Source organism: Natator depressus, chromosome 2 (assembly GCF_965152275.1).
Source record: "Natator depressus isolate rNatDep1 chromosome 2, rNatDep2.hap1, whole genome shotgun sequence".
Lineage (NCBI taxonomy): Eukaryota > Metazoa > Chordata > Testudines > Cheloniidae > Natator > Natator depressus.
Window position 1 is genome coordinate 162,140,498 of NC_134235.1, and position 576,716 is coordinate 162,717,213.

A 576,716-nucleotide genomic window follows, 5' to 3' on the forward strand; every position below is an offset into this window, starting at 1 on the left:
CAATCAGAGGGCTGTTAGATAGAATGCCTCAGATCAACTGTCCCAGTATTACAGCTAGTTACTCAAGGAAGAGGGCCTGAAACACTTATAGGAAAAAACCAGCACCATTAAAAAGCCTTTTGTAATCAGATGTGATTAGACTGCCACTCAAAAACCTCTTCGATTTGGAGTTGTGTGGGTCTGATCCTGCAAAAAGCAGCCAGAGCATATTGGTGAATCCGGCCCATTTTTTCTTCATGACAGGATAGCTTGTTGTCAAGTGTCATGCTTCAAAAGACATCTACGTTCTCAGAGGAAAAAACGGCATAGGGTAGATTTCTTGGTGAATATTTGCGTCGATTTATCTAGATCTCCTTTTGCTCTTCTTGTCGATGATAGGATGAGATGGCTGGGAGCTAAATTGGCACCCGGGGGAATTATTAGAATCTGAATGTTTGAGATATGGACTTAAACCATGATGAAGCAAGGAGTTTTATGGTGTATTGACCTGACTAATATGTACGTATTCCATTATTCTTTAGCGGATGGAATCAGAAGTACTCAGTATGTCCTGATCCCTGTACTACTCACAGCTAATGGAGAGTATCAAAAGAAGGTGTCTTTTAAAGTTTTGGAGAAAAAGAATCTTGCCGTTGCTGTGGCCATAATGTGTAGTATAATATTAACCATAAAGTTCCCAAAATGGGTGTCCACAGGTTTTTTACAAAATGCAAGGAGGAGATGGAACCGCATTCATAAAAAGTAGATATTCAGTGCCATGTTTTTCTTGAGCTATTTTCTTGATAGGACACAGATGATTTTTAATTATTCAAATATTTAAATGATCTACATCACTGAGGCTCTTTCTATAAAAAGCAGATCCTGTGTTACAGGCTTTTGCTTTGGATGTGATGAGGACTATTTCAGACTAGCAAAGCTCCTGTCAACTGATCCAGTACAAATCCTGTTCTCAAGGAAAATATTTATGTCAACACAAGGTTAAAAACTATTTTAAAAAAAAATTCAGAGTGGAGAGACTGGATTTTAATCCTGATTCTATAACAAGTGAAAACCTGGTGAGCACACAGCAAATGCAAAAGCTCTGAAAGGGTTTGGGGACAGCCTGTTCTTTCTTTCTTTTCTTTCTTTTTTTTTCTTTTTCTTTTCTGCATTGAATCAGAACCATTCTTAGGTTTGTGTGGTCTCCAGCAAGATGCAGGACCTCACTCTGTGTAGTTAGCAGATTTGTGCTGGCTCTAAATACATTTCACAAACTCCAACCCAAGATAGCAACGTGCTGGATGTTACCAAATTGGGAACAAAGGGTGAGGATTTCTTGTTTTTCCTCAGGAGGCTGATCTCATGTTTCATTACTCAGGGCCCACTTTCAATAGGGCTTGCAAAGTAATTTAAACCAGATCCTGTGCTGTATGTTTTCCCGGAGGGAACTCGTTTTTCTTTAACCAAAGGGAAGCCTGGAACAAGCATCTCAAGGGAGAAAACTACATAAAATAATTTCTGCACATACATTGTATGGAAGGAAACAAATTCTTTATAATCGAAGGTAAGGCGAAGAAAACCCAGTTCCTAGAAGGGCAAGATAACTTTTCAGCTGAGAGTCTCCCAGTGCTGTCTCACATTCTTTTCCACAGCTGCAATCCAGCTGAAACTCCAACAACAGAACCTGCCAGCAAGACAACTAAAGAAATCAGTAAACCTGGATTTAATATATATATGTATAAGGTGTATTGAAATGATCCAATTGTATAATACAGTTTATTTGCCTCATCTATTTCGTTAAAAAATCTGTTCTTTGACCCAAACAGGTCCAGATGCCAAGTTTTTATATATATATAAATCCTCCCAAACAGATATTATGTATATAAAAACTTGGCATCTGGACCTGTTTGGGTCGAAGAACAGATTTTTTAACGAAACAGATGAGGCAAATAAACTGTATTATACAATTGGATCATTTCAATACACCTTATTGCAATGGGATATTTCCTGTCTCAAACTGTTGCAAAGGGGTATTGTTCACACTTAGGGCTTGACCCAATGCCCGTGTGGAGCAGCTGTTCTGTAAAGATATTGGGTACAGCTGTGGAGATCAAAGGGGAGGGTGCCCTCCATTTTGGAAAGCAGGGCCCTAGACTGCAAGGACAGACAGTGAGTTGCGGGCTTCAGAGAGTAGCAGACTGGTTTCTATTGTGTTAGAGTTATGTAACTGTACAGTTGTTACCTACATGCTCTCATTGCTTTAATGAGACGGGGGGGAAATGTCCATTGCAGCCAATGGGAGCTCTCTAAAGACTTTAAATATCTGCTGTGTTCTACAATGCTGGTGGCTGTGCTTTAGTGGTGAAGGAAGACTTGCTCTATATGTGACTCTACTTGTTCTTGTATGGGCTGGGGGATCTGTAGAAGGGGCAAAGTAAGCAGGAAATTTCATGAGAATCACCTCACTGTGACTTCTTGGCTTCCTCCCTTCAAAGGGCTTGGAGATTCTTTGGGTGGGTGTGGCACCAGAGTACACAGACCAATGCTTGGAAATCCTAAGAAGCTGTAACCTTCATGGAGAAATTATGCTCCATCCCAGCTGACACTGAGCCGGGCTTCAGATAAAGGTTATTGTTGTTTCTGTTTTTAAATACTTGAATGGCATTCAGCTACCAGAGGGAGGGGGTCATGTAAGAACCAAGGGAGAGATTAGATTAGCGGGTCAGCCCCTCCACACAAAGCTTCCTGGCCTCCTCCTGGCACTGTGGCTCCCTCGCTAGCCCCTTGTGTGTCTACACTTTGTTCCTCAAAAGCCATGGAGAGGAATTAATGCTGGTTTAACCAGAGTTTACTACCACATGCATTCGCCCTGGGATTTATTCTGATGGCTGAAGGAGACATAGTTGTGCAGAACAAACGCTCTGGCCCTTCCCAGCCCCATGGAGTCCCAACTCTGCAGAATGGAGGTTTCGGGGCCCTGGGGAGGGATAGGGTATTCCCATAGAACTCCTCTATGAGTTCTGAGGCCTTCTTATTCTTTCTTGAATCCCCTCTCCCCACCCCACCCCTGTTCCCCTTTGTGGTGCAGAATGGAGGGAAGCATGGGGCCCCAAAATTGCACAACACATTGGAATCTTTTAGGATGAAGGTCACAAATGCATTAGTGTTATGGTTAATGCAGCTGGCTAACAGAAGAAGCAGTGTGTGCAGTATAGGAAATGGGGGAAAACATGGTGCTCCAGCTTCTGGCATTTGTTCTGTTGTTTAGACAAGGCTGCATCTGGAAAAGGACAATCTGCCAGCAGTTATATTAAAGAGTTTTTTTTTTCCCAGCTTGGGAAAATGAAAAGGTTGATACCATCAGGTTACTGCATCTGAGCACATGTGAACTCCAAAATTGCTTTCTAATCTTTGCGTGTTTCACTATCAGCATGTTTCACTGTTCTTTAACCATTTTAATCATTTCAACAGGGAAGAAAACGAAAAAAAAAAAAAGAGTACCAGCACGAAGACCCAAGTTGTGTGTAGCTAAGTAACTGTAATGATTTTGTTTTCTGCATTCTGCGCTTCTAAACTTTTTTGAGATTTTGCTGCCTCCAAAGGCCGCTGCCATTTTCTGAGACAGTTGAAGAAGTATGTGTTACAAAGGAGGCACCCAAACTGTGCACTATCATGGAGACTTGACATTTGTTCTTTTTTTGTTTAATTTCTTTCTCTCACTCATTCATTCAGACTGAAGGGATCTGATCACTCTTTATGTGTAGGAAAACATAACAAGCCCCACTAAAGTAGGTGGAAACGACATTAGCTGTTTTTTTTCCTTCAGAAAAATTTTCTTATGTAAAATGGAGCCTCTGCCAGCCGATTAGATTACTGGATGTTTGACCCTTATTTACTGATTCATGTTGAAAATAATTCCAGCCAGTCAGAAATCAGCTTTCTCATTAAAATACTGTAAAGCAGTATTTAGGAAAAATGGGCCTGAATTTGCAACCCATACTCAAGCCTTCTCTACACATGGGTTTCATACCAGTATACCTACTTCAGTGAAGGGTGTGACTTTTAACCAAAATAGTTATACCTGTACATCCCCAAGTGGGAACACAGTTATGCTGGTATAAAGGTGCCTGGTACTCAAATAGCTTATTTCATTTCTTGGGTAGGAATAGCTATACCACTATAAATAAGCATCAGTATAACTACTATGAGGCTTCCTGGGAGTACCCTGGATTCTGACACATCTCACTATCACCTGCCCTTACCTGGAGGAAGCCTTGTCTGTGTCTGCCGGGGACCAGCTCCCGAACTCCACCAGCCACAAACAACACAAGCACTTCCTTCTAAGCTTATGCAGGCCCTGCTTTCTCTCTGCAGGTTAGCAATAGACATGCTCCAACCCCCAAGTGCTCCAAGTCACCCTGGAGTTCTGAGCCCCTGGTCCACTGGTCTCTTGCAGTATTCACAGATTAGCTGCGCCCAAAGTTTACCAGTTACACCTCAGATCACTGCTGCACTTAACACACAGCACTTAGATAGGTTGATAGTTTAAATAAGTAAAAGTCTATTTAACAAAATATAGAGACTTGACTGATAGCCCATAAAAGTACTGGAAACAAATGGTTACATATAAAATAAAATCATAACACACACTCTAGAGCCTGGACTTAATTAACAAGATACTCTCACGTCTAAAGTATTGCTCATCAGCACTTTCCAGACATGTTCCTTTTTCATGAGACAAGCATGCTGTCAGCTTGTTTCCTAGGTGAAGGATAAAATCTTGTCCCCACTCCTCTTTTTTTTTTTTATGCAGTTACGGACTATTGTCAGTTCCTCAGAAGGTCCCTTCTTCAGAGACTTATCTTAGGGTTCCTTTGTCTTTATAATCCAACACCAGCCAAAGCTGATCACTTAGAGCTACACAACTCCTGTCTGCGAGACCCTACACAGAGTAGGTGTGTTCATGTAAATACATTTTGCTCCTGAAGTCTCTCCCTGTCCTGAACTAGCTCTCAGGGCTAGTTCATTCAGACCCTACTTACACACACACACACACACACACACACACACACACACACACACATAAACCAAACCAATCAACCAGTGCTTTTCATTTTGAGCCAGAATCTGCCAGTCTAAATCACGTTGAATAGTATTTTACTGCTCAAATAGTCCCACATAGGCTTCTCAGCCTATGTGGCTAAGATCAAGTTTAGTCTCTGTTCTTCTCAGTTTAATCTTATCTGTTCTGAGGCAGAAACTACACCTTCTAGAACACTCGTCTTGCTTTCCTGAAGAAGACTACTGCTTTGAAGATGGATTCTACTGCTACTGCTTCAAAAGAAAATCTTTGTGTTGCTTCAGAGACTCCAGGACAGACCGAGGAGACGATCGCACCCTTGCCGATTCCACAGAAACCTTCAACTTCTGCTCAGACCGCTGCTGCTCCATGGAACGCCCATGGGACAACTGCCTCTTAGAAGACCCTCTAGTATCCAGATGTACAGACATTCTTTTCTCAACTTATGTATGATATAATTTTTTTAATATTAGCTTTAATAAAAGTTTTAAATCTGTTCTTATCAGTTTAATTACTGAGGAAGAAACTACACCTTCTAGGAGATTTGACTTGCTATCCTGCATGCTGCTTCGGAGGCACCAGGACAGACCAAGAAGATGATCGCTCCCTCGCAGATTCCACAGAAATCTTCAACTGCTGCTAGGACCACTGCTGCTTCATGGAACGCCCATCGGTAAGCAGCCTCTAAGAAGACCCTCAGGGGTTCCAGGCCATTGCAGATGAGCAGCATCAATGGGACAAGCAGCGCTTCCTTGAAGAAAACCCATGGAGATGTTGCTGCAAGAGATCTTGCACCTCAAGGACGACCTTCCAGGACATCAGAGCAAGGACAAACATCAGCTCGCCCTCTCTTCAGGAGAAGGATGCTACAAGGAGAATTTCTTCCACCTTCCAACTGTCCAGGATCCTGATTCTGGTGTTTGTCCTGCTGTACAAGAAGGTACCTCAGCTGGCAGGACCAGCCTCTCCTCAGAGACCAGCCACTCCTCAGAAACCACCCAGCAGGACCTCAACACCTCACTAGATGCCTGCCTAGCCAAACCTCTTCAAACTACTTTCTCCCGGATCAAGAAGAACCATCTGTTGAGTCCACTGATACAACTGAAGCCCATCCAATGGAGGGAGAAGAAAAGGAGAACAATTGTATCTACCTCCGGTATTCCCTTGCTATGGACATCCTCCTCTGCCCCTTCTGCTATCTGGTCCGAGGATTCCAGTATCTTGGTGGTCTCAGCAGACACCTCAAGAAAATCCATAGCAAGTGGACCACTTTCCGGTGTGCCCTCTGCGACCTGCCTTTGAGACGCAGAAGAAATGTAAGTTGCATCAAGTCCCCTGCAAAGGACATCTCACACTGGAAGAGTCGAACTCTGCCAGTCTATGTTGCCGACACCCCATCTCTGCTCCGAATACAGAAACATCACATGCTCAAGCTCTGGCTTCTAACTGACCGAATACTCCGGCTACGAAATAGATGAGGCAAATAAACTGTATTATACAACTGGATCATTGGATCAACACAGCCCCAGGAAAAGATGGCATTCACTATAACATCCTGAAAAAATAAGACCTGGCTGCCTGGTATTAATTGCACTTTTCAACAAATGCAAACAATTCTGCCATGCCCCCAGCTCCTGGAAGAAGTCTAAGATGTCACGGGAATCAGGACAAGCAATGTAGGAAGTGCGGCTATGCCAATGAGACACTACCCCACGTCCCATGTAGCTGCAAACCCCATTCCAGAGCCTGGCAGCTGCGACACAACGCCACCCAAGTTTGCCTGGTCAGAGCCATCCCGCCACCTGTAGGGAAGTTTGCCCTGAACTCCACTATCCCAGGAACTGACATCCAACTGCGACCGGACATCATCATCACCAACGAGGACCGGAAGAAGATGATGATGGTGGACGTCACAGTGCCCTTCAAGAACAAAACCCCAGCCTTCCATGATGCCCAAGCTTGAAAGGTGCAGAAATATTCCCCTCTGGCTGACACCTTGAGAGCTGGGGGTTACCAGGTTCAGACACACAGGCTGATTGTTGGAGCCTTGGGCGCATGGGACCCCATTACAAGCGAGCATTGAGAGAATGTGGAATCAATCAATGCTACAGTCGGCTGATGCAGCAACCCATGGTGTCAGACCCCATCAGGTGGTTGAGGGACATCTACATAGAGCACATCACCAGACTTTGGCAATACCAGGAGGGATGAGCTGGAATGCTGATGAGTAGCGCAGTAAGGAAAGTAACTGAAATATTTCCCTGATAGATTGTATTTTCTAAATGGACAACCTACCTAATTCTCAATTACTGAGGGACAATCTCCACTCATTTATATATTTTGCTTTCCACAACCAACTCTCTGTACAACTCTTCATGAGTGATATACCCAAGTATTTGGATTCTGATATCTAAACTGTATTGTTAAATTTATTCACCTAAATTTGGGTTTTTGCTGATTATGTAATATATGTATCATATGACTTTTAAAAACAAACTCTGTATTTGTGGATAATCTAAGCACCATGGCCAGATCTACAGACACTCTTTTATCAACCTGTGTATTATATAATTTTAACATTAGCTTTAATAAAAATTTTAACTCTGTTCTTATCAGTTTAATTACTGAGGCAGAAACTGCACCTCCTAGAAGACTCAACCTGCTATCCTGAAGAAGACTTTGAAGATGGATTCTACTGCTGCTCCTTCAAAACAAGATCTTCGTCCTGCTTCGGAGACTCTAGGACAGACCGAGAAGATGATTGCTCCCTTGCTGATTCCACAGAAATCTTCATCTGCCGCTGGGATCACTGATGTCTCCACAAAATGCTCATTGGGAAACAGCCTCTAAGAAGACCTTTAGCGCTTCCAGGACTTCACAGATGAACAGCCTCAATGAGAAAACCAGCGATTCCTTGAAGAAAACCCATGGAGATGCTGCTGCAGGAGACCTTGCATCTCAAGGACAGCCTTCTGGGACATCACAGCCAGGACAAACATCATCTCCCCAGCTCTTCAGGTGAAGGATACTACAAGGAAAACTACTTCCACCTCCTCTTCTGCCCAGGATCTTGATGCTGGTGGTTGTCCTGCTGTACAAGAAGGTACCTCAGCCAGTGTGACCAGCCTCTCCTCTGAAACCGCCCAGTGGGACCTCAACATCTCACAAGATGCCTGTATAGCCAAACCTCTCTATATTACTCTCCCAGAGCAATGATAACCATCTAGCGAGTCCACTGATACGACTGAAGCCCATCCAATGGAGGGAGAACGAAGGGAGAATGATTGCATCTACCTCCAGTATCCCCTCCCTACGGACATACTCCTCTTCCCCTTCTGCTATCCAGTCTGAGGATTCCAGTACCTTGGCCGTCTCAGCAGACACCTCAAGAAAATCCATAGCAAATGGATCGCCTTCTAGTGTGCCCTCTGTGACCTGCCTTTTGAGACACAGAAGAAATGTAAGTCACATCATGTCTCCTGCAAGGGACATCTCCCACCGGAGGAATCCAACCTTACCAGACTATGTTGCCACCATCCCATCTCTGCTCCAAATGCAGAAACACCACATCCTCCAACTCCAGCTTTTGACTCCCCAAATACTCCAGCTACTGCATCCCAGCCAATTTCCCCAGAGCCACAGGACGAAAAGGTGGTCCAACAATCTAGTGAGGGAAGGACTACCCCTGCCCCTGGGACCACCCAAAAGGATACTACCATTGAAAGAGTAAGTGCTGCCTCAAAAATTCCTAAACTAGACCCTGCCAAGGGGAGGATCAGCACTCCCTTGCAGCTTACCCAAGGCAGCTGCGGCTCCAGACAGCTTAATGCTTCCTCACAGAATGTCCAGCATGACGCTGTCGTCAGAAGGGTCAGCGCCCCTGCCCCTCCCCCCGCAGGTAACTTCATGGGACCCTGTCATCGGAAGAGCTACCACTACCTCACAGGCAACCCAGCAAGACCCAGCCAGCGGAGGAGCTATCTCCGCTGCTAGGACCACGCAATGGGACCTTGCCCCTACGTGGACCAGCACGGCCTCCAAGACCACCCAATGGGAAATTGCCTCCAGAAGGTCTCACACTGCATCAAAGACCCCCCAGACAGAATTCATCCACAGAAGGAGCAGTGTTGCTCTGGAAACTCCCAAGCAAGACTGCATCCCTAAAAGAGCCAGTACCACTGCCTCCAAAACTGTCCTTCCTAAAAGGAGAAGTGCTGCCCTAAAATCTGGAAGGGAAGATATTGCCCTCGTTCTGGAGATCATGCCTCAAGATCCAGCCGAACAAAATACTCAATACAGGGAAGAGAATCGGCAACAGGCTAATCGCACAGCAAATTTCCAGCCTGAGCCTGCTGAGATTGACCACCCAGAAGAGCAGCAGCCTTCAGTGAGGGCCACCACACCATGGCAAGCTGCTTGGATAGAGGAGTTGGCACCGACAGCCTCCTTCGATGACTTTGACCTCCTTGTAGATAGACTCACTAAAGACCCAGCTGCAGAAATCATATCTGGGAGGAAGGGAACTCAGGAGAACACACCAACTGCTCACAGAACTCCTGCATAGAGACATAACAAGAACAACATGAGGGAAGCCAGGAGAAGGAACGTCAGTCGTCGCTATGACCCAGCAGCAACATCCAGGATCCAGAAGCTCTATTGGTCAAACCGCCCTAAGGCTATGAGAGAGATTCTTGATGGGCCCTCATCTTACTGCGCAGTCCCTTCCAAGAGACTGTTCTCGTACTTCAAGGATGCATTCGACCGCTTAGCACAGAACGACATGCAGCGTCCAGGGTGCCTTCATCCTCTACCCCACATTGAGTGTGCAGGAGACCTGGAATAAAACTTTACATCATGGGAAGTAATGACCAGATTTACAAAACACAGCCCCGGGGAAAGATGGCATTCGCTACAACATCCTGAAAAAATGAGATCATGGCTACCTGATATTAACTGCCATTTTCAACAAATGCAAACAATTCTGCCGTACTCCCAGCTCCTGGAAGAAATTTCTGATGGTCCTCGCCTACAAGAAAGGCGCGCGAGACGACCCCAGTAACTGGAGACCCATCTCTCTCTACTCCACCATGTACAAACTGTATGCCAGCTGCCTCGTGGTTAGGATAACAGACTGGCCTGTGAACAGAGGAGCCATCAGCTCAATCCAGAAAGGCTTCATGTCATGTGAAGGCTGTTATGAACACAACTTTTTCCTTCAGACTGCCAGCCACGTGGCCAGGAGGACACGGAGGCAATGTGTCCTAGCGTGGCTCAACCTGGCTAATGCTTTTGGAGCGATGCCCCACCAGCACATTTTTGACATGCTGTGAGAGTTCAAGATGCCTGAAAACTTTCTCCAGCTGATCCTTGAACTGTATGAAGGCTGCACCACCACCATCTACTACACAGATGCCAGTAGAGTAGAGATGCCAGAAATTCCTATCCATAGCAGCATAAAGCAAGGATGTCCCCTCAGCCACCATCATGTACAATTTAGCCATGGAGTCACTCATTCGAGCCATCTCCAGCGGGCTAAGCAGTTTTGACCTGTATGGCAACAGCGTGCATATCCTGGCCTACGCAGACGATCTGGTCCTGATCGCAGACAACCCCGAGTGTCTCCAACAAATACTTGACATCATCAGCCAGGCTGCCAACTGGATGAGACTCTGCTTCAATGCCAGGAAGTGTGCGTCCCTGGATATTGATGGCAGTAGAAGGGATTCGGTCCAAGTGACACCTTTTCAGATCCAAGGTGAACCTATTATCTTCCTTGAGGATGGGCAAGCATACCAGCATCTCGACAAGCTCAAGGGTTTCCATGTCCAGCAGACATCTGAGGATCGATCGCGGAGATCCTACAAGATGTGGCCAGGATCGACTCCTCCCTACTGGCACTGTAGCAGAAGATCAATGCCTTGAACACCTTCCTAATCACCTATATGTCATTCATCCTGAGGGGATCTGCCGTGGCAAAGGTACCTCTGAACAAGGCAGAGAACACCATCAGGAAGCTAATGAAGAAGTGGATGTTTCTTCCCCAGAGGGCCAGCAATGAACCAGGGTACATTTCGTACAGGCAGGGCAGCACCAACGTCCTTTGTATGGATGATCTGTGCAATGTTGCAGTGATCACTCACACCTTATGCTTTCTGACGTGCCTGGACACCTTACTGAGGAATATCGCAGAAAGTGCTATGTGGGATTTCATCAAGAAGCGAATCACCAGGACCCCCTCCAGCCAAGATGTCATCACCTACCTGAACAGCTCAGTGGAAGGCAAATTTGGAAGAAAGTGGAGAGACTTTGCTTTGCTCTGAACTCATGCCCGCAATGCTACGCCATGACTGGAGAAGTGCATTGACTGTCACTGGATGTGGTGCGAGGAAAGCCAGGAGCTGGGAGTCCTGGTGCGGCACACAGACCACACAATCCTCACTCCAAAAGCTACAACCGCACTGGAGAGGACCCTGAAGGATGCCATCCACTGCCAATAAATGGAAAACCTGAAGCAGAAGCTGGACCAGGGCAAGGCATTCGAGTGACATGCAAGTGGGATGCCAGCAATCACTTCCTCCACAGGGGCACCTTTACCCGATTTGCCAACTGGAGGTTCATCCAGAGGGCCCGAATCAACTGCGTGCCGCTGAACGGAGCCGTCCTCCACAGGAATCGGAACAAGTGATGTAGGAAGTGCGGCTATTCCAACGAGACACTACCCCATGTCCTGTGTAGCTGCAAACCCCATTCCAGAGCCTGGCAGCTGTGACACGACACCATCCAAGATTACCTAGTCAGAGCCATCCCGCCACCTGTAACGAAGGTGGCCATGAACTCTGCCATGACCAGACATTGCCATCACCAACAAAGACCAGAAGAAGTTCTTGATGATGGATGTTACAGTGCCGTTCAAGAACAGGACCTCGGCCTTCCGCGACACCCGAGCTTGAAATGTGGAGAAATATGCCCCTCTGGCTGACACCTTGAGAGATAGAGGTTACCAGGTTCACACACCTATGCTGATTGTCAGAGCCCTGGACGCAGGGGACCCCAGTAACGAGCGAGCATTGAGAGAATGTGGAATCCGTCAGTCCTACACTCGGCTGATGCAGCAACTCATGGTGTCAAACACCATCACGTGGTTGAGGGACATCTATCTAGAATGCATCACCGGACATCAGCAATACCAGGAGGAATGAGCTGGAGTTCTGATGAGAAGCACAGTAAGGAAAGTACTTCCCTGATGGACTGTATTTTCTAAATGGACAACCTACCCTAAATTCTCCGTTAATGAGGGACAATCTTCACTCATTGATATATTTTGGTTTCCACAACCAAATCTCTTTATACCTTTTTATGAGTGATGTACCCGAATTCTTGAATGCTAATATCTAAACTGTATTGTTAAATTTATTCACCTAAATTTGGGTTATTGCTGATTATGTGCCATATGTATCATATGACTTTTAAAATCAAACTTTGTTATTTGTGGATAATCTAAGCACTCTACCCAGATGCACAGACACTCTTTTCTCAACCTGTGTATTATATAATTTTAACATTAGCTTTAATGAAATTTTTAAATATTGAATGCAGGGGTTGTGTAATGTTGTTATCTTCATTGTATGACTAAAGGGGAGCAAAACTGTGCTGAGCTTGTCCTGATTAAGGGGTCACCCTCAGCTGAAAGGACCTCACAAAGCCAGGGGCTCAAATGCAAGAGCCCTGTGAAAGTAAGAGGGTGGGTACAGGTGTTCTAGCCAGATGTGGACTCTCCCCAAGAGTCCCGGGTCTGGCTTAACCTGTTCCTCCCCATTGTTCAAAGATAGAGCTAAATAGGCTTCATTAGAAGATTTTTGTTAAACTTCTCAAATGAGAGCTGGAATCACTTGTGGTGGGGCAGTGTTTCTGCCCAGCCCGCAAAGAGCTGAAAATTACTAAGAGACAGATGTACAGAGGTCACAGCAGAGAGGCAGGTGGCAGCAGAAGGTGACTGACAGTGAACCGGTAAACGAGCAGCTGGTGAGGTGGCGAGCAGAGAGGAACTGTGGCTGGCTGGGTGGCCAGCAAAGAGGAACCGTGGCTGGTGGGGCGGCCAGCCAGAGCAAGTGCGCAGATGGTGGAGCAAGCAAGGTGCCTTTTTCCCTGGGTGGGAGGTGAACTCAAATAGATGCACCTCTGAATTCTGGGTCCCCACTGACCAAGGACAACCACTGTGAGTGGGGTCTGGTGAGGGAGCAGAGTGCGGGGGTGGGGGGAGGGCCATAGAAAAGGAACTGTTGGTTGTAGAACTCAAGAACATGAGGCAGAAGGCACTGCCCCATGCACTCTGTGGTGGGTATCCTGCTGATAGTTTTATGATTATGAATCCTGCTTGTGACATTTTCCCTAATTGTCGGGTGACTTCCCTCCTTTCATTAAAAGACTCTGTGCTTGCAAGTGGGGAAGTATTGCCTCTCAGAGGCACGCAGAAGTGGTGTGTAATTTTCCCAGGTCACTGGGTGGGGGCTCGAGCCGCTTCTGTGTTGTACTGTTGAAAAGGAACCCCTAGATACTGAACCTGGCCCTGGTTGCTGCCGGCTTCACCTGGCAGAAGGGTTACGTATAAACTGATCTCTGATCACAGGTTTTATGGGTACCTAGATACAATAGAGAAACTAAGTAGATTGGAATAGATTTTCTAATATATTATAATGAGCAAGTGCCACCCTTCATATATCTACAGCTATGAGATATAAAATGACTAAATCTACATCCGTTTATTTTTTACAATAAGAATAAAGCTGCTGTGATGGAACATTGTCACTGAATCAATGTCTTCTGCTTTGAAAATGAGCATCTTTCCTTTGCCTCAACAGTGATTTTCCATAAATGCCTCCAGTTTGCCTTAGCACTTCTGTAGCAGCAGGGAACCATTACCTTGTGAGAACATTCTGGTCTGTTGACATTGTCTCTTACATTTATGATAGGATAAGGAAAAATAGAATTTTAATAATCATGATATTCCGTATGTATACAAAGCCTTTCATCTTAAAATGCTTTCCAAACATAAATTAGATTTAAATTGATGCCACTATAGAAAGGATGTGTGTGAGAGAGTATCTTTATGGGTGTTCTGTCTCTTTTTATATGTACTGTATATTAAGTTAATGAGGAGAGTAGACAGAATTCACTAAATGGATAGATGCAGCAGGAAAATGGGAGTTTTGTGCATAGCAGTGGTTGGAAAATAGTCGCACAACTCATATGTGGTAAGAAAAGGAAGGATATTGTCTGGTGACCTTTAGTTACACTGAAAATGGAATCAGGATCTTGGTTTTTGAGTTAAAAGGGGTAACAATCTTTGAAAATAGGGTCCAAATGCCTTTTAAACACATGCCCCTGACACGACCATCTTTTGCTATTCTTTGATAATGAACCATCTCCTGAAGAATATAGTGTTATTGATAACAGCATCCAGATTCCTGACCCCATCTCTTCCAGTTGTATAAGAACATCTAGCTTTTGTCTCTTTAACTTTAATAATTCAAAGGTCATTTTGGCACTCAGAAGAGGGATTAATTCATCTCCTCTCCTGATGGCTATTGTGGGGAAATCACAATGTTAGAACAGAAGCCTGCTTTTTATGGCTCAAGTCTTCCGCAGACATGAGTCTATTATTCAGCCGCAAAGCTCTGTGGCCCTTGAAGCTGAGTTACTGGGGTGAAGGTCACCACTCTGCCAAGAACCAGGTTGCCATTATATTCAGTTTTAATTGACAACTACAGGGCAGATTCATCCCTGGTGTAACCTACTAAATGTAATGGAGTTTACACACAGGTGGATATAGCTCAGTGTTGCTAAATCAGCTCTACATATTCAGTTATAATTTGTACATGTGAAATGTGCCATAATCCTGCTCTTCTCAGATCAGAGGCTTAAAGGAACCTTTTTTCCTGTAGCAGTTCATTAAAAGTACTAATAACATTTCATTTCTCTCACATATCAAAATTCAAGGCAATCATTCACTCATTCCACATCATAAATAATGCATGCACCCAACCAAACACAAAAGGCTGTACTTCTGTCTGCTTTGCCTCCATCTTTCATTTCAAGATAAAAAGTGCAGTCTCATATTTTAATCATTATGTTCCAGCATGGTATTTCATCTCATTTTTATAAGGTAATGGGTGGGCAATGTGGCAAGGGAAAAAAGCATTTAAGAGGTTCATACCAGCTGAACAAGTTCAACTGATTCATGTCAAAAGGGAGACAAGTCAGTCACAGGGACTAAAGAATTTCCCAAGGGTTTTCATGGATCTGCTACAGCAGTAGTTCTAAACCACAGGGATGTGTATCTGTGCTGGTACTTCCCTGTATGTGACTGGCACTCCAGGCCCACCTTTCTGTGTTAAATTTGGCAATGGTTAGGCTGCTAGTATGCAGAGAGTACTGCCTGTCATGCTGTGTGATGGAGTGTCCACCTCAGACAAGCCCTGGAAGGGTTAAGGTGGCTAACTGGGCCAATTAACTCCCCAGGCTGCACCTCGAGGAGGAACCAAGGAGCAGGGACTGATTAAATGAGACTCTGTTGAACAGAATACAAGGGGCCTGTTTAAAGCCCAGTAACTGAGCACAGCTGTGTGCTGCAGAGGTAGTCCGTAGTTACTCCCTGGGAGAAGGGAGGTATGTTTGAGGCTACAGAGGCAAGTAGCTTATAGTTACTCCTTGGAAGGAGGGTGTTGTGCAGCTAGCAAACCGAGGGAGGTGGGGAGAGCCAGATGGTAAGGAAAGGGCTCAGGGAAAGACTGTAAGGTCCAGGAGGGAACAGACTTTGCCTGCTGACTAGAGGGTCCTTGACCTGGAACCTGGAGTCCTGGCTTTCCATGACAACTACTGAGGGAGTGGCACTATGGGGCAGTGAATGGGAAGACTGCTTGAGACATAGAGAGGAAAGACTTTGATACCCCCAAAGGGTATTAAACTCATGCAGTGGCCTCGCCGCAGGGCTAAGTCACAAAGATGGAGTCGCAGAGAGAGAATGGCAATGGCACCTCCAGTGAGAAGCAGAAGGAGGCCTTTTACCTGGTGAAAACTGATTCCCCAAACTGACCAGAAGGAGGCTCCACTGTCATACTGACCAATATTATCCCATTGTTTCCTTGTACTCCCCTGTCAGTCTGTATGTAGGTGTTGTCTCTTATCTTATACTTATATTGTAAGGTCTTTGGGCCAGGTATTGTCTTTTGTTCTGTGTTTGTACAGTGCCTAGCAGAATGAGGTCCTGGTGCATAACTGGCCTCCTAGGGGGCTACAGTAAGACTAATAATAGATGCACTGGTGTGCTGAGCCCCAGTGTACAGTTATATCTGCTGTTTGTTCAATTTTTATGTATTGCAATCCACAATGGAGTTTCTCCCTTCAATCAAGAGGAGCACCCCAGGTTCTAACATGGGTTAGGGTAATGGCCGGTAAACAGGAATGGTTTCCCAAGGGAAGCAAATTCTTGTGATCTGAACATGGGATTGGGACCTAAAAAGTCCCAAAGCAATTCCTGACATGGATTCCCTCTGATCTTGTGGTTAAGAAGTTGTCCTGGGATTCGGGAGTTCTGGGTTAAATTCTTGGCACTGCCACAGACTTAATGTGTGGTGTGGGGCAAGTTATTTAATTTCTATGTGCCTCAGTTCCCAATCTTCTGCTTATACATTGTACCCCTTTCTCTTACCCTTCACCTTCCATATATTTGGACTGTAAATTGTTTGAGGCAGAGACTGTGTCTATACTGCTGAATTTTGGACAGTACTTAGCACAATGATGCCCTAATGCTGCTTCAGGCTTTTAGATGCTACGGTAATACACATAAATAACATTTGGGCAACTCACTGAACCTCACTGCCTTAGATTTCCTAGCTGTAAAATTGGAGATAATAGTACTTACTTAATCATCAAGAGGTTGTGAGGATTAATTAGTAATGTTTGAAAAGTGCCGAAGTATTATTGCATGAACATCTTGGAAACCATTACCTTAGGTATACATGTTTGGATCTATGCTGCCCTTGTCTAGTTCAATGGTAGACTCTGACTTTAGCTGGAGCAGGATGAGGTCCTTAATCAGGGAGTGGTTTCTGAAAGAGATGTTCACAAATTTGGCAGGCAAAATTCAATACACACTAGTGTCATCTTGGTATTTTCATTCTGGCCAAAAGTCAAGTTCGCCTATAAATCCACAAATAAGCCTATATGATTCAGGCATACGGCTGTGCTAGAAAAACATGTTCCAGCACACCAGGCCAAATCCTGTATCTCTCTTAAATAGGATTAATGGGTGTATTTCTGGCTTATTCCATAGTGCTACTGCAATGGCCTCACCAGTTCTGAGGATGGTCAGTCTGCTGCCAACGTGGGCCCAGAGTATGCAGAGCTGCATGGTGAGAACCTGCAAAATTGCTGAAGTTAGCAGAGGGCTCATAGAAATTAACCAACTGGCTCCTTATCTCCCAGATTTGCCCACATGAGATTCTGTCCAGCTTCTCTGTGGAGATAAGGGCTACAGACAGCCACACAGAGCTTCTATGAGACTAAGAGGAGACTGGAGATGAGGTGAGGGGCCAAAAGCATCCTCGGTGAGTGCAGAGGAGCTCTGGGAGAAGCTCTGTAGGCTGTGCCTCTCCTCCCTGCCCTTTGCTTGCCAATTGCCCTGGGAAGATGTCTCGAACTCCAATAGGCTCATTGTCCCTCAATAACAGCTTAGTTTGCAACTGTCCTCTGGCTCCAGTGTCTCTGCAGGTCACTCTGCCCCTTCACCATCTCCCCTCCTGTCATTCAACTGAAGGGCCCCCTCCTCACAATGCAGGGACCTTGGAGGATGGGCCTCATCCCCAGCATCACTCTCTATCAGCCCCAATACCACATGTGGGGGCAAGATGAAGAGTGAGGCCTGGTGACTGTGAAGCAGCCATGGAGCCACTGCTTGGAGGTGAGCTGGGGGCCTTTCAGATTTTGATTTCTCATCTAAGACCACAAGCAGTAGGCAGACCACAGCAGTCCTCGGGGCCACATGCCACAGAGACTCTAGAAGATTATTCATGATGGAAACAGGGTTTGCCTTCCTCCCACTCACCTCCGATATATTGTTACTGCTGCAAGTAACAAAGAAACAATGCAACCTTTAATAACAAGAGTTTGGAGTCCATGGGCTTGAATAAAGTTAGCACACAGGCTAACAAAAATGATTTCCATAGAGGGAGAAGTTAAGCACAGAGTTCTGTTGCGATTCAAGATATTGCATTCTCTCTTCGTGTTCCCATTGTTTTTCTCTATTTATGGCAGGTGTTTGTTTATGTGGTGATTAATTTATGGAATAGACACACACAGTTTTATTCTAGAAACTTAAATAAACTCTGGTGTGTCTGGTATCTAAATTAACCACAGTGAAGAGACCATGAAACTTCTCTCTCACACACGCATCCCTCCCATGGATGAGAGGAAGCAAGGGTTATGCCCCCTGAAGAGGTCAAAAGGGAGAAGAGACCTGTCATGCCACCCATGGGGGTGGGGCAGACTTGTTATCCTGCCCTGAACATGCTGGATGAGAGGGACATGCCTTATGGCCTGTTCTGAAGATGTGTTGAGCTGCAGCCCACCGGGCCTCCTCTCAGACAAATACAGCTGCGGGTAATGGGAGTCAGTTGAGGAAGGAGGGGTTGTTTAGGGGCTGAAGAATAAGAGACCTCCACAGGTTCACCTAAGGGCTCTATAGGCTCAAACTTTGGGATGCTTACCTGAACCCCCAGCCTTTAGAGGCCTGCATAATTAAGAGTCATAAGCCAAAGATAATCTGTCATTCTCCAGAACGCAGATGTAGCCCCTCGTCGGTTGAGAGCCTGCTGTCCCCAGTACCAAGGCTAATGGAGAGCTGTCTTTAGAAACATTTAAAAAATGCTGGCAACTGCATCCACTCTCACATGCTGCCCTTCCCAGCATATAACATTCCACAGCTCCCCCTCTCGCCTGCAAATGTCACTCAAGCATCGGTAAATATCTCCCTGTCAGCTAGACCTTGAATCTCAATTACCCTCCCAGCCCAACCTCATCACTGCTTTCCAGCACTGTTGCTTCGCCCCACCCTTCTTGAGCCAACAATCTGCTAAGAAGCTAGGTTTTCCTTGGGAGCTTCCTTCCCACTTTCCCCCGCTGTTCTTGGCAATCAATCAGGTCAGCTGCCAGGGGAGCACTGGCTCCGCAGCCCCTTCTGCAAAATGACTGGTCTTGGCCTTCTTCCTCCTAAGGGTGCCCGGGTTTGCCAGCTGCGTGTGTGGCCCAGGCTTTCTGGAGATGTTTCCTGATGCTTGAGTGAATCCTGGAGTGGGGAGCCAACAGAATATTTTATACTGGGAGGATAGGGTTGGCTTGGTTGGGGTATGGGCAGGATATGAGACACTCAGGTTTGGTTTGGTTTGGTTTTTTCCCGTCACAGCTAATGGCAGCCTCTCCAAGCAACAACCAAGTTTTACCTTTCTGGAAAAATGCCCCCATCATTGGTTTTGATATAAGCCAAGATGACTCTCAAATTAAAACCACCCAAGAGGGGTTTCCCTTTCAGAGAAATCAGATCCATGTAGTATATTCCTTAGTGCATATGTCTGGGGCCTCTTTCGTAACTCAGGCTCCAATCTTGGGCTTCAAGTGAGCTGCTTTTGGCATAGCTCAGAAAGAAGGTTGATCAGAGATGGTTCTAAGCCACATTTACACTCACAATCCTGGGGCCTGGGCTAGTCTTTGGAGTAATTACTCCCTACTGTGTGTGGCCATATGAGGAAATTTTAGCATCTGACAACCAATGGGGAATAGCGATGTCCAGGTCACATGTCCTTTCATCTGGACACAGCCCCAGGGTTAACGTGGGAGCACTAATCAACCCAGCGATTCCCCCTGCACTGAATAGATCCTCCCTGCTTTCTCCTGGCTGACTAAACACCCAGTATAGTTGCTTTGCACTGCAGAGCAGGTATAGTGGGATTCACAATTTGTCTTGCTGATCTTAGAAGAAGGCTTGTCAAAAAAGAACTTTGCATCATGCTTTATCTGTAAATAAACTGTACATAAATTGCTATTGTGAGTTTCCTGTCCCCTGATCATGGTCTACCTGTTTGCACTAGACCAGTACCAGGTTTACAATGACGCCATGGCACCAGGCCTATCCTCAGTCCCCAGACTGTGGCCCCACTCTGCCTCCATTCCGCCCCTAGGCCCTGCCCCTGTTCAGCCTCTTCCCCACTGGGGTCTCACCCCGCCACTGCCTCCCTCCCCTCTGTTTGCTCCTCTCCGCACCCTCTTCTCTCCTGGGGCAAGCTGTGGGCAGAGCCTCAGCGTGGGGGCAGAGCCTCAGCGTGGGGGCAGAGCCACAGTCCAGGTACCAGGGCCCACAAAAGATTAATCCAGCCCTGCATCAGACTCTGAGCTCCTCAGAGCAGAGACTGCCCTATTTCAGTGTTTGGGAAGAGCCTCACCTATAGTGAGTGCTACTGAAAATAAATAATAAGGCTGTAGAGGTGGCAAGACTCTGGTTCATCTTTCTCCTCAGCTGCCATGAATTTCACAGCCGAAGACCTGCCACTAAGATAAGTCTGCCCCCATAAAGTTTGAAGCATTAGCCTCAATGTCCCCATCCGAACCAACTGATGGATTGGGGATGTCGAACAAGAGGTGGCCTCACTGACCCCTGTGCCTTAGCCCAGACTGAGGCTCACAAGCCACAAACGGCTCTTTAATGTGTCTCCTGCGGCTCTTTACAGCACATGATATTAAAACACTGGTTTAATTATTAACCAATTTAAGTTATTAGCAAATCAGGATGCTTTTATTAACCAATTGTAGTTGGTCAAATACTTGGTCAGTCATTGTGTTGTGTGTGTGTGTGTGTGTAATTAGTAAAAGAAACAATGAAGCCTGACGACTGTGGCTCTTGTGTAACATTGATCGCTAATTTGGCTCCTGGACCACTAAGGTCTGAGTAGCACTGCCTTAGCCCCTTTTCAGCAATGAAGCCAAGTGCCTGAAATGGGCCTGAAACTGGCTAGGAAGCGACTGCAGAGTGTGGAGCGTGGGTGTGAAATGCACTTGTTGATTTGCCCAATCTTGCCGGTGAGCAGCTCCATGCTGAACAAGCAGTGGGTTCTAGGTAGACTTCTGGATCTGATCAAAAAATTGTATTACATTTAGTCCAGTCTCAGAGCTGTGATGTCTGCAGTAAAGAGTTGAAGCTGAAATTTTTTTTAGAAAGTTAGCTTTGTGCCCTTTTTGATTTTTTTTTAAATGTTTGAAAAAGGCTTGAGCAATTTAGTTTTATTCTTTTTTCAAAAAAAAATGTGTGGTGGGGAGGAGTTGCTGTCTACTGTTTTTTTGTTTAGGAAAATTGGGAATGTTTTCTTATCCCTCCTTTTAGTTGAGGATTTAGTTGAGGGATAATTCAGAGATGTGGATTGGGAGTTTTCTCAATCCTTTATCAAAGGAGCAGGGTGATGACTTAAGAAGCTATTTTCCCAACTGTTTGAGTCAAATAGGTATAAACAAAACAAGTCTGAATAAGAAACTGTTCCTCTCCCTGTTTAATCAGGTTTCACTTGCCTGATGGTTTCTGTGATGATATTAAGTGTCCCAGTTCCCCAGTACAGTGTGAGATTTTTTCAAAAGTGCTCGTGCTGACATTGATTTCAGTGGAAGCAGAGTTAGGCCAGCACTGAGCACTCTTGAAAATCCAAGTCAGAGTCATTCAACTAAAAACAAAATAGAGAAGACCTGAATTTCTAAGGTAAAACAAGTACAAAAAACTTTTTTTAAGGGGGTAGAGTGCAGGGAGAGGTAGTGACTCTCTTTCACACTTTATTTATAGACCTTAAAGAAGCAAAACTGGGCACTAATCTATTTTTTCCTTTGTAGGTCACCTTAAAATATACTGATTTAGATAGCATTCTTATCTGATTAGGCAGAAGCAAAGTCCTGAGAGAAGGAGAAAGGATACATCATTTTCTAAAACAGTCCCTGCTGTTTTCTGTAGAATTAGTACCAGGCTGTAAGCCTTCGGCCATGATAAACTCTGTGACCTCCTCAGGGGAATTAAATAAGTTTTTTGTTTCCCCCTCTTTCCGCACCCATAGTTCCAAGTGATATGAAGGTTGGCTGGGGATATTAAGATATTGAATGCCTTAGTTTTTGAGGGACTTCTTTGCTTCACAGGCGTGGTGCCTTTCCTTTTCTTGCTGTTGTTAACTTGTTGCTACTACCTAGGAAAAGATTGATCTTACACTCATTATAGAACATCTCTTTTGGCTGTCTGGATAGTCTCTGAACTAGAGATGGGCCTCTAGTAACCCTTCTAGTACCTAATATTGATTCTTATACCATGCTCATCATGGTATTATCTGAACTCCTTCCTGTAGTGCACTAATCATCATGACTAACATCTGTCATGTGTTTCTAGAGACTTCAGCTGAGACAGACCCTGTAGTTATTCCTCTCTAGCTTCCAGAATAAACATGGCCTCTGTCACCACACAGAGCCTCCCTGAGCCTGGCCTGACCACACTACAGGCCTGAAACCCTTCCTGTACTACATGTCATGATGTGTTTGACATTGCCCATAAAGACTTAATTTACCCAGAGAGACTCATGTGACGATCACAAAGAGAGCCACTATCTTCTAACACTGAACAAGAAACTTTATAAGACTAAGGCATACAGTATTATGGCCAAAGCTGTTCCATCTTTCTTCTTTACTTTAAAGCTTCTGCCTAGAACTTTCCCAAGTCCCCTCCTCCCTGGTTTCCTGCTATTCTTTTTTAAAAGAAAAAGATAAGTACCCATTACCACAAAGTCCTCTCCAAAACAGGTCTCAAGTATTCATTCAAGTTTGCTGGTAGACATCTAGCTAGCGTGGGTGAAAATAGCAATGCAGAGGTGGTGGCTCAGGCTTCTGCGTGAGCTAGCTCCCCAGTTCAAGCGTGCCAGGGACCGTGGGTATGTACACAAGTGGCTAGCCTGCACAAAGGCCTATGCCATCATGTCCTCACTGCTATTGTTACCTGTGCTAGCTAGAATCAAGCTAGAGCTGGTATGCCAACCCACACTACAATCACACTGTAATTTACAGTGTACGTGTACCCACAGGCTATGTTTACACTGCAATGAAACACCTGTGGCTGGCCCATGTCAGCTGACTTGGGCCTAGGTTGCAGGATTATAAAATTGCAGGGTAGATGTTCAGGCTCCGGCTGGATTCTGGGACCCTCCCCCTTTGTAGTGTCTCAAAGCCCAGTCTTCAGCCTGGGCCTAAATGTCTACACTGCAATTCTATAGCCCTGCAACCCAAGCCCCACGAGCTAGAGCCAGCTGACATAGGCCAGCCATGGCTGTTTTAATCCAATGTAGACATACCCTAAGTGAGAGGTCAAGGTATACCCAACATTGCCAGACCATGGCATTTAAAAATGGAGTTTGGCTTAAAAACCATGACAGTTTTTAAAAAATACTTTTTGTTGTTTTTTGCCTTCTAGCTTAAGTCTTTAAGGTGCACACAGTTCACATTTTCAGATTTTTCTCCATCGCCATGAGGGATAGAACTTTACTTTTCCTGAAATGAAAACTAAGATTCAAACATCATCACTTGACTCCAGGAACTGGGGCTTTGAGAGCCACCAAATACTGAGACTCACAATAGCATCATGGGACTTGGCAACAAATACCTCAGACTACTTAGTATCCCAGACACATCTCTAAGCCAGTATCCCTGGATGTTTTCTGTTTACCAAGGGAGTATAGTGTTTTATGTTCAAGTGGCTGCATACCCACAAAACAAATACAGATTTTTAAAAATCATTTGGTGAACCGTAGTGCTCCTGAAAGTACAAATCTAATCATACTCAAAAGCAGTCAGGAATCATGAAGGATGGGGATGCTTCCACCCACTCCACCCTGTCTGTAATACCAATCATTTCCAACAAAGAGGTGGTGTGATCACAGAACTGGGAGCCAGGAACTCCTGCTCCATTGACATACTTTGACTTTGGGCAAGTCACATTAGGCCAAGCTTTTTCAAACCTGAGTGTCAAAGGTGAGGCCCCTAAAGCCACACCTATCTAAAAGTGGTGTGATCTTTTAATTTTATTTTTTTCAACGTTGCTGACTATCAACCTGCCAACACTGACTCCCCTTGACCTCAATGGCACTGCACAGGTTGTAAATCAGGACAAAATTTGACCCATTTAGTAGCAAGCGCCTAAACTGGTGCAGCTTTACAGTGCTAAACAATGTTTGCTGTACCGTAATATTAAGCATAGCTGATATATTGTAGAGGACTGTTTGGTTGGACTGGAATTGCTCAATTCAGAGAGGCAGCAGTACACTTAGTTACCACTAGGGTACTCCTGGTGGACTGGAACTGATGCATATAGACTGCAAGCAGCAGAGGGAAGAGACACCCAGCAGGGAGTATAGGCTTCTGTGGCATAATTCACAGAACAGCACTCTCTGTAACCATAGTCCTTCCCGGCTCTTACTTCTTCAGGCACAGCAACAGGAAGGATAATGTTGTGAGATGGGTGGGGCAGCTGCTTAGGTTGGTGATGGCGAACGTTAACCCGGAAAGGGAAGAGTACTGAGGCTGAGGGTGGGTTTTCTGATGCTGGAGGGGTGTGTGTATAGAGGCGTGTGTGGCGGGGGTTTCTGTGCACACAGGTGTTGGTCTGGGAAGAGCTGAGGAGGCTTGGTGAAGCTCTGAAATTGGAGAGGATGGTTTGGATTGGCAGCGTTCAGGGCCAGGGGGAATGGAGTCAGTTGGGCTTGAGGATGGAATAGAGTGGGCGAAGAGTCACTAGAGGACTCTGGTAGGATAAGAAGAGTTAGACTGGATGGGGAGAGCTTGGGCCTAGCAGAGGACAGTGAAGGGGTCACTGGGATAAATACCCTTTTCTTCCCCCTGCCCTTTACTGTAAAGTGTCCCCATATTTCCTTCTGAAAGGGGAAGAGGATGCTGCTTTCTTCTTCTGACCCCACAAGTCTCCCATCTATCTCCCACCCAAATAATTCCCCATCAGTGATACCCTGAGAGTGTTCTCATTTTTCCAATTTGAAAATCTGATCAACCTGAAGAGGCGGGTAGGAGAGTGGGGTGGAAGGAGATAGCTTATGTCCAGTCATTTTGGGCAGCAGCCATCACAGCAGTCAGGTCTTGAGGGCAGGGAGGAGGCGTTCTGTGGCTGAGTGGGGCTGGGAGAAGTAGAAAAGGAGGGAGCAGCAGCTGGGATGGAAACTGAGCTCCTGCTACAGCATGTGGGAAGGAGAGGAATCTGAAGACAAATACTATTTTTGTTAAGTACGGTCAGGGATAATCCACGGTGGAACAATATATTTTCCCATCATGACAGCTCTGGTAGACAGTGCTGGAGAAGAGAGCCATGAGCTGGCTGTATATATATTCTCTTCCTAACTAGGGTCCGTAACTTTTATTGTTGTTTATCAAAACCTTGCATTCACCCTAATGATCTTCCTTGCTTGGATGAGGCATTTTTGTAACATAGATGTCATCACTAACAAATGACAGACAAAGGCTAGTGAATAAAGTACCTCTGGTACTAATGTTCAGATTAGAACACATGTACATATAGGGAGAGAAGAAAACAAATATAAGGCCATTCTTCAGAGAGGAGAAAAATAAGTGGTGACATGACAGAAAGAGATAAACAATGAAGAGTTTAGAAAAGGTAGATTGGGAGTGCCTGTTTGTTCTTTTTCATAATATAAGAACAAGGAGACACGCAATTAAATTAAAAGACAAAATACATAAAACTGATCAAAGGAAATACTTTACAAATAACTGTAATGGGGTATACTGGCTCTTTAAGACGAAAATGGGACAGAAGACCCTGTTCCAGGGAAGCTGAAATAAAGAGAGGCTACAGAAATGGCCTTGGAGGAAGAGAGAAAGCAGTCTGGGGGAATTAGTAGTTGGCTGTGACAACCAGGAGTGAGCTGTAGCTCACGAAAGCTTATGCTCTAATAAATGTGTTAGTATCTAAGGTGCCACAAGTCCTTCTTTTCTTTTTACAGATACAGACTAACATGGCTGCTACTCTGAAACCAGGATAGTGTCTCTTTGAAGGCCTGGGACCAGGAGCCCTGTAGGGTAGAATGGGGCAGGGATTGGGGGAAACCAACCGGGGGGAAAGCTCTCCCCAAGGAGGGCAGTATAGATGCTGCCTTCACCCTCAGAACAGGGAGCTGGATGACAGGGAGAAGGAAGACAGAGTGCTGAGCTTCTGCTGGGAAAGACAGAATTGGTGGCTTTGTGAAGCAGAGTCTGGGGCAGAATGAGAGCTCTGTGTGTGGCAGAAGAGCCGCAGATGAGTATAAACGATTGTGTAGCTATGATGGGTTTTTATGTTTGTGACATTGAGGACTATTCTGCACTGCTTTCAACTGCTAACCCAGCCCCAGGCAATGATGGTGGTGATCCTGAGAAACACTATGCGGAGTTCCTAAGGGGCCCGGAAGAGGGGGAGCAAAGGGAGGGTTCTGCAGAAGTATCTCTACCCATGAGCTCAGTAAATGACAACCCCATAACAATAACCTATATCTAAGCTGTGGAATTCACTGCCCCAATATATTATTGAGGCCAAGCATTTAGCAGGATTCCAAAAAGCAGTAACACATGAATAATAAGAACATCCCTAGTTACAGTGGATGGGATAACAAACTTATGAGGGATATAAACCTTCATGCTTTGGGTCATAACTAACAACTAATGGTCCAGGGGCACAGAAGCAACTTTCTCTATAGGCAGATAATTCCAAATTGTCCTCTCTAGGATTTCTTGCACCTTGCTCTGAAGCATCTGGTATTGGTCACTGTTGGAGCCAGGACACTGGATTTCAATGGACCTTTGGTTTGATACAGTATGGCATTTCTTATGTACGGTATATAATCTTCAGTCATTCAAAAGTGTTTCGTGATAGTCATCCAAGGGGCGTCTCTCTTAAAAACACTACAACAGTGGCTGAAAACCCTGCTGTAATGCTAGTGTTTAGGATCGTTATTTTAGTATTTATACAATGGTTAAATTGCCAGCTGGATGTGGGATTTTTTTATTTTTTTATTTTTATTTTTGAATATCAGGCTGATATTCTCAAGACAAACTCCGTGCTAAGATTATTGTATTTGTGTTGTTCCTATTTTGTTCACTCCATCTGACCAATTGATGTATAGCTTGGATAAATATATGTTGCTTTATTGGACACATGAGAACGTTTAAGTTCAAGCTGGCTAGACCCTGTGATAAATGAAAGCTCCCTTTTATGAACACCCAGCGAGCCAACCAGTTAGCTACAAAATCCCTTTTAGTAGCTGTTCTCTACTTACTTTGTGGACTCCTCTGTGCTAACCCCAGCTGCTTTTGTTTTGTTTGTAACCTTTAAGCTGGACCTCAAGAAAGTAATTTTGATGTTTAATCCTTATAAGTGGTTAGCTACAAAATCCCTTTTAGTAGCTGTTCTCTACTTATAGATTAATAGATACTAAGATCAGAAGGGACCATTATGATCATCTAGTCTGACCTCCTGCACAACGCAGGCCACAGAATCTCACCCACCCACTCCTGCAAAAAACCTCTCACCTATGTCTGAGCTATTGAAGTCCTCAAATCGTGGTTTAAAGACTTCACGGAGCAGAGAATCCTCCCCCAAGTGACCCGTGCCCCATGCTATAGAGGAAGGCGAAAAACCTCCAGGGCCTCTTCCAATCTGCCCTGGAGGAAAATTCCTTCCCGACCCCAAATATGGTGATCAGCTAAACCCTGAGCATATGGGCAAGATTCACCGGGCAAGATTCACCAGCCAGACACCCAGGAAAGAATTTTCTGTAGTAACTCAAATCCCACCCCATCTAACATCTTACTTTACAAAGGGTTAAAAAGTCCATAGGTAAAAGGAAGGGAGTGGACACCTGACCAAAAGAGCCACTGGAAGGGCTAGAACTTTTTAAAATGGGGAAAAAACTTCCCCTTTGTCGGTCTGTGTTGTTCTCCTGGAGAGGAGAGACGGGGCTGGAACTATGCTGTAAAAAGTTTTGAGCCAGGTATGAAAAATCACCAGATCATACCTAGAATCTACTCATTTGAAACCTCAGATATGTGAGTAGATCAGGAAATGTCTAGGAAGACGTGATTAGGTTTATCTCTTTTATTTCTTTATGGCTTGTGGACTCTTCTGTGCTAACCCCAGGTGCTTTTGTTTTGTTTGTAACCTTTAAGCTGGAACTCAAGAAAGTAATTTTGATGTTTAATCCTTATAAGTGGGTCTTTTTAAAATCTAGCAATAGTCTGAGTTTTTAGATGTATTTTCTTTTTGTTTTTAATAAAATTTACCTTTTTTTAAGAACAGGATTAGATTGTTGTGTCCTAAGAGGTTTGTGCATATGTTGTTTAATTAGCTGGTGGCAACAGCTGATTTCCTTTCTTTTCTTTCTCAGCTCTTCCCCCAGGGGAAGGAGAGGTGAAAGGGCTTGAGGGTACCCGACGGAAGGAATTCCAAAGTGCGCCTTCCTGGGTTCTCAAAGGGGGTTTTATTTGCACTTGGGTGGTGGCAGCATCTACCCATCCAAGGTCAGAGAAAAGCTGTAACCCTGGGAGTTTAATACAAGCCTGGAGTGGCCAGTATTAATTGTTAGAATCCTTGCAGGCCCCCACCTTCTGCGCTCGAAGTGCCAGAGCGACCTTGACAGACCTTTGCTCACAGTTCACTGGGTTAACATTTAATTTCTGGCCTGCCAAGAGGGAATAATTTGAACCAGCTAAGGGTATATCTGCATTGCAATATAAGCCCATCATTAGTGGGACTCGAGTCAGCTGATCCTGGGTTAGAGAATCCAGGGCTTGAGCCTGTATACTGATAAACCCTACATTAAGAATTTTCTAACCCCAGGCTTGAGCCTCGGGCTTTGTCATCCACACTCCAATACATAGTTCCAAGTCAAACCAGCCATATCCCAGACTCTCTGGTGTCCTCCCAAAATGTGGCAGCTCTAGCCTTTTACTGTGGTGCACTGTGGGAAAACTTGACTGTCCACCTTGCATGTTTCAGGAAGTTTTAACAGCTCACCAACACAACCTGCTGAGCAATCATTTTGTTCTGTGTGCTCTCGCTACCAGAGCCAACAACATGCAGGAGGCACCTTATGAAAAATTTCTCTTGCTTGCACTTTCACTCCTGTGTCAGGAAACGGGCAGAGCTTCTGAGAGACGCTGGTGGACGTTTTGGGATTGGCAGCATTTTCTGACCTCCAAAAGTACAGATTTCATGATGGAGGAGGAGGACACAGGCGTGGCAGGCTCAAACTGGCTGATAGTGCTCATGACACTCAGTACAGTCACTGATGCCCCCTACATAGACTGGTGCTTCTGGAGCAGGGCCACAAGCCAGATATCATCATGAAGACTTGGGATGACCAGCAGTGGGTCCATACCTTAGCATGAAGAAAGCTACATTTCAGGAGCTCTGTGAGCATCTTGCTCCAACCCTCCACATAAAGACACATGCAGGAAGGCAGCCATCCCAGTCCGGAAGCAGGTTATTATAACCAACTGGAAGCTGGCTATCCCAGACTACTACAGGTCCTTTGGGGTTGGGAAGTTGACTGTGGGTAAAGTGGCGGTGGCAGTTTCTGAGGCAATCAGACAGGCATAAAAGATATTCCTGAAGTAATTGCTGGCTTTGAGAGAATGGGGGTTTCTAAACTGCACCGGGGCCATTGATGAGACTAGTGTGTGTGCCCATAGTTTGCCCTCCTCAAGGAGCACAAGAGCACATAAACCTCAAAGGGCACTACTCCATTGTTATGCAGGCCCTCATGGACCACAGAGTTGATCTGTGAATGTCAACATGGGCTGCACTGGGAAAGTTCATGATGCCAGGGTTTTTCACCGATCAGGCATCTGTATTCATAGACAGGCTGGGACACTGTTCCCAACAAATGACATTAACATAAATGGAATTACTGTCCCCACCATTATTCTGGAAGACCTCACATACCCCATTTTGCCTTGGCTTATGAAACTGTACCCTGATTTAAGAGGCCCTGGCAAAAGATGGCTTGATTTCACTGTCAGCAGGTGTAAAACGGCTGTTGGATTTGCATTTGGCAGATTGAAATTTTGTTGGAGATGTCTACAGACCCATATGGATGTCAGTGTCATCTGTGCTGTCTGCGTCACTGTGGCTTGCTGTGCTCTTCACAGTGTTTGTGAAGCCAGAGTTGAGCCCTTCTGCCCCCGCCCACCCCCCCGAATAGTCCTATGACAGAGAGGGGCCACTGAAGTGCACCTACCACAGCTGGTGTTGGATGCACCTGGGCAACAGGAGTCAGGGATGCTTTGAGCTCCCACATTATGGACTTGCATGACCCAATGGAAGAAGGTGAATAGTACCTCTATGAATGTGCTTGTGAGGAGTGGGGATAGGGCTGATTACGTGGGGGGGAAAACAGGGGTTCAGTGCTTGGGGATGGGTATGAAAAGGGGTGGGGGTTCACAGTATGGATTGATGTAGATAACTATATTGAGGAAGAGTGTTTGCTTACTAATTCATAATTGTCCCTGATCATGTGTTTACCTTTTTTATTTTAAATACACATTGTATGATGTGATGTAGTGATAGCAGTAAACTTACTTGATGAAATAAAAAGCTTTATTTATAAACATGTCTTAGAAAAGTTTCACCCATTGCCAGGCAGGCTAGCTGTTACTACCACACCAGGAACAGAACCTGAAACTAAAAACAAACACAAAACCTAAAGTGCAAACAGTGAAACCATGTACAAGACAGAAACTCCCTACCATTGCAGATCTCTGGCCCCTCATTCTTCTCTCCCCATTTGCTATGTACTTGGTACAGAGGCATCCACAATGGGAGAGGGTCAATATGGAGGACTGCATGGATCTAAGTTGCCCTGCTCAGCCGCTCATGGGGCCTGATTGCATGGGCACCCAACCATGGAGTATTCCAAACTGTTTCTGGACTGCATGATTGGGTACCATATAGGGGACTCATGTCATGGGGTGAGTGATTCAGCAGAAACTGGTACTTTTGTGGCCTTTAGTGATGTCAGCTGCTCAAACAAATCTGTCCTCCTCCCTCAGCTGCTGTTCCTGTGCCAGTAACTGCAAAGCAGGTGCCTGCTCCTGTGCTGAAAACCTCTCCTCACACTGTACAGCCCACCTCGGCCTTTCCTCTAGCTGTAACATAGGCACCGACCCTGTGGGTGCTGCGGGGCTGGAGCACCTACGGGGAAGAATTAGCAAGTGCTCCACACCCACCAACAGCCAAGCTCCCTCCACCGCCTCATTCTCCCCCGAGGGCAGGGTTCCCACTCCCCCCTCCGCCTAACAGCTATTTGGCAGGGCTTAGGACTTTCCGGGAGGGAGAGGGCGGAATGGGGACATGGTTCACTCAGGGGAGGAGGCAGTAAAGAGGCGGGGCGGGGGTGGGGACTTGGGGGAAAGGAGTGGAATTGGGGTGGGGTGAGGGTGGTGCAGGGGCGGGGCGGGGGTCGAGCACCCACAGGGCAGAGGGGAAGTCAGTGCCGGTGAGCTGTAAATCCATCTGTTTTGGTGACTGGACCTGCTTGTTGGCCCTGTCCAGAACCTCAACCATAAGTTCACCAACAAAACATTCCTCTTGGGACGGTCCAAGAAGGTATGCTGGCCCAGGCTTCTGCTGCAGTGTGCGCGAGCTGTGGAGGTTCTGCAGCCAGTAAGGGTTGAGGAGCCTGGAATAGGACAAGACACAGAGGGTTATTGTCTCAAGTAGCTCAGTTCAAGAGCGTAGACAAAATCCTTGTCCTTGAAATTCCACATAAAATGTTTCTTTTCCAAACTGAACTTCAGTACATTGTGAGAGGGATGCTTCAGACCACAGAAGCTCCCTGGACACAGCCTGGTTAATCCCAGTGAAAGAGTGTAGACACAACAGTAAGTTAAAATTCAAAGTTGTGGGATTTTTGTTTTCTAAAATTTGCAGAACTACCTGGTTTGGCAGGTGGGTGGGGAGAGGCATCAGTAGCTGTGCTACAAAAGCTTTTTCTATCGCGTCAGGCCTTCCACATTTTGGGGGACATGAGAGTTCTTGTGGTGCCTGATTGCCAAAGGGGGATGTCATTCTAAGTTGCGAGTGGGAAACATGCAGCGTATGCAACAGAAGCATCCAAACGTATAGCGACTGAACATCGCATCCATGAGTGGAGTGGGTTGGTCAGCTATCCAGGTGGCCCTGAAAAATACACCCTTCCCTGAAATGTGACTACCTGCCTGGAGTTCCTGCTTCAGGAAAAGGTTGCAGCTCTCAGCATCCAGAATTGAGTCAGAATTCATGAGGAAATCGACAGGATGAGGCGTTCGCTTCCACATGGCTTAGCTTATCATGGCTGCATAAAAACACACAGAATTCCACAGCCATCTTCCTTACCCCTTCTCCCTACTGCCACATTGCTGGACAAAATGTCAAACCCCAGCCAAATTTGGCACAAATGATTTTGTCACCTCTGGACTGCTTGGATCTTTAACTGAAATTAATTAATCTGTAAATGGAAAACTTTTCCACCCCACGCCCCAAGTTCACTGTTTCTAGGCAGTTTGTTACACTGTTGGGTAGTTACAGAGCAGCGTACTTACAGGCATGGCAATGTAGAGTTGTTATTTTCAAGAAACAGGAATGGCCCTAACAAAAATTGTCACCGTCTCAAATAAAAATACACTGTCAAGGTGTTTTTACTGTTTGCATTTCCTGGTTGCCAGTCTGAATGCCATGCAGTGGGAAGAAGGGGGGTAGGGGAGACACCCAGAGGCTAGCATACAATCTGCCATTAGTGGATACACACTACTAGCCATGGCTGCTAATAACTTTTGCATTGGTTCATAGAACAGAAATTCTTCCCATTCTTATATTAATAAACATTAAAATGGATCCAGAAACTTATCAGGCTTGCAGAGGCTTCTGTCCCTTTTTGTGTCTGCTTCAGGCTCTGCAGCAGACTGCTCCTCAGGAGGGCATCCTGCAAGTTGTGAGCCCAGGTTGGGGGGCTGCTGCTGCTCCTGCAGCAAAGCCTCCTCTGGGGTCAGTTGCAGCAACAGTCACTTCGCCGTCCTTGCTCGACACCTGCTGCTGGCTGCCATCACTCCCCAGGCTGGGTTTTGGGGCCAGCATGGTCATCATGCACCACAGTTGGCTCCATATGCAGCACCCGGTCAAAATGCTCATAAAACAGGCATGATGTTTGCGAGTTGCCTGAGATGTGGATCTGGTCCCTGCTTTTCCTGTTCACACTCTTGAGCCACTTAATCCACTCCCTGCACTGTTCACCAGCCGGGTAAATTTGCAGTGCTGCCAACTTCATCACTATTTGCAGCTGTGTGATCATTCCTGGTACTTTTTACTGAAGTCCACTGTTTTGCTGGCCTCACCCTAGTGAGTCACCAAATTCGAGCTGTGCTCGCGTGACCATAAAGCGGCGTGCTTTGCAAAAGGCTTGCTCTGGTCAGTCTCCATTGCAAACACAGAAAGCTCTCTGATGGGATGCTTGCAGCTTGGTGTTCAGAAGACAATAGAAGGGTTAATGCGGACACACAGCTGACCACCAAGCTGCTGCTGTATGCCAAGCAGGATTGGAGTTGATTGGAGTCGACTGGAGATTCTTGGGATAGAGAGGACAAGGAAGATGGCTCATGCAATTGTGGGAATGGGATTGCGGGATACTTTTGGCAGACTCTCGGGATCCAAGTCAGGGGGCTCTGTATCTGCACGGCAAAGCAATAGGGCTCGAACCGTGGGTCTTGGCTTCACTTTGGCTTGAACCCTCCAGAACCCTCCATCCTAGGACTGTGTCCAAGTCTGAGAAATTTGTGAGTAGACAGAAGTGGGGTTTGGGCTCAAGCTTGAGTCTGAGCCCAGACTTTCATGGCAGTGTAGACATACCCTTAGAGACAGGGTTAGAGTTGAAATGGATATAAATTGAATCAAGGCTTTCAGATTTACTCTCTCTAAAGAATTTTCTTCTCTGCCTCTCTGGCAGGCTTCCTAGTAGAGCACAAGCTAACCTTATGGCACAGAGGGAGCTCTACAAGGACATTTTGTTTTTTCTAATGCTAAGGCTTAACCTTATCCATACTCAGTAATGGAGAGAAGCCTAGACTGCAACTTTGTGTCCAACTAATCTTTCCCTTTGGGAATATGCAAATTGAAATCCAGATCTGAAACTTTGTATCCATATAATGGGCTGCACCAAAACATTTAATCTAAGCACCTTTCTCCGGAGAGTCAAATCTGAAACTCCATGGCTTGGGCCCATTGCTACTCATTAGTATTTATCTGACTTCCCGCCCCCCCACCCCACTTTGCCACTAGAGAGACATAGGGTGCAAAAAGCCATACACCAGTGTTAGAAGGGCTCTCTCTAAGCGTTCGTTATTGGCTTCATGTTGTTTTTCTTCTAAAAGATTCTACCTGAGCAACAATTATGTCTCCTCTCACCCTCCCCACCCCACCCCATCCCCCACAACCCTCCACTTCCTCACTAATGTTCATTCTTTCCTCAAGTTCCCCTTTCCACCAGGCCCTGTGTTGCAGCAAGCAGTTTCCAGCCCAGGAAGAGTGAAGCCAGCTTATCAATGCACTTGAAACTGGCTTCCAAGTTAAGACAAATACATGTTTCTTCATGGGCCCCTCCTTATACTTCCAGCCCTGTTAGTCCCATCATGAAAGCCCAGTGCCAGGCACTGAAGCAAAGTCTTTCCCCCTGCAGTGCGGCTGCTCTACCACCCAGCTCCTGAGCATGCCTCTTGAAATCACATTTGATTCACATGGTTCAGGGGAGGTTCATTTTACTTTCTTTGGACTCAGTCCTGACTTGCCCCTGGGATACCATCTGGGTAAGGATGGAGGGTGTGCTACTGGATTTGGCCCTAGAATTTGAATGCTTTTCAGGCCACAGGATCAATATTTGTGTTACAGCACGAGGGAGTGGATGCTGTGGACAAAGGAGGCTAGAAACAACATGCCAGGCAGTACTGCTCCCTTCTTACTAGTTTTAACATGGTCACCTCTCTGTGTATAGACCATTATCTTTCCCTTGCAGAACAACCAAATTATTGAATATCTAAAGATGTTCTTACTTCCATTTAAGGCTGCATCTGACAGGTCCTGGACAGGTTGAGCAGCCCTACCCCAGAGAGAGATTGAATTCAGTCTTAATGCGTCTTTTAAAGAACATAAGACCACTAATACTGTCTACACTGGCTTGGCCCAGCTGCTTCCCGAGAAATAAATGCATTAGAATGCTGAGTGTGTCATCTTCGGAAATGTTTATTAATCTGTTATGTAAGGGTTATGCCTCATCAGTTAGCATTCGGCAGGATTTGTTAATAAGGGAATGTTCTGTTGCACAGTTTGTTCATAATGTGAAGAAACCCTGTTCTCCATAAAGAAAAATAAGGTGTAGACTTCTTTTGTTTTCTTCATACGTTTAAGCAAAGGGACTGCAAAGGTCACTGATACACCTGTCTAAATTACTTGCCTCATAATTTTGCCCTGATGCAATGCAGCAGTTGTTCTCAGCCATTTCCATACCATGACCCTGTTTTCCATACCAGCACCCTGATCACGTTGAGACCCACCCCACACACTCCTATTTAGCAGTATGGGAAGGACAGGGTGGTCATCGATTCATTCTGAGAACTGTTGCAATACAGTGCGTTCCTAGTACAGTAGAACCTCAGAGTTACGAACTGACCGGTCAACCACACACCTCATTTGGAACTGGAAGTATGCAATCAGGCAGCAGCAGAGATCCGGTCCCACCCCTCCCGGCCCCCCAAAAAGGAATTACGGTATAGTACTGTGTTAAACTTAAATTACGGGGGGGGGAGGAGAGAAAGTTTAAAAAAAAATTGACAAGGTAAGGAAAGTGTCCCTGCTTGTTTCATTTAAATTAAGATGGTTAAAAGCAGCATTTTTCTTCTGCATAGCAAAGTTTCAAAGCTATATTAAGTCAATGTTCAGTTGCAAACTTTTGAAAGAACAACCCTATCATTCTGTTCAGAGTTACAAACAACCGCCACTGTAGTATAATGGTTCAAGGTTTCAGCAGCAGGCACCTACGTTCTCTATGGGAAATATGCAGGCACAAACATTTTCTTTTGTGTATGCAACACCCTATCAGCTGTTAGCTCATGCACAGATGTAATTTGTATGCATAAGGCAGAAGTCTATTTTTAAACATTTGGCCAGGTACATATCTGAGTACAAACTTGATTTAAATGACTAGAATGTTTAGAAAGGGATTTTTGTTTTGTTTTTTTTTAAATAACATTTCTGTGTCCCCGCATGCATCTTTATCAGCTTTTCTTGATTATTGTAACGCAAATGATGCCAAAGAGTTCTGATGACTTTATTCAGCTGGATTCTTCTCAGGATGTGATGGCTGCTCACATCTATTTAGTCCTTGACAGGATAGTTAGGTCAGCATGATCCAACCTTCATTTGGTGACTCAAGATATCAAGAAAGCGGAAGAAAAATAGATCCTTGAGACCAAAGGTACAATGTGATTGTGGTGGTAAATGATGTAATGGATCAAATCTACACAACTTCAGAGGATCACAGATAGAATTTATGGTACTTGACAATAAGACTCTGCTCTCACACAGACAACTGGGCATCCATCCCAAGACTGTTTAATTTGGCCTGCTAAATAAAGTCCATAAATCTACTGCTATTTTTCTGTGGAAGGAATTCCAGAAATTCATTCAAGATGAGAATAAAAGCTAGGGGCTGTGGTTTTACTGGCTGTTTCCTTTATAGAGGTTCCCAACTCCCTCCCTCTTTAGCAGATTTTGGGTAACCAAAGCAGAGCCTGGTGTGTGCCCTGCGGGGGAAGGAGTACAGAAAGCTCTCCTCTCCAACAACAGAGCTGAATTTTGTAGGTTTCTCTGGATCAGTTCCTTTCTATCCATTGCCCTTTTTTAATTGTTGATGCATAGTAATTATGTATTACTTTAGCACTGATGACAACCTGAACTCTGCGAAGAAGAAGTCCTTGTCAAATAGAACATACAATCTAACATAGGAAGACAAGTCACATAATACCACACATCATCCAGAGACCATTCAGGCTCAAAATAGGCACAATTTAAACAAAACATTCTGTTGCTTGTTGAATTATTAATTGCAAATCAATTATCCAAAATGTATCCCTAGCTTGTCTGGAAACTGATCCTGATTTCATCCTCTAGCTTGTTAGCAAGCTTTTCACTTTGACAATTTGCTAGTCTTCATTTGTGGCATGTGATTTGCTCAGTCAAATGACATGGAACTTGTTTCTGTTCCCTTGTTGCAGAGACTGGATGGCTGAAACTTTTAAAAGAGAAGAATAACGAATAGCAGCTCATAAAAAGTGAATAACAAATTCTCGTTTGCACATTAATGCCTGGTTGAATGTCCTGTCTGGTATGAAGTGCAGACATTTGTGTGAACAAAAAGCCTGTCCTGAACTGAAATGGTTGTTTGCAAACACTGTTATTTTGTCATATCCAGTCATCTATAGCTGGAGGCTTCACAGAAATGTGTTTCAAGAAGCAATTTAAATGGAACTGGGGGGGGCTGTTTGGATCATAAAGAAGGGAGGCTGTTCCAAGAATGAGAGGCAGTATGGAAAATGGGCTAAATACACCATAACATAAATTCACAGTTTCAGGAATTGCTCCATTACTTCTCTGACAATAAAGATTGTACATCGTTTGCCCATTGGGAAATTTCACTCTCAAATTCCGGGGTGGGGCTGAGGTTTTGCAAGTTATACAGGAGGATGATAGATATTGTAATGAACAGGAAGTGTGTATGTGCACCACTTCCCCACTACTTGTGGGGAATCAAATTGCTCATCTCTGTGTCATAGACCCTATGTTGCTAATAGTTAAAGGAGATCTTTAGGTCCTCACTGTCACCTTGAGTGGCCATGCTGGTTCGCTGAATGATAACTATGAAGTTCCTAGACGGTCACAGATTTGTTACAGTTTGTACACACACACAAACACACATCTCTCTCAGATAGATAGATAGATGGCCCACTAACAATAGTAACTCTGGAAAAAAACAGAGGAACAGGTCCATAAAGTTTGGTTTTTTTAACCCCAAAATTCCTGTTGCCCTATCATAGCAAAAGGCCTGCGTGTTTGGGAGTGATTTAAATTATTTCAAGTTCTGCAAAGGACATGATGTCACTGTACATTTAATATTTTAGAATAGTTTTAAATCTCTGCAGGCCTGTACTTTATGCCTACCCTATATACACGATACTGGAAGGCTGCGTTTTCTCCTAATTCAGTGACACAGGCAGGTTGCTATGGTCACTCTGGGGTCAGTTCTTATTCTGGAAAGGAACAGTGCAAAGCTAGAGAATAGTAGATTTACTCCCTAAAGCCCCGATAATGACATTTATTGCATGTGGACACATCCTACACTGAAGTAGACCAGGCTTCAGGGATCTGTCTGAATGCATCCATTTGCAGGATCTAGGCCTAAATGCCTCCTGAGAGGAGCTGAGGACGCTCTATTCCCACTGACTTCATTGATATTCCCTACAGGATCAGTACCTTGCAGGAGATGCTCAGTGTCTTGCAACATTGGACCCTTAATGTGTCATGTGTATGCTGTTCTCTCTGGACCCAGTGGTGGTCAGTATGTCCCATTAGTTAACCAGATAGATATTACATTAGCAAAGCCCCAAAATGTACCTCTATATAGACGGAGTTTGAGGCCTCCTAACTCTTATAGTCTCAAAGATTTTTTAAGTGTAATTGTACTTTTTTTTTTTTTTGACTGGGCCAATAGGGGGACATTCTCTGTACGTGGTTAGAAAGTTTAGTTTGTGTGAATACACTTGAGGTAGGCACAATAAACAGGGAAGAATAGTTAGCTTTTCTGAGGGTTACCCTTACCCCCCCCCCCATGCTGGTTTATCCACATATCTAAATCAACCCTAATTGTCTGGACTTGAGGACTGATATTTTATATTGGGATTTGGTTCCAGTTTTAGGGAACTTTAATTCCAAAGGATTTAAATTCTTTAAGAGTTAATCCAAGTGGGTATTGTATGGCTTTCCTACAAAGTAAAACCTCAAGTGTGATGAGTATCAGTTTGTGTCCTAATCATGTATTAAATTATTCTGTGATTTTAATGGTGGTATAGTGGTAAAAAAGAAAAGTAGGTAAACTAACCTAACCTAAACTCCATATTCTTCAGATGAGAAGTGGGCAAACTCAGTTTACCTGCCTTTACCTATGATTACACCACTGATTTCTAATAGTGTAGGAATAGACTGTTTAGGCTGTGTAGTACAATCTAGTCATTCATCAGCACTTACAGTAAATGTGACCTTTTGTTCTTTATTACTTATCTGTGCACATTTTGATGATATCTTGTGCTGAGTTGATTATCAATTCATATATCATCAGGAAGAGGCGACATCCTTGCCTGGTACTTCCCCAGATACCATTCATTTACCAAGACTGAATCTTAAGGGACTGAATAGTATGTCAGTGTAACAGGGTGCTGGCCAGGAAGTTCTGAGCCAGGCCCCTATTAGCCCAGCCCCAATTAATGGGTATTAATTGGTGCTGGCTCGTTATGGCTCACCTAAGGGCTTCAGCAGAAACATCTGCTGGCCTTAGCAGAAAGGGGGCTATATAAAGCGGGCAGAAAGGAAGCTAAGGGGGGAAATGGAAAGGGAGGAGCCTGTGGCTGTAGTTCCCTGATGGCTGAAGAAGCTAGCTGTCCCACACTGAATAAAAGGGCAGTGGTGCTATGCGGTCTCCGACTGATTTGTGGCACGAGCAGTGAAGGGCTCCCTTCTAGTCAGTCTTTGCAATAACTTTAAATGTGCATGTAACACCGACAGACCCTGGTCATCGGTGGGCAGGATTGAACCTGGGGCCTCTGGAGCTTAGTGCATGAGCCTCTACCTCATGAGCTAAGAGCTATATGGCTGTTAGCTAAGGTTGTAGAGCAGACTCATTAACTCTCTAAGTGGTCTTGTGGTCTAAGTGGCCATTAGATGGGACAGAACACCACACCCAGGAGGAGTGTGGGTTACATGTGCACTATCCAATAATCAAAACTTTCCCGTGGCCAAATTTAGCTATCCTTTGACTCTGAAATTGCTACTCTATTTGGTCAAACGCCTTTGATATATAAACATGGGTACCTAAAATATGCATGAACTATGCCAAAATAGGTATTGTGATAGGGTACATGAGCCCAGCTGGGGAAGGAGCTAAGTGGTGACTATAAAGAAAAGTCTGGAGCAAAAAGGGGCTGCAGGGAGAAATGCTGCAATCACTCTCTGGAACTAGAGAGTAGAGAGACCAGGCAGATCAAGAAGGAGGCCCAGGGGAATAGTTGGTCTGGAGATCCTCTACTCAGTAGAGAAGTCTGGCAGGAGCCCAGGAAAGACATGGAGCAGCTACCACTGGTCAGCCCTGATAATAAGGTGCGAACTGGACTTCTAAGGAGAGAACCGTGGGAGGTCTTCAGATGAGGAAACTTAACAGAGATGAAAGGTCATCTGCAAAGAGGCAGAAGTAGGGTTAAATTATGCTTTTGGTTTGAGATTTATTGGGGCATTCCAGAGGACAGCTTTGCAAGTCCTGGCCTTGAAAGAAGGGTGAACTTAGGCTGTGGGAGAGCCCAAATGATAGGCCACGGTAGGAAGAAGTCTAGGGAGTCAGCAGCAAGGCATCTGATGGAGTAGATCTTGGCTGCTGATTATAGGATCCCTGGACTGGAACCCAGTGTATTGTGAGGGCCTTGGTTCCCCTACTAGCCCCTGCGAAGGGGACAAAGATGACTCAGATCCCTGGGAAAAAAAAAAAAAAAAAAGGTGTCAGGACCACAGAGACCAGAGTCAAGGCCGAAGACCTTTTGTAGGGGCACTGGACTGTTATTTATTGGACTTTGTTACTCCAGGAGGGGTGGAACTAAAGTACGATATGGCCCGCCAGCCAGGTCACAAGAAAAGGCAGACCACTACAGGATTGGAGCAACCGTTGGGAGGCGGCACTAGAAGACGAAAGCCTGCTATGCCATAGCCAATCACAAACGGTGGTGAGTATTCTTCCACAGTATCCAGCCACATTTTGGCAAATATGCTGATGTTTGGCTTTGTTCACCTAGTTTTTTATATGTCTCTTTGAAGATAAATAGCTAAAAGGAGGTATTCTCTTTCCATACTTCTTCCAGTATCAGAAATCCCCCACCCATGCTTCTGCTCAGGAGAGCATTCAGGCAGGATGAACAGAACATGATTAAGGGGCTTGATCCTCAGTTTGTGTAAATCCAGTGTAGCTCCATTGATTTACACTGATTTACACTTGCTGAGGATCTGGCCCAAGGTGTCTATCAACTGTCAGGAAACTGTTTGACTCCTTGTTCGTTGTTGTAATCTGTATTTTAAAAATTAACATTTTGTCAGTATCAGCAAACTTGGCTTAAAAAGAGAGTGATATGATCATAATGCAAGCTTATTTACCTTAATCCTCAACAGTATGGAGGCAAAGAAAGTGTTCAGATTTTTAACCTTTCCCGTGTATATTAGTTCACTTTAATTTTTAGAAACAAACACAGTCATTTTATATATTTTAAAGTAGTTCTCTGTGGAATTCATTTAACTGCCCAAATATATTTATAGAATATGGGAATGATAACATTTAATTATGAATAAAGGTATATGCAACTCCTGCCGCACTTGTACCATTTATTTTTGATAAAACATCTACAGTCCTTTTTTAAACAATGTGTTATGACTATAGCAAGTTATTAACCAAATTATAATAGGAAAAGTAATATAATTTATGTTCTGAGGGGTAACAAAGATGAATGTAAGTATTTTATACTACTAGCATAAAATCATAAGCTACAATTAATGTGGCTGAATTATGTAGTATTTTATCCATTACTTATCTTCTAGCTTGGATTTTGGCATCATCCCATTTCAAGTTATTCAATGTTCCATGCAGTACTAGTATTAGACATTTGTACACCCGTAAGTATAAACAGAGACATAATTTATTTACATGCTTACTTCTGACAATGTGCCGAGTGCTGCCCAAGACACAAAGATAAAGACAGCTCTTCCTCAAAGAGTTTACAATCTAGATAGATGTGATATAATACATCACACACAAACCCACACTGTATGAGTTATGCCTTTGTGTCTTGAATAGGACAAGCTACAAAAAGCCTTTAAACATGCTATGGTCTAGTCTGTGCTCAAAAAACAAAAAACAAAAAACACCCATTCAACATCAGTGATCTCACCCATGAAATTCTTTTCTCAAAGGTCTCTTCCATGTGGAAAGTTACTGGAATCTCCTACAGCATCTGACTTCTTCCTGAATCCCTTCCAGCCAGGGTCCAGACCAGGCACAGAGAATGTTCTGGTTGCACTGAAGGACAATCTTCTGGCTCTGACAAAGATGAAATGCCCATACAAATACTGTTAGACTATTGGCACTGTGAATCAAGGGACCTGATTTACCCACATGGTGAGGGTAGATGGAGTTCTGTTAAACTGGATACAGTCTTTCCAAAGGATGCTCTTCATCCTCTTTGAAGGCCCTCTCTGGTAGAGTCTGACCCTTTCTTTTCAAATCTATATGACAGGGGTGGCCAAACTTACTGACCCTCCGAGCTGCAAACGACAATCTTCAGAAGTTTGAGACCCGGGGCACACCTGCCGGGGCTCAGGACTTCAGCCCCGCAGGAAGTACCTATCAGAGCTCAGGGCTGCAGGAACACCCCACAGGACTGAAGCCTCAAGACGCCCTTCCCCGCTGGGCAGAAGCCTCTACCCCACCACCCTGCTGCAAGGCAAAGGTCCCAGGGACATAGCTCTTTAAAACAACTGGCTTTGGCTCAATCTGAGCAAAATAGTGGTAATTCTGATGAGCAGAGAAAAGTGCACCAAAAACGTAGCATGACCTATAAATGCATTGTCAAATGAAGGTAGCTGTCACCCAACTGTCAAGCATTGCTGCTCCTAGACTCCACTAGAATGGAAGTGACTCAGAAAGCCTTCTTCCATCTATAGGTAACAGGAGACCGTCCCACTGTCATCACTTCCAAGCTTGACTATTATCATGCAACATATCTGGGGCTGACCAGAAAATCTCATGATGTATCACTGCAGCTGATACAGCATGCAGTAGCCCACTTGAAAAGCAGGGCAGGCTAACGAGGCCCCATTAGTTATTTATCTAGTTACGGGTCCATTTTCAAATCCCCAAATATGCTATTCTCTGGCTGTCTCAGAGACCTCCTCCGTGGGTCCCAGAGTGGCAGACACAATGAACAAGAAGGCTTCAACTGATGGAGCTCAGGGCATACTTCACAGGGACTGGGGGTGAAGGTGGCTTCATTCAGAGATCCGGTTGAGCACAAGTGGCAACCTTCATGAGACAAAGCATGATTAATCTCTTCAGGCAAGCACCTTCATAACAGTGAGGCAGGATAACTGGATTATCCTGGAGTCTGACCCTTTGAGTTGCATTTCTGTAGCAGGCTGAAATGGCTGGCGAGCACTACACCATTCCTTGTAGCCAGTAGTATACATAAAGAAGGCTCAGATACTACTACTACATTATGGCCCCATTTCCCTGTTCCTTCACTGCTGTGCTCATCAAGGGAACTGTGCGGGTGCAGAGACGAAAGTGGCATTATGCTACCTTTACTCATCTCAAATTTTTGGCTGTGCTGGGGCCTTCAGCATAAGTTAGGGGAGAGTTGAGGCTACTCTAATTTGCACTCTGGCTATACTGACCCTCAAAAAGCCATTTGCCAACTGAGAAGAGCTGGATTGCAGGAGCTCTCTGACAATGACCCACACCACTCCTGACATGCCTCTCTATATCAGGGGCCAGGTGGGGACATCATGGAGCTGTTCCATTAGCTTTACCCTAGCCAGGGAACCCACTGATCACAGATGTATGCCCTGGGGGCCAGTTCTGGCCCGTTTACACCACTGGAATAAAGGGACCATGGTGGAAGAGAGGATCAGGATCTGTATTAGAAAAAACAATGGTGAATTGTAGATTCCTTTTTTATGTCTCAGAAGAGGAATTCTCTGGTGTGCAGAATGAGTCACATGCAGCCCACAGTAATGCCGCCAGCTATCGGTTACATCAGTGCCCTACGAAAAGGGTGTTGCAGCAATTGACTTGCATACTTGGAGACGCACTGTCCCACCTTGATTTGTCGTGGGCTATGATTTCAGGACATGAATCTATTGCCAATTGTGCAATGGAGAGAGCATGAATAACGAGGAGAATCCAAAGCACGTGGGCCTGACATGATGCTTTGCAGGTCAGATTAGGACAGGATATTAGGAGGTGTTACAATAACTCTCACACAGCACTACAGCCAAGAGTAATCAAAAGCAGAGCTTTACATATAACCTTAGGCTTTCCAACTGCTGAGTGTCCCTCCACGCTTGCAGCATGTCACTCTGAACAATGTTTAATTTACTAAATTGTGTTTAGTGTATTACAAATGCAGGGTTCCTTTAAAGCATGAGATGCATTACATCATTAAGAAACTAATGCCTGCAAAGGGTGAGCTCTTTTGCTGTTGCTGTCATGACTGTAGTCATTAAATAAGATGATCAGGGTTTTGATTACTAATTTGATTACTAATTAGTGCATCATATCTCTGGTTGGGTCACTGACTTTGGCAAAATGTTTTACAGGCCAAGTGACATTCCAAAAAGTGACAGAAATGAATCATCCATTGTCTAGCAGTGAACTAGGGACATTGATCTTAATGAAAACAAACTGTAAATCATCTCTCCATCAGCACCCTACGCTGCTACACTGTACCTCTCTGATTATCCAAGCTCTTGAATTAACAGTGGGCTTGACAGCACTATCAGCACTGCAGAAGTTCTCAATTTTTTAGTAAAAAGCTGCTATAACCCTGCCAAAAATAAGAATGCATCTCTAAAATGTGGCATTCCCCTTTGCCTGGGAGCATGACAGAGAAGAAGCAGGAGAAGAAGAGTTTGAGGATGTTAAGAATCAGTTTTCCTAAAGCTAAAACAGAAGATTTGACAATCGTCTTCAAACAGCACCCTTCATCAGGGATCAGTCATGGCGGTTTATCAGCCCAACTGCTTCAAAATCAGTTGTTCTAAGGCAGTCTATTGGAATCTATAGAATGTAAACCTTTTCTTCCCCAGCATATGCCAGCATTCACAGCTGCTAAAATGTGGGCATAGTCCTGCCTCCAAAAATAAAACACAGCCATAGCCTGTATACCCTGCACTACACCCTTGGCTGCAACTGTCTTAAAGGCCATCTGTGGAGAATTCAAAGCACTTGGAGTATTAAGAAATGCTGTAGAAGGGAAAAACATGCCATGAATTTTTAATAACTTGTGAGTTGTTGTGACATTGATGAGACAATAGAACTGAGTTAGACTTGAAAAAAAAACACTGAGTCACCGCCAAAACACGTGGAGCCAGATCCTCAGCTAAAGGCTTCAATGGATGCAACATGTATCCCCAACCAGGCTGCCAAATACAATTGCTGCTGCCACCAGTGAGAAAACACGAGGACTACGACTGTCTGGCCTCAGGGTGAGGGAAGGCTCCTTTCACATGCCCCCTGTGTAGCTACAGTGGGCTTGACCAAATCAATCCCAAATAAACACACCTATATAATATATATATATATATATATATACACACACACACACACACACACACACGTACGTGTATGTACCTCTACAACACAACCACTGCATGATGGGTCTCCTTTCCACCCACCTCCTCTGGGTTCCTGTATTGTTTCCTTGCTACACCCCTCCCCTTTTCTCATGCTGGCAGCAGCAGCGTGAAAAGCCTTTAGCATCCTGATCTCTGAAGCACCAGCTCCAGATGCTTCAGAGAATGAACCATGCTAGACCAGAGCTAAGGCGAGCAGCACAGAAAAGGAGCAAAACAGGAACTGGGGCAAGTAGGATGGGTGATGGCTTTGAACCTTCTTCAGCTGAATGAGGGCACATCAGGAGGTTCATTACTTCCCCATCCAATACTCCATGTCATTGTGACCTTCTCTCCAAAAGTGGACAGCTAGATGTGACATCCTCTGGAACCTACTAATGTTGCTCTTTATGTCAGCCCCGGGGAGTCCTTAAAGATCAACATGAGCAGCTTCCATGTCTGCTTGTTGGCTTAGAAACCAAGCTCAGGACCTGAACTCAGATTCTGCATTTGACTGAGCATTGAGTTCCCACAGAACCATGGTGCTTATGCTCCTTATGCCATACCCCAATACCATTCTAAAAGTCCTGTTGTACCTGGGCAGAGTCAGACAATATGGAATGCTTATTTGGGTTTCTATGGCAGCTGAAGAGAAGGATGCAGAGCTGAGAATTGCCACTAGCCTTTGTGGCTATGGAAAATCAGAGGCCTGTGGAGACTGATTTCAGTGGGACAAGGGGAAAACTTTGCATGTGGTAAGAACTGATACCTATCTTAAAGGTCACTTGAATTCCAGGTTAAAGAGTTACTGCTGTTCATAGTTAAATATTCAACCTATCTATGGGCCTGATCCTGAAAGGTGCTGAGTGTAATCCACCCCCATGGGATTCTGTTGGGGATTGAGGGCACTCCGCACTTTGTGGAGTCAGGTCCTTTAGTTATATATTATAAGCATTTGACTACACTGCTGGTACTAACGAATAGTGTCAAGAAGTGCAGTCTGCCATGGTCTGAAAGGCTTTCAGATGCACCTAATAAAAGGTGAATGTCCACTAACAGTTGCTGCATTTAAATACTCTTTCCTCAATTCTGCAACATAAAGAAAATCTGCACAAACATCTCCATAATCCAGCATATAAAACTAATGTATCCTGCAAGAACAGCTCAGACACCTTTTATCAAAGAGAAACAATTTAATTACAAACTGATTTTGCACTGCTGTGGGTACCTGCATGGCCCCACAGTCTGCAAACATTTTTATGGCTGACTTAGAACAATGCTTCCTCAGCTCTCGTCCCCTAACACCCCTACTCTACTTGCGCTACATTGATGGCATCTTCATCATCTGGACCCATGGAAAAGCCGCCCTTGAGGAATTCCACCATGATTTCAACAATTTCCATCCCACCATCAACCTCAGCCTGGACCAGTCCACACAAGAGATCCACTTCCTGGACATTACAATGCTAATAAGCGATGGCCACATAAACACCACCTTATACCGGAAACCTACTGACTGCTATACTTACCTACATGCCTCCAGCTTTCATCCAGACCACATGATCCATTGTCTACAGCCAAGCTCTAAGATGCAACCGCATTTGCTCCAATCGCTCAGACAGAGACAAACATCTACAAGATCTCTATCAAGCATTCTTACAACTATAATAACCATCTGCTGAAGTGAAGAAACAGATTGACAGATCCAGAAGAGTACCCAGAAGTCACCTACTCCAGGACTGGCCCAACAAAGAAAGTAACAGAACGCCACTAGCCATCACCTACAGCCCCCAACTAAAACCTCTCCAGCACATCAAGGATCTACAATCTATCCTGAAGGACGACCCATCACTCTCCCAGATCTTGGGAGACAGGCCAGTCCTCGCTTACAGACAGCTCCCCAACCTGAAGCGAATACTCACCACCAACCACACAACAAAAACACTAACCCAGGAACCTATCCTTGCAACAAAGCCTGTTGCCAACTCTGTCCACATATCTGTCCTACCATCATAGGACCTAATCACATCAGCCACACCATAAGAGGCTCATTCCCCTGCACATCTACCAATGTGATATATGCCATCATGTGCCAGCAATGCCCCTCTGCCATGTACATTGGCCAAACCGGACAATCTCTATGCAAAAGAATAAATGGATACGAGTCAGACATCAAAAATTATAACATTAAAAACCCAGTCGGAGAACGCTTCAGTCTCTCTGGTCACTCGATTACAGAACTAAAAGTCACAAATTGTCCAACAAAAAAACTTCAAAAACAGACTCCAACGAGAAACTGCAGAATTGGAATTAATTTGCATACTGGACACCATTAAATCAGCCTTGAATAAAGACTGGGAGTGGATAGGTCATTACACAAAGTAAAAACGATGCTAATTTTTCCCCTACTGTTACTCACACCTTTTTGTCAACTATTTGAAATGGGCCATCCTTAATATCACTACAAAAGTTTTTTTTTCCTCCTGCTGATAATAGCCCACCTTAATTAATTGGTCTCGTTACAGTTGGTACGGCACCACTTATTTTTTCATGTTTTCTGTGTGTGTGTATATCTTCCTGCTGTATTTTCCACTGCATGCATGCGATGAAGTGGATTTTAGCCCACGAAAGCTTATGCCCAAATAAATTTGTTAGTCTCTAAGATGCCACAAGTCCTCCTCGTTGATTTTGCACTGAGAGCATTCTCCTTTCTTTAGTACTGTGAACTGGGGATTTTCTTTTTCTTTTTTTTCCAATCTGCACTTGGGTGGAAAATAGCACTCTTCAAAAGTGAGACAGAACTGGAAACGAAATGAAGACATGGAATTTAAGAGAAGCTTTTGTACAGCAGCCCAAAAGTCAGTGAGTAAATAAGGCGGTAGCCCATTTAAACTTAATGGACTGGAACCAAACCTCACCTTTTAGAGCTTCACTGTTGGATGAGAATTAAATTACCCAGGCTACCACAAGTAACACCTCAATATAAAGCAAAGAGAGAGAAAGATGTTGGGTTATAAATTGCTGACATATTCTGTGACCAGCTGCTCACAAAAAAGACATGTTTGAAATGTGGTGATAAAGATTTAAATTAAAAGAATGACTAGACAGTTTGTAAACTGTCTGAAATCTAAAAATTCTGATCTAGACCAGGAGTTCAACCTTTTTCTTTCTGAGGGCCTCCCCACCCCCACAACATAATATCAAAACTCCATAGGCCATATGGGCACAACAACTGGGTTTCTGCATATAAAAGCCAGGATCAGCATTAGAGGGCAGCAAGCAGGGCAACTGCCTGGGGCCACAGGAGCCCCCTGCGAAGCTAAGTTGCTCAGGCTTCAGCTTCAACTCCAGGTGGCAGGGCTCAGGGCCCCAAGCTTCAGCCCCATATGGTGGGGCTTTGGCTTTCTCCCCTGGGCCCAAGTGAGTCTAATGCTGGCCCGGCTTGGCGGCCCCCCTGAAACCTGCTTGTGGCCCCCCAGGGGGCCCCAGACCCCTCCTTGAGAACCACAGATCTAGGGCACGCCTATCTTCAGCATGACATAACTGTGTTCTGAGGCCTGACATCCCATAGTTACTATTCATCATCTCACCACATAAAATGCAGTATAACTGGAGCCAGTAAAAGCTTCCCTAGAAACTAAAATCCATTTTCCATTTCAAAGTGGCATAAAATACCATTACATAGAAGTGATGCTCATGAGGGACACACTTAAATTCATTGCCAATTTACAAACAGGAATTTTAAGTAACTTGAGAATACATACCCAACTTTTTTTATGCATGCAGAGGCTGTGGCATTGATTCTCCATTGCCCTGTACTTTATATAGTCATTTACCTCAGTCTTTTCTTTACTCATGTTGAGGCCATACTTTCGTTAATTCTCTGTTCCAGGCATTGATTGCCTAGACCAAATCTGCCTTGCTATTAGCAATTAGTGTAATGTTATCTGCATAGTTCAACTTTGTGCCACCTTCCATTTGTATTTGCTTATTTATGAAGTCCATCACAATAATAAACAGTAACATGCCCTGGTAGAGCCTAACCTTCAACTCAAAACCCTCCATTACACTGACAGCCACCCAAACTTTTGTCATAGAGCTGTTCATACAAGACCATCACCATCTGGACAAGGTTCTCTAGTACCCCACAGAATCGAAGCAGAGACACCAGCACTTGCCTAGGCACTCTGTTGAATGTTTTTCCAATTCAATAAAAGCCCAAACATGCTCAACATTCCCCTCCCACATTTTTTCCCCACCATCTAGTGATGAACATACCATCTGGTGTCCCTTCTCCTTTTCTAAACCAAACTGCTCTTTTTCTAAAATGGGTTCCACTATTCAACAAGTGCAACTATCTATGAGTCTCTCTAACAGTTTCATGCAGTGAGACAGCAGCTTAATTCCTCAGTACTTTGAACGGTTGTTTATGTCACCTTTTTGTTTTGTGTATCAGTACCAGTATAGACTCTCTCTTTCCAACCTGCATGAATGAACCGATGTATACTGGCCTCTCTCAAAACTTTGATCCTTTCTTTCATGACTTTGTCTGAACCTATTGCTTTTCCAAGTGCCTTTTTTAGCAGTGCAGCTTTGACATCTGCCTCTGACAGGTCAGCAACATCCGTAATTATTGGTTCTCATGATAGTAGCATAAAGAACATATAAAGGGTTCTCCTCATTAAGCAGCCTCTCATAGTATTCTTGCCATCAGTTGTACACTGTGTCTCCTTTCACAAACACTCTGCCTCCTGCATCCTTTATGAATGGTGTGGTCACTGTATCTTCCTTTTTGATTCTTCTCTATGCAATCAGATATATTTTCTTTCTGCTAAGGTGAGGGCAGTTGTTCAACTCTTTTACACAGCTTGTCTGAAGCTAGGTTCCTTGCTTTTCAGACTGCTTGCTTTGCTGCTCGCTTGGGAGCTCTACAGGCAACAACTGCTTCTTCTGAAGGGTTATTTTCCATCACCCTTCAGTTTTCTCTCATTGCTTTCCGCACCGCTGTGTTACAATACCATTCTACCCGGCTTGGCATGTCCACATAGCATCTCAGCTTCTTGGGTCAATACATTTTTGAAGAAACACCACTCCTTTTCTGCTGTTACAATTTATGTATCTCCTGGCTCAATCTTGCCACCAGCTCCTTAAACTTGTTTGTAATTGTGCTGCACAGTCTCCCCATTTTGATGCATGTCTTGTTGGAGCAAATTTCATGCTGGGTCCATTTGCTAGTCACAACCAGGGTTTGTGTTGGGGTGTGGCTATTTTGCTTGGGATAACCTTGTAATACTTAACGATTCCCTCTGGTTCACTGGCATTAGCAAGAAATCTATTTGTATACTTGCTTTGGTATATATAAAGATGACTCTCTCTTTTCTTAAACCAAGTGTTTGCAATCATCCACTATTTGCTTAAATACATGTCAAGTAGTGCAGCACCCTCTAAGTTCTGAGATCCCATTAGATACCATCCCAGTAAGTTAAAGAAGTATGGGCTGGATAAATGGACTAAGGCGGATAGAAAACTGTCTAGATTGCCGGGCTCAGTGGGTAGTGATCAATGGCTCCATGTCTAGTTGGCAGCTGGTATCAAGCGGAGTGCTCGAAGGGTCGGTCCTGGGGCCAGTTTTGTTCAATATCTTCATTAATGATCTGGAGGATGGCATGGATTGCACCCTCAGCAAGTTTGCAGATGACACTAAACTGGGAGGAGAGGTAGATATACTGGAGGGTAGGGATGGGATACAGAGGGACCTAGACAAATTAGAGGATTGGGCCAAAAGAAATCTGATGAGGTTCAACAAGGACAAGTGCAGAGTCCTGCACTTAGGATGGAAGAATCCCATGCACCGCTACAGACTAAGGACTGAGCGGCTAGGCAGCAGTTCTGCAGAAAAGGACCTAGGAGTTACATTGGATGAGAAGCTGGATATGAGTCAGTGTGCCGTTGTTGACAAGAAGGCTAACAGCATTTTGGGCTGTATAAGTAGGAGCATTGCCAGCAGATCGAGGGACGTGATCATTCCCCTCTATTCGACATTGGTGAGGCTTCATCTGGAGTACTGTATCCAGTTTTGGGCCCTACACTACAAGAAAGATGTGGAAAAACTGGAAAGAGTCCAGTGGAGGGCAACAAAAATTATTAGGGAGCTGGAGCACATGATTTATGAGGAGAGGCTGAGGGAACTGGGATTATTTAGTCTGCAGAAGAGAAGAATGAGGGGGATTTGATAGCTGCTTTCAACTACCTGAAAGGGGATTCCAAAGAGGATGGATCTAGACTGTTCTCAGTGGTAGCAGATGACAGAACAAGGAGCAATGGTCTCAATTTGCAGTGGGGGAGGTTTAGGTTGGATATTAGGAAATACTGTTTCACTAGGAGGGTGGTGAAGCACTGGAATGTGTTACCTAGGGAGGTGGTGAAATCTCCTTCCTTAGAGGTTTAAGGTCAGGCTTGACAAAGCCCTGGCTGGGATGATTTACTTGGGGATTGGTCCTGCTTTGAGCGGGGGTTGGATTGGATGACCTTCTGAGGTCCCTTCCAACCCTGATGTTCTATGATTCTATCTGCTTGATGCCTGATCCGCTTGAGCCTCTATGAGCACCGAAATCTCCTTGAATGAGCAGTAATTCCTCAAGTCCAGCCATATCCACTAGGTTCTACAGGCTCTGCCTAATCTCTTCCTTGGGGCAGCCTTGTTGTGGGGCATATACCAATACCACAAATAACTCACATGCTTTCACTTGCAAATGGACAGCTATTAAACTGTCATTCACCCTGATGATTTCCCAAACAGTTTTACAAAGTTTTCGCAAGCCACCACTCCTACACCATTTCTCCTTCCACTACAACATATGTAGTGCCGCTTACAGCCCACACCCAGTTCTTGGGTTACAGTTCCTGAATATCTGGTCTCTTGCATGCACAGTATACTGGTGTTTCCTTGGACCATCATCTTGGCCAATTCTATGCCTTTACCTGTTTAAAGATGACACATCGAGAGTAGCAACTTGCAATGTTTTGTTTCACAAATCTGAATTTTCAGCTAGAGATTCACCTTTTGGGTTATTCTCCATGACTCTGAGGAGACAACCAGACACTGGCTACTGGGAATCCTACTGTTCAAGGCTTGAGGCAGGTGAACTCCTGCTCTAGGGTTAAACAGCCCTCCTACCATTTGCAAGAGTCCCTGGCAGGACAATATGTAGGCTGCACTGGCCACTCCTTAAAACTGATAACTACTCCCACCCCTTACGTGCAAGCTGGAAAAAAAGCAAAGGTCCAGCATGTCACCTTACACCATGATCTAGGTCCCCAGTTGCCAAGGCCTGATAAGTCTGTGGGCTGGCAGCCATTTTCCCCCTTCATGGGATACTGTGACAGGTGTCGGTCCTCTGAGCCCCTAGGAGCGATGGAGAGCAGTGGTCTCTGTAGCAGGCCTCGGCCCCACCTCCCGGACGTTGGGGAATTAGCGGGGAGGTGGGCCGGCCGGAGTCGGTAGCGCGCCCCTCAGGCAGGGGAGCGCCGGCCAGAGTCGGTAGCGCGCCCCTCAGGCAGGGGAGCGCCGGCCAGAGTCGGTAGCGCGCCCCTCAGGCAGGGGAGCGCCGGCCAGAGTCGGTAGCGCGCCCCTCAGGCAGGGGAGCGCCGGCCAGAGTCGGTAGCGCGCCCCTCAGGCAGGGGAGCGCCGGCCAGAGTCGGTAGCGCGCCCCTCAGGCAGGGGAGCGCCGGCCAGAGTCGGTAGCGCGCCCCTCAGGCAGGGGAGCGCCGGCCAGAGTCGGTAGCGCGCCCCTCAGGCAGGGGAGCGCCGGCCAGAGTCGGTAGCGCGCCCCTCAGGCAGGGGAGCGCCGGCCAGAGTCGGTAGCGCGCCCCTCAGGCAGGGGAGCGCCGGCCAGAGTCGGTAGCGCGCCCCTCAGGCAGGGGAGCGCCGGCCAGAGTCGGTAGCGCGCCCCTCAGGCAGGGGAGCGCCGGCCAGAGTCGGTAGCGCGCCCCTCAGGCAGGGGAGCGCCGGCCAGAGTCGGTAGCGCGCCCCTCAGGCAGGGGAGCGCCGGCCAGAGTCGGTAGCGCGCCCCTCAGGCAGGGGAGCGCCGGCCAGAGTCGGTAGCGCGCCCCTCAGGCAGGGGAGCGCCGGCCAGAGTCGGTAGCGCGCCCCTCAGGCAGGGGAGCGCCGGCCAGAGTCGGTAGTGCGCCCACCTCCACTGCGTTCCAGCCCAGGGCCCTGACAGTGGTGGGAGGCGAAGGTCCCGCCGCTGGGTCAGCGGGCAATCCGCACCCGCTGACAAAACACACCCACCCCACGGTGTAGTTGGGCCCCTGGGCTACTTCCTACCCGGTCTCTCTCAGGCGGGTCGCTCCGGTCCCTCCATCTCCTCCGGGTATTCCGCAGCGGGCAGCTCTTGAATCTCCATCTCCTCTGGGTAATCCACCGCGGGCAGCCCCAGTTCCTCCGGATAACCCGCTGCGGGCAGCCCCGGTTCCTCCGGATAACCCGCTGTGGGCAGCCCCGGTTCCTCCGGATATTCAGCGGCCGGCAGCCCTGGTTGCCACAGGCCTTCCCCCTGGTAAGGCCTCTCCTTGCCCAGGGGTTCGCCTGGGTCAGCAGCAGGCTTGCGAGGGGGCAGCCGGCAGCCTGTGTCTGTCTCCCTCCCTAGTGCTCTCCTCACTGGGCAGAAGGCCCCGCCCTTTGTACTTCCTGTCCCACCCTTCCCCTTCCGGGGATTGGCGGAAGCTCGGCCTGGCCCCGCCCACTCAGACCCAGAGGGTGGCTCCTTACCCTCTGGTTCGGAGGGGAGCCACACTGGCTCCCTACAGATACCATGCCATCCAGTTGGTTCTCAGGAGTATATATGCAGTTTCCACTTGTCTCTCCAGAGCTCTATAAGTTTACTGCCACTGCTCAGTACTCTAAAACATTTTTTCCCATCTTGAGAGGGTTTAATTTGGAGTTTTTCTTCTCCCAGGTAAGTTGCCTCCCATGGCTAAAGGACCCCCCCTAGCAGCCTGGTTTTAAGCTATCAGACATTTGCCTTTCATATACCAACTTTTTTGTCTGGACCACCTGTGCCACAAGAATGCAAGTGGTATGAATTTGGTTGTTCGAGGCTATATGTCACACTGGCCATATGGAATATTTTATAGAGCCTGGGAGCTCACCTTCAGATCCACCCCAGGTCATGGTAACCCTTTAGAAGACCAGAGCACCTTTTGTTTTATTTCTGGTGCTGCCAGTGACTTGTTGTGCAACCTTTCTGTGCCTCAGTTTACTCATTAATAAATGGTATAATTGTACCTGGCTACTGCAAGTCAGGGGATTGCGATGCTTCTAGATTCAGAAATTATAAAGTCAATAAGAACCATTTTGATCATCTAGTCTGACCTCCTGTATAACACAGGCCGTGGACTTCCCTGAATTTGATTCCTGTTTGAACTAGAGCACATCTTTTGGAAACAACCTTGATTTTAAAAAATGCCAGTGATGGAGAATCCACCACAGCCCTTGTTAAGTTGCTCCAAAATATAATTACCCTCACTGTTAAAAAGTTGTGCTTTATTTCAGTTGTGCGTAACTCATTACTGTTTGGATGAAAGGCATAATGTAGAAATCCTGGATCTGACCACTCCTGAACTTTGGGAAGGATCTACAGTTATGACTTCATCTTTATTTTCATTTTCTCAATCTACTTTCTATTTGTCTTGCCTCTCCCACACGTCTCGTTTCCCCACCATTCAGCAATGTTTCTCTCTACTTCTTCACCCACAAAACCTTCTCCCCCTGGAGATGGAAGCTTGAATCTGAAGACCTGTCTATCCTTCCTCCTGTTTGGGCCACCCACAGAGGCACTTAGACCCGGTTGCCTTGTTTCCTGCTGGGACCACCCAAAGAGGTCCCTTTAAATAATAAGGTAATTGTACTGTGAATGAAAATTCCAGCAGAGCTGCTGTGGTATTATTATTCCTCAATAAAAGGCCCCATCTGTGCTGAACCACAGCACCCCCCAGTAATGAGACTCGCTCAGCCACAGTTGCCTAACTAGTCCCTTTCTTTCCATAATCTCCATTTTAAGTAGGGCCAAGTAAACCTGCTGGGGTCTGGCTACTGCTCTGGGTTCTCACTGAAAAGGATGGAGAACCTGAACTCAACCTGCTTACATTGGTGCATTGATAAATATGTCCTCACAGCCTGGCAGTAATTCTATGGAGCCCAGGCTCCAGTGTCACGATGTAATGGGCAAGAGAGGGCCTGGCCACAGGATGGAGTAGTTGCCCTTCTCCTTTCACTTACTGGTGTGTTCCTAGAATATAGGGCACTTCTTGGCTGCTACCTACATCATGGAGAAGGCCCTGTGTATCCCATGGCAAAATTGGAACAAATTCCCTGGCAACAATCTCTAAACTCTGTCGGGAGCATCTAAATTCTGTGGTGACATTAGTATATTGTTTTCCCATTAAATATTATTTTCTTATTTATATTGCAGTAACTTCTAGGAATACCACTGTGCTAGGTACTGTACAAACAGAGAACAAAAAGACAGCCCTTTGCCTCAGAGAACTCGAAATCTAAGTAAATAGCCTTCATTCCCATCCACTCCATCATAGTTACCTAGCTTAGACTTCACCTTTCTCCCTGCTCCAAGCAGGACTCCAGCTCTGGCTTCCCTAAGCCCCTACTTTTGCCTGGCTTCCTGGAACAGCGCAGGAAGCATGCACTGTACTCTAATTAGCTCCCCCTTGTTGGGAAAGCTGGAGAGCAAGTGACAGCCCAAGAACTAAATTTTAAGCACCTGGCTGCATCAAAATGTTGAATTTTTGTAGCATGTTGTAAAAATGTCAGGTTCCACTCTGCAGAATCATTGGGTGCATGGGTCCTTGACTGAGATACTTGGAGCAGGAATTCACAGCGGCTAAAGCTATTGTGTCAGTCTCTCTGCAGACTCATGCCCACAACTCTGCAGAGATAACCTCAAAAAAGTGACCAGAGTGTATTCTCTGCAACCGTAGGGGCTCTCCTGGTTTTGGGGTCTTTTTAGTTTTTTTTAATGGATGCTGAGATTCTGAAGGATAATTCCTCTGCAAGGTGTAAATTCCATGGCTAGAGGATAAAAGGGACCCTGCTAATGGAGGTCAGGTTTTACATCACAGGATCATCTTGGTGTTTTTGCAGTTTCCTGCTGTGGCAGCCTTTGAGTCTCCTTCATGTGGTCAGGCTGTCCTCTGCGAGTCACATCCCAGCACTGGAGTATGGGCTCTATTGACTGAGGCTATGTCTACACTGGTAACTGAATGACAAAACCTTTGTCTTTCAGAGGCATTAAAAAAACACACACAGACCCCGAAAGACAAAAGTTTTGCTGATGACAAGCGCCGGTATGAACAACTCTTTGTTGGCAGGAGCGTTCTCCTGCTGACAATGGTAACACCGCTCATTGGGGGTGGAAGTTTTTTGTCAGCAGGAGAGCCAACAAACAACAGCAACACTGCTCACCTTTTAGAGACACGGCTGTAGCAACACAGCCATGTCGCTAAAAGCTGTGTAGTGTAGACATAGCCTTATTGTCAGGCCATGGCGACCAGCTGAGAATCTGCCCTTTAGAGTCCAACTATCTCTTTTTAATTAACAATATAAACCATCTCCACTCTATCATCCCTCCCCCAGTCTGTGGTTTAAGTCTGATTTTAAGAAATGTGAACTACAATAAAAAACTTTTCCCTTTCTCCGCCAGTTCTGTGCTCCACTGTTAAGGAACTGAAATCTCCCTGGTTGGCTTCTGAGCCAACACAGCACAGAACCTAACAGCTAAACACAGCAATAAACACTGGCAGGCAGCCTGGGAGAAATAAAAGAAGTTTTGCCTTTTTCTAAATCAGGACAACATCGGACATTACAATAGATGTCCCATTTCCCTCAGCAATAATTTGGTTCCCTTCTAGGGACAAACTGTTCAGCCCTTCAGCATTCATAGCTTATCCAGTCAGGAAACATATTATTGCCTCATAAAATGGGGCACCTGTCTCACTGTCCATTAAATATTAACATCAGTGACATAGAAATGAGCTGTAATCATTTTATTACACTAATGTTCTGGTATATCTTATTACAGTTCAGCTTGGATGTCAATAGAGTGATTGAGCATATACAAAATTGAACATTATTAGAAAATCACATGGCAATTTGATTTTGTCAGTACAGTCCTTTCTTCTGGCATAGCTGAAATACAACATGTTACTATGTTCTTCAGTGAGAGAATATTATAATAATACTCATCACCTTTATGGTGCTTTATATCAGATGATCTCAAGGCACTTGCCAACAATCGAGTATATCCCGGTAAAGTAGTAAAGGGTTATTATTCCATTTTAAGAGGTGAAAAAATTGAGGCATAAAGAGTTTAAGCAACTTGCTTCAGTCTGCAGGAGAAATGGAAATGGACTTGAGGCCTCTTGTCTCTAATACTGTGATTTAGACATTAGAGGAACAATGGGTCAAATTCCATCACTAACTTACATCCCACACAATCCCATTAACTTTGCTGCCTGGATCTTGACCTTTAGACTCAAAGCAGACAAAGCCAGAACCTCTATGTGGTTGAGAAAACGTTGTTTAAAGAAACACATTCTATATACTTCCTGATTTCAGTCAGGACAGGAAGCAGTAGAAATACCATGATAAAGGCTGTTCTTGTAGATTTCCCAGCCTGGCTCTGAATTTGGCCCTTAGTGTTTTTGTTCATTGTGGATAAGTCTCCAGAAGTCTCAGAATAAGACTGGAAGTCTCAAGAGTCCAGGCTTTCTTGTGAGGTTTTGAGTCCTTCCCAGTTTCAGACAAGGTAGGAAATTTACAAGAATAGCCTTTGCCCAGGGTGTTTCAGTACTTCTGCTTCCTGCCCTTGCTGAACTGAAGAACTGCAGAGAATATGTGTTTATCTTTAAAGAAATGAGTGAATGCTTTTTTTCCCTTTGAGTTTTGGGCTAAGATTCAGGCCGATCCTTATTTTATTCAAGCCTGTCTGCCTTTATACAGAATTTTATGTATAAAAACCCTGTATATACTTAGGACCATATTTGTGTAAGTGGGCGGGCCCCGAACCAAAACTTATCTGGTCTCGGCTTGAAACCCCAGAAGCCACCGAAAAACAATTTGCAGGGTTCCCAATACTTTCTAGTAGCTGTTGGGCATAGGGACAAAGGGACATATCCTCGTCCCCTTCAACTCATTAGATAAAATTTGATTCTTTGCAGTGGGATGAGGATTTGGCCCATAGATGACACAAGCTGTTGTGGTGTAAAAGTTTTACTAGCATGTCTTTGAGATGGCCACATTATCATCATTAGCAAAACCATGAGTGAGTTACGCAAGTTATCTCAAGCAAATGTCAATAAAACCTGTCTATCTTTCCACATCATCATGTATTCTCTACAAAGCAAATATTTCACTGAAGAAAAATACCAGTATTAGTTATGTTTCAGGGCTTTTTATTAATATTAGTATTATTTTTCAGTTCCCTCTACATGTAATAAAGTTAGGCGGCTTTAGTGCCATGAATCCAACTGTACAGACTTTGGAGGAAGAGAGAAATTATATGCAATAAATTTTAAAAACTTCCAGAAGTAGCTTTTCCGTACATAGTCTGCTATCTCTGATTTACCAGGATTAGAAACAAAGTCCCTAAGCTGTTAGGAGAGGGATTCCTGGCTTTCTGAAGGTATATAGTTCTCATTTATGGCCCTGGTGGATCATGTTATATTGGAGCTCATAGTTGTCTCTGGTCCATGACTGAATGTTGCTTGTCCTGGGACTCAGACAAGTATGACTGGTTGGAAATGGGGAATTCCACAATTCAGGGGTAAGAAGGAAATATTTTCTGGGCAGCATTTGTGTTTCTGTTTTGTTTTATTTTTAAACTATGGCAGCTGTTCAAAGCTGATCAGAGGTTTGAGATGTTATAAGAAGTTGCATCAGTGGGCAGAATGGAGGAGAGGTGATTAAAGGCAATTGATGGCTATAACAAGAGTTGGCTGAATAATGAAGACTTGATTTGCAAATATATTTGTGAATTAGTGACTTGACTTTAATTCACTGTTATTTCTAGGGTCAGTGTTTTTCATTTCAGTGTATTCAGATGACTGTTGGGTATTTACAGAAATCCTTGTGGAAATCCAAAATTTCACTTTTTTTAATAAACATACTATTTGCTGTTGTTCTCATGTTGCACTATTTCAATCATCTCATCAGGGATCAGAAATAATATCATATGAGCTATCACTCCAAAAATAGTGAATAATCACAGTAACAATTTGCAAGTTCACACAGGCAGAAAAATATTTACCCATGCTATTTAGCAAATTCTTCTGAATAATGAATGGATTTGCAGAAATCATGAAAGGGTCCATGAATGAGTCACAAACCAAAGAAGGGCAGAACTTCATCTAATTTTTGGTACAAAAATATTATTTTACAACACATTTTGAGGACAGCTAAGATGGTAAAATTATATAGACCCTGTTTGTGAGTGTATGTATTGCTGAACTTAACCTTAAAAGAGAGTGGGAGGCTATGAAGTGTCTATCAGTCAGAGCATACCAGCCTCTCTATAAAAGGACTTCATTTTTTTCCATAAACAAAGTTATATTAATAAAATGAACCACTGTCTCACTTTACCAAAGTCATTTGGGAAATTAATAAAGACCACATACCAGTGTTGTATTATACTGCAGTGGGGAATGAAAGGAAGGAATAGTTTTTTTCCACATGCTCAGTATCACATTTACTGCCCAAATTCTTGAATAAACATATCAAAATAAACTTATTTAATCTTTGACCCAGTGGGGGTTTGTATGGTTTGGAAGGAAGAAGGAAGTATATGGAGTTGAGTTTTAAGCAACTGCTCTGTGGCTTCCTTGCTGAAAAATGTAAACAAATAAAACATAGCAGCAATAATCTAGTTCAGTTGTGTCTAACTTCAGGTAATGGATGATAAGAAAGCAGACAATATTACAATACTTATCTGGAAAGACCACAAATGGTGACTAAGTACTGATACAGCAAACAATTCCTTTAGCATTTTTTTCCAATACATGTGGAACCGATAAATAAGAAACTTGTGATTATGACGATTTCTGAGTAAGTCATGTGATGTCTAGGAATAAACCTTTAATTTATGACTTTGCTGATTAACTTGGCTGAAGGGCAAAGAAAAGCTTGAAATAAAAGTGCTGGTCCCCAGCCTCCTCTACACTTTCATCCTCCTCCATTTTCCCAGTGATCCAGCTGTATTCATGGTACATTGTATTTGTCTTCAAGATTATCCTTAACAATGTGAAATATAAACACTGCTCACTGAGACATTGCTAACAGAATGGCAGAAGGCCAAAATGGAAAACTGTCCTCTTAATCATACAGACATTTAAAAGACCGGTCCAGAAATGTTCTTCTTTCACTTAGAGAACTCTAGTATCATTTATATTCCCATGTTCTATTCTGATGTATGGTTTTCTTCATGTGGATGTTCTAAATAGCAGGATATTGCTGTGTTTTAGAATTCTTTAAAAGATCATTAATAATATGTAAGAGCCCAATTGTGCTATCTTTACTTTGTTTGAGTAGTACCTTGCTCTGGGAGTAATCTCATGGAAGGCTGTACTAGCTGCATAAGTGAGGCTGACAAAAATCAAGCCCTAAAATATCAAATGATTTGTCTCTGAGAGATGGGATACTTCTATGCAAAAGTGAGGGAAACCAGGGTCTCTTCTTTCATTGGTGTTTAAAAAGAGATGAAAAACTCATTCCTACTTTTCACAGGAGGTTAAAACTCTTTGAAGAATAGTTCTACAGAGGTAGGGTGTTCAGTAATTAGGGCAAGAGATTGAAAGGCAGAACTCCTGAGTTCTATTTCTATTTGCCATGAATTTAGGTAACTCATAAGGCCTCTGAGCTGCAGTTTCCTCATCTGTAAAATGTGGATAATAATGACCTCCCTCCCATGGGGTTGTAATGTATAACTAATTATAGTCCTTACTAATGTGGAGAAGTATCTTACACTATGAGAAGGCCCACTGAAATTAAAGGGACTACTTGAGGAGTAAGGTACTACTGAAAGTAAGTGGGAGTGGCAGAATCTATCCCTAATTTTAAAAAAGTTGTAACATTATTGAGTGTCCCCAGATGGTGCCATTGTAGATGTCCTTTTTTGTTTTGTTTGAATGCATAGCAGTTAGTTATTGAAGAAATACTTATTGTCAGCTGTGGTGAAGTTCTTTTTAAAGGCTGAGCATATCACAGTTAAAAGTAGGTTCTCTGCCTGAATGCCATGAATAACAGAAAAGAAACGTTTTGAAAGGACCTTAGCAACCTTAACTAAAGTTGTCACTAATGCTCAAGCTATAATTTTTGCCTCATGGTATCATATACTAACGTTGTAGTTTTGCAAGGGAAAACTCTCCTGATTCAATGTCAGCAGTGTGTGTGTGTGTGTGTTCAGCAGTTTCCGATATACAGTAACTCCTCACTTAACGTTATAGTTATGTTCCTGAAAAATGCTACTTTAAACCAAACGATGTTAAGCAAATCCAATTTCCCCATAAGAATTAATGTAAATGCCGGGGGAGGGGAGGGTTAGGTTCCAGGGAAATTTTTTTCGCCAAACAAAAGATACTATATACATATACAGTATAAGTTTTAAATAATTTAAAAAAAACTATTTAATTCTGTACTCACCAATGATGATTGTGAAGCTTGGTTGAGGCGGGGCATAGTGGGGTTAGGGTGCTGGGGCTTGCCCCACTCCGTCCATCCGGTGCTCCTGCTGGGGAGCGGGGTCAGGGGCTTGCTGGGCAGGCGGAGTGGGATAAGCCCCCATGCCCCGACCTTGCTCCCCAGCTGGAATGCGAGGTGGGTGGAACGGGGCAAGCTCCCACTGCCCAACCCCGTGCCCCAGCTGGAACGCCAGGCGGGCGGGGGGAGCACGGGGAGCCAAGCAACCTTATAATGGAACGTTGTGCAACTTTAAACAAGTATATTCTCTAATAGATCAGCAACCTAATAATGAAACAGTGTTAACCGGGATGACTTTAAGTGAGGAGTTACTGTGTGTATATATATATATATATATATAGGTTTCAGAGTAACAGCCGTGTTAGTCTGTATTCGCAAAAAGAAAAGGAGTACTTGTGGCACCTTAGAGACTAACCAATTTATTTGAGCATGAGCTTTCGTGAGCTACAGCTGTAGCTCACGAAAGCTCATGCTCAAATAAATTGGTTAGTCTCTAAGGTGCCACAAGTACTCCTTTTCTTTTTATATATATATAGTTTTTTATATATATACATACACACACATATATATAATGTGTACGTATGTATGTATATAAAAAACTTTGAACTAGAGTAGAGGTCAAACTTTTTTTCTCTCTTTCTTTGGCTCTGGCAGGCAGAGTCATAGGCTAGTATGCTATTGTGCTTTATTTCATCAGTTAGTGGAAACCAGCTGTGTTTTTTAGCATAATTAATGAGGAGGTCAGTTTGTAATGCTTAATATGCAATTCTGTTACACAGGAAGCTAATACAAAAAATTGCCTATCAAAAGTCTTTAAAAAAAGGAGAGGGGGAAGGTGAAAGAGAGACAGATTTAGGAGCATGGCAATTCCTTCTATTAATCTCGTAAAATATTCCACTTTAAAGGACACCCAGAAAGTCATTCAGCAAAATCAATGGAGAAATAAGGATTTCAGCAATATTTCTTAACTGCTTTTTATGTTCTTTTAGCAAAAAAATACCTTGTAAAGGTGGACTAGTCCAAACATACATAAAAAATCCACTTGGAAACACATAATGCTCTTATGGAGTGCTAATCTGTGTACAACATTAACTTAAAAGCTTATTACAATTTGTGAGCCCAATATCTGCCTATATTTTCTGTTATGGAAGATTTTTATGTTGGCACTTCTTTTAATGGATAAATGTCATCTTTCTATGGGTGGATGGGAGAATGCCCACGTATTTGTGTATGTATAAACAAGATAAAATGGCTACTTCACTCCTACTGAAACCAAACCAAAAGAGCAGTTAATCTTTCAAAAATAATTATCATATGGAAACCAAAGTTGTCTTAAACTGTCACTCAGTATGAAAACTGAGAGTGCTGCGGAAGTGAAGTAAACAATGACTTCCCTTTCAAACTAAGTTTCCCCATTTAATTTTTCTTGGTCTGCATTAGCAGAAATATTACATTGTCTCTGATGTAAAAGAGGGAGTGATATGAAGTAGTCAATCGCACACACTGCTGACAATTATCTGCTTCAGGCTCTCGAAGGGGCGATATTGTAGTTCAGACAAAGGACTCTGCCTTGCCTCCTTGATAGTCCTCTCCCCTTCCAATATGACCATTAGTGCTGGCCCTTAACCCAAACTTTGGATCTGAACACCCTTGTACTTTTCCCACATGAAACATAAATGTATGGCCCAGATTTGCCAACCTTACATTGAGTAGTACCTCACTCATGCAAGAAGGGTGATAGACATGGGCCCCATAGTTTTATATAAGTTAGATTGTGTGTTTAGGCCCAGCCCTGAGGAGTGAAGCTAACATAACTTGCATTACTGTAGGAGCAACCAAAGAATGGCTGAATCCCAGTTCCCCACCTGCTACTGTCTTGTCCTGGGTAGGAAGTAATTTACTGTTGGCCTAGGCCAGCAGGAAATTATGCCTGTCCTGTCTGGGTTTAGCTGCACCAGCTGGCATGTAGAAGGGTGGAGCTAAGACTCTACCTATTCCACGCTCACCTGCTCCAGGATGAACTACTCCTGCATTCCCAGACCCTAGGTCCAGATAGCCCTCAGATGGGGTTTGGGTGATTTCTACTCCCCTTTAGGGGACTGTAGTCTAAATCACAAGTTAGCCCTTATGTGAATGCAATGAGCCAATTTTTGCCACCTTTATTTATGTGATATAATACTTATTTTGTGTGTAGCCTGCTGATTTCAGTGGTGAATTCTGAGTATGATCCTACTCAGCATGAGCAAAAGAAGCAAAGTCTTGACCCTACATAAGAATCACATGTGGTATATGTTGGACTTGGGTAGGATATGTTAACTTTTATATGAACTAATATGAAATGGCTGATTTTATATATTATAACTTCTACGCATACTCACACACGTACATATTTAACATATACAAAGCATACTCCATCCTGTCTATGTTTTTGAAACACATACATCCTTACCATATGAATGGATCGGCACTTTGTGGCTCAGGTTCATCTGAATAGTCCCTAGCCCTGCTTTTGGTTCTGGCACACCAACAAACCATCACAAACATAAGTGTACATGGAGAAACTCATCACTTGCCTACAGGTTTACAGTGAGGTTGAACCATTTTTCCCTACTTGGTTTGTTTTGTTTGTTTGTTTAGTTTTTTGACCTGGAAACCAAGATGAACTGGTTCTGATAGAAAAAACATTGATTTTTTTTCCCAAGAGGGTTTGGAAGAAGTTGCAAAGTTATAAATCTCACAATCTATAGGGAAAATTACTATCTACGCTCTCTCACTCACTGGGCATGTATGCATGTAAAGCACTCTTCTTGTTCATGCTTTTTGCTTTCATTTTCACATGTGTATTAGAGAATTTTGTTTGCCACACTTCCGATACCAGTGTGCATGGATGGCATTCATCCTGACATACCAAACGAATGGTACACTGGACACACATTTTTCTCTTGCAACTGTTTTGGCATGTCACTGCTTGTCACGTGCACTGGAGTTTCTTTTACTGGAGCCTGGAATATCATTTGAAAGGTTATGGATTACGGTATTTTAAAATGCATTTAAATAATGTTAACATTTTAACATAAGACTTAACTCTAATAAAATTTTCACTCAGAGCTGCTACTTACCTCCCCAACTCCCTCTTTACTCAGACAAAATCACACATACTTTCTTCTGTCTGATCTGCAGACACTCAGTTCTCTCAGATATTTAGATACTCAACATATTGCAGAATATATAGACATTTGTAAATTTGGTTCAAGAGGGGCACAAAATACAGGTAAACATATTATGGAATGCTGTTGATGGACAACTCTCTGTTAAAGGCAACAGAAAGAGCTACAGATTATGGTACGTAAAAGTGTAAGTACACAGAAAAACTGAAAAGGAGTTTTGAAGACTAAATAGCCAAAGATATAAAAACAAATAATAAGAAATTCTCAGCCCAATTCTGCCATCTCTGAGGCATGACTTAATGAAGATGGAGTGATTTTGTGTAAGGGGGTGGGAGAGAGAGAGAGACAGAGAGAGATGGTGGAAGGAGTAGTGCAGTTAAACCCATTTGTAAATGAAAAGGTAGCAAAATCTGTCTTATAATTTTGAAAAAAAGTACATCATGAACAGTTTAGAAACTGAGACAGGCCTTGAAAACAGGGCCATTTCTGGTTTTCATGATCTCTAGCCAAACAGCTGTCACAGGCTGAGTTACAGCAAGGTAGCCCATGAATGACTGTCTCCGGAACAAGACTGTGGATTCCATCCAGAAAAATAACAAACAAATGGAAGGATGGTGCATGATGAGAGGAATGGCCAACCTTTTCTTTATATTTCGTTAGCTTGGCTCTAGTAGAAGCACTGGCCATGACAGAAGCGTAGCCTGCAGAACTGCTAAATCTAGAAGAGGATCAAACAAAGCTGTATTTTGGCCTGTCTGGAGGTGAAGGTACTGGACACATACTTAAGTGGCCCAAAGCCCTCACACAGGTTGAAGAGACGTATAGAGATGCATTGCAGTCCTGCGGCCTCTCTATACATCGAAGGACAAATTCAAATGTGGAACGCAAACCTATTAAAAAAAAGACTAGAAAAAGCTGAGTTTATATAAAGGTACTATTTTTTGTGCTACGTCCCTTGTGCAAAGTGTAGTGCAGCGCAGCATCTGGTGGATGCCTCCCACCAGTGGATGCCCTCTGCCCTGATACTTTAGAGTAGGGCTGGGTTAATAAACAGCCGTTTAGCTAACCCTGCTGGGTTTCCCTTCCAATATATTTGATGTATACACATAGCACCAACCCACAACTGAGATTAGTTCAGCAAGCAGGAGGATTGAATTTATACAGTATGCTGAAAGAAATACTGTAATACAGTGTCCTGTACCTATTTAGTGAATCTGTCATACAGATTCGTCATTGCTGAAATGTAGTATATCTAGACATGTTTATAATGTAAATTCTTCATTATTGGTGCAATGGGGCCAGAGTGGGTACTGTGAGAGGCCAGTTACCCTCTTCTGTGTGTCCAGGAAAGCAGATGAAGGCCAGAAAATAATTGAAGCACTCAATGGGAGAGAGGAATAGGGTCTGGGGGAGCAGTCAGTGTCTGGGAGAGGGAAGGTGTGGGGCCATCCCAGACTGCTGTTCCTTTAAGGGCCTGGGACCAGGAGCCTTGTAGAGTACACAGGGCAATGCACTCGCTCTCTCTCTCTCTCTCTCTCTCTCTCCCCCAGCCAGCACAGACCATTGTTTGGCGTTATTAGCCCCACCTGGAGAAGATGAACAGATGGAATAGGTGACTGGGCAGGGGAATCAAAAAAAAAAAATAAAAAAGCCTCCAAGCCCAGTCAGGGGAAGTGCTTAGAAGGAGAGATCGGCTGGAAACACAGGCCCAAGAAAGAGGACTGTGGGAGCTTAAATTTGAGAAGTGAGCTATGGGCTGGGGAGGCCAGAACTTAGAACCTAAACCTGAGGGGTGAGTTGAAAGGGGTATTCTGGGGAGCTGAGTGATATATAACAAAACTAGTCCCTTAGAGAGGGGGAATATTGTTTTAAAGACAGTAGGTCCATGTGAATTATTTTTAGGACTTAAAGGAAAACTGAGGCAGGGTGCCTGCAGTGCCTCCCAGGTCACCACGGGGTTCCCTGCAATGGCACCTGTCTACAGGTTGACAATGGATGTTTTGGTACTTTAATTGTCAGAACTGAACTCCCTCTATCTTTGTGATTTTGTACTTCCCCTCTCTTTTTTGCTTTCAGCCTTCCCCTTAATTTTGAAATAAATACATAAAATATAATGTAACCCTTCTGCCCATCAGAGTTGGCGGCAGCAACAAGGGCTGGGTTCAGTATCTAGGGGTTCCATTCCAATAACACAATGCAAAACCAGCTCGAGCCCCCACCCAGTGACCTGGGACAAATATATACCACCCCCGCTGGGCACCTCTAAGAGGCAATACTTCCCCTCTCACAAGCACAGAGTCTGAGTGTAGAAAAAGCCTTTTAATAACAGAGAGAAACAATGTAGCCTTATGTTAGGGAAACAGCACCAACAGGATTCATAACACAACCCATGAGCAAAAAAACCCACCCCAAGCAAATTGGGGCATGTCCTTTCCCTTTGGTTCTTGAGTCCAGCAACCCAAAGTCCCAAAAGTCCAACAACCCAAAAGTCTCTGTCCCTGGTCAGTGCAGCACCAGAGTTCAAAAGTTTATCTGCAGAGTTTTACTTCCCAACCTGGGTGGAGATTGGGGGGGGGGAGGAGGGGCATTAAGGGGCACCTTATGGGGTCCAAAGCCGATTGCCCCACCTCGCCATAGGGCTCCACTCCGCTCTACCAGCTGTCCAATGAATTGCTCTGCTCTTCCAGCCTTCCCTATGAGCTGCTCCAGCCACCCCTGCAAACTGCTCTGCTCCAAGAGCCACTCTGTTCTGCTCGCCATCCCATGAGCCACTCCAGCTGTCCCACAAACTACTCCACAATATATCTTCAGGCTCCCCTACTACTTAACACAGCACTCAGTGATTTCAACTCTTAGTAAGTTTAGCTCTTTTGTGATTTCAGGTTGTGGTAGGGGAGCCTCAGTGCTGGTGCACCATTGGCCCAAAGTGAATTCAGCTCAGCAGCCTATAACTAGACTGCTAATGGAATCAAAATTAGGTCTGATATTCCACCGGGGGGAATGCAATTAGCATGTAAGCCCCTCACCAAGGGGCCCATACCACCAGATATTAATCCCTTTCCCCAACCTCTCTCTATTCACTGAGTTTTGGAACCCATGTCCCTTACCTAGCGAGTGCTACTTAGTTGATGGCGAGTCCCTCCCTCATAACAAAAGGCCAAGTACAGTTCCACTGTCCTTGATTCACATAATCAGGATAATAACAATTTATTCTTCCTGCCCCAATAACAGAGAAACTGGGGATCCCACAGCAGCCAAAGTGACCATTTGGGCAGCTATGGGCTCATGCTAGGTGGGGTGGGTGTGCCTATGCAAATGAGATCAGCCCCTGAAGTTTTTTTCCACAACTTGCCACAACTCACCACCAGATGTCAGGGTGGAGCTCATCCTGACTCTGCTTACATAAGTAAACAAAAATAACCCTACTGGGTTTCCTGTAGACAAAGGGATTTCAGACCTTCCTGCAGGTTTTGTGGGGAAACCACCTAGTCTGTGGGGAAATCCGCAGCTAATTGACTGCCTTTTCCCCAGTCTCCCTCTCTCCTGGGGAACAGCAGCCAACCAGAGGTGCTGTGTGTTCCAAGTGACAACCTGGTCCCTCAACCCACGTGGCAGGAACAACCCTCTTCTCTTCCTCCCATCCTCACTCCTGTGAGCACAGAGCTGGTGTGGGCCTGCAGCATTCAGCCTCTGTCCTCAGAGCCTGTTGGGGAGCTGCTGTTCTCTGCTGGCTCTGCAATAACTCCCTACTCTTCTTGCTCCCCCGTCAGAGGTGTGTGTGTGTGGTGGTGGGGTGATAGTGGTTAAAAAAATCTCTGTTGACCATGATTTAGTAGAGGGGTCATTGGAAGGGTTATGGGATAAGAGAACGGAGCTGGGCCTGAGAGGTTAGCAGGATGGCCTGCCAGGCAAATCACCTAAAAGCTGTTGGGCCCTGCAATCAATTGGAGGCTTGGGTGGGAGAAGCATCAGAATTAGTTGGGGGGGAGGGATATAAGGTGATAGGCTTTTTGTTTTGTTTTATTGCTTATGTTTTTGTTGAAAATTATAAAAATCTGAATTATAATAATTTTAGTTTAGAATAATAGAAATAACTAGGACGAATGGAACTAGACTAGTGCAGTAGCCCTGGACAGTCCTCTAAATCAAATATGAAAACTTATGAGCTATAGACTTAGCCCTACAGTCTGGGTTTGTGTCCATTTGGTGTTCTTATTTTGTAGGTATAGTGCCACTCTTGCTTAGATATGTTACTGCGGCAAAGGAGGGAAAGGAAATATGTATCTACTTATCCTTGTAATCCTACCTTGGATTTCAGTGGATGAGTTCAGGTACTTGAACAAGTACATAGAGAACTTGTAGTCAGCACAAAGGTGTAAAAGTAAATAATTCAAAGGGTAAAAGGCATTTTTTTATCTAAAAGATATTCATGTTCATACTTGTCTTCCTTTTTAAATTATGAACATCTATAAGGCATGCAAAACTGTAATATTTTGTTCATTTTAAAAAGGGTCATATTTATATTAAGGGTGCATTTATAGTTTCTGAATGGTTAATATATGATATGTACGTGTTTTTAATTAAAGTTTAATCAATTGTTAGAGTCCAAGTCAATATCTTGCTTACATCCATGGTTTATATTCTATTGAAGTGCTTATAACCACCTGTAACACACATTACTCATGTCTGTAACTTGCTTTTAACATCCATTAACCGTATATAAACTCTTTATAAACATATCCTCAATATAAAGTGTGACTTTAATAGGTATTTATTTTAAAATATTTTTTCATGTTAGCTTTGAAGTTTTATTTCTTAAAAATGAATTTCAAAATCTGTAATTAAAAAAGATTTTAATTCATGGCATAGAGTGATTTCCCTAAATACATTCTAATTTTGTCTTAGATAACTAGATAATGTCACCTTAGTATTTGTAATACTCCCTGTCTTCCCTATACTTAATATAGGGAATTTCTAGCCAGTAACGCAAATATTGAAGTAATGCTGAAACCACTGGCTATTGTGCTAACCAGTAGTGTCTCTCTGTAGTCCTCCATCAGTCTGTGTGTATCCATCTGTTGTGTATTGTCTTAAGCGCTTTGGGGAAGATATTGGTTTTTTGTTGTGTTTGTACAGCGCCTAGCACAATGGAGTCCTGGATTGTGACTAGGGCTTGAAGGCGCTATAATAATAATAATTAATAATTAAGCAAATGAAAAGCTTGTAAAGATGGCCATTGTGTACTGAAAACATAACTTGGTTGCCCTGGGAGTCTCCAATATTTGTGACTGATCAGCATAGTGTGTGCTGAGGCAAATAGTAATGCTAATGCCAACATGAATGCTCTGAATGTACTGTTCTTGATTTTCAGGTCATGCTACCAAATGGATGGATGTTTAAGATATCATGGTAGAGATTTCCAGTACGAGAATTCCAGGTCCATTTCAATAGATGATCTCCGGTCAGTCAGGGATTTTCACTCTCTTCTGGTAGAAGAAATGGCTGGGAATGAGATGAGAGGAGAGGCTACCTATATGAAGAGCATGTGTATTCCATGTTGTACAGTACTTGTTACGTGTGTCCTGTACATCTCAGTGTAGCCATTCAGGCCCACATTCTGTTGTTTTCTTACTCCCTGTAATCAGAAAGGTGAATACATTCATTACAAGTTCACTGCGGAAGAGTTCACAGAACATGTTGCCTTTGCATCTAAAAATCTATGGGTATTTTGGAAATTCAGGTGGGCAATAAGTGGCAATTTACTTGCCCAGCGAATGTTATGTTCTGACTCCAGCACTGTATGGCCTGCTAGCTTCAGGCAGATTCTCAAGTGTGCCGAATGTGTTGTATTCACTCCTTTCTGTATTAGTGCTATCCAGAAGTCAGCAGGTCCTTTATGATGTGTGAAAGAAACAAAATCAGAAATTGTTAGCAAAGAGTCTACAAACTGAGCTGTGCAGCTGATGGTAATTTGTCAGCTAGGTCATCCGGCACAAAGCCTGGCTGTGCTGAGTGATGGCAGCATCTTCGCTTCTGTGAGCGTCTAGACTGCACACGGAAATGAAGGCTCCATAAAGTCCAGACCTGCCACCATGGCTTTTGGCCCTGACAAAGTTTAGCTGTGCTGGCTCACCTCAGTATGTTGCTGCCCTGCCTCTGCCTTGCTTTTCTTCCACAATTCACCTGCCTCTATTACTGTCCCAGAAGTGTGCCATGAATGCTGCAAACAGATTGCATATAGTGTCTATCATTCCTGGAGTGCCTTATTACCCATGCTTCAGATATGCAGTGTAAAGATTCAGGACTATCTCTGCTTCTGCCACTGGCTGCTCTATCAGCCTCCTCATTTGGTAAGGTGGGCTCATTTGAGTAGCATGCATTTTAACACAGGCAAATGCAGTCATACATCTAGGAACAAAGAATGTAGATCATACTTACAAGATGGGAGTATCTTGGAATGCAGTGACACTGAGAAGGACTACGGGATAATAGTACAGTAGATAAACCTTTAATGTGAATTACAGCATTGCACTAGGCACTAAGAGAGCAAAAGCAACCGTTGGATGCATAAGCAGGGGAATACCAAGTAAGCGTGGGAAGGTGGCATTACCTCTGTAAAATGTATTAGTGAGACCATTACTAGAATACTGTATCCAATTCTGGTGTCCACATTTCAAAAATGACATTGGAAATGGTTCCGAAAAGAGCAACAAGAATGATTCAGAGTTTGGAAAACGTCTTCTAGTGAAAGAATGAAGGAATTCAATCTATTTAATCTATTTAGTTTATCCAAGAGAAGATTAAGAGGTGATTTGATCATGGCCTATACCTGGGGAAGACATTTCTGACTGTAGACATCTCTTTAACCTAGTAGTAAAAAAAAAAGGTATAACATGATCCTTGGCGGGAAGTTGAAGCTGGGCACAGTCAGACTAGAAATAAGGCACAAATTAGTAACAGTGTGGATAACTAACCACTGGAACAATTTACCGAGGGAAGTGGTGGATTCTGTATCACTTGAAGTCTTTACATTGTGACTAGACATCTTTCCAAAAGATATGCTATTGCTCAAAAAGAAGTTTTGAGTTTGATGCAAAAATGACGGGGTGGCATTGCATGGATTGTGTTTCATTTACAGATTCTAAGGCCAGAAGGGACCATTGTGATCAGCTCATCTGACCTGTTTAGCACTGGCCATAAAATGTCCTCAAAACAATTCCTAGAGCAGATCTTTCAGAAAAATACCCAGTCTTGATTTTAAAATTGTCAGTGATGGAGAATCTACCGTGACCCTTGGTAAATTGTTCGAATGGTAAATTATTCTCACTGTTAAAAATGTATGCCTTATTTCCAGTCTGAATTTCTCATTTAGAGTACAGCAATGCAGAAGTAAAATATTGTGGGTTTGATTTTCCACTCAGATAACATGGTTTTTACACCAGCACATGGTAATTCACTTCAGTGGAATTACTCCTGACTTAGCCTGGTGTGTGTGAGTGAAGAACTAGACTCAGCATACTGAATACTCTCATTCAGTATTAACAACTGGGAATGCATTTAGAGATCAATAACTTTGCAAGTCATTTTTGTTAGCATTTGATTAGGATCAGAATATCTACAGCATGTATAAATGCTGCAGCCCTAATTGTAGACCTGCTTTTGCTCCCATGGAAGTCAATAGTAAAATCCCTTTTCTTAATAAGGAGCAGTATTAGGCCATGCATACTCATTACATTAATCTCTGTGTTTTCCTAATCTATTTCTCTAAAGATACCTAGTGCAACAGACCGTTATTTTGTGGCTATAGTGCATCTGGTTAATGGCAGGTTGGGTTAGATTAACTAAAAGTTCTGACCATTGCTTGGGAAGTCATTCCCCAAAACTCCCTTGACATGGATCTCCTGTACCCGTGTAACGGCTCCCCAAGAGGCAAGGCAGTGAAGTATTTTATTCTCCTTTTGAATGGACTTGGAAGCGCCTCACAACTGCGACTGCAACTAATTCATCTTCTTCAGTGGCTGTTTTGACCTTTTTAAAGTAGCTCATTTCCTTTCTTTATTTTTATTGTGAATATTCTTTAATACATTAGTCCTGCCAATAATACTTAGTCCTACCATGAGTGCAGGGGACTGGACTAGATGACCTCTCGAGGTCCCTTCCAGTCCTATGATTCTATGATTCTTTACTGCTGTTAGTGCATGTAACAGTAGTTTGTTTCTATATTGGGCATATGAATTGCAGGGAAGAGGAGGAGGAACATATCCTTTAACGGCAAGGAAAACTGGTTTTGTCTTTTCAGTGCACACTTAACTTTTCTATCTACCAGTGGCCCTTTCAATAAAGATGCTGAGCAGCTATCTTTGGATACCTTGGAGAAAATGGTATCCGCAGAGATGTTAGGCAATGATGATCATCACTTTTCACAATAATCCCTTTCTTGCAGTGCCTAAGAAAGAGAAAACAAAGAGATTCCAGAAGGTCAATACACCAGGACCAAATCCTGTGCCAAGCTTGAGAAAATGTTATTTGTATTGGGGTACTCCTTCCAAGCTGCAGAGCCACAACAGAGCTACCTGATGGCCTTTGCATTTGATGTATTCTTTTGTGTGGAGGAGTCTGGTCACTAGCTCTGCATCCTCTCCAAAATTTTGTTTCATGCCATGGTTTTTCTCCTTTTTGGACTAAGTTATCTCCTCCTCTTCAGCTCCATGGTTCTCACCTCTTTTTGGTCTATTCAGTATGTTCTAATTAAAATGTCACTGCTCCACCCTTGACTCTTTCCACTGGCTCCCACTCCATGTAGGTCAAATTCCTTGTCTTTACTTTGAGGTTCTGCACAACTCTGTCACTACTCATATCTCTGCCTTTGTTTCTCCCTGCTTCCCATTTTGTGCCATATTGTCTACCCTTGCCTTTCTCTTCTTGTTGCTCCCACTCTCCAACTCATGCATTTCTGCCTTTTTTTAATGCTGCCTGGAATGCCTTTCCTCTTCCTGTGCATCAAGAATTCTCACACCTCTCCTTCAGAACCTTCCAGGACTGATTTCAAGAAAGGGTTTGTGATATCAGACTTAAGATCATCTGATTCTCATTGGTGTGTTTTATGTGGTTTCCTTTTTAACTTCAAAATATCCATTCCCAATTACCCAGGCAATGGTGAGACCCAGATTTATTCCAAATTTGCTATCAGAACACTAAATGTGATTTTTGTCCTGGTCTACACTCACCAGCCAAACATGGTCAGCATCAGCTAACTGGACTTTTCATCGTTCTGTTCAAACTCAACACAATCTTCCAGTGAATGCAAGCCCCATGGCTATGATACTGATCCTTCAAAGCATTTAAGCGTGTGAACACAAGAACAGTCCATGACTAACCCTATTGAATACAATTAAAGTACTCTGGTGCATTTAGTTTCATAAGGGCTTCCAGGATTAGGTTGTATACCTGTTTGTTGTATGCAACATCTTCAAAGAGAAGAAATTACTGGAAATTCATAATTTGAAGTGAGTTATTTCAGGCAGCATCTTTTTATATTTTCATCTCTCAAAATCAAACAAAAAGATGAAGAAATGACACTGGAAAGACTATTTTTCTTCTTTTAATTTTCTAATTAGTGGTGTAAGTCATCAAAAGAATTTACTCGCCACCTTTCTTTAACTGCTAACATGAAAATGAATTACTCCCAATTTTCCATGGTGTATAAGGGCACGCCTCTCCCTTTGAAGTCAATGGGCCTGCTTGTCCACTGCCATCCTCCTTGTGTAGTCATTTAGACATGTGGAAAGTGGGGGTAAAATGCTATCACCCGTGGAAAATGAGTGGACAGTTCTGAGTTGGTAGCACTTTATTCCCACTTTGCATTCCCACTTTGCACAGCTGGGAATGACTGTGCAGGTTCCAAAGCAGTGGAGAATTAGGCCTCATGGGACTTAAGAAGGTCCAGATTCAGCTATATGGGCCAAATACTCCACTGAAGTCAATGGAGTTACAGCAGGGATGAACTGGCTTCTATATATACACCATATAATGCAGGAAGAATGGCCATACTGGGTCAGACCAAAGGTCTATCTAGCCCAGTATTCTATCTTTCAACAGTGGTCAATGCCACGTGCTTAGAGAGAATGAACAGATAGGTAATCATCAAGTGATCCATCCCCTGTTGCCCATTCCCAGCTTCTGGCAAACAGAGGCTAGGGACACCATCCCTGCCTATCCCGCCTAATAGCCATTGATGGACCTATCCTCCATGAACTTATCTAGTTCTTTTTTTAACCCTGTTATAGTCTTGGCCTTCACAACATCCTCTGGCAAAGAGTTCCACAGGGTGATTGTGCGTTGTGTGAAGAAATACTTCCTTTTGTTTGTTTTAAACCTGCTGCCTGTTAATTTAATTTGGTGACCCCTAGTTCTTGTGTTATTAGAAGGAGTAAATAGAACTTCCTTATTTAGTATTTACATGAGTAGGGTGTCCCTGTGCCTTGGCAATTCCTGCAAGGCAATCCCTATATGGCTGGGGATAGCCAGCACAGTTTAAAGTAGCTTTGTAGCAATGGACTGGACTAGTGTAGGAAGGAGGATGGGCTTTAAAGCCACCTCTGCATCACATGCTCATCAGCCTGCTGCAGCCCAGGATCTGGTCAGTAATGTTTTGATAGCTTTGCAAAGCTAATAAAAAGGATAATCAATTTTTACTTCTCCTAATTGACAATGCAGAATACACATGCAGACTTGCAAATTGGAGGCTTTGAAATAAATTGGACAGTAGGAGGGTTCCACTTGGTTATAAATGTGATTCAATTTTTTCTGTTGTTCATCATAATCTTGCTTATGTGATAAGACAGAGTTCACCAACAAGACGACTACATTTTCACTTTCCATGAGCTCTCTGCACCGTATCATTTTAAGCTGCTCAAACCAATTAATGAAGAGAATCTCTCGTGTTGCTCTCTATCCATCAGAAGACCGTCTAGATGAAATGAAGTCGCAATTGGCTCAGACCATACTGCTTGGACATAAGGGAGCCTTTAGGTTTGTTTATGTAAACTACCTAAGGGCCAAGCTGCCATACGCTGTATCATGCATTTTAATGAGAGCAGGTTTGTGTCCATAATGCACAAAGACACAATGAAGCAATACATTTTAAAATAAAACAAAGGGTTCTTTTGACAACCCATTTGTGTAACATCATGTGACTGGGGTGGGGAAAGGGCACCAGCACCTGCTTCCCAGTGAATAATGGGTTAACCTCCCCTCTTCCCCAGGTGCTCCAAAGAGCTATACGTTGGCTGTTTGCAGGAGAGAATGCTTACAGGATTCTGGGCTTCTAGACCTGTGGTCACAGGGCTGTGTTAAACCTCCCATACAGGGAGTTTTTGTTTCCTTTTCTTCTTATGTTCGCTTAATTTGCTTTCTTGTTATACATGTTATCCCTGAAAGAAAAGACTGCTTCTCTGTGGCTGTTTTTCTTTTCTGCTGAGTCATTCTGTCAGCACATAAATTCCTGCTGGATAGGAATCAAGTCAAGGATAAAAATAAAGAAGTAAGTAGAACTCTGTTGAAGGAAACAATCTGTGGCTATCTCTTCTTGGAACTAGAGGGTCTTGGAGGCATTTTTCTCCTGCTGCACAGTCCAAAAGGCCCGTGATTTGCACTCTTTTCTAGCTAGAGGAAGGGTGAGGAGAAAATGATTTTTATTGAACACCGAAAGAACATGCTTGTGAATGATGCTTGAAAACAAAGGTCAGTCAGCTTAAGACAGGGTTAAGATTGCAGAGAAAGGATGGGGAAGGCTTTCCTGGTGGGTACAAATGAAATAGGCCCCTGAAGAAAGGGTCTTCCCACACCATATAGGAGGGGGAAACTCTGGGAAGAAGCATCTAAAAGCCAACACACTAGCCTCTTCCTGATGGAATTTGAGGACCAAACTGGACAGTAAACAACAGATAAGACTAAAATGTCAAGTGTAAGGTCCAACAGCTGTTCCCCATGCCAAGGGGAGTATCACTTCTATGTTGTGCTACATAGTTTCTTCACAGAAAGCTTATAATAAACTATAAATAGGCCTGGGAAAGTTGGAACTCTTAGCTCTCCAGTTGTTTCGGAGCTAAGCTGTCAAGTTGAGGGTTGGGGTAGGGGGAGAATGAGACCCTTTGATTCTGAGGTGAGTTTGCTGAGGGCTGGAAACATTAAAGCTGTTTGAGTTAGAAGATCTAAGAAGTTATCATGTGAGGATTCAGAATAAAAAAAGATGAGGACCACATCATACCAGATATTTATGACCCCCCCCCCCAGGAGATGAATAACTGAGATGGTACATGAAAGAGCTACTGGACAGTTTTTTCTAGGAGATATCAAATGCATTCCCTGGACATCTGCCCTGAAGCAGAACTGGTAAACTTGTACGGTGTTTAGGGCAGAACTTCCTTTAAGGGATGTGTCTGATGCACAATCATGCTTTTGCTGAGCTGGGCCCTAGAACTAGCTGCCCTTGATGCGCATGTCATTCCATCTCTCCTGACTTATTTTCAGTATTAACAGAGTTAGACCCACATTTATTACCTTCTCCCTCTGTCTTAATTTTTGTTTGTTTATTTCAGAGAGTTGTTTTTTATTGTATTATATGTGAAACTCTCAAATGAGGTCACTGTAGATACAGATCCACCTCCACCATTGATCCCCAGAGATCTAGGATCAGATACTTAGCTGGTGGATAGGAGCTATATCAACAAAGGAGCTATCTGTTGAGGATCTCTCCTTCCTAATGATCGGATGGCATCAGAGACCACCTGCAATATGCTCTTGATTTTGTTTTTCCTTCTCAGGCATTTCATTACGCATACATACACAGAGCTACCACCTTCCACACTTTTTCTCTTTCTCTCCTTTCCTTTCTCACATATAAACATTAGGCCTGATTGTCACTTTTACCTCACACAGTCATTTGCACTGGTGCAAATTGGGGGTAGAATCCTACTGAATCAGAATAGCCGCTCTCTGTGCCTGCCTCCTTAACTCTCAGTTTGCACTGGTATAAGTGATTACTCAAGGTGCAGAGCAGTGGAGAATCAGGCTGACTGTAAATATTGGTTCTCACGTTGCAGAAGTGTTAATTACATCACCATCTTTTGATTATCCAGCAAATCATTGTCCTGCTGGCTTACTACAGTATTAATTCGCTTTGTTCTTGTTTCTTCCCCATGCCTCTTGCTTTTGTGTAAAGACACTTGAATATTTTACCTCTCTCTAGCTATATATATATAAAGTGTGTGTGTGTATACATATATGTGTGTATAGAGAGAGAGAGAGAGAGAGAGCTATTCAAAGGACACCATGTTGAAATATAATCATTTTTTTTAAAAATGAATGTAAAGTGGTTTTAGCTACCACCCAGCCCCTGAGTCTCCTTGATATTTTTGTGGCCTTACAATCATATTTTCTTATCTTTCAAAATACTTTTCTCTTACAAGTTGCAAGACACAAAAGAGCTGTCAAATGCACACAGTCAACTGGAAAAAGTAGAGATTTTTCCCCTGAACTTTTTCAATCACAGTAAATGCAGATGTTTGTGACAATATATTTTGCCAACAGAAATCTATATTTTTAATTTGGTGCTGTCCCTTTAACATTCATTTCGATATGTTCCTGCTACAGAGGCACAATTACTGAGGGAACATAGCCCTGAACTGACTTTTTACTGTTCTGTTGATGTTCTCCCTCAAACTGGTTGCAGGACTCGCATTTTCACCCCTACTTCACAGCTCTGTTTATGTGATTGCACCTCTGTCTTACTGTGTGTGTATTAGGTTTGTGTTATGTTCCATTTACTCTTCTTGTTTAAATCCCTCTACATCACTGATGACTCGTGGTCCCAGTCCTGAAGTCAAAGGCAAAGCTCAGTGGCACAGGATCAAGCCCCATCTAACTCAAGAATAGACTATCTAATTCCAACAGCTTTCTCCATATAATGAAGAATCAAAACCTTTCTTCCATCCACCTATTCATGTCCATCATGCTGCCTCTTCCCCCTCCCCTCCCTCCTCTTGAGACTGGCAGAATCTCAGAGGAAATAAGTAAAGCTTTCCTAATATAGAAGCTCATCTTCTGTGAAACCACTTTCTCATTCTGTTAATGGAGTTCTGGAAGTGTTTCAATTCTTTTCCTGCACTAATACCTTGATTCCTTTCCTCTGATGGCTGTCCAAGCACCAGGATCATCAGTTTTCTTAGGATAATTAGCTCATTTTGAAAAGAAATGCACATACACTCTAACCAAAAAAAAAAAAGGGGGAGAGAGAGAGGTAAAAGTGGTTGGAGAATTTTCAAGCTATGCACCCTGTTTTGTTTGAAAAAAAAAATCTAAGGCAATCTTTCCAAAGCTGTTTCTTTCGTGAGAGTTTCTGTTTCACAAAAGCATTTGGTGTAAGTATATGCACTGTATAAAATAAAAGATAAGTGAGGAGGGGCTTTTTTGGTTTTTATTTACACCCTTTTTTCCCCTTTATATCTGGTACAAACTGGTACACTGGGTGAATAGTACTCTTTCCAAAAGCCATCCAAAACATAAGGGCCCACCCACTGGTATAGCTCCAGTAAAGTCAACAGAGCTGTGCTGATTTCCAGTAGCTGAAGATCTGGTTTGAATGGCTGTCTAGCTATCTGAATGTGGATTTCACGTATGGATCCACTTTTAAATCCACAGAACAAAGGTTCAAACCTCCTGCACTTCCCCATTGTGCAGGGAAGCATGCCTTCTGTACCTTCCCTGAAGAAGGTGCAATGTGCAAACCCATATCCACAGCCAGATGGGTTGCAGGCCCCTGTGGAGAGGTAGAGGAGGGATAGGGCTGCAGAAGCAGGGAAGCACTTAGGTGCAGCTTTGCACTGGGGATACTATCGTGAGATAAGCTAGTGTTTCTTCTACGGAACAATGTGCCAGGGACTGCCTTCATGTAGCAACCAGGTGCAGTAGAAGCTGGTAGTTGGTCAGGATGATTTCTTTCCCCTCAGAACTCTTGTGGGACTTTGAAATGGAAGAGACGTAAGTAGAGAATGAAGGAAGCAAATACCCAGTGAAACTGAAGGAGTGGCAGAGCAGGAAAGAGTCCGGCCAATAGACCCCCAAAAGACAACTAAGAGATGGTTTGAGGGATCCTAGGGCCAGTGGAAGGGATTAAGTGGGGATATTTCTATAGAATCCCTAACTCTTCGGATTTGGTATGTTGACAAAGCCTTTAACAGCCTATTTGTGTAATTGAGGGTTCGTTCACTTCTAGCTACCCTCACTATTATTATTAAGCAGGGCTTAATTTGTGCCAGGGCTGAGACTCAGCACCTCTAGGCTTGGCAGTTCATAGCCCTGGCACCTGTAGGCTTGCAATATCCATTATGAAAGTAAAAAAAAAATTCTATTTTTTACTCTGAAATGTGTTTTTCTTAAAATTCTCAACATGGTTGTCTCCATGAGGGCCATAACGAGGGTGGGGCAAGCAGGGCAGCCACCCACCATGCAAAACTGGGTGGGGGAGGATATGGAAAAATGGGGTAAATGGGGGGGGGTGTAGGGGTAGTAGAGCCCTGCAGCAGGACTGGGATCCCATGGGTCTTGTTACCATACCATGCCACCCTTACTTCTATGCTGTTGGCGGCGGTGCTGCCTTTAGAGCTGGGCACCCAGCCAGCAGTCACCGCTCTCCAGCTGCCCAGGTCTGAAGGCAGTGCCACCGTCAGCAGCAGCATAGAAGGAAGGGTGGCAATGCACCATACAATGCCATCCTTAGTTCTGTGCTGCCTTCAGAGCTGGGCGCCCAGATGATGCAGAGGATGCAAAGGAGCCAATAACACAAGAAGCAAGGAGAGAAAACAGGAGGATAGCCAGGAAAATATGGCTATTTTATGGACTTTTCTGGAGAAGTAAAGCACAAGGTTATATCTGGTACCACCTCTCCCAAGCACTGCAGGATTAGGGTAAGGAAAAATCTTATATCTTTTTATTTAAGTTTGGTTACATTTGTTCCGTTCATACCAAAAATACAATTTGTTTATTTCTATTAACAATGTTCCTTAATAATATAACACATTGGTAATGACAATAATACTGCCACACATTCAAAGTCATAACAAGTTTAAAATTAATCATTGCTTGAGCCCCGGCACCTCTTTCATTACAGATTAAGCACTGCCTCCATGTGCATTGTCCCAGCTACCCAGGGCAAGCCTTCTAGCTTTTTCTTTACCAGACACAACATGTACAAGAATAGTAACTGACTGAGATAAGCATTGTATGAGAAATAAACAATCTTGGCTGAAAGTGCACTGTCCAAATAGCTCCTCCACATGTGTATGAGCAGGAAACACAATAAGAGGTACATAGTATCTGCTTCCATTTCACTGAGTCTGTTTAGTAGGGTTGCAATCAAGAATGGCATACAGTCTGTCAATATTGTCTACTAGACCAGTAGGTGCTGCAGCAGTTTGCAGTGGGGTTTGCAGCATTCTGTTTACTTGTGGCATGCCTCTGAGTAAAATACGAGTCTGTCAACAAGATAGTTATTCAGCTGTGACATAGAACAGCCAAAACCAAAAGGCTTGCACTTCACTCAGAGGGAAACCACATGTTGCAAAGTGCTGCAGTCTATTCTCTGGTTTGTATTTAGCACCCCCATCCATCAGAGCACTAAAGCATCTGCTTAACATTAAGCATGTGAGTAGAATGATCAACTTCAATAGAAGTCTGGTTTGGTATAAGAAGGATAATGTAATAGACAGGGCACTGGAACTCAAGAAGCATGAGTTCAATTTATTGGTCAGCTATGGTCAACTCGTGAGACCTTTTACAAGTCACTTTAATCTACCCTGGCCTCAGCTCCCCATCTGTAAAATGGGGATAATAGCATTTCCCTACTTCAGAGGAGTGTTTCAGGGACAAAATCTGTAGATGATTGCGAAGTGCTTGGATACTAGGGGAGTGCTTGTTGTGGCTTTACGGCATACAACATTTCATAGCTTCAAAATGCTTTACCAATGTTAACTATGTTAATGCTGACATAAAAATGTGCATTGCCCCTGTGGTCTAGGTAAATATTAATATCCCCATTTTACAGCTGGAGAAGTGGCGGCGCAGACACTGAAGCCATTTTTTTTTTCAGTTAAGAGCTAGATTCACAAAGAAATTGAGGCATGGTGATGCTGAGCGTCACCACAACTAACTTTCAAGGGCCTGATGTGGTAGGCGAGCTCTGAGCACGCTTACTGGACTGGGCCCCACAGGTTAGGCAGGCAGAGGAATGCCTGTCTTCCCCTAGTTCGTGAGTTGTTGTGGGGCTCAGGCATCCAGCAGCCTGGTGCAGAGCTGCAGTACGCATGCACAGAAGCAGAAACTTAGATGCCTATGGAACTTTTACTGTGCCTACAGGATCTGGGGGCAGCTGATTGTTGGCTTTGTGAATCTCAGAGGGGCCTGATTCTGGGATTTAGGCACCTAAGTACTTTTATGAATCTAGCCCTTAGTGCCCACATTTAGACACCAAATTCACATTTAGACCCCTAAATAAATTACCCGCTTTATGGAGACAATGAACACCTGAATCATTCACTGAAATAAATGAGACGCGCAGATGCTCATCCCTTCTAAAATTCAGGATACTTATGTAATGTAGATTCTTAAATGTGGATTTAGTTGCTTTCCTTTTGGCACCCAATTGAAAAAAAATCCTTTAAGTGATTTGTCAAAGGTCACAGACGGAGGCGGAGTTGGAGTTGGAGCTGGGCTGAGTTTGGCTTTCAGTCTTATCTTCAGACCATACCCCCATATAACAGTAGAGCCATTCAATCCCTGGGTGAGCTTTTGGAGGACAGATTGGTGTCTAAAATGTGCTCAATAGAAATAGAATTATCAAGGAAGCGAGGAGGTAATCACTAAACACTTGAGTCTAGAAAAGAGGTGGTTCTCCAATATTAGCCTCAGGAATTCAGAAGGAGCACAGAACTATTTGATGGGTCTTTCTGATGTCACCATTTTTCTATATCGGGATCTGCAAAACATTTTTGCAGAGCTCCATTTAGCCTAATCTTGTAGAATTTTGTCAGCTTCTTTTCACTTTACACAGGACACAGATGTAAAGAGGTGAAAATTACCCCAATGCAAAGCCCTTCACACCACATAAGTAATGCCCTGTTGAACTTTGTGTTGACCATGATATTGCTAACTCAAAAGCTGGAAGTGGAAGACACAAAGTAGAGTATATCAGACTAAAAGAAAGTAAGTTTGCGTCAATAGCTATTCAAGAGAAGAGTTTATCCTATGGGCTAGATCAGTGGTTTTCAACCTGTGGTCCACAGACCCCTGCGGGCCTGCAGACTATGTCTAAGATTTCCAAAGGGGTCCGCACCTCCATTTGAAATTTTGTAGGGGTCCACAAATGAAAAAAGGTGGAAGACCATGGGCTAGATTGTAACCTTTCAATCCACTATATGTAAGGGGCAGCACACCCCAATCCGCATTGTAACTTGCAGAGTCACAATTCAGTCTCTTCTCCCACCTTGCTCCATGGAAGAAGAAAGCTGCACCAGCCCTTTACCTTGCACCACTTCTTTTCCAACCTGTGCTGGCTCAGCTACACTGGTAGATGGAGTCAGGGGTCTACTCATTTCCATTCCCTGCCAACATGTGTATGAGAGAGAGAACAGCCATCACTGGGTACTAGTATCTCCCCAACCTGTGCTGCTACTTGTGTGTAAGTGGCTTACACAAGGGAATAAGTAAGCTCCTTTTGTTCCTCTCTTCAGGAGCATAACCAGATCTGTTCCTTAGAAAATATTATTATTATCATGCTGATGTTCCATACATTTTAAAAGTGCCTAAGGTCACCTCTGACTTACACGTGCAATTTTTTCAAAATTAAAAAATAATTGGAGAACAAAATCTATGTAGCTGGTTCTGCTGGAGCATTTGCTCTGCTTTACATTTTCTATGCCCCTTTGGATTTATGCAACATAGTCATGCAGCTGTCAGGTTTCCACTGAGATGAGAAACAAATTCTATGCAATCAAATATCAGCTCTACATAATTTAACCCTGTGACAGTTTTATGTTCAAATTATATGAAAATCCAAGATATTGGACACAGGCGTAATTTAGGATAGAGAATCATAAGTATTCATATGGCCTGGAATGCAGTTAAAATGCATCATTGTGCATGTTGCGTTGCAGTACTGAAGAATTGCGTGCCTCATGCTGCCCCAGGGTAAGAGTTTTATTTTCCCAAACCATAATTTAATGGTTTCCTCTCTCTTGCAAATTGTAACTAACAATGCCCTCTGTGTGATCTGTGATGGCTAGTAAAAGAGAACTGAATAAAAGACCTACACAATAGACAAACACAACCATGATTTGTTTTATTGAAAGACAGGTTGTTTAAAAATATAATAAAATACAGGGCCAGATCCTCACCTGTTGTAAATTGGTGTAGCTCCACTGAAGTCAATGGAGCTATGTCAGGTTATACCAGCTGAGGATTGGGCCCACTATTTTCTGCATTTAGTGTCTGGTGTAACTCCCCCTTAAGTCAAAGATAATTCTCCTTTTGAATCTAATGGGAGAAAGATTGGACCCATACTCTTTATATGTCACTGGAGGATTTGAGGGGAGTAATTTCACATTGGCAAGGAGATGAATTAGATTAAATCTAATCCAATTAAAGGCCCTGTTAATTCATATAGTAGGAAGCAAATTCATGGAGTTCCCTACACATTCTTCTGTCAGGGAACATGTTTTAACTCACACATGGAGAACCTGGGGAAATATCCAGATGGGTACTCCTTGCCTCTGCTCTGCTGTCCCACCCCACCATCTCCCACCAGTCCCTGAATAGCATGGGTCCTGCAGGAGACATGCTTCACAATGCTCCTCCTATGCTAGCTACCCTGTAACTCCCTTACTATGCATTCAACAACATGGAGGGGTAATATCACAAGTTAACACACCTTTATTAAGTAACACGGTGTCCCGGGTTCTGACTCCAAGCCAAACCTATGGGAAGAGCCCAGATGCCTCCTCACCCCCTCACATCACAATGCTGGGAACCAACAGTAGGGTTTCCTCAGAAGGAAGGAGGAGCAAAAATGATCTCCTTGTGTAGGTGCAGGCTCTCCTCCTCTCACAGAAAGGGAAACATGGAGCTCCAAGCCTTTCCCATCTCCAGTGTATATGATATTATGACTTCCAAGAACTGGTATTCTTATTCTCTTCATCCCCTATCTTCCCTCCCCTTATCCGCTTTCTCGCTGAGGTTGCCTGGAAAGGTCTGTCTTCTCGCAGCATCTGAAATTAAGAGCTAGATGCTGAGAACAAGGAGAACTCATCCATGCACTAAATTAGTTCTGGGCAGTGTAAAGTAGACCCCCCCTCAGTTATTCAGATAAACAAAAACAAAAACCCTATTGGGGGTGTCTCCGAATGACACAGATATCTCAAAAACGATTTTATAGAACCCATAATTTATTAAAATGCCTAATCATCATGCCACATACAATAGTACATCAAGATGTCTTTAGGATGTCCCTTTGCAACCCTACTCTGTTCAAGGACACTGAAAATAGATAACTAGAACAAGTCAAGTGGCAAACACGATCACATACTACAATAATAAACAGAAGATTAGTTTGCTAAAGTCTATCGTACTGTATCTCACAGCTCTGCACCCTGGCAATATTTTCCTTCCATGCAGAGGAAAACAAATAATAAAAGTGAATTCTGACTGGAAACCTTTAAGGAAACTGGTTATGTTGATGCTTAAAATGTTACAGAGTCTTTTAATATATTCCGCTGAGTGATAAGCCCCAGATGATGTCAGTCAGGACTATAGAAATATGTCTTGTGACTCTTCTCTAAAACACATCAGCCCAGATCTACAAAGGGATTTAGGTGCCTAAATCCCAGATTATGTGCTACTGAGATCCACAAAACCTGCTCAGCTGCCACCTAACCAGTTAAGTATCAGAGCGGTAACCGTGTTAGTCTGGATCTGTAAAAGTGGCAAAGAGTCCTGTGGCACCTTATAGACTAACAGACGTATTGGAGCATGAGCTTTCGTGGGTGAATACCCACTTCGTCGGATGCATGTCATGCATGCATTCACCCACAAAGGTTGTGCTCTAATACGTCTGTTAGTCTATAAAGTGCCACAGGACTCTTTGCCGCTAACCAGTTAGGCACCTAAACTCACTCAGCAAGCTACTTTTGTTGCTGTAAAAGTACCCCAGGCACCTAAATGTATGCCTTTGAGCATGTGCACTGCTGTCTCAGACAGGTGCCCACTCACCTAGCGCCTACCTATGCCCAAATGTGATCCACAACCCAGGTGGAGATGGGTGTTCTTGTATGTCACTGATGAGCGGACCGATGTACAGATAAACACTTTATTATGAACAGAATTACGTACAGAAATGAGGTACCAAAACGTCCTACTACTCTGTGTATCTGCAGCCTGAGACTGCCCTGTCCTAGGCCTCTTTATTTCTGCCCACAGCAGGACATGTATCCTAGAAAACCAAAGCCTGCATGAAGAAGTGCACTTCCACACCCGCTCACCATTTCTTTAATGTCACTGTTCGTCTGTGGCAAACACAACTTCTCTCACTCTCCTTTTTGATTTGGTCATTCCCAGGTGTCCTGAGTATATTTGTTCCAATATTTTCTTTGTAAATTATTGTGGGAACCTCAATCTACATTTGAGAGCATTGCTGAGATCACTGAAAGCTCATTTTTATAGTGGAAATAGGCAGGTGGAAGGGTTGATTTTTTACTTATAGTTCGTATCACTGCTTGCAACACTTCATATTTAGCTGTTTCTGTCTCCAGTTCATCTCCTATGCCTGGAGACACAGCAAATGATGCTTTTATCATGTTTGTTTACTGCTTGTTCCAGATCATCAGGCCGTGTACTGTCAGAAAGAGCACATGCTCTTGAAAGTCTGTCTGCCATTACTAAGTGATGTCCAGATTGGAACGCCAGGGTCACCTCATTTTTTATTTTTTTATTTCTTTTATTTTTTGTATTTTGAAAAGTAGTTGCTGTATCTTTGGTGGTACTTCCCTAAGTCCTTTTTCTGTGTATTGCAATCCGAGGTTTGGGATCAGTTTCTGCTTTGAAGCTACAACCCTAGAGAAAGTCTCGAATCTCATATGCCAAACCTCGTGTCTCTTTTTCAATTTGTGCGTACATCTGCTCTACATGTAGACGCATTTAAGAATGGCAACCCCTCAGTTCCCTGACACTGTGATAGTACTGCTCCCAGCCTTCTTTTCAAGGCGTTTGTGGAGAGTATTATCTCTTTCAATGGGTCAAAAAATTGCAGCACCAGAGCTGATGTCAGAATGTGCTTTGAATCATTGAACTTTCTTCATGTTCTGGCATTAATACCCATTCTGTGACCTTGTGGAGAAGATGTCTTAGGTGAGTTGTGCGAGATGATCAGCATGCCTAGCAGCATTTGACTTCCCTTTTTATCTTCAGGCCTCAGCATGTTCAGTATTGCCTGAATCTTTGATTCATCAGGCAAGATTCCCTCTGCAGTCTGTCTCTCTCCCATGTATGTTATTTCTGTTTGAAATTGACATTTGGCCTTCTTATGTACACTCTCACACCTGCTAGACCCTCTAGCATTTGGCTCATTGTACAGTGACATAATTCTGGAGCCAAATGTATTCTGAAAAGAGTCTGAAGAAGCAGTAGTAGCTGCCAAATGCTGTGTTGAAAGTACAGATCGTGGAGCTCTCAGTGTCCAAGGGGATCTGCCAAAATCCTGCCAGTGCATCAAATTTGCTGAATAATTTGGCTTCTGCCATCTCAGATAATAATTTACTTCTTGTTGGCAAGTGGAAGTGTTCTCTTTTTATGTTTTTGTTCAGCTCCTTAGGGACCATACACAGCCATACTCCACCTCTTTTCCTCTCTACAATTACTAAGGCGTGAACCCAGTCTGTTGGTTCTTCTACTCTCCAGATGATACCATTTGCTGTCATGTGTTGCAGGTCATTTTCTACCCCCTAAGACTAGTGGAACTTTTTATGTAGCATATAGCACAGCTTCTGCATCTTCTCTTAACTGTATCATATATGTTACTAAGAGGCCCCCATTTCCTGTGACTACACCTTGAAATGATGCTATTATACTTTCATATCTGGTTCTATGTTGTCTTTCTGTTTCTCTATGTCAGACATCCTCTTAATGAGACCACACACCTCATATGTGTGTAGACCCAAGACTGGTTGCTTGCCTCTGTGTACCACCACAAACTCTTGTTTTATTGTTTTCCCTTTGTATTTAAGTATCAGTGAGCACTCTCCCAACACTGGAATTGTTCCTCCACTATAGTCTTTCACAGATTCTTTTTGACTCTCCTTACATCTCTCTATTTCAGTTTCTGTCATCACTTTTACCTGTGCCCCAGTGTCTATCTTATATGTCACGTATGTGCCATTTGTGCACATTTTAATTAGCCAATCTGAGTTTTCAGCCTTCAGCATTATTCTATTTAAGATTAGTTCTCTCTTAATTTAAGGAATTACTATCTGCACTTAATAATGCACTTTCCTGATTTCTCTTCACATTTTAGCATAATAATGGGGTGTATTATAGATTCTACATACTTGCCAGAATGCTGAGCATTTCCTATATTTATGCTGGTTGCCACATCACCGGCATTATTCCTGCTTTCCATTTTTCTGTAGTTGGCCAATTTAGTTTCTGTGAATTTTTCCCTTGTTGATTTAGCTATGGTACTCTCAGTCATATACTAGAGCCTTTCCCTAGGCTTTTTATTTGTGTTTCTCTTGGTCTTACCATGAGGCAAACTGAGGCATCTGCCTCAGGTGCCAGACTGTGTGTGTGGGGCGGGTGGGGGCTCCACTAGGACCCAGAGTGTAGAAAATTGTGTCTGCTTCTGGTGCATATGTATTCTCTCGGCTCTAGATGCACAGAGATGGTGGAGTGCTGTGCTGGAGGAAGGAGGGCACAAGAGACATAACAGGCAGGCAGGAGAAAAGGTGAGAGGGAATAAAAGAAAGCAGCAGGAGCTGCAGGAAGAGAGAGGAGGAGGAGCCTCTTATGTACCTTTCTAGCACCCCCAAGAGCCTGGACTGATTAACACCAGCTTCTCAGGGAGCTTCCTGTTTCCTGGTGCTTCCCTGACCCACTTGAGGAGAACAGATAGTCAACTGAAGTAGTAGGAGCCAGTTAGGCCCTTAAGACGCTGATATCTTCCCTCACTCAGGCCCTGCTACCAGCCTGCTTATTTGTTCCTTTCAATTGAGTGCTGAGATCCACTATAGCTGGCACAGAACAGCAGTCATGAGTGAAAGATGAAAACACCCCTCTGGGGCAGCATTTAGAAAAAGAAAGAAAGCAAAGGAAGCTTTTTTATCTAAACAGGAAGGAGCTCTCCTGAGATACATAGACACAAATGTTCACGGTGAGCCTTCTGGCCCCAGTGAGGATGTGAGTGGTGGGGAGATGCCTGATCTTCCAGTTTGTCAGAGTGCAGGTGACCTGGCAGCTACTGTAGCATCCATATCTCCATCTCAAATGGATTAACCATGCACATTCTCTGACCTACACTTTCCTTCAGGAAGAGTGTGGTGGAGGCACAAGAAACAGCTGCTGCTGAGTTTAGTTCCTTAAGTCTAGATGATCCAGGACTGTGGACCCACTTAAGCAGTAGCCTGAGGGACTTCCTTGTACTGAATGGGCCACAGCAAGAGAAAAACGTCATGTTCCCCAAAGACAATGAAAATAGCAGTTTCCATCCAACACATTACTGGCGTGAAATCACCAATGGTGACAAAGTGGAGAGGCCATGGCTTATGTACTCAAAAACCCAGAATGCTGCATACTGTTTTTGTTGCAAACTCTTTCAGTCTAATGTTCCAGCCTCATTGGGTTCTACAGGAACAAAGGACTGGAAAAATCTGGCATACCATGAGAAGGCAGCAAATCACAAGAGAGCATTCCATATGTGGAAAGAGCTTGAGATGAGACTAAGGTTAAAGGCCACCATAGATGATCAGCATCAAGAGAAGATTGCATCAGAGTCTATTTACTGGCAAAATGTTCTGAAAAGGCTCATTGCCATTGTAAGAATGCTTGCTACCCAAAACCTAGCACTGCATGGCACTTCAGATCAGCTGTATGTGCCAAACAATGGAAACTTCCTTAAAATTCTGGAGCTGATGGCTGAGTTTGATGCTGTACTCCAGGAGCATCTAAGAAGAGTCACCACCCAAGAAATGTACCCACACCACTACCTTGGAAAAACAATTCAAAATGAGATCATACAGTTACAGGCAACAAAAGTCAAACAGAAGATAGTGGCAGATCTGAAGTCAGCAAGATATTACTCTGTTATTCTGGACTGCACACCTGACATCAGCCATACAGAACAAATAACATTAATGGTGCGTTTTGTAACAACAGCAGAACCTAGTGAAAATGCCCCTGCAATGGTGACTGTCAGAGAACATTTTCTAGAATTTCTTGACATTGATGATACTACAGGCACTGGCATGACAAATGTGCTTCTTAAAAAGCTGGAAGATACGGGAACTGCGATAGCTGACATGAGAGGTCAGGGCTACGATAATGGTGCCAACGTGAGAGGAAAGAACAGAGGAGTGCAGACACGGATCCGAGAGTTAAACCCTTGAGCTTTTTTTGTCCCATGCAGTTCTCATTCATTGAACTTGGTGGTCAGTGATGCAGCATCAGCTTTTAGTGAGGCTGCTGAATTTTTTAATGTAATTCAAAGCATCTAAGTATTTTTCTCTGCATTAACTCATCGATGGCAAATTTTGAAGCAACATCTGGGAACATCCTCTCTGACACTGAAACCACTGAGTACCACACGATGGGAAAGTCGAGTGGAGGTGATAAAGCCTATCAAACACCAAATTGGGAAGATAGATGATGCATAGTTGCCATTATGGAGGATAATGCTATGACAGGAACTGTTCATGGGAAAACAGTGGCAGAGGGAAATGGAATCACCAGAAACATACAGAACTTCACATTTCTGTGTGGCTTAGTGTTGTGGCATGACATACTGTTTGAAATAAATGTCGTAAGCAAGAGACTCCAAGGTGTTGACCTTGGTATATCTGGAGCAATGGAACAACTGGACAAAGCAAAGTCATACCTACAGTCTTACCGGTCAAATGAGGGATTTCAAAATGTTCTGAAGAGTGCACAAAAGTTGGCAGAGGAACTTCACACTGAAGCTATTTTCCCACCCATTCAAGACAAGAGTCACCGAAGAAGAAGACATTTTGATTACGAGGCATGGGATAATCCCTACAGTCAGTCGAAGAATGTTTCATGCAGCTCAAGGAACACAGCAGTATATTTGGGATGTTGTATGTTATTCCAAAACTCTTCACTATACCTGAGGAAGACCTACACCAGCAATGCAGGGCACTAGAGACAGTGCATGACACATGATGACATGCGCGATATTGACGCGAGTGATTTAAGTGATGAACTGAAAACCCTTTCAAGATACATTTCAGCAGGATCAACTCCAAAGGCTGTTCTGGAATGTATGTGCACAAATAAGATGACCACCCTCTTTCCAAATACTCTTGTTGCTCTGCACATACTTCTAACACTTCCTGTAACAGTTGCCAGTGGAGAATGCAGCTCTCCAAGCTGCAGTTAATAAAAACACATCTACACTCCACAATGACACAGGAGAGGCTGGTCGGCCTTGCAACCATCTCAATAGAGCAAGAGCTGGCCCAGACTGTGGACCTTCAGCAGGAAGCAGTTCAAACCTTTGCAACCAAGAAGGCACGGAAAGCATCACTTTGATTATTCAAACAGATAAAAATGCCAGTGTTTACTATGCAGATAAGAAAAGTTAAATTTGCTGTTCAGGTGTTTGAAAGTTAAGTGTTACTTAAAATTTTTGAACAAGGCATTTTAAGTTGTTAGTTCTCCTTTACTGGGGTAGGTAGCAGAGCAGTACCATGAGAGGAGTAGAACAGGAAGAAGGCAGAATTGAGACCTTTCAAAGTTTGGCCTAAGCGAGGAGGCATGGGGGCGTCATTTGAGCTCCCTGCCTCAGGTGCCAAAATGTTGTGGGCCGGCCCTGGCTTAGCATATACATATTGCCCTTTCTAGTGTCAGATCCATCTCCCTTAGTTACTGTTCACAGACTTTTTCTTTATTGTTACATCCCAGGACAATGTGGTTTTAATGAGAGAGTCTTTAATACTCCATATTCACAGGATTGACCTTTTAGTTTAAAGTGTGTGAAAACTCCTCTTTTGTTTCCCTTTAATTCTGTCTTCTCATCCTGAACACACATCTTTCATAAGTAACTTTTTTTCTAGAGACACAATGATCATCAAACATTTTCATTATTTCTGCAATGCTTTCTTCTTTTTTCCCCATCTTTATAGACTGCATTGTACACATGTGTCTGCTAGTATTAAGTGCAAAAAAAAAATTTTGCTCAGCCCAAGTGGCTTTTGCTCAGCCCAAGCGCCTTTTGCTCAGCCCAATCTTTTGTTTGCCCAAGTGGCTTTCATATATAGCTCAAATTGCTGTTTGGACTGTTTCCAGGCACATTCAGCACTTCCCCTGGTTGATGGGGGAGTTACAATGAGGTGCGCAAGCTCTGTATCAGCCATTTCATTGTGATCGCTAACAGGGTCTGCCTTCCACTCCTGGTACCACGCAGTATCTCACTGATGAGATCTCGCAATGTCCTGGTAAACCCTTTATTCTGAACAGGGACTATGTATAGCAATGAGGTAACAAAATGTCCTGCTGCTCTGTGTTGCCCTGGCCTGGCCTGCTTTATTTCTGCTCCCAAGCAGGAATTGTGTCATTGGGGAACCAAAGTTTTCATGAGGTGTGTACCTGGAAGTGTAGCATCTCCACACTGCCTGGAGGACTTACTCTATAACAAAAGTGTTTCCCCTATGTGGGGCCTAATCTCTTTAAGGATCCAGGCTCCCTAGAATAGTTATTGGAATACATGTCACCTACCTTTACTCATGGCCAAGTTGTAGAAGTGTAAAAGAGAGGCAGTTTGAAAACCAGTGCTAAATAGGCTTCTGAGTAACAGTACTACCCACATGACCTCTTCCTGCTAGTATTTCAGAAGGGCTGTACTGACAAAGTATTATAGTAGCACCTAGAGGGGGAACATAGGCACACACAGAGGCGAAGGCCCCAATCCTCACCGGTATTGAAAACAATGGAAGTTAGGAGCCTAAATACCTTTGAGGATCTAGGCCAAAGTGACTTGCCCGAAGTCACCTAGCAGATAGAGCCAGGACTAAAACCAGGCCCTTAAACACACAGCTAAGTGCTTTATCCATTGGACCACACTATATAATAATGTTAAAATGCAATTAATGCTGGTGTAGATTGCTTTCTTACAGTGCAAAGTCCCTGCATGAGTTGATGAAGTTTCTCTCTGCTGTGACCTGGGAGGCACTGAGGCTGATTTAGCTTATTGAGTTTGGCTTCCACATAGGTGATAAGACTTTTGGATTGGCTCAAGACTTCATGGTCACCCCATGGGGTTATCTCAGGTGTCTGAAGGCTCAATCCATACCCTGGATTTGGTGTTTGGGTTAGGATGAGAGATTGGAGTGTTAGATATTATTTCCATGTCATGAACTGATCATTGCCTCCTGTGGCCTGAGGTGAGGACCAGTCTCTTCTGTACGGACATGAGACCTGTTCTGAGGGCCCTCCCTGAGACGCTCGTGGAACTGGAGGGCTTTGAGAGGGCTCTGCGAGAGAATATTTTTTAGCCACTCTATACTGGTTCAGTAGGAGTGTATAAATATTTTTTGTCCTTGACTACTAATAGTACACGATGTTTCACAGAGCTTCCTTAGCAGCTGACTGGGCATATCCACTGATGCAGAGTTGAGGAGGTGGGTCCATGGCCCTGCCTCCTTCTCACACATTTTGGGGTGCCATTTAGAAGAGCACAGCACTGGCAAAGTGTCCTCCAGAGGTTTCTTGCACTCTCCTCATCCATGTGCACATCCACAAAGGGGCCAGCCAAAAACTGGCTCTGTTTATTTTATAGCTCCCCCTGTTGTCTCTCTCCACTCTCTCCCCTCATCTCAAAAAACAGTATGTTTGACATCCAAAACAGTTTGAAATCTGAACGAGCAGGAGGTGAGGTTGGCCTTTTCTCAAACACCACTATTACTGATGCTCAGACACAGGCAGGAATGGGAGCATAAAATAAGTTGGAAGAAATGGCTCATTGTGTGTCTCAGATTCCTCAGGATCAGTAGGGGAGTGGGAGTAGGGAGTAGGCTGAAAGGACCAGTGGCCATCTGTGATAACAGGGTGAGACATTAAGGTGGCCAGGTATTTAGGCTCCTAACTTCCATCGATTTCAATATCTGTGAGGATCGGCGCCATCACCTCTCTGTGCCAATGTTCCCCCGCCCACCCTTTCAGTTCAGGGACTGCCTCTCACTATGTGTTTGTACACCGAGAACACCAGAGCTCTGTTCTTAGCTGGAGTCTCCAGGTGCTACTATAATGCTATAGCAGCACAGCCCTTGTGAAACACTAGCATGCGCCAGGCAGAGTGCTGGGATTGGAATGCTGTACAGCTATTGAAGAAACCACAGTTCAGTCATTATCTAAACAGTCCTCAGCATGCTTCATCCACACCTGGCCACCTCAGCTTCTCGCTCTCCTCCCACCTTATCACCCCACAGAAATTTTTATGTTCCCTCAGCTCTTCCTTACTCCACCCCAATGAGTTATTCATATCTTTATTATATTGTAATTATTGGGGTGTTTGTAAAGCTTTCACTCAGACCCTTGGGCCCTTTCCCCTACTAGCAAATTTGTGCAGGGAAGAGGTGGGTTAGGAATACAGTGGCTTTGCTCTGGAGTTTTTATCCCTAGGCCTGTCTGCTGGCCTTGTTCTATCGAAGAGCACTGGCAGTCCTATAAGGATGACATTGATTTTGATTTTTGTATTAAATATTGTTAATTTATGTGAAGCACCTAGCATGTTACACAGGCTCTGTTATAATAATAATTAGTATCGTTGCATACAGGGCTTGCATACAAATAGCGATACTATCAGATCTAATTTTGTAAACATCTAGTCTTTATTTTGGATGTAAACACAGCTACACCCGTTCCTTGACAATTCCCACTTGTCTTCTGCTGCATCAAATATCTGCCTGGAAACAGATGCATAAAACTCAGTCCTGCAGTATCCTTTAGCCAGGTCAAGGCCATACAAAGTCCAGGGCCTTATACTGCATCAAATGGTGGCTGGCTGATGGGATTAGAATGGAGTTGCTCTTTCCATCCTCTGTTTATGGAAGTCATGATGTCACATACCCTATCAGGGACAACAGGAAGTCTACAGCTCTGATTTCTCAAGATCTTAGAGAGGTGATTAATGCTACACATTTGTTAAAATTCAGTGCTAACTGTATTTTTAAAATAGCTTTCCTCTTTAAGAATCTTACAAACCAGTTGGTAACAGCAAAACCTTTGCAGTTCTTTTAAAATATCTAGGATTTTTAACAAATGCAAAGCAGATGCAGCATCTTGTTATTCACAGCTTCTTCTAAATTATAAAATATATATAATAAATAATTGGAAATATCTCATTATTATCTGTCTTGAGTAAATATCTTATGCACTGAGTAGTCTGGTGTTAGCAAAAGAATATATTAATATTGAACATGTGGACTTACAATTCTTCACTTCAAATAGGATTTATGGCCTGAGAGTATCTATAAGTGGAATAGACCTTTATAATAATAAGCTGGTTATGGACATTTGCAGGAAAAAGGACAGTGTTTGCAAACTTTCAGGCAGCTAGATTCTGCCATCTTCCCTCATGCTGAATAGCCCCCTACCCTTTAAGTAGTCCTAATGGGGTGGCCATCAAATCTGGAGCCCCTGGGGGCTATTTGAGGAGCAAGACATTACTCAATGAAGCAGCAGTGGCATAAAGTAAATTCTTTACAAATATAGAACCCAACCCTGCATTTCTTGCACACCCAGAGCTCTCAATAACTTCAGTAGGAGTTTTAGGTGCAAAGGAATGCACAACTGAGCCCATACTAATCTCCAAAATAGCTCTGAATTAGCACAATACTTGCTTTTATATCATAAAGACTTGTACATGCTCCAATTTTCGTGGGACCTGATCCAAAACTCCTAAAGTTAATGGAAAAACTCCTATTAAGTTCAATGTGGCCTATTGATTTTTATTATGTTTTTAAAAGTACAACAAAATTTGCATCTTTCTGGTTTTCAGTATTGTGTAAGGAAATGCTTCCTTGTCATATTCATAAATGTATGACTGCAATATTGTTTGGTTTAGTATGTCAGGTATCAAAACAGTTTGTTAAATTTATTACTAGATTGTTTTTTTATTTCTTTCCCAGCACTTCTTCACTTCTGCAACTACCTCCTTTCCTATTTCCCCCTTTGGTAAGATGACTGGACAAGATGACAGGTTCTGGGACCTTGCACAGATCAATATGCAGAGCTATACAGCTGACTCACCTTGGTATCCTGACCACTCGTCCATCAACTCTGGTATTCTACCTATACCACCGGCTATTATAGCCAGACCAGCTCCATCTATCTAAGGTATTCTTATAAGAACCAAGTATTTTTATTATTTATTATTATGTTTTATTTTACTGATTAATATTTGGCCCCCATTTATGTAGCGTCTGAGTGCCTCACAATCTTTGTTGGTTTAATCTACTTCTATACTGTGGGCTGGGGGTGTAATTCCCCACTCATGTACACATACTTGGGCTAGCTCTCAACGAGATAGCATGGATATAAAAGTAGTGTAGACACGATAATGCAGGCAGAGGCAGTAGAAGCTTGGCTTAGTCATACTGAGTACAAATCCACTTGAAACAGGTGGACACGGGGCATAAATACGTTTGAGCCTCTCTCTGAAAAAGAAGAAAATCGGGCCAGGGATAAAAAGGTCTTGTAGAGAGCAAGATCAGGAAGAAATTCTGACATGTACCTCTTTGAGTAAATGCCAATCTTTTTTCCACTCATCACATCATTACCTGATCCTGTTTCCACTGAAATCTTTGAGACTTTTATCACCAGGATCAATGGGTATATAGGTTCAAGCCCTTTAGTGTCATGAAGCACTATTAGTACCATGGTTAGGATTGCCCCAGGGTTTTCATTTCATTTGGGCTCTTAAATCTTTCCTTTTTATGTATCACTACAAGGTCATAACAAGCTGAACCCAGGAACTGGTATTTTTAATTGAATATTAACAGCTTAAAAATCTACTTTTTTTGAACTTTTACATGAAATGTCACTCTTTTATCAGAACCCTTTTTAAAAAAGAAAATAAATAAAAATTAGTTGTTCTCTGAGTAGCAACTGTACCATATATGGAAATGAAATAAATTGATTTAACCAGGAACAAGAAGCATTTTAGTCTGGATTTAAGTCCAAATGTCAGTTAAACATTAAATACAGAGCTGCTGCCTGTGTGTCTGTAATCTTGACTTGGGGAAGGGCTTGGATTTGGTCAGGTTGGAATGAGATCCTGAAGCAAAACACCATATTTGGCTTTCTCTCTAGTTACTTTTTTAATTTCACTGCTGGTGAGCAATGCAGCCATCTCAAACTCATGTCTCTTGAAAATTTGGAACACAAATAAGTAACATTCACTAACTGGTGTCTTTTCTTTCTGCTTTTTCTTTCCATTTCCATTTTATTCCCCTCTCTTTTCTTTTTGTGTGAAATTATACTCTTCTTCTTTTTTCCTAAACTGGAGCCCTTTTTCCTTTCCCGTTGTTCTCTCTTTGATGTATTCTTCCCCACATTTTCCACCATCCATTCTCTTTTCTCTGTCCTTGTTCACCCATTACTACCACTGCTCAACCATTTTGCTATTTCTTCTTGTCCAACCCTGCCCATATCCCATTTCCTCCCCAATGGCCTTTCTCTTTCCCTCCCCAAACTTCTGCACTCTAGCTCATCTGTTCCTCCATCTTTGTCTATGTTGGCTTTCTCCCATTCTTTCCTCCCCTATCCTGGTCATCTCCCCTTCTTTTCTCCATGCCTTTATCTTGCCAAGATCTGCAGTGCAGTTGTTATTTCCACTAAAAACATAGATTCACTGGGTTTGATCCATTGGTCATTGAAGCCAATAGGAGTCTTTCCATTGACTTCAGTGACCTTTGGATCAGGCCTATACAATATAAAATATAGAGGGCAGGGGAGTATTAGATCATCTTGGCCAGCTCTCTGCCAATATAGGAACTTACCCTGCAATATTGTAATCAGGGCTTTCCTTGCACACAGTATCCATAAAATTTGCTGAATGTTGATTGTGTGCTGTACATTTATTGACTGAAACACTTGAGTTGTTGGTTTTCATATTGGTAATTTTAGAGCACAGATGCCTAGCATATTTATTCACATACCAGAGCTCACATTTAATGAGCAAAATGTCAAGTAGATTGTTATCCACCATGAAAACTGTGAAAAATATCCTTGCCATCTGCACTGTGCCTTCTGCTTCAGCCTAAAAGAATTTTACAAGCAACTACATGAAATAAACAGTCAAGTCAATATTTATAAATGACAACCACCTCGTACAGGCCCAATCCTGCTATACTTCCACACCTCAGACTCCTACTGGCATTCATGGAAAGTTTTAGCGGGCGTAAGGGAGACAGAAGTCTGCCAATAGTTGCTCTTTGCTGTATTTGGCCGTAACATTCTCATAATAGTAAGTGAGATAGTTGGAAACAGAGGGAAATGGAAACAGAGAGAAATGGAACTAAAAGTTATTGACATAGTTGAAGGGCCAGATCCTGAACCATTGCCGATCAGCATAATGCCATTGACTTTAGTAGATCTCCAAGGACTCCAAGGATCTAGCCCTAAGTAACCATCACAAAACTCACTGGTGAATGGGGAATTTGACAGAGGGATTTGACATACTGGCATGATACAACATTGCAGTTACACAATACTTGAACTACTTAGATTGTACGCTGTGTGGGCAGGAACCATCTTTTTTATTCCATCTTTCTCCTAGGCACTACCACAGTACAAATCATACAGAATAATATGGGCTGTGTCTGTATCCAGATGGAAAGATTGTGATCTCCTAGATCTGGGCCTGCTCTTGAAAACCTTCAATCCTGTTTCTTCAGTGGAAGTTAAGGGAGCTTCGTTTGCCACATGATCATGCCCCAAGAAAGGATGAGAAAAAAGGCTCTAGCCCACTGCACTTATCTGAACATCCAGAAGTACTGAAAGTCCAGTGGGAACCCTAAGTAGCAAAATTGACTGGGGGCTTGTCTACACTTAAAACACTACGGCAGCACAGCTGCGCCATTGTAGTGCTTCTGTGTAGACACTACCTACGCCAATGGGAGGGACTCTCCCATCGGCACAGGTAATCTACCTCCCCAAGAGGCTGTACCTAGGTTGATGGAAGAACTCTTGTGTTGACCTAGCACTCACTACACAGGGACTTAGGTCAGCTTAATTACGCCGCTTTGGGGTGTGGATTTTTCCCACCCTTGAGCGACATAGTTTTGTTCACCTAATTTTCTAGTGTAGACCAGGCCTAAGAAAAGGCAGACATACTCCCTGACTCAAGAGAGTGAATGAAACCTCTGCCATTTGTACCATTTGTTTTCCCCAAGCCACCAGCAATACCTCAGTCTTCCCTGAGTTTAGCCTCAGTCAGATCATTCTCATTCCAGCCACAGTCCAGGACTGATACTAGGAAAGCTCCAACCCATGTAGTCAGAGGCTGATGAAATAGAGACATGGAGCTAGATCTCATCTGCATATTTATGGCACTCCCACTGATCCTGCCTCTCTGTGTTCCCTAACGGCCCCATATACAAGGTTGACAGGAGGATCAAAGATGAAGAAAAGATAGATTGGAGTGGGGAAAGTACTTGTTTGAATTAAAATATTTTCAATAATTAGCAAATGTTGCAGAAATACTTTTGAAAAAACAAATTCTGGTCATATGGATTTATGTCTTAAGTTGATCAGATATGCCAGTCTTTCACAAGTGTTCTTCTTGAAGTGCTGGGTTTCCTTTGATCATTTCCAATAGGAACATCTCCTGGGCAGCCAGGCCAGTCTCTAAGGCCTGGTCTACACTGGTGGGGCAGGAGGGCGGGTATCAATCTAAGTTACACAACTTCAGCTACTTGAATAATGTAGCTGAAGTCGATGTAGTTAGACCTACTTACCGCGGTGTCTTCACTGCAGTAGGTCAACTGAGGACACTCCCCCGTCGACTCCACTTGCGCTCCTCGTTCTGGTGGAGTACCAGAGTCAACGGGAGTGCGCTCGGCGGTTGATTTATCGTGTCTTCACTAGATGCGATAAATCAACCCCCGCTGGATCGATCGCTCCAGAGATAAGTGTAGACATGCTCTAAAACACAGATCTTACCTTTCAGCTGGGTGAGTTTCAATTTGAAGCCTTTGCATTTCTCACCCAGCATGGGGCATTACTATTCCCTACCGCCACTCATCTTCACTGTATCGCCTCATTCCTTCTGTAAGTCAAATTTTCTGTACAGTGTAACCCTCAAGGGATCACAAATAAGTGCAGATTTTAAAAATGGCTCCAGCGTAACCAACTGGACAGTGTATGTTAAATGTCCCCTAATATGATCAGTCCAACTTGGTTTGCCAACTACAGACTTCTGCCAGCAGAGCTATGTCAGTCAGGGGTGCGAAGAAGTGTAATCCCTGACCGACATATCTTTGATGGCAAAAGCTCAAGTGTAGACACAGTTATACTGGCAATTTTGCCAGTATGGCTTGTTTCTCTTGGGATCATGGTGGTATGAGGTGTGGTATAAGATACACCAGTAAAGTGCACTTTTGCCATTATAGTTCACTGATATACTTACACCGACAAAGCACTCCTAGTGTAGACCTATTCTAGCTCAAGTTTTAGAGGCTTGTGTGTTGAGCTCTCTGGTTCAGTCCCTGTGCGATGAGGTATACAAACACGCAACAGCATGGAAGGGGTTGAGGAGCTGCTATGGGCTTGAGTAGCCTTGCCCCTGTGCCCCCGCAAATCGTGCCAGAACTGGAGGAGCAGGAGTTAAAAGAAGGGAACTCCACTCAGAAAGGTGCAAAATGTGCAAAACAGTTTTAAGAAGGGGAGAGGCACATTTGATCATATTGTAAGACTAGAAACAAATACAAGATAGTATGAGAAATGAAGAGTATATGATAACTGTTTTTTTGGACATTGAAAAAGCATATGATACCCTATGGGGAGGGATGGTTTGTTATATAAATAGACAATGACAGGATTGAAAGGACAAATGTTCTGATAGATAAGTGATTTTTTGAGTAAAAGGACCATACAAGTTACAGTAGGGAAATTCTTATGAGGTATCTATAGTATTGCCAGTGGCACTCCTCAGGGGTGTGTTGTCAGCCCTACCTTATTTAACGTTATGATAAATGATCTCCCAAAAAGTCTGAGGGCAGGAATAGTTATTACACTATTTGTGGATGATTGTGTTCTATGGGTTAAAGGCTGGAGAATTAGACTGGCTGGACAGAGAGAATCAATGAAACACTCAGGGAGGTCTTAGACTTGCTTGAGTATTTAAATTTTCAATTGCTAAAACAAAGGAAATGATCTTTGGGAGGAAAATTAAAGATATGGGCAATTTATATCTAAATCTAAATGCATGTAGTTAAGTGTTAAATCTGGATGTACTGATTGATAATTAACTTACTTGGAAGGGCCATACTGGAAGTATTACAAATAAATGTTAAGGCAGAATTCATCTATTTAAAAGTATTGCGGGGATTAATTGGGGAGCAGATAAGAAAGTGCTGATGGTACTAGATAGAGAGTTAATAAAATCAGTCATGGAGTGTGCGTGTCAAGCCTGTACTTTTGCATCTGGATCAGAGCTTAAAAAGTTAACATCAATTCAAGCTCAAGGGCTATGAACTGCATGTGTTACATTTCTTGCAATGCCACTGTGTATAATGCAGGTAGCTACAGGTGAAATGCCTATCTGTTTAGGAAAGAAAATGTTAGAGCTGACATTTTGGGCTAAAGTCAAGGGAAATAGTGCAGATCAGAATACTGGAAAAATGTATGAGGAATGTTGGGAATTAAGTGGATGAATTGTAGCCCGACACAATAAACTCCCTTATGGTTTTAGGGTTAAAATGTGGGGGAAGGAGTTAAGTGAAAAGGAAGGACTAGAAGAGATTTAAATCTATAGTTATGGGGCAGTCAATTACACCTGAAAAAATGTCTCTCTGGATGCGGATTTAGAATTATATTATAAAATAAAGGGAAAGAGTTGTCCTATATGACAGATAAAGTTTATGAGTTTATATACGGTAAATGGAGTCACCATTCTCAAATATAAACTGATGGATCTAAATGAAAAAAACCACATAACAACCTTTTGCATCCCTGAGATTGGAGTTAATAAATCTAAAAGAATACCTAATTTTATAGCCATTATGACAGCTGAATTGGTGGTAATAACGTTACCATTATGAATAAGAGACATACAGCTTACCATAGCTGTTATCTTTTCAGATTCATGATCAGGTGATGCTGGCACTTAAAGGGGGTATCTGAGAAAGCAGAGGTGATCTATTGAAATGAAATATTGTTTTTGACAACAGGGTTAGTATGCTCCAGCATAACTATAGGACTAGTATGGATTCCAGCACGTGCTGGGATATCTGGCAATGAAGTGGCAGATAAGGCAGCAAAAAATGCTTTAAAAATGGAGGAATTGATCTAAAGACTCCTTTGAGTAAACAGGAATGTAAACGTTTAGTTAAAAAAAGGATTAAAAAAGGAATAGCAAGAATTATGAACCAAGGAGAAAAGAGGAAGAAGATTCTATGAAGTATGCCCCAAAATAGAGGATAACCTGCTACTTCAATGTCATGAAAGGATCAATGAAGTACTCATATTTAGACTGTTAACTGCTCCCTGTGGTCTGAATAACCATATATATTTTGTCAGTAAACACAAAGCTGCGTTATGTAACACATGTAAGGTTAAAGAACAAGTTGATCACCTGATATGGGAATGTAGGGAGCGTTCCGAGGAAAGATAGGTTCATTATGAAGAATTTAGATGATTTAAGGAGATGGAATATAGTAGGAGGGGTTAGTGAAATTTATACTCCTGTAACTACATGAATAGAGTCCAGCAGTTCTCAAACTTTGCGTCGGGACCCCAGAGTGGGTCGCAACCTCATTTTAATGGGGTACCAGGGCTGGTGTTAGACTTGGTGGGGCTCGGGACTGAAGCCAAAGTCTGAGCCCCACAACCCCTGGCTGAAGCCCTCAAGCTTCAGCACCCCCGAGGATGGCCGGCTGTGAGCTTTGGCTTTGGCCCCCTAGCCTGGGGTGGTGAGGCTCAGGCTTCAGTCCCCCTTCCTAGGGTCGGGTCGTAATTTTTGTTGTCAGAAGAGGGTCATGGTCAGGGCCGGCTCCAGGCACCAGCAAAGGAAGCAGGTGCCTGGGGCGGCCAATAGAAAGGGGCGGCACTCCGTCCATCATCGGGGCAGCATGTCCGGGTCTTCGGCGGCAATTCGGTGGTGGGCCATACAGTGCCTCTCTTCCTCTTCGGCGGCACTTCGGCGGCAGCTCAACCAGGCTTGGTTTGTTTGTTTTTTTCCTTCGCCGCTTGGGGCGGCAAAAAAGCTGGAGCCAGCCCTGGTCACGGTGCAGTGAAGTTTGAGAAACACTGAATTGTAGTCACATTGGTTCAAGCCCTTCGGGTTTGTAGCTACACTGGCATAGTTACACCAGTGCAAAACCCCTCAGCATAGACACCATCTTAGAATGAGAGAGCAAACTAGCCCAGTACTTCATTAGGGTTATATTCCAAGTCAGGTGCATTTGATTATGGTGTGCACACATGGCTATCATTCTTCATCTGCTAATGAAATGCTTCCTTTGTTTGTACAGGGTCTAGCATAATGGGGTTCTGGTCCATGACTGGGGCTCCCTGGCTCTATGGTGATACATTCTCAGCCATCCTTTGTTACCTTCTAACTTTTGAATTTTGACACAAATAACAGTTAGGATTTAGCACTCCAGTTTATGAAAGATAAATATGTGATTTGCTTCCATTCATCAATATGTTGATGTAGTACAGCGCTTGAAGAAACTTTTTATTCAGCAATACAGTAGTTAGTAAATATGTAGTACATGTTAACTGAACCAAGTTGCATGTCTAAATAGGCATGTCTTTAAATTAAATTAGCTCTGTCTTTAAATTCTTCATCAGCTTTAAGTTCCACATCAGCTTTACGGTCCTCATTAACTTAAAGTTCCACACCAATAGCCCATATTAGACCTTTACATTTTTTTACTCCCTTTATCAAAATGTAGCCTATGCCTTGAGTTTTCAGTGGCCTGACAGCAAAAGTCTGCATTTTGACTCCACTCTGGAGTAAGTCAGAATTTGTTTTCTGCAGATGTAGCGTTAGATGGTTAAATCGAAGTGTAAGAGGAAGCATCATTTGCAGCCCCAAGGGTAAGATTTGTTTTCCTCTCTATTCCTTTAAGATTGTCCATCTGGCCAGTTTATGAGCGGTGGTGGTGGGACTCCAGTTGGTGGTGGTTGCCCAGTAAGAGATGATTTCATGAAAAGAATTGAAAAAGAGAGAAAAATGCAGAGGCTTCAGAGTATCTCCCATAACTCCCCCCCCCCCCAAAAAAAAAGATTAAATAAAACTTCTTAGGTATAGGAGCTGTAGTTAAAATAAAAGGTGAATTTTGAGAATCATATAACAGAAGTTAGAGATTCTGCCTCCATTGAAGTCAATGTGAATATTCCCTTTGATTTTAAAGGGGCTGGGATTTTACCCCAGTACATAATACCATCCACATCTCCTTGCCAAAGAAGGAAAACAAGCAAAATGTAGGATCAGTTTGTCCATTGAAAGTACATACAGGTAAACGCCAAATGTATATATTTAAAAAAAATTTCAATACTGCCTTTGCGTCCTTCAGCTTAGTATTTTCCTCTGATTTTATTAAATCCAAATTTCTTGTATGCTCAAAGACTTTTGTTAAAATCAAGAGTTACTTGTATTTTTAAGGCCCATTAAAATTTACCTCACAGAACTCCAGGCAATTGCAGAGACTTTTACCAAGCTCTTCTCTCAAGTTGGCCCCTGATAATGGCTGAAAAAGAAGGGGAAGGGCAGGTTCTGTACCCTGTGCTCTGCTCCCTTGGATAAGTTTATCAAAGGGGAAAAGTGTTCCTTTCGTTCCTCCAACCTTGGTGCCACCAGCTAGAAAGCAGGCCACTGGCCCACTGCAACAGAGCAGGTGGTGGCTGCAGACAAACGAGACACAGAAAAACAAGGTACTGAAAAAAAAGCACCCAGGACACCACACGTTCAATCTATAGCCAGTGACATAGACTGGGACTCCTCAGTAGGTGTCCCACCCCAGGAAGTGGATCACAGGGGACCCAGGAGCTCTAGTAAGCAGAATAAAAGCAGGGTAAAACCCCAGGACCCCAGTCACCTCCCTCCTTCCTTTCAGCAGTGAAGGCACTGTGACGAGGGAGGCGGCTGCACATTTTGCCAAGTCCCCCCCTTCCTACTGGTGGGCATGCTGCAATCAGGACACTCCTTTGTTCCTCAGGGTTCCAGAGAACTGGCGGCAGTCCAGAGAAATCAGTTTTCTCCTCTTTCTTTCACAGCAGAGTCACAGTGGCCACTTTGGAGCCAAGAGCTCGTATTCCATAGGCAGCCTTTTACAGCAGGCTCCTGGCACTGCCTCCTTCGTTGCCATCTTAAAGTGGCATCGAATGAAAAAAACCAAGGCACAGGACAAAACGTAGACATAGAGGCCATTCCTCATCCACTTCCTCCTTCCTGGAGCCCAGACAAGGGGGAAAAAGGGGACCAAAAAGCACCGGGACAGATTCCTAAGGGGTCACAGAAAAGACAACTCATCTGAGGAGTTATCCCGCACTTTCTCCTCCTCCCTCCATGAGGTGATCACACTCAGCAGACCGAATAAGGGTAGAAAGCACAGACATTCCTCACTGGATTTTTATGACTCTGAATCCTCAGTAGCAGTTTAGACTAGCCAGCTTCCACAGTGCAATCGCCGAGCGTGTCTCCAGCAACAGGGCAGCTCTCATTCTCGTGTCCTTGCGCCCTAGGGCTGGGACGAGCTCATCACACAGTCCCATGAATGTGGCTTTCCTCATGCAAAAGTTCTGGAGCCACTGCTTGTCATCCCAGACATGCATCACGATGTGATCCCACCACTCAGTGCTTGTTTCCCGAGCCCAAAAGTGGCATTCCACTATGGTCAGCACCTCCGTGAAGGCCACAAGCATTCTCATGTCGTAGCTAGTACGCATGACAAGATCAATGTCACACTCCTCTTGCCTTTGTAGTTTAAGGAATAACTCCACTGCCACTCGTGACACGTTGGTCAGTGCGAGCAGCATTCTGGTCAACAACTCGGGATCCATTCCTGCAGCCAGAAAGAGGCAGGGCAGGGCGCGCGTACACAAACCGTTGAAAGATGGCGCCAAATGTGGACAGAAGCACAGGGATTGCTGGGATGCAAAGCAATGAATCATGGGGCGTTGGGACAGGACCCAGGATGCCCCGCGACCCCTTCTGCCTTCCCACAAGTTTTAGCGGCAAAAGAGAAAGAGGTGCTCTAAGGATAGCTGCCCAGAGTGCACTGCTCCAAATAGCACCACAAGTGCCGCAAGTGTGAACACACTATTGCACAGGCAGCTGTCAGTGTGAACACACAACAGCGGTTTTCCTTCGGCGCTCTCTGAGCGGCACTGTAACTGCCGGCGCTGTAACTTTGCAGGTGTAGATGCGCCCTAAGTCTCCCTGTTGTGGAGGCAGAGGCCAAACAAGAGGACTCACAGTCCTGGGTATCCTGAGAACTGTCACACCTTCTGTTACCTCTCCACTACACTCTGGGTGTAATTTTTCAGGGCCATATGTTCCATCACAACCTGGTATCTCTGAACCTGATTGCCTGGCTATTGAGAAGTCACATTAAAATAAACTAGGATACTCCAAGAAGGGGATCTCAACATTACTGAAGTCCAGAAAGTTTACCACTAACTCTTAGGAAACATGAATATGGAGAATATTTTATTCCTGGTGCACACCAAAGGATGCATGGCAGGATCAGCTTTGGTCAAATTGCTCCTAGAATTCTTACAGGCAGGTCTGTCTATGAGGCTACAGTACAACACACTTAGAACTCAAGCATGTGTTATAGCCTCTATTCTGGCAGCCAGGGGGTGATCTTCCTTATCCCCATGTCAAAAAATTCCCCAAAGCTAGTTCCCTAATCAGACCTCCTCCTGGTCACAGAGTAGCCCCGTGGGATCTTTCCCTAGTACTGAATGCACTCTTGGATCTACCTTTCAAACCCATGTCCAAAGTGTCTCCATATTTCCTGACAACTAAAGTCACTTTTCTAGTGGCAATAACATCTGTCCGAAGGGTGTCTGAGTTGGGAGTCTTCTACGTCACTCCCTCAAAATTGTGTTTTCCGTAATGACAGGGCAGAACTCCTTTCTTCCTTTCACCAGTCCCAGGAGATTTTTGCCCATCTGCTTTTGGATTTAGGAACCCAGCCCATTCAAAAGAACGAGTATGGCACACTTCAGTTGTCTGGAGGGCAATTAAGATCTTTATTAAGACAGCTAATGCACCACAGGGTTAGGGGACAGAGGGCCTCCATGGCAAGATATACTAGGTGGGGCACTTCTGAGACATATAAAGCCAAAGAGAAAACTCTCCCATTCAAGACTAAAGCCAATTCCACGAGGGCAATGGCAGCTTCATGGGGCGACAGATCCAGTGCACCATGTGAACAAATTTTCAGGGTAGCAACTTGGGCATCCCTGCATATGTTCACAAAATTCTATAAAACCGATAGACTTCCATTGGGTGAAGCAGCCTTCAGGAGGAGGGTTCTGCAAGCTGTAGCTCTCTCTTAGCCTAGCCAACAATCGATAGTGATGGATGCAAGGGAGAGTACTGCTACAAAAATTCAATCACTGCTGAATTTATGGACCCATCCCCCTCAGTGAGAATGAGAAAATTTGTCTCTCATAAAAAAATGTCATTCTGATAGCAGGAGTGGGTGGGTGGGTAGGTACTGTACTTTTCATCTCCCGCTTCTGGGAGGTTAATTTTAAATAGCGTTGAATTGTTTTTTCCTTTTTTAGGGAGAGCTGGTGGAAAACTGTTTTTACATTTAATCTATAGCTCTTGTTTGTTTTCCACAGGTTGGACAGTTACTATTTCTTAGTGTTGGGCAGTATTACCTGTTGTTGTTAACACATTTTGAAAGTGTTTTATTCAGATATGATAGCTATTACCTTTGGAAGTGACACTCTAGAGGGGCTCATTAGTGGGGACTGCCTACTACAGTGTGGGGACTGAAGAACCCTTCGCTACTAAGTTTATGGACCCCATCCTGCTACCAGAATGAAAAATGTTCAGATGAGAGAGAGAGAGAGATTTTCTCATTAACATGTATATGCCTCAGTCTACCCTTGTATAAACAGGAGATAATTATACTCACCTAACTACAAGAGTGGTGTGAGGCTAAGTTCATTAATGTTTGTAAAACATATTGAAATCCTTAGATGGGTACCACTACAGAAGTGCAAAGTATTAACATTACTTCTACAGAAGAAAGAGGATTGCTTTTTGAGTTACCATCTGCTTTTGGCTTGATTCCAATTGCTTTGTGGTGCCTAATGTGATGAATTTTGTCTCGCGTTTTCACTATATGACAAATCCACCAATTAGTTTCAAGTACGGTAGCTCTCAGGGAGGAACAAACTACCAGTAGTATTCCTTCTATGGTAAAAATAAATCCTGTAAATTTGGAAGACAGCAATTAGATGGATACATTGATTTGCCATAAATATCCTTGCTGTATCTTCACTCCATTCCGGTTCACAGACTTAAGTGCTTTTTTAAAATATATATGATACTTTCTAAATGATCTCATCACAGAAGCATAGGTGAAACAAAGGTCAATTCAAATGCTTCACAGACAAGAACTAGAGGACAAGAACAAGGGAATCTAAAAATCCTCAAAACCACTCAGGGTAAGACCAGAACGAACATGTCACTTGTTGCCTTAGAACATAAATTCTTTGGTTGCAGAAGCCAGGCCTTTGTGGTAGGGCAGTTGTTCAACTAGAACCCAAGCCTGTGTTTAAAAAGTACCTAGCACAACAAGGCCCTGGTCCTGTTGGATCCCTTTAGCCACTACCGTAATATAAAATAACTTGCCACTATAATATTTTGAGAGAAGAATGGATGAGAAAAGAGTTGACCTGGCCTAGAATGTTAGAGGTTCTAGCGAATCCTACTGAGTAGATAAAATAGGTGGCTTTCCAAGTCACACACGGCCACATAAGCTGGTTCTACACAAGGCTGACCTATTCAGCTTGGCCAAGTGCATGAAGGCACATTTTTAAAAATGCACCTGCTCAACACCAAGTAGTTATGAAGCTTTTCAAAGGTGGGGACCTTGAGCTCCCTCAGCCCATTAAGTAGTACTACTAATTTCTGTTCCCTTTCCCTGTGTCCCACAGTGTGGCTGAGTGAGGTACTGAAATTATTAGGCCCACTGGACTGTAATATTCTCTTGGGCTGCACTGCTATGGGTAACAGATAAGGCTGGATTAAGACTTGGGGTATATCTGAACAACTGACCTACCCCCAACCTGCAGTTGGAGAGGACTGGGTCTCTTCAACACCTGATAGGTGCTGAGGAGCAGCTGGGGCCAAACTGTGCTATCGTGCTAGCAAGGCCACAAATATCCATTTACACCTCTGCATTGGCAACGTGCATCAAGGGCAGTAGTGTGGGAGGAGAAACAAGCTGTACTGCAACCAGGAATGCAATTCGCAGCTCGTGTAGATGTAGCCACACTAGCATTAATTGAGTTAGCTCACTAAAAATATCAGTGAGCACATTGCAGTGCAGACTCTACAAGCCTGCCTTACCCCTCTAGGTATGTACTGGCTCGTGCAGCCCGGGCTGAAGCATGTGGCACCACATCCTCACTGATATTTTTAGCAAGCCAGCTAGATGAAAGCAAGTGTAGATACATTCAGCATCATCATAGCAAATCCCAAAGGGATGTGGCATGCTTGCAAGTCAAGTGCCACCCAAATAGACCTCTGAGTAGGTCCTTAAGGTGCTTTGGTTGTACATTCAGCTTATGTCCATCACTGACAAGCTTATTGCACCATTGAAGTTTTTGGCACACAAGTGATTGCCAGCTGTGTAGCAGTGTTCCTGCAAATCACACCCCTGACTGCCGTGTAAACGTACCTCCTGTCACCCCTTGTGCACATGGGTGGGAGGAGGGGATGGAAGAAGGTGGAGATCAGATGTAGCCTTGGTTCTCCTTTCACATCATGCAGACCGACATAGAAATTTACTCTGCACTGGGTACAGCATTGTTTGTTCCCTTCCTGGAGAAGCAGGAGAACTGGGAGAGAGACTCAGGGTGAAATCCTGGCCATACTGAAGTCAATGGGAGTTTTGCCATTGACTTTAATTCTGCCAGGATTTCACTCTGAGAGTCACAGTCTCCCCCCTGGGCTGCATCTGGACATTACATTGTGCTGCCCCTTATTCTGGGCGTGTGGCCATGAATGAGGCTTATATGTTTACGGATAAATCCCAGTTTCTATTGATGCATGTGAGAAATAGTGTATAACTTGAGCTGACTCTAATCTTATGGCAGATGGAGGGAGGGATGTCCTTTTTTTTTACTGCCTTCTTACATCTCGCATTATCTGGCACCTTGCTCCAGCTTTTGTGCTTCCGGAAATCCTTTTTGTGGATCAAGTAATAGACACAGCCTTTGGAAATAGTGCAAACCTTATATTTTATGTCAATATACATTAAATAACCTTGGAACCTCAAAAATATGTCATTTTCTCCTTTATCAGTTTCTGGATGATGATGATAATGATATGATAGGATGTCCTAATTAACACTGAATTCATTGACATGTTAATCGTAAGGATAAAACTTGGACTAGATGTTGCACTCTCATGCAGCGGTGGGCCAAATGGATTCAAAAGGTTTTTCTCATGTGCTTTCCTTTTGTACAGTCTGCTTCCCCCTTGTAGAATGCCATTCGCCTTTTTACAAACTTGTATAACTGTTCTACCGCAGACCAACAAGAAGGAACAAATATCTTCTGCTAGGGTTTATAAGGCTATCTCTGGTTACAGAGTGTCCCCAGCTACTATAATCTGTGCAGCCTTTTAAGGAAATGTAAAAAGAGAGTTGCAAATTAACTAGCCACAGAAAGTAAATCTTTATAGTCTACAGTGAAACATCTATGATATAACCTCAGCAGTGAATATATTCTATTTTAAATATATTTGTTATGTGACAGTAAGTAACAAATACCTACTTTTAAAAAATCCTTTCACATACTCATCTGATCTTAAAAAAAGTAACCCATTGGTGCAACTTGGCAGAAGCTGAAATATCTAAACTTTACTATTTAATGTAGTTGATAAAATATTCTGCAGGATATGGTAAAATGTATAGAGCTAGTTGAATGATGAAAAAGAATTAGTGAAAAGTTTTGGAAACAGTCACTTTTGTTATGTGACTTTTAAAATGGAAGCAGAATTTATCTGTTCAAAAATGTGAAATTTTAAAATATTTTCACAATTAACCAGTTTTTCCTTTTCCTCTTACCCCACCTCATTTCACCCCTAAATGGATAGAATAAATTGTTATTTTTTCTTCATCTTTTTCATTTTTGCTTTTGCTCACTTGAGTTTACAGTAAAGTGGAGAAAGTTTCTACAAGTTGTAGAGTGAGCAGAAAGAACAAGTCAAAAAACAAAATAACACAAAATAAAACCACCTGGGACTGTCTTTGTCCTATTGCATTTAGTGGCAAAATAGAAAACATGTAAAGAAGGGAAGGAAAGAAGGGGAAAAAGGAGAAAGGAGGCGGGGGACACAAAAAAAGGCCAAATATTTTTCATTTTCAATATTGTAAAAAAAATTAATAGCAAAAACACTCTAGGAAAGGCCATTTTTTATTATTAAAAAAATTCTAAATGCTTCAACCAATTCTAGTAAAAGAATGTTTTGTTCCAGATATTACATTAATATTCATGGAAATTATAATCTGTTAGAGGTTCTCTAAGTGGGGGGGCCTGGAATGTATTCTGGGGATGTGTGAGAGGCTTTAGGGGGAAAAAAATGTACTGCGCACATTTTACCTGCAGCAATGGATAACTAGCAATGCTCATTCCGCCAGATATATCAGGTCCTTAGATGGTGCTGTGCATTTGACTCTAGATGGCGCTGTGCATTTTGACAGATGTCTGTTAAGCTTGCATAGCATTATACAAAGTCGTTGCGATGTGTACGTTAATCTGTTTGCTACGATGTGTTGCGCACATTTAATTGTAAGCATCAACCACAACTGCCGTTTTGCTATTGTTCTTATTACAATGGATCATTGGCTCTGTTTGAATCAATGCCTTACTGTTTTTAATATTTAGTGAGAGTTACATGTTGATGTTTTTTAATTGATACATGTACTTGTGGGGGGGGGGCAGGCGCGGGGGGAATAAACTACTATAGACACAAAGAAGGAGGCACGATCAAATAAGTTTGAGAACCACTGTGTTAGACTTCTTGTCCATCCGAAGTTTCTTTGTGCCAAGCAAAGCCCATTTTAAAGGTTCCTCGGCAATTTTTCTGCAGTACGTTCATCAGCTAATATGACTAAGTTGATGCTTTTCAATGGCTGAAATCTTTAATTACAGCATTTCTGATAAAGTTGATACTCAGCATCCTCTTTCATATAACTTTCTCAAGAATGTGCCATTTGGGACTGAATTGTCTGACTTGATTTCAACCTCTCCTGCACAGAAGGTACACTGGTATAACTCCATTGCCTTCAGTGGAGTTACTCCTGTGTAAGTGAGAAGAGAATTGGTCCTCTCATGCTTGGTCTCAGAATAAAGAGGAATTTTTCTGGAAATTTTAAGGAAAACATCTTCATCTGGTTTTGAGTGAAATGAGCGATGAACGTTTTTTTTTCATTTGTCTCTGCTTTGAAAGTCGTATTGAATTTTTTGTACACAGCTCAAAAATGGCTGAATTCTGAAAGTTAAAATGTGTCACAGGGTAAGATCTGAATGAGGAACAGTCACTTTATGTTGCAAAACATCTGTGCAGAGCAAACTGAGAGTCCAGTGGCATTACGCAGGGGGAGAATTTGACACCATGTGTTCATCTATTTAAGTATCAAGGCTTTATTTCCGTGCTAAGCAAGTGCAGAACATCTGTATTTCACTTGTATTTTTAGGACCTGGTCCTGCAGTGCTTACTCAGCAAACCTCCCATTGAATCAAAGCTTTTCTAGAATAAGAACTGCGGAATGGGACCTGCAATATTTAAGCTTATGCTACCATGTCATAATAATTTCAACAGTTGACAAAGTAAATGGAGTCTTTTCACTGGGCTCCTAGGTACTACGATAATATCAATCATAAGGCAATCTAGCGCCCCAGGAACACTGCAAGACAGGGTCCACACTATAGCTCTGAACCTTACTCTCTATGGCAGTGGAAGGCCCCTCCGGCCCCAGAAAGACAGGATAGCTCCTACCCAGGTATGACAACAGGGGACATTCTCCCCACAGGAGCAGCTAGGGCGGCATCCAGGGCTCCCTGAGTACTAACACCAACAAGCAAGGTGTATCTGTTTAGATGGGTGGATTGGGCCTGCTGTACTTAAGTGTCCTCTGGTGGGGTGGTGTTGGTGGGGCTCCAACAGCAGTGAGTCTTGAGATTAACTCCCCATGTATGGGGCAATTCACATTTCTCAGAGCTATTGTTGCATGAGTCCCTCCCTCCCCCCACCCTGAAATCTGTTTTTTGTGTGCTTTTACCCTATACTACACAGATTTCATGGGGGAGACCAGCGTTTCTCAAATTGGGGGTCCTGACCCAAAAGGGAGTTGCAGCGGGGTTACAAGCTTATTTTAGGGGGGGTCATGGTATTGCCACCCTTACTTCTGTGCTGCCTTCAGAGCTGGGAGGCCAGAAAGTTGCGGCTGCTAGCCAGGCACCCAGCTCTGAAGGCAGCACCCTGCCAGCAGCAGCGCAGAGGTAAGGGTGGCAATACCATACCATGCAATCCTTATTTCTGCTCGGCTGCCTTCAGAGGTGAGCAGCTGGAGAGTGGCGACTGCTAACTGAGGGCCCAGCTCTGCAGGCAGCAGCGCAGAAGTAAGGGTGGCAATACCAGACCATGCCCTCCTTACTTCTGTGCTGCTGCTGGCAGCAGCTCTGTCTTCAGAGCTGGGATCCCGGCCAGCAGCTGCCGCTCTCCAGCTGCCCAGCTCTGAAGGCAGCATTGCTACCAGCAACAGGGCAGAAGTAAGGGTAGCAGTACCACAACCCCTCCTACAATAACCTTGCGACACCCCACCCCCCACTCCTTTTTGGGTCAGGACCCCTACAACTAGAACACCATGAAATTTCAGATTTAAATGGCTGAAATAATGAAATTTACTATTTTAAAAATCCTCTGACTGTGAAATTGACCAAAACGAACTGTGAATTTGGTAGGGCCTGATCTTAACAGACATCTGTCAAAATGCACAGCACCATCTAGAGTCAAATGCACAGCACCATCTAAGGACCTGATATATCTGGCGGATTAGACTGGGGCCCTAGGCATGGGCCTATAGTGCCTGTGCCCTAATCTAACCATGCTTCTGACAGCAAGGGAATTTTAAGTACATGGAAGCCTGATTCTGATCTCATTTTACTAGGGTAAATCAGAACGAACTCCACTGAAGTCAATGAAGTTATACCAGAATTAAGTGTGGGCTCTTATCTACCACTTCTATTACCTATTATGAAGAAGAGAAGATAGTGATATTCTTAGGCCAAACTCATCTCTGGTGTAATACCATTGACCAATTCATTTGCATAGAAAAGTTTTGGGAACTGGAGTCTCTGTGATTTACACCGACTTCTGTGACTGTCTTTGAGTGGAAATAATGCTGATACACAGACAAAATGGCATTGTCACCACGGATTCTTGCATGTTTTCCCTGCAGTAGAGTACAACTTATTTTCCAGGGAAATATTGGGTTATCTTGAACTAGATGCTTCTGAAGGTGACAAGAACCCTACAGTTGGTGTATGTTATCTTGAAGGCTGTTTAACATTATTTCCATGATATAGCATACTGTAATTTTTTCAGAGATTTGTTAGTTCAGGGAAAAGAAGCTAACTATCTCATAAATCTGCTCTTCCCTGCAGTTACAAGGATCTAGTTCTACAGCTATAGTTAACCATTTAAATTGTTTTATGACAGTATAGTTTAGTTTCAAACAATACAGCTGTAGTCCAGGAAACAAAACATGTCTTGCCTACTATTTATACTTGCCAGAATGTACAGGAAATATTCCTCACACACTAGTGTTTTTGGTTTTTTGTTTTACTGCGATGATGAGACAAATATTATATAAATGAACACTGCAACAATCTTCTAGTAAAATGTTTTTTATTTATATATATAAGGAAATTTATGTTGACACCCACTTAATAACCATTCAACTGGACACTCTTTTTCTTTGTCATAAGGACTTGTAGAGGAATCTATCAACAAGTTTGGCTCCAGTACAAGTAATTTTATTGTCTGTAAAATGTAACATAATGACACACGGTATATACATTTTAATCCTTTAAAAATCATGTGTAATGGCAAATAGACATGTTCTCACACTTGTAAAATATTAAAGTTAATTCATGATAAACTGATGGATCAGCAGTGTTATATAGTGAGAGCACACTAATTGGAAGAAAGCCAGTCAAGCTCCAGAAATAGTGGTTCAAGAAAGACCCCCAACATACCTTTTGTATTGTATGTAACATTTGTGTATTTTTAACACTGTTATTTATTTTTAGTAGTCAATCTGAAATGTTTGGTGATACTCTGGCTGAAGAGGTAGAATAATTTGAAAACCAGGAATTCATGAGATATAATTCTGACTTGCTTTGTTACCTTGGACAAATCACTTAACCCCTTTGTGTTTCAGATTCCCCCTCTTTAGGTAGGGTGAAACATAACATTTGTAATGCACGCCGATCTCTTAATGTGAAAAATGTTATAGAATTGCAAAGTATAACTATGTCATCACCACACTAAAGAAGCACATGTTGAATATGATTAACAAATAGGCACAATAGGGTTGGGCCTAGCTCCAGGATCATGGGATGTCACGGTAACATCATCACACACTTTCCAGGCAGGAGGAGAAAATTTCCTTCATGGACAGCATGCTCCAAGTGAACGAGGAACTGCATCAGCTGCCTGTGTACTCACAGCCAGTGAAGAAGGGGAGAGACTTTCCATTCATCCCCCTCACCACACTAGTGGATTGGGATCTCAGGCACAAAGCCAGATGTGCATGGGGTAGGGGCTATGGGAAGGCCTGGCCTGTCAACCTCACCAAAGTGGTTAGTTCAGTCACCAGTATCTTCTCTCTTGTGGCAACTGAGGGTGTGTGTGTGTGTGCGGGGGTTGTCTCACACTTCCACTTTCCCGGAGGCCAGGGAGAATATTACTGCTGTTCTCCTTAGGCTGACCCAAGAGACATCTTCCTCTTCAGCAGCTTTTCAGAGCCTCCTTTTCCTCCACAACAGAGTGTCTTGTGATGGGGGAGCTCAGCTCCACACACCCTCACTAGAACAAATGATGTTGTATGAGGGCCCAGAGCCTCCACCCCTGAAACAAAGGGCCAGAACAAGAAGCTCTGTTGTCACTCTTTCCTGCTGCTTCTGTGGAGGCCTCCCTTGCTTCCTCCATTACTATGGCTGATGCAGTTCTTTGAGTCCTACTTTCTATCTGAAGCAGAGGGCCCTTGGAGAGAGGCCCCAGTAGCCCTGGCAAAGGAGGCCTTGTGGTGGGGGGAGAGGTCCTTGCTTACACCATCCTGTCCAGCAGGCAGATCTGCCCCCTACTTCCTAGCATTGGTGGCAGAAGTGGCTTCCCACACCTAGCCCTCTGCTGGGGTTAGAGACACTGAGTGTGTATATGATGGGTGAATAGTGAGCATATGGCTGGGTCCCATGTGCATCTGTGGGACGCTATTTGATATGTGTGAGAGACTGGAGGGATGATATGAGGGAGCGACTGAGGGATGGAGAGATGAAAGAACACGAGGAAGGACGCAACACCTGTACAGAAAGAGGAAGGTGAAATGAAGGGACAGCTGTGAAAAGACACCAACACATACTGTACAGGGGACTAAAGGAATGGAAAACGGAGAAAGAAGGAAGAACAAAAGCAATGTAGAAATAGTAAGTTACTTTTTAAAAGGTGTTTAATAGAAAGTTGAATGACAATGCTATAATTAATCCATGTCAGTAGCGGTTTCTAATAATAATGAGGAGCACTGGGAATTTCCCTGCTTCCAGTGGCATTCATCCTCTTCTATAGATAAAGCTGATGTTTTCTACAAGTGGGTGTTTCTAGGCATGGTTTATAGAATGCGCTCTGCCCCTCCCACCTTTAGAATGCACTAGATTGCACCAAATGGTGCACGCACACACTCTCTCTCTCTCTCTCTTTAAAAGTTTCCTCAGGGGGGATACCCCTGGATTCCTTGGAAGAGCCTTTTCTCAGTTCCACAAATTACTTGTCAACATGTGAGCCACTTAAAAATATTCTTTGGATTGTGTGGAGCTGCCAGTGCAGCCCTGGTAATAGGCTGAAATTGAAATGCACAAGGACCCCTGCTGCTGAAAAGTTCAAAGTATTACAAGTGTGTGAGAGCCCTGGGGAGTGCTTGAGAATCCAAGAGAGTGGAGGGGCTGCCCAGTTTATAAAGGATCCCCTGCAGTCTCTGTTACCATGAATTGTTCCAAGGACACACAGCATGCTGTATGTCTCACAGAACAGATAGACAGGCACATTCTCTGAGGCATAAATGGTGGTCATGATGAAACAAATGAGAATACCGTTGAAAACAGGATGGGCAGACAAGGTTGGGGGAAAAAAGGGTCATGTAGTTAGTTACTTGTTATGCATACATGGTGTTTGGAAATATGTCCTACAATATGTACAGGGTGTGTTTACATGTGTATTTCTAACACACTAGAATCTCTTTCCAGATCTCCTCTGTCCCCTATCACTGTCCAACCCTCCTTACTCACCCAACATTCTGCTCCTTTAAAGACCTACTGTCCCCTGTAACCATCCATCCAAGCCACACCCCAACCCCAGGCATGCCACCACACAAACATTTCACTTTTCCTCTGTCTGCTGCTCTCCCCCGCACCCAGCACCTCAAAAAACCTCTCTGCTGATTAGGCAGCTTGTAATGTCCCTCTGGTGGAGCCAGCCCGCAGGAAGTGGGACTTCTGCCCCTTGTAGTGCTTACGCCTGCTGTCCTGCTCGCACTTTGAGTGGGTTGTTACAGGTGGCCAAGTCCAACTGGTAAAATATCAAGATCCAACCATGGCTGTGAGTTCTTGCAGGGCCCCTCCAACAACTTGGTAGTGTCCAGGCCCCAAGACCTCAGGAATGTAAGAATTACCATACTGCATCAGACCAATAGTCCCTCTGGTGCAGTATCCTGACTCTGATAGTGGCCAGAACTAGATGCTTCTGAAGGTGACAAGAACCCTACAGTTGGTGTATATTGCACAATCAGCCCCTACATAGGCTTCACTCTGATCTCTAACCGTTACAAATTGCAGTCTTTAACTCCGCCCATTTCTACTAGAGTTTGGCTTGGGTTGTAGCTTTGCAATGATAGGGCTAATTTGAGCCCTGTCTGGGTGGAACCCTCTCTGATTGGCTTCTTGTCCCACTTCCTGGGAAGAGCAACCACTCAGAGCAGCTGCAAGAAGCAGGTGGAGCACTTCGTCCCCCCTCACTCAGGAGGTGACCCCCTTTCTCACAGGTGGGAGGGAGAGGGAACAGAAAGAACCCAGCCACATCTGGTAGCTCCACCTCTGCCTCCCCTCCTATGGGCTGGCTCTTCTCTTCCTCACTCCCTCCGACACCTGGCTTGTAAAGAGCTCCTGAAGCTGTCCCCACAACCCTGGAAAGAGGAGAAGGGGACCTGGCTTCAGCCCTCTGCTTTAGTCCTGGGAGAAGTGAATGAAGAGTTGCAAGAAATATAGAAGGAGCAGAGGTGAGGCAGGTGCAAGTGGGGGACAAAGCTCATGTGGGGGCAAAATTGGTAGGCATTAGGGAGCAGAATTAATTGCTGGGCAGGTGATGGGCAGATGTGGGGTGAAAGCTTCTGCAGTGGGGGCGAAAATCACCTTAATAAATTTTTAAGCACTGGCAAAACGAATTGTAACATCCACGAAAGGTAGGAAATGGGAGTTCAAAAATCAAGTTAGACCAAAACCATAATATAATCTTAAAAAAGAAAACATGACATTTTTAGGGTCTGAAACACAAGATTTAATATCCCTTTTAAATATTTTATTGTCATGAATTAGGATAATTCTGCATAGATGCTAAGAAGTTTGGCCTGGTCGGTTTAATCCCAGCCGGTGCAGCCACTCGGGCTGCTACTGGTGCGTTTTTTGGCTTTTTTGTTTGCACAGCAGCACTTCAACCTCCTTTTTCATGAATAAAGACCCTCTGTTTCTTTCAGAGCACAAATCTAACTATTTTGTTTTTGCATCCATTCTACCCGGTCTAAATGTGAAACAGCATTACCATCCATTGGGCAAGCCTCATCCCAGTGAGTGTGAATATTTCTGTCAGCACAACATACACGAGGGAGCTGGGTGTGTGTAAGCAGTGAATGGTGAGTGTGTAAGGTGCGTGTGGGTGTAAGCGGTGAGAGCGAGCACAAGTGTAAGTCACTGGGTCACTAGGAGTGTAGGTGAGCACAGTGCATGCGTGTGCAAAGTCAGTGTAAGGAGGATGACTGCCAGCAACGCATAGCTGTGGGTCTGCCAGAGCCAAGTGAGAGTGTATGCATGTGCGCTGGGTGGGTGAGCGTGAGCCTGAACCCCGGGTCTGGTGGAATGCAATCCAGCCTGGGCTGGGTGCGTGTCTGTGTGTGGACGGCGCTGGGGGGGCGGGGAGGTGCAGGGGGCAGCTCAGCGTGTACGCACACGTGCCTGTTCCGTACCAGAGCGGCGCGAGTGTGAGCGGGCCCGGTGCGCTGCAAGCAGGGGCGCAAGCGGCGGGGCTCGGGCGCGTTTGTGTCAGCACAGCCGGGAAGCAGCAGCCGCGCCAGCCGCCGGGCTCGAGGCGGGTGGGCGCAGGGAGCGGAGAGGCTGGACAGCAAACCCCGCACCGGGCTGGGGGAGCTCCAGCGGCACCGCACTGGAGCAGCGCGCGGCCCTTCCCCGGCCCGCTCCCGGCGGGGCGGGGAGGCGGCTGGGCTGGGGCGTGGAATGGCTCGGGCTGCGGCTGCGTGGAGGCGGCGCCGGGGTGGGAGGTGGGTTTAAAGCCTATTAAAGGGGGAGGGGAGGGGAAGGGGGCGGGGAGATGAGGCATCCTAAGCTGGAGAGTCAGCTGAGTACGAAGCAAGAGCTCGGCGGCAGGGGGACGTAGCCCCGTGTTAACACCGGGAACCTGGAGGAGGGCGCAGGCTCCGCAGCAGCGGTTCAGGCGCCGCGGCGGCGTGGGCAGAAGTTTTCTGGGCAGAGTCCCCCCTGCACCGTATATTTTTTTTTGGCGTGTGCGCTGGGAGTCTAACTTTCCCCCTCTCCCGCTCCACGCTACGAAGCTGCCCCGTCTCCCTATAGCATCCCCCGCTGCCTGCTCTGCTCCCGGCCCCACCGCAGCAAAACTTGATCGGAGCGTGCGAGACAGAAGGAGCCGGACGCACGGAGGCTCTCACGAGGGGGAGGGGGCAGCGGGAGGGCGGCCACGAGGGCGAAAGAGGAACCGCAGGCAGCAGGTAAGAGAATCGGGCGGGCGGGGGGTCTGATGCTCACCCCAGCCACTTTGGGGTGGGCATGCAACATCCTGCATGCGCCTCTTGCGAGGGGGAAAGCAGAGGAATCTCGGGGGTCCTGCAGGAGCAAACTGTTGAGAGAGGTCCGGGACCGCAAATGCCAAATGCATTGGCTGAGGCGCTCTCACTCCGCTCCGGGGTGAGGGAGGACGCCGGCGGCAGTGGGGCTAAATTGCAAGGGGACAGCGCGCGTGTGCGTGTATATATATATATAGAGAGAGAGAGAGCGGCTAGGGAGCTTGTGTGCTGGGTCCTTAGTAGCCGAGATTTAGAGCTGGGGAGGAGTGCGCTGAATTCTCTTTCTCTGGCTTCGGATTTAGTTGGTCACTTTCAAAACTTCCCAATTAAACTGGGCTGGAAAACTGGAACCACTTTCCTCCACCCCCCTCCCCCCCCACCCCAGAGTGACAAGACTTCAGGCGAGTTTAATGCTGCGAATCAGTTGTTAGTAGTTTGCTGTGTTCTCTTTTCTCTCCTCGTTTGGACCTTTATTAGCCCCTTGGGGGAGTCATTGAGCCTGTGCGTGTATTTGAACCATTTCGTTGTCAGATGTGAGATCCTCTCAAGCCCTAAAGAAAAGTGCGTTGGGGGGGGAGGCTGGGACTGCAGCGATCAGAGGGGATCTTGAGCCACAGACTAAGGTCCGCAAACAGAGCAGGAGGACTTGTGGCACCTTAGAGACTAACCAATTTATTTAAGCAAAAGTGAGCTGTTGCTCAGGAAAGCTTATGCTCAGATAAATTGGTTAGTCTCTAAGGTAGCCACAAGTCCTCCTGTTCTTTTTGCAGATACAGACTTACACGGCTGCTACTCTGAGGACTAAGATCCATGTTCTTAATCCATCTGTGAATGTGGTTCTTTTCCCAGCCTGATCTTCCACTTGCACCAGATCTCGGGGGTGCTGTACTTACTGGCTTGTACTTTCTAAGTGTTTATCTGGAATTGCAGCTGTTTTACAGGGTCTTAGGAAAGCTAAACTGTTTCTTTTCCTATGCTTTTCCTAGAGGTATTAAAAGTTTAGGTCTGAAATCCTATTCCTTGCATTTTTTCTCTTTTGGCAAGAAGAGTGAGGCAAAGGACAGCTCACAAAAGTCCCACTCCTGGATGCTGCCACCTTCCTTCTCTTCTGTTTTGTAAATCTGTGATGGTAGCTGACAAAACAAGTATTTGGGAGTAAGGGGAATATTTGAACATTGTTGCGGGACAGCATTTTGTTGGCTTCTGGGTAATATTGGGTAGCTTCTTGTAACCTGTTATATGTAAAATAAGACTTGGGTTGGAGAGAGAGGTTTTTATCTTCTTCCCTCTTGCCCTCCCCCACCTCCGACTCATGATTGGAGGTAGGGCAGCAGAAAGCTGTTCTACATGGACTCCCTTTCTATACGTCGTTTGCCATTTTTCAAACTGGGACCTGAACTATATCATCTTATAAAAGAAAGTCTGCAGTTAATTGGTTTGGCAGATGCACTGTTGCAAAATCTCTTTTGCTGCGGATTTAAACTGCCAGCCCCCATCCTACTTCCCCCCCCCCCTTAAAATCCACATAACATCTTATTTTAGAAGTAGTATGGAAAGTGCTGATTCAGCAGTTGAGAGCACCACTCTATCTGCAGTGGTGTTTTGTGTAAAATGTTTTGATTTGTTGAACTGGGAACATATGTTGCTGGTATGTCAAAGGAATACTGATCAAGGTTCACAGAGCAATTCTGTACTTGTTCATGATTTTACTCATGTAAAGTGAGAAACAACAATTGGCACCATGAAGAGGGTGGGAGTGGAATGTTGGATTTCTAAAATTGAACTTAATAGTCAAGTGAAATTGTATCGCTTCACAGAGGTGCTTGGATGATCTTTTGAACAAAGCTTTTGTAGGAGATGGGATCAGTAAGCAGTTATAAGATTTCAGTTTGACTTATTGTTAAATTCATGGGCTAGTTGCACTTACAGCACTCAAAGGTACAGAGGAGGGCAACAAGGCTAATCCCAGGATTAAAAGGAGTGAGTTATGAGGACAGGTTTTTTTTTTTTTAAATAAAAAGTATGGAGATTAGACAACCTGAGTGGAAGAAGAAAGTGTGCCTGCAACATTAAATGGTGTAAATAATAGCCCTGACTGCTGCTTCAGTTCAGTTCATTTAGATAGGGGGAAGAGGAGTAAAGGGATATCCAGAATGCTCAGAACATGCACATAATTTCCTTAGCAAGGTCTGAATGGAAGAGATGTGGCTGTTCAAGAAGCATATTCCTCTTTCTCTTGCCTTTGGTCTCCAGATGTACAGTTGTAGTCTAATGAATAAACTTTGATATCAAAACTTGCTTGGCTCAGTCTAGTTTTTAAATATGCTGCACAACACACAGAGCAAACAGACTAAAAAGTAATGTTTGGTAACATCTGTTCTGAATGATAGTGTATGGAAGCAAACCCCTACGCATGCCTGAAGTTTATTGTTTCTTCCCTCCTCCCCACCCGCTAATATTGTACTTCATTTGCACTCTTTGTTCTTAAAGTAGATCTTGTTTGCTCTGGCTGGATGTTCTAGTGAGTTTCCTTGGTTTTTTGTCAGTCAAAATATCCTCTCCCCTACTGTTGTGCATGTTTGCTTCCAACCTCTAACCCAGGCGTGACTTGCTTTCAGTAGTGTTTTTGTATTTATTTTGAAAGCATTACCTAAATGTAAAATGGATATCTGTATTTCAGTTCTGTTCCTAGAACACAGCTGGTAAAGTCATATGTAAAGCACATTTGCAACCCTGTGTCACACATACTTAAATGACTTTGAATCTAACAAGAATCGCTATAGGTCTTCCTGTGAGCTGTGGGCCAGATCCTGAATTGCAGTCCACTGGCGAGTAAAGGCTAAAAGTAGCTGAATCTCCCTAGCTGAAGGTTTCTTCCAAGATGGGGAGTCGCCAGCTGGCATAGAGATGGTATAGCTAGGCCATGTGCCATCTCTTCCAGCAGCCCTTGCAACACTGGTTGGGAGGGGGAGGATGTTATTTGACAATCCCCAGCTAGCCGATGTCCATGTTAGCAGCTGGTATACTGCAGAGCCTCTCTAGGCTGGGAGCCACAACCAGCTTCACTGAGGTTTTCCCCTTAGACACCACAAATCTAGATATGTATATATTGAGGTGGTTGTGCCTAACTGTGAATGCAAAGCAAAGCTCCCTTGTATGACTGACAAGGGAATGTAACACCGGAGGGCTTTAAGGGGTTGTACTAACTTGCACTTGTAGGACTCTGGATGTACTCAATCATTTGACTTGTCTAGGTAAAGCTATCACTGGATATAAGAACTGCTGTAAACTTGATTCCTTCACTTTAAAATGTTTACCTGAAATTAGACTGAGTAAACATTTTAAAGACCGTGTGGTAATGTTGTATAACTTAATGGGTTGTGGTAGTGTTGCTGTATTAACTTCTTGGCATTTCCATTTTATCCCTCTGTTAATTTATTACAAGGATGCATGAACTGGTTTTCAATGTAAAAAAATAAAGATTTTTCTCCCATAAGAATTTCTTTCCCATCAGCACCCAACCTAGGAAAAGCAGAGAAACTATATTCTTTTGAAATTTGAACTGTCTGACCCTATGAAATTTCTAATGGGGAAATGCAATATGACCCTTCCAGTCATATCTTATTATTGCAGTAGCTTGCTTCAGACTTACTCTTTAGGTATCTTAAAATGCAGGATGAGATGTCCCCTCTTGACTGTTGGGGACAAGTCTGAGCAGATACAGCTCTTCAAAGGACCAGCTGGCACCTCCTTTCTGTTTGAAGAGAACTTTTTTTGTGGTGATGTCGGAGGCTCATTTATATTGCTTATGCTTGCCTATTCAGCATGCTAGGGTTAACTGTGGGCCAGGAGACACAGTTGCTCTACTCAGTTTGCAGCTTTACCTGAGAAACCCAATGTGGTGTTTGTCTTTGCATTGTGTATCCATTTATGTCTCAGAAGCCTATGGCCCTAACTTTTCAAGCAGGGTACTGATACAATGGCTCTCTCAGTTACAGTAAATTTTAATGTTTCAGCTTTGTTCAGAGACCAGAGTCAGTAAACATGAACTAGTTCCAAAAAGGCAACTCCACACAAGTAGGTCATGATGAACGAGGTAATTGTAAACATATGTTTACTTAAACTACTGGTAAACTGGCATCTGATTCTTCCCAACCTAAATCAATGCCAGTTTCTACTAGTTCTCAGCAGGAAAAAATAGGAAATCAAACTTTTCTGGCAGGCTGTATTGAGCATGCTGTGGAGGAAATGCTCAGCCGTCCAGTGAGAGCAAAAGGAGCCTGAGATCCAAAGCTCTGACAGGCTTGGATGAAACTGTCTTACAAAGCAACAGTTGCGGTTGTCATACTTCAGCTGATTTGCTGAATAGACTGACCAAAGTACTCCTGTCCTGTAGGAGTAGGGGACACAGATGCCAAAAGACTAACGTAAAGATGGGTAGTGTTGAGGGCATGTTATGAATATGAGCTTGTGGTTGCTGAGGGCTGTAACTGAGTCAGGAGTGAATGATGCTGCAGTCTTCTGCAATATCACTTTCCATTACATCACCATGATGAGAAAATGCAGTGCTGTTTGGTAATGTAATAGGGTCTCTGTTGCCCATAATCTAGGGACTCTATTTTTTTGTCATCTTAGTTGCAGCCTTAGCAGTTTTAAGAATGGGACTCATAATTTTCTTCGTTGTTTCACAACACACACAAATTAGTGGCGCTTTCAAAAAAAAAAAATCCACCCATTAAATAGCTTCTAGATAATTTTTAAGTGCTGATTGCTATCACTATACAAAAACCTGAAACTCTTGCCCTGAACCTTGCTGTGTTTGTGAGAGAGAATATCTCCTCTCCTGGAGCAATTAAGATGACATTTTGCCTAATTTCAAAACTTAAATGTGTTTTTCATTGGGAAGTAGCAATTGGACTGAATCACATGGAGTATCCAGAAATCTGTCTTGCAGCTTGCTCGAATATTTCTTATATGAAAACTCTTTGATTGCTGGCAAAGAATTGGGTGCTTCAAAGCCTCGTTATTCCACTCCTCCTCTACCTTTTGTAGTCCCTCTTTTTCCCCCTTAACCTTACCAGATGGATGACTTAACTCTCTTCTTTCTTTTATGCTTTACTTAGTGCATATAAAATGTTTAACTTTTAGCTATTCTACTAAAAATGTCAGTGTTACTGGTTTCTGAAACATTCCAGAGGTGAAGGGCAAAAGTCAGAATTCAGGCAACTTATTGACTTCATCTCTAAAATGTTCAGAAACTAATCTCAACCAAGCTATTGAACTTTAAGATTCACACACCAAAACTACCCTTTACTCCTAACTAAACCTTTGGGAAGGGGAAAAGGGAATGTGGACTGAGGCTAAATACTCTGATGGTCTCGCTTACTAAACTGGTAACATTTTAATTTCTTGAACATTATTCCAGAAGAGGAATCAGTCATTCCTTTATGTCAAAATATATGCATAGATTGTAAACTTGTAAAAAGCTAAAATTTCAGAAGCTTAGTACACTGTGCAAGGGAAACTCCTGTTGTCTTTAGCCTTATGATTACTGCCTTTCAGGAAAGTATCACTGGGATTTGATCTCTGTTCTAGCTCAACTCTATGTTGCTAATAAAATCCATTTGGGGGGCCTTGGTGCTAACTGGTTTTTACTATATGTTCTACTCCCATCTCCTAGCAAACTAGAAGTGCCTTGTGCATTGAGTGATTCTTCTGCATTACTATTAATATTACCAGCATCGCCTGAGAAGTGAAAGGGTTTCTTTGTCATAACTCAAGACTCTGCATTTTCTAGACCAATTGTTCTTGTATCAATAAGCGACTTCTCAGTGGGTCAGACTGCTTTTTTCCCCGGCTGTAACTCTATGGCATTTTGTGCTCACTTTGCATATGGCCAATGGAAGTAGCATTTGAACACAGATTTCCCAATGGCAGGATTCAGATGCAGCACAGCTGTGAGGAGAGATGATGGTCTGGCGACAAGGGGTGTTGCAATGCTTAACTTCTCGGTGCATGGAAAATCAATGGGATCGGCAAAGCCTCAGTTACGTGCCTAGGCTGCCTGTACAAAGACTAGGGAGAAATAGGCACCTTAGAATGTGATCCTCAAAAGGCCTCATGCTAGGTGAGGCACTGCCAGTAGGAGATGCTGATGAGAAGGGTGTGTCCTTAGCACACCCTTCTTGTGGAGTTCAGTGCTATCTCTGCTTGCAGCCCACAGCTGGGAACCCCTTTTCTTGAGTCAGGCACCTTAGGTGCCTTACTCTGTACAAAATGGTGATGGAGGTGGAGGATGTCCTTCATAACCTTAGTCCTGTGGTTAGGGTACTCACCCAGGATGTAGGAGACCCCAGTTCAGTTTCTTCCTCTGCCTGATGAGAAGGGATTTCAACTGGGGTCTCCCATCTCCCCGGTGAGTACTCCACCCACTAGACTATAGTGTGATTCTCTCTCTGGTTCAATTTAATTAGTTAATATTCTACTTTTCAACAAGAGCAGTGGAGACAGACCTACATCAGAATATTCTGTAGTTCAATGGGTATGGTGCTCACCTCTAAGGTTGGCAGATCCCTGTTCAAATCACTTTTTCTCACTGGGAGGAATTGAACCAGGGTCTCCCACATCCTGGGTGAGCACCCTAACCATTAGGCTAAAGGCTGTGAAGGATCTTTATGCTTCCTCCCCCTGGCTATTTTGTGGAGAGTTAGAAGCTGCTGAGTTTATCTACCAGATTGACACACCCTGATCTTGCCTGCGGGGCCTAAACTACACAAGACCTGCAATTGCACACTGTCTTGATGGAGGATCTGTCTCAATCTCTGTATGAAGAGTGGCTTTAAAAAACCCTCCCTGCAAGAACTCAGGAGCTATAGTGTCCATATACTGGATTTGTCTTTTGTCTTCTATTAAAGGTACTGAATTTCTTAGCACCAGGGAGTCATGAAACAGACAAATAAGTACATTTAAAAAAGTTGAGGCCAATTTGCCCTTAGTTCTGAATTTTACTCTGCTTTCTGGTTGTTCGACTTCTAGTTGTCTGAAAATGGTGACGCTACAGCTAGAAGCATGCTTCCCAGAGCAGGTAGACATGTGCTAGTTCTGCTTGAGCTGGCATGCTAAAAATAGCAGTGTACGCTTGGGGTTCCACAGGTGGGGGGGGGGGGGGGAGGGGCGGGAGGAGGGCTCGGGCTAGTTGCCCACATACCAGCCCACCCAGATACCCTGGGTATGTACTTGGGAGCCTGTCCCAACCTGTTTCCTATGCTGCCTTGACTAATGTGCCATATTTAGAATACTAGCTCCAAGCAGAGCTAGCGGGTGACTAGCTCTTCTGGGAAGTAAGCGTCTAGCTGTAGTTTAGACCTATCCATAGTCGTGGCCTTTCTAGGGCGCAAACTACCTGGCTTTTAAAACTGATCAGAAACAATAGGACAGTGATGATTGTATTTGACTTTTTTGCGAATCAAAGGCTTTCACTCTTTTTATTTAGCAGGATGTTCTAACAAACTGCTATAGACAACAGCCCTGGACAGTTAAGCAATATCTCACTTGAGCCCCTTTTTGGTTGCTTGAAAGCTTTATGAGAGTTGAGAAGGAGGGCTAAAAGCTCAGCTGTAGCAACAGAAGAGATCAAATGCTACTTGCCGCTTACACCCTCTGTAGTGTGGTATGGGTGGCAGTTTAGACAGGATCGGCCTTAGTGAGAGTTTGTCCACTGTGTGTAACGGGGTACATATTCTAATTTTTAGCCTCCTTCCTTCCTTCCTGTCTTCCTAACACCCCTTCTCTTGCCTATGTAGAGGCAGTTCAGATCCTGTCAAATGTGCTGCCTCCTTGGGTGACAGAATATCCGAGAAGGCTTCCAGCAAGCAGCAGGCTTGAATTTTGTGTGAGGTATAAAGCCTAAATATCAACTCTGTTTCACATGTTGGGGAAATAGTTCTTCCATCCTCCTTCTGATACCAAAGCATCTCAGATAAATCAAATGGTCACTGTGTGAATATATAGGAAGAACAGTAAGGCTGAAACAGCAAAGTCAAGGCTTCCCTCCAAAAAAGGAGCCTAAAATTAAGCTCCTAAAGCAAAATCCTTATAGCGATACTGAAACTGGGCTGAATATTACAGGAAGAGAACTGCACTTTTTCTGTATTCTGATCAGGAAAAGCTTTGAAATCCTTGCTGGCAAGTTGGATAAAAAACTTATGAGATCAAAGCTTTAAAGGCAAAGGAGCAATTCCAAAGAATAGCACAGCTGACACTAGAGGTGTGCAGCCTATATGGTAGGTAGAGATCAAATATTTAGTATGATGAAACTGCAAAGTACAACAGGGTTGTGGTTCAGGTAACTTTCTCATGGCATAAGATAGGGCTGTTTCTGCCAAATGCTGCATCAGCAGGATTGAAGAATGTGGTGCCGTACTAAACTTTTAGTCTTGGCAAAGTTGGACATGCATATAATTGTGGCCTACAATAAAATCGTTCAATTGTTTCTCTTCCTACAAATGGAGGTAAAACTGTCGGTGGTCATTACAAAGCCAGCTGGTCATAAAGAGACTTGAATTTCTCAGGCCTTTCATGTCCAGTCATCTCACCCTCTATTTTTCAAGGTTCAGAGCTAAAACAAAGAGGAAGGAGAGCCCATCGCAAGGGGCCTATTGTTTACAGATGATGCAGCCTTGTGGATCGTAGCATTGATGCCCTACAACAAGTTTTCAAGTTTTCTGATTCATGCAAAAATCTTTAGGCTAGCAATAAGCTTGAGGACTTATCATGCACCAAGGCTCTTCAGCAACAGTTCCAGATATCACCTTAGATGGTATTTTGTCTAGATGTTGATAAATTTTGCCACCTGGGCTCTACTGTTACCAGCAATGTAGATCTTGATGCTGAGCCTATTCGTATCAAAGCAGCCAGAAAATTCTGTCTTTTGCAAGACAGAGCCTGGAACAACAACAGATTGTCAACTCAAGTGAAAATCTGTATTTGAGATGTTTTATCCACTCTTCTCTATGGCTCAGAAACATGGATGACTTACACCAAACATACTCAAAGACTAAACAGTTTTCATATCAGAAGCTTGTGTAAAATTCTTCAAATAAGATGACAGGGTGAGAAATGTTGAAGTGTTAAATCGTGCTGGTATTTATGGGAACAATGATTAGTGAGAAGACTCGGGTGGCTTGGACGTGTCAAGTGAATGCTGGATTACAGGATCCCGAAGAGTGTGCTGTGCTCTGAAGCTCGTGAAGGGCCTAGGGAAAAAGAGGCAGATTGCTGTGCAAATTTCAGGATACTTGCAAAGATGATTTAGTAGCCTTTGGAATCTCTGTAGATGACTGGGATAGGAGTGCAGAATACCGCTCTGGTTGGCAGTCAGCTTTTGTAGATGGAGCGAGGAGGCTTTGCGAGGTAGACTGGATCAGACATTTTGATGACTGGTGGCAGAGGAGGAAAGAATCTGCTGCTTGGAATCAGAGCATTGCTAGTGCATGGGTGTGCCCTACCTGTGGGGACTGTCACTTGCACTTTGAACTCTGCAGCTATCAAAGAACTCATTGGTGCATATGCTATGCTCTGTAAAGAGCAACGGTACTGCTGAGTGTCTGGAAATTGAAAGGCAGTTACCTATCACATGGTACACTGCATAGCTCCCCTTTCTGTGTGCATGCCTGTATAGACACTTGGACTGGAATGTTTAAGCCCAAATATAACTCTGCGGTGGGCTGGCGAGTCAGTACTACAGCACCTCCTCTGGCCAGGCAGAGCATTGCACTAGAGTTTACTCCGTCTGCTGAGGTAGTTAGTCTGCTCCCCTTGCCTGACTCCCACTGTGATGTGTGGGTTGACCCCTTATTTCTTGTGGGGTCAGCTGGCCCTGGTGTCCAGGAGGTCTAGAAACCCACTCAGCTGATAAGTTTCTCTGGAGATTGCTAGGGGAACCCAGGCCTGCCAACTCCACCGGGGTCCAGTTCAGGGCCATGAAGCCCGACAAGCAGATTCAGGACTCCATGACACCAGTTGTGCCCTGAGCTGCTCCCGATCTTCCCAGATTTCTGTAGGCTTTTCAGCCTGTTGGTCTAGTCATTCCTTCTCAGGGCGCTGTCTCTGAGCTGCTTCCCTTCTGCACCCTGCTTGCTCCTCTGGCAGTGGCCCCACGCCTCTGCTTCCAAGCCCTTTTGTCTTCCCAGGCGCTGTGAGGCTGCCAGTCAGCACTGGACTGCAGTACCTGCATTAACCCCTTGGTTTCTGGGCCAGCACGGGGTAAATACAACCCATGACATATGCCCAGTAAAGTAATGCTGAATGGGCCCTCAGAGTAACTGTGCTGGAAGCTTGTAGGGAGAAAAATGGGAGTCAAAATTATTTGTCTGAACAGTGTCATGCTCCCCCCCCCAACTGGCTGTTCCCAGAAGGCATTATTGTGAAGTACCAAAACTCTTAATGCAAGCTGTATTACTTAGTACCATAACAATGCATTATTAGACCTCAAGCAAGCCAGGGTGTACCAGTGGTATCTAATGAGAGAACACTTCAAAGATAGTTAACTTGTGTCTAATGTATTTTACCTTTAAAACCCTGGTTAGTTGAGGGGCATTCAGCTAATTTGGACTTAAAGGAGCTGCTAAACTTAAATGAAAAGTAACATATTCACATTGCAGCAAGAAAGTCTGCATGGAGAATGCATTCTCTCCTCAAGTGAGGCCTCCATTATGGAGGTTGGAAGGTTGCGGTCAACATCTCCCACATTTGACAGAAAGTAAAGCATTCACTTTCCTGTGGATATTAGTCCATCTGATGATTGATGTAGCTGGCTCTCTCCCTCTTTCTGACTTGCCTGTGATCTTGCCTGATAGTAAAAGTGCTGGAATCAGGTTGCTCTGCAATCTATGAGCAATAGGCCAGCGGAAAGTTATTCTTCTGCTTAGGGTCTGCAGTAATTGTGTTCTCTTAAAGTTCATCCTTTTCACCTCCTCATTTGTGGTTTTGGTTATCCAGCTAATTTTTAACATTCTTCTGTAATTCCCAAATTGAATGTTCTGAGTTGTCTGTCTTTTTTTGAATCCTACTCTCACATCCATTCAGGAAGGTTGACTGTCTATAGCACTTCAGCAATCTTGTGCGGACATGCAGTTTCAACTTATCGCAACACGGAAGTCATTGGAAGTTCTTGAATATATTCTTTTCTCCAAGCTGTATCCTTCTGTTGATTCCTTTATCATCTCTGTAGAAGATGCTGATGTTTGAAATACAGAGTAGGTCACAGGAGTAGCCTCTCAATACAGTCTCTTCAGTTTGTGTTTAGAATTTTTTTTTTAAATTGTTTTCAGGTAGTAAAGAGACCTTGATTGCATCAGGTGATACATAGCAGTCTTGAAGCTCTACTTCAGGAACTGACCCCAGCTATAGATTTGTGTCCTACTATAATAAACTGAAAATGAAGTTCTAATAAGTGCTGATGGATGGTTATGGTCAACGTGCCCTTCTCTGATTTAATCTTTCTTATATCATAAGTAAAGATGGCCATCTTCAAATTCCAGAACTGCTAAGTCTCCCCAAGTTTTCTCCTTGCCATACTTCCAGTAGAAAATATGCTGTAGGCCAGATCACTGCTTTACTGTTAGCTCAGGGTTGTAGCATGGGTACACTGAAGATATGAAACTTAATTTAACCCTGGAGTTGTAATTTAAATGAGCACTGATTTAAAATCACACTTCTGTCTGATTTTATTTTGCCTGTTATAACATCTAAGGTGACTAGATAGACTAGAGACTTTCCCTTACAATCAGTTTTGTGCAATTTGACAGCTTTGTGCAACTAGCTTCGCTGTCTCCCCTGGTAATGTGGTCTCTTGCAGCAGCAGGAGAGAAACTGGAAGAGGGTTGGGGGAGAGTGAGAGAAGGGTAACACTTAAATTTATGTTATGGAATGGACTTTGTTCTTCTCCCAGTGATGGAAGATAATTTAACTTGACTACAAGTGTGACTCTACAGTGTGAAATAGGGCTAAGAAGTAATAAAAGCTTATTGTTTGGGGCTGTGGTGGGGGGATATCAAGAAGATAAGTAGACCTTGACTCAGAGCAGGTTGCTTCCGAAAAATAAGGTGCCAAATACTGTCATCTTGGTTTTTGTCTGAGTAGTGTCTCCATTTGACTTCTGGAGCCTCTTTTTGTCTCCTGAACTGCTTGAAAACTTCCACAGATTGGAACAGGATAACTTCTTTGAGGTGACTGTTGCCTCATATCCTCTTAAATGTTTAGGAAACATTAGAAATGAACAAGTATCAAGTTAAAAACAAGTATTCAGACCGCACGTATGGTAAACATCCTACTTGTGAGGCAGGTAACTAATTCACATCTAAGACTTGGCTTTACTTCAGTCACTCCTAAACCACAGATGTCACTTTGGAATAAATGTTTGTCATGTCCTGCGTTACGGTGGCATTTTGACCAGCAGGGAATTCCAGGGTTGCCACACAGTGCGATGGATAAACAAAAATGTCTAGCATGCACAAAAAAGTGGAAAAATTTAAATTCAGTGAAATGGTAAAACCTGTTATAATGTGACTGACTCAACACATTTTCAAATAGATTGACACCACTGGAAATAATAGTGACTGGCATCCTTAGGTTTTCAAGTTACTTCACCAGGGATCATCCCTCAAATGCCGTTGTCCATGGTCACATGGTGAATGACCGAGCAGAGAACAGTGCCTAAGTGCTAGTCTACCCTGGCAACGCTAAAGCTCTGCCACAGCAGCTCTTCAATGTGGCTTGTGTGGTTGCGGTGATGGGAGAGAGCTCTCCCAGCGCTCTAAAAAACCCACCTCCACAAGGGGCGTAGCTGGTGCACTGTCTACGCTGGCAATTTACAGGGCTGCAACTTGCTGCACTCGGGGGTGTTTTTTCACACCCCATGAGCCAGAAAGTTGCAGCCCTGTAAATTGCCAGTGTAGTCCATCATTTAGTCTTGCTTAATTCAAAATCTTATTAGATAGTGAAAGGCAGTAGAGCTTTCATCTAGGCTTCAGTGTTACTGTATGGAGTCTGCCTCTAGCCTCAGTCTTTTGTGTATGCTAGCTCAGTACATCATTGGACTCTTGATCCGAGAGCATTCTACGTTCTGTGCTGTTGAAGATCTAATGGTTATAATGGTATCTAGATCTTAGAGCAATGAAAGCAATTTAGTTCTTGGAGGAAAAACTGCATTAAGTATTGTTGGAAACAAATTTGGTGGATTTTTGTTGTTGTTTTTTTTTTTTTTTTTTTGTATTTCCCCCTGCCCCCCAATGGCATTTTTCAGTGGTCCTCATTTGCTCTGCTCCTTGGCATTTTTATGAGAAGGGATACAAAGGACCGTGACTCTGGGAAATGTGTGAGAAATAGCAGACGGCTTTGTAGAAATGGGTTTCCCTAACTGTGGAGGGGCAATAGATGGTGCACACATTCCAATATGTTGAAATGCTCATAGTGATCCTGGGAGACCTGGCATACCTCTTACAGCTCATGATACCTTCCATGGGAAACCTGGACAGCAGTAAGGAGTGGTTCAACAACAGGCTGAGTAGGTGCTGGATGATAGTGGAACGTGCCTTTGGCAGATTCAAGGTGCACTGGCGATGCCTTTATGGCAGGTTAGACCTCGGTGAGGATAATATTCCCATGGTCATAGCCATGTGTTGTACGTTGCATAATCTTTATGAAGCTAAGGGTGAAAGGTTTGCTCAGGGGTGGAGTGTTGAGGCAGACTGCTTAGCTCTAGTCTCTGGCTGCTCAAAAACCAACAGCCATCGGGGGGCCCAGAGGGGGGAAATTCGAATCAGGGAGGTTTGGAGGCAACACTTTGAAAAGGAGAACCAGTAATGTATATCTCCGTGATTGGTGCTGCAATGTTACATTACGTGTAGTTTTCCTAGGAAGCAATGGTGACATTTGGTGCCTTACATTCCAGTAAGCAAATGATTAAACTGCCTGTGTATGTATTTGTAGGAAACAAATAAAGATGAGTTACCGTTCAAAAACTTTGCTTTTATTGCACAAGAAACACACGCATGCTTATGCTTGGTGAGAAAGGAGGTAGCAGGGAAGGGCAGACTTTCAGAACTGTATAGGTCCAGCTATCATTTTGAAAGTTGTTCAAGGGGGTGGAGTGAAGGGGAAACAGAGGAAGTCCTGGAAAGTGGAAAGGACTATGCAGACAGAGAGGTTTTTTGGAGGAGGGGTACAGAAAAGTGTTCTGAATGTGCTGCAGGGGAGGGCAGGCACGCATTTGCTGAGTCTGTAGCCTTATTAAGGACTTCAGCATCTGCATTTGCTCCTCCATGACATCCGATCAGTAGTGTCCTTAACAAACTCCTGATTTTTCTCTTCTGCCCAGCCTTTCAGCTTCCTTCCACTCCTTGTGTTCCTTTTTCTCTGCATTGGAGAAGTGCAGTATCTCCTGGAACACGTTGTCGTTGCTCCATCTTGGGCGCTTTCTTATCTGGCGGAGACGCTTGGCCGGTGTGTGTGCGGTGTCCTTCAAGGCCCTATCTGCTGAAATAGAAGAAACAATGCACAGAAGGACAGGGTGGATTTGATTTAAATCAAATTGATTTAAATTACTAGTCAGGAAGACTCTATTTAATCCTGGATTTCTACGTAAACGTGCATTCTTGTTGGTTGGTATAACCTTAATACATATTCTTCACAACTCAGATAGATATAGGTATCATATTTAGAAGTGCTTACATTTTTGAAGTACTTTATTTTAAAAACTTTTCACATTAGATTTACAGCTATATCAGAAAATGAAGGATTGTTTGTTTTGGTTTTCATTTACCAAAGGTAATTGACGCAGATAGTTCACCTCCCAGTGTTTTCATAAATATCTCCAAAATCAACAGGTTAATCATTAATATTTGGAGGATTTTCTTGCCATGCTGTATTAAGAGGACATCACCAGACAGAAATTTAAATCGTTTTATTTAACTAAACAACTGGATTATTTTTCTTCTACAGCAGACCTATATTTTAACAAAACAAGCATATGAATTTTTGAATTTAGTTAAACATTCAAGTTTTTTAAAATCAGGTTTGTTTTTGTTAAAGTTGTTTTGTAACTAAAATAGTTAAATGAAATATTTAAAACAAACAAATTTAAATAGACTATGTCAACCAAGTCAACATGAGAAACTTAAAATATTGGCTTCTGCAGCTAACTGTTTGTTCATAATCTGGAAAAGAAAAACAAGGTTTCTTGCTTTTTCAAGTCCCAAACGATTTCTTAATTTATGGGGACTAATTTAATGAATTAGTTCAAAAGAACAATATATTCTTTCTACATGGGCAGAGGAAGCTACTGCTGTTAAAAGTGAGATTATCACTTCAACAGTCTCTGAATCCAAGTGCTTAAGTGACTTCCACCGGTTCACTGGTGTGACTTTCTTTAAAACATCATCAGCAAACATGTATTTCTGGAATGGTTCTTATTCCCAAACTGGGTCTCTCTTACAGCCTGCTGCCATTATTATTTTCCCTTCTAGTGATAGAATGGTATGGTAGATCTCAAATCAATGAAGACTACACTCAAAGACCTTAAGACTTCTGGAATATGCTGCTCACAGTTTCACTTTTGTTTCTACTGCCTGTCTCTCCCTTCTCACATTTATCTCCAGACTTCTCCTTGTCCAGATCTATTCCACCCCCAGCAATCTTCTATTCATTGAACTTTTTGAAACTTTGCACTTCTAGAGAAAGATAAGGGATTGACTCTGTGTACAAAATTTGCAGAGGAACAATAGAGTTGAAGTCTTATTTCTCACCTCTATATATGTATTTTAAATTGTATTTTATGTATTTTAAAACATTTTTGCTGTTAACAAGCATGTTACCTCTGGAGAGACAAATCCACCGTTTGACAACTGCAAAACTGAGCATCTCTGATAGTATCTTCTAGACTGAGCACTGAGTCCCACTGGGTAGATAGAAAGATTAAACTAAATAATTTATACAGAAGCCTGTGGAACCCCATAAGATTGGGTCCCTAATCCATGAACGATTGGAACTGCTTTACAAAACTTTTCTTAAACATTACATGAATATATTGTCTCATACTATAGAATTTGAATTTATAATCCCTATTCCATGATGAGACATCTTTGAACTAGAATAGTTTTAATTAAGATTGCTTTTTGAGGGAAAAAAGCAATTTTATCAAAAAAATCAGATTTTTTTTGATTTTACATCATTGATTTTTATCCACCCTGCAGAAGGATGATTAAGTTCACACAGAGCATTGAAACATTTCAGTAAAATACACCTTTTGTAACATAACAATCACTTTCTCACTGACTCTTGGCAAGGACGCATCTCTGCGAACACCCGAAGCATGGTGAGTGTTGAGGGGGAGGGGGGAAGCGGGGCTCCGCATGGGGAGAAAAGCACTCTGCAAAGGTTGCAGTGCAGCTGACTAGGGAAAAAAATTCTAAAATTCTCCCACACTTTTCCACAGGCAGGGGGTCACTCTAGCAGATCTCTCACTGCTGAGGGTAAGCATGGAAGTGAGGGTACCTCTACTAGATGCTTGTGGCTTCCGCCCTGGTCCCTATGCTGCTCACCTGTGTGCTGCTTTGGTCCCTGCACAAGTGATTGCTGAATGGTGAGGTAAAGTTTACTACAATGGGGGAAGGAACAAAGCAGCTCTGCCTGGGAACCTTTGGCAGAGGATTGCTGAGAACCTCCAGGAAACTTTCCTGGAGATCCCTCTGGAGGATTCTTGAGATCTCGGTGTGCATCAACACCATGTTCCGTCGTACTAATTAGCTACACAGGGAAACGTCCAGCTCAGAGAAACACAGCCATTTCTGTACGTTTCTATACCCTGTCCCCACCTCCGCACTACACAAACCACAGCCACTTACCAGGCGTCTCCTCTCCTGCTTCTTGCTCGCTGGAGTGCAACTGCTGAGACTGGCTAGACATCTCCAGAGTGGTGAACAGTGCTTGCCCTACCAGGCGAGTCTGCCGGGAGCTCCACATCGTTGTCGAACTCCACCTCATCATCAATGACTTCATCCTCCAAGTTAGGTCCTCTTTCTGACACCTCCAGGCCCGCCAAAGTAACCACGGGACTTGTGGAGGTGGGGTTGCCACCGAGGATAGCTTCCAGCTCCTTATAGAACTGGCAGGTCTTAGGTGTAGCACCTGAGCGGCAATTTGCCTCCCTCGCCTTATGGTACGCCTGCCTCAGCTCCTTTCTCTTCACTCTGCGCTGCAGTGTGTTCCAATCATACCCTTGTCACACAAGCCTCGAGAAATCTGCCCACGGGTATCAAAATTCCTATGGCTCAAGCAAACCTGGGACCGCACAGCCTCCTCTCCCCATATACTGATCAGATCCAGCAGCTCCGCAGTGGTCCAAGACGGAGAGCATTTTCTGTGATAAGCCACCATAGCCACCAGGGAAGATGCAATGAGACCCCTCCACACTGAGCCAACAGGAAATGGAATTTCAAAAATTCCTGGGGCTCCTAAGGGGGAGGGGTGGATGGTTGTGTACCTGGCTGCTGGGCAGGGCGTTCAAACAGCTGACCAGAGCAGTCAGGATGGGCATTGTGGGACAAAAATGGCTTCTGATAATAATGAATACTTTTGAAAGGAGATTGGAAGAAAAGGCCTCAGTGCTCAAAAGGTGAGTTCTGGTCAAACACTGCTGTACCCATGTGCTTTCCTCTGGAAGAGCAGCGTTCAATCTCCTGAAACTAATAATGGGCAATACCAAAAGGCTTGGCTGCTTCCCTGAGCCACTCTGGTGAAATTTGGGTTGAAAGTTTCTCTAAGTGGTGCTCAGTGGTTCTGATCAGCTCAGCAATACTTGAGGAATAATGAGGTGTTGTGTGTGGTATATCTGTTGGTTAGTTGTCTAAACCCACTGAATGCAGAATCGTGTAACAATGGGGGTGTGGTGGTGGGGAGTAATGTACATGAAGGGATTGTCTCAATCCTTCATTTTACAATCCTGGACCGAACTCTCTCTCCAGACCTAGAAATGCCGTGGAGAAAAGGATCTATACAGAGTGGAGACAACTAGCGAAGACAGGATTGCTGCAAAGTAATGGAACCGTTTTGAAAGAGGACCCAGTATTCCATAATACACTTCAAGAAGACACAGGTTCTGGGGGCAGGGCACAGGTATTATATTAACGAGCTTTGTCTGCACAATCCTTTTTCCCCTTCCAGAGGATCTGGCTTGGGATCTTGCCCCAGCTTTCCATGAAAATCCATAAAAAACCTTGGGTACAGGTTTGAAGCAAGACATTGGCTTCCTTTCTCCAGATTACACAAAGCAAGTCTTCTTCTGTGGAGATTCAACCTTCCTCTCTTAACAAAGATAGTCCTTGCTTTGAATTTACAATCCAAGTACAAATCCAGCAAATCCAGAGAGAGAGGGATGCTAAGTATCAGCACAGCTTACTTGTTGCTCAAGACCTCCCCTCCTTTTCCGGACCCAAATATTAGAGCTGTCTCAAATGTTGCCAGTTCATTGATGGAGAATGGGGAAGACTCCTCTTGGATATGTGCAAGGGAGAGTTATGATCAGCTCTGTATTTTTTCAACATGAAAACTCTGCCTAAAGAAGCAAGAGGCTAGTGTATCTTCTCTTGGAATGAAGAAATAGTTCTGTCCCCAGCACTCTGATTCAGACCCCTTTTCCCTCATCCCAGTTGCAACCTAAAAGCTGAGAATTGGAGTTATAGGGTAGAATCCAGAGACTAAGTTGGGTTAAGATTCTCTAATGCCTTGGAATTTGTGGAATTACATTTATATGCAAACCAGGAGTGATGCTACCATTCTGATCTGGTAGCATTATACAACTGCTTCGCACAGACAGAAATGACTAGAGAAGATGCAAGGCAGTGGTGAATCAGATCACTGATTAGTGGGATTACATAAGAATACTTGTAAGCTAAACTGTGTTCCTTACTTTCAAACCTTGCATTCATTTAGTAGATATTAGTGCTTTGTTTCATGTTTCTGAAAGACTCTTCTTTCAAGCTGTTAAACTTTGATTACATTAGAAAGCTGACTTTACTGCCATCCACAAATGGTTAAACTCCTCTAGAGCAAAGTTGCTTTTATTGGCTATGGAAGGATCTAAATTGGAGCTCCAGTGGAAGAGGAGCTAGTCACAACACCAAAACATTCAAACTGTGACTAGCTAAGAGGCTGTCTGCTTTTTGGGTCCAGAGAACTCAGATGCAAGTAGCATCTGACACTCTGTCAATCAGACTAAGCAGCTAAACATTCTTATTTCTGACACTAAGTAGGTTTGAAACATGCCACTTCCTAACCGGGCAGAATTTAAAATTAAGATGCTGTGTACGTTGGTGGTTTTTTTTTTTTTTTTTTTTTTTTTTTTTGGGGGGGGGGGGGGAGGTGGGTGGTTTAAATGGGAGACCGAAGGATGGAAATACCCATTGTAAAGGATTTGCTAGTTCCCTTTTAGAGCCCTTTCTTGTGTACACCATAGCATCTACATAAGCCAGGGGTAGGCAACCTATGGCACACGTGCCAAGGGCGGCACACAAACTAATTTTCAGTGGCACTCACGCTGCCCGGGTCCTGGCCACCGGTTGGGGGAGCTCTGCATTTTAATTTAATTTTAAATGAAGCTTCTTAAACACTTTAAAAACCTTATTTACTTTACATACAACAATAGTTTAGTTACATATTCTAGACTTAGAAAGAGACCTTCTAAAAACGTTAGTGTATTCCTGGCACGCGAAACCTTAAATTACAGTGAATAAATGAAGACTCAGCACACCACTTCTGAAAGGTTGCCGACCCCTGACATAAGTTATAATGCTAACGCTGTTACATTCTGCCACAGGAAAATTTGCTTTCTATTTTAATTAAGAAACCTTCTCCTGAGGCTTCATTGGCGATTCTCATGTCCTGCTGTGGCTATTGAAAAGGCTGTAAACATTACATGCATTAGCAGCAGTATATGCAATCAGTAAGCCTGTGTCATCTTTTGGCATAGTGTGTTGGTTAGTGTGTTAAATCTTGAAAATCTGTCACTAAACACAATGGAGGAAAAACAAAAGTTGGCCCAGATATGTGGCATGTGCATTCATGTTTAATATTGGAATTTCTGGTATGGCGAGTGACACAGGCCAGCTTCTGTTGTACAGGCCACAATCCAGATACTAAGTACCATACTAAAAATAACATGACTATTTTAGTCAGGGACCCAGTTAGGAAGAGAATATAACCTGTAGCTCTCCAGTCAGTAATCTGAAGCAGTAGGCTGACATATAACAAAGTGAAAATAAACTGTTCTGTTCAAAATGTTTTGCCTACTCCTTTGCCAGTTTTCCGGTGTCTACCTCAGTACATTCTTAGAAACCTCTTCACAGGTAGAGGGTTCTCCTTTTTTAAAAGCGACCGTGCTCTTCATTTCATACTTCAGTATGCAGCGTGTAATAGCATTACCACGTCTAAATCCTCCTGCAGTGACTTGTGAAATTCCTAGAAGGCAGTGTGGGAAGGGGGGCGGGGGGTGAAGAAGCTGCCTTACAGCCTCTGTTACAAGTAGCAAATCCAGGTCACAATACAATGGGAGAAGGGCAATGATCAAAAGTTGGTGGAGAGATGAAGGAGACCACATTGTAGCATGGACTTTCAATTAATAAAATAAAGCCTAGAGAGCAAATAGATTTCTGAAGATTGAAAGCTTCTATATGCATTGGTCTCATTTTAATGAGGCTCTTACCAGACTTTGTGCACAAAGCTGTGTATTCTTTAAAACCTAAGATTTTCAGGTTTTACTTTCCTACTTGCCCAGCCTAATCTAGCAAAGTAAAAAAGAATCTTCCTCAATCCTTACGTGACACAGCGTTTTCAGTGGTCGTTACTGCCATCTGAAGCATGTTAAAACGTGTACCTGGTGAACTCTCATGGGTATGGGGTGTGGAAGACACCCTGGGTGTGGATGGAGGAGGAGGAGGAGGGCAGCTCTTGTCATGTGCTTGTCTGTCTGTCCAGAAATCCAGAGAACACAAGTTCTCTACCCTGCCTGTACTGCTGCAGCGTACAAGAATTGCTGTTGAATTTTCGTATCTGGTACCAAGTAACTGTCTTTACAGGTCCATATCTAACTGTTAAAAGGTGCAGCCCTGTGGAACTGAAGCAGTGTGACCTAGAGCTGTTCCCAGCTCTGACACTGGCCTGCTGAGGGACCTTGGGCAAGTCATGTGCGTGCACCTCTGTTTTCCCATCTGAATAACTGGGATAAAGATACTGATATCTATTGTAAAGCACTATATAGCACCAGCCAGAATAATGCCTGGCTCTTGGATTGGCTTTAAACTCCACAGGCTGAGGTCAATTGGTAAAGTTTAAAGCCTAACTTAATTGCTGGTGTTACTGGTATGGAAGTATAAGAATACCAGGGCGGCTCCACTTCACTCTTTTTCCTCTTGCTCCCCAGCCATCAAAGTTTGGGGGTGGGTGAGGTTTGGTGGGGAGAAAAAGGAGGGATGGGAATGACTAGCGTGTGGTCTGCATCTTGGCTTAAAACTGCCAGTGGGCTGCTTTTTCTAGTCTGGTCTGTTTTGGCCATGCAACCATATCTGCATTCTGGCCTCTAGGTCCTCCAGTCAGCCATCATCATGAAGCTGCTCTCCAATGTCCCTGTTAAATTGACTTCTGGGCCTCTTCCTTTAGGCTAGTGGGTCTTCCTTCCATATATTCCGGTTACTGCTGTCTCTCTTCTGAACTTAGGGTCCCCCTTTGAAGTCCCAGTAACGTGAGGTAGGAGTCTAGAACGGGGTGGGCAAACTATGGCCCGCCAGCTGTTTTAGTCCTCGAGCTCCCACTGGGGAGTGGACTCTGGGGCTTGCCCTGCTCCGGTGCTCCAGCCAATGGGAGCTACAGGGCGGCACTTGGGGAAGGGGCAGTGTGCAGACTGAGCCCCCTGGCTGCCCGTATGCGTAGGAGCTGGAGCAGGGCCGTGCTGCTGCTGCTTCCGGGAGCCACTTGAAGTAAGCACTGCCTGGAGCCTGCACCCCTGAGCCTCTCCCTATGCCCCAGCCCTGATCCCAGCCTGCAGCATCCTCCTGCGCCCCAAACCCCTCATCCTCAGCTCCACCCCAGCTCTCACACCCCCAGCCAGAGCCTGCACCCCTTCCTGCACCCCAACCCCCTGCCCCAGCCCTGATCCTGCTCTCCAAACCCCTCGGTCTCCGCCTGGAGCATCCTCCTACACCCCAAACGCCTCATCCCCAGCTGCACCCCACTCCCCCACCCCAGCCTGGAACCCCCTTCCACACCCTGAACTCCTCATTTCTGGCCCCACCCCAGAGCCCACCCCGCTCCCTCACCCCAACCCCAGTTTTGTGAGCATTCATGGCCTGCCATACAATTTCTATTCTCAGATGTGGCCCTTGGGCCAAAAAGTTTGCCCACCCCTAGTCTAGAAGCAGGTTGCAGCAGAATGAAGTCACGGAAACAAATTTCTTAGAGTAAAAGTTTGACAAATTACATGTTCTGTATTGAAACTTATCTATGGAATATTTTCAAAGAATCACACAGAAGTGCCAAGCTAAAAAGGGGAATGGGAATTACTCAGGTGTGTATTGAAACATTTTTAGCACTTGAAGCATTGGTTTGTTGTCTAGCAGCACCTGTTCACTTTTGGTGGCTTTCTTGATATAGACCTACTAAGATCAACACATTTTATGAAACTCTCTTACCAGAGAATCCTGCTACATGGTCAGGGATCTCATGGGCCCCAAAAGCTTTGGTGATTGCCAGCTACTGACATAAACCGAACATCCAGCTTTAAGGACCTAGCCAAGATCAATCCAGAAGGCACTTGGTCTGCAAGGAGGCTACGTCCATTTGGGATTTTCCACGATGAGGATAACTTGTTTATGAAAAGTAGTATTACCCTGTGAAACTTGATACTTAGCTTCTTAATGATACAGCCTGAACAGGGTGGATTTGTTTTAAATTGATTTTAAATCATTATTTAAATCACTAGTCAGGAAGACTCGATTTAATCATGGTTTTCTACATAAATGTGCATTCTTGTTGGTTGTTATAACCTTAATACATATTTTTCACAACTCGGATTAGATGTAGGTTTCATTTTTAGAAGGTACACACTGTACATTTTTAAACAGTGATTTATTTAGAAAACTTTTCAGATTAGTTTTACAGCTATATCAGAAAATGAATGATTGGTTATTTCATTTACCACAGGTAATTGAAGCAGATATTTATGGAGTCATTGGGAGGTGAACTATCTCCAGTTCAACAGGTTAATCATTAATATTTGGAGGATTTTCTTGCCATGATGTATTAGGAGGAGAACATCACCAGACAGACATTTAAATTGTTTTATTTAACTAAAACAATATTAAATATTCTGGATTTTTTTTCTTCAACAGCAAACCTATGATATTTTAACAAAACAAGTGCATGTCCTTCGCTTCTCACATTATCTCCAGACTTCTTCTCCTTGTCCAGATCTATTCCACCCACAACAATCTTCTAGTCATTGAACTTTCTGAAACTTCTCTCTTTTAGAGAGAGGTAAGGGATTGATTCTGTATACACAAATTTGCAGAGGGACAATAGAGTTGGGGTCTGTTATTTCTTACCCCCCTCTCTCTCTTTATTTTTGTATTTATTTTTATTTATTTATTTAAAATTTTTTGCTGTTAACAAGCATGTTTCCTTTGGAGGCACAAATCCACAGTTTGAGAACTGCAAAACCTAAGCATCTCTGATGGTATCTTTTAGACTGAGCACTGGGTCCCATTGAGTAGATAGAAAGATTAACCTAAATCTATACAGAAGCCTGTGGTACCTAATCCATGAACGATTGGAACTCATTTTACAAAACTTTTCTTAAACATTACGTGAAAATATTGTCTCATACTATAGAATTCAAATTTATAATCCCTATTCCATGATGAGATATCTTTGATATATGCCATCATGTGCCAGCAGTGCCCCTCTGCCATGTACATTGGTCAAACTGGACAGTCTCTACGTAAAAGAATAAATGGACACAAATCAGATGTTAAGAATTATAACATTCATAAACCAGTCGGCGAACACTTCAATCTCTCTGGTCACGCAATCACAGACATGAGGGTCGCTATCTTAATGCAAAAAACTTCAAATCCAGACTCCAGCGAGAAACTGCTGAATTGGAATTCATTTGCAAATTGGATACTATTAATTTGGGCTTGAATAGAGACTGGGAGTGGCTAAGTCATTATGCAAGGTAGCCTATCTCCTTGTTTTTTTTCCTACAAACCCCCCCCCAAGACGTTCTGGTTAAACTTGGATTATTGCTGTGCACATTGTAAGATGAGCTATTGCCAGCAGGAGAGTGAGTTTGTGTGTGTGGTTTTTGGAGGGGGGTATTTGGGGGGGGGGTGAGAAAACCTGGATTAGTGCTGGAAATGACCCACCTTGATTATCATGCGCATTATAAAGAGAGGTTTCAAAGAGGGATGGGCTATTACCAGCAGGAGAGTGAGTTTGTATGTGGGGGGGGGGGGGGGAAGGGTGAGAGAACCTGGATTTGTGCTGGAAATGGCCCAACTTGAAGATCACTTTAGATAAGCTGTTACCAGCAGGAGAGTGGGGTGGGAGGAAGTTTTGTTTCATGGTCTCTGTATGTATATAATGTCTTCTGCAGTTTCCACGATATGCTATGCATCCGATGAAGTGAGCTGTAGCTCACGAAAGCTCATGCTCAAATAAACTGGTTAGTCTCTAAGGTGCCACAAGTACTCCTTTTCTTTTTTCTTTTTACGAATACAGACTAACACGGCTGTTACTCTGAAACCTTTGAGATACATTATATCTTAATTAAAACTGTCTTTAGATTGCTTTTTGTTGGGGGGGAAAAAACAATTTTATAAAAAAAAAAATAAAATCTGATTTAAATAAAGTTGATGGATTTTAAAAAAAAAATAATGGATTTTTATCCACCCTGAGCCTGAATGTGACCCACTGTTGAGATGGATGGGACATTTTGTATGTCATTGTTTCAGGCTGCTTCGAGACTAGATACAAGCCTGCATTAGTAAACCTGTGAAGTCTTTTACTCACAATCATCAGGGCTAGAAACTTCTAAAAAGCTTGGAATCACTGCACAGTTCTACAACGAATGGTGGATTTTGCAACAAACCATAGCTGCAGAATAATTGGTCCCTGCCCCCCCCCCCCCACACACACACTCCCATGACCCCGCCCCCACAACTGGCCAATTGTATTATTCTTGCACTTCGTGGCAAAGGGACAAGAGATGGACAACAGTGTGTCTTCTACCACGTTTCTGTCTTGCAGAACATTGCTTCTCCATACAGTGCTAACTATTGAAAGTCTGTTTATTTCATAGGAAAGATTAACAATGGTTAAAACTATACAAACAACATCATCTTCTATACTAGGAAGACTAAAATAAAATCAAGTAGTAATTGGCAAAACAAAGTGCTTTACGTGTTCATATCTGCTTTGTAATCACCAATTTGCGAAGTTCAGTAATTCTTCATTGATCTTGTACAAACTGCTTAAGATCAGAAGCAATAAACTGAGCTACAAAATGTGACATAGTAAATGACAGTAAGATGTGAGACTATGAAGTAGCCTCCCAAAGGAGGGAAGCCACATTGTCATTCGGAGGAAAACTCAGTGATTAGTTTGAATGTTTTACGCACACTTCACTAAATATTTGTGCATGTATTCGCACATTAAACAGAATTTTTAGAACTTGCAGCACATATTTTCCTAAATGAACACTTATAGTGCCAATTAATATCCCAATTTGATTCCCACTTGACCGGAATTCCAATCTCACTTCCTCTGCCAAAGGAAGCAGCCATAAGCCATGTATGAGGCTGGAGACATTTCATTGATTGCTTTGTCCATCTAGAGATCCATGGGTTAATGCCAACTATTTCTGTGCTTAGAGCTTTTAGCTGTTAATTCCCCCAGCTGCCTCATTAGAACGCTAGTGTTCTCCCATTACAAGAATGCAGAGCAGATCCCCTCTATGCCATTCGAGGGTTGTTCTCAGACTACTTTTACCACCACCTTCTTCCTCTGATTTTGCTTTTGGACTTTTTTTTTTTTTTTTAAATCTAGACTCTTGTTAAACTTGTACTCTCCTGAGGACTAAACCTGCATGTACCAAAAGGTGGTGGGTGAGCCACCATCAAGGTTGAGGGGTAATACACTGTCAAAGCATGTAGTCCATTCCATGGTCCTGTCCTTGATTTTGCTCAGCATTCTTCTCCCCCCCGCAGTAGGCAGTGGTGTCAAATACTCTACTTCTCTGCTTGGGTGGTCATTTAATGTGAATCACTGCGGTACCTGCCTCTGCAGCTTCTGGTAGCTTTCCCAGCAGCAGAGAGAAGTGATAACCGGAGGGTTCTGAATGGCTGAATGCAATTTACTGGTGTATTGTGAAATACACTGCTATTAGGGAAATCTCTGCGCAGCGGAAGCATTGCACCTGTTTCTCTGCATCCTTGGGAAGAGAGCATTACATAGGCTTATATGTGGAAGATTAACTCACTTAAAACTACATCTTAGACTTCATAAAAAACCTCATGGATTAGGCCTCTCTGTGCTAGCCAGAGAGATGCTCTTGTGTTCACCACTAGCAAGTAGACTTACCAAGCGCTGAGCTTGCAAGATATCTAGGTAGGTGAATGTGTGTGTGCACAACACTCTTCTGCCACGTTTCTGACTTTTTCCAGGTTAAGGAAATGGAAAATCTCTTGCTATTCTATCATGCCTCCCTAATAGCAAAGGTGAGATATGGAATTTGAGTTAGAAATGGACAAACCGGTTAAGATTAAATGAGAACCAGTAGTAAAATTTTGCTGAATTTTCTACCTCTAGTTTCTAGGAGGGATTCTCCTCCTGCAGCATCATAAAGGGAACTGAAAAAACCCACTTAAATGCTCTCTGGCAAGGTATCTGATTCAGGTATTGCATAAGGCTGCATTAATAGCTAAGCACAGGTCACATTGCAAGCAATAGGTTAGAGGTGGGGCTGGGGATAGCATGGGTCTGCTGGAGGGGTAAAAGAATAGGGCCATAGTACGACAGTGAGTCTAGCTTGTGGTGTTGCCAATAGACAGCTAGGGATGGGTTGCTAAAACAAAGACCACTCCTTCAGGGCTTAGAGCCGCTTAGTTTCCCTCTCCTGGGTAGGGTTGCCAGGTGTCCGGTTTTCGACTGGAATTCCCAGTCGAAAAGGGACCCTGTCAGCTCCGGTCAGCACCTCTGACCGGACTGGTAAAAGTCCGTCCAGTGGTGCAGCGAGGCTAAGGCAGGCTCCTTGAGGTTCCTGGAAGCAGTGGCATGTCCCCTCTCTGCCTCCTGCGCGGAGGCACAGCCAGGCAACTCCGTGCACTGCCCCCGCCCCAAGCGCTGGCTCTACCTTCCATTGGCCAGGAACTGCGGCCATTGGGAGCTGTGGGGCCAGCGCCAGTGGACAGGGCAGCGCACAGAGCCGCCTGACCATGCCTCCGCGTAGGAGCCGGAGCGGGGATGTGCCGCTGCTTGAGGTAAGTATCTCTCAGAGCCTGCACCCCTCACCCCCTCCTGCCCCTCAACCTCCTGCACCAGCCCTGATTCCCTCTCCTGCCCTCCGAACCCCTCAGTCCCAGCCCAGAGCACCCTCTTACACCCCAAACCCTTGCCCCACACCAGAGCCCGCACCCTAATCCCCTGCCCCAGCCCAGTGAAAATGAGTGAGGGTGGGGAGAGAGCAACTGAGGGAGCAGGGGATGGAGTGAGCCGGGGGGGGGGGGGGGGGGGAGAAGGGTATTTGGTTTTGTGCTAGTAGAAAATTGTCAGTTCTACTCCTGGGCTACTTCTAAGTGTGATGCTCCTTTTGTAGACACAATATGCTATCCACTCTAATCCAAAGCAGAAATCTAAGCATGAGGATGTCTGGCTCTCTCTCTCTCTCGCTCTCTGTAGGCCTGGTTAACAGGAGGTAGTACTGAAAAATTCACTAGTAGACTTGCAGGCTAATATAACTTGGATTTTTCATTGCACTTTCTTTTATGCTATTAGTGCTGTTTAAACCTCAAGTATATCTAACATTAAGGGTTCAGGGAAAAACAACTTATTTGCATTCTTGTTTCATGGCTCATTATTAGCAGTTACAAATTCAGCTTTTCTACAGTTAAGAGCTACTCTTCTGTGACTGAGACTTCAGGTAAAGCAGAGAGAGAATTTATCAGGAGGCCAACACTTTTGGCTTTCCTGAGCAAGGAAGTCTCTGATTTATATATGTTGTACTTCTTGGAGAACCTCTTCACTGTATTTCTGCGAGGAGAGGTTAGACTATTTCTGCCAGCAGAGAAGTCCAGGGAAGAGGGAACTTTTCTGTACATGTGCTGGTGAGACATGAAATTCAATGTGTATGAATAAGTATCAGCTGAACGGAATATTATTTCTCCACTCATCCTGCATCACTGCTGCTGTTCAGGCATTTCAGCGATTTTAATATGACATGGGGAACATGGAGGGTCCGCACCTGATGCACCTTCAGCTTCTCCCAACAGCTTCTAAAATGCAATTTTTCAATGCAAAACGAGCAGCAAATCCAGCTTAAAATCTGGGGGGCAGCATGAAACTGATTTTTTGTTCAACGGGTCTACTCGCTTTTGTTGTAGCCTGTAAGGGGGAGAGACGGCAGTGATAAGGCTTGGGGTGCTGTGCTTGAATTTGACTGGGAATTCCGGTCGAAAACCAGACACCTGGCAACCCTACCCAGGAGAGGGGAACCAAGCGGCTCTAAGCCTTGAAGGAGTGGTCTTTGTTTTAGCAACCCATCCCTAGCTGTCTATTGGCAACACCACAAGCTAGACTCACTGTCGTACTATGGCCCTATTCTTTTACCCCTCCAGCAGACCCATGCTATCCCCAGCCCCACCTCTAACCTATTGCTTGCAACGTGACCTGTGCTTAGCTATAATGCAGCCTTATGCAATACCTGAATCAGATACCTTGCCAGAGAGAATTTAAGTGGGTTTTTTCAGTTCCCTTTATGATGCTGCAGGAGGAGAATCCCTCCTAGAAACTAGAGGTAGAAAATCACTGCCTGATAAAGTCTAACGTTAAGCAAAGGACCTGGGACCTTGCCTCCAACATGCAACTGTTACACAATGAGTAACATCTGCAGCCTTCTCTACACTGAGGTGCTTTAGCAATTGTTACCAATGGCCTGGACAACGGTTGTAAAATGTGTATGCAAACACTTTCACCACTGGAGCTTGACCAACAGAGTGGGAAAGTTACTAAAGTCTCTAGATGCAGCTTGTTCGTTGATCCCAGGATTGGAATATCAGGTTTTGCAGGTTTGAATAGAGATGCAAGCACCTCACCTTGTGACTGTAACTGGTGCTATTTGCTCCATACCCATGAGAACCTAAATATGTTATTCAGATGCATTTGAAGTTGAAAGTTAACTGAATGCAGTTGAAACAGTTTCCTACAAATTTTGGTAGCTAAGAATACGTCTGCTAATTCATACTTGTGCAGACTCTCAGGCTGCCAGAAATGATGATGTTCCAGCCAGATCCCCTTTAAATATCCCCAGAAGGATAATTTTTTTTATTTGATAAATGTAATCTTTCAGTGTAGACACACAAACTGATGGGGGGGGGGGAACATTTCCATCAATAATTGAAATTTAGGCAGGCAAAGAAAAAATCCCTTGAGAACTTATTAGTTGGATTTAAGGAGATTTACTTTGTATATTTTGAAATGTAAAGTTGCCAATTGGTGTTCTGAATGGTTATAAAGCTTTAACTTTTTAATTTTCAGTGTCTGTAACTGTCTGACCTCCCCTCATAACTTCCCATAACTTTGAAAATTTAAATAAAAATAATGCTTAAATAAACATTGATATTAGCCATCTATATCTATATAAAAACTGAAAGGTTGGCCTGGCCCAATTTGAGTCGTCGTCCTGAACAAACAGGACAGTAGCTTCTTGTGATGTAGATTAGTTGGCAAAATGTCATCATTCATGTCCAGGATTTGGCATTTGGTCCTCCTGCTCAGCTTTAGATAGGTACCATTTGTGTGCTGCCAAGTACCATTTTAGTAATATTGATGATAGTCTTTACAGACTACTTCAGTCTCCCCCCCCCCCCCCCCGAACACTCCCATTTTAAAGGGTCTATTTGAGGAAACAAAGGTTTTGACTTCCCTTTTCATAGATACCAAGGGCAAAAGGGACCATTGTGATCATCTAGTCTGACCTCCTGTAGAGCATGGACCATAGAACTAGGGTTGTCAACTTTCTAATTGCACAAAACTGAACACCCTTGCCCTGCCCTGCCTTGCCCCTTCCCTGCCACTTCTCTGAGGCCCCGCCCCCACTCACTCCAGCCCCCTCCCTTACTCTCCTCCACCCTGACTCACTTTCACTGGTCTGGGGCAGGGGATTGGGATGTGGTAGGGGGTGAGGGCTCCAGCTGGGGGTACAGGCTCTGGGGTGGAGCCAGAAATGAGGGGTTCAGGGTGCAGGAACAGGTTCTGACCTGGAGCAAGGGGTGTGAGCTCTGGCGGGGTGGCGCTTATCTCAGGCGGCTCCCGGTCAGTGGCGTAGTGGGGCTAAGGCAGGCTCCATGCCTGCCCTGGCTCTGTGCCGCTCCCGGAAGCGGCCGGCACGTCCAGCCCCTAGGTGGCAGGTCTGCATGGTGTGTGCTGCCTGCATCCACAGGCACCGCCCCCACAGTTCCCAGCCAATGGGAGTGCTCGGGGCGGGGGCAGCGTGCTAAACTTCCCAATCGCACCTGCACCTAGGGGCTGTTGGGACATGCTGGTTGCTTCTGGGAACTGCGCAGAGCCAGGGCAGGCCAGGAGCCTCCTTTAGTCCCGCTGTGCTGCTGACCAGACTTTTTACGGCCCGGTCAGTGGTGCTGACTGGAGCTAGCAGGGTCCCTTTTCGAGTGGGCATTCTGGTCGAAAACGGGACACGTGGCAACTTTACATAGAACTTCCCCATAAGAATTACTTTTGCACAGAGTATATCTCTTTAAAAAGACATCCCATCTTTAAAAATGGTCAGTGATGGCCACCACGACGCTTGGTTAATTACTTTTACGGTTAATTTAACCCTGTCATTATTATTGAGCTAGGTTCAGTCACCAGTTGACAGTAAGGCTCAAAGGAGGAGATAGGGTTCTTTTCTACTTGTAGTTTTCTGCAGGAGTAAGTCAATAACAAATTTACACTAACAAACACAAAGCATGCAATCAGATGGCCACACTTCAGTTGAACGTTAACACACCGATTAAACATTTCTACAAAATTAACTCATTCATGAGTTAATTTTTTTCAGTATGTACTCCGTTTGGAAAAGATTAAGACTCTAGGCCTAACAGGTCCTACCTCCAGTTTGTTGTGTGGCAATGTGCAAGTGGCTTTCTCTGTGGGTCATTGTACTTGTTTGAGGAGGCTGGGCTGCTGTGCCCAATCCCACAGGTCTCGGAAGCAGGAGATGATGCATGCCTCCCCTTCCTGAAACCAAAAATCCCAGCCTGCACTCTGCATCACAGAATGCCAGTAAGTGTTCGGCGTTCTGAAACACTTACTCCAACTCAACACTTGATACAGCTACTTAATTCCAGATAAATTTCTTCTTCTCTTCATTGCTGACCTCCAGAGTGTCTGGAATAAGGCACAGTGTACATTCCTGTGCTGGATTTTCAAGGGACCCTAAGGATGTCATATGTCCATATCTCATTGAATTACAAGAGATTTGATTTTTTTGGACTCAATTTCCCTTAATTGGATTTGTCGGTCTTTGAAAAATGGTCGGTTCCCATTATCTTTAAATAATCCATCCCATAAAAAAAAATCCTTTTTATTCCCCCTTAAGTAAATTCTAAGAGCTTCAGCAATCGTAATAATGATCACACAACCTAAATAAAGAGCAGTGCATAATAGTCTTAGGCTTCTGTCTGTTTGAAGGAGTTATCAGTTTCCCTTTCACTAAACAATCTTAAGCAAGACATCAGTCACCAGCAGCAATCCTGAAAGACTGAACCTTCCATAATTGAAAGGTTAGTTGGACATGTAATAGAAAGTCAAATTAGTAATTGGTTTTGATAACAAATGCTACTGACTTGATATGCAGATTATAGCCGCATGTGTGTACGCACGCACGCGCACACAAAGGTCAGGCCCAGTATTACTCAAATTATTATATAGTTGGGAACCCTGATGTACACAGTTACAACACTCTCGCTATAGGAACTCTTCTGTATTTACAAATAGTTTATTAATACATTTAGCACAGTCACTAACACCCCAACTCCGTAAGGTAGATAGAGATAATACAGACTGCACATGCATATGCTCTCACCATCCCTTGCAGAACAACGTGTAACGTTAGCCATTATCATCACCATCACCTTCCCCGTCATCACCAGTGGCCATCATTCTGGTACCTCCCAAGTACTACATCTCCTCCTCCTCCTCCTACCCCTAGGCAGGAATGCAACTTTTAAAATATGATACGCTGACACCAGTGTGTGTGATGCATATTCAGTAGGGGTATTTCCTCTTTTGTATATCCTCACCTTACTAATGTTGGAGTGTCCTTTTATAGGTTAATATCAATTATTTCAATTGATCATATATGTCAATTTGTTGCCGTGGCCCTCTTGTGGTTAGGTATCTGTGAATGTCGCTCATGTACCTGTTATGTATGTCAGTTCATTGCCATGGCGCTTTTATGATTGGACTCTTTGGGTACTCTTGTGGTTGGTTGTTCCTGTGGTCAGAAATTGCCCTTAAACACTCTATTTTCAGCTCCCTGGTACTTTTGGGTTTTCTGTTGGGCTATTTATCTATTCAAAGTTCATAGGCCTCAGCTTTATGCTAACTTGTTGAAGCAAACGTTTTACAGGATACAGGCCTGTAGGTTCCTTTCATTACTGCTCAATATAATGCAAAGCAGTGAATATGATAAACCCAAGGTAGCTCTATGGGCTACAAGATGGATTGCAAAGCCAATTTCTATTTCAATATTTATAAGGTGCACCCTAGAGGGAGAAGTATTTTCTCACAGAACCCCACAGTATAGCAGCCAACCAATATTCTCTGCCAAACTAAAAGATTACAAAACATGCCTTTTAGTGATTGAGCTCTGAGTCTATCTATTTAGTTTAACCTTTTCTTTGTTAAGGGGTGACTTGATGGCAGTCTGTAAGTACCTACATGGGGAAGAACTTGTCTATAATGGGCTCTTCATTCTAGCAGAATAAGGTATAACATGATCCAGTAACTGGAAGTTGCAGGTAGACAAATTCAGACTGGAAATAAAATCTGAATTTTTAATGCTGGGAGTAATTAACTATTGCAACAATTTACCAAGGGTTGTGGTGGATTCTCCATTACTGACCATTTTTAAATGAAGATTGGATGTCCCTCAAAAGACGTACTCTAGGAATTATTTTGGGGAAGTTTTGTGGCCAGATTAGATGATTACAATGGTCCTTTCTGGTTTTAGATTTGATTCATAGATTCCACGTCCCCAATCCTTTCAGTTTACCCTATGAGAAAAATCTGGGGTCAGTGGGTTGTGAACCATGACCTGAAAGGCAGGTGAGTCTCTCGCTAAACTCTTTGTCTCCAGATGTGAACTAGGCTCTCAATGAGTGTGTTCCAATAGATTATAACCCTCTGGGTGAGGCATGAAGACACAGTCCACACCATAAAAAGCAGGTATAGATTGGTGGAGCAAACCTGGTATTGCTCTTGGAAACCAGCTGGAAGTCAGAGCAGGCTCTGGCGCATGGATGTAATATACTATCTGCTAGAGCAGAGGTGGGCAAACTACGGCCCGTGGGCGACATCTGGCCCGTGGGACCCTCTTGCCCAGCCCCTGAGCTCCTGGCCGGGGAGTCTAGCCCTCAGCCCCTCCCCTGTTGCTCCCCGTTCTCTGTAGCCTCTGCTCACTGCACCGCTGGCGCAATGCTCTGGGCGGCGGGGCTGGGAACTCTTGCCGGGCAGTGCAGCTGCAGAGCCGCGGCCTGACCTGGTGCTCTGTGCTGCGCGGTGGCGTGGCTGGCTTTGGCCTGGAGGCATGGCTGCCTGTCCTGGCGCTCTGGGTGGTGCGGCTGTATCGCTGCCAGCCACTGGCACTCCAGGCAGCGCGGTAAGGGGGCAGGGAGCAGGGGGAGGTTGGATAGAGGTCAGGGGAGTTTGGGGAAGTTGTCAGGGGGCGGGGGTGTGAATAGGGGGTAGGACAGTCAGAGGGCAGGGAACAGGGTGGTTGAATGGGGGAAGGGGTCCTGGGTGGGGCAGTCAGGAAGGAGAGGGGGAGGTTGGATGCAGGGGCTGGGGGCAGTCGAGGACAGGGAGTAGGGGCTGTGGATGGGAGCAGGGGTCCCGGGGGACCATCAGGGAATGGGGGGGTTGGATGGGAGCAGAGGTCTGGGGGGGGGTCAGGGAATGGGGGGGTTGGATGGGAGCAGAGGTCTTGGGGGGGCTGTCGGGGAATGGGGGGGCCGGATGGGAGCAGGGGTCCTGGGGGGGTGAGAAGCGGGGGGGGGGGGGTGGAAGGGGAGGGGGCTGGGCCTCGCCTGGCTGTTTGGGCCTCCCCTAACTGGTGTTCCATACAATTTTGGAAACCCGATGTGGCCTTCAGGCCAAAAAGTTTGCCGGCCCCTGTGCTAGAGGCACCAGCTAAAATTTCCAAGTGATCTCTTTATTCCAGAATTGCTCATTGCAAGACTCTTTTGGAGGTGCAGATATGAGATAACTGACATCTACACTAAAACTTGTTTCTGTTTTTTTTGTGTTTTTTAATCTTACCATATACAAATAAGGAATTGAGAGCACACTTGGCCACTGCTGGTACCTTGGCATCCAAAAGTGAATGAAACTACTTTAACGCTTCAGGTTGAAAACTAGAGTGAGAAAAGGTAGATGCTCCTATTCTGCCAAGAGAGCAGATATTGCCTCTGGCTTCCTTGTGTAGTCTTCTGTCCCAGTTTACAAGCACACTTGTTAGTGGGATTGAATTTTAGCCAGCTTGCTCTTGTCTCAGTCCAAATGCCAGTCAGGTACTCTGTAAGAGATGATTAAGCTGAGTCCCAGGAAACAGAAGCAGAGCTAGGCGTCTTCTGCTTACAGGTGACATTGTAACTCAGCTGACCCCAATACAATTGCTTGGGTTGGAGTGAATAAACCTCTCTGTCAGGGTGGGCAGAGCTTCTCCATCTGACTGTTTTAGTGAAGATGATTTTAGAAAACTGAACTGAAGGAGCACCTCTCTGGACATACCGACATCAGGAGCAAAAGGTACATGTGAAAACCTGAGTTTAGAAGTACAGTACGATGACTGAGAGACCTTTCTTGTGGATAGCATTATTCAGTGGCAAAAAACCTACATTAATGCAGAGTTAAGGTTGCATGGTGATCGGTCATCCTGCTGCAGAACATGGAGCTGAGCAAAATTCAAACTTCAGAAAACGAGGAGAGGCAGAGTGAAGGTTCCCCAGGCAACCTTAACTCCGTTCTCATTCAGCAATGCCCCAGTGTGCCCCATGAACACTGATACGTTTTACTCTGTCTGTCCCACAGTTCACCTCCTTTTACAACCCATTCATTTGTCACAAGATTCCATCTTAATGCTATTGAATGATAAGAACTTGCCAGCCTGTGGATTTTAGAGCACTCAGAAGCATCTTCCTTTAAACAGGAAGGATAGAATATTTGTTTGGGGGAGGGACTCCTCTACCTATCTGTCTACAGTATAAGAGGCTCTGAAAGATGTGAGGTGTCATGTTCTCAACTGAAAATGAGGATACCCAATGGAGATGCATACAACCAGAAAGCCTAGCTCTGACATGGGTGAACTACTCCATCACTCTCAGGATGTACCCCTCTTCGCTCCTGAGTGCTTTAGGGTCTGTGATATGCATGAAGTATACCTGTTCTCAGCTCCCCACTCAAAGGGGCAGGGCTTCCCCAGATCCTGATTCGTGTGGGGGCCTCTGACCAGGGCAAAAAAGGAAGTCTGTCCCACCCCGAGAACCCAGCTCGGATGGGCTGGGGGGGAGGAGAGGGGGTCCAACCTCTGTAGCTGGGCACAGCCCCCTCCAAATCCTGGTGTACACATGGGAGGGCAGTGAGGGGTTCAGGCACCTCCAGATGGGGAAGGCCCCCTGTATCTCAGATCATATGAGAGGGGGCTCAGACCCTTTAGAGGGACAACAGCTTCACAGATCCAGGCCTACACATTGGAGGGGAGAATGGGGCTGACAGGTGTCCTGGCCCCTGCTCTCTTCCTGTCACTCAGCCGCCCCCCCCACCATATTCCCCTTTCTGCTGTCCTACTTGTTCGCTCCCCTGAGCCCCCAACTTCTCCTCACCCCTACCACCCATCCCCTTCTCTTCCCCCTAGTCTCCCATCCCTTTCCTCCCAGGAAGCATTCACCGCTTTATCTTCCCCCCCCCCCCCAAAGATTGGTTACATTTCTCCCCCACACCCCCACCCCATATAAAACTGCCACTCATAACTCAAATTGTAGCAGTGTCCAACTGATCTATCCAAACCTCTGGCAGAGTTTTAGTTGGGGACTCATGATTAATGTCAGGGGGACTGGAACAATTTGTATAATGGGGGTGCTGAGAGCCATTGAACCAAATTATAAACCCTGGATATGATGGACACCACTTTAAGCCAGGGGGTGCAACAGAACCCCTAGTTCCAGCACCTATGATTAACGTACCTTTCTGTTAACATAGTCATCAAACTCAAGGACGGGTGTGATTCATCCAGTCGTCCGTATCTGTCAGCTTGATACTTTGTACGGTTAGTTAGAAGGAGACTTAGCTCATTAGTCAAATGACCCCAAATTTGGATCACTAATGCTTTTCCATGCCCCCATGAGGCACACCAGATTTCAAAGCAATCTAATTAACTGCTCACATAGAGTACTTATAGGAGTCAAGCTTTAAAGCATGTGGAATGGCAAGAATGGAAAAACCTCTAGCCATTTTTCTGCATTGGCATAGGCATGGTGGGGGGAAAAGGGTACATTTTCTTAAATATTGTTCTCTATTTTGGGTCCCTCAAAGATTTTAAGTAGGGGCCACCTGCTACCTTGGGTAACAGTCAACAGACTGCTACCATTTTGATCCACTGATAACCAATAGTTTGATCTCTAGCTGTGGGCAAAAACTAAATAAAATAAAATTAGCCATTTTTTAACAAAAGTTTCCAGGTTGGTTATTTTTTTCCAGGGCTCATGTCTCTAGATTTCCACACTGAAAGAACTCCAGATTTGTAACCTTATCCTGCAACTTCCTGAGGCACGCTGAATTCCGAACAAACCCAACTAAGCATGTCTATTTTAGAGGACTTAGCAAAGTCAACCTTTAGTTAGAGATGTTTAAACTATAGTGGTGCTGGTGAGCCAATATAAAATACCAATCTTAACACTGAAAGCTTCACAAACACACTCTTGCTGGTAGGAGTTGAGGTGGATGACATCAGTCTTTCTGTGCCGCTTCTAAAATGTACATCTGCTCCAGTTTAAAAAGAAAAAGAATATTGGACCAAAGTAATGGGTCAAAAATGAGCTCCTGTTACCAAGATACTACACTTTGCAGCAAACCTACAGTGCCAAAAGTGAGTTCCTTTACAAAGTATAGCCTGTAGAGCTTTTAGACTAACAGATTTGCACTTAATAATGGCAAGTGAGGGGTAGGAACAGAATTCTTTTTAAGGAATTTTGCATTCATTTGTGGAAGTGTCTGGACCTGCGTCAAGCTCTTTGATCTATGTTTGTTTAGCTCCTGTTTTCTTTTTAAGATATCACATGCATTTGAGTAACTCAGATTACACCTTAAGTAATCCTTCACTCGACTGTACTCAGACCTGTGCTCAAAGTGCCACAAGTTGGGTAACTTCTTTGGATCATAAATTTATCTAAGTGGGGCGGAGAACAAGCAAACCTGGAAGCATTCTTACATATCATCAGACACAAATGTGGCTGTCAGTAGTTAGGTATTCAAAGGTAACTTTGAATCATCTGCACTTTTTTTCCTATAACATTATTTTGGTCTGTGTTGCAAAAATCAAAGGCACGGTCTCTTTCTGTATTAAAAAATGCAAAATTGCCAACTTCAGATGAAGGATACAATTTTTAAGAAAGGCACTGAAAATCTGTCTGAGGCTGAGTTGCTTTTGAAAATCAGACTTTGGTGCATAAGTCACTTGGACACTCTCTTGAAAATACTCCCTGAAATCTGGACTTTGTGATCATGCATGGAAAAGCAGTTTTTTTCCTCGGCTAGAATATTGGGGAGGAAAGCTAAAAGGAGTGTGATGACAAAAAAGATGACTGAAATAGGCATCTTGTCAAGTATTGAAAGGTGTAAATTTCAAAACAACCTCTTTGTTCCTCCCCATCCCTACCCAACATATGAACATACGTACTCTTCTGATCAAAAAAATTGTTTATTTAAAAGAAATACTTAATCAGTTTAAATTCCTATCTGAGAGTGTTACTGGATTCATGTGCTTTTAGTGCACCCACTTCTGTGGCATTTAGACTCCAGCAATCACCCAAATTTTTATACTATCTTAATTAGAAGGAATCTTCTTCTGTGCTTAATTGACTAATGTCGAAATTGTCACTAGTTACACCAGCCCCCTGCTGTAACTTTAGAATAAAGTAGTAACTTCATGGAAAGTGATTCAGACCATTAAAGGGTTGTAACTACATGTCTTTTCTGTAACCTATAGACTTTAATGTTCCCTACTGACCAGCAGGTACTCTGCATTTCTCTCATCTTGTAAGCCACCAATGTTTACACCTAATACCAGTTCCAAAAACAGAGTAAATGTTTCACTTAAATCTCATAAATTAGCTATGCGTACTCAATACAGGTTGCAAAGAGATTGTAGATAAACACTTCTAGTCAGCACAGGGAAAAATCTACCAGCATAAGTCCTTGTGTGTACGCTCTTATTTTGGAATAAGAGTCGCTATGCAGGGAGTTTCATAGGGTTGCCACATGTCCGGTTTTCTACTGGAACTCCCAGTTGAGAAGGGACCCTACCAGTTCTAGTCAGCACCGTTGACAGGGCTGTTAAAAGTCCAGTTGGCGGCACAGTGGGGCTAAGGCAGGCTCCCTACCTGTCCTGGCTCTGCACGGCTCTTGGAAGCAGTTGCATGTCGTCTTTCCGGCTTCTGGGCATGGGGCAGCCAGGGCGCTCCGCGCACTGCCCCGCCCCCAAACGCTAGCTCTGCAGCTCCCATTGGCCTGCAGACGGGGCAGCGCGCAGAGCAGCGTAGCCGTGCCTCTGCATAGGAGCCAGAGAGAGGACTTGTCGCTTCTGGGAGATGCACCCTCTTCCCCCTGCACCGGAACCCCCTTCCCAGCCTGCTCCCCCTCCCGCCCTCTGAACTCCTCTGTCTCAGCCCAGAGCATCCTCCTGCGCCCATACCCCCTCCTGCACCCCAACCCTCTGCCTCTGCTTGAAGCCCCCCCTATGCTCCGAACCTCTCATCCCTGGCCCCACTCCAGAGCCCTCATCTCCTCCTGCATTGCCATCCCCGATGCCCCAGTCAAGAGCCCCCTCCCCCAACCCTGAACTCCTCATTTGTGGCTCCACACTAGAGCCCACACCCCCAGCTGGAGTCCTTATCCCCTCCCACACCCTAATCCCCTGAGCCAACCTGGTGAAAATGAATGAGTGAGGTGAGGGTGGGAAGAGGAAGCAACAGGGGGAGGGGGGTTGGAGTGAGCAAGGATGAGGCCTTGGAGAAGGGGTGGGGCAAGGGTGTTAGGTTTTGTGTGAGTAGAAAGTTGGCAACCCTAGAGTTATACCAGTGTAACTATAAATATATACATAAATTTCCTCAAGTGGACAAGCCCTAACAGCCTGTCATAGGTTTTGTCCTATACATCTGTTTGGGTTTTTCGTATATGTTTTTGCAGCTGAGTAGCTACTCCTCTGCTACCACTAAGGTAAGGCCTCTACCCTCTGACTTCCTTGAGACCTGCAGAGAAGTCCCCAGAATGTCTTCTGATCCATCCTTCCTGCTCCATGCTGTCTAGTCATGGATGAAGGTACCTCTCCCATCCCTCCACACCCCTCTTTAGTGGTCTAGGACATACAGTATAGAGTTGCCCTCGCATGGTTCCAGAAAACGTAATTATGAAATAAACAGTGAAGTTCACTGAACATGACTTGCAAAGGACACAGTACTGGGCTTGTATTTCTTTTTTGTTCAAAAATTAAGGTTTTTCTGCCCTGGAAGACACTACAGTTTGAAAAATAGTGAAGTGATGACACTGAATATCAAAAAACTGAAATGAGATTTTTTTTTCAGTATTACATAAAATTTGGGGTGGCTGTCTTGTCAGCAACACTGTGACTTCAGTGGGTAACGCTTCTGGAGAAAAAAGCGCTTTTGTTAAAGGTTTTTCTAGAGTTTCTGAGGTGATGTATTGTGAAAACCTGACACACACTGAGATTCTGGCATATAGCAGGGAGAAAATGTGGAGAAGCTTGTCCGAAGTATTTAAAACAAACGGACAAAACCTTCCATGCTGCCTTCTGTGCATCATGAAAAAGCATGAGCCCTCTCTTCAAAATAGTCTGGAAGTTGCCTTTTAACTCTGTTTCTAAAATGTTGGCAGGCTACCATCTTTGCTGCTTTACTCTTAACTACTTTGTACAGCTTTTTGCTTGGATTTAAAGCCTTTGTCTGGCAGATGGAACATGTAAAACTTGGAAAAGCCTCTGTGTTGGCAGAGTGACCATAGCATTGCAATCTTCCCATTGCCTTGTATGGTTGCAAGCTGAGGCAGAGACTGTATTGCACTCGAAGTGCATAATTTGCCCTTTTTCCCAGCAAATATAAAACAAGAAGGTGATGCACCAGAAGGCTGAACTGGTGTCTGGCTGTAATTTAAGTAGCAGCTTGCACTATTGCATAGTAAATGTTGGAATCTTTTTGTGCTTAGGAGCAGTTATTTCCACACGCTCTAATGTTGAGAAACTGATTCAGACACAGTAGAAATGTTCAAGATGCACACCTGAAAATGGTCCCCGAACTTGTTTCTCTACATGGTCACAAAAAAGATATACTAAAGTCTGAGAGATTATAGTCTGTTTTTGAAGTGTAGATTTATTGCTTAGTAGGGAGCCATATAAAACATGGGTCTATGATGGCCACTGAAATCTGATCTGCAATGGTTTATACCTCTTTCATGGGGCCTAGATGAGAAATGCCTCTTCCAGAATTATGGCACTTGAACCTTCATTAGAGTTTGTATACGTTGTTTGAGCTGATAGCCATCTTTTTTATTTCTTGAATATGCTAACACTTGCAACAGCATGTGACCTTGTGGTCACAGTCTTCACAAGCTTCTAGAATTCCTCTTCTCCAGTCCTATATGAAGCCTGTGACTGAGCAATAACTTGGCTCTTGCAAACCTCCTTGTGATCTGTGCTGTTTAGCTTACAACAAAAGAGCTTTCAACCATAGACTACATACAGTTAAGGTCTCTTAGGCAGGTATTCTAAAAAACAGTAAAGCATAAAATGATGTTGTGATATAATGAACCTGTTTAAATATCTGAATGTGTATTAAGATGCATTGAGTAATATCTGTTCTAGAAGTACAGAAAATATTTGAATAGCTAAGAGTAGCTGACATATTTTGTTGGTTCAGCTCATGACAATGTTCAAAATAAGCTAATGGTTGGACTAATATTGTCACTCAAAGCATTTGCAAAAGGAAAAAAACAAAAATAGTAAACTGAAACTTTAACTCATGCAATCAACTTCTATAAAGAAACCTGAAAATAAGTAGGATTATTTACATACCAGATAGTTGCTGGTATCCACTAGAATTGGTTGGAAAAAATTATTTTCCTTCTGCAGCAGAAAGAAACCTTTTTGAAGGTGAGAGAAATCATTCTCTGTTTCCCATAGAAACTCTAGACTTCTTTTCCCAGCAAACTTGTTTTAGTTCAATCTGTAGAGGAGAATGAGGACACAATGTGACCAAACTACAATTCCTGTGAGGCACTGTGGCAGTATATCAAAATGGAAATTTTTTTAGTTGAACAAATTAATGCCCCAAAACAAACATCAAAAATTTTCACATAAATTGGACACTTCTTGCAAAATTTTGTTTTGTCAGTAACCTAATTTTCAGTCAAAACACTTCAGATAGAAAATATTTGACTAGTGCTGTTGCCTACCTATCAAAGGTAAACAGAAGGGTCATATTAATCTCTGAGATTCTTTGCAGAGTACAAATGAAGCAGTGTAACTAAAATTTGGCACTTTAAAAATGTGTGCAGTTAATGAGCAAAGTATCTAACATTATTACATACACCTGTATAGTTGCTACTCAAGCTTTTAGTATTTGGTGTTTGAATCTGAGACACAATGTATTAATTAATGGACAATTCTACCATGATTGATCACTATTTGTGTATGAATTTGTGTATTGAGTGATTTTAAACACATTCTCTACATCTCAGGTGTACACCACTTCTTCCTGCCCTGACTGAGTCAAATATTACATGGGCAATTTACTGCTGCACAAGTGTGATGTAAGACTCCTCGCTCTTACTCCTGAGACTGTTTTGCTCTTGTCTAAGTGCATGTGGACCTCAAGAGGGCAGAATACGTTTCAACACCAGTCTTCCTTTTTATGTGATGGCACTATTCACCAACTCGTACTTTAATCTGACTCTTACTTTCCTGCTGTTAAATTCCTTTGCTCTTCCTATTGATCATGCTGCTCAAATTCAACATTAAATATCAGCTCCGTAGATATTAGCCAACTATGTGGGATTTTACTGTATTGCCAAATCCTAGTCGGTGAGTTGAAATGGCCACGTCCTAGAATTAAAAAACTAAGATGGGAATTGCTATTTTTGTGAGTGGGGTTTACTCAAACAACCAAAACGCTGAAAGTATTTTGATGAGTTCAAACTCAAAACTTGGATCTAACACACTAACCAACCTCCCACCCACCGCACATACCTCTCCCAAAAACGGAAAGGCTGACTAACAGGCTGCTTGATAAGAATACGGAAGGTGCCAGAACTCCAAGGCAGTGGGCATGCAGAAAGAGTTCCCAACTGTGTCCTACTTTGAGTTAGGGAATAGGTGAGAAGCAGGGGAAAGACTGACACAGTAGCGTGTTCCAGGTTCCATACCAGAATTAGTATGTGAATATGGAAAAGGGTGTAAGCCCGGAGATGGTGAAGTATTTAGGTGACATGAGACTAGGTTAGTTGAGCTAGTAAAACACTACCCTTAAGAGGGAACAAGTAAAGTTATGTAAACAGGCAAAACAATTACATATGAAATTGTTGACATGCAAAATAGTGCACATTAGAAGAAATCCTTTGAAATATTCATTCACATATTATCAGACTGTGGACTAAAGACTTGGCCTATTCCCTATGTTTAGTACCCTCCGCATTTTAGGGAATGCTGGCGGTTTTGGAAAAACGCAGAGAGCTTCAACCTTACCCCAGTCTGAACTTGAGTCTGCTGGAACAAACTCTCTAAAGCTTTTATTGAATGCCTAACTACTTAGAAGGCATCCAACAACTTCTAAAATTGGTCTCCAGATAAAAAAATGTGTATATAGGCAGCCATAGAGGCAGAAAATCCAAAAGCTGAATAGCTCTTCAAAATAGTAATATTTTGTTTTAAGATTAAATGTTAGTGTAAATTAAGACATTGTAGTAGAAAACATTGTGCTTCTAACTACATAAACATCATACGTTTGTGGCCCTTGATGTTATATGTATACACGTTCAGGGTACTGTACTTATCAAAGGAGATGAATTATTTTAGTGGTGGTGCTGCTTTGTTTGTTTTATTTGACAGTAATCCCAAATTTTGAAATGCCAGTGAAGCATTCCAGGGCTAGGCCAAGCAAATGGAACTGGCTAATAAAAGCTGTGCATAGTTAAGAAGGTAGTAACATTGGATTCTTTCATTTTTGTCATACTTATCACAACTTAGGAAACTTTGACATTCCTCGTAAAGCTTCTAAGTTTTTTTTTTTTTTTTCACTTCTAAAATTGCTAGTTCTGGTAAACACTAAATTTGCTAGCAAAATGATTTTAACTCCTAACTTTCATAGATTGCCCCAAGGAATTGGTGTAAAGCTCTTCCCCCCTCAAATTTATTGTTCTCTAATGGTGTGGCACATTAGAGTTTGAGATTTCAAAGATGAAATAATATGCTTTATATTATTGTAGCAGGGATATTTTGGTAAACTGCTTTAAGACAGGAGAGGTATGTGGTCTTAAATCAGTGCAGATGTATGACTGGGGGTGATGTCACTGGAAGATTATTGCTTTCCTCCTCACTGCAGTGTTCACAAATGAATACTCAAGAATATTGCTGTGAAACAAATAAGTCTTGATAAATTATGCAGTCTTGCCTAGAATAATGGTTTTGAAGTAGTTTATGATCTTCCACTGGTGTCATGGAAATGTAGGGGAAATTAAAGTACAATCTAAAGACGACACATTGGTCTAGTATTATTTGGAAACACATTAAAATTTCTTGCAGTAATCCAGACTTCTGTACTTAGAGTGGATTTAACTCGTGTTCTATCTTGGGAATCAATGAAACATTTAAATAAATGCTGTATTCCTGTAATTTGTTTAGAACTGAATAAAAATTACAGCAAGCATGCCTTATTTTATAAAATAGGGCAATGTTTTATAGATGTTACTTTTTAAATATTAACTTAAAATTGTTGCAGTACAAAACTGACTTCTCTCTTCACCCTCTTTCCCACTGTCCCTGATCTATCTGAATGTTCAAGCCAATAAAAATAATTCCTTTTGGTGCTGCTACACTATAGCAACTTTAGACTATCTCCTGCAGACTCCAGCCAATTTAGGTCTTGATGTACCTACAAAATTCATTCTGTGCAAGATAGAAGCTTTGGCACATGTCAGCTAAATTAATATAAATCTTCTGAAATGTGTTCAAGAATTGAGGCAAAGTCTATACTGAAAAATAAAATTTGGAGTTGCCTTCTAGCCAATCTAGCAAGAACAGCCCTCGTGAGAACTGAATGTAAACTTTTGACAAGTGAAGTTAGATGGTCTTGGCCATGCCTATTGTTTGCATGTTTTAAAGATATATTCTAATATGGGTGTCCTAGCGGCTGTACTAAAAGGGCATCATGCCATAGTCTAATAAAGAGAGCTTGTTAGATGCTTAAAATGGTCTTTTCCAGTATGAGTAATGCAAGGTTTAAGTATTAAATTTTAAGTTATCTTTCACAGATAAACTAGCAGCATGCCACACAACTCAAAGTAATAGTGTACAAATCCAATACTTTTATTAACAGTAGTGTTTATTTTAGGTAGCTGTTGGTTTTCTGATGCCAAATCTCACTGTGGATAAGGAAGTTGTTCTCTCTGACAATTTGCTTAAGGAGCTGTTAAGGCTATTTCAAAGGCTTTATTAGAAATGCCATTCCTTTCCTAGAAGCAGAGTACTTTTAAGTAATAGGATCCATTGTTTTGCAACCCATAAATTATGCAACCCATAAATTTATCCATTTATGCAACCCATAAATTAATTTTTAAAAAAACGTTTTGCTGTCACTCTAAGCAAGCCTACTTTGCAGAAAGAGTAAGTGGCACCTTTCTAGATGGTGCCTGTGATGGGGTGGACTAGGCCGAAAGGCCCCTTGCTGGAGGCCTCAGGGTACTGCCACACCTATTCAAGGAAAGGAGCAGTGGAGAGGTCCTCCAAGTGGCCTAGAGTGGTTATGACGAAGCAACCAATCAGAGGGGCTGCTGGAGTGGCCAATCAGGGGCTAGGAGGGCCATATAGAAGGAGCTGCAGAACAGAGCAGCAGTTAGTTGCTGCTTGGAGCTGGAGGAGAAAGGACTGCACACCTGGCTGGAAGAGCAGCTAGACCAAAGACAGTCTGCTGGCAGGGACCAGGGAGTGAGACACTCCTGGCTGGCTGCTAGGGCTGAGCCCAAGACAATCTGCTGGCAGGGACCAGGGGAGCATTGAGGGAGCTCCTGGCTGGCTGCTGGCCTGGGTAGGGCCTGAGCCCAGCAGGGCCACAGAAAGATACTGTCCCATACCAGGGCTGGGGCTACTTACTGCAAGAATGCAGACACACTCAACCAGAAGGGGCGCTCGTGAGATGTAGGTGCCGACCCTGTTACAGTGCCCATGCGATGGAGTGTCTCCTGTTGCACAGAAGCAGCACGTTGGTTAGAGAGCACTCTATTTTGGGGGCATCGTGGTTGTTAGATTGTCTTTTTGATATGGCCTATCTGTTCAGACACAACTTAGCTTTTCAAAGATCTCTGAATGAGCCGATAATCATATTTCTTGCTGTAGTGGACATGGCATTCAAAGCCTGTGTGCGAAGTAGTTTACATGCAGTTTAGGACATTATCATATTGTAATACAATTTGTGTGTCTCTTTTGATTGCTGAAATAAAAATCTAGCTTTCCTAGTTTGAAGACTTCACACTGTAAAATGATGCACAGTTTACATTCAGGTTGATTTCTAAAACACGCAAATTCCTGTAACTTAATCTTCAGGAGTCAGCGGTGGTTCTTCAAGAAGTCATTTAGCTATTCCACTGTTGATAGCTTACAAGGAAAAATTCAGTTAATAGTTTGGCCTTGTGCTATGGGACATGCATATTTGCAGCCTCACACTCACCCCAACTCCACTCAAATTGGGATGAAAGTTAAACACCTTAGCCTGTTTCCCTCTATTCCTCCCTCCTGCGTGGATTACCCCCCCCCCCCCCCCCATCCCCCAACAAATTCTCTTTGGAGTGCAGCTCTATTGACTAGGTTGCCAATTTTGGTTGGAGGTATTCCTGGAGTTTTCATCACATGACATAATCTTTAATTCCTGGAGACTCCAGGACAATCCTGCAGAATTGGCAACCCTATATGGTGACAAAAGTGGAAAGTGCTAGTATAGAGACCCTGCCACCCCACTAACCACCATGTCCACTCCTGCTCTGAGGTCTTGATGACTCTGATTAAAAGCTATACCAGCTGCCATGCCCATCTACACCAGTGGGGAATGAGAGTTGGGAAATGTACTGTGGGTGAGGACAGCACTCCAAACTGTCATGGTTTGGAGTTTTAAAAGGAGCAAAGTGGTACTGTCTTGGACAAGAAGACACAACAAGCGTTCTCCATCGGCTCCGCCTACCACAGCAATAATCCCGACTTATCAAAGCTCTTTCTACAACGATCATAAAATAACATGTTTTACTGGGGCAGAACTGCAAACACAGGCTTAGGTGTCTCTTAACTTAAGGGTTAGTAATGTATTAACTATTTACATAGTACAGTGGAGGGTCAAAAGTTCACTGAGAAATGCAGGTTCATGAACATGAGTCACTCTGAAAAGCTGGGCTGGGGAGGGTAGGGGGCTAAAAGTGTGTCTGTGGATGTGTAATATCATAGGAAAAGGTGAACTGTCTTGCAACTGTGTAAGTACCTAGAGACTGCAGGACCTAGAAACAGAGGCATCTATTTATTTACCTACTGGCTTATATCCAGAATTTCTCCCACCCCAAAAAGGCATCATCCCAACTTGCTTTTTCTGGAGGGGTGGGCTGTGATTATTTGTATTACAGTCGTGCTCCGAACCCTATTCATGGATCAGGACCAAACCTAGAACAGAAAATGGTCTTTGCCCCCTGAAAGGAATGAATTGGAGGTCTGTAAACTTGTGGTGTTTTGGGATGGGGATGGAAGCCTATTACAAATGTCCCTCATATGAAAATACTCAGCCACCAGCTGCCTCTGTAAAGAGGCAGTTGAAGCTGCTATAAAAATGAACAGGATAGAAGCTCTACAGGGGGATAGTCTTCATTGGCTTCATGTTTTCCGAAGTCTCTTTCCCCTAGACTGCATCTAATTGGAAGGGAATGGTCTCAGACACATGCAGGGTATTCGGTGGGACACTGAAATAGGAAATCAGAAATGGCAAGACCAGCAGGTTACTCTTGGTAATGCATGGAGGTTCTGTCAACTGTTTTCTTCACGTTGAATTGATCTGGTGGTTCTCCACTTTCAAACGTCTTCTCTGACTAGGTGGCTCTATCAATGAAATAATGACAGAAGAGGAAAATCTGCCCTCCGAACATGCAGATAGAGAACTACGGGGGAAAAAAAAAAAATCGGGTATCTGAACTGCTTTAAAACAGTGGCTCTCAACCTTTCCAGACTACTGTACCCCTTTCTGGTGTCTGATTTGTCTTGTGTACCCCCAAGTTTCACCTCACTTAAACTACTTTCTTACAAAATCAGACCTAAAAAATACAAAAGTGTCTCAGCACACTGTTACTCAAAAATTGCTTAATTTCTAATATTACCACATAATTATAAAATCATTTGGAATATAAATATTGTACTTACATTTCGGTGTATAATATGTGGAGCAGTATAAACAAGCCATTGTCTGTATGAAATTTTAGTTTGTACTAACTTCGCTAGTGCTTTTTATGTAGTCTGTTGTAAAACTAGGCAAATATCTAGATGAGTTGATGTACCCCCTGGAAGACCTCAGCATACCCCCAGGGGTACACATACCAGTGACTGAGAACCACTGCATTAAAACACTATTTAGGTGACAGTGCTCAAGTTAGGAAATACCAGTCTTATAGTTGCTCATGCAAACCTAATTGTGCTCCACTTATGCATTCACACTGTACTCTGAATGAAGAAGGGGGTCATGTGGAAAAAAGTGTGTATAATTAAAGATATAATGCTTGCACTCAAATGTACGTTCTCAAGGAAAATTAGAACACTTTAAATTAGAGTTGTAGCTCCCCCAATTTTAAATGTGTGGAATAGTTTGTGGGTGTTTAGTCTTGGTCTGATTTATTTCTGGAATTCAGAAGACACTTATGAGGTAAAATCTGAGATGTATATGAGGAATCTACCTCCAAAGTGAGGAGAGTTCCTCCATACACTACTTAAACTGGAGACATACAAGTAGATTGGGAGTGAGCCAATTTGACAATAGTTGGCTCTCTTATCGGGGCTGTCTAATCTGGTATTAAATGAAAAAGCAGACTTGTTCTTCCAGGCTATCAAATACTACCTCAGAATCCTGACCTGCAGACTTGCTCCTCCAAGTTGATGCAAGTACTTGCCACTTATTACCCTTCCCTGCTTCCGTCCCCCTCAAACAGGTTTTTTCAGGAATAAGTTGTCAGGCCTTCAGTGTGGTTTCTGACTTTGTTTGTTCTCTGCAGGTGCTGTGAAGCAGTAGATGTAATTTGAAGAAAAATTGGAAGAACAAATGGCTTTAGCTGGCTGCCCAGACTCCTTTTTACACCATCCTTACAGGATAGTAAGTGTTAACTTTTTTTTTTTTTTTAAACATTGCAATGTAATTTTGGTGGTGCTGATGTAAAACTGACGCTTTAGTAGCTGCCTAGTAGTAGTCTGAATTTGACTAGTGGTTGGTAGCAGTGACGGCAACATTATCTGTGGACCAGCCATTCACTAATACGTATATACCGCAAGCAAAGATGAGAGCTGTTTTAAGCTAATTGAATAGGCAATATTGATGGCTAAGGACCCTTTTTACCCTCAGATCTACTTATTCATTTTGCTAGGTCAAACCTCTTTCTGGCAGAGTGACAGCACCCATGGAATGTGGAAATATCTGTTCCAGCAAAAAAGTACCAGAGTCTGCTGAATATTAAATAAAAAATAGGAACAGGAAGTGTCGCAATTACCACATTGGATCAGATCCACTGGTCCATTTAGTCCAGTGTCTAATGGTGGCCAGTGTTAGATGCTTCAGCGGAAGGTGTAAAACCCTGTAACAGAGAACTAAACAAAAATGTGTGTATTTTTTGTTTTGTGTTTTTTTGCTCCTATCCCTATGCAGTTACTGGCCATCTTATAATATGACTCATTTTTACTGTAACTAGTGTAATATAATTGCAGATGAGTTCTCTACAGCCAGGACTGTGTTTTCCTCTGTGTTTAGTCAGCTCCTGTTGTGCTAAGCACTGAATATAGGGCCTAAAAGCCCAGGGACATAAATATGCAATAAAAGTAGTCATACTGTGTCTAGTCCTCTGTGTCAACAGTTGTATATTTTTTCAGCAGTGACTTCCACAGTTCAGTGACACAGCATTTTTCTTCAAATGGTGCATTGGATTAACCTTTTTCCTGTCATTTCATGTCATTCCCTTGTTTCTTCGTGATAGGAGAGGGTAAAGTTAATTGATTCCTACTGACAGGTCATCAGCCAATAATCTTAAAGTCCTCTGACCTCTTCCAGAGTTCAGATAAAACTATGATTGGTGTCTTCAGCAAAGATCAAGACTGTTCTGTAAAATGTCTTCCTTTTTGACTTGTCATTGACTTTATTCATCTGGCTCTCTGGCTGTTCCTTTCTGGAAGAACCTTAGATAGATTTGATTGAGTTTCACCTCCATTAGTGCACCAGTGAAACAGTTTTCCAATCCAATGGGCTCAAGCTTAGCCCTGACTCTAAACTGGAGAAGGCGCTGAGCTGACCACGATTGATGTGTAATCATAACAGCCAGTCACTTCGGATTAGAAAATCTTTACCATTAAATCAAACTATCCTCCTCACGATGCAAAGTCCAGTAGTGCTGAAGGCCATGGCTCTCCCAAGCTCCTACAATGCAGCATACAAACAGTTCTAAGGTAGCTCCTCTGTTCAGAGAGATCTACCCCATTTTGGTCTCATCAAGCCAGTTAAACCAATTTGAATTCTTTCTTTTTGCAAGTTCAGTTGTTCCTTCTTTGTGGTGGAACTTACCTAGTGGCATATATAACTGCCCCTTCATGGGACAACAGTGCTAAAACCAGGAGTATATACTGCTTGAGCAAAAGGAGAAACTTCCTTAGCTTGCCACTGTAGCAGACTCCTATCTCCATGTGGACTAGCCAAAAGAGAGAGGCGACTACACATTGTGCTAGCGTGGGTTACACATTTGCTTCTTAGGAATCTTCCTCCTAAAATTGTTTTAATGAGTTAGTTTACATTTTCAATTTCAGTGGGGAGGGAAGGTTCACTCATTGCAGGAAGCTTGGGTCTTCGTTCCATTGGCTCAACTGTCTATTGGTCCATCTTGGGTACTGTATTTAAACAGGCCTTCTGTCTGAGTTTTGAAAGTAACTGCAGTATTTCCAATACCATGCATTCAAACAAGCCCCCCCCCAAAATCCTCAAATTTGTCCAAGGGGTGGAGGAAGGTTTTTTTCTTTGCATTTTGGTTTGAGCTGTTAGGGTGCACTTCCAGGTTTTTCTTGACAACCGTTAGGACTAGAAACTAAAATGAAAGCTGAGATTCCCTTGTAGTCACTTGACTCCAGGACTGGAGCTCTAAGAAAAACAACAAATATTGTGAGTCTCTCGTGGTAAAATCCCCAGAGTTAGCAACACTGGTATCTTTTAATCCACCTCTTCTGCAGCCTGCTATACACTTCCACATGCCACGTCCTTCCCCCTCTACCCACAAAACCTTTTGATACCCTGCTTTTGTTCTAGGAAACTAGCTGACTAAAAAGCTTCATAACAATTACATGAGGGCTGCGGGAATAGTAAACGCTGCTGTGGCTTGGATCCTCTGCACCTACTGGCGAACTGGTCTCCAGAGGAGGGAGTGAGAGAGTGCATCCTGCATTAATTTTACACAGTATTTCCTGGCACAAATATTTACTGTGTGCTAGCATTCTTGAAATGAGTGCTTGAACCTATTACAAAGACTGGCTTTGGAAAATCACTCCCAACTAATGTGTCTGCTGTGAGGAATTAAATTAGTTTGGCGGGGGTGGGGGGGAGTTCCCCCTCCCCCCCTCCTAATAAGCTTGATCAGATTAAATTTGACTTGCAAAATTGGCGGCTGAGCCAGCATTGTCTTGGTTAAAGGCCAGAAGAAGGGTATAAATTCTAAGTTATGGTGTGAAGTGCTGTTATTGTGGTCTTCTTTGTTTATACATGCTCTGTGAACTTTTAAAATAAAACATAAGTCAGAACTAAAACTTTCAAAGACTCATAAAGAACACCCTGTCATCCTTCATTTGATATTGCTGGTACTTCAAGATTTAGATTGAGTAGATCATTCAAACTTAAATCGTAGGTTACATTATACCTTATCTCAAAAGGCTAAAAATGGAGCGGAGGAAAACCTCCTAGAGTACATTCATTCAATGGGAAACTCCAACCAGAAATCTGTTCACCTTTCAAGCAAACAGGAAATGCACCACATATTGCTCCAGAGGAATCCTAGGTCACCACTCCCAGCTCAGTGCTCTGCTTCTTGGTTGGATCAGTTCATTAATGCCTTTCATTTGCTGCTGCTTCTGCCGCAAGTTCTACACAAAATCTGGCAGGACAGAGCACTGTTTATCCTGATCTTCCGCTTCTGGTATTTTGGTTTCCCAAACTCTGATGTATGTCACCCTGACTACCAATCATCCTCCCAACGTTTCCCAAGCTCCTGACCCAGTGGAATGGCAAGATCAAGTACCCTGATCTGCTTCAGCTTCACCTCAGGGCTTGGAATTTGGATGGGCCTCATCCTTCGAATGTTCATGCTTCACAGAAGTTTGAGCCTTCTTTATTCATAGTACAAAGGACTCTAGTAGAAGATGTTACCTACCTAAATGGAAGCACTTTTCTTTTTTGAGCACATTAAAGAGGCATTCTCCCAGGAACTGCAGATATTTCTCTCATCTTGGACTACATCCTCTCTTTTGAAGACATCAGGGTTGTCCATCACTTCCTGTGAGTCCTTGGTGGCAATCCGTGCATACCATCCACCTTCCCAGGGCTACTTGGTCTTCACACATCCACTGACCAATAGATTCTGGAATCTTGCACTCTCCTCCTACTTAAGTACTGCTTGACAATCACTTGACAATGGAATGCTATAGGGACCATCATTCAAAGAAGAGGAGGAAGTTACTTACCTGTAACTGGAGGTTCTTTGAGATGTGTGGTCCCTATCTGTATTCCACTACCCGCCCTCCTTCCCCTCTCCTTCAGAGTTTCTCCATTTCCTTCACCAAGATGAATCAGATAGGCAGTCCAGTCTGCCCTGCTGTTTATCCCCTTGGACGGAGACATGAGGTGAGCCAGGGCTCATGCGCAGACCAGCAAACGCTACTTTCAGATTCTTTATGCATGTGGACCATGCATCCAGAGCTAATCAACAGTGAAATACAGATAGGGACCACACATATCGAAGAACCTCTAGTTACACGTAATAACCTCCTCTTACCTACAGCATGACATAACCACAGTATGCCAACATTTTTATGGCTGACTTAGAACAACGCTTCCTCAGCTCTCGTCCCCTAATGCCCCTACTCTACTTGCGCTACATTGATGACATCTTCATCATCTGGACCCATGGAAAAGAAGCCCTTGAGGAGTTCCACCATGATTTCAACAATTTCCATCCCACCATCAACCTCCCCCTTGTCCAGTCCACACAAGAGATCCACTTCCTGGACATTACGGTGCTAATAAGCGATGGCCACATAAACACCACCTTATACCGGAAACCTACTGACTGCTATACTTACCTACATGCCTCCCAGCTTTCATCCAGACCACACCACATGGTCCATTGTCTACAGCCAAGCTCTACGATACAACCGCATTTGCTCCAACCCCTCAGACAGAGACAAACACTTACAAGATCTCTATCAAGCATTCTTACAACTACAATACCCACCTGCTGAAGTGAAGAAACAGATTGACAGAGCCAGAAGAGTTCCCAGAAGTCACCTACTACAGGACAGGCCCAACAAAGAAAATAACAGAACGCCACTAGCCATCACCTTCAGCCCCCAACTAAAACCTCTCCAACGCATCATCAGGGATCTACAACCTATCCTGAAGGACGACCCATCACTCTCCCAGATCTTGAGAGACAGGCCAGTCCTTGCTTACAGACAGCCTCCCAACCTGAAGCAAATACTCACCAGCAACCACACAACGGAACCACTAACCCAGGAACCTATCCTTGCAACAAAGCCCGTTGCCAACTGTGTCCACATATCTATTCAGGGGACACCATCATAGGGCCTAATCACATCAGCCATGATATCAGAGGCTCGTTCACCTGCACATCTATCAATGTGATATATGCCATCATGTGCCAGCAATGCCCCTCTGCCATGTACATTGGTCAAACTGGACAGTCTCTACGAAAAAGGATAAATGGACACAAATCAGACTTCAAGAATTATAACATTCAAAAACCAGTTGGAGAACACTTCAATATCTCTTGTCACTCGATTTACAGACCTAAAAGTGTCAATACTTCAACAAAAAAACTTCAAAAACAGATTCCAACGAGAGACTGCTGAATTGGAATTCATTTGCAAACTGGATACAATTAACTTTAGACTTGAATAAAGACTGGGAGTGGATGGGTCATTACACAAAGTAAAACTATTTCCCCATGTTTATTCCCCCCCCCCCACATCCCCCACCGTTCCTCAGAAGTTCTTGTCAACTGCTGGAAATAGCCCACCTTGATTATCACTACAAAAGGTCCCTCCCTCCCCCCCCCCCCCAACCCCCACTCTCCTGCAGGTGATAGCTCACCTTAAGCAGTCACTCTGGTTACAGTGTGTATGGTAACACCGATTGTTTCATGTTCTGTATGTATATAAATCTCCCCACTGTATTTTTCCACTGAATGCATCCGATGAAGTGAGCTGTAGCTCACGAAAGCTTATGCTCAAATAAATGTGTTTAGTCTCTAAGGTGCCACAAGCACTCCTTTTTCTTTATAACCTTTAAGCTAATTCCTCACCCACCTTTTTCTTCCTTTACCTGTTCAGATTGGGAACCAGAAGCAGTAATAGAACCAGATCTTTATCTTTTAAAGTAGGCTATAGGTCTCTGACCAACTTCCTTGCTAGTTTTAGAATGTTTGCTGCTTTTAGAAGCCGTTTCTAAGCTCCTGCTTATGAGACTTTTTTTCTTCATTGTATCGGGAACTTACATGTAAGCCTCTGAGTACATTCCCCTGGAAATTATCTCTAGCCTTGTGGGGAAAAAATCAATACTGCCTTTCAGTGATTTTCAGGGGTCATTTCCAAATTCTCTAACTCTTCAGTAAAAATCCAGCAGTGAGAATTGGCAGCATTTGTCTTTAGTTCCTGGAAATTCAGAACATAGTTCCAGAATTTCTCAGAATAAGGGGATGACTTTGTTTCCGTTCTTTTGCAATCTGTAGTCACAGCAGCATTTATGCACGGGGACTTGAACTCTTAGAAAAGATCTAATTTCTTAACTGTTGATTGCATAAATAGTTCAAGTCCCAGTGACCTGCCCAATGTCTATTTCTGCATGCTCTATTTCAAACAAACTAATTTAGGCAAGTCCTGTGGCTTGTGTTTTATATAGGAGGTCTGGCCTCACCTTTTTGAATCTTAATCCTTTTTTTCAATATCTCAGTTTTTGGAATCTAAAATTCTAAACACACAACTAGGATTCTAAGAGTCCAGTTTGCTTATCTCTTCTCCCCCCCCCCCCCCGATCCCCCGCCCCCACCCCCATCTCACCACTATACTAATGCAAAGGAGGGGGACAAACTTTTTACTAAATACATTAGTGTTTGTTTTCATTTGTCTGAATTCGTATTAGAGGGAAGACTTGTTTGAGCAATTTTCAATGACTAATTCAACATTAAATGGAATACAAATGCTTGGAAAAATGTTGATCATTCTTCCTTACTTTCCCTACATTCTCCTAATTTTTTTCTTTTGATTTAAATCAGTGTTTCCTGACTTCTGCTTTAAATCTTGATTTAAATCAAAGTAATTTATGTCACTGATTTTAATCAAGATTTAAAGCAGATCTACCCTGGTCTCTCTCTAGTCATTAAACTGGGGGGAGGAAGGGAAGGGAGGAAGAGAATTCACCACTGGTATAAATGGATGCATCTCCACTGAAGCCTGCCAAGCTGCATTGTCTTAAGCTAGTGGAGAATTTGGCCATAGATCTCTCAGAATGCAGGGCGAGTTATCCACTCGTTCTTGGTTATAAGGGTCATACCAAAATTACTGCTGTTGTCCTAGATTTATTTATTTTATTTGTGGATTGACTAGGTTTGGTTTCTGAGGGGTGAGAGTGTCCCAATGAACTGTTAATTTTGGCACATGAAAAACGTGGTGAGACTGAAATCAAATTTGTTATGAAAGTAAACAAAAGTTTGACTTTCTATAGTAAATAAAAACGCCCTCTGAAAAATTGTTTAAAATTGCCACCAACTTTCTAGTGTACTGTAACAAAGTGTCAAACCAGGAGGCGTTGCTCTAGAACTTTGGCCTGATTTACTACAAAGTACACAGAGCTGTAGAAGAAGGCATGTATGTTAGACATAGGTCATGAGTGCCAATCAGCTGAAATTTGTGCTGTTTGTAGGTAGTGTAATTAACTGTTGTCATATAAACGCTATGGCAAACTATTCTCCAGACTCCTTCTATTTTTTTTTTTTTAATTTAGATTTGAGTAAATACTGCTGGATTGCCAAATGTTCTGCGGGCTTAAATATGTAAGCTAAAATCTTGTTCAGAACTTGGGATGTAGTTCAGCTTTTCACGCTTCGAAAAGATAGTGTGGCAACCAGAGTGCACAAGTGTGCTTTACTATGCTTGAGCCTCACTGAATGGAAAACACAACAGAGGATTTGAATTGCATCTATCTTCTACATATATTATGGAAAAACAACAATATTGAAATAGCATGCCTGGCAGTGCAGGAAAAGTCATCTGCTTTCTCAAATGTGGCATCGATAAGCAGATTTTCATCTTTGAGTGATAGTCACTATGTGTATTCCACATGTGGGTACACATGCACCAAGGTCCAGAAGTTCGTCCGAGCGATATACACTGGCTTGTACATGTGCAGTAGCTCTCCTTGTGCTCCCAACTGAAGTTATAAGAGGCAGTGCAGATCAACACCTTTCCAGTTCCTTCTTAGGGCAGCATGGCCTGAGTTGGAATCATGTCCTCCTTCACTTTGTTGTATGACCTGTATAAAAACCATTTGTAAACAATTATATTCTTAGATTAATAGTTAGTAGTTAAAAGAAATACTCTACTCTACCTTTTCTTCCCAGTTGTGGAACCCCTCTCCCGGCTCTGGGGCTATGCCCGGAGTCCCTGGATTCAGGAATTGCATCTCTTGCCCTTGATTCTTCTCCATCAGTGACAAACATGCCTGTACTGTCTGGGTGAGGCGCATATCTCTGCCAAGTCAGTGTCTGTCTCTCGAGTTCCTTTTCTCCCAGAGAGGACTGGGAGCTTTGCCTATAGAAGCACCTGAGGGAGAAGGCTATGAGGCTCTCTCTGATCTGGGTCAGGGAGACTCCCCTGTATGTTGGCCTAGCAGTGCCCCTCCAAGCACGTGCCTTGGGGTGGAGCCATCAACATGTAAGCCCAAGGATTCTTCTTCCAGGGCTCTCCATGAGAGTGGAGGACACTCTCATGAGCGCAAGGACAGATCCCCATTGAGGATCTGCACGTTTCCTCCCCATGCTGGTCCAGGTTGGATGAGACGACATGAGTAGAACCTAAGGAACCAGCTCCGATGAAGACCCCTGGATCCGAGGGCAAGATACATTTTAAAAAAAAAATCCACTGGTTCCGTTGGTCACCTTGATTCTGAAGTATAAGGATAGATCCTCACTGGTTCAGTCTGAGTGGTGGTCTGGATCCATCTTCAGTACAGTATCCTCCATCTAAAGACCATCTGGCTGTGCTGATGTACCGGATCCATTAGACTTAACTGAGGAAACCCCTTGGACACCAGGGCGTACCAAGACTTTTATGTAACACTGGAGAATGTTCCTTCCTTATCCAGTCTCCACTTATTTCTGGCCTCGCTTTCCTAAGGTATGTCATTACTCTGGAGGAGTAGCCAGGAGGAGCCCACATCACTGTCCCAGGAGCCATCTCACCTCCAGCCATCCAGCAAGAGTACAAATGGCACTGCCACTATCATCAGGGCAGCTTTTGGACTCCTGATGAATCAGAGATGGCTGCACCGGTATCTCCGCTGAGGCAATTGAGTCCTGATAGACAGTCGAGGTTATGCTTGCCATTCCAGTGGGTATGACCTGCACTCATCCTCCAGGGATTGCAGGTACCAATTTGGTTGCAGGCACACAAAAGAATCAATCCCTTTTTCTAGCCTTTCTGGGATCTCTGGGATCCTTATGGCAGGTGCCTGGGCCCCTCTCACTAGTTGTACTGTTTCTCTCACCACTGAGTTCCATCGATGTACAAGAAGGATCCACAGGTATTGATGGTTCTGAAGGGTGCCTCTTCATCATTCCTGGACGAAACGTCATTCCTTCTTCCCCTTCTCCACTGGATGACGATTGCCAGTACTAGGAGCTGTTACAAAGAGTAGCTAGTGACCTACAGATCCCATTAGAGGCAGTCCAGGGCCCTCAACACCGACTCCTGGACATCTTGCAACCACACGGACTGAGTAGGGTGGCTTTAACAATCAATGATGCCATATTAGAACTTGCTAGAGCAGTATGACACAGCATTCTGTGCCCCAAAACCAAAAAGGATTGAGAGATGGTATTTTGTTCCTGCAAAAGAGGCTGCATTCTTGTTCTCCCATCCTGCCCCCAACTCATTGGTGGTACAGGTGGCAGCTGAAAGGGCTTGGTTTCCTTATCAAAGGGCCATCCAGCACATAAAGGTTCTAAGAGACCGGACCTCCTGGGGAGGAAGGGCTTCTCCTCCTCAGTCCTGTAATTTTGCGTCACTCACTACCAAGCACTGTGAGCAAAGTAAGATTTTAATCCCTATTGCAGGCTTGTGGAGTTCAGACAAGCCTCCCACAGAGGACAGGGCCCAATTTCAGTCTTTCAGATGAGGGGCAGCTAGTGGCAAAGGTAGCCCTCCAAGTCGCAGTGGATGCGGCAGACATGGCTTCCAGAAGTGTGGCCTCTGATCTAGTCATGAGGAGGAATTCCTGGCTGCAATTGTCAGGGTTTCCTAGGGAGTCTCAACACCATCCAGGACCTTCCTTTTGACCAGTCGAATCTCTGTAATGAGAAAATGGACTGGTCCCTGCACTCACTAAAAGAATTGATCAACTCTGTGTTCGAAGGAGGAAACACCCAGAAGCAACTCTCTAGACAGAGGCCACCCCCTCCTCATACACTTTTTATTACCAGCACACAGCTGAGCCACTGCACAAACATCAGACGATTCAAAGGCTGTGCTTCTAGGCCCCTGCTACTGCCACAACCTCTGCTCATTCTCAGTCATCACTTTTTGGCATACTGGTTGAGATGTGTACCACCACTGATCCCAACCACCTCAGCCCAGTTACCTTTGGGGGCTGTTGCGCACTCTTTGCTCACAATTGGAACAAGATCACTATGGACAGTTGGGTTCTGGAGATTATCAACCCAGGATACTCCACAGAATTTCTCTCCTTCCCACCTCACACACCCTGTTCCTAGTCCCCCTTCAGAGACCACTCTCATAAGGTAATCCTTAAGTGAGATGTGGAATCCCTCTTGCGTCAAGGGACAATAGAGCATGTTACACTTCATTGCCATGAGAGAGGATTTTACTTCCCATATTTCCTAATACACAAAAAAGACAGAATGGAGACCTGGTGCTTACCGTGAACAGTGTGATTGTCCAGGGACCTCGACCCCATGAAAGGCCAGACTACATATAAACTTACTGGAACTGAGGGCTGTCTGCCTTGTGTGCAAGGCCTTCCTTCCACTTACACGCTCACTCCATATTCAGATAATGTCGGACAATATCACCACTGTGCTTTATATAAACAGGGATGAGCGAGATCTCATCCCCTCCGTCATGAAGCCATCAAGCTTTGGAACTGGTGCATCAGGAACAGCATCACGATCCAATACCTTCTCAGTAATCACAATTCCTTGGTAGACAAAGTAAGCGGAAGCTTCTCGTTAGACCATGAGTGGGAGACTCATGACACAGTCCTGAAAGAGATTTACACAGTTGGGTACTCCGCTATTGGACCTCTTTGGGTCCCAAATGAACAGAAAGCTCTTTCTATATTACTCTTGGGAGCCATGGCTTGTGATTCCCAAGGCGATGTTCTGCTGATATCTTGGACTAACGGCCTCAGATACGCCTTTTCTCCTCCTTCCACAGGCTGTAGGGAAGATATGTCGTGGCAGAGCCAACATCCATTCTCCTAGCTCCCCAGTGGCCCAGATGCTTCTGGTTCACAGAACTATATCTGCCTGCCCACTAATCAGGATTAGCCAGTTCTCGGATCTCCTAACTCAAGATATGGTGGGAGGAGGAAGAGAACAAGTACCCAACTCCAGGTTCACTCTCTCGGCCTGGTTTTTGGATGGGGATGTCAGAAATAGAACTCGAAGGTTTGACCCCCGTTCCGCTGATCCTTAACCATGGTAGAAAGAGTCTCCTAGAACCTGCTACCAAGCCAAATAAAGACACTTTTCAGCCTGGGCACAACTGCGCCAACGTTCTCCAGATACTGTAAGCATTCTGGTAGTTCTAAACTATATCTCCTAACCCTAGAGACTTCAGAGCTCTCTATTAGTTTGCTATGAGTAAACCTACCAGCGATTAGTGCCTTCCTCCCTCTGGTGGAAGGATGATCCATCTTTCTCACCCAGCTACAGTACAATTCATGAAAGACCTGATCTGGACCTTCCCTCCAATGCTTAAACTTGTATTTTAAAATCACTTAAAAATTAAGTGATGTGCTTTTTCTGTTTTAGCGGTGGCTAAAGAATTACCCTTTTTCTCCAAGGGTCTGATCTGAATATCATATCGTAAACAGTTTTGTTTCAAAGAAATCTGGAGAGATGTGACTCTACATGAAGCTGACTAAATCATCGGTTGTGTGAGAAGTAATCTGGCTATTTAAGGAATACCCAGTTCGGATTTTACTACATTTAGTTTAAAGAGTTTGTCAGCAGTTCTAATTAAGAATTGGTATCACTAACAGACTTATAAAACAGATGTATGTTTCATCTAGATTGACATCTGGTTGGCAATATATTAACACTTACTCAAAGTGAAGGGACGACAGACAACTACTTTAAGTGTGAAGATTTGTCTAGATCCCTGTTTCTCAACCTTTCTGGTCTGCAACCCAGAAAATGTCCCTAAGCTTCCCATTAGCCATCATATCATTCAGTCTCCTTTGTTGCTGCAAAGGAATGTAAGATTTGGGTCACGAAGCAGGAAGAATCCATAGTTGCAGATCTCATGAGAAATTGAAGGTGACAAAATCTGTGTGGCTCTTCTGATGGATGGTTAATGCTGAACAGGAGACTGGAAAGGCTTCTTTAGTCTTGTTTACTAATTTTATAGGAAAGGTGTCTGAGATGTAGCCTGTTAGATTTGAGTTGACATACGCTTTCAGACCTACCAAGATTACTGCTTTTTCCAGCAGACTGTTGACATTTGATCCTTTCAGTGGGTCTACAGTGAACAATCTGTTACTTCTTGTGGTGCAAGGCTCCAGGTTAAGTACAGTCAGATTCCATATGAAATCAGAATGATTTGTGAGTTGAGAAATGGCCCTGGCACAAACATTTGTCATCTTGTTTCCTTGGCTTTTCATGTTTGCAAGACACAATTCTAAGCAAATGTTTTTTGTGTTTTTTGTCTCAGATTTCCTATTTCATCCCACTAAGTTTGAAAACTGCTGTGAGAATTTCCTGGGCTGATTTTAGAACTTATTCAGGATTTTCCTAGGGTTGGAGCAAACTCTCTTCACAGGAATAAAAGGAATGAATTTTTCTTTAATTCTGATGTTCCTGTTCACAATTTAAGATGACAGTCCCTGTTCTAAGAACACCAGCGTTGATGGAAACTGCTTAATTCCTGCCCAGGGGTCAGTTACACGAAACTTGAGACTATTATGCTATCCTTGTTAATTACCTGATCAACAAACTCTAACTAAATCCTGTGTATTCCTATCTGTTTATCTTCTGAGTAGGATCTTTTCCAGTTTAGTAAACTTTTAACAAGCTGATTACTGAATAGTTACAGTGGAGGACTGCCAATATGAGTGGTCTGCCATCTTAATGGAGAAGAGAAGTTGGAGGACTTATTCCAGTACAGTTTCACAGTTCAAACCTGTTTAGAGTATGAGACCTAAGAGAATGTAACTCTTATCGAATAGTGAGTCTTCCGTTTGGACAGCTCTGTTGGAAATATTATAGTACAAATGAGTCTTGCTAACTGAATTATCCTCATACAAAAAAGGTATGCTTCTGACACCTTGACAAATGTGCCTGCTGTTGGAGCAAGCCTTTTATGAAGGAAGACCTGCTTCCCATAGTTTTGGAGATGCGTTTTCTTGAAAAGAGAGTACGTAGTACAGAAGCCATGTTTAATATTGAAGTAATATTGCTGTTCAAGGCAGGTCTAAAATGGGATTATTACAGCCATTTAGAAAGGAACAAGGGAATGAAGCAGGATTGTTTTAATCGGTTATTGATAGGAAATACCATTTCCCAAAGGGCATGCTCATACTCAGCATTAGTATAAGTTTATCTAGAAACCAATCACTTATGCCTTTTGGCCAAAGGAAGGAAACTAAACATTTGTTTTCCTCTTCTCTTTATTACATGAGATTAGATGTTTTAAATTCTAAGTGAACTTGCTTGTTAAATGCAGACAATTCTGCAGACTAAAGTCTTCCAGTTATACAGATAACAGGAAGCTGTAAGTGCAAGCTTCCAGACTTTACGGCTATGAAACATCTTGTGGTAGGCACCATTTGTTTCCCTGTTTGTATAGTATCTAGCAATAACAAGGCAGCAGGGCATTTATTACTGCAGTACTGATCTTGAGGGACTAAATTAAAAGGTAAAAGGATAGCCTTATCACTGTGGGCACCTACAGCTTGACTTGTGCAGAGTGTCACAATAAGAATACCTGTTGTGATCTCAATGCTTGCGCTGGAAGAATTCGATTAACTCATCCCTTCCACACAGCATACTGAACAGCCATAACTAAAAGAGCCTTCATCTATTTACCATTCGTAGAGTGATCCCTTTCCCATTCCTTGCATGTTTGTTTGCAAGTCTGAACTTTTGTTTTTTCCAAAAACAAACCAAAAAAAAAGAAACCACCCCAGAAATTCCCACTTCAGTGCTAATTATGCCGTCTTGCATGTATGCATTCAAGAAGTTGCTTGTTCCATTTTCAGAAAGAAGCTGCATGGGGAATAATACAAAGAGTTAGTTTTTCAAACTCTAGCCTTGTCCTTGGAGTACAAACTTAATTTTTTCTTAATTTTTACCAAACTGCAACTTCAGCTAACCTTTTGCTTGGAGAGGACCAGAGCTTTGGTACAAATGGTCTGTTGCTGAGTTCTTTCTTGCCTAGATCCTGATGATATCCTATTTTAATAAAACATTGTCTTCTTTTCCCTTCCATTTCAGCCTTCTGTCTTGGAGTTAACGTAACTCCATGGCTATGGTAATACAATTTTGACTTTACATTTTGGTTTGAACTGTACATAAACTCATAAAATTGCCAGACTTTAGAAGGAAAAAACAAATAATAAACTGAAAGCAGTTCGAGTTTATTAGTACTTTACATATGGCATGTTAAACAATGACCTGAGACTGAGTGCTGTCTGTAGCCCTTGATGTTGACTCCAATTTTTTTTTTAACGTAATTTTGGCAAGTAGGGGGAATCTGGCAATCCTTCATGCTTGAGGCCCCCCCTCGAATAAAGCGCTTTAGTTATTAGCACAAGTAAATAGTTGTCCATTTATGCTTCATTAATGCATATTAGTCCTACAGTAAATACAGTCATTTTGGCAAGTACCCCAGAACACTAAACACTTCTGCACAGTTCGGGGGGGGGATTCAAACACAAAGTGGTGCTGGCACCTTTTTTTAGAAAAATGTACTTGAAGCTATCACTATATTAAGTAGACAGACTCCAGTGGATTTTCCCTAAAATGGATACTTAAGGCAAGGAGGCAGGGGGAAAGGAGAACTTATGATGAATGCACCAGTATCACCGCCTAACCTTCTCATGCGAGGCTTCCAGTCAGCTTCTTTTTAAACTTGAAAATACAGGCTAGCTCTCCTGAATTAATCAACTTCAAATTTAGACAGTGCAAATAAGGAGACTGCTTTTAAAAGAGAAATAAACTGTTATGCTCTTAAACTAGTACCTTTGTGGTAGTCTGACTGTTAAAATTCAGCTACTTGTAGAAAGGAGTGTAGTTTACAGGAATAGATTTTAACCCCAAAGTAAGAATCCTAGAATATCCGGGTTGGAAGGGACCTCAGGAGGTCATCTAGTCCAACCCCCTGCTCAAAGCAGGACCAATCCCCAATTTTTGCCCCAGATCCCTAAATGGCCCCATCAAGGATTGAACTCACAACCCTGGGTTTAGCAGGCCAATGTTCAAACCACTGAGCTATCCCTACCCCCTAAGGCCTGATCCAAAGTCTATTGAAGTCAATGGAAAGACTCTCCTTGTGTTCAGTAGACTTCAGGTCAGGCCCATAATGAACAGTTGGAACACAATGGCAAACTTAAATGTTTTGGAAATACTGCAAGCTGGTGATCTAGTGTTTTAGTAATTTATCAAACAAGAGTGTGGATTTGACTCATCATGACTAAGGCTGAAGGAAAGAATATGAAACAAACAATGGAATAGCCTGAAATAAAGAAAACATGTTTAGTAAGTGAGCTGTAAATCTTGTCAAAGATTGTAAAGTAGCAAGGAAGAAAAGATTAGTGCTCCTCCTGAAGTACTGAAAATCAGACGTTTATTTGGACTCTAGATCAAATGTGCTGCGGAATTCAACTTTTCTTCTAAAATGAAAGAATAGAAAGTTGTTGAATTATTCCTTGATGTGAGAGATTTCAAATGCCATTGTCGTCTGAACATAACAATAATGGAAGTACCCTGTTCCGGAGGTCTCTTGGTAGCGCTTCAACATAAGCTTGATTCCCGAGCAGTTTGTTTTTGACACTCAAAATGAGATAAAGATCAGTTGGTGATCATGCTATGAAAACTAAAAAGCAGAGATAACAACTTTGTAATCAGTTTTCTTTTATGCTGCCGTGATTACTGTCAACGTTTGCACAAAATGAGCAATTTTGAATTGTATCACCTTTTGCATACTCCTCCAAATATGTTTAGCCTCACAGGCCCGCTAATAGGAGCTGCAGTTGAAGAAACAGAGGGGAAAACTGGAGAAGGAATTAAAAGAATCAATATTGACATCTGATGCCAGAGATAGTCTAAATAGCATGTACAACCTTCCTTAGAGTGTGTTCTGAGATAGTGTAAACAAATTCCCTGTTGGCTAAAAGAATGTTCTAAAATTAGAACTTGACAATGTAAAACATTGCACACTAACTGGGTTCTTTCTGCATGAATTGGATGGGCCACCTGCTGTTCCAAATTCATTTAGTGAGTTAAGTTGGATGAAAACAGTTCTTAGAACTCTGACCTCATGAGATTTTTTTAGTCTAGATTTGATAGAAAAAACTTCTTAGAGAAGGATGTAGTAGTTCTATATGTAAACAGAATTTGGTTACTTCATATTGCAAAATGTTCTTGAAGCAAAATATTAAATCTGTTTAACTCAATGTATTTTGTCATTTTATTTTGTCTGCTAAAGTCAGGAATTGCTGAATCAGTTATGAACGAATCTTGTACAATTTGGTGTCTAGTCTTTTTTTTTTTTTTTAAATATAATGACCCCTCTTACTTCACAGTGCTGGCAGAGTCCTTGGGCCCAGATCCTCAAGGGTATTTAGGCACCTAACTGCTATTGAAATCAATGGGAGTTGGGCGCCTAACTACCCTTGCAGACTTGGGCCTTGGTTTGCAGTCTTAAATTGAACTAGAATAGTTATGGGTGACACGCGTCAGCATGATAGCTGCTTTCATCAGTAGCCCTGTGTATATGCATATTTTAAAATATAAATATATACATATACACACCTGAAGAGAAGTGGTTGGGGGGAAGGGGAGTACATCTTCCTTTATCAGACAGCTATGCCTTGCATAAGTTTTGCATCTCACACTCCCCCCCCCCCCCAGCATTATCCAACAAGCAAATACTGGCAATCCATATTAGTCTGGATCAAACATTGCTGTCCTTCTTCTTTTTTGTAAAATGTGCTGGGTCAATATATGCTTACAATGGAATTGTTTTACCTGTAACTACTTTAGAAATTGACATGGCAGATGGTTTCAAACTGAATACAACTGAAATAATGTGCTTTGACTTTGTATCAGAAAAATGTAACTGACAGTATTTACCCTATTTTTGGTCCATAGCCAAAAGCAGTAAGTGCCTAAAAGGGCATCTCCTGCCATCTGTTTTCCTTAGAGTCTTGTATATCCCCATACACAACCTACTGCCAGCTGGTAATAGTTTTATATCTGTGGGAGGATTTACTAGCAGCTCAGGAGCTCAATAGCCACTGTCGTCTTGGGCCATATCGTAGTGCTTCCTTGTTGGAGAGGAATGGGTCAAAAGTATGGAATCTGAATATCCATCTTATGTATGAACTCCCAGGTAAAGAACCACACTTAATTTCAACAAAGATTAAAATAAGAACATAGATTTTTGGTACAGTAGCATCCAATGGATGGGTTGCCCCTTTTCTTTTTCTCAATTTTGTCCACCCCTCAGTTAATCTTTTTGACCTCCATGCTTTCTGATTTGTAATCTCAACTAGAGCTGTTTTCAGTAATTTTACTCCACAAACCTATCTCTTTATCAGAAGGCTTAACTCAAAGTCAAGAAAATGAAGTATAATAAACCCTGACTTCCCTACAAGCAGGCATGGTACAAATTCATTAGACAAAAGTTTGTTTGTGGTGTACTGGCAGCAAAAACTTTCCTGCAGTGTGATAGCTAATACAGCCAAATAAATTAAATGTGCTATACGAGAAATAGAAGTTTCTTAGTGTATGTCATTGGTATTTCTTGAAAAGCTTGGCAGTCTTCTGACAGGGCTTTGCACGCCAGTTGAAGTTTGAGTCATTGGTTGAAGACACCCCCGCCCTCCCCTCCCCCCCCCCCTTTTTTTTTTAAATGTAGCACTACATTTTGTAATCTTCTGGCGTGCAAGACTCTGTCAATATGTCTTCTCCAAAAACATACTGATAACTGTGGGAGTCCTTTGAGCTGTTGAAATCTTAACATAGCCTAGTGTTTGGAGGGTTTATACAATATTCAAAGTCCTATTGTAGTTTCTTCTGCACAAATGGTGAAATGTACTTTCTGAAGTATTTCAGTACCCTTGTTTCAAAGGTGTCCAATAGACCATGGCTGTTCACAGCAGAATACTATTTGTGGCAAACTGCTGGCACTACTATGATGGGTCTCATGCTTTCTCTTCTTGGTGGGGAGGGGGTTCAGGGCACCATTTCTTGCCCTTGAACTGGAGTATTAACTTCCCCACCAGTGTCCTATCGGAGGGGAGTAGAAAGGAAGGGACCCAGGCCCGTCCTCTACTCTGGATCCCAGCCCAGGGGCCCTAGGGACAGCAGTAAACCACTTGAACTAGCGGTTCCTTCCCCTGGGCTACTTCCCTCTCCTGCCCTTCAGCTTGTGGGGCTTCCTGCCCTCCCTCTGCACAAACCAGGTGTCCCTTTACCTAGGGTCTTGGTCTTCTTAGCCCACCGCAGCACTTCTCCAAACTCTCCTCTGCTTCCCTCCAAACTGCTCTCTGCTCCAACACCAAACTACTCTGTTTCAGCTCCTCCTCTTGTCTGAAGCAGGGGGGGTTTATCAGGTGACTGGCTTCAGGTGCTTTAAACTATAGCAAACTTTCTTCCCTCTACAGGGAATAAGTCTCCCTTCTAACACTCTCCTGCTGCCCTCTGATCATGCTGTATCATATATCCCGCCCCCCTGCTCAACTCCATAGGGTTGGGCTACTCGGGTCGAGAGGCTGTGCTGTTGTGATAGACCATCAGCGTTGCCGTGTTGGCTTCCGGCCCTGTGGCGTACCCGGAAGTGGAAAGGCTGCAGGGATAGGAACCACCTAGTCACTCTTGCATTTTTCTCCTTGTTTCTGTGCATCCACTGGAGTGGGGCATGGTCTGTCACAAGGGTAAATCGCCACCCCAGTAGGCAGTAGCAGAGAGTCTGCATAGCCCATTTTACTGCCTGACATTCCTTTTCAATGACGGCATACTTTTGTTCCCTGGGGAGGAGTTTCCGGCTGAGGTACAAGATCGGGTGTTCCTCCTCCCCTACCATCTGCGAAAGGACGGCTCCTAGCCCTACCTCCGAGGCATCTGTTTGTAGGATGAATTCCTTCTTGAAGTCTGGGACTATGAGTACTGGATGGCAGCAAAGAAAGGGCTGTCCTTAAATCTGCAAATGCTCCTTCTGCCACATCAGTCCACTTTACTATCAGTCCACTTTGATAAAGGCCCTGAACCTTTATCAAATCCATCAATGGTCCTGCTCTTGTGGTGAAATGAGGGATGAATCTCCGATAGTATCCTACTATCCCTAGAAATGCTCTGACCTGCTTTTTGTGGACTGGTCGAGGCCAACCTTGTATTTCTTCCACTTTGTTCCACTGGGGTTTCACCAAACCTCTTCCTACTACATACCCGAGGTATCTGGCCTCAGCTAGTCCTATCACACACTTGAGACGGTTGGCAGTGAGGCCGGCCTTCCGCGGGGTGTCTAGCACCGCTTCTACTTTTCCTAGGTGCGTTTCCCAGTCAGGGCTATGGATGACTATGTCGTCTAGATAGGCGGCGGCATACTTGGCGTGGGGTCGCAGCAATTTGTCCATAAGTCATTGGAATGTTGCAGGGGCCCTATGGAGTCTGAAAGGGAGGACAGTGTATTGGAACAGGCCATCGGGTATAGAGAAGGCAGTCTTTTCCTTGGCATTCTCGGCCAGGGGAATTTGCCAATATTGTTTGGTCAGATCCAGAGTGGTTAGGTATCGGGCCTTGCCTAAGTGATCAACTAGCTCGTCAATGCGTGGTATCGGATAGGCATCAAATTGGGGTACTTCATTCAACTTCTGGAAGTCGTTGCAAAACCTCAGGGTGCCATCAGGCTTGGGGACTAGGACGATAGGGCTGGACCACTGACTGTGGGATTCTTCAATAACCCCGAGTTCCAGCATCATCTTCACTTCTGTCCTAATTTCTTCCCTTTTAGTTTCCGGTATTTGGTACGGTTTATCGTCACCCTTACTCTGGGACTGGTGACAATATGATGTTGGACCAGTGTCGTACAGCCCAACTGTGTACAGAACACGACCTGGTTCCATTGGATCATATCAATGACCTCTGTTTGTTGTTCTGGAGTTAACTCAGGAGATATCTTCACCTGCCCCTGTGGGTCATCTGTCTGGGGTGGAGCTCCCTGAATGACCAGGCACGTCTCTCTGTCATGCCAGGGCTTCAGTAAGTTGATGTGGTAGATTTGCTCTGGCCTTCAGTGTCTGACCTTATAGTCCACCTCCCCAGTGGCTTCCACTATCTCATATGGTCCATGTCAGCTGGCTAGGAGTTTGCTTTCTGCTGTTGACACTAGCACCATCACCCGTTCCCCCGGCTGAAATCTCCATACTTTCGCCCGACGGTTGTAATACGTCTGCTGGGTGTCTCGTGCTTTTTTTCCAAATGTTCTCGTACTATAGGGGTTACTCGAGTTATTCGCTCTCTCATCTGTGTCACGTGCTCAGTGACATTCTTTCCTGAGTTGGGTTGTTCTTGCCAATCTTCCTTGGCAATATCTAATATTCTGCCTGGGTGGCGTCCGTATAGTAGTTCAAAGGGAGAGAAACCAGTGGACACCTGGGGGACTTCCTGTATAGCAAACATTAGATACGGTAGAAGGGTATCCTAGTCTTTTCCTTCCGGATCATACTTTTAAGAGTATGGTTAAACCGCTTGGCCAGTCCATCTGTTTGTGGATGGTAGACTGAGGTCCGTGTGGCCTGGATGCAGAGTAGGGTACGTAAGTCTTTCATTAATTTTGACATGAAAGGGGTTCCTTGGTCTGTCAGGATCTCCTTAGGGATGCCCACTCTGGCAAAAAACCTGGAGTAGTTCTTTTGCTATTGCCTTGGATGTGGGGTTTCTTAAAGGAATGGCTTCTGAGAGCTGAGGGCCTCAGGGCACAGCCATTTCCGGGTCAGGTGGATCATGTCAAACAATTGCGATCGGGGTGTCTTGTCCTCTGTATACTGCCACTCATGGAACCTCTGGGCTCACAATGCCGTCGTTACTCTGGATCTGGCCAGGATCTCTGCCTTCAGCTGGGGGTAATCTGCTGCAGTCTCCTAGGCCATATCGTAGTAGACCTTCTGGGCCTCCCCACACAGGAACAGGGCGAGGATACCAGACCACTGATCTTGGGGCCAGGCCTCTCGCAGGGCTGCTCTTTCAAAAGCCAGGGAGAATGCCTCCACATCATCCTCCTGTGTCATTTTCTGTAGGCAGTGGCTGGCTCGTATGGTCTGGGTCCTGTCGCAGCTGTGGTTCAGCTCCATAAGGGCCTTCATCTGGTTCACCCGCTCTTGCAGCACGGCTCGGTCCTGGGCAGCCTGACTCATCAACAGACGATTAGTCTCCTGCTGCATCTGAGTCACCTCCTGTTGGGCGGTTGCTTGGACCTGGGTAGCCTCCTGCTGGGCTGCAGTGGCTTGTATTAAGGCCTTGACTATGTCGTCCATCTTAGGGACGAGAGGGTTTTGGCTAACCCTGGTTTAAGTCCCCAGCATGTAGATCCCACTGTTGACACCACGTGCATCAAACTGCCAGCACTACTATGATGGGTCTTGTGTTTTCTTGGGGGGGGCGGGTGTTCAGGGCACTGTTTCTTGCCCTTGAACTGGGGTATTTAACTGCCCCACTAGTGTCCTAGAGGAGGGGAGTGGAGAGGGAGGGACTTGGGCCCACCCTCTACTCCGAATCCCAGTCCAGGGGCCCTAGGGATAGCGGCAAACCACTTGAACTAGCGGTTCCTTCCCCTGGGCTACTTCCCTCTCCTGCCCTTCAGCTTGTGGGGCTTCCTGCCCTCCCTCTGCACAGACCAGGTGTCCCATTACCTAGGGTCTCGGTCTTCTTAGCTCACCGCAGCACTTCTTCAAACTCTCCTCTGCTTCCCTCCAAACAGCTCTCTGCTCCAACACCAATCCACTCTGCTTCAGTTCCTCCTCTTGTCCGTTTGAAGCAGGGGGTTTGTATCAGGTGCTTTCATTGGCTTCAGGTGCTTTAATTTATAGCAAACTTTCTTCCCCCTACAGAGAATAAGGCTCCCTTCTAACACTCTCCTGCTGCCCTCTGGCCATGCTGTACCACATATTCTAGAAAATACTTCAATGAACTTGAGAGATGGTTGCCAGTTGGAAAATTTACTTGCTAAAGGCAAGGATGCCAGTTTGAAAAGCCTCCAATTGTTTCACAAGGTTTTTCTGAAACAAATTGTAACTTGTGTAATCAGTTACCATTTAAATGCAAATTATTGAGCTTCTGAGAATTTTTGGGTACAGAGAACAGTAACTAAATAATGATTATGATCTGTGAAAGTAATCTTCCTGCTGCAGAATCTTCGGTAGAACTGCCTACATCTAGTCACTGGATGGTGTGAGGAGCGAGCCCGACTGGCCATGGAATCCCCTGTCCGCCCTGCAGAGGGGACTCCAGCGGGGCGGCCGGCTTCATTGCATAGCTCCACCCCGCCCTGCCATTGCTCGTGGGTGGACCGGGACATGTATCACAGGGCAGCCTGCGCTGCCCTTGAGGTAGGGGTGGGTGTGTTTTTGAAGGAGGGATGGGCATGTCTCACAGCGAGGAACTCTGAGACTATTTTGCTCAGTTTGGGACTGTAAGAAACTGCATGTTGCCATTTGATAAATAAACAGGATTTCAAAAAGGCTTTTGCTGGGTTGGATTCTCTTCAGAAGAAGGCCTTCAGAATGCATTACAGAAGGATTCCCACATCCTAGAAGAAGTCAAGCTCCAGATTCAACGTCAGAAACCCAGAAGTTTTTTGAAGTCAGTATGCAAATGAAGAAATAGCTGACATGAGTTAGCAGCAGCAAGAGACTTTTTATTTCACTAACATGTAAAGAAAGTCTAAAATAAACATTACTGGGGGGGGGAATCATTCCCCCTCCTCCCTCCCGCCCCACCGCTTCCCCCCCCACCCCCAATGAGAAGTTGCTTGTAGGTAACAAGACAGCAACATAAGCATGTAATAATCTATGCCGTGAAGTTCCTGCTCCTGGGTCTGGTTTCTTCCAAGACCAGATGCAAACAGTAAAAATATACAGAGAATGAATTTGAGAAAAACATGTAAAAAGCACATTTGCTGAGGTGGCTGCGTGACTTTATCATAGTAAATAGTCCTATAGTTATAGTCTCTTCTTCCATTCTATTAAAGGAATGGAGACATTACAGTACATGGTGGCTTTCATTCATCTTTACAAACGTTTATATTGTTTGGATGATCTGAAATCTCCAGTAAAAACTGTAGGATTCTGCATAGGTAATTCTTCTTTTACAAGGTGAACACTTTCTTTCCTGCAGACCACTGTACAATCTTGAATTTTGCTCTGGTTGCTAGTGTGTCATAGCATGTTCTAAAATTATTGTCCTAGAACTTGGTGCATCAGTAACTTCAGTTTAACGTACTGACTCTGTACAGAATGGCTCTAATTTGAAATGGGAAATGAGGTAGATGGGAGAGCAAACCCAGCTTTGAACCCTTTTAAGGCCAAATGGGATTGAAAACTAAGATGAAGAAAACACCTGATGAAAATTTTTAACACTTTATAGTTCTAAATTTCTAGCATATATAAAACTGCGTTGCACCATAAAAACTTAAGTTTTTATGTCTGCTCGTGAAATAACTCAATGCAGTTTGTTTTACAAGGGGTTAATTAAAAATATATCTGTATATATACATTGCTTTCTTTGCTCACAACTTTTTCTTTGCATAGTTTGCCTCAGTGATTCAGTTTAGAAGCTTGGAACCAAGCCATTTGTCAAGTGCCTGAGTACAGTGTTCTGTTTGAGAGATGGTACAATGGTTTGTATCCAACTGCTATTTATAGGAAGGATTAACTGGCATAGTTTAGTGTAGATAAGTTAGTGTGTTTTTTTTAATGAGTTATGCAATTACTTTTTCTGGGGCTTGGGGTCAGCAAATTTATGAGATCTTAAACTTCTTATTGTTCCCCTTTCCCACAAAGATTTCTTTATCAGACGATACAAAATGTTCATGTGTATTAGGAGCTTTGACTTTTTACAGTCATTCCATACTGAACTGCAAACACGGTGCCTGAATTATAAGCATCCCTGAGGTAAAGAATGGGCCTTAGGACAGATTGCTCTGCTGGCAGTTAACTGGCTCCTTATCTCCATGGAAAGATGAGTTGTCAAGATAACTAGGAACAAATGTTTGATCAAGTGAGGCAACCACTCCTGGACCAAATTCATCACTTACCCAACTCCCAGGAAGGGGGTGGGGGGTAGACACAAGGATGGATGCTTATTCTGAATTGCTGCAATTGAGGAAATCAGTCTATAGATAACTTCCTGGGTGGGAGATATCCAGGCTTAGGAGATATTGAGGCTTATGTTTTGCCTGTCATCTAAAAGTTGAAGCGGGGAGGGGCAGCAGCAGAGAAGCTTTGGATGCAAAGTTCCTCAACAGACCTCTGAGATTCGTAAAGGTCAAGATGGAGACTGGGGGATCTCCTGCAGTGGGGATATGAGACGTCTTTTGTTGTCTATGAACTCGATAGCCTTCACCGAACATCAAGTGGCTCTTTTACCAACCCTTAAAGGTCATCCTTGTTTATCAACGCTTTGGACTCTTGATTTCAAGCACAAACCTAGGCAGGAAGAGAGAGAATATTGTTCTGCTCATTTATGAGAATTGTGGTGTTAAAGTCTAGATACCAAAAAAACTTATTCCTAGCCAGAATAATGTTCATATGGGAATTGATGGTTCCCACAGTAAATACAGCGCCTTTTCCTCAGGAGAGTCCTATTAAGTTAAAGCCAGCAACCTGAAGGGCTGTTGTCCACAAAGTCATCTTGTCAAGCACTGAGCCTGCCAAGAAGGCTAATCTTCTGCATTGTTAGCCTGAACTGAGCTAGACTCAGTACAAGACAGTTGTAGAGCTTCTCCTTTTATGCTTTCTGCAAGAACACTTTCAAAATCTGTACACCAAATCCAAGATTCTTAGTACCTGCCCTCTGCTTGCTGTCTTACTACAGAACTATAGGCAGTGATGCCAGGGTGGAGGGATGATTGATCAGCCCATTCTGCATCACAGTAGCTCCAAGGTGTCTAACCCAACCACTCTGTGTAAAAGGCTCCGTCTCTTAAATCAGCTCTCAGCTGCTTGTGCCAGTTTTTTTTTTAAAACAAGTTAGAACTTTTGAAGAAACTTCCCCAGTGTACATAGGCCTCGGAGTGTTGGCAGGCTGATTTTGTTGCTGATTTGCATCCCATGTGCCAGGGTAGAAGAGAGACTGTTCATACCTGCAACCCTTGAACTCTCAGAAGGGAATACAACTGGATTGAATCCTGAAAGTCTGACACTACCAAACAAGCCAGGACTGTTTGGAAAAACTTGCTGTATCTGTTGTATATCAAAGCTTTCCAAGCAAAGGCCCAGCACTTCCCTACACTACATTTAAAGAGAAATTTGAAAAACAGCCATGTAATAAAACTCGTACGTTTTCTGTCACTACACAGGCATCATCCAATGCAATATTTGACATGGGGAGGGTAACTACTGTTGGTAATACTTGAGTGATTCTGCATATTGTTTTTTTTTTTAGCTAACTTGCAAATAATTGTATGCTATTAAACTTCAAATTTCGCTCAGTCCATGTTAATGGACAACTGCAAATAGTATCCCCCAGTTTGACGGATCTTTTTAACAGAATACTATGGAAACCTACCTCGGCTTACCTGATATGTTTCTTGTAGTAGCAAAGCTCAGATTTTCCCCATTCTGTTGACCTGTTGCTGTCAAGCTTTTCTGTCTGGGAGAAATAGTTCTCTTCAGTAACCTTTTTCCAGAGCCAATCTTAATAGCTTGGAATTGGCAATAGTTTATAGCTTTGGAAGTTACCTCACTGGCAGGTTCTTAGAGACGGAGCCTATCTTTGTGTCTGACTTGCAACTAAGTAGAGTCTGAACAAGCATTCCTAAGATCTATTGGTCCTCCTCAAACAAGAGACAAAACTTCCATTTAAGCACATACTTTCCTACTTACTGAAAAACGTGTACCAAAACTCGTGGAGTTTCATAATGAAACTTTTTCCTCCAGTCAACTGCCTTTCGTGAGAAATGGAATGGAACCTAGCTTACAGAGTTAAAGCTGGTGCACCGGAAAATAAATAGCGCTGCCTTTTTATAAATGCCTCCTACCTGGAGTCAGTTCTAGCAAACACTAATCTTCATGGCGCATCTTACATACTCAGTTTTTTATATTGCAAAATTTTATTTTGCTTTCAAACTCTCTCAATCCAGGCAGCCACTGTGGTTTTTAGACTCATTAAATATAGAATGAGGCTTTTAAAACTTCTAAGTCTGTCAGTTGTACTCTTTTTACAGAATTATTTGAAGATGGTAACCCTGATGTGTCGCATCTCGTCTACGATAGCACTCTGTAGCCTCAGCCACCAAGCACTACTATAGAATACCATTATGATTTAACGTGTTGGTGTTTTGTGGTTTTCTTGTTTTTGTAGACTTGTAAGGCATCTTGATTCTTTGACAGCTGGATTTTTGTGGATCAGATTAGCTGACAAGAGTTCCATTTAGAGTAATCCTACTCAGTTTTACAGATATTGCAATGCTGGATGCCCTTACTGCAAAAAAAAAACAAAAAAAAAAAACCATGAAGCTGACTCTATAATCGTGCTGTATGTGTGCTTCCAAAGCACAAGGGTAAAATTTTTCAGCTGCTGCAGTATATTGGCTTCTGGGTTAGTTGAGGGAAAACTGTATTTCAACTTGTAGCATACTGCTCTTACTGAATTCTAGATCATTTAAGGGTCTGCGTACTTGAGAAACTTTCTAATCCACTTCTGACTAGAACAGTTTTTTCCTTGAGACTGATTTGAAAGACAACTTTTTGTAAAGGAGAGCGATTTACTGTTCCTGGTGGTACCTTCTGGGATAAGAGTACTCTCATTGCAGCAGCCAGAGTTCAGTGTAGTACCAGGATGAAAACAAATCACTTAACTTTCTTAATGTTCTGTAAAGCAAATCTGATTCTTTCTCTTGCCAGTGGTGAAAATCGGTCTTTTCAGTTCAACCGTATAGAGTATAAATCCAATACCTTTCTATAGGATGCTCTACCAAGAAATGCTTATTGAATGGAGGGATAGGAATGGTATTCCTATTCAAGGCATTTGGATATGTAGGATCCAGGTGCCACCATTGCAGATGAGGATTAGAGCTCGTCCAACACACCCCCACCCTCCACCCCAAAAAAGCAGCTCTCTTGCTGGACTGAAGTTTTCTGTCAAGGGGTTTCCATCCTTTGAGCTTCACTTGAATGCTATCTTAACTAAACAATCCAGTGTTGGTTTATTTCGCCCAGGCCTCTAGGGTTCTGACCAACAGTTATTATAGTATGTACTGTAAAGGCAGACCACTTCAGTCTCCTGTGATTTGATCTTTTTTTATTACAGTGACTGTCTTTTGGCAGTTTTAAAAAGGGGTTTTAAAGTTCTTGGGTGTCAAAACTCTGAACAAGAATGTAAAAATTCTGCATTGAACCTTGCTTATTTGACAGAGGAGGCTCACCCTTGCGGTTGATTCTCAGTCAGATGACAAAACAGTTTAGAGGCAGGAAAACTACTCACAGGATATTGAGTTGCAAAGTTAGTCTTGCAATGCATTTTTAAGCGAGTCGGGGAGCTCCTTACAATTAAGCTAAAATCCACCTTGGGGGTCATCTGCTGGGTATGTAGGCAAAGCCTTCAATTTTTTCTTGGCATTCCATTTTTCATAAAATGCAAAGAGCTGGGCCATGGAGAAAATTTGGCTGGTTTATGCTCAGAACGGAACGTAGGGAGAAGAGTGAAGTAATATGAATTGTGAAGAAAGAAACCTGAAACCTCTAGATGAGAATCTATATATTTGGATGTTTTTGTGAACCTGAGCTTTGGCAGACCCCTTCCTTCTCCACAGCCCTGTCTCTGAGTAGCAGTTCTACCTTCTCTTGGGAATCCCTGTTGCCTGTGAATTCAAATGGTTTTTCATGGCCTGGGGCATCTGCTGTTGGGTAAGCCCCAGAGTGTATTGTGCTAAACAGATTGCCAGTTGGTGCTTGGTAAGGGACCTTGGGCTCCTCAACAGCTGTGCATGTTCTCCAATAGCTTTAAAAACCTTTCTAGGAAGGAACATGTTAATCAAACACTGACCCAAACCTTGTGATTTTGATTTGGGACTGGGCTTAGGTTTGGGTCGGCTTATGGTAGCCCTCATTGTGGGGAAACTGGCTTGAACTCCCCCAAATAGAAATATAGTGATAAATCTTGAGTGGATTCAATAGCACTTTGTATTGTTCAGATATTGGAGCACCAGCTCACTGAGCATTCAACAGGAAAATCTACTTTCACTTGGTTAACCACAAGTCTATATGACAGTCACTCTCTTTGATAGCAGTGAAGGTCAAAAGCTACAGATGAACAGATAGGAGCAAGTTAGCATAGAATGTGAAACTTTAGTTGGACCCACCTTAAATGTGACATTTAACATACAAATCTAGCTGTAAAACTGATTTGGTGGGGATGGCTTAAAGAGGAAGGTTTTTGTTGGGTTTTTTACTCCTATTTACCTACTTCACCCAGCAGAAATGAATTGTTCTTGTTAGTGTAAATGTTGCATAGTTCACTGTCCATCATCAACTTGCATGCAGAAGCTCCTTGATCTGGAAAGTAAAGAACAGTACAAAGTGGTCTTCAGAAGACCCTATTTTTGTTTGTCTTTTAAAGCTAACATAATATGCTTATTACCTAATTGACACACAAGAGTAGTGCAATAGGACTACATCAAAGGTGAGTGTGGGAGCAGGTATAGTGGTTTCAAAGCTATTTGGATTGGTTATTTCTCCTTTCTGCCAATCCATCTGATCATAGGATTAGTCCAAGGGACTAGCAATGCTTTATGAAAGGAGCATGGGGGGAAAATAACCTAGTCTACTATGCAACAGGATAGCTATTCCGTGGAAACTACTAGTGTGCAAAAATATAATCCATGGATTAAAACTGGAGGGAAGTGTAACTTTTTGTTTTCTTTATCTTAATAAAGCTGTTGCCTCTTAATATCTATCGTTATTTGCAGTTTAACTCATTATGGAATAGGAACTGTAACACTTGAAACCACAGAAAGTGATTTAAAGAAAAAATGTATGCAGACAGCGCAGCTACTAATGAGTAAGGTTGACTGATCCTCTGTTTGAAATGTCTGGTTTAATTTTTTTCTTTTGATAACAGAAATTGTTGCCATGCTAGCCCAAATAGCTAGTAATTTTAGTAGTTTAAAGTTGGATAACTGGTATAATGCTATGAAGTATCTGATAATTCTGCATTGTCAGCTAATCCCAGATTTTGGCTGTTAGTGTACAGAGAATACTGTCTTTGCCTCTGATTGTGCCCTGTTGAAGTATGATACAGCCACTGTATTGTGTCATGCAATACTGAAGTTTGCAAAATGGCATTGAAATCTAATCTGTTAAATCTGTTTTGTTTGTCTTCACAAAGTGCTAACTGCTGTAGGAGACACTATTAAAAATAAACATTGCTTCATACGCTTCCAGTAGACCCAGTGATCTAGTCACTTGATTAATCAACCTTAGAGTCACAGATGCTGTATGACATACAAAATACTTCATGCAAGTAAGTTTATAGGGGCTGATGCCTAAGCTAGCTTCTAAAAATACTGTTGTGGTTTGATATTGTAATAAGTCAAGTCAGAGAGCATATTTTAATTTCAGGATGAAAGCACTTACTTGGTAGAGGGGAGAAGAATAAAAATAGGTAGAAAACGTGATTTATTGTAAGTGTGGATTGAGCTGGGGGAAGGAGTGATGGAAGAAAGCAGGTGTCTACATTGCTGACAAACTTAGTGTGTAGGTTGCACAAAACAGTAAAACTTCATTGGCTGTACGGTGACTCGGAACAATTATATAACCTTTAACCTTGTTCCAGTGTCCAGTCTGATTTCTACTGCAGTTGGCAACATGCCATTGTTTGTCTTTGATCAACTTACATAAATAGATCCTGGAGGGTCATGTGAAACTATCATGAGTTTTTTTTATAACAGCATAGTAGTTACCTTTTCTCTGCTGCCTGCGTTGCTTTAACAGGTGGTGTGGTTTATGAAAGTCTGTCACTTTACTGTGTATTGCCCTGGCTTTAAATACCTTAAGGAAATCCTTGCCCAGGGCATGCTTTCATGAGAAAAATGTGGAACAAATGTTTTTATGGAAGATACAGGAAGGAATGCCCAGTGTTGAAGCAAACTAGGACATCTGCAAAGACAGTCACTGTACACCTCCAGTGTTTGAAACCTCTACTTCTGATAAATTTTACCGTATCTTTAAGTTGGAGTCGATGAGGAAGGCTTGTGGTTTAAGCACCTTCCTGAAGAACTCAAAGGTTGCCTCAGAGAGGATGGCATTTTTTTCTGTAAGTCAGTGGAAATTATTTTTAAGCTTATTTAAGTGCTAAGTTACAGACTTTCAGGCAACCCCAGGCCACAGCTTTTTAAAGTTAGATCTTCTACAGTAAAACTGTTCCATTTAGTACTGTCAGGGATTCAAAGATAAAAGACCCTCTGTATACAGCTGTTGTATTTTGTAACCACATTGTATTGTATTTGTCTCCTTTCTAGCAAACATTTTACTTGGTTTTTGGTGGCACAATGAAAACACTTTAAGGCCTACTTGCAAATAAAATGACTTCTGGTGTAACTACCTTTCCTTGTTCGGTTTTACTAGTTAAGCATGTGAGCTTCAAGATGAGAAGACTGTCTGCAGCTGCATGCAAGACTGACATGCCATCTGAACTTAAATTGTTGCATGGGAACTAGAATTAGCACCCTTGTACTTCTTGAAACATGACCTGTGCTATTTCAGAAGACTTTTAATCTGTCAATATTTTATATTCCTGCTATGCTGGGACAGTTCTTGGAGTACCCAGGACTGAGAGCCACCTTTTTATCCCCTGTCTCCAGCAAGTGGGGGCAAAAATTGAGGATTGGTCCTGCTTTGAGCAGGGGGTTGGACAAAATGATCTCCTGAGGTCCCTTCCAACCCTGATATTCTATGATGAAGAGGGAGTCTTGCACGTGGTAGCTGGGTTTTACCTCCCTAACACCATCAGCCTGTTGGTCAGTCATGCAGTTTCCACTGGGTTATGCTAGCCCTGTCTTTGCCTTGTAGGTTAACAAAAGGTGCATCCCAGTCACCGAGTCCCCTTAAAGTGTTCCCCTGTGATATCCAGCCCCTGACACTTGGCTACTCAGAAATCCCAGGTCCTCTGCCCTCAAAGGTGCAATGGACCCCAGGTTGACCTTAAGGCACTGCACTTATGAGTATTTACAACACAAAGAAGGTTTATTTAAAATAGACTAGAGATGCCATTAGAAACAAGAGAATGTGATGGAAACAAATGGTTGCAATACAAATCAAAATCGTAAAATGCAAATTAGGGCCTACACTTTTATAGATACCTTTCCTATCCAATAAAAGCAGGTTTCCCCCTGCCAAAGTTCAGTCTGTTGCAGAACTGGCTGGCTTCCCAGGAACCTCCAGTTTTTCATGAAACGCTCCCGCTCAACAAGATGTCTCCTCAGTGAATGGATCCAGAGTGCCTCTCCCCACCCTATGATATACTGAAAATGAATCTTTTGTCTTTATTCACAGGCACTGCGATCTCCTGTCTGTTACAATGTTCCATTTTACCTCCAAGTGATTTTGATTGTTTGCAGCTGTCTTTGATGGTTTTCCATTGAATGTGCTGGGATGGGGAAGGGGTAGACAATTGAGCCTTGCATTACCTCACTGGGGAGTGGTGACAACTCCCTCCCCCTTGAATGGGCCTTCACCAAGACTTATGGCTCCCTGGTGACTATGCCTGGCTTATGGTCTTGGAGTTAGTTTTTGGTACGGTTACATGTTCTTTAAATTTTAACCATGTACACATCTCACAATGATTAGGAGTACTGGTAAGTTATAAGCTTTCAGTAGAGACCTCACATGCTACCTTTTCATGGATAAATACCGTGAAAGTGATATATTGATTGTAATGAGTTTGCCTGTTGGCAACAGTGTCACACATGCATCTAGCCACCAGCTGAAAATTGAAGTCTGATGTTCGGTGGGGTGGAACACACACTAGAGTTCTGAACATTATTACACTGTACAGTATGGAAGATCATTCTGCTTTATTCTCTGTCTGAGATGTTTAGAGCTTAAGCCTGATACAGTACTGGGTTTGGAATAGCTGAGTTGCAGTTAATTTCAGAAAAAAGAAAAGGAGGACTTGTGGCACCTTAGACTAACAAATTTATTTGAGCATAAGCTTTCGTGAGCTACAGCTCACTTCATTGGTGTGAGTTCTTGGTTCAAACTCCTTTCAGGATAGAGTCGGGGTTTCTGCATTAATGTAAGATAATTTGTCTGTCTGACCCTACCCTCGGAGCCCCGCTTCACCCGCCTCCCAAAGACACTATGCTAAGGTTTTGGGGAAATAGCCATGATCTTGCCTTTCATACACGTAGAAAGGAAAACTGCATGCATTGCAGTGAAAGCACCACCGTTCTAAAGGCAATACACATTACATTAGTTAATTACACTGAAATGTTAAAATAGAAGGATTAACAAGTGCAGAAAAGAGACAGGTAAATAGGATTTCATGTCAGCAGGAAAGTTCTTGTGGTTTTAGGATGAGACTAAGAGAACTAGTTTGAATTCAAAATAAGGTGGCACAAGTGACACAAGAGGAGTCACGTGAAGATAAGCAGAAAAGATGGAAGGTCTGGGTGTGTACGTGTGGCCAGTATGAAGGCGTGGATATCAAGATCTTAACTTGTACTGTATCATTTTGTAGGGTTTGGAACATTATACAACTAGATAGTGGTATTTTAAAACTCCACTTTTACATGTAAAACTGCAGCATTCTATGAAGCCGTTGGCATTTCTTGAGTTGTCAATACCTAGAAACCTTTGAATTGGTAGATTTCATACATACTGACTTAAGTCTTTCAAGCAGCAAGTCTGAGACTTCTAATATTAACTGGCACTCATTTTAGAACTGAAGTGGCCTTTTGCTGTTAGAAACATCCTCTAAGGAGGCATGGTCTAAATTCTTGTCATGAGCTATAGACCATTCTTACCCTAGAATACTAGAATGTAAATTAACTCTCAATCTGGAATGTTTCAACAAACTAGAAATGTTAGGTGTTTACACATTGATAAAATGGTTGAGGCAAAATATGAATCTACTCTAATTTTCCTTCAAATGCTGACTTTAGTAAACCAAATAAAGTTAATTCTATTTTTTTGATTCCCTCCTTTTTCCTGTTCCCTGCGAGGCTTGGTTTTAGGCAGAAGTACAGAAGGCTTACAAGAAGTTATGGTATTTCTTGACCCAGCAAAAGCATTAAAGCTTTTCAAGCCTGATCTTGTGAGGTTGCCAGAATTGAGGTCTGGATTAATATCTGGACTTTTGGATGAATATCTAAATTGAATCTCTTATTCCTTTAGGGTTTGCTAGTAGCGACTGAATCTATTTGTCTGGACTGTTCTGGTTAAGGAACTACAAATCCTAAACAACCATCCTTGGAATTATAGATGACAAAGCTGTGAAGCTCCTAAGAATTTTATAGCACAACACTATGAAGAAAACATTCTTCAGCTCTTAAATCAAATTGCCTTAGCTCCTAGTATCTTAGATTATGGAGAATACAAAATCCATATTTTGATCAGATTTTCTGCTGTTTGTGTTTTTAGGATAATGTAGATCAGACTTCAGCTCACACTCGGAGAGATCTGGTGGATCCAGGATTCCAAGAACCATCTAATCGCATCTCTTTAAATCACCAAGGTAAGGAATGGGGTGGAATTAGGTCTGGTTAAGATGCTGGGAAGTGAACCCTTGAAGTGTATGTTCTGAAGAAACGTGACTTCTACATTTGTTTCTGCACCTGGTAATGTGAAAGTTGAAAACATTTAATTATTTGTATCCTCCTCTTTGCAAACTGTTTTATGAGCTCTGAATGAAGAAGACGAGGAGCTCCTTTAGTAATACAGTTTCTCCATTTGCGCAGCTGCTCCAAGTTTTTCACCAAACATGTCTTTTTAAGTACTAAAACGCTTGTAATATTGTATTACAAATCTAGTTTAAAAGCTATTCCTTGCCAGGACCTAGCTTCAGAGTACTCATTCTTCTGGAAGAGTGGATACATATAGATTGGCGATGGGAGTGACATTCTTACCTGCTTTGCATGTTATATGTCAACTTTTACCAGAAAAAGAGAACCCTGAATTCATGTCATAACGCCAAAACAAAAGTGAAATTTTTCATATCGCTTGTGTAATTGTTTCTCGTATGAAAAGTCCCATAACAGCTTTATTTCTTGTCCCTATTAATGAGGTTAGTTGTGACTTTTGAGAGTTCCTGGAGTATAACCAGGATCAGGTTATGGTTTAGACAAATACACATCCAGCCCACGGTAAAGTCCTGCCTGGACCCTGAGCTCCTGGCATGGGAGGCTAGCCTCCAGTCCCTCCCCTGCAGTCCCCCCTCCCTCGCAGGCTCGCTGCGCTGCTCTGCCAGTGCTCTGGCCTGCTGTTCTGAGCAGCATGGTAAGGGAGTGGGGGGATTAGATAAGGGGCAGGAGGTTCCAGGGAGCAGTCAGGGGACAGAGAGCAGAGGGTGGTAGGATGGGGCAGAAGTTTGGGGGGGGGAGTCAGGGAGCAGGGGGGGTTGGATAGGGAGTAGAGTCCTGGTGGGGGGCTAGGGGTGAGGGGGCGCTCAGGGGACAAGGAGCGGGGGGGGTTGGATGTGTCGGGGGTTCTGAGTGGGGCAGTCAGGGGGTGGGAAGTGGGAGGAGGCAGATAGGGGGCGGGGGCCAGACCATTTGGAGAGGCACAGATGTCCCTACCCGGCCCTCCATAGTTTCACAATGCCAATGTGGCCCTCGGGCCAAAAAGTTTGCCCACCCCTGCTGTAGAGAGTTGGGTTCTGTACAAACTTAATTATATTAATTATGGAAGGGCTCACATTAAGTGCCAACTAGTAACTGCTTTTAACAGCTTCAATTGTAGTAGAGTGCTCAGCACTTCCTGAAAACCAGCCCTAAGTGCGGTTAGTTTACTGCAACCGTTAACCTTCACAGTCAATACAATAATAAGGCACCGTTAACAATGTACAATAGAATTGTTAACTTTCCTAAAAAATGCTGGAAATTTAGTTTCTCCATTTATTTGTCAAGATCAGCAAGATTTGAATTCCGTGATCTGCCAACCTCCGAGACTACGTTAAGTTTTCAAAAGTAGTTTACGTTCTTGAATTTTTTTATAATCTGAGCCTACCCTTTTCAGGTTTTAAATTTGGTTCCCTAAAACCTGTGCTATGTGTTAGGGGTTGAACATACTCCTAGAGAGAGATTGCCGCAAACAGATATCCTGCACGCTGTATGCACTTGGTATTTCTGCGTGAATGTGCACACGCACACCATTTGTGGCCAATAAATTCCATTTTTTGTTCACCTCAGACTGCCTTACCTGCAGTCTAACTAAAGCTTCCTTGTCTCATCCAAACTCCTTGACAGACTTGATTTAAATGGCATTCTGTGAAGCCATCAGTAAATATCCTTCTTTGTAACCAGATGTAGAACTTCTTCCAAAAAGTTACTGTCTTCTCAGGCTCATGTCGCAGAATTAGAATGTAAACCTGTTAATGCTTAATAGTGCTCAGTGAGGCCTGGGCTACACTGGGGGCGGGGAGGTCGATCTAAGTTATGCAACTTCAGCTAAGTGAATAACGTAGCTGAAGTCGATGTACTTAAATCTACTTACTGCAGTGTCTTCACTGCAGTAAGTCGACAGCTGACACTTTCCTGTCGACTCTGCCTGTGCCTCTCACCCTGCTGGAGTGCCGGAGTCGATGGGAGAGCACTTGGTGGTCTAGACGCGATAAATTGACCCCTGCTGGATTGATTCCCTGCCTGTCGATCCAGCAGGTAATGGAGACAAGCCCTGAGATAGTTAGGATCTTGATTATGTTGAAGACCTGGGAAGCCTCACTTTCTGATGCCAGAAGCCCTTTTCCTAGGTCAAGAAGTCTCCTGATACTCTCCGTAGGTAAACGCTACGCTTCGCTTCTTTCCCCTCCACCCCCTATCTACTCCTGTTTTCCTAATGTCGATTTAATATAATCAAGTGAATCTATAACACTAGTGTGATGACATTGGGAATACCATAAATAAATACATTCTGATTTGTCTTGGGTATTAGCTTAGTCACCTTCCATCATGATACTTTTATGATTCTCAGAACCATTGTCACTGTGTGCCCATGCGTAATGTACACTTGCTCCTTGGCCTCAACCTTCTGAGATTTCTTGGAAATAATGTTCAAAGTGCTATGCTCTCTACGTGGGACAGCACTGGAAATATTTTGTCCCACGTAACTGGTACGTTGTAAGCCTGCGAGTGGTTCAGCACAAATATTCAGTATTTCTGCTTCGGCATTATGCTATCTGAAAAGGCCCATACATGGGCTCTATTTAGATATCCGCCCTCTGTAACTTGTGTTCTTCATTGTTTCGTACCTTCATTGTGCTCCAGCAGATTAAGGATTCTGATCTCCTCTGGGTACGCTCTGCAGTAATTCCAACTATTTCTCTCATTTGTTACTATCAGTGATCACCTGAAGACTTACTTGGCACATGATATTTGTCTGCCTGAACTACTTTGAGTCCCGCAAACTACTCCAACATATTTAACAATTGTGGTTCAATGGAGGGTGTTCTATAATGTCAGTGGCTGCTTTAAGGGCCCCTTGAACAATAAGGCCGATATTTGATAAAAATTAATAATATGCTATCAATTAGTAAGTAAAGGCCAATTTTGGTGGACACAAAAACAGTGTTCCTTATGCTGCAGCAGATGAATAGAAACTGTCAAGTCATGTCTCAAACCCACTTCTAGGTTTTCTGCTAAAATTGAAATAATCAGGGTAAATTTAGTTGGTATTTAGTTTGCAAGTGAACTTGCATGCTAACATGGATACATATTGTAATCATACTGTTTGTATAGGGAGCATGGACTGAGCAAAGGACTAGGAACCAGAAATGTCAGCATTCTAATCCTGACTCTCCCACAGATTGTGTGGCTTCTGACATTTCATTTAACTGCTGCACCTCCCCCTTTTTACAGTGCGAAAATAACCTAGCTTAATGCTTTTATAACACTATGAAATTGTAAACAACTGTTAATACTAAATTACTACGTCAGGTTACATGCTAGTCTCTCTGGTATTATGACCTGCTCATGCACTACTCTGTAAACCTATGAAAAGTGCAATCTTATCCAGTAACTGCAGAGCAAAAGACCTTCAACAGTGAACAGGTTCAGTGCTGGTTGGAATTCTTAAACAAAATGTTTGTATCACAAAATGCTCACTTGTGAAAACTGAAATATTTCATGGGAACGTACCAGTTTTGAGACCGCTTTCATTAGGAAAGATTTCTTAGGTCCAGGATGGAATTTCTGGTCACAACCAGAGAGCATGAGCCTGGTGGTCAAGGCACTCACTCCAATGTGGGAGTCCTAGCTTCAGTTCTCTACTCTCCCTGATTCACACCAGGTACTTGAACTTCTCCCACATACCAGGTGAGTGCATTAACCACTGGGCTATTGGTTATTCTGGAGCGGATGGGTCTTTCTCTGGTTTTTCTTTTCTTTTGGGTGGTTGGGGGTGGGTGTGTGTGTGTGTGTGTGTGTGTGTGTGTAAAAGGGCAGAGGGCTGCCTCTGGTGTGTGGGGGGGCTGAATGTGTAAAAGGGGAAGAGGCTCAGGGGATAGGTGGAGAGGTGGGAGGGCTTTACCCAGGCAGCTTCGACTTCAGTTTTGTTCCAAGGCTTCCGGTTCCTAGTTTCCCCTCTAGATCTTTCTGAGACTGGGAGCTCTGCCAGTACCCCTGCAGAGCTCTGGTGCCTCTAGAGAGCCTTTCCCACAGGTCCTCCTGCCCTGGTCCATGGACTCGGCTCTTCCCTCTAGGTTAGAGGGATTCCACAGCCCTCCTTCCTGGGACATGCTATGATTGAAGCAAGCTTCTCCATCCCACCAATATCCAGGTTCCAGCCCTATTCCATGGAGCTTCCCTTGGTCCTTAACATACTACTTCCCCTTGTTTCTGGGGCATGGTAGCCTTCCTTTATGGGGCTTTGGTATGATTCAGTCAGGCTTCCCTAGCCAGCCAACCAGTCTCCCTCCTGGTTTGGGCTCCTATGGTTTGTGCGTATAAAAACATCTTTTGTATTTTCCACAGTATGCATCCGATGAAGTGAGCTGTAGCTCACGAAAGCTTATGCTCAAATAAATTGGTTAGTCTCTAAGGTGCCACAAGTACTCCTTTTCTATTTTTGTTCCAGGGAGTCACTCTCCAGTAATTCTCCTCTCCAGGCTGCTTTCCCTCTCTTTCCAATGGGGAGTCACCTAACAGCTGGGTTTTATCATGTTAGGTGTAGCTATCTGATTAACACCTGGTCCCATCCCGCAGCTAGTCTGCTGCTCCCTTGAACACCTGCTTCCTTAAAGAGGCAATGCCATAGAATAGGGATTGGCTGGGCCCAGTCCCTGCCACCACTTAAAAGGGAACAACCATCTTGTTAGAGTGTACCAAGGGCAGCAAGCTCACTTACCACCAGCAGTACACGAACCACAGTTTGGGAAATCATGCTTCAGCAAATCTTTAACCCGAGCAGAAGTTCTGAAGGAATTTGGCCTGTTTAGAGCTGGATGAACTATTTTAGATAGTGACAGGTTTCAGAGTAGCAGCCATGTTCGTCTGTATTCGCAAAAAGAAAAGGAGTACCTTGTGGCACCTTAGAGACTAACCAATTTATTTGAGCATAAGCTTTCGTGAGCTACAGCTCACTTCATCGGATGCATTCAGTGGAAAATACAGTGGGGAGATTTATATACATAGAGAAGATGAAACAATGGGTGTTACCATACACACTGTAACCAGAATGATCGCTTAAGGTGAGCTGTTACCAGCAGGAGAGCGGGGGGCGGGGGGAGAGAAACCTTTTGTAGTGGTAATCACACACCCCTGAAACCCCGACCAGGGGTATTCTATCTGCTACCCAAGAGCCATAAACCTGGAAATCCTGGATGCCGCATCATCTCAGGCATTGGCACCCTGACAGCAGGATTGTCTGGCTATGTAGACTCCCTCTTCAGGCCCTACGTTACCAGCACTCCCAGCTATCTTCGAGACACCACTGACTTCCTGAGGAAACTACAGTCCATCGGTGATCTTCCTGATAACACTATCCTGGCCGCTATGGATGTAGAAGCCCTCTACACCAACATTCCACACAAAGATGGACTACAAGCCTTCAGGAACAGTATCCCCGATAATGTCACGGCAAACCTGGTGGCTGAACTTTGTGACTTTGTCCTCACCCATAACTATTTCACATTTGGGGACAATGTATACCTTCAAATCAGTGACACTGTGTTCTCTATGTATATAAATCTCCCTACTGTATTTTCCACTGAATGCATTCGATGAAGTGAGCTGTAGCTCATGAAAGCTTATGCTCAAATAAATGTGTTAGTCTCTAAGGTGCCACAAGTCCTCCTTTTCTTTTTATTTTAGATAGTGTATATTAGTTGTCTAATTTTGTGAAATGCTGCAACAGAACTTTCAGCATCCCAATTTGTTATGCTATTGTATATGCCCACTCATTGCCATTTCATGTTTGACCCCAGTGAAATTTAGGTTCTCTGAATGCAGCAGACTTAACAGTTTCTATCAATCATTAGTTTACCAGCGGCTCTTAAACTACAACCCCTCCTCCCTTTTTATAAGTGAACAGCTTTGGTACAAGTGCTTCCAGTTCTAAATCATGCTTTCTGCCCATGGCCTGTACAAAAGTGATCAGACTCCTCTGAGGAATCTGAATCTCTTCTATTCCCTGTAAGCTGGAAAAAGAGGGCACAAGTGAGAGCTTTATCTGAGAGCTGAGAAACCCTTGCCAAAACCCCTACCTAAATAAGCTCTTTCATACTACAGGCATTTCAAGTACTTGTTTGCAGCTGAATCATCCTTCCACAGAGGCAGGCATTTTTTTTTAAAAAAAGGCTAAACGTTTGAGGGTGAGAGAGGGGAATTAGGAGTACATTCCCTCAAGTAAAGAGTCTTGCAACTTGCAGTTCTTGTATACAATTATTTTTACAATAGCTATAAAAATAGTATTGTTTGCTATTTCCAATACACCTCTCTGGTATGAGTCACTTCCATGAGCAACAAGCACTTTGGACTGAAATCATTGTTTGATATTAATACTGAATGATCCCTCCATTTAGCGGTAAAGTTTACAAGTACAGTCCTCAGACAACGGAAATTGGGGAGTATCTTCCTGTACCTCAGAAAATCTGTGTGACATACAATAGCACTTAGAGGAGATTTTGTAAGATTGAAGCCATTGAGAATAAAGAAGTAAGAGACATCAACAAACTGTGTAAAATTTGAAGACATGGAAAAGGCTGAAATGCTCAGGCTCTGTTTCAGTATTCAGAAAGCAGAATATTTGAAAAAATGATTCATTTCTGGGAAATCATAGCAAAAATAGAAGATGGGGTAAAAAACCAAGCATTGAAATTATACAGTGTTTATTGAAGGGTTATTAAGGAAAGTGACGAAGTATATCAGAACAGTTATTTACCACCGTTAAAACCACAACGAGAAAAGGGGAAGTAATAGCATGATTAGAATGGGACAACTAAAGTTGCACTTTTTTGTGGGGGATGGGGGAAATAATGGTGAAAGGGAGATTTGAGAAAACTGCAGGCCACTTCACCTCCACATAAAAATAAGAGCAATATTCAATAGTTTACACTTGCATAGTAATTTGTGGAGTGCCTTGGTATGTATGCTGAAGTACAGCTGTCTGTACGCTGTCCAGTGGCAAAGGGTGCAGAAGGAGAGAGCGAGGGCAATTGTAGCTAAGAGTGCTTCGGTGAAACTCTCATCATTTACGGGGTCTTTTACTAGACCCACCAGAAATTTTGACATTTTTGTCTTGATCCCCAATGAGAGTGAAAAGTCAAAACACCAAAACCTTTTGTGGAACAAAACGTTCTGAGATGCGTTGATTTGGAAATATTTTGGGTAGATAGCAGTCTGCCTCTGCCATGCCTCATGGAAGTTGTTGGAGTGGGAGGGAGCCTCATGCTCATGTTCTCCCCAGTAGTCTGACCAGACAACCCAGCCTATGTTCCCCTGATTTGCTACAGCCATTCCCTCTGGTTGTGCTGCTAGAGGGGTGCCGCAGAAGTTAGTCTACCCTTCCCACTAGGATGCTCATGAAGTTATTAATGCTATTTATCAAGCTTACCTATAGTGTCCAGCAAAGAGAGGTGGCTCGCCATGTGGAAGATAATGGAAGTGTGCAGCAGGCTCCCAGTACAAATCAATTGAATGACTTTTATCTTTCAAACTTCAGAAGGGTTAAACCCATAAGCCTGGGCCACTACTGTTTCTGTTCCCTTTTACTGCACTTCAGTCTCATTGTGAAAGCCCAGTTGTTTTTCTAGAAAATCATTAAGTAGCGTCAAACTCATCCCTAGAGGACAGTTGAAGGTGGTGGTTATGATTTTATAATGCATTGTATTTATACCTCCCAGTTACTTTTTTGAGAGGTCTCACAACTACTTACTATTCAGTATTTAGTAGTTGAACACAAATAAGCAGCACTTTATCGTAACTTCTTAAAAATAAATAAATGTATTAAAGATAAACTACTAGCATGTTCTTCATGTACAAACTGTCAAATTCTTCTTGCTGCCTATACAGATGCATTACAACTTCTTTTTCTTAGCATGCATATACACTTTTCCTCTTCAGAGACTATTTCTGCTCTGCTGTAAAGTCTAAAATTCTGTATGTCACAGAAGTTCTTTACTTTCCTATTCAAAACTAGAATGAACAGTGCTATACCTCACGCCATAGCCCGACTGTTTTATTAGCAGACAAGTGATATGATATGACTAGTCCTTAGGTCTGCCCTGTTCACATTAGAAGATCTTGCCAGCAGTTCAAGTGATATAGATGCTTGTTTATATGCTTAAAACCATCAATTTTCTAGATTTCCAAAGAGTGCTCACGGTCATTGAACTCTATTCTTAAGGCAAATTCCCAATTTAAATTCACAAGCTAATAGCAAAAATGTGACTTTTGTAGGGTCAGTAGTATCTAGAGATAACAAAAACTCGCCCGCTAGCACACCATGTAGATCCATAAAATCCACTCTAGTGGACTATTTTGTGTGCTACTTTAAAGACTGGCATAGACATAGTTGGAGTGGTACTTGCTAATCCCCCTTCTCCAGCATTCCTATTCCAATTCAATCTTGGAGTCATCGTGGATAGTTCTCTGAAGACGTCCACGCAGTGTACAGTGATAGTCAAAAAAGCAAACAGGATGTTAGGAATCATTTAAAAAGGGATCGAGAATTAGACGGAGAATATCTTATTGCCCTTATATAAATCCATGGTACGCCCACATCTTGAATACTGCGTACAGATGTGGTCGCTTCATCTCAAAAAAGATATACTGGCATTAGAAAAGGTTCAGAGAAGGGCAACTAAAATGATTAGGGGTTTGGAATGAGTCCCATATGAGGAGAGATTAGAGACCAGGACTTTTCAGCTTGGAAAAGAGGAGACTAAGGGGGGATATGATAGAGGTATATAAAATCATGAGTGGTGTGGAGAAAGTGAATAAGGAAAAGGTATTTACTTGTTCCCATAATATAAGAACTAGGGGCCACCAAATGAAATTAATGGGCAGCAGGTTTAAAACAAATAAAAGGAAGTTCTTCTTCACACAGCATACAGTCAACCTGTGGAACTCCTTGCCTGAGAAGATTGTGAAGGCTAACACTACAACAGGGTTTAAAAGAGAACTAGATAAATTAATGGAGGTTAAGTCCATGAATGACTATTAGCCAGGATGGGTGAGGAATGATGTCCCTAGCCTCTGTGGAGAGGGTGGAGTTGGATGGCAGGAGAGAGATCACTTGATCATTACCTGTTAGGTTCCCTCCCTCTAGGGCACCTGGCATTTGCCACTGTCGGCAGACAGGATATTGGGCTGGATGGACCTTTGGTCTGACCCAGTATGGCCATTCTTATGTTGTAAATAGCTTTAATTAGGGCTCTTTTTTGGCAGTATGGCTCATTCCTTTTGTGTACCTCCTCCCCCAAGCTTTGATTGGCTTACTTCCACAAATTTCTGACTTGCTGTCCACAGTGTTGACTTCTATATTTTCCTTCGACAGCCAATGAGTGTGCTTAGTAATTATCAACACTCTGGATTGTCTTTCACTTCAGTACTGGGGAAACACCAGTATTATCAGGATGTGCTATTATTAGAACTCAAGGCTGCTTTGTGGTGGTACAAATAAATCCTGAACTTAAAATGTAGAATGAAAAAGCAGTATATAAATGAAAAGCAGCATCACTTGCCCCATAACCTCAGCCGTGCCAAACACAATGCCATCCACAGCCTCAGAAACAACTCTGACATAATCAAAAAGGCTGACAAAAGATATGCTGTCATCATCATGAATAGGTCGGAATATGAACAAGAGGCTGCTAGGCAGCTCTCCAACACCACATTCTACAAGCCATTACCCTCTGATCCCACTGAAGGTTACCAAAAGAAACTACACCATTTGCTCAAGAAACTCCCTGAAAAAGCACAAGAACAAATCCGCACAGACACACCCCTGGAACCCTGACCTGGGGTATTCTATCTGTTACCCAAGAGCCATAAACCTGGAAATCCTGGGCGCCCCATCATCTCAGGCATTGGCACCCTGACAGCAGGATTGTCTGGCTATGTAGACTCCCTCCTCAGGCCCTACGCTACCAGCACTCTCAGCTATCTTCGAGACGCCACTGACTTCCTGAGGAAACTACAATCCATCGGTGATCTTCCTGAAAACACCATCCTGGCCACTAACCATCCTGGCCACTATGGATGTAGAAGCCCTCTACACCAACATTCCACACAAAGATGGACTACAAGCCTTCAGGAACAGTATCCCCGATAATGTCACGGCAAACCTGGTGGCTGAACTTTGTGACTTTGTCCTCACCCATAACTATTTCACATTTGGGGACAATGTATACCTTCAAATCAGCGGCACTGCTATGCGTACCCGCATGGCCCCACAGTATGCCAACATTTTTATGGCTGACTTAGAACATCGCTTCCTCAGCTCTCGTCCCCTAATGCCCCTACTCTACTTGTGCTACATTGATGACATCTTCATCATCTGGAACCATGGAAAAGAAGCCCTTGAGGAATTCCATCATGATTTCAACAATTTTCATCCCACCATCAACCTCAGCCTGGACCAGTCACCACAAGAGATCCACTTCCTGGATGCTACGGCGCTAATAAGCGATGATCACATAAACACCACCCTATACCGGAAACCTACTGACCACTATTCCTACCTACATGCCTCCAGCTTTCATCCAGACCACGCCACATGATCCATTGTCTACAGCCAAGCTCTGTGATACAACCGCATTTGCTCCAACCCCTCAGACAGAGACAAACACCTTCAAGATCTCTATCAAGCATTCTTACAACTACAATACCCACCTGCTGAAGTGAAGAAACAGATGGACAGAGCCAGAAGAGTACCCACAAGTTACCTACTACAGGACAGGCCCAACAAATTAAATAACAGAACGCTGCTAGCCATCACCTTCAGCCCCCAACTAAAACCTCTCCAACGCATCATCAAGGATCTACAACCTATTCTGAAGGACGACCCATCACTCTCCCAGATCTTGAGAGACAGGCCAGTCCTTGCTTACAGACAGCCCCCCGACCTGAAGCAAATACTCACCAGCAACCACACAACAGAACCACTAACCTAGGAACCTATCCTTGCAACAAGCCCGTTGCCAGCTGTGTCCACATATCTATTCAGGGGACACCATCATAGGACCTAATCACATCAGCCACAATATCAGAGGCTCGTTCACCTGCACATCTACCAATGTGATATGTGCCAGCAATGCCCCTCTGCCATGTACATTGACCAAATTGGACAGTCTCTACATAAAAGAGTAAATGGACACAAATCAGACGTCAAGAATTACAACATTCCAAAAACCAGTTGGAGAACACTTCAGTCTCTTTGGTCACTCAATTACAGACCTAAAAGTTGCAATTCTTCAACAAAAAAACTTCAAAAACAGACTCCAACGAGAGACTGCTGAATTGGAATTAATTTGCAAACTGGATACAATTAACTTAGACTTGAATAAAGACTGGGAGTGGATGGGTCATTACACAAAGTTAAAACTATTTCTCCATGTTTATTCCCCCCCCCCCCCCACTGTTCCTCAGATGTTCTTGTCAACTGCTGGAAATGGCCCACCTTGATTATTACTACAAAAGGTGCCCCCCTCCCCTGCTCTCCTGCTGGTAATAGCTCACCTTACCTGATCACTCTGGTTACAGTGTGTATGGTAACACCGATTGTTTCATGTTCTGTATGTATATAAATCTCCCCACTGTATTTTCCACTGAATGCATCGGATGAAGTGAGCTGTAGCTCACGAAAGCTTATGCTCATATAAATTTGTTTGTCTCTAAGGTGCCACAAGTACTCCTTTTCTTTTTGCGAATACAGACTAACATGGCTACTACTCTGAAACCTATATAAATTGAGTGGTCAGTAGGAGACCTTGCCACTGGTACTGAAAAAATCAATGCCAAAAGCAGCCAGATTTCCATGAGTCTTTGCACAATGCCAACAGCATTTATATAACTTACTGCAGCCATCATCAGTGCAAAAAAGGTTTACTGTAATTGCATGTGAGGGTGAGCATCTATTTCCCGACTAGCCTTATTTATTGTACCTTCCTCCTTATTTCAGATAAATCCATTCCTATTACGTTGTGTCTAATCTTGTTATCTTTATTACTTCCAGGACACAGTATATAAAACAGCTTACAGAGAGGTTTGGCCTTCTCCTTAGTTATATGCCCACTTTCTAAGCCCATTGACTGAGAGATCTGCTTAAAACAAGAACTGAACAAAGAAGAGAATGTGCTATTTTTAGTTTAAAAAAATAAATAAATCTGGCCCTAGAGGTTTGAATCAAATTACAGGAGGAACAAATTGACCAGTAATTGAGTTAACTGGAAAATTCTGTACATAAGTCTGCTAGTGATTTGAAAAGAGAAGAAACAGACCAGAAGCCATTTAGTGTGCACGTGGGTGGGTGTTTTTTCTACTTATTTTCCCTGGCTGACCAGCTATCCTCTTGGGCATCTGTTCTTATCTAGATGTGTTTTTACTAAGTGGAAACTCTCAACATGAGGGAATCAGCCCCCCATAACTTTATAATAAGAACTGTGATCCTCATTCTGCAAACATTTCAGCACATGCATAATTCTACTCCTGTGACTTAAGTGGTACTAAGTTAAGTAAAGAAGCACGTGTGCTCAGTGTTTGCAGGCAAGAGGACTAAATCTGAATTTTGATAATCATGCTTCAGGGCAGGGAACACAGATGACCTCTTGAGGTCCCTTCCAGCCCCACGTTTCTACGTTTGTATTAAGAGGTAAGGGTAAGGTCTTTTGGGCAGAGACCATCTTTTACGGTTGTACAGAGTTTAGCGAAATGGGGCTGGTGCCTTTAGGCAACTCAATAATGTAAATAAAAATAATCTTTCCCCATCACCCTTTTAAAATGAGCCAAAAGTTGGAAAGTGCTAAAATTTTGTGTGGGGGTGGTGGGAGAGTGGAGGTGAGGTGAGCTTTTTAGGTTGTCTTTAGTGACCTAGAGAAACGACAGGTTCTGAAAACTTCTAAGAGCTACCGCCATATTTGCAATGGATCCTGGAGGCATACTGAAGGGGAATGACTTTTGGTGCTCCATGTTTGTGAAGAAGACATGAGGTGGAGCTAGTCCACTTAACTTCGGATCAACACCCTTAGTAAGCTGGAACTATTTAAACTCAAGACAGCTGAGAAATTATCGGTTTGTATTTCAGGTGAAGTGGAGAGAGTGTGTCATGGCAGGTTTTGGCTCAAAAGGAGACAAACTGTTGGTTGAAGAATTTATTTTTATCTCCAGTTTCTCCACTAAGGTTCATAAGGTCTGAATTTGAACTCTTGTGTTAATATTCACTTCTTAGTTGTTCTTGTTTTTATTTTATTAAGTAATCTCTGTGCAAATAATGCATCTAATGGCTAATGTAAGATTCTGACTTTCTTTGACCAGTTACCTTCCAGCATGAGAGGGTGATTGCCTTTTTAAAATTTATTCTCCATCTGGGTGGATCAATTTTAAATTACAAGATTAGTTAATACTAACTGTCTCTAAAGTGTTCCAGTGGCTTTTTTAAAAAAAAAATCCTTCAAATCCTCAAGTTCAAAATCCTGTGTGTACAAATCAGTTCTAGTGATAGGATGTTTCTCTAGTGGGTCCTTCAAACTCTTTATTATACAAGTGGGAAGCAAATGAGAATCTCTTAATTCGGGATCATAGGTAACTGAATGTTTACATCTTGCTGCCTAGTTTTTTCCTGACTCCCATTTCCATTTCTGGGGAGCTAATACTCTTGCATCACCTCTCCATGTATAAGTTGTCAAAGTATTGAGCACACTCTATACAAACGTACCCTCTGTCATCACACAGCTGTATGTGTGTCCTAGGTTCAGTGCATCCTCTAGTGTTTATCGCACACGCATCTGCCAAATGAAATACCACAACTTAATTTGTTTTATTTAAACGGTGTTGAGTATGGTGCTGCTAGGTGCATACTGCATCAGTCATTTATTTAGGAGTATAGGTATTCCATTCAATGAGTACGTATCTCCTAATGATCTAAACAATGCAACTGGTGCACTTTGATAGACACTATAACTTTTTTCTGCACTGACTGTGACACCCATTCCCAACAGCGGAACTGGCGATTTATGTTTGTGCAGCTACTCCAGTTGTGATGCCGTCTTGCATTGCTTGGAACAGCCGTTTCCCTCATATGTCAGATATAAAATCAGGTCTAACACCACTGGTCTTCCTAGTTTTCTAACAGGAGGAGTAGGATAGAAATAGCCCTTGGCATGTGTAGGGGTAGGTACCATAGATTAGTTAAGAGGTGGTGTCTGATTCAATTCTTCCCGCCCTCCAACCCCCAAGGGGAAATCTCTGGAGATACGTGTCTTTGAAATGATATCACCTATTATTATGGAAACCTCCCCAAAGCAAGTAATCTCTACAGCCTTTAAAATACATTTTAGCCTGGATGATGAATCAAGCTCTTCATCTTAGTCTCCAACTTCAGACTTCTCATTAAATTCAGCGCTCCATGGAACCATTGCTAATCTTGCCCCTCTGGTATTAAGAAAATAGTTCTGCCTTTAAATTAAGCTGATGGTAAAAGCTGAAGAGGATCAAATACTGATGCTTTTGTGTTGCCAAAGTAGAATATTAAATAAAAATATGGTCTCTTGGCTAGTAAAATCAACCCCTAAACTGTAAACCTAATTGATCCGCTCTAGTGGGAAAAACTGAGTTTGATAGCCTACATTTTATATTGTTTTTTTCTAGCCTGTTGTACTGGTCTCCTATTTCCTGTCACTAAGGTAGCACTTCAACAAGCATGCCATCCCCAGTAGTAGTCTCAAATACCAAATTGGTATCAAATGTCTTTTCAGAAGTCCTGTCTATTTGGGGTGACATGCTCCTTCCTTTATGGACTTTCAGATACCTGTGTTGAGCTTTACTGGGGTTCTCTTTGATGTTTCCTCTGCAAATGAACTGATCCATAATCTACTGCTGGTGGTGTATCTCCACTACCTGTGTAATGAGTTAGAAGTCTGCATCATCCTTTTTCTTCCTGTGCAATAGCACATGAACTACTTGGACAGTGGAAACTTAATTAACCTTGGGGGAGGAATTAGGGTTCCAAGTTGTATTGTCCCTTCTCGATGGCTTATCTGCTTCATGGAGTTAACAGCCCTCAACTTGAGTTGTGCAGACTATAATATTTGGCCATTCTCTCCTTAGTTTAATGAATTTAAGTTAATTCAGAGCTCTTGGTATGGGCTCACAAGTTTGGCTGGAAAAACATTGTTAGGATCCTGTGACAGTTGTTAACCTTTTTTCACTCTTCGTTTCAGTGCTAATTTGTGCCAAATGTCAAGACCCTAGCTCAGCGGACAAATAGAAACGAATACTGTCAGCTGGGGACTTGTTGCTAACATTCATATTACACTTCATAAATAAGGCTCAGCACTGGGAGTCAGGTGCCCTGGATTATTTGCTCTGCCACACACCTCCTGTCCCTCCTGGGGCTCTGCTTTGTCTGCCCTTTGGACTGGGGTCATGATTCCCACCTCGAGGAGACCTACTCCCATTGGTGGGGAAGGGATAGCTCAGTGGTTTGAGCATTGGCCTGCTAAACCCAGGATTGTGAGTTCAATCCTTGATGGGGGCCATTTAGGGATCGGGGGCAAAAATTGGGGATTGGTTCTTCTTTGAGCAGGGGGGTTGGACTAGATGACCTCCTGAGGTCCCTTCCAATCCTGATATTCTATTCTATGACATGATCTCACTGAGCTGGCACACGGTAAAAATAGTGTTTAGGTATGGCAGTGCGAACTATGGGAGGAGAGGTTTCAGAGTAGCAGCCGTGTTAGTCTGTATTTGCAAAAAGAAAAGGAGTACTTGTGGCACCTTAAAGACTAACACATTTATTTGAGCATAAGCTTTCGTGAGCTACAGCTCACTTCATCAGAGATAGATAGCCTCCCCAAGAACCCATCTGGGACCCTAGATACATACGTGGGCTGGCTACCCTTCCCCGGCTTGTGCCTCCATAGAATGTAGCTATCTTTACCACTGTAGCAGGATGAGAGCTAGCACTAGTATATCTCCTAGCTCGAAGTGTAGACACACCCTTAGTGACACACTCAGATGTATTTAACTAACTTCAGGGGTTTGAGAGCCTTTTTGGAGGTGCTGTAATTAAATGTCAGAATGCTACCGTGGGCACTTGAATCGTCTTGGGACTAAAATCACTTTTAGAATTGGAAAGTTGTTTCTCTGTGTCAGAGCTGGCGGTAGGTATAAGTAGTCTAAGCAGTTGCTTAGGGCCCCGAACAACTCCAGGGGGCTCCCTATTCGCTTTTCTTGGAATGTGTTGTGTGGTTTAGGGCCCCCCATAATATTCCTGCTGAGGGCCCGCAATGGGTTAGCACCCCCTCTGCTCAGTGAAGACTTTTCACCTCTTCCTGGAGGGGGTTATTCATTTAAGACCCTGCTGTCTGCCTCTTTAACCCTGTTTCCCAACTCCAAATATTGAGGTACCTGCAAAAGTTCAATCTGAAATATGAAAGGCAGTTGTCTTGGTACAAGAGGGTGTATGTTTATATTTTGTAACAATTCTTAGTGGACTTGTCTAGCTGCTTTATTGCTATGCTGTTTGGTTTTTAATTCCTTCTCAGCTTTGTTAAACCTTGTTTTAAGAGAGAAAATTAGTGTCACTGCATGGGGGAATACTTAAAATTGGCAAGAGAGCAAATTACAGACAAAGCTTTATAGCATTAATCTCGTCTCTGGTTGCTAATTGTACAAAGCCACGCTCCTTGCTCTTTCACAAATGAACGTCTTGGGAGAAATGCAGATACTCTGCCTATACATCAGTTTTCCAACTTAAAGGGTTACTGTCAATTTAAATAGCTCAGACCGCAGTCTGATTTTTAACTAGTAGTGGTATGTGTAGCACTTAAGGGTGCTCTGACTGAAAGAGGACAGTATCTTCTTCTTAATCTGTCGATTTACTTAGATGAAACTGAAAATACCATCAAGTGCCTACTTTAACTGTACTTCCAAACCTCTTAGTGTGGATCTTTCACAAGGGGAACACAAATACTTTCAAAAGAAAATTTGGTTGTAAGTAATAAAAATTGGAACGAAGAATCAAGGGAAGGTATCATGCCTGAAACTGTTACTGTTACTACTACTACTTTTGCATTCTTTAAACTACCTAAATTAGGGATTCTCAGTATCCCTTCAGGTCTCCTAATCCTCCTGTGAGTTTTAGTAATTTGTATACCAGAACTTCATTTGTCTCCCAAATAAAATCACTGAACATCTTTAGATACAGAGATAAGTCACTCCCACCTCCTTTCAAACAAGGCTGTACTGATTTGTGTTCTGTCTCTGATCGGCTAGACACCTTTGATCTCTTTGATGATGGCAGGTAGTTTCTAACAGCTGACGTTATGCAGCCCTCTCATCTGCAAACAGTTTAGCTTGTCAGGTGTTCAGGGTTGTTGTTTTTTTTAACTGCTAAGGATGTTTTGTTATGGAAACGGAATATTCACAATGCTAGTTAGTGCTCAGTATCCCACACCCAAGCTAAGACTGTCACAGGTGGAAAGAAATGATGTCCTAATCCATTGACTTCTTCAATTGAGCACTTAAAAGTAGACCTTTTATCTTTCTTGACCTTCAGGGTTACATTCTTGGTCTCTATAAAAATAGCCAGAAGGGTGGAGAACAGGCTGCACTGCCCTTGGTTTCTTTCCATTGTTTGCCATAAAGATAAAAGTATCCTAACAATTAATTTCTATCTTTTGCCCTCCATTGCTTTCCAGGTAGAACAAAAAAATAAATTAATTCTATAACTAGCTCCTAACCAAAAGCTTTCTGGATATAACTGAATGGGATGTGTTTGTTGCTACCTGTTTTAATAAAATAAAATAAAAAATTGAGAGGTCTATAACTGGAGAACAAAGCTTTGTGATACCCCCTGCAGTGAATTTACAATTGTGCATGATTATATGCTCCATTTCAAGTCATTGCAGGCCTCTTAGTGTTTCAGCATTTTAGGTTGACTGGCTGCTTAAATTGCTTGCATATCTAAATTATGGAAGTGATCATAAATCCAAAACAAACGTTGGTTTGGTGCTTAGTAACTGAATGGGTTTTTGAAATTGGCTGACACCATTACAGAAAATGTAGGTTAAGCTGTCTGGCAAAGTATAGAATTAGTTTAAGATCTTAATGTTCTTTTCTACATAACAGCACATGGTTTTTAGGAGTTTAACCTCTAGAAGTCCAGAAGTATCAAATTAATCAGAGAATCACAGAACTGCAGGGCTGGAAGGGATCTTGGAAGGTCAGCTGGTCCAGCCCCCTTGCACTGAGGCATGACCAAGTATGCCAGGCACCACCCTTCCCCCCGACAGGTGTTTGGCCAACCTATTCTTTAAAACCTTCAACGACAGCAATTCAGCAACATCCCTTGGACGCCTATTCTAGTGCTTAATTATCATTAGAAAAAATTTCCCTGCTGCAGATTAAGCCCATTACTTCTTGTCTTGCCTCTAGTGGACAATTGATCACTGTCCTCTTGATAACGCCTGTAATACATTTTGAAGGCTGTTATTGGGTTCCTTCATCCCCCTGTTTCCCCCCCCGCCCTTCCCCCCACACCATCATCTTGTCTTGTTCTGAACATGCACACTTTTTTTTTTTGTTTGTTTTTTTAACCTTTCCTCCCTCATTGGTCAGATAAATCTTTTAACATTTTTGTTGCTCTTCTCTGGACTCTCTCCAATTTGCCCACACCTTGCCTAAAGTGTCACGCCCAGAAATGGGCATAGTGCTCCAGCTGAGGTCTCACTGGTGATGAGTAGAGTGGGACAATTATCTCCCATACTTTAAATATGGCACTTCTGTTAATACACCCCAGAATATTAGCCTTTTTTGCAGCTGCATGATGCTGATTCATATTCAATTTACTAGAACCCCTAGATCCTTTTCAGCAGGATTACAGCCTTGCTAGTTATTCACCATTTTGCGGTTGTGTTTTGATTTTTTCCCCCGCCCCTTCCTAAAATGTAGTGCTTTGCATTTGTGTCTATTGAAGTTCATCTGTTTAGTTTTAGACCAGTTCTCCAATTTGTCAAGGTCCTTTTCAATTTGAATCCTGTCCTCCAAAGAGCTAACAGCCCCTCCCTAGGCAAATTTTATAAGTATACTCTCCACTTGTTATCCAGGACATTAATGAAAATATTGAATAGTTCCAGACCCTTGCAGAACTGCACTAGATACATTTCCCACGTACCCCCCAGTTTGACAGAAAATCACTATTAACTACTCTTTGAGTATTTTCCACTGAATGCATCCGATGAAGTGAGCTGTAGCTCACGAAAGCTAATGCTCAAATAAATTAGTTAGTCTCTAAGGTGCCACAAGTCTTTTTTTTTCTTTTATCTAAAAGAATGTTATGGTTGCAAGTCAAGGACTCAAGTTAGGAAATAATGGAATGAAAATAGGCACAGGCAGCATTACATTCTGCCCCCTCTTGCCTGTGACTGATAATACAGCGTTTGATTACATAGTCACACGCTAGCTACCCAGACCAGTGCCTAATCCAAAGCACAAGATACAGAGCTCGTTGAACTAATTTGGTTGTGTAGCAAATTAGGCTGCTGTCTGTAGGATTCCCCCTTCATTCGCTCTGGAAGGCGTGTGGATAATGAACCACGAAACTATCCTACCTCAAGCAGTTTAATGTCACCCAGGAGAACTGGGTTCTATCCCTGGCTCCTTGTGATTCTGAGCAAGTCACTTAAACAGAAATCTTTGAAGATGGTCACTAATTGCAAGATCTTCATTCTCTGGATGCCCACTTTGAGGGAGTCTGGAGACTGGTTTTCAGACGGGCAGAGCACCCTAAACCCTGTCTGAGGTGAGATGGAGCTGCGAAGGCTCACTACCTCTGGCAATAAGGCATTATGGCCTAGAGGCGTGAGCATGGGGCTAGCAATCCTGACTCTGCCAATGGATTGCTGTGTGGCCTTTGACAAGTCACTTTGCCTCTCTGCCTCAATTTTTCCCATCAGCAAAATGGGATTACCACATACTTAATTGAGGTGTTGTGAGAGTAACTTATTCAATATGTGTGCAATGTTTTGAATGTTATAAAGTGGTGTTTTGCTTTTCATGTCAAGCTCAGTACCCAGTCACTGAGGCACCCAAAATTAATGAAGACTAATGCATATTTCTGCCTTGATCTTCCTTTGCTACAATTCCTCTTTCATAAAATTCCTCCCTACCTCACAGGGGTATTGCAAAGTGAATTAATTTAATGTCTGTAAGGCTCCGATACTGTCTGAGTCATAAGTCCATACTCATTTGAGAGTTTGGATGATGTGCATTTAATAGTGGATGGGCCAACTCTAACTTGTGAGTATAAAAAGATCAACCAGCTACCTCATTTCTTGAGCAACATCTAGCCTCTGCTGTGAATGAGGCAGAGGTCCTGTGGGAAAATTCTCACATAATCACGTTGTTAGAGACTGTATCATAACTACACTTAAGAAAGAGTTTTATGGGGAATAGTACTTGCTGAAAAAAATTACTTTTTGGAACACCAAAACTGTTTGGGAATTTCTGTCAAATCCTGTGAATACTTTTTGCCAGAAAAAAATATGGAAGAAAAAAATTGGAAATGTTAAATTTTATTATCAACATTTTCAAATCAATTTTTTATCAATTTTTTTTCAGCTGGAAACTAAAAAATTCAGTTGATTTCTTAGCTTTAATCATAATACATAGGTGTAAAGGGGACAGGATTTAGGCAACCTTAATCCTGGTTTTTCCTTATTTTTTGAGTGCTTGACTTTGTAATATTAACATTCTTTTAACATGGCTTTTTTGTATGCTGTATAACTTGGCTGTGGAAAAAGATAATGCAGCTTTTTTCAGGCTGAATTTTCTTTTGTAAGAAGGCACGTAAGACTTGGCTCACAATAGGGCATCAGTGAGTTAAGCTGAGAGGAGGCTGAAATTTAATGTGTGTTAAAAGGATCAAAGTCAGGCACAGAGAAGAGCTGTGGAAGTTGACCTTGCAGTACATACTAAAAGAAATAATTCTGGAGTGGAAATTTGGCTCACAGAAACAACTCCAGGCATAGGGCATGGTGTGAGAAGCCCTGGAGTTTCTTGTGGATATTTTGGTATTTTACTGGAGGTGATGCTAGCTGCTTGTGTAGCGCTGAATGAGGTGTGATTTATTATTGATGTTTTCTAGTAACTTTCCATTGCTTATGCAGCCAACACATCCACCAATACAGTAAACATGTGCATGTAGTAATATCTCTCCCCTAGTGTGCACCTTCCTGCAGTCCCACCAGAAAAACTATTTGTATGTCTTGCAGTAGTGCCTAGGGACTATAGAGCCACCAAACAAGAAGTCAGTCCTTGCCCTGAAGAGCCTGGGGCCTTGTAGAATGTTGATCTTCAGGGCAAACTTAACTGTTATGGACTAAGTGGAGGGACTAGTTCCCAAAGTTAAAGGGCCTTTGACAGAAGACATCCTGCTGGGCTTTAGCTCCCTCTCCTATGCTGAAAGTGCTTGAACAAGTGCTGTGGTAGTTTTACACTAAGGGGCTGGTTCCCAATATGGAGTACTCAGGCCACTTAAACCTTTATTGGATGTCACCCCCAGCTTCAGACTCCCTCTGGAAACCAACAGCAACAATTAATTAAGACCTAGTCTCCACTACAGAGTTTTGGTAGTATAGCTATACTGGCAAATCCTTCTGGTGTAGGTGTAGCTTACATCAGCAAAATACTGCTTTTCTCAGTATAGCTTGTACTGTTTTGGTGAGCAAAATAAGCTGTACTAGCAAAAGGACTCTTCTGTGCTAGGGTTTTTGCCAGCATAGAAATGTCACTGAAAATCACACCACTAACTGACATGGCGATGGTAACAACTGTGTCTAGTGTGTCGCTTTCCTCTTCACCCCTCCTCTTCCATCCCCTGCAGCTACTTTCTCTCTAGTGCCACAGGTTAAATGGTTCTTGGGAAAGAGACTTAAGGCCAAGTGTACACAAGAAACTTGCTAGTTTAGCAACATTGGTGAGCAAAGTGAAGTTTTTGGTTTTGGGGTGTGGTGGTGTTGGTTTTTTTTGCAGCTGTTCTATACAGGTAAAAGTCCCAGTATATATATGCAGTTACACTGGCATAAAAGTGTATTCCTAGTGTAGCTTGTCGTGTTCACCAGTGTTGTGGGAGAAGTGGGCATATGGATGTCTGAGGGGCAACGTGTGACTTGATATGAGACGAGTGGATAAGTCAGGAGGGGCAAAGAACATGTCTGGAGAAATGGACAAGGTTTACCATGGAAAAGAGGAAGTCAGTGGATGGATTCCTTCACGTTTATTATAAAAGTCTGAGGTATGTTGAAAACTGAAGAAGTGAGGACTATATAAACTTGAACTTAATACCAAAACAAATACAATTTGGCGAGAGGAGTGGGAATTTACTCTGCAGATCGTATTCATCATTTTCTTATTTCACTAGTGATTTTAATTCACTGAATTTAAATGGAGCTCCTGCAGAATGTCCCGTCTGTCACAGTGGAGTGCCTCAGATTAAGGGACCTTGAAGCAAAATTTAGTTCCAGCTTGCTGTAGAGTACATAGGGTCTTGATCCCTTCAAACATGAAAGTTTGAGCTATTTGGTCTCACACTATATTTACATAGTTTAAAAAATTTTACCTGTGTGAAACCATTCAAACTTCTAGTTGATACTATTAATGAGAACTTGATAGTAGCTTTAAAACCCATCCTCTGATTTTTATGCCATTTGTAAGTTTGTTTACACTTTAAATTATGTACTGGTAAAGTTGGAAAACTAACAGACGTTGCAGAACATACATTCCTCAGGTTTTTTAAAGGTTAAAAAATTGGTGTTGAGACAAACCAGGATGGAATGCAACTTTGCCTGTACCATTCATTATAACAAGTGCTCCATACCTACAACCTCAAAAATGAACTACAAAACTGTGCACTTCTAAACTGTGACATCTTATGTTGGATATAAAGAAGACACGTCTTAGACTGGAGGAATATGCCATTTTAAAGTTTATGTGGGAGAGTAAGTAGAAGTAGAAGAATCAAAGTCCGTCATTCCTAGAAATGACGCAGATCCACTGACATCATTTTGGTTATAATTAGATGCTGCTTCTCGGTAACCAAAATATTTGATGTCCCCAAAGTGCCTAATTGTATCCATTAACTGTAAGGTATCATTTTTTGAGCTTGTCTGCATGTGGTGCACCCTTGAGAATTTATTACTGTCTGAATGTAAACCCCTTTGCTACAAATGGTTCATAACATTACTTCAGTGTGAGCAAGCTGTATCATGTCTGGATACTTCAGAAGTGCATAATCTCAAAGCTGCTGACCTCTCTGGTCATTTATTCCTTACAGTAAGTGTTTCAAGTTTGTGGAGGCTTGTATATTCTCTTCAAAAGCCAACCAGCTTCCAAAGAGACTAGTCTGAGACCTCATCTATACTTAAAACTTATACTGGCATAGCTAAATTGATTGGGGCGGGGGGGATTATATTTTTGTACTGACATAGCTAAAATAGTGTAAACCTTAGTGTAGGGACACTTAAAACAGCAATGACACTTGTATGTACATATTTAAGTGTTGCCCACACTAGGAGAGATGGTGGTATAACAATGCCAGCAAAACATACCCAGTGTGGACGAGGTCTGACTTTATGGTAACTTATTTAAGCACCATTGTGACAATTTATAAGGATAAGTTTCCACAAATCTTGCTTTTTCTGGCTCATTGTAAGCTACTTGGAAACTGGAGCAAAACAGCTGTGTATCTTAGCATTTGCAAGGCAAAATGTAGCATTAAAGATCTTGCTAAAACAAGAGCCTCATAATGGCAGGTTACTGGCTAAATGAATAACAGATTTAGAGTACCCTGGGTCCAAGTAAACTGTGGTGTAATTAGCATGCAACTCCCTTAAAGTTAACAGGGTTGCAGCTACACACACGAGTCCCAGATTTGATCCTTTATATCCAAATCAAGAACATAGGCTACTTGTGCAAGGGTATCAGATGTGGAACATGGGGTTAGAAATAATGAAATGTTATGGTACATTGTGCCAGCACTGACTGGATTCATAATTGTTCCAGAACAGTCAAACGTCCTACTTTGGCAGTGTTAGCAAATAGTTTATGGACTCCCCACTGTACAACAGTAAGCACATTGATATTCTTACCGTATCCATTTCACCTAGACTAGACAGATCCAGTCTGTGTTAAGTTCACTGAAACTTGCACAGTTCTCCTGTTTTGGACGTACTGATTTTTGTACAGATAAAATGCTGTAGATAAAGCATCTTTTCTTTCCATCTGGCCCAAGTGAGAATCTATTTTCCTAGCTAGATTTTTCAATCGCTAACATGATCACATCATGGATCTAGTCGCTAAGGACTCCTGACTTCTAACACTGACTCAATAAGTGGCTTTTGTCCAGTCATTTAAGTCTTCCCTTATTTTATTTTTACCTCATGAATATTTGAGGCCTAAGTGATGTAGTTACATAGCTCATGCCTTCGGAACACTTTTTTTGCAAATCAACCTTAATACACTTCAAGAGAACTTTGTGAATTCTAGATGCTAGAAAAGATAGACAAATAGTGAATACAGAACACACTGTAGAGCCATCTAACATTGGAGTCGGGTTTCTGGAAGGATAACAGAAGAATCAGAAACTTGCTATTGAAACTAACTGGGACAACTACAAAAAGAGCTCACATCTAAATTACTAGAATATGAAATTTCTAAACAACGAATAGAATTTGACCAAAAAAAAAAATTAAACTCTGGCAACACAAGCTTTTTTTTTTTTTTTAAAGATGTTTCACCAGGCCTCAAAATTCTTCTGTGTTCAGATTTTGCCTATTTCTAGGTCTAAACCATATATAACAGTCTTGCATTATTTGTGGTCAAACCATGAGTCTTCTGGTGGAGTTTCAGGTCTGCACTAGAACCAGGTGAGTGGGTTGTGAAACTTCCTTTGTTCATAGGTGTGTCTCAATTTTTAGGTACCCAGCTTGATGTTCTTTCTAAGGGATGACTTTCTGAAAGTGCTGTGTAGGGCTGCCAACTTTTTAGTCGCACAAAACCAAACAACCTAGCCCTGCCCCTTCCCCGAGGCCCTGTCCCGCACTCACTACATTTTCTCCTCCCCTTGTGACTCACTCTCCCCACCCTCACTCACTTTTACTGGGCTGGGGCAGGAGATTGGGGTGCAGGAGGGGTGAGAGCTTTAACTGGGGGTGTGGGCTCCGGGGTGGAGCCAGAAAAGAGGGATTCAGGGTATGGCGGGGGGGAGGGGGAGGCTCTGGGCTATGGCAGGGAGTTGGGGTGAGGGCTCCAGCTGGGAGTGCTGGCTTTGGGGTCGGGTCGCGGATGAGGGGTTTGGGGTGCAGGAGCGGGCTGGGGCCAAGGAATTTGGAGTGCAGGAAAGGGCTACGGGTTGAGGCAGGGGGTTGGGGTACAGCAGGGGATGAGGGCTTTGGGCTGGGAGTGTGGGCTCTGGGATGCGGCCAGGGATGAGGGGTTTGGGGTGCAGGAGGGTGCTTTGGGTTTATGGGGGGGCTCAGGGCAAGGGGTTGGGCTCTCTGGGTTGGGGAGCAGGCTTGCCTCCAGCAGCTCCCGGTCAGTGACGCAGTGGGGGGGTCTAAGGCAGGCTGCTCCCCTGCCCCGGAAGCAGCCAGCAGGTCTGGGTCCTAGGCTGGGGGAGTCAGGTGACTCCACGCGCTGCTCTCGCCTGCAGGCACACTCCCCCTCCTCCCATGGACCAGTTCCCAGCCAATGGGAGTGCGGAGCTGGTGCTCGTGGCGTGTGGAGCCTCATGCCCCCCCCCCCCCCAACCTAGGAGCTGGACCTGATAGCCGCTTCCGGGACGCAGCACGGTGCCAGCCAGGACAGGTAGGGACTAGCCTGCCTTCGTGCCGCAGCACCGCTGACCGGACTTTTAATGGCCTGATCAGCGGTGCTGACCAGAGCCACCAGGGTCCCTTTTCAACCAGGTGTTCCAGTCGAAAACCAGACACCTGGTCACCCTAGTGCTGAGCCACCTAGTCTCTGGAAATTGGGCCCTTTTAAAATGTCTCAATTTGGGCACCTGCAAATCACTTTTCACTTCTGAAAGTATTGGTATCTAGCTATTGCCACCCTTTATCCAGATCAGTACAAGTTTGGCACTATAACTTTAAGTATGAAAAAGCAATTGACTCAGATTTAAGGCTTCTGATTGCAATTCTTTTAACTATTTTTTGGTAGAATTTGCTCTTGTACTCCTGTGGAGTGGTGGGCTATGATTTTGCCTGGTGAAGTGTTAGAGCTACAGAAATAAGTTTTACAAGGCTATCTTATACCTCCCAAGGCTATGTAAAATACAAAATGCAGGCGTAGATGCTGTTTTTGAAAAGTAAGTAGTGCCATCTGCTGGAGCTAGCATAATCCTGGAACAAGTTCCACATTTCAGAGCGCCTCGTAGCCTGTAATATTTGGGGGGGTTATCACAAATTACTACTCTTGTGGCCTTTTTTCCTTTATTGAAATGGCTTATTTTTTTGTTTAAGGTTCTACAGGTTGGCTTGGATGGGGATGTGCTTTAATTTGAACCTGACTGAAGTTTGAATAACATTTCATTGGGAGGGGTCAGAGAGTTATAATGCCATGCATACTGTATTTCCTTCATCTAACTCTGCAATGCAATCAAAGCAATAATCTATTTGGCAACACTGTAAGAGTTAGGTATTATTAATGTATTTAGTGTTTGTGGGAGGGGGAAGTTTTTCCTTTGTCCCTCACCTTTTACATACTTACAGTCTACTTTATATACTCAATAGGATAGTATTATACTGGTACAAAGAAGAAAACATCCATACTTCCTTATTAATTATATTTATTAGGGTAGTGCCTAATGACCAACCAAGAATGGGGCCTCATTGTTAGGCACTCTACGTACACAGAGTTCCAGACAATTCCTATCCTGAAGAGCTTACTATCTTAAATTAAACCAGTTAAAGGATAGGGGAACGAGTATAACACACAAGAAGTGTGAATAATGTGATGACAGTGAGTAGCTCCATTTTTATTTTTATTTTATTTTTGGTGGCTTTAATTAGGAAGGGCTAAGCTGGAAAGAAAAGGGAAGTTGAGTTGGGAACAGAGCAGGGAAGAAGAAGGCAAGAAAGGCAGATGTGGAATGAAGCTGTGGTTGACTGTCCCAAATATCCAGTTAGCAGAAGAAGTCCAGTCATAACCATAGAAAGTGCTCTGATGTTCAAAGGTCCCGGCTTTGGCTGTTTATGCAGCCCCTCCGACCATCTGGAGCCTCTGGCTGGTTCTTCCTGTAGTTTTCCCCCAAGGCCAGGGGGTGTGGGAGGTGACACCACCTGTCTCCTAGTTTTCCTCTGGTAGGGAGCAGGGTTTTGCCCTACCCAGTTTTGGGTCCAATGGGTGCTGTGGGGGAGGGAGTGGCCCTGTCTGGGCCCCATTTTACCCTCTCACCCGCAGTGCATCAGTACCTACTTTGGCTGCTTCCTTACCGGCTATGCTTATGCCCTTAACGTTCTGATCTAAGCAGATGGAAGTATAAAGTCTGTAGCTGTTTCAGACTACGTGGAGCTCATGAGAAAGAGGCTGATATTAATGGTGTGGTGCAGCTGACAATTTTTAGGAGTATGGAAATCAAGGGAAGGTAGGAGTCTTGTTACCTCAGCCATTGGGCAACTAGAAAAAATTAGATTGGACAGCTTCCACTTTTGACTTCTAGCATTATCTGATGGGTCTGAAATTGGGTAAATGGAGGCGGGATTTTTTGAATACATACCCAGCAGTCGATGCGGGAACCTTGATGAGATGGTGAGAAATTGTGGATGGGTTTTTCAACAGTGGAGCATTCTAAATTACTACTGAGGCCAACCAGAATTGAGGGTGCACTACACCTATGAAAATCAAGCCATAAATGGCTGATGGGAAGGATTGGAATTGTATATAAAAAGTATTGAGAAGTCCACTTGGAGTGTGGCTAGGAGTAAGTAAGCATTCCTGTAGGGGGCAGATGACATTGTTTTGGTGAATCTAATCCTAATTTGAGTCTTAATTGTAGCAGTGTTCTTCTAGCGTATATTTTTTAAAAAAATGCTGTAGGAACATATATTTGTAAAAGAAATCTGGTTCAGTACGTTTCTAATTCTTATTAGCTATAGGTAAATTAAACTAGTATGTATACCTTTCAGTGGAAATGTGAATGATAAATAGAGCCCTGCACATCTGCAGATATCCGCATCCACTAATGCAGATGCAGATATCCACCAACCGTTTTTTGCAGATTGGATGCGGATACAAATTTTGTATCCACGCAGGGCTCTAATGATAAGGTGTATTTATTTCCTGGGTATCACTGTCTACCTTCAGTGGGTTTTGTTTGTTACTAATTTAACATCAGCTGGAGAGTAAATTCACATGTAGTTGTGACACAAATGTACCATATAGGAAAAACAAAGGATCAACAAGGAAGCTTTATGATGATTCTGCTCTATATAGTTGATTTTGATAAAACTATTGTACACCTGGCTCCAAGCTCTGCTAAAATCCTTTAAAAGGTCAATTAACAAGAGAAGCCCAGTGCTCACGTTATAGCTATAGTACATGGATGTACTGCAGAGATTTTATAAATAAACTAGTTGATTGTCTAAAGTCAATATTCATAATCTTAAACCCTCTAGTTTTTTACATCTGCATGATAGAATATGGATGCATTCAACAGTTGATCTATGTAGCCATTTGGAGTGTAATTTCAGCAATATGTTCTGCAAACTGTGAATACATGTGACAACTCTGAGTTCCCTTGTGACGAGGCAATAAAGGAACACATTTTTATTACAGCAGCAGACCTTTTAAAAACTAGCTCCACTAATCAGTTTTGTAATGTGTTTTTAATTGTAGAGCCAAACGACGGCTACTAGTTGTACAATTGGTAAAGAATTACTTGATTAACACTCAAATGAAATTCAAAATCAGGCTGATGTAAAACTTGAGCCTCCATATGCAGTCAAATCAAGGAAAATCCAGAATATTTAGATGAGACAACTTGACATCTGTACACCAAAAGTATGTATCCCTACCTGTGATTTATTGAAGAATACGTAAGAAGTGTGAGAAACATTTCCTAACACCATAAGTGCAACACACTATCCGATCGCAACTTGCTTCATGTACGAAAGTAGACTATTTTGGAAAAGGAATACATTGCCTTCTTCCTTGCTTATACAGTTGCCAGATCTGAAGGGGCTAAATATAGGTTTTTCTGGGGGGAAAGGTGAATTTTTAGTACATTAGAACACTGGATTATAAGACACCAAACTACATAACCTTCCCATAACTTCTGAGCCAAAATGATAAGTTTGTGTTAAAATTTTTATTCAACTCATTAAAGTAAACAAAAACCTTCCACAGAAGTATAACTGCAAAATTAAAAGACAACACTTTTTTGGGGGGGGTGGCGTCTCCATACCTATTGCTAATAATCAGTCAATTCTGTTGACTAAACTGACATTTGAAATATGTTCAGGTTAGCTCTGTTCCTCTTGTATCCTTTAAACTACACACGTCACAGCAAGATAAGTCATATACAGTGTAAACACTGGTTTGACTGAAGTAATTTAAAGGGCAAAGTTAATGATTAAATTCCAGCAGCTGTATGTAACTTTTGGAGCTTGAACGAAATATATTAAAGTTTCAAATCTATAGACTAAAATTACTCAAATGAGACTTCAAAATCTCATGATCTAAAGCAGTGAAATTAGATGGAGGATAACTCAGGTGTCAAATAACTGTGTATGCTGAATTTAACAATTGACTACTGTGAATACTGGCTATTAGGATTCATATCTGCTGTTTCATGAAGGAAAAAAGATTCCATTAGTTTTCCGTTAGGTTAATGTAACTAGTTTTTCATTTTAAAACATTATTTAAATAACCTCCTTATTTAGGTGTGAAATGAAAGCGGTCTGACACTTAATTGGATCCAACTGAGCTGTTGCTTGAACATTTAACTGAGAGTACATAGTCTGTCCTGACCAATAATACAGCAGTATTCTTGCCTTGTTGTCCTGGAGATTCTCTGGTTCAGTAGCTAATTTGATATTTTAGGCCATGGCTTTAGCTGAGAAGAGCGCCATGTCGTGAGGTTATGTACTCAGTTTCCTGGAGCTGGGATAAAGCTTGTGCTTTCTTGGCAGGACAAGCCATGAAATAGTATTTGTTTTCGTTTGCAAAGATTGTTTGCTTATTCTACTCAGCATTATTGCAGTTAATAAGGAAAGGGGAGTACAGATTTTGTAAGGGAAAGTGGGCTGAGTGTCAGGCGGCAGAGCTCCATTGAGCCTAAATTACCCGGGAGTTGTTTGTGGCCTCTTAATCTTTTTACTTTATAACTCAGAGAACTTTATTGATTTAAATTAAACTGTAACATCACAATGAAATAGTAAGTATAAAGTTAATGTGTTTGGACCAAGGAATATTGGAGCTAATACATTTCGCACTTACCTTTTGTTTCCATAGTTTTAAGGGAAAGATAATAGGATATTTTAAAGCTGTTCATTGTCTCTTCAGTGTAAATGCATAATGTCAAGGTGCATTCAAGCAAAACCAACCTTTGCTCTGTCAGAATATAATTCATACTATACACCAGAAATCCTCTTAAACCCATAAAGTACGACTTTCCAACATGGTTTGCAATCTGCCAATCATCTACTATATGGCCTACCAATAGTACTTCAAATCAGCTGCCCATTGCGGACCAATGCCTTGCCTTTTCCTCAGTGTTTAGGCCAGCAACTTGCCACCCTTGTCTACATCTGCACTAGAGAAGAGAGCACAGAGCATGTCATTTCAATCGTAGGTACACAGTCTAGGAACAATGCTGTTTCCCTATCCACCAACTCACTGAGTGAGAAAGCCCAGTCTACCCCAGCTGTACTACCTTGAAGGAGTTGCAGCCTTTCTACAATCATGGTCATTGCAAGTTAAGTACCAGCCTCTTCTCCTGCCCTGTTGCCTAGAGACAGGCAGCATATTCAGCTTTATCAGTTGCTCTACATATAGGTGTCACACACCTGAGCATCCACTTCATCAGACTAGTTGCTTATCATGAAGAGAAGGGGGTTGAGAGCAGGTCTTGTGCTTCCTGACCATTCTTCATTAGTTTCCCGGGTCCTAAACGATTAGGTTTTTAAACTTTTAACGCACCTTAATTTTAACGTTTAATTCTAAGTAGCCATCTTAATCTATAGTTCATGTGCTTTCTGTTTTTAGAAAGTGCTATGGTAATGATGACTTCACAGTAGTCTATTTAAAAACTCAGACTTTGCCTTGGATGATCTTGCTTCAGTGTTCCCTATAAAGTATCACCCTAAGGAAAATTTTTGAATGTTAATAATTGCTGACCTATGGGCTGTACAATCAAAGATTAATAAAGCAAATGTGTGTAATGTTTAATACTGAACAAGATTTGACCATTCGCATAGTATATGGCCCATCACACAAACTTGTTTCAGTAAAGTCTGAATGCTGTGGTGGTTAAAATATAGTGTACAGGGAGGAGGTAAGGAATAGATGTTGTGTTTGTCTTATTTATCAACTATCTTGTCACGAGCTCCATAATTAGATTCACTGGTGCTATGTGTCTCAAACATACAACTCCAACCCAAACCTGATCATCCTAATGTCCTTTAACTTCCTGTGTGGAAGTATATCTCTGGGAAGGGGAAGCTCATCCCATCTCTTTATAACTGGAGTGGAATTGATAGGCTTAATCCAGACTTGGGAACTTCAGAATATTTTTGTCTTTTGGATCCAAGTGTCTGTTCTTGTTCGAGGCGTTTAAAGATTTAGTTAAATACGCTCTAGAGTGAATCGATATATTTGATTGCTAGGTCTTGTGGCTCAGAGCTGAGGTTGTCCTAGGGGTATCTAGTGTGACCTTTCACCTGTTTAGTCTAAAGTAAAGGCATTCATTAAATAAAAATTGTACCACTTCTTTCTACTTTGAGGTATAGAGAAGGGCCAAGAGGTTTCTTTTTAAAATACATAGAACATGAGTGGGTTTTTCACCTTAGAAATAGCTGGGATGTGTACAGTCAGGATCTTCCTGTTTTATCTGGAGGATCCATGGAGGAGGAGCTCTTGAATGTTTACTGTGAGCACAGTGGCACCCGAACTAGAGGGCAGATGGTTATGATGGCTTTGGTGGAGATTCATTCTCTAAAGCAGTGGCACCCAACCTTATTACACAGGAGGACCACATAAATCTAAGCACAACCTCGTGTGGGCCAAACAGATTCTACGTATTTTAATAAGATTTAAATTCCCCTCGATTGATTTATATTTTAAGTTCCGCTTGTCTCATGTGTATTTAGTTAGGTTGTTTCTACGCATAGTATTGTCTATTTACATACTTGTGTAAACTAAAATGATGTGACATAATGACAAAATGCTAATGAATCAGCTGCTAGTATACTGTGTTGAAGCAGGCTGCGCGCCTCATGAAATGCTCTGGTGGGCAGTAGGTTGGGCACCCCTGCTCTAAAGTGTTCTGTAGTCATTGTAATTAAATAAACATTAACAGAAATTGCAAAACATCCTTGGTTTTAATCAGCAAGTCTAAAATCCTTCCGCTCTGAGCCTGCTCAGTTTTCATTATCTTGTCATCTGCCCAGTCTTCCAGGAAAGGCACCATAAGAATCCAGCCCTGAATTTCTAATCTTTACAGAAAAAAGCAACCAACCAACCATTCCCCACTCTCTCTCGCTCTCTCTTCCCCCGTCTCTCCCCAACAAACTTTATACATCATGAAGACTCCAAATCAGGCACAGAAAGCATGTGGTTTCTCCCCCTCCCCCTTCTTTTGCAAGCCACCTTTAATTGATCCTTTCTGTGCTCTTTAACACTTTGGATTTTATTAACTGTAACATTCTTGATATGTAGCCTTATTTTTTTTAATGGTTGTTACCTTGCGGCAATAACTTTGTTTAACTTAGTTTGTCTGTGTATTTTATTTAAAGAAATGAGGTGTATATTAAGAACATTACTTAAGTCCAGCCATAAAGTTTTAAGTACATAGGTGTTTATATACTGAATTCTTTTCAGCACATAAAGTTTAATGGGCATAAATTTTGTGCTAAAGACTTCCCAGCCTCCTGCTGGGCTTACAGAAATTAGAATAGATGCATGTGAGACGTCAAAGCTCTCCAAAGACTACGGCAGACATTACGAATTCCACATAGGCTTCTTTATATGTTGAATTCCAGCGCACTCAGAACTTTGGTGCTCAAGGATCACAGGTTTCCTAAATTGAGCCTGACGCTCCTCTCCAGAGACAAGTCTTGGGTGGTTTCTAATCTGCCTTTCCTACCCCTGGACACCAGTCCCATATGGCATTTTGTAAGCTGTACATGGACAAGCATGAAGCTTTGAAGTACATCAGCCCCAGTTAGGGTTAGGAGTTACAGACAGAACATACTCTCTTAAAAACCCTGGCAGATTACCTCTACGTTCCTTTCATGTCAGTTTAATTCCCCGTACAGTCGCATAGAACTTGCAGAGTCCTTACATAATACTTTACCTGCAGAATGGGCACAGAGCTCTAAAGGGCATATAGCACTACCTTCCTGTTTGTTTTACCAGATGACTCAATCCTCATTTGGGCCAACTGGTGTACATGAAGGAGGCCTTTAAAAATTTTCCTGTTGTCCTATATTTCGCTAGACATTACGTGAACTCTTATTCTCCTTGTGTCATTGAGCAGGATTTGGCTCATGCTGTACTGAAACTTAGTATCAGTTAGTGGTCAGTACTTATAAGAAAGATCACCATCTATCTGGACAGCCGCTACCCTGATAATTGACTTTGTTTTGTGGCAGCATATGGGAGTAAGTGTTTCATACTGTCTTCTATTCATGCAAGATCGGTTGCACGTGGTGACTGAGGAGCAATATATGGTCCTTAATCTTCTGTGCTTACCCTAGTAGAGGTCAAAACAGAGTTTGTGGGAAACGAACTAAGAAAGCGGGTTGAAGAATGAAATGTACATATGGGGAAATGAGAATAAAATTGTTGTGCCTTAATTCGCTTTAAGTAGTCCTCTTAAAGTACGGATTAAGTTTAAAAAAAAATTTTCAAACAAAGGCATTATGGGACTGTTGTTGCCATCCGAAATGTGCTCAGTCTATGTGTATAAAAAATGTTTGAGTTTACAGGGCTGCCAGTTGGAGGAAAAAATAAAACTCTACCCCATCTGGATTCTTTCCCCATGCAACATTGGGAGTAATAAAAGTTCTGCAGGGTAATAGGCCCGCTGACAGCTGTGCAAAACCCATTGTCTTCAGAGGATTTGCACACATGGAGCTGATTGGAACTTGGTAGAAGATTCTTGTGTTACAAGAGAGGGAATTAGTTCACTCCCTCAAGATGCGGTGTCTCGGCAGGACTAACGTCAATACTAAAAAAGCAGGAGAAATTTGTTGTTAAAGTATACTGATAGGACTCTGTTCCATGTATATCCAGACCTGCATAGGGGACTACACATAATACTTAAACAAAAAAAACCTCTACAAACTTTAGATGTAGATTAGGGTATTCCAGGCCTGATAATATCCTCCTTTCTTGTTACAGTATGTACAGAAACACTAGGTGGTGCTCTGAAGAAGCTGTTTTATTTCTGTGGAAAAAGACAGAAGTATCTAACTGAGCAGCTGTTCACTATAGAACATGCAATGATGATCTCTTGTACTCCTTGCCCCAGCCCGAGTGAATGCTTGCATTTTGTCCTGTAGCTGAAAGCACGCACTTCAGTTTTACCAAAAAATAATGCTATTGATGTATGGTGGAGCCTTGTTCATGCCCTTAAGCAACGTCTGGTAAGGACTCAGATTCAAGAGTAGTTCAAAACTGCAAAAAATCTTTTTGATGTGTATTAAGACTCAGCAATCTTAGCATTTCATGTTTTTTAACACATTTAAAAGGGAAAGGATGATTCTTCGAGTGATGCTCCATATATGGATTCCAAACATGGGTGTGCATGCCCCCAGTGCGCCAGAGCGAAAATCTTGAAAAAGCAGATATCCTAACCCCAACACAACTTGGATTCAAGAAAAGACATAAAACCCAGTCATCCATCTTCGTACTCCTGGACCTTGCTGCAGAATTTGCCACAGTCAGTCACAAAATGTTGTTGTGCAGTCTGAGAGAGGTATACAAGGGAATTGATTAAAATGGCTTGAGTCCTCCCTGGAAGGATGGGTCCAAAAGATAGTGATAAAAGATTGCAAGCGAGGTCTTGGATTGCAGAGGATTGGAGTCCTATGAGGATCAATTCTCTCTGGTCATCTTCAGCACTTACATGCAGACATTAAGTGGACCAGAGAAACATCAGTGATTCAGATTTACACATGACACACCGCTCTCTTGTTATCCTTCACAAAATACACCATAGTAGCGTTGCAACCACTCCTCCAGGTTTTCCCAGGCTCATCCCTCTTTTGAGGTAGCTGTCCTGGGGAATCTGTAAGGGTGCTCAGTAGCTGCTGCCAGCGGTCCAGTTTTATTGGCTCAGAATCATCCTGGGTGTACCTCAGAGGTGGCAACCCTACAGGATAGTTAACAAGCCACCCTCGTCCTTGGTCAAGATCAGTTCACGGATGAAGAAAAGTTGGCGGCTGCTGCTAAACCTAAACTCGTTGAAGCTGACCTAGAGCAAGATCAGCATTGCTGGTTGGTGGAGGAAAACACTTGGAGGGATTGCCCTGTGGATGTAAATTCCCTTTTGAATTGCACATCCACAAATGGTCAAGGCTGTCCAGAGTGCTCCTGGACTCCTTGATTAAGCTAGGTTCTTGTTACAAGTAACATGTTCTATTATGTGGTTGGCTAGGAGGTTGTGTTTTGTCCTGGCAGATGATAACCTAACCTCCAAAATAAACACCTGGCTTAGCTCCTGTTTGAACTGTATCCATGCAGGCGGCTATCCAAGCATCAAACAATCCTCCCTGAAGAAATTTCAGCGATCAGAAAATGCAGCATGAATTATCATGAGCACATCAAATCTGCTCTCTGCTCAGGCTTGGTCTTACATACTTAAAACGTATAAAAGTCTAGCTGTGTCAGGCAGAAATACGAAAAAAAACTCACAACCCTTAGCTACATAGCTATGCTGACAAAACCCCCAGTGTAGAAGCAGCTATGCTGACAGAAAAATGCTCCTGTCCACAGAGTTTGTTTGGGGAAGTGGTGTTCCTGCATCACAGGGATGGGGGAAATACCTTCTGTTGGTGTAGCTACATTTAGATGCTTATGCCAGCACAGCTATGCTGGCGTAGGGACTGATAACCTCAGTATGTTGACTCTCTCTCCATAGAATATTGCATGAAGTTAAAGATATCAGTTCTTATCTTCAAAGTGCTTAATGACCAGGGTCCAGGAACTGGTAAACTGTGGAGCAAATTCTGACATTATATCTAAGAACTGCCTCAAACATCAATGCTTTCCATTGCAAGCACAAGGTGTTCTTCATTAATATAAACATATAGCATCTCAAACACTTTTTCTTAAAGCAGCGACGATGGGGCCGAATGAAGTCCTTACACCACTTTCTATCTTCTGTCTACCAGCTTCACAGCTTTGTTCATCTTTAAACCTTTTTGTTCTGTCATTCTTCACCATGTCTATCCAATGCATCCTCAGTCTTCCTCTATGTCTGGTTCTTTGCACTCCTGGTATGTATCATCATGTATAGTATCCTTTCCAAGTTCGTTCTTGACATGCATCCAGACCATCTCCGTTAACTTTGTTTCAGAAGATTCAAGAAAGACATTTCTTGCCCTAGCCATTTCTCTCTTAATAGCTATTCATTTTTTATTTTCTGCAGTTTTGAAACTCTCAGTATTTCCCTCAGCCAGTTTATTTCTGCAGTCAATAGTTTTCCTTTGTAGGTATTCCTCATACTTCAGCATTCCAACCTGTACAGCAGTATCGGCATGACAGGTGACTCATATACACTGCCTTTTTTTGTTTTTATTAAATTTCTTTAGGCTTTCAGATCTTGCAGAGTTTTTTGAATGTAGTAGCAGCTGTTTTGATTCTACTTTTTATCTCATCTTCATAGTTCCCATTCTTTGATACCCGTCTGCTGAGGCACACAATTTTTTCCAGTTCTAGTTTTTTGTCTGTGACTTTGATCTTTACCTCTTCCTCTTGGACTTCCAGTTGCCACAGTTTGTCTTTTTTCTGTGCTGATAGTCAATCCCAGTTTTCTTCTTTCCTGGTCTACTTTGCCTCTTATTTTCTATAAATCCTCCATGGTCAATGCTGTGAGGTCAATATTGTCTGCAAATTTAAGCTTTCTTGTCCTCCATCATAACTCTTCTTCCACTCTTCTTGTGTCATCTCTCCGTGCTACAGGTATCAAGTTGAACAAATTCTGTATCGCATGCATTATTCCCCACCTTGGGAGTGGGAGAGAGAAGGGAAGAACCACATATGCATAAGTGCTGGAACTAGGGGCACTGGGGGTGCTGCTGCACACCATGGCTTCAAGTAGTTTCATTCATATACAAAGTTTACAGTTTGGTTCAATGGCTCTCAGCACCCCCACTATACAAATTGTTCCAGCAGCCTTGCACATATGACAGCCTTGCACATATGACATATGATTGCTTAATGTACTGTTTGAAGGCTCTTGGTTAACAACATGGTGATAAGCTTGGGGTAAGGCCCAGAGAATACACTTTGAAAAACTTGCATATATGAAGGGACTGTGAAATAATACCATTTCAAGGTGGGTTTGGTTATATAATTGACTTACCCTAAACATTTGATGTTGTAGAGTGATATAAAGACCTTTCATTCCATTTTTCATCTTTGTTGCCCTACACATTGGTCCTTAATCTAGCTAGCTCAGGTACTGGTGCCAGCAGCGAAGTTCTGGAAGCATGGGCTTCCATGTAGGCGTAAAACTGCCTGGAGCCTTAGGTAATTACTCAGGTGGCTAGTCCACACTGAAGCCTCTGCTGCTGCAGCTTCGTTGTTCTGGTATCCAAGCTGTCTTGATTAAAGCTCGCTCTGGTATATCTACAGGGGCTGCAGTCGCACCTTGGGATTTCAGTATAGACATAACAAATGTGATGGAACTGCTGCTCTGCAGCTCTAATAGCTCCTAACATAGCTTAGTCACCTCTTCAGCTTTTTTCACTCTGGGCAGTGAATTTAAATGTTGAGCTGATCTCCTTCTAACGCTAACGAATTCAACTCCATTTCAAGTGTACTTGGTATGACAGTATTTTTAATGAAGTGCATTATTGTATGCACATTAAACTTAATATTGCACCCCTGAGCCCATTTGCTTAATCAGGAGTATCCTATTGATCAGCTACAGGTGGATCTTAACTTCCCCCTGTTTTGCTAATCTGAGAACTTAATGATTTTGTTGCACACTAATACCTTTGTCGAGATCATAAAATTAGAGCCCCCGGGACTCTAAGCCACGTCAATTTCCACTAAACACACACCTTTCTCCCTGTTCTGCTTTACGCTTGCTAACCGGTTGTTATGCATCTTAATTCACCTAAGACATACCTAGCATCTCAGTTTTGGTATCCCCTTCCTGCAACACCTGACAGCTGTCTGGTTCTACCCCTTATAATGCTGCTGATGCCCCACTGCCTGGGGCTCCTCCCATGCTCTGATATTAGAGTTCAGTGGTTAAGCTCAGGAGCCTTGTAACTTTGCCTCTACTCCTTGTTGCCCTGATGAGACAGAAAAGCTGGAATGTGACCCTATTTCAGATATGTGCTTGTCCAGTAAGAGGAGAATCTGTGGGAGGGAGTGAAACTTAAGATACACTTGGAAAGTGTAGATAAGTTTAGATATAACTAAATTTAGCATCTTATGTAAGGATGCGTAAAGTGGCAAAAAAAAAAAAATAGAGGAGGTGGTCTAGTCCGGTGAAGATGTGCTTTAGCAACTGGTAATCCGCCATAAGGTACAAAGGTCCAGGAACAAACAAAACCATCCAAAAATGGAACAAATGCACTTGCTGCTTCTGTAGTGGCTGTACTTAATCTAGACATATCATGGGTAACACTTTCAATTAAACTAAAGTGTCTGGCTCTGTTGAAAGTCCCATTGACTTCAAATGGAATTTAGGCTTGAAGTCACTACTTTTGTTTTAGTTTTTGAAAATGTAACCCAGTATTTAATATACCTCTGGATACTTCTATGGTGTTTTGTTTTGAGCAGGTTCTTGGCTTGTCATATACATCATGAATTGGCAGTGTCCAAAACTAGTTCATTGGACATTATAATGAGCCCTGAACACTGCTTCAGTTTAATTAGATATGTAGTTGAACAGAAATTCAGCAATGTTATTTCAGGTGCAGTCATCAAACCAACATATTTTGAGGACTTCAGTAATCAGTTTCAATGCAGTAGTGGAGACAGCTGCTGCTGAAGTGTCACAGGCAAAACACCCACTGACAGTGGCTTGAAGGAAACTTATAGATGTTTATCTTGAAAATGAGGGGGTGGAGGAGCAAGATCAGAAGCTGTTTGGGGCAGGGAACATGTTTTAACTGCGTCGTGCTATGTAACTGTTGAGGTAATTTGTTGCTAGGGAATATCTATTATAATAAGTGTTCTAGGAATGAGGATTTAGAGGGTATTAAGTTTAAAAGACTCTCGGGGTTTATTGTCTCGCAAAGTACCCGGAGTTAAACTAGCCAACAAAGAATGAATGAGCAGATTGCAGATTTACTGTAGGTTGCATGGCTACTCAAAGTTCGAGGACTGGGAGAAATTGGGGACAACATGATAGGAATTTTCAAAAAGTGTTTGTTTTATTTCCCCTCTCCGATCCACTCCCTTCATTGATCAGCACTGCAGTCTAAAAATTTGAAGAGATGGAGGGCTATTGGCAGATAGTCAATGATTGACTGATTCACCATCACAGTGGCTTTCCAACTTGCCCAACTCGGAATCTCTTTTCCCCTATTAAGTCTCCTCTGTAGAAGGTTTAATTTGTCTAGGTTCTTGCCTCGTACAGTTTAACATTTGTCATACTATCTGTTGGTGCTGTGAACGCTCAAAAATTCTGAAGTTCAGAGAGAGAATCTGAAAAGCCATTGAGTTTAAAATGTGTATATCAGTCCTCCTTGTAGTGAGGTGATGCTTCCAATGCAAGGCATACTGTATTAGAAATCAAAAGTTAACTGATTATTGAAAAGACCTGAAAAGATAAGAATTCACTGCTCTTAGTAACTGGCATTGACAATGAATGAGGTACTGCTACTACATCCACAGTGCAGGGCAAAATAGACTCATTACCAGCAGTAGATACAGCTGTCTTCGTATTTCTGAATAGTCAAATGGTTGTCAAAAGTGCTTTTTTTTTTTTTTTTTTTTTTTTTTTAATTATGCTCTCTGACTCTGAAAAAGCTTTCTATAACAAAAACCTGGACATTGAAAAGAGCTCGTAATATGAAAATATTTGCTCTCTTATCTGTAAACTGTCTTTTATCCTTCTAAATTTCTGTAGTAGTTCTAGCCTTCAAATGTGTAATGCCATCTTTATTTTGTTTGTTTTTCAGATGATGATGTGGACCTAGAAGCTTTGGTAAATGACATGAACTCCTCATTTGAAAGCTTGTACTCAGTGTGCGGTATGCAGTCAGAAACCACTCCCCTCCTTCAAAATGGCCAGCTTAATCGCAGCCAACTGCCAACCTCAGGAACAAGTTCTCTGCAGCCCATGTCTCCAAGGCAGAAGGTGCAGCGGTCTCAGCCAGTGCGCATTATGGCAGTAAGGTATGAAAAGAGGACAAGATAGAGGGACTCTTACGTGTGTTGCCTTGGGCTAACTGAAAGAACCCAGATCATTTCATGGTTGACATCTGACAGCTGCTTAGTGGTACTAAGTGATAATGCACTTGATTTTTGTTCTGTTTTTGAAGAGGAAGATCGGTTACCAACTAAGACAGAAAAAACAATCTTGTATATTGTCTGTATTGCTTGGAGGCCATGTCTTTAGTATGGGCTTGCTCAAGTGACCTTCCATGTTTGGATTTAGTTAATATCCTTCATCCAAATGTTCTGTCATGTGCAATATCTACTCAAAATATCTTGTTAGTTTAATAGAAACACTTTACCTTCTGTAGTAGCCATTAGATAGTTGACTAACGGTGTGTTTGCCTATATGAGGCCCAAACTGAAACAGCAGGTTTGTGTTACAAATTTATAACATCTTATATTAATAGATCAAGTCTAATACCACCTCTAGTGACCCCATTAAAATGGGGTTGTGACCCACTTTGGGGTCCCAACTCATAGGTTTAGAACTGCTACAGTAAAGCATCTTCAACTCCAGACATAGCAGCATTATGCTAGTGAATAAGAAGCCGAAAGTGGAGGTATCTTTAAATCAGGTTGCTGTTCCCAGCATGGAACTTGCTTCTTTCAAGCTTCAAGTGAATGATTAAACAGACTTTTTTTTATAGTAGTTGAAGGCTTTTATGTGTAACAAAAGGTTCTTAAAATCTCATTCGTTTGTTTAAAAAAAAAAGAAAAAAAACCCAACAACACACCCTGCTGTTGGTTTAATTGGACAGGCTGATTTGCTTTCATCCGGTCCGCAAGTATATTTGGGATTTTCACTTCAGTTAACAAATATCCTTTCCAAATGAAGTCTGAGTTGACATGTGCTGTTGATTCCAAAAAGCTTCCAAAAAGCGTACACAACACCCATAGCCTTGCTGATCTGATGTGTCATGTCAGGAAGGCAACCTCCCTTCTTGGTGACAATGGAACCAAGGTACTCAAATTCAGCTTCTTGTCCATCGATTATGATGGATGGGGTAGAGGTCCATCAGCCACATAAATCAGTTTAGCCTTCTTCCAGTTGACTTGTAGACCAAGCTTACGTGCTATTTCCTTACATATTTTCAGGACATGAATGAGATTAGTTCATGAGGATGTGAATATAGCCATGTTATTTGCATATTCCAGGCCTGTTAAGCAGTATCACCCCCAATCTGCACCTAGTGACCGCTTCCATCATTTGGTCAATAATGATGTTGAGCAGATTGGAGCAGCTACTCACCCTTGACGGACGCTGTTGTACTCAAACTAGTTGGACATTCTAGTACCCAAGAGAACACAGCTCTCGCTTTTGGCGTTGCATTTCTACAAGAAGGTTGAGGAGCTTGCCAGGCACACCAGAAGCTTGCAGGCAAAGCTAAAGGGAGCAACAATCAATAGAGTCAAACGCAGCTTTCACATCAATAAAGGCTATATACACCTCATCCTTCTTGCATTGAAACTCTTGGGCTTTTTGAATAATTTGTCTAATGGTAAGAATCTGCTCCATGGTTAATCCAGCTGGGCATAGACCTGGCTTGCTGTAGATAGCACAGATTCCTTATGGTGGTCTTAACACGCTCAGAAAGAACCAGCGTGAACAATTTGCTTGGAATGGAAAGCAAAATGAAGCTGCAGTGATTGAAACACACCAGAGCATGGCCTTTCCTTTTCCAAAATGGAAGAATTAATCCCATGGCAGCATTCATTGGATAGTTTCTCATGAATCCAGATTTTGTTGATAATGTGGGTCAGCCACTCTAAGACAGAATCTCCGTCGTGCTTGATCAGCTCAACAGCAATACGACAAAAACTGGCAGCACAACCATTCTTGAGCTTACAGGCTGCACTTCAAACCTACTTGACCATGACATCACATTACATGGATGGTGGTCGCTCCACTCTTTGCATCTCCCTGAACTGCAAATCTGCTGCTCTGAAGAAGCACTTAGAACACTTTCAGGAGCTTCTTATCTACTCATTCTGCCTCGGTGCTGAATGTGTTACTGTGTCCATCCTTGATAGCAAGGATTTGTTCCATCTTTTAAGTTTGACTGGCTTTTAAATTATGCAGTTCTTTATAGACTGTGTTGTAGTCATTTGTGGCCAATACAGCTTCTGTCAATACAGCCTTATTTGCCCAAAATATCTCCCGGTCCTGCTTTAAAGCTGTTACAAGCAAGGCACTGAGGCATAGGTGTTTTTGGTTGTTCTTGATTGAGCGAGCCAAGCCATGTTTTTTCTATGATGTCTATGGTCTGTTGACTTGCCCATTGATATTTAAGGCTAGCATGCCTTTTCCACAGTACTTTGTTGGCAGCATCCATGACTGGAAACAGGCACATAACTTGTTGACTTGCTTGTGTTAAAAGCTTTAATCTGCAATGGTTAATGTCTCAAATCGTTTGCAGATTTCAGCCTGGTATTCCATTTTGACAGCAGCATCAGTCAGTTTCTGTAATTCTAACTCACTAATGGATGGCTTGATTTGACTAGCCTTCAACTTCAGTTTTGTCATGACCACAAGCAACCTGTGGTCCGTATTGCCAACTTCAGTACCCCTGAACACCGAACAGTGGTATACACAGCTTCTCTGCCAGTTGGCTATCAGAATGTGAACTAGTGCTTTGCAGGTTCATCCATCATTCAAATACAAAGTCCATGCACTTATGTTCTTCTGTTGGAAATCGATGTCAGAAACAAGGAGACCAGTGGGGCACGAATCTCCCTGTTACCATTCATGGTCATATTCACAAAGAAATGCCCAATGCTTTCTGGATGCAGGCAGCCTACCTGACCCCTGTTGTGCCAGGGCCGCGGGCTGCAGCCCTGAAAGCCCCTGCATTAATCCAGCCCTGCATTTTCATCACATAGCACAGTGATAATCCTCTGGGGAAGATGTGGTTTTGTTTTGTTTTTTAAATGGTTTCCTTGGCATTCTCAAGCATAACAAACTTATCAGAGAAGACTCTGACTCTTAACTCTGTGCAGTTCCACAAGCACTTGTACAGCATGGCCCAGATTCACGTAGGCTCAACATCACCATGCAGGGCCAGATTAACACAGAGGCTTTAGGGGCTGCAGCCTGGGGCCCTGGCACAGCAGGGCTCAGGCAGGCTGCTTGCACCCCATGGCCCCATGCCGCTCTGAGGCCCCTGGTGGCGGGGAGGCAGGGAACCGGCCAATGGGAGCTGCGGGGGCAGCGCATGGAGACACGCTATCCTCCCTCCCCCAGGGACACACACAGAGACATACTAGCAGCCGGCTGCTTCCAGGAGTGGCGTGGGGCTATGGCATGCAGGCAGGCAGCCTGCCTGAGCTCTGCTGCGCCACCAGCCAGGAGCCACCTGTGGTAAGCACCTCCCGGCTGGAGTCTGCAGCTCACACCTCCTCCTGCACCCCAACCCCCTGCCCCAGGTCAGAATCCCTTCCTTCACCAAACTCCCTCCCAGAGCCCCCACCCCTCACCCTCTCCTGCACCCCAACACTCTGCCCCAGCCTGGAGCCCCCTCCTGCATCCAAATTCCCTCCCAGAAAGAAACTAATATAACAGCTGTTCTAAGGTAAGAAGTAGGCTATTTTGAATTAACTTAACTATATTCTACGTGTTTTAAGGCTGAAATGTAACCACAGAATGGCTTTATGTTAATTAAAAGGCAAGTTTAGTATAGCGTTAATAACCTTGATGCCATAATTGTAATCATTTTGTTTTAAATTAGCAAAAAGACTTGTATACAAGGGTCCCTCAAAATCTAATAGCCCCAGGCCCACAGGAGAGTTATCCGGCCCTGTCACCATACTTAACTTTTAGGTGCCCAGAAAATCACTTGGCCTCACAAAGCCTGAGTTAGGCACCTAGGCTTCCTATACGATGAATGGGGAGAGATAGGTGCCTTCCAATGGGATCACAAAAGCTGGCATGCTAGACTGCTCCTCACCTAAGTTAGCCAGTGGGAGATGTCAACAAGAGGGATATGTGCTGAATTGAGACCTTCTATTTCCACTTCACTATACTGGAGGTCAGTGCAAATCTCTGATCATAGGCTGTCTATAAGCCTGAGGCACAGGAGACTGCCTTGATTATAGGGAATCTTTACCGTAAACTATATAATGACCAATTCCGGGTAGCTCTACTTCGTCTAGATGGCTCTTTCATCACATTGTTTAGACACAAGTGGGGAAAACCCCTACCACCTGGCTAGACAAGTCAAATTGCCACTGTTACAGCTCGTAGTTATGACTGGCACACCACTTCCCACCAAAACTTGCCTATCAACCTGTTTAAACAGGTGTGCCTTAAACTGGACCCTAAAGGCTGCGAAATTCTGGATCTGAACAATCCTGCCAGCAGAGTTCTTATAGGCCTTGCCACCAGTCCTAGAACTCTAACATAGGAGTATCCCAATTGATCATACCTACTGAGATGAAACCTTGTTAGGATCTAGTTACGATCAACTGTGACACTTCAGCAGTCTGCTCCTATGCTAGAGCTCTAGGACTGTTGGCAAAGTCCACAAGGATTACGCTGGCAGGATTGTTCAAATCCAGAATTTGGCAAGAGCAGCCCTTCTCTTGGATTGCATCCATTTGAACGAGCTCACGTATATGTACTTCTGGCATGTAGAACATAAACTAACAGTCTTCAGTTTAGCCCTTGCTATCTGTGATATAGGTCTGATTTTTTTTCTCAACAGTTACCTCAATTATACGCACAAATAATCAAGTTAGATGCAACAAAACAAGCTTGGATGCGTGACTGACTTTTCACACGCATTACCTAATTTCATTCAATCACAGTAATTGTATGTATGTTGTGAAAAAATATCTTTATTGTTTTGAACAAAGGTTGTTTGATCGCCTTTCCTAAATGGTGTATGATAGCAATATGCCGAATGTAGGGCAGTGAGTTAGTCAGGAGACTTAATTTCTTCTTTTAATATTCAGTTCTTATGTGTTTGTAGACGTCTCCAAGAAGAAGAACAACAGTTTAGAACATCCTCTTTGCCAGCCATACCAAATCCATTTCCAGAGCTTTGCAGTCCTACAAGCTCTCCAGTCCTGGCTCCTGGATCTTTACCTCAGAGTCAACCTGCTAGTAAGCATGTGAGTATTAAGTAGAAGTACATTTCTATCATAGATTCTCATTTAAGCTGACAATTGATTACTTCAGTGTAAAGGTAGAAGGAAAACCTCAAGATGCCTAGAAATATATATATATATATCTTCACCTTGAGCAGTGCAATACTGGCAAGAGACTACTATCTGCAAACAGACTTCAAAACTGTAAAAGGTTTGTAAGTACCAAGAGATCAGAAGCTCTCTTGCTGTTAATAAAGGATGTTTGGAGTGAATGAAGCAATAATGTTTAATATCCTCTCCTGAATTTCATTATGCTAGGCAATGTTTCATTTAATTAAGAAATCTGGATAATTTTCTTAGAGCATTAATTGGGTATATTATACTGCATATACTAGGTGCCACAATAGTGCTTACCAGCCTGTTGCTGATTAAAAATTTAAGGGGTTTATAAATAGCTCCCTGTTTGCTTTTAAAGATATGTGCGGTCTTTACTGGTTTTAATGTACATCATAAAGCTGCCCAAAAAGCAAAGTAATCTTCTTAGATCTAATGGCTGAGAGCAGGGGGAAATGGGATTTAGGAGCAAAATTACCTGATGGAAAGCTGGCTTGAGTGGCTCTTCACACTGAGTTCTGGTCTACAGTACGCGGTTATTTTGGAATTAGCCGAGTTACCTCGAAATAAAACTGGTTCCGTCCACACGACCAAACCAGTTTTTTCGATTTTAAAGGGCTCTCTACTCCGATTTCTGTACTCCACCTCGGCAAGTGGAGTAGCACTAAAATCGAGATCGCAGTTCCAGGTTACAGGTACTGTGGACGCAATTCAACGATATTGGCCTCCGGGAGCTATCCCAAAATGCTCCCTTGTGACCGCTCTGGACAACACTCTGAACTCCGATGCACTAGCCAGGTAGGCAGTAAAAGCCCTGGGAACTTTTGAATTTCCTGTTTGGTCACCATCAGCACAGGTGACCATCAGCACAGTTCACCATAACAGGCGACCATGCAGAGTCCACCATCACAGGCGACCACGTGGTCCCGGATTCTCAGACAAGCTCCAGCATGGTCCGAACGGGAGGTACTGGATCTCATTGCATATTGGGGAGATGAATCTGTTATGGCAGAACTACGTTCCAAAAAAAGGAATGCAAATATGTACGCTAAAGTCTCCAGGGCCAGGATGGAAAGAGGCTACTCTAGGGACACAGAACAGTGTCATACAAAAATCAAGGAGTTCAGGCAAGCGTACCAAAAATCCAGGGAGGCAAACGGGCGCTCTGGGTTACAGCCCCATACATGCCGCTTCTACCATGAGCTGCATGCAATTATGGGGAGCGATGACACCACTACCCCACCACTGTCCATGGACACCTGCAAGGGGGGAGTAGCACGGAGCGAGGAGGATGAGTTTTTGAAGGAGGAGGAGGAGGTGGATAGTGCACAGGCGGCAAGTAGGGAATCTGTTTTCCCCCAGCCAGGAACTATTCTCAATGCTGGAGCCAATAGCCTCCCCCTACTCCCAAAGCATGCTCCCGGACCATGACACTGGAGAAGGCACTTCTGGTGAGTGAGAGCTTGGTTGGAGCCACGCAGTGTGGGGTGGAGGGAAACCCAGCCGTGCTGGGCTGTTCACGTTTAGTTTAATGGGCTCATCCCTGCTCAGAACCTCATCAGAGCCCCGCGGTGAGGGTGGGGGTGGGGGTGGGGGGAGGGTGTTGTGTGAAGCGATCATCCCAGAGAGCCCGCAGGCTGCCTGCAAGCTGAATTCTGTTGCCTGGCCGCATGTGATGGCTTACTCACACCAAAGTGGCAGGCACTTCAGTATAAGAGGCAAAATGAGACCTTGTACAGAAAGAACATGTGCTGTGTACTATGAATTTCCTGTTTCACTGAGAAAGTGTCCCCTTTGTTCTCTAAAATGTATCTGTTAAAATACTACCCTCCCTTTTTCTCCTCCTGCAGCAGGTGCAAATGTTTCAATGTAGCCCCTGTCTACTCCGTCCCAGAGGCTGGTCAGATTAGAAGCCAGAAAAAATGAACGCGGGACGACATGTTTGCCGAGCTCATGTATTCCTCCCGCACTGATAGGGCCCAGTTGAATGCGTGGAGGCAAACAATTGCGGAGTCGCGTAAAGCGTTATATGACTAAGGAGAGAGGAGGGACATGCGCGATTAGAGCAGGGAGGATGCTATGATCAAGTTCATGGGGGAGCAAACTGACATGCTCTGCTGTATGGTGGATCTAATGCAGGAAAGGCAGCAAGACCACAGACTGCTGCTGCAGCCCCTGAATAACCGCCCTCCCTCCTCCCCAAGTTCCATAGCCTCCTCACCCAGACACCCAAGAACATGGGGGGGGAAGGCTACAGGGACCCACACAGCCAACCCCAGAGGATTGCACAAGCAGCAGAATTTGGTATATCCTAAATTTTTATTTGGTTTCTGGACTTGTTCTTCCCTCCTCCTCCACCCCCCGAACCCAATCCTCCTCCCCCCCCACCCCAGTCTAGCTTCTGATTTCTCTCAATGTTTTGTGCAACAAATAATAACGGTTTTTAAACAATTGTGACTTTATTTCCATATATATAGATATAGGGGGTGGGTAACTTTAAGACAAACCAACACAACTCTCACACCGTACCCTGGCCAGTCATGAAACTGACTTTCAAAGCTTCTCTGATGTGCCGCACGCCCTGCTGCGCTCTTCTAATCACCCTGTTGTCTGGCTGTGTGAAACTGGCTGACAGGCGAGTTGCCTCTATCTCCCACCCCACCATAAATGTCTCCCCCTTACTCTCTCAGATATTGTGGAGCACACAACAAGCAGCAATTACAATTGGAATATTGGTTGTGCTGAGATCTAACCGAGTCAGTAAACTGCGCCAGCGCGCTTTCAAATGTCCAAACGCACATTCTACCACCATTCTGCACTTGCTCAGCCTATAGTTGAACTGCTCCTTACTACTGTCCAGGGTGCCTGTGTATGGCTTCATGAGCCAAGGCATTAAGGGGTAGGCTGGGTCCCTGAGGATAACTATAGGCATTTCAACATCCCTAACAGTAATTTTCTGGTCTGGGAGGTAAGTGCCTTCCTGCAGCTGTTCAAACAGACCAGAATTCCTGAAGATGCGAGCATCATGCACCTTTCCCGGCCATCCCACGTTGATGTCAGTGAAACGTCCCTTGTGATCCACCAGTGCTTGCACCACCATGGAAAAGTACCCCTTGCAGTTTATGTACTGGCTGCTCCAGTGTTCCGGGGCCAAGATAGGGATATGCATTCCGTCTATCGCCCTGCCGCAGTTAGGGAACTCCAGTGCATTAAAGCCATCCACAATGGTCTGCACATTTCCCAAAGCCACTACCCTTGATAGCAGCTGGTCAATGATTACATTGGCTACTTGCAGCACAGCAGACCCCACAGTAGATTTCCCCACTCCAAACTGATTCCCAACTGACCGGTAGCTGTTGGGCATTGCAAGCTTCCATAGGGCTATTGCCACTCGCTTCTCAACTGTGAGGGCTGCTCTTATTTTGATGTCTTTGCGCTTCAGGGCAGGGCACAGCAAGTCACAAAGTTCCATGAAAGTGGCCCTACGCATACGGAAAGTTTCTCAGCCACTGGGAATCATCCCATACCCACAACACTATGCGGTCCCACCAGTCTGTGCTTGTTTCCCGGGCTCAGAATCGGCATTCCACCGCATGAACCTGGCCCAACAGCACCATGATCTCCCTATCGCCACATGCTGTGCTGTCTGTGTCCATGTCCTCACCAGTATCACACTGTCGTCGCTTCCTCGCCCGGTTTTGCGGGTACTCGCACATGGTGCTGGATAATGCGCGAGGTATTTACAATGGTCAAAACTGCAACGGAGATCTGATCGGGCTCCATGGCTATGGTGCCTGCACGGGTAATCCTGGAAAAAGGGCGCGAAATGTAGGAGAGCAGAGTGGCAGCGGAAGCTGTGCTGTTTGGTTCACGGTAGCCGAACAAAGGCTGAAAATGGTTGTGTTCTGTGCCTTTCACGGAGGTGGGAGCCCAGGACAGACAACATGGAGAAGCTTGGAAGCATGGCAATAGCGGGAGAGCAGAGTTGGCGGTGGAAGCTGTGCTGTTCGGTTCACAATGGCCGAGCAGAGTTGGCAGCGGAAGCGTTTGATGAGGAAGAGAGAGAGTAGATAGCAGAGATTACATAGGAAGATGAGAGGTGGATTCATAGTAGCAGGAGAGCAGCGATGCACCGTCTGCTGAAAGCAGTATGGCGTCTGCATGCCCAAAAGGCGCGAAACAATTGTCTGCCGTAGCTTTCTGACGACACACACCCAGAAACACCCAACGAGAATGTTTTTGCTCCATCATGCACTGGGAGCTTAACCCAGAATTCCAATGGGCAGCGGGGACTGCGGGAACTATGGGATAGCTACCCACAGTGCACCGCTCTGACATTCGATGCTAGCCTTTGTACTGTGGACGCAATCTGCCGAATTCACACGCTTTAGTGGGGACGCAGAAGACCGAATGTATAAAATAGCTTCCGAAAATTCAAATAGAATAATTTCAAAATAATTTTCTACTGTAGATGTACCCGGAGAGTTTTACGGTGACACTTTGTCAAATTGGGGTGCTCACACAGGAGAAAGAAGGTGTCATCATGTAAATACTTATCTCTCCTATCCACCCCTCTCTACCCCCTAAAAAGTGCCGTTTTACCCACCCTGCTATTAGTCCTGGAGCTCTCTTGAAATAGACACTACACTTGAGCCAAAAAGCTGTGGATAATTTTGTGAGAGGCACAAACTTGCACTAGGCTGAAATGATTTAAAAAAAAAAAAACTTTTCTTTTGTGACGGGAGACCCAAGTACAAACCTGATCTGGGCCAAAGGTATGAAGATGTTGCATTACCTTATTTTTGGTTTTCTAGAGAAGTTCTTCAATTGAGCAAATTGAAACCTAATATTTTTCTCAGCTTCCTTTTTTAAATAAAATGGTTAGATTGAAATAAACATCCACAATTTACCTCCACACAGTAGGTGCTACATAACTTGCAACCTTTTTTGTAAATGCACCTTCTCCCTGAATTAATTAAAATTTCTTAACAGTGCATGATCTGAGGACCAGATAGTGTGCTGATCCACTTCCTGGACACTACGGTGCTAATAAGTGATGGTCACATAAACATCACCCTATACCAGAAACCTACTGACCGCTATACCTACCTACATGCCTCCAGCTTCCATCCAGGGCACCCTACACAATCCATTGTCTACAGCCAAGCTCTACGATACAACCACGTTTGCTCCAATCCCTCAGACAGAGACAAACACTGACAAGAGCTCTATCAAGCGTTCTTACAACTACAATACCCACCTGCTAAAGTGAAGAAACAGATTGACAGAGCCAGAAGAGTACCCAGAAGTCACCTACTACAGGACAGGCCCAACAAAGAAAATAACAGAACGCCACTAGCCATCACCTTCAGCCCCCAACTAAAACCTCTCCAACGCATCATCAAGGATCTACAACCTATCCTGAAGGACGACCCATCGCTCTCCCAGATCTTGGGAGACAGGCCAGTCCTTGCTTACAGACAGCTTCTCAACCTGAAGCAAATACTCACCAGCAACCACACAACAGAACCACTAACCCAGGAACCTATCCTTGCAACAAAGCCTGTTGTCAACTGTGTCCACATATCTATTCAGGGGACACCATCATAGGGCCTAATCACATCAGCCACACTATCAGAGGCTCGTTCACCTGCACATCTACCAATGTGATATGTGCCAGCAATGCCCCTCTATCATGTACATTGGCCAGATGATAGTCTCTACGTAAAAGAATAAATGTACACAAATCAGATGTCAAGAATTATAACATTCAAAAACCAGTCGGAGAACACTTCAATCTCTTTGATCACTCGATTACAGACCTAAAAGTGGCAATTATTCAACAAAAAAAACTTCAGAAACAGACTCCAACGAGAGACTGCTGAATTGGAACTAATTTGCAAACTGGATTCAATTAATTTAGGCTTGAATAAAGACTGGGAGTGGATGCGTCATTACACAAAGTAAAACTATCTCCCCCCCCCCCCCCCGCTGTTCCTCAGATGTTCTTGTCAACTGCTGGAAATGGCCCACCTTGATTATCACTACAAAAGGTCCCCCGCCCCCCACCCCACTGTCCTGGTGGTAATAGCTCACCTTACCTGATCACTCTCGTTACAATGTGTATGGTAACACCCATTGTTTCATGTTCTCTGTGTATATAAATCTCCCCACTGTATTTTCCACTGAATGCATCCGATGAAGTGAGCTGTAGCTCACGAAAGGTTATGCTCAGATAAATTTGCTAGTCTCTAAGGTGCCACAAGTCCTCCTTTTCTTTTTAGAGATCTCAGAATGTCTTGTGTGCTGGGGAAAGGAAACGAAGTAGTAGGCAACTGTCTTGTGACTCCTGGCCCTTGATAACAGAACAATTTTTCCAGCCTTTCTTCTAAGCAGCAAGGCATGTGTTGAGACTGGTTGCAGCTATTTAGAGACTCCGATAACTTATTCGGGCCTTCTATCTTTGTTTCTCTTTTTTACGCACACACGCACTTCAGTATCAGTAGCTTTTATAAGTTTATCATATGAAACAAAATGCAGCCTAAAAAATGGCTGAAAGCCATAAGATCCTATATTGAACTGTGTCTCAGTGATTCAGGAAAGAAAGACCCTTGTAGTTGGCTCTTTAACAGGGGGGGCCCTGCGAAGCTTAAGTTGCTCAGGCTTTGGCTTCAGCCCCAGGTGATGGGGCTTGGAGGCCCAGGTTTCAGCCCCATGCAGTGAGGCTTCAGCTTTCTACCCTGGGCCCCAGCAAGTCTAGTGCCAGCCCTGCTTGGCAGCCCCCCCCCCCCCCGAAACCTGCTTGTGGCCCCCGGGAGCCCCGGACTCCTGGTTGAGAACCACTGGTCTAAAAGGTTTCAGAGTAGCAGCCATGTTAGTCTGTATTCGCAAAAAGAAAAGGAGTACTTGTGGCACCTTAGAGACTAACAAATTTATTTGAGCATAATCGGATGCATTCAGTGGAAAATACAGTGGGGAGATTTATATACATAGAGAACATGACCATAAAAGCTGAGAAGTGCAAGGTGGTCTGGACCGAGCAGTGCCAGGAGGCTTTCCGGGCGCTGAAGGAGGCTCTGGTCAGTGGCCCAGTTCTGACAAACCCAGACTTTGACAAGCCCTTTATGGTGTTCACCAACACCTCAGACACGGGACTGGGGGCGGTGTTAATGCAGGAGGATGAAAAGGGAGAGAGACACCCCATCGTGTACCTGAGCAAGAAGTTGCTACCCCGGGAGCAACACTACACGGCCATCGAGAAGGAATGCCTGGCCATGGTGTGGGCCCTCAAGAAACTAGAGCCATATCTCTTCGGGCGACACTTCACCGTGTGTACCGACCACTCTCCCCTGACCTGGCTGCACCAGATGAAAGGAGCCAATGCCAAACTCCTGAGGTGGACTAAGGTGCCACAAGTACTCCTTTTCTTTTTACTGGTCTAAAAGGTATTCAGTGTTTCAGATTCTGATGCCTTTAAAGGGGCACCCACTTGAAATTCATCTTTCCATCTGAAAATGTTGTATCTCTGTTTATCACACATAACATCTTTTTACTGTAACTGGAACATGATGCTATATATGTATTATGCGCTTGAAGTGTACTGTGAGGTGTACCGTCAGTTTCTGGTGTGGTAGTTTTTTTGTTTTGTTTTGTTTTTTTGTCCAGTTTCTGCTGCTTGATTCAGGGTGTGTTTTAGGACATCACTTATGCACTGTTCTGGGATTACGTCATGTACATTCTCCTCCCAGGCCCATAGTGGGGATTTGTTTTGGAATTTTCAACAGGGCAAAATAAATCTAGTGTGGTTTATGGAACTGTCTTCTTTTATTCATTGTTTTTTTGTTATGAAATGTACCACACACTTCCGGGTTTTTTTGTTTTGTTTTCTCCTGAAAGCGACTTTCTTCTTTTATATACATATCTGGAAATATTTAACACCTTTTTATAGGACCAAAGCTAGAGTTTATAACCTTCAGTGATGACCAGTAGGCTCTTCTTCCACTGGTGGGATTATTTCTCCTGTCTCTAGAATTCTGTCACCTGGGAATACTTTGGGCTTCACTTCAATAACACCATATGGCATTTTCATTATATGGTATTTGACAGAGTAGTGAATAACCCAGGCAGGAATAAGTATCTGAGTTACAGTAAATACACCAGCTTTGTAAGGCAGTGAAAAATATCAGAAGTGAGAAAAAACTGGAGGCTATAACTATTTCAATTTCACTCTCTCTTACAGTATGTATTACCTGTTGAGAAGGATCTTGATATAGTGAATAACTATATCCCTTTTCATCTGGAAAATATAAGGGTATACTATGTGATGATGGGCTTGTTTGCCAAAATAATGTGTGTATATAAATAAATAAACTAGTTACAGGAAACCATCTAAAGTGCAATGTCAAAATTAATCTGTCTGGGGGTAAAAGTGGAAGCTTAAACTAGCTGTAATTCAGCAATGGAGACATTTTATAGTCTCTTGCTGTGCAAAATGGTCTTTAGACCACTCTTGCATTGATTTTGAAGGAAAGTATGCAGGTAGCCTGAATTAATAAAAGAAAATGTCATCTAATGGTAGAAGACAGAACAATCTCTAGTGTGAACCTATCCAACAAATAAATGATGAAAGCCTTCCCACATTGTTACTTTTGCAATGATAGGACTGAGACCAGATAAGGGCAATCTGAAATGCTGACTAGTGCTAGGGTGGTCGAACATTTGATGCTTCAAGGAGTCTAGGAATGAATAGTAATTAGACAACTGTGCTTTCATAGTGAGTTTGCAGTGGTGATGTAATGCTTGATTTCAGTGCTATATACAGAAGCAGACTGAGTGTTTGGAGAGAGTTTACAGTGAGGGGGTCCAGATGTCAACCTGTTCATACTAAATGGCGTAGTAAACATTTTAGTTAGAGAATCAACCAAGTAGGGAATATTCTGGGGGAGTTGAAAATTGACGCTGCACACTAAACAGAAGCTGAGTAGGACTCTTGAGTTGACGCAGGAAACACTGCAGGAAAAAACAGTTACACATTGTTGTAACTTCACAAATTAGTTGTATGGTAAACAAAACACCTAACATGTCTGGCACTGGAAGGAATTATGACTCTTCAAGCAATACTTGCCAGAATAGCTGTTGAATCTCTAAGCACCATCTCAAAATTATAGCACATAAAACAAAATGAAACTACTGAGCTAAGAGCCATGTTATTTTGGGGAATGTTGACAAGCTTGAGGAATCAACTAAACGATACTACCCCAAATATTGACTTTTTACCTCATATACTCCTTTTCCTCTAAAAGCGTTGCCCTTCCCTCCGTCCCCAGATCTCACACACCCCTTTTTAAATTGGTGCGATTAATACCAAAATGAAACTAAAGATGTCTGTAAATACTTAAGATCCACACTTCTTTTGAAGAGGGCATTAATAGGGATACCAAGATCTTTGATTTCCCCCCCTGTCCCCACAGCCCCTCAAATCTGAGGGAGATAACATTTTCAGGATGGGAGAAAGAAGAGATGGAGGTTTTTAAACATCATTTAACAGGATAAATATGTTTATGTAAGGAAAATTGTAACCAGAAGATTAAAAAAATGGCTAAAAACATCAGACAGCTAGATTACTACTAATTGAAGTCCATCTTTGTGTTGCTGGTCTAAACCAAAAACTTGTTGGTAACTTAGGCTATAATTTCTGGTTGTGTACAAATATTTTGGAAGAAGCATGCAATAATTACATGTAGGTCACTGCAGTGCCACAGGATATTAGTCTAAAGTATCTTGTGTGAGTCAATGAAGCTTTCAACTGTGAAAATAGGGCAAACTTCTCACATCCCTCTCTGTAAGCCAAGGCAAACTTCCAAATAGCAGTTTGATGTACCAAAGTTATTTACTCTTTTCTAGCAAATTAAACTCCTTAAATGGTTATACATTAATACCACCCTTAGTCCAACTTTAGTTGCCCTTCAAAAGAACTCCTGTAAACTGATGTTTTAGTTGTCTTTAGTTTCGTAATCTATCTTCACATAAAGGTTTCTACTGTCACTGTTTTGAAATCAGGGACATGGGTTTCTGTAGGATCAGCAGTATAAAATTATGAACTTTTCATATGTACTTCGCTAATTTTGTACCTATGCAGTGATAACTTTTTAAGCAAAAGCTGCATTTGAGCACACCAGCAGTGATGTTATGTAGGCAAAATACCAATTGTTGGCAGCAGTTTTAGTCAGTTTTTGTTTCAACCTTTGCCTTTGGCCCCAGTCTTGCAGCTGGCTCACATAGGCAGCTGCTTGTGCCCTTGCCAGACCACATTAACCTCTGAGGTCCCCAGGGACAAGTTGCAGAGTATGGGCCTACTTTGGTGGTTCTTTTTTGGTCTTTGTTGCAACCTTGCAACTGTCCAAAAAAAAAAAAAAATGCGTGATCGGAGACTTCAAAAAAATAAATCAGTGCACATGTATTAGTTTGTTTACCTCTGGGTTGCTCGTGCCTTTTATTTATTTTTTCAGGTAGTTGCAATGATTATATGGAAAGAATTGGGGAGGTCAGACCTTCCCTGTGGGAGTGTATGGTCAAGGTAGGTTAACAAAATTTTTAAGTCTCCCATTCAGTTTGTGTCCCTTTTTACTTGGTGAGAGCAGAAATTGTAAAGAAATGATAGCTTCCCAGTGTTTAATTGATTTGGTGAGTTTGGTGTACAGCTGTTAGTTTATAGGAAGTCACTGATGAGAACAGTCATATTGAGTCAGACAGATGGTCCGTCTAGCCCAGTATCCTGTTTCTGACAATGGCTAGCGTCAGGTGCTTCTGAGGGAATGAACAGAACAGGGCATCCCTGTCATCCAGTCCAAGCTTCTGGAAGTCAGAGGTTTAGGGAGCTCTGGAGTTGCATCACTGACCATCTTGGCTAATAGCCATTGATGGATCCATCTTCCATGAACTTATCTGTTCTGGTTTTTTTTTTTTTTTTTTTTTTTTTTTTTTACACCCCGTTATACTTTTGGCCTTCACAAAATCCCCTGGCAATGAGTTCCACGGGTTGGCTGTGTGGTATGTGAAGTACTTCCTTTTATTTGTTTTAAACCTGCTGCCTATTAATTTCATTGGGTGACACCAGGTCCTTGTGTTTATGTGAAGGTGTAAATAACACTTCCTTATTCACTTTCTCCACACCAGTCATGATTTTATAGACCTCCATCATATCCCGCATTAGTCATCTCTTTTCCAAGATGAAAAATCCTGTCTTTTTAATCTCTCCCCTCATAATCACTTCGCAGTGGTATTAGCCGCAGAACCTGACGAACATCAGCAGGAGTGTATGCTGTCTCCTTAGAGCTCTAACTTTTGTGTCAGGGACCAGCTTCAAAATTGCGGAGGGGCAAAGATGGCTTAAAGCAGAGGTGGGCAAACTACGGGCCACATCCGGCCCGCGGGACCCTCCTGCCCAGCCCCTGAGCTCCTGGCCCGGGAGGCTAGCCCCCAGCCCCTCCCCCGCTGTTCCTCCTTTCCCGCAGCCTCAGCTCGCCATGCTGCCTGTGTAGTGTATTAAACTGCTCTGCGTAGGAATGTGCTACTGGTAGCAGTTACGGAGAGCAATTTACTACACTACAGTGGTGCAACGCTCTGGGCAGCTGGGCAACGCTCTGGGCAGTGCGGCTGTAGCGCTGCCAGCCACCGGTGCTCTGTGCTGTGCGGTAAGGGGGCAGGGAGCCGGGGGGGGTTGGATAGAGGGCAGGGGAGGTCGGGGTGGTGGTCAGGGGACGGGGGTGTGGATGGGGTCTGGGCAGTCGGAGGACGGGGGACAGGGGGTTGAATGGGGGCAGGGATCCTAGGGGGCAGTCAGGAAGGAGAGGGGGGTTGGATGGGGCAGTCAGGGGACAGGGAGCGGGGGAAGGTTGGATGGGGCAGGAGTCTTGGGGAGTGCCGTCAGGGGGCGAGAAGCAAGGGGGGGCGGATAGCGGGTGGGGGCACAGCCTCCCCTAACCAGCCCTCCATACAATTTACGAAACCCGATTTGGCCCTGAGGCCAAAAAGTTTGCCCGCCCCTGGCTTAAAGCCACTTTTTGTGTCCCTCTACCAGCTATTGTAGCAAGAAGTTTATCTTTCCTGTACTGGCACTTTCAGAAAGTCATTCAGAAAGCCAATCACAAAGTTCTGGAAATATTCATTAAATATTTCCTATGTTCAAATTCACACAAAAAAATTTCCTTACGATACCATGCTGGCTTTGCTCGCAGGAGCACTTTGGCTGTCCCTTATGAAGCAGCATTTCTTCAGTGCCGGGCGGATGAGGAGTGTGCCCTAGAGTGTTGCTTAATAACCAGTGTCAGTGCTCCTGGGACATGGCTGCCTTGGCAAAGTGGGTTAGGAGCACTCATGACAGCTGCACCTGAAAAACTGCAGATATGTGAAAGCTTTAGCAGGCATCATAATAGTTCTTAATCTCTTTTACAAATGCCTTGAAATAAGATAATAGTTGCTATTTACCTTTATAACTGCCGTGTGCAAATATTAAATGCTGCTGTGATATTAACTATAGTGCAAATATATATTAGCCTACATACACATGCACTATAGAATTTTATATTTGTGCACCTTATCTATGTGTGTGTCCTTTTATATGATGTATATTGTTAGAAATGGAAATAGTGCAGTAACATTATCATGGCTAAAAATAAAATGAGCAAATGTACGCTGTACATATGTTGGAGTTGGAGGACTTGAGAGAGGTAAAATCTGAGAAATAGGAGATTGCATTCTTTGAGACGGCCAGAGGCAGTTTTTGAAGTAGATCAATGATGCTAATGGCTGATAATTACATGATACTATAATACGGAGGCAAAATGTTACAGTGACAATAATAGATAAAATAATGCTTCAAGTGAATCTAAATGGCTTTCACTTTGGACTGAAAGCTGTTAGGACTGATGCACTAAACATAGTGTGCATTCAGTGTGCTCGTTTTAAAACTGTAAAAGCAGTAGTTGCCTAAATATTAAGACAGACAGTGCCCATTTTTAAGCACCAAAAATTAAACAGTACTTTGTATGGCTAACAATGCCTTAATTTAAATCTTCAAATCTTTACTCATCCAGTATTTTGTGTGTGAAACTGCAAAAATAGGAATTATCTTGCTTGTTCTACTTCCTGGTTCACAGGCGTGGAGATTACATGCTTACGCATTGCAGCAGAAACCTGCACGTTCTAAGTTCTTAGCTCCATCTCCTACTGTGGGTCACAACCCCATTTTAATGGGGTGGCCAGGGCTGGTCTTAGATTTGCTGGGGCCAAGGCCGAAGCCCAAGGGCTTCAGCCCGGAGTGGCAGGGCTCAGGCTTCAGCTTTGGCCCTGGGCGGCAGGGCTCAGGTTACAGTACCCCTTCCCACGGCTGAAGCCCTTGGGGTTCGGCTTTGGCCCCCTGGCCCTGGGCTTGACCAGGCTCAGGCTTCGGTCCCCCCCTCTGGGATCTTGTAGTAATTTTTGTTGTCAAAGGGGGTCGCAACACAATGAAGTTTGAGAACCCCTGGTTTAGCAGGAATTTAATAAACCTCACTTGGCTGAAGGACATAGCTGAGCTACTCAACACATGGTGGGACAAGTACTAATCTTATAGAATCATGAAGTGAAGGACTGGAAGGGACCTCACTAGGTCATCTAGTCCAGTCCCCTGCACTCAGGGCAGGACTACATAATAACTAAACCAGCAGCTTTCAGTCTTCTGGAGCTGAGCTCCCACTTTGAGTTACAATTTTTGGTGTCTTCCACCACTCCCAGCCCCCTGCAACCCAGACAAAAAGAGGTGAGTCGGGGTGGAGGTGGTACTCCGCCACCTGGGGCTGAAGCCCGAGCCACCTGGCATTGCCACTCACCCCCCCCCCCCAAATGTTCCTCCTTGCCCCGCAGTTTGAACACCTCTGAACTAGACCATTCCTGACAGGTGTTTGGAGGTTTTTAAGAACAGGTTAGACAATGACTGAGATTCTACCACCTCCCTAGCCAATTTGTTCCAGTGCTTAACTACAGTTGGGAAGTTTTTCCTATTGTCTAACCAACCTAAACCTCTCTTGCTGCAATTTAAGCTCATTGCTTCTTGGTATAATCCGAATTCCCAGCTTCTTGGTATAATCTGAATTCCCAGCTTGGATTCTGTGCTCCAAAGCACTTGCATTACTGCTTGGTATAATCTGAATACTTTATAAGTGTACTCTCTCTGCCATCTCCTGCTCTCTGCTCTCTTGATTTATAGTTGCTTTATAACTCTGTCGGACGTGTTCTGTGTTACACTGTTTCTTAACTAGTTTAGAGCTGTGCAAATATTGGTCTGAAAAGATTGTTTTGTTAACATGAATCAGTTCAATCTGAGCTTCAAGATGGCTGTAATACGTGTAGAGGCAAGCCTTGAGACCAATTAAACGTGAACTTGGTAAAAGGAAGGGCATTGTGCATACATAAAGCGCACTTGTGCAGTGATCTTGTATCAGCAGAATGCTTCCTCCCTCCAGCTGTGGACCAGGCTACCAGCGGTGTAACAGGTGGCTTGTTTCCACTAATGCAGTTGGCTCTGTGGGAGGGTCAGAATTAACTGCATCCTGGCATTAGTGCAGCAAGGCATCATAAGGAGATGGGATCTAAACTCAGCTCAACTGTTGAATTTTTAAAGGGTTGTTTAGCTTTCATGTGGGTAAGTTTAAAAAGAAAAAAAAAAAAGTGGAAAACCAAAAGTGTATGAAAGTAAAATGTGTTCTCTCCACAACTCCTGAGTGGTAACTGAGATTCCCTTCATTACAACACATTGACGGTGTTTGGGTATTGGTGTAATGGCAACTTAGTATAACTGAGTGTCGTGGTGGTGTTGCTTTTAAAAAAAGGGGGGGGGGGCAGCAACTCTTTGAGTGGGAAGACATTGAAAGAGGGGAAGCTGACAGAGACCTTTCAGGTTTGCTCTATTTATTGCAGAAGGGACACAGGTTCCCTTTCTGCACATACCTCTCCCATTGTGCAGTTAACCTTTAAAAAATAAAGTTTCACACTATTCCTTTAAGAACAGGTAAGTTATTGTGTGAGCACTCTGACTTGTTCACCCCTGTATTCTGTTTGTGAACCATTCAGATTGAATTTTGCAAAATATATATGGCCAAAATTTGACCTAGGGCTTCTGTGAGCACACTTCATGCTTGCAAACTATTAAAAGCAACAAATCACTCTTGGAGTATCTGTTAGTAATTTACTATTCATACTATTACTGGTCACATTTCTTTTCCCCATCGACTTCTGAACCCACAGAAAGCAAGATAGCTATGGCAATATCTCCAGCACAAATAAATACAAGTAATTGTGACACTTCCTTTTCCACAACTCTCTAGTGAGCCAAAGGCTAACTCATACATATGTTGGCAGACTGCAGATAAAAGGTTTAGTCACTGATTTAAGGAAAACACTTAAATGTATGCTTAATTCACATTGAAGTCAGTGGGAGTTAAGAACATGGTTATGGTTAAGCACAAGCACGTGCTCAAGTGCTGTGCTGAAGTCTGAGCCGAAGCACCTTTGAGACTTATAATCAAATACTTTCAAATGCTACTTGCAGAATTCAGCCAATGCTGGTGACTTTCTTAATAACAAAAGTGAGTTAAAGGAAGTGACTTGTGACATGTGGAGACTGCCTCTTTTTCTTTCCACCCTGTCCACAGATTCTTATGAACAATGAATTGAGATCTGGTGTTTCTGGAATACCTTGTTTCTAGTCACTAAGCAAATAAACTCTTTGTAATATCAAAGAAAATATTATTTCAGAACTAGACGCTCTTACGTTGCTTGGCTTTTGTTAGGGCTGATCCTTGAACTTTTTTCTTTAACAAATTGAATCTGGCTCGGGAAAGCTGTACAGCTTGTCCTAATGGTTTGTGGCTCAGCATTGGCTCTTGCATTGTACCATTGTGTGTTAAAAGGAGGCCCTCAAATAGTCAGATCCAAGTATTGTCTTTGTTTTGTACTGTGCTAGAAAATGTTACTGCTGAAACTTTACAGCTACTGTAGTTCACAAACTTAACAGAACTCTGAACATGTTGTGATAATACGTAAGTGTCACCTTCAACAAGATACTAGAATTGTAATTCTTACAAAGTCATTTAATAAACAATTTCACTTAAATGGGTGTAAATTTATACATTAGGGAAATAGGATTATTTCCAGATGTGACTAGAAGATGGAGATTATTAAAATACCATGTCAAATGTATAGTGATAAATTCACAGTTTAAAATGTAGCCATACAAAGATTTTGAAGTCTCTTTTGGATGTACAGAAGATCTCTATGGGCAGATTTTACTCTGATTGTGAATTTTAGCAATGGTTTTCAAGAAACACTGGGAAATGAATCAAAATATCCCATGGTAAAAAAACAATGTATTACGTTGTAGTAATAAGAAATAATGAGATCCTGGACTTGTTGGACAAAAAAGATCACTCAAGTACAGTGGACATATTATGCTATGCAGGCTCCCTTACGCCAGAGATGCACAAACTATTTCACTCTGTAAACCACTCCATGAAAAAGAGATCTTCTTGTGTCACCTCCCTCTTCCTTTATCCCAGTTCCCATATCATGTAATGCTGTGAATTATGAGGAAATTACCCGCAGAACACTGCTGATCCAGGAACCTCAGTTGGAAGACCTCTGCTATGTGGATGGAACTGTTACATACACTCCAAAATGGTATCTGCTACAGCAGCCATTTCCCACCCAACTATGGGTATGTCTACACTAACATTGGAGGTGTGATGTGGTGGTACAGGCTTCAGCACACGCTGTACAAGGTACATACTTGCCTATGCTGTCATTTCTTAAGTACTATTTGTAGCTAAAACCTAGTGCAGATATGCCTACGCAAGCCTTCATAAAACCTAGTGCAGATATGTCTACACAAGCCACAGATCATATCTTTGATGTCAGTCTAGACACATTGTGTCTCTGCTGCACTTCTTACTCTAAATCTAGATGAAATTTTGGGGTTTAGTCTACTGTCCTCATACAGCAGTAGATTTTGTAACTTGTGGAAAGGACTTCATTGATCTCCCATACACACACTGGTCGTAGGTAGTGGTAATATTGAAATGTAGTGTCATTGACTAAGTGACTGTTCTAAAACAGAACCACCAGCAGACTGCTAGCTTAATCTGCTCTTAACAGTTTGCTTTGTTAAATTGCAGCCCTTCTTAAGTATTGTTTAAACTGCAGAAATGAAGTACTTCTCTAAGATTTGGTTGATTGTAAATATCTTTGAAATAGGGAATGAGCAAAACCCTCTTTCTTAACTTTTATGTGTGTAGTGTAATGTGGAACTGAATTGGTGTTGGTGCATGATGAGTACAGAGAGCTTGCATTCTCTTAAGTACACACACAACTAAAATAGCTGTCTGCCTCCTTACTCTTGCATCAGTGACCGAGAAAAATGTGGAAGTAATAGGTCTTAGCATACACACTGCTGAAAGCATAGGACGTTTTCTTCAGCCTGGGTTGGTTTCAACCCCTCCGCCCCTTCTAAGGTCACAAGCATTACAGTTCTCTTGGACTGCTACAAGTCAGTCTTTTCCCACTTACCGTGAGTAAAATTGTGAGGGGGTGAAGGGAAGAGGTGTGTTTAAGATAAATGTACAGGAAGTGCTCCCTCATTGTCCAAATCAGAGGGAACTTGAAGTTCAACGGTAAATATGAAAAGAACATTTACCAAGTAATGGCTAAGAGAACCATCCCTCACTTACTGATCTGAGCATCTAATGTCATTTACAGTTACTTCCTCCTGGTTCGGACCAAGAATTGGTGGCTGCTTCTACAACAAAACTCCTCCTCCTCCTCCTCCCCCCCCCTCCCCCCGCCTGTATAACCTTTTATCTTTGTATGTGGTGTTCAGGATTATGTGCTGATCCCTCTCTCTAGCATTAGGCTAGCATCACATTAGGTTCCTTTCCTTCCAATTTAAGAAGGGCAAGAATCAAAACCAGTTACAAAGTGAGAAATTAGATTAGTTTTATGCCTCTTACTAATGCTTGAATTATAGGTGGAGTGTTAATTACAGAAGTAATGAAACTGCATGGAAATCTTACAGAAGGGACACTGGTTATTGTAGTTTCATTTTCCTGTGTCACTTCTTGTTATAACATGAAGATACTACTGGTCAGTATCTAAAACAACATTAATGTATTGCCAAAAGACTTGGCTTCAAATCTCCCGAGAGCTGAACTTCATGTTCAGATTACTTAGGGAGCCCCCAGCACACTCCCTTCTTGGGTCAGGTAGTGTCAGGGAGGAGCTACTGTCCCAATTTAAAATGCCACCATCCCTGCTTTTGCCACATATTCCTTACTTCACACAGTAAGCTGAGGCACGCCTTACGTTTCCATGGCTTATGCTTCAGCTCTTGGCAAATTCATCAGTCAAAGGATTGACTTGAAATCTAGTACATGTCAAAATGAGTTAGTTTCAGGTACTGCACCTGCCTTGGAATCACCTCTCCCCATCTTTGTGGCATTACATCATTTTCCTCTTTTAAAAAAAATGTTTATAGTATCAGACTTATCTCAAGATGACTGGAGCTAACCGATTGGCTTCGCCATGAGTTGGTGCAGCGTCTACATATTGCATATTTAATTATGTCATAAATATAAAGGGAAGAGTAAACACCTTTAAATCCCTCCTGGCCAGAGGAAAAACCCTTACACCTGTAAAGGGTTAAGAAGCTAGGATAACCTCGCTGGCACTGACCAAAATGACCAATGAGGAGACAAGATACTTTCAGAGCTGGAGTGGGGGGAGAAACAAAGGTTCTCTCTGTCTGTGTGTTGCTTTTGCCGGATCCAGGGCAGGAATGCAGCTCAGAACTCCTGTAAAGGGCTAATAAGCAATCTAGTTAGAGATGCGTTAGATTCTGTTTTGTTTAAATGGCTGATAAAAATAAGTTGTGCTGAATGGAATGTATATTCCTGTTTTTGAGTCTTAAGGTTTTGCCTAGAGGGATTCTCTATGTTTTGAATCTGATTACCCTGTAAGGTATTTACCATCCTGATTTTACAGAGGTGATTCTTCTACTTTTTCTTTAATTAAAATTCTTCTTTTAAGAACCTGATTGCTTTTTCCTTGTTTTTAAGATCCAAGGGTTTGGGTCTGTGTTCACCTATACAAATTGGTGAGGATTGTTATCAAGCCTTCCCCAGGAAAGGGGGTGTAGGGTTTGGGAGCATTTTTGGGGGGAAAGAGATTTCCAAGCGGGCTCTTTCCCTGTTATATATTTGTTAGACGCTTGGTGGTGACAGCAATAAAGTCCAAGGGCAAAAGGTAAAATAGTTTGTACCTTGGGGAAGTTTTAACCTAAGCTGGTAAAAATAAGCTTAGGGGGGTTTTCATGCAGGTCCCCACATCTGTACCCTAGAGTTCAGAGTGGGGAAGGAATCTTGACAAATTATATCTATGCTACAACTGAGTGTAGCCTCTGAATCTACTTATGTAAAGTCCTGAGCAATGATAGTTAGATTAGTGCCAATGTCAGAGTAGGGGAACTGATGACACTACAAAGGAACTGGTCCATTTTCATCTGAACTGCTTTGTAGGGTGCTCTTAAAAATAAGTCAGATGTGATGGTAGAAATCAGTCTTTAAATACTAAGCCAAGACTTGTACAGCTGGTCATTGAATTGAATGAGTGTATCAGCAGCAACATTTTGGAAACTCTTTTAAAATGAATTGAATGTCATGGCTCAGATTACTTTGCTTAGTTCTGTTCTAATGGAGACAGTTTGATCAAGGTAGAAAATCACTCCATTACTAATGTACTGAACTTTTCCCAGGAATCTCTTAATAGTCTAAGGGTATGTCTACACCGCAATGTAAGGCCAGCATTCAAATTCAGGGTCTAAACCGAACTCCCCTTCTGCCTACACAAAAATACACTGACCCAGGACTCAGACCCAGGGTCCCAGAATCTGATGGAGGTGGAGATTCCGAGCCTGATTCACGCCAGGACCTGGTGTTCAAGCCCTGTTGCTTTGCACTGTAGACGCAGCTATGCTTTGGGAGTGTACCAGATGTATTCCACAATCCCCGGGGCTGACTTTTTGTCCTCTGGACTGTCAGGTTTGGTGGACGGTCACTACACTGCACCATGAACAAAATGTTAGAGTGTTCACATTTTGGAAGGGACCTTAGGAGGTCATCTAGTCCAACCCCCTGCTCAAAGCAGGACCAATCCCCAATTTTTGCCCCAGATCCCTAAATAGCCCCATCAAGGATTAACTCACAACCCTGGGTTTAGCAGGCCAATGCTCAAACCACTGAGCTATCCCTCCCCCCATGAGCTATCCCTCCCCCCATGTAATACAGTATAGATACTGGAGCCCCAGTTTGGGACCCAGGATTCAACAGTTCCTAACTTTGGGTTACAAATGAGTGTAGGTGCTCTAGCCCTAGGTTAGTAAACTTGGGGTTTGCTAACTCAGGTTCAGCTAATCCTGAGCTTATGTTGCAGTTAGACATACCCTCAAATACCTCTGGCGCTCGCTTTTAGTGATATTTCACAAGATTCTGTATTTTGCTAAAGCTGGCGTAGAAAAGATGCATGAAAGCTCTCTGTAAAGTCCATTCATCTTGTTTCATTTTAATGTCTATACATCAACGTAATTACAGTAAAAGTCTTTCATCTCGGTCAGAGTGCCAGAAGTGTCTGGGAGAGTGCACGTGGCCAAACTTGCATAACCTAGGGTGCAGAACTAGATTTAATGTTCCTGTTGGAATATCACTTCAGATGAGAGTATTCAGAATTAAATACTTGTTGTGGTCAAACTTTTTAAAATTATAAATCAAATCTTGCACTGTTGCACAGTTTGAACATAGTGGTCTCTTCCCACCTCAGAGACAGACAGCAGGAGCAGCCATGATCATCATTTTGGTATCTGCATGACAACTTTCTTACTCCTACTAGTCAGTGAAATCACAGCTGTTCTGTAACTGGATAACATTTGTCAGCAGAGTATACTCACCTCCTTAAATCCAGGGTTGTGAAAAACTCAGTCTGGAGTCTTCAGCTTTGCTAGGAGGTTACTGAGATCATTGACGGAGATCATCTTCCCTGGTTCTCTGACTTGAGATGGGGACTGTTGGTGTCCGCAATTGGCTGGGCCTCAGAATGTAAGGGTACATCTCCACGGGGGAGTGGGAAACACTCATTAGTTCATATTATACCCTGGGTCAGCTGACCTGGGCTCATGCTACAGGCTGAAGAAGCACTCTAGATGTTCCCACTAGGTATGGAGCCTGGGCTGTTAAACCTGGGAAGGAGGGAAAGTCAGAGAGCCTAGGCTCCCGCCCAAGTGGGAGTGTCTACACTGCTGTGTTTTAGCCTCACAACAAACCCCATGAACCTGAATCAGTTGCCCTAGGCTCTGAGACTCACTGTCGTGGGTTTTATTTTTTCCAGTGTAGGTATACGCAAGTCACATTTAGCTCTGACAATGACTACTTTTAAATACCCTTGAAGTGTTGGGCCTCTGCTGTCAGCCTCAGTGGAGGTAGCCCTGATCATTCCCCAGACTATTTCTTCCCCTTCGGAGATTTTTTCACACAGCTGCTTGTTCCATGTTAAAACTATTTGATATCCATAGTGCCTTCATGGAACCATTCTTGCAAACAGCCGCACAATTTGGCAAAATTGTCTGTTTTCCTTTTTTTTCTTGTGCTTTGAATTAGACATTTGATTTGGTGTCTCACCTCTGAGCAAGTGAAGTTGGTGCAGTTAGTTATAAAATGTTCTTCACAACATTCCAACTGTTGCCTTTAAGCTTCTCATATGAAAAAAAAAAATTAGACTAAATTTTCATGAACTTCAGTCCTGAGCAAGTTCCAGGGAACACCTTTTTAAACATCATAAGAGGGAGGGAGAGAGATGCGGTATTATGGGCTCATCTTCTCTAGGATCCCCATATTAAGAAACAACGGTAACATAGGCAGGTTTTTTAATTGTTTAGAGTAATACTAAATAGTATTATGGAGTAATACTAAATAGTAGTATGGATGGGCAGAACTCTGTCTAAAATAGTCCTTTGAAAACTGTTCAAGACTTTGACTAATCTCTGACATGGCACTTTCCCCGTTCAGAGTTACCAGACTCTTCCAATTAAGGATAAATCTGGGCTAACTTCCAAGCCCATCGAGCTAGAGTGGTGACATCTGAAGTTGTAGATCCATTTTTGGGGGGTATGGTTAGAATTTAAACTTCCACAAAACAGAAATTGATAGACACAACTGCATAATCCCGGCTGGTGATCAGTCCTGCAGCCTTTAGCAAGGCTTCTGGGGTGCTGTCAGAGTTCTCCTAGGTTGGAAAAAATGCTCAGACACTGCTCAGTGAGGACATTAGACTGAACAATACTTGGAGTATGTAGACCAAAAATCTGTGAAATGGTAGTCCAAAAATACAGAAGTGAGATGCCCCTGAATTTTTGAACTCTTCTATGTTATGAAGAGCCACCCTGAACTTGAACATCTCCTCTGCCAGAAGACCCCACACAACAAATATCAGGCTTGGGTTTGGTGAACTGAGGGTCCAAACTGGGTTTTGGGGTCACAGTTGACTTTGCATTTAACTCTCTATCATAGCTCTAATGTATATGGGGAAGGGGACGGAATTAATCATCTCAAGGTGACTGTAATGTTGGACCCCATAGTGAAGTTAACTGATAATTTATCTAGTTTAGTGTTGAAACTAGGGCAAAATGCTGTTTGTGGGGGAGGAATAAACTATGAACCTTGGTGCTGCATTGTGTCTTTTATGTCTGGGAGGGGGAATGCATCCTATGCTCTTTAAGAATGAGACTTTCCAGTTAGTCTTTACAACACAACTTTCATAGTATACCCTGTAATAAGATGACATTCTCCCTATTTAATAAGATTTAAAAAGTGGAATTAATAGAGCGTATAGGCTGGCAGAGCTTCAGTACAAGCAAGTACAGTAACAAAACTCTGGTTGTTTTTTGTGCAGTCAGATGAGTTGAAAGAAGAACCTGAAGTACTCTGGCAATCAAACCACAAAACCAATTACAGGCCTTAAATTTCATTGCGGTCTTATCAATTTCTTCCTTGTTGATGTGTATATGAGCAATAGTTGAACTGAAAATGGTTTCAGTACTGTCCGGGTTTGTTAATATTCTGCAGTTAGCAAAATTTTTGACCCTTAACACACAAAATCTTGTTTCCTAGATGGGGGGGAAGGGAGGAAGTAGCAAATCCCATGAAACTCTTGTTTTGTGGGAACAAAACAATAAGACTAAACTAATCTACAACAGCAATTATTATTACCCTAAATCGGCATAAAAGAGCATTCCTTTTGAGAGCTGGAAAAGATTCCAAAATTATTTCTGTACAAGGCATTATCTTTCTGGGGAAAAAACAAGCACTAATAAATTAGGATTTGGTATGTTTTCAGAAATCCAAATAACATCACATTGCTTTGTTTTTTTCAAAAACTGCTCAGCTTATTCAGAGGTTAGCAATGGATTTTTTAAATATAACATATGTGTCTAATTACAAAATAGATTAACTTTGAGGATGCACTATGTAGAACTGGTTATTTTTAATGTGAGCAGTTCAGGTAATTTGAGGAATGAAGGCTGTAGTTAACTGAAGAGGTAGAAGTGGAGTGGTTGAGCAGAAAATGGTTGCATACTGCAAGTCTTAAAATGTGTAGAGTCCAGATGACTGCAAGCTTCTGTGCCATGAATGGAAAAGGGTAATATCACTCAAACCCAGCAGACCTTAGTGGGTTACTGAAGTTCATACTCAGCTATTGTCAAATAAAATTTTATTCAAAAATATATCTTGGAGCAGTGCAGTCTAGAAGGAGGCTTAAGGTTATTTTTTTCACATGGAAGATTGAGATGTACACATTTACAAAACATAGGTCAAAATATTGTAATAAGTTTATATGCCCTTAAAGTACAATCCTTTTGTACTTTATTGGTTTCATATAACTGGGTTTGATTAATGCATATAGTTTAAAATGCATGGATTTTTTTTGGATGTGAATGGGGTTCAGCCACTGATAGAAATGGAAACTTCAAAATAAAAATAAAAAAAGCGTTACATACAGGCATTGTCCTACCTTCCAACAGTCATCCATGAGAAAAGTGAGTGTGTGACAGGACCAGTAAATTCTGCATTAGTGCTTTCTTTTCAGTTTCAGCTCCTCGGTGGTTCAGTTTCAGATAAGGTTTCGGTGACCTAGATTTTTCTCAGAATACTCCTTCAAGAAGTACCATCTTGCAACTACAGCACCTACAAAATCCTTTTAAAGACAAAGAAAATGTTGCCAGGACAGGAATAAAGCTTCTGTTGTTTCTCTGCATGGGTGATTATTTTAACTATGCTTGTAACTGGAGGCTAAAGGGAAAAAGTGAGCTTGGCTATAGTGGAGAAGACTTTTGTTTCTTTATTATATCATATTTATGTTTTTATGCATATAATAAAAATACAGTTATCTTCACCTCTGGATGAAGGCAACTTTAAAGTTGTAGACAAAACAGTGTCTTGTTTCCTCACGCGTGTACATTGCAGTAAGCATACCTCTTATTGACCTTACAAAGATGTACAGTAAACTTTGTCATTCCTGTACATTAGTAAAGTTGCTGGCTAGCAAGTATGGAAGATGTCCAGTTTAGTACGGTTCAGCTGTTGAATTCTGTATTGCTGTCATAGTGACTTAGAGGACAAGAGTAACAAGTTTTTGTGTTTTTTGTTTTTTTATAGAAGGAAGGTTGATCTGTCCTTGGTATAAAAGTATACTCTAGAAAGTATACTTAATATTCACTCAGACTATGCCTGTATAAAGACACCTATTTGAATATTAATGTCTTCCTAGTAGGGCTCACCATCTTAAATGTTTAATGAGCATTCCATGAAAAGGTTGCTTAGACTCTGTGCCAATGCAAAAGGCCAGTTAACTGCATTAATGCAAGATGTTAATCAGGTTTACAGAGTGTATTGGAGAAATCCATTGGGGGAATTACCACAAATTGTCCACTTTTGGTGGGAATAGGAGTAGGGAGAAAAAAATGTACTTTTAACCAACTTCAAAGATAGGATGGCTTAAATGAAAGCTAACTGTGTCTTGACACACAACTCTGTAGCAATACCTTTGTAAAAATAAATCTGGAGTAAATGTTGTATGAAGAAGTAAAGCTAACTTTCTATCATGCCAGGTAACAAGATTTGGTACTCAATCTGTACTTGTGTGTACAACCCAGTTCTACATTAGCAAAGCTTTATTCTATTGTAAAATTCATGTTGGTAAAACCCCTGACATTTAGACTTTCCTGATTGGTTTAGGTCAGTTGATTAACCTTCCGTGTATTGACTCGTGGTGTGTTCAGTTAATTTAGAGAATGAAGATTTTTGTAGTCCCGTGGCATGGCCTTGCTAGATATTGATGAAAAGTCCTAGACAACTGGGCAGTTTATGGACATTCCAACTAATTGGACTTCAGAAGGCTTTGATGTTTTTTGAAGATATAATAATTCTTAAATGGGTACACTGTGTATATATTAAAGGATTTGGAATGAAACATTCATTGTGGAAAAAATTCAGCTGCTTGGTGTGTGGGGGTATTTTTTTTGGACAATTGGTCTGAAAAGCTGTTGCAAACCTGGGGATGTTCTAATGTTACCTAATGCTTCCCCACCAGAATATCCTTTTGAGTACAGTACTCCTCTGAATCCCTGGTCAAGATGTTAAGTGTCATTAAACTAGCTTAAAGATCCCAAATCTTAAGCATCAAAATTTTACACTCCATATAAGTCACATAATATACCAGTAAGGGGAATCCTTTTCTCCACCAATTTCAAATATACATCAGAATGATATAATTATACCCATACATGAGTAATATCCTAATCAACTCATAGTGTTTGCCCCCACAACCATTGTTAAGCCCAGTGCAATTTGCTAATACACCCATAAATCATTAGTTTTCAAAGAGAGAGTATTGTATCTACCTACTGACTGCATACAAAATCAAATGGCTGGAAGTTGGCAAATAAAACTGCTAATACTATGAACCGTTCAAGGGTCGGTTAACATTTCCATTAAACTTCAGGTTTGGAGAAATTTACATCTTACATGTATGCAGCTTATTTGGGTCCAAATAAGAATAAAACTAAAAATGGGTCAAGCCAAATATTGCATAAAGTATCTAACTTAAGTCAAACTTCTATGAAAATGTAGAGGGCTAGATTTACCAGGTGATTGAGACATTTAAATGAAGGAAGAGGAAACTAATCTGCAAGTTTATTCAACTATTAAAAATAGAAGGCTTGCACAGTGAGGAGACATAGGCCTTTTGCATCATGTCTTCTAGCTGGCTTCCCTTCTATATTGTAATGATGATGATAAAGCCAGAGATAAGATGACCAAAAAGGAAGAAAGAAGAATTGAGAGTTATGTGATTCCATAGGGGCAGAATCTTAGCATCGTGTTACAACCTGAAAGAACAGGTTAATAGACACCTAAACAAAAGGTGTCTGCACAAGTATAAATGCAGACCAGGAGCATGGTGTGCGTCACTGTATAAACATGTACTGATGATGTGAAAAGGAGGGGCTGCTTTCAGCAGAAAACATTTAAGTTGTGTAGAAAGTAGTTCTCATGGTTATAACGAGAGTGAAACAGATACCATGATGTGAGATGTGGTTGTTTGAGGGGTAAAACTGAAACTGCCAGGTGAAAATGGGGAGAGACATGGGATGGTTAGGGGAGAACAGTTCAGAGGGAAGGAGGAAGATGAGTTTGGTACTGCAGTGCACAATATTGTGAAATAGGCTGTACTGGAACATAACATTGGACAGCTGAGGATTCAGGGAGGCTTGCATAACCATGTGCACCTTCTGGAATATCTTGTGTCAATGTTCTGCTAAACATTCCACTCATTATTATAGCTTTACGAAATAAACCCTCCTACTGAGCAGCTATAATGAACATTTTACACTGAAGATTTCTAAACTAACAATATCATCGACAGTGAAATTAAATACCATACTTATGTGCACAACTTCTGTAGGAAAGAACATTTAATGACCTTCTCTTACTTATATTATACGGGAAAATTTGTGGAGAGCGCTTTCACAAATAAGAATTTATAAGAGGAGCGGAACCAGTTAGCCTCCTTTATGCTTAAGCTTTTAATGAAAACTAGTTGGCCCTTTCAGTTCCTAATGGACTGTGTTCAAATACGAAGCTCTCTATTTCTGTAATGTCATGTACTGCTTGTTCGGCATCTTTTTAATTAGTGACATTTTATTTAAATCAAATTAAATATGCCAGATGTAGCCGATTTAGTGGCTAACAATGATGAGTGAGGGGAGGGGAGAACTAACATTATAGCCTTCTGTTCTCAAGGGAAGTTTTTTATTTCTAGTACCACAAGAGAAGTTGGAACGGTAACCATGGCAGCAGGGAATTTGTCCCTGTATGCTAAGCAAAGAGTTGGTTTGTGTGGGCTTTTTGGGGTTGGTTGGTTGGTTGTTTATTAGTGCCCCCACCAAGAAGGAAGGGACACCATTAAATGTCCTAGAGCAATGATTTTTAAGGGGGGCGTTGTATGGGTTAAATTAGAGATGTTAGCCATGGAATCAAAGCTGAAGTTGTTACTAATCACTTGGTCCTATTATAGCACGCAAGTCTGAATACATGTAAAAGGAAAATAAGACCACAAGAGCCAGGAGCAATTTTTTTTTTTTAAGTAGTAAAACCTGTACATAAATGTAGCTGTAGACTTTCATTTTAAGGTACACTGTATAGTAGCAGACCTAATATGTGATTCCATTTGTAATCTCTCAAATATTCTACATCCCTTATATTAAAAAAAAAATTTTTTTAAATCCTTTTTTGTGAAAGTGAGGGTAGTTCTTGCTCCCAGCAGGTTGAATTCAGAATACACATTCAGAATACACATGGAGCTTGTTGCAGTCAAGACAGCATACCTGGAAGCAGCCAGCAATCTCAGTCATGATGGCACATTCCCAGGTATTGCATCAGAAAAGGAAGCTTTCCTTTCTCAATTGGTTGTTTCTTGAATGTGAATTTAAGGAAACCGAAGAAGGTGTGCACATACAATGTCTAAATTACCAGACACAAACTCCCAGAGCACTTTTATTATATAAATTTTTCCTCTTAATGTAGTTATAGGAACCTAAACTAAATTATGAGTGTTTAAATATTATGAGTGTTTAAATACAATGAGGGGGAGAATCTGAAAATGAGAAAATCTGATACTAAAGTATAGAAAGAACTCTTGAAATGCCTCTTATGTAACTCTGCCTTGATAGAGATTTATAGGTATTTATTCTAATCACGCAACTGATGCTTACACAGTTGCACAGAAAGTTTCCTAATGTGAGCAGCTCTGTAAAAAAGCATTATTGTATGTGACAAATGGAACTATAAAACATTGGAAAGCTGCAGTCAGCAACAATTAGCCAATATTCTCTGCGTGCAATCTCTCGATCCCAATGCCTGTAACTTGGGAAACAGCAAGTTAAGTAATATTGCTGAATACTGTACATTGAGGAAGAAACTGATGCCCAGGCATTAGGGATGCTTTGCCGTGCCACTGTCATTAAGCCTGTCAGCCCTCCCAGTTATAAAGCACTTCTCCTGTTGTTGTCAGAGCAGTATGAGCTCTGCCTGCTGTTGTGAGCTACCACTGATGCTATCAAAATGGAGGAAAATTATATTTTAAAGATGTGCTTGGGCTCTTGAGGTTCTGTGAGCGTAAAAGAATAATTATATTTGTACAGTTCTTATAAGCTATACAGAATAGCTTTATACTTACGTCCATGTAATTAAAGTTATTTTTTTTTGAGTGACATTAGAGATTAAGGCCCGGCTTGACAAAGCCCTGGCTGGGATGATTTAGTTAGGGTTGGTCCTGCTTTGAGCAGGGGGTTGGACTAAATGACCTCCTGGGGTCTCTTCCAACTCTAATCTTCTATGATGCTATGACTAGGCTATATCAGGTCTGAGTTAAGACTTTTAGCTGAAATGTTCCTTCTGTCCAGCTTATCCCATCTGTCCCCTTTAGCACCAACCTCAGTTGCCTCTCACCTTGGTGTTTCCTCCCTTCAGATAGTTGTAGCTATGTAACCCATCTTCTTCCACATACCATGCTTGACTGTTACTTAGCCAACAGAATCTTCAGTGTATCTTTCCTGACTTAATTGCGCTAGTCTCTTAACCTTTTTTGGTATCGGATTTCCCTCCAATTTGTCTGTTTTCCTGGTTCTGAAGTGTCCAAAGCTGGCCACAGTAACCTGGGTATATTCCAGGAGCCATATAGAGGGGGCTTCTGCTGGTTTTAGTCTAAAACACCTTTGTATGTATAATCAAAAATCTCATTATCTTGGTGTTGCCAACTTTTGTGATAACTTTTGTTTGCCCCTAAGAGTCCAGCTTTGGGAATAGGGAATCACAACTTTCATTTTTTTAAAGTCAATATTCAGCCCTCATGGCTGCAGAGAAAAAGCTTACAAATGTGAATCTTGGACACTGACACCAGAAAGCAAATAAAAAGAGCCACAAATGTGGTGGTTTGTAAAATCTCATGATTGTAAAGCCAGTCTCATGATTTGGAGGGAAAGGGTGCTGACTCATTATTTTTGAACACTTGGGGTTGGCAAGTACTGTTATCTGCTACTATATTGCATTAGAAGCTTGTATCTAAATTGCTGCCCACCTAGTATGACTTGGCAATACTGTTAAATGTATCTTTAATTAAATATATTGTTTAAGGATTAATTCTTTCTCACGCACCCGCGTAAATTAGCTTTCATTTGTCCAGGTTGAATCTCATAATTTCTGGCTCTTTTATTCTTTGGCCTCCTCCGTTCCATATCATCTCCCTTTGTAATTATATTTAGCATGTTGTCTTTCTGTCTGCCGATGATTGAGTGAGCTCAACCCTAATACTGGCTGGAACAACTCTGCACTACACCTCTTCACTTTCCTGCTGTCCCCAAATCACTTTGCTCTCAGTTCATAGTCATTCTGCCATTTTTCAGTCATGTCAGTGTTGAGATCGCAGCAAGTATTGTTGGTATTCAAACCCATCTGGATTTTAAGAAAGTATTTAATAAATCTGCTGAACTTCCAAAATCAGTCAAGTTGGTGACACACTCAAATCCAGGCTGCTTATTTTTCACTATCCCTCTGCGCCATTATGACACCACTAGGCCAGCCCCATACATAAGGATTTGGGGGAGAGTTGGTGAGAATTGTTTTGGCCTAGGTCAGTCTTTCATGACTGACTTTACGTGACGCAGGGGAAGGGGGAGGGTACTTGTCTCCAGTTCACCTTCTCTCCCCAGGCCATCTCCAACAAGCGTCCTGCAGCAGATTGAATATCCAGCTGCTTTCTCCTTTCAACCGTAGTGATTGGTTTATATCAGTTTGTTTTCAAGGAGCAGGGGTGAGTGCAGGAATTTACATTTGACGCCTTTGGGGGGGCACAGAAGCTTGCTGCCCCTCCTTCTCCCCCCCAGCCTTGGGAGGAGCTCGCTGCCCCCCCTTTACCCCCAGCAGAGCTCAACCTTCCCTCCCTCCACCCTGCCCTGGCCCCAGCAGAAGCTTGATCTTCCCTGCCTCTCCAGGGACAGAGACGTTCTGAGCCCCCGACGACTACTGGGGGGAGGGGGAGGCATGCCCCGCTTGCTCCCCCTTGCGCACACCCTTGTCAAGGAGAATTTCTGAAAATGTAATCTGAAATTCCCTTTCACGGTCCCCAGACTCAGGCTGTTAAGCAGGTGCTTGCACATGCTTTAAGCAGTCCGTAGCGTCACTTAAACTCCCTGGCAAGTAGGGGGACGCAGTGAAGTATAAGGAAAAAGACGGAGACCATGGTGATGAGACTGTCTCCTTACCAGCTAGCCACAGCAGTTTGCCTTTAAAATAAATATCTGTACCTAGACCCCATATAACCTGCCGTTTTACAGCCTGTGATGCTAGGAAGGGGTGGAGAAGCAATGGTTTCCCATGAAAACCACAGCTTCCACGGCAGTCATTTCTACAGTTAAGGGATGAAAATCCAGAAAAAGCGTTAGCCTCCGTTGCCTAGGGGTGGGCAAACAGTTGCTTCCTGGGGACTAACTCAATAGATGTTCTGTTTTGAGGATGAAGAGAGAAAATTGCAGTGTCATTATTTAGGGATGAAGGGTTGCAAAGTGCTCCGTGTGGCCATTGCTTTTCAATAAATGTCCTCACTGTTCTGCTGTATGCTAGATGATCTGTAGAGAATGAGCATCGCACAGTGATCTCCTGCCATGTGGCTGAATAACCCCAGCTTACGCTGTATTGTGTGATTGTGGCACACAGTGTTGTCACAAGCTGCATTGATACATAACTGTTTGTAGACATAATGCTTAAATCTAATGAAATAAATATATAAACCGCTTGGTATCTTTTATTTTCAGTTGATTCTAGATGAACAGTGTAACTCAACGTTCCATTATTTTAAAAATAAAACTCCTCACATGCTATTTCTAAACTTTAAAATGGACTTCTCAAGCAAGGCCCAGACCCCAGAATTGATAGCATGCCAGGTGGACTGCTGCAATGAGCAGCAGGATTGGATCCTCCAGTAGGAATAGTCCTCTCCTCATCATTAATGGGGCCCGATATTTTGCACCATAACCTCCCTCACCGTGTTTCCCCAGACAAAACATAGGAGGTACTGTTCCAACTTTGGAAAAGAATCTCTCTCCAAAGTGGCCAAACGTAAAGAGAGTAACCAAATTAGATTAAAAGGCTAAAAGAGTTTGTGAATACTTCTACAACAGATGTTACTTAGAGAACTGCCTGGTCAAGAACCTGGTGACCATGTTCATGTCCAAGTGGATGGGGGAAGAGGGATGGTCATGAAGAAAAAAGAATTCAGCGCCCCAATTCTGTGTGATTGAGACCGACAGTGGAGAGTTCAGCAGAAACTGTCAGTGTCTACAGTTTGTTCCTCAGAAAGAACAATCAACAGACCAAACTCTAGAGATGGCAGATGCAGAACAAGGGGGGAAAAAAGAGCTAAGGATTCCAAACTGACCATAGCCAGTCACTGCAACTAAAGGACAGCCAGATGACCAAGTTGTTATGCGTTCAGGTCATGTAATTAGAAAACCAGTATGATTCAGAGACACTTAACAGGCAAAATTAGCATGAAATGTAAATATTGTAAACGGTGGGAATGTGGAACTTAAAAGGAGAAGACGTAATGGAATGCTAAACTGTATTATATTAAGTCATTAGGTAGCACTGGGTGCAAACATACCTTATTTAAGATAACTTCAGCCGTACAGACAGAACATGAGAGGATTTTATATTGAGCACATCTGGTGTATATCTCACTCAGAAGGAAGCTCTGTAACCACTCCATATCTAACACAGGAGCATAATAGTGAGTCCTTCAGCTTGTCTGGGAGGATGTCTTATCCAGATACTGGCAAATCAAAGTGGGAAGCTAATTCTAGAGTCCAGGACCCCTAACTGAAAACTGCCTGCTGGCTCTTCATTTGGCCCTGGTGCTCTAATCTCAAGTGTTTCATTTGCCATTGCCACAGTATCCTACTGGGAAAGAAGCAGCCATTCAAGCAAATGGGACTCATACCATTTTATTTAAGCCAATGGGAAGCTACTCCATAGCCTAGTTATGCTATCTGTCAAACTTTAAATGGACATGGTTCCTGTGGTTGAAAGCCTGTATGGTGAGTTGTCTGTGGTCCTGATTCAGTTTTTAAAGAATATTTTATAATGGCAAAAACCTTAACTAAAGAAGTTGCAGACTTTGTTTATGTTCTCTAAGAACTGTCCTTAATCTTGATTTTTCTTTTGATTTGTCCTTTCTGGACATATGTTTGCAAGAACTTTTCTACTTAGGCTTTATTATCACTCCCTCCTCCCCATTCTTGAAATGAAGCTAAGAGATGATAATACATTTGGGGTACATAACTGGGGAAGAGGGTAAAATATTTAGAAATAGATTTCATAGTAAGGAATTTTTCATAGTCACTAAAGGTTAATCCCAGACAAAGCTGTTTAATTATTTTAATTACATTTTCCAAAATGTGAAACAGTGGCTACACCTTTTAAAAAAGGGGCTAGTATTCTATACATAATTAGTTTATGTAGAAAAACTGGATTGTGGATTAATAGCCAAACCTGCTGCCAGGGTGGCTACATTTGGGGGTGGGGGGGGGGTGGTAGGAGAACTAGACAAGGAGGCCTTCATTATGTTTCTTTACTACATCAGAAATCTAGACTCCTAAAAACTTTGTACAACTCAATGTTTTCAAACAATTTCAGTATGCGTATAAAGTGAACTGTATGTAGCTTGCCCTTTATGTGGGATGACCTGTAAAGTACTGTTGAAGTTTTGGCGAGTTTCATAAATAGTAACGTAGCTGTGTTACAAGAATCCCAAATCAATATAGTGCACATTAAATGAATTAAAAACTGGTTATCACTAGATCTCCAATACAACTAAACACTCAAATGGGGTGTTTCTAATAGGGACACACAGGGATCACTTCTTGGCCCAATGCTGTTGAATAGATCTATCAATGATCTGGAAGAAAATATAAATTATTGCTGGTACACTTTGTAGATGCATGACACAAACTGGTGATGTGCTCAAGAATGAGAACATTCAATTCTATCTCTCTCCTCTATTCCTCATCCTAATTTCCCAGCCTGATCTATAATTTGGAACAGCTGCTTTTTTTCTCACCCCACTTCCCATCTGCATCTCTGAATTTTATAAGTGGGAAGAGTGTAGAGGGTCAGCTGGCTTATCAAGCTGCTGAGAGTTTTGGGAAGGAGGATGTAGTAGGGATGCGATAACATTGGGGACAGTCAGTGCACTGTTTGTTGCAAATATACACGTTTGCATCATGTAAGTGGTAGAATGCAGTTTTAAATATGAAAAGTTCATCACTTGGGGTAAAATGATTGTGAGTACTATGGTCTTAGTTTGTTGTGACCATATCCTAGCCCTTTAGTATTTGTAAGCTCACAACTTGGATACTGCCATGTATGATTCAGTTGCATAAGGTCATTCAACTGTGCTCTCCCTCAAACATTCCAGGTGAGCAGCTTTATAATTGGAATGCCGACACGGCACATAATCCTGAGACTAATTGACATATTTGTTCACTTGGAAGTCATTAAGTACCCAATGTTTTTCGCTTCATAACTGGTCATACATTTTCAAATATATGTATGGTTATTAGAATTTTCTATTCTAAATATGGGGGTGCAGTACCCACAGTGTCATTGTGTGGTTACTAATGGAAAATATTTAATTTTTTAAAATCAGTATGTGATTATTAGTGAGCTTCTGGAACGAGCCCAGATTCCACTTTCCAAGTCAAATTGTTCCTCTGAATCCTGGAAGGAACATAAAACTTGGTAACCTAGCAGAACGGAGGAATGGGGGGTGGAAACAACACTGAATTCTTAATTTAAACACTCACTTAATGCAATGTTAAGATTAAATAGTCAAACATGGAAGTCAATACCAAGATCTTGGTTCTTATAATAACAACTCTCCTCCTTTGCACATGGGCTGTTAAATGTATACCTAAATATGGTGTGTGCCATGTAGGAGACTTCATGTTGCTATGAGAACCTTAACCTTGGCATTTCTTGGCTTTTGGATGTTTACATGCAAAAAACCCTACTGCAATACGAAGGTTCCACACAATATTTATTGCATGATTCATGCTAAAGAAAACACCATGCAATGAATGATATTTAAATGGTCCCAGCCGCACTTTGAAGTTCACACCTTTATTGCTAGTGCTGCTGTTTTGGAGGATTTCTTTCCCCCTCTGCAAGACTGGAGTCGGAAAGCGACAACAGTCAGAGCGGAAAAATTATAGGATTGACATACATGTTTCAGTGAATCACTTAAAATACCTCTTACTCCTCTAAGCTAAATACATTAAAGATTGCGAGGTGCTGAGACACTGCGTAATGGACAATATAAGTATGTTAGGTAGATAACTCCCCTAGAGCAAGTTAGGGGAAACTGGACTATAATACCACAGTGTGGCTCTATGCTAGTCAGAGCTAAAATATTTTCAGATATCTGCTGAGCGTGCTCAAAGTTACTCTTTATCAAAGGCTTACCACTGTTAATCTGAACACTTTCCCCTTCTTGCTTCTCTCTGAACCAAGCAGAGGATATACTACTCATTAAGGGTAATACACATGCAAAGTTAGAATCTACAATCATTGACAAATTGTCAGTGAGTGACATGGGATTAAGACACTGAAAGCTCTCACAACTCAAACTCCACAATTTCGTTATTTAAAAAAAAAAATAATTAAAATAACTTTGAGGCTGAGGAAACTTGGAAGTTTTCCAAAAAGCTTATCATATGAAAACAGGCTTATAATGAAAACTCGCAATTTAATCATAACCATGGTGGTTAGTACCCGTGTGTCTTTTGTAATAAATCAGCAGATGTTCTTGCTTTGTATCAGCTAACTGCAAAAATCTAAATGCAAGTATGGTCATCTTATTACCTGGATATTTTTTTTTTTTTTAATTTCTAAATGATTTAGGAGAGTGATTGGGGGATTGAGGGATCTGATCCAAAACCTACTGAAGTGGTTCTTTTTGTTTGTGGTGTTTTCATGAGAAGCTTGCACATAACAAGTGAACTAGGTAGTTCTTCAGGATACACTGGTAGTTTATGGAGATCCCCAAATCTTCTACTTTGAGAAAAAATGAAGCATTTGCAGAGCCACCAGAACATTTAATACATTAGTTTTAAAGCTGAGCTCACTGTCTTTTGGCTAGCCAGATCCATCCATCCCCTTGTATGCCTTTCTTAAATTGTTGTACACATAATGAGTTGTGACAGTGAGTTGTGAGGTTAGTTAGCATTGGTGTAAATTCATCTGTGATTAAATTTGTGTACAGCCTCAAAAGTAAAGGGATAGAAAATTCAGGCCAGGTCTACATTAGAAACTTTTTGCCAGTGTAACGTTGATTATGGATGTGATATTTTTTATAAGAGATTTTTGTACCTGCAAAAGCCCTAGGGTAGGTGCAGTTATACTGGTATAAAAATGCTTTTGCTGGTGTTAATTATAATGCTTATCTCTTATATAGCATTTTTTAATATAGCTTGAGAAACTTGTACAAGCCCTACTGGCAAAAAAGTGCATTTGACTGGATCAGCTGCTGAGGATTTGCCAGCATTGCTGTACTGGCAAATCTTTTCTAGGGTGGACCTGGCCATATAGCAGAACAAAACCAAAGAGAGTGAAGAAGTGGGAACTGCAGGCAATGAGGGATGATTGGGTAATGATAAATATAAAACTCTTGTTCCCAAGGAAAGGAAATTAGGAGTACCAATAGGGCAGATGGAGGAAGATAATCTAATCGTGACCTTGAACTGGGTTTATTTTTATCTTGTCCCTTTTAATGATCTCGTTACTTCATGGAACCAAGCACCATAGTTGCTACTGGGAAAGTATAGGCTGGAAGGTGAGGTGTTCGGGAGGATATCAGTCATAATATAAAACTACTAAACTGGTGTATGTTAAAGTGCTTTCAATTTTTAAGTCTGTTCAAAAAGAATTCTTTATAGAACAATGGCGCAGTCTGTTATCTGTTCCTTTGCATTGTAAAGCACTGAATGTGCAGCCAATCTGAGGCTCCGATTGGCTGAACATTCTTAACCTTGATTTTGAATGGAAGGTACCTCTTGCTGCTGACATGACTGAGGCCTTGTTGTAAGTCACTGTACCAAGTGTTGCATTTTACTCGGGGGAGGGGGGTGGCAGAGTAAAAGTTTTGTTTAAAACTGATTTTTCTGGACTTCTGTTAAGTGTGTCTGTAGTTTCCACCTACTGGAAGGAGAGTGCTTTATTCACAGAAGAAACTGATTCATTTTCCTTTAGTTAGGTCACGAGTGCAATATCAGCTGTGCTCATGAGGCACCCTCTGATTTATAGCAGAAATAGGATTGCGTGTGGAGCACTTACAAGCTTGTATTATATGTAATAATAATAATAATAATGTGTAAGCCATTATGTGGAATAATAATAATGTGTAAGCCATTATGTGGAATAATAATTTTTTAAAAATAATCAAAACTAGCTGTCTCACTGACCACTCCTGGCTGGCTTAAAATTAGGCCTGTCTATTGTAGTGGGAGAGTACTCGTGCTCTCTTTTTATCATTGAAACAGTGGCAAAAATAATAAAACTGCTGTAGCAGCCAAGCCTGCTTCCTAAAATATAAATTTCTGTCTTAATATACAGTATTCATGCGGGCACCTCCGTGAACTCTAATTCAATAGCCTCTTTTCCCTTCACAAAAGCCCTTACTTAACACTGCATTTCCCCACCCCACCCCTAAAGATTTTAAGCTTCACCTCCTTGTGCTCTCCTTTGTTTCTACAAAACCTGGTTAACTTGTGCTGTCTGTAGTAGGGTTACATTCAGGCAATTTTGTCCCTCTATTGGTATGGTCTGTTATGGTCTCAGTGTCGATGGTGGCATGTGATCTCTAGTTGTTCTCTCCTGCTTATGCAGCTTTATCAATAGTGAAATGTAACTTGTTCCCTTCTGTCCACCCACTCCATTCCAAATCCCCAATATATCAAATAAAGGAAGCTCTAAAAAACAGAATGAATGAATTTCCTGCTTTTATCTAATGCAGCCTTCCAAAAGGGAATACCTGGGTTCTTTCTACAGTGTATAGCTACAGGAAAAAAGGATTGCAGAAATATTAGAGGTGTATCTGAGACTACGTCTACACGAGGAACTTAGGTCAGGATAACAACATCTCTTAGTGTATTCCCCAGTGTAAACAGCTCTGTGTCGATGGGAGAATTCTTCCATCGACATGGTATTCCACCTCCCCAAGAAACGGTAGCTTATTCCAACGGGAGAAGCTCTCTCGTCAGCACAGTGTCCTCACTGAAGTGCTACAGCAGCACAGCTGCAGCGTTTTACTTGTAGACCTGCCCTGAGCCTGAATAGACTTCAGCAAACTTCCTATCTCAAAAAAGCTTTTTGGTGTAACACACTTAAAAGCAACAGACCGTGAGGTTGTGAGGTGGGGGAAGGAAATGGGACCAGCACAGAAGTAATGTGGTCAGCATTTCAGTACAGGTCAGGTGCTAGAGCACAGGGTAAAGAGGCTGCTGCCTTCTCCTCCTGGCTTTACTGCTGCAGGCTTTTCCCTAGCTGGAAATACAAAGAAATGTGTGGGGTGACTCAAAACTTTTCTCCCTATGCCGCACAAGGGCTTGTTAGACATTCCTGATAAAACAGCTCTACATCTCTCTTGGGTCTCACAGGCAGCACAAGGGATGGGCAGCCTGCCCTATGCTGCCAGGTGCTTCCTGAGCTTGTTCAAGTCTCCAGGCAGTGAAAAGGTCTTTTCCCATTCTCCACCAGGATCCTGGCAATTTCCCTCCCCTTGTGCTCCTGATTCTGATACAACAGCTGTTCTTCTGTTACATTACTTGTAGAACACCCCTTTGCAAAGTCTGGGAAAGAGAGTGCGTGAGCATTCCCCTCCACAGTGCACGAGTGATGTCAGCAGGCTAGTTCATGAGACAGGAAGTTCAATTAAATGGTTTTGTTCCACTACAGAAAGCAAGGTCAGATACACAAAGCCAACTGAAAGTAGATATCCCCCCCCCCCCCGTTATACTGCTCTTATGTGTTACTTGTAGTAATAATAGGTACGACATTTTAAGATGGATATGGGATTCTCTTTCCCCTGCCCCCATTCCCCTCTCCCCCTGCAAAAAAAAAGAGTTGATTCTCTCTTTAAGATCAGATCCAGACTGTAAACGTGGAAGCCTACTGTGTTTCCATGTTGTGGAATGATGTATTTTTGTTCAGTATCTCATAGATACATCCCTTTCCTCTGTTCGAAGCTAACTTCATTGTGGCAGAGTGGTTTTCTAACATGGCTAGTATTTCAAGATTGAGATCGCTGTGTGGAGATAATACCTTTATACTCTAAAATGTGTGCTAATTACTGAAAATAGACTTGTCTAGGGACACAAAACAGAGGGGCAAAAACCCATCAAATGTCTTCTGGCTAGGAATTCTATGACTTGGTTAAGTGTTACCAGGAGTCTGAGTGCAGCTGTAACATTGTACAGAGTGCATACCTTCCAGAGAGCTACAGCAACCGGGATTCCCCCCTCCTCCTCTTCAGAGCCTGCTTCTGAAAGAGCTGGCTCATCCCTGCTGTCAGATGAAGCAGTTTCCTGAATGCATGGGTTTGAGTCACTTTAGCTAGATTAAGCTTTAACTCCTCCCTAGCTGGGCTTGAATTTGTACATAGCTATGGAAAAGGAAAGGGGGAGGGGAGTAGCAAGGGAAGTGTTGGGTAGCTGTCAGACCGTAGGTTCTTGGAAATACTGTACCTAATCAATAATCTAGTGCCAGATCTAACCTGTAGCACAAGAGTGAGCTGTTGAGATGAGCCCCTCATATTCCACTTGCTAAATCAACAGTCTGTTACAATGAGAACTCAGACCACTAAGCCAGCATTTAGTTAAAGGAGTAGGGGGAGGGGATAAGCCGGGGAGGAAGAAGGAAGAGGTAGCAGTAGCGAGCAGACTAGAAGTTCAAGTGCTTAAGTTGCATGTAGATGACATCAGCTGCTGTGAGGCTGGGCTATTGAGAGATTTGGCAAAGAAATCAGAATTCAGGGGACATGCCTGCTTTTGGCTCTGGGATTTCTGCGTTCTTTTCCTTTGAACTTTTTAAGATCAGAGGGGTTTTAAACATTGGTGGGTGTTCATAAAAAGATTTCCTTCGTAATTTTTTTCTTACTGGGGGGAATAATTTGGAAGTCTGATAGTGTGTGGGAAATGATTACATCAGTCACAGGGAGGGCTAGGATTGGTCTACACAGTGTGGTTTGATTCACTACCTAAAAGATTGTGTGTAACCCTTTGAGTGGAGCTCTGGAAGAGTTGTCTGCTTCCCCAGAAACAGTACCCAGAACAGGGGCTACGTGACAGGTACAGTACAGTAATCCACTGACACTACAGAACACCCCGAGTGTGCAGCTTAGTCTGCAAAGGGTTGGAAGAGGCAGAGAACAAACTCTTCCAAGAGGCAATCTATATTTAAAATGCCATCTTGTTCTTCTGACTGCTGCCTTTTACGTGCTGTTGAGGTAAGATTTTCCATATCAAATTACCCACAAGGTTTCTGCTAGATCAATGTCCTCTCTTGCTAGGATGCAGAATGTTTTAATTTGGGATTAAAATAAATCTTAGTACTCTAAATTTGATTATATGGGGAAACAATTTTGCAGTAAGTGTATTGTTTGAGCAGAACAATGCTAACGGGAAAGCATCTGTATAATTCAGGGGTTGGGGGGAGGTTTCTGACACGTTCTCTTTATCTCCATTAATGTTTTGAATGTACAGTGTATGCACATTTGATTTCAAACTCCTTAAATCTGAGATGAAAGAGAATTCAGGGGGAACAGAGAAATGTGTGGACAATGTTAGTTAATTCATATGTGGATGAACTGCAAGTGGAAGTTTGAAAGGCGAAACAATCAAAAGTTAGTCCTGAGCAAGGGAGCCATTTTTAATGTTTAGAATTCAGCGTAATTTGATGTAAATGTTCAAATTCAGTCGACCCCCAAGCTAGATTTTTTTTCTATTTGTTTTTTTGCCAAACGTTCCAGTACATTGGTATTATTTCATTTATGCTTGTTGTATACTGCTGCATAAGGAATCTCTGCTCTCTCTCCCCTTCTTGGTACATGTTCATATTAATGCTGCTCAACCTTCCTTTAGGGCCAGGGTGCGGGGGGAGGGTAAAGGGGATGAGGGGAAAGTAATATAAAGTAAATCATGTGTGTCATTTGTGCTGTCTGCTAAGATTCCTGGAGTTATAAGGAGGGAAGCTATGTACGGTAACTGGTTTGCATATTTTCAGAACACAAGGCCATTGATCTGTAAGTGTATCCTTTATGTTGCAGGATGTAAAAGTCTTTAGTGAAGATGGGACAAGCAAAGTGATCGAGATTCTAGCAGACATGACAGCCAGGGACCTCTGCCAGCTGCTCGTTTACAAAAGTCATTGTGTGGATGATAACAGCTGGACCCTAGTGGAGCATCACCCTCATCTAGGATTAGGTAGGGAACCATCAAGCATGGTAATGTTAACTATGAACATACAGTGTATAATATAACCATATGGATGTCTTTACAATTGCTTCATTATGGACAAAGGTTTTTAAGTGAGCTGGAATCACTTGCGTGCTTTATACTAATGCGTGTTAAGCATTTGAATCATTTTTAACTCTCCAATATATTTTTTTTTCCTAGTCTTCATGCTATTCTTACTTTGCTGTGTTTTGAGGCTATAGCAAATAAACAGCTTAGGCAAATTAAGCTTGATCCCTAAAGAGTACTGGCCCTGCGAATCAGCTCAGCTCATCACCAGCTGGGAGACCTGAATGAACAGACTCAACCTTGCATACCTACAGTATGGTTATGAAAGCTAGGTACACTGTGGGGAAGGAGAGGGGGCTGAATACACTTGACTTCAGGGAGGGGAAAGTATTGGTACTGCCACTCACAGGGGATTGGCAATTCCTGGACCAGCGCTGGCATCTGCACTCTCTAGGCAGCAGCTACTCCAACTGATTGAAATTAAGGTGCCATGGTTACAGTTGGCAAGAAGGCAGCAAGAGGAAGAACTGCAGGGAATTAAATAACATTAGGAATTGGTTTAATTACAGTACCTGAAAGAATCTCATGCTACTTAATCTGGCGTCTGCTCTTATTTTGTGGAATGGATTTAGTAGAAGCACCATGATGTGCAACTTTTGAATAAGCAGTATGTGAATAGCTTGCTGAAACAATACAGAATTGTATATGATACAGAATATGTCATTTGAAATGTTAATCAATATACTTTGAGGTGAATTGCTGCCTTTTAAAAAAAAAAAAAAAGTCAATGGTGATTATGATCAAGCAGAAATAAGCAAACCATTAACTGTAATCATGAGCACTGAAATTGTGAACACTATCAGTAGTTTATAAAAGTGTTTTAAAAATCTGAAATGTATTCAGTCTTTACAAATAAAGAAAGAAGTGATTTGCTGGAACTGTGATATCCTAAATGAATGCTATTAAACACAGAAGTTTACTGTCCTGCAAGTTTACTCTCCAAAATGTCTTACAGTTTAACCCAATTACCAAATTCTTCCAGTTAGATTCCTTTTTTCAATGTAAAAATAGGGCTAACTATTCCATACACATGGAAACCTGGTTCATGTAAAATGACAGCTTCCAGCTTTGTTCATAGCGTAAGACAAAATTGACAGTGTAGGTTACAGTAGCTACATTTTGTCTGTCTAAAGCACCACATCCACATGTGGGGAAAAAATTATTAAAATTTTAATTTTAGCAATGCTCATTAAACTGCCAGGCACTCTTTCTGTATTTCGTTTCCCATCACTGCTGATTACCAAGGTATTGTGTAAACAGAAGCCTTCTCCTTTGTAATCAACATCCTTCTCCTGCCAGATTCATTCAGTGATGCCACAATTCAGTGTTTGTGACATCACAATAGCTTCCATGGTGACTAATTGTGCTGTCAAACTCTGGTGTGTGACATCTCTGAATGAATCGGGCAGGAGACTGATTAGGAAATCAAAAGCTTCTGTTTACATACAAATAACTTGGTAATTAACAATGATGGGAAAAGAGCAAGATACTTATCAGTCTGAATTTATATACAGTAGAATCTGCATATAGCGGAGCTCCATTTTATAGTGAAGCACAAAGGAAATCCTAGATTGTTTCAGTGAAGTGCAATGTACAAACTGCAACTTGAGTTATAATGAAACTTTCCATGGGGGAAAATAACTCCGAAAAGAGTGTTCCAGGGTTAGCCAGCCAGTATATCCATGTTACAGGTCTTAAAAATATACTTCATGATTTGAGAGTGTATAAAATCTTGTAATTTTTTCAAAGTTGAAAGAGCATCCAAGATGATAAAGGAATGCAGTTTGCCACCCGAAAGAAACTTCATCTGAATTGTCTGTTCCATAGAGTGGAGGCTTATATATTCAAAATATATATTGCACTAAAGACCATGCACAGGAGAATTCAAATACCACCCGTCCCCCAAAAATCACCAGCACAATTTTGATTAAACTTATGTAGCACATTTTGCTATGCAACCAAATTTTGCTGGCACTTGGGTGGCTGCTCTTAGAGGCTTTTATGTGCATGTTTCAGATATTGCCAGATTGTGGCAGTGGTCTCATAGTCTTCTCTCACCAGCCCACAGTTCAATCTACAGTTAGGGAAAACCTTCCCTCTACAGATGTGGTTTCTTGTAATACATCTAGGTACACTTGAGATGTGAAACAATCATTCCAGGTGTTTTGGGGTGAGGGGAAAGAAAACGTAAGTGATTCTTACGGCTCTGTGAACGTGTTTCTGGAAGATTTTTATGACAAAACTAGCTGTTGCTCAGATGGTAGCAGTAGTAATGTTTTAGTTTAGAACGTGGCTCTGAAGTCATCCAAGAACACGGTGGCCCCCTAATAGTTTAAATTTTCCTCCTAACCTGCTCTGCTACATAGGAGCTCTCTTCGTAGAATCAGTTCAGTTCAGTATCACACAATGGTGGCATGACTTCACTTCTTGGAATGTAGAGTTCGCTGGTTAGTGTGGTAATACTTTAGGTTCCTGCTATCAAAGGGACCTTAATCAGACTGCTTACTTCACATACACACTCATTTGTATGCCAAAATAACACTTCCACATGCAAATTGCTGCAAATAGCTGTTTGAACATGCAAATTAATTTGTGTATCCAAAACTGTGTTTATAGAAGCAATGTTTTTGATATAGCCTCCAGACCCATTTAGATTCCTGGCATCTAAGGTCACGTTGCACTTTACTTAAAATCTGACATTAAACTCTAAAACTTGAGTTAATCCAAACATTTTATTTGTAGCTCTGAAAATCTAGCTCATTCTTGCAAATGAGTGTCTTCCTTGTGTGCTGCTTTACTAGTCCTTCTGTTCGTATAGCAGCTTGGTCAGGTAATTGTATTTTGCAGAAGCGAGGCCTTCTACATTGATTTGACATACACAAAGGTGTGAGCCTACATTTCTATATTTGACCTAAAGAGGGCCATTTCTAGTTGCTTTTTAGACCGTAAGGCCATCAGTCACCATGTTGATGGCTTTGGTTGTGGCAAAGCCCTTAACAGGGAGGACCACGTGAAGGTTGCCATCTTCCTCTCCTTCTGCTTCACTATTACCTGCTATTTTTTGAAAGGGGAGAGAATTGAGTTATTTCAGTTTCTTGTTAATGTCTGATAAAGACGATGATGAAATGAAGTGGTCATGAAAATATGTTCTTTGATCATGTTCTAGCACCCCCCGGCACTTTGGAAAGTCGGCGCCTGTAACGATTGTAATTTGTCCATGTATAATGGCAATGTGGAATTAAATCCTTGTTTGCGATTGGGTTAAAGCTAGGAGACTGTGCATGCTGACGCACAAGAGTAGCATGTTTGACTTCTTGAGGATAAGCATGAAACAACCAGATAAAACAAATAACTTTACATAATTGTTGTGAGTTACCATTTAATAACACTTAAGACACATTTGTGGTTCTAATTTTGGAGCCAAAATTTAGTGTATCTCTGAAGTTGTGTTGGTACATCCATAGCCAAGTAACTTGTAGAAAGACTCATCCCATTAATCAGTAAGAGAAGGAATGTCCTTTGTTGCAACTTTTGTAAAGATGTAGCACACTGACAGCTGTAGGTTTGCTTCCCCTCAACATCTAAATCTGCTAAAACGTTCAGATTCTGGTTGGCTTGTATCATCAACATGAAAATCCAAATTATGTTGTGACGGGTTCCCCTGGGGTGCCACCTGGAACTGAGCTCTTTTCCCACCAGCCTGGGTTCCCTCTCCAACTGTGCTGCTGTAATAAGCTGGGAAGCCCTCCAAGCTTGCATTCTCACCAGCATTCACACAGGTAGGGACACATCCAGCTGCAGTTACATGCAGGCTCTCCAACCACCAGCTTCCCAGTTTAGGACCCCGAAGCAGAATCGTCCTGCCCTGGTCAAATCTGGCCAGTATATGGGTTTAACACCCAGTCTGCCTCTCCCTCAATGCACACTTGACCATGCACACTTGTGGTAACCAAGCACACCATGCACACTTGAGGTAACCAAGCAGAGATTTTTCCCCAAGCATTCCAGTCAAAGCTCAGTGGTTTAGATTAAAACAAAAACAAGTTTATTAACTACAAAAGATAGATTTTAAGTGATTATAAATTATAGCAAACAGATCAAATCAGATTACCTAGTAAATAAACAAAAACGCAAACTGAGCTTTAACATACTAGATAGGTAGGATATGAATTAGCAAAAATTCTCACCCTGAGTGATAAACAGGCTGGCAGATTCTTAAGACACAAACTGCCTTTCCTTTGCAGCTTGGGTTTCCCAGGTTTCATACACAGGCTATAAATCTCTTTACCCTGGGACCATCACTACCCCCTGTTCAGCCTTTGTTCCTCAGGTGTTTCCAGGTGTGGTGGTGTTGGGAGAGTGAGGTACAATCATGATGTCATTTTCCCTTTTTATATCTTCTTCCCACTTGCTGGAAAGCTCTTTTGCTGTAACCTGGATCAAACCGTTCCCATTGTGTAGCGCTATCTCTGAGAGGTTTCTATTGTACACAGTTCCTGGGGTAATCCTTGTGCTTGTGTGCATTTCCTCAATAAGCCATTAACATTGCTTGGCCTTTATACTATTGTACCTCAAAGGCTGCTTGTGGGTGTTTTCAACCTCACAACATGTTGCAGTAACACATACATAGCCAAACTTCATACGTTCACATATGACGATAGCACATACAATCCAACGAGATATTAAGACTTAGAATGATACCTCACAAGACATGCGTTGTGCAAAACATATGCTAATTATATGACCGTGGTGAATAAGGGGGTGCCAGGGTGTCACATACGTTACTTCAGCAGAAATGCCACCACAAAATTTCAGAGGTAGATGGAAACTAATTTGGTAAGGAGACAAGTTTATTCATCTCTACACAATACTTCCGTCAAACATTCATGGGGTGTATTTAGACAAACTAAAAGACAAAATACAAGCCACATTGCTGGCCTAAATTACACTTCCTCAGAATAAGCAAGACACATACTCTGACTACCTTAAAATCGATGTGAGCTTGACACTGTATCATGAAAGATGAAAGACTTTAAGCTCTGTAAGATCAACCAGGAAAGGCAGTGCCTGAACCCAAGGCCCTTTACAGGGTGCAACCCTCTATGAAGTCTGTAATCTTTAAATTAAAAGACTACTCGGGGGGAAAAACACCCCACTGATCTGTTATCCTGTTGGAGAAAGGTTGAGGTAGCCAGGACCTAAACAGCGTAGTTTTTTATAGATTAAAATCAATATTTCAAATTACATTCGGAAGCCAGTGGAGAATTTGGAGATTTATGGAGCAGATCCTAAGCTGGTATAAGGTGTCACAGTTTCATTGATTTCAGTGAAGCTATGACAGGTTACACTAGCTGAGGATCTGCCCCCAGATGTGAAATGCTCTCTGTAGCTAGCACACTGAAAAGGAGGCTGCTTTCTGCCTTTGCTGTATCTTCCAAATGATCTTCAGGGGTAGCCCCATGAAGAGTGAAGTGCAGTAATCCAATCTGGTGGCCTCAAAGGCTTGGAAACCTCTAAAGTCCACAATGAAATGTCACAGTTGAGCCAAATGCAGATGGGGAAAAGACAATTGGCCCTCCAGTGGATCATTACTAATGAAAGGTAAATCTTAACTTGAGCCTACTAAATTAAACGGAAAGGCATGCAAGAATATGCTTGCTTTTGAGATTTCAATCACTTTTTGCTTTTCACTGTGCTTGAAATTATCACAAGAGAAGCTTTTCCCATGCTATCTTGATAATTCTGGTCCTGGCTGAAACCTTGAAAGTGCAAAGACACGTGAAAGTGAAGTGAGGAAGGAGTTACCCAAACTCCTGTGAACCACAAGAGGCTTGAATTTTAGGCAGTTTCAGGTCAGTTGTGTTTTTGATTCGGTTTGCTCGTTCCTAGTTACATACTAGAAACCTTGATAATGAACCGTCTGAAAAATAGGGAACATGTTGTATGCAGTGATGTTGTAGCAGTGGTTGGTCGCAGGATATTAGAGATACAAGGTAGGTGAGGTAATATCTTCTATTGGACCATCTCCTGTTGGTGAGAGAGACAAACTTTCAAGCTTACACATAGCTCTTTTTAGGTCTGGGAAACATACGCAGAGTGTCACAACTAAATATAAATTGGAACAGATTGTTTAGCATAAGTAGGTAACACATATTTCAAGGGACCATTCAAGGTGAAGTGTTCTGTTAACACCTCTCCAGTTGTGGAGGGGGGATGGGGCGAATTATGGCTTTATGCAACCAATCTGTTCCGCCTTGTATTTATCTGTGACACTCAGAGTACATTTCCCTGAACTAAAGAAGAGCTACATGTAAGCTTGAAAGCTTGTCAACCGAAGTTGATCCAATAAAAGATATGACCTCACCCAGCTGGTCTATAATACCCTGGGACCTACACGGCTACAGCAAAGCTACATAGAACAGAAGTTGGTCCCTAACAGAGATTACCTCATCCACCTTGTCTCTGAAAAATACTGAGACGTTTTCCTAGAAACATTCAGTAGGCCTGCCAGGACACTGACATCATTGTCCCCGAGTAGACTAGCACCAATTGTCCTCTAAAAGTTGTTTTTAAAAAACTTTGAGCTACTTGTTTCAATGGAATAGTTCCCATTAAACTAGCTTGTTCTTTCTTTCATATGTATTGTACTTTTGGACTGAATTATAAGAAGCAATAGTGGTGGGATGTTCATTCGTACAAATGACAAATTAGTAGCAGAAAGTTGCCCTGTGATAAATACAAAACTTCTATTGCTGTCTGTTGGCACTCCTTTAAGAGGGATCCTTTGACTTCTTCTATAATAAACTCAGTATCTTATAAATCTGGCCTGAAGTTCACCTCAGGATCATACTAGATTTTGAAAAGTGTGCTGAATAGGATGTTTTTCACCCACCTCAAGTTACATTGCACGACTTAATGGTGGTCCCATCACACTTGTTTCTTAAAGTTGTCCCCACCCGTTCACTCCCTTACAATAGACCAAGTACCAGAAGAAAAATTTAGTTTGTATTACTCAAGTTTCTTGCAGTCATTGGGGTACACAAACCATCCTATGACCTCTTCGTTCCCAAGAGTCCTTATTTGTCGTGAAACCCTACCGTGTTAAATCTAAACCATTTTTAAAGGAAAATTGCTTTATCTATGGTTTTATTCCTCTAGGTCCAGTTTCAGCATAATTTGAGGCCTGTAAAAGCTCTTTCCCCACAGAGGCTTTTGTTAACTTAATGCAGGATTTCTGTGTAACAAATGAATTCAGAGCAGTTTCACTTGTACTATTTGGAACGTTTTCCTTTTTTCTACCTGATTAGACATTAACATTGTATTTTCCCTCCACAGAGAGGTGCTTGGAAGACCATGAGCTCGTAGTCCAAGTCGAGTCCACTATGGGAAGTGAAAGTAAATTTTTGTTCAGGAAGAATTATGCAAAATATGAATTTTTTAAAAATCCAGTGGTGAGTCTCATTGTCCAGAATGACTGTAAAACTGTCTGGGGGCAGAAGCTGTTGCATAGTGTATCTTAGTATAGTGCTTAGCACAATGGGGACCCCACAATATATTATATATGTTAATAATGAGCATGGTAAGGTCTTGGTTGTATAAAACAACTTTCTTGAAAACAAGTAACACAGTTGCCCAGAGATGCTTAACTTATCTTGTGCTCAAAAATGAGAATCTTGATGGTTATCAGACTGCACAATCTGATTGTTTCGGGGTGGCTGTTCCCGTGTCTAAGAATGACCATACAAAGGGAAAGCCCAGCTTGGTTTTTCTAAGCAACAGCTGTTCAGTTCATTCATTATCCTGAAAATTATTAATTGATCTGAAGCAAGTTGACCAAATAAAGTGAATATCCAGACCTCTTAGTTTCTGCCAGTAATGAAGAAACCTGTGAGTAACCTCTAAGGTGCTTGTCATACCTGATTTTATCAGTATGTATGTTGAACAGGGGTTCATAATAGGTAAACCTACTACTGTTTTCTAGTGGGTTTCTTCTTTCTCCTCTACGGATCAAAGTAACCCTACCTCTCCTTTTCCTCCCCTCCCTTCTGCCTATGAAACTTCAGTTGGTTTTGCATTATATCACTGAAACTAAGGCTAGTATTAGAAGAACCTAAACGCTATTGTGATTTTAATGGTATCGCAATCTTTCTAAGCTTATTTGGAACCAGATTTTCGAACTTGGACAGACATGGCCTAACGGGTGCGAACCTTAGTTGAGTGCGCACACAGATATTTGCAGATCCAGCTGTTGGTGTATGTTTGGCAAACTGCCCCAGCCGTATCACCTTGAAATATCTGGATGGATTGTACATGATTTATAACCTTTGCATTATAACCATTGCAAGGCTTAAGGTCAAACCTCAAAGTGCTTTGACCTTAAGCCTTGCCACACCCATATGTTATGAAGCATTATCTCTGGTGAAAAGTTGGTGAACTAGCACATTTGTTTCAGTGATTTACCTAAGTTGGTAGCAAAGGTAAGAATAGAACCCATAATGTTTGGCTTCCAGTCCCATGATCTCACCATCAAATGATGCTTCCTTCTTTTTCTATACCAGATCAGGCCACTGATCCCTTCAGTCAGGTGTAAGCATCTGGTGTTGGCTAGTACTTAAAGGAAGATGGTAAATTTAATCTTCATAATTCACCTGGCTAATTATATGATGGGGCAGGAGGGTGATTTCTCTCTCTCCCTCAATCTGTTAGTGCCTTGAAGAATGAGACTTTTATTAGCTGAAGTAGAATGAATAGTGTTCCTAAGTACAATAGATTTTATTGCCGTTTAGCTTGTTGGCAACCTTTTAATTTGGTTTTATAGATACCCATACATTCAGCGTTCTAACAATGATTAATAGCTCAAAGAGTAACTTAATGTGATGAATTTATACTGTAAGCATATCATGCTGTACACCACGGTGCTTATGTGATAGACATTTTAAAATGTGGTACAGAAAGACAGCTAGGAAGAGGAAGTCTGAGATAAGGTAATCCTTTGAATATTAAGTTTTTTGACTTTGGTAAATAATGAGACCATAATATGGAGCATCTGTAGAACACTCGGAGGATTTAGAAACACCATGTTAGTGTCAAACAAGATACTTGGGTCTAAAATAAATGACTATGCTACAGTGACAGTTATGTAAGAGGAATGGATGTTTACTTAGAGCTTGTTAGTATCTAGTCTGTGCAGCAGAGAATGCTGTACCAAGTGTGCAGATCTTGTGTATTTATGCATGTTCAGAAAATTTTGTATTCATTTTCCTGGAACACTTTTTAGCTAACTGTTCATTATGAGAAATACATTGACATTGCCCTGAACACAGTAAATGTATTGGAAAAGATTTTGAAAGGGGATTTGTCTTGATAGATTGAAAAGTGTCAAGATTTCAGTGGAGTTGCTAAGCAAATGGGCGGGGGGGGGTGGGGAACCTGACAGTTACCCATGAATGCTTTCTCATCATTAAAGTTTGGGTAATTAATATGATCCATTCTGGTGGAACTGAACAACTCTGGAATCCAACCCAATACAACACAGAAAGGTGCTTTGGTTAGAGGGAGAAAACAGCTATTTTAAAGTACTTATGGGACACCCACACCCATTTCTGTAGTATCTGAGCAGCTCACATTCTTTAATGTGGTTTTCCTCACAGCGCTTGGTGAGGAAGGTACTGTTATCCCCATTTTACTAATGGGGAGCTAAGGCACAGAGAACCTAAGTGACTTGCCCAGGGCCACACAGAACGTCTCTGGCAGACCAGGGACTCTAATCTAGGTCTCCCAGGTCCTCAGCTAGTGTCCTAACCACCATACTATTCTTTCCCTCCATTGCTAGAAACCAGAGACTGTAATTCCTAACTCCTCTCCCTACCTCGAAAGATGTCTTAGATTGAGTTTTCTGTTGTAAGGGAAGGAGAAGAATGTTATGGAGAATTTTCTTTATCAAAGATAAATTTATCCTTCATTTCACAGATGGAGAAATGTACTTATGAAATATTTCAAACTTTATTTAAAAAAAGAAAAGCCATATCAATGTAGTTTGGGGGGGAGGAAGGAAGTGAATTGAGCTTCACTTACGGTGTAAGGCAGAGGCGGGCAAACTTTTTGGCTTGAGGGCCGCATTGGGTTTCTGAAATTGTATGGAGGGCCAGTTAGTGGAGGCTGTGCCTCCCCAAACAGCCAGGCATGGCCCGGCCCCCGCCCCCATCCGATCCCTCCACTTCTCGCCCCCTGATGGCCCTCCCCGGGACTCCTGCCCCATCCACCCTCCCCTACTCTTGGTCCCCTGACCACCCCCGGACTCCCCGCCCCTAACTGCTCCCCGCCCCTAACTGCCCCCCCGCCGCGCCGTCCAACCCCCCCCCCCCCCGACTACCCCCTGGGACCCCTGTCCCATCCAGCCACCCCTTCTCCCTGACCACCCCGCACTCCCTGCCCCTAACTTCCCACCACCACCCCATTCAACCCCCCTCTCCTTCCTGACTGCCCCTCCCCCCATGACCCATGCCCCATCCACCCCCCTGCTCCCTGTCCCTGATCGCCGCCCCATCCAACTCCTCCTCTCCTTCCTGGCTGCCCTTCCAGTACCCCTGCCCCCATTCAACCCCTGTTTCCCGCCCTCTGACTGCCCTGACCCCTATCCACGCCCCTGACCGCCCCCCAAACTCCCCTGCCCTCTATCCAATCCCCCACCCCCCCCACCCCTTTACCGCACTACCTGGAGCACCGGTGGCTGGCAGCATGGCTGCCCCAGGACAGGCAGCCGTGCCGCACAGCACAGAGCACCAGGTCAGGCCGAGCTCTACAGCCCCTACACCCAGAGCATTGCGCCGCACAGCAGTGGCTGCGGGGGAGGGAAAGCAACAGGGGAGGGCCCAGGGGAGTGCCTCCTGGGCCAGGAGCTCAGGGTCGGGCAGGATGGTCCCACGGGCCACAGTTTGCCCACCTCTGGTGTAAGGAATTCTTTAATTCAATTAAGAATAATCATGATAGAAGGTGGAGACTGGAAAAGATCCATCTGATCTAGTCCATTAGCTAATGCTAACTAAACAGAAGTATGTAAATGCAGTCTGACTCCAAACTGTCTTTCCCGCCCCCCCACCCCCTTGTAGAATTTCTTTCCGGAGCAGATGGTTGCCTGGTGCCAGCAATCAAACGGCAGCATCCCGCAGTCGCAACTTTTGCAGGTATTCTAAGACAGTCTTGTGCTAAAGTAGTCTTTATAAAGGGTGAGGGGGGAAGATTAAAGAGGACTGGAAACGTGATTGGGAAAAGAGGAGATTTTAATTTAGCGTATATTCATACTGTTGAATTTTTTTGCCGATTTTAGCCAGTCTAATTTAGATTTTAAATAATGGTAAACGTTAACTGTTAGTAGTTAGTTTGCCTTTGCCCACTAAATTGCCATCTGGCCTTACCATGGGCTGCTGTTAGGAGTGCCTCTGATGGCTAAGCTGTGAGAGCGCTGTGTGTGTATGTGGTCTGTGTCAGTTTACTGACCACCCAGGTTACAGCTGCACAGCAGCTAAAGGTATACTTTCCAGATCAGATAGATGTACACGTGTTGGCTTTGATTGAGCTAGTGAGCTAAAAATAGCAGTGTAGCTGCTGCAGCGTGGGTGGCGGGACAGGATACCTGCCTGAGTACAATCCCATCCAAGACCCTATGTATGTACATGGACATCGAGTTTGTGATGCTTAACACCAGTGGGAGTTACGCATCTCATCTTTTGAGGCACTTTGCAAAATCCCTCTAAGTATCTATCTGCATCTTTACGTGCCTGAATACCTTTAGAAATCTGACCCATGGTGGCCAGAAACAATCCGTCTATTCGCTAACTATGTTAATATTTCCCTTGTTAAATAAATCAGTTTTAAATGCAAAACTTGTCCATCATAAACTTCCTTTTTCCTTCTTATGTATCCAGCACATTTATGGTAGTTTTATTTAACTAACACAATTTTCAAAGGCTGGTTTTGTACAGGTTTAATTAAATGCCAATTTCTTTCCAAATGCAGCCTGACACAAATCCTGAATAAAAAGTACCTTTGTCTAGTAAATAAGAAACGAGTTGCTCACCATTTGCTAACATCGTAAAAATTAAGAATCTGAATAAATGTATGTTAAGATATATAACTGCTTTAATAAATGTGTGTAAAAAAGTGTACCCTGATGGTTAGAAAGGATAAGTACCAAATTTAGTGGTAAGTTTATTTGCTTTCACATAAACATATGTCAGGTTGATTCTCATTGGTTGGTATAGCCACTTTCTTATAAAAATAACTAAAAACTTATAAATGCAAAATAAGATTAAAACCAATGGTTTAATACATCCTGAATGGCACTAAAGGCAGACAAGAGAAAAGAAATATACCATAGATGCTTGCCTAAAGTTTTGTAAAAATTATATATATACGAATACAGTTTGAAACAATGCGGCATACCTATATTATACCTTATTCAGTTCAAAGCAGTTCAGAGTTCTTATAAAGGAGCATGTTGTGTCAATGTGAACAGAGCACGTGCTGGGCATCCTAAGAGAAGCAGACATTGACCTCCAAGATTCTTTACCTCGTAACAGGGCTTACATACTTATTTTTACCAAGTGAGTAAAAACCAGGGCAACACAAATATAGAAAACATCAAGTCTTCTATGGAATATTCAAAGGGCATGAAACATAAGTCCTAACTGACTAGCTTCACCCAACAGCCTGCTGGCTCTGGGTTAGACAGATTTTCATGTCTAATCAGCACTCTGACTTACAAATGTATTTCTAAAGTGACTAGGATTTTCAAAAGTGAGTTACCTAAAGTTAGGCACCTACATAAGTGGCCTGTCTTTCAAAGTGCTGAATGCCTAGCAGCTCCCACTAACTTCACTGGGTTTACTCCTGATTTACACTCCATCACTCTTAATTTATTTTGTCTTGCACGGGGTGAGAAGAGAACATAGCAGTAGCTGCCAGGAGAAGCAATTCAGGCTCTGGTGGAAGATTGAGTATTTGGGGACAAAGAGGTCCTGAGCTCTGTAGCCCTTGTCCTTCCCTGCTGGTAATCAGTGGTTTTAAATGGAAAAACTGCCTCAACAAAATTTAAATTTGTTTAGAAAAATTCTTACCAAAATCGTGGCATTGCGGCAAATACATATACTTGCAGCGTGCCTTAGATTAAAATATCTGAGCACAATACTGCCTCAGCTAGATGACCTATCTCTTCCAGCCCTACAGTTCTGTGATTCCTTTGCCTGAATGCATATTCAACTGTTCCCATTAGTTCACCTTCTAGCATCTCTATATACGTTAGAAATAGCATACCAACCCTAATTTCTTAAAATATTGCTTGGTCCTGACTTCTTGGGGCCTTTGTAGTTGTAAAGATTTAGTAGAATGCAGTGTATTTGAGTTACTGAGTGTGAAATGTTCTGCTGCTTGTGCATACCCCTGGGCGGGACAGAAAGGGGTACACATGATATTAATTGGTGGTGGATAATCCGGAAACTGGCTGTTCATTATCTAAATTTGCTGGATGAAGTCTTGCATTCCAGTCAGTCGTTTCCAAGCTACACTCGTTGGCACATTTCTAGTGGCTAGCAAGATTCTTAGAATTAATAAGCTGCCTGTGACTATGTTGTGTAAATGTTGATTTGAAATACCCGTTCATACTCATCAGTGCAAGAGGAATAGAGGTGTGGAAGAATGGTTACATTCTGTATTGGCTAGCACCACACCCGGAGCAAGGAAGACCTCCAGTGTTCCTTGCCTGGTAAACAGGAATATGCCAATGTGCTAAGTGTAACTAAGGGTGTGTCTAGACTAACAGTTAGTTCATGGCAAGCCGGGGTGTAAATCTACAACGCTGTAGCCTGCCACACACTTAACTGTCCACGTGGACCCAGCTGCTGGACACCAAAAGTTCCCTAGTGCATGTTGATCTACTTTGCTTTGAAAGAAGATAGCAGCTCTCACTAAGGAACATTCAAGTCTAAATCAGTGACTGTGACTGACTGCTCCTTGCTACAGGTGTGGTGCTAGCTCTGTCCATGTTTATGATACATAATCAGATAACTTAATTTTTTAATTTTCATCTCCCACAGAACTTTTTAAACTCCAGTAGCTGCCCTGAAATTCAAGGTTTCTTGCATGTGAAAGAGTTGGGTAGGAAATCGTGGAAAAAGTTATATGTGTGTTTGAGAAGATCGGGACTTTATTGCTCCACAAAAGGAACTTCAAAGGTAATTCTAAAAAAAAATAAAAAGAATTGCGCTACTAAAATTGTTGATATGTAAAATGAATTTCTACTTACAGCAGATTTTTTTAATATAAAAGTTTCCACAGAGTTTCCTTTAAAAAAAGGAGATGATGCAAAACAATAAATAAATTATGGGCAAGTAGCAAACAAGACCTGGGTTGCTACATCCCTTCATCTTGAATATCCATCTTTGAATTTATTTATTATAATAATAATATACTCAAATATACATGTGCTTTTAATATATAAAAATATATAAGTGGCTACCGAAGTTGCATTAAATGAGAGTTTAGGGATTGGGGAGAAAACACTTGCTTCATAAGTGAACTTCTTATGGGTTTATTTTAGATGATAACTAAAGGCTGAATTATTAAATTTGAAAAACATTAATCAGAACCAGTATAGCGATGTAGAAGGCAAAACCCACTTTAAGCATCATTTACATCATACTGGAATGTAACTGTTTGTCAACTTTCTGCATAAACTCCCTCCCTTCTCCTGCTATTGTGTAGTTTTGCGGGGGTTGGTGCTTTGTTTTGTTTTGTTTTGGGGTTTTTATTGGTCTCATGGTATTTCCCTTGCAAGTAAATATCTCAGAAATACAGATCAGTTTGTCAGTATGCGTCCTGAGAACAATTTTCCCTTTACAAATGTATAGCCAATCTGAAGAGGTCAAATTGTTCATTTTAGTATATGTTAAATAAAACTTCAAGTGCTTAGAGAGAGGCAGTTTAAATGTGCATACACTGCCCTCTGATGGATGTTATTCTTCAGAGAAGGTATGGCTGGCACTGAAATGTTTCAGTGGTTTAATCCTACAATTTAAAAGGTACAATATTTCCACAGGAGCCAAGACACTTGCAGTTGTTAGCTGACCTAGAAGACAGCAATATCTTCTCATTGATAGCAGGCAAGAAATTGTATAATGCTCCTGCAGACTATGGATTTTGTGTAAAGGTAATTCCTCTCATTAACTTGTTCCCAAGGTGGAACTGAAATCGTTAGCATTTTTTTAAGCAAATTTGTGATATCCTTACTCACTGTGTGTAGAAGTTTACTCACCAAGTAATCCTATTGACTTCAGAAGGACTTTTGGAGTCTGGTACTAGGCAGTGGGAAGGTGAGAGTAGGAGGGCAGCACAGTCTGACCAAAAGGAATAAAACTTCGCACAGCAGCAAATCGAGTAACAGTGACAGTTGTTCCAGGTTGTCCATTTACTAATATAGTGATTTATGTCTAAATAATGCTATAAACTTTACGTTTATTTAAATGTAAAAGTCAATGGCGTTTTCAAATAACTGAGCAGACAAGACCTCACGAGGTTCCACAATGGAAAACCTAGAATTGCATGCTTGTGTATTACTCTTGGATTCAGAAGCTCTGATGTTAGTTACATGAGAGGGCCCCTGAAGCTTTAAAAATATAATCTGAGGGTCACGGGCGTTCAATTTCTGTGTGGGTTTATTTTAAATATCAGTGCTTCTATGCTGTGAAATCCTGGAATGTCTTTTGGACTGGCAGGTTTGAGTACAAAATCATCTAACTGCTGTCAGGTAGTGAGCCTGTTGAACGGCCTTGGGGTTATATGTTCAGACGCTCTCTCCAGACATTCACATATAGTCTCTACTTTTCATACCTTAATCACTGTGAAAAGGAAAGCTCCTTGTGAGAGCGAGTGCCCAAATTACATCGCAGAGGATCCCACTCTAAACTGAGGTAAATGCACCAATATGACAGGCAGCTTGTTTGCACTTACATTAAAGCAGAAGCTCAGTTTGAAAAATGAAGAGTAAAGTATATGGGGTTGGTTTTTAACAGTTATGCCTGGCCTACTTGCAGCTTTTGTACTGGTATAACCATGCGAGTTAGGGGGATGATTTTTTTCTTTAACCAATAAAGTTATATCTGTACAACCAGTAGAGTGGTTGCAGTTATACCAGGATAAAGATACTCAACTGGTATAGCTTATCCTTATATGGGAAAGGGAATTAGACAGAATACTTTTTACTAGTATAATGCCTGCCATGCTAGGGGTTGTACTGATATTAACTGAACCAGCATAGCTAAAGTGGTACAACATTTGTGTATAGACACACCTCAGTGTGCACCCCTCTTTCTCATTGTTGTCACCAATATGCCTGGTAACATTTTTTTAAAGCACCTAAATCCAGTTGTCTGTCATTTGGGTACTGTTGAAAATAAGGCTACCTACTGTGTGCCTCCATGTAACAGGCCCTAGGCGAAAATCTGTGGAGAGGAGTGGGGAGACAGGCATGGGAGCTGCTTTTATTGATGGGTTTGTTGCAAGGGTTTGTGGTGGTGGAGGCAGTAGAGAGTAGTTCTTCATTTCTGTGAACTTGTCTCTTTCCTAGCAAGTACTGTTTGGCTAGAAATAAACTCTTTCCCCGGGTAAGGAAGGATGGCTAGTGGAGACATACTGAGTTAACCAGGGAAAGCCAGTTGTATAGGCATTGTGGGGGTGGGGTAGAGCTCTCCTCCCCTCTGATATGGGGCTCTCTAAGGCAATGTATGTAGCTCCTCACGAGGCAAACCTGACATTCTCTGGCCTCTTATCTGCAGAGGTGTGGGTAGCTCCAAAAGTAATACTTCTGCCTTAATGCCATTCACAGAGGGGACAGCAGGAGCTGTTAGAATGGATAATTGTCAGGTAAACTTATCTATCAAAAACATAAACTCCCATTTTTTTTTGTTTTGTTTTAATTACGCACAGTCTTCCTCATTTCAAGTGTAGGTGGTCAAAAAACACTTCCAAGTAGTGTATTCATCTTAACATGAACAGTAAGAATGCAGGAAAAAACACACTCAACAATAAGATAATGGTTATCTGAGGAGTGGTGTGGTTAAGGCACGGGACTGAGTGTTGGGAGATCTGGTCCCTGCATCCAGACTTCATGTGTGACATTGGATGGGTCAGTTCATCTCTCTACTTCCAAATCCCATCTTTAAAATGGTGCTGACAAAGCCTTCATTTGCAAGGTTATTTTGGAGATTAGTTTACTTAAATTGTACAGTGTCGTGATAGCCTTGGATACAAGATGTTTGAGTGGCAGAGTGTTGTAAAATGGCAAAGGTTACAAACTGATCACTCTTCTTTTATTGAGGATCAGTCAGGGAAGTTGGTTGCAGACTTTTCTCTCCAAATATATTTTTGCCTCCACTGAACACAAGTTCAGTGTGAACGAGTATTTTTTTTGACACATACTTCCTGTTTTTTTACTCTCTGTGCCTGCCTTTCCTATACAGTACATGTCAAGTGCTGTTGCTTTCCTGTTAAATGTAACTGAATTCTCTCTTACATTTTGTAGCCCAACAGAGTGAGAAATGAAACTAAGGAATTGAGGTTGCTGTGTGCTGAAGATGAGCAGAGCAGAACGTGTTGGATGACTGCATTTAGACTCCTCAAGGTACCTACTTTCTCATAACCTAAATTGGTCTAGGTCTACAGCTGTCTTCATATTCTTGAGAGATTTCAGCTTTCCCATACTATTGTGCACTGAATACACAAGGCAATATTTTTATGAAGAAATCCCTAGCTACTCTTATCAAACTGCTCAGTTATGTATCCCAAGGTCAACTATATTCTGCAGCAGATACTTCAATTTTGGAAAGTAAAATACTGGATGCAGCTTTTAATCAGAAGCTTGTAACCACAGCATTAGATTATATTCATTGCACGTATAAATAAAACACAATCCTGGCATGGCAAAATATAAAGTATATGTTTGCCTCAAAAATCAAAACAGTCATTGGTTTTAAACTCATGTCAATGCAGAATCTACCAAAAAAAAAAAAAAATCAAGAGTTTAGGTAAAGTATTTAGGCTCATTAACTTGCAGTGATTTTAACTAGTACAAGATACTGTATAGTGTCCTGTTCTGCCATTTTGTTCAGAATCTTTGTTTTCTATTTCCTGAGGCAAATTGACTTTTAAAAACTGCAGTGGTTTTTTGTAGTGGTTTTGTTTAACTGGTGTGGCTTCTAATAAAACATGATTCAACATCCGACCTGGGTCAAGAGTATGTATATCTGAGAGCAAGGGGTGAATATGTTTTGCATTGGAAGGGGTGCATGGAAGGACACTTAACTGTATACTCACAACAAAAAGAGTAGTACTAGCTTCCTCACCCGGCTGGCAGGGTGATGGTGTAGTTAAGAGTCTTGTATGATAGATTGTGTTGGAGTGGGGTAAAATGGAGAGAAACCTCAGTGGGAAACAATCTTTTGTGTTCTAGCAGAGAAGCAATGGACTGTCTGGCCCCCATCGAGGAGGAGGTTGGTTAGAATCTACAGATCTGTAGAAGTACCCTTTATAAATTCCAACCTTGAAAATCTCATTTAGAGGAGAAGAACCTAGAGGCTTTCAGGACCTCAGAGCCTCACTTTTGTCAATGGCAACATAAATTCTCTCCTGTCTCATCCATGAAAAGCCTCCCCTCCGTGCTAACTCTCAATTTCTGTGCTATAGCTTTATGTGAATATAGTTCCACTATGTAAGGTGGATGCATAAGAAGTCAGATCCACGCGGGCAACACAAATTTAATGTTGTCTTCTTAGACTTAAATATTCCCAAGTGATGAAGGGGTACCCAACTCCTGAGACACCTTGAAGGGCCAGATTTCGGAGGATGGGTACTCAGCACGCTCTGAAAATCAGAGGTCTTTAGGGTGGGTTAAGAGTCACCCCAAATCACTTGTCACATTTGAAAATGTATGCCCTAGATTCTAGTTAATTAATTTATAGCATATCCGTACACAATGTCACATCATAACCAAAAGGGTAACTTGATGCTGGGATCAGCCAATGTTTTTGTATTCTTGAGGCTAAACAGGAAGTTCAGTATCAACGCTACAGCCCGCAGTGCTCCAGTAGGAATGTGGCACTGTCTTAACTGCAGGATAATTCTACAACCTCTGAGGTTAACATTATCAATAACATTCTATTGTAATCCGTTATCAGTGGCCAAACCGTCCCTCACACAGGATGTTTACCAGGAAGTATTGCAGAGTACACAGAAAGTTCATAGTTTGTATATTTACCTTATTCTACAACACTTTTATCCCCAGACCCACTCCTCAGTTTTAAAAGTTTGTCTGGCTGGTTTGTCTTTAGTCCTGGCTAATTTCCAGACAAGTGGGATAGAAAGTGGTAATTTTAAATTTGTGTTGCATGTCATGTAATTTTTATCCCCCAAATTACTAAAAATATTTAGTCTTGAGAAACAAGATATGGTGGTCCAACTATCCATGAATTGTTTCTCTAGGTGCCAACACAGAGATGAGACTTCCACTGTTAGTCACAGGGGTTCTTCTGCATACTTTAGGGGCATCATTATTAAAGCCAAGCAAAATAATCACAATTATTAACTTTGGCTATTTTATTATATAAAAAAAGGAAAGGAAAACAAAAGACAGAACACAAATGATAACTTGGCTACTTCCATTACAGTCTCTTCTGGGTGCCACTCTGTAGAGAGTAGACATTGCACCCTTGAGAATTGGCCTTTCTTCGGTGGAGCCACTTTTCTCTTCGTAAATTGAGACCAGGGTCTTATTCCCAAAGTTGCTGTGAGCCCAATTTCAGTGCATCGTTAGAAAACCAAGACTGTTTATAAATGTGCAAACATTTTGTTGCAAGGCAGGTGAGTCCTGTTGATTTTTAGGAATAACAAACAGTTTGTTTACTTTGCCCAGTTATAATCTTTACCAAATCTTAATAAATCAAAGAAAGGATTTAAATCAGTTACTTAGAAACCATTTATGGATCTATCTTAAGACAGACCAATTAACGAATATTAAGAATCCTAAATCCAGTTAACTATTTCTCTGTTTATCAGTGTCTACACAGAAAAGAAAAACCTGGGGCTGGCCCGTGCCAAACAAATCGGGCTGCGGGGCTGTTTCCTTGCTGTGTAGACTTCCGGGTTTGGGCTGGAGCCTGAGCTCTGGGACCCTCCCACCCAGCAGAGACCTAGAGCCCAGGCCCTGTCTCCACTCCAGACCTATCTGGTCTCACTATTTGGTGGTTACCAGGAGAAGCTGTTGACATCTTAAGTTAAAAGAGCATTTCCATATCCCAATAAAATCACTACAGGAGTTTTTAAATCTAATCTCTTGGCTGTGTGTGTTGGGGGCTCACTTTAGAGTTTTTATAATCTTCTCCTTCCTATTTTCATGACATTTTAAGAAAACATCTTGTCGGCTTGTTTAGATTCAAAGTTGGCTGCTGTCATCCTTTCACTGGCTCCATGCCTTCAGGGTTTGGTTATGGTTACACCTTCAGCTTCTGAATATGCAGTATGCTTAATGAACGTGTGACACATGTCTATTTGTCTTTGTTCTCTTGTGGCAGGAAAACCTTAGATAATTTTAAAGGTTAGTTTTAACTTCCTTTTTATCCAGGCGTTTTCTGAGAGAGGTTCAACAGGAACTGAAATTCTTTTTTAAAAAATCCAAACACTCTTGTTCTTTTGTATTGAAGTTTTTTAGTTCTCCAAATAGGCTCTTAAATTTAAATAAATTCTTAGATTTTAGCTTAAATAGTTACGAAAAATCATCAACTTCTTTAGAAGCAATTTTTGCAATGATTTGGAATGATTTGTCTTGTCTTCCTGAGTTGGGTGAGGGAATTGCTGCTTGAGTATGCCAGATAGTATGCTAAATAATCCCAATTAATATAAATATTTTATACTTACATCAGTAATCAGGTTAGCAAGGTCACTGGATTCCATGATAGCACATAAAGCATTTTACCATTTACATAGCAATGATTTTAGGAATTACATTAGAAGTTTTGCTTTTATGTAACATATTCAGAAGTATGCATTTCACCAGGGCTTGCCATCTCAACATTTAAGAAGTAAACAAAGGTTTTCTACAAAATATTTCTCAAGTATAAATGTTTTTCTTAAGGCTTCAAGGAGCAAGATTTTAGAATGACTGTGAAATAATTCTCTTTACTACCAACTTTTTTGCTTCTGATAATATGTCCCTATACATGACTTCTTTTTGCTGTTAACATCCTCTCAAAGTCAGGACCTAACTCTTTTGCAAGGTCTGTTGTTTGAGATAAACCATTTCTTTTCCAACTGACATTTTAGACAACAGATGTGTCCTGTTCTGTGATAAGATGCTCTGGTTTGGATGCCTTGTAGGCCAAACGGCATTTACCAGTTGCAGTATACAATTTGCAATTAAAAACTACTATTAAATATTCTATACCAAGCACCAATCACAACAACCAAGCTTACATCCGTTTTTCAAAACATAGCAGATAAGACATTAGTATAAAAAATAAAGCAATATGGGAATTAAAAAATGCATTTCAGAGTTAGTATAAATATCCCTAGAGGTAATACAAGTGGTTTTATCTCCCTGGACACTTGGGGAGTTTGTCACGTTGACAGTCAACAGAATTCCTAGGAGTTTCCTTAGCTTGGACATTTCATATGATAAAATAAATAAAAATATATGCCTGTGAGGAACTTTTCTACAAGCACCGTATGCATGAAAGTAGTGATAACCATCTCCTAATACTCAGTAAAGGTACAGGCAAGTTTGTAATGACCTAACATTAGAAGAGTAAATTTATAATAATTTTATCAAAGTTCCTTTTGCATCAGTAGTGAAGTTCCTCTATCACACATGCACATATGGAACTTCAGCTTTTCAGTCCATTCTCTGTGCATTAAGCTCTTATTTTCCAAATCAGAACTCATTGATTTGAATGTTCTCCAAATTATCTAACCCGTTAATCTTTAAGAACAATTCTCTGTAAATTACAGTACAGAAAATCCTTTTCCCATTTGTAAGTGAATACAAAACAGGCTGTACTAGATAAATGTACTCCAGGATGTGCATGTTGTTTCTTGTATCCTGGACTGTACCTGAATACAAACTATGTATCTGATTTGTGCAGATCAGTGATACCCAGACCTCAAGTGGCTAAATAGCACTGTTTTAATATTTTGAGCTGCAAAAGAGCCACAGGAGACCCATTAAATGCTACCTCTACACCAGTGATTCTCAGACTGAGGCTTGTGAGCTGCAAGTGTCTCTTCAATGTCCACTAGCATAGTTCTGTCTCCAATTACTTTTTACTGAATTTTGATCAGCTAACTGTCCAGGCATGGAATAAATTGAAGCCATTATTTAAGATTAAAAGCCATGTGGAAGCCATGGTCAAATACTGATTCTCAAATAAGAACATGTATTATAGTCTATCATATTTTTTCTACAATCGAAGCTGCACATGAGTGTAAACTTTGTCATGAATGATGAGTAACATAGTTATAGTTCCAGATCTCATTTTTGTACGTGAGATTGAAGTACAGTGCCACAGTTACTTCCTGTTGAAATAATTATAATAAATTATGTACAAATTTAGATACAGAAACACTAACGTTAAATTCAAAACTGAACTGGAAAGCTTAAAGTCAGTATGTTTATACCCAAAAGAGTCCAAATGTATACGATCTACTTTATTATTTTCTGTGCTCTTTAAAGGGTATTTTGGTGGGAGGAGGTAGAAGAATACTACTGCCAGTTCCTCTGCCTCTCAGTGCTGTGAGAACTTCACTTATCGGAGGCATTACTTCCAGTCCAGCTCAGCCTCGCTCATTCCACACATAAAATTGCATCATACCCCCTGTGCAGTCTGGAGCTTTCTAGGCACAAAGCCAGCAGAACATTTGCAGCCTCTTAAGAGAACTAATTACATATGTTCAAGCACTGAGTATGCTCTAAGAAACCCTGTAAGTTAGACAAATCCTAGCAGGACCACTGAAAGCCACATATGAGCCTATGGTATGTCTCCCTGCCAATTTTTTAATCTCTTAACACCAACCACTGAAGGGTTAAAGCTATTATTTTTAAGTCCCACTATTAAAAAAAGGGGAAAGGGGGAGATGAAAGTGTGTGTGTTCTCTCTTTTCAGATAACTGAATCAATTAATCAGTTTCACTCAACTGTTAAAAAAATAATTTGCTCTGAGTGATGAATCTGCCAGCTTTCACCCTCAAAAGTTTTAAGTAGCTGAAAGTGACCTTTTTAGAATTGAATCATTTGTACAAACTTTATAGGCATCACTGTGTTCTCTGCCTAAAATAAAGCAAAATCTACTTTGACTGGGGAGTCCAAGGGATCAGCAAAAACTGACTGTCCAAGTGAGCTTCTCTTTAAAGGATGAATAACACTGTAGCGGGAGATGTCGAGACATTCTGAAGTGGTGGCTGATGAACAGGAGTTGCTAAGCAGAGCTGATCTGCCTGGGCATATGTATGAGTCTTACTTGGGTGTGTGGATAAAGCTGTTCATGGGTATTTAGTTTATATATGTGGAGGTGTTATCCTTGTGATAAACTTACCATGCACCTTTGGCTGCCTCACCTGCCCCGTGCTCATTATTACGTAATCCAGTTTGCCCGAGGACTATATCTAATACCGAACTAAGCATGCAGCATCCTATCCAGTGTAAGTGTCATTACCATAGTTGCTATAAAGAGATTCAGTTGAATGTTTCTTTTCCTTCCATCTCCATCTCCAGTATGGAATGCTACTGTACCAGAACTACAGAATTCCCCAGCAGAGAAAAACTGTGCTTCCCCACTTCTCCACTCCAGTTGTAAGTCCTGACAATTATTTTTAAATATATTGCCGGTCCTCCATCCTTTTGTAACGATTTTGCAATGGCTTACCTGATGATTCATACTTCTCTGAACTAGAAGGCTTTGCACTGTTCAATGATGTTTATGAAATGCTGTCTCCCCAGATGAGACTCTACTCCTTTATTAATACACCCAAGCATCCCTATTTGTTTTAACTGCTGCTGTGCACTGAGCAGAAGCCGCCAGTGAGCTATCCACAGCAATCCCCAAAAGATGGTCCTGTAAATTTTAAGGTCTGCTGCTGCGTGCATAGAAATGGACTTAAATGGAAATTAGCTTCACCCCTCAAAGTCCATAAGTATAAACTTCAATTACGTTTGCTTGTGCCGAAGGTAAATGTCACCGTCAGTAATGATGCTCAATCTCCAAACACTTCAAAATCCATCAGGAGTTCCGCCCCCCCACCCCACCCCCACGCGCAAAGCAAATTGGGTTTCTACTTATTCCTATCTGCAGTTGCACGAATGCGACTAGTTATTAGGAGACTTGTCCGGGTGCAGTTTTTCTTCATTCCACAAGGTAGACAGGGGGATGTGAGAAAGTGCCTGCTCAGTTTTCCCTCTTTTTGATAGCTGTATTTAAGGGTTCATGTTTTATACATGCCTCTTTTCTGTACGAGTAAATTCCCCACAAGTCCAAGTAACTGCGAAAGAGGAAAGAATTTTTTGTATTGTCACTGCTTTGTGCCATGCCTGTTTTTGTTTTGTTTTGTTTTAAGTTGAAACAGTTGGAACATATCCGGTTCTTTGATCACGTGTACTTCCTGGGGCAGCTTGGTGACAGTGCTGTGCTACAGAAAGTATTAGAGTTACAGTCCAAATTCCGATCCCTCCTTCTCCTAGCTGTAAGAAGGACGGCACCTCATCTGCCTGGAGGGAGCCGTGGAGTTAGCGTACTATGAAAGGAGCTAGAGCATGGGGGGGAGGGGGTTGAGGGGATAGGGGGAAAGGATGGGGAGTTTTGGCACCCAGCCTTCTTTGGGATAACATTAAAACAAATTCCATTTGATGATAGCACTGTGAATTTCAAAGAATCAGGGATTTAAAGTGGCTGGTATTTTCTATGCCATTAACTGCAAAAGAATACTCTTGAAGTCAGCGAAAGATCTGGAAGCAAAACTGTTTTCTTAAATTGTCACTTGCCTGGGTTTTGAAACAAGTGAAAATTCCTTTTCAGAGAAGTGTATCTGAAAACTCACTAGTAGCCATGGATTTTTCGGGACAAATAGGAAGAGTTATTGAAAATCCTGCAGAAGCACAGAGTGCCGCTTTGGAAGAAGGTCATGCTTGGAGGGTAATGATCTTCTCTTCATATTTAACAAGTGCCCATTGAGATCTGGAACACACAGTGCGCTATGAAGCTAATGCAGTGATGGTCACAGTATAGCTTAGCACGGACCTGAAACATTCACGCTGCAAGCATGCAGATATGAAAGAGTCAATTTCCATCTTGAGTGTAACTGTCACATTCACAACAACCTTCTACCACTGCTTCTCTGTCCCCCTAGTGTCCAGAGGAAGGTTGAGGGGGAAAGCAGACCCACCAGAACTTTACTGCCAGTTTGCAAAGCCAGTCTCTGAGGAGGAATATGTCAAATTAAATGCTTCCCCACATGGAAGAGGCTGGGGCTGTGACTAATGGCTTGCTCCCAGTAAGTTTAACTGCAGAATATACAAGAGGCAGCACCTCTTGGAATGAAAACTGATGTAACTTGTTTATAGTGTCATGTGGACAGACAGCTGCAGTACAAGTTTTCCCACATACTCGTCTGCTAGGGAATAGAAGTTATTACCTGAAGCACTGTCAGGTGCTTGCTGTATGGGAGACAAACTCATCTTGCTCCATTGAGTACATAGTGTGTTGACTGGGCAGAAGCATATCTGATAGGTCTTTTTTTTTCCTTTCTACATGTTGAGCTTTTATTAATTCAGACCCAGCTTCTATTTTAAGTCAACAGAAGTGGGCCTCTGCTTGTGGACTAGCCCCCCCCCCCCCAAAGCTGCATTTCTCTTTCTCTTCATTGCATTAAACTTCCCTGCCCCAGTTTCTTGTATATTAAATCTGTACTGCATGTGTTCTGATTCTCTCAAGTCAAGTTCCAGATTGGATTTAATGCTAACTAATTTCTTCTGCAGAAACGCAGCACAAGAATGAACATCTTAGGTAGCCAAAGTCCACTCCATCCTTCCACACTGACCACAGGTAAATTTGTATTATGTAGTAGGAGAGACCTCTTTAGGACAAAGCAAATGAATGTTTAATGTAGAAATGGAGCCCAAAGCTGTGAAAATCAGATCCTGATTTCAGACACCCTAAAAGTTTTAAATTAAGGTGAAATTCTGTTCTATCGCTAATGTCAGGATAACTAAAAATTTTATGCAGTGTAAAAGCCAGCAAGTGTAAACATTTTTAAGTTGAATGTCTTGTTAAAATTGTAATCTTAATGGTGCACTAGTGTCTTGCATTTAATCTCCTTGGGTTTTTAAAGGGGAAATTCATACTCCTTAATGTTGGCTCTATATAAGATTTAAAGTTTACTTCTTTCATACAAGTGAGGGTGCAGGGTGAGGGGAGTTTTCACCTTTGTTGCTATTGTTCAAACATTAGAATGCTAAAACCTTAGCAGATGCCCTCTTGTCTAGTACGGAATAACTCTTGAGTTAGGAAATGTATTCCTAAGTCCCATATAGAGGACTAGGTATCTTTGTCCAGGCTCTTTTAAATTTGGGGTATCCTCTAATTTGGAAGGATGAAAGGAAGGTGTTTTTCATGGCTGAAGGGGTTTTCCTTAAACTTTCTTTGCCTGGTCTCAACCTGAATGTGATCTATCAAGAAGTTTTTGTCCTCCAGGGAGAATTTTTTTCAGGAATTTGTGGAACTCGGTGCTATAACAAAATTGCATATGTTGTATCTATAAGCAGTAAAATGCCTTGATTTAAAGCACATGCAAATGGTATCTCAGGTCTGTTATTGGACACCTCAGGCTTTACTGGAATCTTTGAAGAGATTTCAGTCTTTAACAAATCTTCAATATCTTCGACAATATACGCATTTCTTTTAAAAGTTTTGATACATGATTTTCTAGACAGAAATACTACTTTATACATCTTAATGTGATTAACTATTTCTCCCTTCTCTCCCCTACCCTGCTCAGTTATCCATAGGACACAGCACTGGTTTCATGGCAGGATCTCTAGGGAAGAGTCCCACAGGATTATTAAACAGCAAGGGCTTGTGGATGGGTAAGTATTTATTATTATCCCTCAGTATCATAGAGATTTCTTAAAAAAAACAAATTAGCCTTCACAATGCACAAGATCTTGATGCATAAAAAGGAGAAAGCAACCATCTAAAATTTAACCCCATGAGCCACCAGTGAATCCTGAACTAAGACCGTAGGTTTGGTTAAACCCTCTGCAGTACTCCAGCATTGTAAGTGCTCAAAAGTACTTATTCTCCCTTGACTTTCCTTAAAATTCTCTGTGCCTAAGAATGCTGTCTTTTGGAGGTCACTTACTGTGATGTCTTGTGCCTGTAACGTGTCCTTGAGCTGCTCATTCATACCTTCAGGGGGTCACTCCTCCAAGTGCTCCAGTGATCACTGGCATTGACAGTATACTAGTTTTTCATAATCATTCCACTTTGTGGCAAAGTTCTTCATGCTTCGCCATCTTCTGTTCATGTTCCTTTTCTGTGTTCTGTCTGTTGGTATGGCAACATCAGTTAACAAAGTTTTGTTGGTTGTCCTTTCCACAACAACTATGCCTGGTGTGTTTGCCTGCACCGTTTGGTCTGTGACAATTGTCAAGTCCCATAAAATCTTAGCCTCTTTCATTCTCTAGAGCAGGGGTGGGGAACTTCTGGCCCGCAGGCCAGATCCACCCCCTTGCTTAATTTCATCCGGCCCCCGGCAAGTCTCCACCCTGCAGGCCAGAAGCCCTGAGCCTTGGAGCCCCGCATGGGGCTGGAGCCATGAGCGTGGGCTCGCCCCGCTGCGAGGGGAAGCTATGGTGCCAGGCCAGTCGGTTGGCTGTCTCTGCAGCCCTGGCTAAGCGCAGGGGCGATCAGGAAAGCTCTGAGTCCATGTGCGCTTACCCCACCTGCAGGCGCTGCCCCTGCAGCTCGCATTGGCCGGGAACCACGGCCAGTGGGAGCTGCGGGAGTGACGTCTGCAGACGCACTGCTGGCAGCACGCACTATGCAGAGCCACCTGGCCACATCATGGCCACTTCCGGGAGCAGTGCGGGGCCAGGGCAGGTGGGGAGCCTGCCTTAGCCCCTCTGCACTGCAGCCTGGGAGCCGCCTGAGGTAAGCAGCGCCCGGCCGGAGCCCTCACCCCCTCCTGCACCCCAGCCCTGAGCCCCTTGCTGTACCTCAGCCCACTCCCAGAGACCACACACCCACCCCGAACCCACTGCCCAAGGTTGGAATCCCCTCCTACACCCTAACTCCCTCCCAGAGCCTGCACCCTCACCCTGAACTCCCTGCCCCAGCCATAAGCCCCCTCCTACAACCCAACTCCTTGCCCCAGCCCTGAGCGCACTCCCGCACTCCAAACCGTCAGCCCCAACCAGGAGCCCCCTCCTGCACCCTGAGCCCTTATTTCTGGCACTACCCTGGAGCCTTCTGTTATAGAGAGTCTACTCACCGTGGAAGTTAGGTTAGGATTCATTTGTGGTGGGGCAGCTAATGGTGGCTCAGTTTCCCAGGGAGCCATATTGCCCAGATACCTTGGGCTCTACATTACATGTAATGCTTCCCTGCTAGTCACGTTCTTGACCAAAGCACTATATGGTGTTATCATAAGGAAAGAGATGAAGGTCTTTCATATAGCTCAAATATATCCTAGAAAGTCAAAAGCACGCTCAACTGATGTTTCTGGCACTTGATCATCTCTTCTTGATGCAACAGGGCTGTACAGGGGTTCTGTTGTAGATGTATTATTGACTCTCAGCTCTATAGATACAATCATAATATGAGGAGAGAGGAGTACTCTGACAGGATGAGTGTTTTTCAGCAATGGCATAACTCCCTTGCCTGAAGAAATGCAATGAACAGATGGGACAGTGATCACTGCAGTGCAGATGTGTGATGCTGAAGTTTATTTCAGCAGTCATAAGAAGCTAGAGTGTGTTCTTTTTGTCCCTGGAACTCTAGACAGTTCTTGAAACTCAACCCTGGAAAATATTGCTCCTGGCATACTGGTTAGTTAGAAGGCCTGCCCCAGAAATACACTTGACTTTCTCACAAGCTGAGTGGTGGCTGGCACATTTCGAGTGTATTACCTAAGGTGTACTCTCATTTCCTTTTGTATGAAGAAGTTTTTCTTTTGTCTACTTTTTGGGGAATGCTGAGTGAAGGAGAATTCTTGGAATGGATGCCTAAAGTTTTGGAGCTCTTTTCTCCTCCAAGTACACAATTCACCGTTTGGCTGGGTTGGCTGACTACCTAATTTGAAGGTCACATGAAAGAAACGGGGGTCACATTAGAAATTACATCAATGAAGTACACTAATGCAATGTGAGTGTAAACCTTTGCAGCCACCCCTGCCTCCCAGAGTACATTTTCAGCTAATTTTGCTGAGGAAAAATACTCTTATGAGTGTTTGCATATGTTCTCAAGCTCTTTGTAGCATGGGAGCTGCCTCATGTGTAGTCACTGTTAGGAGAGTTCTTGCATTGTTTCTGAGTAATTACACCAGTTCATCTAAAAGCTACTGCTATCACAGTGCCATTTGTCTTGGCTAGCATAGGATACTGGAGAAGAGAGGTAATTTCTTTCTCTTTTTGTCTCCAAATCATCCTATAGGAGCCCAAACAAGAATATTTTCTTCATGAGCTTAGTTTCTGGCAATGGAATTACAATTACAGAGCCAGCAAACCTGATAGAGTATGTAGGTGAAGTAAGATAATCACATTTCTTTCTCCCTGTCTCTGCTTGTTGCTAGCATTGCATGAACCTGGGTTGGTATAGAACTCAAAAAGAGCAAATTACCATGTAAGAAATTGCCCTTTAACACCACTGAAGGAGGAGGAGAAAGAGAGTACAAAATGACAAAAGATCTGATTTTAGAGCAAATGAGTCATGCTGTTCAAGTTTGTACTAAAAGAAAATGGTCTTTCCTAGGCTGTTTCTCCTCCGGGACAGCCAGAGTAATCCAAAGGCATTTGTGCTTACACTGTGTCATCATCAAAAAATCAAGCATTTTCAAATCTTACCGGTAAGTGTTGACCAAAAAGTTTTTTCATTCTATCCGTTCTTCATAAAACCTTTGTCTTTGTGCATAGAGAACTATTTATGTACATAAATTACTAGTGCAATAAAATATAATGACAGTGTTGAGAAGCAGAACTCTTTTTTGGCATTTTTCAGTCTGTCTAAAAATGTCCTCTTGATCATTGCTTTGGCTGCTAGCATAAACATCAGAATCAAGGTGTAGAAGTGATGCAAAGAACTATGATCTCCACGGCTGATTAAAACCACAGGAATTGGCTACCTTTATCTCCATTGCACTCTTTGGTGGCAAGAAGGCTAATACTAGAATGTTTGTGGAAAGGGTTTTTTGTTTGGTTTTTTTTTTTTGCAGTTACTTTTATGGTTACCTGAGGAATTAGGGGTCTGAATTTGTAAGTTAAAACTGAAGTTTCTCAAAGTATAAATGCCCTCTAGCCAAAAGACATTCCAAACCCTTGAATGGGACTGGTATATCTACACAATCAGCCTAAAAGGTTTAGACCAAATGAGTATCAAGTCTCTCTTAACCCATAGGACCGTAGCATTCTTCTCTGTCTCCCAAATACGCTAATCAGCTAACAATTATTTGAGTAGGGCTTTTGTGTTTTACTTAATGGAGAGGTGGAGAGTTGCCTGAAAACCTGTAGAGAATTTATCACACCTTTCAAGTTCCCTGGCCATTCACTCTCATAAGAACTTTTCTAGCTGGGATTAAGGTACGTTTCTTTCAGTGGAGTTGTGAGTGCTTAGCACCTGTGGCAGTTGGACCATTAGTAGTTTGTTTGAGCACTCAAAAACTGAGGCACCAAAAGCCCATTAACAGTTTGAGTCACTGATGGAAATGCTGTACTTGTTTCCTGGTATCTGGGGTTCTTCTGGAAGGACTGGTTTAATACAGCAAAATACATGCTTTTAAGAGACATTTCCCAGCTGGAGTCGTGAACTGGAGGTGTAATTTCCAGCTCGAGGAGACATATTTGCACTATTTCTGATCAAACTAGTGTGCTCACAGTAAACACATAGCTGCCGGGGAGAAGGGAGGAACTAGCTGCCGTGAGTATGTACCTGAATATGTACTCATGGTGACATGAGCAGTTGGTGGGGCAAGCCACCCTGAGTATGGGCCAATGAAAGACCATTGGTGCATATTTGGGATGCAAACTCCTCACGCTGCCATGGCTTTTTGTCTGTTTTTAGCTCTCTAGCTCAGATCTAGTGCAGGTATGTTTCCGAACTGGAGGTGTAATTTCCAGCTTGAGAAATGTAGACGTACTCTAAGGTGGTGGAAAGTGCCAGGAAACTCTGTGACTGTTTGGTTTCTGCAGTCACTTGGTTACAATTCCACACCTCTCCAGTGAGTGAAAAAAATAAATAAAAGCCCTACGTCAATACTTGTAAGCTGGTTAGGACTCTTACTGGAGCTGTTTGTGCAGGGTAAGAAGGAACCTGGTACTTATGAATCTCCAAGAACACTTCAGGCTATGCAGCCAAAATACCTTAGATGAGACTGGTATAGTGACAGTGATTTTAAGAACAATATTTCTGTTTTGAGACCTATTAAGTTTTTAACTTAACCAAAGTGAATAAGGGGTTTTGTGCATCACAGGCTCCTAAATGACAAGCTGTAATTTGTGCTTATTTTTTCTTACATGAGATTGTACCTAGAATCTTAACTTATTGTCATACTTGGGTATTCTAATGTGCTGCCTAATTTGGAAAGGACTTCTTATTTCCCTAGTGTGAGGATGATGGACAGATATTTTTCAGCCTCGATGATGGGAATACCAAATTCTCTGACCTAATTCAGCTTGTTGAATTCTACCAACTAAACAAAGGAGTCTTGCCCTACAAACTCAAACACCACTGCATTCGCGTGGCCTTATGACCTACCATCTGACACTCACTGAAGACTGGATTTGCTGGAAGACTGGATTTGCTAGAAGAACAATTGTAAGAGAATGTTGACACTGGGGAATTGGCAGATGTGTAAGCTGGTTTAAAAATATTATGCACCTTGGGACTCTGAAAGGGATGGATTCAACTGGTGCCAACAGACCAAGATTTACTGGTTTGTCCAACACCTAAGAGTGAGTGCTGCTGAGTGTCCCAGCATCCCAAAAATTTGGGGGGAGGGTAGGTAAAATCATCATCAAATCTTGAAACAAAACTGGAATCTATCTTGGCTGGGCCACTCAACAGAAACAAGTGATGAAGATAAATCTTTGAAAAGAACTCTTGCCCTGGGATAATCTTGACAATTAAAACTAGTGTGTTGACTTTTTGTATTGATCACTTTTTTTTTTTTTTTGCACTCCTACTTGTTTCGGATATTGTATGCAGCCTATATTAGGAGCTGATGTGGCTTTTAAATTCATGCAAGAGTTGGGTATTAATCTAAACCCTAAAATGTATGAAATGCTTCAGCCTAAAAGGATCTAGAAGAAAACCCAGAAGTGTGTGTGTCACAAAACATCTCTGGATACCTGAGGTTCTCTCCTCGTTGAAGAAGCAGTATGAATACAATTCTAAAAGAACATACCACCATATGTATTCTTAAAACTGTTAACTTTTAGTATAATGGCTGTAGTATGTTTGTGGCATATTAGTGGTACCCAGTCATGCAAAGACTGTATTAGTCAGACTCTATGCACAAATGTTTGAACCTTTTTTACTTACTGATGGTGGTGGTTTGGGTTTTTCAGCCTGTTGATTTTATTGAGGAAATTTACTATTCCTAAATGAATTGTATGACCACACTTGTATTTGGAACCAGCTGCTTTTGTGTGGGAAAAGTACTTACACTGATAGTCTACTTATTATGACAAAAGATCAGTGTTTTTAGCTTTATATCTCCTTGAATTTTCAGACTGTTTCAAAGAGCTGTCTTTAGAGATAGTATACCTACAGTAACAATGATATGTAGCAAAGCTCTTTTAGGGTATAGGATTTTAAAAGAACTTGTACCCCTTTTGCTTTTGGTAGGGTCATGAAAGTTTACATGATGAGAAATGTGCAAACTGGGCTTGGAAATTCATTTAACTATGACTGGCATTTTTTTAATTTACTGCTGGCAACATCCATTCGACAACTGGTATTTGTGACAGACACAATAATGCATACCAGTATCTGTTGTAAACTAGTATATATCCTGCCTTAGTGCTGATTCATCATCAGAGCTACTTTATTGTTAATATTTAAATCAATTATGTAATGTTTACACAATAACACTTTCCCTTCTGTTGATAAACCAGTATTGAAACTAGGTAAGTACAAGTTGAATGTTCTCATTGGACTGCCATACTGCATACATCACTGTCACTCTTTTAGCAAGATCGTCAGTAGGTACAGGAGGTACTATTGAATTAACTTTATTTTCAAATACTCCACACAGTTTATACATAGCAAGAAATGTTTCACCCTGGGAACTTTCAGAATACTGTGGTGAGCAGAACTGTTTTCTCTTAAGACAGTAAATGATTCATACCAGCTAGTCTATGATGATCTCACCCTAATAAATACTTGTCACTGGGTTTGCTGAATTCTAGCCACCTGAAAGGATAAAGAAGGAAGAACAATTCTGTACCTTTAGGTCTTCATGTAGTGTTGAGAATAGTTTAAGACAAAAACTATAACCTGCCTGAGTCATCCATATCAGCTGTAACTATGTCAATGGTATAGAAACACTGTATTTTAGTTTACAGAACACATTCTAGTATTTTTTTTCCATGTAATGTCTACATATAAAAAATGAAGAAACTTGATTTAGTTTGTAGTGAAAACTTTTGTTTTTTTTAAATGTACATACTGAATTGAATGTTCCTGCTTTTTAGTCGGTTAAAATGTATTTTAAAACCTTGAAATTAAGCTAACTTACGTCTCAGAGTTCACTCTGCATGCTTCTATTTGGCCCCTCTTAAGTGGAAAAAAAAATTGTATTGATTACATTCTTATATTCACCAATTTCAGTAAGACCATTTATGCTGTAGTTTTTAAGTTTTTTTTTCTGTTTCCATAGTTTAGTCTCATCATTTTTCCAATAGGCAGTTAGCATTTGCAGTGTTTCATATTTATAAAACTTGCATTTTATTTAAATTTGAGAATGAAAGTTTGACTATGAATCATGATTTTGTATGTAGATGGTTGACTTAGTATTTTGTACCTTTCCCAGCTAACGTGAACTGTTTTGAGAAAGTGACCACTTTCCAAGTGGCAGCAATCTTACATGAGCAGATCACTGTTGTGTTTTGTTTTATTTTGTTTTTTAATTCTTTCTGCTGGAAAATAGTCAATACCACCTTAAACTTTTCCAGCCAATTCAGCTGGCTGCCAGCTTAGAATACCAAGGACTGAAGGACATTTGACTCTTATTTTTGTATTTAAATGACATGAATGTAAAGGGGATGCTCAGGGTTGTTTTGGAGCCTGTTGAATTTTTATCTTTTTGCCTGTGATTTTTATTTTCTAAATAAATACTTCATGTAGCGATCTTGAATATGTCGAGAAGGAAAATGCCAAACCATTTTGGTAATAAAGTTACTAGTTAAGTTATGTTACAATAGGTGTTAAAGTACAGAAACATTTTATTTGTTAATTACTCTTGAAGAAACACGTGCCTCAGTTTAGATGTTTTGTCTTATCTTTTCTGCACTAAATACCTGACAGTCTGACCAATCAATGCACCTTTCCAGTGGCGAGACTTGCTTATTGTAAATTATATTGTCACAATGCAAGATTTTAGTGACTGTAAAATGGAATAAAGTTAAGTTTTCAGGGAATGCAAAAGGTATTAACTTAAGAGACAAAACCTTTATTCAATATGCTTTGCTTCATACTGTAAATAGCTTTTTGGCTTGTGAACATAATTGTAATCTTTCAGGTATTTTTGTACAAATAAGGGACTGATATTCTGTTTCTTGTAATTAGAAATAAACATTAATACAGTGCTATTCATTTTATATTTGGAATTAATGTCCTTTTTTTGTGGCTACAGTCTGTTAACTTGAATCTAAATTATTTTGGTTGGATTCCTGTGTGTTAAAGATCTCTTTAAGAATACTCAAAGGAAAATGGAATCCTACAAGACATTTTGCTACTGGCTTTTGGGCCTAAAGATTACTGATAGGACAGTTTGCCATAGAGTTTCCACACTGGATAGCAATCAGTTTAAACTAACCTCACTGTGTCTTCCTTTCACAAATACAGCAGGCATCTCGGGGTAATTTAAATCCAACTCTTTATTACAATTTTGATTGCGAGGTAATGTGTCTTGTTCAGGTTCATTCATCTTCTCTGGCTTGTCCCCTGCTAATCACTTAAAGGTTTTGACAGTCCCCTAAATTGCTGGTCCTTTCTTCAGTAATTGCGTTATTTTGTTAATAAACATATTATCCTCTCAGACAGTTTTATGGTGCCCTCTTCTACATGATATTTCTTTTATACATCTCAATTATAAAACAGCTTAATCTTTTACCTGTTAATCATAAACTCAATTTTCTGTTCCTCTCCACATAGATAGCCCCTGAGCTAGAACACCTTGTTATTCATAGTAGAATATTTGACTATCTACTATCACCATAATCAGGGGTGCTGGAACTAGGGGTGCTGGGAGTGCGGAAGCACCTCCTGGCTTGAGAGGTTTCCATCATATACAGGGTTTACAGTTTTCTTCAGTGGTTCTCAGCACCCCCACTACACAAATTGTTCCAATGCCACTGACCATAATATGTCCATAATTTACTCCTGGGGGGAATTTGCCAATAAATGCAAAATGCTGCATATTTTTAGGGCTGTTGATTAATCGCAGTTAACTCATGAAATTAACTCAAAAAATAATCGCAATTTTAAAAAATTATTCGCAGTTTTAATCACACTGTTAAACAATAGAATACCAATTGAAATGTATTAAATAGTTTTGCATGTTTTTTCTACATTTTCAAATATATTTATTTCAATTACAACACAGTATACAAAGTAGAGAGTGTTCACTTTATAGTATTATTTTTTATTGCAAATATTTGCACTGTAAAAATGGCAAACAAAAGTAATTGTATTTTTCAATTGACCTCATACAAGTACTGTAGTGCAATCTCTTGATGGCGAAAGTGTAGCTTACAAATGTAGAATTTTTTTTGGTTACATAACTGCACTCAAAAACAAAACAGTGTAAAACTTCAGAGCCTACAAGTCCACTCAGTCCTACTTCTTGTTCAGCCAATTGTTAAGACAAACAAGTTTGTTTACATTTACAGGAGATAATGCTGCCCGCTTCTTATTTCCAACATCACCTGAAAGTGAGAACAGGCATTCGTATGGCACTTTTTTAGCCAGCATTGCAAGGTATTTACATGCCAGTTATGCTAAACATTCGTGTGTCCCTTCATGTGTCGGCCACCATTCCAGAGGATATGCTTCCATGCTGATGATGCTTGTTTAAAAAAATAATGCGTTAATTAAATTTGTAGCTGAACTCTTTGGGGGAGAGTTTATATGTCTCCTACTGTTATTACCTGCATTTTACCATATATTTCATGTTATAGTAGTCTTGGATGATGACCCAGCACACGCTGTTCGTTTTAAGAACACTTTTACTGCAGATTTGACAAAACGCAAAGAAGGTACCAATGTGAGATTTCTAAAAATAGCTACCGCACTCGACCCAAGATTTAAGAGTCTGAAATGCCATCCAAAATCTGAGAGGAACCAGGTGTAGAGCGTGCTTTCAGAAGTCTTAAAAGAGCAACACTCCGATGCGGAAACTACAGAACCCGAACCACCAAAAAAGAAAATCAACCTTCTGCTGGTGGCATCTGACTCAGATGATGAAAATGAGCATGTGTCGGTCCATGCTGCTTTGGATCATTATCAAACAGAACCCATCATCAGCATGGACGCATGTCCTCTGAAGTATGAAGGGACATATGAATCTTTAGTGCATCTGGCACATAAATATCTTGTGATGCTGGCTACAACCATGCCATGAGAACGCCTGTTCTCACTTTCAGGTGATATTGTAATCAACATTATCTCCTGAAAATGTAAACAAACTTGTTTGTCTGAGTGATTGGCTGAACAAGAAGTAGGACTGAATGGACTTGTAGGCTCTAAAGCAGGGGTGGGCAAACTTTTTGGCCCGAGGGCCACATTGGGGAATAGAAATTGTATGACGGGCCATGAATGCTCACAAAATTGGGGCTGGGGTGCAGGAGGGGAGTGAGGGCTTTGGTTGGGAGTGTAGGCTCTGGTGTGGGGCTGGGAATGATTGGTTTGGGGTGCAGGAGGGTGCTCCAGGCTGGGATCAAGGGGTTTGGAGAGTGGGTGGGGGATCAGGGCTGGGGCATGGGGAGAGGCTCAGGGGTGCAGGCTCTGAGCGGCGCTTACCTCAAGTGGATCCCGGAAGAAGTGACATGTCCCTTCTCTGGATTCTACGTGGAGATGCGGCCAGGCAGCTCTGCACACTGCCCCATCTGCAGGCACTACCCCTGCAGCTCCCATTGGAGCACGTAGGAGCCGGAACGGGGCCATGCCGCAGCTTCCGGGAGCCATGTGGTGCGGCCCCATCCCGGCCAGAGCGGGTCTGAGCCGCATGGTGTGGCCCCGTTCCTGTGCCCCAGCCAGAGCGCCGGAGTGGGGCCAAGCCGTGTGGTGTAGCCCCCGACCTTGCTCCTCAGCGGGAGCTCGTGGGCCAGCTTAAAATAGCTTGTGGGCTGGATCTGGCCCCCAGGCTGTAGTTTGCCCACCCCTGCTCTAAAGTTTTACATTGTTTTGTTTTGGAGCGCAGTTAGTTTTGTACATAATTCTACATTTGTAAATTCAGCTTTCATGATAGAGATTGCACTTCAGTACTTGTATTGGGTGAATTGAAAAATACTGTTCCTTTTGTTTTTTACAGTGCAAATATTGGTAAAAAAATAAATATAAAGTGAGCACTGTAAACTTTGTATTCTGTGTTGTAATTAAAATCATAGAATCATAGAATACCAGGGTTGGAAGGGACCTCAGGAGGTCATCTGGTCCAACCCCCTGCTCAGAGCAGGACCAATCCCCAATTTTTGCCCTGATCCCAAATGGCCCCCTCAAGGATTGAACTCTCAACCCCGGGTTTAGCAGGCCAATGCTCAAACCACTGAGCTATCCCTCCTCCCAAATCAATATATTTGAAAATGTAGAAAATATCAAAGCTATTTAAATAAATGGTATTCTCTTATTTTTAATAGTGCGATTAATCATGCAATTAATCAAGATTAATTTTTTAATCGTGGGATTAATCACGATTCATTTTTTTAATCGCTTGACAGCCCTACATATTTTTTTGTCAAAATAATGCAATATAATCACACCGGTTTCACTTATTTGGTAATTTATTTCAACTACCGTACAGAAAAAAAATCACAATAACTGTTCAGCATTTTTAAACACATGAAAGTTAAGTTACAAATACTTGATAAGCAAGACCCGGCGTTCCAGTTATAATCCTGGATTTTCATTTAAATGACATTACTTTTATGTTGGTGTTTGGTGTTCTGTAAAGTAGAATGTCACTTTAAATTGCTCAGACTGTCACAAAAAAGTCGTGCAGTTTTGCGAATCATTGTCCTGCGTTTTTTTTAAATGGATAAGTAAAATAGATCCTGAGCTGTAATCTAACCCCCTTGTGACTCTCTGGCACTGGAAAAAAAGCGAGAAAGCACATAGACCTGGGGTTCTCAAACTGGGGGTCGGGACCCCTCAGGTGGTCGCGAGGTTATTGCATGGGGGGTCGCGAGCTGTCAGCCTCCACCCCAAATCCCACAGTGCCTCCAGCATTTATAATGGGGTTAAATATATAAAAAAGTGTTTTTAATTCATAAGGCTTGCTGTGTGAAAGGGGTCACCAGTACAAAAGTTTGAGAACCACTGACATAGACCGTCCTAGCTGAGGAGTCCATTATTGTCATTTACAGTAAGGCTCCTTTACACCACTCTGGCAAGGTAAAGGAGCCTTAATTGACTAAGAATGGGAAGTTTCAGAGTAGGAGCCGTGTTAGTCTGTATTCGCAAAAAGAAAAGGAGGACTTGTGGGACTAACAAATTTATTTGAGCATTAGCTTTCGTGAGCTACAGCCCACTTCATCAGATGCAAGAATGGGAACTGTTAACTAACAATGGGAATATTAGCAGCCTGCCTGTTTAGTAGTTACATGTCTGCTCTGCCTCAGGGACAGAGCCTGCTTCACACAGCCCTACGCCTCCCAGCCCAGGATGCAGCAGCAGCAGCAAGGAGAGGGACAGTGTAAGGAGTAGTCTACCCTGGCAACGTTAAAGCGACGCCGTGGCTCTCCCAGCACTCTGAAAAAAACACCTCCAGGAGGGGTGTAGCTACCAGCGCACTGTCTACACTGGTGCTTTACAGCGCTGAAACTTGCTGCGCTCAGAGGGGTGTTTTTTCACACCCCCGAGCAAGAAAGTTGCAGCGCTGTAAAGTGCCAGTGTAGACAAGCCCTGAGTCTCTCTCACTGGTTCGTGTGCAGGCAGGCGCCCAGCCCCCCCCCTTAACTTCTGTCCATGGAGGCACGCATGCACCGCCACGGTGATCTGCACTCTACTGCCGGCTGTTCCCAGCAGACATGCCCGGGCTGCAGCGGAAGGGGCGTGTGTTCCCCACAGATTTCTTGGCTCTCCCATTTTTCTGCGGGGGAGCCAAGAAATCTGCGGAAGGTATGAATTCTGTGCTCCCCCCCAGGGTGCAGCATTCCCCCAGGAGTAATAATTGTGCACAGAACTCCAGGAGTGGTCTTGATAGCCCTTCTTGCAGTACAGTAGCCTCTTCCAATATGTTCTTGCCTATTCTATTTATCCATGTTAATGTTCTGTTTGCTTCCCTAGCTACTGCCAGACATTGAATTGAAAACTTTTCTCTGATAAGTGTCTGGAGCGTTTCTATTTAGGGTGGCTTTCCTTTTTTCCCTTTAGCTCAAAAGATTTCAAACAGCTTATACAGATAACTTCATCCACCACTGAAATGCAGCAGCCGTTTAACATTACACAACAGCTCAGCACAAAGTGAAAATGGATCCCTTATCCAGTGGGAATGGTAAATGTCACACTTGTAATGGTTCAGCACTGTCACTGGATACTGTTACATAGATCTGCCTTACTACTAAAGGAGGTATGGTCTCTACCAGCTGTTCAATTAGAAACCAATACAGACACTCAGTATTAACACCTTTCAGCTTTGAGCACAAAACTTGTTCACAACTTACCAAAAATCGGCCGATTGGGTTAGATTCACGAAGAAATGTAGGTGTAATGATAAGCTTAACCACACCTAGCTTGTGGGTGCCTAGAAAATCACTGGGATTCACAAAGCCTGGCTTTGGAGCACAGGCTCCCTACACAATGAAGAGGGAGAGGTGGGCACCTCAGTATAGGATTCACAAAAGCCAGCATGCTGGGTGACTCCCTGCCTGAACTAGCCAATGGGAGATGCCAAGGTGAGGGATGTGTGGTATGCCCAGCCCCTCTCTCAGAGATAGGTGCCTAGGTCTGGGCTACAGGGAGGTGCCACCTCCTGCTTGGGATTCTCATCGGCGAACCCTTTCTTGGTGTTAGGTGCCTATGCTGCTTTTGCAAGAAGCTTGTGGAGGGGCGGAGGAGGAGGTGCTCCCTCATAACTCTCAGTCTGGTACTTACCAGGGATGTGGGAGACCCCGCCCAGTACAAGTGCCCCCCTCCACCAGAGGGAGAGAAGGGATTTGGGGATATTCTGCTGTAGGGCTTCCTCAATCTCTCCTGTTGAAACTGTTCCTCCGTGGAAAAGTAATTTTAAAAAAAAAAATTCAAAATTCATTGGAGCAGGGGGAACAAATTCTGGTCTCTTGCTTTCGAGGTGAGTGCTCTAACCACCAACCTACGGAGTCATTCTCGTGTGTACTTGCATGTGTTCCCTCTCAGTGATTCTTTCATTATTTATTCACAGTGTTGGGAACTTGTTTGGGGAGCATCTGACTGCTAATTTAGTTTGTGCTGATGCTGTAATTTGACATACTTATGGCCATCTTATATCCTGCTTTGTCTCAAACATTATTTGTGTAGTGTGTCTTAGACTTTTGCAACAGGATCAACTGACAAAGACCGCTTTCCTGCCACATTGTATTAATTTAGGTTGTTACTGCAATCCAGATATCATGCCGCCTCTTCTTAACTTTGAGCATAATTTAATTAGGATTTGGAAACGAAAACAATCACATAACCGTAGCCTGAGGGATAGTGTGACTTTCATTAGGTGCTTTGATTTGTCACCTCTGAGTCTTTAAAATAAAGGATTGTGTTTGCCATATATAGTGCAAACTCTAAGCCAAAAGAAATTCTGCCTTATTACTCATCGCTTTGCATACATACGGACAGACCTTTTTACAGGAAAAGGTTAGTTCATCATTAGACATCAGCGTGACTAACTGGGCCTCTTGCAAAGCTTGTTCTTTATTCAGGTCCTATGTTTTGCTTAATGTGGGAGTTCTCAAGAACCCCCAGTGGCTCTGTGGTGCCACGGCTCCCCCATTGAGTTCAGTGCAGGTTGGTAGGCTCAAGATGGCTGCTAGCTTTTTGTGCTAAATGCTGGCCAGGTTTTATAGGCTCCTGGCCTGAAATGAGCTGAGCTTCAGCGGGGGAGAGGCAAGAAAAGGGAAGGGCTGACCCACAGTTTTGGGATATTTGGGATGGAGGAGAATTAGAAAGGGAGTGGGAAAGAAATGAGTGTTGGAGAGGATGAGGAAATCAAAAAAAGAGGCAAAATGGCCTAAGCAATCAGCTGCACCAACTCCTAAAACAGACCATCCAGAGGCCGAGTCCCCATCACAGTGCTATTGTGATTAAAGCAAAAGCGTGTGTATATCATTAACATATTTGATGATGGGGTGAACAGTTGTGAATTTTGAAAACTAAGCTTAGGACTCGCTTCCCAATTTAAGAGTTGAAGAACTAAAGTGACTATTTAAGTGATCGTAAAGCTCCTGAGTGCTAGCCTAGCCAGCCATGGAAAGTGGAAATCCTCTCTGTAGCCACAGTAACAGGCATGATGCAGGCAGTGGTAGTGCAACCTTCCCCGAACTACCTCACAATTACAACTAGTCGAGTAGTAAATACAATGAGTAAATGTATTGAAAGACCGTTGGGAAAAATCATCAAATTCTTCACCAAGTAGCCCGTGTCTTATCAAAACAGCTGGTCAAAGAAGGAAGAAAACTGGAAATCTGTCTGAAAGGATTTACAATGAACAGTTTGACCAACTCAACAACTGCGCCTCTGTCCTGACCTGGAGAAAAGAGCAGCTAGAGAGGAGTGTGGCTCAGAAGAAATGCCACTCCACTTTCTCTTCCACATGTGCTTAGTGTTAATGGAACGTTGCTAGCCGGCGTCTATGGAAAGGAAGAGTGCATTCAATTGAACTCTCGCCAGGACAGGGAGGAGAGGAGGGGATGGGGAGGGGGGGAAGGAGGTGGGAGGGTAGAATCTCAACTAGGCAGGGGAAGAGGTGGGCAAGGGGGAGAATCAGCTGGGAAGGAAGACCCAGATCCACAAAAGGACTTCAGCATGGTGATGCTGAGTGTGAGCAGGACAATGCTTCTCTTCATCTGGTGGGAGCATTGCGCTGGGGTCTAGGCATGAGAGAGGTCTCCAAGAGAGGTCTGCCTGATGCTGCAGTGCTCATGCTCAGAGGCAGAAATGTAGGGTAGCAGACTTGTACAGTGAAAATGTTGGCTCTGAATGAGTTTGAATGGAATAATATTCTCCTGTGAATGACTGAGGCTGGCTGCCTGTAGAGGGGATCCAATGCGTATTATGAAAGAGCTGAAGCTGGTTCCCTCCGGCAACGACAGCCTGATGGATATCCTGCCAGGGGAAAGAAAATCTTCTCCCAACAAGCCAAAGCTCACTCTCCTGACCAGCTGGTTTAAAGGGTGAGAAATTAAAAATCAGACCTGCCCCCTGTGCTTGGAGTCCTGTCTGCTGACCACAGTGCTCAACACAGTCGTTCCTCCCTTTTCCTCCTGTTCGCCCGGCAGCCACAGCATTGTTTTCTCTGTTTCAATCAGTTGCACCTGTGCAAAGCCTAGCAGAGACCATGGGGTTGCACAGGTGCAACGGAGGGCCTCATTTGGCCCACAGAACAGTGTAGCTGGACTCTTGGACTCCTGAGTTGAGTTTGTAGGGTTGGAAGTTTTGAGGGCAGGGGCACATCATTCACTTAAAAACTCTCTGCCTGTTTGCTGTGGAAGTTATTGAGTGATGAGAAGCCCCGGACCTTCTCTTGAGTCCCATCCTTGAGTGAAGCTGCACAGTAAATTGTTCTAGCAGAGGCCCTTGAGGCGAGTGTGGTAGTGGCAAGGATGGGGGAGAAGCATGCTGGCAGCAGGACCAACATGCTTGCGGTGTCCCTGGAGAACAGCCTAGGATTCATTCGTTGGGGAACACTGAACTGTGGCTTGCTCACCAGTGTCTGGAAGCTGAGGGAAAAGCATCACCCGGTAAAAACTGTGGTTCCTTTTCATTCAGCTGGGAAACGGTAAGATGTGGGGTAGGGAGGTACCTCTGTACTGGGCCACGAGTGGAGGAGGGCTGGTGGGGATGCTGGCCTTATCAAACTAATGTTCTCCAGAGTTCATGTGCAATCCCGGGGAGCTGGGAGCTCTCAGACCTTCAGTTTAATGAAAGAATTGTCCCTGGGGAAGTAACTAACAAATGACAGGGACCATTAAGTAGTTTCCTTCAAAATACATCAAATTCCCCATTAAAAACCCATTTATCTTGGGATGCCCACAAGAAGCCAGTTTGTTGGAATCATTTGGTGCAAAGAAACAGCAGATACCTCCACATCTGGATAGCCCAATGTATCTCATTTTCCATGATGTCTGTTGTCAGGGTTTCTCCCCACTCTGAACTCTCGGTTACAGGTGTGGGGACCCACATGAAGGACCCCTTAAGCTTATTTCTACCAGCTTAGGTTAAAAACTTCCCCAAGGCACAAATCCTTCCTTATCCTTGGATGGGTACTGCTGCCACCACCAAGTGAGTTAGACAAAGATTCAGGGAAAGGGCCACTTGGAGTTCCTGTTTCCCTAAAATATCCCCCCAGGTCCCTTCACTCCCTTTCCTGGGGCGGCTTGAGAATAACATACCAACCAAATAGGTAAACCAGGTTCTTAAAAAACAGAACTTTATTATAAAGAAAAAAAAGTAAAAGAAGCACCTCTGTAAAATCAGGATGGAAGGTAACTTTACAGGGTAATAAGATTCAAAACACGGAGGATTCCCCTCTAGCCAAAACTTTAAAGTTACCAAAAAAAGAAAAAAAAACAGGGATAAACCTCCCTTTTAGCACAGGGAAAATTCACAAACTAAAACAAAAGATAATCTAATGCCTTTCCTTGCTTTACTTACAATTTTTGTAATCCTAGATCTTATTTCAGGCAGGGTTCTAAGAGATGGTTTTTCCTGCCCCGGTCCCTCTCTGGCTCTGAGAGAACACACACAAAGAGACAAAGCAAAAATATTCCCCCACAGATTTGAAAGTATCTTCTCCCCTTATTGGTCCTTTTGGCCAGGTGCCAACCAGGTTATTTGAGCTTCTTAACCCTTTACAGGTAAAGGAGGGATTTTATGCTACCCTTAGCTGAATGTTTATGACACCTGTCCTTGTAGAACATAAGCTTTCTTGGGTAAGTAATGAAAACTGTGCAAAAATGCAAACGATTATAATGTTTTGTGATGTTAAATCCAAGTTTGCTAGCTCCTAATAGAGGCTTTTCCTCCACTCTTAACTTGTTTGACAAGTTAGAAGAAGTAATCTATTCAAAGAAGCAGTATACATCTTGAAATATTAGTAGGGTTTAGTTCAAAATGAGCCTTGGATTTCTTCAAAAAACTTATTTGAATGAGGTGAAACTGAATTTTGAAAGACCGATATTTAAGGAGCCCAGGTAGAGGCTATAACTCCTCTAACAAAGAATAGAAAACAAGGTGCTGGACTTCAGATGCTATGGTACTACTCGTTCTGCAGCAAAAACTGTTCTACAGTTTGACCAACAGAGGGCGCTCATAGTGCTGCACACTAAGCAAGGCGAAGTGTTTAGAGCTGAATACTGTACTACAGTGATATGGATCCAGAGAGCTACACTTTTCTCCAGCAATGAGATGCAATAGCTGTTAAGTCTCTGGGTATTGGCCAAATCCAATGGGAGCTTTGCCAAGGACGTCAGTGGAACCAGAATTTGGCTTGGTGCGTGTTTATTTTTCAGAGGCATTTGAACAAGACCAAATCTCTAGTTTGGAGTGTGGCTGTGCTGTACAAAAAATAACCACTGTCTCCTGTGAAATGTTAGTTTAAACAAATACAAGTGAGCTTAACTTGTCTGCAAGCAAGTGCTTCCTGCCCTCCTTCAGCGCACAGGTCATGGAAATGTGTATTTGCACCACTTTGATTTGGTTTTGGTACTGAAACCAAAGGCAGAGGCAAGAACTCACAAGAAATGGGAGACTGTAGTCATAACCCCGACTGCCTGCTCCACCACTGCTGCCTTTTTCGGGGGGCGGGGGGACAAGGAGTAGAGAGGAAGGTGGATGGAGAATGAAAGCACAAACCTTGTCCACAAGTAACTAAGGGTCTGTCTGTCTTTGTCCTTTCTGTTTCCCATCACCACAATATCTCAGCACCTTTCACGTAAACTCTATAGTGAAGTTCCCAGTAGACTTCCAGGGGTCTCTGCACTTCTCCCTTTTGGTGGGTAAAAACTGCTTGGAAGGTGGGGTGGGGGATCTTTTAATTTTAATTCATTTCATTTTTTTTTAAGTTGGTAGGAGTGTAGGGGTAAGAGGAGGCAACAGTGTAATGCCATTCCTATGGCGCAAAGCCTTTCTGTTTGAAAAACTTTCTAACATTTCCTAAAGATGCTAAGGCTGGATTTGCCTGATCCCCTCTGGAAGCTTGTTCCATAGCCAGATTCCCCTGAGGATGCTTTAGACCTTGCTCGCACATGCCTCATCCTGGAGGTTTTGTCATCTGCATTGTACCATAAAATCAAAGCTATCATGGTGGTTCGTAGATTAATAGACTACAGTAGTTCCTAAAGGTTCTTTATTAGCTCGTATGGAAAACTTTTTATCCCTGGAGCTCCAAGTTCTTCACAAAGGTGGTAAGTATCATTATCCCTACTTTGCAGGTGGGAAAACCGAGGCACAGTGATTTGCCCAAAGGCAATAGCAGAGCGAGTAATAGATCCTAGTTCTCTTGAGTTCCAATCCAGTGTCCTATCCACTAAGCCATGCCCTGCCTCCCTCTTAAATGTTTGTGGTTTAAATAACGTGTAGGGGGGGAGGGCGGGAGGAGTAACAGCAATGATTTTCTGAAGTGCCTCTATAAAGTGCACAGGCAAATTTTCTCTCGTTATGCAGTATTCCGTGTTCCTAATAATGTAGCTCTTTTTACTACAAAGTATTTTATTAGGCATTAGAGATGGACTTAAAACTTCAAGATTCTGACAGCCTGGAAGTGACTGGGAACTGAATTTTCTGGCACTGGCCTACCTCTGTTAAGGATTTGGGGGAGTCTATATTTAGTGCTGCTTGAGTGTGTCTTTGAATCATGGTGTTTGAGGCGCATTCTAGCAAAGCATGACCATCTACAAGCTGCAAAATCCTATCAGCAAAATAACCCTAGATGAGCAAGCACTTAGAGCTTTGGTAGTCCTACCTTAAGATAGCGCATACCTGCTGGTGTCAAAGCCCAACAGCACTGCAGGCAGAACAAGGAGAAACTAGTAGAAATTTCAGCCTCTTAACTTAACTTGTGAGGACAGGAGGTAGATTTGAGCACCTGCTGTGAGAAATTATCAATTCATGGGATGTCAAGTCATAGCCCCAAAGCATTTGCCAATTGAATATTTTTGTCTTTTCATTAACACAGCCCAAATTATGGAGAAGATGCTAGAATTGTTTGTTTTTAACCAGGCAATTTCCTCCCAGACCTGTCTATAAGTTTCAGAATACCAAGAAATTAGTCAGTTCTACTTATGAGCAGATTTTGGCATTGCTCTGGAGGTCCAGATGAACAATCTTGTTGTAGGTATTTGTTTTTCCTGCTGTCCTGGAAGTGTTAGTAGGTTAGGAGAAAATAAATATACTTTACCCAAAGAAATACTGAACTTCTGCCTGCTTTCATACTTTCATTTAATGCCCATTTAGCTTTATACTGTGAAGGCAATATTAAAGATGCTTACTGCGTAAGAACTTAACTGGGACGCATTGTTACACATACATCCCTCTTATCACTGGTTTTAAAATATGAGTGAATGTAGCACAAACATCTAACGAGTGGTAATACATTTCAGAACAAGTTAAAGAGGTAAAGAGTCTAGACCAATTTATGCGATTTTAATCCTGGGAGCCAGCGGGAAATGAAAAGTGAGAAATGAAACAAAAGGTCGAATAGATTATGGGTAAAATTTTCAAAAGTGCAGAAGTTACAAGGGTCGCACTGAAAGCTCATCGATTTCTAGGGGTATGTCTACACTGCAATCAGACACCCACAAGTGGCCCATGCCAGCTGTCTCAGGCTAATGGGACTCAGGCTAAGGGGATGTTTAATTGTGCTGTAGACATTGACCTGTCAAGGTCCCTTCCAGTCCTATGATTAAGGCTCTGGGAAAGGATCTGGTCAGGCTATTGGTTCATCTTATTCCATTTGTCATTGATATTTGGTGTCTAATGAATAAATAAAAGAAAAACCTGGGTAATCCCTCACATCCCTAAATTAGTGCATAGCCCTCAGTTAGTTCAAGGGACTTTTTTTTTTGTTCCCTCCGCAAAAGGAGAAGAACCAATAAAATTAGTGAATTTGGGACTACAGGAGTTTAATGATTAACTGGAAAAAAGTGCAGTCTGAACACACTGGCAAGAAGAAGAGGGCAGCAGGTGTCTTCAGGGTTGCTGAAAAGGCCTGGGAATTCCTTGAAACTAGAGTTCCTCAGTTCCTTGTTTCTATCATATGCTCCTGGAAACAGAGTAAAACTACTAAGGAAATTAGCCATTCCCCAAAACACCCGGAAAAGAACTGAAATCTGCAAACAAGTAAGGACAAATGAATGCATTAATGCACTTATCTTAGAATGTGGAGAGCTACCTCTGTACTTTAGCCTGGTAGCCCAGCCATATAAAGTTGCATATTAAACATTAACTCTGTGGGTATATCGAAAATAATGGTTTAAAATTAATATAACTGTAGCTTTAAATAATATTTCATTAATCAAACTTTGAAGTTCTCATGAGTGTAGAATAAATATTTTAAGTAACTAACTTGAAAGCACTATTTGTAAAGTTTGATATAGTAGAAAGCATTTGTAGCAGCCTTGTAAACCATATGAGGAACCTTGCTGAGTGTCCTTAGCTGACAGGCTGGGATCTTATAGGGAAATACCCCCTTCAAAGCTACAGTATCTGCCTCTGTCTAGGAATAAGTGAATGGCTCAGATGTAGGAGTTATGGTAAAATTGTGGAAAATCTGGTTGATAATTGCAGCCAGTCTGTCCGGTCAGGAAGCCAAGGACTGAAGCCCTGTGATTCAGGGAGTGGAGAGGACTACTTATTTTGGTTAGGGCCCCCTGTGGATAGTATTGAGTGAGAAAACAATGCTCATCTTCCACTCTCTCCCATTCAGTGTGTGTGGGGGGGGGGGGGGGGACTGGCTGGCAGGCTTTAGGCAGCACTCAGATCAGACTGCTTTAGATAGGTAAAATGAGGGAGAACAATACTTGAGTTTGCTGGGAACTGAATTTCAGTTGGTAAAGAGAGGAGCTTTGTGAACCCTTTCAATTTTGGTAAGAAAGGGTGCTCAATTCCCCCCCCCCCCCCATTTGCTCCTGTTTGCATGGTTTGCTGGATCTTGAACAAAACTAGTTTTCCCATGGCTGAATCTCATTGTGAAGCTACAGGGGAGGGTTAGGTTTGACAATTTCCAGTCTACTTAGCAGGATTCCCAGTAAGGGACATTTTACCCAGGGCGACATTTTCAAAATGCACAGGCTACTGAGGAGGCTAAATCCCACTGAAAGTCAGTGAGACTTTGGCTTCCAAGTGACTTCAAGGCTTTTGAAAATTTTACCCTAAATCCATGTGTGAGCACCTAACTAACTTCTAGAAGTGCTCAGAACAGATCCTCATAGACTGGTGTAGCTGAGTTTTCCCGTCTGCCTCATATGTGTGCGCAGGTTGTAAAACAGGTGTTCAAAATTAATTTCCGTGTGGCAAGTACCACATTTGTGTACATTCCATGCATGCACAGCTCTAAACAAAAGGGAAGCAGAGAGGCAAGAATAAACCAGAATGGCTGAATGGGGAGGTTTTTTGATCCAAACAGATATTCTTGAGAAATGGAAATCCAACCCTAGTAAAGCCAATAAAATGTAGCATAAACTACAGCAGGTCATATGTATGAAGGAAATTAGGATTAAGGCTAAGAGGAATTGAAGGGCAAAAACTAACAATATAACAATAAAATAATAACAAGAAGTACTTAACACATATCTGAAGCAGGAAGTCTGCAATATACTCTGTGGGTCCACTGAACGACACGGGAGGAAGGGAGCAATTAAGGAATATGAGACCCTTGTTGCGGAGCTAAATGAATAATTTGCATCACTTTTCAACAAAGAGGAGATTGAGGAGATACTTATTGTAATGGAATGTTAAACTGTATTATACAGTTCAGCCAGTAGGTAGTGCTGTGTATAAAACACCTTATTTAAACCAACTTTAGCCATGCATGGCAAAGCATTAAAGGATCTCATAGTGAACATATCTGGTGTATACCCCTCTGAGAAGTAAGCTCTGTATTCAGTCTATATCTGATTCTAGTTGCAACCTACCATGTACAAGAAGTATATGACATGGTGTCACAAATAAAGTAGTGCCAGAGGAGAACAAATAGAAGGCTTGCAGGATCTCATCAACACACCACTTTTCAATGCCCCAGAGAACTTCCTCTTTGACAGTCTTTCACAATGGACAATATGGAAGCAGTATTTTGCAAGATGTTGAACTGCTACAAAGCTCCACCAGGAAACTCGAGATATTCAGGTATCTTCTGTAATTTATGCTATGAGCAAGCAGGCAGATTTGTATCTTTAAATCCTTTGACTTTACTGAAGAAAAACACGAAGATAACTATGAAAGAGTTCTGCCTATATTTAATGCATATTTTATATCTCAGAGAAATGTGGTTTGTGAAAGCATGTTTTCGCAATCTGATCTCCCATGTAACTCATCCTGCCACCGTTCCCTCTCCAAGATCTGAATAATTGCACATAGCACCATGACAGAGGTGAGTCTTTAGTGCTGCCTGTAGTAGTAGAGAAACAGCAGGGAAGCCTAGGTAACTCCGAGAGCTGGGGGACAAAAGACAGGAGACGGCCCTTAGACTCACACAAGAAACTTTTATTTCTCGCCAGTTTTTGCCATGACAGAGAAGAATCACACAGCTTAGCCCTTTCCGAAGACCTTGAACCCAAGAGGCTCCAGGCACTTTGCAGTCATGCTGCTGCTCTCAGGAATTTTTCTCTCTTCTTGTCTGCCCAGCCTTCTCAGTCAGTGACCATCCCAGCCATGTGCAGTTAATGAAGATCCCATCTCACAGGGGTCAGGTGTTCACCTTCAGTTCCTGGCTGAGCCCAGCTCTGTTCATCGTCTGTTCATTCTGCCTTGAATCCACAGTCATTCTTCATTCCCTTCCTATCAAACTGTCACCAGGCCAGTACAGGGTAAAGAGATCCTTTTCTATCCCACATCCCTCTCACCAGGGATCATGAGGGTTAGGTAAGGAACTGCATGTGGGCTGCTTAGAAATCCTTTGCAGGGGGAAAAGAGCTCCAGGCCAACATACATTGGGAAACTCAGCAGGCTTTGAAACCATTTTCACAGACCCATTAAGGATTGGACTCACTCAGCTGATCCTACCATGGGAGAGGGAGTTGTGTTTTATTCAAATGGATTTTTGAAAAGAGAATTTTTACACCATTTAGAGTAGAGCTCCGCCCTATCCAGCTGTATTGGTGGGATCAATGAAAATTATTTCAGCACATGGTCAATTTCCCTGTGTAGTTGAGCCTGTAAATGTACAGTATTATTTATTCCCCATGAAAACATCATTCCACATAATGTCCCCTTGGGCTGTGTCTACACCACAACAAAAGACCTAAGGCTAGCCCAGGACAGCTGACTCAGGCTCATAGATCTTGGGCAGCAGGGCTATAAAATTTCAGTGTAGACATCTGGGGTCAGGCTGGAGCCCAGTCGTGGAGACCCCATGAAGGCAAGGAGTTCAAATTTGATGTTGCAGGGAACAAGAACCTTAGGGAGGAATTTTCAGGGGCAATGGAGATGTTAGGAATGGAGGGCAAAGTAGATGACATTACTGAATAGATGTGATCTGGATCCTACTGGATTTTCCTCCACAGAATCTCCAAAAATCCACCACTAGGACTAGTTCCAAACCCTGGTCCTCCCCCATCTTGATAACTCCTTTTGGAAAGACTGAGAAAGGACTGTGGTGAAAAGCCAGAGCCAAAGATGTTGGAGGAGTGAGGGATGGCCAGGGTCTGTCCGAGGTCCTAATGGTCAATTCTGGAGAGACTGCAGAAAAGAAATCTGTAGGATTTTCACCATACCTTCTTTTTCAACAGTTCAGGTATTTGTGTTTCCCTTCCTCTCAAAGACTGTGGAGCTATTATGAGAGTCTTCTATGTATGTATATATGTAATAGTTAATAGATAAAATGGCAGTAGATGTTACTTAAAAGTATGTAGGTGAGCTTCTGAGTTTTGTAGGACCAATAAAACTTGTTGCACACAGCAAATGGCTTCCTTTGTGCAGCTCTTTACATTTGCTTTAAATAGGAGGTATGATCTGGCCAAGTGGGTGTCAATTCTATTCAGGACGGCATGGGAACTCCACTTGTGTATTTCAATAATTTGACGCCTACTCAGACAGCTTCTCATGCAGTCTTTTATGGAGCAGACAAACTGTCCAGCTGTCAACAAAAGATCAAAATTCAGTAGGATACCCAGCAAAATTGCAAAATGTCACACAGACCATTTCTTGGTGTGTAAAGAACAAGCTCACTCTAGTTTGAAGTTGCAGGAGAGAAATGTTTTGAGCACTTTCAACCTTTCTCAGCTGCCAGCTTTTCTCTGAGTCACAAACCCTTATAGACTGTCTCCACAGCCACACTTCTAAGGTGACAGAATTTACCACTTTACCAACATAACAAGATTACAAATGGGAGCAGAGGTTATTTTAAAAAGACCTAGAAATATCAAATCCCTGGTTATGTCCATTCACTGATTTTAAAAAATTAATCTTTTGTGATTACATGTCCCAGGAGAAAGCACAAGAGGGATAACGCTGATTCTGTGTAGCTGGACTACATTAAAAATATGGACTAGTTGTAATGAGTTTTGCACCATTAGCAAGTATCAGAAATGTTCACCTTAATATTTTAGTAGCATTTCCATCTTCAATCAGCTTGTTCCTTTTTATAAGCTATTAAATGTCTTTCTTCCAAGATGCTGGTTGACGGCTAAGTAGATGACAAGTAGATCTTGTCCCTCACCTAGTGACTTCTCACCTATTCCCAGGAAAAGCTGTTTGTGGCCACGTCTATCGATACAGCTGTGCCGCTGTAAGAATGCTTGTGTGGCCACGTTATTCCGACAGGCGAGAGCTCTCCTGTTGACATAATAAAACCAGCTCAACAAACAGCGGTAGCTAGGTCAGTGAGAGAGCTTATGCAGGCACAACTTATGTTGCTCAAGGGGGTTTTTTTCACGCCTCTGAGTGACAAAAGTTTTGCCAACATAGACCATGTTTACACTAGCACTTAAGTGTGCCTATTGGTTTTGTCACTGCTGAAAAATGATGAGCAATCTTTATACACAGGCCAAATCCAGTGATATGCTGCCAGCAAAGTATGTGAGGCACTAGAGACGCTATCCATTTCTTTTTCCTATTCAAACAAAAATGATTCCCAAGAGTCATTACCAAGGCATGCAGTACCACTGCAAAAAACAATTGGCAACATGCGTGTGCTGGGAATATTTATACTGTCTTCCTGAAAATATACATGGAGTTATTGATGGGAAAACAGTGTAGAGCTGGCATACAGCGCCTAGAGGATGGGAGGTGTCAGGCAATATCCTCCCTCAGAGAACGGTTTGCAACTATCTGACACTTTACCCAATCTTGTGCTTTTTAAGATAAGTCATGTCTGTCTACTGATCTAGCAATATCCTAAAGCAGAACATGAACTCCATCAGAAGCAGGGAAATTGCCATAACCCTTCCTTCAATATGGTGGCTGAATTTTAACAAGGGGCTCGCACAACCCTGCTCCAGCACATCACTAGTTGGTGGTCTTTCTTGTGAATTGATAGTGACTATTCTTAATAGAGTCTATACATTTTGGGAGTTCTGTCGTTTATCCAGAATTAATATATACACCTCTTCCTAGACCCCTACACACACACATTAATGAAATCAAGTTTACCAGTCTCCCATTTTCTAACACTTTGCCACTATTAATATTGAATCTAGAGAACATTTTCAGAAGTAACTAATCGCTTTTAAACATCTTGGTCATAGCCTCTAATCCATCAGACCATAGATCCTCTTTTTCCAGAATGGTTTTCTTCTGGATAAAGCACATGGTTTTTGTCATTCTTCCTATTGTTTAGTGTCTTGATTGCTTCTTCTGGCATGATCTTTTTTTCCTTCAGTATTCTTTTTCCTCCTAGGAAATTTATATTTAATGTTGGCATCTGGTCTCAAAGCCGTCTTCCTTTGTAATCACCAAGACAAAGACTTCATTTAATTATTTAGCAATCTCTCTCTTGTCAAGTTTTCTGGAGATATGAAATAGGGCTGTACAGCATGTATTCAGATGGGTATGTAAACATGTAGATTTACTTGTTGAACTTCTGCCACAAACCACCATTCGAGCTTTTCTCAAGTCCATTCTCTGCCTGTTGCTAGCTTCACAAGTGCCCTGCAACTGCTCCAATTGCTGTTAGGGAGCATGACAGCAGTAATGCCACTAGAAAGTGATGCCACCCTTCCTCATCCATTGTGAAGTCCTCAACCAGGCTGTCAGTTTCATTTCCTTGCCCAAGAGTGCCTGGGTGGCTCTCTCTTAGGGATCTCAATAGATCTCAGTCAAAAATCACTACAGTGATTAATGGATCAATCAGTTCCTGTTGGTTTGGGGGCACTTTATGAAAGACAAAAGGATCAGCTACACCCTAATTTTCTTTCTTCCTGAAAACAAGTTTCTAAAACTAACAAGGAGCAATAAAACACACTGAGTTTGAGATCCATCCACCATGGTATCTCAAGTGATCTGGCCCACTGACTGATTTAGGGACTGATCCAGAGGTCTATACACCATGGATGTTCAGTGTTATGTGTAGAGATTTATTATTCAGACCTCAATGGGCCTTAAATCAGCAATGACAGGAATATAATTTCTATCCCAAAAGCTACATGTAATTTGATAAATGTAAAAAATGATTACGTAGTTGATTGTGATTGTATCTTTTCTTTAAATGACTGTTCAGAGGGTAGAAAAGATCTGAGAAAACAATGTATTCTGTTAGCCAGTTCTTCCTTTCTTGTATTTCTTTTTCAGTTCCACCACTATCACTCAGTGTTGTGAGAAGGAACGTACTATTCAGACCAATAATTATCCCATAGCAGTTTGAAGTTAAATGACCTTTGGATTAAACATTAAAGCAATCAGTTGCTAATAATGTGTCTACCCTTCCTATGGCTCCTTACACAGTGGAAAAAATGTTTTACTTCTCGTTAAAACATGTTCTTTGACAAGAGGTTCCATTTGAGCAACATTAATGACATTTAAAGAACACCACACTCAGTCACTCCCCATTGTATTGTGCATCTTTTAAAAAAAAAACAATTATCCTTGTTTAGTACTAAACTTTTATTTATATATGAATCCTGTGTTTTCTGGTTATTATCTGTTTGTAATCATTCACACAAAGAATGTAAGAATTTTGGGAGGAAATTTTTAAAGGCACAAATAGGAGTTACTTTGTGCAGCTCTTTACACCTAAGCCATTTGCAGTGCACTGCACAAAAGAAGCCATTTGCAGTGCACAAGAAGTTTTATTGATCCTACCAAAACCAGGAACAATATACATATTCCTGAGCACCACCTCCTGTCACCTGGTTGATTAACTGTTTATACAGATACCGCTTGTAACATAAGGCGCAACTCCCATTAAAAGTCAATGCCATAACTGCTGTTTGGGCCTTTGAAAAGCTTTCATTGGTCATTAAACTTTGAACTTTAATGAACAGTTAAGTTATCACTTAAAAATAAAACCAACCGTTCCAACAATTGTAATGTTTTGGTGATATGAGCAAACACAGTATCTGTTTGCGGGATCTGTACTTATTACTAATGGATAATTGAGCCTGTTGTTCAGGTCTTTCTGTTTTGTCTTGCTTTGCTCCCAGCACAAAGTGTGCTCTTTGTCTTCCCTTTTCAAAGAGCTAATGCAGGCTGGCTGCTACACAATATTTTTTTAAGTATGTATTTTTATTGCTATATCCATTGGAACATAAAGTACAAACATATGGGTGTAATGTACAATATTTACTCCTTATGCTTGGAGGTTGACAAGACTATCTGAACTAACCCAATTCATTTTGTTGTCAAGTTCCAGGTCATCATCTTCTCTTGATTCTGTCTTTGTGACACTCCGAATTATAAGCAGGACTAATGCTCAGCACAGCTGTGCAAATAACTGATTTTTTGATTCTCTGGCTGATACTCACATACACAGATAAAAATTGGGTTGACCCAAAACAACAATGTTTTGAATTTTTTGGCAAAGCAAAAAGGCAACAAAAAAAAAATTAGTTTTGGATCAAAAAAAATTTTTCATTCTACCTGAAACAAAATGTTTTGTTTTTGTTGTCAAGGTTTTTTTAATGAAGTTGAAGAAAACTGCAAAACAAAAAGTCATTTAGAAAATGCTGAAATGAAATATTTCAGGGTTTTTTCAGAATTTTTTTGTTTTGTTTCAACCAAAACAATTTGATGAATTCAACACAAATTCATGAAATGGTTCAGTCAACCCAAATCTGCAAGTTTAAATGCAAGATTTTTAATTATGGTATATAATTGCTTTGGTATTGTGCACAATCTATTTAAAAAATAATAGTCTCTTTGAAGTGTGGTGGAAAATTTTCAGGCCATTAGGGTGAAGCAGTCAAATCTTGTTCCATCGTCAACAATACAGAAGAGTAATCATTCCTCTCACAAGAGCCATCTGCATCAGCTAGAGGAAAAGACTAACTAGATCCAATTCAGCTCTGGAAACAGCACTTTTTCTAAAAAGTGCCCACTGATTTTGGGTGCTTGATATCAGACACCTGGCCTCACATATTGGATATATAAACCACCTCATTAGCCTGAAAATATGAACAATCCTATCTGTCTGTCTTGTCTAACCTATTGCCATATATAAAGTGCTTGTCACTGTGGTATCTAATGAGAATTAAGAAAGGAAAAGTGAGTGTGTATGTAGGGTAAGAGAGAACAGCTCTCCCTCCCTGGTATACAAGAGCTTTGTACCAAAACTGCCTCTTCTCCTTTGCTGATGAAGTGAGGGTCCTATCAATTTGTTGAATCAAAAGAAGGCCCTGTAAACTCATCCTTTTTATGCCAAAAGCCTGGCATAAACGTCTTTGTTTGTTGGGCTCTGGAAAACGCAGTTTGAACCAATAAATGCAAACCACCCCAGGTGGTGGTACCTCTTTGGAGGTGTTTACAACCTAAATGATTTCCACGCCACTGTTTTTAGTGCCTGGAGTTGCCTGGTAATCCCAGCCCACAGTGATACATAAACTATTCATAAACTTAATACAAGATAGCTCTCAAAAATACTGCATGCCATGGCAATATCCAACAAATTATTACCCTCATTTTACAGATGAGGATCTGAGGCTCAGAGTGACTAAGGTCATGTCTATTCTGCCCGGCAGTTCACATTAATGGGGCAGTGTGAATAGCAGTGCACGCCAACATGCTGCACTGTAATTCCCCGCCGTGGGCATGAACTTAAAGTCCTGAGCTGGCACTAAACTAGGACTACCTTTAAGTTCATGCCTGCACAGGGGAGTTATAGCACAGCCCTTTGGTGAACACTGCTATTCACAAACCCTTCATCCAAACTTCAGAGCAGTGTAAACTTGCTCTTTGTGACTTGCCCAGAATCTGCAACACGGAATTGAACCTCTGTCTCCTGAGTCCTCAGCTAGTGCCCAAACCACTGGACTATCCTTCCTTCTCTAGATGCATGTTTCCTCCAGTCACATTTAAGTCCTGTCTAGCTGGGTGATTGCCTCCTCTAGTGTGCCATTACAGTCATCTGAAGTGCTTTTGTTACCAGCTCTGTGGGGTAAAGAGGAGAGAAGATGGCAGGGTGTTCTGAAGGATCTAAGAATCTGGAACTTTCCTCTTCACCAGATCCTGGGTTTGACAATGTTGAGGATACACTATGTGTCTATACTATTTTTCTTCCTGGATGGGGGTGAGGGGAGCAAGTTAGGTTTTTTAAAAATCTTATTTAGTGTACTTTGTTAATATTTATTTTAAAAGAACATGTAATGCCCTTGGAGTTGGAGGTGAGACCAGGATACATTTAAGTAAATAAAATAAGTACAACTTAGTGATCATTTACTATTGTGCTGCTGTCATCGTTGTTGATACTGCAAGTCACAAGGGGAAATTAATTTCTATTGCAGATTCTTTATGCGCTGTCTGTGTCCTCAGATTTATCTCCTAGTTAATCCACTGAGAAAAGTCTGTGTGTGCTCTGCAGAGGATGCATTTTAATTCCTGATACAGTGCCAGTGTAATCCATGTTTCTGATGTTAAAAGGCTTTGGTTACCTTTTATTCTATTGAAGGTTTTCTACACTGCAAGCGTATCTTCCTTTTGCACAGAATATCCTTACTCATACTTCATTGAACTAACACATTCTGGGCCAATTTTGCTCCTGTCATGTGATGAAGGTCTTTCATGTGATGTCACAGGACGTGCTCAGACAACCTTATACAAACACGTCTAGGGTACAATCAGATCCTGGATGGATTGTCTTCCGGGAGTGCTACAGCCTCCTGCTCAAACACATCATCTCTCCTAATTCATTAGCAAGCCAAAGAACTCACTCAGGACGGTGCATAGTCAATACATGCTTTGGAGTTATTATTTCATTGGTATAGCGCCACTTCTTGCCAGAAGAGGGATGTAACTTTGAGTTTGCAATAATGTGCTCAAACTGCTTCTATCAGATGCTATGGGTGTTTACTCAAACTGATCCTGAACTTTGAACCTTTTAAGATTACCTGCCACTTCTGACTCACTCATATTTTAAATTTAGAAACAGGTTTCTGATAAAGGTGAGCTGTCTAGTCAGTGTGTTGTGACGACATAAGAAGTTTTTCTGGTGAAATAGCCAATATTGCTAGGATGACTTGAATGAACTTACACTGCTGTAGTACTCGCAGCTGAACTGATTTAGTGTAATAAAGAATTCAGTACTCTTTGATTGTGGCTACCACAGCAAAAATTTATTAAAACAGCCTTAGTCATATCTTCTGTCAACAGTTGGAGAGGAGAGTTATGAAAGGTGAGGTGCGCAAAAAAAAAAAGGAGCCGGAAATCCCATAAGAGCTATTAGAATTATGAGGGAACTATAGTGGAGCATGAGTTTAAATGACCAGTTTGGCCATGCTTAGATCTTGTGATTTATTCTTCTTCCAGAGTGGTATTTAATTCCCCTTTCTCTATCTAACTTATTGCACCTCCAATTGTCCATATCCTGTCTCCTCTGTGGAATATAATCTAATATTTCAGTTCCTGACCTAGAGGTTGATAATACTTTCCTCAGGTCACAGTGCTGTACGAGGCAAGTTAAAGGGACACAGTCAAGATAAAACACCTCTAATAATTAAAACAAGATAGAACACCTCTGTCAAGTTTCCTTCCCCACTCTGAACTCTAGAGTACAGATGTGGGGACCTGCATGAAAACCCCCCTAAGCTTATTTTTACCAGCTTAGGTTAAAACTTCCCCAAGGTACAAACTATTTTACCTTTTGCCCCTGAACTTTATTGCTACCACCACCAAGCGTCTAACAAATATATAACAGGGAAAGAGCCCACTTGGAAACGTCTTTCCCCCCAAAATCCTCCCAAACCCTGCACCCCCTTTCCTGGGGAAGGCTTGGTAAAAAATCTTCACCAATTTACATAGGTGAACACAGACCCAAACCCTTGGATCTTAAGAACAATGAAAAAGCAATCAGGTTCTTAAAAGAAGAATTTTAATTAAAGAAAAAGTAAAAGAATCACCTCTGTAAAATCAGGATGGTAAGTACCTTACAGGGTAATCAGATTCAAAACACAGAGAATCCCTCTAGGCAAAACCTTAAGTTACAAAATGACACAAAAAAACAGGGATATACATTCCATTCAGCACAACTTATTTTATCGGCCATTTAAACAAAACGGAATCTAACACATATCTAACTAGATTGCTTATTAGCCCTTTACAGGAGTTCTGAGCTGCATTCCTGCCCTGGACCCGGCAAAAGCAACACACAGACAGAGAGAAGCTTTGTTTCTCCCCCCGCCTCCAGCTCTGAAAGTATCTTGTCTCCTCATTGGTCATTTTGGTCAGGTGCCAGCGAGGTTATCCTAGCTTCTTAACCCTTTACAGGTGAAAGGGTTTTTCCTCTGGCCAGGTGGGATTTAAAGGTGTTTACCCTTCCCTTTATATTTATGACAACCTCCAATGATTAAAGCAAAAAGAATTTCAGTTTAACCTTTTATGAAGTTTGCTTATCTTTTACAAATCACACAGCCAAAATAGTCAAATTAGACTGGGCTGCCTTTCTGTTTTTGCTTTAGACAGCTTTATTTTTTGCTTCTTGTGCACTTAGCGCAAGGCTGTTGCATTTGATTTTCTAACCCACTAAGGGACCAGTTAAATCCAGAACAAAAACCTGTTTCCATTGAATTTGAAGAATAAATTTTGAAAACACCGACGATTTATATTGGACCAAATTCATCACAGCTGTAGCTCTATTGACTGTGGAGCTCATTTGCTACAAACACCTCCGGCGATGGGCATGTGACTGCCTTGCTCCCCGAGTGCATGTGATCATAATCTGACCATTGCAGAAATCACATCCCAAGAACTGAAAATCTCCAAAATAAAGTCAAACACAGGCAATAGCAAAATCCAGGGCCTTGTTTGTACGTGTGTGTGTTTGTTTTTTAAAATAAAAACATCTTTCACCATTGAAGAGATGTCCTCGTTAAGCTAAAGGTCACAGCTACAGACATAGCCATGAAATCACTCTTTTAAAAGTGTGATCAACTCTCAAAACAATTTTTTTACTCATTGTAAGTGTAATGACTGTAAGATGCAAATGCCTTGGTCAACAGCATAAGAATTGTTTTTGTAGCCAGACAGCCAGCCCTCCCCCCCCCTCAGACCAGCATTGCTGGGAACACGAGGGAACCAAAACAACAGGGCACTTAACATAAATTCCAGCACAGCCTTTGAAGCTGTGAGAAGCACAGGTGTGCTGCTACAATGTGCCTCTGGGAACATATACAACGATTAGGCTCACAGCAGACAGAGAAGCTGTGACAGACATGGCTCTTAGCCCCTACTAAATAGCGTGATGCACACACCCCAACATCCTAGGTGGGAAAATATTTACCCTAATAAAAGGAATGTCCAGTAGTCGAAACTTATTGTTTCTCTCCCTTGCAAGTGTAAACTACTCTTGCGAGAGCTGGCGTCACCCAGACAGACCAGCCCCAATTTGGCATAAGAAAGGAGAAAGAGAATAAAGGAGTACAGAGGTATAAGTATGGGACCTTTGAGTGCTTTTCACTATCTATCTGCTGGTCAGATAAGTGACAGCCTCCCAAGGCTTCTGCAGCTAAGAGGGTCCCTAAGCCTTGTCCCTTATTCGTCTTTCCGCGGAATTGAGTGACCGATCCTGGCTTGGCACCGCTGGAATCGAGAGATGCAAGGAGGGTAAGAAGCACCCACACCTGATCTCCTATCTTTAGTGTACACATATTTTGAAATAGAGCTCTATACTTTGTTTTCTTTCTTTGGGATTGTGGCTTCAGTTTTGTAACTTGTTTGTGTGTGTAACATCTCTACATTTAAATAAGTAGGCATTAGCAATTTTGTAACCACATGATTAGAATCTAGTTTAATAAATTTTGGTAACCATTTGTGCATAAGCCTGACTTGTTTCTCTGGTTTACTGTAAAGCAGCCAACACAATTAAAGAACCTCAGCCGTTTTGGCTATAAAGCCTGGCCATTAGGTGAGAGTACTAAGAGCCTAGCGTTGAGTTGTGCCACCTCCACGGGGCAAACTCTTGGGGCGCCTGTCAGTCAATCCTGACTGCCCACTGCGAAGGAGCTCTGAGCTCTAGCAGTTAAAGTCACGGGTGTTTAGGACCTTGGGGCATCCGTCAGCCTAGCCCAGGCTGCCCGCCGCAAAGGGACAGTGCGTCCTAGCGGTTAAAGTCACGGATGGTATAAAACGGGCATAGCTGGCACCTCACCAAACATCCTTGGCCATCGGCTAACACATAGCCATGAAATCACTCTTTTAAAAGTGTGATCAACTCTCAAAACAACTTTTTTACTCATTGTAAGTGTAATGACTGTAAGATGCAAATGCCCTGGTCAACAGCATAAGAATTGGTTGTGTTAGATCCGACATAATGGTCTTGTATCTAACAATGAGCAGATCATGACTGTGAGGGGTGCAGAGCCGCCTTGAAAGCAAACTAAAAAACATCGACCATCAATTCCCTGTGTTCTACGGAACAGAACATTACAGAAAAAAGGTCTGTAGGAGAATAAAGGGGCCCTTTTAAATTATGGTAAGAAAAAAACGTTTTTCTTGTTGAAAATGTGTTAGAGCTTTCAAAAAACATACGTAATAAAAATAAACACTGGGAAACTGTGGAAAAGCTAGAAACACGTATCTTAAAGTTAATATATCACCATGGTAATCCCATGTGTGTATAGCTTTATAGTCCACAGTTACATGCATAATACTCTATCTTTGGCTACCTGGCCTTAAAAAAGAATATTGCAATGTTCTACATAAGTGGTCAAAACCACTGTCTTTTACACTAGCATTGCTTCCATGACTGGCGTAATTATTATAGAAAAGTGTGTGTGTGTGAGAGAGAGAGAGAGAGAGAAAGAGAGAGAAAATTTGTTTAGAGACTGCCAGTGTCTTGACAAATAATTATAGCGCCTTCCCAATACCAAATCCAGTCAACAGTAGTTGCTCAGCTGCATGGGTTTGCTTTTTAGATAGGTCATTTTTTTCTAAATATATTTAGGATGGAGTATGGGAGAGGGAGGGGGGAGATGATGCTGCTGCTGCTGAATGTTAAATGCAAAGCACTTGGCTCTGATAGGCTAAGGGGAAGTGGTTACTCTGCCTATATAAACTGACAACAGCATCCTCTGTGCTTTATAACTGTCACAGGGGAGCAGAGAAAGAGGGAGTGGAGAAGGAATCTCACCAACTGGCTGTAAGTAACATTCTTTGTCCTTGTAGCTTCATGCTTAATAAATCCAAGAAGATAAATGCTTGGATTAATTCAACAGTTTGTTACTTCGCCTTAGAGTTCAGCTAATTAATTTTAAATATCCAGCCCATTTTATTTTAGAAGAGTAAATTGGAAGCACAAAAGACATTTGCATTTTTTTTAAAGCTAAGTTTGCACAGGTTAGTGTGTGCCTCTTGTTTTGTATTTATTCGTGCAGAGATAGAACAATCCAAATGTTTTCGTTTATGCGTGTGTATGTGTGACAGCCTTATAGAAAAATTAATAGGCTGCCAATCCAACTGCCACAGTTCTGGACAACCATGTAGACCTTTACAAATAAAACCAGATGTTTCTCTTCTGTATCTTCTTAATAAGAAAAAAAATCTATTTTGTTTCTATATGTGACATTCTTAAAGTGAACCTATCCTCCAGGGAAAGCAGTAGGATTTTTTTAATGGAAAATTAGCAAACTGCAAAAGCTGAGCAACTCAGAATGAAAGCTAAATGAGGTAACTTTGTATACTGACAAGGAAAATGGAAAGTACTAAATAGTGAAAAGTAGGAGCCACCTTACGCATGCATAACTCCTGTTAAAGACAATGGATGCAGAAGCAATTCAGGATCAGGTCAATTGTGTTGCCTGTAAATTTAAACCTGTTTGTGTTTGCCTCTATTTCACGCAGAACATCTAATAAAGGGCCTTCTCTTGCAGTTCTTAGTGAGACAACATTTACTTCAATGGGAATTTTGTCCAAGAAAAGATTGCAAATCAAAGGTGTAATCCTCTTGCCATAAAATTCAATGGCTAAAATCCCAAAGACTCCAATGGGGCCATATGCAGAGCTCAAGCCTTTAATTTACATTGGATTCTGCAACAAATGGGCAGAAGGATAGATAACACGTCGTTCTACTCTACTGACAATAAATGTATAAAGTTATCACAATACTTTGAGCCTATGCTGTCCTCAGTTGTTGAAATGTGTATGCTGTTTTAGATGTTATTAATATGTCTAATCTATAGGGCTTTCTGTTCAGTGTTGTTTGTGGGGGACCCCTCCCCCCTCAAGTAATATACATGTATATGTATGTCTCCTATCTGCATTTAATAATCTCAGTCCTTGATTTTAGCGTTTTTGTTGCTTTGCTTTGCTTTGTGCTTCAGAATGGGTCTGTTGAATTAGAGACCAGATAGGTGTTCATACAATTCGAAAGCATTAAATAATTGGTGATTAAAAACCTCCATATTCTCTTTGTGGTATCCGTTCTTTCTCTCTGCTCAGAAATTTCCTGGCACGCCTTAATAAACTTAAATAAGTGAGTTTAAAAAATAACCTTATCAACCAGAAACAGAATTTAAAGAAACCATAACTCTGTTGTTGATATTTTGTCAATGTGTACATAAAAATAACATGCATACTGTAATTGGAAGCAAATTTAGGCAATAATAATCAGAAATAGTTATTGCTATAAATGTATTGCCTAAGTTTGTCTCCATATATATGTATGTTTTATGAATATCTATAAAAATGCGTGGTGCTCTTCTTACTGCTTTTTAAAGTAAATAGAAAATAAGTTCAACGAGGTGTCTGCTGGCAATAAGTTGTGAATGAACTTCACATACTCAGTACATACAAGCTAGGGACTAGAAACAATTCTTCTAGAGTTTCAAACATACACCATTAAGATAAAATGTTGATGTGTTGTAATGTTCTAATTGTAAGGCAACCAGATACTGCTTGGTCAAGGTGGCAAAAGGCTATTATGTCAAGCATAGGTTGTATAGTATATAATACAATATCTAATGATATACTCAGGAAAAAATCTAAAAACTAAAGAACTTTAATTCTTATATGTAAATATAATGTAAATGCCATACAGTGACTGACCTTGATCGTACGTAGGATGCAGTGTCATTGTAGCTGTGTTGGTCCCAGGATACTAGAGACACAAGGTGGGTGAGGTAATACCTTTTATTGGATTAACTTCTGTTTGTGAGAGAAACAAGCATTCGAGCTTACACAGAGCTCTTCTTCAGATATCCTGCTGCCTGAAGTGACTCAAGAGTGCCAACCTCAGGGCAGGCTGTTAGGTAAAAAAAATCCCCAAATTGTTTGAGTTCTGTACTTAGATTTCAACAACCACTTAACGCCAAGTGTAAACTCCCGAGGCACTATAACAGCCTAAATATGGAATCACAGATAGTCCCCTTGGGGACTCTGATCGCTCTCATTACCAGCTGAGCGTATCTTTGTGATAGATGGTCCTTCCATCAAGAATCGCAACAATATTTAAGTTACTCCCAGTTCCAAAGGACCAGTCACTTACCCCAGGTCAATTGCCCCTTAGATCTTTATAGCGAACATAATACTTATAGCCATCCTAAAATAAATTAGATGAAGATTTATTAAACAGGAAATGGAAATGAGTTATTAACAAGGTTAAAGCAGGTAAACATATATACACAAATGAGTGACAATCTTAAATTTCAAACCGTAATAGAAGCTTCTATAATAACCAAGCTCTGTATGACCTGTAGGGCTAGCCCAAGCTAAGCCCTGGGGGCATCTTGTTTATGCCTAGTAAACCTTGCCACCCAGAGTCAAAACAGCATAGAAATACAGTTCTTTCTTGCTCCCATTGAAGCCAATAACAAGACTTCATTGTCTCTAATGGGAGCATGGTTGGGCCTCAACAGCAGATGATATATGATGGTGACACATGCCCGTAGATCTCTGTTGAATCTCTGGAGACTAATGAAGCTCAAGTAGAACACATTTTTGGTAATATTGCACTGTGATGGGGTAGTCTGCCATGGTTGTCAGCCTAGTTGTCAGCCATGGTTGTCAGTAGTGCCTAGTTGTCAGCCTCCCCCACCACCTGGCTTGGCCCTTTAAAGATTGGGAAGGGTTTAACAGATACATATAGAGACCTAAGGATCCTGGGAATGAATGATGATTAAGGAAGGAATTTGGAGGCTGTACCTCCAAGGGCCTGAAACCTTGCTGAGAAGGCAGGGCAAGGCTCCCCTCTCACCCAACCAATTGGGAAAAGGTTGGGAAAAGGGGAGCAGCATAAAGGCTGTCTCCTCTATCACTGCAGACAGATACTGACAGCGGAAGGCTGGCCAGCTGAACCCTCTGGAGTGGGAGGTTAACTGGGAAGTATGTTCAGCGGACGGGAGCTGGCAAAAGCCTTTCAACTGATTCCTCTAAGCCAATGGGGCCTCGGATACAACCCCATTCCCAGAAAGAAAACTGAAGGGGAATTCATGTTTACAGGAGAGAGATACTGATTGTTTTAAAGCAAAGGGCGGAGACTGCTAGCAGTACAATTCAGCTGCTACTGGGAAGAACTGAGACTGGCTTTTAGGAAATGCTTCTTTATCTGGTCCCAGGTGGTACAGTGAGGAGCTGCAAAGTTGAGGCAGGCACAGCAGAGTCTGCAGGTCTTGTGAAGAGGCTGGTGAGCGAGCTGAAAGTAGGAGCAGCCCAGAGAAAATGGTGGAGGGCTTGAAGGAATGGTCCTTAGCCACCTAAAATGGGTCCTGGGGCTGGAACCGAGAGGAGGTGTGGACCCTTGGTTCCCCTAGCTCTCCCCCAAGAGGAGAAACATGGGTGTCAAGAATAAAAGAAGCTAAGCAAGTACCAGGCAGAGGCCAGAGATGATCTTAAAAGTCATTAGATTTTGAGTTTCTATTTTCTGTTAACCCCCAGAAGGGGAATGGACTGAGCAGTGACCTGGCTGGAGGGCTAGGCCACAGACATTGTCAGACTGTTGTGGCACTAGGATAACTGAAAGGAGTGTTAGGCTAAGAAAATCCCTGTAACACTGCACCTGGACACTGGGGGGTACTCTGGAGGTGAGAGGCACAATGACATGCACTTATATACCTGGCATTCTATCTACCAGGTTGGGTTTGTTAGTGAATTAGGGCACTGACGTATGCAGGTAGTGTTTAGGAAATGGTAGGGGGAGAGAGGGAGGCACACAGACAGAAAGGTTAGTGAGCTGTGTCAGGAATTATAGTAGGTAGAACTTTGATCTCCATAGTAGTTCAGGGAGATGTAGCTATTTTCTAGGGAAATTTTGAAAGGCCAGTTGAAGAGAATCATGCAGATCAACCTCAAAATAAATAAATGCTCTCTCAGAAATTATAGCTGTTCCCTCAGGACCAAATATTAAAGATGCTGAGTGCCTCCTGAAATGCACGGCATGGGCCCAACAGGCCTGCAACTGACAGAAGTTTGGAATACCTGAACATCTCCCAGCAGCAACTGTACAGGATGGGGCCTTCATTGTTTGTGACCCAAGTAAAAAGAGACCACTCTCAGACATGAGAGAGAACCTGTGCTTGTGAAATTTCCAGCCAAACTGTGCAAACTCAAGTCCCAAACCTGCAATTCTTGTGCGTTCAGAAGTCTATTGACTTGAAAAATGTGGAAACGATAAATAAGTCTTTACATTTTGGGGTGCTTATCTCCCTGAACCTGGACTCTGAAGTTTTTTTGCGGTATCCTGTTGCTTCTCACCAATTCATATCCTGTGTATTGAAGCAGTTTTGTGATAAAGGTCAGCTCTCTTTCCATTGTGCTATTGCCTGCAGAGTACTTTTTGTGTGAAATATGTAGTGCCACGAGGGTAGCTTTCAAGAATTTGTTTTGCTGTGATCCTTGTGGCAGAGCTCATCCACTGTAATGGAGATTTCAGTCTTCTAGGTGTGGTTAACAGGGCAAAGTGATTTATTTAATCAGAGTCGTATATATTGTATTATCAACAGTTCGGAAGGAGAGCCAAAAAGATTATGTGGGTTCAAGATGGTGCTGTAAATCCCAGAAGAACTAAGATAAAGTAAGAGGGGAAAGAAGTGTGACTTTAAATGACCAGTGTGTTCATGCTTAAATCTTGTGCAATTCTATTGATCTCAGAGTGGTAGTTAATAGAACGGTTCAGGAGTTTTCCATTAAAAATGTTTTTGATAGAAAATGCAACTTCTTCAAATTTTTCCACAGGAAAATTTTGATTTTGATGAAATTTCCTGATTCTTTTCAGATGGTAAAATTTGAAATTACATCTTTTGTTTTGGGTAGGGTCAACCTGAATTTAAATATTTCAGTTTGTTGAACTGAATCAAAACAACTTTTGGTCAGTTAGATATTAATCTGTGTCAACTTGTACTGCCATGAAGCCTCCTGAGAGTTGTAATTTAGGTGTCTCATGCCCCATTCTCCTCTATGTGTGTGTCAACACAGAAAAGAAAAACCCATGGCTGGCCCATGCCAGCAGACTTGGGTTCCTGGGGCACAGGCTGTGGGGCCGTTTCATTGCTGTGTAGACTTCCAGGGTAGGGCTGGAGCCTGGGCTCCAGCCTGAGCCCAGATATCTGCACAGCAACGAAACAGACCCACAGCCTGAGCTCCATGAACCCAAGTTGGCTGGCATGGGCCAGCCGCGGGTGTCAAGTTGCTGTGTAGACATACCCTATGAGCTAGGCTCCCTGGTTGGACTACATCTCCCATGATGCACTGTGGTCTCCCATCTTCTTTAACTGCCATGGTACATCAGGGAAAAAATAATGCAGCCAGGAAGCCTGGCTCATAGAAAGGAAGGGGGCATGAAGCACCAGAACTACAACTACCATGAGGCACCACAGAAGATACAGTGCAATAACATTTTAACATTTCTGAATCAAAATTTTTCAGAACTTTCCATTCTACAAAAAATGTCAACTCTTTGTCATGATTTGGGACGAAAATAAATGTTGAAATACAGTATTAGAACAAGCAAGCAAACCAATACAATGCTTTTTCTGGCCAAGATTGTACCTGAAGGCACAACCCTGCACAATCCCAGGATTAGCCCTATTTTGCCTCAGTCACCCATCCTAGGCCCAATTTCCTCCTTGCTTTCCCCTTGCTTGGAGTAATCTGCTGCTGGCCTATACAAGGAAGCACAACACTTCTTCCAGCTCCCTGGCACACAAAGTTTGCAGGCTATACCATCCATTTGGATGGTGCAGCTTGCCCTACTGGAGCCTTTGGACAGCTTCACAGGCAGGGACAGAGGGGTAGCACAGCAATGGCACGCTGGGGCTATTTACATCCCCAAAGGCACCCAGATAGAGCAGTCCTTGCGGCTCCCCAGGACAGGATCTTCCTAGTTTTTTTGTGGGGTAGAGAGTAGACTAATTACTATCTTTCCACAACTGTGCAAAGGCCAGGGATGATTTAGCCCATTGCTTCCTCACATTACAACTAAAATTTGTATCCCTGAAAAGTGAATTTTGTAATAGGTGGGTAGAAAAGATTAAATAGGCTGAATAGAAACACAGAAGTTGGGAAGGATCGTCCATCCCCAGATCACCTGTAATGACAAGATATTGATCATGCTGGCTATGATTACCTAATGATGATTCCATTCTCATTGCTCTAGGGAAAGGGTAAAATCCCTGTAGGTCCTGAGCAAACGCTATATCTCAGAGAAAAGTTAATATACTCTAAAGGTGAAATCCTGGCCCCACTGAAGTTGACAGCAGAACTCCCATTGACTTAAATGAGGTCAGGATTTTAGTAGAAGGGCTCAAACCACAGAGTCTGGAGCTGCGGATGGATCCAAACATCCCCAAGCTTTGGATCTAATGTCCCACTGCTTAAGTTGGAATAAGTGTCCAGAACACAACTTATACTGTTAATGTAAATGAGACTTAATTGTATCATTATCAGAATAATCCTACAGAGAATCAGAAAGGTGTAAAGATACCTTTGAATTAAAAGAAATGTCAGCTCCCAAAGAAAATCCTGTTATAAGGAAACCTTACAACCTGTCACAGATTAATAACTATAATATTAAAATAATTGGTGATGAGAGAATATATGCAAATAAATTGATATTCATAGAATGTTGCTGAATTCATGCCCTTTAAATTGTTTTTTGGGAAAAGACAATGTCATGTGAAGAAATTTGTGTTAAACCACACTTTACTCTTGTGTGATACTAAGAAAAAGCAGAAGATCAAAGAGCTTGTGGCAGATGAGCAGTACCACTGTCTGTTCTGGCACACATGGATAGTTCACTGGACATAGAGATGTTGACTGAAATCTTAAACTGAATTAATACATGTTTAAAAGTACACAAGAAATATCCATGGTCAGTGGTGAATACATACAGGGCCAAATTCTGAAGTCCTTACTCCGTTTTTTTTATATGGTCCTCAGGCAAAACTTCCATTACCTTGGCAAACAAGAGTTAAATTTCCATACAACTTCCTACAACTTCCATATCTATGAAGTTTTAGACTGGGAAGAGAAGAACATGTACTACTCATGTGGCTTTTAAAGTATGCTATAACTACGAACTTATAAAATAAGGTTATAAAACAATCAGAATATGGATCAGGGTAGTACAAACTGAGGGCTATATTGGGGATATTTTGCAAGCAATAAAATATGTAGTTTTCTTTTAAAGAAAAGCTCTAAACTAAGTAAGCATCAGACTGACCATTGAGCTTTGTTTGTATTGTTTCAGCAGATGTATATACTGGCTAATGGTTTATGTTAATTTATTTAGCAACAGTTTGATAGAACTACCATTCAAACACTCAATGTGCCTGTCATAAATATAAAGGGAAGGGTAAACACCTTTAAATCGCTCCTGGCCAGAGGAAAAACTCTTTCTCCTGTAAAGGGTTAAGAAGCTAGGATAACCTCGCTGGCACCTGACCAAAATGACCAATGAGGAGACAAGATACTTTCAAAGCTGGAGGCGGGGGGAGAAACAAAGCTTCTCTCTGTCTGTGTGTTGCTTTTGCCGGGACCAGAGCAGGAATGCAGGTCAGAACTCCTGTAAAGGGCTAATAAGCAATCTAGTTAGATATGCGTTAGATTCTGTTTTGTTTAAATGGCTGATAAAATAAGTTGTGCTGAATGGAATGTATATTCCAGTTTTTGTGTCTTTTTGTAACTTAAGGTTTTGCCTAGAGGGATTCTTTATATTTTGAATCTGATTACCCTGTAAGGTATTTACCATCCTGATTTTACAGAGGTGATTCTTTTACTTTTTCTTTAATTAAAATTCTTCTTTTAAGAACCTGATTGCTTTTTCATTGTTCTTAAGATCCAAGGGTTTGGGTCTGTGTTCACCTATGCAAATTGGTGAGGATTGTTATCAAGCCTTCCCCAGGAAAGGGGGTGTAGGGTTTGGGAGGATTTTGGGGGGAAAGATGTTTCCAAGCGGGCTCTTTCCCTGTTATATATTTATTAGGCGCTTGGTGGTGGCAGCAATAAAGTCCAGGGGCAAAGGTAAAATAGTTTGTACCTTGGGGAAGTTTTAACCTAAGCTGGTAAAAATAAGCTTAGGGGGTTTTTCATGCAGGCCCACACATCTGTACCCTAGAGTTCAGAGTGGGGAAGGAACCTTGACACTGCCATTGCCAGCATATCCCTGGTTACTATTTGAAATTCTGAGTCATAAAGCCCCTTGGATTGCAGAGGAGAAGATACACTGTTTGCTCAGTGACTGTCTTTCAGATGGGAGATCAAACTCAAGATCGGGCATCAGAACCATACAAGAAGAGAGGCCATACTGACTAGAGTCATTTTACATTTTGTAAGCTAAGAACATCTAGATACCAGATCAGGGAAAGCGGTCCTAAGCTAGCCCCAGTATTGACCATCTCAGTAAGGCATAGAGAGCTGGTATTAAGCACTTAAGTTACTTGTGTTTAACAATTATATAACTCTAACACAACAGGAACCAGTCTCTGGTTTTGGCTGCAGGCTGTAGCTTCCTGTAGTCCAGAACTTTGCTTTCCTTAACACAGCACTTGTACATGACAGTCGTGGCTGCTCCACATGGACTCCGATTCCTCTTTAGTAGCATCAATGCATTTATCCAAGGGTGTTTATTAGTGATCTCTTTCTTTTTCAGCTTATGAGACAATGCTTGCTGTGATACTGTAAAGAGCCAATTACTGAACCAAAAGATTCTACCTCTTTTCAAGACTTCAGCCAATTACGAACTACCAACACAGATAATTTATATCTAAGTAAATACTTGTGTTCTGTTAACCAGGTGATGCTCAGGTTTTTCCTAATATAGTTAATCTCTTACAAAGCTAATACCTGATTGTGTGTGTGTGTGATCTAAGCATGATAGTCACTTGTTTTCAAAATACATAACTGTGTTTCACCAACCAGTTCCACTATGGATACTGAGAAACAACTCCGTGAATATGAACGAGTGATTGTAAAGAACTCAGAACATTTAATGAGCTTGACCCTGCATTATCTAAGCACTCAAAACCTACATTGGCAACGCACCAGCGGAAATTGTGTGTGTGCAAGGATTACAGGATCAGGCTCTCTCTGAGTATAGCTGATTATTAGCATTATTTATTAATCATTATTATTAATTGTAGTAGTCCCAGAATTCCCATTAAGGATCATGGTCGCACTGTACTATATGCTGTACACACAAACCATAAAAATGAGGGTCTTCACCCTAAGGAGTTTAAAATGAGCTGTATGACATGAGGCAACAGGTGGATATCACACAGACAGGGGGAGTAGAATACAACACTAAAATCATTGTGATTATTGTGGTAAGTACGACACCCCCTCTGTCTAGCCCTCGTCTTTTAATATGGCACTATATCCTATATATTGTATAACGCTGCAACTGAAAGGATGATGTGTGTGCACCACGGGTAGTGGGGATTGAACTTGTGTGACCTCTTGCGCTTAATGCATTAGCCTCCACTGCCTGAGCTGAAAGAATCAGCTTTGTCAATCAAGGATGTAGCAGGCTCAGCAACTTCTCTGTGTTCCAGCCACCCATCGAGGGGGACAGAACGCCACACTAAATGGGTGTGGGTTGGATATGTGTACCAATAAACTAAGAATCGGCTAGATGTCTCCCAATGAGGCCAGCTTCAGCTTTTAGATACCTAAATAAGTGGCCAATTTTAAGAGATTCGTTCAAAAGTGACTTCTCTTTCTCCTTAGGTTTTTCTGATATTGATCCTTCCAGCGCCAATTAGCATGGATACCACAGAGTTCCGAAAGAGAGGGAAAGAGATGGTGGACTACATTGCAGATTACTTCGAGCAGTTAGATAAGAGACAGGTGTACCCTGATGTGGAACCGGGATACCTGAGACCCCTCATTCCAGACTCTGCACCTCAGGACCCTGAGAGCTTTGAGGATGTCCTTAAAGATGTTGAAAGGATAATCATGCCAGGGGTAAGAACATCTTGAAAACAAAGTTACAGCATATTATAAAGCCTATGGGTGAAATCCTCGGCCCAGTGAGCTCGATGGCAAAACTCCCATTGACTTCTGTAAGGCCAGGATTGCACCCTAATTTTTTATACTTAGATATGACAAAGCACTTGACACAGTAAATGTTTCTATTCTTATTAGAAACTATCACTCCTATATTTGTGCTTCAAAGGGCCTGTTCTTGGAATTAATCTCCTCGACCCTAGATAGGACTAGAAAAGGCATGTTTCATCACTTTCATTTTTATCTGACCTATAGCTGATATGCTTTCTACTCCTAAAGCACACTAGATCTTTTATAAACCAGGATTTTTATCCATAACATGCAGTACATAAAACACTTGTTTGAATTTCTTGTTTAAATGTCAAGACTCTCACATGGCTTTTCTTTTTATTACTAGGTTGACTAGAAAAGATTTTTCCACCTATGTAGCCTGTTAACTTACTCTCATAAATATTGGCTTCTTCCAACATCTTTTAATGCAGATGACCCCTATCTAAATATCACCTTCTGGATCAGTGTTGAAACGGACAATGCAAGACACAGCAATTGATAGTGTCTCAACTCTCTGACTCCCTTTTGCTGTTATCTTAGTCAGGATTGGCTGTCATTCTTCTTTTAAACCCGAGCTCATTTCTCAAGGTCTCTGGGCAGGTTCAGAGGTGAGTAAGTGGTTAGTAAACCCAAAGGGCATGGCTACACTAGAGCGCTTACAGCAGCGCAGCTGTACTGATGCAACTGCACCACCATAAGCTCTCTAATGTAGCCACTGTAAGCTGACGGGCGAGAGTTCTTCTGTTGGCTTAATTACTCCAGTCTCCGTGAGTGGCAGTAGCTATGTCGGTGGGAGAGGTTCTCTTGACAACATAATGCTGTCCACACCAGCGCTTATGTTAGTGTAACTTATGTCGCTCAGGGGGGTAGTTTATTCATACACCTGAGTGATGAAAGTTATGCTGACATAAGCTGCAGTGTACACATTGCCTTGGCCAGGGATTTCCCCTTGTGCTCTTACAGAGGAAGTGAACTGGGGTTACTTCTGAAACTTACATAGCCTCTTTTGAGATAGATAAAGTTCTTGTGACTGTGATAATACTAAATATGGAACCAGTGTAGTGTAAACTTGATTAGTTAGTATATTGTTGTGATAAATTTGATCCCTTTTCATCGGCCAGTGTAAATATTTGTCCATCTGATACACTTTATCTGAACTGATTACTGTGGCACCTGCTGTCTTTTCACAAGCAAACCGAACTCAGTGGGAGTCTTTCCATTAAGTTCAAGGATCAAGCCCTAAACACAGCTGAAATGCCCACAGCAAAAGCATTGTGAGTAAGAGAATTGTGACCAAGGCGTGGAACCATAGCTCACAGTTACCCAGGTAGTCTTGTCTCTGTATACACCTATACTGAGCAACATAATTATGTGGGTGTTTAGGTTTAATCCTATATATGCACTGTGGAGCAGATGCTCAGCTGATGCAAATTGTCACAGTTCCATTGATTTCAATGCCAATTACACCAGCTGCAGATCTGCCACATAGATTTTTATATAATTAATGAAATTTAGAACTGTTCAGGAATGGGAATTTCCATTCCATGAAAAACTTTGAGATTTTGAAAATTGTTTATTTTCCAATTCAGAATAAAATAAAAAAAAGCTTTGAAATTTTCTGCAAAAAGGAATTTTTTTAAGACATCATTTTGGATCATTTGGAATGTAAAGTTTTAATAAATGTTTCATTCTGACTTTGATTTTTTAAAATAAATTTCAATTTCAATAGCATCATCAAAACATGTAGGAAATTTCATCAAAACCAATATAGTCCTGATGAAATGACATTTTCTGATTGAAAAACCAATTATATGAAATGTAATGTTATTTTAATCACATAAATGCCAGACATTTCTGAATCAAGGTTCCCATAGTAAGCTTGACTCTGCATTACTTGTATATATTAATGACAAAAGTCTCACGAAATATTGGCCAAGGTAATCCATTATTAACCAAATATAGAATAGTAGAAATTGCCTGTACTTTCTTTAAACAGAGACATATGTAACATTCTTTGTTACTCTGGGAAGGTTTTTATGAGTTTATTTTTTTAGGATTTTTTTAATGTGGAGGGAGATAAATTGCATCTTATTTCCCTTCTCATCTCAACCCTTCTTCACCCCAAAATCGCTGAAACTCCTTGCAATAATACTGGGCTTGTAGACAGTATTTTTCAATGATAGCAGTCAAAACATCTTACAAATCGCTATATTTGCTGTATTCATTTTACCCATGGGGGACTGAAGCCCAGAATGGTAAAATGACTTGACTGAAGTCTCACAGCAGGTCAGTGGCAGAGATGAGACTGGAACCCAACTGTCTTATCTCCCAGGCCCATGGCATATCCACTGTAAGGTTAAGACCAATGTATTTTGGTGGGTCTCTGTGGCTATCCCTGCCACACAGACATTCCCTAGACAAAGAAATAAAAAATGGTGGCTTCACTGAAGAATGGCAAGAATCAGTGGCAACATATGATAAGTATAGAGAGTCTATTCCCCTCAAGGTTCACACAATAGAATAGTAGGCTTCTGTGAGTCAATAGGGGTAAACCTTCTGGAAACACCAGTATATTAGTTAAATTGGAGAGGCATCTTCAAAAGAGAGTTTTCACAATAAGGTCATGCATAGGTGCCAACTCCATTAGTGGGTGCTCAGCACCCATCGGCAGTCCCGCCGATCAGCTCCGATCAGGAAATTGGAGGAGCGAGGGTGGGGTGTAATCGGAGGAGGGGGTGGGGCAGGGGCAGGAAGAGGTGGGGTGGAGCTTTGGGGGAAGGGGTGGAGTGGGGGTGGGGCCTGGGGCAGAGCAGGGGTTGGGCACCGCTGGGGAAGTGAGGAAGCCTGCACCTGTAAGATCATGGCTATTTTTTCCACTTTAAAACAAATCCCTCCTGCTTTGTGGTGACCAAAATGATTCAGTTCAACAGTAGGTACACCCACACAACAAGCGAGGATTTAATCCTTGTATGAAAGGTCTTTTGCTGAAGAAAGAACATCACAGAAAAACTTGGCACGGGTTAGGGAAAATCCAACAAATAAAATGTATTTGAGCAGCTTCAGGCTTAGTGTTGTTGAACCCAAGGCATTTGTAGCAACGTCTCTTTCCTCAACCTCTCTCTGACTGTTGTTTATCACTGTGAGGCTGATAGTAAAAGAAACATCTTTATCACATTCTTTGTGATATTTGCCTAACTGTCTCAATATTCATGTGGCAACTTCCACAGATGCACCTTGGCTTTTTCAGTGATAACAGCCCCCCCCTTCCCCCCAGGTCAGAATTATTGTCCTTTTTCTTTTCACTGTGTGGTGTAGTTAGAATCTACTGTGTTTCATCAAGTAAATGGCTTGCAGCTAGTAGGCAGTTTAACTTGATTAACCCAAGATGAATGTCACATCGTTTTAAGGATCATGCAGGATTATAGCTCTGGTGATAATCACCTGCGTTGCTGGCTGATTATGAATGTCACCATGAATCTGTGCATGTGGGTCTGGTGACCATGGGAGTTTTTATGCTAGGAAGGAGCAAGCCTTTTACTGGAGTTTCTATGGCATTCATTCTTCATATGAATCTTTCAGCTTGTAATATTGTGTGCAAACCACTGGGAAACAATTTGTATTAATGCCACACGCAGCTTATGGGTGTTTTCATGGAAAAGGCTGCAAATGAGCAATATAGTTTTTCATATCTTAAATATTTTTGGGAAGGCTTATAGCTCAAGCCCTTCCTGGTCCCTCAGAAGACCCTAATCTTACCCTTGATCAGCTAGAACCTGGGGTTTGAGATTTCTGGTTTGTTTGTTTTTAATGGTTAGATTCTGGAATATTTCAATGTGTAGTGTGTATTTAATTAAAGATGTATCTCCTATTGGAAAGGGATTAGGTGACATAACTGGCCTTTCCCTTCTTTAAGTGAGTGTATTTATTGCTTGTTGCACAGCTCCTCATCCTTTTTCACAAACTTCTTCCCATGTAGCTGTTGAGTTGTACTTTGAGGCAATATTACCCATGAGGCATGCCAGGGCTATTTAAAAGGCTGTAAAATGGGGGAAATTAGGGGCTAACAGATGGCACCAGGCGACAAGGTGCTGCTTTCAACTGGTGAGCTTGGAAAGTACAGTATATGCTATAAATGTTCTAAGTGATCACTGTCAGAAAGGCAGGATCCCTTCCCTTCACAGAAAGTAGAGGCCTGTCTACGCTACAAAATTAAGTCGACTTTATCTAATTGGACCTCAAGGCTCCGAATTAATTAAGTCGATTGTGCATGGCCACACCATGTCTCAATGGAGTGTGTCCTCGCTAGCAGTGCCTTCATCGGTGCACTAAGCAGTGCATCGTGGGTAGCTATCCCAAAGTACAACTTGCCTCAGTGTGTTTTGGGAAGTTTGTGCAATGCATCATGGGACCAAAACATTGTCACAGCAGAGAATGGGTACATTGCATTGGCATCCCATGATGCACTATGCTCAAAGGCAAACAACCCTGTGGTTTTTGTGCCTTAAAACCACCGCACGTATGCCAAAACCCCAGAAGCATGGAGCCTGCTCAATTGTGCACTCTTGCTGTGAGCATCTCAAACACCTCACGCCTTCCCCTGCAGTATTTCCAGAGCCGAAGTAGGGTCCGCCGCGCAGAACATAGCGATGTCCTGCAAGCCGCCCTGCTGCAAGCCATTGAAAAAAACAATTCACAGTTGCTGCAGGCAGTCACAGAGCAGCTGCACTCTGTTGAGCGCTGTTTCTGACCCCGTGAAACAAGCACTGACTGGTGGGACCGCATCGTTTCGCAGGTCGGGGATGATGAGCACTGGCTGCGGAACTTTTGAATGCAGCCACCTTCCAGGAACTTTGTGCAGAGCTTTCCCCTGCCCTGCAGTTCAGCAACACAAAAATGAGAGCTGCTTTGACAGTGGAGAAGGGAGTGGGGATTGCTGTTTGGCAACTTGCAACCCCAGACAGTTACTCGTCAGTGGGGAATCAATTTGGAGTAGGTAAATCAACCATGGGAGCTGCTGTGCTCCGAGTGTGCAGGGCCATTAATCGACTTATGCTACTAAGGGTAGTAAGTCTGGGAAATGTGCAGGACATAGTGATAGTTCCTTAATTGCGGTGGGGTGATAGATGGCACACACATCCCCATCTTGGCACCAGACCACCTTGCCAAAGAGTACATAAACCAAAAGGGATACTTTTCAATGGTGTTGCAAGCACTGGTGGATCACAGGGGGCGTTTCACCGACATCAACATAGGATGGTCAGGAAAGGTTCATGCCGCGTGCATCTTTAGGAACTCAGGTCTGTTTAAAAAGCTGCAATCTGGGACTTTCTTTCCAAACCACAAAATGAACACTGACAATGTTGAGATGCCTATAGTTATCCTGTGGGACCCAGCCTAGCCCTTGCTCCCATGGCTTATGAAGGCATACACCGGCCATCTGGACAGCAGTAAGGAACGGTTCAACTATAGGCTCAGCAAGTGCAGAATGGTGGTTAAATGTGCCTTTGGTTATTTGAAAGGGTGCTGGAGAAGTTTACTAACAAGGTTGGACCTTCGTGAAGAGACCATCCCCATAGTTATAGCTGCCTGCTGTGTCCTCCATAATATCTGTGGGGGGAAAAAAAGGGGAGAAATTTTCTGCAAGGGTGGATAGTTGAGACAGATCTCATGGCAGCCATTTTTGAGCAGCCAGATACCAGGGCAATAAGAAGAGCACAGCAAGGGGCACTGCATATCCGTGAGGCTTTGAAAAGCCATTTCAATAATGAGTGACAGTAATGTGAGTGGCTTGTCTGCATTGTGCTTTCCCAAACCTTTACCTGCCTTGTATCACTGTCCCTGTAAAGCCAACTCCTCCCCTGCTTCTACTCAATAAAGAACATTTATTTCTCAAATCCATTTACTTTATTTAACAAAAATAAGTAAAGAGGAAGAACAGGAAAAAGAGGTAACCTTGGGGAAAAGGGTAAAGTTGTAAAGTTGGAATGTGAGAAACATTTTCAACTGTGTAACATAACACCGCATTCCAGACCATCAAGGGAGAATGGTCTCCCTCTGTTCCTTGTACCCTCCCCCTGAGTTAAGTGAAAGGGATAATGGACTTTTCACCCATGCCTCATGGAACACTTCGGGGAGGGTGATTCTGCGCCAGGCGATGCTGGCTGGCTGTCCACCAGGGTCCGCAGGGGGACTCTACCCTCCTGCTTCTGTTCCTACAGTTCAACCAGACACATCAACATGCCTGCTTGGTCCTTCATAATCCGAAGCATCTCATCCTGCGCCACACACTCTTGCTCATTGGAAGCTTTCCTGCTCTCCAAATCCATGTCTAACTTCTCGGACAGTGAAATCCTCCATGCTCTCAGATCTGTCTCAGCTGTCCCAGAGGCGTTCATTATCTCGGTGAACATGTCCTCCCGTGTTCTCTTTCTCCTCCTTCTAATCAGCGAAAGTCTGCTTTCAGGACACATTTCCAGCTGTCAGTTATGGGGAAAAATAAAGAAGCCACTGTACGTGAATAAAATGTTTCCATAGCAAGGCCGTTTTCATTTAAAAAAAACAACCAAACTCTTATTACACTAGGTGCAGCCAGAACATCATCAGAATCTGTAACCTTTCACTGTGCCGTTTTGCTGCTCCCGCCATGGTGAGTGTGCCCCCCCCCACCTCCTGGGTCATAGGTGACCGCACTTTTAATGAAGTTTATGGCAGGTTCATGTCGGGAGCAGAGGTAGCTAGTCGAACAATGGCCCTTCCCCATAGCATCACGGCAAGCTGTTTATGAATGGGGGATGGGAGGGGGGAGGGAACATTTTCACTCCCAAATTGCGGAATCTCTCATGTGGGGCCCCAGTCCCCTTTCAGCCACTTTAAACTACTTGCCGATCCATACCAAGCACAGTAAAGCCACATTAACAGCTGCGTGGTTTGGCAATCCAGAATGGGGGGGGGTGGGAGAAATGGGGCGTGTCTATATGCCCTTTTTTTCTTATAAGAACATTTTTAATGAGAACTTCCCCCATTTCCCCTAGGGGACCCTGTGTGATGTGATAATCTCCTGAGGGTAACAGAGGCAGAAAGGAAGGCGATGTTGCAAGTGTCTGGGTATAGACTCGGTCCTTATGCTGCTATGCTGTGTACCACAATAATGCCAGCAGAATTAATTCAGGAGTTGCGTGGGAAAGTGTTCTGCCATGGTGGAAGAAATAAGACTGCCCTGTCTAGAAACTTTCTGCCAAGGATTGCAGAGTACCACCATGAAAATTTCCTAGAGATATCCGTGAAGGATTCCCGGGCTATCCCAGTCCACATAAACAGTCTTTTCTGGGGGCCACCCTCTGCATAGCTGGAGCGGCCTCTTCTAAGCAGAGAACCACAGCACCTCGCTTTTTCTTCTCAGTAAATATGCGAAACTACCGAATTTGTGTGCCTGCTAAAGTTTAACTGAATTTGATTGTAACTGTATTCTCAACAGACGTGCCTTCCCTGGCATCACAGTCGGCCACCATGATGTCCTGCGACCCACAGGGCTCCAGGGTTAAAAATATTTCCTGGCTCTCTGGGAGAATGGAGCCACCTCTCGCCTGTCTCCCATTCTCCTCCTCCTTCTCTTCCTCATCCACCATATCATCCTTCTTGTTGTCCCTAGACTCATATACCTGTGAGGTGTCCACATTATTTGTGGGGGTGCTGGTAGGATCACCCCTGAGAATCGCATGCAGTTCGTTGTAGAACCGGCATGTGTGGGGTTCAGCACCAGAAAGACTGTTCGCCTCTCTTGCCTTCTGGTATGCTTGGCGAAGTTCTTTTATTTTCACATGGCACTGCTGTGTGTCCCTCGTGTAGCCCTTCTCTCCAATTCCACGAGCGATCTTTGCATAAATGTCAGCATTTCTTCTGCTGGATAGGAGCTCTGCCTGCACAGATTCTTCTCCCCACATGTGGTGTTTAGATGCTGCTTGTAATTATTAGGACTGGGAGCACTGGCTGTTGGGAATCTGAAAGAACAGGAAACGGGGGAGGGGGAGAGCTGAGGAGGCAGGTTGAGAGCTACCAAGGGTGCAGCAGCAGCTTGGTAAAGAGGTTTTCCACTTTAAAAATAAAGTTCTGTTGAAGTTTGTTAGTACCTTGCCTGGTTGCTACAACATTTTGGCGATGAGGATGGATCTTCTGCTTCTGAACCCACCTGCACCCTTTCTGCAAAGCCCAGGTGATCCTCCAATTGCTTTTACTGCCTGGATCCATATGTTTAAGACTTATCTGCTTGCAATCACTGCTACAGAGATTTCTGAAGTAAGAAAGCATGCTCTGCTAATCCACTGCCTTGGAGCAGAAGGGCAGCGTATATTTTACACTTTTCCCCTTGCAAATGATAAATATGAGACTGCAGTCACTGCATTAAAGAACTTTTTTGTGCCAAAAGTGAATGTAGTAGCTAATCGCTACAGATTTTGCCAGCATGAGCAGAAAACAGGGGAGATTATAATGCAGTATATTGCTTCCCTGAGGAGTCTGATTGTAACTTGTGACTTTGGGAATATAGCAGATGAGATGATTAGAGACCAGCTCATTGAGAAAACAACCATGCTTCATGTAAGAGAACACTTAATTCTAGAACCACAATTTACACTAGAAAAAGCAATAACCATTGCTACCCAGATTGAGTTAGCTACCGGTGAAGCCAAAATAATGAGCATGGATACAGGAGGCACAGTCCAGGCTGTGACTCCTTTGCAGAAAAGTTCACTATCGCTGCAGACAAATGATTACAAGAGGAAAACTAATGGAAAACCAATGAATCAGCAAATTCAAAATACAGTACAAGCATGTTTTCGCTGTGGATCCCCACCACACCTTACAAGCTACACAGGATGTCCGGCAAAAGTAGCTCAGTGCAGTCATTGCAAAAAGATTGGGCATTTTGCTAAAGTATGTCGCAGAAGCCAGGTCAGTCAACAGGTGCATGCAGTTACAATACCAGATGTTACTGTGCTGAGCGTGGACAAACTCACTACTGCACATATCCCAGAACAGATAAAGTGCACTGTAAACATTTCCGCCATACCCTCAGGGAAATCACACTCTATTCAGCTAATGTTGGACACTGGCTCAGCAGTATCTATACTACCTGATTCCATCTATCTGCATTACTTTAAAGATGTGCCTCTTACTGAACCCAAACTTCACTTGGTGTGCTATTTGAAAAACCATATTCCAGTATGCTCCTGCCAGCAGTAGTTACTTTTGGTGATTACTGTGTAACTGCAGAGTTCTACATTGTCCACAAAGGCACCCCTATCCTTGGCAGAGATTTATTGGCTGCTTTAAATCTCAGGGTAGTTAACGGATGAATTGATCTTCCTCAGCAAAGCACTCTTGCGGTACACACATCAGTTTCAGCTGGGACCTAACACCAGGTTGAGGAGAAACTCGGCTGTGCTTATGGATTTCTGCATAAAGTTAAAATGTGGAATAATGTGATGTCTGTATGACAGAAGTTATGGTGCTTACCATTTTCAGTCAGGGAAGCTGTTTCAGAGGAACTTAGAAAATGTGTTCAGAAGGACATTTACTGAAGAGATCGACTCCTTGGAATGGGTTTCACCTATAGTAGTGACGCAGAAGAAGGATGGAGGCATTCGCCTTTGTGTGGACTTAAGGGAGCCAAATAAAGCTATTGTGATTGACAGCCATCCTCTTCCTCACATAGAAGAAGTATTTGCAGAACTCCGTGGATGTTTTCTACTCTTGATTTGCAGACCACATACTACCAGGTTATGTTGCATGAAGATAGCAGAGACCTCACAGCACTTATTACACATGAGGGACTATTTCGTTTTAAACATGTTCCATATGGTCTCGCATCTGCCCCAAGTGCCTTCCAAAAAATGATGTAATTGATTCTGAAGAATCAGAATGGAGTTCAGTGCTATTTGGATGATATTATCGTGTTTAGAAATACTTCTGAGGAGCATGAAAATAACCTGCAGTCTGTACTAAACTGCATCAGCAAATCAGGCCTCAAGCTCGATAGGTCCAAATGCAAATTTAGACAAACTGAACTCTCCTTTCTGGGGCATACAATTTCACAGGCTGGACTAAAACCTGATCCAGATCACATCCTGGCAATTTCAAATGCTCCTCCTCCAACAGATTTGCAAACCTTACGTTCCTTCTTGGGTCTTACCTCCTGGAATGCAAAATTCATTCCCAATTATGCTTCTGTCATTGAACCGTTATGGGAATTACTATGGAGAAGTTCAACCTTAGTGTAGACAACGGATGCACAAGCTAGTTTTGAAACAGTGAAAGACTTGATTGTACATAGTCCAGTACTTGCACTATTCTGTCCTGCATTGCCCACAATTGTAACTACTGATGCTTCTGATTATGGACTTGGGGCTGTCCTCACACAACTTCATGAGGACAACACAGAGAGGACTGTTGCATTTGCTTCAAGGACACGAAGTAATGCTGAGAGAAAATATGCTCCAGTCAAAAAAAAAAAAGCACTTGCTTGTGTCTGGGCTACTGAAAAATGGAGAACTTACCTGTGGGGCCACACGTTCAAGTTGCACACAGACCACAGCCCTTTGACGATGTTGCTCACCACGAAAGGACTGGGAAGAGCAGGATATCGTATTGCTAGATGGTCTGCAAGACTACTCTCTTTCAATTATGAACTGGAATATAAGCCTGGAAACTAAAATGTGGTCGCTGATTGCCTTTCTCGCCTGCCTTTGCCTTCACCAGATGGTCCACCAGAGGATGAGGATGTAGTAGTTGCGCTTATTACAAGTACTCTCACTGCAGTTACAAAAGAACAATTTCAAGCTGCTTGTTCAGCGTGGCCAATTCAACAAAAACTATGGGAATTTCTGACAAAGAGATGGCCCAGTAACCCTAAAAACCTTGACCCAGTTTTGCTGCCTTATTTTAGAGTTTGGGATGAACTTTCTTTGCTCGATGGCTGTGTGCTACGAGGTACACACCAGCTACTTGTGCCAGAAGAATTACAGTCAAAACTCATGCACCTGGCACACGATACTCATCAAGGAATTGTCAGAACCAAACGACTACGGGATCTGTATTGGTGGCCAGGGATGGACTCCCAAACTGAAGCACTCATAAAATCCTGTGTCACTTGCCAAATGCATTAGACAGCAGTGACATGTAGCCCTCCATTACAGCATGTTCCTCTTCCTGAATCTGCATGGGAAAAAGTGGCGATTGACATTGCAGGACCCTTTGATACTGCTCCAAGTGACTGCCGTTATGCCATCACTTTAATAGACTATTTCAGTAAGTGGCCTGAGGTAGTGTTTACATCGCAAATCTCTTCTGCTACAGTAATTAAGTTCCTCTCTTCAGTTTTTAGCAGGGAAGGTAACCCCAAAGAACTGGTTTCAGATAATGGTAGTCAATTTACTTCCCTGGAGTTTGAAACTTTTCTAGTAGAGAGGAACATTTTACACAGAAGGTCATCCCTATACTACCCTCAAGCCAATGGGGAAATCAAACGGTTTAACAGAAGTTTGGAAGACAGTTTGCAAATGGCTAAACTGGAAGGGTGATTGTGGATAACCTTCACTACTGATTTCTTACAAGCATACTGGGCTACACAACATGCCACAATGCAAAGATCACCTGCAGAGCTACTGCCTGGGAAACAGATGAATACTAAACTGAACATTGCTGAATTGTTAAAGGCACGACCTGATGCCCCAACCGAGGATGATGTGAGAAACACAGTTGAACAGAACCAAGCAAACTATAAGGCTTTCACAGACAAGCGGCGGGGTGCAAAGGAACCAAAGTTTGAGTGTGGTTCCTTCATTAGAATATGAAAACCTGGAATTTTATGCAAAGGGGACCATAAATTCACAGCTCCTCTGAAAATCATATAGAAGAAGGGACCTTACACGTATCGACTTTCTGATGGGCGGGTATGGCATGCTTCTTACTTTACACCTGTCTATGCACCAAGAGTAGATTATGCTAACACCCAGTCTGCATTGGATGACTTCACCATAGTACCAACACAACAAGACATTGCACTGGAACCGGGGCTTGAGAGACAGCCTGTCAGACCCAGACTACCACCTGTCTGGACTAGAGACTGTTATGTAGTATCTAAAGTGTTTTCAGTGTAATATTTCTGCCAACAGTATAGTGTCTTGTTTCGTATTTGTTCCTGTGGTTAGAACAACAATGTTTATTTTAATTCGGAGAGTTTCTTAACAGAGGAGGGACTGTGGTGTTTAGAGGCTGCTTGTAATTATTAGAACTGGGAACACTGGCTGTTGGGAGTCTGAAAGGACAGGAAACAGGAAGGAGGGAGGGGAAGTTGAGGAGGCGGAGTGAGAGCTACCAAGGGTGCAGCAGCAGCTTGGTAAAGAGGTTTTCCACTTTAAAAATAAAGTTCTGTTGAAGTTTGTTAGTACCCTTGCCTGGTTGCTACAACACCACACAGCGATGAGATCCACCACCTCCTGTGCAGACCAGGCTGGAGCGCATTTGGGGTGTGTAGTCTCCATGATCAGCTGTGCTCAAGTTGGCATGCTCCCAATGCTGATCAAACAGGAAATGGGAAATCAAAAATTCCCGGGGCTTTAGCAGGGGAGGAGCTGTTTCCTGTGTACTTGGCTGCAGTGCAGCAGAGTTGAGAATGATCTCCAGAACGGTCACAGATGAGCATTGTGGGACACCACATGGAGGCCAATTAAGTTGAATTACACAAAGCCGCATCTGCACTACTTTGCAGTTCACCCATGATAATCAAATTAAGCGCTATGCCTCTTGCAGAGGTGGATTACAGAAGTCAACATTAGAGGGAACTTAGGTTGGCGTAAAGGGCCCAGTGGTGTAGACATATATATTAACAGGTCGACTTAAGGCAGCTTCCTTCAACCTAACTTTTTAGTATATGTAAGCGGGGGAATAGTCCCGCTCTTTTGGGGAACTTTCCTGGCTTCTGCTCTACCCCGGTGAAGTGGGCTAGAGAAAGGATCTGAGTCCTCACTCCCACTTCCTTTACCCAGTGGCCTCCCTGCCCTTGAGGACTCCCCTTCCACTCTCCTGACTGGCAGAGTCCTCGTAACCCCAACAAGGGCTGGGCCCAGGATTCCTGGGGGGCTCGACCCCCAACCCTGCTGTGGTCTCCTAGGACAGGGGCTAGGGTGTCCCCACTCCTGGGTACTCTCTCTGCACTGAGCGCTTCTCTGACCCACTGACCATTACATGCATTTGCTTTAACTTGTAAGTTATTTAATCAACAATTAATTTTAAAAAGAATAAGGGAAAATGGGAAAGGTTAAAGGAAACACATCAACCCGCTCTGTGGTAGGGAACATCACAAACAGTGTCTCTGGAATGTCCGGGCAGTTCACAGTCTGTTCCTTGTAAGTCCCAGGCCGCCTTCTCAGGCCCTGGCTGTGCTGTAGGGATGCTGTGGGTTGGACACTTGCTCTGGTGGTGGCCACACGCTCTCAGGCTCTAAGTGGTAGGACCCTTCTTCCCAGTGTCGCCCCCGCCCTGTCGGGGTTATGATCCAAGCCTGGCCTGCAGAGCCCCTTGGCTGAGGCGTCTCCCTGTGCTGGGGCCGCTGCCCAGGGTCCCCCTCGGTCTCCCCAGCTGCTCACCGCACCCAGCTCCGGACTGCTCCAGCCCCAGCTCCACCACTCGGTCTCCGCTGCTCTGCCTCCAGCTCCCTGGGCTGCTTCTCTGGCCCCTCTGCCTCTGGTTGCTATAGCTCTGCTCCCAGGGCAGGTCTGTTCTGCAGGCTGCTTCTGTGACTCTGCTCCCAGCACTGACCTGCTTCCTGGGCTGCTTCTCTGGCCCCTCTGGCTCTGGTTGCTGCAGCTCTCCTCCCAGGGCAAGTCTGCTCTCTCTGGGCTGTGCCTCTGGCCTTTGGGCTGCAGCTCTGCTCCCAGGACAGGGTCTGCTCTCTCTGGGCTGCTTTTCTGGCCCCTCTGGATCTGGCCCAGCTCTGCTCCCCAGCTTAGCTTGGGCCCTTGCTTTCTCCTTAGTTCGGCCCCACTCTGTCTGACCCAGGCAATTCCAGCTCACACGGACGGGACCTCCCTGGTCTCCTGACTCCCTGATTAGCCGGCCCGCCCTGTCATTCAGGCTGACCTGGAGCATTGGCCTCTCCCCATTGTTCCTGGGGACTGTCAGTCTCAGGATCCTGATTTCCCATAGACCCTTCCCCTTTTAGTACTGGGAGCTAGCCAACTAAAACACCCCCACTGACTGTTAGTAAGGGGGCAACAGTCCCCTTACATATAGACCAGGCCTAAAACTAAAAACGTCGGAAGAGGTCAGTGACTTTGGACGCCGTGGTTTTTGGATGCCCCAGTTTGAGACAGCTTGGGCCTGATTTTCCCAAGTTCTGAGCACCCCAACTCTAACTGAAGTTGAAGGAATTCTTAAACACAACCCTCCATTACTATTAACTGAAAAGTCAGACCATAGCTCGCTTTGTCAGATTTGGGTGGCCCTGTGTAACAATGTTTCCTCACAAATTCATACAGCTCCTGTCCACCATGATCATATCTTTAATGACAGTGTCAGCCTGAGGATTTGGGTGAAGGAAAATGAGATTATTCTTTATATACAGTGAATCAGTTAAATATTGGAAAACCCGAAAGGGGTTACAGAAACGGTGAGTCTCCGCTCCCACGATTCTCCTATTTCAGAAGTAGAGCCCAACTCTGTGCTCGGAGACCAGGCATAGTTACCAACATTTTAAAACAGTGTATCAGGAGAATATTCTCCAAATAAACCAGAGACCTCTGGGCTGCCAACTGCTGGAAGACTTTGTAGACATTCTGGTGAGTTTTAGCTCTTATCCTGTATAATGCTCTAGAATTGTTTCTTTATATTTGTTCTTATCTTGGATTTGAGTGTTATTCTTTACTAAGCGTGTTACTATCACAGTACTTTCAAAACACATTAGACTTTGGTATTGTACCTTACTCATTTGTAATTTGAACCTAATAAGATTTACAACAGTAGTGCCCTATATCATATAGATTCTTTTAGGAATTGCTAACGTCGTGTTTACAGTGGTGACATAAGTTAATTGTTAATACTGTTGTTGCAAATTAATGTGCTACTGTTTCCATATACAGCATTGGTCTCTGAAAATGTATATGTTCTAGCAATTGTACAATTAACTTGTATCAGGACTGCAGTTTTTTATATAGAGGTATAGCATATTTGATACCTCAAAGGTTGTTTCATTTTGTAGTGAGAAATTGTAGTGCCAGATTTGATATTTGAAATGTTTGGATTTTTGTTAGTAACTTTAAAGTTTGGGGAAAGAGTTTTATGGACAGAAACAAAAGAGAGAATTTTTGCTGCTTAGATTTATACTGCCTTAAGAGGCACTAACTGGAAACATTGTTGACAGTCAGTCTCAGCAGTGAGGTCAGGAAATTCATTAACATAGGGAATTCATTTCTCTGAAGTGAGAGCTGAGTCACCTTGCTGTGGCAGTGTGGGAAAGCTCACATTGCCATTGCCCATGCTGTTCCTGTCCTGTGGATAAAGAGAGGACTTCAGTCTCCAGAAGCTTTCAGAGTCACTAAATTCACCTGAGATTTTTTTTTCCCAATTAAGGGAAGAGGGAAATATAAAGAAAAAACAAACCCTTCTTTTCTAACAGCTGGGATGGGTGTGGTCCTAGAAGACTGGAGAAGGGCAGACATAGTACCTATATTTAAAAAGAGGAACTCAGGGGACCTGGGAATTATAGATCAGTCAGCCTAACTTTAATACCTGGAAAGATACTGTAACAAATTATTAAACCATCACTTTGTAAGCACATGGAGGATAATAGGGTTATAAGGAATTGCCAGCATGGATTTGTCAAGAACAAATCATGACAAAACAACCTAATTTCCTTCTTTTACAGGGTTACTGGCCTAGTGGATACGGGGAAGCAGTAGATGTGATATATCTTGGTTTTTAGTAAGCTTTTGATATAGTGTCACATGACATTCTCATAAGCAAATAAGGGAAATGTGGTCTAGATGAAATTACTATCAGGTGGGTGTCATATTTTGGGGGGCAATCCAGGGATTGCGTCACTGCCTGCCCTCTAACTCTGGGTGCCTTAAATACTCTGCTGCTGTGGCTCACAGCCTGGACACCAACAGCCACCAGATAAACGTGCAGTATCCCGAGTGTCTGTGTGCTGTGCAGCCCTGGGTCAGTGCTCTGACCCCAGCAGCCTGCCACAATACACCAGTCCCACCCTGGTTTCCACCAGCCTTGGTTAACCCTGGCAGGGGTGATCCCAAGCACATGTCCAGTCCCAAATTTCCCCCAAACAGTCTGCTCTGTGGTGTTTAGCCTTCTCCTGGACCACTCAGAGAAATATTAAATTCATTTGCTTTATTAATGAGTCAATACCCACAGCTTTCCACATTAATTGAAGTTCACAATTCCTTCCATTCAGACACAACACTGAACTGGTTTAGATTAAAATAAAACAAGTTTATTAACAGAACATAAGTTAAGTGATGCCAAATAAGAGATAAAGGTGTGGAGATGGTTACAAGCAAGTAAAAGTGACAACATGCATCTAAGAGTCTAAAATTTAATCTAGCAAAGTACAGTCTTTGTTTGTTTAAGACAGTTTCTCTCACCAATTATTCTCTGACAGTCTGCTGACAGTCTGCTAGGGCCTTTCACAGAAGTATGAGGTGCTGGTTTCCTTGTTGTCTTAGGTGAAAGATAAAGATGGACTCTCTCTGTGTCCCTTATATTCCCAAAGAATTGTCTTTGTTCTCAAAGTTAGGAAGGTCTCCTGGGGATTCAATCCCCAGTATCTCCATGGGGTGCAGGAGCCATGTTAATTGTCTGTCTCTCGTGTTCGGGCTTGAGACAACCTCTTCTGGTTTAGCTTGATAGCTCTGTTTATGGCTAATATGTAAATGGAAGTAAACGCCCATTCTCTTGCCTAGGACAGCCTTGTCCTATCCTATCACCTTTACCTAGGCTAGGCTGTCTTAGTCTTAAATATTTTCTAGTGACATTATACAGAGGGAATTCATAACATCATGTATAAGGTTAATGTGCATTTTACAATGCTATTAATGACCAATGTGTTATTTGTTTTCAAATGGTACCTTACAAGGCACGTTTTGTACAAACATCATTGAAGTCATGTGTAAGGTTTGAATACAGAAGTGCTAGGATCACACATGCCCCCTTACAAAACTGCAGTAGGATCAGCCCCTGGCTGAACCATATGCTTTGGGTCAGAACCCTCCTGCCTGGACAAGGCATCAGCCACAATATTTTCTTTCTCCTTAATATGTACAATCTCCATGTCATATTCTTGATGCTCCAGCATAGTAGCTTAGAATTAATGCCTTTGGTTCTGTGTACTCAGACTAATGGAGAATAGTCAGTTAGTACCCCAAATTTCCTGTTAAAAAGATAGGGTTGTAACTACTTGACTGCCCACATTATGGCATAACATTCCTTTTCTATGAGAGTAGTTCTGCTCAGTGGGTATCAGTTTCTTGCTTAAGAAAGCAATGGGGTGTTTTGTTACTTCCCCTGACTTCATTAAAACATCACCTAGCCCTATGACAGGTGCATCTCTATAGAGTTCAAACACTTTGTCAAAATCTGGACTGGCCAGAACAGGCTTTTCAGAAAAAATTTTCTTGACCTGATCTTGACACATTTTTTTTTCTGAAGATTTAAAGACCAAGGGGCGGGGGAACCTGATAATGGTCTTCAAATACGTTAAGGGCGGTTATAAAGAGCATGGTGATGAATTGTTCTCCATCTTCACTGAATGTAGGACAAGAAGTAATGCGCTTAATCTGCAGCAAGGGAGATTTAGGTTAGATATTAGGAAAAACTAAACTTTCTAACTATAAAGCATAGCTAAGCTCTGGAATAGGCTTCCAAGGGAGGTTGTGGAATCTCCCTCACTGGGAGTTTTTTTTAAAAAGTCACCTGCCAGGGATGGTCTAGGTTTACTTGGTCCTGCCTCAGTGCAGGGAACTTGGTGACTTCTCAAAGTCCCTTCCAGCCCTACATTTCTATGATTGTGTGAAGTCCAGATCTCTGAACCCTAATCCCTACTGCCCTTGATAATTTTGAACATATACTGAAAACAGGATAGTTTCCTAGATGTCTGGATGTACCATTATGATAATTAACAGTGACATTTCTTGTCCAACACAGATAACCCACTGGCACAGTCCATACTTTTTTGCCTACTTTCCTACAGCCAGTTCTTTCCCAGCTCTTCTTGCTGATATATTGTCTGGTGGCATAGGATGCGTGGGCTTCTCCTGGGTAAGTTGATCATGGCAGATGTTGCTGTGCAGCACAAAGGCATATCCTGCAAAGATCTAAGCATGTGAATAATTTTACTTGGGGTAAGCAGTCAGTACTGAAGTCAATGGTTAAGTTGACTCATGAGTATAAGTGTTTCATAACAACTATGGAATGACTCTGATAATGACAACCTTCCACCTATAAAAACTTTCTATCCAAAAGATAGGGGGGTCAGTAGTGATAAAATGGGAAAAACACTCTATCTATTCTCATTTCCTAAAAGGACACTACCAGTAACAAAAATGAGCTCTCAGTAGTTTTACCATCATGATATCCTATTATTTTAATAAAATGTTGTTGTTATGTGAAAGCAATAGGGGACATAGACGAATTAATTGACAATATAGGAGGAAATAGTGAAATGACTATACAGAAAATCCTGTCAGATACACAATGTAAACAGAAAAATATTTGTTTTCTTCTAATCTTTCATGTATATTCATTTTAGGTGTCACAAACAACAACTCATTTTTAAAAATTCTAAAGTGAAGTTACTTTTAAACTAAGCGTCCTTCAAAACAATATTTTATTCTGAAGACAAGGTTTTCCAAGCGGAGTGGTGATAGAGGGAAATACAGGCTCCCATGATAAAATAAAATCATTGGCTGGACTGGATGTCTCGGTGGATTGATAATGGTTTATAGAGCCTTTCAACTCAAGATCACTCACTTGAATGCAGCCCAAATCAGCAGGGACTAGAAGTTGTTAGTGACAAAATGGTTGTTTGCTGGCCTATGTGACAAGAGTTGATTAATTTATTCAGTTCTCAGTGGGAAAATGGCCACACTAAAAAAACCCATAATCATGACTGGCAGTGTGTACGGCCATAGAAATTGCATAACTCTCTCAGCCCTAGGAGTGGTCTTCCCAGACAGTACTGAGACAATATGGCCAGGCAGCCTGGCAAAACCTGCATTGCTGCCTTTGTTCTACCTGATTTGCAGATACAATGAGGATCTCACCCTCCTGCACTATCAGCCTGGGAGCTTTCACAGCCCCACAATTGACTTACAAATTAAAATAAACAGTGAGGTGATCTAATAAACTCTTCATTAAGCTGTTAATATCCAGCTGTGAGAAGATAGGGTACTGCATTAGGACCCATTCTGTCACTCTTATTCATGGAGAACAGTACCCTATTCTATATTGGTTCTTGTACCTTCCTCATGACCATAGTATCTGAGCACCTTCCAGTAGTACAATAAGTGATGTAACTAATACTGTCTTTGTCACATATGGTTCACTTTCTTTCTCATCCTTTCCACATGAAGAGAACTGTGTGTGTCGTGGACTGTTTTGTTTTTGGTTTGGGGGATTATTTTAAAAATTTATGTCAGTGGGACTGTTCAGAATAAGGCACTACTCTATGTGAGTAAGTGTGTCAGAAGCAGACCCTTAGTTTGACATCTGACAGTCATATGTGTAAGTAAGAATGTGGTACAGTGATCTTTTAGTATGTAAAAGGTATGGGCACCCCTTCATGTGAGCACTGCATGGCTGCTACCTCAAGCAATTTTTCCTGTGATTACTGTCACGCTGTGGTCCCACTAAGCTTTCTCCACTCCCCACTACTAGAAGAGGGAGGAGATAAGGGAACTCCCTACCCTGATCCTGCTGGCTGGGCAGGTGGGATGACTCTTCACTGACCCTCTTCTACCTCCTCTTCAGCTTGCTTCCATGATCTGTACAATGTGCCACGTTGGGCAGAACGCAGGGACACAAATGAGCTCTCCTAATCTGAGTGTAGGGAAATACTTGTGGGGTCTCCAGGGTATGTTTGCACTGCACACTCAGCCCAGGTTCTGACTCAGGCTTGAGCCCAGTCACCCACCCTTCCATCCACACACAAATCTGTCTGACTCAGGTCAGCAAGCACTCAAGACCCAGGTCCTAGGACCCTGCTACAGGGGTGGATCAGAGCATGAGTCCCACTAAGACTCAGGTCCAAGCCCTGCTGTTTTGCAATGTGGACTCAGGTCAAGCCACAGGCCCACGTCAGAAGGTCTGTGTAGTGCAGTATGAACACAATAGCACAGCTGTGAGACCTGGGTCTGGCAACTGTAAACTCAAGTTTACAATGCAGTGTGGATGCTCAAGCATGGACTTGGAAACACTAAGTCCATAAGCCCAGGTTCCAGAGACATACCCTCAGAGACCAATGTTTGGCAACTGTCGGTAAATGTTAAATTTTAAAAGGCAAGCTACTGTAGTTGGTTTATTCCCTTTGTTTCATTCCCCAATATAGGCTGCAAGTCCAGCTTGCACAGAGCTGGAGACAGTCATGCTGGATTGGCTGGGAAAGATGATTAATTTGCCTGAAGAGTTTTTAGCTGGGAAGGACAGCGAAGGTGGAGGAGTCATTCAGGTAAGACAGAATGAGAAAACAGACCGTGCAGTGAAGGTGCATGTCCTCATTGTTTAATAAAGCCTTCAAACCAAAGCCCTAATGAAGGGAAGATCAAAATGTTTCTGCTTTGTGGAACCCCTTCAGATTTAATAGAAACAGAGACAGGCTGTAAGAATGAGCGTAAGCCTTTGTACAGAGAACTTTGCATATGATGATTACTTACAACTAAGAGATCAACATCCTTCTGCTCCCAATGAAGGCAATGGACGTTTTCCCTTGATTTCAGGAGTTAGAAAGGGTCCTAATTCACTTACAAAGTCAAGTTCGTGCAACAAACATTTGAATTGAATATCTGCGTATAGTCTCTTGACCACCACATTTAATAGAATAAATAGAAGGAAATAGGGTCATAACATTTTCAGCGAAGGGAAGTGTATTAAGAAGCTCGGCTGAGAGTTTGGTCTTTGGTCTTTTTTGTATATGATGTTTAAAAGGTGAGATGCTGATGTTTTATCAGGAGAAGGTGAACTAGAGAATTGTCTCTGGTCACATGGGTAGCACCTTCATGTGTGTACCAATGTGATACAATGTAACGGGGTATGAGAGTCATATTGTCACTGCTGAAATACGTGTGGTGTGTAGGCACGAAGGGTACGTCCACGGTGTAGCTGGGAGATGTATTTCCCAGCTCAGATAGATGCACACACCCTTGCTCTGATAGCTAAAAATAGCAGTGTGGCCAAGGCAGTACAGGTGGCAGCTCGGGCTAGATGCCTGAATACAAACCTGGGATCTCAGATGAGATTGTACTTGAGTGGCTATCCTGTCGCTGCAGTCACACTGCTATTTTTAGTGCATTAGCTTGATCAGAGCTAACATATGTACATCCACCCAAGACGGGCATTACGCCTCCCAGCTGCAGTGTGGATGTACCCTAAGAAATCTCATGATTTCAGGTTGGAGAGTGGACAGGGATATGAGGGGAGAGTTGTACGTAAACTTTGCACTCTTATACAAAATGGTGTTTTCTCATTATCAAGTGTAACCTTACCTTTGAACTATATGGCCTTAAAGATTTTTCTTTGTTATGGATACTGTATTTACACCCTTAATTCCATCTCCATCTTTTTTTTAAGCTGAGACTTTTCTTTATTGGGCAGTTTTTTTTAAAGTGTAGCTCAGTGACACCCTGATATATATTTCTTAGCCTGGAAACTTGACTCTGGTCAGTCCTAGAGTTGCTACCTTTAGCTCAAGCAAGCACCAAAGTAAACACTACCCTTAGTCCTCTTTGTCTAGCAATTCTCACTCTGTCTGCACTAAGTCCTCGTCATGTGAAAGGTGACAGCATGAGGATATGAGGCTGGCTCTCCCCAATGCACTGTTGTTCTCTTCTCCTCCTAGCTGTGCATCCTTATATGGTGACTTTACCTATATGGCGAAACTGACAATGAGGGATTAAATGATTAACTTGGTGAGGTGGGGGGTGCACTGTGATTTAGCAGACTATGTATTGGTCTGGGAGTTTTAACCAGCCCCCCCCCTCTGTCACTGACTCACTGTGTGGCCTAGGGCAAGTCACTTAACCTACCCGAGTCTCAGTTTTCCCATCTGTAAATTTACCTGCCGTGGGAGAGTTTTGAGACACAATGAATACGTCTCAAGCACTTTGAGATCCATTAGTAAAAGGTGCTGTGTAAATCCAAGTAATGTTAAAGTTACATAGTGTGGCAAAGTGGTAACAAAACTCAGAAGTACTTGTCTCCTATCCTTCTTCTCCATCCAATAGGGCACACACTTCTCCCATAATATCTAGACTCTCCTACAAGATCTAACATATGAGGAAGGATGGCTTTGTCATTAGGGAAGTGGACTGGGAATCAATAAATTTGGGTTCACTTCCTGGCTCTGCCACAGAGTCCCTGGATGACCTTGGGCAAATCACTTAGAGTATCTCTATACTGGAGCTAGACTTACTTGTGTACTAGCATGCTAAAAATTGCAGTATAGCTGTGGCAGCATGGCTAGATGCCCAAATACCCTTCTTGTGTTTCAGGTGGAACTGTACTCAGATGGAACACAAAGATGGAACTATACTCAGCCTGCCCCACTGCAGCGGCTATGTTTCTGCTTTTAGCATGCTAGCTTGATCAGAGTTAGCATCGGTATCTCTATCTGAGCTGGAAATTACATCTTCAGCTCCTGTGTAGACGTAGCCTTAGTCTCTCTGTGCCTCCATTTCCTCATCTGTAAAAAAGGAGGGTTATAGCACTTCCATGATTCATAGGATACAGCAACTCTGAGATGGGTGCTAGCAAACTGACATCCAAGTGATATGAGATTCCTAATGTACACACAAACTACTTTTAATAACTAAATCAAAGCCTTGCATGTCAAAGGAAGCAGTTCTCATTGTAGCTAACAGAACAAAACCAAAAGGAGTTTCTTGCTCTATTTATTTATTGATTGATTGATTGAGATATGATTGCAGGGAGGAGGGGTAGGAACCTTTTTCAAAAAGTTTAAAAACAAGGGGGATTTTTGCTTTGGTTTTTAACCCTCCTATCTCACAAATGCTTCATTCAACCTGCCACAAGCTCTCCAGGAAAATTCTACTCTGGCATAAGATCCCACATGTATGCCTGAAAACTAATGTTTACCTCATGATATTAGGGTATGGTTAAAAACATTTGCACTGGAAAGCAATGTTCCCTCTAATTTTTTCCATTTATGTGAGGAATAAATTTTGTTATGTGCACCAAGGTATGTGCAGATGTGCACCACCAGTAGAAACAAAAAAAATAGATATAATATATAGTTTTTTAAAAGTTACCATCGGGATAATTACTCCAGCCAGGTTAGGCATTTTAAAACTCACACTTAAATTTAATTCTTTGAGTAGTAAGAGAAATAAAAATTATGAAATGCATATACCAGTCAAAACACTAAAATAACACACTTTGAAAGAATAAAATTACAGAGACTATACGTGCATTGCAGGAAATACCAAGAAGTAACAACAACAATAAGAGAGAGAGGGAGAGAGAGAGAGAGAGAGACTCTGTGAGCTGGTTGCTGGAGAAGTCTCAGAGACCATGCATGGTGTCTTGAAGAAAGGTCTCATGTCCCTGTTCTTCTCTATGAGCTGAGCTCTCTGGTTGGACTACATATCCCATGATGCAATGAAGTCTCCTCTTCTGGTTGAACAGACATGGTCCATCACGGGAATCATGTGATTCCACAGTAGATAATGGGATGTAATCTGGCCAGGCAACTTGGCCCACGGAGGAGAATGGAAGCATGAGGCATTTGAACTACAGCTTCCAGGAAGCACTGTATCTACTCAAGGGGACACAGACTAATGACAAACCAGTATGAAATTAAATGTTTTTATTCAGCCCAACAAAGTGAAATGAGCCATTTTGATCCAGGAATGTTGAAATATTTTATTTTGACAGGAAATGTCAAAACAAAATGTTTTGAATTGAAAATTTTTGGAGCTTTCCATTCCATGAAATTTTTTTTATTTCAGCTGTGTGTTCCAATTCAGAGTAAAAATAAATGGAAAATATTGGAATTTCTCTTGGAATGGAACTTGCTACTTTTGCCACAGTCTAGCTGGCAGACACAGCAACTGTTTAATGCCATGCAGTAATGCTACAGGGTACTTTAGCATTTGGGAGTGAAGAATAACTTCAAGTTGAACACACATAAGGATTGGGGGTCAGGGAGGGGAAGGGATAGCTCAGTGGTTTGAGCATTGGCCTGCTAAACCCAGGGTCATGAATTCAATCCTTGAGGGGGCCATTTAGGGACCTGGGGCAAAAATTGGGGTTTGGTCCTGCTTTGAGCAGGGGGTTAGACTAGATGACCTCCTGAGGTCCCTTCCAACCCTGATATTCTATCATTTTGAGTGCTAATTATGAACACTTAAAGCTCTGCGAAAAGGGTTGAAAAGGTTTTCCTTAAACTTCACTCAAAAACATTCAACATTTTGTTACAGGCTATTTCTAAAATGTCCACTTCTTATCAAAGAAGAAGAGCACTATAACTATAGTAATAGAAAAGAGTATTCAAGAGTGTCCACCATATATAACAGAGCAGAGTACAGTAGAAAGTCCACTGACAGGAGCATTTGTTAAAGAAACAAATATGATTTTAATAAATACACTTTATGCAACAAAATGAAATATATAGGACTAAAATGAAGCTGTTTATAATTTAGAAACTAAAAGGTATAATGAAATTAAATAATCCAATTAGCAGAGTAAAACTCCAGTGCAGCAAAAGGCAAAAATCTATTAAAAAGTTGATCTGCTAAATGAATATTGGCTACATTTCCCTTATAACAAACAACAAAATCCAGGCAGCAATAAAATCCTCTTACAGGGATAGACCTGCTGGTTTGTATGTGTGTGTAACAATATGTTGTGTTTCAGAAGCTTCTCCATTAATGCTTGTTCTCCCTTCAAACTCACTGGTATGTAGTCATAAGATCTCCTCAGTCAAAAATATACTTAACACAACTACTTAAAGACAGTCAAGATTTTCGGCTCAGCTGTGTTGTCCTCACTTACACCAGTGTAAATTCAGAGTTATTCCGTTCCGACCCCAATGCCGTTAGTTGTGTTAGGAGTATTTCCATTAGGATGACTATGGGTTTTGCATGTACGTGAAACCAACCTTTCTTCATGGGTCTCAACAGCATCAATTTTGTTCTGACGACAGCAGGCAATTATGCCTGTTGTTTATCAGCAGCAAATGTTGCCCTTCCCAACTGACAACACTTGATGGCCTGTAATTTTGTAAGATACTGAGGATCGTTCAAATTTAGGAATCGAAAGTGAGTGTGAGCTCCGTGCTGCCGCTTGAGATGAGGCAATTTGTGCTGCTGATCCTCTCGCTCTTGAAACAATAATGATACAAGTAAGAGAGGGCTTGGCAAAGATAAAGTGAATGTGAGGCTGCCAATCATTCCCTGAGGCAAACACCCAACGATTATTGCAGTTTTATATAAACTGGGCCTGTGAAAACTGGCTGTTAATTACGTTTGAAAGACCACATCGATACAAAACACTTTCTTGCTGTGTACCAGGTGACCCTTGAAAAAGCCAAAAGATGAAAAAAAATTTCAGCTCAGGGCTCTGGTGGACATGAGCATCAGCTCTCGCCAATATTTCTTCCGCCTCTTGAGCCTGCTCACCATGGCAACCTTTGTTTGCTTGCAATAAAAGGGAAGGTATCATCACTGTTCACTTAGCATAGAGTGTAGCTTTAAAGAAAAAAAAGCGCTTTTAAAAACAGCAAGAATGGAAAGCAACCTTCTCACTAGAACTTGTGTGAACATGCAATATATACAACTCAGTTTTGCCTTCTATATAAACAGATAAAAACTTCATTTCCTTTGTGTTTTACAAAGGTTGTTTCTTCTGCAAGGAGAGGGATTTTAATTCTGAAAGTAAACAGAGCCCCCAAACAAACACACTCAATCCACAGTCCTTGGCCTGGAAAAGCAAACCCTTAATTCATGATTTTTGGTAGCAACAACTGAGGAACTAGAGAACAAAGGGAATATTTTTCAGAATTGTTGGTAAAAGACTTAAGAGCAAAGTGAATATATTAGTTACACAACCCATCAGGCTCTCCGTGCATCAATTTAATTATGAAAAAGTGATTATTACCAATTATAAATAGGCTTGGCAGATTTCAATTTATGATCTTTTTGTAATTTCAGTGGATAATATTGTTTATTTTTAAGCATTTTCAGTTTAATCTATTTAATTTCTCAGAGTAGTGGGAAATTCTGGGGGAAGTCAAACAATAGGGGAGTTAGACAGTAATTATTTCATGACAGTGGACTTTGCAATTCAAAAAGTTAATGCTTTATAAATGTTAAAACACAAATTATCAACATCACATGTCAAACTGTACAAAGAAAATAACCTTATATCAACCTTTAAGTTCTCACACAGCCCTTTTTCTTACTTTGTCTATTTGTAAATTTCTGTTATTGATGGAAATATTTGTGTGTGCTCATGCATGCGCATGCGGTCATATTAACGTTTACCAACACTTACTGATAAACATTTCATCCTTCCATACCTAGTAATAAAGTATATTTTGTAAAACCAGAGCTTATTTTAGGATCCATTTATTTTAGGTACTTATACAGCCCCATTACCATATTATCTAAGTACCTTGAAGTCTTTACTGTAGTTAGCCTCACAACACCTCCATTCTACATATGAGAACTGAGGTGAAGGGAAACTAAATGACTTACCCAAGTTCACATTCTGTGGTAGGTCGCCAAGTCTCCAGCTATTGCTTTAATCATTGAAGGCATTCTAAACTACCTAGTCAGGAACAAGACCACTCCTCAAATACTGCAAGTGCCTGAAAGTTTCTACAAGTTCTTACCCATTTTATTGATGAGGGAAACTGAGGCACAGAGAGGCTAAGGCCAACGAACTGTGTTGCACCCAAGTTTGAAAATGTCAGTTTAAGTGCCCAAAGATGATGCAAGTGTGTGGCAGAGCCAGGGTTTGAAGCCAGATTTTCTGAAGCCCAGTTCTGTACTCTTGTTACTACATTGTGCTGAAAATACTGTAGAACAGTGGTCTCCAACCTTTTTATGCACAAGATCACTTTTTCAATTTAAGTGCAACCCAGGATCTACCCCGCCTCTTCCCCAAGGCCCTGCCCTTGCCCCCCGCCTTTGCTGAGCCCCTGCCGCCAGCTCACTCTAGCCCCCCCTCCCTTGGTCGCTTGCTCTCACCCATCCTCACTCACTTTTAGCAGGCTGGGGCAGGGGGTTGGGGTGCAGGAGGGGGTGTGAGCTCTGGGCTGAGGGGTTTGGAGTGTAGGAGGGGGCTCCTGGCTGAGCCTGAGGCAGAGGGTTGGGGTACAGGAGGGGGCTCAGGACTGGGGCAGGGGGTTGGGGTGCAGGAAGGGATTTGAGGTGCAGGCTGTGGGAGGGAGTTTGGGTGTGGGAGGGGACTCGGCTGGAACAGGGGGTTGGGGTGCAGGAGGGGGTGTGGGCTCTAGGAGGGAGTTTGGGTGCAGGAGGCTCAGGGCTGGGGCAGGAGGTTGGGGTACTGAAGCGGGGGTGCGGGCTTTGGGAGGGAGTTTGGGTGTGGGGGAGGCTCAGGGCTGGGGCAGGGGTTCAGGCTCTGGCCAGGCGGCACTGACCTTGGGTGGCTCCCGGAAGTGGTGGCGTGTCCAGCAGGAGCTCCTAGGCTCAGGGGTGGCCCACGCGACTCTGCATGCTGCCCCTACCCACAGGCACTACCCCCACAGCTCCCATTGGCCGCTGTTCTCCATTCCTAGCCAATGGGAGCTGTGGAGTCAGCGCACAGAGACCCCTTTGCTCCCCCTGCGCCTAGGGGCCACAGAGACATGCTGGCCACATCCGGGAATGGCGCAGAGCCAGGGCAGGCAGGGAGCCTGCCTTAGCCCCACTGTGGCACTGCACTTTTAGCAGCTTAAAATTTCCTGGATTGGCTTGAGTAGCCTCTGGGAGATCAAGTCCAATTCCGGGAGACTCCCGGCCAAACGAGGATGGTTGGCAACCCTACTGCAGGGGGACGTAGATGAGACATTTTCAAAGTGGCATATTGCATTTGGCAAATGCGTGGGGCCTGATCCTGCCCCTATTGAGGCTGATGGCAAAACTGTCATTGACTTCAATGGGAGCAAGTTTGCAGTTTTAAAAAAAGTTTGTAAGATACAGATTGTGGCTGACCCTTAGGCCTGAGCCAGGATGGAAGTTGAGGGTAATAGGATCCAAGGATCTCTTGATGCCAGTTGGCCAAAGAGCGTCACATAAGAGTTTCAGGGATCCCCTGGGTCTGGTACTGTATTTACATTCTAGCTTACCAAAGAGTGTCACATAAGGTTTCTACTAAAAGCCTATGTCACACTGATCATCATAAATCTTTGCTAAATGTATATGTGGATAATGTGTAAGGACATATGTAGAGGAAATTATGCTCCTAAGGCCTTGTAGTTAAAGGCAGGGCACCCAGAGGTAGCAAGCCTTAGGTCAGGTTCCACCAGACAGAAGATGGAAGACATTTATCTCTCTGGCTGACCAGTGTGTGCCTTACAGTGAGAGTCGATTTGCATAATGAGTCAAATGTGAATAAGGGGATTGCGGGGACTTCAGAAGGAAGCTTAACAGGAAGAGGTAAATGGGGATGGCGTGGGCGGGAACCCAGTTTTAGAATGAAGAACAAAGGTCTATTCTGGTATATCTGGGGGTGCAGAGAGGTGCCCTGGCATCCTTCATCATGGAGGCAAGCTGCCAGTGAGTTTGCGCTCATGAAAGAAGGGTCTCTGCATGCTGGTTGAAAAACACAGTGAGAAGGACTTTGGGATAAGCAGTCCTCTGTTAGACTAGTGGGCATCTTGTTAGTTGAGTTTAGCCTCAAAATGCATGTTCTGACTTATATATATATATATATATATATATATATATATATATATATATATATATGCATATATATTTATATATACACATATACATATATATATAAACACTTTTTTCCCAATATTTCTGATGGCTATCATATGAATTTCTATTCTTTGTTAAATAAACTTGTACTTGCTTTCTCTATAAACAAATCTCAGTGATGTGTGTTAAGTGGAGCTGTGTTCTAAGGGGTAAGTAGCCAGCTGTGGTGTATTGTTCCTTTGGGGACAGCGGGTCTGGTAATTCTGTGAGTGGCCAGTGGATAAGGGGCTGGACGCTGTAGGCAGATGCTCGGAGGACTCAGAGGTTGGAGTGTGCCTATCGCTAGGCGGGGACAGTGGAGCCCACCTGGGTTGAGGGGAGTGCTTGTGTTGCCAGTGCCTGGGAAAGTCAGGGAGCTGACTCCTGAGAGGTACAGACAAGGCTTCCTCACGCTAAGGGCAGGTGGAGCAAGGCGCCTCAGAACTCTGGGTACCCCAGGAAGCGTCACAGGTAATCCTTGCTCAGATGAAAAATGACAGAACAAGGAGTAATGGTCTCAAGTTGCAGTGCGGAGGTCTAGGTTGGATATTAGGAAAAACTTTTTCACTAGGAGGGTGGTGAAGCACTGGAATGAGTTACCTAGGGAGGTGGTGGAATCTCCTTCTTTAGAGGTTTTTAAAGTCAGGCTCAACAAAGCCCTGGCTGGGATGATTTAGTTGGGGATTGGTCCTGCTTTGAGCAGGGGGTTGGACTAGATGACCTCCTGAGGTCCCTTCCAATCCTGATATTCTATGAATAATGCAGTTGACTTAAATGTTCATTTTGGGAAAGCTGGAATCAGAGCCAGTGCTAGGCATAAGTAGACTAAACAATTGCTTAGGGCCCCAAGCAGCTCAAGGGGGCCCCCTTTCGCTTTTTATTATGTGTTGGGGAGGGGGGGAATATTCCTGTTGAGGGCCCCCAATGGGCTAGTGCTGCTGCTACCTGGAATTGCTTCCCTGAATAATGGTTACTGATATGTAAGAGTCATGGGATCAGGCCTATATCCAAGGAAGAAAATAGCTTCACAAATATATAAATATGTGATGTGTTAATTAGCACACTATTTAGAATTATTTAGCTGTTTCTTGAGGCAACTTTACTCACGGAGGTGGTATCTGTGCACAGAAGATTCACAAGGCAACCACTCAGGTTACAATTTACCTTAAAACTATCCCTTGAGCACAGACTTTCCAGAACTTCTAAACCTGAGAAAATGTTTTTACAAATTGATGGTCACAGACCCAAAAAAAAGCTTCCAGCATGTTTCTGGTTGGTATGGGAGGGAAATAACCACCCAACAATCAGTTTTTTGTCCCAAACCAGTTTGTTTCAAAATGGTGGATTACTGGCTGCAAACACCACCTCTCAATAGTCACAAGACATCCAAGGTAAGAATGAAAGCTGCGTTACTTATTGTGAACCTACTGAAGCCTAATTGTTTTTAAGCTTGCATTGACTATTCTTTATTTCATGTGTGCACTTTAGATCGAGGGTTTTTATTAAATCTTTAGTAATGTAACTAGCTATATTGAATCGGAGTTTTTATGCTTAATGAATTCTCTTCTGGTCAATATATGGCTTATAACAATACGTCTCTTTTCCCAGGAAATTATAATCGTTAATAATATATGGTGCCACAATTTTCATAATGCTCTACAGAAAAAAAAGATACGTGGTCAGCTTCTGATCTCAGTTACGCTCATGTAAATCCAAAGCAACTGAATGGAAATCAAGTTACTCTGTGGTTATGCTGATGCAATGGAGATGATCAGTATCTGGTCCCTGTCCTGAACAGGGACACTCTTCCTGCAATCAGATCCTTGTGCCTGGGTGCTCACTGATGTCAGTGGGGATCTACAAAGGTGCAGGGGTTTGCTTGTAAAGCGCTGATTCCAAGACTGGAGCCTAAGACACCCAAACATAGAAAATGAAGAGAAAAGGAGAGGCAAAGGTTAAATTTATTGCACGGTCACATACAGTTTCTTAAACATAATATACAGTTTTTCTGTCACAATCTTAGGTGCACATTTGTGTCCATCTTGTAGCAATGCTTCTTACCATGCATGTGGTATAAGAGTTCTCAAATGATTCCATATTGTGCCATTTATTTTTGTACGGCTTTCACTCTGATGCAGATCTTTAACATGCAACATTTTGTTTTCAGTAATTCTCCCTCACGGAACAGGTAGTATTGGTTTTGAATCTTCCTTCACTGTGTCCCATGGAGTCTCTCTTTTCCACCATAGGGCAGTGCCAGTGAGGCTACTTTGGTTATGTTGCTTGCTGCCAGAACAAAAACAATCAGACGTGTCCAATCAGAAAACCCAGAACTAACAGAGGCACACATCATGAGCAAGCTGGTGGCCTATGCATCTGATCAGGTGAATACATCTAAAAATGACACTGGGAATTACTCTCCTTGAAAAATGCAGTCACCCTGCTATACAGATTACTTAGATTGTAAACTCTATGGAGTAGGGATCATCTTTTCATTCCGTGTTTGTACAGCACCTTGCACACTGGGGTCCTGGTTCATGACTGAAGCCCCTAGGTGTTACCGCAATACAAACAATAAATAATAGCAACAGGTGAAAGCATTGTACTATATGTTACAGATTAACAGCCCAATGTTGCCTCCCTTCTTCACACCGAGTATTTATTTTATTCTGCAAGGAATCCCTTTGTAGTGAATGAAGATACTGTTTGTGGAGTAAGGTGCTAATCAACATGAGTAAGTGTGGCCAATAAACTAACTGATTCAAATGTTGAGACACAAAACGCTGCACTGTATGAGTTATAAACATACCAGGCTTCGTACCTGAAAAAAATGCAGTGGGTTTAAAAATAAACTTACTAAAATCAGAGTGTATCAATCCAAGTTTGCCCAACATAATCCCTGTTTTCTATCTGCGAACACTATTTAGCAGATTTACTTAACCTATGAATTCTCAGCATGGCCACGATCATGAAAAGCTTCTACCATGCATGAAAGCAAACTTTGGCCTTCCGGTTCAGCTGTGCTTGCATTTTAAAACTGCTAATCCTAACAAAGGGGGCCAGGAAATGTCACTTCTTCCAATAAATATGACATTTTATTATCTAAATGTCAGTGAGATAGGAGGAATGCTCCTACTACTTGATATTTAGTTTGAACTAATCCACTGGTTACAGTGCATTAAAATGGCCAGACTTCAGGTTTCACTGGACTTTACCATCACTGTATATTTAGACACAACATCACTTTAAAAGGGCACCTGCTCTTTATTGGGGGTGGGGAAGGGGTGTATTATAAGGCCATATGTGGGAACAGTCAAGATGTGAGAAGTGGGGAAGGGTCCTGATGATTCTTAAAAGCCATGATACAATTGGTCCTTTTTCTCTTTGGAGCTCTAGAGTGCGTGCTGTGCAGATTGCCAGACACAGATCCCTAAGTCTAATGTACTACTAAGCAGAGCCCCATTGTTTGCCTTTCTTTTTGTTGTAAATGGCTGATCTGAAATGGAGGCTGACAGCCCTCCGTGCCTGCTGAAGGTCAGGGGATTTTCTGTCTGCAGAAGGATTCGCCTTAAGACATGGCTGACCTTTCAAAGCAGATCGTTGCTGAGCTTGCTGCTCCTTCTACATTAAGAACAGACCTGTGTGACCCACTGCTCAGTAATCCAAAAGGAATGAAAAACTAAAACAGCCTCCTGGGAGGGAGACAATGCATGTAGAGACAAACACAGTGCAAGATGGGGGTGGAGGGAGACTAAAAGCATGTCAAGTGCGTTCTGCACAAGATACTGTACTTTGCATCTTATCAAACCCATTGTCCCTCAAGAAAATTCCATTGTAGAAATAGGGCCACTGCAGTAAATGAGAGTTTGCCATTGACATGCTCCTTCTACATTAAGAACAGACCTGTGTGACCCACTGCTCAGTAATCCAAAAGGAATGAAAAACTAAAACAGCCTCCTGGGAGGGAGACAATGCATGTAGAGACAAACACAGTGCAAGATGGGGGTGGAGGGAGACTAAAAGCATGTCAAGTGCGTTCTGCACAAGATACTGTACTTTGCATCTTATCAAACCCATTGTCCCTCAAGAAAATTCCATTGTAGAAATAGGGCCACTGCAGTAAATGAGAGTTTGCCATTGACATCAGAAAATGCAGGATGTAGACCATAGAGTAAATACTGGGAAATGAATATTGTCATGTGTAGCAGGATCTGTAACTGTGTAATGGCTATATAGGCAGGGCTAAATTAGGTCCTGGCATAAGAGGACACAATTCTCATTGACTAGAGATTTTTGCATGGACAACCCCAATTCTATTGCATTGTGGATCTCATAAAGTATTACGTGTGGTTTGTTAGAATTAAAAACAGGTTTCTGTGGAAGGTTCATGTTTTAAATCTCACCCATTTAATTGCAGGCCCACTCATCAGTGGAAAAGGCAGGATTAATTGGTGGAGTAAAGATTAAAAATATCGCTTCAGATGATAAATTCAGTGTTCGTGGATCAGCACTAAAGAAAGTTTTGCATGAAGACAGAGCTGCTGGTCTTATCCCATTCTTTGTAAGTACTGGCTTGAACAATCTTACTTGTGAATTTAGTGCATCTGATAGGCCACTTTTACGATGAGCAGATGATACTGTATGTAATCTAGGAACGTATAGATCTGCACACTAGCTAGAATATGAACATTCCATGAATGTTCTACACAGTACATGAACTTTGCACACAATCTCTTTTTTTTTCTTTTTAAATGGGTGCAAGGGGGCAGGGAAGAAAAGAAAATAACTGAATTCCCTAGGCACTATGGAGGTTTAGGAGACATTTCTTTGCAAAGGTGGCAACTCGTGTGTGTAATGGATTGCCAAATAGAGGCTATATCTTTGAATAAAACTAAAGCAGAGAGAGAAGATGCATTTAAAGGGGGTGGGGGGATGTTAGACTAGACAGGTGGATTGATGTGGGTGAATATCTTGACTTTCTTCTATCCTGAAATATTATGTTATTTTCTTTTACATTGGACTTCCAAACTGCAATTGTCACAAATGTGTCTATTTATTTTTGAGTTTATGGGTTGCATGTAGGTGTTTGTCAGAAAAAAATACAAAATCAACACCCGAAATGACACAATGTCAAACGTAAATATCAGCAAACAGCCAGAACTCCTCCCTAGACCATGAGACTCAATGCTACTTTAGCAAATAAATAAGCTCATGGTGTGCCTTGAATGTCAGCAAGGAGAGGCTATATCAGACTCTGTGTGTGTGTGTGTGTGTGTGTGTGTGTGTGTGAGAGAGAGAGAGAGAGAGAGAGACTGTATCACCTGTCAATAAGATGACAAATGTCAGTAATGAGCTGTAGGTCACCACTATTGACTTTAACATTATTTTCCTTTCCCATCAGAATTCATGGATAGTGAACAGTGTTCATATTATGTGATCTTTCAGACTGAATACAGTTGTCTTTATAAAGTGCAGTCACTTTGAGTGACTAATGAAAAATAGCACCTTCTCATTCAGAGCATCTGTTCCTTGTGTAAATTCACAATATCATGCAATCACTTTCAACTACAATACGTTTTTAGTAATTTTTTTCTCCTGTTATCCCTGAAGAATTAATACCGCTGAGAGAGTGAACTGTAGTCTATTATCATGCATCAACAAAATTGTTTGCTAATTGCCAATAATTTACACCTGTGCAAATCTGCGGAAGACAATGGAGCTGTACAGGTTTCTGTACAGAGAGTGTAATATGGTCAGTAGAACTTTTATCAGTAGTGATGACAGTGAAGGGTAAAGCCCATCTTGGCTCTCACAGTCCAAGTTGAGTCTACAGGGCTGACAGAAAAAGCCCTGTCTTATCATCTGAAGAAATTTGATATGGAAATTATTAGCAGGCTGCAAACGTGCAAGCCCAGAATTCCATTTTTACAGAGCTTCTGATCAGAGCAGTCTTATTTGATTCAGGGTAGCCTGTACTTCATCTTCTCTGTTTACGTAAGGTAAAATTTCCAAAACGACCTACGTGATTTAGGCTTCTTAGTCCCATTATCAAAAGTGATTTAGGAACCTAGGTCTCAGTGAAAGTCCGTCTGAAGTCACTTTTGAAAATTGGACTTAGAAACTTAAATCACTGGACACTTTGGAAATCTTATCCTTTGTTTGCTTGCTTATTTGTTTGTTTGATTTATTTTGATTGCCTTGGGCTCTGACTTTGTGGTATGTTAAAAGACCATGGCATGGGCCCAACAGATGTTTCACAAGTGTAGGGGGATGCTGTTTTCCTGCCTTGGAGAAAAGGAATTGAGTAATCTTGAGATGGCCAAGTGAATTCCACCAATTGCCTTCCAGTGGAAATAAGACTCTTGTCCAAAATGAAGGCACCATCACTAAGGCTGCTCACATGAATTTACTTGTGCCATAGAACCTGCTGCAGAAGAAATGCATTTGTAATGGAGATCTCAGTTTCCTCCACTGGGGCAAATACAGCACAGCAAGTCATATAAGCAGCTTTTACATGCAATGGGAAAGTTTTTAGCTGTTTTGGTTTGGTTTAACAATTATATTAGGCTGTTCTGATTTTTTTTAACAGTATGCTTCAGTGTTTTGTTTCTCCATTTTGTACACACAGTGCAATTCTGCATCATCTCTCCATGTGCTATCAGAAAGTTAATTGAGTTGCTTTGTTGCTCAAACCTCATCTACACACCCACAATGGAACTCTCCTCATAAATATTCACCATCTATTAATTTTTGCAGCTGTGGGAAAGGGAAATCAAATCATCTGTTTACAGATTCAGTGACACTGTTACAAAGGGTGTCTTTTTTTAAACTGTATGTTGTCTCCACTGTTTGCTTTGCTGTGCAATGCAAACCTTGAAAGGAAGCAAAGGCTCAGCCTGAGTTAATACGGCCAGTGTCAGCCCTTCCATTTATTTGTATACATAAAACATCTCAGCGAGGATTAGATGAGATCTCATTATCCTTACTGCTGGCCTCCTAACTGAAAGGTATGCTCATTCTCTCTCATACTGGGCAGTAGCCCATGCACCCCATTCATGCTCCCTTTTCTGCTCTTCAAGTTCTTTTGTTCTTGAGTAATTTGGGGCTATTTTATTTTGTTCCTGCCACAAAGATACGCATGTTACTAAGGAAACACATTCCATCACCTTATTACTCACCTCTTCTTCACTGATCTTTCTCTCAAGAGCGAGATGCAGTGTCAAAGCAGAAAGTTCTGCAAAAGGAACCCTGACTGAAAAGAGTTTGTGACAGCATATTGATCCTTCCATGTCTATACTTACAAGCTTACAGTAAGATCGCTCCTTAGCCGTGTTATGCCAGCGGGAGAGAGCTCTCCCTTCAACATCATAAAACCAGCTCAACGAGTGGTGGTAGCTCTGTCTGAGGCAGAGCATCTCGCACAGACATAACACTGTGCACATGAGCACTTATGCCGGCAAAACTTATGTCGCTAAAGTTTTGCTGACATAAGTGCGAGTGTGGACATGGATCTGGGTTGCCACTAAGTTCATGCAGTCTCTTGAGCAAAAATGATTTAATAGGGAGTATGGAAAAGGAAAATAAAACCCTGTGTTTTATGGGCCGGATTCTCTTCTCAGAGGTACATGTATAAATCAGGAATAATTCCATTACAGTTAATAGAAATATAAGGAGGGATTCAGACTCATGTGTTTACTGGGCCTGATAGGAAACAGGAGATCTAATTAAAATAACTTGGTAACAGTGTTATAGCTTTTTCAAATAAATAAGGTTTGGTTATCAGACCTGTTCGGCATTAAAAAAAAAAAAAAAAAAAAAAAAAAAGAATCTTTTAACTTATATCCACCACTGGTGTCTTTTAGCACTAGCGATTTATTCATTGGCACTTAGCACAAACTATAGTAAAAATTGGGAGCAAGTCCGGAGCAGTAGTTTCTATTTGCTTTCCCCAAGTTCAAAGCTGTGTATATTTCATTTACAAATGGTGTTTGCCAAAGTCAATGCACAGCTATAACTCAACAAATTAAAACAGTTGAGTTACACAGGCTATTGACAAACAAATGGGCCCAATCCCATGAGGTGCTGAGTGACTCCTGAGAGGAACTGAAGTTGGCAGGAGTTGACGGCACTCAGCACCTTGGAGTGAGCCCCAAACTTGGCCAGTATGCTAAGGTGCCCAGCTCTGCAGTTGGGCCCCAATTCAGCAAGGCACTTAAGCACATGCTGAGATCCCATTGACTTAATTAGGACTTAAGCATATGCTGAAAGTTAGGTGTTTTAAGTGCTTTGCCTTAGGCTCTCAAATTGAGATGACGATACCTAAACTAGATGTCTGAGTGCTAGTTTGAGTGTCCAAATGCACAACATGGTGCATTAACTTGGGTTCTAACAAGTTGGAAAATAGGGTCCACTGCCTAAAAATGACATCCGTTTAGGTGTGTATAAGTAATCTGCGAGAATATTGACTTTCATAAGCCAGTACAGATACATGACAGCAGCTGGTATCTATGTTACAATATACTTCAAAGAGCTATTGCAGTGTACTGCTGCTGCAATATGATCACCTTCTTGTTGACTAACGGCCCAGCAGAGACACTCTGTGGCTCTAGCCGAAACAGCTCTGCTGAGTGATGATTTAGAGGATATGCACAAACAGATACTTGGTATCCAGACCACTTTGGATGGTGATCGTATCAGAACTAGGCTGCTGGAGGTGCCAGCTTTCAGATGAGTTGCAAAACTGAGGTCCTGACCACAAATGACCATCAAAAATTGCAGATTTCACAAGAGTAATGGTGCTAGTGCCATGCCCTGGCCAAATGCGAGTTTGTCTAGCTGAATTCCCCCTGCACTTTCAGTTGGATAAGGCATCTTTGCTTTCTGTCTAGAAGGTGGCACTGCAATGTGCTACATTCCACTCCAGAAGTAGCTGTATTACAAAGACAGGCACAGTTATAATCATTGTTAACTATTTTATTAATACAGATCCCAATATGATGAGCTTAGTACGGGGGGGGGGGTGCAGGGGGATGGATAGCTAAATTAATAGCTCTCTAGTTTAGCAACTTCATGGTAGTGATTTTGAATTGAGTGTATAATATCCTGAGGTTTTTTTGTTTTTTTAAATAGGTCTTGTATTTGCAGTAAAATGATAAGAAGTTTAGTATTCAAAACTCTGTGTCAGGTCTGAAATCACCTGGTGGGCTCTTTTCACCCCTCCAGAATTTTCGAAGCTGGGATAAACCAAGCTGAATTTAGTTCAATGTGCATTGTTCGTGTGTTAACATGAATAAATATGACACCTATACAGAGATCACTGATAATCAATTCTTAAAGTATGTCACATGCTTTAGTTTATTTAAATTAAATGAGCTTTCTTGGTTATTCTTATTAAGTCCATTGCATTAACCAATAATCTCACTACTTTGATACCTGTGTAGGTTTTGTATGATAAACCCTATTCCTTTATTGATTTTCATAAAATGTACATAGCTGACGTCTATAAATGCAAGTAGGCAGATACTAGCTGTGGGGCGAGCAATCCCCCTTGTGTATTCCCCAGTCTCCTGAAGTTGTGGACGCAGTGCTCCCTGAGGTTTATAATACAAACCTGCAGGGCATTATAAATATTTGTGCAGGTTCAGGTCATGTATTCAGGAAAGTACTACACGAGGTGACTGACGCAAGCATTTGGCTGCTTTACATCAGAGCAAGGGCTGTGTTATATTTACACAACATGATCTGAAAAGGATAATGCCTTGGGCTCTTCGGAGCTCTCAGTTCCATTTCTGAGATGCAGCCTGTCCCCTGCACAAATGTGATTATGCTGTTGTAATATGGGTTACAAATTGGGTTAGATTCTTGGTTTAGTACTGATGCAGGGTAATGAGAGCCCTGAAGAGAGCAGATGCTGTTACTTTAAGTGGGTTCTGGGGATTAATGCAGGTGGCTTTGGGGTTCATGTACCTACAGAAAAAAACATTAAAATTATTTAAACAGCTGAGCCATTCTTTATGGAACAAGCCATTAATCAAACAACTGAGCATATGTATTGAATGTATACAATCTCTGATTATAATGGCACATTCCTTAATGTGATTATAGAGAGCGTGTTTGTAGCTTAGTGTAATCATATTATGGTGCTGACACCAGTACACCGTATCTTTCAGCTGGCTGAATTGAGCTCAGCAATAATCTTGCTTACCTTTATTGTCCCTCACTAACCACTGACACCTCTATTGCACCCTCTTGGTGAAGTCCAGCAACCTAATTATAATACATACATACAAAGAAGCAGAGTTATGACTGCGTGTGCCACAGTAATTTGGGGATTTCCTGACTTGGGTCCTTAACCGTTGAACCCAAACACTGTAATCATTGTTCTTTACAACCAACTTGTGCCCATGCACCGACACAGCCCCATTTTCGTAAGGGTGGTCTCTCTTTGTTAGCGCCCAATTTGCACCTGCACAATTTGCATCCCTATTTTTGTACCTACAGTTCAACTGAAGGTGCCGAATTGGTACCTGCACCTCTTCCAGACTATAGGAGCAAATCAAATAGCCAGCAATGCAAATATTCTAGTTCATTTTCAGTTCATCTGTGGGTACAAGATCTGGGTGCATACTACACCAGTAAAATAGAGACCAAGCCTCAACCCTTTTTAAAATGTATCCCATTAAAGGCAGGGGTTCATACCTGAGATGCTTCAACCTAAAGAGGGATTGCAAACAGGGACCAGAGGGCTACAACCACCCTGTCTTTCACATATTTCCGAATGAGATATGGGACCCAGGGTGGTCCCAATATGGAAAGGTGATGGTGATATGGATAAGTAAGAACTTTTACTTTTGGTACACAATTTTATCTCGGTGTGTCAATAAATCCCCATATCAATGTGTTTGCCAGAACCTTTGTTTTCAGAACCATATTTGTTTCCAAACAAGGTTCACAATAGTTAGATTGAAAAGACCTATTAGATAAGCCTGGCCAAATTTTAATCATCCATTTGCTGTAGCAAGTCTTTTATGGTTGACTATTCTTATAATTATCATTGTCATGATCGGGTTGAGGGAATAAGTTCTGTGCCTGGTCTGGTGATTTTTCATGGTTTTATGAGGCTGCATGAAGTCATGCAAGGGGAGGATATGGCCCCCTTAGAGGACTGTATTCCTAGGTATAATTAGGTTGGCCATTGCCACGATATCTGAGCACTTCCCATAAAACATAAACACAACAAAAATCTCTTTTCTAGCCGTACCAGCAGGAATGAACATTAACGTTATTGTTGGAGATACATATAATACGGATGCAGATGTGTCTTGAGATGACTATTGCCCTGTGTTTTTAAAAGCCTACTCATAACATAGTATTTAGTCTTCTTTCTTTCAAGCTTTGATGAGCAGTGCAATAGTTACCAAAATTGACACTTGAAGTTCTGTTGCTGACCTCTCAGTTAGTATGAGAGCTAAGCAAATATTTCCCATCAAAATTTGATGAACAGTGAATGGCCTTTTTTTCTGCAAGTCATTTGAAGTTTTCCATTTTAAAAAAATTAATTTAACGGAATGAAATTTTTCCTTTTTTAGGAGAAAAAACACCTAGGCTTTAATATGTCTAACTTAATATGTGTTAAAGTATACACTGCTTGGTCTACACTACAGTCTTTAAAGGTTTTAGAATGTGTTTCCTAATGCCTGATAACAAACCTGTAAATCTTAGTCTATCCAGAGGAGTCTATCTAAATGAGAGGAGACTGAGGCTCGAGGTATAAATCCAATTGCAAATCTACTTAATAGCAAACTTAAAACTACTCAATATGGATGGATATGCCACTGTATGTTTATTTTAGTAATGGGAAGTTTTGGAAGGTCTCATCAGATTAACACCCAAAATGTAGGCTGCTTCTCCTTACATTAACCTTTTAAAGTCTGCAAATTGAAATCCTGCCAGATTTCCTTTACTTCCTGTTTCAAGTTAGGCTATTCTTTCAGTATTCTGGCCTTTCTCATTATATTTTACCACTTAGTTTCCTGTCCCAGGCAGAAACAGGAAGGTAGGAGGCATGGGTAATTTGTGGGTGGGGGAATAACCAGACTCTTTCAGACTTCAAAAAATGTTTGAATGTGTTATGGGCAAAAGTTCATTAGGCTGGTTCTTTTTTATCTTTCCCTAGTTTGCATCTATATGTCTGTTACTCCCGAGGTGGATTACTAGGTGATGATTAAATGTGCATGTTCTATTGATAGATATTTTTATTAGAGTACATGCACATTTCACACTGTGATGACATGTTGGTAAATTTGTGAGAGCATAAATTGGTGTAATTTATTGACTAATGCAAGCCAGAAGGACAAGGTTGTAGAAGGGAATCAACCAATAGTAAGAAGGATGGTCTTTGGCTTAAGGCACTGGACTGGGATTCAAGACATTTGGGTTCCGTTCCTGGACCTGCCACAGACTTCCTGTGAGACCTGGGAATAATGAATCACTTTGGGCCTTAATTCTCCAGCTACAAAGTAGGAATAATAATACTTCCTTTGTCTACCATATATATTTAGATTGTAAACTCTACAGTGCACAGACTGTCTCTCACCATGCGTGTGTATATGCAACACCTAGCACAAAGGGGCCCTCATTTTCATTGGGGTTTCTATATATTTATATAGATCAGAATAACAGTAATATACAAGATAAACCAGCCCCCATACTTTAGCTTACACTCTCCTGTTGGTTGCTTTTACTCCACATTGTCACTCCTCCTTAGGGGAAGTTAAAACAACTTACATTCACACACTTATATCTTCTTGCTAATGTGAAACTTCCTCCATTATTTACATCACATCTGCATTGGCCCATTGTGTTCATAGTGCTGCGGACAGTTTAGAAGAGAGAGACGCACACATATAGGGAAGAGTCAGGGAAACTGAGTCTGAGTGTTTAGTATGACCCTGGAAGAGAAGAGCCTGTGAGAAAATTACCAGCCTGTGGTATCAGCAGTAATTTATCCTTAAACCACATTCTGAGCTCCATTATACCAGCATAAATCAGAATGAATTTCTTTCACTGCAGTAGAGCTATTATAGATTGACACCTGCATAGCTGAAATTAGTGTTTGGAGAAATATGTGGAATCAAAATCCTTGGTGCAAACTCCCATAAACTCTGGAACCATCTTGCATCCAGAACGGCACACTGCAATTCAGTTATTGGGTAGGTATTGATTAGAAGGCTGTAATTGTGTGTGGCTATTCAGAAGTCCTAAACCACCAGAGTTCTTTCTATTCCTTGAGGTCTTTGCGGCTTGCTGTTTCTCAGTTGGTAATTGTCTTTGCTGGAAAATTTGATTTTAAAGTTTTGCCTTTTGTTTTTCTCTTCAGTTTTGTGCAACACTCGGAACCACACCTTGTTGCTCCTTTGACAGGCTGTTAGAACTGGGTCCTATTTGTAAGTCATTCCCTGCTGCTTCTCTCTAAAATTTAAATATAAGTTACAGTCTCTTGTTGATTCTTTTCCTGGGTGTTATGCAGTGTCGGTGTCCAAATGCAGTAATTCTGTCTATAAATCTTTCACTTGCAGTTGTTTTCTAACATTGCTTCAAGCAGCAAACTTGTATTTTTAGGCCAGATCACTAATGGGTAAGAAAGATGGCCATAGCTTCAAAGTTTTGTTTTTAAAAAACCCTCCTTTGTCGCAACATATTTTAGGACCGCAAAATGCTTACATGCTTGACTTTGTGGCTCCTTTCTTTGGTCTGTTCTGCGTGGGTCAGAAAAGCTCCACCTGAAGCAGACTGAAAAAAAGCTGAACTCTGTGTCCTTCCGTGTGCCCCTCTATCACTTTGCATCAGTCAGGACACACAGGTGAATGAGGTGAGACACAAGGATGGATTTAAGTGGCAGGCCACAATTTTAGTAACTTATCACTGTTGTTTGTCCTATCTCCCATATACCAGGTATTTACATGGGTCCACTGCAGGGTCCCACCAAATAGCCAATAACTAGGGGTAGACCTTCCTCAGCCTACCTCTAAGGTTCAGCTCACTCTCCTAAATCCTCTCACCCTGCCTCCTGTGAGGCGAACACAGCATACCAAAAGAGGGACCTCATTCCTCAAAGACTTCGTCTCCCCTTTTCCCAAGGCCTAAGGTCCACCAGTGAAATCACAGATCTATTTCACTCCTGGAAGCTGGCTCTTTTGGCCTCTTATTTGCACTTATTTGCACCAGCCACAAGTTGCAACAAGCTGAACAGTCACACAAGTTATTGTTATTAAATTCTAAGTTCTAGTCTATTGAGCCTTGACTATGCCTTCATAATGTTGTGAGGTCGGCAAAAAATCCTACCAATCCTCTGCTAATTTAGCCCAATGGGAAAAATTCCTTCCTGATCCCCAAAACAAGGGGGTGATCAAACCTGCAGCATCCTAATAAACACAGCTCCTATAATAGAGGGAGGGAGGATGGGGCACTAAAAATGGAGCAAGAGGCTCCAAAAACTTCAGTCCAGGATTTAAATTAACACTATTGCCAATATCAGGAGATCAAAAGTCATGAGTCAGACCCCCCCAAAATCATGAGATTGGCCCCAAAGTCATGAGCCTTTTTAAAGAAAAAGATTCTGTCTTTTGAGTTTCTTTACTCTCCTTGCCTGACCCCAGCATCTGCAAAACAATTGATTGGATAAAATGAGTTTGGCCCTTGCTGCAGGAGCTCTTACTCCCCTGTTTGTTCATCCCCTGCCCACTAATTAATCCTGTCCACAAGTTTCCCCCTCAGTTCAGCCCCCAACAGCCCTATCACCACAGTTTACACCCCCTCCCCTAGCCCAGACTCAGTTTAGTTTCCCCAGCCCCCATCAATTCAGCCCTTGCATCGGTCCCCATCCCCATGGTACGGCCCTATCCTCCAAGTCTCACCTCTGTTCCTCCTGGGGCTCTTGCCCGCCCTGCTCCCAGGCCTGGAGGGCTGCAGCAGGGTCCCCACTCCCCTTTCCCAGGATGGGGTGCAGATCTAGAGGCTCTTCACGCCCTCTACTCCTTCCCAGGCTGGGTGCTTCTGGAGGGAGGAGAGGAGCAGATGCACCTTCCTGTCCATATTTCTCACAGGAGGGGAAGGGGAAGAGGGAGTGAAGTTGTTCTCAGCTACTAGGGTCTTTCCTCTCTCCTCCCCTCCTATGCGGACGGTGAGAGGAGGGGAGAGACTCTGCCAGCTTCCAGCTGTGTGGAGTTTCTCGCATCATCTCGAGACAGGATCCGACACCCTCTGAAATCCCTTCACTTGTGATAAAATCATAGGAGTTGGCAATACTGGATTAATGAAAGGGGGGAGTAAGGAGCCCCGTTGCTCCCATCTTCTTCTGGCTGGCCAACGGGAGGCAGAGAGCTCATAGAGCAGGGGCCATCCCTGCATTCCTCCAGCATGTGCTCTCCCCCCTTTCCCTCAGGGACTGTCCCCCTCCCTACAGGGCCACTCAAGTTTTCCACCATTGGACTGTGTGGATGGCATTTTTTGTCTCTTTGCTTCCCGCCATTATAGAGATGAAAGAAGTAAGAAGCAAAGGGACAGAAGTATTTTCCTTTCCCCTCCTCCCACTTACCCACTAGGGGCTAGAGCAGGAGGGGTTGCACTGACTACATTGAGTCATCGACTCCTATTGCAAGATTGTTACCTGACAAATTATGAACAGCTTTGGCCTAGAACACGTGCTCACTGCATAATGAGAGTGACATACAGGTATAGAGTACACTTGGGGTAGCAATATGCCTAGAACAAACTTTTTGTAGTTCTAAAAAGCCCTGAATGCTTTGATGGTTGCAATTTTTCATTTCACTATTTTGGGCATCTTCAAAGAAGTTTTGGGGGCACAGGGACATTGTATGAAAATCCAGAACTGTCCTGGTAAAACTAGGATGAGATTTGATGTGTTGTGAATTCATCTGCGGGGGAAACAGAAAGTGCATGTTGCCCTGTTTGAACTCTTGAGTTGTAGTAATTTGTTTCTGTGTATGCAGTACAAACAGGCTTCAGGGCTTCAATCTGTTCCTTATCCTGCTCCCCTAGGCTGTTTGTCATCGTTTGCTTAACAGCTAGCCATGAGTATGCTGTTCAGGAAATTGCCTGCTGACTCAATATCGTAAAATAGGGACACATCACATTAGGGGTAGAACAACAAGCTGTAAATGTGGAGCGTTTTAAAATCACTTTTGGTGAAATTGCCCTTGTGCAGAGGGGTCCAGCCCAAGGCTAGTGTGTTGCTTGAAGCACAAGCCTTTGTCCTGGCCCCTCTGCACAGGGGTGAACTTCCCTCTCAGTGTACATATGTATAAGTCATAAAATGAGGGACACACCCAGAGCCTGGTGAAGTCAGTGCAAAGCAAAAATAATAATCTCAAACATTTGTTCCGATAAAAGCTGAGAATTAACTTTGAGGGGATACACAATTTTTAATGTGTTTTTTGCAAATATTTATGCAAATGAATTTTAGTTCACAAGAATCCAAGTACTTGTGTAACTAATCTTTGCACGTGTATACTGATTTGAATGTGTGTGTGTGTTTATATAATGTAAAAAAACTATGCACCAGAAGTGTTTGGTGGCTATTGTGACTGATTTTGTTGGCTTGTTTCAATGTCGTCCAGTCAGGGACCAGAAATATTACCATATGACTTACTGTCAATGAACAGTCGCATACTGTGAACAGTGAGATCCATATTCTGAAATATTTTTGCAAAAACAACTTATTGAATAATTTAAGGTAACAAATTTGTAATACGCCAAAGTTTGCTCAGGGGTAAGAACAAAGTTTGTTCATAGTTTAATGTCCCAAAATAAATTGGTTGCTGTAAATAGTTTGTTCACTGTGCTAGGTCCCTGGAAACTCATGTCATATAAAAATGTATCATCTTGGAGCTCTCTCTATTGCTAAAAGCAGCCAGCAAAGTTAAAACTCGTGTTGCTATTCCAGTTACAAATTTTGAGAGCTTTTTTTTATAGAAATTAATGTCATTAGTTTTTTTTAAAGAATACATATTTTTAAGCATCCTGAATTGATCATAAATTGAGATTGTGTATTGCAAGTTACTAGTAAATGGAGTGTCTAAGGGCTCGATCCTGTTAATAGAACTGTGGAGATGGGAAGGGTCTATGTGCATGGATTCTTTAGCAGAACAGAGGCCTATGTGATGTGACCTCTTAGAGCTCTGTCCTAATTGAATTGATAAAATATGAATGGCAAAGAAAAAACAAAATTGCAGGGACTGCAAATCCCCTCTAGTCACTTGGTCTAATGCAAATTAAGAAAAAGTTTTAAAGAAAAAAGCTGTCTTTGCTTATTTAATTTCCTTCATTTTTTTCCAGGCAATAAGGAGAATATCTGGATGCATGTTGATGCAGCATATGCAGGGAGTGCTTTCATCTGCCCTGAATTCCGACATCTTCTAAATGGCGTGGAGGTTTGTGATGCTCCCCAGGGGTATTTAGGGTTGCGTGGCACCTCAGCACCACCTACCCTTAGTGTGAAACAGTCTTGTCTGTGCCGGCTGTGCATTAGCTCCCTGAAACCAACAACCTCTGGCAGTAAAAGCCTTCCTGGCCCCCCGCAGGCCTCGCTCTCTTTGTACAAGAAGTGATAGGCACACACCAACTCCTGAATACTCAGAGTGTTCCCTGAAGTTTCCAGCCCCTTATCCACTGGACGCTCACAGTATTGCCAGAGCTGCTGTTCCCAAAGGACAGTACATACCAGCTTGTAAGATTCAACTGAGGACCATCAGTTTGTTTAACATAGGGGAGGGTGTGTGTAAAAAATGTATACATCTAGGAATAGAGAATGTAGGGCAGTCTTACAGGATGGGGGACTCTATCCTGGGAAGCAGTGACTCTGAAAAAGATTTGAGGGTCGTGGAGGATAATCAGCTGAACAAGAGTTCCCAGTGTGACTCTGTGGCCAAAAGAGCTAATGAGATCCTGGGGAATCTCGCATAGGAGCAGAAGGTTATTTTACCTCTGTATTTGGCACTGGTGTGACCGCTGCTGGAATACTGTATAGTGTGTCCAGTTCTCGTGCCCACAATTCAAGGAGGACATTGATAAATTGGAGAGGGTTCAGAAAAGAGTCATGAGAATTATTTTGGGGAAGTTCTATGGCCTGTGTTATACAGGTGGTCAGACTATATGATCACAATGGTCCCTTCTGGCCTTAAAATCTATGAATATTGGAAACAAATGGTTACATGGAAAACAAAATCATAACATGCTTTCTAGACACTAAATGTGACTAACAAGTTACTTTAATCTAAAGCTGTTTATCTCACCCAAAGTTCTCTCCAGCATACACCCCTTTTTTTCTTTAATATGGAGATATACCTATCTCATAGAACTGGAAGGAATCTTGAAATGTCATTGAGTTGAGTCCAGTCCCCTGCCTTCACTTCAGGACCAAGTACCATCCCTTATTTTTGCCCCAGATCCCTAAATGGCCCCCTCAAGGATTGAACTCATAACCCTGGGTTTAGCAAACAATGCTCAAACCACTGAACTATCCTTGCCCCCGCGCCCCCGCCTTTCATGAAGCAAAAGTGCTATCCTCTTACTTCCTCAGAAAAGGCTGCCAGGGCATCCCTTTCCTCCCTACGCAAATATATTCAAGTAAATATTTGATATGTACCTCAAGGTACGGTTCTCTCCCCTGCTGTGTTCACTGTCCTGTTACTTCTGTCTTACAATCCTTCATTTGCATTCAGTTCATACTGGAGATAGGAGACCCATTGTAAACAAGATAAGACTCAATTTAGATGTAAACAAATAGATGGAGAGACATCTCAGTCTGACAGCAAATCTGTTTTTCACTCTTCCTTGTGTCTAATACCTTGATACAGAGCTTAAGAATATGTTTTCAGTGTATATCCATAACTCCTTACACAGTCCTGTACATACATTTCACAATTATATTGATGACGAATGTGACACTGGCTTTCATTTCAAACCTCACATAAAATTCTTTAGTCAACTAGAATGTACATCGTAGAATCAGGAGATTCCTGAAACCCTCCTACACACTCTCTTGTCAGTTGGCATTAAGTGGTTCTTGGGTCACAAAAAGTGAACAATGTTTTTTGTCTTTTAAAACCAAAAAGAAAGGCTCCATAGATTCTTAAACCTCTACTTTCCTGTGACTGTAACCCAGAATTCATGCTTGATCAAGATGCTGCACTTCTGTACAAAATATCGATAGTGATGGGTAGAAACCAAACTTTGTATAAGTCTGGCCATGCTGGCGAAGAGGATTTCCTTCCTCTGGCCCCCCAACACTTCCCTCTGGCACTGTGAAAAGATATTGGAGGAGGCACCATATGTTTGTGTGTTTTACCACAAGCCCTTGCACTCAGCCAGTCTAGTCCCTGTCCCCATCCCACAAAGATCCCCAAATCAGCAGAAACGACTCCAAGAAGACCTGGGAGTTGCTCCTTTCCACAGTTTGGATCTTGATCAGGACTTCTTTTAAGTTCCAAGTAGGGCAGATTATATCAAAATGTTGGATTGTTGATTCAGTCCACTATCGAAACAGGGGTCAGCTGTTAAATTCAATCCAGATCTCCCCTAAATTTAGAGAAAGGGCTGTATGTCCAGTGTTTTGGTTTGGGCCCATCTTAGTCATCATTCAATAAGTTTGTCCTACAGGCTAAGCTACAAAAGGCAGCAACCTAAACTCATAACTGTGTTCTTAGGCACATTTGGGAGGAATTTGTTTAAATAAGGTCACATTAAAAGATTTGAGAACCATTGATCCACTTTTGATATGCTCCTCCTGGGAGTGAATCCCCACAGCTGCTTTTAGAGCATAAAATTTGAGCAAAAATGCAGAGTTGAACACAGACAAACTTGCTCCACAGAGAAGCAAAACTTAGCTTTGCCAACTCTCACAATTTTATCATCTCAAAAACAGCTTTCGTTTCGTCATGGTTACCATGTCAGGTAAAACCATTTCTGCAATCTTTACACACACACACACACACACACAAATTTACTGTTCAAAATACCAAGTAGCACTGAATCAACCCAGCCTGAGAAAGGGTGACTTTTGCCTAAATATCCTGGCAGAGAATATTTTAACATCCTAATTCTATAAAGTTTAAAAAATATAACAACCACTATCTCACCTGTTTTGAAAGTAAGACATAGAAGTATTACTATATTCCTCCTAAGGGACATATACTGTAGGGTTGCCAACCCTTCAGGATTGTCCTGGAGTCTCCAGAAATTGAAGATTCATCTTTAATTAAAGATTGTCATTTGATGAAACCTCCAGGAATACGTCCAACCAAAACTGGCAACCCTACATATAAGGCCAGACTGTGGCTGTGTCTATAACAGACGGTGTTTAATATTTGAAAATGAGTCAGTTGAAATTTTCTTCCAATAACTTTCAGGTTCTTTTTTCTTTTCCTCTTACTGAGTCACTTGGCACCTAGTTGCTCAGATAAGGGTGCTGCAATTTCCTGATGCTCCCCTCACACCATCAGATAAGTCCTTGTCTTCCACATCAGTGGAGAAAATATCTGTTTGGTAAAGACAGAAATTTAAACAGAGCAGCTCTGACAGATAGACTAATAAAGGAGGAGGAAAAACTAACAAACAAAGCATTTCTCTCTCATTCTCTTTTTTTATCAGCAAATGAAGCTTGCTGTAATTTCCTGTGTGGGTTTTATTAATTATTTTTATTGGTTCCTGTAGGAAATGAATCAACATCCATTGCACAGCCAGCATCTGTCAGTGTAGCAACTATTCAACAGCTCTGAATAGATTCCCTACCTCAGATATTAGAAAGATAAAAAACTTCTCCAACATGAGCAACCACTGCCCTTTCACCAAAGATGAGGAAGTTAATGAGAAACAAATGTGAAAAGATAGCTATTAGGTGGCGACTGGTGCTTCAAGATCCTCACTTCTCCTTTGTGTCCCTGATATTCAACATCAATGGCTGTCATAGTACCTAAATGAGAAAACTTTCAACACAAATGTCCTTCATGCCTTTCACAGCATGGGAAGCTTCTATCCTGAATACATGTTGTGCGAAGTTGATATTGTCAAAAATGTAATGTATAGCCATGCATTCTGTGTAGAACTGGTTGAAAGTGGGTTTTTTTGTATAAATTTAGTTTAGATGAGAAATGACTCTTTCACTAAAAGAAAAAAATTTAGGGAAAAAATTATTTTTGACCACCTTTAATTCTGTGTTTAGACTGACTGAAACACAATTCTAGATCAAAATCTATTACCTGTGTGTGTGCGTGCACATATAAAATATATGTGTATGTTTATAATATTAATTTCTCACTCAGTGAAATCTAGGAACTCTTGAATAGAAAATGGGCTAAAAACCAAAACTTGGGATGTCTTTTGTTTATAATGAGATTTTTTTTGTTTACATTGAGATGATGTTTATATAAGATATATATTAAAATAAAATTCAAAACATCTATATTAAAAGCACATTATCAATTGCATAAGTCAAACATTCAAGATTTAGGAGATGCCAGAAGTTAGGTTGTCCAAGCACCCTGAATTCTGCTCCCTTGTGTGTATGCATAATGGCTCTGATTCAGCAAAGTGTACTTAAGCATATGTACAATTTTGAGCAAGCATGTAGTCCTGCTGACCCCTGAAGGCTTACATGAGGCTTACGTGGTAGATATTCCTTTTGCTGGTCCTCTGTGCAGGAGAAATTTCACCCAGCATGCACATATAACTCTCATTCACTTTAGATGGAGCTACATTATGTATTATCTTTAAAGCCACTTTTCAGGAAAACACTTAGTTTGTTTTAGTGCTGTCCTGAATCTGGGTGCAATTGGCAAAATTTACAGTGCTTTTATAACTTGAGGACTCTGACCCATATTTTTTCTAATTCTTCTTTTTTTTAACCCTGTCAGTTTGCAGATTCATTTAACTTTAACCCTCACAAATGGCTCCTAGTGAATTTTGACTGCTCTGCTATGTGGTAAGTAATACCGGATATATAAGGTTGTCAGAAATAGTGACCTTTATGGTGAAGCACACTCTTTCTAAACAAGAAAAGGAGTAATTGTGGCACCTTAGCTCAAATAAATTTGTTAGCTCTAAGGTGCCACAAGTACTCCTTTTCTTTTTGCGAATACAGAGTAACACGGCAGCTACTCTGAAATCTTTCTAAACACTTATTCCCTTTTTCACATAGATATATGGAGTTTTGTGTAGTGTTTGACTGAGTGAATGATTCATAGTAGCATGATAAATTGTTTGACTGAGGGGGTAGAAAACCAGAGATGGATCCGAGCCCTGAAGTTTGGAGCTAGACATGAAAATGCAGGGATTCAGATCTATTCCATTTTGTGCCCATCATTTAAAGAAATGAATTGCACATTACACCAAGCTTCTTTCTCTAATTTGATATGGTCTCTCTGAGTCTTGACTGCACACTTTAAAGGCCTTTGTTTATAGAGTCTGGACTTTAGTAGATTCAGAGCAAAGTGATTCAAAAAAAGCCTTTGTAAATGTTTTTCAATGATTTTCATTATTCATGTGTGAGGAGCAAGACTACATTTTGTGTTCCAAAGAGGTGCCACAGAGAAACCTGCAGGTACATCGGGGACACAAAGCAAAATGGCCTAAAGGAAAACAATCATCATCACAAGGAGAATAATAATAAGCAGAATAATAAAAAATTCTCATAACAGATAGTCCCATAGCTAGGACTTAGAGTTTCCCAACAAAACTAAGTGTACTGCCAGCATCTTGTAGTCACCCACCATCTGATTATACTGATTACCAAAAAGAGCTGCTCAGGAAATGGTAAATATTTTCCATGAAAAATTTCAAAAGAAACTTTTTTTAAAAAAATCATTTTTTAAAACAGTTCAGTTTTCAAAAACTGGGGGGAGGGGAAATGCCTTTCCGTTTTTTGTTGAAAAACTAAAATTTTCATTTTGGAAAAAAGGCTATTTTTCATTTTAAAAAAATCAAATGAAAATTTTGGAACAGTCCTAATTATCAATACTTTCCCTCTCTCTTATCTTCAGCATTACTAATGTGTAAAAACGTGAGACTTATGTGCCTATGGCTTCATCCCTAGTTACAAATGTACATAACACTATGTAATAGGATTTTTTCAGCTATTAGGTTAGGGTTGCTAACTCTAAACTGTCCAGATCAGTGTCCTACTGCACATGTACTTCTTTTTGGTAGGTATCAGTAGGTTATTATGATTATTCATTACTGTAGCACCTAGGAGCTCTCATCATGAACTAGGACACCCACTGTACTAGATGCTGTGCAAATGCAGAACAGAAACAGTCCCTGTTTCTCATGTTCTGATTCTGCCTCATTCTTCCTGGTAGTCACATCTCAATAAAGAGTATTTTGTGGTTTAGAACCAAGCCCCTAGAGTGTAATTATCTCATGATGAGATGTGTGTCTCTGTGTAGACATTAGAAGGGAGAAGGGCGGAATTCGTTTTCTTGCTTCCCATTCAACTCCCTTTCATGATTCAGAGAACCAAGTGTCCAAGAAGCCACTGATGGAAGTGAGGAAATGAACCATCATACTCTTGGCTTTCTCTCTCAATTCAGTTCTCATAAATTAACGAACCTTTTATGGCAACAAAAACTAATAAGAAGAAACTCAGTAGCTGGATTTATGATCAGTTAGAGCAAACACTTTTCGTTTCTTTGAAAGGAAAGTAGTGTAAATCAGAAAATAACTACTGAGTGGTGCAATATCTAGACATTGTTAGAGTATGAATTTGCTCTTCCTTGCACGGACATAAATCTATGGAGTTACAAAAATGTAAAACTGGTGTAAGTCAGAGGAGACTCAGGCCTTTAAGAGGAGATTTTCAAAGGCACAAACAGCAGTGAGATGCCTCACTTACATTTGTGCCTTGGAAAATCTCCCCTTTAATCCCTTCCCCTCATAAATCTGTGAAGCCAAGGTAAAAATATATAAAAACAATTACAAACTCATTTTTTGAATTGTATTGCCCCTACTCTGCCAAAGCCCAGACATTTAAAATTTTGTTTATATGTGTGTATACACAATTGCAAAAAATAACCTTAAAAGAATTCACTCAAAATTCCGGGCAACCTTAACTTTGTAAAGACCAGATTCTCTTCATTTTGAATTCTTTACTTGGCAACTTTAACATTTTGAATGTAGTTTTTTAAACCGAATTTACCAGGGTTTGTGGTGGCGGTTTATCATGACACACAAATTCTATGATGTAGAACAACTTTCTAGACAGCACTCGAACAGTAAACTCACACTTTGTCTGTTGGTTTGTGCATAACCCTATAGAATGAGGTAGGGTTCCTCCCAGACTCCAGAGGCATATAGTCTCAGTCCTTGAGGTAGTTTGCAATTCACTGTGGATGGATAAACTATACCTATTTAGTTCTCAGTCCACAAAGCAAGGTCCCTATAAATCTTGTCCAAACCTGGGTGCTTCAAGTTAGGCACATTAATCCTAGTTTAGACCCCTAAATAAAAGTAGCCTGACTTTCACACGAGTAAAAACCTGCAGTTCCTGTTGAAGTTAATGGGTGCTCTGAAGCTCTGACAATCAGGCCTCTTTTAGTCAGGTGCCTAAAATTTGGATTTACATGCATAATTTCACGCACCCTCCTTTCCTCCAACCTGGGTCTCTGGAGCTGCCTCCAGGGGAAGTAGGAAATGGAACTGCCATCTCATGGGCTTCCACATGAGGGTGGGAGCCACCTCTGTTGGGCTCAGGCAGGGTCAGGCTTAGTTCAACCCACTTCTCCCTATTCCTGCGGCAGTTCTGGCAGCCATCAGGGCCTCTCTTCCTTTCTCTTTCAATGCACTATTAATTAGTATTGTTATTTTATTAGTCTGATTTTTTTATTATTAATAAAATGATCCTGTTGGTATCAAGAAAGAGCAAAACCACTCCAGCCAGGCCAATAACACTAGCAGCAGAATACCTTCATTTTACTCCTCAATAACACTGAATGATCCCAATGAGACCTACATTTTTATTTGGATCATACAGATATAACAATGTTGGTTTCTGACCCACAGAAAAGCCTTGGGGGAAACAAACCTCCATACATGAAAGCAACTGTCTCCAGACATATGATCTTCTATGTGTGGGCAGCACGATATTCCATTATTATTCCTGCTGTATTTTCCCCAATAACTTGAAAGCTTTCCTTATTGCCCTACTGGATTACCACTTTGTGTTACTGTTCACATACATTCATTATCTATGTGCTGCTAGGATGAGTTACCCTTCATAGCGCTATTGTGGGGCGCTGTTTTGTTTGTTTGTTTTCTCTAGCTAATCTTTTGCATCAGTCACTTTCTCTGCCTCATTCTTCCAATGAATCACCTTTCCCATAGATCCAGTTAATCAGTCAAAGGGGGTAGGGGGGAAGAAGCACTGCTGGAACAATCCAGCACTCCCAAATTTTCTGCAAAGCAACTGCAGAAGTCTCTTCTAAGCAAAGCTGTGATACTTACTGTAAATGACCTCCTTTAGCAATTTGCTCCATTAGATTTCTCCCTCGGGTTCAAATACAATGGTGTTTACATCTATACACATGCATGCACAGGGCCAATTTCTTATTCTTGCCTGTCTAATCTGCCAAGGCATTTATGCTGTAGTTATCTGAGCACATCAAAACCAAAGCCTGAAATGCATAGGAATCCCTATAATATTGGTTGTGGGTCTGATCTAAAACCAGAAGGACACATTTCTGATTCCATCAGATAAAAGATCTCACAAAAGCAGCTGTTCTCATAAGATTTTGACTCCGTATAGAGGAAAATCTCATGAGTTCTGGGAAGATTTCTGCCACTTTGGGCTGAAGCTTCATGGGAATACATTGTAAGATGTTGGTGCCATTAGGGCCTCGCTTCAGCAATGCACTTAAGCATGTGCTTAAGTCCCATTGATTTAAAAGGGAATTAAACATGTACTTAAAGGTAAGTATACGCGTAAGTGCTTTGCTGAAGAGGTGCCTGAGGCCAAGCCTGAACCCAAATCCTGAACTGCAGCCTAAACACAGTCCAGGTTTAAACATCACCTCTCTTAAGAATGGGAATTCCACCCAATATAAAGGCGCAATACTAGATAGGAATATATTCATAAAGGTTGGGATTTTCAAGGAGCCTGAGGGCTTGTCTACGTGGCAATTTAGTGTGCAGTAAGCCAGGGTGTGATCTACAGCTCACAATCCTGCCACACACTAACTGGCCAGTTAGACCCTGCTATCATACACTAAAAGGTCCATAGTGCACTTTGACCTACTGCTGTTCCAAAGCATCAAAAGTGCACTAAGGAACTTTTAATGTGTGATAGCAGGGTCCACACAGCCAGCCAGTGTGCTCTGGATTCACAACCTGGCTTACAGCACACTAAATTGCCAGGTTGACTAGCCCTAAGGAAGTGAAATGGGAACCAAGTGCCTAACTCCTTTACGACCCTTCAAAAATCCCAGCCAAATATGTCTAATAATGGGTAAAATTTTCAAAAGCATTTATGTGATTTAGGAGCCTAAGTCCCACTGAGGTTTCAACCTAGACACCTAAGTCACCTAGACACTTTTTAAAGTTTTACCCAATATTTAAACACTGCCATTTCTTTTTCCTACAACATCTTAGGCAAGCAATAAGAGTTGTAATGAATATTTACTGAATAAATAAAATAGTGGCACAAACTAGCACGGATATAGTTTGGGATTGGAGACATTTTGGTTATAAATGTTTGTTTAAAACAAAAAAGTCACTCCAGCTTGCAACTGCACAGAAAAGAATGGTTGGCACCTTTGATAAGGTCAATTTAATACAGCCACACGGAGAGAGAAGTACATTTTGTATCCCAGTGGTGGGGTTGATGGGTCCTCCCTCAGAGACTCTAAACAGGAAATACTTGTCATTTTGCCTTAACTACTTGTTAACCACACTGATTTGTTCTGAAATAAAATAGGGATAAAATTCCTACTTTATGTAAGTGTGAAAAAAAATCACTCCAGGTTAATACTCAGCAAACAAAATCTTGACCCAGAAGTAATTTTTTCTTTTACAATTTTTTTAAATGGCTTAAGTGTTTCAGTTTTCAGGCTTGAAGAGTTTACTGCATACAGGGGGCTTTTGAACATATTTTTTAAAAAAGGAAAATGTTTTTTATAGTTTAAAATAAAATTTTACAAGGAGTTAATCTATAATAAGTAATCACTTTGGTTATTTTCTTTATAAATTAAAATTGACATGATAATTGAGGTCTTTAAAAGCTGCAGTTGTGCAATCAAAATAAGTAACTATTTTTCATAATGATTTCATTATTCTATTCAGAGGGATTTTTATTGTGCACTTGGGGGTATGAAGCTTTAATGTGCAAATCTCAGCCAGCTAGATCTTAATGGGTCTATTAGCATGACTTCAGATCTTTAAGAAAGCTTCAACCCCCATAAGGTATCAAAGGAACTTTCCAAAATAGGTACAGAGACCTTAAATCAGACAGTGGTATGCAGAGATGAAGGTAAGGGCATGACTTAAACCCTCAGATGTATTCAGTGGTAGAAGCTAAAATCCATTGTGGGGAATCTTAACTATTCAGGACAAAATTTAGACCTGGTGTGTGCAGATGCAGCTCTGTTCGCTTTGTTTCTTAGGATTTTAGATTTTTTTAAGATAAAGCCCTCTCAAATAGACATTTTCTTATTGTCAGATAGAATCGTTGAGACTTTTATCTGGGAAAGACCATATCCCCTTTAAAACAATAACATCCGTTTAGTACTTTCAGGGCTCACCAACACCATTGTTTCTAATAGTTTAAATATTCAACTATGAGCTAGTAGGAGTGGGAGTTGAAAACATTTAGCACCTTTTGAAAAAATTGCCACACCATAGCAAATGTTTAATCAGATTTCCTTTCTCTGGTATTGATCAATACTGGATGTTGCAAAAGAAGGGGTCCATTCTAATGATTCATTACTTCATACCTCCATAGTATGGTAGCAGTTTCCTCCTGACCCCACTTGGCCCAGGCAAATAATTAAGCAGGCATGTAACTTTGTGCACAAGTCCCATTGATGTCAACTGCTGCTCATGCGCTTAAAATTATGCACCTGTTTATCTCCGTAAATATAAGGAATGAATGTTATCTTTTGGAACATGATATTGAGCATATAGAGAGTGTGTGTGTATTTGACATATTCTTACATGCATACAAAGAGTAAGATATTGGAAATTTAGATGTTTAGGTAGAAATTTAGAAATAATTCCAATTAGAAAAAAACATGCAGAATATTGTACAAGAAATAGGATTTGTTGACCATTTTCTCTTCACTGTCCCATACTAATGTTCTTAGTTATTTTATCAAATATTTACATGCCTAATATGGTGACAAAATAGTCTCTACCTTTGGGGTATCTAATCTCATTTTATGTATAATGCCCATTACTTGTTGTGTATGAGTGACTCCCTCTACAAATAAAGATTATGCCATCAAAATATTTATTATTACCAATCAATATGATGTAGCTTCTTCCCTTTACAAGAAAAAAATATTTGCTTTTGAAAGTTATTCCAGCTACACTGCCCACTAGTTTTACACTCAATGGAGCTTGTCTTTCAGAGATCATTACGTTATATCAAGCCTTCAAAGCCATGGTACCTCTGACATTGCAATTGCTTCAACATATAGCTGGAAATCTTGCGTTCACCACTAATTCTACTGTTGTCTTAACTAGCTCACATGTTCTGGTGTGAGTGCCTGTTTTCCCTGTGGAAAGACTTTGGGTGTGTTTGTTTCCTGTCTGTTTTTTTAAAATATGCAGTAAGAGTTCATTGCTGCAGACCCTAACTTCAGGGCTTCATGCTTACCACTGTGTGAGCGGTGCCATTGTAGCAAATAAAGGTTTGCAGGATTGGGCCCTAAATAAGCAATAGACAGTACATTGGAAATATGTGACTGACACTGATTTTCCTTATCTGATTTCCTGACCTAATCACCATTTAATTGTCTTTTTTCCTAGGTGAGACAATGCTGTGATAATCTAATCCATATTGGTCTTTTTGTGCAGGGTGAAGAAGAGATCAGACTTAACAAATGCCTTTAAATTAGATCCTCTTTACCTGCAGCATTCCCATCAGGAATCTGGTAATTTTGCATTTGAATAAGATCTTTGTTTTAGCCACACTTTTTTTTTTATTGCAAAACTCAGTGAAAGGTTAGGGATAAAACTTTTAAGAAAATCTAAATATCATTTTCAAAAGTGACTAGGATCAGATTTTCAAACATATTTAGATGCCTAGAGAGGCAGATAAGTGCCTAGTCAGATTTTCAAAAGTGCCTAAACAGAGTTAAGCACCTAATCCCTATTTAAATCATTCAACATTTTTAAATAAAAAATGTTCACAACTTTCTGTTCTGCAAAACAATTAATTATTTTGTTTTTTTGCCCAATTCCAGATGAAAGCAAAATTTCAAAATATGAGTTTCCCACAAGAAAATTTTTGACCAGCTCTAGCCATAAACCCACATAAATTAATAATCTTCGTAAAAATAAAGTGTTTTAACTTGTGTTTATGCAGCTCATTCCATTCACAGGAATGAGGGCTCTGTGCAGAGAGATCTTTCTCCTGTTTATTTGTGCTTTTCCAGAAAGAAAACTTGTATAATAATCTAAAAAATTCTGTATATATTTGAAGTTTAAGTATTGTGAGGTACTTTTTTAAACAATATAGTGAGAAAAGATAGTGATTGATCTGTAATGCAGGGCTTCATAAAGTGACAAGATGGTAGCTGCATTCTCCAAGGATGCAGAAGTAAATGAAGTAAATTTTATCTGATATGAAGGTGGTTGATGGAAAACAATCTTATGAAGCTGCATCATGATAATACCAGAATATTTGCAGCAAGACACACACACCCCTTTATATGGAGTCTCATTTATTGAGTCTCTTAAGGCATATCAATCAAACTGTTCTTTTGACCCTCAAGTCCAGCCCTAGCTCCCCTTGACTCAGGAGTCACAGAGCACTCTGTCAGCGTCTGCCCTGATAACTCAGGCTGGCTACAGTCCTTGATCAGCTTCTTCAAGCTGGCCCCTTTCAGCTCAGTCCTTTACTCCCAGGTAGGGCCATTTGCATCTCTGGAAGCTTCTCTTTTATCTCCAGGCCTGCTCTGATTTAACCATGTGACCTACCTGTCGTGTGGCTACACTAATTTTCCCCACTTGGGGAGGAGTGCTGAATGAGTCACAGGTGGGGCTTGCCCCATTAAATCTTAAAGGGCCAGTCATCCCATGACAGAGGATAAGTGAGGCCTACAAATCTTGTGCAGACCTGCCATCTTTGTAAAATGCCAGTGAAGACCTTGCAGCTCTTAGCCCATGCATAGGCTATCTTGATGGGTTAATGTTGCTCTTGGCACATATCCAGTAATTGCAGAATGGCTTCTGTCCCACCACCAGCTGCCCCCACCCCCCTCCCCTCAACCCCCACAATTGGTTAGAACTGTGCAGGGGCAATTACAGTTGTGTACGGTACCACTGATTAATGGTACAAGTTGCATAGTAACTTTCCTTGCCCTGGAATTGGAACTTACTCTGTAGTATGGCTGTTCTCCTGACTCCTTCCATTTCTGCTGAATATGACCCCTTCGGCCACAAGGACATGATTCTCTGGGTAGCAACCACGAAGTTGCTAGGGACAACTGCACAAACTGAGCAGTGCTGCCCTAGCTGCTGCCTTTCCCTTTTGTGTATCCCTCCTTCCCCATGTAATTAGGCCTATTTTATCTCTGCACTGTGTAAGGAAAGGGGAGCACATTTTTCGAAGTGAAATTGCTACATTAGGAGGAGTTTGCCCTAGTTAGATACAGTTTAAAATAAGTAATTTAATTAAATTATATTTTTCAATTGCACATTTAACAATTACATCTGTCAAAAACAGGGCCCTTCACATGTCCATTATAATGCTGTGTGATTTCAAACTACTTCAAACTACTAGGGGGACAGTGTATATTACCTGTTATATGAAATAATACCATGTTAAGAAATTTTCTTGTTGCATCAACATTAGGCTTTGGTGCCAGGCCCTGGGATTTCCCAACCCCAAACATCTCATTCTAATTTAGATGAGGTAATTACAGGAGATAGAGAACAAAGTAAACTTTTCTACCCCAGTAACTTTTTTTAAATGTAGGGGAATTTCCTAATTCCTGGCTATCTGGGCTGACTGATTTTAATACAATGCAAATGTGAAACAAAGCAATAATCAGGAAATTGCATAACCTGTGGTGATGAGGTTTGTCCTCTCTGGCTAAAATTTCCAAGAAATATGCTTTATTAGAACAATGTTTTGATTACAAGAAATATAAGTGACTACAGCTACACATAGGCACTGAGAGTTACCTACCTTATGTGAAAATCTGCTTTCTTTTAAAAAAAGAAATTAAACTGAATATTAGCTGTCATGAAAATTGTGAAATTGACAGCACTGGAATCTGAAGTCTTCTAGTCTCACCAAGTAGAGTGACAGCAGGAGAAATGCAAGCCCTGCTTAACATTGCCCACCAAAGTGTTTCCTACTTGACCTGGATGTTCCACCTAAGGGTGAGGGCAGTTCAGTCTTTATGCCTTTCCCTCTCCTTAATCTGCCAACAAACCTACCAACTGCAGTGGTATTTTTTTCTGATATGGACATAATAACTCAACAGAATACTCCACATAGGTCCTCAGATGACGTCTCTTGGTCATTACCAACCTGATCCAGATTTGAACCAGCAGTTTGGAGATAAATTGCTCTGTGTCCCATCCTTATTTGCCAGCCCTTTTCCAGAAATAAGAGCCACATTTTTCAAATTCAGGTGCCTAAAGTGGAGCTGTTGAATGCATATTTAGGCACCTAAGTAGAAGTGGCATGATTTTCAAAGCTGCCGAGCAGCCACAGGCTGATGCTCCCATTGACTTCAGTGGGATTTATAGGAGATCAGCACTTCTGAAAACCATGCTACTTTTATTTAGGTGCCTAATTATGGGTGTAGGTGCCTACCTGTGTTTACCCCAGTTGGAAAATTTCAGCCATGGCTTAAAAGGAAAACAAGGTGATGCTTTAAACGTCATTCATCTATCACTCAGGAATTTAAATGATTTGCAAAAAATATCAATCTGTGTGCAATTACTCTTAATAACCCTGTAGCAATTACATGCACCTCAAAGAGGAAAGTCTTTATTTTGTCAGTAATTATAATTGTATGTGATTTGCTTCCTCACACCGGGGAAATTGTACTAGCCTGCCTGGCAACCGAAGATATAGGTCAGATCCTAATGGCAGTGTTAGAAGGAAATAACTTTATACTCTGTTGTGAATACCACATGTGCTACCACAATTCAAATCCTTCTAATTAAATACAGATGAAATAATAAGGCGTATAATCATTAGAACAAGGACTTAATCATTGATTGCTTTCTACTTCACAGCTTATGAAAGGGGTTACTGGTAGATCGTTAGACGCTGCCCCTTACAGCAACATACAATTAGTTTCCCATCACCAGTTGCCTTACTCTTCACTACCCGCCTTGCAACTGTTAAATTAAAATAGCCATTGAGATGTAAAAGGAAAAGAGTGTTATCAAATTGCCTTGTTACTCATCTGAGAGCCAACTGGTCTTCCACTAGGTCAATGAACGGAGTTTACCAGTGCTGAAGGGGCCCAAACAGCGATGAGAGCCCCATTGTCCTAGGCGCTATACAAACATCTGGTAAAGAGACAGTCATTGCCCTAAAGAGTTTACAATCTTGATCATCACAAGAAGCAACAAGTTAATGAAGTAAACGAATATGGGGAGGAAGGATGAGGTAGTAATAATAGGAGTCTTTTTTCACATACTCTAGCCCTGTATGCAGTGTAGATTGCCACTGCGTTGGAACAGGCAACCAGGACTTCACTGAAAACGTTTCCTTTCCCCATAAATATAAATGTTAGGAAACATAGACATGGCATGTGACTAATTAAAAAAGTGCATGTAATACAATAGCATATTGTACTTTTTCATTGGGGGTCTTGATTTAGGCAAGCACTTAGATACATGCTTAAGTGTCTCTGAAGTCAATGGACCTGACATGCTTAAAGCTAAGCACTTACCAAAGTGCATTGCTAAATCGGGATCGACTTAAACATATGCTTTAGTATGTTCCTGAAGCAGAGGCTGGGACTGAGAGGCCGAAGATGTGGGTCTCTGTACCTAACTCGCTGCATGACTGTGAGCTAGTTATTTTACAACTTTATGCCTCACCTTTCCCTAAGCTAAAGATTAATTTAATTAACTGATTCCTAAAAAAATAAGGACAGTTTGCACCCTAGGTGCTTGAACAAAATAGGGCTATTAATACTGTGCCTACCTCACAGGGGTATTTTGTGCGTGTGTGGCTTTGTCAATGTTTGTAAAGGGCTTTTAATACCTTGAATGAAAAGCAGAAGTGAAGAGCAAAGCATTGTTGTCCAAGTATAACTGATGAGCAGTTATTTAGAATTCTCAATGACTTGTCCTACAGACTTAAGTACTAACAATAAGTGTTAATGAGCAACGTGGGGTGATCAACAGCATAAAATCCTTCTTGAAAATATTTCCAGTTCCCCCATGTGAAGACTATGGCAGTTTTATGACAAAGATCCTGTGATAAATTGGTGACCTGTTACTACGCTTTCTCCAGATTCTACTTTGAGGAAGTGAACTCCTGTTTCAAGTCAAATTACTGAAAGGTGTTTTGTTCGATACTTCCCAGACAAGTGTCTCCTTATAACAGGAAGATAAATAGGGTGTTTGGCATGTCATCATTCACATGATCCCAAATATAACAGAAAGGAGAGCCCCATTTCTCCTTTTGAAATCTGTTTGATTAATTCTGCCAATTGAGGAGTACTTTGTGCCCGCAATTGCCATTGTACTCAACACCACTGAGAACCTTGCAGCATCATGGCCAAGTGTATGGTGGCAATGAAATATAAAAATATTTCATATCATTTAGAAGACTGGTTTTTGCTATCACAGTAAACAGATTTAAATATTTTTTTCTTTAACTTACAGGGCTTGTTACAGATTACAGGGTAAGTACAGTGCCCTCAGTAATAATAACAATATTGATTTATACATGGTAACTTTTCTAAAAATGTTTTTCTTTTAATTGTTGTTATAGTAACTCAGAGTTAGCTTCTTTTTTTTTCTTTTTTCTGTGAAAGAGGCTCAACTTGCTGTTCCCTTGATAATTCTCCAAACCAGGAAAATCTAAAACTCCAGTCCCTATTTATTTTTAAACCTTTTGTTTAAAAGGATGCGATGGTACCGATTTATACCAATTAACAACAAGGGGTAAGCAATGGAAGCCAAAACAGGGAAATAACTAATTAAAGAATATTTAGATAAAATTGGATGTATTCAGGTCAGCAGGTCCAGATGAAATTCATCCTCGGTACCCAATGAACTAGCTTAAGCAATCCCAGAACTGTTAGCAATTATCTTTGAGAACTACTGAAGGACAGGTGAGGTCCCAGAAGAGTGGAGAAGGGTAAATATAGTATCTATCTTTAAAAAGGAGAACAAAGAGGACGCAGGGAATTATAGACCAGTCAACCTAACTTAAATACCTGAAAAGATACTGGAACAAATTATTAAACAATCAGTTTGTACACACCTAGAGGACGTTAGGATTATAAGGAATAGTGAGCAGGGATGTGTCAAAAACAAATCATCCCAAATCAACCTAATTTCCATCTTCTGACACAGTCCTATATGACATTCTCACAAGAGAAATGTGGTCTAGATTAAATTACTGTAAGGTAGGTGCACAACCGGTTGAAAGACCATACTCAAAGAATAGTTATCAATGATTGCTGTCAAACTGGGAGGGTGTATCTAGTGGCATCCCACAGAGGTCAGCCATAGGTTCAGCACTATTCAATATTGTCATTAATGAGTTGGATAATGGAGTGGAAAGAAGGCCTATAAAATCTCCCAGTGACACCAAACTGGGAGGGATTGAAAACACTTTGGAGGACAGAATAAGAACTCAAAACAACCTTGACAAATTGATCTTGTATTTATTGAATTTAATCTTGTTGAATTCAGACAAATTCTCCAAAGTACTTCACATAGGAAGGAAAAATCAAATGTGCAACTAGAAAAATGGGGAATAACTGCTGAAAAGGATCTGGAAGTTATAGTTGATCACAAATTGAATATGAGTCAGCAATGTGATGCAGCTGTGAAAAAGGCTAATGTCATTCTGGGGTGTATTAAGAGGATTCTCATATATAAGACAGCACTTTACTCAGCACTGGTGAAGCCTCAGCTGGAGTGCTGTGTCCAGTTCTAGGCATCACACTTTAGGAAAGATGTGGACAAAATGGAGAGTGCAGGGAATAGTAACAAAAATGATAAAAGGGTTAGAAAACCTGACCTATGAGGAAAGGTTAAAAAGACTAGGCATGTTTATTCTTGAGAAAAGAAGACGCAGAGAGGACGTGACAGCAGTCTTCAAGTATGTTAAGGGCTGTTATAGAGAACATGGTATTCATAGATATTCATAGATATTAAGGTCAGAAGGGACCATTATCATTTAGTCTGACCTCCTGCACAATGCAGGTCACCAAATCTCACCCACCCACTCCTGCAATAAACCTCTCACTTATGTCTGAGCTATTGAAGTCCTCAAATCATGGTTTAAAGACATAAAGTGTTCTCCATATCCACTGAAGGTAGAACAACAAGTAATGCACTTAACCTGCAGCAAGGGAGATTTAGGTTAGATATTAGGAAAAAATTATTTCTATCAGGGTAGTTAAGCACTGGAATTGGCTTCCAAGGGAGGCTGTGGAATCCCCATTACTGGAGGTTTTTAAAAACAGATTGTACAAACACCAGTCAAGGATGGTCAAGGTTTACTCAGTCCTGCCACAGTCCAGGCAGCTGGACTTGATGGTTTCTCAAGGACCTTCCAGCCCTACATTGCTATGATTCTGTGTCTGACTGATAGCTCTAGGCTTGGCCAAGAGAAGGAATCTTTGTGAAGATATTTTCTTCAAACCATAGTGCATAATAGGTTATTTTAAAAACTAATTATAAATGTATTTTCTCCTAAAATGAAAATCTTTCTATTTCTTAAAACTTTATTTTATTTTATTTTTTTTAAATTTCTTTATATGGACCCTTCATAGTAAGTTTGTCTATGTGCCCTATCTCGCAAAGTGCTGAGTACCTTGTGGAGACTTCAGTGGGAGTTTTGGGTGCAAGAGCAATATGTGCTTTGTTTCATGATCACTATCTTCTGACACTTGCTCTCCTTTCCACTTTTGCATTTTAAACAGTTGGGTGTTGACTGTGGCAGTGTATTTGCCAGTACCAGAATAATCTTTCCTGATTTGACCTATCTCTTAAGTTATTATACAGGGAGCCTCTGGAAGCTTGAACTATGGTCTGCCAAAACTGGCTGTACCTGGAACCATGTCTTCTGACATGGAGACCCTTCCTTCTCAAATGCATTACTCCTTCTGCTTGCAGCATTGGCAGATCCCTCTCGGCCGAAGATTTCGTTCCCTGAAAATGTGGTTTGTGTTTAGAATGTATGGAGTCAAGGGACTACAGGAGTATGTCCGTAAGGTGACCTTCTTTTACTTTATGGGAAAATTTGTGTTGGGGATGGGGAGGGAAGAGGGGCTTAATAAGAATCCACATCTATGTGCCTTCTGCATATGTACACCTGCATGCATAAACAAAGCTTGTTGCACAGCCCAGTTCATGGGAGGGCCTGCCTTTCACCCTATATCCTATCACGACAGTTATGATCATTGGGATCACAGCCATTGATCATCTTGTGGTACAATCTTGAGGGGATGTGAGTTTTAGATGCCACATTAGTGACATCGTTCAAAACAAAGCCAAGACTTTTCATTGATGCCTTAGTTGTTGTATGTATTTATTCTACATTTATTATTTTATTATGTTGTATGTATTGATTATACATTACGGTCAGGATTATGGTGTTAGGATTTGTGTATGCTCTCATGATTTACTGGGCATGTTACCTAGTTTGACTGAAGCTACAGTTTCAGGTGTTTCCTGAATGGAAGTGCCTTTAGGATATGGTTACCTACAGATTACAATTGATCCTTATTATGCTTAAGTACTGGGGACATTCCTGCTTTGGCTACAGGGTAGTTTGTCATCACTGTAAATGCATGTGCTATGGTGCTGTATGATGTACATACTTCTGTTATAAATATAAAGTAAAACTGCAAAATACCTTTTATGTTTTCAAACTCAAGAGAAACTGCTGGCAAAGATAAAAATAGAGAGCCATATCCTACAGTTACACTAGCTGAGGTTCTGGTCCAAAGTCTACCGCAGTAGAGATTTATATTTAATTAGCTATCTAACCTCTGATTCTGCCTGTTCTTGGTGGGAGTGTGTGTAGACACAGATGTGCCAAACTCTCCCAGGGACACATATTTCTTAGCAAAAGTGGGACTAGTACCACAGTTTTCTTCCTTAAGAACCTTATGCAGACTAGCTAGTGGGAAGAGGAAGATATTGCCCCATCATCTGCCTAAAATGCCAGAGAGCTACTCAAAGCGTCGGATGCCACTACTGTAGCAGATGAAGGATAAATGGAAGTTTTCTGCTTTTTGTTTTGGTTTAGTTTTTATTTTCTTCTGCATAGATACCTTGTCATTTCTATTTGGCTCCATGGACAACAATCTAAATGGGATTTTGATCCTTATTATGTTCTGGAGAAACATATTTTGAGGGCAACAATGACATTGGCTTTTTATCACCTCTGATACAATCCAAAAGTGAATCATAGAATATCAGGGTTGGAAGGGACCCCAGAAGGTCATCTAGTCCAACCCCCTGCTCGAAGCAGGACCAATTCCCAGTTAAATCATCCCAGCCAGGACTTTGTCAAGCCTGACCTTAAAAACCTCTAAGGAAGGAGATTCTACCACCTCCCTAGGTAACGCATTCCAGTGTTTCACCACCCTCTTAGTGAAAAAGTTTTTCCTAATATCCAATCTAAACCTCCCCCATTGCAACTTGAGACCATTACTCCTCGTTCTGTCATCTGCTACCATTGAGAACAGTCTAGAGCCATCCTCTTTGGAACCCCCTTTCAGGTAGTTGAAAGCAGCTATCAAATCCCCCCTCATTCTTCTCTTCTGCAGACTAAACAATCCCAGCTCCCTCAGCCTCTCCTCATAAGTCATGTGCTCTAGACCCCTAATCATTTTTGTTGCCCTTCGCTGGACTCTCTCCAATTTATCCACATCCTTCTTGTAGTGTGGGGCCCAAAACTGGACACAGTACTCCAGATGAGGCCTCACCAGTGTCGAATAGAGGGGAACGATCACGTCCCTCGATCTGCTCGCTATGCCCCTACTTATACATCCCAAAATGCCATTGGCCTTCTTGGCAACAAGGGCACACTGCTGACTCATATCCAGCTTCTCGTCCACTGTCACCCCTAGGTCCTTTTCCGCAGAACTGCTGCCTAGCCATTCGGTCCCTAGTCTGTAGCGGTGCATTGGATTCTTCCATCCTAAGTGTAGGACCCTGCACTTATCCTTATTGAACCTCATCAGATTTCTTTTGGCCCAATCCTCCAATTTGTCTAGGTCCTTCTGTATCCTATCCCTCCCCTCCAGCGTATCTACCACTCCTCCCAGTTTAGTATCATCCGCAAATTTGCTGAGAGTGCAATCCACACCATCCTCCAGATCATTTATGAAGATATTGAACAAAACCGGCCCCAGGACTGACCCCTGGGGCACTCCACTTGACACCGGCTGCCAACTAGACATGGAGCCATTGATCACTACCCGTTGAGCCCGACAATCTAGCCAGCTTTCTACCCACCTTATAGTGCATTCATCCAGCCCATACTTCCTTAACTTGCTGACAAGAATACTGTGGGAGACCGTGTCAAAAGCTTTGCTAAAGTCAAGAAACAATACATCCACTGCTTTCCCTTCATCCACAGAACCAGTAATCTCATCATAAAAGGCGATTAGATTAGTCAGGCATGACCTTCCCTTGGTGAATCCATGCTGACTGTTCCTGATCACTTTCCTCTCATGTAAGTGCTTCAGGATTGATTCTTTGAGGACCTGCTCCATGATTTTTCCAGGGACTGAGGTGAGGCTGACTGGCCTGTAGTTCCCAGGATCCTCCTTCTTCCCTTTTTTAAAGATTGGCACTACATTAGCCTTTTTCCAGTCATCCGGGACTTCCCCCGTTCGCCACGAGTTTTCAAAGATAATGGCCAAGGGCTCTGCAATCACAGCCGCCAATTCCTTCAGCACTCTCGGATGCAACTCGTCCGGCCCCATGGACTTGTGCACGTCCAGCTTTTCTAAATAGTCCCTAACCACCTCTATCTCCACAGAGGGCTGGCCATCTCTTCCCCATTTTGTGATGCCCAGCGCAGCAGTCTGGGAGCTGACCTTGTTAGTGAAAACAGAGGCAAAAAAAGCATTGAGTACATTAGCTTTTTCCACATCCTCTGTCACTAGGTTGCCTCCCTCATTCAGTAAGGGGCCCACACTTTCCTTGGCTTTCTTCTTGTTGCCAACATACCTGAAGAAACCCTTCTTGTTACTCTTGACATCTCTTGCTAGCTGCAGCTCCACGTGCGATTTGGCCCTCCTGATATCTTTCCTACATGCCCGAGCAATATTTTTATACTCTTCCCTGGTCATATGTCCAACCTTCCACTTCTTGTAAGCTTCTTTTTTATGTTTAAGATCCGCTAGGATTTCACCATTAAGCCAAGCTGGTCGCCTGCCATGTTTACTATTCTTTCGACTCATCGGGATGGTTTGTCCCTGTAACCTCAACAGGGATTCCTTGAAATACAGCCAGCTCTCCTGGACTCCCTTCCCCTTCATGTTAGTCCCCCAGGGGATCCTGGCCATCTGTTCCCTGAGGGAGTCGAAGTCTGCTTTCCTGAAGTCCAGGGTCCGTATCCTGCTGCTTACCTTTCTTCCCTGCGTCAGGATCCTGAACTCAACCAACTCATGGTCACTGCCTCCCAGATTCCCATCCACTTTTGCTTTTGGATCTCCTCTGTCTCTCTTACTGAAGTGAAAATGGGCTCATGGTTTGTTATACCTTAGCCATTAATGAAGCTTTCACTGCATTGGTCTCTCAGGTCAGGTTTTGCAGATGGCAATTAATTCAATTTACTGGCAAGGTTTTAAATAGCACTAAATCTCATATTATTCTGGTGGCAGAGCTGAAGTCCTCACGTTGATTACATGTACTTTATTGGATTAGTGTTAATACCTTATTAGTAACATTCAAGAAACTTACCTGGCCTTTCTCTCTTCTCCCAAACATTTCCCTGGGTGCTCAGAGAGCAAATACTTGCCTTTTTAGAGTCCCATAGACACCTTTTGAAGGCAGAGTTTTCCTATAATGTCTGGAAATGCATCACTTTTGTAAAGCTATTGACTTCAGTGGAGATGAACCAGGAATGAATGTGGCTCTTCATGTTTCTGAATAGACTTTTTTCCTTGTTTCTAATTTAACTTCATTGTAATGTTTTAGATTAGGTCTTTACAGACGTGCTGGGAGGGGAGAGGGTGTAATGTTATTTCCTTGAGCACTAGAAAGAGCTGTGGGATATAGTTCTCCAAAACAAACAAACAAACCAAAAAAAACCCCGCATGGCCAAATTATGACCTCACACTTGTGACTTCAGTAGCGTTACTTGGGTATAATTGAGGGTAGAATTTTGCTTACTGAACACGTAAGTGGAGTGATTAATTTAGGCTTGATTTTTTCCATTTGAAATGAACGATGGCTCATCACATTCTCTGGGTTTCATTGCTTCTCTAAAAAAATCTCCTTTGTTTCTCTCAGTGGAACTGCAACGGCAAGGACTGATTGAGCTTTTGTTGTTCAGTAATCTAGATGATAGGACTGGTCGTTTAGTCAGTTGCCTTCTGTGAGATTGTAAACATTGCAGTATTGTTACAAACTGTACCAATGCTCACCAACAGCAGTTGTAATGTGTTCCATACCTCCCTTCCCCATTTCCCTCCCCTCCTCTTTCCAAAAAACATTCTTTATTCCCGAAAATACTGTGGTGAATTTTCTTTTGGTGGTTGTAGTAATAAGGAATGTTATAAACTCTGGTAATGGATTATATTGCAAAGCTGTAAACAGTTTCCCAAATGAAAAAACTCTTGAAATTTAATCTCACTTTCCCACCCCTCGTCAGTCTTTAAGGATTTGTATAATTCCAGGCCTTGGGAAGTTCTTTCCATTTAAACATACGGTAACATCTTAAAAATAATAGTTTTCATACTTCCAGTGCTGGTCAAGGCAACCCTTCTAAAAAGAACAGCCAGTACTAGCTCGTGGGTTACACTTGGTGTTTCATTTGATTTGTGCCACAAGAGGATACCTAAAGTTGCCAGAACTATTTCTCAATCAGCATTTAAAGAGACAAGAACTAGCTTTTGTGTTTGCTACACTTGGTCACATAGTGCAATGAAATAAGACATGAATAAATACTGCAGTTCTCTGTGGGTAGATCTGTCCTCTGTGCAAAGAAAAATCTGCAATGCTGAGTCTGAGCCTGGGTCAATTTCATGCCTGGAACTCTGGCTGCATGGCTAAAATTCGCAGGGTAGACCTTCCTACATGGGGTGGAGCCAGGGCTCGGAAACCCGGCAAAGGGGGAGGGTTTCAGAGTCCAGGCTCCAGCCTGAGTGGGAATGTCTATATCACTCTTTTGAGCCCTGCTGCCCGAGCCCCATGAGCCGGAGTCAGTTGACCTGGGCTCTGAGACTCAGTGCCATGGGATTTTCTTTGCAGTGTAGACCTACGCTGTGTGGCCACTCAAGGCCTCAAATACAGTGGGAATGCTCTGTTTCTGCTGCATTGGTGAGCAATCAGCGAAGAGGTCATGCAAAGGGAATCATAGAATAACAGAGTTGGAAGGGACCTCTGGAGGCCATCTAGTCCAACCCCCTGCCCAGAGCAGGACCAATCCCAACTAAATCATCCCAGCCAGGGCCTTGTCAAGCCTGACCTTAAAAACTTCTAAGGAAGGGGATTCCACCACCTCCCTAGGTAGCGCATTCCAGTGTTTCACCACCCTCCTAGTGAAAAAGTTTTTCCTAATATCCAACCTAAACCTCCCCCACTGCAACTTGAGACCATTACTCCTTGTCCTGTCATCTGCTATCACTGAAAATAGTCTAGATCCATCCTCTTTGGATCCACCTTTCAGGTAGTTAAAAGCAGCTATCAAATCCCCCCTCATTCTTCTCTTCCGTAGACTAAACAATCCCAGTTCCTTCAGCCTCTCCTCATAACTCATGTGTTCCAGTCCCCTAATCATTTTTGTTGCCCTTCGCTGGACTCTCTCCAATTTTTCCCCATCCTTCTTGTAGTGTGGAGCCCAAAACTGGACACAGTACTCCAGATGAGGCCTCACCAATGTCGAATAGAGGGGAACGATCACATCCCTCGATCTGCTGGCAATGCCCCTACTTATACACCCCAAAATGCCATTGGCCTTCTTGGCAACAAGGGCACACTGTCAACTCATATCCAGCTTCTCGTCCACTGTCACCCCTAGGTCCTTCTCTGCAGAACTGCTGCCTAGCCATTCGGTCCCTAGTCTGTAGTGGTGCATTGGATTCTTCCATCCTAAGTGCAGGACTCTGCACTTGTCGAACTTCATCAGATTTGTTGAACTTCATCAGATTTCTTTTGGCCCAATCCTCCAATTTGTCTAGGTCCCTCTGTATCCTATCCCTCCCCTCCAGCGTATCTACCACTCCTCCCAGTCTAGTGTCATCCGCAAACTTGCTGAGGGTGCAATCCACACCATCCTCCAGATCATTAATGAAGATATTGAACAAAACCGGCCCCAGGACCGACCCTTGGGGCACTCCGCTAGATACCGGCTGCCAACTAGACATGGAGCCATTGATCACTACCTGTTGAGCCCGACAATCTAGCCAATTTTCTACCCACCTTGTAGTGCATCCATCCAGCCCATACTTCTTCAACTTGCTGGAAAGAATACTGTGGGAGACCGTGTCAAAAGCTTTGCTAAAGTCGAGGAATAACACGTCCACTGCTTTCCCTTCATCCACAGAACCAGTTATCTCATCATAGAAGGCAATTAGATTAGTCAGGCATGACTTTCCCTTGGTGAATCCATGCTGACTGTTCCTGATCACTTTCCTCTCGTCTAAATGCTTCAGAATCCAAACCATGGAGTAGAACTTTGTGGCAGCTCTTTGAGTTGGAATGTGGAGAGGGGAATGAACTTGTTTGGGATCAGTGCACCACATGGATCTACACAGCTCAGTGTAGTTGCAACAAGCATGTCTGCTACACCTATTCATTCTCTGTAGTTGCATTTGCAGCTGGGTTGGGCCTTACTTGTAGGTTTGGGGAGTAGGATCCCATTTCCTCCCTGCTACTACAAAAATCGCCTTGCTAATTCCTAAGTCATAAGGTCCTAAGCCACTTAGGCACTTTAGAAAATTTCATCCAGTGCCCACAGGAAAAGCTCTTTTACTCCAATTCCACTTGTGCAGCCGGGATTTAGCCCAAAAGTTTGGAATTTTGAGAGATGACAACTTATGACAAGTTGTAGCAGGGGAAAAGGCCATAATCTACCATTTTTTGTGCTGTGATTAGAAGAGATGAGATGAGCCTCTTTTGAAAAAAAAAAAAAAATTTGGTCTTAAAATATACCTGAAACTGGCTGTTCACAAACAGATCTTTTTTCTGCCTTCTATCTCCCCTTAGTTCCAAATAGTTTTATTTTTTAAGAAAAAAAGTATTTTTTTAAAAGTTAAAGATGGTTGCTGTGTTTGCGGCTTTCAAAATCTGTATCTGTCTGAATGGATAACCACTGCAATCTGGCATGTGCTTGTTTTGAGACAGGCAGCGAAGGAACAAAATATTCCTGGGATAGGAGCATGGGTGACTTTGGTTTAATTATAGCATCATTTTTTTGTTTCTAAAACCTTTCAGTTTATACGCCTCATCATTTACAAAATGGAATATCAACACACTGCAAAGTAAAGAGTTTAAAGAGGGTGTATTGGGACCAGGGGGAAATCACTGCCAAGAATTTTTTGGGGAGAAAATTGTGTGTTTTGGAAGTAAATTCCAAGATGTGGAGAGGACACCAGGAGGGCAACAGCAAATAGCATAGGAGAATGAATAAGAGCACTCAGGATTGCCCTATAATCAATTGAAATGTGAGACTCAAAGCAGAAATGAGTCCATTTTTAAACCACTTGAGAGTAAGCTAGTACTGTGTTGCTGTAAGTCATGTAAAGGGGTCATGAGCAAGTAGAGAAACTTAGCTTTCTGTCCTGTCTGTTATATCCATTCCATAAGTATATTTTTAAAAGTCATGTTTTTACCTATGATCCCCTGGATGTTCTGATTCATTTATTCAAATACATCCCCAATAGCTTCAAAAGAAATTGGATCGAACATACTTTTTGCAATAAACAGTTCTTCTGTGCTTCACCAATATTGGACACTGAATTCTGCTTAAAACTATCAGTAGAGCTTAAGGACTAGCTGAAAGGGAATAGAGAGTAGATTGCTCTTCTCTGTCTGCAGCTATATCACCTCAGGTGGTGATCTTTCCAGTCATATTTTCATAAGCTAAGTAGGCTTGGGCTGGGTCAGTAATTAGATCTGAGAACTCAGAGGGAAACCTCATGTGCTATGTAAAGTGCTATTGGTGATTCAGTAGATGGCACCCTTCCCAGTACTGAACCCTTGCCTGAGCATGCTCTTGTGGGTCACTGTGCTTTTTGGAAATGCCATCTTTTGCATGAGTGATAAAACCATTTGTTAACGATCTCGTGGCATTTTTCCCCCCACAAAATTAAGGGTTTAACCTTGGTGTCCTGCCCAAATTCCAGTTCAGAGGAAAAAACAGTCCTTGCTCCAAAAAATTGCAACTGAAATTGGACAACCAGGACAAATACTGCACTGGGGTGTGATTGCGTGCTGCCCTTCACAGAGGTGAATGCAAACCTCACAGCCCAGAAAAAGGAGAGTATATGAGGGCAGGAGGGGATAGTGGGTAAGACACCTTTTGTGTCTTCTTGATTCCAGAGGGTCCGTTCAGCCTTTGGAGGGCTGCCAAAGTCAGGCAGCTCAACTTGACCTACCAGTGAGCAGCTGCACCACCATGAAACACTCTGTAGTGCTATGCTCCCCACCCCTTGTTGTCTTCAGCCCGGGCCCAGCACACCCATGACATCAGAGCTTGCAAGATAGTGCTTCATAAACCAGCCTGGGAAATTAGTCCCTGCATGGCTCCAGGGCTTCTAGTTTGTGTATGGACCCATAGCCAAAACCACACCACAGATGACTGATGAAGGTGTAATCTCATAGTGCCATTTTTTTTAATTAAATGAATTTTCATTGAAAGGCTTCACGGGGGGGGGGGAGGGTGTTTAAGGAGGGATTTTAATGAAAAAGAGGGTTGTTGTTTGGGGGACAAAAGGGAGACCGTTGCAAGCATAGAGGGGAGACTGAAGAAGGTGGCCTCAAGATGAGAATGGGGGAAGCAGCAGTAGACAGGCTGTGGCTTGTGAAAAGCACAGGCAAAAGAGGGGGCAGAATTGTACAGAATTTGAACAGGAAGACCATACCAGTGATAGTATCTGAAGTGGGAAGTGATCTGGTCCAAATGACGGGAGAGAAGGGTGATTTTGGTCATAATATTTTGGATGGTCTGGGAAGGCTGCAAGATGATATTCAGAGAAGGCAGAGAGGAGAAAGTTGCAGGAGGCTAGGAAGAGTTGAGCATGCATACAAGAGATGCTATGTAAGTTTGTGTGTACACAAGTATTACTGTGACTGTAACACTTTAGGCAATCTCCCATTAATATGCTAAACCATATCAGCTTTTGAAGGGTTTGCAGATGAAACTAACATAGAGTGTTCAAATGCCTTTACAGCAGGGATTTTCAAATTTTAAACTATGTGGAAAAAATCTTAATAAAGAGAGTGTCTTGCGAGCCTACCTCTCTTCCATTCATGATCTCATAAACTGCCTCCCTTCACCATTCACAATGACACAGACCACCTCTTGTCCCATTCACAATCAGATGGACCAGCCCCCATTTTTTTTTTGCAGTCCCAGAACACGCCACTTCCATATCCCTGGTAAGGACAGCAGTTGCTTAGCTGGAAAATGTTAGGCAAATATTTTTAGCTGCTTTTAAGGAAATGTAGCAGCTTGAAATAAAAAGACAACCTGTCGATAGGCCAGCCAGCTAGGAGCAACGGCTCTTCAGATCACCATTATGTGGCCCATGCCTCACAGTCTGAGAACCTATGCTCTAAAGGAACTGTACAATCTCTGTGGAAGAACAGTACCATAAACAGTAACAACTACAGGGTTTATTGTATTTAAAAAATGAAATCAAATTTTAAAGCCTACATTAAAATTATGTTAGGAGCATGATAGGACTAAGGCTTCAAAATGGAAGAAATTTGGAGGTAAGGCATTTCTCTCCTTCAATAATTACTGCATTTGTATCTCAACATAGCAGGAATCTAAGAACAGTATGTGATCTTCCCTCCCTGGTGAGTGTGCCCTCAGTTCAACAGACAGGGCTTCATTCTCACAATTTTCATATATTGCTCATAGGATTGAGATGCTATGTGAAAGCAATCATGAGCAATTCTTCCAGGTTCAGCAATGCTGACCTTTGGCAGCTGTGATTAACTTAATTGTATAGCATGCTGAAACTTTTGGGAAATAAATAAACAGTAGTCTCTCCTTTTCCATTGTGTAAAACCCAAAGCATTTGGCGCCCCCCAATGTCTTTACTGATTATTGCTGTTATTAAAGTTCTCCCTTGGTTAAACACAATTGTACTGCAACTTTTCTTATTACTTCCATAGCATCCATTCAGGAATGCACCAACTTCAACCATTTTGATTTTGTTTTGATTTCTGCTTATTTTCTTCAAGAGATTTTATTTTTATTGTCTAGCAAACACTTTAGTGCAAAACCAGACAGAGATGTCATCCAGAAAAGTGTATAGTAACTATTTGGGGTTTTCTGTGAAAACTACTTACAATGAGCTAAAACCAGAACACTTTACTAAGTTTTTATTCAGTTCTTACTTAGACAAAATGCCTATTGTGTTCAGTGAGAACTTTGTCCAAGGGCAGAGTAAAAAAGTAAAGGTTTCAAGATTTTGCCCACTACATTTAATTATATCACACCTATCTAAAGCACATACAACACAGAACAGGTGAAATTCTGTCCCCATTAAAGTCAAGAGGAGTTTTATATAGTATATATGTACAAGGCCCATGTGCCCTGATGTACACCCTGTTCTGTGGAGTTTATGGGGTGTAATTTGGGCTACAGAATAGAATATATGGTTATATCAGGGTACAGAATTTATATTACCATACAAGATATAATGTACATATATTTATATATTACTTATATCTTTCACAGTCATGAACCCATTGTTGTTTATATTTGGTTGTACCCACATGCCTCAGAGAAGACTGGGGTCTTACTGTTTTACAAGACTTGATTCGTGGTCAGAACAGCATCCAGTCTAATTTAAGCCATGATGGAACAAATGAATGTAATAAACAGTGGGGAGGAAGTAGCAACAGCAGTAAGAACAGCTGATTCCATAGGCTATCAGTGTGCATAATCCGAAAGTTCTAAATTAGACAAGGTTTGTCTATTTTAAGAAACAAACATCAGAAAGCTATAATTAAGATTGCAAGAGGTCTCTCACTATAATTTCTGGTTTTACTGGTTTATGACTTTTGGAAAATCTCCTTATGAGCTGAAACATTCCACGTTTAACTTCAGCCCAGAGCAATATTTTTGTTTGATATTTTCCTTGAACTTTGAAAAACAAAGGGTGGAAGGCAAAAATACACATGATTATTTTGTGGAATGGATACTTAAAAAAAAATTATGGCACTTCGAAACCAACTCCTCCACATGTGCCGAACCATTCTCAGTGAGGAGTAGTCATGGTGTGCAAAAAAATTGTAACTCCAGTGGTTTGATTTTCAAAGGCACTGAGCACCTGTAGGTCCATTGATTACAGTGGGATGAAAGGGGGAATTGGGTGAGGGAACCGCTCTTTGAGTAGAACAGGCAGAACCAGGACACCTATTCTTTTACTGTCAAATGCTGCTGCTGCTCCATCTACTGGCAGAAAAACTAGGAGTTCATATAACTCCCTAATGAGGTTCCAACCACTTCTTCTCTTCCTTCAGATTCCCATACCTGATGATTCCTCACTTGAAAGATGAACTGGAAGGATGGGAAGGCCAACAGGGTGCTATGCTCCCACATACTATCCCTAGGGTGACCAGATGTCCCATTTTTATAGGGACAGTCTCATTTAGGTGGACTTTTTCTTATATAGGTGCCTATTACCCCCCACCTCCTGTCCTGTTTTTTCACAGTTGCTATCTGGTCACCCTTACTACCCCTTACTTAACCTCTGCTCCTTAGGCTGCTAAATATATACTTTCATATATAGAGCATGCATAATATCAGTGGTGGAGTTGCTCTAAGAACCTTAATTTTGTCATTTCCTGAATTCTGTGTGTTTTCCGTTTGCAACCTTAATACAAATTTTTGAAGTGTATGTGTGTGTAATTTGGGAGGAAATAAATGTTAAGACATTGTTTGGATGTTAAGACTTCCCAGATCATTACTAATCTACATACTGGTATTTTTCTTGATATGTCTGACACACACACACACACACACACACACACACACACACACACAATGTACTTGGCCGCACTGGAGGTGGGGGAGTATTTCAATCCCATTTTAGGCCAGGATAAAAGAAAAAGTTATTACTTGGAATTACTATTATTTATTATTAATATGACACCATAAATTGGAATGACATTTTACAATGGTGTCTAGATACTACGGTAACAAGCACATTAGAAATGCCTTAATAGATACAGTGTGCCAGAAATGCCAGACAAGTAGAAAGATCTCTGACCTATAAAGTCTCTAAAAGTTATGAACAAGATGTAAATTAACATGAATAGACAAGTATCAGGGGGTAGCCGTGTTAGTTTGTATTCACAGAAACAACAAGGAGTCTGGTGGCACCTTATAGACTAACAGATTTATTAGGGCATAAGCTTTCGTGGGTAAAACACTGCATCTGAAGAAGTGGTGTTTTACCCACGGAAGCTTATGCCCTAGTAAATCTGTTAGTCTTTAAGGTGCCACCAGACTCCTTGTTGTTTTTATGAATAGACAGAGTGTTAGTATGTGGCTTCTTAGAAGTTTTTGTAAAGGGTTGAATGTGTGAACAGATTAATCAAAAGATAACATTTGCCAATCTCATTGATACAATATAGACTTTGCTCTCTTTTTCTCTCTAGCATGTAAATCTGTCACATGAATTTGAAAACTTGGTACTGCAGGATAAACGATTTGAGATCTGTGCTGAGGTCACACTGGGACTGGTGTGCTTCCGACTAAAGGTAAAATAGCAATGGCTTCTAATGTTCCCTCTTGTTTTTTGAAGCTATTGATAGAATATATTGCAGTGGATTACATATTGTTATAGCTAACCTATTTATTTATTTTAAATTGTAGAAAACTCTTGATACACTACATAAACCAAAGAGGATCAAAGAAGCAATCTTGAGCCAGATTCTCTTTTTTAGCATAAGATTAAATTTAAAGAAATCCTAGCATGCTATGGTATGGACATGCACAGTGAAAAGGCACCTGAACAACCATAACACTGCCCTGTATTGACACTATGTAATAGCCATATGATCAATGCATTTTAGGATGTAGATTAAACTGGCTTTTAAAACCAGTGTTTGTTCATAGTGTCATTATAGAGCCTGGTTAAGATTGTTTGGGTGCCGAAACTGTGTTTTCCCGTACCTGAATATGATAGGATTTCTTTTCAGTTTAAGCTTAACTCTGAATGTATAATACTTGTTTTGGGGAGAATTACAACATCCCTGTAATGTGTTTTGTTTTAATCTTAAATTATTGAATGCACTGTTAACCTTAGTGCCATCTTAATATGTGGAGGGCAGGTGTATTCTGGGAACTTCTTTTAGTGTGGGGTGTTTTTAATTATTAAAATGTCAATCATGAACACTAAATCAGAAACCCAAGAAAGTTACCATATGTTATTTCTTATAATTTGAAGATGAGAACCATCAACAATAAATCTTTTTTTCTTAAAACTTTTAGAGCCAGATTCATCAGTATGCTCTGGGTAACTCTGGAGCAGTAGAAAGCAAGGAGTGTGCATTAACCTGTTAAATTAGGCTTATAGTTGCTTTGCATCACCAGATCGTCACATATGAGTCAAGATCTATTGGTGAATCTGGCCCTTAATTTGCAATTGGCTTAGTTATTCAGGTTTCAGGATATCTTTTAAAAAACCTTTAAAATATATAATTTAATTTGGCAATTAACATTCCAGAATATGAAAGCAGAATTTTACTATTATATTTGAAAGAAAAAGATAATATTAACTTTTTTTTGTAAATGTGGCTATCTATAAAATCCCGGAGGTGGACTGGACCACAGTGGGACAAGATGTGGGTGATAGCATAGAGGAATATTACTGAGAGAAGAGGGTTCTGTGGTGGTGTTTAGAGTAGGGGAAAGTGTCAGGGTGTGAATGTGAGAATAAGGGGATACAGGGAGATGCAATGTCAATGTCAAGGGTAGTGGGAAGAAGACCAGGGAGACATGCATGAGACATGAGTGATAGGTGGGAAATAGGCAGGGGAGTCCCGTGTTGAGGAGAACAGAGCTGTGCATGGGCAGAGGCCTGGGATGGGGAGCTAGTATAAAGACATCCACACTTGAAAGACTTCCAGTGGCCCTTCTGTTTTGGCTCCTCTGAGTACCATACGAGTACTACAGGGGCAGTGCATTAAATCAGAGGCATCTCTCAGGGACTGGTCTCCTTCCTCACACCTTATGTCCCACCATGGGTCCTCCTGTTTGCATAGCACCAGTCTCTGTAATGCAACCCTCATCCCCACATACAGCCGTAATTTTGCCCAGGGCAAGTCTGTTTCCCTCTCCCCCTCATACGTAGTCCACTCTCCAGACACCATAAAGCAGTACTGTGGAGAGCCAAGAAGAGGCAGGAAGTGGCCACAACATGGAAGTAAGTGAGGCTGTTAGAAGACCTGGAGGAGAATGTGGGGAGGTTGAGCAGAGGGAAGCAGAGGTTCTGGGGTGGGGAAGGGGGCTGTGAGACAATACTACCTTAGTGCTAGTGCACAGTGAAGTGGAGACAGCAGTGCCATGGACAGCCTTTCAAGCACAGATATACTAAGCCAGCATGGAACCCTGTAATCTTTAAGGAGCAAGGACAGCTGGGGACAATTTATCTCCCAGTGAGAACTCTTGATGCATGAGTCCAATCTCTCTCATACCACTGACTCATTAATACCAATAGAATTGTAGCATGGAAATTAGATGTGGAGGAAGGCTGATGATTTGCTGTTAACTCTGACATCATAGTAACTAGAGCTGTTGACCAGAATCTGTTTGTACCCTATATAATTATAACTAGTGACAACAATCGTCAATAACTTAGCTTAATTACAACCTAATTTATCCAAATGTAGCCCATGCACAGTGAATTTTAACCATATGTAAAGTTTAAAGAGTCTGCATTGTTCTGTTAATATAGTTCAGAACAAAAAAAGTCTGACTGAGTGTTAAGTTTCTTAAAGAACCTAATTTAAATTATTATTCATAAACCAATTAACAGATTTACTTATAAACATTCAAAATTCATTCTGTACTCAGAGTAAATGCTGTACATCTGCTGTACAGAGTAAATGCTGAACACTCAGTATTCTTCATACATCATAAAAAAGGCTGCATCCCTGCTTCAAGTGCAAAACTCAATTCAGTGTTAACTAATTATGGAGCTGGAACTGGTACCTTAATGGGCTGAACTGGAACACTGAATATGAACAACACAGAGATTCCTTGTTAAAAACACCTAAATGTGGCTTTTAACTTTTCTTAAGACGAACAAGCAAGTCCAGCTTCTTTTGATGGCATGATGTTATTTTTCAGACATTCCTTTCTTGGTTGTTCAGTTGTCCCAGTTACCTGGGGTTTGATGCAACTGGTTGAGGAATCAAGATGAATGCCTAACAATGAAGGTTTCAGCTGAACTGAGCTAGGGTAGTAAAGTAGTTTCTTTTGTACCTGTGCTGTCAATAAAAAAGGATACCCTGCTGGTAGAACAGATGCAACGTTGTGGAGTTTTTCTGATTAGCAAAGGCCTGTTAACAGTTCTGAATATTTTTTTCTTCCTAATAATAAGTTTTTCAATAGTTCTGTCATAAATATAAAGGGAAGGGTAAACACCTTTAAATCCCTCCTGGCCAGAGGAAAAACCCTTTCACCTGTAAAGGGTTAAGAAGCTAAGACAACCTTGCTGGCACCTGACCAAAATGACCAATGAGGAGACAAGATACTTTCAAAGCTGGGGGGGGGGGGAACAAACCAGGACCAGAGCAGGAATGCAGGTCAGAACTCCTGTAAAAAGTCAGTAAGCAATCTAGTTAGATATGTGTTAGAGTCTGTTTGTTTAAATGGCTGATAAAATAAGTTGTGCTGAATGGAATGTATATTCCTGTTTCTGTATCTTTTTGTAACTTAAGGTTATGCCTAGAGGGATTCTCTATGTTTTGAATCTGATTACCCTGTAATTCATTGTTCTTAAGGTCCAAGGGTTTGGGTCTGTGTTCACCTATGCAAATTGGTGAGGACTTTTTATCAAGCCTTCCCCAGGAAAGGGGGTGTAGGGCTTGGGGGGATTTTGGGGGGAAAGATGTTTCCAAGTGGGCTCTTTCCCTTTTATATTTGTTAGACGCTTGGTGGTGGCAGCAATAAAGTCCAGGGGCAAAAGGTAAAATAGTTTGTACCTTGGGGAAGTTTTAACCTAAGCTGGTAAAAATAAGCTTAGGAGTTATTTCATGCAGGTCCCCACATCTGTACCCTAGAGTTCAGGGTGGGGAAGGAACCTTGACATGGTGGCAGAGCGGTGGGATTAACTTGAAATCATTTTGAGATCAGTTTGAGATTTTTTGAACCAGAAGCACAGATTTTAAAAAGGGAGGTTTTTTTCCCCTTTGGGCTGCTGGAAAGCAGGTTTTAAGCTGAAAGCCGTGAGAATTTTTTTGTCTCTGCTTGGGGGCCAGAGCAGAGACAAAAGGGAATTGTCTTTTGTGAGCTGGAGTTTTCTCTACCTAAAGGCAGGGTAGTTAACCTCCTGCAGGGAAATTCACAAGTCTTCACAGACCTGAAGAGGTGGGTTGTTTTTTGTTTGTTTGTTTGTTTTTTTGCTAAGAGCAACTGGAGGCTTTTTCTGCCTATTTGCCTGGAGAAAAAGGTGTTAGTTTTTTTTTTAAAAGAATTTTTCTGTATGCTGACAATCCCTATCAGAGAACATAGGTATCCGGCTACAGCACAACCCTTTTTTTTTTTTTTTTGGAAAAGGCAAGTTTTGTTTGTTTGTTTTATTTCTAAGTCTCGGGTGTAAAGTTAGTGAAAAACAGAGAGGCAAACATGACAGAGCCCAAGACAGAAACAGCCAAAGAGGCTGCCCACAGGAGAGCTATGGAGACAAAGGAAAAAGAATGGAAGCATGCTCAGGAGGAAAGGGAGGCTGCCCACAGGAGCGCTATGGAGGAAAAGGAAAAAGAGAGGAAGCATGCTGAGACGGAGAAGGAAAAAAAGAGGAAGCATGCACTGGAGATGGAGAGGGCAAAGGCTGAGCGGAACCTACTGGATAACCCTAACCATCCTTCCCCAACAATCCACAAATGGGAGCGACTATGTCCACAGTATGATGAATCCAGTGATATTGCTGAATATTTTCTCACCTTTGAGAGACTGTGCACTCTCCATAAAATTCCTGAAGCTCACAAGATGACCACAATGGTCGCAAAATTAACTGGAAGAGCTCTGGACATGTTCAATAAGATGCCTATTGATGAGGCTTCTGACTATAATAAGTTCAAGGATTTGGTTTTAAAGCAATTTCAAATTACATCTGAAACGTACAGAGTAAAATTTCGAACCCTTAAGAGAGGACCTGGACTAAGTAATGTGGCTTATCTAAACCAGATGAAGGATCTGTTAGATAAATGGGTCCAAGGAAGGAGTGTCACTAGCTTTGACGGAATGTGTGATTTGATAGCTCAGGAGCAATTCCTGACTATGTCCAAGGAGGAAATAAAACAGTGTTTATGGGATAAGGAAATGGACTCAGCAGAAAGTCTTGATTCTTATGCTGATCAATACGAGCAGTCCCAGACCTCCAGAGAGGCGGGGCAAGCCGGAACAAAATGGGTGGAGGGAGGAGAGAGGAACAACCCTGGTCGCAGTTGGAGCAGATACCAGAAGGGACACCCTCAGACCACCCCCTACTACCGGGGGCAGCCCAAGGCCCCAATTACACACCAAGGAATACTCCAGACACCTTATCATCCTGCCACACCGTTCTCCAGCAACCCACCTCGCCCCAGTGACCCGTCAGCTGGAGGATGTTTTAAATGTAAAGAGCTGGGGCATGTAAAGGCCAGCTGCCCCAAGAATCCCAACAGATTACAGTTCATTGCACTGGAATCACACCAGAGGTCCTCAGGCCCAGATACCTCCCAGATACCCTCAGAGCAGAGGGAGACTGTGAGTGTGGGCAAGAAGAAGGTCCCCACATGGAGGGACACCGGAGCACAAGTGTCAGCTATCCAGGCTTCCTTAGTGGACCTCAATTTAATCGACCCAGAGATCCAAGTGACAATTCAACCCTTCAGGACCAACTCTTTCAATTTGCCTACAGCCAAGTTGCCTGTCCAGTACAAGGGCTGATCAGGAACGTGGACTTTTGCAGTCTTTGATGATTATCCCATCCCCATGCTGTTGGGGGAAAACTTGGCCAATCATGTGAAGCGAGCCAAGAGGGTGGGAATGGTCACCCACAGCCAGGCTAAGCAAGCCATCACACCTAGCTCTGTTCCGGAAACTTCTACCAGGACCCGGTCAGAGGTAATGGAACCGGACCCCATGCCAACGTCTGCAACAGCAGTAGTGGATCCAGTCCCAGAGACCCAGTCAGAGCCAGCCCCAGAACCAGAACTGGCGGAACAACCAGCACCAGAACCATTGCCAGCACTGAATCCTGGACTTGCAACCCCAACACCAGAGGGCCCCACCAAACCTGAACCGGCAGCAGCCGATAACCCTACACAAGAGGCTCAGCCAGAGCCTGAACCCCAACATAGTGCACCAGCGGAGAGCAGTTCACAGTCAACGGAAACAGCCCCATTCCCTACATCGCTTCCAGAGGGACCAAGCCTAGATCCACAATCCAATGAGGAACTGATGTCTCCAGCATCAAGGGAACAGTTCCAGACCGAACAGGAAGCAGTTGAAAGCCTGCAGAGAGCTTGGACGGTGGCACAAAGCAACCCACCGCCTCTCAGCTCTTCTAATCAATCCAGGTTTGTTGTAGAAAGGGACTTTTATACAAGGAAACTCTTTCTGGTGGACACCAGGAAGACTGGCATCCTCAGAGACAGTTGGTAGTTCCAACTAAGTACCGGGTAAAGCTCTTGATCTTAGCCCATGATCATCCCAGTGGCCCTGCTGGGGTGAATAGGACCAAAGACCGTTTGGGGGAAGTCATTCCACTGGGAGGGAATGGGCAAGGATGTTTCTACCTATGTCCGGTCTTGTGAAATATGCCAAAGAGTGGGGAAACTCCAAGACCAGGTCAAAACCCCTCTCCAGCCACTCCCCATCATTGAGGTTCCATTTCAGCAAGTAGCTGTGGATATTCCGGGTCCTTTTCCGAAAAAGACACCAAGAGGAAAGCAGTGCATACTGACTTTCATGGATTTTGCCACCCGACGGCCGGAAACAGTAGCTCTAAGCAACACCAGGGCTAAAAGTGTGTGCCAGGCACTAGCAGACATTTTTGCCAGGGTAGGTTGGCCCTCCGACATCCTCACAGATGCAGGAACAAATTTCCTGGCGGGAACTATGGAAAGCCTTTGGGAAGCTGATGGGGTGAATCACTTGGTTGCCACCCCTTACCATCATCAAACAAATGTCCTGGTGGAGAAATTTATTGGGACTTTGGGGACCATGATATGTAAATTCGTAAATGAGCACTCCAATGATTGGGACCTAGTGTTGCAGCAGTTGCTCTTTGCCTACAGAGCTGTACCACATCCCAGTTTAGGGTTTTCACCATTTTAACTTGTATATGGCCACGAGGTTAAGGGGCCATTACAGTTGGTGAAGCAGCAATGGGAGGGGTTTACACCTTCTCCAGGAACTAACATTCTGGACTTTGTAACCAACCTACAAAACACCCTCTGAACCTCTTTAGCCCTTGCTAAAGAAAACCTACAGGATGCTCAAAAAGAGCAAAAAGCCTGGTATGATAAACATGCCAGAAAGCGTTTCTTCAAAGTAGGGGACCAGGTCATGGTCTTAAAGGTGCTCCAAGCCCATAAAACGGAAGTGTCGTGAGAAGGGCCATTCACAGTCCAGGAGCGCCTGGGAGCCGTTAATTATCTCACAGCATTCCCCACCTCCAACCGAAAGCCTAAGGTGTACCATATTAATTCTCTAAAGCCCTTTTATTCCAGAGAATTAAAGGTTTGTCAGTTTACAGCCCAGTGAGGAGATGACGCTGAGTGGCCTGAAGGTGTCTACTATGAAGGGAAAAGTGCTGGTGGCGTGGAAGAGGTGAGCCTCTCCATGACCCTTGGGCGTATGCAGCGACAGCAGATCAAGGAGCTGTGCACTAGCTACGCGCTGACATTCTCAGCCACCCCAGGACTGACTGAACAGGCATACCACTCCATTGACACAGGTGATGCTCACCCAATTAAAGTCCAACCTTACCGAGTGTCTCCTCAAGCTAAAACTGCTATAGAATGGGAGATCCAGGATATGCTACAGATGGGGGTAATCCACCCCTCTGGCAGTGCCTGGGCATCTCCAGTGGTTCTAGTTCCCAAACCAGATGGGGAGATACGTTTCTGCATGGACTACCATGAGCTAAACACTGTAACTCACCCAGACAACTATCCAATGCCACACACAGATGAACTATTAGAGAAACTGGGACGGGCCCAGTTCATCTCTACCTTGGACTTAACCAAGGGGTACTGGCAGGTACCTCTAGATGAATCCGCCAAGGAAAGGTCAGCCTTCACCACATACGTTGGGCTGTATGAATTTAATGTACTCCCTTTCGGGCTGCGGAATGCACCCGCCACCTTCCAAAGACTTGTAGATGGTCTCCTCGCGGGATTGGGAGAATATGCAGTCACCTACCTTGACGATGTGGCCATATTTTCGGATTCCTGGGCAGAACACCTGGAACATCTACAAAAAGTCTTCGAGGCAGGACTACCTGTTAAGGCTAAGAAGTGTCAAATAGGCCTAAACAGAGTGTCTTACCTTGGACACCAGGTGGGTCAAGGAACTATCAACCCCCTACAGGCCAAAGTGGATGCTAACCAAAAGTGGCCTGTCCCAAAGTCAAAGAAACAGGTCCAATCCTTCTTAGGCTTGGCCGAATATTACAGGCGATTTGTACCGCAATACAGCCAAATCGCCACCCCACTGACAGACCTAACTAAAAAGAAACAGCCAAATGCCATTCAGTGGACCGAAGAGTGTCAGAAGGCCTTTAACCAGCTTAAAGCGACACTCATGTCTGACCCTGTGCTAAGGGTCCCAGACTTTGACAAACCATTCCTAGTAACCACAGATGCATCTGAGCGTGGTGTGGGAGCAGTTTTAATGCAGGAAGGACCAGATCAAGAATTCCACCCCGTAGTGTTTCTCAGCAAGAAGCTGTCTGAGAGGGAAAGCAACTGGTCAGTCAGTGAAAAAGAATGTTACGCCATTGTCTACGCTCTGGAAAAGCTACACCCATATGTTTGGGGAAGGCGTTTCCACCTGCAAACCAACCATGCTGCGCTACAGTGGCTTCATACCACCACGGGAAATAACAAAAAACTTATTTGGTGGAGTTTAGCTCTCCAAAGATTTTGATTTCGACGTACAACACATCTCAGAAGCTTCTAACAAAGTGGCTGATGCACTCTCCTTTGAAAGTTTCCCATAATCAACTGGTTAAAATCATCCTTGAGATGTGAAAAATATTGTTAGTCTTTATATACTTGGTAGTATATTTAGAGGTGCATGTGTCTTATTAACTCTGTTTTCTCCTCAAGCTCCAGGAAGAAATCACAGCCAGCATTTCACCCTATCTGTGATTTGGGGGGCGTGTCATAAATATAAAGGGAAGGGTAAACACCTTTAAATCCCTCCTGGCCAGAGGAAAAACCCTTTAACCTGTAAAGGGTTAAGAAGCTAGGACAACCTCGCTGGCACCTGACCAAAATGACCAATGAGGAGACAAGATACTTTCAAAGCTGGAGGGGGCAGAAACAAAGGGTTCTCGCTGTCTGTGTGGTTTTTTTTCCGGGACCAGAGCAGGAATGCAGGTCAGAACTCCTGTAAAAAGTCAGTAAGCAATCTAGTTAGATAAGCGTTAGATTCTGTTTTGTTTAAATGGCTGATAAAATAAGTTGTGCTGAATGGAATGTATATTCCAGTTTTTGTGTCTTTTTGTAACTTAAGGTTTAGCCTAGAGGGATTCTCTATGTTTTGAATCTGATTACCCTGTAAGGTATTTACCACCCTGATTTTACAGAGGTGATTCTTTTACTTTTTCTTTAATTCAAATTCTTCTTTTAAGAACTTGATTGCTTTTTCATTGTTCTTAAGATCCAAGGGTTTGGGTCTGTGTTCACCTATGCAAATTGGTGAGGACTTTTATCAAGCCTTCCCCAGGAAAGGGGGTGTAGGGTTTGGGGGGATTTTGGGGGGAAAGACGTTTCCAAGTGGGCTCTTTCCCTGTTATATTTGTTAGACGCTTGGTGGTGGCAGCAATAAAGTCCAGGGACAAAAGGTAAAATAGTTTGTACCTTGGGGAAGTTTTAACCTAAGCTGGTAAAAATAAGCTTAGGGGTTTTTTCATGCAGGTCCCCACATCTGTACCCTAGAGTTCAGAGTGGGGAAGGAACCTTGACAAGCTCAATGAAAGGTTTTGAGGCACAGGGCTTGTGGAAGTTATTGCTGACATGAAAAATATTTTTTAGACCTATTTTCTCATATGGAATAAGCAGACACAGAATTTTGTAGGTCCGGTGACAGCTGTTAAGTGCTCTATCTGTACTTTCAAGGAGCATTCCTGGTGAAATGGAGCATGGCAACACAAGAATTGTCACATTTGATCAGACCAATGGTCCATTTAAGTCCAGTCTTCTGTCTCTGATGCCTCAAAGGAAGGTGTAAGACCCTCATAATGGACAATTATGAAATAGTGGGCAGATGCTGGATGTCTTGGGCACTTTTCAGAATAAAGACTTGGCTAGAGCAATGCTAGATTCTTTAGCAACCTGGAGGCAGCAAGGCCTTCAAGCCCTCCTCCTTTTTGGATTTTACCACTTTTGCACAAATGTTTGTATGAAGGGCTGCCCACCATTGTCTCTGTGGCTTTACTCACTTTCTGAATCACTCTTTCAAAATCAAGTTTTGTGTTTATCAAATTCCCAGTAAAATCCCCTTTAGATCTAATGTACCCGCAGCTCTTCTGTATTGTTTGTGACGGGGGATTGGGGTGATAGAAAACTTGATGCAATATCTAGAGATAGTGAAAAGTTTAATTTTTTCCCTTTTGTTTTTGATTAAACTTTTTTCATTGTCTTGCTTAATTAAAACTTTTAAATCTCTGCATTTTTTCCTTTCACACTATTGAACAGATGCACTAATGATGCCAAGGTATCATATGGTAGAGCGCTCTCCAAAGGAAAAATCTGGGGGCTAATGTGTCAATGGGTTAATTTTTGGTTCCCTTGTCATGACTGCAGATGAATATGAGAAAAGTTGGTCAATTTCTCTGAGGGGCAGGAAGAATAATGTCTTATTAAAACTGACATGCTCGATCAGTGCTGGCTACTTGCCTCCCAAAGCTCTGGGAGAGGACTAGTCCTCACTAACTTCAATTTGATGTGACACCAGAGTGTCAAAGCAACCCCTAAGAGCTTCTGTGGGAATATAAGAGAAAAAAGATGTGCACAGCTATTTTTCGAGAGAGCAGTAACTTAACATGAGATAACTGAGACCTAAATGCTAATGCTGTGCTGTTGAATGACATGTTTAATATAGAGGGAAAGGATCATCAATTTTATGATGGATTATCATCCAGAACAAAGAGATGTATATTTCACTGTCACAATCGATGTGCCCAGGACAGAAAGCTCACCAACAAAAAATTGAGTGTGTGATTCGTTGTCATGGTGAACAGTAGTGAGAGCACAGTTCATGTTTCATCATGATTTTCTGCAGAGATAAGGGCCTGCCTGCCAGGAGTCAAACTTCCTCAAAGTACAGGGTAAATTGCATATAGCATTTTGATTTGGGACCATCTCTATTATAACATGATCAAAGGGTGTGTGGAAGAAGACATTTCCCACTTGTGACAGTAGGGAAACTGTCAATTACCTTCCATATGTTTTTTTTTCCCCAAAAGGGCGAAATTAGTTAGGCTTGCCACCGTGTATAGTATTGAAAGAACAATAGCATGTGTTCTAAAGGGGAGGTTTTCAAAAGCACGTAAGGGAGTTAGGATCACAGGTCCCACTGGACTTGTGTTCCTAAATGTTTTAGGTGCTATTGTAAATCTGCCCCTGAAAGCTTTGCAGGTTGATTCAGTTCATTTCTGAATTGCCTGTGTTCTGACACCAGCAATCTATGCCTCCTGTGTAAACCTGTTTCACCTACTTACCGGGCAGCAGGACAGAAGCGACTGAGGAGTTGCTGCATAACCTCAGACGTATCTGTGCAAAACAACTGCCAACACTTGAGGTCAACAAAGGCTACCCTGAAAAAGTACTGCAAACTGGTCCGCAAGGCTCAGGGTGTAACTCCAAGCCAGCTGGTATAAGAGTTAGGTACATTCCCCTAAAAGGGCATAATAAAAAGACTTATAAAAGTATGCAGTAAAAACAACCAGGAATGGGTCCCTTTGGATAGTTTGTGCATGTTTTTTTAAAAGATTAATTTAAAACAATTTATTTCTCTTTGGAAAAATCTGTTTTCAGTCCCAAACCTGAACTGATAAACATGGCCCTTTCAAATGTTTGCCTGGAAGAATGACTCATATGACTCTAGCTGGGTCCAAGTGGGGGTTCAGGCCTCTCAAAAGCACTGCTTGGAACATTAGGAGTTGGGACTGGCACCACACTGGTCACTCTCAAAAATAAAATCCTACCACTCAGCGATGGAGAGTACAGAAGGCATTTCAAGGTGCCACTGCAATGGAAGGAAGCATAATCTAATGATTCATGCATTAGAGACTCCTTCTGTGACCTTCAGCAAGTCATTTTAACCTCCCTGCCTCAGTTTTCCCATCTATGGAAAGGGGATACAATCTAACTGACAGTGGGGAGAATTACTTTATTCATATTTCTAAAGAACTCTAATGCCTGATAAGATAATCTGTATAATAAGATTCCAGCACTGTCACCTGTTTTTTGTGTTACTCTGAAGCCTAGAATGTCCATAGAGTCATTTGTCGTGATGAAAACAGCTACAAGCATGGTTGATGGCTTTATGTTTAGAATATTACCAGGATGAATCATGACAGGAGTACATTGTCTCTTACTGTCCAACTTTTAAGTTCTCAGCCATTTTGACTTTACAAAATACAGCTGTGCAGTGTACAACTACTATGAAGTATGCAATGTAATGTATCTATGCCATGCTAAGAGTCCTAGACCATTGGGATGTCAAAGAAAACTCAATCACCACCCTTACTCTACAGCTAATTTGCATTTCATTGTGTGAAGACTACACAGATGCTGGATTACTTGGCCCAACTGCCACATCCATTCCACACAAAATACCCCAAACACACCTAGGCCCTCGCTGCAACATACCTCTTATCCACCACTCTCACAAATCATCATGAAATCATCAGCACCATGTACACACTCTCCCACCTCCACTCATATTTCCTATAAAACCATAAACTTGAGTGGCAAAGCTGCAGGTCATCACTAGTAGGTATTATATGGAGGAACAAGTTCTCTAACAATGCAGACTTTTTTTTAGGGTTTCTGCTACTATAAGCAAAATTCATTCCTTAACTTTAAGCCTTGCATGAATTTCGCTTAACTGCCCTCCCCCACCCAGTCCTTTCTATCTTTCTATTCAAACATGTCTTCAATGGGAGTTGTACTTGAATAAAAACTGTAGGATTTAGTTCACAAATATTAATATTTCATTGCAAAACTTCTTCCTAATTGTCTTTGATTAGCTCTTAAAATATTAGAAAGCCAGTTAAAATAATGAACATTTTTATATAAAGTTGCAGATATTGATGACCTCTTCTCCCCCAAAAGTTGTCTGCCATCAGAAATGCCCTAGACCACTGCTTCTCAACCATTTGGGGTCCATGATTCACAAAATGACTGAAAAATTATCCCATGACCCACTGTATTCCCACAAACTTTTGGTGGCAAAGGATTGAGGAATTTGGGTCATGGGAAGAAATAATGAGTGGAGACTAGTGCTGGTATTATAGTTAGGTAGACAGTGCTGGTTGGTGGGACCAAGAGGTAACAAACCGGCATTTAAAGTTCATGTTTATTGTTTACAATTATTTCAGGGCTCCAATGAACTGAATGAGGCACTTCTTAAAAGCATAAATGATGCCAGGAAGATCCATCTGGTTCCATGTCACCTCAGAGAGAAGTTTGTGCTACGTTTTGCCATTTGTTCCCGCACAGTGGACTCTGTCCATATCCAATTTGCCTGGAAGCACATCTCAGCGCTAACAACTGAACTTCTGAAAGCGCAGGACAAGCAGCAGCCATGAGGAATGTGGGTGAGGTGAGGGGTGTTAACTTGGCAGCATGGAGAAAATCAATTTTCTTTAGTGGGAGTGGGAATTATGAGGGGGGAAATGTAGCTATTGATATTATATGGCCCAGCTACACTAGCAAAATTACTGTCAGCAAATTGTGTTGTACCATGGTCTCCTGACTGCATTATACCATGATTTGGACTTAGTGATTTATAGATGGAACCAGGCGGTGCTGTTGTGATGTTAACAAGCAGTATTATGGCCCTGTAAAAATCAGGGCTGTATGGAGTTCTATAAATGGTTTTAACACTCTTTGTTCTTGCCTATGTAGACAGGACCAAATTACCTTATTATAATACAGTTGGAGCACTATCCTATTACAGGTCTATTTGTTACCATGGTAGTTTTGCAAGTGGCCCTTGGAGACATCTGCTTTCCTAGGTGGCAGAGCCAGTGGTAAGAAAGGAATTAGAGGAACTCTAATAGCTCCTAATGTAACAATTTTCTATGTAGATTCCTCTACCTTCCTTTAAAAGGGGTTTGTTATTTGGAGGCAGCCATCCTCTTAAAATGCAGTGTTCTGCATATTGCTAATTCTGTTTGCCTACATAGGTACTTCTATGGCTTACATCAGTGTAGTATCTGACTGCCTAACTGGTGCTGCAAGAACTAGGGAACCAGAAACACTTTTAAACTAAGGAATATGCACATTTTATTTGGATTTGACTTCAATAATAAAATGTTTATAGACCTGATGTCACTGGAATGTAGTGCCAGCCTTTTGGCAGGTAGAAGAACCAACTCAAACCTTTAAATAGTGAAAGCAATAGGTATTTAAATTTAAAGGGGTTTGTTCTCCTGACCCCAATAGGGCAAGGAAAGAATAGACTGTTTCCTCACTCCCACCTCCCCTCCCCACACACCACCATTTCCCACAGTGTAATTCTTTGAACACGTAAGAATCCACTCCACTTAGATGAAAAATTGACCTAAATCCAGAAACCACTGCTCAGTCCAACTAGCTGGATGGGGTTCTGGGAAGAAGCAGGGGTGGAGGAACCCACTTTGCCCCCCTGGGCTGAAGTATATTCTATGTATCCTTATATTCCCTGTACCCTGTCTGGGAAGGGAGAACAGGAGAATCTGCACAGACTGAGATCATTTGGCCCTTTCCCCAGGCACCCCATTCCCTGCTCTCTTTTGCTCCTTGGGGGTACATATTCCCTCTACAATCTTCCCATTTCCTCCCTGTACCTGGATCTGCTGCCAATGATCCTACAGTGGTCGTGCTTTAAATGTTTCTGTTGATTTGATAGCCTTTACGTTGAGAGACATTTCCTACAAATTGGTAGAAATGTTTTAAGTGTGAGTGATGTATTAAAATTAATTTACATTGAAATGATTTTTAAAAAAAATCATGAACTGTTAACATCTCAGAATATTGAACAGCAACATTATTAAAGTACGAATTTACTTTCTATCATTTCTACCATTTGAGTACACGTTTGTAATTTCCCAGACTGGACCATGAAAATAGCCTGGTCAATTTTGTTCTCATATTCTCATGTACCAGCACAATGCTACTGTTCTGGGATTTCTAACACATCAAATACCATGTTTTACAACCTTTCATTAAAAGTAAAAAAAATTAAATCTTGAAAACAGATGTTAGGTTTACACATATTTAAAAACAGAAAAATTACATTTGAGACTAACCTACTTAAATCGATATCATACTTACAGCAATGTAAGCCTCAAAAATTCATTTGCTCTGAAGCCACATAGATGACCATTAATTACTATGGTCATATCTGAGGCGTTGTTCATCATATAAATTATTATTAATGATTAAAAGGGGATTGGGCTGTCTTTGAGTTATATTTTATGTTGAATTAAAAAAAAATCAGTCTACTCCATATTGATACATCTTGAAATGCTGTGTAAGGATTTCACCTGTAATCATAATTTGTGCACTACCTGACTCTTTTCATGAAATCACCATATCGCCTCTGTATTTCTAAATTCATTTCTGAGGAAATGATTTATGTGAAGAATAATCTGTAAACTATGTTGTGTGACATGATGCTATGTGGTCTTTAAAGCAGCTAATTTATGTGGTGTAATGTGTAACAAACCTCTTAGACATAATGCCACTGTAATTGTGATTGTAAAATGTTGCTTCTGTTCCCACGTTAGTCAAAGATGATTTATTGTTGTATTACTGTCCGTTTTTGTTCCATCCACTGTAACTTAGGAGTATGAAATATTACTTTCAGAAATGTAAACCATAAATATAATTCAAGGTCCATGTTGAAAATATGTGCCTATGATTCTGATAAACCCACAGAATAAAGGAAATGTGCAGTTCAAGCACTCCATCATTATGTTACCCTATAAAACTTAAATATTGCCAGGGATGAGCCCCAGGACCACTGATCTTATTAAGACTCTTATTTAAAATATGAATTCCAGACTGCCATTTCTGGGGTAAACTAAAAGAATAAATGGAATTCAAAGGAGCTTGAATTCCCTAGATCTGGATGTTTTAAAAAAACTGATTTCAAATGCAACAAAGAGAAGGAAGATATGGTAAATCAGTCTGAAACACCAGGCAACATTCAGACAGGTGACTGAGCCACTGTGCAAAACATTGCTCTTGGCTACATTATTATAAATTCAGAGTAACTTCACTGACTTAAGTGGAGTTCAAGTGAAATTTTAAGGGTATATGTAAGCACAGAATCTGGTGCACTGTGTACAGATGATCAATAGACTGAGTGAAGCTGAGGATTTTAGCTGTCATATTGTTCCTCTTAAGTGTTCACTTAAAAACATACATTATTCTGGTCTCAAAACCAAGGAAGCCGCTTTGTCTTCTGGCTTTCTAGCCAATAAGTCTCCCATACGGAAATAATTTTTACAGGCTTCACATTAGAAAACACTTGTCTGGTAACCAGAGAAGAATTACAGCTCCTCCACCAGATGGACCAATATTTCTGTGAGGTAAGTAGATAACCAGCTCTGTGCAGGACAAGACAGGTCAGATTCTGATGTTGGGTATGGTAGGGTAAATCCAAGATAATTCCACAGAAATCAGTGGAGTTGCCTTGGTTTACTACTGTAACTGAAATTAAAACCTGTCTCATAGTAACTGAATGGGAAATGCATAAGGGAAGGAAACACTGCACAGAGCATGAATTTTTACTAGACCTGGTCAGAAAATTTCTGACAAAATGAAATTTCATTGAGAAACAAATACATTTTAACCAAAAAGTTGTTTCCATGCAGCTCTAATCCAAATACTAAGTAATCATTTTGAAAAAGTATAGCCATTTTTATAACTGAAATTATTCTAAATGTAGTAAAAATATTTTTAAAAAATTAATAAGAGATTTTGGTCCAATTGCTTTTTTTAAAACAAGAAGTTAAAGGTCTGTAGATTTACAGTGCCCCTTACTTAGCACCAAGTGGAAATCTATGTTTCATATTTACTTGTTTCTAAATGCCAGGGGTGATGTGACTTGTTATAATTCATAAGAAAAAGGTGAAGGCTTTTTGTCACACCTTCCTGTACCCTATTTTCCCTTGGAAGGTAAAGGGTGGGTAGTTAAGGAAGGTATTATTGTTGCCTTGAAGTGCTGACATTACTTTATTAAAAAAAATATACTTTGCCATGTAATCAATTTAAGAACAAAAGCATCATTTGTGAAAACTAAGTGATTAGAAGAAACACCATAACCATGGTGTTACTCTTATGCAGCTATAAAATCCATTTGTGGGTGAAATGGCTTCTGGAAACCAATGCTGGGTCAATGCGTGAACCCAGATCCGTTGTGCCTTTTCTTCAAAAGCTGACACAATCTGTGCTGATTCATGTTGTTTAACATTGATGATGACTATGAAGCCTAGTAAGAGCACTTTAGCAGAATATCCAAATTCCACAGGATATAATGTAGCTGCTGGATGAGGGGGAAAATAAAATTAATCAGGCAATTTTGAATAACCTTTCGGATTTTTCTTAGCTAGTACAATATGTATATTCTTACTGCGATAGTAGATTCAAATATATTTTATTACTGATTATAATATATTCTAAAACACTGATTATTGCTAATATGTAATACACTTGACTGCTTTAAAATTATAACAGTTCTACTGTTCCCCTCTTGCCTTCTAGTACTAAATTCTGTTAATCAGTTACTTTTCTTTGTTGTAAACTGCAAAGGTACCATATTCTGTGAGTGTTATCAATATTACTTTTTCCCCCCATCCCATCAGTTTGTCATCTGTAACCAGCTATACACCCTTACACTTGAAATGCTCAAGGACAGGAGCTAGAACATACAAGTGAGAACAAAAAAGTTGAAAAATTGAAGATAAGGGGGAAAAAAATCTCACTAGAATAACATAAATGATGGTTGATGCTTAACTAGAATACATGGAGTGGCTTGACTTTGGTTGGAAAATGTTTAGATTCTTGGTGTCTTTTTGTTGTATGTTGTATGGATAGAAAGCCTCTTGTACTTGAAGTCTGTATCCAAAGCCTATTAACCAAACATGCAGAGTTTACTGACAACATTAATAAACAAAAATGAAGTAATTTGTATTGTCTACTTTTGTTATTAACCCAGCCTTCTCCATTTTATATGTACCATCAAAAGTTTAAGGGTTTCCAACTTCCTTAAGCAGCAGCAGCTCTACTGAAGTCAATGCACCTATTTTCAGCAGCAATGAATTTGACTCCATATTTTCTTTAGAGGTGTTAACTTGCAAATCATAGTTCCCATAGGATCCTCTCTCTTTTCTCAGACCACTCTGAAAAATCCTGACAATAAACAGGCTTTTCATGAATTTGCATCCATCTCTGGGCATAGATGTAGTTACCATTTTGAAAAATGTAGAGCCACATGTTGATCTTCTACTGATTCCTGTAATCCTGCAAGCTAGAGATGGTATTATACCCAGTAGGCCAAATTCTGGTCTGAGCAGCAACTGCAGTGAAATCAACTGAGGGGGACATCTGAAGGTAATCGAGTTACAAGATGTAAACAGCATCAAAATTTGTCCCACTATCACTAAAACAGAGTAGAAATATTACTTCACCCACCTTGTCTCTCTAATATCCTGGGACCGACACAGCTACAGCTACAATGCATAAAATAGCGTAGGACAGTTGAAAATGCTGTAGATCAGAGGTTCCCAAACAGTGGTACATGAATTTGCTGGAAGTGGTACACTGTAACAGCATGGTTGTTCCCTTCTAAGGGTAGTGGGACCTGGGCCAGCCAACCCTTATTCCATAAATAGGGCCTCTTTGAGGAAGCAGGTGTTCAAGGGAGCAGCAGACTAGCTGCGGGATGGTCGGTGTTAATCAGATAGCTACATCTAACATGATAAATCCTAGCTGTTAGGTGACTCCCAGGTAGAGAGAGAGGGCAGGCAGCCTTGAGAGGAGAATTACAGGAGAGTGGCTCCCTGGAATGGGAACCAAAACCAGAAGGGAGATTGGTGGGCTGGGGAAGCCTGTCTGAGTCATACCAAAGCCCCATAAAGGAGACTATGGTGTCCAGCCCTGGAACAAAGGGGAAGAAGTGAGTCAAGGACCAAGGAAAGGTCTATGGAATACAACTGGAACCTGGAGGGTTGGGGAAGCCTGCTTCAATCATATCACAGCCCCAGGTAGGAGGCTCGTGGAATACTTTAACCTAGATGAAGGAGTTGATTAGGAAGACAGAGGCTGCAGTGGGACTGGCAGAGCTTTCTGATTCAGAGGGAATTGGCAACCTGAAGGCTTGGAACTAGGGTGAATTGGGAGCTGAAGTTGCCTGGGCCCTAAGTAAAGTCCCCCCCCCACTTCTAGCCAAGACTCCCCCACCTCTCGACCCATTCCCTCTGACGCCTCGGCCCTTTTGTGCATGCCCACCAGACGCCTCTCTCTACCATTTTACACACACACTCACCACCAAACCCCTTTGAATGCCAGCCAGAAGCCCTATCCTCAATCTGGTCTCAGTAGAGCTATGTGGGTGTGACATTCCCCAGGGTACAAGCTGGACTCCACAGCCCAGGGTTCCTGTTACACTGCTTTGCTGGTGAAAAAGCAACTTTTCCAGGCTCTGCTCTTGCACAGCCATTAGCATGTAAAATCACTCCCAGGAAAGTTACAAGAATGCTTTCCCAGCCACTAATGAACTACATACAGGGTGACACCAGCAAATTCTTAGTCCTAGCCTTGCACCCTGAGAAATATGTGTCGTGTACTGTCCAGCACACTAGTCAACAAGGCAAGCTCATTAATAGTCTGTTATTTCGTCAAAGGAAATGATTATGCACCAGCCTTTGTTAACCTGAGTAGAGATTGCCCAAACACTTGAACCAAAATGCATTGGTTTAGATAAAACAATAAAACAAGTTTATTAACTAGAGAAAGCTAGATGTTAAGTGATAGGTAAGGCTACGATTTAGTCATGGGTATTTTTAGTAAAAGTCATGGACAGGTCACAGGCTATGAATTTTTGTTTATTGCACATGACCTGTCCATGACTTTTACTAAAAATACCCATGACTAAATCTTGGGCGGGCATGGGGGACCACTGCTGGGGGGACCATCCGGAGGGGCCACTGCTGAGGTGGGTGGGGGGGTGCCGGGACCGCAGCTGCTCCGGCCAGCCACCTGGGGACCGCTAAAGAAATAAACAGCTATAACCACAATCTAATTCCTAAACTTTACCAAGCTCAGAAAGATTTGAAGCAAACAGCTTTCTCACGCCACCAGATGCTGCAGGCAGTTCACAGTTCTTAATTTACAGGCTGGATATCCTTTCAGCCTGGGACCACTTACCTTAGTTCAATGTTCTTCAAGTATTCATTGATGTTATGAGGAGAGATACGTGAGGAGAAGAGTCTGTTGAACGGCCATGTCCAGCCTAGAGTGTACCCTGGGAGCTGTCACAACGGGAAACAAGTTTTCCTATCTTGCAAAACTGAGATTCTGAGAATTAGCCCATTCTGCAGGAGGATGAAAGTGGGACCTTTTGAAGCTTTTCACAAAAACCCAAAGCTCCCACTGCCAATAACCTAGTTATTGGGATGTGGGAGATCTGGGTTCAAGTCCCTGGTCTGACTCGGGCAGACTAGAGATCTAGACCACTCAACTAGTCTGGAGTGGGACTTTCTCTGTCTCTGGTTATGACCAGAAATTCCACCCGAGAAACCTTTCCCAATGAAAGTTTTGCCAAAACTAGTACATTCCAATTAAATATTTTGGCTTTGACATGTCAGAATTTTCTGAGGAAAAAAATCTTTTGTCTAAGAATTCCCAACCCACTCTTAACCTCACGTCCTCTAACCCTCCTACCCAGACTCCGCCAGCCAAACTGCCTTTGCGTCTAATTTTCCCCAGGCACCTGTCCACAGCCAAATTCAAAACTTTTTTTTTAAACTATGAGTCAGTAAATACTTATATCTATTTAGGCCTAAAATAAATGTGCACAAAAAGGAGAAATTTGTAAGAAGGTGGTATGTGAACCAATAAAGTTTGGGAACTGCTGCTGTTAGCGGAGCTCCAGTTAGGGTTGCCAGGCATCCGGTTTTTGACTGGAAAGCCAGGTTGAAAAGGGACCCTGGCAACTCCGGTCAGAACCGCTGACCAGGCCGGTAAAAGTCCCGCTTGCGGCACAGCAGAGCTAAGGCAGGCTCCCTGCCTGCCCTGGCTCCGCGTGGCTGCTGGAAGCAGCCAGCCTGTCTGTCATAAATATAAAGGGAAGGGTAAACACCTTTAAAATCCCTCCTGGCCAGAGGAAAAACCCTTTCACCTGTAAAGGGTTAAGAAGCTAGGATAACCTCGCTGGCACCTGACCACAATGACCAATGAGGAGACTAGATACTTTCAAAGCTGGAGGTGGGGAGAAACAAAGGGTCTGGGTCTGTCTGTGTGATGCTTTTGCCCGGGACAGAACAGGAATGGAGTCTTAGAACTTAGTAAGTAATCTAGCTAGATATGCGTTAGATTCTGTTTGTTTAAATGGCCAAAAAAATAAGCTGTGCTGAAAGGAATGGATATTCCTGTTTTTGTGTCTTTTTGTAACTTAAGGTTTTGCCGAGAGGAATTCTCTATGTTTTCAATCTAATTACCCTGTAAGGTATTTACCATCCTGATTTTACAGAGGTGATTCTTTTTTACTTTTTCTTCTATTAAAATTCTTCTTTTAATAAACTGAATGCTTTTTTCATTGTTCTTAAGATCCAAGGGTTTGGGTCTGTGGTCACCTATGCAAATTGGTGAGGATTTTTATCAAACCTTCCCCAGAAAAAAGGGGGTAAGATTTGGGAGGATTTTAGGGGGAAAGACGTTTCCAAACGAACTCTTTCCTAATAATAATAATACTGGTGTTAGACGTTTGGTGGTGGCAGCGGAAGTCCAAGGGCAAAAGGTAAAATAGTTTGTACCTTGGGAAAGTTTTAACCTAAGCTGGTAAAAGTAAGCGTAGGAGGTTTTCATGCAGGTCCCCACATCTGTACCCTAGAGTTCAGAGTGGGGAAGGAACCTTGACAATGTCCAACTCCTAGGTGCAGGGGTGGCCACAGGGGCTCCATGTGCTGCCCCCACCCCAAACTCTGGCTCTGCAGCGCCCATTGGCTGGGAACCGTGGCCAATGGGAGCTGCAGGAGCGGCGCCTGTGGGCACAGGCAGCTCTGCCTAGGGGCCGCAGGGACATGCTGGCCGCTTCCGGGACCTACCTGAGGTAAGCGCCGCCCAACCAGAGCCCACACCCCAAACCCCCTCCTGTGCCCCAGCCCCAGCCCTGAGCCCCCCTCCCACACCCAAATTCCCTCCTGGAGCCTGCACCCCCTCCCGCATCCCTAACCTTTGCCTCAGCCCAGTGAAAGTGACGGTGGGAGGAGAGCGAGCGACGGAGGGCGGAGGGATGGCGTGAGCGGGTGGTGGGGCCTCGGGGCAGAAAAGGGGTAGTGGGGGGGGGTGGAGCAGGGGGCAGGGCAAGGGTGTTCAGTTTTGTGTGATTAGAATGTTGGCAACCCTAGCTCCAGTAAATATTTTCAAACTAGCTGGACCTCCAGTGCCTCAGCCCCACAGCACATGCTGGGGCTTGGGGCTTCAGCCCCATGGGAGATGCCAGGGCTAAAGCCATGAGCCTTGGTGTTCCCTTCCCCCTGCAGGGCTAAAGCACGGAGCCCCAAATGGGGGGAGGGCCCAGGCTTCTGGGAAATAATCATTGAGAATTTAAGCCCTGGCTGCTGTAGATAGTAATGGTGGCATAAGGAATAACAAAAACCCACCAATCAATGTAAGAAATGTTGCCCACAGAAAATTAAATACTGTGGTGCACCTCACATGAGTGACTTAAATGACTGCATTTATTAAATTCAAGGCAAAAGTAATTGTGGACAGAACATTGTACCCAAGAAAATGCTATCTGAAAACTTTGGCCAAAATGAATGTGTACGGGAATATTACCGTTTAAATGAGGGAAGTGAACAGTTAAGGCAACATAGATATTTAAAGTACAACAAGTTGGAAATGGGAAATGTTTTTTTTGTTTTTGAAAAAAAGTCCCTTTGTTTGAAAAAAAATTGAAATTCAGCATTGTCCATTTCTAATTTAAATATTCTCACAGTTCATAGAAGCTCTTAAATAGAATGTGCAATGAAATATTTTATTTTTGTACATTTATTTACATGAACTGTGAGACCACTTGGATATTTATTTACATTCCCATAACTGTTCCCTTAAGTGTTTGGCTTTTGTCTTAATATAAAAGAAGCTGAGGCTCAAAGCAGAATTATTAAAATATATGCACACTCTCAGCCCTTTACATTAGCCCTAAGCCTGGAAGCTGGGCCACGTGGAAAAACTTGCAGGATCAGGGCATGTGTCTTCTACAAGGATGATCTCTTTGTTGCCTGAAATGAGAAGACTTCCTTCTCAAATAAAGTGGCAGGATTGGTTGAATGTAGGGCTGTCAAGCAATGAAAAAAATTAATTGCGATTCATCATGTGATTAATCGCACAGTTAAACAATAATAGAATACCATTTAAATATTTTGGATGTTTTCTACATTTTCAAATATATTGATTTCAATTACAACACAGTGCAGTGCTCACTTTATATTTATTTTTAATTACAAGTGTCTGCACCATAAAAAAACAAAAGAAATAGTATTTTTCAGTTCACCCAATACAAGTACTGTACAGCAATCTCTCTATCATGAAAGTTGAACTTACAAATGTTGAATTATGTACAAAAAAGCCAGCATTCAAAAATAAAACAATGTAAAATTTTAGAGCCTGCAAGTCCACTCAGTCCTACTTCTTGTTCAGCCAATCGCTCAGACAAAGAAGTTTGTTTACATTTGCAGGAGATAATGGTGCCTGCTTCTTGTTTACAATATCATCTGAAAGTGAGAACAGGCATTCTCATGGCACTATTGTAGCCAGCATCAGAAAATATTTACATGCCAGATGCACTAAAGATTCATATGTCCCTTCATGCTTCAACCACCATTCCAGGGGACATGCATCCATGCTGATGACAGGTTCTGCTCAATAACGATCCAAAGCAGTGTGGACTGACGCATTTTCATTATCTGAGGCCTTTTCTACACTACAGGGGAAACTCGATCTAAGCTACACAATTTGAATTACGTGAATAGCATAATTCAAATTAACATAGCTTAGATTTGCTTACCACGGGGTCCACATTACATGATGTCGACAGGAGATGCTCTCCTGTCGACTCCCCCTTACTCTTCTTGATCCGGTGGAGTACAGGAGATGCGATCTGCAGTGGATTTAGCGGGTCCGCCGATGCGTCAATCGCCATTTGTCGATCCCCCGGTAAGTGTAGACAAGCCCTCAGTCAGATGTCAGCAGCAGGTTTATTTTATTATTTGGGGGTTCGGGTTCTGAAGTTTCCGCGTCAGTGTGTTGCTCTTTTAAAACTTCTGAAAGCATGCTCCACACCTCATCCCTCTCAGATTTTGGAAGGCACTTCAGATTCTGAAACTTTGGGTCGAGTGCTGCACCTATCTTTAGAAATCTCACAATGGTAACTTCTTTGCATTTTGTGAAATCTGCAGTGAAAGTGTTCTTAAAATGAACAACATGTGCTGGGTCATCATCCGAGTGTCATCAGCATGGCTGCAGCATGAAGGAGCATACGAATATTTAACATATCTGGCATGTAAATACCTTGCAATGCCGGCTACAAAAGTTCCATGCAAATGCCTGTTCTCGCTTTCTGGTGACATTATAAATAAGAGGGGGGCAGCATTATCTCCTGTAAATGTAAACTAACTTGCTTACTTTGGCTGAACAAGGAGGACTGAGTGGACTTGTAGGCTCTGAAGTTTTATATTGTTCGGTTTTTGAGTACAGGCGTGTAACAACAAAAAATTTTACATTTGTAAGTTGCACAATTTGTAAGAGATTGCATTACAGTATTTGTATGAGGTGAACTGAAAAATACCATTTCTTTATCATTTTTACAGGGCAAATATTTGTAATAAAAATAATATGCACTTTGATTTCAGTTACAACACAGAATACAATATATATGAAAATGTAGAAAAACATCCAAAATATCTAATAAATTTCAATTGGTATTCTATTGTTTAACAGTGCGATTAAAACAGGGATTCATTTTTTTAATCGTGATTAATTTTTTGAGTTAATCGGGTGAGTTAACTGTGATTAATCGACAGCCCTAGTTGCAAGCTTTTCCAAAATTCATATGGGCTCATGTGCTCAAGAATCTTGTGGAGCACATGATGACGGTCCCAAGCACACTAAAAGTTTGACCATGTTAAGTCTTAAAATATTCAGGCCCAGCTTCATAAAGGGATTTCAGTTCCTAACTTCCATGGGCGGGCAGGAACTGAAATCCCTTTGTGGATCTGGGAGTTGAGAACTGAAATCACTTTGTGGATCTGGGTTTGCGGGGTTTTCTTGACGCCCCGGGGCTCCTCCTAGTTGTGAAGCATGAAAAAGGTGACCCGAGTTAAACAGTAAAAATTCAAAAACTCAGAAGGCAAAAAGAAAAGGAGTACTTGTGGCACCTTAGAGACTAACCAATTTATTTGAGCATAAGCTTTCGTGAGCTACAGCTCACTTCATCGGATGCATACTGTGGAAACTGCAGAAGACATTATATACACAGAGACCATGAAACAATACCTCCTCCCACCCCACTCTCCTGCTGGTAATAGCTTATCTAAAGTGATCACTCTCCTTACAATGTGTATGATAATCAAGTTTCGCCATTTCCAGCACAAATCCAGGTTTTCTCACCCTCCGCCCCCCCCCACACAAACTCACTCTCCTGCTGGTAATAGCCCATCCAAAGTGACCACTCTCTTTACAATGTGTATGATAATCAAGTTGGGCCATTTCCAGCACAAATCCAGGTTTTCTCATCCTCCCCCCCTTTTCCAAAAACCACACACACAAACTCACTCTCCTGCTGGTAATAGCTTATCCAAAATGACCACTCGCCTTACAATGTGTATGAAAATCAAGGTGGGCCATTTCCAGCACAAATCCAGGTTTTCTCACCCCCCGCCCCCCCAAAACACACACACACACACACAAACTCACTCTCCTGCTGGTAACAGACACAAATCAGATGTCAAGAAATATAACATTCATAAACCAGTCGGAGAACACTTCAATCTCTCTGGTCACGCAATTACAGACATGAAGGTCGCTATCTTACAACAAAAAAACTTCAAATCCAGACTCCAGCGAGAAACTGCTGAATTGGAATTCATTTGCAAATTGGATACTATTAATTTAGGCTTAAATAGAGACTGGGAGTGGCTAAGTCATTATGCAAGGTAGCCTATTTCCCCTTGTTTTTTCCTACCCCCCCCCCCCCCGACGTTCTGGTTAAGCTTGGATTTATGCTGGAAATGGCCCACCTTGATTATCATACACATTGTAAGGAGAGTGGTCAGTTTGGATGAGCTATTACCAGCAGGAGAGTGAGTTTGTGTGTTTTGGGGGTGGGAGGGTGTGAGAAAACCTGGATTTGTGCTGGAAATGGCCCACCTTGATTGTAGGGAGAGTGGTCACTTTGGATGAGCTATTACCAGCAGGAGAGTGAGTTTGTGTGTGTATGGGGGTGGGGGGGGGGGTGAGAAAGCCTGGATTTGTGCTGGAAATGGCCCACCTTGATTATCATGCACATTGTAGGGAGAGTGGTCACTTTGGATAAGCTATTACCAGCAGGAGAGTGAGTTTGTGTGTGTGTGGTTTTTGGGGGGGGGGGGTGAGAAAACCTGGATTTGTGCTGGAAATGGCCCACCTTGATTTTCATACACATTGTAAGGAGAGTGGTCACTTTGGATAAGCTATTACCAGCAGGAGAGTGAGTTTGTGTGTGCGGTTTTTGGAAAAGGGGGGGGGGGGTTGAGAAAACCTGGATTTGTGCTGGAAATGGCCCAACTTGATTATCATACACATTGTAAAGAGAGTGATCACTTTGGATGGGCTATTACCAGCAGGGGAGCGAGTTTGTGGGGGGGGCGGAGGGTGAGAAAACCTGGATTTGTGCTGGAAATGGCCCAACTTGATTATCATACACATTGTAAGGAGAGCGATCACTTTAGATAAGCTATCACCAGCAGGAGAGTGGGGTGGGAGGAGGTATTGTTCCATGGTCTCTGTGTATCTAATGTCTTCTGCAGTTTCCACAGCATGCATCCGATGAAGTGAGCTGTAGCTCACGAAAGCTTATGCTCAAATAAATTGGTTAGTCTCTAAGGTGCCACAAGTACTCCTTTTCTTTTTGCGAATACAGACTAACACGGCTGTTATTCTGAAACCTTTCAGAAGGCACAGAATCCATTTTTAAATAATTGATTTTCTAACCCAATTGCACCAATGCGGGGGGGGGGGGGTGAGACACGTCTTGATTTTTAAACCTGTGGCGGCTGGCAGTGCGGGGATGGGGGCAGTACACAGCAGGGGCCAAGTGGGGCAGGAAGGAGAGCGGGCCAGGGGCACGCAGCAGCTGACGAGGAGGGGCGCGGAGAGGGTGATGCAGAGACGCGCCCCCGTGCAAGAAGCAGGCGGGCGGGGGGAGGGGTTGGCTCCATTGGGGGGGAACAACAACCCCCCCCCCCCGGGTCTCGCGAACAGACGCATTATCGTGATGAAAAACGCTCGCCCCCGCCCCCATCGCCCAGGCTGAGCCCGCCCCGAGTGGCGCCTGTTGGGTATCCGACCCCCCCGCGCGGCACGGATCCTGCTCCTATTGGAAGGCAGCGCTGTTGGCACGACCAATGGGAGCGCCGTCACGGCGGGGCTTTCTGTGAGGTATCCCAGACCCACTGAAGGCGGCGCGCGCTCACTTCCCCGCGTCTTTTTCTACCCGCTCCGTCCGCCCCCCGGATTCTGATTGGCTGCGCGTCTCCCCTCCACCCCCATCGGCGCTCTCTGGCGCGGAGCTGGTTGGTTGATTGGCTAAGGTAGGGCGGGATTGGAGGCCGCGAGACGAGCGTGGAGCGCGCGGGGGAGACGGTTCGTAGCCGCGTGGGGCGAAAGTTTCGGGGGGACGCGCGGCCCCAGGGGGTGACTGACACCGATCCCCACCGCCTCGCCCGCGCAGAGCTTGCTGCGCGCGCTCGAGGTCCGCACGCGAGCGCTCAGTGGCCCCCTGCGCTGCGCCCTGGGACCTCGTTGCGGGGGGGTGTGTGAGGGCGGGGGGCAGCAGTGGGCTGAAACGTGCTACGCCAGACCCTTACTCAAATCGGTTCAACCCCCTCCCCCCGTGTGTACACGCTGATGCCCGTGGGAAGCTGTTTGGATTGCACAGGTGAGACCAGGCAGCAGCTCCCCAAGGGAAGTACGCATGCAATAGGCAAGGGTGCACGAGGGCCCTGGGCTTAGTGCCCCCATATCTAACTCGGGTGAAATGGGGAGAGGTGGGGCCCAGCCCACATGGTTTGCGAAGCCCCTAAATTTCTTCCTCTGGGCTTTTCTATGGGTGTAGACATCCCCGCTGCCGCCCCCGTGCAGTTTGCAGAGTAATAAAAGGAAACAGTGAGTTTAGAACTGAAATGGCTTGTCTAACTTTATTGGAAGTTGACAGATCTAGTCTTGGTACAAAAATACTCATCAAAGTGATATTAAACAGCTGTTACTTGATTATTTCAACTCCCCCCCCCCATTTAAAAAAAAAAGTTGTGTACATCCTGGTTAGTAATAGCTGTTATCTTCTGGTTTTACTGACTTACAGTAGGATCAGAGGATCTAATCAAGAGGCTTGGCCCCAAGTCCTGTAAGCATTTACCCATGTACTTCAAGCATCTGAAGAATCACATTGAAGTCAGTGGCACTGTTCAGCTGCTTCTAGGTAAGCATGAGAGTGTTTGCAGGATCAGGCCCTAATTGGTGAGGGACTCTTCTGTGATTACCTAATGCAGTTTTAAAGATTCCAGTTTATCTTGCTAATTGTGACATTTTAAACGTGAAGCAATAATTAGGGATTCTGGGCATTTTGTTCCAATTTTCTTCCCTACAGGCTGATGTCTGAGAGTTGGCATTTATGGTGCCATCCTGAATATGAGTATGTATTGGTATGTGACTAGAGGGATAAGATGGCATGCAGTGTGAGGTTGTCAGGTAATTGCATATCTTTGGGTTTGCTGAGGGTGAACAGCTTTAATTAATCATTTAAAGTCAAATGGTGCATGTCATGGATTTATTATTGTTGCTTTATTAAATGTACTTCTATAAAGATTGTTAATATCTTGATAAAACTATATCCTGGAACAGAGTCAGTAGCAGTATATGGGGAAATACTTTTTCGAGTTTAGATGTCTATTAGAAAGCTTCATGAGAAGCTCTTTAAAGTTCGTGTTTTAGCTTTTTGGTAGGGTGGGGGGACTACAATTTGAAAGTAGATTTAGTTCTAGTACCTGCAAACTGTTGTTCAGTGTATTGGCTAGATAAAATTGGGAGGTAGTCTTGAACAAAGGCCTTTGTTTCCTGAAAGTATACTGATTGTCAAATACTGAACTTGTTGGACCTTTCTGTTAATTTCATACCAGTCTCTAAATGCCTGCAGGTTAATAAAATAGGCGTGGTCAATTTGACAATCAGTGAGTCTAGCCCCTGGATAGTGAAACTGCAAGCATACTTGCTACATGAGTACTTTGTTATTAATTTGACATACTTCTCTGTTCACTTTTCCATCTGGTTCAAAATTTAAGATATTTTCCTTGGAATCATGGAAACAAAAAATGAGCTTTATTTTAAAATTGGGACTTCATGTGTAGTACAGGATGCAATCTCTTGAGCAGCTTTATGAAGAAACTCCATGTGAGCATGTACCTTGCAATAACTGAATTTACAGTATGAATTTCCACCATTGAACTACAGACACACTGGTTGTAACCTATTGCACTTTATGAAATGTTCCTGAAATGTGTATTCACTTAGTAAGAAGTGTCTGATGTGTAATCTGACCTACGGATGGCATCCTATCTCTAAATGTGCTGTTTGTTCTATTAGGCATAGGAAGCAAATTGCTTGCAGCTAATTTTAAGTAATGTAGTTATATTTGTGAATTATGTTGTTTGTGATGTGTATCACCAGTGTTCTAATCTCATTTATATTGTAAATTTAAGAGCATTGTATGGGCTTTACCCTGAAAGATTGTGAAAATTGTATTGTGGGGTTCCATATTCATTGTGTCTCACTGATTTCTAATCTGGATGTGCTGGGTTTGCAAATAATTTTTTTTCTCTCTAAATGGCAGGTTTGCAAACTCAGGCTAGGATGTGAGACTCAGGATGGACTATTTCCATCTTGTGTATCATTACCAGTGACACAGGTTCTGGAGCCCAGATTAAATGCTCAGTTATAAGCATACTGAATTTCTACTCCATAGTCATCGATTTAAATTTACTGAAAGTCACAATGCACTCCGAGGCCAAAGAACTAGAACCTGATCAGTTTGGAACTATAACACACTGAAACAAACACAGTTTGTGGGGAGACTGAAGAACTGGAAGAAGAGAGTTGACTGGTGCAGGATAAGAGCTCTTTATAAAGTCTATTGAGATAATTGTGGATTTCCCAAACTGAGCATGCGCATGTGCCTGTACTTATACCATTAAGTCTAGGCTTTACCAAAATTAGCATTGCATGTGCCTGATAAGCACACTTCAAAGAGACAATAACTTTGAAAGTCAATCAAATACAACGTATGTATGTATATCTTTCCAAACTTAGTGAAAAGCTCATTCCAGGCCATATTTCATCTTTCATACTTTTCAGCCCCGTTTGCTGTAGCTCTGTAAAAAGAAGTGCATCCTCAATTTTAAATAAAAAATAGCTGATTTCTAAAGGGATTTCTAAACCTAAAAAGTTCACTGGTGGACAGAAACAAAGCAATGGGAAGTTTTAATCTAAAAAGGTGAATTATTGGAAGGTACTCTAACATTTGCTATCAAGTAACACATGCTCTTAATTTTCATTTAAAAAAAATCACAAAAACCCTATACTAACTCTGCCCTGAGCTTTCCAGTCTCTTCCCCGCCCCTCCAACCCACAAACTTTATGTGTATTCATCATTTCTACTAGGGTCATAGTAACAGATTCTTCATTCTGGCAACTAAATACTTGTCTTAAGTAATACTCTATAGACTTCTCTCCAATAAGGGTTAACTATTGCTGACTTGTGTTTAGTTAGTCCACCTTATCTGGCCATCTGTTACCCTGCAGTTCTCCTCTTAACCCCTCTCCCAGGGAGACCTGTTATAAGGAGCAGTCTGAAAGGAGAGAGAGAAAAGCCTGGATCCTTACGGTTTTATGCCATAAATGTTCCTGTTTTGTAGGAATGGTAAAGTATGCAGCCCAGCTAAGTGTCATACATAGTCTGCTGACTATCCCTCTGATTTAAAATAGTTAGCAATTAATTAACTATACATTTATGGATTTAGAAGGGAGAAGATAGCAAAAATATAATTAAGTAGCTGCTGAAATTAACTTTTTTCTTTGTATCTTAATGCTAAATCTTTCTATTTGTTTCAGCATAGATCATGCAGACACCGGTCTCTAGTGCTGTACACCTGAGTGAATGGCAGAAGAATTACTTTGCTATTACCTCTGACACCTGTACACCAGGACAGAAGGCAGATGGATACCGTGCACAGATTCTGCACATTCAGTATGCATGGGCAAACTCTGAGATCTCCCAGGTCTGTGCTACCAACCTGTTCAAAAAATATGCAGAGAAATACTCTGCCGTTATTGACTCTGACAACGCAGAGACTGGCTTGAATAACTATGCTGAAAACATTTTGACTTTGGCAAGATGTCAGCAAAATGACAGTGACAAGTGGCAGTCCTCCTTGACAACAAGTAATGTGTTTGAATTAAAGAGTGTTCAAGAGTTGATGCAAGCTGGCAAAAAGTTCCAAAGCTCTCTGATGGCACCAGCAGATGCCTTTGTGGTAGTTGATAAGGAGGTCAGTGCCTCTGTTACTCCAGGTCTGCCTAAACTCAATGTGTGCAGCAGTGCTGTAGATACTGATCTCTGGGCTAGCTCATCAAAATGTATAAGTCAGGGACCAGATATTCTTGAGAGTCTCTTGTCTTTGAAATGTCTTCAAAGTAGTGTGCCTTCTGTGACCAAAACTACAGATATACTTCCTGCCTCCTCTGCCTCTTTAAATGAACTGCCTAATACAGGTTTCTGTGCAAGTCCATTATCTGGAAACAACAAAGCAGCAAGTGGCGGTTCTGTGAAACCCCCAAGTCATTTTGAGATTAGACAGAATTTGTCTTTTTCTAATCACTCCTCTCTTCCAGCAGGGTCTGGAAATCCAGGGAAAAGGAAAACATTTTATAGCTCCAGTGATGAAAGCAGCAATACAACTTCTTCTAGCCTTGCTTCTTCCAAGCCCTCCACTAGTACAGAAGCCAAGAATTTTGTAGGGAGTGGAAATGGGAGTGAGGAGAGCAATGGTTTTAAAACTGCAAAAGAACAGCTCTGGGTAGACCAGCAAAAGAAATATCACAATCAGCCTCAACGCACACCAGTCTCATCCTATGGTATTAAAAAATCTTTGGGAGCTGGAAGGTCTCGGGGTCCATTTGGAAAATTTGTCCCTCCGGTGCCAAGACAAGATGGGAATGAAAATGGAGGGCCGCAGTATAAACCTTATGGCGCTGGACCAACAGAGTCTTCATTTCCAGTGGATGAACGTTTGAAGAACATAGAACCAAAAATGATTGAACTTATTATGCACGAGATCATGGACCATGGACCTCCAGTGAACTGGGATGACATTGCTGGAGTAGACTTTGCTAAAGCAACTATAAAGGAGATAGTAGTCTGGCCTATGCTGAGACCAGACATCTTTACAGGGTTACGTGGTCCTCCCAAAGGAATTCTTCTCTTTGGCCCTCCTGGGACAGGCAAGACTCTTATAGGCAAGTGCATTGCGTGTCAATCAGGAGCTACTTTTTTTAGCATTAGTGCCTCTTCGCTGACCTCCAAGTGGGTAGGTGAGGGGGAAAAGATGGTCCGTGCATTGTTCACTGTGGCACGATGTCAGCAGCCAGCTGTGATTTTCATTGATGAAATCGATTCTCTCTTGTCTCAGCGTGGAGATGGGGAACATGAATCTTCTAGAAGAATAAAAACTGAATTTTTAGTCCAGTTGGATGGAGCAACAACCTCGTCTGAAGACCGTATTCTAGTGGTGGGAGCAACAAATCGTCCGCAAGAAATCGATGAGGCTGCCCGAAGAAGACTGGTAAAAAGGCTGTACATCCCTCTTCCTGAAGCTTCAGCTAGGAAGCAGATTGTAACTCGTCTGATGTCAAAGGAGCACTGCTGTCTAAGAGAAGAGGAAGTTGAGCTCATAGTTAAAAAATCTGATGGATTTTCTGGGGCAGACATGACACAGCTCTGTCGAGAAGCTTCTTTAGGTCCTATCCGTAGCCTTCAGTCCATGGACATTGCAACCATCACACCCGAACAAGTTCGGCCCATTTCTTTTCTTGACTTTGACAATGCTTTCAAAACTGTGCGACCCAGTGTGTCTTCAAAGGATCTGGAACTATATGAAAACTGGAACCAAACATTTGGTTGTGGAAGATAACTGCATCTGAATTGTCATGCAGAAGTTTTTCTCTCTCTCTGCCTCACACGTATACACGTTAAGATCAGTGGTAATTTACAGTGTTCATTTTTGGTTATAACAATTCTTTGTAATAAAGCTATTTTAATAAATGTGATGAAATTAATTACTGGATTGTATGTTGCTTCCTTGCCATGAGTTCTGAGAAAAAAATGCATTTCAGTGCAGAAAGTTTGCAGTAGGCTCTCAACCAGAGGATGTTGAGAAGGCCAAGACAATAACAAGGTTTAAAAAAAGAACTAGATAAATTCATGGAGGATAGGTCCATCAATGACTATTAGCCAGGATGGGCAGGGATGGTGTCCCTAGCCTCTGTTTTCCAGAAGATGGGAATGGGCGACGGGATGGATTACCTGTTGTGTCCATTCCCTCTGGGGCACCTGGCATTGGCCACTGTCAGAAGGCAGGATACTGGGCTAGATGGGACCTTTGGCCTGACCCAGTATGGCTGTTCTTATGCCCTTTAACCTCCACAATAGCTGGGAAGAGCAACCCACTCACATCAGCAATGGAGAGCACCCACAAAACAAAAAAAACCCAATATTATTTCTGTACAATGCTAATGATTGTACTCTTTAATAATCTTATGCAGTACAGTATGCAAATCTGAGATACTGGACATACATGCTTTAACCATACGAATGGTAATTTATGATGTCCATAAAGTAGTTTGTTCTGTAACCTTTCATATACCTTACGAAACAGTTTTCTCTGGTTCTGAGCCCATAAACAGTTGCAGTAGTTTGGATCTTGCACCCACACGGAATGACACTGAAGTGAGGACTTGTGCTAATGTGGACCTCATACCTGTACATCATTTGCAGGATTTCATAATAGTAACCAGAAGAATTCTGATATAATATATTTTGTGGTCATTGAACACAAAGAGGGTATTATTCTCATGTTTTGGTATGCTTTATCACACATGTGCTGTCTCCTAGTAAAAGGTATCAATTGGAATTTAAAAAAAAATGCAATACTGGTCAATACTGATTTTAAAAACGCAAGTTTCTCTTGCGTAGCCTGTGATTAACTATAATATTATCTTTAATGTTTACAGTATCTCTCTGATTTATCTTCATTTGTTTTTGTGTGAGCGTAATTTTAAGATACAGATTGTTTTAACAAAAGAATTAAATGTAAAGTTCTTAAAACTGAGTTTTTCTTCTACATCAGTGTGATAGTAGAAATTCTGTAAATATGGATAAATTACTGGTGATGCTTGGATAAATTTTTAATGCCAACGTGGGAACTTAATTATACAGCAGTATGAGACTATGGAAAACATTGAGTTCAGAATAATTCTGAGTTTTGTTTTTTTTTTGTTTGTTTTTTTTAAGAGTTTCTTAGGGCTTGACTACACTTAAAACACTATGGCAGCACAGCTGCACCACTGTAGCACTTCAGTGTAAATCAGTGGTCTCCAACCTTTTTACGCCCAAGATCATTTTTTGTATCTAAGGGCAACCCAGGATCTACCCTGCCCCTTCCCCGAGGCCCTGCCCTTTCCACAAAGCCCCGCCCCGCTCACTCCATCACTCCCCTGTCATTCACTCTCCCCCACCCTCACTCACTTTCACTGGACTGGGGCAGGGGGTTGGGGTGCGGGCTCTGAGCTGGGGTTGACAGTGTGGGAGGGGCTGAGCTGAGCAGGGAGTTGGGATGCAGGAGGGGATGCAGGGTGAGGGCTCTAAAAAGCGGTTTTGGGCTGGGGAACAGTGTTGGGGTGCAGGGGGGTACAGGGTGCTGGCTCTGAGAGGGAGGTCAGGGCTGGGGCTTGGGGTGCAAGAGGGGGTTCAGGGTACAGAAGGGGCTATGGGATGCTGGCTCCAGGAGGGAGCTAGGGGTTGGGGTACAGGGTGCAAGTTCTGGAAAGGGGCTCTGGGCTGGGGCACAGTGTTGGCGTGCAGGAGGGGCTTGGGGTGCAGGATGGGATTTGGGCTGCTGGCTCTGGGAGAGGGCTCAGGGTGGGGCTTGGGGTATAGGAGGGGGTTCGGGGTGCAGGACAGGGTATGGGGTGCTAGCTCCGGAAGGAGCTCAGGGATGAGGGTTGGGATGCGGCCTCCCTCTGGGCACCACTTACCTCCGGCAGCTCCTGCTCAGCGGCGGCCATAGCAGGACTAAGGCAGGTTCCCTGCCTACCCCGGCCCCACACCACTCCCCGGGGGGTGGCACACCGCTCTGCACACTGCCCCTTTCTGCAAGCACTGCCCTCACAGCTCTCCCAGCCAGTGGGAGCTCCTGGGGTGGTACTTGCAGGCAGGAGTAGTGCACGGCGAGAGACCCCTGGGCCACGGGGCTGCAATGGCCACTTCGGGGAGCGGTGTGGGGCGGAGTCTTCCTTAGCTGCAGTCACACTACGCCAGAGATCGCGATCGACTGGGAGATCTTCTACGATCGACCTACACCAGCGGGAGGGATTCTCCCATCGATGTAGATAATCCAGTTCCCCGAGAGGCGGAAGTCCAGTTGCCAGAAGAATTCTTCCCTCTACCTAGCACTGTGTACATGGGGACTTAGGTTGGCTTAACTATGCTGCTCTGGTGTGGAATTTTCACATGCCTGAGCGACGTATTACAACGTATTAAAACTTCAACAGTGGGCTGAGGCTACAGGAATACTGAATGTGTGGATTGAAATTTTTCCCATGTATACATTTGCTTTATTGCAGAAGTTTCCAAACTTTTCGTAGTGTGGACCACGTGGAAAAGTAATAGTAAGAGCCTTTTAATGTGTTTTGGAGAAGAATTGCACTCTCATGAGATGTACTTTCTGAATGATGAAACACATACCTGGACATAGAAATGTTGGAAAAAAATATTGTGGGATCTCTCCAGTATAGATCTTTATCACAGTATCTAGCTATACAATATAAGCACAGTGTCTTCTGGCTTGTGTACCACAGGAAAAAGTAAGGATAAAGTACACTCTCCCTCACTGCTTTATCTCCATCAGCCAAAGAGTTACTCTGAGTGAATGGCTTTATCGTGTGGTCCGGTCCCATCAATATTTGTACCAACTGTTTAAAGTGTATAGAACTAAGGATGTGCTGATGCATGCTGGAATTTGCAAAGAAGACACCCAACTCCAGTTAAAATGCCTTGAAAATCCCTGCATTAATTTAATATTGGCATAGTGATATGTGCATAAGACAAAGAGTTCAAATACAAATTTAAACATATACTGTAGAATCTCGTTATTTCACACTGACTGGGAGGTTCATTGAAAAGGTTCATGAAATAGTAATTAAACACAAACTATATTTTGTTCATTTCAAGTTATTTATACTGATAATTACACTAGTATGCTGTATGTTTTATGTTTTTACAATTATGGTAATAGGTATACTAGTAAAATGTAGATTTTTTTTTGTGATGTTACGAAATTTTTAGTAACAAGACCAAGGCTCTGCCATTAAATCTTTGCTGGGATCAAAGATTTATATCAAAAAATGTTTATGATAACTAGTGAGTAAATTGCTCCACACATTTACTGATGTTCAGTGGGTGATTACCATGATGGTGCCATTATTTTTCACATTTTTAACCTATATATTTTGGACACTTGTGAGCCAAAACAAGGTAGAAACACATCAGGTGATACAAATATTTTTTATGCTTTAGAATGCAGAATGCATCCTATTGCTCAACAGTCTTGAAGAAGCTTGTATGAGAGAAAATGTTAGCACTGTATGGAAATGCACCAATGGTTTGGTTTTGACCAGCATGTATGTTGATGTGGTGAAAAGGAGCGTTAGGTAATTCTGATAGCTTTCACTCTTTCATAAAGATGCAACTAATTTGCATATTTGTCCCACAAAATATCTAGGTGGGCTACTGACATTAGACACTTTGAAGCTAGGGGGTGAGTAGGCATAGCTCAATATGTATTTCATGATCTACTGTTACTATGCCACCTAAAATGAAAGATTAAGCTACTAGTAACATAATTTCTTTCACAAAATACAGAAAATTGCAACAAAGTAGGGCATGATTGCAATTTAAGGGAAATGGTGCAGATAAATCCACTTTAATGGATCTGTTTAGTAGATGCAGAAATCTTAATACTCAGTTGTTTGTTCCTTTTGGCTGGCTGACCTTCGTGATAAGAAATGCAGGACTCTTCTGGTTTGTGGTTCAGTAACGTTAAGTGTGCAGTCTTTTTATTTTTCCTAAATTGAAGTAAATGATTTCCACGGTCTTGGAAAGATGAGCTCTTGTCAGTAATTAAGGCAGTTCAGAAATATTTTCATTTTCTCAGTGTATTTCTCATGTTTGAGTTAAACTAAATTTTCTCAGAGTATTCTGAGACCCTGGACTATGTTTTCATTTAGAGGACTCTACCCCAATTAGTAAGGGGAGAAAGCTGATGGCGCAAGAATGATCACTATGATTTAATTGCAGGTGGGAGGAAAAATTGAAGCCGGACTGGGACCATCAATAAGAGTAACGTTCAAATGAACCATATTTGTTTTTAATCAAAATCATGGGAGTGTTCACGAACCAACATTTGTTTTGTTTTTGAAAATATTTTTATATAAAATTTTTCAGTTTCCTGCAGTTTTGATAATCCTGTGGTTTCCCAGGGAGTTCTGTGGTTGGTTGTTGAGGGTAGCCTACAGGGCTTCCTCTCAACCCAAATAAATATATATGTATGCATACTAGTAATGGAACTCTCTGACCTTCTGCAGTGTGAAAGTCTTTTCCAATGCGAGCTGAACAATATGAAAAGGATTTAATGCTCAATTTTTGAAACACTTTAAAAACAAGACTTTATAAATGATAGTTTCTTAACAAAATGGACTTTTCTTCCTTTGTGTGACTAGTGCTTATTAAAGGAATGTTAGCCTGATAGTGCTGGAGACTGAATTCCTTTATTTATCCACAGAACAGATATAGCATGTGTCTTGGCACTGCAAGCTTCCACCATGGTGCTACTTGTGTCTCAACCCTGACCTTGAGGGATGGTTTTTTTAGTCTTTCTTTCGTCATCCATATATGGCTAGCAAGTAGCAGTTCTTTGTCGCTTTTGCATTTTGTTCTCCTGCAGTTTTTCTTTGTGTTGTTTTTAATAATTCCTGTGGATCCTGCAAAAATGTATTTACCTCAGGGACTTATCTGATACTACATTAGTTCTGCAAATGGGCCTATGCTTTGGAGTGTCCCTGTGCTTTGGTGGGGAAAGAGTTACAAGAAGCAGGAGAGCAACAGGACCATGCTGGGGCTCATGAAATGATTTGTGACAAGGGCAATCCAGGAACATAGCAGATAATGGGGGCGGGTGTGTGGGGGGTGCACTTTTGACTGCTGTTTGCGTGCACACACCCCAGCCCTCTTTCAGACTCCAGGTGACCAATTTAGTTCCATGTTGTTCAGGCTTCTGAAACAAAGTGCACCTTTTTCTTCTCCATCCTTTATTCCATGCCCAGTAATGTCCTACGTATGTTACCATGGCTAAGAGGAATGTGATCTCCTTCTCTGTAGAACCCTGATCCAGCAGAGATGGTTGTCTGAGCTAGTGCATCAGCCCCTCTTCTAGCATAGATTCTTTGTCAGACCGAGAAACCAGCTCAAGGGAGAGGTTTGAAGCTCTGTTCCTGGCCCACGTGCAGCCGACACCCTCCACTTCTCTGTACGTATTCCCAACTTTACATGTAAAAGGCTGGGGGAGAGAGTGAGTGTAAGTTGCAGAGGTGTCGGGGGGCAAAGCCGCACAAGGTGCTCCTCATCTGGCTTCTTGTGTGATGAGGAATCTGCTTTTAGTCTGAGAGCCGGCCATCTCATTTTTGGTGGGTTGGGTCACTAGGGGAAAGGGGAACAACTTCCCATCCACCATGTGGACGTGAACAGAGTCGTTAACTGAGTGTATGGGGAGAAGGTATCAGTAAAGAGGAGCATTCGGTTAGGCAATTTTGAATTGGGGTCAAGATGTCTGGCTTACACTATTCTCTCCAAATTGGTTTTCTGTGCCCCTAAACTGTCCACTGATGTGGGGAGGTATCTTTATTCACTAGAGAGTTGAGTCAGTTGTGGACATTGACAAAGACTATATTTGGAATAACTACTTGCACTGTGAAGTGTTTCCAAACATACTGCACATTCTTTTGGATACCCCCATATGTGGGCACAGCCAGACAACTGTCAAAACAGGAAATAGCCTAAGTGCCTATCACATTCCAGGGATGGAGAATGTGAGACCTGATGCTTAGTTGTAGGGCAAAGTCCTGAAGAAGCCGCACAGAACCCAAAGATTTTCCTCTGTCATCAATGGAGAACTCAAGAGTTGAATGTGGTGTCCAGCTCTGAGAACAGCAAAACTAATTGACTCTTTAAAGTTTCCTTTTAGATTTCCTTATAACTCAAGAGGAGCTTGACACAGCCACCTCAGTGCCAAGTCAGCAGAGGGACAGCTCTACAGTGAAAGAGTTTCTGAATAATTGTAAAATACAAATTTTTCAGGGAGAGATTGCAAAACTGCTGTCAACTACACAACATTGCAACTGTCAAATCCTGTAGGGTTTTGTCATAAATATAAAGGGAAGGGTAAACCCCTTAAAAATCCCTCCTGGCCAGAGGAAAACTCCTCTCACCTGTAAAGGGTTAAGAAGCTAAAGGTAACCTCGCTGGCACCTGACCAAAATGACCAATGAGGAGACAAGATACTTTCAAAAGCTGGGAGGAGGGAGAGAAACAAAGGGTCTGTGTGTCTCTCTATATGCTGCCTTTGCCGGGGATAGACCAGGAATGGAGTCTTAGAACTTTTAGTAAGTAATCTAGCTAGGTACGTGTTAAATTATGATTTCTTTAAATGGCTGAGAAAAGAATTGTGCTGAATAGAATAACTATTTCTGTCTGTGTATCTTTTTTTGTAACTTGAGTTTTTGCCTAGAGGGATTCTCTTATGTTTTGAATCTAATTACCCTGTAAGGTATCTACTATCCTGATTTTACAGAGGGGATTTCTTTACTCCTATTTACTCCTATTTCTATTAAAAGTCTTCTTGTAAGAAAACTGAATGCTTTTTCGTTGTTCTCAGATCCAAGGGTTTGGGTCTGTGGTTACCTATGCAAATTGGTGAGGCTTTTTATCCAACATTTCCCAGGAAAGGGGGGGGTGCAAGTGTTGGGAGGATTGTTCATTGTTCTTAAGATCCAAGGGTCTGGGTCTGTAGTCACCTAGGCAAATTGGTGAGGCTTTTTACCAAACCTTGTCCAGGAAGTGGGATGCAAGGTTTTGGGAAGTATTTGGGGGGAAAGACGTTTCCAAACAGCTCTTCCCCAGTAACCAGTATTTGTTTGGTGGTGGTAGCGGCCAATCCAAGGACAAAGGGAGGTTTTCATGCAGGTCCCCACATCTGTACCCTAGCGTTCAGAGTGGGGGAGGAAACTTGACAGGTTTATTTGGACTTTATTTTGGGTTAAAATACAAAGGTTAAATTACTTTTATATTAGGGTTTATCTTTTAGTTCTGGACTAATGGGGTAGTATCTATAATTTTTTTTATGATTTACTGTTACTCTTAAAAATATGCCTTTTCTTTTTACCCAATGCAGCCAGAAGCAAGGAGTTTGGCTTGTAAGCCAGGGCTGCCTTTCCACCAAAACCTGTTAAACCAAATATGACATCTTCAGTATGATTTTCTAAGTCTTTTAGTTTTAATTGATAACTCCTATGCCCAACTTCTCCCAGATGAGAAAGTTTTAGGAGTCTGTTTCCTCCTCTTTTAATAAATGCTTTAAAAAGTCTGCAAATAGAATGGTTTGTGTGGTACAGATACCAACTTACAGCTTCTTATCTCTGCAAACCTGGCACATCCAGTACTGTTCCTTACAAAAGCCTACACTAAATAGCACATGATCGTGTGCTTAAAGATGTCTTCCTCAAGGGTCAGAATTAAGTTTGTGCATGTACCCTTAACTTTAGCCTTTCCTAATCTTTAAGTGTTTTAACCATGCTGCCTTATTGTTCTGTTAACAAAGCTTTTGCATGGGATTACCTAAGAAATTTTTTCAAATATGGGGGGAGAGAAAAAGGAGCGGGGGAAATAGTGGTACATTTTCCAGGACTCCAAAGTTCTGTTGGCTTCCAACAAATTGCCAATAGTAAGTATGAATTCTGTACTCTGGAACTGTATGGCTAGATATCACTGAAGACCACTAAACCGTATGCAACAGCATTTCAGTGGTGTCTAACCATACAGTTCCAGATTATAGCAGTTAAACCCCATCAGCTTCAGTGCTGATATCCATTAGAACAGAGTTTTGAAGCTATTTTGCACTTTAGGTCTCCATCAACCCTCCCTAACTACTTTGAACCTTACAAGGTCTTCAAATCTTTTCTTGCTGCCCCAGCTATCCTTTCCAATTCAGAACAATATACTTAATTAGCTCTTTTGCGACATACATAACTTAGCCATGAATACATGTCTAGTGATCACCCTTTAGCTGCTTGCTTTTACAAATTGACTAAACCACTTACATGATTTTTCAAAGGCTTATAATTTGGTCAGATCAGGATAACTTTTGTCTGGAACAAACAAAAAGCTCTTTTCAATAAGGGCTATGTCAGTGGGAAAATTTCACCTTTCAGCCATTTTGTCTGTAGGTCTGTTTTTAAGTTTTGGAAGAATATTCTTTATGATGATGATAAATTTATATTCTCCCCCCACCCCACACACACACACGTGCGTTTATAATGCTGTAGGATGCTACTAGTTTACAAATATCTTGTCATATGGCAGTAGCTAAGTAGATTTGGGCCTGGCCAGTGCTTGGATGGGGACCATACCAGGAAGGGTGAGGTGCTGCAGGTATGTTTGAGTCAGGAGGTCAACCAAAACCCCAGTTTGGTGTTAGGGGCAACTATGCTGTCAATGGTATCGTGTTTCAGGTCAGATGAAAAGCAGAGGTCCTAACCACCTACCATTCCCCCCCCAACACCAAGGAAGTTAATCCTGGCCCAGTTCCAATATTGGTGTTTATATTTTGGCTGACATGCTTTCCTCTGAAGTTTCGATTGCATACCCTATTTTTCGCTTCCTGTCCTAACATGTCTCATGCTGCTGTGAAATATCAAACAGCTGCTGTGTCCCGCCCTAGAAGACATTTAGTGGCAATTTAATAATTCCTCCTGTTTATGTAAAGTGCTTTGAAACCTTTCAGGATGAAATGTTCTACCCATCCCTGTGCAAGATGACTCTTACATCATGCAGGTGCAGATCCACTGAAGTTAATGGAGCTGTGACAAGATACACCAGCTGAAGATCAATCACACTGACATCACCCACACACCTGTTTTGGTGACTCAGCCTCTATTCAAACATAAATTGATAAGTATGCCCAATACAGTCTAAGGGCTGGTCTACGCTAAAGCTGTAAATCTATCTCAGTTATGCTAGTTCAGTTACGTAAATTGCGTGAATGACGTTGACGTAATTTAAATGGATTTATAGCAGCGTCTATACCGTGCTATGTTGGTGGGAGATGCTCTACCCTCGACATAGCTTCCTCCTCTCGGGGAGGTGGAGTACAGATGTCGACAGAAGAGCACTCTCCCATCAACTTAGTGTGTCTTCACCAGTGTAGATGTGGCCTAAGAGACAGAAAGGTTAAAAGGTAAGGCTTGATCCAGAGTCCTTCCATTGAATTCACTGGGCTTTAACAGTAAAGAACTGAGGTTCAGTTTAGAAAAATGCAAGCTTGTACATCTGGGGGAATAAGTTTTGAAATCTACACATCAAATGGAAGGGAGAAACCTAGAAAGCAAAAATGCTGAGAGAGCACTGGGGTGAAAAGGGAAAAGTATATCAGAGATGTTTGCAATGCACTAGGATAAAGCCATTGTAATTTTGCACAGCATCTGTAGCCTACCAGTCAGTGTGACTTACTTGCTGGCCTGTTCACAAAGGATTTAAGTCTGGTACAGCTTTCATCTTGAATGGGTGGTTCTTTAAGTTAAGTTGAAGAGAGTAATGGTTTTTTTGTCTCTGGAGGGCCTCAGCTCAGTCCCCATTGTCAGACAACATGATGATCATCACACATACAAAATGTATTGCACAATTTATCCGGATAGAACTACGTAGTGTCTGCTTACAGCTGTGGTACAACCACTCCTGGAGTACCCGCTCCACTGTGGGCACCTCATTATGAAGGTCTAGAGAATCTGGGGAGAATTCAAAAGGAGCAATAGAAACAGTTGAGATGATAAAATAAACATGGATAATTTGAATAAGTGACAACTTGCTGGGGTGGGGGAGGGTGAGAAAGAGATTATTACATTCTTCCAGTGTGTGTAGATGGTTAATACTAAATAAAGGGATTATTTAACATGATATACGAGCATATAACTAGGAATATTGGGATGAAATTAAGAAAATGGAAAACTCCCTGATTGTGATAGTTTCCAAAAGGTATGTGGCGCCCCACTGGGATATTTTAAAATTGGACTAGACAAAGCAGTTGATGTATTGTATAGAACAATGCTGCAATGACTGCAGAAATGACCTAATAGGTCTCCCTCATTTCTATGACTGTTATCTGAACATCCGTAGTGCTTTTCTTGACCATTTTAACTGCAAATGAATTAACTGAAAAGGGATTATCTTTCTTAACATATTATCTTATTAACAGTTGCCATTATTAATTCTTGCAATTGGCCAAAATATTTAATGAAAATTAAAATGTTTTGCTGGCAATAGAAGTCTTTCCAAAAATAGAAATATCCACTCTGAAGAGGATGAAAGTTCTAAGGATCAGATTTTTAAACATGATTTAATCAAAGTATACACTTACCTTCCATCTGTGGATCTCAGTGCGGTTTGCAAACTAGAATGTATTAAGGCCTGGTCTACATGTAGATTTTTGTACTAGTATAACAATTTCCATTAGGAGTGTGATTGATTGATTGATTTCTGAAATAGCTATGTTAGTGTGAGCCTTAGTGTGGACACAGATACACTGGTATAATGGTGCAGTATAGTGTATTCCTCTTTCCTTATGAGAATAAGCTATACCCGTGTAAGGAACCTTTAGTGTGGATGCAGTTTTTTTTCAGGTGTTTGCACATGTCCATTTCAATGTAGGGGTGCATGCGCCCTGAGTACAGTTGCTGGAATTTTTCTGTTAGTGGTATCCTTCGGGTCAAGTCCAGCGCCACACAGTCTGTGTGGGAAGACCCTTTTTGAGGCCCTAACTGTCCATATACCTGGTCTCCAACACCTTGGTGATGGGGTGGGGAGCCCATCTAGGGCACCTCAGGATTCAAGGTGTGTGGTCTGAAGAAGAGCTCTCGCTCCCTATCAATATCAGAGAATTCAGAGCAGTCAGCCTGGCCTGCCGGCGTTCTTAACATACATTACAGACAATGCAGTCTTGGTTCTCATGGACAATACGGCCATCATGTACAACCTCAACAGGCAGGGCAGAGTGTTCTCTCCCCCTCCCCCCCCCCCGCCCCCATGCCAGGAGCATCTTACCTGTGGGTATACAGAACCAGCTCACAGATCACCTCAACATGTCCTTCTCCACTCACCAGGAGCAGTGCCTTCATCTAGATATCACAAGGGACATCTTCCAAAGGTGGGGGGACTCCCTTTATAGATCTGTTTGCTACCCGCAGTAACAAAAAATCCCATCAGTTTTGCTCCCTGTGGGGCCACAGCCTGGGCTCTGTTACAGACATCTTCCTGTTGGCATGGACAACTTACTTGTATTACACCTTTCCCCCCATTCCATTAATTCACAAGGTTCTGTTGAAGATTAAGCAGGATCGAGCACAAATCATCCTTATATCCCCAGTGTGGCCCAGACATCACTGGTTCACCACCCTCTTAAAGCCTTTTGGTGGAACCCTAAATCTGGCTCCCTCTGCACCTGGATGTGATCACCCAGATCCATAGTAAGCTGCTCCACGCAAACCTCAGCTCTTCATCAGACAGCCTGGAACCTTCATGTCTGAATCCTGACGAGCAAGCTTGCTCAGAGCAGATTCGTAGAGTCCTCCTAGGCAGTAGAAAACTCTCTACCAGGGCAACTTACCTGGCAAAGTGAAAACTATTCTCCATCTGGTCTTCCCAATGCAGGGTTCCACCGATGCAGTCCTCATTGCAGCTTGTTTTGGGGTACCTTCTACTCTTAAAACAACAAGGTATCACCATTTCTTCAATCAAAGTCCACCTGATGGCCATTTCGGCTTTCCATCCTAAGGTCAACAACAGATCTGTTTTTTTGCACGAAATGGTAATTCATTTTCCCAAAGGCCTGGAGAGGGTGTTCCTTCAGGTAAAGGAACCAATCCCTCCTTGGGACCAAAACCTTGTCCTGGCAAAGCTGATGGGCCTTCCGTTTGAGCCATTAGCAGCATGCTCACTGTTGCACCTCTCCTGGAAGGTGGACTTTTTAGTGGCCATCACTTTAGCCAGGAGAGTTTTGGCGATCTGAGCCCTCATGTCGGAACCCCATATACAATCTTGTTCAGAGATAAAGTACAGCTGTGCCCTCATCCAAAGTTCCTCCTAAAAGTGATTTCATAATTCCACTGCAGCCAAGCAATTTTTCTACCAGTATTCTATCCAAAGCCGCATGCACGCAGGGAAAACAACATCTGCACTCCTTAGATGTTAGACGGGCTGCAGCATTTTATATTCAGAGGACCAAACTGTTCCGCAGATGGACTCAGTGGCTAACAGTGATAGCTGAGAGAATGAAGGGGCTCCCCATCTCTGCCCAGAGGATTTGGTCTTGGACTATTTTGTGTTTCTGGGCATGTTATGACCTCACAGGGGTCTCTCTTCCACCTAACCTGACTGCTCACTCCACAAGATCTCAGGGTTCTTCGGCCACTTTCCTGGCTTACATCCCTATTCAAGACATCTGCAGGGCAGCAACCTGGTCCTTGGTGCACACATTCTCAGTGCACTATGCCATTACCCAACAAGCCAGAGACAATGCCTACTTCGGCTGTGCAGTGTTGCAGTCATCTTGTCCTTGAACTCAGAGCCCACCTCCTGTGCAACTGCTTGTGAGTCACCTACATTGGAATGGACATGTGCAAGCACTTGAAGAAGAAAAAACGGTTACTAACCTTTCTGTAACTGTTGTTCTTTGACATGTGTTGCACATGTCCATTCTGAGACCCAGCCGCCGACCCTCTGTCAGAATGGTTGGTAAGAAGAAACTGAAGGGGTGTGAGCTTGGCAGGGCAGCTTATACCAGTGCTATGAGCACGCAGCACCAGATGGAGCTGACCCAATGGATACCACTAAGGGAAACGTTTCTAGTAACTGTGCTTAGGGTGTGTGCACACCTAAGTTGGAATGGACATGTGCAACACATCTCAAAGAGCTACAGTTGCAGAAAGGTTGGTAACTACAGTTGGTAACTGTTTTTATATAGGCATAGAGAGGTTGTATTGCTTTAAGTGTACTAGTTTAGTTAAAAGGGTACAGCTTGTGTGTGGAGACAAACCCTCACAAGACCCTGGGGAGGTCAGTTTTATTACCCTTATTTTATAGATGGGGAAAGCTGGGACAGCCTTGCCCAATATTGCACAGGAAGTCTGTGGTACTCGCAGTCCTGGGCTTTCACCACAAGACTATCCTTCCCCTTTGCATGCCCTTATTTAGGCCTTTTCAGATATGGATTGGTGGTAAAGATTGAATGACCCTAAATAAAGAACTCAGTACACCAAAATGAATTAATTAATATGTAAGATTTAAACTACTCTTTCATTTAGAATGGGATTTTTTTGCGGGGGGGGGGGGGGGACTACTCTTCTCAAATAACTATTTGGAAGGTGGTTGGATTACATTTGATGTAGAAACTTATTCCTATAGCAAAACTTGTTCTAATTTACAGAGTGTTAGAACATTTCAGACTAATCTTATTTATGACATAGCAACTCTTTCTCCTTCGGCAGCAACATCTATGTTTTGCTCTTCTTGACAGGACTATGATCTATATTGGGTGGTTTTTTGTTCTGTTTTTTTACAGCCTGCCACCAGATGGAGTGCTTTTCTCAAAGACGTTCTCGCTAGTACTTAAGACCCAGAGAAACAAAAATAATGGCTTTCTCCGTTCTGGAATATGAAAGTTATCTTCCATTAATGACTTTGAATACTTGATAGTGGCATTTTATTTAGCCTTAGTTGTTTAAGAGGTAACCCAGAGGATCTGTTTTGTTTTTGAAATGTTGATTGATGGCCGTTTTGTAAAACAATCGTGACATCCCTGGACCACCCTGCTTATATAAAGGTAGGATTTTTTCCCAATAATTTGTACATTGTCCCTTGGAGTGTAATTTTAGATTAGGATTGGGCAAAGAGTTCAGATGAAAATCCCAGCATTCTACATTCGTGTCTGCTGAACCAATCCCTGATTTTAGATTCACTCAGACTTCAGAGTTGTAACATCAGAGCTAGTTGAAGGGGGAAGTGGCTGAAGGGCATGTACAGTCCAAGGTTAGAGTTCCTTGAATTAATGCAGTGAAACTTGGATACATATCCACAATGCATGGACTTCTGCACAGCTCTAACTAAACTCCCAAAGTTGTCGCAAGTGAACATAGTGGGTTCACTCTGCATGAATTCCTTGACTGGCAATTTCTTCTTCAGATGTTCCAAACAGTGCATCAGAAATCTGGAGGGGAAACCTCCAAAGACCTCAGAGGCTCTATGGGACCCAATATCCAGAGGTAAGCTGCAGCAAAGCAGCCAGCCACGTAGACTGTCTCAATCTTACTCCATTTGAGGTTAACACTCTCATTAGGAAATGAGAGCAGGCCCCATGGAATCTCATCCTCAGCTATTTTAGAACTGCTGGATCCTACCTCCAAAGCACAGGCAGAAGGGGATTGTGGGTTTGGGTTCTGCAAATTTTGAAATTTGGTAATTTTAAAAAATCTGGGCTATATACATCACTTTTTCCATGTATTTCGTTACTTTATATTTATTGTGGGGTTTTATTTTACTCATTTGCTTTAAAATTGTAATGAATTATTTGAACACACGTGTACACGTGTGTGTGTGTGTGTGTGTGTGTGTGTGTGTGTGCACACTTTTGTGGTCAGCAGCAAAACTTCTGATTCTCTTCTTTGCTGTAGTTTTGGACGGATGGATGGACACACACACAAGTTTGCTTTTGTTTTGTTATAGTTGAGGTGTTTCTATTGGAATAGCATGGTGAAAAATTCTGTAACTTCTGAATATTTTAAATGACAAAATCAGTAGCTGCAAATGTGTTACAGTAAACGTGGATGACTAATGGTTCAATGAATTGGTGATGGGGTCTGAAGCTTTTCATTTCTAAGTCACCAGTCTGAATTCAGTGTAGGTTGGTAGTAACTGACATCCATTGCTATCTCACAGCTGTTTGACCTATGTGAAATGAGTGGGTGATCTCTGTCTGCAGACTCCCAGGGGCCCGTGGACCACAGGTTGAAAAGCACTGTACTAGGAAACAAACTATGTCTAAGGTTTCCAAAGGGGTCCACGCCTCCATTTGAAACTTTTTAGCGGTCTGCAAATGAAAAAAGGTTGAAAACCACTGCCCTAGTAGACATGAGTCTAGATCATGAAATCCACCATCATAGTACTTATTGGGACTCCTGTTGACAATCTCAGCAGAAATCCCAGAGAGGACAAAAGTTCAAACAATAGGTCTTTACAGTATTGAGGCATGTTGGTTGGGCAGTGATGTGTCTATTCTCTGGATAAACAGAGAGCTTTAGTCTCCAAGTCTGTCAACCTGCTAGTTTTCATTAACATCAAATTCACCTGAAATTTTTAATAAAAGAGGAACTTGACTCTTGGGGTAGAGAAAAGGATCTCTAACTGGTGCTCAGCTGAAAGGTGAGCACATAATTTAAAAAACTACTCAGGAGTAATAGACAATTTGCTTCTGCAAAGGACATGCTTGTACCACAGAACAAATAGTACTCAAGTGGTAAAGAGCACAAATGAGTTGTCTTAAGGAAAATGATATATCTTTAGATGAAGAAATGTTAGGAGGGATATTTCTTTCTACCACAACGTTTTATTAATAGGCAATAAACAGATAACATGTTAATTAAAAAAATCTTGCAGAGGCTTGATTGGAACAATAGGAAATTGGTATTGGAACAATACCAGATGTTAATGGCCTTTCCCAAAGTGGTTGCTGATTGAGTGCCTCAGTATTTAGTGCCTAATTTAAGACACCTTAATGTGGTCTGCCTAAATGGGGGAGGTGCTTAGCACTGGCTTAAAATCAGGTCCCTTGAAAGTGTTTTAAGTTGAACATTCAATAACTTAAGCATCCCAAATCACAAGTCATTTTTTTGAAAATGGAGGCGGTTAGCACCAGTTTATACTCTTCTGAAATCTTAGTGTCTCATTTTCTTGCCTTCTCAGTCAGATGCTTTTCAGCCAGTGTCAGGAAATTTACGCTGATTCCTGGCACTGCTTTTTAAAGGGAAAAAAGGGGGAACACCATGAAGTCTCACTTTCTGCCAGCAACAGGAAGTAAATGTCATTGAGTCAGGCAGCTTAATAGTTTCAGAGATGTCTTCTGCTGAGCCACAAAATTATTGGGCTCCAGAATTAATATTCAATCATGCAGTGCTGCTGCATGGCGATAGAATGGCAATAGTACAGTGGAGCAGTGCAGGCACTGAACTGGAAGGTATTTGGCCTGTTTAGTTCATGTTTCCCAACTGAAGCCCTATTCTCACATGTTTAAGACTGGTCACCTGAGAGGTGAGAGGCCTTCTCAGATTGAAATTATAGCTAACATATTTTTTCACTATGGACTTGAACCTGCTCCCAGGGAAATCTTGCCAATGATTACGATGGGAGTAGGACTGGACTGGGTTACTTCTTATCCTGTACATATTTTCTGTGGAGACAAATTGTCATCTAGTCCTTCAGTTTTCCTGCTCAATGTGCTTATGAACATTCTTAGGTGTACACGTCTTCTGATATACTGTTACAATTGATGGCCCCATAATTGCTCCTATATGTTATAACATCACTATTATTAAATTGTCCTGATTATTATTAAATTGTCACTTGTCCTGATTTCTAGGGACCAATGTTTGCTTGCTCATAAAACTTCAATTTTTTTTTCTTATCACTTAATTTAGGGTTGACAAACTGCTGGTAACCAGGCCCCTGAGGTCCTACCCCTGCTCTGCCTCTTCCCTCAAGGCCCTGATTCTGCTCTGCCTCTTCCTTCAAGGCCCCACCCCCTTCTCTGACTTTTCCCCCCAGGCCTCACCCCTGCTCCACATATTCTCCCCAAAGTCCCACCCCCATTGCTTGCTCCTCTCCTGCTGTCCCTGGCAGGCTCATCTCAAGGAGCCTGCCTGTAGGTAGGAGGCAGCCCTGGCTGAACTGGTGCAGGTTAACGACCCGCTGCCTCCCTCTACCCCGCAGTAACCAGACTTTTCGTTTGGGTGCCATTTAGGGTTGCCAGGTCCTCTTGTCAACCGGACTTTCCGGTTGAAAACCAGGCACCTGGCAAATCTAAATGGCACCTGGACACAGAAGCCAAAAGCCAGACTGTCCAGGTAGGGTTGCCACCCATCTAGGTTCTAACTTAATTACAATTTCAGGAGAATAACTTCAATAAGCAGTGTTTCCTGTACTTAGCTTTGTGGGTTCCTGTATCTTCCAGTTGCACAGGCAGGTTTTCTTTAAACCAGCGCAGGACAATTTGCAGAAAAGAGGCTATTTTTGATCTTTTTCTACTACCTGACAAGCATTAGGAAAGCCTAAAATGTACAGCTGGCAGTAAAATCCTTTTTATCTTGGTGGAAATGTGAGCATTTTCCCTAGAAAATAGAGCCTTAGCTGGTCAGCTGTTCCTGCTGTTTATTCCCCTCCTGCCTAAAATCCTAATCCAGTTGTAAATGGTGAAGATGATTATGTCACCTTAAGGCCTGGTGCTTCAGTTGGGAAATAAAGAACAGGAGCAGATGAATTTCTGTGTGATTGTCTAATGGGAAAAACTCCCATTTGACTTCAGTGGGCTTTGGATCAGGCCCAGGGTATATTGTATAACCCCAGTCCTGCACTGTTAAGCATTTGTATAGGTGTTTGCAGGACTTAGAGCCATTGTGTTCAGAGGGGGAATCATAATGGAAAGAGACTAGTTGGTGAAGGAGCTGTACCAAAAAATAACACCACCACCTCCCCCCCAAAAAAACCCCAAAAAACCAAAAACCCCACACATACCACAGATAGGCCTTATTCAACAGTTTTGTTTCTTTAGCATTTCACTTGGTGGTAGCTATTGCAAATGGACTGCGATTATAAAACGTTACAAAAAATGTCTTTCAGAAAGCGTAAGCAGAATATGTAGCAATAAGGGCTACATCATGCCACGTGTAACGCCACTGAATGAAATAAGGTTACACACAAGAAGAATTTGGCCCAACCTTGCTGCACAGAAATGATTTTGAATAGTGTTTTTTCAGATCTAAATGACACAGAATCCCTCCACACACAGGTGCGCATGCACACACAATCAGAAATATTAACTTGGTTACGTTTATTGTTACTTAGGTTTTGACACACACGTAGAAAAGCAAGCTGTTCATTTAATAATATTATTATCCCAAACTGTGCAAGTTTCCAGCAGGCTGTGTAGAAAATGTGCATGACCCTGTAGCGTGTGGAAATAATGGTTTTCAAAAGGAACATTTCTCTAATTTCAAAGGAAATTAGGCAAGCAGTTTATTTAGGAGAAGTAGAAGCAAAAGGAAAGCTGTTAGCTTTTTTCCTCCCTTTTTCTCCAGAGAAGCTGTGGTGATCCTGCAAAACTTGACAAGCAGGGTGTAGCAAGTCCTTCTCTATTTTCTGGAAATCCCACCCTTTTTCCACGGTTTATCTTGAGTTTCTATTTTGCATGTTGATAGTTGTGCAGACTTTTTTTTTTCAGTAACCCTTATGTACTGTATTGCAAGTCAGCACGTTAACCAAATCCAGCGAGCAGTTCCTTTTCTTTGGGCCTGACTCACTTACACTAGTGTAGCTTTACTGACTTCTCTTGAGTTGCTCCCAAGTTATGTTGGAATAATTGAGAGGTGAATCAGCCCCCTTAGCTTTGTGTTTCAGGTTGGGGCCAATATGTCAAATATAATTTATTGCCTTAAAAATGTGTTTTGCAACCATCATACATCCACAGCTGAACCAAAGTGGGTCTTCAATACCATGAGGCACTTAGAGGAACTTTTTCTTGCTTTTTATATACCTATCACTTTACAGGCACTTGGAAGCTTGAATATCACCAAGGAGTGATGTAGAGGATCATGTAGATTGCTGAGGGCCAAAATAACAACCTGAAACTTTTGGGCAATGTTACTATGAAATCTTGTGTGAGGAAATGAGAGGGAAGTAAGTAATTCCCCTTCCTCAAATGATATAAATGGTGAAATGTTTTGAATTATGTATCCTAAAGTAATGTGGTTTGGTGGCTAGATCAGGTTACAGGCAGTCAGAACTTGTCCTTTTCCAGCTATTGGAGTGGTTAAGTAGTTAGAGCAAAGCAGCGAGAGTGAGCACTCATGAGTTCTCTTCCTGCTTTTGGGAGGGAGATTGGTCTAGTGGGTAGAAAAAGTACACAAAGAATTAGAAGACCTGGGTGCCAGTCCCAATCCTGCTCTGTGACCTTCAGTAAGTAATTGAGCCATGCCTCAGTTTCCCCTTCAGTAAAATGGGGATAGCAGTCTCACAGAGGTATTGCCAACCCCAAGCATTTGAAAGTCATGCACCTTGCTTTAAAAATCATGAGATATTTTAAAAAAATAAATTTGAGTGTTTGCCCTCTTGTTTTTCAGCTGTTAGGCTGCACTCAAGTTACGTTTTCAAGCTTTTCTCCACATCCATGAGGGCTAGAAATGTCCTTTCTAAAAAAAAAATTCTCAATAAATCACCAGACACTGGGGCTTTGGGAAAAAACTCAAATTTTGTGAGACTTATGATAAAATTACAAGAATTGGCAATGCTTGTGGTGGGATTATTAATTAATGAATATTTGTAAAGTGCTTTGTGATTCTCTGATGGCAGGTGCTATAGAAGTACAAACGAATTAATATGTGGGAGAATGGCACCTGCATTTGTTTTTTAAATCCAAACAAAAACAGTTTAATGTCATAAATTTCAGGCTAATAAAGACAAGTGACCAAATTCATCCCCGATGTAAACTAGCAAGGGTTCGAGAGTCACAACTTTTCCTGAACTGCACTGGTTTTGGCTTTGGCTAATTCTGTGGTAGTAATCCCTTTATGGCGAAGGAGTAATTTTCTTTTTCACCACTGCTGAATCTGATGTATTAATTTTTTCACCCAATTTTCCACCACTCTTCATTTTCCTTCTGGTCTCCCTATCACTTCCAGTACGTTTCCCCCTACCTTAAATGACTGAATTATTGCTGAACCACAAAGAACCAAACTCAAATAGATATTTAGTCTCCTTACTGTGGTTTGGGGATGGGAATCAAAGTAAAGATCCTTTTGTTTAAAAGACTTTTCTGTTCTTTAATACTTGTCTTCAGCTGTCCTCATAAAATCCTAGTGTTTCCCCCATGCACATTTCTAGAATATAAACCAGGATCAACAATCCATCCAAAGGACTTTTAAATGCAGTGTAATTGTGACTAGATCAAGAGAAGCAGAATGTTGCAAACAGTAGCTGTTATACTTAAATGGCTTAAGCATTGTCACGTACTCGGGTTTACACTGGTGACTTCAATGGATTTATTCCTGATAGGCACCAGAATAAGTGAGCTCAGGATTAGTCTAATCTTTTATTTATTTATTTATTTTCACATCAGTATCTCTGCCTACATTTTACATTTACAAAAAAAGAGCAAGACAGATGTTCCCAAAGCAGAAGTAATATTTCTTCTTTGTACCAATTTTAATGGGTCCAAAAAACCACATACATGTATCACTGAACTTTCACATGTGTTACATAAGTCTCTGTAGACTATGCAAATAACATACTATTTATATGTTGGTTGTCTATTCATATGAATTTTGTTTTCTCTGGTCAAGTCACTAGTGTTATGAAACTGTATTTTAAAGTAGGACTTTTGCATTGGGGAAATCTTTCAAATATGTCCTGTTAAACTATCAGAAAAGGAAAATATATTTAATTATTCTGATTTAACTACTGCAAGTGTGTGTTTCAGTCAATGATTTGCTCCTTATGCTCTTTTTATTGTCGAGCAGTTATGTAAAATTCTGGAGCGTGACACCATAATAGTTTCCATACCCGCACACTGGAAACTCCATCAGCCAATCAGATGCCTCCCTTTAGAAGTAAATTTTATATATTTTAAATCAAGATGAGACCAAGCCACAAAGTTTGGCTCCAGATCTGAACTTTCCCAATAGCTAAGGGCTCTTTGGATATGAGCTTCAGTTCATAGAATCCATGAAGCCTGCAGCATGTTTGATTCATTTCAACTCAAATAGTAATATTATTCACTGTAAACTAAAAACTTCAGGTAATAGACCTGTTATTAGTAGTGATGAAGGTGAAAGAAGGTATAAGAGACGAAAACTCCTTCACCGACAGAAAATTGTCACTTGGAGGTGTGTGCGTGTGTGTGTGTGTGTGTGTGTGTGTGTAAAAATCTTCCTTACTTTAAAGCAGCAGGACTGTAGCACTCATCTGGGCTCTGTTATGTCTCAAAACTCCTTTTCACCAGGTGCCACGATGTTGCAAAGATGCAGACCTTCACAACTGTTGTGTCCCCTGGAATTTTCAGTGCTGGCTGCCCAGCTGTCTTTCTGAAGTACCAAATCAGTAGGTAATGAGTATCCTAGCCTAGATGGGTTCTTAAACTGTTTTTCATAGTGAGGACCATATTTTTAACAGAACGATCATCCCATGAATCACCTGCCCTTCCATTTAAATTCACATAACATTGCTGGGTGAGCACAGCAATTGCTTACCATGGATAAGTCATATTATGAAAATATTTAAGGCGTCTTTTTTTTTTAATGTGATTTTTAGCAGCTTGAAACAAGGATGAAGAGTCAGCACCATGAGCCCAGCCTGCTCTCCAAGATCCACCAGCAAGTGCCCTACAGCCGATAGTCTGGGCATTGCTGGTATATCAGAATTCTAATGTTCTGGCTGCAACAGGAAACTAGACGTGTAGTCATTGCAATTTACAGGTAAGAAAATAGGAGGAACAACTGTGCCTCTTCAAAAACCAAAATAGAGGTGAGCAGAGAGGAAGAAGGCAGGTCTCTACCCCTTCATTTAAAGAACATAATCTAGTTGTCTGAGAGAGGCTCACACAACCTAGTTTACCCTGTTGCTGACTTCTACATATGTTTTGGTGTGAAAAACTATTGCCCAGTGAGAAGGCCCTGGAATACTCTGGCTGATACTCCAGTTAAATTTACCCATCAGAGAAGAGTAATACATATTTATTAGAGATGGGCCAGAGCTGAACAAATCATAGAATCATAGAATATCAGAGTTGGAAGGGACCTCAGGAGGTCATCTAGTCCAACCCCCTGCTCAAAGCAGGACCAACACCAACTAAATCATCCCAGCCAGGGCTTTGTCAAGCCTGACCTTAAAAACTTCTGGATCAAAATTTTCCAAGGTTTTGCTTCATCCCTGTGTCTGTACCGAAGTTCTAACTGACCATCATAAACTTCAAGGGTATTAGAATATAGTCTATTAGTTCAGACCCAGTTTTATTGTTTGTTTCAGGCTTGCATTTATATTGTTTGCAGTGGACTTTGCAGTTGAAATCCTGATGCCACTAAAACTTCCATTGACTTCAGTGGAGCCAGGATTTCACCATGATAGTTTTAGTGCCAGCTTGCTGCTGCTCTGATTGCACAGTAGCTTTCCCTGGAAGTTAGCTAAGAAAAGGCTTGGGCAAACACCAAATTCAGAACGAAAATTTAATCTAGTTGAACAATGACTGGGAAACAAGAAGTGAAAATTGTCAACAGTGCCTGGATCCATGCAGATCATTTCAAGGGACAGTTTTGCTACCAAATTATCCTTGTTATGCAAATTTCCTCACCAACCGGCTGGTTCCCAGTTATGCATGGGGAGAAGCGGTGGCCACATCTGCTTCCCGTTTTGCCGTTTCAGAGACTAACCATCTGTTTGGCCTCATCCCGAACAGCCTGCTCAGTGCTGATTAACTTCCTCACCCAGCCAGCCCAAGGCCCACCGTCTGCTGCAAGGTGTAGATTTATTTTTTTCTAACTGCTTACAAACCAGAACCTTCACTTCTCTCCCAAGGGACAGGAAGGCGTTGGTTTGTGTGATTTGCAGCCGGCGGTGGCAGCAGAAACAGCACCCACAGCTGCCCTCTATCATTCACATGTTTAATACATGTGGTTAGGACAGATAAAACTGGGAATCGTTCCATGACCTGGGACATTCTTTAAAGCAGTGAGATCTTATTTAAAAATAATAATAAAAATGCAAGGCTAAATGCCATAGTCCTTAACTGACCAAAATTCCCACTGCAGTCTTTGCAGTCCAATAGGGGTTTTCCTTAATTAAGGACCACAGAATTTTGATCCATATTCACTGCCATTTCATACTGCCACCTACAAATGGTCAATAAGGACTCAGAAACTCCTGAATTCTAACCCCAGCTTTGAAAATGGCTTCGCTTTCTGGCCTTGGATTTTGGGGGGAAGTATCCTCAGTTTTGGTGCTTCAGGTTTTGAGTGCCCAGCTTTAGACAACCCAGGTTTCCAGCGATGCTGAGCTTCTGCAGCCCCCATTGATTTCAGTTAGGTTACTTAGCACCTCTGAAAAGCAAACTCTGGGTGTTTCATGCTGTGTGCCCAGAAACTGAAGTACCAAAAAAGAAGAGCCCATGGCCTGGGAAAGTTGGGCCTTAACCTTTTTGTACCTCAGTTATCCTGTTTGTAAAATGGGATAACAGTATTGTCATACTTTCCTGCCAGGTGTGATGGAAGAGTTAACACTCGTAATGTGCTTTGAACATGAAATTACCGATGGCTGGTGTCATGCAGAGCCGTGGTAACTGTACAGGTGCTAAGTGCTCACCCACCAAGGCATCTATGCATGATCATGTGTCTGCAAAGCAGCAGTGATTCCAGGGGCAAGCATGCAGATTAAAAAGGCCATCATCAGGTAGCTTGAGCTCCCATTCTCCTCTATGGTCTGCTCTCCCTAGCTGGACTTCATCTCCCATGATATGGTGTGGCCAGGCAACTGCTACAATGCATTGCCTCCCCTTGCGGAGAGAGGATACTGTGGTGCATCATGGAAGATGTAATCCAACCAAGACAATTGGCCCATTGAGGCGCTGCAGTAGCATTTCAGAATACAAATATTTGAATTTTCAGCCAAAGAATTTGCAGGTTGGTTGGTTTGCCTTTTGCTGAAAATGCCAATGTTTACAGTGGCATACCCCTTATTTTCTGACTACCTCAAGTTAACCAAAATAATTTAACATGCTCAGCCTATAGGAAGGGAAAGAAATACATCTGATTTTTCTAGTTACAGTTTGAATATGTATTTTTATAATAATAATAAAAAGATGGTAATAGCCAACGTTATCAGATCTGGTTGCCTAAAGTTAGGCTTCTAAATCCACATTTTGATACTTAAATAAAAGTGGCCTGACTTTTGAAGGTGCTGCGTATCCACAGCTCCAACTGGTTTTGCTGTGATTTGTGGGTGCTGAGCACTTCTGAAACTACCTTTCAACTTTGGATGCCTAAATGTAGATTTACCCAGCGGTGAGAATGTTGGGCAGTCTTAATTGTACTTTGCACTTACATAGCACTTATGGCCAATTGGTATCTTTGCACCTACAATGGTGTCTAAGTTAATCAGGCTGCAAGAACAGCAAAGCAAGTACTACAAAAGGTGCAATGAGGTATCTCTGAAACATTGTGCATGTTCACAATGGGCCCTGAGGTCCTTGCGCAGTTTTTAGTCTCACAATCTCCCATTTAAGTCACTGGGTGTTTTTGGGATGAGTGCAAGGACTTAGTAACACCGAGTAAAGCCATCAAGATTTGGTCTAGTGCATGTGACTGGAAGTTCTTAAAACAGCCCATGTTTATTTCCACAAGTGCTGCCTACTGAAATTTAAAACTGTAGTGTAATTTTATTTGATATAATTTGCATGTTACAGTAAATAAGGAAACAAAGCTGTAAGTGTGGTTTATTATGAGTAGCAAAATCATAAATTCACTTGACCAAATTTGGATTTGAGGTACCATAAAGTATGAACCGTTGCGCACGCTGTCCTCTTTTTTTCCTTCATCAGTGTGCTCACAAATCACCAGCTGTACAAAATATTTACAAACTCCTTGTTTGAAACAAAAACAGAGCTGCATTTCCCTGTGCTGTTGTTTATGCAGAAGGTTTGAAAGGGATAGTAGAGATGGAGACGCTGCTGAAAGGTCCAGAAGAGAAATCATTGTGACAGTAAATTATAATGGAAATAATTTCCAGGGTGCTGTGTTCCTAATTACCATGATTCTTCAAGCAGGGACAATTGTGTTCTTTATAGCTATCCTTGCCAGTGAAAGAGCGGAGCGGAGCGAGGGCTGGAGTGAAAGAGACAACTAAAGTCAAATACCACTCAGTCGAACTGATCGTTGGAGGGAGAGGGCACTGAAACAGCAATTTCAGAGCCAGGTTGTCCCTAAGGGCTAGAGTCACAACAGAACATAGGTGTGGCAATTCTGAGTGTCATCACACCTAATTTTTAGTTGCCTGGAAATCACGGGGCTTCACAGATCTGAGTTGGATGCATAGGCTCCCCATATGACAAAAGGGGAGAGATGGACACCTCAAAATGTGATTCACAAAATCCAGCACATTAGGCAGCTTCCTGCCTAAACTAGAGATGCCAAGCCCTGTCCCTCTCTCAGAGCTAGGTAACTCCTTTTGCTTGGGGTTCTCAGCTGCAGCCCCTGTGGTGGAGTGAGGTGCCCGGATTATTTTTGCAAGAAGCCGGAAGGAGAGGCTCCCTCATAATTTTTAGCCCAGTGGTTAGGGTAGTCACCTGGGATGTGGGAGACCCCCAGTTTAAGTCCCCCTCTCCATGGGAAAAGGGACTCGAACAAGGACCTCTTGGTCTGTGCTGAAGCCGACTGGTGTGACTAGCTCAGCAAGACAGGAGTGGAGGGAAACCTTTTCTGGCAGGGGTAGTTTGTTCTTAGAGGTATCCCAGCACATCTAGTGACAGTCTTGAGGGAGTTTCTGTTACCCAACCCGTCACAGGGGCTCCCTCATAACTTTTAGCCCAGTGGTTAGGGTAGTCACCTGGGCTGTGGGAGACCCCCTGGGTTAAGTCCCCTGCCCTCCGTGGGAGAAGGGATTTGAAGAAGGCTCTATCACCTTGCACATGAGTGCCCACATCACCAGCCTGTGGTATAGTCACATGTGGGGCTCCTGCAGTCTCACCTGCTGAAGTTGTGCTGCTGTGACTAAACAATGACCGACTCCCTGGGTGCATGTGAGAATGCCTCTGGAGCCGGGTTAGAGCACTCACTTGGGAGCTGAGAGACCCAGGCCCCCTGCTCCAATGACTTTCTAAAAATGTGTCCACAATGGAACCGCTTTTACAGCAGCGACTTAGGGAGCCCCACAGCAGAATATCCCACTTAGCACCTCTGAAAAGTGCTAAGATTCCCTTGCCTAGATTCCCGGTCAAATCCCTTCTCCCTCTCAGGTGGAGGGTATATTTGAACTTGAGTGGTCAGTACAGGGTCTCCCAGATGAGTAGCCTAATGTCAGGGCTAAGTATTATGTGGGAGCTCTTCTCCCTTGCCTGGGCCATTTTGTGTGAACTTATCTATAGGGGCCTGATCTGGTAGGCGTGCTCTGAACTTACTGTGTTGAGCCTTGCAGGGGAGTTAGGTGGAGGAACACCCACCTTGCCTCAGCTTGTGACTCACTCTGGGGCTTAGGCAGATGGACACGTGGCATGGAGGTGGCAGTATTCCTATGCAGAAGCAGGTGCCCAGCAAACTTTTTTTACAGCAAAAGTTGAGAGGGCAGGAAGTTGAGGGGGCTGCTAAGCAGAGGTATTGTGCAAGTCTGTGAAGCCTAATTTGAGGATTTATGCACTTAAAATGACAGCTAGGCACCGAAATCCTTTTGTGAAGCTAGCCTTAAATGTGAAGAGCAGGAGTTAGATGTGGGGGTATAGGAGGCTTCAAGCTCTCATCTGCAGTGGCTGGATCCTGCTGCTCCCTGCATGCCATCCTCTTTATGTGGCAGTAGAGAAGACTGAGGTATTCCTAAATTAGGTTGGCTTGTAAGAGCCCAAAACACTTAGCCTAGGATCGTGCTCCCTTTCTCTTCCCCCATATGCTGGCAGCAAAGGAAGTTGTTAGTGGTTTATAAGCCCCTGTGTAGGCTGTACCATACTGCACGATCATCCATGCCCCCCAGCATGACTCAGGCAGGGCCCCTCTCTTGGGATTTTATGGCCAAAATACATCAGTGCTGTGGCACAATGAAGAGCTGCTCTCTGGCTGCATTGCATCTGCTTTGTATAAAGATCAAGGGTCTGATTATCTCCCGCTTGCGTTAGGCTGATTTAACTTTACTGACTTCCATACAGTTGCACGAGTGTAGATGTGAACAGAAAATCAAGAAAAACAGCTTCATGCGCTCTTCCTTGCTCCACTTTGCCCCCCCTTCTCTTACATGTGCACGCAGAGTCACTCATGCACGAAAGGGTTTAAGCTGTGCAGAATATCACTACAGCAATTAAAGACAAGTCTTTTACGAACCTGTCTCTCTTACAAGATACAGCTCACCTTCCAGACATAATTTAATTAAAAAAAAATCAAGCAAATTTCATAAAAATCTGCAATGTAAATACAATGGTTTTAAAGAAAATGGGGTTTACAATATAAATTCACAACAAAAAAAATGTGTAAATACAACTTGTTTATATATCAGATATAAAAGGCGGGGGGGGGGGGGCGGGGAGAAACCAGCTGTGGAAAAAATTCTGAAAAGCAGTTTTTACTACGTTGCTATTTACATCTTTTTTAAAACAGGTATCAACTTAACTTAAAGCCGTTCAACATGTTTACTCTTTTTTTTTTTTAAGGTAGAGATAAACCATGATAGGCTGGTACACCAGAGCATAGGAGGAGAAAAGGGAGGTTACACTAACATGGTTATCTACGGGCACAATTTGTTTAACTGCAGACAGACGAGCTCCTAGTACATGGATCGTTTTTCCCTCCTGTGTTCATCCCCATAAATAAAATTATCAATACATTTATTTCCAAACAAAGAGAGGCTGATTTTTGTGCAAACAGTGTGAAACAAAAGCCCCTCTACAAACAAGGAATGCTGCGGCTACTGCTGTTATGCTACTCCTTCTGATACACTGTATCTTATTAATAAGCTAAATTATACAACTGTATTATTTATTGTACAACATTCACATACTCTCATATAAATAGGAAAAGCCTAGAGCCAAGAAACACATCCACTGTGAAAATTATCATATGATACATAACTCTATCTAGTTATGTATGAGCCACACAACCCCACACTTGTGTGTGCATGTTGAGAAAACAAGTGACGTAGCCCCCAACCCATTTAAATGCAGAGAAATCCTCTGAATCAGAAATTTTATAATTAAACGTTTCACCCTAAAGGCCAGAATCCACACATCTCTTAAGTGGGCACCAGTTCACTAGAGAGGTGCCTGCTTACATCAGTAGTGACTTTGGCCCTTTATTTTGTGGGCTTTAGCAAAGAAATGCCCTAAAAGAAAGTTTCCTTATGGTCTGAACTGTGTTAAGAAAAAGATATTTTTTCAAAAGCTAAAAATAACCTGTGTATAGATTGTATAACACTTTAAACTGTGAGAGGGCCATGAATATCAGTAACAGAACCAGCTCCCTGTTTCCAGGCGATTAAGGTAGCTCAGCTGTCCAGTCATCTGCCACTGACGCAAAGAGGTCACTGAAGAGACTCTCAGCAATGACCGTGTACCTCCCTGGTCAGAACGGCAGGGGGAACAGCTCGCAATGAAGGTGTGAGGATGAATTAGGCCCTGTAAAAGCATGAAAATTCAAAAGAAATAGAATGTAAACTATGAAATAAAAAAAGAACTCCTCTTAGTGTAAGTTATGTCTGTCCTTCCCTTGTAGTTTTAATATCAGATTCTTCCTAGAAGCATGTTTAAATGCTATTGGCTCACCAGTATGTACAGTCTTTGTTGACACAGGATTTGCAACAGACTCAGTGAGGAAATCTTTTTGGCACAAAAAGTGGATAGCATTGCCCCTCTTGGCTTTGCCCTGCCTGATGCGTAGGGGCCAGATTGTAACCAGGAGTACCTCCACTGAAGTCAATGGAATTTAACCAGTGTAAGGTCATAATCAGGGCTATAGTTTATGTTACTGTCTCTTTTCTGGTATCCTACCAGCAATTTAAGATGATGTTCATATTCTTGTTTCACCAGTGTATGTGCATAAGTGTGTTTGCGTGTGTTTACACAGTCCATGCATTATATACATTCTTTCTATGTAATATCACCCTTGTGATCCAAGGAGCTTGGCTTTTACAAAGTAAATTTTTTATAGTTAGGAATGAATGTACAGTATAACAAAGTAATGTGTGGCGGGGGGGGGGAGGGTTTGACATGTAAAACATATTTAAATCTCACTTACACTAGTATCATTCCGTTGCCTCCATGGAGTTGCTCTTGATTTACAGCTGCATAAGTGAAAGCAGAACCAGGACCCCTCTGTCTGTTTATATATAATATACATATGTAATATATACACCCATTGGACCCCATTCATCCTTGGTGCAAGTGCACTAGTTCTACTGAATTTGGTCCATAATATGAATGACTATATATATAATACATAATAGTATTACAAGATTTAAGAAATGGTCTTGTTGCAATATATGTATTTTGTTTATGGGGTAGTACCAATCTCTTATACAGTGGAAATGTTTGTACATTCAATGGGTCGGGCAACTCAATCAATTAGTTATTATTACCTGTACTGTTGTGGAAATATTCCAGCTCTGCAGAGCGATTCTTAACCAAGTTGCATAAATATCACTATTACCAGTCTTAAAGCCGATAGGCTGTTTGGGGAGAGGAATGAGCTATTTGGAAGAGGAATTAAAGAAGAGACAAACAGATTGGCAGTTTTTACTATCAGCTGTCTTTGTGCGTCAGATGTCTTTTCATTTTACTGGAATTTAAACAGCTAGTTGGGAGGGTCTTGCCAAGAAGGGGGCTCTGCATGAGAGGGGAAAAAAAAGATAGAATAAATGTTTTTGGTTTCATAGGGCTTGATCCTTGCTCTGGCCTCAATCCAGCACAAAACCCCTTAAATTTGGGATTATTTTTAAGCATAAGAATAGTTCCATGTATGTTCATGTGATGACTCAGGCAAATGCTGAAGTGCTCTGCTAGATTGGGGCCAGAGTGCTCAGTATCTTGCAGGATGGAGCCCTTAATGAATAGTTAATTTTAGAGAAAAGCGGGGATGGGCACTATACGTTTTTTAAATGGCTGTTTAATTCATCTCAGTGCTTTAAAATAAAAAATCATTGTGGGCTAAATTTTCCAGACACAGCCCACAAAATTAGCCAGAGGACTTGCGGTGCAAGCAGAATGGGCATTTTCATATGCAAAATGGGTGAATTGGAAATTTTGCAGCCAGCTGTAAAAATTTTGCCCCCAAAACAAAAGAAGGGTGCATAAAAATATTCTCCAAACATTTTCTCTCTCCTACTGAATATCATATTTTTCTAAATAATTAAAACTCCTTTTAAAAAATCCTACATAAATGGCTGTTTTCTTATGCGGAAAGATTTTTAAACCTTATATTTTTAAGGAAAAAGTGAGTTTTTATTGAATAGGGAGGGAAAATATTTATTTTAAAGGTCAACAAAACCCTTTTCTCCAAATAAATGCAATTTCCACTCCAGAGTATGTATGACAAGGGTGTTTCTCACGTACTTCAAACAACTGGCCTTATGCCTCACGATAGAAAAAAGGTATGCCATGCTGGCAAGAAAATCCACACCTTGGCGTGTGCTATTGTGTTATTTTACTTCACTACTAAAATAGTGCCAGTCAAGAGTCTAGGCTCGCAACACCATTCCATGTCTCCATGGCACCACCCAAGGGTTCTGGTGGGGCCGCTTTGTCTTTATTTTAATTAAGTCTTCCCAGTAACCCAAGTAATAATGGGAAGTCAAAAAAAAAGTATGTCTGGTGTAAGAGCCCGATTCTCAGCATGTTAGCACAAGGCCTTTCTAGCCCTCAGCCAAGTTTTTGTGCATTGTGCACATGCTAACTGTTGGGGAGAGAGGTCTGCAGAAAGCAGTCACTAGAAGGAAGTGGATTCAGCTACCTGACTACAAAAGCTTCTACTTACTAAAGGTCTGGTGATCCAAATATTTTCAATAAAAACATCAATATGCATTTTATAAAATTAAGTTGCAATACATGCTACCAAGAGGAGAAAACTCCTTGGGCCAGGTCTTCTAATTTTCATTTCTGGATGCTTTTACTGTCCAGTAGACTGGTGTTTTTTGTCATTCATACAGCTCCAGTAGCACAGCTGACAAGATCGCATCTGTGTGGGAGGGGTTTTAACTCATGTGGAAACGGTGCTCCCCTCGTGTTATGTGAGAAGAGAATTCATATCTGTCCTGGCTGTGGTAGCCACACATGTTGCATTCGAAAGGATCGCGGAACCCATGACAGCCCATGTGGATGGTGTACATCACATGATCCAAGAAAAGAACTCTACAGTGTTCGCACTTGTAAACTTTTACTTGCTCCCCATTGCTGGTGATCACCTTGAAAGCATCGTGGGAATTGTCAGTACCTGCCCTCAGGACTTCATATTGCCTCTGTTCTTCTTTTATAGACAGGCCATTTCTTGCGTGGGGAACTATGTGATTCGTCAGGTAAATTAAACCGCTGCGCTCCTCATTATTACTCTCTGTATCTGTTGAGTCTTGGCAGCTGTTGCTGGGGGAGGCATCCCTTTCAGAGGAGATGGATTTGGCTTTGGAAAGCAGCAACAAGTTTTCCACTGCGGTGTCCTGAGCAGTATGATTGGAACGAGCATGATTGTCCCCAAGAGGCTTGTGGAGTTGATACATGGAGCTGATAATAGGTGCTACTTCAGAACTGCCTGGAGGTGTCTGCACAAGGGGACGCAAAGACTCTGCCCCTAGGTAACTGATGGCATTGTTAATGGCCTGGTCTATAACATGAGTCTGCATCATCTCACTCTCCTTCTCATAATTAGTGGTGGCATCGTATGGAACATCAGACAAGCATTTCTCACCTGCATTCCAAAACAATCAGGAGTTAGGAAGTCCGATGCTTAGACACATTGAATCCCAAATGTCTATGTCAGTAAAATCAAAATAGAAAGATGCAAATCAGGGTACAGATCTGCATCTGAAATTGAGAACTGCTGTGAAGAGCTCTCGATTTCCTAGTGCGCTACACAAGAACTGATCACAAAATATATTTTGGCAAACAATCAAAAAAATTCAATTCTGAAATACTGTCGTGGTGCCTCATGAGGCTTGTGGTTCAGCTGCCTTAAATTCCCATTCTTCTCTACAGGCTGGGCTCCTTGGTTGGACTCTGGTGTGCCATGACCTCCCTGTTGGTGCATGGAGGTGCTATATCATGGCAGTTACATGGCCACTGTGCATCATGGGAGATAAAGTCTGTCAAAGGATCCTGGCCCATAGAAGAGAATGGGAGTCTGTCAGAAATATTTTGGTTTTTGTCTGAAAAACAAAAACATTTCATTTTTCAACCATTCAGCTTATTGGCAAAAAATCAAAACCTTCTGTGGAAAGCAAACACTTTTCACAAATTCATTTAATCAAAAAGTCAATTTTCCATCAAACACTTCAAATGAAATTTTTTGGACCAACCATAGGCTAGACGCTAGTTCTGAAAAGAAGGTTCACTTGTCCATAAGTTTTCTGTAGTGAAAAGTAGTGGCAGGAGCAACATAAGGCAATGTTTCTCAAATAAATAATGCCATTGAACTGAAATTTACCATTCTGCATGGAGTGAGACTTCTTTTGAGCTATCTAAACAGTCCATTTTGCCAACCAAATCTAGGTGTGACCTTACACGTGCAATAGAGTCCACTGAAAAAATTACAACTTCACATCTATCAGCAAAGAAAAAAAATATAAGGAGCAGTTTCCAAGTATATAAACTAAGATTTCCAAAAGTTACTGTGTGTCCAACTTCTAATGACTAAAAAGGGGGTGCGCCTCACTTTTAGAAGTCAGGCCCCTGTAAGGTGCCTCAAATTGGGCACCCAAAAATTGAAGTGTCTATTATCAGTAATCACTTTCGAAAATCTTGTCTATAGAGAAACAAGTTAAAAATAAAAAGTAAAGCCTGGGAATTAGAGAAATTATTTAAAAATGCAGCTGCTGATTTAAAGTATATCTGTGTACTACACTACACTATCACTCATGATACTGAACTTCACTAACAGGTAGCTTTGAATGACAAAAAAGTCTCTCATACAGTATTTGTAATACATCTGCAATATTACCAGTCCCATAAAGGAGGAGCAAAGAGGAGGAAACCTCCTTCAGGTCCCGGATAGTGTACCCCACCCCATATGGTAGTTGTTTTCAAACTGCGGGTCATGACCCAGTACAGGGTTGTGGAATGGAAGGCACTGGGTCACGGCGTCTCTGATCAGCACCGCCGACCGGACCCTTAAAAGTCCCGTGGGCGGTGCTGCCTGGCTAAGGCAGGCTAGTTCCAACACCGCACTGCACCCTGGAAGTGGCCAGCAGCAGGTCCGGCTCCTAGGTGGGGGGGGCCCCGGGGCTCTGCGTGTTGCCTCTGCCCCGAGCACTGACTCTGCATTCCCATTAGCCAAAAACCCACCAATGGGAGCTGGGAGGGGGAGGGGGTTCGGTGCCTGCGGGCGAGAGACGCACGGAGCAACTTGTGCACCTCCGCCGAGGAGCTGGACCTGCTGATGGCCACTTCCAGGGCACGGCACGGTCTGTGGTGCCAGGACAGGCAGGAAGCCTGTCTTAGCACTGACACAGTGTCACTCACTGGGAGCTGCCCGAGGTAAACCCATGCCCCAACCCCATGCCCCAATCCCCTGTCCCAGCCCTGAGCCCCCCCAAACCCAGAGCCCCTTCCTGAACCCCAAGCCCCTCATCCCCAGCTCAGAGCCTTGACCCCCCTCCCGTACCCCAACCCCCTGCCCCAGCCTTGAGCCCCCCCAAACCCAAAAAGTCTCTCATGCACCCCAAACCCCTCATCCCCGGCCCCAACCCCGAGCCCAGAGCCCTGACCACCTCCTGCACCCCGAGCCCCACCCACACCCTGACCCACTCATTCCTGGCCCCACCCCGCAGCCCTCACCCCCGCACCTCAACCCTCTGCCCTACCCCTGAGCCCCTCTCACACCACAAACCCCTCATCCCCAGCTCCGTTGGGTCACGGGCATTAACAATTTTCTTCAACTGGGTCGCCAGAAAAAAAGTCTGAAAACCACTGCCCTATGGTTAGATAATTTCTCTATGGAACTGTGAGGAACGTGGGTCTGACAGATCTCAGGGGATCCAGTGGAGGTGAGGTCCTACTTCCCTCATACCAGTCACTGCTGCTGTCACTCCTCCTCAAAATACAGAGGGGCTCCCTTCAAAGTTAATACTGCCCTGGGCTATACTAATAACTTTCCCATTCGTCTGCAGCATGTAGAAGATTGCCTAGAGTGTGGCCCAATTGTTCCTTCCTGTAGAAGAGCCTCCAAAGAGCAGGGGAAAGTCTGCTGGAAATTCCACAGGATGAACTGGACAGAATTGCCCTCTCAGATTGGCGGGATTTCCAAACTCCACGAAGGGCCAAGAGTGCAGCCTGGAAATCGCTTGCTTGAAATCCTGCAAAAAACAGGCCTATAGTGCAGAAAGTCCTGCTGCCCACCAGGCACTTCCTGAGCCTCCATCTTCTCTGGAAACTTGGCTCCTCCCTGCTGTGCTCTAGTCTCGCTCCACAGCAGGGGAGATACCAGGCACAGAATGGGAGCCAACTAGAGCTGGTCAGGAATTTTTTGACAAAACGTCTTTTCGTAGGAAAATGCTGATTAGTCAAAACTAGAACTTTTTGCGGAATCTTTGCTCTTTTGACTAAACTTTCTCAGGTCCAGGATAGAATTTCTCTCTCCTCCTGGGAGGCTCTTATTCAGCTGAAATGTGGGAGACCCAGGTCCAAATCCCTGCTCTGCATCAAGCAGTCTTTCCTCATCCCCAGGCGAGTGCTCGAACCAGTGAGCTGTTGGTTAATTGGAAGCTGCGGGACTCGCTCTCATTTTTTGTGAAACGTTTCTAAAAATTTTAGGTTTTGTTCCAATGCAAAATGAAAACAAATGTCAAAAGCTCAACTTTTTTTGCAAAATGTTTGTTTGGTTTTTTTTTGTTGTTTTCTGACCAGCCCTCGAGCTAGCACTTCTTGGAGCTATATTAACTCCTGAGTAAATTTCCAATAAGAAGGCATGGCATACACAGCTCCTAATTTGGCTCCACCAACACCTGACCCTGTGCTTTTTGGGCTGCTTTTCCCACCAGTGTCCGCCTCCCACTCCTAGTGCTAGTGTTTGCTCCTCCCCACTAATGCCATGATTTTGATTAGATGCACCATTTCTAATCCCATAGTTTTGAAGTGCAAAGAGCTAAAGACTGGAGATTCAAAATGGACTCTGTAGAAAATGCATGGGCAAGGTGTGAAATGCTTACCACGTTTTTTAATATGAATTTATACCCTTGATTCAGAAAACTACAAAGTTAAAGCATCCTTAAAACCTGGGCTTTCTTTGTTATTATATGTCATACACTGGGCATCCAGAGGGCACAAGTTTAGGTGTTCTTTATTGGTTAATATTTGCTTTATGATTATGTACCATAACTAGCCTATAGTTGACCAATATAATCAATAGCTCCATGTAAGGAAAAAATCTGTCACAGAGCAAGACCATTTCAAATGCACACAAGCTGAAGGCAGGCAGGTATCATTTTTACATATGGGCAGTGCAGATAACACGAGTGCTCATTAAAAACAATCGCCTATTTTTATGGTTATCAGAGAATAAGTAAGGTAAACTGCTAGTGGTGTGAAGCTCTTCAGAAACTTTGCAGGGTTTCAGGGCTCTTGCTCCAGGTAGCCAAATGCTAACAGATAGCTGATACTCTTTAGCTCGGATAGGCTGCTTTTTTTTTTTTCTGGTTGATGTTGTAACATATCAGGCATATTTCAGCCTGAACTGTTACCAGTCCCTCTCCAACCCCAGTTTGGAAGGTCCAGTTTGGCTCTCAGTCCTGGGGTCTGTTCCTATTTGCAAAGCAAGGTGCTGTACACAAGTGCTGCAAAGGCAATATTTCTGTCAAATAATTTTTCACCTAATTAATTTAAATTGGTGAATGAACTCAGCTTTATAAAGTACCAGGTTCCACCTTGAGAAACTTACTGTTCTTTCTCTCTCGAGTTTGGGACTGACCGGACCTTGGCTTAGCTCTAATATTGTTGCATTCTTCTTTGCAACAGTGACTTATTTTTCCTACCTTGTTAACCACCCCTGAGGTTTATACTTGACTAGCGTGGCTGAGGAAACCTGTGCCTTCTCTGGCATTTGTAACCAGTGGTGCTTCTGGGCTTGCTTCTCCTCTCATTTAATTCTGTCTAAATGACGAGTGACACCAGTGACATCAATAGTGATACACTGATTTAAAGTCAGTGTAAGTGGGGAGAATCAGGACCGGTGTCTTTTAAATTAGTCACTGGTTAAATGATGCTAGCATTGGTATGTTAAAGAAATGGGGGAGGGCTGGAAATTGGTTCAGTGTTTGGTGTATTCTTAGTTAATTCTTTAGTTCAATGTCCATTTTCTTGTTACCAAAATGGACTTTGGACAAGGAGACCAGATTTGGAGTTTGAGCAACTGGTAATGTACTTCATATTAAGTGGGGTGAGCACTGGGGAAAGGAGGAGGGGATTGGGGGGTCTCTGATGAGTCTCTTTGTCCAAAGAGGCCATTTTTTTTGACAGCAGATCTTCATAAATATTGTCTGTCATTATGGTGACTTCTTACACCACACACTGAATAAGTGACAGGAAACTGCCTTACCCATGTCTCTCATTTGCCTGGCTTTCTTTATTGTTTGTTAGTATGAGGGTGACAAACAATGGAGAACAAAAAAACAGTCCATGCCCAACCTCTCTAAATAGGTTACTTATTCATGTTTATTAAAAATTGTTTTCTAAAACAAATTAATTTCTCTGGTCTTCCTGGTGTCTTCACAGCTGATACTTTTTCCTTATACAAAAAGTCTGAGATAAATTCTGTCCAGAGCCTTCAGAAGAATTGCATCAACTTACTCCAGTAGTTGAATGTGGTCCTTAATCATCAAACAATTTGGGGTTCTTTAACTCAGAATTCCTACCACATTTTCAGTATTTACCTCTACTATAATTTTGTCGTCATCTTCAATTCTGCCGTCTCAGTGGGTAAGCAGCTACATTTCCTGCCCTGATTAAGTCCTGCTCCTTCAATCATTGCCTTCTTTTCCCTGTCTTTGACTGTCTCTTTAAACCTACTATTCTATCTTCTGACACAATGACACACTCTGGTACGAGATTCCTCCTCCCCTCTCCTACAATATATTCTCTCCTCCCTTACCCGTTTCTGACTCAGACGTGTGTCTCTTACTCTCTTCCACCAGTCCCTCAATCTGCTCTCTTGACCGTGTTCTCTCCAACTCCTTACTTCCCTTGCTTCTTCCCTTATACAATCTCCCTTCCTTCCTTCTCGGTTTTTCTCCTCTCTGGCTCACACCTCTCTGACTTCAAACATGCTATTATTTCCCGTAGCCTCAAACATCCCTCCCTTGAGCCCATCTCCTTCTCCATCTATCACTCTCCTCTTTCAAAATTCTCAAATGTGTTTTCTACCCTTGTAGCCTTAACTTCTTCTATGTTAACTCACTCCTTGATCACCTTCAATTGGGGTACCTCCATTCCGCTGAAATGGCCCAATGACGTCTTCCTGGACAAATCAAAAAGGTTCTTCTCCATCTCCATAATTCTCAGCTCTCTCCCATTTCAGATATGGTTGATCATGCCCTCTTCCTAAATACTCTCTCTGCCCTAGATAGCAGAGACTTCCTTTCCTACCTCTCAGACTACTTCTGCAGTATCTTCTTTGGTGGCGCTTCTTTCCTCCATCTCTTTACCGAGGTCCCTCAGCATTCTGAGTTGGCCCTATCTTCTTCTCCCTTTACAGTCTCATCCAGTGTTTTCTGTTGTGCCTCTTCTCCTCTCACTTAAACCCACTCTATTCATACTTGTACTTCTGGCTGTCTCTTCCTGGATGTCCTGCCCACAGCTCAAATTTAACCCCTGAAAAACGGAATGCCTACTGTTCTACCGATGTTCTTCCCTGCTTCAAATCCTTCCACTGGCTTCCTGTCACCCACGCCATGAAGTTTGGGCTGCTGCTTCTTCTCTTAAAAGGCATATGCAACTTGGATCCCTACTATTCCCTGTTTGTCTCTTTCTGTGGCACACTTCACTCCCCTTTTGCTCCATCCATGCCACATGAGTTACTGTTCCCTTGTGTCTTCCCACTCTTAGTATCAAACAGCCTTCCATGTGGCTTCCTACATTCTGGAATCACCCTCCCTTACCTGGTCTGTCATGTCTCCACCTTTTCTTCAAAACCCTTCTTACAATATAGTCCTTCCCACAGGCTTTAATCCTCTCCTGAAGCAAGTGATATAAAACTAGGAGAGGTCTGAATATTCTGTCTGTCTCTCTGTAGAAGTGCGCTCAGGCTTTCCTTTGAGTTTCCATGCTTTTGAGGTTTAAAACTAAACCTAAACATTATTGCAATCTCTCTCATTGTATTCAATTTCCTTTGATTGATTTGCTACAAGCTACTACTCTGCACACTGAATACCAACTGGAAGAAGAAAATGGACACCACCTCCTAGTCAAGTCACTGAGTCAAGAAAATGTCTATTAGTCAAATAAGGAAGCAGGTTATGGAAGTTTGTGTTGCTTATAGTATGTACGTGTAGAAGTATAAATTGATCTTGGTTTTTCTTTTACCATTCTCATCAGCTGGGCACATATTTCTAGGTTTATAAATTATACTTGACTAAAGAAATGAAGTAAACCAGTGTACAACCTTTCTGAAAGAGTGAAATAGTATTAACCTCTTATGTTCAGCCCAACCTCACTTACACACACATGCTTACACATGTGTCAACACACTGGGTCTGCCCCTGATGGGGGAAGTTAACAAAACGTAGCCTTAAGCATCTGCTTAAGTGCTTTCCTGAGTAGGAGCCTCGATTCCCAGGATGATCATATAGAAAACCTGGGGCATCAACAGTGGAAAAGGCAAGAATACTGAACCCCCCACAAAAGCTGTAAAATGGAAAGTTAAGCTGCAGAAAGCATCCTTTTTGTAATGCATCCGTCTAGCGAATGCTATATATTTATATATTGTTAATTTAATGATAACAAATGAAAATCATGATGCAAGACTGAAAACCCTATAAGGCTTTTTTAGGAGACAGCAAACGTTTAACTCTTACCAACAAATTTCTGAGGCATAGAGCTCTTACGTTTGGCGACGTTACTTGCTAGTCTATCCAGCACGAGGGATCTCTCTGACCCTATCTTGCACAAGTCTTCAGCCATTTCATTCTGGTTAGTTTCCTCTTTTATGACTGAAATCAAATGACATCAGAGGGTTAGGCATGCATGCTCCATTTTAATGGAACTACCATCTTTGTATCGTGTTAGTCAGACTTTTCCATTAGCATGCAACCAACTAAAACCAGGATCTTACCTGACAGGCACAGGTTGACTCTGACTGTTTGTATCATTGTCCCTTATGCTGACTAAGTTATATCAGTTCTCATCTTCCCCTCAAATAGGATGTAGAGATAACAGATTGCAAAGTACAACTACAGCTTATGGGGCTTGAATTGCTCTGTGCCCTGTCTAGTTATTTACACTGGTGCAAAATGGATGTCTAACATGATCACTCTGCTTTGGTTTTACACCCACCTTGCAATGGTCTGAACAATTACACATGGTGCAGGAAAATGGAGAATCAGGCCCTAAGATCTTTAATATTACTTTTGATATAAAGCACTCCCCCTCTTACCCTCCCCACCCCCCACTACCTTTCAGTGACAGAAAAGCCCAGCACAATAAGCGTTGCTTCAACAGAAATGGGGCATGGCTATCACTTCATATAGAAGAATGTATTTATAATTTACGTAGAAAACAACTTCTCTGACAGTTCACTATTACTCTACTTCCCTGATACAGTGTTAGTCATTAAAATCCAATTTTAGCTAGTCCAGTGGCTGAACATATATTTATCATAGAGCATTGACCTTCTGCACTCAGACTGTTTTCTGACTTCCTGCTGCTGCTAAGAAGTTTTAGGTTTAGAAAGGAAGCCCAGCAAAGAGATTCTTAGCTATGAGCCACTAGGGAAAAGGTTCCTGTTATGTCACTTTGTAGCAATTGCCTGTGGAAGCTGAAGGGGTATGAGACTGAACTGGCACAACAAGAGCTCTAGGATGGTAAACTATACCTATTCTGAGCATCCAATGGCGGAAGAAAAGATGATCTATCAAGTGCATCCGATGAAGTGAGCTGTAGCTCACGAAAGCTCATGCTCAAATAAACTGGTTAGTCTCTAAGGTGCCACAAGTCCTCCTTTTCTTTTATCAAGTGTGTGTAACGTTGGATTTTTTTTTTTTATCTTTTGCCAGGAGATGAATATTTTAAGCAAGATTGTGACTTGATATCTGATCATCAAGTAGAAAAGCTTGATTCAGCGAGCTGTCTTTTATATTCTATGTCTGCTGGTGACATGTTATCTTCTCAATAGGCGTGCTCACTTATTGATAGATGTTTACATGGTATCTACTGCTGTGGTAACTGGACACCTCACACTAGTCAAAGTAACCATATCTGTTGCCTGCATGAACGGAATAAGCAAACCCAATGGACCCATGCTAGTAAGATGTATACAGTGTTGTTGTAGCTGTATTGGTCGCAGGATATTCGAGAGAGACAAGGTGGATGAGGCAGTATCTTTTATTGGACCAATTCGACTCTTCTTCGGGTTTGTGTAAGCTCGAAAGCTCGTCTCTCGCGCCCACAGAAATGGGTCCAATAAAAGATATCACCTCACCTACCTTGTCTCTCTAATGTTAGCAATATGTCATTTAAATGGCAGCCTGATAGAATAGGGTTGGCTACATCATGCCCTGAAGTTGACAGACTCAGGTGGGGTGGATCAATAGAAGGCGCCGTTAAGTGCCCTCAGAGAAGAGTGCCCCCATGGAAGACAACTCTAGGAACCAATTGCAGGAGCAATCTAGCAGATCTTAACCACGGCTGCAGGATGACATACTACAGTGGTTGAAGTGCTCGCTGAAATGACTGGGCCCCAGACCATTTAAGATTTTAAAGACTGATCACTTCCAGATGCTATTCAAGGTGTGGGCATAGTCAGTCAGTACCAGGCACTGGTGTTGTATGCTCATTACAATGCACCCATTAAGGAGGCAAGCTTCTGCATTTGGTATAAGCTAACACTTCCAGGTGTTTTCCAAGAATAGCCCTTTGGAGTGTATGTTACAACAATCCAATTTAGAAGTCACAAAAGGGTAAAATTCTATGGTAAAGGCCCAAAGCAATAAAAAGTCACTGTTTCTAAAGGACATAATGACAAGTAGCAGTTCCCACATTGACACCAAAATGCAAACACAAACACATTTCCCCATGGCATCCAAGAAGGTAGCACAATAACATTTCCAAAGAATTAAAGGAGGGTTAGCCCATGATTTCTTTTTTTTTTTTTTTTTTTTTGGGGGGGGGGGGGGGGGGATGAAAAATAGCAAGCAAAAAATAAAAATTTAGGCCCAAACCAGTATTTTCCAGTTTTGGGAAACTGAAACCTATGCCCACCCTACCGCACTCCCCAATAATTGGTGGCAAACCTGAATTTTTGGGGGTTTTCATTGCCAAAAACTGAAAATTGTTTCTGTTTTTGTGCTTTCACTGAATTTTTTTGTGGGAACAAAAAACACAGATATCTGTATACGCCTACACCATCTACCTGTGTATCTTTGTGGCTGTACTATGCCATAGCTCCATTGATTGATTCTGATAATACACTAAACCACAACAGCAAAGCTCAGTCTATAAGTTTTCATAGTTTGTCTTTTCTGATATTCTCTATAGTACCTGGAGGGTCTCATGCGTTACTATTGAAATCAACAGCAAAACTCCCACTTATGTCTGTGGAAGCAGCATCAGACACTAAGGTGAAATTCTAGCCCTACTGAAGTTGTTTGGAGCTTTGCCATTGATTTCAGTGGGGCCAGGATTTCATTCCAAATCTCCTTCAAATTCAAAGACAAAATGAAAGAAAATATGTTGTTCCCCTTCACCCTCCTCCTTGGCTCTGCCCATATTAGGTACGTTTCCCAATGAGAGGAATCAGGCCCCTAAAGGAAGTGGTAGAAATCAATTGCTTAGGACTTTTTCAATTAGATTAGACAAAACACTAGAAAATATGCTGTGGAAAATAATCCTGCAGTAACAGGGAGATGGACCGGATGACCCTACCCCTCAGCTCTATGATTCTATTAATACAAGAATCAGTGGGACTTTATTATCATAGTAATAGCTCCTTAATACGTACTGAAAAGTTGCATGACCAGTAGTTCTTGCATATAAGACTGACTTACTTTTCTAAGTATAAAAACCATGCCTTTAAAAATATTTTTAAATACCAAAAGGACCAGGTCTCATTCTGAACTGCTTTGTTGCATATTTACCTCTTTACAGATATAATATTTTTAAAATTGAAAAATGGCATCTGAAGTCAGACTGTGTTTGTGATGAGTTAGGGAGCATTGTATGTAATTTAAAATACCAGGATCACTTTCAACAAAGGATTTTTAAATAAAAAACTGGTTTATTACCTGAGAAATAATACCCATTTTTGTTAAAAAGTAGGATCTGTGGCAAAATACAATGTTTAGATTTTACTCCCAGTTTCTAAAATCAAAGTCATATTAGATATAATAGGGATCTGGCTGATACTCTTTGTGTATGCAAGAAAGCAATATTTCTTAAAAACCACTTCTGAATATGCCAACTTTCAATCTGATTCAAATATTAAATAATGAGCTGCACAACCCTAAACTGCTGTGAACATCTAAGCTTTTTGTGTCAGGGTTTATAATAAGCACAGTCCCATACATCTGAGAGTTATTTCTTATTAAAGTTTCTGGTTACTGATTTCAGCTTCATCTGCATATTTTTCTTTACTAATATTTTATTTCCAGCAAGTAACTGAAAAGCTAACACAAACTGTTGTTTTGTTTTGCCCACAGACGTATCAAACCTTTATGCCAGGCACTGGAAATTCTAACCCCAGACAGACTATTTGCTTCTACATCCTATCATCCTGTTACGGAATAAATATCATGGCCTTGAGTACATTAGCTCCAGCTTTCCTCCTATTTATACATTCTCCAATCCCTCAACAAAATTAGAAGGAGCACTGCTCTAACATGCTGTTGGAAAGAAGAATCTCAGCTGCATTCAGTATTTTCATTATGTGCATATACTTTACATTATCTTGTAACGTGTAAAAACATATTCAAGTGCTGTCCAGATATACAATGTTAAATAAGGCATCATTGCAAATAGGTCAGAGATAATGTACCATTTTGTCATTTGACAAACTTACAGGATCAAAAAGGTAGGCAAGAAATGCAGTTTATCAGATGGACTGTAACCTTAAATTCCACAGCACATTGATACTCTGTTCTCTACCTGAACTAATGCCTATAAACACATCTGGTACGACTACCTCTTGTGATCAGTCTCACACATCTAATTAGCAAGACCTGCTCAATTTTAGGCACAGGTTTAGATTCTGTGTTCTCTAAGGAACAGATTGTGGCTCTGCCACATGCCCCAGACATGGGATCAGAAGTTGGTGCACAGGCCCAAAGGAAAAAATCGTGTTGCAGCGAGGCACGATTCCCTCCCTACTTTCCCTTTGGTTCAGATGGGTAGGTGTTTGCTGCTGGTGCCTACTAACAGCAAATTACTACCCTCTCCAGACTGGCTCCTCTAGCGCATTGTGGGGCAGAGCTAAGGTTCTTCTCTCTTCCTGCTCATCTGCTTAGCCTGGGAGGAGCAGCTGGCATTGAGCGCCTACTCATTGCTGTGCACTGGGACACAAGGTCCGGAAAGCCCATGCAGGTATGTAAGGGTGTGTGTGGTTCTTACCTCCCCCACCCCATACCAAAGTGTGCATTTCAGAGTAAATTCGCTCTAAATCACTTCTTGGCAGTGGAATTACCTTTTTAACAAGAGTTTGTAACCCTGAGTATCGTAATCGATAGGACTCAAAATAAATAGGAAAGTTCCAGCCCTATGAGTTGGGATAACTATGCTTTAGCCTGCACAGCTGGTGAGCTAAGGAATTCCAAGTCTTGTAGCTGGTTTCCTGAAGGTGTTGTTTCTAGATGTAAAAGCCAAAATTAGCCTTCATACCTTAGCTTGATCGTTTTAGATTGGAGCAAAGAAAACAAGAAAACTCAATATTAATTAAGTACAACAATAGTTCCAACTAATTATCTGTCTACCCAGACAGAGATGGAAATATATATCCAAAAATCTGTTCAGTGATGGTATTGTAATGGATAGTTACACTTCCCAGATAGCTCAACTGGACCATCCCCTAGTAATTAATGAGTGACAGGAGGGTACTGGTTCCAGGATTACCCTTTCTGCTTTTCACTCCTACCTGGATACAAGCTGCCTGAGAGGCTCATGGTTTGCAGGTAATTGTGGCAGCGTTCTTTATGTTCTTCTAAAGAGCTGCGCTGTTTATAGCTTCGGCCACAGTATCCACATTTGTGAGGTTTGCCAACTGCAGAAAACACAATTTAGCGAATGAGTGAAATTAAGTATCTGACAGAATAATAATGATAACAACAGGAAATCATTCGTGCTGTGACTATCTACAACCAACGCTCAATGGAGTATTTGGGGCCTCTCAAAACAACACTGAAAATTTAGTTATATTCTCTAATTTAAAGACCAGGTCCTCAGCTGGTACAAACTAGCATAGCTCCATTGAAATCAATGGAACTACCCTGATTTACACCAGCCGAGGAATCTGGCCTTAAATCTTCAAAACTAGGGCAATCTTAGTTCCCCCACACATTTAGTGTGTCATTGGGCCTGATTGGTTTTCTTCTCTGCTTTGGAACTGGTCTAAATATCTGAGGGCAAGTATGATATCAACTAGAATTTTGTCTTGGTGAGTGGTGGCATGCAACAGCAAAATCAGAGAACCACAGAGGCACCAAATACCTCAGACAAATGTTATCATCATATTTGCAAACATCCTTTAAGTATTCAGTTTGCTGGGTTTTGTAAAATAAAGATTTGCATATTGATAATGATTTCTTTAAAGTTAAAGGCTTTGCAAAATTCTAGGACATTTGATGGTACAATCCTGGGTTCATAAGTTGAAAATTATCTTGGGATGCTGGGATCCCAATTTCTGGAATTTCAGGGCCTTGGACTCCACCTCTTAGAATTTATTGCATTGGGGAGCTGCCGGTTTGGCACAGAAAGGGTCGCAGCGCTACAAGACTTCCTCCATTCTTTGTCTTATGTGCCTCATCCTTGATGTGGGAAGAATTCTCAGGTTGATGAGGGAAGAACTGTAGGGATGAGAAGGTAATTCAGTCTCCAAGTCCTCTCTGCACAGAGACTGCCAACTGGGGTAACTGTTTTTGTGGTGTAGACCACTGTCCACTAGAGATAGATGAACGAGGTCTGATGCAATGAGAACCAACTCAACCCTTTACTTAAAACTAGAACCAAATCCAAATAGATTCTTTTTTTTAGGTTCAAATTAGTCCTGGATAATTTTTATAAAAAATATTTTTATTTTCCTGGTTCTGGCAGAATCCAGAAGCAGAAGCACTGAAATATCATGACAGAGGCTCTGTTTGTGGTATATCTAGCATGACCAAATGCCGAAAGTACTTGGGAATCTTACAACAATGACTGTTCACATGAGATTTCTGGCCCAAAATTTATAGACTTATACTAAAAAGACTGGCTAGTTTTGATAAGGAGCTGTACTTTTGGATGGTTATACAAACCTCATCTTTGAGTTTCACTCACCACCACTGTCAGCTAGGAACTGGACTGAGACCATCAACGTATTTGCATACAATGATGTCACTTTACTAATCATAATAATATTGCATATTTATATAGTGTCGCATATCCTAAGGAATCTCAAAACTTTATTCAAACTGTATAGAAATCACTTCACCCATATCTGGGATGGAATGCTACAGTTGCTAAATAGCATAAAGGACAACGCAATACTTGTTTGGAGAGGAAGTGAAGAGGAATACTGTATCTCCTTGAAATGGCAATTTTAGATAAGCAGAATGCCTATATGCCCAGTTCAGAAAAAAATCCCTATGCAGGATATCATTTAAGCACATGCTTAAGTCCCACTGAAATCAAGGAGCTTAAGCACACGTTTAATATTAAGCTTGTGCTTAAATGGTTTCCTGAATTAGGACCTGATATAGGCAGAATCCAAAGGGAATTTGATTTGGACACCTGGGAGAACATCTCTTACAAACAGAGCCATTGTTAAGTGATCAGGTTTTCACCTCATATAAAAAAATGGCACTTCCAGAGCCTGCTACCACCATACAGGGCTATTGACTGAATGCTAAATTTTTTACATCACTTCCGGAAGCACAAGGGTTTTCCCTTGGAGGCCTCCTATCCAAATACTGACCAGGAGAATTCCAGCATAACTTGTGAAATCTGATAAAATCGCAGCCCCAGCTGGCATGGTTGCAGGCACTTTTAATGGTGTGGGTATCATTTTGGATTTGCTCTCAGAAGGAGAGTGATGCTGTGACCTTTTTAAACATTGAGAAGCCTTGTTAAATGAAAAGGTAGATATGAGCACAAGCATGAGTATTTTAGAAAATATTTATCCAGGCTTCCATATTAGAGTCTTTTTATTTAAGAAATAACAACCCCCACCTGAAACCTCTAAGAGTAGAATGCAGCACACAACATATGTTATGCGCAATGGGTGAAATTAACCTCATATTTAGAGAGCTAGCACCAAGCCTATGCATTACTCAAACCTTCTTTTGAGGGATTAAGTGGGACTTCACTGGTGCAGAAGCCTTAGGCAGGCTCCGCACCACGGTGCATTTCACTCGAATCATGCAGCCCTTATTCATGCAAGTAGTCCCACGAAAGGGATTGCTCACCTAAGGGTTGAAATATCAGACTCTAACGTGGGAATTTCCAACTAGCCTGGTGCCAAGAAGTAAAGAAAAGCTGATTATTTGGGGTTGCTAAAATAAGCAGAGTTTAGTAGCTTCTGATGGGGCATCCTTACTGCTCAAACACTGCAGCTACGCACTTTTTGTTCAAGTCACAAGTTGGGCAAGCCTGAAGGGAGCCTACTTGCATCCTGACCCAAGCAGCCATTGGAGACATGGCGGCAGTGAGCACGTACACAACTCCCGGCCTGACCTGGAAGTGAGCAAACTTTGTCCGGAAAGTGCTTGGATGTAGTTACTTACCAGAATGAGTCCTCAGGTGGCCCGTGAGGGCATCCCTGCGTCGGCAGGCATAGTTGCACAAGTGACATTTAAAGGGTTTTTCGCCTGAATGCAACTTTATGTGGCGGAGGAGGTTGCCTTTCTGAGTAAAGGAGGCTCCACACTGACTGCAGTGGAAAGGGCGTTCCCCTGTGAGGAGAAGGAGAAATATGTGAGAACAAAAATCTTACACAGTAACAAGAAAAAGATTTCAGTGAGAAAGTTGTTTTCTCACTGGTGCTCTATGACTTCCACCGGCTGCAGGTTTGATATAACATGAGGCTTTCAGACTAAACCTGCCAGTTTCTTAACGCTTCACTGGCTGGGTCAATTTGATCTGAAAATCTAATTTTTTTTTTCTAAATCAGAATGGCACATCACAATGCAAATTCAAACTCATTTAAATAAAGTGACTGCAACATTTTGTGTTGAAGAGCCACTCTTCCTGATCAGCAGTTTTGGAATAAACCAATATCCAATTTTGCATGTTGTGGCATTTGGTGGGGTTTTTAATGTGGCTTTTTTCAAAGGGTCTTTAAAATATGCCACTGAAGCAGCAAAATAAAAAGGAAACTCATTAAAAATGCATTTCAGGATCACAAGTTCATTTCAGCGTTACATTCTTATATTTAAATGAAAGGCACTTCATTATAACAGTTATAATAACTTCTTTTCATTTACATTTTCCCTGTATTTTCCCTTTCAATTTCTTCTCCATTACCTGTCTGTCCCTAAGCAGCCAAATCAGGAAAGAGACAGAGAAAGAGAGAGCAAAAAAAGTAAAATGAGAAGTTAAGACAGTGTAAAGGAAACCCTGTACCTGCCATACAAACGTCCTGACCCTCCTCAGGCAGGGTATTAACATAGGAGTTATATTAATGTGCTTTTCTCCACTTCAGGAAAAAAAACACACACAACCCTTTAGGAAGCATAGTCATTTGTCTAACTTGGTACACTTTATCAAGGGAGCAAGTCAGCTTGCCCATACAAAGATGCAAATATGGCTTTGGTGTTGGTTTTTTGTTGTTGTTTTGGTTTGTTTTTTGGTATTGCTCTTTGAAGTTGTTATACTCTTTTGGTTTGGAGGGATGTGATTTTTTATAATCTCTGGTAAATGTGATCTGTGTTTCGAGTTGCACCAAATGGTTGGATTAGATGGGACAATTTACATAAGAAAGAAATCCTGTGTATCATTCCCCCCCAATTCCTTCCGTCATTCCCTTTTGCTGTAAGAAATAGTCCCTGAGTCTGATGTCAAACCAGCCTTTGAAACTAATTTTCTGACATCTGTTTGTCCTAAGCGAAAACTAAAATAATGATAAGTCAGCTAATGTTTAAGGGATAAATCAGAATTGATCTTCTTTTTGAATGACCGTTTTGTCCAATACAAAAGAACAACACATGATTAAAAAAAGTTAAACCAGCAAATGCTTCCTTTCCCCCCAACCCATATGAACATCTCTTGTTATCTTGCACATTTGGAAACAACTAGCTTGCGTGTGTGAGCATACAAAAACAAGCTATAACCATTCTCGTTATTGAGTAATATGGTTAGAAAGCTCAGAAACAAGCAGATAAAAGGGAAGCACAATCTGACCTATGGAGAAGCCTTTGCTCGGCTGATCTCTATAATCAGGATCACGTCCTTTAACATTCAAATATGGGCTAATGGGAGGCTATTTTGTGAAAAGGAGTGTTTGACCAAGTGTCCTCTGGTATGTCTAAATCTCCCAGTTTAGGAAATGAGTCCCTGTCTTCATCATGACCCAGATCTTTAACAGTATTTAGGCATCTAAACTCCCGTTGATTTCAATGAGCTGCCTAACTACCACTGAGGATCTGGACCCAAGAAACTTTAAGGGCCAGATTCTCAGCTGGTGTAAAATGGTGCAGCTCCACTGAAGTCTGAGGAGCTATTCCTCCAGGGTTGTACCATATGATCACTTGAGAAGAAGCTGTTTATACTAGGTGTTGCAAAGAACGGAGCAGTTATTGGCATCTGCCTCTGGTTTGTGTTCTCTACATCTTTGTAGCAGTTAATAGGTAAGATATTTTTTAGGGTGGAGTGAAACAGTGACTGAGAAGCCAGTTCTCACTGACAGTCACAAATAGAGAGGAAACAGTTAATTCTTACTAAGCAGCTTTTCTATCATTCATTTCCATGAGTTTTACTCAGAGAAGCAAAAGAGGAGAAAATAAGGACAATAAAAGCATGCAGGGAGAGGCATGTAGAGTAAGAATGAAAAGTGTCTCCAACCTACAGCTCTCATAATGACAGGGTGAAACCTTGCATTGGGCAGGAAAGGCAGACAGCTGGAGAATTTGAACTGAAAATGCTGTGTACTCTATAATACTACAGAACTCAAAATGGGAGCATATATTAGGAAATCAATACTCAAGTCACCATTTTACAACAACTGAAAATACATCTGCACTAAAAGACAGCTAATTCCTAATACCCACATTGCCCACTCTACAGCTATGGGGTGGCAAAAGCATGTACTCAATATGGGACCTAAACAGACCAAACAACCTTCAACAAGAATGGCAAACCAGCCTAGGATATATCTGGGGCTATCACTGGCTATGAGCATCTCCCACAGAATGAGAGAGACACACCAGATCTCGGAAAGTAAAATTTGTCTTTTTACTTGAGTAATCTGGTTTAACTGTTCTCTGATTTCCTGCTCTGCACAGCACTATTCTTCCTGGGTAAAATTCAGCTCATGTGGAGGGCCAACAAGGCCTAGATGCCATTTAAGTCCCACTTAAGTGTTAGTGGCCCAAGCTAGCTCTCAATGTAGAGGTGAATTTCATTCCCCCTTGAGAAAAGTTTATCATCTCCTCCTTACTTGCAATTGTTTCACCCCTAATAAAAGGTTTCTTATTGCAGGTGCACCCACATACACACTCTCAGTGCTATCCTCTATCCCAGTGGTTTTCAATCTTTTTTCATTTGCGGACCCCTAAAAATTTTCAAATGGAGGTGCAGACGCCTTTGGAAATCTTGGCAATCATAGTCATGGACATGAACCCGAGGTTGAAAACCACTGTTGTATGGTAACAACCACCTTTTGCGGACCCCTTAGACATAATCTATGGACTCTCTGGGACTGTGGACCACAGGTTGAAAACCACTGCTCTAACCACTGGCACAAACCAGCTACTGTGTAGATAGATGCCGGGCCTTCTTCCTTACACAGGTCCTTCAAGGCATTTCAATCCTGACCTGCAACAATCCTCGCCAGGACATTTTGCCAATCACACGCTATTATGGGGAGGATCCTGAGAGGTGTGAAACACCTGCAGTTCCTTTTGGCTTCAATGAGAGTTGCAGATGCTCAAGCAAGTTTCAAGATCAGGCCATATATGTTGTTTTAATGAGCTAGAAAAATGAGGACTCTGTTGAGATGGCCACAGCCCTCCCCATTTGTGACTTTAGCTAAGATTTTTAGACTCAGGTCTTGACAGGTGAAAGTCTAGTGCCCTAATGCACCATGCCACCCTACCTTCTTACTGGATAATGTGTATGAACCCTTTAAATGATCAATAGCAGGGGGTATCAGATATGGTGATGGCTGTGTGCTTCTGACACCTAGCTAGGGAGACAGTGATCAAACACAGGACTACCAGTGACTTTGGCTAAGGGATTCCAAAATAGCACAGACCGGTATGGCAAGTTAAGCATGAGCCCATGCTCAGGGGTCTCAAAATCAGCAAACATGAGTTTTTCATTTTAAAAGTGCTTTCCTAAAAATTTAACATGAAAGGAACAATAGGCTGAATATCATCAACCACCTAACAGATGGGGGGGTCAGATAGTCATGAGTGGAATCCTTTTCTACAATAAGGAGAAGCTGGTAACAATATAGGTGAGTAGTCGGGGTTTTACAGCTACTTGCATACAGGAGTGGGCAGAAAATATCAGGTGCTACTCTGCATATCTACACTTGGCAGGTGTTTTCATTAGAAGTAATTATGTCTTATCAGGCCAGGCAGTCATTATATTTTGGCGTTTTAGTGTGCCGGGTTTTATTCATTTATCAAATATTTATTTAAGAGCACTTCACTGGATATGCAGGTTTTACATGAATTAACAGCAAAGTAATTCATTTGCAAGGCTTATTCCCTCATCAGGCACATATTGAAATGGGCTTCAGCATAGTGAGTTAAATGTCTTTAATAGTGTATCCCATTTCCACTTTAATTTTCACAGCAGACCTGAAAGGGAAGATGGTTACTACTATTTCCCTATGACATCCCTTTAATTTAGAATGGCCCAGCCTGATCCTGAACACCTTCTCCAATCCCTGCACAAGGTGAGCGCCAATGGACTTCAGCAGATTTACTTGCAAAAGGAGTTCAGCATCAGACCCTGTTCAAAGCAATGACTTTATCTGACAGGCTGGCAAGACAATTAAGGAACCTAACTTTAGAACTTTTAGTTTTATTAAAAATCAAAAAAGATGTAGGTAGTACTGAGTGCATTAAAGCATGCATGGCATTTTCCAACCAATCTACATGTTGTATACTTTACTTGCATACCGGGGGTCAAATTAAGAATCCTACAAGTGGTGTTGTACTGTGCAGAGGAGCAACACTCCATTGGGAGTTCTTGGAGGTCTTGGGCCTAATGCTGCCTTGCCTTGCATGTTGTGTATCCATTTACACCTGTGCAAAAGTGAATGCAAATTTGCCAGTCTAGTTTAGTAACATTTTACACTCACTCTGCATAGATGTAAATGACTCCACCAGCTGCAAGGCAGAGGAGACTTGGGCTCACTATGTACGTGCTAGGCAAAAGCAGATATGCTTCCTGGAGGGTTGAAAGTGAGGCGTGCTCAGAGGCAGTCCTTGCTAGGCCATTTTGAAAGGTATGGCATACAGTCCACGCAGCACTGCTTGCTGGACACTGTCTGGTATATGGAGATAGGCAAAGCTGTGTCCACAACTTCACCTTGGCCAGACATGCCCCCAGGTGGCTTATTTACCACTGTCATCAGTATCACCTCCATTAACACCCCTGCTCTTCAGAAACTTCAGTGAGTATCTCCCCTCCCTCACCGCCTACCCGTTGCATCATACTTTTAGCAAATGATGAATTAGCTTCATAATGCAAGTAGCTTTATACTACAGTCAGAAGCCTTGGGCTGACCAAAAAACAGAGCTACTTGCATATTACATGTTCATAAAAATAGCTATCTGGCAAAACAATAGAATGTTCTTCTGTCTTCAAATTCCATAGAACGTCACAACATTCTGTTGCAATTCATGCAACACTACCTTCTTTATACCATTATATGTATAAACCAAATGGGTCTGTCAAAAGAACTCTTGTGGACATTTTATCAATTTTTAAAGAACTACACTTTAACATTCAATAAAAGAAAAAGCCGCCAAACCCTTTACTACCGTTATGAAGTACATTGCAGTATCACACTTTCAATAATTTTTCACTGCTTTTCCAATAAAGATACAAAACATCTGCTTTTCCCTTAGAGAAGGCTATATTGTATCTAATTTAATCACACAGTGTTTTGAAATAGGTAAGTGTTACAACATTTCTAAACATCACCATGACCATTTCTTGTCATCTCTACTCAGTATTATGCTAGAGTACAGTTCATGACTGTAGCTTGGACAGTCCCATTTAAAATGATAAACACTGGAGTTGGAAAGGTTGTTTGGGTCATTTTATGCATGCTCCCCAGTTAGTGCATTATTGTTCTCTACTTTAAACCCACCAGCATTTTATTTAACCTCCTCCTGAATAACTCTAGGGAAGTTGTTTCCACAATTTTCTTGGTAAACAATTCTATTGGCTACTTTGTTTCACTAGTACACAGGCTAGTACTGCTGGTTACATCATTCTTAATGACTGCTTCCCCTCTTCAAGTATTTGTGCAAAATTGTCACATCCCTTCTTTTAAGCAGCATAATTTATCAAGGTAACAACAATTGGAAACTCCAAGGCTGAATTCGTCCCTTTGATACCCAAGAAACTGGGCTACAATTTTAGGCTCTGATCCTGAAACTGACTACATACAGCTCATCCCCATGACTGTGCCAAGCCGCACTGAGTTCAAGGTGACCTGTCCCCAGGCACAGTCAGTGGCAGGATCGTGCCCTTAGACTTTACTGTGTGGCATTATGATCATTAGTTCTTACGCTCTTTGAGGCTCTTTAGAACAAGAGAACCCAGGCAGAAGATCTACAGCATCGTGATAATGAAAAGCTACCATTTATGAAAAAACAACTTCATTCCATGTCTCTCTGAAGTCCTAGTGGAACTCCTTCAGAGTCAATTCTCGCTGATGATCATTATAATAAGCTTTTATTTTGTAAAGCGTCTGCAGTGAAATCAATTCTGGTTGCTTTCAGACCTTATTAGAAATTATGAAAAAAGATTCTTAGACTTGTAATTTACTTAATTTGTGGCACTGATCATTTTAATAGCATGATCTTCTTGCAATGTTGGAAATAGAAGAACAGTGTTCACTTAACAGTGCAAAACCATTCAGAAAATGTTCTTGTAATTTTGCCTACATTTTAAAAAAAAAAATGAACCACGTCAAGTTAGTTTAGGGATGCCTTTGGAATCGATGTTTGTAAGTAGGATAATTTACCATTGTTGATGGTGTAATGGAATCAGTGAAACTGTTATGTAAGTCTCATGTCAGTTATACCAGGGGTTCTCAACCTTTTTCTTTCTGAGACCCCTCCCCCCAACATGCTATAAAAACTCCACGGCCCATCTGTGCCACAGCAACTGGTTTTCTGCATACAAAAGCAAGGGCGCAGCAAGCAGGGCAACTGCCTGAGGGCCTACACCATAGCAAAGCTAAGTTGCTCAGGCTCCGGCTTCAGCCCCATGCGGTGGGGTTTTGGGTTTCTGCCCTGGGGCCCCAGCAAGTCTAATGCTGGCCCTGCTTGGCAGACCCCCTGAAACCTGCTCGCGGCCTCCCTGCGGGCCCCGGACCCATCGTTGAGAACCACTGAGTTATATGATAGCATATCAGGGGGGTAGCCGTGTTAGTCTGGATCCGTAAAAGCGGCAGAGTCCTGTGACACCTTATAGACTAACAGACGCATGCTCCAATACGTCTGTTAGTCTATAAGGTGCCACAGGACTCTGCCGCTTTTATGATAGCATATGTTAGTGCTGAACCCTTAAACCATGGGTTCCTTTTCAATTTCAGACTTTCTGGGATGGAATCAATTGACTTCAGGGGGAATCTTGCTTCATTTCAAAGTCAGAATGGAATGGCTCAGTAACACAGTTTCAAATGCTTAAGGAAGCTGCATTGACATACAAAAGGGAACATGCTCCCAACACTCATAAAATAAGTCTTTTCCTATTTATGTGGCCATTTCTTGGCCCTAAAGGAAAAACTATGCCAGGCCTTACCAGTGTGGCTTCTTTTGTGAACCATGAGCACATTGGGACCGATGCAAATTATCCCACAGATATCACATTTTAGCTTTCCGTTAGGAAGTCGAATGCCTCCAACTCCTGACATAGCTTTGCTGCCTGGGCCATTGTGTGAGCCATTCATTTTCTCTCCAGAGGCATCAAGCATTCGTAAATCCTCCGCACATTCTTCCCCATTCATTTCACAGGCACGCCCATTCTCTTCATCACTCTGAGTCTCTATTTTAATATTACTGGCTGAAAAAAACAATACAGGATGCCACTCAGTTTTGTTACAAAAGAAACATAGTGGCAAAGAAACAATCAAATCAAAGAAGAAAACTTCTAAACAGAATGTACAATATACCTAGGCACAGAAACCAGTGATATGGAGACATTTTTATGTGCAACATGGTGAGTTCTGTGACATATGGAATAATGTGCAATGGATACCAGTAACCAAACACAAGATGATTAAGGCTTTCAGATTTCTGCAGCTGTAATATCTGCATCGTCAATCCAAATGAAATGGAAGGAGAGTAATTATGAATCCATATTGTTTGGACACCAAATAGTGAAAATGAGTACCCATCAAAGATAATGGATGCCATTAAAAAATACATTTGCCACTCTCTATCCTCGATAGCCTTACCAAGACACCTCTTCTTCTGTGAATAGGAAGAGATTGAGGGTTGTACCGATCTTGAATCTACATACTGATTGATTATTTGTCACTATGGAAGGAGACAGCATGGCAGTGGGAAAGAAGAGGACTCAGGCACAGATGAAGAAACCAAAGAGTGAGAGGGAAGAGGCTGAGGCCTCTGGAACTGGAACTGTGGTTGAAGTAAAAGGAGTAGGACTCGTGCACTTGGGACAGCATGACTGAATGCTACTGGGTGACAGGAGAAGGTCTCTAGAACTAAGGACAAGTGGTGAGAAGGGGGCCAAGTCAGCAGGAGAAAATAGGAGAATGGTTTAGACCAGATACAGGAACTGGTGGCTGAATGGAGCGGTCCCATACTTAAAACATAGTCACTGTATTCCCCATGCAGGCTGAGTGGATGAGAGAATGGGTTGGCATTATAAACCTTTAAAAGAATTGCATCAGAAAATCTGCTTCTTCCTGTTTATCTTAAGTCCCTTTTTTAATGCATGTGAAACTGTGTAATTATTCAGGTAATAAGGGTAAAAAAGGTACTACTGTTTGAATTACATAAATTAATTTTTCTCTTGCTAATATGAATAAACTACAGGTAAAATGTTTGTGTATGATAACTGCCTTTGGCAGCTGCTGCAAAGGTGACTGTTATCTTATGTGTACACAGCAAAGACCTGAACCTCTGAGAATTAACCAACTATGGGAGAGGCCTGTAGTCAATTATGATAACTCCATTATTCACTCTTTACCCCTGCACAGGGGTTGTATTATGTTGAATGTGGAGTAATAACCTTTTCATCTTTTTCCTCAATACCACAGCTGGTCAAAATTTTTCTAATTAATTTTATTTGTTGTTGAAAATGAGCCTTTTCTTAAATTGAAAATGATTGTTACAATTGAGGGTTTTTTTTCCAAAAAACTTTTATTTTCATCAGCAAAATAAAAGCAATGAAAAAATGTAAATGATTGGCTGAGCACATACCTATTTTCACCCAATCCAGAGCCAGGATTTTCTTCCATTGTAATAACAATGATTTCATATCGACAAGAGATGTAAAAGATGATGCAACAATGACATATATTAAGCCAAGGTCAATAAGGGACAATAGACCTTGATGTTCTTCTAAATATGAAACCAGTTCACCAAACTCTGATCTCTGTTACACCCAACAATTGCACTGAAGTAAAATGATTCCAGTGGGATTGCACAGATGTAATTGATGGTAGAATTTGGCTCAATATATGTATTGCTACAGGATAGAAGTTGAGGACAAAGGAGTTTAGTTTTGGCACTGGTGGGCTATGCATCTTTTATAGGTCTATAGGGTCATTCTAGATATTTTTAATGTGTTTTTAAGATAAAGCATTTCTATTACATATGCAACCTAAGCCTGGGACAAGTGCACACGTTTCCTCTCCAGCTTTCTTCTTAATGAGGAGAATAATTCAGAAGTCCAGAAAAAAATACCACTCACCTCTTAGCAATTTGAAAAACACAACATATTTATACACTACGTGACTGGTAATCAGAAGTGATCAGTAGTTTTCTCTATACTCAGTGGCAGTCGGGAAGCACTCATTTGCAAATGTGACCCCAAAAATGTACTGTCTTGTCACTTGACTGTTTTCAGCCAATCTTGCATCCGCCTTTTTCTCTTGCTTGTAGAAATAAATTATTGAACAAAGTTAGCCTTATTTTTCAAAAATTACAAATTTTTCTGTATTAGCAGACCCAGCCAAATGTGACTTTTAAAACATTGGTATCTACTAAGAGAAAAACTTAATGTGGGGATACAAAAAGGACTAGACCGTTTAAGTCCTTCAACAGTATATGTAACTAAATGCAGACAAATGTAAATTAGTGAGCACTGAAGTGACGGAAAAAAATAAAAGTGCTAGATGGACATGCCCGTCAGTGAATTGAGAGCACACTGTATACTTACAGGAAAAAGATTTGGGAATTATTGCGTGAAAATCTCTAAAGCCTTCAGCCCCATAGGTAGCTGCAACAAAGAAGGCAAACAGAATGCTGGGTTGTGGTACTGCTAGCAGTAAAAGTCGAAGAAGATGATATTATTGCTACAAAAGACGTTGCTTACCTAAAAGAGAGGCAGAACTATCACCACAGACATAGCACAGAAAAAACACAATATAAAGGAAGGACAGCAGAACGATCGCTAGAAGGAGAATCCTCATGTACGTGCGCAGTCATTTCCCTTTGAAAAATGCTGTTTTTCCACAGAGTTCCACAAGTTCTTGCAGATCATCAACATGATTTTTTTTTTTATTGAGGCCTTGTCTACACGGGTTTTTCACCACCAGTGTAGCTAAACAGTGTAGTGTAGCTGCACTGATGCATAAACCTAGTGCAGACATATTGTACTGACTTGCGGCAACCTGAGGTGAGCTGCACCATGGCAAATAGTATAAACCAAGGCAATGCTTCTGCTATGGCTTTTGCAGTGGTGCACCTGCTTTGGTTTAGCTACACTGGTGGCTAAAAAAATCCAGCAAAGACAAGGCCTAATTCCAATCAACTGCACCTATGCAGCCCCATTTATTATAATAGAGTTGCACAGGTATTCCTGGTTTCAGAGTAGCAGCCGTGTTAGTCTGTATTTGCAAAAAGAAAAGGAGTACTTGTGGCACCTTAGAGACGAACAAATTGCAGAACTTTTATTACTGGGGAAGATGTGAGAGAAGGAAAGAGCCAAGCTTGTCTCTGAGGGAATTTACAGGTCTGGCTGTTAGGAAAATAGATCTCTGCACGAAAAAATGGAGCACATTTTTACAGAGTAACTTTTCAGAGTACTTTAATTACTGAAAATAGCCATGGAGGTATAGCGTATCAATGTACTCAACAGGAGCCTGGATGTGTTAGAGCAGGAATGGGGACGAAAACGAGTGGAAATGGGAGTGTGTTTAACATGAGGGGATGCGGAAAGGAAATTAGTTTAAATGTATTAAAGCAGATTTTTTTAATTGTGATCAATGGCATGGTGTCAGTTTTAAAGTTTTGTCTGAAGCTTTATACTTGGATTGGATTAAATATCAACATTTTCTGTTTCAGTTGGAAGATGAGCCTTGTATGGTCTCCTTCCCTTCTATAGAGGTATTTCTAGTGTCACATCATCTTGTGATGTCACATCATCTGAGCAGGGAGCAGGATTTGTATTTCAGGTTTATTGATGCAACAATAAATATTTGATACTTTGTGTTTTCCAGACAACAAAATATGAATTGCCCAGTATTGTACAGATAACCTAACCCAGGCACACTATATGATATATTATTATTATGAAATCCTAGCCCTTCTAACCCAGTCAAACCATTATTCTTTTAATTAATATGCTTAAATTTGGTTAGAGATGACCTTTTAAGCTCCTGTACAGGTTGGGCCTGATTCAACACAGTGATACTTCATTTTTACTCTAATGTAATGCCACTGAATTACACCAGCAAAACTCTGGACTAATGTGGTGGTGAATTAGGCTCCAGATACATAAGAGGTTAAATCAGAATCCACTTTCACTGTGATGAATGCATATATTGCACCAATGTGACTGAACTACCAAGTCCCCCAAGAATGATGTGATAAATGCCAAAAGACAATTGCAGGAAAGGCAACTGAAAGGTAAAAGAGGATCTTGCAGATTTTAAGAGACCATGATATTAAGAGAACCATCTATCCAATGTACATCTCCCACAATCCCCAGCTTCCTCACATGGTTCCTCACGGGTCCAAGGCGCCTCTGTCTCCTAGCCACATACCAAATCCTTCATCTTCCTACCCCCAACGATTTCCACAATACTGGTAGGTAATATCAACCTGCAGCACGTTGGAAACTGCAGATATAAGGACAGACAGCAAATTGAGTTTAATATCAAAGTATATGAGCAGGGCTAATGTAATGATTATTCTATTACTTTTCACATGTGTTTCAACAAAACCTCAATTTTTAAACTGAAATGATGCTGCTGCAAGATTTCCAGTCTGCTGCACAAGAGTGCTGCAGAAATCTAAGAAGCTAGTGGCAGAAGTTACAGGCCCAGCTTTCTGCACAGTGCACAGGGGACTTGGTACGAGCAAAATGTAACTACAGCATAGCAAGTATTAAGGGAAGACAGAGGGATTTTCAGATGATAGAGGTCAGATTTGTGTTTCTCTGTGTGTGTGTGTGTGTGTGTGTGTGTGTGTACAGAATGCTGTTCAGGATTCTTGTTGGTTTAGAGGAGGAAATCAGGGCTTTTGCTACACATAGACTGTTTCATATTTTTATGGTGAAGGGGTGGCTGGTGGAGAAGTTGGGTTATTTTTGGCCCTTTGAGAAAAGGATTTGGGCCCTGATCCTCAAAGGTATTTAGGTGCCCCATGATCCCCTGGGAGGAGCTGGACAACATGGAGTGAGAAATGAGGGGTTTTGTCATGAATGAAGATTTGACATCTGGGAAGAAGGGGGAGAGAGACCACAATGGGTTGCTTGGGAAACAGGAGGCTCTTAATAGCTGATAGAGGATTTGGCAGTTGAGTCGGGTGTTCGGGACTTTGTCACAGGAAGGGAAAGGAAACACCCACACTCTCCTCTTTTGTTTTCTTCTCTCCTCCTTTTCCCCCTCTCAAGCCGCAAGCCATGAAGCTGCAGAATCCGAGCAGACACAGTGCCTCACTTTGAAGCATCCTTACTGTGCAAGCTGCTTGTTGTAAGGAATCGACTCAGAAATCTTGACTCACTATTCATGGGATGCAGTATAATTTAATAGGTGGAAATCTGAGGCAAAAAGAGTTCTCACTGAGCAATGAAAAGCCTTTGCTGAAATATAGTCAGGCAAGATCAACAGGCCATTTGTCAGAGAACTTAACTAACTTCTGGTGAAACAGTAAATCCTGCTGTTTACATACTATGACTGTCTCGATCCAGTAAATGTCTGTTTTACATGCTGGATTATAGTTTCTAGTCCAGCTCTGAAGTCCGTTTATGCAACCCACATATAAAGAAAGCTAAATTTTTTTGCTGTGAGAAGGAACTGCCTTTTTGTATGCTATCCTCTCCCTGGGTGTCTGTGCATCAGTTCTTAGAATGGCTTGACTCTAGCCTAAAGACACAAGGCAAAATTTTCAAGAGCCCCTATGTGATTTAGGGGTCTACGAGCCTAAGACTCATTGAAAGTCAAAGGGTCTTATGGGCCATTTTTTCAAAACTATTTAGGAGAGTAAGGTGGGAATTATCCAATGGGAATTAGGCACCTATCTGCATATTTAAGTGCCTAAGTAGATTTGAAAATCTGGCCCTAAGTATTTGTCACTTTTGAAAATGGGACTAAGAGTACGTCTACACTATGAAATTAGGTCGAATTTATAGAAGTCGGTTTTTTAGAAATCGGTTTTATATATTCGAGTGTGTGTGTCCCCACAGAAAATGCTCTAAGTGCATTGAGTGCATTAACTCGGCGGAGTGCTTCCACAGTACCAAGGCAAGCGTCGACTTCCGGAGTGTTGCACTGTGGGTAGCTATCCCACAGTTCCCGCAGTCTCCGCTGCCCATTGGAATTCTGGGTTGAGATCCCAATGCCCGATGGGGCTAAAACATTGTCGCGGGTGGTTCTGGGTACATATCGTCAGGCCCCCGTTCCCTCCCTCCCTCCGTGAAAGCAGCAGCAGACAATCGTTTTGCGCCTTTTTTCCTGAGTTACCTGTGCAGACGCCATACCATGGCAAGCATGGAGCCCGCTCAGCTCACTGTCACCGTATGTCTCCTGGGTGCTGGCAGACACGGTACTGCATTGCTACACAACAGCAGCAACCCATTGCCTTGTGGCAGCAGATGGTGCAATAGGACTGGTAGCCGTCATCGTCATGTCCGAGGTGCTCCTGGTCGCCTCTGTGAGGTCGATCAGGAGCGCCTGGGCAGACACGGGCGCAGGGACTAAATTTGGAGTGACCTGATCAGGTCATTCTCTTTAGTCCTGCAGTCAGTCCTATTGAACCATCTTATGGTGAGCAGGCAGGTGATACGGATTGCTAGCCGTCCTATTGCATCATCTTCTGCCGGGCAGGCAAGAGATGAGGATGGCTAGCAGTCCTATTGTACCATCTTCTGCCGAGCAGCCATGAGATGTGGATGGCATGCAGTCCTTCTGCACCGTCTGCTGCCAGCCAAAGATGTAAAAGATAGATGGAGTGTATCAAAACAAGAAATAGACCAGATTTGTTCTGTACTCATTTGCAAACCCCCCCCCCCGCCCCCTGTCTAGGGGACTCATTCCTCTAGGTCACACTGCAGACACTCACAGAGAAGGTGCAGCGAAGTAAATCTAGCCATGTATCAATCAGAGGCCAGACTAACTTCCTTGTTCCAATAAGAACAATAACTTAGGTGCACCATTTCTTGTTGGAACCCTCCGTGAAGTCCTGCCTGAAATACTCCTTGATGTAAAGCCACCCCCTTTGTTGATTTTAACTCCCTGTAAGCCAACCCTGTAAGCCATGTCGTCAGTCGCCCCTCCCTGCGTCAGAGCAATGGCAAACAATCGTGCATCTGAGTTGAGAGTGCTGTCCAGAGCAGTCACAATGGAGCACTCTGGGATAGCTCCCGGAGGCCAATACCGTCGAATTTTGTCCACAGTACCCCAAATTCGACCCGGCAAGGCCGATTTAAGCGCTAATCCACTTGTCAGGGGAGGAGTAAGGAAATTGATTTTAAGAGCCCTTTAAGTCGAAATAAAGGGCTTCATCGTGTGGACGGGTGCAGGTTTACATTGATTTAACACTGCTAAATTCGACCTAAAGTCCTAGTGCAGACCAGGGCTAAACCTCCTAAATCACTTAAGTGCTTTTGAAAATGTTACCCTTATTCTCTTCAAGTGGGATTTTCCAAGGAGTTTATGACTGCAGGGCTAGATTTGCAATGGTATTTAAGTGCCTAAAGATGCAAAGAGATGCCTAGTGAGATACTCAAAAGCACCTAAGCAAATTAGGTGCCCAAGTCACACTGATTTCAATAGGACTTAAGGGTTTACCTTGCTTAGACACTTTTGAAAATACCACTAGGGAATCTTCATTTTGTGATACTTAAGGGTATTTGTACACTGCAATTAAAACCCCGCGGCTGGCCTGTGCCAGCTGACTCAAGCTCGCGGAGCTCAGGATCAGGCATTGTTTAACTGCGGTGCAGATGTTTGGGCTCAGGCTGCAGCCCAGATTCTGAGACCCTCCCATCTCGCAGGGTCCTAGAAGTCAATAGCAAAGGAAAGGTCCTTTTGAGTGTTTGGGTTATTTTTTGTGTGTGCAAATTTTGTTTTAATTTGATATTTTAAGGGAAGTTGGAAGTATTCTGCTGCTATCAATTGATGTTTTAATGATAGATTTAAAGTACAGCAAGATTTTTGCATGAAGGATACTGTAACTGTGCAAGCAGAAGATGGATAAAGCTGCAACAAGAGCAAATTGATTTGAATACTGGATTTAAAATGTTGTGCTGAAGAGAATAAAATCTTTAATACCATCCTTGCTAGCAAATTACAGACAATACTGCTGAAGAAGACAGGAACAGATTATTATTTATTATTTAAAAAATAAACAAGAAAATCAATCCAAGCTTTGAGACAACACATGGAGCGAAACTTTGCTCTCATTTACCCTGGTAAAAGTCTGCCTAAATATAATAGTTTCAGTAATTCACATTATTTTATTTTACAAATATTTTCAAATAAAATCAGATGTGGTGGGGTTTTTGTTTTGTTTTTTAAAGTGGGGAGGGGTTTTGACTCAGATTGTGATGCTAATTACCCAGCTGAAGTCACAGTCACTTAGTTTGTGACATCACAACGAGTTGCTGTGGAAACAATTTTGCTGTCACAAAGAGGAGTAGTGCTACAGGTGGGGAAGAAGCAGCTGGGTTTATGAATGCCTCAGAAATATCCTTAGTATAAAAGACCAAAGGGAGGAAACAATTCACAGAAATACAAGACATACAGGCGAGGCGTTTATCCACAGAATGGTTTTCAAAGATACAAAATTCATGGGCTGGCTTGTAAAATAATGAATTAAGTTTATTCTCTAGTTTGACTTTTTTATTAATAACTCTTTCCCAACCCATCCCCCCATGCCTTTTTAAAGCTTTCTCCATGGAGCTGTGAAATGTCTTTTAAAAGGTCTGGGCAGAAGTTAATAATGATAATAATGAGGTTAATAACAATAAGTAATAATAGCTTCAGTCATTCACTTCAAGGAGAAAGTAAAGAAATGTGTGAGTTTCCTTATCTGGATCATTTTTTTTTATGGGGTTGGTCCAGGTTACCAGTTCAAGGGACACAATATGGCCTTGCTAGACTTATCCCAAACTGACTGATTCTTGAACTCCAGAAAAAAGGAGATGAGGCCAAATTGTTTTAAAAGTGGCCTGTGATTTTGCATGTGCAGTTATTGCACTTGCATGTACAAGTACCAACTGGCACATGCATATGTGATACTTACATGTGTGAAGTGCTTAATTTTTAATGAACAAGGTGCCAGGGCTCAAGCAATTTTTTTACTTTCATAACTAATGCAGCAAGCCCAGAGGTGCCAGGGCTATGAACTGCCAGGCCTAGAGGTGCCGGGGCTCAGCCTTGGCAAGTTCTGGCACAAATTAAGCATTGCATGTGTGAAATAATAAAAAAAAAAAAAACCTAGATGCCATTTAAGGTTGGCTAAAAAATTGGACATTGAAATACACTATTCACATGGATAAAAGAACTATTTTTTAAAAAGCTTCCCAACCCCCTAAAAGCAACAACCACCACTTGGCTACAAACCAACCTGAACAAATTCCAGTACAGCACTTTCATCAGAAAAGGATTCAACCTGTTAAAAGAATTCAGTGTGCCAAGGAACAGCAGAACCAGTAAGACAAATATAAGCTAACTCCTGAAACAGATGAGTAAACCTAGTGACAGAATAGGCCGACTTCCCTTCACAACCACTTGTTTGTGAGTCATTTACTGTAACACAAATTCCAAAATGGCAAAGAAGAGATTGTGGATGAAACTGCAGGTACTTTATAATAATTGGGCAGCTGCTCAGAATCATCCACTTCTCAGATGGATTTTAAAAAGGAAAAAGGAAAAAAAGAAGAAGGGTTAGCACTAAGATCCACCAATGCCTTGAGGCCCCCTGCAACTGCAGCAAACTGGGCATGTGGGATAAGGAGGATTCCTGATGCATCCTTCTGAAGTAAACTCAACCACTCCCTCTACTCAAGGTTCCTAGACAATCAGCCTTTGGAATCAACTTGTTCCCTACCCCAATTTTGGCTTTTACTCAAATATACATGATTCCAGACACACAGGCTCCTTCAGATAAGCTATCTCCCACAGGACAACCACTCTGGTGAGCTCCACCCATCTGGTGATCTGAGGCTGCCATTTCCTTCCACTGCAAATGCAAAACCTGAGCTAGAGTTCACAGAAGAAGCACATCAGTATGACAGTTGATGAGCAAAATATCCCTGCTTCCACATTCTCTTAATGAAGGAATAAAGTTGCCCTTCGCTTATTGTGTCATGCAAACAGATTGGCATTTTCTTGTGGAACTGTAAGTACAACATGCAAGTCAGTGCATAGTGAATGTAAGTGAGCCACTCCTTTCTGTATGTCCACAAAAGGGGTTTCTATTTCTCCAGGCCTGTGGGGATTTATGCATAGCCTCCTATTAACATCCGATTATCCAAGAAATCCCCACCACACCAAGAAGAGAAAGCACCAAAGAATTCTGTTGCAGCAATGCAGGTGATCTGGTAAAGTCCAACAAAAGCAGATGGGGGCTAGGGAGTGGGAAACTATTTTGCACGTAGAACAATGATCAGACCTAAGGTCCCAATTCAAAAAGGTACTTAGGCATGTGAGTATTCCTATTTAAATCTATTAAACATGCATCCAGCTTTCAGCATGTGAAGTACCTTGCCGAAGCAGGGCCTAACTAATTAGGTTCTAGAGGGCTTTATAATCAGTTCAATGGGTCTGATCTAAACTAGAAGGGTGTTTGAATCCAAGCAGTTTATCTGACCCATCTCTGTTAACTAGCTGCCTGTTTGGTGTTCACCTGAAGTATCAATAAAATTATGCATTGTGGAAGGAAGAAAAGTTTTATCAGACAGAGACATTGATCAAGTGCCACTTATAGGTGCTAACAACCTGAGATTTATAAGAGACAAGGTGGATGATATATCATCCTTATTGGACCAACTTCTGTTGGTGAGACAGACAAGCTTTCGAGCTTACACAGAGCTCTTCTTCAAGTCTGGGAAAGGTACTCAGAGTGTCACAGCTAAACACAAGATTGAACAGATGGTTTAGCATAAGTAGTTAGCACACATTCTAAGAGACCATTCAAGGTGAGCTTTCTAAGGCTTGGTCTACACCGGTGGCTCTCAACCTTTCTAAACTACGGTACCCTTTTCAGGAGTCTGATTTGTCTTGCGTACTCCCAACTTTCACCTCACTTAAATACTACTTGCTTACATAATCAGACATCAAAATACAAAAGGGTCACACGACACTACTACTGAAAAATTGCTTACTTTCTCATTTTTGGCATATAATTATAAATCAATTGGAATATAAATATTGTACTTACATTTCAGTGTACAGTATATGCAGCAGTTTAAGCAAGTCATTGTATAAAGTTTTAGTTTGTACTGACTTTACGAATGCTTTTTATGTAGGCTTTTGTAAAACTAGGCAAGTATCTAGATGAGCTGATGGATGCCTTGGTGTCCCCAACACATACCCATGGTTGAGAACCACTGGTCTACACTACAGAGTTAGGCTGATGTTAGGCAGCTTACATCGACCTAATTGTGTCAGTGTCTGTGCTAGAATGCTGCTTCTGCATTCAAGTAAGTGGTCCGCTATGCCGACACAATACCTCCACACGAGGCACAGTACTAGTGTCAGTGTAGTTAGAACGTGCAATAGACACTGTGTAACTTTAGATCGGCATTTGGCTGTCAGCCCCAGATGACAGGCTCAAAACTGCCCTCCCCCGCCCCGGTGCTGACAATTGGGGTGGGGCAGCTGTGAGCCCCACACATACAGCCCCATACATACAGCTGTCAGGCTCAGGGCAGCGGCTGGGCTCCAGTTAATAGTGGCTCACAATGCCCCACTTCAGTGGATGGAAGTGCTCCAGGTGAGGATGTGCACTGCTGACAGAAGGAGCATAGTGTGGGCATGAACCACCCCTTTAATTACTGTGGTGGCTATGTGTCAACTTAACTTAAATCAACTTAATTTTGTACTATAGATATGCCCTAAAACTGGTAGCAAAGGCTCATGCTTTTCGTACAGGGACTCCAGGTTTGATTCTCCCTAACAGTGACCCACCCAGGGGCACAGTGTTGCACAAATGCAGTGCCTTGCCTCCTCTGTTTCTGTCTGAATTTATTTTGCAGGCACATTAAAGAATAAGAAAATAACACCAGGGCATTTGGGGGGAATTTTTAAATAATGCAAGTCACAATATATAATAAAAGGTTATATGAAATCTTTGTCAGATGTGAAAATATTCACAGCGGACATAGGCGCATCTGCGCGTATGCATACGGTGAAGGGGGTGTGCTGATGTGAAGCTGCTTTCGGCAAAGAATTTATAGATACCGAACTTCCTGGCTTTTGTTGTACCAACAGTTTTCCAAAAGAAGCAGAACTTGATACATATCATAATTTAAGAGCTTGTCTAAACCTGAAATGCTACCGCAACACAGCAGCTGCAGCACTTCAGTGTACACGCTAGCGATGCTGAAAGGAGGGGTTCTCCTGGGAGTGTACGTAATCCACCTGCTTGACAGGTGCTAGCTAGGTTGACAGAAGAACTCGTCTGTTGACCTAGCACTGTCTACACCAGGGGTTAGGTCGAATTAACTCCATTGCTCAAGGGGTTGGATTGAGCAACATAGTGGGTCGACCTAACTTTTTGCTGCAGACCGCACCTAACACCAATAATGACCTCTCCTGATAGGAGAGACATCCACTATCTCTCAAAACCTTCCTCCAAGGACACTTAAGGGAAACTTATCAGTGTTGATCTGCACTCTAGATTGTGCTGTTTTTAAACACAAACAACAACAACAACAAAATCTACTGCCTTGCTGTGTATGGATTCCACTTTCTGATTTGGAGTGTGGCAACACCAGAGAATTTTAAGATGAGAGTTTTGCAATCACAAAGAGAGCATTTAGTATTGCAATAAAAGGGCTGACTGGTGCGGAACGAGTCTTTGGAGAAGAGGGGAGGTTCACTGAGGTAAGGAATTAACAGTGGGGCCTAAAGAAAACTACCAGGCTGGAGAGACAGGTGTGTTCATAAACGAAGCATTGTAGTTATATGTGTAAAAGCTCAGTGCTGAGTTACCAGAAGAGACCACACTGGAGAGATTCCTAGCCAAAGGAAGGGCACAATGAGGTGGGGATCCAGGAACCCAGACAGTGGAATAAGGCTACAGACTGGTGGTCAGGTATATATAAGTGATGTGTAGTTAGGGGAGAGCATTTAAGCCCACTGAAAAACCCTCTGTGAAATCTTTGTACATGCTGGATACATCAAGAATGATCATTTATAAGAGTAATATGGTTTAGGTGGAAAGAGATGTATTAATTAAAGACACTGTATTAATTACCCCCTGCAAAAAGAAGGTAAAATTTTTCAATGCTCAAACTCGATGAACAATTTACACGTCTTGAGTGACTTCTATGGAAGGATGCAGATTTACATCAGCTCCTAAATGCAACTGATCTGTTTCAATACTAGTTTGCATATTTAAAGTGATATAACCTCACTATGAAGCAGACTCCTTTTCCTCCTCTGGTGGCAGAACAGCAGCACAGCATAGAACTATTACCAGGGATTCTTCCGCTGTCATGGTGACACATTGTACTGTATGTTAAGAGACCGCTGAGGTCTTAAAGGTTGGTAGGCCTAGAATGAGATCTACCAGCTGTGTTTTGGTTTGTGGGTGTGTCTGTACAAATCCCATCATCCCTCTGCGCTGCCTGTGTGTTCTGCTCTTGAGAACAGGTCAAACCTTGAAACAGACAAGAATCTTGCCACCCCATCTCTTGTAGACAGGTCACTGAAAAGAGAAATTGACTTTTTATAATGTTCCAGGCCTCATTTTATGGAAACGATAGATTTTTTTCCTCCCTCTTTCCTAGGGTTAGATCAATTGGGAAAATAATTCTGAGTTAGGTTAAGTTTCAGGCCTATGAGGATTTGTCTACGGTGAAAAAAAAAACCAACCCATAGTAGCAAATCTCAGATCCCGGGTCAACTGATTTAGGTTTGTGCTACAGGGCTGAAAATAGCCATGCGGAAGTTCCTGCTCAGGCTGGAGATGTACTCAGCCAAGGGGGATGCATCTCAGAGCCTGACTCAGTTGACCCAGGCTCTGAGACTTGCTGCTATGGGTTTAGTGTGTTTGTGCAGCGTAGACAAGCCCTTAGTCATGACAGTATCCCTTTGCCTCGTTAGACACTTTTGTCTGACTCTTTTGATGCGTTTTCTTCTCAGATGTTAGAGCCAATAGCAGCCAACTGTTGTGATGAAATCTAACTCTTTGGGAAGGACACCTAAAACTATTACGCTGAAAACTTGTATCAGCTTTTTGGATCTCACTGATGGAGATAGCCCTTGAAGCAAGTCTCTTTACAAAATGATTCCTTCCCCCTTGTATATTGCAGCCAATCTGTTGCTAGCGTGGGGATCGTATATCTGGTATTATGGACAAGGAAAATGTCCAGTATGTGCTAAAAGTAATTGGGTGTTCCGAACAGTGATGGGAGAACCTCAAAGGGCTCACAGGTTTGGACCAAGTTGGAAACATCTTACTTAGCTTACATTTATCCCAACCTTTTAAAGTCTCTTTTTTTTAATCTGACTTTCCCATCCCCTTTTCCACATCCCCAACTTCTTTATCCTCATCCAAGGGAAAAAACAAATCCTTCTTCCTTCCCCTGGACACAGTCAGATCCCAACTATTATTGGGACTGGGTGGGAGGAAATCTCTGAAGTAATTTTCTCTTCTGTGCTGCATCCAACAGCTCTAACCAAATGTTGCCTGTTGCAGCTTTCCTAAGGTCTGAGATACCTCAGAACACAATGCTAAGACAAACCCAGAATTTGTGGGAGTTTAAGATAACAGCTGATACAGCAGAGATTGTCAGAACTCTTGTAACCCCCAGTGACTCACAATCAATTTAAAAAAAGACAGAAGTTCAGAAATGCCACCCACCTGCCTCAACGGCTGGGGGAACTTAATGAGGCCAGTGGTGAAAGGGGACAGTCCCAGCAGTGCAGGAGGGAGACACTTGCTCAGGGATGCCCAGTAGCTCCTCCACTCTCTGGCAGTCTCTGGCACCCATTGGCAGTTGAGGGGGAGTGGTGTTGAGTGTCATTATTCCACAGCTCCCAGGATTCACCTGGAGCTGGAACATATGGTGCCTCTTTTGGCTCTGTTCCAGCATCCCCACCCAACCCACCTGAACTAGGAATGGGAACCCGGTCTGGAAGATGCTGTGTGTCTAACCGATCTCCTGTTTAGGGGGCAGAAGGGAATTTTTTCTTCCAAGGGCCAACTGGCAGAGGACTGGGGAGTTTTTCACCTTTCTTGCAGCACCTTCAAGCCACTGTGGGTTAAGCAGGAATGTGCTTGGTACCTAGCTGAGGTGGTAATTCACCACAACTTGCAGCCAGCTTCCAGTGTGAGAATCAGATAAAAGACATTGAATTATGGTGATGGGCCTTCATTTCATAGAATAGGGTGATACCTTGTGGACCTCATGGGCTGAGGTCCTCACCCTTCTATACCTTCTTTCCCCCTTGCGGGGGGTGGTGGTGGTAGGACTCAGAACAAGGACAGTCCTGGGGGGTAGGCTGAGGACAGCCCACCCCAAGTTATGGATTATATGGTAGGAGCCCTATAAACCCCACATTGGAACCACTTAAGTACCTGCTATAGGGAAATACGGGTGATGGGCAGGGAGCGCTTCTCCCCTGGGTTTAAGTTTAATAAAACTTGCAGCTTGCCACTTAAAATCCACCCACGTGTCTATCCTCATTTCACCGCTGTGTCCACATCAAAGGGGGTTCTTGAACTGCAGGGGACATTACACTGAGTTGTAACAAAAAGGCAGAGGCACTTGCAGGCCAGTAACCACTTTAGGTGAGATGAACTGTTATGACCTAAGCTGTGATTGACATAAAATAGCTTTGAGATTTAGGCCTATTCTAAATTTTCCTTCCATCTGTTAGCACTAAAATTAGAGGTATGCTTTTACAATTTGTTGGCCACTTTTACTGAGCTGTGCTGTTAAGTAATGTCAATGTGCGATGTATTTTTTGTTGATTTAGCTAGTACAGTGCTTTCTTAGCGCTGAATTTTGTTCCTTTTATTCCAGGCCACAAGAAACTCTGTTTGGCACCATGGACCTCACATTTCTGTTAACAGGTTCACTGCTGCCTCACACATCAGGTATGTGATAAGACACTCGTGCATTGGAGAGTACAGCACCTATAGGAAAAAGCTGGTGCTCAAAGAAAACTGCTGTCACTCAGGTGTCATACCAGACACCAGCAGGAAAGGAGTTTACCGTCAAATTGACCAAGCTGATGATTTGAAGTGACAATTTATAATTTGAGCTTTTTGAGCCTGATTCTGATTTCACAGACACCAGTTTGACTCCACTGACACCAACTCCTGATTTACACTGGTACAAGTGAGATCAGAATCAAGTCTCTTTGCAGCTGGTATAAAGTGGTGTAGCTCAACTGAGGTCTTCCCTGTAGTGCTAAACACCTCCCCAGTAGTGTGCATGGCAAGTGAATGACAGATAGCATTGGCTAGGCCAAGCACAGTGAATGCTATTCCCCTTTCACTGATGCCAATGTCAATTAAGAGTAACTCAATTAAAGTAGGATCAGACCTAGTGTGGGCAATGTCGGTGCAAGCTTCCCTGTTCTGTGCTTCAGACGCACGTGAGTCATGACTTGCAACTTTCCAGCTAATCAATTCCTGAACTTCTCTTGAGCTATGACAGACAGTCACACTGAATTAGACCAAATAGTGCAGTGGTTTTATGATACAGAATAGGAGAATCGGAGGAGACAAAAACATTCATTCTCACTTTTGAGCTAAGGCCTCAATCCAACTCCCACTGAAGTCAATGAAAAGGATTATGTCTACTTCAAAGGAAGCTGGAGCAGGCCCTAAATAAGGTTCTGAATTCAGGGTTCTAGATGTCAAAGGCTAGTGTGTAACCCACTGAAACTCAGTCCTGATTTAGAAACAGAAAAACATCAGAAGTACTTTTAGGCTGGGGAATGGACAAGAAGGATAGCCGTGCGCTCAGTAGTGACCACTCTAATTATGCAGCCAATTTTACTTTTAATAATCTCTAAAAAGGTAGCCGAGATCACACACTTATTTTATACAATAATTAAGAAAACAAACAATCATTATTTTCAGAGTGCCAGCATCTTAAATTCTAATGATTTTTATCTACACACAAGAGAGGTTAACTAAGGCACCACAGACAAGTCTCTGCTGGCAGCAGTAAACAAATACCTCCAAGAAATCCCCAAAACAGAATCCATTTGATAAACTGGCCCTCATAAATACCACCCCATATTTAGTAGCTTCATAGATTTTAAGGCCAAAAGGGACCATTTATGATCTGGTCTGTCCTCCTCCATAACACAGGCCATAGAATTCCACCCAGTAAGTCCTGCATCAAGACCATAATTTCTGGTTGAGCCATAGTATCTTCTAGAAAGCCATTCAGTCTTGATTTAGAGGCTTCAAGTGATTGAAAATCTACTACAGCCCTAGGTAAGTTGTTCCAGTGGTTAATTACCATCTCTGTTAAAAATGTGCACCTTATTTCTAGTCTGAATTTGTCTAACTTCAGCTTTTGCTCCTTTGTTCAAGCCTAATAAATTGCTTTTTATTTGCTCACCTACCCCTAGAAGAAAACATTTTAAAAAGTGATTCGTGATTTTGGGCGCCTCCATCTCTGGGTGGTCATTCTTGAGACCCTTTTACAGGTCCTGATTTTCCAAAAGTGCTGGAGCACCCATGCTCTGAAAAGCAGGCCCTTTTAAGGTATCTCAAGTTCAGCATCCAAAAATGAACACCAAAAATCACCAGTTACTTTTGAAAATTGTGGCCATGCCCTTTTTATATGCGTGCATGTGCACGCATGCACTCTGGTAGCTTCTCACACATGTTTTGTCTATCCTAACCTATAGATAGGCCTGTGGAGAGCTAAACTATATTCTGAGACAAGTATCCCTGACTTCTGCAGCAGACTAAAACTTCTACAGCAGTTTCTGAAGCAGTTTCATTCCACATTCAAAACTGGAGGGTGTCTAATGAATTAAATATGAAAATGAGTAATCCAGTCAGCACAGCAGCCCTTGCGTTATTGACTCAGTCTTAATTTCAATTTTTTTTATGCTTGTTTTTAACACATTGCCGATTTTTGGACTGACAACACAGAGGGGACTGCAGCATAGATGGTGAGACACAGGCGAGTAGAGAAAGCACCCATGCTTTAACCCCCACAGTGTATACACTACACTGCTCTCTAATGCCCAAGCACTGCCTCCCATGTCTACACTGCTGTTTTTAAGCAGTGCAGTGTCCTGCTGCCTCCCTGCTGCCAGAGACTTCCCCCTCCTCCTCCCTCCCCCCCCAGCAATGAAAGGCTCTAGCAGGGAGATGCAATGGGGAAAGGCTCCAGCAATGGGAACGCTGCAGGGAAAGGCTCCAGGAAAGGCTTTCCCCACTGCCTTCCCCACTAACGGAGCCTTTCACTGTGCCGTGTAGCTACACACGCAGTGCCGGTACTCTACATGCCGCTGTAAGTGTAGACATAGTCACAGAAGTTGTCAGGGGATAAGCTGGAGGGTTTGTCAGCTGGGTAGTGGTTAGTTGGTGTTTTTGGCACCTGGGGAGGAGTGGAAGGTATCTTGGGGCTGTGGGATATACACGTTAGATGGGTTGTTCTGCTAATATGATCAGCAGAGAAACAGTTAACATTATTAACAGGTATTGTCCTCTTTAGGTTTCAGAGACCACAACCAGAGCTTTTTCAGACATTGCTTCCAATTTTGCAGCTGTAGGCGCCCCTGTCTGGTCATGCTCCATTGCTGAATAGCATGGAGTACAAGCTGCTTTGTGGTGACTGAAGGTACATTTTTTAAACACATCATTGACACAATGGGACTTAGGCTTCTAAATCAACTTGGGTGCTTTTGAAAATCTCACCCTGAGAACGCCATGGGACTTGAGTCCCCTAGGGAATCAGGATCTCTATTCTTCCACCTCAGCCATAGCTGAGGCATATCACAGCTTCCCCCTTGTCGGGTTTAACAGGAAACCTCCAGCTACTGTTCCTCTAACTGCTCCCACAAACACACACAGCAGTCTGGACATGTTACCTATTTCCTCCCACGCCACACTTGTATGTCTCCTTAGCTGCTCCCTTCCCTCCTGTGAGTCATGGAACAGAAGTTTGGAGAAAGTCCTACACGGGTTCTCAGGCCTCGTATCCAGGCAACCCAGTTCAAAGGCTTCAGAAGGCCCCCATGTAAAATATGTGCTTATAGCAACCCTGAAAATGCCTTTCTGAAGTGGATGGGGGCCGTACAATTCTCTCGGGGCAAGCGTTTCTGGCTGCCTGCAATCTCAGGAAGACCACACTGCACCATTTACATTTACCACACTTTTAAAGGGTTCGCTTCACAAACATGAGGCCTGGATCTGTACTCTTATCTTTAGGAGAAGAGCAAAGCCCAGATTCTGCAGCAAACTCTGTGGCTGAGGAACCACTTAATGCAGAGGCCCCAGGTCACAGCGAGACCTAGAAAGTGGCAGTGTTCCTCACACTCTAGTACAAGAGTTGCACGCATTGTTGCGGAGGGGTCTCACAGCTGCCTGGCAAATTAAGAAGGACTGAATGTGTCAGATACTTACTGCAGCTAGTTTAGTCTTTACTGTGGGTCTAGGCCAATACAGCTTTAATGTAATGGGGCAGATCCTCAGCTGCTTAAATCATCAAAGCTTCACTGAAGACAATGGAACTACAATAATTCACACCAGCTGAGGATCTGCCCTAATGTCTTCTTCACCGTCAGACAATACTGAAACAACTACATTAAAAGCTGCCATCACACACCCCTGCTCCAGAACCTCTAGGCTTGAACCTCCCCTGCTTATGGGTCTCTCTCTCCACTGCCCCACCCTTCAGCTCCACACTCCAGGAGGTGAAACCGAATACAAGCAATTGTGACTCTGCAGTTTGTGTGTCATATTGTAACTGGGTTTCCACATCCTCCTCGCACTATTGTAAAAGCACTCGAAGAGGAAGAAGTGCAAAATAATGAAATATAGGAATGCAGGAAAAGAGGAAGCAGCAGAGACATAGCAGCCCAACCGAAATGCTAAGAATTATGGAGAAGTGACAGAAAGGGAAGCACAGACCAGGAATTGCACTCAGTGGCTTAGCAAAAAAATAACAAACAATTTAAAAAAAAATAAGCTTGGCTTTTCTGCCTCTAAATCAACTTTTTAAATTAAGATTCCTGTTTGGCTTTCTCTGGCTTTATTTTTTTCATCTTAAGACAGTTACCGAATTGTGAAAATTCTGCACACAGATGGAATTGCCCCGAAAATAGGTGTTGATATAATGGGGCATTGTAAAAATCTTCAAATGAGGGGGAAGAACAATTTGAGGGGGGCATAACAAGAAGGAATAGAGAGAAACTCAAAAGAAAATAGCTCAGAATGTCTAGTTTAAATTTTTCCAAGGGTGAGAAGGGTCGATTAGACAATGGGTTCCTTTGCTGGAGGTGGCCATTGAGGAGATGGAGCAGAGGGGTTTAGGAGACGAGATTAAACACTGGCAAGGATTGGCCTATTGGGCAATCATGTACTAGTGCCAGCGGATGGAGCAGACAACTTAGGAAGTCCTTCCAATGAGATAATGTACAATTCTGTCCCACTACTTCAGAATGAAACTTGTCGACAGCAGAAAGGGTTTTAAAATTCATATGAAGTGTTTTCTCTTCTCCATTTGCTGGTAGAAGAGTCACAAAATAAAATACAAACCTCCTTTACAACCAGATCCAGCAGCCCGTGCTTAGTTTTTACTCTCTCTAGCTCCCACTGACTTTAACAGGAGTCTGCCTGACTAAGGGTGGAGTAGAACTTCAGGACCTGACTAAGGCAAGCTGACTTTCAGATTGCTTTACGAGTACAGTGGTGACACACTACATGTAAATGAAGGCAGGACATGGCATGACAGAAGTATACCAAAAATATATGGGGGCATATTTAGTTACTCTTTACTGGGTAAAAAGCCATCCTGCTGGGGCAAGCTCGCTCAAAGCCATCGGTGACCAGCCCTCTATGAGGAGTGAGGAAAAATGGACAGAGCAGATGTAAAGCAAAGGGGGGGGGGGGCTGTGAACTGCAGAGATGGGTCAGAACAGGCTGGCATGAAGTGATCAGGTGGAGGAGCCACAGGATCTATGCATTCTTGGATCTGAGCACCAAGAACTCCTACAAAGGGAATGTCAAGAGGCAATGGCTGCATTTCAGTCCTATAACGTGCCTGTGGGTAGGGAGAATGTCATCTGGTTCCCTCAACTCATGTTTAGTTCCAGGCACAAAGCTCATTTATTCTGGATTTGTACAGGAGGAGGGATGAATTGCACCTAATGTGTATTAGGTAGGGGAGGAACTTGGAATTTTATCTTATTTCACCTATTTATCTACTTTGTTCTGTATTATGTTGTATCAGCTTATTCCTTTAGCCTTTAAGATCAGCTGGAGATCTGATCTCTTTCACCTACTCTACAGTGCTTTCTATCCTTATTTTACCGTAAAAGCAACAATAGAAACATCAAAACAACAGAAATGATAACTGTATTGTTGATTTTGTCATATTGTCACTACCTATATACTGGCATACCAGCTATTTATTCATTGCATTTTTTGATAGTGATGGCAGATATGACAAAACTGAAAGGAAAGTAAATAATGCTGCGTGAGAGTGTGAGTGATTTTTACAGGTTTTTGGCAGCTCAATGTCACTTAGACATTACGAACGAGGGTTGGCATACCTTTGGGCGTGAGGCATAGGACCTGACTCTGCTATCAGTTTCGACACCCGGTTTGACTTCAGTGGAGTTACTCCTGGTTTACACCAACGTAAATGAAAGAAAAATCAGGCCTACATCTGTTTTAAATACAATTCCTTGTAAAGAAAAAAAAAAGTACTGTAATATGTAACTAAGCTATCAATATTCTCCATAGCAAAAGGATACAATTTCTCCATTTAATTTTGGATAAAGGATAGCAAGCAAAAGAGGCAGAATATTCTTGCTTTCCTGCCAGGACAGTCCTAAGGCCATTTATCTTTAGAGCAGTACAGCTGTTAATTTTTTTAAAAATGGAACTTTGGGCTCTGCTGGGAAGGGCCAAGAGGCTCCTGATCACACATGAAGGAATCAGTGGTTCTATGCATTATCACTGTGGGTTATCTGGTCAAGGAAAAACACTGTAGGGGGATTTTCACACTGATGAAAACTTGGAAAAGGAGAACATTGAAGTAACCATCGAAATGGATATTCAGGGGTCAAGGACTGTCTTCACTTCTTTTTGTGTTGATAACGTTACTTACCTTTTAACAAAGGCCTTCTCTCTCATAGCCCATAGTCTCCTGCTTGATCCTGCAATGAGCTTTACTGCGTGCCAGACTTTGACTTCAGGGAGGAAGGAGAGTCTAGGCGATAGGGCAATGAACTTGGACTTGGACTCAGACTCAGGAAATCTAGGTTCATTTCTTAGCTCAGCCACAGACTTCCTTTGTGATCATGGGAAAGTCACTTAATCTATCGTGTGTCTCACTTCCCCATCTGTAAAAAATGGGGATTATTGTTTCTCCAATGAAACTCAGCGGGACTTAAGTTCCAACATCACTTAGGCCCAGATACTCAAAGGTATTTAAGTGCCTAACTCCCATTGAAAGCAAAAGGAGATAGGTGCCTAAATAGCTTTGAGGATCTTGGCCTTAGGCACTTCTGAAAAGCTCAGCCACTATGTTTTGAGGGCTAGACAGTATCTTGCACTACAAAGCAGTACAAGGGCAAAAAACACACCTTTTACTCCATGCACAATACTCCCACATTACTTGTCTATGCATAGGGTGACCAGACAGCAAGTGTAAAAAACCGGGATGGGGGTTGGGGGTAATAGGAGCCTATATAAGAAAAAGCCCCAAATATCAGGACTGTCCCTATAAAATCAGGACATTTGGCCACCCTATCTATGCATCAGGGGACAAAGTGGGTGGTGTTATCCACCACAAAGCACCAACTGACCTTTGCTCCAGGGGGAGATGTAATCTACTACTGGTCAAGGGCAACAGGCAGTTTATTTCTCCCCTGGAGTGCTGGGGGAAGTAGGGAAGGAAATAATGACTTTTTGAGTTGTAATTTCTTTTCTAGGCTGCTCCCGCCCTGCCCTCTACTTAGGGTGAAATGTAAAGTCTCAGGTTTAACCTACGGTTAACAAAAAATGAAACAAAACTGAACCATCCTGAGAAAAATTTGCACAGTGCCGCCTTTCTCCAAAACATATTTTTACTGTCCCCATGCTTTGCAGTAGCCATGACAGACGTTCTTAGCGGTCAGAGAAAAGAAAAAAAGAGGCTCAAACTGCACCTTTATTGTAGGAAATGACTAACCACTAAAGTGCATGTTATCTCCAGGTCGGCTCTTGAAGCATTTCTCATGCTGAAACATGCATGTTTCAAATTCAGTTATGAGATGTGAAATCTCACTCCAAAAACAAATGGTCAGCGTGTTTTTATTCTGTAAGCAACTTTCACACCCTCCATAGCCTCAAAAGCACAGTAGCAAAGATAGGCCTAGACCAAAACACGCTCCTTCAACTTCAATCAGTTTGGGCCTACATCCAAAACTTCACATCTCTAAAAAATGGGCCTGTTTCATCATTGCATTGTGCCTCCTTTATGAGGGTAACTCCATTGAGTCACAGACATAACACTGGAGTAATGCCGTGGTGAACCAGGCACAGGAGTTGTTAACATTCCTCCTCTCCTCCTGAAGCTAGAGTGATATAGTAAATTGCTTCTCTGAGCAACTTTCAGCTACTAGCAGCTCAGATACTTAAAAACTGCAAAATAAATGAGGGGTTTGCAGGATATATTTAACTTGACTTACAAACTTTTATTTTACCTGATTCATAGAGCAGAAAGGACCGTTGTGATAATGCAGTCTGATCTCTTGTATAACACAGGCCATAGAACTTCCCCAAAATAATCCACTGGTGCTATTTATTTTGCTTCCACATATAATGAAACTGATATTTATTCTGTGCTATATTTTTAGATCCAAGGACATTCTTACTCTCTGAATTTTTAGGCCATATTGTTTTAAACAAAACTAAGTTCTTGTAACGTCTCATGTCAAGCCAGTGCCACTGCATACTGGAATGGAGACTCAAAGTTTTTCTGTTGCCTCTGTTGGAGAGACAGGCAATTATATTGTAAGGTCTTTGGGGCAAGGACAATCTTTATGTTGTGTGTATGTACAGGGTCTAGCACAATGGAACCCTGATCCATCACTGGGGTCCCTACATGTCATTGCAGTACAAATAAATAACACAATTTTAGATAAAAGGTACTGTCAACGTCTTAATCTACCTCCAGCAATTGTTCAGGGCTGAAATCTTGCATAAACAATGAGATATTGAAAAGATCAAGGGGAGTAATTTTATCCAGCTAATAAGCATATTGGCTATGCAACTATGCACGGTCAAAACAAGTTCTGTATTGTGACAGCCATGAAGTGAGTGATCAAAATCTGGCCATCTACCTTTTGCAAGCGTTCATGATGTGTTAAGATTATCAGCAAAGGCGTTTCCTGCTCTCCTAGCTTTTATGGAATCTTCAAAAATGTCTAGCAGACAAAGTTTTTGTCAAACTTCCTGTCAGCTCTTAGTTGCACGCTTCATATAGCATGTGGGGGCCATTAGCTTGCCTGAGTCTTTCTGTGACTTTTTAAAGCATCTGCTCAGTGTATTTTTTAAGGTAAATTACAACATTTGAATTTGAAACAACAAGCATCATGTATCAATTTCAGGAAACAGGATTTTTTTTTCTATCAGCTGTCAATTTAACTGCCTTCAGTTTTCACCAATATAACATAGTTGACCAAATTTATACCTACAAGCATACAGATAATTGGTGTGACTAATAATAGACTGCTTGCTTATACATCCAAAATATTGTCATGATTCTGCAAACACTAAAACAGGTGAGTAAAATGCATGGGAGCAGCACCATTAAAGTCAAGATCTGAGAACAGATAGAATAGGATCCTATCAAACATCATTCGTGTGAGACTTGCTTTTGCTGCTCCAGAAGGACAGCTCACATTTGACTGTTTTTTTCCTAGGACCTTGTCACAGTGTGTTAGAAAAGCTCATAGTGTGTTAGAAAAGCCATTTGTTTGGAAAGTTAGACTCTTTCCAGGACAGATAAAGTACAACTCCTACACTGCTTAACCAAATCAAAAATACACCAAAATGTATGTACTTTCCTTTCCTTGGAAAGTAAAAAAAACAACAACAAAAAACAAACAAACAAAAAAACCCTAGCAAATACATTCCTATGTCAGTCCACTATTGCTTCAAATGGCTTGTAAGGTCACTGCTGATCCAAACCCACAAAGAAGTGATACTCAGTCCTCAACATGTAAAATTCTCATGCCGGCACCTAGCCAGAGTAGCTGGGTTGCGTGCTGGACAGCTGAATGTGGTGAAAAGCCTTTTCTACCAGCTGCAGAACAGCTCCAGGAAGGCTACTACTTCCTATCAGCTAAAGCAAACTTTCACACCCTTGATGTACCCACAGTGCAGTGTGGAGTACAAGAAGATCCATGAAGCAAAATATCTTCTTCCCCTCATCATCTGAGGACAGGTATAACTGAAGAGCGAATTTGGGCTACACAATCTTTATTACTAGCGCTGATGGCTAAGGGCTTGTCTAGACCAGGAAACCATTGTGCTAAGTGCAGTACAAATACGGACAAAAGACATTCCCCTACCCCAAAGAGCTTACAATCTAAGAGTAAGAGAAGAGGCAATAGATGCATACAGACAGACTGACAAGGGAGTACACAATGAGACAATGTTGGTCGGCATGATAGGTAGTGGTCATCTCAGCACACCACAACCTAACCTCTGTCAATTTCTTTGTAGGCCTCATAGAATCATAGAAATGTAGGGGTCGAAGGGACCTCAAGAGGTCACCTAGTTCAGTCCCTTGTGCTGAGGCAGGACCAGGTACACCTCAAACATCCCTGATAGGTGTTTGTTCAACTAGTTTTTAAAAACCTCCAATGATAGGGATTCCACAACTTCCCTTGGAAGCCTTTTCCAGAGCTCAACTATCCTTGTAGTTAGAATTTTTTTCCTAATATCTAACCTAAATCTTCTTTGCTGCAGATGAAGCCTGTTATTTCTTGTCCTACCTTCAGTGAACATGGAGAACAACTGATCACTTTTCTCTTTATAACAGCTCTTAACATATTTGATTCCCATTTTGTAGTGCATTTGACTTTTTTCTACCTAAGTGTAGTACTTTGCACTTCTCCTTATTGAATTTCATCTTTTTGATATCAGACCAATTCTCCAATTTATCAAGGTCATTTTGGAATTCTAACCCTGCCCTCCAACTTGCTTGCCATCCATCTCAGTGTGTGTCATCTGCAAATTTTATACGCATACTCTCCATTCCATTACCAACATCGTTAATGAAGATATTGAATAGTACCAGACCTAGGACTTCCCCCGTGGGACCCCACTGGATAAATCTCCCAGTCTGATACCAAATACTTTGAATATGGTGTTTCAACTAGTTGTGCACGCACTTTACAGTAATTTATTCTAGACCACATTTCCATAGTCTGTTTATGAGAATATCATGTGGGATTGTGTCAAAAGCCTTACTAAAATCAAGATATATCATGTCTACATCTTTCCCCGATCCACTATGCCAGTAACCCTGTCAAAGAAGGAAATTAGTTTGGTTTAGCATGATTTGTTCTTGACAAATCCATGTTGGTTATTATTTATCATTCTATTATCCTCTAGGTTCTTACAGATTTTTTAATAGTTAGTTCCAATATCTTTCCAAGTATAAAAGTTAAACTGACTGGCATAGCATTCCCCAGATCCTCTTTGTCCCCTTTTTCAAAGACAGGTACTATGTTGGCCCTTCTTCAGCCCCCTGGGACCTCACCCTCAATGAGTTCTCAAAGATAATCACTAATGGTTCCAAGCTCACTTCAGCTAGTTCCTTAGGTATCCTAGGGAGAATTTCATGAGACTCAGCCCACTCGAAAACATTTAACTTATCTAAATATTCTTTAACCCATTCTTTTCCTATTGTGGCTTGCATTTCTTCCCTCTTGTTGTTAAAATTAATTATGCTAAAACATCTGGTTACAATTAACCTTTTTACTGAAGAATGAAATAAAATAGTTATAAAACACCTCCAGCTTCTTGATGTCATCAGTTATTAGCTCTCCTTCCCTCTAAGTAGCGAACCTGAACATTCATTCATCTTTCTCTTGCTCCTAATGTACTTACAGAAGCTCTTCTTATTCCTTTTTATGTTCCTTGCTAGTTGTAACTCAGTTTGTGCCTTACCCTTTCTGATTTTGTCTCCACATGCTAGTGCTAGTCTTTTGTACTCATCCTTAGCCATGTGTGCATCTTTCCACTTTTTGCAGGGTTCCTTTTGGATTTTTAGGTCATTAAAAAGCTCCTGGATGAACCATATTGGTCCTTTACTATTCTTCCTCATGGCATAGGAGAGTTGTAAGGAGGGGTTTGAAGGAGAGCAGTGAAGTGGCTTTCTGGATGTTTATGCACAGATCCTCCAAAGCGTGAGGGACAGCACTGGAGAAAGCACAAAGGGGCTTGTTTAAAAATCTAACAAGTGGGAAATAGAGGCTGGCATCACTGGCCAATTGAAGGCAGGAGTACACCTTTCAATACTGAATGAGAGATGATTGGTATAGTGGAGATAAGCCATGAAGGGCCTTGAAAGTGAAGACAAGTAGCTTATGTTTGATGTGATAGAGAAAAGGGAGCCAGTGGAGGGATGCAAAAAGTGATATGGTCAAAGTGACAATCTAGGAGAATGATCTTGACAGTAGCATTCTGAACTGATATGAGCAGGGCAAGACTGCATTTGTCAAGGCCAGAGAAAAGGATGTTGCAGTAACCTAGTGGGTTTAGCTGAACAGGAACAAAGTACTCTTGTTCCGGAATACAAGTGTCCATACATGGAGTTATTCAGGAACAACTGTGTGTGTAGACAAACCCTAAGCCAGAAGCAACCCAGTTAGATTCTCAGAGCCCAATGTGAGCGTTTGAGGGCTGGCCATTAGAAAACTATCTTTTTACTTGTAAATTAAGCAAATTTGACCTGGAAGTCACAGACAAAAATATGGAACATCTATTTTTACATAGTCAATTTTTCTTATACTAGAACTGCATTTTAAGGCTGTATTTTCACATGAGGCTTTGAGATTAGATGCCCAACTCCCATTCACTTTCAGTGGGATTTGGCACCTAATTCCCTTAGGCTCCTTTGAAATTCTCAGTCATTATTATTATTTTTATAATATCACAGTAGCGCCTGAAGCCCCATTGTGCTAGGCAAACACACAGCAATAGTCCTTAGCCTGGAGAGTTTGCCATCTAAATTGTCAAAAGATGGGTAATCCGTTTCTTCCAATTTTTACCACAAATGGAAACAGAGTTCCCAGCAAAGTCACTGTGTGCATGCACTCAGGCATCTAAGGGTAAAATGTGGCTCTCACATGGTCCCAGAGGGGAGACAGAGGAAAACGTTAAGAGTTTCATTTTCTCTGGCTCATCTTTTACATCAAACGAACGTGCAGTGCCTGTTAGTACTGCAGGAGCGCAGCCCGCTGTGGGAAACCTTCCCAGCAGGTCTTGTGAAATTGCTTCTGCCGATGCAAATATGCTATTTGCTAGAGCTACCCATAGCTATCTGATGAACTCCCATCGTATGCCTGAATGTGAAAAACACAACCCACAGCCCAGAATGTGTGGATCACTATGTTCTCAGGAAGTACGCAAGTAACATAAGTACTTGCGCTCTGTCTCACTGGCGGGGAGTTGTGGGGGGGAGATCACACAGCAAACACCAGGCCTCACACAGGAAGGCTGGGGTCTGCTTTTTGCTCAACTAGCCTAGGCTTTGAGAAGTGTTGTATTTTGCACCAGCCTGTAGGTCCCCTGCACCGTATTGGAGGTGGTTCCTTAACTATCACACTCATTTTCTGGGACTGGAAAATAGAAACATTGTTAACTACTTCTGTTCAGAGTTGTTCTTTATTTTAATTGCTCTTTCATATTCAATTGCTCAATCCATTATTGAAACGTCTCTTAGGTTATCAAGCTAGAAGGCATGCATCTTAGTGGGAAGCGTATATCAAACAGGAGATACAAGATATTGTATCTGTATTTTCTATGTGATTGTTTTTTCAACATGATACGGATATCCCTCTGTTCCGAGGACAAGATGCCTCAAAAAGTACTAGTGTGCATTACTAAATTTGCTATCAGATGATAAAAAAGTAAAAAATTAGACTTAATGATCTAAAAAATTATATGCTAAGAGCTGAATATGCTGAACTAACCCTTTAAAGTTTCATTAACTTGCCCGTCTGTCTCTCATAGAGTCTCTACTTGATTGACACTCTAGGTAACAGCTTTAAGAAATAAAGCACACTTGCCAGTCAGTGAGTTAGCATCTGAGTTTGTGTATACTTAGGGGATAATCCTGCTCCCAATGAAGTAAACTGCACAATTACCCTTTACTTCAGTTGGGTCCAATACAGGCACCTCGTCTGACAAAGGCCCACATCTTGCCCTTCCACCCATAAACCCTATCTGTGGGAAGGAAACAGGGCACCCAGGAAACTAAGTGCAGTGTCCACCTACTGCTACTCTCTGGGGCCTTGGAGATGGCAAAGGCTAAACCTATGGAGTCATGGTATCCATGGAGAACTCTGTTCCCAATCCCTTGGATCCTAGGGAATCTGTGGGCTGTTCTGCAGGCTTCCACCTTCAACAGCACACCTCCCTTGGGAGTCATGATGCCACAGGATGCCCTCCATCCTCTAACTGTGCAGTAGATGCTGCAGAGAGGACTCTGATGGTCTGGTTGTCCCCTCACTTACACTAGTATAACTTCACTGACTTCAACAGAGTCACTCACTCCTGATTTACACTAGCGTGAGTGAGAGGAGAATCAGGCCCTCAGAGTAATGCTGCCTTTAATGACTAACTTAAATCTATGTAGCAGAGTATAGTGCTCAGAGGCAAGAAGAAAGAGGGACTCGTGAAGATGGGGAGGACGGGGTGTGCAGCATGCTACGCTGATTTTGTTCCTGTCTTTGTAAGACTTTTCTGGACCATTTTATTTTCGTACTCCCTTCTGCTGCTCACAGGACAGTGTTCATGGGCACACTGCATTTACACAACCTGTGAGAGATGCAATGAATACGAAACTAAAAACTAAACATATTCTCCCCAGCTCCTGCCCACTTCCCAATTGGAATTTACACTGCTAGGTCTGTCAGATTAGAAGGGATACTGTCAAATTAGCAGCAACTAATCTTTTCCTCTCCTGTGTCTGAAAAAAATCTGTTTTGTTATTTGTATTTATTTTGCAAAATGCATACTTCAGTGCTCTTTGTTCTTTAAAAAATTGCTAGAAGCCTGCCCTCAAGAGAAATCCTACACCAATAAATCTCTGTATGTGTGATTTGATTTTAAATGTATATAATGTAGCCTTGTGTGGGTGTGGGTGTATTTACATACATTTACACAAACACCGAATAGTGTTTCTATACATAAGTGTGTGTGTGTACACATGAGAGAGAGAGAGAGAGAAAACTCATGCATGGTGGAGTAACATTCAGTGGCTGGTTCGGAAACACTGCTGTTTCAAGCTTCCAGGGGGGCACCATAAAAAACAAATTAAAAAAATAAATAAAGATGAGGATTTCTAAACTAAAAATATCTCGGCACTGGCCCTGTAACACCAAAGGCTCAAACTTGTACTGTATAAATCAGTCTCTTTCATAGCATGGAGGGAGACCTGTTAATGTGTAATTACAGAACTAACAAAATGAGACATTTCCTGCACTGTTTTGCAAGGAGTAACAAATTCCAGTTAACATCACAATAAGCCCATGATAGGATACCAATTTCACTAGAATCTACTTGCAACGCTGTGGTAAGATTAAGCAAATGTGTTCATACCGCAGGTAATACCTCATTACCATTAATTATTCCATGCCTTCTGCATGTGATGGGCTATTGAAATCTTCTGTTAGCATATTAACATTTGTTATACTTATTTCGACAGTTGTGTGTTCAAACAGGCAGCAACAAAACAAGACAGAGAAGTCCAATTCCCACTTCATTTTTAGAACAATGTTGCTCTAGACCTGCAGTATAAACATGCTCCAACAATCCCCTTAGTTCAGCAGCCCTTTTCTAATTCCAGCAAAGTGATATTTCAGTGATAAAATTGTTCAGATTCTGGGAGAAAGGCTCAGTCCAGGTACAGAAAGGAAAGTGCAAGTGTCCTTGTGATACAGTAGTACGAACTAACCATGGGGGAATCCTGCAGCGTTTAGTCAAAATCCCCATGCGAGCCACTGCTTCTTTGGCTTGCAGTGGAAACCTGAGTGAGCTGTGCACCCACAGTAACCAATGTACGGCAGAAGCATGAGGAATGTGGGGAGGGAGGTCAAGGGGGTCTCAGATGAAGCAGAGTGATTGGCAGTTGGCTGGCTCAGGCCAAAAGGGGAGCAAGGCTGGCCAGGATGGGGACATGGCCAATTCAGTGCATTCCCCAGTCAGCCTGCACCATCAAGGCTCCTATGAAACCCAGCTGCAAATCAAAACCGTTCTCTCCAGCCAAATGTCTGCTCTCTCCCAAGGGTGAATTCTCTCAGGGCCCACCTATAGGCAGTAGGGTGGACTCCAGCCCACTGACCTTGCAGTAAGGAGAGTAGGATTATACCTATCAGTTTACTTTTAGTGGGGATCTCTTTACATGCACAGGAAGAAACACGCAAGATTCTTCTCTGAAAAGACTCTGTCATGTGGGCAGACTGAAAATTTGTTTACAAGCTGTTCCACTTTGCATTTAGCTGTGACACTCAGAGTGCCTTACCCAGAACTGAAGAGCTCTCTGCGACTCAAAAGCTTGTCTCTCTCACCAACAGAAGTTGGTCCAATAAAAGATATTACCTCACCCATCTTGTCTTTACAAAAAAGAGACTGTTCCGTGTGAACGAAGCAGGCTTAGCGATATTCCTTGGCTGGCAATGCTCATTTCAGTCCTAATGAAGACTTTCTGCTTTAACATCAACTACTGATGCCACTTGCAAACACTGAAACATATATTTACCACAGGAATTACATGCATATAACCCAGTTCACACCACACTGAGATGCAAATGTATCTTGAAAGGGAAAGGACCAGCCTTTCACTCCCCAAAATTGTGCCAGGATTCAAAATTAAGACACAGATCTCCTGGCTTAAACGAAACAACAAGAAGAAGCAAACATTTATAAGTTTGGAAGTTCACATCCATCCAAGTGGGGATGTTTGCTGCTCACAGCCTGTTGTAAATACAGGATGATTTTAAGTGATGAAATATGGACAATATTTTTTCTTTTTTTATAAATTGCAACACATGCTGAAAGCATCTCCAAATTCACTTACAGCACACCTTTCATTTCCCTAGAAATTTCTGTTAGGTTATTCCCTCAAATTCTAATTTCTGTTAAAGCTCCTTTTCAAATAAATAAATAAAAAGGAAGGCTCATCTCCTTTCACATAATAGTCCAGAGCAAACAGGGTTACTGAAAACTTTGTAAGAGCAACTTCCTCAAAAGATATATTTTCCAGGGCAGAAAATAGGGTAGAAAATTTGGCTTACAATTTAAGTTCTACTTACACGTTTTAGTGAGTACATGAGTCTCTTCTGCTTTTAAAATTCTCTGGTAGTTCACTTTGGAGAGTGGAAGAAAAATTCTGACTAAACTGGGGTGGAGGGAAGCGCAGGAGAGGAGCAAAAGTGACAGTTGGCAACCAAAACTTGGATTTATTTAAACATCTCTCTGCTCAGTAGGAAATTAATGGCAAGTTAGCTGTCTGCTTTATAGACAGAATTGTCTACATGTCCAGGGTAACATTTTCAAAAGTTCCTAAGACCTAGATCCTCAAAGGTATTTAGGTGCCTCACTCTAAGTGATTCCAATGGGAGTTAGATGCCTAAATACCTTTGAGAATCTGGGCCCGCATGACTTAGGAGCCTATGTCCCATTTTCAAAAATGTTATAGTTAGGCACCTCAAGCTCATCGACTTCAATAGGAGTTAGACCACTAGGCACGTCTTAATATCCCACGAGGCATCTTTAGGCATCTAAATACCTTCAAAATTATGTCCTAAGTCACTTTTGAAAATGTTATCCCTAACCTAAAAATGTAAATGAAACAAGGAAATAGCAGCAAACTGGAAAAAAAAACACTGAGTACTACCCTGATATTTAGTTTTCCCACATGCATCTTTACAACATAAAATTCCGGCTTTGTGGGTAGGAGTGGCAGGGGGAAGCCTGTAATGTTAGGTAGAGCATGTGCAGCTTTTTACTGCCTGCTTCTTCTTCTTCTATCTTATTCATTCCAGAGTATATATAACTGAGGTCAGAGCTGGACTTTCTACAAGTTGTTTCCTGAAGCCATGACTCTGGTGAACAGGTTCCTTTTAGCTCACAAGTCAACTGCCTGTTCTCTTCACACTATCTCTATAACTAAAAGTCTCATCAGTTTGCAATGAAAAGAGCAAAAAGTGTGCTGCTAGGAATTCAACCTTCTGCATTCAGTGCACAATTTCCCTACAGGGATCCATCTTGATTAGGGTTGGAGAGGACTTCAATTAACAGAACTGGAAATCCAGGGACACATTTCTGTCCCACTGAACTCAGCGAGCTTTTGTTATGGACTTTATGGGATCAAGAATTTAGAAAAGGAAACTGGAATAAATAAATGACCTTTTCTTTTTCCCCTTCTTGATCAGAGATTTAAGGCCTGACTACATTAGGGAAATTTGCACTGGTGCAGCTACACTGACATGGTGCACTGGTGCAAACCACTAATGTAGACACACTGCCCTGGAGCAACTTATTGTAATACTGGTGCAAGTGCAAGCTCCATTTTGCTTTGGTATAGCACATCTATATTAGTGGTTTGCATCAATACAACTACATCAGTGCCAATGCCCCTAATGTACACAAGCACTAAAGGTCAGATTTTCAAAGGTATTTAGGCCCCTAAAGATGCAGATAAACACCTAGGGGGAGTCTCAAAAGCAATGGTACTTACATGTCTAGGCACTTTTGAAAACCCCACCAGGCACCTATCCAAACTTTTAGGGGCCTGAGTACCTTTGAAAATCTGGCGCTAAATTATGCAGTGCAACTTTAGCCCAAGTTACACATGTGTGGCAAGAGGATAATATGCTATTAGAAAAAGCAGAGTGAGCAGTTAGCTCCAAAGCTCAGGCAACAGTTGCTCTTTGCATTACGGCTTACACCAATCATCTTCTTGCTTTGGCTACAACCCTACAGCATGCTCATGTTTAGTCAGAACTTGCACATGTGAGAGAGCGAGTCTGAGCCAAACAGTAAACAACAAATAATAAATATAAAAATATGTGGACCTGAGACCCATCCAAGCTCTCTATACACAGTCATTCCCTTAAAATAACCTGAGGTTTAGCAAGCTACTGTCACAAAGGTCCTCCCCAATCTAAAATCTGCTCCCCCACATCCAGCAAAAGCCCAACTTGTCTGAGCTCTGCTGCAGCCATGGCTGAGATCCTGCTAGATAATTTTAACTCCCCAGCTAGAATGGAGCTTATCAGAGCAGAAGAGATGTGCTTCACAGATTAAAAAACAACTTCCTTTAACCGTAGATTAGATCAGCAGGCTCAGTATCCGTACTTAAAAGCCACATAGCTATGCACGCTGCTTGTCTCCAGTTTTGCCAAAGCTCACTGCTTGCTTAGGTCTTGTCTACACTACAAAGTTTTGTTGTCAAAAATTATGCTGCTTTAATTAAAGCGCTTTAATTAAAACAGCTGTTGCCTGTCCACACAAGCTCCTTGTGGTGGCAGAGTGCATCCACACTAGCAACTCTTGAATCCACACAGAGAGCAGTGCACTGTGGTAGCTATCCCACTGTGCAACTGGCCACAGGGCAATCTGGAAAGGGTTTGCAATGCCTCATGGTACAGGTACAGCATCACATGATGCAGGTTTCTCAATCCCATCATTCCAGGGGCATCCTAGTAGATTATCAGCCCCTTTTTCAACTGAAGGGGGCGGGGGAGGGAGAGGAGAGTGGTGTGTCTGGGGCAGGGGAGACAGAAGGCTGACTGGCCTATGCTGAGGCAGGGGGGAGGGGACCCCCCAAGTCAGCCCCCTGCTCTGCTCGGCACAGCAGTCTCTCCCAAAGCTGCCTCCTCTGCCTGCCTATAGTTCTGTGTTTCCCTCCGAGTTCTCCCACAGCCTCCTCAACTGCGGGGCATCCTGAGCAGCTCTGTGAGCGCTCCATGCTGAGGAATGTCAAAGCAGCACAGCAATGGCTCCTGTCCCCCCTCCCCACCACCAGCCACTGTGTTCCTAGCGCAGGGCAGAACAGGAGCGTTCCACGTTAGTGATTTGCTCTTTGTTCCCCAAAGGGAGCAGCACACACAGCTGTCAGATACTTCCCGGAGCTTTGAAAGGGCAGGACGGGGCATGCCTGCAGGGCAGCAGAGATCAAAACAGTGAGCAGAATGGTTCTGACAGGCATTGTGGGATACTGGTGGAACCCAGTTATGTCGACAAAATGCACAGCAGTGTCTACACTGACACTTTGTTGCTTTAACTTGCTGCAAAAAGCTTTGCGCCTCTCGCTGAGGTGGTTTTATTTTACTGCCAAAAGTAGCTTTGCAGTGTGTACACCTCCCCTGTTTTGTCGGCAAAAGGCAGCTTTTGCCGACAATACTTTGTAGTGTAGGCAAGGCCTTACTTTCAACTGTGAAAAAAATAACACTTGGACAGTTTCGTTTCTTCCCTGGCATAGCAAGTGACATTTACTAATGGACGTTTGCACAGCCCTCAGCAATGCTCTGGTACCCTTAAAATGGCATCAGTTCTACAAATTACACAACTTGGGTGAAAAAAGAAAAAAATACCATTCCCACCCAGAATGTTGTCATGTTTTGGGTAAAGAAGCCATTCCTCCACTTAAAGGATAAAGCATGAAAAAGCTGCTTGTAGAATATAACATCCACTGCCCCAAAGTATTATCCTATTTAGGATAACTTCTGGGCTCAAGGAAGTCCTTGAAGTCAAGTGGTTATACCCAACAGCAGAATTTGACACAGGTTTTATGGTAGGTTCCAGGCTTACCTTCCACAGTGCCCTTTGTTAAAGTATTTTATGATAGGAGTATGGCAGTGACCTGTATGATTACACTACCTAACATTTACCAATATAAATGATTCTTGCAACTTTGTTTTGAGACGTTATCATGCCATTATTTGCAGCAGGCCTTTGAAATGCGGCAGGGACATAATTCTGGATTCAGGGAAATATCTTTCACGGGCCTCATGGAAATCTGTACCTATTTGTCTGCATTTATAAACTAGTGAAAATAACCGTCACCTGTCTGTGTTGCACAGCTTGTTTTCAGCAGCATGGCAAAATCCTTCAATTTTCCATTAGCCCTCCACATCCGTCACTTTAGTGCCTCACTCCAGCAATCCATATAAATATATGTGTAGTGCACGGTCTCATTCTATCCAATGGGCAAACAGAATTTTTGCCAGGCTGATGTATAAACGATACATCACATATACCCCCCCACCCCACATCTGTGATAACGATATTTGTGTAATTTATCATGCATCTTTAAGAGTCCTTTTTGCACTCTGCCCACTAACCCATCTCCACCCTATTTACTCTAATATACAAAAACCCTGAGCTGTTTCATTCAGCCATATTTTTAAAAAGAACAACCTCTACAAAAATATTTCCTACTTTCCTCTCAAATGTGGAATTTCCCACAAAATCATACTGGCCAGGGTCCAACTGCAGGCAATATTCAGAGCTGCACCAGTGACAGTTTTAAGGTCCAGCATCTCATGACTCCTTCAATGAAAGCTTTAGCCCATATGAGAGGGGAGATTCCCAGCTTCCCTATTTTAAAAAGTTTCTAAAACATATTGGTTGTAATTTTTTTTTCCACTCCGTCAGAAACCTCTTCAGCTGGATTTATGATACTGCAGAAATCTGGCTTTATTCTGGAGGTTTAATAGAGAACTTCCAATACAAACATGCAAGTCTTCCCCAAACATTTCTAAAGTAGTTTTCTGTTACATCTTTGGTGCCTACAGAACACACAAGGTTTTACCAGCACTTATTCGGGATGATTCACACAACTCCCTCAGCACTTTGCCAGTCATGTGAGCAACATGGACATCCCAAACTGATGAAAGTGAACTCTTTAAGCCACACTCCAGCTTTATATTCACTCTCTCTCTCGCTCTCTCTGAGCTTTTACACACACAAGTATTTTATTATACATACAGAGCACACACCCTTGTTGGCCACCAAGTGGATGAGACAGATTGGGTGACCGTAAAGAGTTTAGTTCTGTTGCTCTCCTAAATGCTTAATAGTTTTGGGCCCACAGTTCCACTGTCAAAATAGCAATTAACTGGACAGAGTAATATGGACTTATTGCAACCAATTGGACTGTGTTTTGCAATTTAGGGTGGTGCACTTCCCCTTTTGTTTTCCTGCCTTGTCTCCCTCTTTTTTAGCAGCCTTCTCTCACTTTTTCTCTGCCTGCACTCACCCAATTGTGAGTTGCCACAGAACTATTTTAATGTTGAGCTGTAGTAGCTGGAACCTTCGGACACCTGTGTACCCTGGTATCCTCTTTGCCAGGTGCTGGAGTGCTTTAGGAGACATAAAAGACCATGGTATCTAGGAGTGAGAATCCTGGTATGCACCAGATCTAAGAAGGCAGTAATACAAGTCACATCTCCTCTGAATCGCCAAGGCACCTGGAATAAAGGATCCTAGGGATGTGTCAGAGTCCCAGCGGTGCCAGGTGCTGAGGTTCAGTAACTAAGCAGGCTCCTACTGCAAATTAGGTCTGTGGGAGGGAGGTAACAGCCATTTACCAAACACAAATTAGAGGAGAGAGGAATAGCTATTGCTCTCCCCTTCCCCTTCACCCACCCCGCTATTATTTTTTAAATGATTTGAGAAAACTGACTGGAGTTTTTAGTTTACAGTAAAAGCCATCATGCCTTGGGTTAAAAGAGTAACCCCCCGCCCCCGCCCTCTAAAACCTGTGACTTTGGGCATTTTACCTCACAGTCTGTCCACATTTCAACCCGTGGGAGAGGAGTTTTCCCCACTTCCTCTGGGGAGGAGGAATGGTCTTATGGTCTATAAATTCCAAGCCCATAGCAATCACCTGCTACTGGGCTGGTGGCCACTTTTACCTTTTGTTTACAAAGCCACTGGTTCTCTTCACTGCCCCCATTCAATTGTGAAATGAATGTTTAAAGCAGCTGCTGTGAGTAAGCAATATGGATACCCACCTTTAGCTGGCAGCTACAGTTTCAGAAAATTAGTGAGCCCTGGGCCCACAATTTCTTTTCTGAGGCCTCATCTAAGCTTGGAATTTGCCTCATATTTCAGCCGTCAGTGGCCAGCCATTGATGTAGGTACACTTATGTAAACTCTAACGTAAGCAAAGGAAGCTTCTATTTGCACTGGTGGAAATGAAGATAAGTTACACCAGTGAAAATGGGGGCTTTACTGGTCTATTCTAAGGATCTGCACATCAGTGGCGAGCCACAGATGGCTCAAATCAGGGCAAATTCCCAGGGCAGAGAAGATCTTAAATGGTAACTGCCTATCAAATGCAAGGAGCTCAACAGTGACGATTCACAGCAGCTGCTCTAAATGTTTATTACAAAACCTGAATGAGGGCAGTGGGAATGGGGACCGAATATTGCAGGTCAGCTTTTTAATTAACGGTTAAACATGGGAAATAGGACTATGCATCTATGCAAGGTTATAATGCACTTATCACCAAAGGGTGGGATTTTCAGAAGTGCCGAAGGCCCAGATCCTCAAACTTCCATTGAAGTTAGGAGCCTAAATATCTTTGAGAAGCTGGGCCTTATGTGACTTAACACAAGTCAGTGGCTTTCTGTGGGACTTGTGCTCCTAAGTCACTTAGGCACTTTTGAAAATCTCACTTGTGGTTTCTAGGAGTAAAGATCCTGAAACTCAGAGTAAGAGGGTCTGGGTGAGCAGAGCAAAAAGAAAAGAGAAATGGTTATAGGTGCCAGATCAGAACAAGAAAGAAATCTAGGGTGGAGAAGAAAGGCAGGAAGGAGGTTTGGTAGACAAGGCAGCAGAAGTAGAGGTTGAAGGAGGAAGCTATTCAACCTCACAGTGATCCAGGAGTTAGATGGTAAAGAAGTTGACAAGCTGATCAGGGAAATAAATGACTTAAATTATGTCCCCTGACCCTCTTTATTGGTGCTTTGCTCTGCTGGTTTAGAGTATTCTCAGAAGCCAGTGATGAGTTTACTTCTACACAGAATATTTTCAAAGCTGCCTATCGTTTTCAGAGACAGAGATTTTGGTTGTCTCCATTTTTGAGTGTTCATCTTGAGGCACGTTAAAAGAGGCCTGATTTTTTTAACAACTGCTGAGCCCTAACACCTTGAAATCTGGGTCCCTTAAGCTGATTCAAGTTGGACATACAAAAACCAACACACCCCAAAATCAATTTTGTTCTGTTACTCAAGGAATCAACTGTACCTTCACTTCTCTGAGAGATGGTGGCATATTAACAAGAATGTATTGTGTATACGTGTGAAAGCACCTGCACAGTGTTCACCAAACGAAAGAAGAGCTTATGTGGGGCATTTCGCAGGCACTTAGGCTCATATTTGTTGATCTATTGTTCTATTGTTCTTTCTCCCCAGTCTTGTAACCACCTGCTACCATTCACACATGTGCACGGGACAGGCTAGTAAGCATTGGCCAATCTATGCAGCGAGCACTTCCTGTCAAGGGAAAAGAGTTTCAGTATGTTCCCTTTTTAGCAGGTCTGCAGCATAAGGTTCAACGCCCAGGTTACCATAGGAGGAGGTGGGAGAGGAGATTTTCAAAGGCACAAAGGGGAGTTAAGTGCCTATCTTTCTGTCTAAAATAACTTATGTTCCCTGATCTTTTGACCTTTAAAATGCTAAATGGATTAATAAAGGTAACTAACGTTCTGAGCATGAGGTTAGACGTTTCATTCAGTGCAACTACAAATCTGACTAAGCAAGCAGTCCATTTGGAACATTTCAACCTCAGGGGTATGTCATCCCTTCAAGATTTCTCATCTAATGTTACCAGTTCATGGTGGACAATAGTTACTCCTTCCATTTCACCAAATAGTAATTTCCAATGATATCTCCAGTTGGCTTACATTTCAGCTACTCTCCAGAGTCTAGCTGCTCTTCAGCACACACGTCCACAATTCTGGTTAACAGTAAATACTACATGCATGCAGTAAGGAGAGAACTGATCTTCTAAGGGGTTATGGTACAAACATAACCACAGGCTGAAATGCACCGGAATGCACAGAGTATTGCCATTGCCTAAGGAACCAGACAGAACACTGGGAAAGTCTTTAGGATTAAAATGTGCCCGGCCATCTTTTTTCATATGTATCTTGTGTAATTACCGTGGGCCACATGCTCTCCCTCTGCTACAGCGTGTATAGAACTTGTGGGTCATTACAATAATCTGCTGTCCACAACCATCTCCCCCTTTCCTCCAAACTGCCTTCCAAGGTCATCTTGATATATGACGTATGATCTCTGATAACACATAGAGAGGGGAAGAAACTGGAGTAGCACTGATAGAGGTGTAGCAATGACTCCTTTCATGTGCAATGTAAGGAGTTTCTGCACTTCTATGCCACCATCACAGTGGTAACAGGTTCTACTCCTAGCTGTCTAGCAACTTATATGGCCCAAACATTGTAGTATCTCTGCTATTGCATTCATTAAACCTTGACTGACATTAACCTTTTTCTGGATGGGGAGCCACCATACCAAACCGAAGTGCCTCTGGAGGCCATATTTCACTGACTATGTAAAAATGCATGCTGCATGTCAAGCCTTGCTGATGGGAGATGAAAGTCATGTATTTAACTCTGACAAAGATGGAATGATAAACAAAATGCCTGCCTGTTCAGCTGGAGGGACCCTGGAACATGCACTGATAAGTATTATGAAAGCAGAATTAGATTCTCCCTTATTATGAATCCCATCTTCACTTTAAAAAAAAAAAAAAAAGGTAGCAAGCAGATGCATGTATTATACTCCAGACAGCACTAAGATTGTGTGGCATATGAGGTAGTTTTTATGAAATTGAGGCCTTTTAAACAGGATAATATAATTTTTGAAGAAAAACTATGGTTAGCTCCAGGAGAAGAGATTATTAGAAAGGAGGAAAGCAAATCCAGCTCTGGGGTCTAGAGAAATAATGTAAGTGTTGGATTCAGTGGCTATAATGAATGGTGCCCAGAGAGCAGAGTATTGCAAATTGTCTTTATTGTTATATAGGGCAGAGCATCTCTTCCTTGCAAGAATGTAACCCCTGTCACCCAAGTGGCCATGGATAGAACATGAGGGTCTTTGAGCAGCTGTAGAAAGATATGCTGCAGTCAAGATGATGAAGACCTGTTTTACCACTGGGATCCTATGAGGACAAGAGATACATTTCATTGTACAGGGAAACCCAAGAACAATGTGTTTGTTTTACAAAAACTCACTGTAGATATGTACTACTTTGCAGTCTCACTACAGGTGTGCTGAGAAGCCTATAGGAGAGTTGCACCACCAGCAAAGGTGGGTTTCAACATGGCCCATTTTGCATAATCTGTGTGCGGTTAAATAAATTCGATGTAATCAAAATATTGGCTGTTTTAAAAGTTATCTATATTTACCAGTTATTTGATTAGGAGGTTTTAAATCAAGATTTGAATATGTTGTAATAGCAGGTTATTGTGGGGGAGTAATCGGTTCAGTTTACTGATCATGTTAACAAAGATATAAAGGGCAACATTTTCAAAAACAGGTGCCTAAAGTTAGACTCCTAAATTCATAAGTGGCCTGATTTTCAAAACTACTGAGTGTAACACTGACAGACCCCAGTCGTCGGCAGGCAGGACTGAACCTGGAACCTCTGGAGCTTAGTGCATGAACCTCTACTGCATGAGCTAAAAGCCATCTGCCTCTTTGCTAAGGCTGTAGAGCAGACTCATTAATCTCTCTTTAAGTGATCTCGGTGCCACTAGATGGGACAGAACACCACACCCAGGAAGAGTGTGGGTTACACTGAGCACCTGTACATTTTTTTTCTTTTTTAAATAGAGTCAGACCACTTATTTTGCCTAATTATGGCTTTAGGAGCCTAATTTTATGCTTCTACTTTTGAGAATATTTGCTTAAAACACTGAGCAAAATGAAGACACCCAAGGCAGTATTGGGCTGGTGGTTCTGTTCATTGCTCCGCCACTGCCCTGCAGGGTCAGTTTGGGTGAGCCATTTCCCCTCTTTGTGACTCCTCTTCCCCCCGATCCTTCATGTGTCTTCTCTGTTTAGAGTATAAACTCTTCAGGGCAGGGACTCTCTCAATCTTTTGTTTATACAGGCTCTCGCCCAATGGGTCCCCATCTCTACTGGGGCCTTTAATTGCTACCATAAAATAAACCCTTCTCCTGGCACCTCTGTTTATCCAAATATCAATGGAATTTTACTAACCCCCAGTGCCGGCAGACAGGCAAGAAGGGCATTTTAATATGTATTGCCTTTTCCTACCGAAAGGGACATTTCAGTCTTTCCTGGTATTAATCCCAGATTTGGAAGGCAGAGGAAACGTTGATTCTGTGGCTCTGTAAATTCCTTCTGAGTGGGCCACCTCAGTGGAGACAAGGAGCAGAACAGGCATATTTGAATATTTTACTCTACCAGAGTAGAGTGTGTCAAGCAGCAACAGACCCAATCCTGCACACTAGGCTGTGGGTTAATGATTCTGGGCTTGTCTACACACTGCATTAGTCCACAACAGACAGGTGTAAATTCTAGTGTGCACTATCGTGTTGCACACTAACCGTGGACTCTGGTGGCATGCATGAAAACTTCCCTAGTGTATGTTAACATAGCTCCATTTCCAACAATACTACATTAATGCACAGTGGAGGTCTTTTAGTGCGTGCCAGGAGGGTCCACATGGGCCAGTTAGTGCTCAACACACTAGTGCTCATTAGAATTCACACCCGTC

At 42.4% G+C, this 576,716-nt stretch overlaps 4 protein-coding genes and 2 pseudogenes across 7 annotated transcripts in view; 5 read left to right on the top strand and 1 right to left on the bottom strand.

Annotated features, from left to right (window-relative positions):
- The first annotated feature begins 5,158 nt into the window (after positions 1-5,158).
- LOC141983543 (U2 spliceosomal RNA) lies at positions 5,159-5,330 on the top strand (annotated as a pseudogene).
- A 116,115-nt stretch (positions 5,331-121,445) lies between these two features.
- Positions 121,446-327,738, top strand: GRB10 (growth factor receptor bound protein 10). The gene is made up of 17 exons (XM_074945240.1): positions 121,446-121,858; positions 171,263-171,360; positions 205,057-205,150; positions 245,873-246,089; positions 251,099-251,240; positions 292,389-292,545; positions 299,980-300,095; positions 303,753-303,827; positions 306,735-306,872; positions 307,736-307,846; positions 310,217-310,315; positions 316,451-316,528; positions 317,748-317,864; positions 318,707-318,773; positions 319,726-319,813; positions 322,698-322,791; positions 324,544-327,738. Exons 2-17 carry the CDS (start codon positions 171,310-171,312, stop codon positions 324,688-324,690), a joined length of 1,791 nt encoding a protein of 596 aa, XP_074801341.1. The 5' UTR covers positions 121,446-121,858; positions 171,263-171,309; the 3' UTR covers positions 324,691-327,738.
- On the top strand, positions 193,836-194,075 carry LOC141983485 (SRA stem-loop-interacting RNA-binding protein, mitochondrial-like; annotated as a pseudogene).
- Positions 327,739-340,724: 12,986 nt separating the features above from the next.
- On the top strand, positions 340,725-461,838 carry DDC (dopa decarboxylase). Of its 2 annotated transcripts, XM_074945241.1 has the most exons (15): positions 340,863-340,904; positions 355,455-355,500; positions 365,517-365,753; positions 384,057-384,170; positions 386,458-386,577; positions 397,300-397,434; positions 399,468-399,611; positions 408,429-408,495; positions 412,406-412,500; positions 416,980-417,047; positions 424,130-424,206; positions 429,140-429,159; positions 431,609-431,707; positions 444,518-444,619; positions 457,909-461,838. In XM_074945241.1, exons 3-15 carry the CDS (start codon positions 365,553-365,555, stop codon positions 458,116-458,118), a joined length of 1,452 nt encoding a protein of 483 aa, XP_074801342.1. In that variant the 5' UTR covers positions 340,863-340,904; positions 355,455-355,500; positions 365,517-365,552; the 3' UTR covers positions 458,119-461,838. The 2 variants fall into 2 exon arrangements, with proteins under 2 accessions (XP_074801343.1, XP_074801342.1); XM_074945242.1 differs by lacking the exon at positions 355,455-355,500 and having other exon boundaries at positions 340,725-340,904.
- Positions 461,839-472,590: 10,752 nt separating this feature from the next.
- On the top strand, positions 472,591-479,112 carry FIGNL1 (fidgetin like 1). 3 transcript variants are annotated; one of them, XM_074943217.1, is made up of 3 exons: positions 472,591-472,645; positions 473,364-473,480; positions 476,165-479,112. In XM_074943217.1, exon 3 carries the CDS (start codon positions 476,173-476,175, stop codon positions 478,240-478,242), a length of 2,070 nt encoding a protein of 689 aa, XP_074799318.1. In that variant the 5' UTR covers positions 472,591-472,645; positions 473,364-473,480; positions 476,165-476,172; the 3' UTR covers positions 478,243-479,112. The 3 variants fall into 3 exon arrangements, with proteins under 3 accessions (XP_074799318.1, XP_074799319.1, XP_074799320.1); XM_074943218.1 differs by having other exon boundaries at positions 472,622-472,940; XM_074943219.1 differs by lacking the exon at positions 473,364-473,480 and having other exon boundaries at positions 472,622-472,940.
- A 28,844-nt stretch (positions 479,113-507,956) lies between these two features.
- IKZF1 (IKAROS family zinc finger 1) overlaps positions 507,957-576,716 on the bottom strand; it is a 91,734-nt gene continuing 22,974 nt past the window's right edge. Inside the window, exons 4-9 of the mRNA XM_074943220.1 lie at positions 536,050-536,109; positions 533,443-533,703; positions 526,017-526,184; positions 523,175-523,300; positions 517,911-518,045; positions 507,957-510,598 (exon numbers count right to left, since the gene is read on the bottom strand). Coding sequence (XP_074799321.1) covers positions 509,892-510,598; positions 517,911-518,045; positions 523,175-523,300; positions 526,017-526,184; positions 533,443-533,703; positions 536,050-536,109 — 1,457 coding nt within the window. The 3' untranslated portion in view covers positions 507,957-509,891. The remainder of the gene's footprint in view (positions 510,599-517,910; positions 518,046-523,174; positions 523,301-526,016; positions 526,185-533,442; positions 533,704-536,049; positions 536,110-576,716) is intronic.

Bases quoted from the DNA above. Each gene is read 5' to 3' on its own strand.
- DDC (XM_074945242.1), top strand. From the start codon at position 365,553: ATGGATACCACAGAGTTCCGAAAGAGAGGGAAAGAGATGGTGGACTAC. The intron at 397,435-399,467 runs GTGAATACATCT...ATTTAATTGCAG, and splicing joins TGGCCTATGCATCTGATCAG to GCCCACTCATCAGTGGAAAA. The intron at 412,501-416,979 runs GTTTGTGATGCT...TAACCCTGTCAG, and splicing joins ATCTTCTAAATGGCGTGGAG to TTTGCAGATTCATTTAACTT.
- FIGNL1 (XM_074943217.1), top strand. From the start codon at position 476,173: ATGCAGACACCGGTCTCTAGTGCTGTACACCTGAGTGAATGGCAGAAG.
- GRB10 (XM_074945240.1), top strand. From the start codon at position 171,310: ATGGCTTTAGCTGGCTGCCCAGACTCCTTTTTACACCATCCTTACAGG. The intron at 310,316-316,450 runs GTACCTACTTTC...CTCCATCTCCAG, and splicing joins CTGCATTTAGACTCCTCAAG to TATGGAATGCTACTGTACCA. The intron at 316,529-317,747 runs GTAAGTCCTGAC...ATTCCTTTTCAG, and splicing joins CCCACTTCTCCACTCCAGTT to AGAAGTGTATCTGAAAACTC.